The 405,653-nt window shown below is 49.4% G+C and overlaps 5 protein-coding genes and 2 long non-coding RNA genes across 58 annotated transcripts, besides 56 other annotated features; 4 read left to right on the plus strand and 3 right to left on the minus strand.

Annotated features, from left to right (window-relative positions):
- Positions 1,439–2,261: an enhancer, noted in NCBI's record as "H3K4me1 hESC enhancer chr5:176126779-176127601 (GRCh37/hg19 assembly coordinates)". NCBI's record gives its function as "activates a minimal SCP1, AML or CMV promoter by ChIP-STARR-seq in naive H9 embryonic stem cells {active_cell/tissue: H9 hESC(naive)}" and the evidence as "EXISTENCE:reporter gene assay evidence [ECO:0000049][PMID:30033119]".
- Positions 13,943–14,903: an enhancer, noted in NCBI's record as "H3K4me1 hESC enhancer chr5:176139283-176140243 (GRCh37/hg19 assembly coordinates)". NCBI's record gives its function as "activates a minimal SCP1, AML or CMV promoter by ChIP-STARR-seq in primed H9 embryonic stem cells {active_cell/tissue: H9 hESC(primed)}" and the evidence as "EXISTENCE:reporter gene assay evidence [ECO:0000049][PMID:30033119]".
- Positions 22,799–23,298: an enhancer, noted in NCBI's record as "H3K4me1 hESC enhancer chr5:176148139-176148638 (GRCh37/hg19 assembly coordinates)". NCBI's record gives its function as "activates a minimal SCP1, AML or CMV promoter by ChIP-STARR-seq in naive H9 embryonic stem cells {active_cell/tissue: H9 hESC(naive)}" and the evidence as "EXISTENCE:reporter gene assay evidence [ECO:0000049][PMID:30033119]".
- Positions 26,878–27,409: an enhancer, noted in NCBI's record as "H3K4me1 hESC enhancer chr5:176152218-176152749 (GRCh37/hg19 assembly coordinates)". NCBI's record gives its function as "activates a minimal SCP1, AML or CMV promoter by ChIP-STARR-seq in naive H9 embryonic stem cells {active_cell/tissue: H9 hESC(naive)}" and the evidence as "EXISTENCE:reporter gene assay evidence [ECO:0000049][PMID:30033119]".
- Positions 27,410–27,940: an enhancer, noted in NCBI's record as "H3K4me1 hESC enhancer chr5:176152750-176153280 (GRCh37/hg19 assembly coordinates)". NCBI's record gives its function as "activates a minimal SCP1, AML or CMV promoter by ChIP-STARR-seq in naive H9 embryonic stem cells {active_cell/tissue: H9 hESC(naive)}" and the evidence as "EXISTENCE:reporter gene assay evidence [ECO:0000049][PMID:30033119]".
- Positions 34,020–34,950: an enhancer, noted in NCBI's record as "H3K27ac-H3K4me1 hESC enhancer chr5:176159360-176160290 (GRCh37/hg19 assembly coordinates)". NCBI's record gives its function as "activates a minimal SCP1, AML or CMV promoter by ChIP-STARR-seq in naive H9 embryonic stem cells {active_cell/tissue: H9 hESC(naive)}" and the evidence as "EXISTENCE:reporter gene assay evidence [ECO:0000049][PMID:30033119]".
- Positions 34,951–35,880: an enhancer, noted in NCBI's record as "H3K27ac-H3K4me1 hESC enhancer chr5:176160291-176161220 (GRCh37/hg19 assembly coordinates)". NCBI's record gives its function as "activates a minimal SCP1, AML or CMV promoter by ChIP-STARR-seq in naive H9 embryonic stem cells {active_cell/tissue: H9 hESC(naive)}" and the evidence as "EXISTENCE:reporter gene assay evidence [ECO:0000049][PMID:30033119]".
- Positions 42,205–42,914: an enhancer, noted in NCBI's record as "H3K4me1 hESC enhancer chr5:176167545-176168254 (GRCh37/hg19 assembly coordinates)". NCBI's record gives its function as "activates a minimal SCP1, AML or CMV promoter by ChIP-STARR-seq in primed H9 embryonic stem cells {active_cell/tissue: H9 hESC(primed)}" and the evidence as "EXISTENCE:reporter gene assay evidence [ECO:0000049][PMID:30033119]".
- LINC01574 (long intergenic non-protein coding RNA 1574) lies at positions 44,866–45,582 on the plus strand. Its single transcript, NR_108030.1, has 2 exons — positions 44,866–45,103; positions 45,211–45,582. It is a non-coding gene; the product is annotated as a long intergenic non-protein coding RNA 1574 (long non-coding RNA).
- Positions 45,432–46,400: an enhancer, noted in NCBI's record as "H3K27ac-H3K4me1 hESC enhancer chr5:176170772-176171740 (GRCh37/hg19 assembly coordinates)". NCBI's record gives its function as "activates a minimal SCP1, AML or CMV promoter by ChIP-STARR-seq in naive H9 embryonic stem cells {active_cell/tissue: H9 hESC(naive)}" and the evidence as "EXISTENCE:reporter gene assay evidence [ECO:0000049][PMID:30033119]".
- Positions 49,458–50,116: an enhancer, noted in NCBI's record as "H3K4me1 hESC enhancer chr5:176174798-176175456 (GRCh37/hg19 assembly coordinates)". NCBI's record gives its function as "activates a minimal SCP1, AML or CMV promoter by ChIP-STARR-seq in primed H9 embryonic stem cells {active_cell/tissue: H9 hESC(primed)}" and the evidence as "EXISTENCE:reporter gene assay evidence [ECO:0000049][PMID:30033119]".
- Positions 50,777–51,435: an enhancer, noted in NCBI's record as "H3K4me1 hESC enhancer chr5:176176117-176176775 (GRCh37/hg19 assembly coordinates)". NCBI's record gives its function as "activates a minimal SCP1, AML or CMV promoter by ChIP-STARR-seq in naive H9 embryonic stem cells {active_cell/tissue: H9 hESC(naive)}" and the evidence as "EXISTENCE:reporter gene assay evidence [ECO:0000049][PMID:30033119]".
- Positions 86,407–87,000: an enhancer, noted in NCBI's record as "H3K27ac-H3K4me1 hESC enhancer chr5:176211747-176212340 (GRCh37/hg19 assembly coordinates)". NCBI's record gives its function as "activates a minimal SCP1, AML or CMV promoter by ChIP-STARR-seq in naive H9 embryonic stem cells {active_cell/tissue: H9 hESC(naive)}" and the evidence as "EXISTENCE:reporter gene assay evidence [ECO:0000049][PMID:30033119]".
- Positions 87,595–88,188: an enhancer, noted in NCBI's record as "H3K4me1 hESC enhancer chr5:176212935-176213528 (GRCh37/hg19 assembly coordinates)". NCBI's record gives its function as "activates a minimal SCP1, AML or CMV promoter by ChIP-STARR-seq in naive H9 embryonic stem cells {active_cell/tissue: H9 hESC(naive)}" and the evidence as "EXISTENCE:reporter gene assay evidence [ECO:0000049][PMID:30033119]".
- Positions 89,267–90,466: an enhancer, noted in NCBI's record as "P300/CBP strongly-dependent group 1 enhancer chr5:176214607-176215806 (GRCh37/hg19 assembly coordinates)". NCBI's record gives its function as "activates an origin of replication core promoter dependent on BRD2, BRD4, P300/CBP, MED14 and CDK7 cofactors, with strong dependence on P300/CBP, by STARR-seq in HCT116 cells {active_cell/tissue: HCT116}" and the evidence as "EXISTENCE:reporter gene assay evidence [ECO:0000049][PMID:35650434]".
- Positions 93,937–94,779: an enhancer, noted in NCBI's record as "H3K27ac-H3K4me1 hESC enhancer chr5:176219277-176220119 (GRCh37/hg19 assembly coordinates)". NCBI's record gives its function as "activates a minimal SCP1, AML or CMV promoter by ChIP-STARR-seq in primed H9 embryonic stem cells {active_cell/tissue: H9 hESC(primed)}" and the evidence as "EXISTENCE:reporter gene assay evidence [ECO:0000049][PMID:30033119]".
- Positions 94,780–95,621: an enhancer, noted in NCBI's record as "H3K27ac-H3K4me1 hESC enhancer chr5:176220120-176220961 (GRCh37/hg19 assembly coordinates)". NCBI's record gives its function as "activates a minimal SCP1, AML or CMV promoter by ChIP-STARR-seq in primed H9 embryonic stem cells {active_cell/tissue: H9 hESC(primed)}" and the evidence as "EXISTENCE:reporter gene assay evidence [ECO:0000049][PMID:30033119]".
- Positions 99,819–100,765: an enhancer, noted in NCBI's record as "H3K4me1 hESC enhancer chr5:176225159-176226105 (GRCh37/hg19 assembly coordinates)". NCBI's record gives its function as "activates a minimal SCP1, AML or CMV promoter by ChIP-STARR-seq in primed H9 embryonic stem cells {active_cell/tissue: H9 hESC(primed)}" and the evidence as "EXISTENCE:reporter gene assay evidence [ECO:0000049][PMID:30033119]".
- Positions 107,936–108,136: a silencer, noted in NCBI's record as "peak5589 fragment used in MPRA reporter construct". NCBI's record gives its function as "represses an SCP1 promoter by STARR-seq MPRAs in K562 erythroleukemia cells {active_cell/tissue: K562}" and the evidence as "EXISTENCE:reporter gene assay evidence [ECO:0000049][PMID:32103011]".
- Positions 112,220–182,559, plus strand: UNC5A (unc-5 netrin receptor A). 5 transcript variants are annotated; one of them, XM_006714928.2, is made up of 16 exons: positions 112,220–112,481; positions 164,285–164,506; positions 169,791–169,934; positions 170,222–170,325; positions 170,445–170,625; positions 171,275–171,442; positions 172,031–172,195; positions 175,629–175,817; positions 175,925–176,227; positions 178,853–178,940; positions 179,196–179,364; positions 179,555–179,788; positions 179,905–180,054; positions 180,136–180,300; positions 180,971–181,149; positions 181,382–182,559. In XM_006714928.2, exons 1-16 carry the CDS (start codon positions 112,412–112,414, stop codon positions 181,545–181,547), a joined length of 2,697 nt encoding a protein of 898 aa, XP_006714991.1. In that variant the 5' UTR covers positions 112,220–112,411; the 3' UTR covers positions 181,548–182,559. The 5 variants fall into 5 exon arrangements, with proteins under 5 accessions (XP_006714991.1, NP_588610.2, XP_011532988.1 ...); NM_133369.3 differs by lacking the exon at positions 171,275–171,442; XM_011534686.2 differs by lacking the exons at positions 180,971–181,149; positions 181,382–182,559 and having other exon boundaries at positions 180,136–180,958.
- Positions 119,849–119,908: a silencer, noted in NCBI's record as "silent region_16665". NCBI's record gives its function as "represses an Ori minimal core promoter by ATAC-STARR-seq in GM12878 lymphoblastoid cells {active_cell/tissue: GM12878}" and the evidence as "EXISTENCE:reporter gene assay evidence [ECO:0000049][PMID:35858748]".
- Positions 120,409–120,578: an enhancer, noted in NCBI's record as "active region_23691". NCBI's record gives its function as "activates an Ori minimal core promoter by ATAC-STARR-seq in GM12878 lymphoblastoid cells {active_cell/tissue: GM12878}" and the evidence as "EXISTENCE:reporter gene assay evidence [ECO:0000049][PMID:35858748]".
- Positions 131,863–132,819: an enhancer, noted in NCBI's record as "H3K27ac-H3K4me1 hESC enhancer chr5:176257203-176258159 (GRCh37/hg19 assembly coordinates)". NCBI's record gives its function as "activates a minimal SCP1, AML or CMV promoter by ChIP-STARR-seq in naive and primed H9 embryonic stem cells {active_cell/tissue: H9 hESC(naive and primed)}" and the evidence as "EXISTENCE:reporter gene assay evidence [ECO:0000049][PMID:30033119]".
- Positions 146,387–147,218: an enhancer, noted in NCBI's record as "H3K4me1 hESC enhancer chr5:176271727-176272558 (GRCh37/hg19 assembly coordinates)". NCBI's record gives its function as "activates a minimal SCP1, AML or CMV promoter by ChIP-STARR-seq in naive H9 embryonic stem cells {active_cell/tissue: H9 hESC(naive)}" and the evidence as "EXISTENCE:reporter gene assay evidence [ECO:0000049][PMID:30033119]".
- Positions 159,173–159,674: an enhancer, noted in NCBI's record as "H3K4me1 hESC enhancer chr5:176284513-176285014 (GRCh37/hg19 assembly coordinates)". NCBI's record gives its function as "activates a minimal SCP1, AML or CMV promoter by ChIP-STARR-seq in naive H9 embryonic stem cells {active_cell/tissue: H9 hESC(naive)}" and the evidence as "EXISTENCE:reporter gene assay evidence [ECO:0000049][PMID:30033119]".
- Positions 170,324–171,071: an enhancer, noted in NCBI's record as "H3K27ac-H3K4me1 hESC enhancer chr5:176295664-176296411 (GRCh37/hg19 assembly coordinates)". NCBI's record gives its function as "activates a minimal SCP1, AML or CMV promoter by ChIP-STARR-seq in primed H9 embryonic stem cells {active_cell/tissue: H9 hESC(primed)}" and the evidence as "EXISTENCE:reporter gene assay evidence [ECO:0000049][PMID:30033119]".
- Positions 174,215–174,396: a silencer, noted in NCBI's record as "fragment chr5:176299555-176299736 (GRCh37/hg19 assembly coordinates)". NCBI's record gives its function as "represses an EF-1alpha promoter that drives an FKBP-Casp9 reporter gene in an ReSE screen in HepG2 liver carcinoma cells {active_cell/tissue: HepG2}" and the evidence as "EXISTENCE:reporter gene assay evidence [ECO:0000049][PMID:32094911]".
- Positions 177,133–178,056: an enhancer, noted in NCBI's record as "H3K4me1 hESC enhancer chr5:176302473-176303396 (GRCh37/hg19 assembly coordinates)". NCBI's record gives its function as "activates a minimal SCP1, AML or CMV promoter by ChIP-STARR-seq in primed H9 embryonic stem cells {active_cell/tissue: H9 hESC(primed)}" and the evidence as "EXISTENCE:reporter gene assay evidence [ECO:0000049][PMID:30033119]".
- Positions 181,616–181,981: a silencer, noted in NCBI's record as "fragment chr5:176306956-176307321 (GRCh37/hg19 assembly coordinates)". NCBI's record gives its function as "represses an EF-1alpha promoter that drives an FKBP-Casp9 reporter gene in an ReSE screen in phorbol 12-myristate 13-acetate-treated (for megakaryocytic differentiation) K562 erythroleukemia cells {active_cell/tissue: K562(+PMA)}" and the evidence as "EXISTENCE:reporter gene assay evidence [ECO:0000049][PMID:32094911]".
- On the minus strand, positions 182,530–201,007 carry HK3 (hexokinase 3). Of its 4 annotated transcripts, NM_002115.3 has the most exons (19): positions 200,928–201,007; positions 197,725–197,846; positions 193,049–193,211; positions 192,698–192,852; positions 192,483–192,602; positions 192,296–192,391; positions 191,306–191,405; positions 191,042–191,225; positions 190,370–190,525; positions 189,993–190,226; positions 189,112–189,407; positions 188,862–188,998; positions 188,663–188,782; positions 185,700–185,795; positions 185,431–185,530; positions 183,605–183,788; positions 183,353–183,508; positions 182,963–183,196; positions 182,530–182,878 (listed from the first exon to the last, which is right to left on the minus strand). In NM_002115.3, exons 2-19 carry the CDS (start codon positions 197,818–197,820, stop codon positions 182,734–182,736), a joined length of 2,772 nt encoding a protein of 923 aa, NP_002106.2. In that variant the 5' UTR covers positions 197,821–197,846; positions 200,928–201,007; the 3' UTR covers positions 182,530–182,733. The 4 variants fall into 4 exon arrangements, 3 of the variants coding, with proteins under 3 accessions (NP_002106.2, XP_047273090.1, XP_011532842.1); XM_047417134.1 differs by lacking the exon at positions 182,530–182,878 and having other exon boundaries at positions 183,068–183,196; positions 183,353–183,411; XR_941102.3 differs by lacking the exons at positions 182,530–182,878; positions 182,963–183,196; positions 183,353–183,508; positions 183,605–183,788; positions 185,431–185,530 and adding an exon at positions 186,405–186,478 and having other exon boundaries at positions 185,722–185,795.
- Positions 189,077–189,577: an enhancer, noted in NCBI's record as "H3K4me1 hESC enhancer chr5:176314417-176314917 (GRCh37/hg19 assembly coordinates)". NCBI's record gives its function as "activates a minimal SCP1, AML or CMV promoter by ChIP-STARR-seq in naive H9 embryonic stem cells {active_cell/tissue: H9 hESC(naive)}" and the evidence as "EXISTENCE:reporter gene assay evidence [ECO:0000049][PMID:30033119]".
- Positions 201,827–202,328: an enhancer, noted in NCBI's record as "H3K27ac hESC enhancer chr5:176327167-176327668 (GRCh37/hg19 assembly coordinates)". NCBI's record gives its function as "activates a minimal SCP1, AML or CMV promoter by ChIP-STARR-seq in primed H9 embryonic stem cells {active_cell/tissue: H9 hESC(primed)}" and the evidence as "EXISTENCE:reporter gene assay evidence [ECO:0000049][PMID:30033119]".
- Positions 206,666–324,263, minus strand: UIMC1 (ubiquitin interaction motif containing 1). Of its 15 annotated transcripts, none has more exons than NR_146149.1 (16): positions 308,311–308,455; positions 284,130–284,284; positions 277,057–277,141; positions 272,403–272,527; positions 271,262–271,367; positions 270,216–270,952; positions 259,754–259,815; positions 257,620–257,696; positions 253,135–253,238; positions 244,996–245,149; positions 220,831–220,912; positions 212,972–213,050; positions 210,184–210,355; positions 208,775–208,838; positions 207,672–207,708; positions 206,666–207,153 (listed from the first exon to the last, which is right to left on the minus strand). NR_146149.1 is itself a non-coding variant. In XM_047417303.1 (16 exons), exons 2-16 carry the CDS (start codon positions 284,274–284,276, stop codon positions 206,943–206,945), a joined length of 1,863 nt encoding a protein of 620 aa, XP_047273259.1. In that variant the 5' UTR covers positions 284,277–284,284; positions 308,311–308,455; the 3' UTR covers positions 206,666–206,942. The 15 variants fall into 15 exon arrangements, 13 of the variants coding, with proteins under 13 accessions (XP_047273259.1, NP_001186226.1, XP_006714934.1 ...); XM_047417303.1 differs by lacking the exon at positions 220,831–220,912 and having other exon boundaries at positions 270,216–270,416; positions 270,714–270,952; NM_001199297.2 differs by lacking the exon at positions 220,831–220,912 and adding an exon at positions 303,659–303,772 and having other exon boundaries at positions 308,200–308,455.
- Positions 244,975–245,833: an enhancer, noted in NCBI's record as "OCT4-NANOG-H3K27ac hESC enhancer chr5:176370315-176371173 (GRCh37/hg19 assembly coordinates)". NCBI's record gives its function as "activates a minimal SCP1, AML or CMV promoter by ChIP-STARR-seq in naive and primed H9 embryonic stem cells {active_cell/tissue: H9 hESC(naive and primed)}" and the evidence as "EXISTENCE:reporter gene assay evidence [ECO:0000049][PMID:30033119]".
- Positions 245,834–246,691: an enhancer, noted in NCBI's record as "OCT4-NANOG-H3K27ac hESC enhancer chr5:176371174-176372031 (GRCh37/hg19 assembly coordinates)". NCBI's record gives its function as "activates a minimal SCP1, AML or CMV promoter by ChIP-STARR-seq in naive and primed H9 embryonic stem cells {active_cell/tissue: H9 hESC(naive and primed)}" and the evidence as "EXISTENCE:reporter gene assay evidence [ECO:0000049][PMID:30033119]".
- On the minus strand, positions 280,327–284,123 carry LOC124901145 (uncharacterized). Its single transcript, XR_007059073.1, has 2 exons — positions 281,782–284,123; positions 280,327–280,936 (listed from the first exon to the last, which is right to left on the minus strand). It is a non-coding gene; the product is annotated as an uncharacterized LOC124901145 (long non-coding RNA).
- Positions 286,416–286,616: a silencer, noted in NCBI's record as "peak5592 fragment used in MPRA reporter construct". NCBI's record gives its function as "represses an SCP1 promoter by STARR-seq MPRAs in K562 erythroleukemia cells {active_cell/tissue: K562}" and the evidence as "EXISTENCE:reporter gene assay evidence [ECO:0000049][PMID:32103011]".
- Positions 307,646–307,695: a silencer, noted in NCBI's record as "silent region_16666". NCBI's record gives its function as "represses an Ori minimal core promoter by ATAC-STARR-seq in GM12878 lymphoblastoid cells {active_cell/tissue: GM12878}" and the evidence as "EXISTENCE:reporter gene assay evidence [ECO:0000049][PMID:35858748]".
- Positions 308,066–308,455: a silencer, noted in NCBI's record as "silent region_16667". NCBI's record gives its function as "represses an Ori minimal core promoter by ATAC-STARR-seq in GM12878 lymphoblastoid cells {active_cell/tissue: GM12878}" and the evidence as "EXISTENCE:reporter gene assay evidence [ECO:0000049][PMID:35858748]".
- Positions 308,466–308,565: a silencer, noted in NCBI's record as "silent region_16668". NCBI's record gives its function as "represses an Ori minimal core promoter by ATAC-STARR-seq in GM12878 lymphoblastoid cells {active_cell/tissue: GM12878}" and the evidence as "EXISTENCE:reporter gene assay evidence [ECO:0000049][PMID:35858748]".
- Positions 324,061–324,598: an enhancer, noted in NCBI's record as "H3K27ac hESC enhancer chr5:176449401-176449938 (GRCh37/hg19 assembly coordinates)". NCBI's record gives its function as "activates a minimal SCP1, AML or CMV promoter by ChIP-STARR-seq in naive H9 embryonic stem cells {active_cell/tissue: H9 hESC(naive)}" and the evidence as "EXISTENCE:reporter gene assay evidence [ECO:0000049][PMID:30033119]".
- Positions 324,122–324,171: an enhancer, noted in NCBI's record as "active region_23692". NCBI's record gives its function as "activates an Ori minimal core promoter by ATAC-STARR-seq in GM12878 lymphoblastoid cells {active_cell/tissue: GM12878}" and the evidence as "EXISTENCE:reporter gene assay evidence [ECO:0000049][PMID:35858748]".
- Positions 324,357–382,850, plus strand: ZNF346 (zinc finger protein 346). Of its 27 annotated transcripts, none has more exons than NM_001308213.2 (9): positions 324,357–324,574; positions 324,821–324,895; positions 342,787–342,890; positions 343,439–343,531; positions 346,050–346,194; positions 352,412–352,597; positions 363,719–363,812; positions 366,173–366,262; positions 381,043–382,850. In NM_001308213.2, exons 1-8 carry the CDS (start codon positions 324,400–324,402, stop codon positions 366,258–366,260), a joined length of 960 nt encoding a protein of 319 aa, NP_001295142.1. In that variant the 5' UTR covers positions 324,357–324,399; the 3' UTR covers positions 366,261–366,262; positions 381,043–382,850. The 27 variants fall into 27 exon arrangements, 25 of the variants coding, with proteins under 25 accessions (NP_001295142.1, XP_047273010.1, XP_047273011.1 ...); XM_047417054.1 differs by lacking the exon at positions 381,043–382,850 and adding an exon at positions 325,368–325,435 and having other exon boundaries at positions 352,364–352,597; positions 366,173–369,646; XM_047417055.1 differs by lacking the exon at positions 381,043–382,850 and adding an exon at positions 325,368–325,435 and having other exon boundaries at positions 366,173–369,646.
- Positions 324,572–324,721: a silencer, noted in NCBI's record as "silent region_16669". NCBI's record gives its function as "represses an Ori minimal core promoter by ATAC-STARR-seq in GM12878 lymphoblastoid cells {active_cell/tissue: GM12878}" and the evidence as "EXISTENCE:reporter gene assay evidence [ECO:0000049][PMID:35858748]".
- Positions 324,572–325,135: a biological region, named in NCBI's record as "H3K27ac hESC enhancer GRCh37_chr5:176449939-176450475".
- Positions 324,599–325,135: an enhancer, noted in NCBI's record as "H3K27ac hESC enhancer chr5:176449939-176450475 (GRCh37/hg19 assembly coordinates)". NCBI's record gives its function as "activates a minimal SCP1, AML or CMV promoter by ChIP-STARR-seq in naive H9 embryonic stem cells {active_cell/tissue: H9 hESC(naive)}" and the evidence as "EXISTENCE:reporter gene assay evidence [ECO:0000049][PMID:30033119]".
- Positions 340,351–340,400: a silencer, noted in NCBI's record as "silent region_16670". NCBI's record gives its function as "represses an Ori minimal core promoter by ATAC-STARR-seq in GM12878 lymphoblastoid cells {active_cell/tissue: GM12878}" and the evidence as "EXISTENCE:reporter gene assay evidence [ECO:0000049][PMID:35858748]".
- Positions 363,346–364,545: an enhancer, noted in NCBI's record as "CDK7 strongly-dependent group 2 enhancer chr5:176488686-176489885 (GRCh37/hg19 assembly coordinates)". NCBI's record gives its function as "activates an origin of replication core promoter dependent on BRD2, BRD4, P300/CBP, MED14 and CDK7 cofactors, with strong dependence on CDK7, by STARR-seq in HCT116 cells {active_cell/tissue: HCT116}" and the evidence as "EXISTENCE:reporter gene assay evidence [ECO:0000049][PMID:35650434]".
- Positions 388,187–388,236: a silencer, noted in NCBI's record as "silent region_16671". NCBI's record gives its function as "represses an Ori minimal core promoter by ATAC-STARR-seq in GM12878 lymphoblastoid cells {active_cell/tissue: GM12878}" and the evidence as "EXISTENCE:reporter gene assay evidence [ECO:0000049][PMID:35858748]".
- Positions 388,187–389,236: a biological region, named in NCBI's record as "FGFR4 5' regulatory region". NCBI's record gives its function as "regulatory_interactions: FGFR4".
- Positions 388,204–388,604: a DNaseI hypersensitive site, noted in NCBI's record as "HSS I-II; the nucleotide coordinates are approximate for this feature". NCBI's record gives the evidence for it as "EXISTENCE:in vivo cleavage assay evidence [ECO:0001075][PMID:12447688]".
- Positions 388,457–388,676: a promoter, noted in NCBI's record as "-115 to +99 promoter fragment". NCBI's record gives the evidence for it as "EXISTENCE:reporter gene assay evidence [ECO:0000049][PMID:11981041]".
- Positions 388,482–388,521: a protein binding site, noted in NCBI's record as "fragment B". NCBI's record gives the evidence for it as "EXISTENCE:protein binding evidence [ECO:0000024][PMID:15467729]".
- Positions 388,487–388,946: a silencer, noted in NCBI's record as "silent region_16672". NCBI's record gives its function as "represses an Ori minimal core promoter by ATAC-STARR-seq in GM12878 lymphoblastoid cells {active_cell/tissue: GM12878}" and the evidence as "EXISTENCE:reporter gene assay evidence [ECO:0000049][PMID:35858748]".
- Positions 388,512–388,551: a protein binding site, noted in NCBI's record as "fragment C". NCBI's record gives the evidence for it as "EXISTENCE:protein binding evidence [ECO:0000024][PMID:11981041]".
- Positions 388,512–388,551: a protein binding site, noted in NCBI's record as "fragment C". NCBI's record gives the evidence for it as "EXISTENCE:protein binding evidence [ECO:0000024][PMID:15467729]".
- On the plus strand, positions 388,576–399,805 carry FGFR4 (fibroblast growth factor receptor 4). 5 transcript variants are annotated; one of them, NM_213647.3, is made up of 18 exons: positions 388,576–388,738; positions 391,211–391,354; positions 392,051–392,314; positions 392,406–392,486; positions 392,599–392,765; positions 393,346–393,469; positions 393,982–394,172; positions 394,307–394,445; positions 394,799–394,992; positions 395,067–395,212; positions 395,315–395,436; positions 396,991–397,101; positions 397,194–397,384; positions 397,718–397,840; positions 397,948–398,018; positions 398,265–398,402; positions 398,953–399,058; positions 399,188–399,805. In NM_213647.3, exons 2-18 carry the CDS (start codon positions 391,264–391,266, stop codon positions 399,335–399,337), a joined length of 2,409 nt encoding a protein of 802 aa, NP_998812.1. In that variant the 5' UTR covers positions 388,576–388,738; positions 391,211–391,263; the 3' UTR covers positions 399,338–399,805. The 5 variants fall into 5 exon arrangements, with proteins under 5 accessions (NP_998812.1, NP_002002.3, NP_001278909.1 ...); NM_002011.5 differs by having other exon boundaries at positions 388,576–388,694; NM_001291980.2 differs by having other exon boundaries at positions 388,576–388,694; positions 394,799–394,838; positions 395,067–395,162.
- Positions 388,636–389,236: a DNaseI hypersensitive site, noted in NCBI's record as "HSS III; the nucleotide coordinates are approximate for this feature". NCBI's record gives the evidence for it as "EXISTENCE:in vivo cleavage assay evidence [ECO:0001075][PMID:12447688]".
- Positions 388,642–389,092: an enhancer, noted in NCBI's record as "NgoMIV fragment". NCBI's record gives the evidence for it as "EXISTENCE:reporter gene assay evidence [ECO:0000049][PMID:12447688]".
- Positions 388,674–388,700: a protein binding site, noted in NCBI's record as "FpD". NCBI's record gives the evidence for it as "EXISTENCE:protein binding evidence [ECO:0000024][PMID:12447688]".
- Positions 388,867–388,901: a protein binding site, noted in NCBI's record as "FpA". NCBI's record gives its function as "positive regulation of expression" and the evidence as "EXISTENCE:protein binding evidence [ECO:0000024][PMID:12447688]".
- Positions 388,945–388,970: a protein binding site, noted in NCBI's record as "FpB". NCBI's record gives its function as "positive regulation of expression" and the evidence as "EXISTENCE:protein binding evidence [ECO:0000024][PMID:12447688]".
- Positions 389,005–389,034: a protein binding site, noted in NCBI's record as "FpC". NCBI's record gives the evidence for it as "EXISTENCE:protein binding evidence [ECO:0000024][PMID:12447688]".

Genomic DNA, 405,653 nt, shown 5'->3' on the forward strand with positions numbered 1-405,653 from the left:
AGCTGGGACAGAACAGGTGGTGGAGGGAGCAGAGGGCTCCGGCGTCACCGGCACTGCTGCTTGCCGGGCCATTTATCACTGGGGGTGTTTATACCCCACCTGGGGCCAGAGCCCGAGCAGAACAGGTGGTGCGTTGAGGAAGGGAGTGAGGAGGTGATGGGAATGAACTCTTCTGGCACCAGCTCCAAGGGGCCCTGGGGCTTGCCGGAGGTGGCTGAAAAGATAGGAACTAAAGCATCAGAGGAAACAGAACAGGACCTACTGCAGGAGGTGTTTCAACTTTCCCTGCATTTGGAAGATTTTGCAGGTGAAGGAGATTAACTCAGATTAAGAAGATTGGCTTTTGGTGTTTTGCTTGGGGTGGGGCTGGGTAGAAAACAGCCTGGACTGGGAGCCTTTGCTGATGGCTGTGGTGTAAATACTCTCACCCTGGCTGACTCAAGCTACTAATTGTTGAACAACTAAAGCCATGAATCTTGAATATTTAACAGTTGGCTCCTAGAAGCTGGCAGGAGCCGGCCCAGGCCTGTGTGAAGCTGTTCAGGCAGAGCATCTAACATATTTATTCACTGGTTCGGTAAGACATCACAGGGCACCCTCTGCGTCTGGAGCCATGTTTTAGGGACACCAAGCAGACCCCATCCCAAGCCCACAGATGCGGGACGAGGTCATCTCAGGGTGCGATGGGGCTACTGTGGCAGCAGCTTTACAGGACGATGTGTGGGGGACGCGGCCTTGTGGCCTCTGTGCATCTGGACAGTGAGTTTATGGAGGAGATCTAAACCCGCCTCTGTCCTTATCAGGCAGTGCGGCCACCCTGTGCGCCCACAGTGAACACAGAAGAGTGAACACTTGGGTATTTTCTGGCTCGGCCGTTCTACTGGGTGTCACACATTCCTCCTTTATTCCTTCCCTGCTGTCTCCCGCTGCCTCAGCACTCGGCCTGGGTACCTTCCATGGGCATTGCCAAGACCCAAGGCCTCCCTGGAGACCAGTTCTGTCTGATTTCTGGAGGCCATGTGACAGTGGAGCATGGCTCAGTGGGAACAGGCAGCCCACGGGCCACATTTTCCCCACAGGCAAACCCTTCCCTCCTTCACTGTGTACCTGGGCAGTCCCGGATCCCAGGAACCGCCAGTGGCGGGGAGGGCTTCATGCCCAGGGTGGAATCTTACCTGGCCCTCTTCCTGCCTGGGGATCAGAGCTCAAACTCCTACGCTCTCTAAACCCTGGGGTTTAATTAAGAAAATATGGAGGTCCTCTGGGAGCCATAGAGGGCTCTGCAGGTATTTATTTATTTATTTATTTATTTATTTATTTATTTACTTGAGACGGAGTCTCACTCTGTTGCCCAGGCTGGAGTGCAGTGGTGCAATCTCTGCTCACTGCAACCTCCACCTCCCAGGTTCAAGCAATTCTCCTGCCTCAGCCTCTCATGTAGTTGGGATTACAAGCAGGCACAGGCCACTATGCCCAGCTAATTTTTTCATTTTTTTGTTTGTTTGTTTCAGTAGACACAGGGTTTCGCCATGCTGGCCAGGCTGGTATCGAACTCCTGACTTCAGGTGATCCACCTGCCTTGGCCTCCCAAAGTGCTGGGATTACAGGCGTGAGCCACCACACCTGGCCTCTGCAGGTATTTTAAACACCAGGGTTGACCTTATCTTGTTGGTCCGGCTGATCTATCCACTTCCCAAGTTTCCACCCAGGAAGGGGCCTGGGTGGCCCATGCCCTCGTCACCTCTGGGCAGAGTGGGTGTGGCACCGGCGCCAGCTGCGCTCCACCACACATACATGGCTTCATGCTATTTTCTCTTGCACCTGAATCTTTAAATCATCCGTGTCTCTGGGCGAGCCGAGGCTGCGGCGGGAGCTGTTAATAATAGACACAAGCGACTGTCTGGTTACGAATTGCGGAGACGGTAATTAGCATTTTAATTTAGGCGTTTTCTTCACACTCACTTCTGGAGACCTGGATTCGAATCTGAAATTGGGGTCACCAGTGGAGGTTTGCCTGTGTTCTCCTAATCCTCCCACGGGTGTTTGTCTTTGTCACACAAGTACCCACAGCCCAGGGCTGAGTGTGGCCTGATGGGGGCACTGTCTGTCCAGGCTGCGGAGCGAGGATTTGTAGGGGAGAGGGGAGTGGAGCTGCGCTGGGGTGGGGGTGGGGGTGCTGTGCAGAGGCGCCAGGGGTGGGCGGTTGGATGGAGGAGGAAGGAGTGCTGAGCGGCTTTGGAGGGAGCAGAAAGGGGACTTCACAGAGCGAGAGGAGGAGCCGGCAGGCTGTGCGCCCCTATCCAGGGCTGTCAATCTTCCCCTTTCACAAGCACTAATTTTCTTGATTTTTCTGCAAGCCCAGATCTACTGCTGAACTACCCCAGCAGCCGGTGGTGTTTGGAGCATTAGGAATAAATGACTTAATGGACTTGCCTTTTCTCTTTCTCTCTTTCATGAAACAAGATTTAAAAACAGCAATCACAACAAAGAAAGTTGTCTCTTATCTCAGTGTCTAAGGGATGGGAGTAAGGCTTTGGGGTCCAGAGAGAGTCAAGCTCATCCCTGTTTATAGTGTATGTGTTGTGGGGAACACACTCCATATCCCCTTTTCCAGATCCCCCCATATTCGGTGAGTGGGCAGATGTAGGCAGCTCCTTCTGAGACAAATACCAATGGATCAAGCCCTGCCATCCCAGCCCCACTTCTGACATTCATGGTTGCCCAAAGATAGCCACACGCATTGAAAAATGACCTACATTCTCCCACTCCGTGCAAACGGATCTTTGCTCTATGAGGCAGGAGTTCCAGACTCCCTGGCCCTTGGGGCCAGCCAGCGACTCCAGGCTGCATCCAGAGGTGAGCAGGTCTCGATGAAGGGGGGTGATTGTTTGGCTCGACGAAGCCCATGGCGGGTGCAGCAAAGTGTGGGGGACTGGCTGGCTCTGAGCCCTCTTGGTGGAGCTGATCAAATCTCGCAATGGGCCCCTCTCGGGCCTACATTCACGGCTGGTGCGGAGCTGTGTAAGGAGGTGAAAAGGCTGGGAAGCCTTCTTTCTCTCTTGTCTTCTCTCTGATGTCATCGCTATCACTCAGGAATCTCTGGGGTACAAATGATGGAGGATGAAACTCAAACTGGCCTAAACCAAAAAGGGAATGTATTTGCTCCTACAAGTGAAAAGTCAAGCGGTAGTCAGGTTTCAGGTAAAGGTTGATCCAGCTAAATCCCATCACCCCAGGACCCGAGTTTTTTCTGAATCTCTGCACTGTTTTCCACAGCTCCATCCCCAGGCTGGTTACCCTCAGAGGCAGAGGTCGGTTGCCAAAAAGCCCCTTGGACTCTGTGTTTCTTTGTTATTTCTGGTGAGGAAGGGAGGGGGTTTCTGGATTTATTTTGGGGATTCAGTGTCCTTCGTTGATTTACGTCAAAGGCTTATCTTTGAGTCAATGACTGTGGCTATGGAATAGGGTGTCAGGCTGTCTTGAGCCTGCTGGGCCCACCCTATAGCTGGGAATGGAGTCAGTGGAGATGCATCTCCTCCAAAGGCGGGAAGATGAATCCCCTCAAAGGCAAACGGACTTGAAGGCAATGACCAGCTGACACTCACTCCATCCTGTTTGTAAGCACTGCCTCCCTGTAATGGACTCACAGTGCTGCACCCTTTGCCAGGTCACTTTTGTTGTTGTTGTTATTTTGCTGTTTATTTAATGTAACGCCACGTGACTTTGCAGTGACTTCCATTCAAATGGACTGAGGACACATCCTCACCCCAGCGATGTCGGGCTTGGTCCCATAACTCACTTTGGCCAACGGAATGTTAGCAGATGTGATGCGAGCAGAGGCTTTCAAGCTGTGTGTGTGGGTTTTACTTTTTGCTTTTTGTTTTTGCTTTTGTTGTTATTGTTGTTGTTTTTTGAGACGGAGTCTTGCTCTGTTGCCCAGGCTGGAATACAGTGGCATGATCTCAGCTCGCTGCAATCTCTGCCTCCCGGGTTCAAGCGATTCTCCTGCCTCAGCCTCCCAAGTAACTGGGATTACAGGTGCCAACCACCACGCCCAGCTAATTTTTGTATTTTTGGTAGCAACGGGGTTTCGCCATGTTGGACAGGCTGGTCTCAAACATCTGACCTCAGGTGATCCACCCGCCTTGGCCTCCCAAAGTGCTGGGATTATAGGCATGAGCCACCACGCCCGGCCTGTGTGTGTGGTTTTGAGGGGCTCCTTGCATTCTTCCAGCCACCGTGAGAAGAGCACCCTCTGGGTAGCTTCTGGTCCTGGAATGTGACATGTGAAGCAGAGCTGAGCCTGACCTGTGGCCTGAAGCCTATGGACAAAAAAAAGAAATGATTGTGGATTTCAGTCACTGAGATTCTTGGAGTAGGTTGTGACACAGCTTTATTGCAGTGACGGGTAACTAATGCAAACACAGAGAGGTGCTAGGTTATTTAGAGCTTTGACATTCTGGACGTTGGTGGCAGGGTGGTCGGGGGGCAGCATCAGAGAGAAAATTGGAGGATTTCCCAGAAAAGCCCCGCTTGCCCTCTGGAATGAAGAGAGATGTCTGGCTTCCCTCTGTCAGATGTCTCATGCCTTTTCTTGCCAAGGGCCTGGGAGAAAGAGGTTTCTTTTTGGGGGAAGACGCCAGAACATGGCCTAAAAGAACAATAGGCACCCTCTCTCCACCAGCCAATCCCATCCCACCCCACCCCCTGCTGCCTGTTCCCCGGTGATGGCTGAAGGCACAGCCAGGAGACAGGGACAGCAAGAGCCCAGGAGAGGCCTGGGGAGTGCGTCCTCGCAGCAAGCTGAGGGGCCACCTCCAGACCGGGCTGCGTTTGGCCCTCGCAGAGCTGCTCGGCTCTAAGCCACTGCATGCAGTTGGCAGATTCCTAGAAAACTGCATTTGAATTAAAGTTTTATAATTTAATCTCCATTTGAAATGCCTTGGAGAGAATCTGTTTGGAGGGTGAGGAAGAAAGGATACTTCGCAGCAGTAAATACCGACTCTCTCATTCATCTGATTCCTAGCGGTGGACTCGCCTGCGCCGTGGCGGCCCTGTTCATGGACACGTTCACAGGCATGTTCAACATCCCTAGAGTGGCGAGAAGAGTTATTCCACATTTCCAGTGAGGAGGCCCAGGCTCAGAGAAGGGCCCTGCCCATGTGAGTAGCAGAGTGGGACCCCGCCTGGCCCCGACCCTAGACAGGGGGTGTACGTCCCCTCCCGGCTGTGGTCCAAAGGCATCTTGCCGCCCAGCCGGGGCCACTTGCTCTGGTCAGGTTGCTGGACTTCCTCAGTGTCCTCCCCAGGCCCTGGGCATGGTGGGGTTTGGGGAAAGGAAGTGTTGCCTTTCCTTAAACCCTGGAATTTAAGAGTGGCCGGGCTGGAGGGTCTGTTCCGGCCCTCAGTGTCCAGGGCCCACAAACTTGGACTCTGGGCAAGTGTGCAGATCCAAACTCTACCACTTGGGTGAATAACTTTATTCCTGACGCCCTTCGTTTCCCAGTGTGAAATAACAAAGGCACCTATGTAATTATATGGTTTGGCTGTGTCCCCACCAAATCTCAACTTTAATTGTATCTCCCCGAATTCCCATGGGTCGTGGGAGGGACCCAAGGGGAGGTAATTGAGTCATGGGGCCAGTCTTCCCCGTGCTATTCTGATGATAGTAAATAAGTCGCATGAGATCTGATGGGTTCATCGGGGCTTTCCGCCTTTGCTTCTTCCTCATTTTCTCTTTCTGCCGCCGTGTAAGAAGTGCCTTCCGCCTCCCGCCATGATGCTGAGGCCTCCCCAGCCACGTGGAACTGTAAGTCCGATTAAACCTCGTTTTGTTCCCAGTTTTGGGTATGTCTTTATCAGCAGCATGAAAATGGGCTAATATAGGAAACAAAGTGCCTGGCCTGCAGTAACCATTCAATCCGCAGGAATTACCAGGCTTGCTTGTGTTTAGAATTGCTGGGATGGCAGCGTGGTTAAGAGCTTGAATTCTGGATTTGGACTCCCTGGGTTCTAATGCTGGAATTACCTCATGTTAGGTGGGAATTTCCAAAAATTTCACGTAAACTCTCTGAGCCTTAGTTTCTTCATCTGTAAAGTGGGGTTGATACACCTCCCCTCTGGGGCCAGGTAAGGATTGAGTCCAGTAATTGGTATAAGCATCAATTCTGACATACATACAGTAAGTGCTCAATACATGCTTGCTGCATTGATTCTGAAATACATACAGTAAGTGCTCAATACATGCTTGCTGCATCGATTCTGAAATACATACAGTAAGTGCTCAATACATGCTTGCTGTCATGCTTCATCTCCCACTTCTGCGTTTACTGTCATACCTCTTCCATCACCCAACACCTGGATGGTGGATGCCTGGGTGACCTCACAGGACCTGTGGCCCCCAAGTGGGTGTTCCTGGCCACACAGATAGAAGCAGGCTGGGAATGAGAGAAGGTACGAGTGAAGGGACAGAGAAGAGTTGCAAGATAAAGTTGAGGGCAGGTGAGGGTGACCCGAAAGTCCTCCCCTGCCCATGGCTGAGGCTCTGCAATGATTGGTCAATACTTCATTGACTTGCGCCATCTCTTCATATCTCCACATCTCTAACTTTAAGGGGGGTCTTTGCTGCACAGCCGGGCGTTCCCATGGCAACCTCCTGGAGACACAAAACAGCCATGCCTCCCGAACAAGCAGCCTCCCTCCCCTGTGTTTCCTAGAGAAGCCACTCCGGTGGGGTCCGAGGAAAACTCAGCTCTCAGCACAGCCTCGGGCAGTTGCCCCTTTCCAACGTGCCTCGTCCTGGAGCCTGGCTGTGGAGGGTGGTAGTTTATGCACTTAACATACATTTATAGAGTGCCCGCGGTGTCCAGAGACACAGTGAGGGCTGCCTGGGGACCCAGCAATGGAGAAGACAGACAGAACCCTGCCCTCAGGGACTAGGTTACTAGTTGGCATCTCTTCAAGTAAAGGGAAAAGGAACATTAGGCGATTTGGGCCAGTGCTAAGCACTGTGAAGGGAACAAAACAGCCAGGGGGCTGCAGGAGATGAGGAGGGGGCAAGAAAGCCCTCTCTGGAGCCCTGAGTCCTGAATGTGGCAAGGAACCCGGCCATGTGAGACCCTGGGGGGCGAGTCTCCAGGCAGAGGGGACAGTGAATGCAAAGGTCTGGAGTGACTGAAGAACAGGCAGGGGCAGCAGGGGCTGGGGCGTGGCAGGTGAGGTGGGCAGGGGCTCCATCAAAGAGGACTTCAGAAGCTGGGGTCAGGAGAAGGGGTTTTACTTTAACTGTAGCGGGCAGCCATTTTGTGGGGCGGGAGGGGTGGTGCGGGGCGGTTAACCAGGGTAGCCAGGGACTGATACACATTTTTTGGAGATTCTTTGGATTGCTTTGGGGCAAGTCGGACTCATCTTCCTGGGTTCCCCTGCCTGGGATGCCCCATATTTGTTGAGCCAACTCCTTGTTTGGCTGAGAAATAGAACCCTTGCTTCCTGGAGCTGGTCTTGCTGATACCCTGTAGGCCTAGGATTGTCTTCACAGGAATGTAGGGGTCTTCTCACCCAATATCCCCAGCCTCCTTGCCGTGACTTTGATATTTCTGGCTGCTGATAGCAAAGGCCCCTCTCCCTGACCCAGTCAATCGTATTCCACCCCACCCCCAAAGCCACTGCAATTTCTCCCTGATGAATGGGCAGCTCTGGACCCATGAATCCTTCAGCCAGCCCAGGCCCGAGCGCTCAATCTCTCATAACTCTGAGTTAAGGATGTGGAGTGATATCCAAGACAGCTGGATAAAGGATGAAATAAGAGGACTGATAAGTGGGATTGATGGCTGTCCTTGCCCAGGATGGGCTGGGGGAAGGGCAGAGGAGGACCCAGGGTGAGTTATTGCCTCCTCCAGGGTGTCTGGGGCTCTGAGATCACTCCAGCCCACATGGCAGACAAACTTCCATCGATCCCTGGCCCCTTCAGGAGTCTCAGTTCCAAGGCCCTAGAGAGGATCCCTGCATTCTGGTGGCCTCAGAATTTAAATTCTTTTCTAGAGGCCGCAAGGTGCAGACTAGGAGGATGGAGTATTGGTGCTGGCCTAGGCCACTGCGGGGCGGGACGCCAGGAAATGGGAGCCTCGCCTTGAGTCTCATTTGAAGCAGACAGGATTCTTTTTTACACATGACAGAAAACTAAGCCAAACTTCCTAAGCCCAAAGGAACTTTACTGGCTCATGTAGCTGAGTAGTTCAGGGTAGATCCTCCTTCAGGTGTGGCCCGATCCAGGACTCCAACAATGTGGCCCAGTTCTTCCATTTATTGAATCTGCCCTGGTACAGGCTCCATTCTCAGCAGGCTCTCTTCTCATGGTTGCAAGATGGCTACCAGAAGCTTCCAAGGCCACTTTCTTATTTGTGTTCAGTGGGAATGTTTCCCAGGATTAAACGAAAGCCTCACAATGGAACCTCATTGGCCCTGATTATGCTGATGTTGGGCTATGCACTACTTCATTTATGCACACCTATCACTGTGCAATGGGAGTGTATTAGTCTGTTCTCCTGCTGCTAATAAAGACATACCCAAGACTGGGTAATTTATAAAGGAAAGAGTTTTAGTGGACTCACAGTTCAGCATGGCTGGGGGCTTCAGGAAACTTACAATCATGGTGGAAGGGGAAGCAAACACATCCTTCCTCACATGGCAGCAGAAAGGAAAAGTGCTGAGCAAAAAAGGGAAAAGCCCCTTATAAAATCATCGGATCTCATGAGAACTCACTCACTGTCAGGAGAACAGGGTGGGGGAAACCGCCTCCATGATTCAGTTATCTCCACCTGGACATGGGGATGGAAAATGCTATCAGCTAAGCTAACGTGGGCCCACCCTTGAAGCTGCATTTGGGGTCAATTTTACCAAAATCCATGACTAGGACATTTCAGATTCTATGAGGAAGGGGGAGGGGAGGAAATGGATGCTGGGGCAGCAACAAACACACATCCATACCACCTCTCAATTTCATTTCTTATCATTCCCTAATACACACTCTTGTCCCTCCCTAATCATTGATTCAGATCCTTCTCGGAAGCTCAAGCTCTAACTCTCCTAACGAAATCCTCTGAATCAGTCAGGAATCTTTGGTTGCAAGTAATAACAGAAACCCAATTAAAATTGGCATGAGCTGAAAGAGAATTGTCTGACATCAGTTTAAAGTCCAGAGATGGTGCTGCTGGACCGGGCCTGGGTGGTTCCCGGGATTCCAACAGTGTCATGGGTGCTTGGTCTCCATCTCTGGGCTCTTCTGGCTTCTATGTGACTTCATTCTCAGAAGGCCCTCCGCAAGGAGGAGAGGGATGGCCCCAGTAGTCCAGGTGCCCATCCTGCAGTTAGCAACCCCTGTGGAAAGAGAAACCTTTGCCCAGGGTTCTGCCAAGGCCCCAGGGTTGATGCTTACTCCACCCCTGACCAATCACCGTGGAGCGGTGGGGCCCACAGGGCTGAAAGGTCAGGTCTGGTCCCGATTGTACCCCTGACCCTGGTGGAGGGGGAGCCCCACCAGATCTGCAGGAACTAAGGGAGGAGGAGGGGAGACTTCTGATGCATGGATTCTGTTTCAAGAAAAGAAGTCCCATAAGCTGGGCAGAGAGAGACAACAGCCCCAGTGACCCTGTCCTCTCCGACTCTGCCAGCACCGTGTGCTTCCCTTGCTCTCCACAGATGCCTCTTCCTCCCTGTGTAGAGCTTGGGTGCGGGAATCATGCCCTCTTCTGTTCCTGTGGTCAGGAGGTGCTTAATAAGCCCTGCAGAACAACACAGAGCGTGGCTCGAAATTGGGTGTTGCAATCACAGCCACTGTGGATGGAGGAGCTACCTCTACCAGGTGCTTCATAAATACCGTTTTCAGGAATTACACTTGACAAGATAGAGGACAGGAACGGTGGCTCATGCCCGTAATCCCAGAACTTTGGGAGGCCGAGGCAGGAGGATCACTTGAGCCCAGGAGTTTGAGACGAGCCTGGGGAAGATAGCGAGACCCTGTCTCTACACAAAATACAAAAATTAGCTGGGTGTGGTGGTGCACACCTGTGGTCCCAGCTACTCAAGAGGCTGAAGTGGGAGGACTGCTTGAGCCAGGCAGGCGGAGATTGCAGCGAGCCGTAATGGCCCTACGGCACTCCAGCCTCGGGGACAGAGTGAGACCCTGTCTCAAAAAAAGAAAAAAAACCGAAAAAGCAAGATAGAGGTGAGAAAATGCAGGTCCAGAGATGGGAAGCAATTGCCCAGGTCACACAGCTGGTGAGCAATAGAGCTGGGATCCTCACTGTGTCTGGCTGATGCGTTCTATAACCCCTGGCTTCACCTCTCTGCCGGTACCCCCTCCCAGCCCTCCAAATGTGAGCTCCAGGGGCCTGCAAACAGCCTGAAAATATTAAGCTGCTTCTATTTGATTTGGTCTCTTTTCTGACTATTCCTTGGTACCAGAAGAAACCCCATGTAGGTGAGTAGTTGGGCTTGTTCCAGGGGGAAATGGACAGTGACTTTGCCACCTCTTCTGAGGCCTGGCTTCCTTGCAGGGGGTAATGGGCCCGCTGCTGTCAGGGTCTTTGCACTCGCCGTTCCTCTGCCAGGGATGCTCTTCCTGCAGGTCCCTCTGCTCCCTCTCATCATCCCTGTCTCAGCAAAAATGTCAGGTCCTCTGGGGCCTTGCCTAATAGCCCTCCGCCCCCGGAAGCATCACCCTACAGCATCCTCACTGTCATTTTCCCGTTTACTAGCTTCGTGTTATTATCTCATCCCACTAGGACGGGAAGTTCCAGGGAAGAGGGGACCTATCTTGTCTTATTCACAGACGGGGGATCCTCAGGGCCCAGAACAGTCCCCAGTGCATGTGGGTGCTCAAGAAAGACTTTGAAAATGGGAAGAGGGAACGAGTGGTCTCACAGAGCTCATGATGTGCTGTTTCTGATTTTTTTATTTTCTTTTCCTCCCTCCCTCCCTCCCTTCCCTCCCTCCCTCTCTCCCTCCCTCCTTCTTTCCTTCCTTCCTTCCTTCGTTTCTTTCTTTCTTCTTTCTTTTTCTTTCTTTCTTTCTTTCTCTTTCTTTCTTTCCTTCTTTTTCTTTCTTTTTTGAGACAGGGTCTCACTACATTGCCCAAGCTGGTCTCGAACTCCCAGGCTCAAGTGATCCTCCTGCCTTGGCCTCCCAAAGTGCTGGGATTACAGATGTGAGCCACCGCACCCAACCAGTTCCAAATTTCTGAGGTCTTCAAGCCCTCCTTGCATTTTGTGGCCTACCTGCTGGGAGGGAACGTCTGCTTGGCAGGCTGGCTTGTCTTTGCTCCCAGCCAGAGCTGCTGGAATAACAAGCAGGGCAGGAGCCTTTTCTCCAAGGGGGGCTGACCTGCCCTCTGAGGCAGTGCCCATGGGCTGGGCTTAAGAGCTGACTTGCAGGACAGTTGTCCCAATGGGGTCCCTGGGACTCGTGTCTGTCCCCTGGGGCTGCACGTCGCTTGAGTGCCCAGTGAGGTGGCTTGGGAGGGATTTAGCAGCGGCCACACTGCACTGCTCTGCGCCTCACCACTGCAGCAGGATGGAGCGGGGAGGGAGTGACAAGGGGCTCACGCCAGTCTCCAGTGGCCAGAGAGCTTGACAGGTGGTTCCAGGGCCTATCCAGTCTCTCCATAGGCACTGGGACAGTGACTGAGTCTCTCCTTACTTACTCCCAGGCTTCTGCCCCTCCAGCATCCTGACACCATGGCTTGCTTTTTCGGGGCTCTCCCAGCCTTTCCCTACGATCCTACCACCTTTGTCGCCTCCACACCCATTTCTTTGTTTCTAGGAAAATCGGAGTCTCTCCTCCATCCCTCTCCCACTCTCCTAGACTGGTGGAGAGAAGTGACCAGTGAACCCAGCTGGGCACTGGATGGAATGTGAAAACTCTTGAGACATAGGACAGGAGTTACAGCCGATCTCTGCCCTTTTCCCAGAAAGAAGGCGAAGGTGAAGTCCAAGGTTTCTACACCACAGCAGGCCAGGCCAGGAAGCAGGTGAGAGCAGTGGCGCCTCTGGAACGGCATCCAAATGTCTTTAGAAGGTCTGAGAAGCCCCTGCCAGCTGCCCCGGTGTCACCCACACTATTCCAGGCTGCAGCTCACTGGCCCCATCGCTCGGTTCTCCCTCACACAGGCCCTCTGCCTGGCACAGGACCGTGCCCAGCTGTGCCCTCTGTCCAGAACACTCCCCTGGGGCTTGTCAAGGCTCACCACTCCTTGTCATTCAGGTCCCAGCTCTTGCACCATTAAAGCGTCCATCAGATTCATCAGGAGGGCTTGGGACATCCAGATGGCTGGGCAGCAGAACAGCTCCTCAGCAGGCAGGTCCAGGTAGGGCCTGGGAATCTGCATTTCTAACAAGTTCTCAGGATTGCTTTGGGTTTTGTTAGTTTGCCATTTCCACTGCAGCAGATGAAACTCCACAAGGGCTGACCCCGAGTTGTTTTCATTCTGAGTATCCACAGCCTGGCACACAGTAGGCGCTCAATAAATACTGATTGGATAAATGAACAATTCGACACACCCTCCCATCGATTAGACAGGAGCTTTCCCCATGCTGGGACCTCAAGGGCTCCCTCACGCGTAGGACACCTCGGCATGATGTGTGGAGCTGCTGCGCGCTGGAAATTCCAGAGCTGAACAAATGCTGCCCCCTGTCCTTGGGCACACACCCCTCTAATGAGCCAAAGGAGGCTATTCTAAGGCAGCCGAATGCTGCATGTTCTCCAGTGTGTAACTGTGCTGCTGACACTTCCTTAGACAACCTGGGAAATGTAGGCAAAATTATTATTATCGTTGTTGTTGTTATCAATATTTATTATACGCATTGTGTAGGATGAGCCATTTCACGCCTGGTTTTTAATCAGTTTCTGTTCCCTGAAGACAGTCTGGTGAGTAACTCGTTAGAAAACTGTAGTGAGCTGGAGTCCTCCAACACACCTGTTGGAAGACCCAGTTCAGGACAGCTTCCAGGCCCTGAGCTGGGCAGTGGGGAGCCCTGGGGCCCTGGAGACAGAGGGCATCCACAGCTGTTTTGAAAGCTCACATCCAAACTTTAGAATGTGGAAAGATTGAACTCTTTTTTATTTTTGTATATATATATATATATATATTTTTTGTAGAGATGGGGTCTCACCATGTTGCCCAGGCTGATCTCAAACTCCTGGACTCAAGCAATCCTCTTGCCTCAGCCTCCCATGGTGGAGAGGACTGAACTCTTAAGATAATTCCCATAAGTAAGTGATGTCTGGTCCCTCACTGCTTTACAAATGCCCCTGCCCTCATTGCCTTCCTTAAAACCCATCACACAGGCCTGTCTATGGAGGCAGGACCAGAGAGGCAGGGCGCACAAGTGAGGGCGCTTGTGTGCCCTTTGAGCAGGGGATCTGGGGGACCAAGGGGTAAGGGAGCAGAAGAGGAGCCTGAAGCCACTGTGACTATCACCCGCCCCGGCAGGGCTCTGCGCCCCCCGACGCCCCGCTCCAGTTAGGAGTGGTGCATGCTCCACCCCCTGCTTCCAGCCAGCCTCCCACCCACCCCCATCCAGGGAGTGCTGGGGGATGGCCCCGGGTCTGGGGGGAGCTGCCACAAGAAAGACACATTTCCTGCCTAATGGAGGTGGTTGGGTTGGTAATGAGTGTTCCTGCTAATTTGGAGGAATGATTTAACACCAGGAGGAGCCCGGGAAAACATCTTCTGAATAGAAAGAGTGGAACGACCCCCACCAGGCGGCGGCTCCGAGTACCGTGTTACTTCTTGGGCCTTTGGATCTGTCTACACAGGGAGGGACTGAGAATCCCAGGAACTGCATCCCTAGGAAGGAAGTGGGAAGGCAGGTGCCAGCTCAGTGTCTGGAGCTAAAGAAGGGAGGAAAGCCCCTACACACAGGTTCTCCCACCCCTCAGTGAGGCATTGGGTGCAGGGCCCAGTAGAGAGGCGGGAGAGCTGCTTGTGGACCGTGGTCGGCCACCTCGCCAGCTGGACACCTCTGGGCCTCACTGTCTTCCCAGCTGCAGGGATTAAAGGGGACAGCGAGGGGTGGGGCAAGCCCTGCACATGTTTGTCTGTCCATTCAACATTGTTTTTGAAGCACTTACTATGTGCCAGATGTTCCTCTGTGCCCTGGGGCTCTGGTGGGCATGTCCTTGGAGGTCCCTGCTCATGTTCCAGTGGAGAAGGAAGAGGACGATGGACAGGCCAGCAGATAAATGAATGAGAAAGACAGCATGTGGTCTGCACCAGTGGCAGCACAGCCGATGGAGCAGGGACCTGGGGCAGGAGAGGGAGGTGGGGAGCTGAGGCCTGGGCTGCTGAGGATATGGGAGGGCAGGCCAGCCGGGGAACAGCAGGAGCAAAGGCCAGGAATGGGGGCCAGCCTCAGAGGTTTGGGGGAAGTGACGGAAGCAGATGGAGCGAGGGAGTGGGGGGAAGCGTGTGGCCCTGGAAAAGAGTCTGGATTTCCTTCCACTGCAGCCAGAAAGTCACTGGAAGCTTCAGCACGGGAGTTCCGTGATCTGATTTACATTAGAAAACAGAACCCGAGATGCTCTCGTGTGGAATGGAGAGACTGGGGAGGAGGTGACAGAAAATTTAGGAGGCTGTAGTGAGAGAGGAGGGGGTTTGGACCAGGGGGGCCGGTGAGAGAAGTAGCTGGGCCTGGGACAGGTCTGGGGTGGAGCCTGCCGCCTCTGCTAATGGGTGCCTGTGGGAGGCCCTTTAGAGAAGAGCAGGAGGAGGTCTGATCCAGAGCCTGAGCCAGCCCTGGAGACGGGAAGGCCATGGGAGGGAGAGCAGGGAGCTCTGCTGGACTCTGGATTCCGGGAGGGACCTGGGAACCTGAATTTTTAATGAGCTGACCCCCAAGGGATTCGGGTGACGCCTCTGCTCTCAAATTTCAACTCTGGACTTGGAATTCTATATGTGTAAAAAACGTAGCCTGGGGGTTCCGGTTGCCAAGTAAGGGGTGGAATATAAAAATTTAAACATAGAAAACACTTGTCATTTCACTCATTGTGACTCTCCTCCCATGAAACAGCAAAGAGAAGACTCCGGAGTCCCCTCTCACAGCAAGGAGGTGGGTGTGCTTTCCCGGGGGTCCTCCCCTCCCGCAAGGGCCTCTTCTCTTTCACACTCTGAGATTCCAAGGGTAGCAGCCCTCTCTGAGGTGCCTACAGCCTGCATGTGGGTGGAGGAACTGGCAGGTGAAGCCAACACCCCCAAACTACCAATGATTCCAAGGGTCTGATGTAAGAACTCAGCCGCCCCTGGAGACGACTCAGTAGTCAGGGTGAGCTGAAAGTGGCAGCTTCCCCTCCAGAGCATACCTCTTCTCACACACAAGCCTGGGAGGTTGGCCGTCTAGGGCTCATGGACCACTGTGTGCATCAGAGACCCAGGCTCCTTCTGTTTATCTGTTGCCCCTTCCTAGCATGTGGCCTCTATCCTAAGGTCTCCTCATGGCCCAGAAAGACTGCTGGGCTTCCAGTCATGATGTCAGGCTGGAAGGGGAAAAATGGAGGAGCAAAGAGGGTCTAGCTCCTCCTTCTCAAGGAGTCTGCCCAGAAGTCCCACACACATTTGCTTACGTCTCGTTGGCCAGAATTCAGTGCACTGACCACACCTAGCTGCAAGAGAGGCTGGAAAATGTAGGGGGTTTTTTTTGTTCTATTTTCTTTTTGTTTTCTTTAAGCTGAGCCCCTTGCTCAGGACTATAGTGAGACAGAAGGGAGAAAGGGGTGTTGGAAGGCAATTAGGCACCTTGGTCCCAGGACATTAGTGGTGACAACAGGTAAATGAGATCAAGGCCTGCCCCTGCTTAAAACTCTCCTGTCCTCTTCACCACAGCCCCACAGCCCTAGTTGATCCAGGCCCTGCCCCACCCCTTCCTGACTCATCTCCTCCTTCCTCTCATTCAACATGTGTTGAGCTCATCCCCCACCCCCCCAGGGCCTTTGCAGTTGCTGCTCCCCCTGCCTATAACACGTTGCCCCAGGATCCTCGTACAACTCACTCATCTCATCATTAGGCCCCGGCTCACATGCCCCTCCCTAGGGGGCCTGCCCCACGCTCCCTACCATAGTCACTCTCAGCCCCATTCACCTGTTTTCCAGAGCACCCAGAACACTCCGGAATTTGCTCCTGCGTCCCGTGTTTATGCTCTACACAAGGGGGAGACTGTCACTTTTGCCCAAAGCTCAGTGGCACAGCCAGAGAGGCTGCCCACATGCAGGTGCAGATGGAGGAGAATCCTTCATTTGTGTTTCCTCCTGCACCATAGTCTGCGGGGGGCCGGTGTGAGAAGCCTCTTGCCAGAGGCCTAGGTTCAGCACAGCCATTCACATTTTTGGTGGGCTTTTTTTTTTTTAATTGAGACAGTCTCACACTCTGTCACCCAGGCTGAAGTGCAGTCGCGTGATCTCGGCTCACTGCAACCTCTGCTGCCCAGGTTCAAGTGATTTTCCTTCCTCAGCCTCCCAAGTAGCTGGGATTACAGGCATGTGCCACCACGCCTGGCTAATTTTTGTATTTTTAGTAGAGACGGGGTTCCACCCCATTGGCCAGGCTGGTCTCAAACTCCTGACCTCAAGTGATCCGCCTGCCTTGGCCTCCCAAAGTGCTGGGATTACAGGTGTGAGCCACCGTGCCCAGCTTAGCCATTGGTGTTCGGAAAGCGCAGTACTTTGTTCCTCCTCACTCAGCCTCACTGTGGGCCTTGGCGGTAGAAGGGTGGTTCCTCCGACTTTCACCATGCCTGTCTGTCCACTTCAGAGGGACAGGGGATTACACACAGGGAGCCCTGCACTGGGGCTTGGTTGCAGATGTTCACACTGCCTCCAGTCTATGCCCGGGACTCAGTAGATACCCTGGATGGCTTGTCACCATCACCCAGACTCCCTCTGCCCTCTCCCCGTGGTTGGGCTCCCTGTGTCTATGGTCATCGCTTTCTTGCTTTGTTCCCTTGTGGACCACAGGCTCAAGTAGCTTCTTAAGAAAGAGGGGAAGAGGTCTGCAGAAGTATTTTTCTCTCTTCTCATTTGAGAAGTAGTTTATCTGGGTATAGAATTGAGTTTGGAGATAATTTTCCTTCAGAATTTTTAAAGCATTACTTCTTGTCTTCTAGTTTTTCTGGAAACTTGAAGTTCTGCAGCAATGTACTTTGGTGTGGGTGTTTTCAACCACTGTGGTGAGCAACTGAATCCTTTTAATCCCAAAACTGGTGTCCCTCATTTCTGAGAAATGTTGTTGAGTTATTTCGGGTATGAGTCCTTTCCCTCTGTTTTCTCTTTCTTGACTCCTGTTATTCATATGTGCAATCTCTTGAATTGATCTTTCAATGTTCTTAACTTTTACCTCCTATTTTGCTTTTCTTTGTCTTCTTGCTCTGTTTTCTAGGAGGTTTCCTCCCTTTTGCCCTCTAAGCCATCCTTTCGTTCTTCTTTTTTAAAAATCATTCATTTGTGCTTTTCATTTCCAAGAACTCTCCTTCAACTCTCTGTTCTCTGACTGTTCATTTTGTTAGCTCTTCGTGGATGTAACATCTCTTATCTCTCTGAGGTTTTTAATACACTTTGTAAAGATTTTCTTCGGAGATAACCTTGCATGGTCCCTTTCTTTACACTGTTATTTTTACTCTTTGTTTTTGTTTGTTTGTTTGTTTGTTTGTTTATTTTGAGATGGAGTCTCGCTCTGTTGCCCACACTGGAGTGCAGTGGCGCAATCTCAGCTCACTGCAGCCTCTGCCTCCGGGGTTCAAGTGATTCTCCTGCCTCAGCCCCCCAAGTAGACGAGACTACAAAAGCCCACCACCATGCTCGGCTGATTTTTGTATTTTTTGTAGAGACAGGGTTTCACCGTGTTGGCCAGGCTGGTCTCAAATCCTGACCTCAAATGATCCGCCTGCCTTGGCCTGCCAAAGTGTTGGGATTACAGGTGTGAGCCACTGCGCCCGGCTTTTTTTTTTTTTTCCTCTTTGTCTCTTTGTTTTCTCTATTCCATGATGAGCCGTCCCTAAGCTGTCTGCTGATTTGAGGCTCATCAGATCATGATCAAGTTCCAAAATGCAGACTGGAAGCTCCCAGATCTTGATGAGTCATCACCTGGCGAACCTCCCAGTGTTGGTAAGTTGAGGTCTTGCATTTGGGCTGGCCAGATCCCTAGGAAAGACTCAATCTCCTGCCTGGTAAAAATCTCTGGCTTATCAGCTTCTGGAACTGATTAAGGGAAGGAAGCTGGGCAGGGGGGTCCCAGGATTCTGTAGCCCCCGTTTTCAGTACAGCAGCTCTTAGCTGTGCCTCGCCTCCCCCAGTCTAGTGCATAAACCTTGGACTTTTGCTAGTGGTTGGGGAGAGGATGGGAGTAGTGATCTAACAGCTTGGAGGGAGGTAGGGGATCTAGAGCCTATCGGTTTTCAAAAGCTTTTGCTCCACTCTTTCTTGTTTTAACTCCCATTCATCCCCATTTCCAGGTGTACCTGCAGCTGCAAGTTCCTGAGGCTTTGAGGGCTCTGAGATGTGAATAGACTTGGATCTCTTCTAGAGAATCAAATAGCCTAAGGTCCTGTCCAACGGAGCCCTCTCTGTCAGGTATCACTCATCCCTCTGTTCCCAGGTTCCACAACTGCGTTGCTGTCATCTCCTCCTCTGTTATCTTTCTTATCAAATTGGTGTTTTTTAAAAGATCATTTGCTGTCCAGGCGCAGTGGTTCATGCCTGTAATCCCAACATTTTGGGAGGCTGAGGTGGGAGGATCAGGCCAGGAGGCCTGAGTTCGAGATCAGCCTGGGTGACATAGTGAGATCCCATCTCCACAAAAAAATAAAACAAGTATCAGGGCATGGTGGTGCACTCCCGGAGTCCCAGCTACTTGGAAGGCTGAGGTGGGAGGATCGATTGAGCCCAGGAGGTGGAGACTGCAGTGAGCTATGACCGCTCCACTAAACTCCAGCCTGAATGATGAAGCAAGACCCTGTCGCTAAAAAATAAAAATAAAATTTAAAAATTCATTTGCTGTATTTTAAGTGGAGGATGGGCAGGAGTGAAATTAGATATGCATGTTCTGTCTGCCATCATATCTCACCCTCCACAGCTTACAAAGGAGGTGATGGGAGTGAGAGTTAGGGCTTCTGATGGAGATGAACAGGCACGGAACACCTAACCCCCTCCTGTGTATGGGCGACCCTCACTTTATGAGGCTGAGCCCATCACCCCTTGTAGAAGGGGTATGACGATGCCATATACATACTTGCCTGTCATGCCGAGCAGCTAGGCTGGGATTCTGTGCCCAAGCCCAGCCAATAAGACGCTCCCCGCCAAGATCTGGTCAGGAGCTAGTGAGCAAAGACGCAGGAGTCAGGGAAGACCTTTGGGGCGGGGTAGCAGCAGGGACCATGCCGCATGCAAGCTGAGGTGGGCACGGTCGGGGTGCTGGCAGCCTTGTTCCCATCCGCTGGGTTCTTCAAAGGATTTGGACAATGATCAGCTAAGAGCCCTGAGTGATTCACACAACTGGCTAGTGGCAGGCTACTGGCAGTTGGGGTCAGGGCAGGGACCTCCTGACAGGATGCCATGTCCTTCTCCCTGTGCCCTTGGGTCCTGCTCAGCCCTTTGGAAGCTGCACCTGGAACCTCCCCAAAGGGGGCCTTCCCCACCTGCAAACTTCTCACAACCTCTGTCCTGCTCTGCCTCTCCAGACTGACCCTCTCCTGCCCTTCCCAATCCCGGACCCTTAACCTCCTGTCCCTTATCCAGAGGCAAGTCTCTTAGTCCATTTTTGTGGCTATAAGAAAAAACTCCCAACTGGGTAATTGGTAAAGAACAGAAGTTTCTTTCTCACAGCTCTGGAGGCAGGGAGGCCCACAGTCAAGGAGCTGGCCGGTTGGTGTCTGCCGAGGGCCTGGTCTTTGCTTCCACCATGCTGCTTGGCTGTTGCAGCCTCCAGAGGGGACGAAGGCTGTGTCCTCACCTGGCAGAAAAGCAGAAAGGCAAAAAGGGCCTCAGCTATTTCCCTCGAATCCATTCATGGGGTGGAGTCCTCAGGACCTAATTCCTTCCCAAAGTGCCCAACTCCTAACATTCCCCCAGTAGGGATTCCGTTTCCACATGCATTTTGGAGGGGGCCACACTTCAAGCCGCAGCAAAAGCCTGCCCTGTGGCTTACAGCATCAGCTTACGCAGCCCACTGGGTTCCAGCTCTCCATCTGCCCTGGCCGTCTCTGCTCCTCCTCTGTTTCAGCCAGCTCCATGCTCCCACACCTGTAGAATGCCTTGGCCACCACACTTCTCTCCAGCCAATATTTAAATATTTTTAAAAACATTTCCTATTTCATATGTTTACGCCTGTTCTCCTGGCTAGAAATGTAAGTGCCTTACCCCTTCACTGCAGAGTCCAGGGCCAGGCAACTTGCAAACAATACAGATATACTTTTTGCAAAATGTCCAATAAATGATTTCTTCACTTCCCTGCTCTGTCAAGGAAGAAAGCGTTTATGAACTCATGTATGATTTATAGACACAAATATTGGTAGTGAAAGTTATTCACCCATATCTGACCTTAGTTGTCAACTAGTTTTTATTGTAAAACCAATGTAACGTGAAACATTTTTGGGAAAAAATGGGGAAATCATCCATAATTCTACCTGGCACAACTATTTTCATTTTTATTTTTCCATGTATATTGCCTTCAAGCCCTTTTCCTAAAATGTCCATAGCTCCAATCCTGGTAGTTACTCCCCATAAAACCTGGCTCACAGGACAGGTCCCAAGGCAGCTTTCCTGGACCCTGAGTAACTCCTTGTCTCTCTGCCTCTGTCCTTGACCTTCTCACCCCAAGTGTCGTTCCTTGTTTTCACGTCTCTCCTGCCCTGACGGGGCCAGGAGCTTCCTGGGGGCAGGAGGGCTCCCGCGAGTCTCTTGTGTCCCAAGCACAGAGCCTGGCGCGTGGTTTGTGCTTCTTGCGGTCACAGTTTGGCATTCTGTGCTGTCACTGTGTGTTAGAACAGACGCCTTTTCCCTTGTTGCTCTGTAGTTTTCATAACGATCATTTTTAACCACTCCAGAATATTTCATCAAGTGGATGTTCCATAATTTAGTTAACCAGTCCCCTACCGGGGAACATTTGGGTTGTTTCCAGTTTTTTCTGTATTACAAATAATGCCGCAACAACTGTCCTTGTGCAAGATCATTTATTTCTCCTTTTGAGTAAATTCGTGGAATCCCTGGGTCAGGCAGGCCCCTGGGCTTGGGCACGGCTCACAGGGAGGGACACAGTGCCCCCACCACCATCCCTTCCCTCAGCATAAACACATTCTGTGATGACACAGATCTGTCTTCCTGCTCTTCTGAGCAGTCAGAGATTGTGTTGTCCTCATTCAGCAAATGTTTATTAAAGTTTTATCTATCTTGGATTCTCCAGAGCCTTGTCTTATGCCTTCTGGCTGCTGTAATAAAGCACCATCAGCTAGGTGGCTTACAAACCATAACAGTTTGTTTCTCAAGGTTCTGGAGACTGGGTCAGAGATCAGGGCACTGGCAGGGGTTCTGGTGAGGGCCACTCTTCTGGTTTTGGACGTCAACTTCTTATTGTGTCATCATGGCAGAAAGAGGGCCAGAGAGCTCTCTGGGGTCCCTTTGATAAGGGCACTAATCCATCCATGAGGCTCCACCCTCATGACCAGGGGACCGAGGTTACTTTTTTTTTGGAGAGAGGGTCTCACCCTGTCGCCCAGGCTGCAGTGCAGTGTGGCGATCTCGGCTCACTGCAACCTCTGCCTCCTGGGTTCAAGTGATTCTCCTGCCTCAGCCTCTCGAATAGCTGGGATTACAGGTGTGCACCACCACACTCAGCTAATTTTTGTATTTTAGTAGAGACAGGGTTTCACCATGTTGGTCAGGCTGTTCTCGAACTCCCAACCTCAAGTGATCCGCCCGCCTCGGCCTCCCAAAGTGCTGGGATTACAGGCGTGAGCCACCATGCCCGGCAGAGGTTCCTTTTGACCACCTTAAAACCATCACACTGGGGGTTAGGGCTTTGACGTAGGAATTTGGGGGGATATTGACGTAACAGCCTGTTACATAACCTGGTGTGTCTGAGGCATTTGTGGCCTTGACCTGATGTGCCTGCCCCACATCTGTGCCCCATCTTCTGGCTGCTGGCTCACTGATTTTCTCCTGGGGAACCCCCACCCGTGCCCATGTGCCGCTTCAGTGGGACTGAGGTGACTTTCTGTTACAGCAGTGGACTTGGGCATCAGGCCTGGCCAATCAGAGTACTGCATCTCTGCTTTACAGGGATTGGTTCAGGGAATGTCACATGACTGAGTCAGAGCCAATGATTTGCAACCTTGCGACACTTAGCAATGCCCTTTCTTCCCCCTCAGGGCTGTGAGGACGTCCCAGGAATGATGCCATAATGTCGCTGATGTCATATCGACATAATATTGACAGCGAACATCAGAGCTGCCTGCAGCCAATTTGCCACTGTCTAGGGAGAATCCCTGAAGATGGTGCCAACACAAGGGGAGAGCACCAAGGGAGGCAGAGAGAACCTTCCTTCATTTACTCCTCCTGCCTCTATGTGCTAAGCCCCACTCTGTGCCAGGCCCATTCCTGGCCCTGGGGAAACAGCCACGAACAAGACAGAGTCCCTATTCTCACGGTGCTGACATCCTAGTGAGAGGTGACAGCGTGCTGGCAGTCGTCGCAGCCCTCGCTCGCTCTTGGTGCCTCCTTGGCCTCGGCACTTTTGTGTCTAGCTTGGGGATCGTAAAGGCACCAATCAGCACCCTGTCAAAACGGACCAATCCACTCTCTGTAAAACAGAACAGTCAGCTCTCTGTAAAATGGACCAATCAGCAGGATGTGGGTGGGGCCAGATAAGGGAATAAAAGCAGGCTGCCCGAGCCAGCAGTGGCAACCCGCTCGGGGCCCCTTCCACACTGTGGAAGCTTTGTTTTTTCGCTCCTTGCAATAAATTTTGCTGCTGCTCACCGTTTGGGTCCACACTGCGTTTATGAGCTGTAACACTCACTGGGAAGGTCTGCAGCTTTACTCCTGAGGCCAGCGAGACCACGAACCCACTGGGAGGAAGAAACTGAACACTTCCGAACATCAGAAGGAACAAACTGCGGACACGCGGCCTTTAAGAACTGTTAACACTCACCGCGAGGGTCCGCGGCTTCATTCTTGAAATCAGTGAGACCAAGAACCCACCAATTCCAGACACACTAGCAGGGAGAAGCAGGCCCTAAGCCCAGTAAGCACACAGGTAAACAAGTGAGTAAGTAGGATTGCTCCAGAAAGTGGCAACTGCAGAGAAGAGAAACAGCCCATAGGGGTGAGAGCGGGTAGCTGACGGAGCGTGGCTATTGTGGACTGGCCTTCAGGGGGCCTCTGAAGAGTTGACATTTGAGCGACTTGAACGATGTATTCCAGTTGGAGGCAGTCACCTAAGGCCTAAAGTGGGACATGGCATTGTGCATGTTTTTTGCTTTGTTTTGTTTTACATTTTTCTTTTCTTTCTTTTTTTTTTTTTTTTGAGACAGCGTCTCACTCTGTCACCCAGGCTGGAGGGCAGTGGCATAATCACGGCTCACTGCAGCCTCAAATTCCCCAGGCTCAGGTGATCCTCTCACCTCAGCCTCCCAAGTAGCTGAGATCACAGGCACATGGCACCACACCTGGCTAATTTTTGTATTTTTTGTAGAGACGGGCATCTTCCTATGTTCCCCGGCTGGTCTTGAACTCCTGGTTTCAAGTGATCCGCCCGCCTCCAGCTTCCAAAGTGGTGGGATTACAGGCATGAGCCACTGTGTCTGGTCTTTAATTTTTCAAATATGGTAAAATACACATAACATAAACTACCATTAACCATTTTTTTTCCTGCACAGTTTAGTAGATATGCAGGTTTTGAAGATATTTTTGAACCCCTGGATCCAGCAGTTTCCAAAGCCATCTGCTTCCTGACTTTTCAGGTTTATAAGCCAGTAGTCACCCCAAGTTTGAACTGGATTTTCTGCCACTGGCTCCTGGAGCCTGAGACAATCAGCATTGTTGGAAATCTCTAGAAACACGCTACTCCCCGCAATGCATCTGTTCCCTGCGTCTCTGCAGCCTCACCAGCTCTGGGTATTATCATCAAGCAGCATTAAAGCCTAGAATATGAAATTCAGGGGGAAACAACTGATCCAAGGCGGGAGAGAACCAAAACCGGCCTCGCCTCTCCTCCTGTGAGTTCTCGGTGCCCATCCACACACAACTGGGTTCGGGCCGCTTTGTTCTTTGCTCTGAGCTGTTGTCTTATGGCAGGTTGTGACATTTCCACCTGGAGGTGTCCCGCTCATTGCTCTGGGGACGTTTTTATTTTCATATTTAAAGAGAATTTTTGTGGCAGTCTGTGTCACCAAGGGCTGTCGGGAGCCCCTGGCAATATGATTCTGTCTGAAGAACAAAGAGGCAAATTTGCAGAAGATCAAATGCAGAGGCATCATGAGGGAAGGAGGGCTGAGAGCTGCAGATGAAAACCGTGATGGTTCCAGCCCAGATCTGTGCGTTTTGCTGAGATCTGAGAGCCGTGAATAATGCAGGCTCTACACACAGCCCAGGGTGTGCAGCAGCTGGTGGTGGAGAGGAGGTGGGATCCCCCCAACCTCGTTGAAGACGTGGCTTCGCTGTGAAGAAGCAGGGCTGGGCACAAGCCCTCCAGGCAGGGCCAGCTCCAGTGAAAAGAGCAGCAAAGAGGAGGGATGGAGTTGAGGGGCTCAGGCCGTGCCGGCATACAGATGAGCGTGGGAAGCCCAGATGCAGGGAAAAACACGATCCACTGCCAGCTTCCCGCAGTGGGGGCTGGTGTCCCTGGGGATTTAGGGGGATGCAGAGGCCACATTGAGCTCTCCTGCTGGACCCTGAATACACAGGTACCTTCTCTGCCAGACTCAGGAAGGTGCCTCTGCAGCCTTGGGGTGCAGGCTCTGTGTGCTGCTTCTGGAAGGCCACCTGTTCCCTGGCTCCTGTGTGCCCCCACACCCTCAGCTTGCCACTGCCCCTCCTGGGCCCAGGCCCAGGTCCAAGCTTACCCTCCAGGCGCAGGCCTTTTCCACTCTCCCCCCCAGCCTCCAGCCCTGAGCCTCCACCCCTCCTCCAGCTCCTCCCAGCCTCCCCCTGCTGCAGTCCCTATCCTACCATCCCTACTGGGTCCTCTTCCTCCCCTTCTGCCCTAGTTCTCCCTCCCTTCTCTTGGCGCTCTCAAGCCTCTGGTTGGCTGCCTCATATCTCTTGACACAATCTGACTACCCACTGAGTCTTCCTTCCTGGGTTCACAGCCCCAGACCAGTTCTGTCTCTCTCTCTGCCCAGCTTGAGACATCCGGTGCCCCTGCCCTGCCCCTGTGCAGCACTCTCTCTAGAAACATGGCCCTTCCTTCTGGGAGTGGACTCTCAACCTGGCTACCTAGTATCAGAACCTTCTTCCTGAAAAGGAAGATCCAGCCCCTCTCTGTGTACACAGAAATGCCAGACATACAATCTGGGCCTTCCCCAGAACACAAGGGTCCACCATCAGTAGCACCTACCCCAACTAGCCAGGGCCACAGAGAGTCAGGGACCCCCAGAATCCATCTCTCTGTGTGGGGCAGTGGCAGCACCAGCAACCTCATCCGGCCTCCAGAAGCAGGGGGACAGGACGCAGAGCTGGGCAGGTTGGGGTCTCAAAGCCAAGGGCAAGGGCAGCTGTCTGTCTGCAGCTCCTTCCCAGGCGTTCAGCCTCTCAGCATGATGCTCGGCTTCCCAGAGGGTTTCTGGGCTCCAAATATCCTTTCATAAATGCCCTTCCTGTTTACCTGAGCCTGAAAGAACTTCCATTGCGTTGGGTTGTATTTCATTATATTACAGTGAAAGACCCTGCCTTGCCCATCACCTTTTTCGTTTTTTTTAAAACCCTATTCTAGTATCTCTTTAATATAAATTTATTAAGTTTAAAACATAAATTCTTGCAAAGAAAAATATTAAGTAAAATATTAAGTAAATTAAAAATTCAAATTATGAGTCCAAAATCCTGAAACCAGAAAAGATTTGACAGTATCAAAATTGTAAATGCATATATGTGTCCTTTAAACCAACAATCCCTCCTTTCCTATTCAGCCAGTAAAGCCTGGAGATTAGAGGCCTTTCCAAATCAGGGGATAGAAACCTTCCCCACCTGCCCTTCTCCTCCTTTCTATTTTTGTTCTCACAGCTATAGAGTATCCCACGGTCCTGACAGGCCCTAGCTCATTGAGCCAGCCCCTTGTGGGCGGACACCTGAGTTGTTTTCAATCTTTTGCTCTTGTAGTGCAGTGAATAGCCTTACACCTATGTCATCGAGTTAGTACAAAGTGGAGCATGCACGCGATAAATCTATCAAGGGAGAAAACGAGATACGGAACAGTCCATAGGACACACTCGGTTTTGTACAAGAAAGAGAGAAAATAAGAATATGTTTTCATATTTGTTATACTTCAACAAAGATACTCTGGATGGACAGATGGAAAGCTGGTAAGCATACCTGCCTTTGTGGTGAGGGTGGGTGGGGCAGCAGGTTAGGGGAGAGACTTCCCATTCACCTTTTTTTTTTTTTTTTGAGACAGAGTCTCCCTCTGTCGCCCAGGCTGGAGTGCAGTGGCACCATCTCGGCTCACTTCAGCTTCCACCTCCCAGGTTCAAGCGATTCTCCTGCCTCAGCCTCCTGAGTAGCTGGGACTACGGGCACAAGCCATCATGCCTGGCTAATTTTTTTGTATTTTTAGTGGAGACCGGGTGTTACCATGTTGGTCAGGCTGGTCTCAAACTCCTCACCTCAGGTAATCCTCCCGCCTCGGTCTCCCAAAGTGCTGGGATTACGGGTATGAGCCCCTGCACCCAGCTCCATTTACCTTTTAAGCTCCTTCTGCTTTTGGAACCATGTGATTGTATTACCTAGTTACAAAACAAAAACATAAATGAATGTAGAGGTGGAACACAGAGGTGACCAAAATCCTGACTGTGGCAGCTAATGGCTGACTTTGGGGAGCTGCTCCATACTGTGGTCTTGAGCTGTCTCTTGCACTCCTCCTTCACCTGCAGGAGCCAGCAGGGAGCTGGAGAGAGGGTGGGGATAGCACTCAAGAGTGCAGACCCCCGCCCAGCTGTGTGCACATGCACGCAGCTGCCAGCAGCAACCAGAGCCACCCCTGGCATCCTGTGTCAAGCCCGCGGTGTTCTGGAGTGGTGATGAAGGGCCTCTCCCTCAAACTGGACACCTTAAATCCTGCTTCCCGCCACCAAGGGAAGACTCCAGAGGGGCCTGCCCGGGTTGAGAAACTGCCCAGTGACAGCCATTTGGCTCCCTTCCCGTACTCATATAGACACAGCCTGGCCCAGGCGGTGACTGCTTCCTACCTGCACAGACACCACCTGACCCACACACGAGAGACCAGCAGAGCAGCCCACACCATTGTCCCCAGATCTTGGCACCCTGAAGAAGCTGAGCTGAGCACACACAATTAAAATCTCCCCTCTGCAGCCAGAGGAAGGACCTGGGCTTTGGGGAGGGCACCAGGAGCAGGCGGCTGGGGGCAGGGCCATGCTCCCTTTTTGTCTCTAGCTGCCTTTTGTTCAAAGATAAACATGCCTCGGCCTCCTTCCCCTACCTGAAAGCCGCTTCTGCCGGCGAGAGAAATCGTACACAATCTCTGCTCTGGATGTACAAAAAGTCTGAAATTGCTTGGAGACCAGGCGGGAGGGAGCGGGGTGAGGCTGGGGGATCCGGGCGGGTAATTGCGGGTCATCCATCTGCCTTGTCGGAGGCACCAGCCCCGCAGCATTTGCAGAGAGGACTCCGTGAATTTGCTTTTTCCCCACATCTTGCATTACTTACTCTTGCCTCAGCAGCCATAAAACCTTTTCCTAAAACTGCCCTCAAGCATAATAAACAGGAGACATTCGGAACTGGTGAGAAAGACAACCCCAAAATGATGCACTTGGCCATTCTCAGGGTTCCTGAGCCGAATCTGCTTTGGGGGACTGGGGGGTTTCCACCGGACCCCAGCACTGCCGAGGACACCAGGGCTGCAGCATGGTGGGGGCTCTCAGTCTCTCCCTCCTTCACCCTGCTCAGAGGAGTGACCCTGGAAGGCCGCCTCTGAATGGGCCTTAGGGCTTAGAAGCTACCAGAACCCGCTCAGCCCGCCTGCATTCCTCCAGGTAGCCCACCAGTGACCCTTGAGTTGGGTTCCGCCTGGCCTAGAGCCAGTTCTCTCCCTGACCTGAAGTGAGCGGTGGAGAACAGGGGGCTGGGGTGATGGGTAATGCGACATTGGAATGACCTGCCCAGCACCCAGGCAGGATGCAGGACCAAAGACCTCCCCAACCCGCAGCCCCACAGGGGCTAACAAGACCAGAGCTTCGTGCTCCTTGTTGGGAGGAGCCGGACTTGCTGAGAAGCAGGGGGCTCAGCTCTGGAACCTTTTGCCTGGGGAATACGGGCCACCGTGAGACCTTACCGCAGTCTTGTCACCTCACCGGGTCTTGGCTTCCCCATTGAACAGTGTGAGCGGCACCGTGACAACAATGGCAGGAAATGTGTGTTGCTCACGTGGAACATGCCAGGCCCGGCCCAAGCACTTGTTGTGGAGGCTGTCATCTCGCGGCCCAGGTCGGCTGCAGGGTCAGGCTGTGCCATGGCCGGGTGCGGTGGGGGTGCTGTTTGTAAATAACAACCTTTATTTACAGTCTATAAAGGCTCCATTAAAGCCAGAGGTTTTCAGAGTCCAAAGGGGCCCTAGAGGCCATGCAGGCCCACCTTCTCTCTCTCAACACCCCAAACTCACGCCCGAGGAGGCTGAGGGACCCTCCTGGGGGCACACAGAGGTGGGGCAGACAGGGACAAGAGTGTGGGTCTCCAGGCTGGCCATGTGGCCGCCTGCCCTTCCTTTCTTCGCTGGCCCCGGAGGCAGGGAGTAGGGGCGCACAGGCCTCCACCCTTGGTCTAGGAGGTGTCAGCAGCGGGAGGAGGCTCCTGTCCTGGGGCTGTCGCAGCTCTTGCCCTGCCCTTTGGTGGGCTTTGTCCTTGGCTTCTCCTGTTGTGGAGGGCTGGGGCAGCTCCTGGAGACTCCCCACTCCCCTTCACGAGGGATTCCCCCTCACCCTTTCCAGCTTCCTCTGCCTATGAGAGAGGTGGGAGTGAACCCCAGCTGTGGCCCTCTCCATGCTGTCCATCACCAGTGGCTGCAGAGGACAGAGCGGCTGGAGGAGCTCACGCCGCCTGCCGCTGGGGACGATTCTGGTCTCAGCCTGCAGGGGCGTGGGGGACCCCGGGCCTTGGCCTGTGGGAGAAGGTGTATCTGTCAGTTCTAGGGGCAGCAGGGGGTGAAATCCCTGCCGGCAGCCTCATCACCTTTTCAAGGGTAGGGCTTGCAAGCTCTCATGCCCACAGCCAAGCCAGCCAGGTGGGGACAGCCCAGGGCGGACCCTTGGGGCTCCAGCTGACAGAAGCACTCGCAAGACAGGCCGGTGTGGGTGGCCGTGCTGCATTTTGAAGAGGAATCGGAAGCCCGGGCTTTTAAAATAGGAAATGTCCTGAGTTGTAGGCACTGCCAGTCACACATGACCCATGAGCCCGTCCTGTGGGGGTGCTCCTGGCTCCAGGGACCCAGGCCCTCTGTTCGGTGGGGCTGTGCTGGGGCTGGGAGGGGAGGCACTCCACTCGCTCACACACCAGAGGCTCCCATGAGGAGGCCCCGTGTTCCTAAGGTGGGAGCAGAGGCCTGGAGAGATCGGGCAGTTTGCCGGGACTGCAGACTGAGCAACAGCTCCCACCACCCTCAGAGCCTGTGCTTTCCAGGCGCTTCCCCCAAAGCCACCACTGCCAGAGGTTCTGGGATGCCCCCTCCTTTGCCTTCTGCATGCTGGGTCCTCTGATGTGCCCCTCTCTGCCAGGAGCTCAGGATGGAACCCCAGACATGGCCAGCCACTCCTCGGCAGGCCAGCCTCAGTCCTCTGTCAAGGCAGGGTTCCTGGACCACAGGTCTTTGTCACTCCTGTCCTGGCTTGGGCACTGAGCTGTTTTGCCCTCTTACCTCTGTCTACTCGATGTCCCCAGGTGGGTACCTTGGGAGGATTCCTGAGGCAGGACACACTCGCCCTCAGGGCTCTGATGGGCCCCAGAACCTCATCTGAGCCTCAGTTTCCCAGCCTGTGAGATGGGGCTGATAACCCAGCCGTCGGATTCCCAGGGCTGCAGAGGGTGCTGCGGGGTCCGGCATCTTCCCTCACAGGGAAGGAAAGGGGTCCGTGCAGGCTGCTCTCCTAGGCCTCAGTTTAATAGGCCTCAGATTTGCACTGGAGACTCACAAAGATGCTCTGTCGGGATGGAGAGAAGAAGGCAGGTGTCACTCTGCATAACTGGCCATCTCGCCTCTGTCTTCTCCCTCGTTCTCTGGGGAATCTCGGCACCCCTGTGAACTCCGTCCGCAGGATCTGTCCAGAACCCAGCCCCACCTTCTGCCTCCCTTGGGCCCTGTGGGCTGAAGGCCTGTCTCAGCATCTCCTTCCCTGTCCCCGGGCTCTGGCCACCCAGCCTCCTTTCCAGCCACTCCCACTGAGGGCCTCTGCCTCTGCGGCTTACCCAACCTGGAAGGTTCTCCCCGCAGACAGCTGTGTGCCGCTCTCCTCTTTCTTGAATCTCTGCTCACATCATCCTATCAATCAGAGAGGCCTCTTGGAGCCACCCCACAGAAGAGGGAAGCCGCTCCTTCCCCGGCCTCCCGCACCCCAGCCCCTTGGCCCAGCTTTGCCTGCTCAGCACACACCCCCACCTGGCGCCTTGAACAGCTGCTTAGTGCTTCTCTACTTCGCCTCCAATGCAACTGGCTATAAAACAGACCCCATGTCTGTTTTGTTCCCTGATGTCTCCCCAGTGCCTGGCCCCTAAGTAGGAGCTCTGGAAACACGTGCTGAATGAATGAGTGAATGAATGGTTGAATGTAAACATTTAAGTTATCCCGCAGTTTCTGTAACCCTATGGGGAATTTCTGGCATTTTTAACATATGAGACCCAAAACATGGTTTTACTGGAGAGTCTCCTTTCTCAAGAAGCTCCCAGCAGGAGCATGATGGTGGGTGGCTGAGTCCAGAGGTTCTGCCCACCCCAGGGAAGGAGGAAGACAGCACAGACATGCTCAGTGCCAGGGGGCAAGAATGTCCCCCCACAGAGAGGAGGCAGCTCGGTCTATGTCCCCGGGGGCTCAGAGCAATGCCCAACAGAAGTTCCGGTGCAGGGGAATCCCAACACAAAACCAACTCTTCATTGTGACACAGGCCATGAGGAGAATCTTCAGAAAGGGCATTTACAGGATGTGTGGGAGCTGTTAAGCTCACTTGAGGAAGGAAGAGTAAGGAAAGGAGAATGGTGCAGACACAAACACATGGGCAGAGTGTGCTGGGTGAATGGGCTTTCCTCCTCCTGGGACATCACAAGTTCTGTTTAAGAAAAGGGCAAAAGGGGCTGGGCACAGTGGCTCACACCTGTAATCCCAGCACTTTGGGAGGCCAAGGCAGGCAGATCACTTGAGGCCAGGAGTTAGGGACCAGCCTGGCTGACATGGCAAAACCTCGTCTCTACTAAAAATACAAAAATTAGCTGGGCATGGTGGTGGTGCACCTGTAATCCCAGCTACTCGGGAGGCTGAGGCAGGAGGATCCCTTGAACCAGAGAGGCAGAGGTTGCAGTGAGCCGAGATTGCGCCACTGCACTCCAACCCGGGCGACAGAGCGAGACTCTGTCTAAAGAAAGAAAGAAAGAGAAAAGGGCAAAAAGTTGGCAAACACTGGATTAAACAAAGTTAGATTGATTTTGTCACTGCAGGACTCACCAGAGCCTTTAATGGGGTATAGCGTGCCCCATTTCCCAAACTGATTTGTTTCATGGAGGATGTGGAGAGCTCAGAGGGCCATCTAGACCACCTTGGGAATTAGGAATTACTGACAAGAGCAGAGGGGCACATGGCAGCCAGGGATGGGGGTGGGGGACAGGGGGGATACGACTGAAAAATGAAGCTGGGGTCCATTTGTAAACTCTTTGAATGCCCTGCATTCAGGAAAGGGCTGCTATAGCTGAGCACTGCACAGCTGCCGGGAACACCAACCCCAGAAAATACAACCTGAATGGTGGCTCCTGGAGCTGTGCAGTGCACACTCTGAACATCTGTCCATAGCAGCATGCCCAGAGGTGGGCAAGGCTCATTCGGCCCCAGTGAATTGCTGCCAAGTGGGAAGATGCTATAGACTAGTGCCCACCAGTATTGAAACTGGTAAAACTAGTGGTCACAGAAGACTGTACTTCTCAGCCCTTGGGGTGTGGATGGGCCACATGACTAGTTTCAGTCAATGACAAGTGAGCAGAAGTCAGGCGATGTCACATGCTGAAGCCGTGCAATGTCCCTGTGCTCTTCTTCTGTTTCTTCTTTCCCAGAAGCAGCAACTGACAAGGTCATGTGTCTCAGATGCCACTTAAAAATGGTGGTGCCTCCATCAGCCTGGTTCCCTAAGTGACTGTGTGGAGCAGAGTGCCCTGGCTACCTGCACTGAATATGTGGTGCTCATAAGAAATAAAGACCTGCGTGGTAAGCTCCTGTGACTTGGAGGTGCTTGTTACTGCAGCATAGCTCAGCCTGTCCTGACCTACACAGAAATAGAGGTAAATGTTGTCCTGACTTGTGATTTTGAAAAGAAATCTTCTGGTGTTAAATGTTGGAGACAGGATAAAAATACAACCAATATAGCGCAGACCAAGCAGAATCCCTCTGCAGGAGAGGCGTGGCCCACGGGCCACTGGTTTGCAGCCTACCCACCATCGCAGGCTCAGCTGTAGGGCCTCAGAGGACCGTACATAGAACGTGAGCTAACTCATTTTTCTGTACTTTCCCATGCAATCTCAGATCTACTTGTGGGCGTACCGGGACAGAATGAGACTCTCTGCTCTATGATTAACTGGAAGAGATTGCCTGGTTACAAACAGAGAAAAAGAAGGCAATTCTGTGGCTCTTTTAGAAGCTGCTGAAAAGCAGTATTTGGGCATTTGAACGCCTGTGGGCCAGCAGCTATGAGACGAGGGCTGAATCCGACTTCAGGATGCAGGAAACGGGGTTAGGAACTCATGGTTCAAATTCCAGCTCTGCTATTTGGTGTGTCACCTTGGGCATGTCACCTCACCTCTCTGAGCCCATTTCCTTGTTGGGAGGTTGGGGATCATCATAGAAACCACTTCTCAGGATGTTGACAGGAGCGAGGGAGGTGTGTGGCCAGTCAGGTGGTTCCTAGTCTCCTGGGGCATCCCTGCCTGCACGGAGAAGGCTCATCCAGGGAAGGGGCCAGGATGGGCCTGAGACCCAGGTTCCCCGGGGCCAGTCAGTTACAGTCTGGCTGTATTCGTTTCCTGTGGCTGCTGTCACAAATTCCCACAAGTGTGGTGACTTTTTTTTTTTTCCATTTTTAAATATTGTGGTTAAAAAAAGCCCATGTAACATGAAATGTACCCTGCCAGCCATTTGTAAGTGTATAGTGTGCTGCTAAGTATCTTCATATTGTGCAACAGATCCCCAGAACCTTTCATCTTGCAGAGCTGAAACTCGGTATCTTGGTGACTTTTTAAACAACACAAATTTATTCTCTTACAGCTCTGGAAGCCAGAAGTCCAAAATCATTGTCACTGGGCTAAAGTCAAGGTGTTGGCAGGTTGGCTCCTGCTGGAGGTTGGAGGGAGGATCCATTTCCCGGACTTCTGTAGCTTCCGGAGCTGCCTGCATTCTTCGGCAGAATTCCACTTCCTTACATCACTCCAACCTCTTGCTTCTGTTGTCACAGCTCCCACTTCTGGTGTCAAATCTCCCCCTGCCTCCCGATTATAAGGACACTTGTGATTACATTTAGGGCCCACCCAGATAACCCAGGATAACCCTCCCTTCTCAATCGCATATGCGAAGTCCCCTTTGCCAGGAATTGGGACTTGCGTGTCTTTGGGGGCCGCTCTTCGCCTAACACCCTGGCTACGGTGGTCCGCTCTGGGCCCGAGGTGCCTTTGCTGGCAGCCAGGACAAGCAGGGTCCCAGAGGAAAATGCCAAGTGGGGGCCCATGGAGTAGCAGGACTTGGGGACAAGCCCGATTCTGTCCCCTGATCTGGCTCTCACCGTCTGGAAACATACAGGCGCCTTGCTCTGGTCCTTCCTCGTCCTCTGCAAGGCAGGCTCCTTCCTGCACCCCTCCACTTCCTCAGGTGACGGTATCCACCCCAGGACCATTCATGGAACTAACAAAGCACTGGACATACAGACAAAAACTGCTTCTTTCCTGAAGCTCCCATCCTAGTGAGGGAGAGTGAAGAAGCCGGGTACGTGATGTGGGAGGCAGTGAAGCGCGCTAAGGAGAGCAAGCGGGGACGGGGAGAGGAGGGCAGGGCAGGCCCGGGCTGTGAAGATTCAGCCCACACACATTTATCAAGCACCTACCAGGTTCCGGGGCCTGGGACACAGCTGAGAATGAGACAGACCCAGCCCCTATCCCAGAGGATCACCTGTTTTAGCGGGGGGATGAAGCCGATGAGGAAATGAATGGGGCACGTGCAGAAGGCAGTGAGGCTGGGAGGAACCACAGCGGTGCCCTGGGCTCAGGAGTGATGGAGCTGCTTCAGATGGGGCGGTCAAGGAGGACCTCTCGGAGGAGGTGATTGGGGACTGAGGGAGACGGCTCCAAGTGGAGGGGACAGCAACTGCAACGTGGGGGTGATGCAGCTCAATAGCCATGCGTGTCTGGGTGGCAGGAGCTCAGAAAAGCGTGTTGGCGGCAGTAAGGATGGAGGGGGATTGTCCTGGGATGGGGCTTCCCGTCCCACCTGCTGTGCCTGGGCTTTTAAGCCAGCAGTGAAGACACCTGAGACAGACCCAAGAGAAAGGCCTGCCCACACCTGGTGGCCACTCCAGACAGAATGAGGACAGGGCCCAGCACAGGTGGAATGGCCCAGGCCGGAGGAGCCCCTCTCAAGGAGGAGCCTGCCTTGTCCCCCACTCCTGCGCGGAGCCCTGTTCCCTCACGCGGGCTGGCTTCTTTAACGAGACCATCTGTCTGGCTTTCCTCACTCGGCTGAGCCTGCTGGTGCCATCCATCTCCCCCAGCCCCATCTCCCGTCCGTCTGTCACCGCTCGGCCCCCACCATCCCTGCCCAGCTCTGAGGGGGCCTCAGCAGGTCTGGCCTTCGTGTTTACTCTTCTCATCTGGCCACATCTGGCCCCCGTGCTGAGTCACCCTCTCCATCTGCCTGTCCTCCCTGTTGGACGGTGGCCGTCTCCTTCCTGGCTCTTTCGGAGCCACGTGGCAGCCCACGCGTGGAGCGGGTGCCAGAGCCGGCACACGCGTGGGGATGTGACTGTGAGCGGCTTGGTGCCAGCCTGCATCCCAGGAGGGGCCCCTCAAGGACAGCCCCACTGGAGGCCTCCCCCGCGGCCTTGGAGGGTCCGGTGGTCCACTGGACGAGTCTCAAAGAAACCAAAGAGACTCAGAGAGACAAAGGCCACAGCCAGGCTGAGGCAGAAACGGAGATGCCTGGTATCAAGGCTGGGTATGAACCCAGCTCTGCTGGATGCCAGAGCCTTTCAATTCTGCATCTGAGCGTGGAAGTAGGAAGAGTGTGGGCATTTCAGAAGGGTGTGGGGGCGGGAGGCAGCCTGGGAGCAAACAAGAGTCACAAGCCCGGGGTCCGAGGCCCTGCAGGGCTGGACCCAGAGCTCTGAATCTGGGTAGGTTACTTAGCCTTTCCCAGCCTGACTTCCTGCACATATTTTGAAAATTAAACCAGTTGCACTGAGGTAGTACAATACCATCACCTACCCCTCAGGCCAGCCTGGAATAGCACCCCTTCCTCTGACAACAGCATCCCAAATTTTCCTTAAGCCCCTTCTCAATCCCTGAGATTTGGGAAGGGCTGACAGGAGAAGACATGTGACCAAAGATGAGACAATCCAAGCACTGCAAACTCAGCCCCACCCCCACTTCAGTGCTTGGCTTGGGGTCAGGTGGGTGCCAAGCTGGGCTAGTCAGGGCCAGAACCTTTGCTGAACTTAGCTCCCCTCCCCTCCCCTCCCCTCCCCTCCCCTCCATTGCCCGCCACCCCACTCCCTTTTCCTTTCTTTCTTTCTTTCTTTCTTTCTTTTTTTTTTTTTTTTGAGACGGAGTCCAGCTCTGTCGCCCAGGCTGGAGTGCAGTGGCGTGTTCCCAACTCACTGCAACCTCCACCTCCCAGGTTCAAATAATTCCCCTGCCTCAGCCTCCCAAGTAGCTGGGATTACAGGCGCCCGCCTCCACGCCCAGCTAATTTTGGTATTTTTAGTGGGGATGGGCCACTGTGATGGCCAAGCTGGTCTCAAACTCCCGACCTCGTGATCCTCCCACCTCGGCCTCCCAAAGTGGTGGGATTACGAGCGTGAGCCGCCACACCCAGCCCCTTTTTTAAATTTTTTTTGAGACAGGGTCTCACTCTGTTGCACAGGCTGGAGTGCAGTGGTGCAACCACAGTTCCCTGCAGCCTCAAACTCCTGGGCTCAAGTGATCCTCCTGCCTCAGCCTCCCAAAGTGCGGGGATTACAGGCATACTCTGCCACGCCCAGCGTGCTGGAACTTTTCTAAGGAAGGGGTGCTCCTTGCTCACTGTGAGAGTGAGCAGGCTATGAGCTAGAGCTACTGGTGGCTGCCATGTGGTGAGAGCCCGCCTGTGAGGAAAACCAGCAGAGAGGAGAGCAGAGCCAAAGCACGGAGAATAAGAGCAGTCCTAACAAGCCCCTGGATCCAGCTGGGCCTGAAGCCAGCTCCACTTCTGGACTTTTCAGTAATCGATGCCAATACATTGCCTTTTATAACAGAGCCTGAGTTGGGTTCTGTCATTTGCAATCAAGGAGTTGTATGTGCTGTATTCCTGAAAGGGACAAATATGTGCCTGATACACAGTAGGCTCTCAATACATGCTGAAGATAAGGATAAGACCTTTGTGAGAACAGCCAGTCTCAAAACATATTCTATGATTTCCTGGGCATAACACTCCACACACGGCAGAATTATAGAGATGGCAAGCAGGCTGGTGGCTGCTGGGAGCTAGGGCTGGTGGAGGGTGGAGGTGGGTGTGACATCTTCACGGGGATGGAACAGGTCTAGATCTTGAGTGCTGTGGTGGCTTCATGATCTCCACATGTGACAAAATGACGTAGAGCCGTATGCATACCCTGTGCCAATGTGGGTTTCCTGGTCTGGTATTGTACTAGAGTTATGTAAGATAGAACCACTGGGAGAAACCCAGTGCAGGGTACACGGCACCTCTCTGTACTATTTTTGCAAGTTCCTGTGAATCTGTAATAATTTCAAAACAAAAAGTTACAAAGAAGAAGTTCTTTGTAGGCGTACCACCCAGCAGCTCTTGGACCCCAAAAGGCAAATCATGGGCATTGAAATCAGATGGACCAGAGCTCAAATCTCAGCATGGCTGTTCACCTGCTAAGTGGCCTTGGGTCAGTCACGTCTCTTCTCCTACCCTCAGCGTTCTCATCCGTGGAGTGGGGCTCACTGGGGCTTATGGGCCCGCCCCATGGGGTGGTGATGACAGAGGATACAGTCAAGACCGTGCTCTGTCTCGCTCAGGACCTGGCTGTGGGAGGCGATAAGCTTCAGCAGCAGGCCATCAATACAGGGCTTGGCAGGGGGCCTTGCGCGGACCTGGCAAGGTCTTGGGTTCTGAGCCAGCTTCCCTGGGCTTGAGTCCTGGCTCTGCTGCTCCCTGCCTGGGTGACCTAGGGTAGACTACTTGACCTCTCCGGCCCTCAGTGTTTCCATCTGTACAATGGAGATAATCATAGTGCTGATCATGTATGTGACTTTTGAGGATTATTTTTTGTAGAGACAGGTTCTCCCTAGGTTGCCCTATGTGGCTGATCTTGAACTCCTGGCCTCAGGCGAGCCTCCCACCTCGGCCTCCCCAAGCTCTGGGATTCCGGGTGTGAGCCACGTAGCCTGGTCTGCTTTTGAGGATTAAATGAGATAGTGCACCTGAGGCCCCTAGGGCAGAACCTGACACTTGGCAGGGACAGTAGCCCTTTGGGGTGTGGAGAATGGCCCCATGGGTGGGGGTGGGAGGACCCTGGCCATGCAGTGAGGTCTGTTGCAGCATTGCCAGGAAAGCTCTCACTTCCTGGGGATCAGCACCCCCAGGAGCTTCCCCTTCAAGGTCCCGCAGCCAGTGATGAATTCCACTCCGGCCAAGCAGAAAATCTGATCCCAGGCACCTAAGGAGGCAGAGGGACCCCTGTCCAGAGAACCCAGGCTCCCGCCTTCCTTCTCCTGTCCTCCCTGAGGAGGGAGAGCACAAACCTGAAGTGGAATATGCACGGATTGGACTTCGAGGTACAGCCTCTGAGAAGAAAGGAAAGGACTTAGTGTTTGTGGTCAGTGAAAGAAATTCTGGGGACAGTGGGGGCTCAGTGGTTGCTTGAGGGAGGCTGGAGATGTTCCTCTGTCTCCAAACGTGTATTTCATGATCTGTCATGGTTTTAGGATCCCTAGAATTCCATTATTGCTGAGCTCATCCCTAGGTTAAACACTGCCCACTCCTGCATTCTGTTCTTTTCAAACTAGAGGAGTAACATATTAAGCCATGAATGTGTGAACTAATTTATGACAGGGTCTGGGGTGAGGCATGCTCAAAGCAGACCGAGGAAGGGCAGGAGAGGCCCAGGAAGGGGTAGGGGGAGGGTTGGGAGGTAGGGAATGATGCCTAAGGCAAACTTTGCCTGCTCTGGCTGGCTCTTGGTGATAATCTATTTAAAGGCCTCCCCTGGCTGTTCTCGTTGATGTAGATCCATTTGAGCAGTTTCAGGGCTGCAGTCTTTATTTAATGCAGCTCCGAGCCTGATGCACAGGGCCCAGAGCTGAGCGGAGGCTGGCTCCTGGCAATGCTTAATAGCAAGGTGAGAACACGGAGCTCCTGAGTAGGGGAGGGGCGATGTCAGGCAGCAAGGGCTAGGCCGGCTGTGCTCCACAACCTGCTCCTTGCTGCTGCTGGGAGGATGGAGCAGGCTGGAGGTGGAAATTCCCATCCCGGAGTCAGCACTTAGGAGAAGGGAATCTCAATGTCAAATGAGCTGGTGATTTGGTGGGATGGGAGAGGCTTTGTTGAATAGTGGCTGAGGATAAGCCAGCATGGCTTCGGCAAACAAGAAATATGTTAGCTCATGGAGCCGTCCAGCTTCAGGTACGGCTGAATCCAGGACTCCCTGTGAGAACATCTAACAGTTCCTGAGACCACATGCTTCCTGTGGAACACACTGGGGGAGCATGTCTGGGGCCAGGCATTCCCTGCAAAAGTCCCAAGGTCCTTTCTGATTGGTCTGGCTTGGGTCACATGCCCCTTCCCTAAACCAAACACTGTGGCCAGGAGGATGGGATACGCTGATTGTCTTGGCCCACTCCAAAGGACCAAGTGAAGTGGGGAGGGGGGTCAGTTCCATCCAAGCCTCACAGAGGACAGGAGGCCCCGGAGCAGGACCGGCCTAGGAAGCAAGCAGATGCTGGCTCACGGCAACGCCGAGCCTGTGTCCACACACCTCGTCCAATGTACCCCTCTCAGCTGCCTCTGCAGATACTTCTTCAGATGAGAGCACTGAGGTAGAGGGACTTGCCCAGCACCCAGAGGGGGAGTCCAGCTAAAACAGAATCCAGATAAAAGACTCTATTTTATTCTAAGTTCTTTCCAGCGCCTCCTGGTCCAGCTGGCGCCGATCCCCTGTCCCACGTTCCCTGCCCCTGATATTCCAGAGTACTTGGACTCCTAGGTTTGGGACCTGAAAAGGATCTTAGAGTTTGTTGTCTCCAGTCTCTTCGAGTAATGCACCCAGGGCCACACAGCCCACGAATAGCAGAACGGGGACTAGAATCCACATCTAATAGGACAGCTTGTCACTTACCTTGTGTCTGCCTCACTGCTTGGGAGTCTGGTCTTAACGGTGTGGCCCTGGTCTCCATCTGCTTGCCAGCCTTAGTTTCCCACCTCCCCATGGTGAGGGTGTGAGGGTATCCCCGAGGGCCCCCTAGAGCTCCCCAGGCTCAGCCCCTGAATGATGGTCTGCGCTTTCCTGGGTCTCCACGCCGCCGCGGTTTGCATGTCTTACTCCTCCTTGACATCATTTTCTTTCTAGATAATTGCTTTGTTCTAATTCTTTAGAGGCAATTTTCTTCTGTTACTTTATTTCTACAGTTAACACCCTCCAATTAATTTCATAGCTCTTGAAAGTTCTCACATAAGTTGCCCTCACAAACCCTTCCAGTTTAACCGTCGCGTGCAACAGCAGCATCTCCGACAACACAGTCATCTATTCACGCCTACTGCATCCGAGCACACCAGCTGCATTTGATCTTCATAATAACCTTAGGAGAGTAGCCTCCTTTTACAGAGAGGGAAAATTCAGACTCAAAGAGGTAAAGCAGTCTGCTCCAGGACTGTAGTACAGGCGGAGCTGGGATTTGAACCTCCACCTCCAGCTGCTGGCCTGAATCAACAGCAGCTCCAGATCAGGGGGAGGGCATGGTGGCTGTCAGCTTCCAGGTGCACATCTGTCCTACTGGGGTGGCCCCAGAGTGAACTTGGTGGCCCTGCTGGCTCTACCCCTGGCGATTCCCTGCAACCTGCCCCTGGATCCTATACAGAGAAGCTTCCCTGGCAGGCAGGAGGAAATGAAATCCAGGCGAAACACAGGGTCTCAGCCTCCGTGCATGGATAGGGAAAAGTCAGTAGTGGTTACAGCATCTCTAGAGGAGAGGAGGAAAAAAAAACCTAACACCAACTACATTTGCAGAGAAATAATAAATGATTTCAAATTCTATTTTCCTATCTCTCTCAGTACATCTCCCAGTGCTATTTTATCTAGTAAATAGGAGGCCTAGTTGTTATTCTCAATTATGATATTAATTCTCCCGGTGACCCTGGGCAACTTACCTCCCTTCTCTGAGCTGGTTTCTCTATCTATCACCACCCGCTCAAGGACAAAAAGATGTTCTCACAGGAAGGAAGCTCCCTGTGTCTGGAACAGGCCTGGGCCCTCATTTACCCAGCAGGTGCTGCTGGTGTGGGCGGGGGTGGCCTGCAAGGCGCGGACGGACCGCAGTCCCCGGTGCCTGCTCTCAACCTCTCTCTCCTTTTTCCTAACCACAGACCTGACCCTCCTGACCGTGTTCGCGCTTGTTAGTTCGCACAGATCCTTCTGCCAACCTCCCTGTCCTGTTAGATTCTGGAATTTTCCCCTGCCCCTTCCTCCCAGAGTTGGGGGAAGGGTAGCAGCAAACCCCAGCTGGGCGACAACTTCCGCCGCCACGTGCTTGGTTCGATACTGTTTTCCTGGTTTTCCAGCCATCTCCCTCCTCTGGAGGGGAGGTTGCCACGGGCGATCGGCCCAGCCTGTGTTTACCTCGGCACTCTGCGCCTCCTCTCCTGCATCCCGCAGGGGCTCCCCAGCCATCTGGAATGGGGCCCACAGCTCCCCTCTCCCCCACATGCCAGCCGAGAAGGCCAGTTTGAGCACCGCGTGGGAGGCCCGAGCTTCCCGCCAACATGGCAACTGAATTTGGAAAACAGCTCATCACCAATGAAGAAAAAAACAAAAAACAAAAAACAAATAATGAACTGCAGAGACCCCAGGCTGGGGTTCGGCAAACACCGATGGAAACAAGTCCCCTATGAAAAAGTCTAATGATTTTTGCTCTTGTTCAGAACTGAAGACTAATTCTAAAATATTGGTTGTCAGGAAAGAAAGGTTCTGGGTGGGGCCGCAAGCTAGTTCCAGCCCGCAGGAGACCCAGGGCTTTGCAGCCCGGGAGACTCTGAGCGCTCACACGTACAAAGCGTAGCCGGAGGACCCTGGATAGACAGTGCTGCGAGGCAGGCAGGATGCATGGACCTTGGTTGCTGCTTTTAATGGAGAAGGAAGCTCAGGCTCAGGGACATGATCATTTCTCGGCTGATCTGGGTCCTCATCTGTGATAGTCTGAGGGCCCCATCGTAGCTTAGGGAGGACTTCAGGTCATATTTGTACCAAATCCTCTCCTGAACCCTAGGGCGACAGTTAAAATATTTAACAACCCAAGGTGCCAGGGCGCCGAGCCAGCGGGGCTGTGGCCAGACCAGCCACTGGATAGGGCAGGTCCTGGAGGCCCTGGAGGCTGGGGGTAGGGGCGGAGTGGCCAGGACAGAGGAGCAGAGGCCTCTGGGGCCAGAGGCGGCAGCTACTCACTACCTGGGATGGAAGCGATTGAATATTTTAGCAGCTGGCTTGACCCGCCAAGTGCCCCGGGTGGCTGTCAGCGCTGCTCCACCCAGCACCTGGCTATGACCCAGCACGCATCTTCCATAGCAGCGAAGTCAAACCTGCCTCGCTGTGTGGCTTCTGGGCCTCATTTCCACAGGCCTGGGGGGCCCCGGGGAAGGCGGGATGAGAGGCTCTGCGGTCATCTTCCGGTGCCCTGTGCAGTAAGAGGACCCTTGTCCAGTGCTTGGCCTAGAGCCTGGCATGAGGCTACTGCTCAAGAGGGCTCACTGCACTTAAAATTTCCAAACCTGCGCTTCTGCCTGCCCCTGCCCCTCTCGAGTGAGAAACATGACCATCAGGTAAACAGGCAAGCATCTGCACATCCAGGGAGAGCACAGCGGCTGTGGCCACCACTGCCCCCCAGCCCACGCCTCATTTCAGGAGCAGTCTTGCAGCCAGCTGATGAAGCCCCGCACACAGGACAGAGTCCTTTCTTGGGACTACGTCTTGTGTGAGAAGGCAAAGATGCCTTCACAACCTGGCTCATTCACCTGCTGAGCCCCCACCCCCCGCAGCTAGGATCTGGGGTCCTGGCCAGACCTCACACCCACCTAGGATGAGACAGGGTGTGGCAAAAGAAGGGACCCAGGCTTTTTGAAGGAAGCCCTTCCGTAGCAGAACCCTGAGCGGCATTGGGGTATCCTGAGGAGCCGCCTGCAAGAAGCATTCTCCTTTGAACTCGAGTCGTCTCCACCTGCGCTTTTCAGAGCCAGCCCTGTTCCTCTGCAGGAGGCTTGCTCCTCACCCCGTCGTGGGTCACTGCTGATGGGGACTGCATCGACTTCTGAGTGGTCCCAGCCAGGCACAGGGAAAACAGGGAAGAACTTGACCAGATGTCTTTTCTTCCTCCCATCCACCAGGAAGCTCTGCAGAGGACTTTCAAATTCCATGGGCTGACAGCAGCCAGGCCTCCCAGCATGGATGAGCCCCGGGGCCTCACAGAAGACTGGGAGGGAAGTGGGCTGGAGATCGGGGGCAGAGGAGGGAATGGTGATCTTGGAGGGAACATTACAGAGGTGGCTTCTCTGGTCTCTGGCCAGGACAACCACCTCCTCTCCCGGCTGCAACCAAAGAGTGGGTGGCCCTGCAGCACAGCACCTGCATCAGAGGCACCTAGGCATATGCTTGTTAAACATACAGACTCCAGGCGCCGCATCTGTCCTGCCAAGCGAGCATCGCTGGGGCAGGGCCATGAAAATGACCTTTCGAAAAATGACTGCAGTGATCGATGCTCTTGCTTCGAAACATTTGAGAACAACTCCCTTAGACTGAGATGTAATGCTTCTTGGGCTGGAATTCCCCTTCACTTCCTCCTCCCCTACCCCAGACTGTCTGGGCTTGAGTCCCATTCTGCCACTTAAAGCTGTGGGAGTTTGAGTGTTTCCCATCCGTGCCTCAGCTGCCTCATCTGTGAAATGGGAGAGAAGTAGAACCCACCTCCCCTTTGAGCCCTGCTTCCAAGGGGGCAGAAGGCACCTTGCCTTATGCCTCCCTGAGAGCAGCTCTGATAGAAGCTGTTACAGAAGGGAACCTGTCCCTGCCTCACCCTGGTGCATGGGGTCATCAGGCACCAGGTGGTGGCATTGGTTGGGGTGAGAAAGGCTCTGCACCCCTAACACAAGGGCTCTAGACCTGGCTTCACCCCGTCACACCTGTATGATCCATTCTCAGTGCTGGGACACAGCTCTTCCAGACAAGCAAGGCCCCTGTTTTCAAGGTGTCAGGACGCAGACAACAAACTCACAAACAAACCAATGAAACAAACAGTGATAACTGTTGCGAAGGCAATTGAAAGACCCCAATGCCAAGTTACTGGCATGGTGCAAATAGTGGCAGAGTGTCCTGGGCAGAGAGAACAGCAAGTGCAAAGGTCCTGGGGCAGGAATGGATGCAGAGTGCTAAGGGGACAGAAAGAAGGCTGCTGTGCTGGAGCATCCCCAGGGAGGAGCAGTGGGGGTGAGGGAGGGGGTGAGTTCAGAGAGGCAGCCTGGCAGATCTTGCAGGGCCTATGGAGCTTATTCTGTTTGATGGGCAGCTTCTCCCAGCTGGGAGAATTAAATGGAGTAAATGAAGCACAGTGCTAGTACCAGGGTTAGTGCTAGGTGACTGCTCTCTGTGTCCTCACACCATGACAGACGCACCATGGCTGAGACATTAGGGTTACATGGTGACTTGGAGCCTCAGGTCCTGTAAGGAACTGTCTGGATGCAACTTCAGATCGTTGGGTGTGATCCATTCAAAGACGTCAGGAGGTGTTTATTCAGATCACTGGCTTCTACCTGCACCGTCCCCCCACCCCGCCCCCAACCCCACCATCCCCCAACACTGGGCCACGGTAAAGCGGTTCATCTGTTTCCTCAAACCTGAAACACAGCCGGGCTTTTCAGGGCTCTAAGGCCCCCGAATGTGGTGGGTGCCCCGGAGAAGGACAGGGCAGGGACGTGTGGGGATCTGGCCCTCTCCCGCTTGCAGGTGTGGCTGGCGTACGCGTTGGGAGCGCCTGCTTGCCCCTCCTCCGGGGGGGAAGGACTGGCCGTCGTCCCTGCCCCGGGGGTGCGGGTGCGCCGAGCCCTCGGGAGGCCTGGCTCTGGTGTGGGCTGCGGGGAGAAGGCGCGGGAAGGAAGGAAGGAGGCGAAGCGGTGCGGGAGGGAGGCGGCCGTTGCCATGGAAGGAGCTGCAAGGTACTCTGGGACCAGAATTCTCTCTGCAGAGGGTCGGGTGGGGGGCGGCCGGCTGGGGAAGGTGAGGGGAAATCCAGTGCCATTCCTTTGTCCTTGGCGCTTCTCAGCCTCCCTGCAGACCGCGAGCGGAGCCCCCGCACCCCCGGGGCTGGCCCCTGGCCTCCCGCCCCAGCCCGGCCGGCGGCCCCTCCCTGCTCCGCTGTCCGCCTTGGGTACAGAAGCGGCGAGTGGCCCCTTTCCAGGAGGCCTGTTTACCAGCACGACAACGGCAAATTAGTGCGCTTAAGAGGCATTCGGCGTTTATCCCGGCAAACATGCGCAGCGTGAAGGGGGCCTGCGAGGCCTGCTCCCCGGAATCTGCTGAAATGGGGTCTGCTGTGCATCTTAATCGACTTACTTCCACCCATCACATTAAACGCATTTAATCTACTCTTGCAAATGGCTAATTTTGAAAATCCGCTTATCAGAATTAGGTCCTCAACATCCATATTTATTTACTTTCCATTTTCATAATCTTTTTTTTTTTTTTTTCCCCTTGTGTGGGACTGAATTCCATTTACTATTGTCTGGCTCGCTCTCGCCCGTCCCGGGGGGCCGGGGCAGGGGACAAGGGCCAGGTTAGGAGCAAACTGGAAATGGAAACCTGGCAGGGATGAAAGGCATGGGCTCGGGATTTGAGGACTGGGAGGCTCTTCCCGGGTGGCAGCATCTTCAGGAAATCACCAAGAGCTGAGGCTTGAGCAGAGCAGGTTTAAAAAGGCGATGAGGAAGTCTTGCTGAATCGCAGGCGCCCGGGGCCTGCCTGGCAGGAATCAGCAGCCGTGTCAGAAATGTGCAAGAAAGTGGTTGGGATCAACTGTCTTCCCCAGCGCCCCCGGTGCCAGGCTCCGTGCTAAGCGCTTCACGTGGACCAGCACTCATGCTCACGCCAGCCCTGCTCAGTGAATGCCAGGCGCGTCTCGCAGACAAGAAGACTCCTGCTGTGGCTTAGACCCACATTTACATCCAGACTGCACGTCCTCCTCTGCAGCATGTTGTCAGGTGTGCAAGGCACGTTTTTCCTATGAGTGTGTAAGAAACACAAGTTTGTGTGTGCAGGACTCAGGCCTGTGAGAAACGCAGACTCAAGGGAGAGATGGGTGTTCAGAATCTGGAAGATGGCTCTCCAGGTCACAACCTGTGCAGCCTCAAGCGTGGATTCCGCATGTGGCTTTCCTCACCACGTTTGGGCTCTGCAAGTTTGCTAAGAGTCGCTACAGAGCTAGGAAGAGCCGCCAGGCCTCTTGGCCTCTAAAGGACTTAGCACTCAATGTTAATTTTGTTGTTGCCAGTCCCCTAATGAGCTGATTTGGCACACATCTAGAGCAAAAACCTGAATTTCACTTCGTTTAATTTACTTTCAACATTGGCTGGGCACCTCCTATTGGCCAAGTGATGTTCTGCAGAATACCTGGGTGGAAGGATAAATCCGATCTGTTTCGAGCCTTGGGAAGCTCACATTTACTGGATTTTACAAGAAAGGCTCAGAACAACAAAGTGTTAACAGATGCATACCAGACAATTTTATTCTCCCAAAGAACTGCTAAGTTATGTTGTAGCCATCTTAGATTTCCAGATCTAATGGGAATTCTAAAGCATAAGGCATTAATTACATCTTGGTGGTTGAGATTAGGGCTGAATTGTCTGCAGACTTGAACTCAAACCTGCAGTTCTGCCGCCTTCACTGTATGACCTTGGGCACATTGGACCCTCAATATCCTCATCTGTGTAATGGGGGTTATATAAATATCTACCCATAGGGCTCCGAAGATCTAAATTAATGCTGTAGGTGGAGCTTTTAGTGAGGTATCTGACAAAGGCCTACACCTAACAACCAAATAGTAAGCATTATGATACATAATCATTTACTGAATCAAACTCAGCAAATAGAATTCAAAGACAGAAATAAACATTGATCAAGTGTTTTTCATTGTTCCGAGTATGTTGGTGAGCCACCTGGAAAGCTAACGAAGCAGTCAGTGGGTCTTCAGGCCCTGCTGCCAGGTGCTGGCTGAATGGCAAGGTGGAACAATGATTTACTGGGACCCTTCCCTCGTTTCTCTGGCCCCCACCTTTTCCCCTTTCAACTTCCTGCCTCTCTCTAGAATTATACAATATGCCAAAGTAAATTCCCTCAGACTTGCAAATAGCCTATACTTAATCCCCCCCACCCCGCCCACCTGAGGATAAAAACTCCTTGCAGAAGGCAAAATTTCCTCCCATCCCGTGTTAGGGATGTGTGGGCGCATGTCTGCAGGAAGGGGAAGCCGTGGGAGTGTGTGTGTGTGTGTGTGTGTGTGTGTGTGTGTGTGTGTGTCGATGCAGGAAGGAAGCGGGCGGGTGTGTGCGCAGGGAGACACCTGTGGGTGTGAGCGTGGGGATTTGTGAATGAACGAGCCTGTGTGTGTGCGCGGGGACTGGGTGTGTGGAAGGGGCGGTGGCCCAGAGAAAACCCAGCTCCTCCAGCACTCACTCTGGATCAGGACCCCTTCCATCTGAGGGAGCCGAGTAACGTGGGTGGAGTGAGCCATTGGGACGGCTCACACTCTCTAAGGCGAGGTCAGAGAGAGAGACTGCAGGACCAAGGGCCCAGATGGGCAAGAGAGTGGAAGGTCAGCCACCAGGCCATGTGGGGTGTTCTGGGTGGATTTGAGTGTGTGTTTCCCAGGTGGTGGATGTGGACTGGCTTTGGAGATGGGCAAGCTGGTAGGTGAGGGGGCAGAGCTGAGTGGATACCAGAGAGGATGACCCACTCAGGGGATTCTGCCAGCCGTGTCTGGGGCTGCAGGCACAGTGGTTCCAACAGAGCAGCGGGAGTGGACAGCGGTCACAGAGGGAAGGGAAAACAGTCCCAGAGAGAGGGTGGACTCTGTTCTCAGACTGAGGAGGCCGGGAAGGGAAAGGCGGGGGCGGGGCGAGGGTCTGCAGCAACAGAGCCGGCAGGAATACCAGGTCATCACGGTATTGTTTGTTGATTTTGAAAGCTGAGTTGCATTTGAGAGATGAGGTTATGTGCCAGCGGAAAGAAGCAGCTCCCGTATTAGTAGAAGACACCAAAGCTGGAAAAGGAGGGTCTCCCAGTGAGAGCGGGAGGCCAGAACAGGAGGCTCTGCCTGAGACCCCCTGACTTTCGCATCTCCCTTGAGGAAGAGACTTCAGTTCTTGTCTCCCTGAGCACAGAAGTCTCCCAAGATGCAGCTTCTTGCTCTAAGGCTCTGGCTCAGGCAGAATGAAAACCTCCTTCTCTAGGTTCCTTTAGCAGAGTAGGGCCAAATTTTGTTATTTTTATTTTTATTTTATTTTACGTATGTATTTTTTTTTGAGACAGAGTCTTGCTCTGTCACCCAAGCTGGAGTGCAGCCGCCTGATCTTGGTGGATATGTGTGTCAGTGCAGGAAGGACGATTGCTCACTGTAATCTCTGCCTCCTGGGTTCAAGCGATTCTCCTGCCTCAACCTCCCGAGTAGCTGGGATTACAGGCATCCCACCTGTACAGCCACCACGCCCGGCTAATTTTTGTATTTTTAGTAGAGATGAGGTTTTGCCATGTTGGCCAGGCTAGTCTTGAACTCCTGACCTCAGGTGATCTGCCCGCCTCGGCTTCCCAAAGTGCTAGGATTACGGGCGTGAGCCACCGCACCCAGCCCCCAATTAAAACAAAAATTGTTTTGTGCACGTGCATGTGCACACACAGACACTCCTGCCTCTTGTTTGAGCCTTTGGGAGCCCTAAGAGCTTCTTTCTCTCATCCATTCTGCCCCATTGTATTTCTTGGCCAAGTCATTTTTGTTCTCGAATGACAGAAAACCCTTTCTAAATGGCTTATGCAAAAAAGGAAATGTGTTGGCTTGCGTAATTAAAAAGCCCCAGGGTGGTCTTCAGGCACAGCTGGATCCAGGACTCAAATGGGGTTTTCAGGACCCAGCTTCTCCCTCTCTTTGCTGCTGTTGGACCAGTTTCAATCTCAGGCTGGGTGTGGGGAACCTCAGAAGCTCTGCGCTCCTCGCTGTGGCAGCAAGATGGTTGCTATACCTCGCACTCCCCTCCTGTTGGGGCCAACTTTGAAAGGAAGAGCGGAGGCTGATGGAGAATGTCTTGGCTAGAACTGGACCAGGGACCCCTTTGCAGGCCAATCACTCTGCCAGGGGTATGGAATGGTGATCTTCTGGGGCCCCTGCCCACCCCCAGAGCCCAAAGTGGAATATGAGAGCGGGTGAAGGACAGTAGATGGCCAAACCCAGATGCCACTGCAGCCATGGAGGACACGCTCAGGACGCCAGGCACCCATGGGGCCACCACCCAGGGTGTGCAGCCTCTCTTGTCACACTCCTCTCCTTTCCCAGGCAGCTGGTGAGGCAGTGGGGCCTCTGACTGGGAACCCAGCTTGTTTGTTACAACTTACATGTGATGAAGGGAAAAAGGAAAAGTGAGAAGAAAATGCAAGAGGTGGGAAAGTGGTCCTGTGGGCAGCGGTGGCCATTTGTCATTTTCCGGCTGCTCAGAATCCACCCTTTTCATGGATATCACCCCAAATCTCCCTCTAGATCTGCATAACCCAGCCACCCACCTCCCAAGGCAGAAGTGAAAGCACCAGGCTCCCCCTGCTGCACCCCAGATGCAGCCAGGGTGGAGGTGTCCAGCCTGAGCTCTCCCATCTGATGCCTGCTCCTGGGACGCGGACTCTGGAGTGGGCATCTCAGGGCCCACAGGGACAGCAGGACGGCCTGCCCCACCTCTCCCCACCGTGGCCACAACAACGCCCAGACAGGGATGTTCTGGTTTCCTCTCACTCCCTGCCCATCTCCAGGCCTGGTTTCTCAGCTTCCTCCTGATTTAGGGAGGCCCCAACAAGCACCCAAGAGTGTCCTTTTCTTCCATTTGCCTCACAGAATCCTCTTGACATTCACAAAACTCAGGTTTCTGTCCAGCCAGGGCCAGCTCACTCCCAGGGCACCAGCCCTGTCCTCTCCAGGCCTGTCTAAGAGGAGGCTACACCCAGCCCCAGAGGTGAGAGCATTTCACCACCCCTTGCCCGGGCACTCCTGGCCCTCACGGGACCCCCGTGGAGGTGTCCGCTCTCAGACACTGTGACGCCCTCACGGCCAAGGTCAGAGAGCCTCTTTCAAGGACCTTCCCCTCTCTGGACCTTGCCGACAGTCCTAGTTTCTAGTGATAGGCTCGTTCCCGACTCATTGGTGGGACCCTGGCAAGGTGCTCGGTGAACGAGCTCACTCACGTTGACGTTTCAATCAGCATGTTTATCTCCCACCCACCCACCCCTGCACTAACCGAATTTTTTCTCCTGCCCCGAGGGTGTCTTTCCTCTTCCAGCCTCCACACCATGCATGACTCACTTGCTGCGGAGTCGGGCATTCAGGCTGCAGAGGCTCAGCGTCAAGGCTCCAAAGCCTCTGGAAGGAGATGCCAATGGATGTGGGGGGGCTCATGTTCACAGACAACACACCCAGCGGGGGCTGGGGGAGACGGCAGGTGGGAGGGCTGGGAAAGTCGTGTGCCCCATTTCACCCCACCACCCCCTTCCTTTTTTCTCTTCCAGGAGCACCACCAGGTGGTCATCTGGAAGCTGAGTCTCTCTGAGGGCCTCTGTAGTCACCAATGGTCACAAACGGCCAGCGGTCACTCATTTCCCATCAGCGTTCTGGATAGGAGTGATGCTGTCCAAGCCCCTGGAATCGTAGCATCACCTGACTCAGGCCATCCTCGGGGGTGGGACATGTAGAAGGTGACAGGGCATAAGGACAAGGAGAAAGCCTGGTCCTGCCCCAGGCTATGTGGGAACCGCTGTGAAATCGCCTACAGGACATTAGCACCTGGCCACAAAGCCAGAGTCAGCCCTACCCGTCTAGGGAAATGGTGGGCTCCCTTTGAGACCAACATCCATTTCCTGACTCTGGGGGTTACCCCGTAGATGATCCCGCAGGAGATGACAGTGCGCTCATGGTGTGGCTCAACAGATCCACATTCACCTTGCTCAAGGCCCCTGCCCCTGGAGTGAGACTGTGCCTGTTTATCAGTGGATGGGCGTGAGCTGCAGTGAGTGTGGGGGGCCAGGTTGCTCGCTGGAGGAGGGAAAGGTTCCGGAAAGGACAGCACAGACACTGAGCCCCTGTGGTCCGGGAAGCTTTTCCTAGAAACTCCCAGGCCAGTGGTGTTCAGCTCTGCCGCCCAAAGCATCTCAAAGATGTGCTGGAGTTTCCCAGAACGAGGTCAATTTGTCCACCAGACCAGAAGCTTCCTGTGTGTGCTTTATCTCACCACTGGCAGCCCAGGGCCCCGCAGAGAACTGCCACTCAGTAGGTCTTCGTTGGTATTTGCTGAAGAAACAAGTCTGCCCCTAAACAGAGAAGGTGGCAAGGTAGTTACTATCTGGCTTGGAGATTATGTATGAGTTGATTGGTCACGTCAAAAGTCAAAATTAAATCTATCCAGATGCCATAGTTAAAAGGGCCCAATGATGTATTGGTTGGGTGATTTCTTTTGTGAAAACAGCTCTAAAGCGTTATCCATTTTTCTCTCCAGAGCTCACTTTAAATGTGTTCCATTTTGGACTTTAGAATTTATTTTAGGGCTCCCACAGTATCTTTGCTCTCTGAGACTTGCAATGGCTCTGGGCTAAAAGCAATAGCCAACTTCAGAAGGGGAAGGAGAAAGGCTCTGCGTCGCAGATTGCAGCCTCCAAAAGGGGAAAATTTTCCAGAGACCTCCGGTGGTGGCTACGGCAAAGTTCTCTTCTGTCTGGGGGCCATCTCAGGCCCCCTTTCATCCAAGGAAGCAAACATTTCTGCACAAAAACAATCCTCAGCCACAAAGCCAGAGCTTTCTGAGCATGTGGATCAGTCGGAATGCTCCAGCAATAATGAGTAACTTTGAATAATGCTTGAGCAAAGTTTCCCAGCAGCTGAGCGGAGGCCGTGGGTTCGCCGGGAGCACTGCAGGCCCTTGGTCCTGTCCCCAGGGCTGCTCATGGAGGATGGAGGAGCATGCAAACAGCACTTTAAGTGATCATCGCTGATCCTTTCTGTTCCTCTGTATCAGAAAAAATACTCTAGCACAGCAAACCTGTGATTTCTCCAACATTCTTATTCAAGACAAGGAGAAACTAGGTATTTAAATGAACTGAAACAAATAAGTAAATAATACCGCGTGTGGTACAAGGGTATAGCGAAAATCATGAGTGTATCATGCAAATGACTAAAGTTTGGGAGATGTGGCTTTTTGTCACATAGCCGTGGTCCTCAGCATGAAAGCACACACACTCTGAGCTCCCTGCTCCTGCCTTCTGTGATCAATGTTTCTAAAGCCCGTGGGCAGCCAGAAATCAGAGTACAATAAATATGTGCAATGGAATGTGGAGGGAGAGTGCAATGAGGATGTTTTTTGGTCTCAATAACAATTTTTTCTTTGGTCTCACCTACAAAGTAGAAGGTCACTAATCCATGAATTGCAGATCAAAAGGAAACTTTGAGACCATGTGGTGAATCAAGCATTCTCACCCTATTTCACAGACGAGGAGACTGAGTCTCAGAGGAGAAGGGGACTTGCCTAAGATTATACAGCAAGTGAGAACTGGCCCTAGAAAGCAATTTTTAGATCAAAAACAACAGCCTAAATTCCTGGACGTATAACACATGCCTACAAATCAATAAGAAAGAACCAGTCGAAAAACGGGGTAAGGATTTCAGAGAAAATACAAACATCATTTAAACATCAGAAAAGATGCTCAACTCCGGGCATAATAGACACACACGTTAAAATTATACTGACACATCTGCTTCTAGCTATGATGGACTAGCCTGCATCAGACCAATCACCCTGCTGGGAGCAATTCGGAAGGCTGGATGAAATACTACAGAAACAGCTGTTTGAAGATACTGGAGAGGCACCAAGGGTCCCAGATCCCAGATCCCAGAGAGGAGGGAAGCTCACAGAGGGGAGCCTGCTGTTCGGCAGAGCTCTGTCCCCTGCAGTGTTTGCCACTTCTGAGCAGTGCCTGAGAGGCTGAGAAGCACGTTAGCCATCTCATGGGGCTGGGGAGACAAAAACTGGAATCCAGGGCCTCTTGAGAAATAAGGACCCTATCTATATCCCCATATTCAGAACAGCACGACAAAATAGCTTAAAGGCAGAAGCAACTCAAGCGCCCATCGACAGATGAAAAAGGATAAACAAAATGTGGCATATACACTCAAGGGAACATTACTCAGCTTTAAAAAGGAAGGAAGTTCTGACACACGGTACGATGTGGATGAACCTAGACAACGTTACGCTAAGTGAAGTCAGCCAGTTGCATGAAGACAAATACTGCATGATTCCACTTACGTGAGATATTCAGAGTAATCACCTTCATAGAGACAGAAAGTGGAATGGTAGTTGCCAGGGGCTTGAAGGAGGTGGAATTAGGAGTTAGTGTTTAATAGATGTGGCGTTTCACTTGGGGATGATGGAAAGAGTTCTGGAGATGGATGGTGCTGATGGCTGCACAACAATGGGAAGGTACTTAATGCACTGACATACACACTTAAACAGGGTTAAGATGGTAAATCTTATGTTCTGTGTATTTCAGAACAATTTTTCTAAAAGCAAGAACGTTGGTAAATAGCCTAGGCTTTCATCCGGGATCCCAAAGCACTATACCCTAGAAGTAAGTTAGCCAGAACGAAACCGGCCCTTTCAGGGACTGCAGGCCTGTTTCAAATCATCTTAATTCCTGGTTGGATAAATGCAATTTAAGATTGATGCTGCCCCTGGCTTAGCAGAAGTTAAAGTAAATCCTCCCTGGAGGAGGATAACAGCATCCAGAGCCTCAAATTACCTTTTCCATGTTCATTTATTATGTCTGATATTCAGTGAAAAACAGAAATGCAGAAATACAAGAACGGGATGAAAACCAAGAGAAAAATAACACATTACAAACATATCCACGTGGTCTCAGATATTCGAGGTACCATAGTTGGCCTTTGAAATAACTGTAATTAGTATATTCAAGAAGCTAGATAACAAGAACGGGAATTTCAGCAGAGAACTAGAAACTATTAGAAAAAAGAATCAAATGGAAATTCTAAAAATAAAAAAGGGGGTGATAAATTTGACAGAAGATGTGTAAGATCTGCACATATAAAACTCAAAACATTGCTGAGAGAAATTAAAGGAAATATAAATACAGAAATACATTGCGTTCATGGATTGGAAGATTCAATGTGGTTAAGATGTTGATTCTCCCAAACTCATCTATAAAAACAATTTTTTTTTTTTTTGGTGGAGATTGACAAGCTCATTCTAAAATCTCTATGGAATGATCTAGAATAACCAAACATTTTGAAAAAGAAGAATAAGATGGGGAATTTACACTACCTTATTTCGAGACATTATTAAAGCTACAATAGTCAAGACAGTGTGGTATTGGTATAAAGATAGACATCTAGATCAATGGAACAGAAGAATGATTCAAGAAACAGACCACAGCTGTTGATTTTTGAAAAAGATACCAAGGCAATTAATGAATAAAGGATATTCTTTTCAACAACTGATGCTAGAACACTTGGATAAACATATGTAAAAAGATAAAAATAAAATTTAAAAGAAACCTTGACCTTATCTCACACCGTATACAAACTGAAATGGTCTATGATCCTTGAAATTAGGGTCTATGATCCTCATAAAGTAGGCCTAAAAAATTAGATGTATGGTCCTTGAAATGGATCATAGACCAAAATGTAAAAGCAAAGCTATAAAACTTCTAGAAGAAAATCTTAGCAATCTTGGGTTTGGTAAAGTTTTCTTAAATATGACAAAAACAATGACATATACAAGAAAAATAATAAAATGGACTTCACTAAGCTTAAAATATTTAGTCTTTAAAAGACACTATTCTGTTTGGCAGTTTCTTAAATATATACTTGCCATATGACTTAGCAATTCTTCTAGAAGAAAAGATGTGTTCACACAAAGACTTGCATGTGATTGCTAATGACAACTTTAATTATAATAGGCAAAAACTGGAAACAATTCAAATGTCCATCAAATGGTAAATTCATAAGCAAAGTATGGTATATTCACATAATGGAATACTACTCAGCAATGAAATGAGTTATTGATAGATGCAACAAGATATAGATGAATCTCAAAAACATTATGCTAAGTGAGAGAAGCCAGACACAAAAGGATATATGTGTATATATTTTTAGAGACAAGGTCTCACTCTGTTGCCCAGGCTGAAGTGCAGTAGCTCACGATAACCTTGAACACCTGTGCTTAAGTGATCCTCCCACCTCGGCTTCCCGAATAGCTGGGACTACAGGCGTCCTCCACCATGCCTGGCTAGTTTTTCAAATTTTTTGTAAAGACAAAGTCTCACTATGTTGCCCAGGCCCAAACTCCTGCCTCAAGCGATCCTCTTGCCTTGGCCTCCTGAGTCACTGGGATTACAGGTGTGAGCCACCACACCCAGTCTGTATGTTTATATACATACATACATACATACGTATATATATATATGAAATTTCTAGAAAAGGCAAAACTATATATCTAATAAGCATATCAGTGAGTGTCTGAGGCCCATGATGAGAGTGAGGCATGACTATAAACAGGCACAGGGGAACTTTTGGGGGTAGGGAAAGTGTTCTAAAATGGTATTGTGGTGATAGGTGAACAATCAAATTATTTACTAAAAATCATTGACCTGCACACTTACAATGGACGAATTGTATAATGTGTAAATTAGACTTTAGTAAAGCTGTTAAAAGTGGGAGGAAAAGACAGTGATAAAAAATTAAAAGGCCAACCGCAAACCTGGGGAAAGTATTTGCAAAATATATATCTGACAAAGGACTTGTATCTAGAATAGATTGAAAACTATTACAGCTCAATAAGAAGACGATAAACAACCCAATTTGTTAAATGGGCAAAATATTTGTTCAGACATTTCACCATAGAAGTTAAATGGTTGTCAAACAAATGCAGGAAAGGACACCCAACAACATTCATCATCAGGGAAATGCCAATGAAAAAACCACAATGAGATTCTACCATCCAGCCACTAGAATGACTAATGTTAAAAACATTGATCACACCAAGTGTTGGTGAGGATGTGAAGCAACTAGAACTCTGACACAAAGATTCATCCATGAATGTTCATAATAATGTCATTGTTAGAGCCAACATCTGTAAAAATCCAGAGGCTCAACATCATCAGACAGTGATAAATGAATTGTAGCATGCCATGCAATAGAATACGACTCAGCAATAAAAAGGAAGGAACTGTTGATATAACAGCATGGGTGATGCATATTGATGCAACATATGGGTGAATCTCAAAATAATTATGCTGAGTTAAAAACAAGCCAGACCAAAAATAAATACCTACTGTATGATTCCATTTATATAAAATTCTAGAGAATGCAAATGAATGTATAGTGATAAAAAGTAGATCAGTTGTTGACTAGGGAGAGAGGACAGGGAGGGACAGATTAAGGACATGAGGAAACTTATTCATTATAGCAATGGTTTCACAGGTGAATGCATATGTCAAATCTGATCAAGGTGCATACTTTAAATATGTGCAGTTTTTGTCCCTCAATTATGATTTAATAAAACTGTTTAAAATGGGAAACATAATGTTAAACACAATAACTAAAAGTAAGAACTAAATAATGGGTTAAGAAACCACTGAAGTCACCTTGTAAGATCGATCAGAAAGAAATATCTTACATTGCATCAGAAGAAAATATAGAATGGAAAATACATACAAGAATAAGGAATAGGCCAGGCATGGTGGTTCAGGCCTGTAACCCCAATGCTTTGGGAGGCCCCAGTAGGAGGATTGCTTGAGGCAAGGAGTTCCAGACCAGCCTGGGCAACATAGTGAGACCTCATCTCCACAAAAAGTAAAAAAATTAGCCAGGTATGTGGTGTTGCGCACCTACAATCCCAGCTACTAGGAGGCTGTGGTGGGAGGATCCCTCAAGCCCAGAAGTTCTAGGCTGCATTGAGCTCTGATTGTGCCATTGCATTCCAGCCTAGGTGACAGAGTGACACCCTGTCCTCCCCCCCCCCAAAAAAAAAGAAAAGAAAGAAAAACAAAACAAAACAAAAAAAAAACAGAATAAGAACTATATGAGTCATGGTGAAAGGGCTAATATGACATGTAACTGGAATCCAGGAAGGGAAGGAAAGAGAAGACAGAAGAGGAAGAAAAGGCATAAATAATATTGGAAAAGACAATGGCTAAGAATTTTCTTAAAAGCATATATAAGATAACATGCACTGGGCGCGGTGGCTCACGCCTGTAATCCTAGCACTTTGGAAGGCCGAGGCGGGCAGATTGCCTGAGCTCAGGAGTTCAAGACCAGCCTAGGCAACATGGCGAAACACTGTCTCTACTAAAAAAAAAAAAAAAAAAAAAAATACAAAAAATTAGCCAGGTGTGGTGGCACACACCTGTAATACCAGCTACTCAGGAGGCTGAGGCAGAAGAATCACTTGAACTGGGGAGGTGGAGGTTGCAGTGAGCCAAGATCGTGCCACTACACTCCAGCCTGGGCAACAGAGCAAGACTCTGTCTCAAAAAAAAAATAATAATAATAATAATATGCCACAAATTCAAGCAGAGCTAGAAAACCACACCTAGACATACCAATTTAACACTACTGAAAATCAAGGACAAAGGGAAAATCTTAAAAGCAGCCAGAGATAAAATGCCAATTGCTTCCAAACGACAGCAATAAGACTGATAATTGATTTCTCAACAGAAGTAATGAGATCAAGAAGACATTGGACTGATAACTTGAAAACACTGGAAGAAAAGAACTTCCAACCTCAAATTCTACTGAAAATAGTCTTCAAATAATAAAGAGATATTTTCAGCTATCAAAAACTGAGATCATTTATTACTAACAGATGCATACTGAAGCCAGTACTAGCAGGGGTTTTTCAGGCAGAAAGAAAATGACCTCAGGTGGAAACATCAAGTTGCAAGAAGGAAAGACAAATAACAGAAAATGTTAATATAAGGGTAAATGAAATTATTATTGACTATATAAGACAATAAAAATGTATTTTAGGGTTTAAAATCAAATGAAAATACAAAATGACAACAGCATAAAAGGTGGGAGAGGAGTAAATAGAATTTAGTGTTATAAGGTTCTTATGACTCTGGGAGGGGATAAAATTATTAATTTACATTCAACTTGATTAAGTCAAAGATGAAATTTTAGACTAATTGTCAAAGCTAATAAGCTAATAGGCAAAGAAAATGGAATAAAATAAGTATTTGATTGATACAAAAGAAGGCAAGGGACAGATGGGACAAATAGAAAACCAATCATAAGGTGGTAGATTTAGATGCAAATGTAGAAGTAATTACACTAAATGTAAATGAACTGAGTATTCCAATTAGAGGACAGATATTGTTAGATTTGATTTTTTAAATTCTATATGTTATTTGCAGGAAATAAGCTTCCAATATAAAAAGGTGAACATAAAAAAAAATTTACAAAGAAACTACTAAAAACAGCAAAAAGTTGAGGTTGTTACATTATTATCAGATAAAGGGGGCTTCAAAGCAGAATATTTAGTTAGATATAATGAGAGACATTTCTTAATAATAAAGGTTAAATCCACTAGGAAAATAGAATAATTCTTTATATATTTTATATTTCTAATTACATAACCTCAACATATATAAATAACTGAATAGAACTAAATGGAGAAATAGAGGAATTCACAATCATCATCCAGGGATTTTAATATAGCCGTCTCAATAATGTTTAGGACAGACCAAAAAATCAGTGAGGATATAGAATATTTGAATAATATATATAACAAATTTGACCTAACTAACATATACAATACACTGAGCTCCACAACTTCTGATATACATTTTGTGTGAGTGTGTGCACATGGAACATTTATCAAAATGAACCATATCTTGGCCTTAAAGTAAGTCTCAACAAATTTCATAAGATTGAAATTCTTGACCATAGGAGTTAGGCTAAAAAACAATTTTTAAAAAACTTTTTAAAACCCAAATGTCTGGAAATTATAAAGTATCCTTCTAAATAGCCTCAGCTCAACATTAAAATAATCATGAAAATTGGAAAGCATTCCTCAAAGAGCTAAAAGCAGAGCTACCATTTGACCAGCAATCTTATTACTGGGTACACACATTGCAGCACTGTTCACAATAGTAAAGACATAGAATCAACATAAATGCCCATCAATGACAGATTGGATAAAGAAAATGTGGTACACATACACCATGGAATATTATGCAGCCATAAAAAAGAACAAGATCAGATCTTTTGCAGGAACATGGATGGAGCTGGAGGCTATCATCCTTAGCAAACTATACAGGAACAGAAAACCAAACACAGCATGTTCTCACTTATAAGTGGGAGCTAAATGATAAGAACTTATGAACACAAAGAAGGAAGCAACAGACACTGCAGTCTATTTGAGCAGGGAGGGTGGCAGGTGGAAGAGGAGCAGAAAAGATAACTATTGGGTACTAAGCTTAATAGTGGGGTGATGTAACAGTATGTACAACAAGCCCCTGTGACACATGTTTATCTATGTAACAAACCTTCACATGTACCCCCAAACCTAAAATAACAATTAAAAGGAAAGAAAAGAAAATTAGAAAGCATTTTAAGCAGAATGATAATGAAAACACAAGATATTAAAACCTGTGTAGGTACAGCTACAGTCATGCTTAGAGGTAGCATTTAAAAAGGAAGAAGACTGAAAATAAATAAGATGTAAAAAGAACAGCATATTTATCCTTTAAAGAAACTTAGAAGAAAAAAATAAGAGCAGAAATTAATAAAACAGGAAAGAAACAACAGAGAGGATCAGTTAAGTCAAATGTTTTCTTAAAGAGGAATAAAAGTGATAACTCCTAGAAGACTGATTATTTTTTTCTTTTTCTTTCTTTCGACTTTTTTTTTCTTTCTTTTTTTAGACAGGGTCTCTTGCAAAGACTCCAGGCTGGAGTGCAGTGGCACAATCATAGTTTACTGTAACCTTGACCTCCTGGGCTCAAGTAGCCCCCCTGCATAGCTGGGACTACAGGCCCACACCACTGCATGTGGCTAATTTTAAAATTTTTTATAGAGACAAGGTCTCGCTGTGTTGCCCAGTTTGGTCTCGAACTTCTGGCCTCAGGCAGTCTTCCTGCCTCAGCCTCCTAAATTGTTGGGATAACAGATGTGAGCCACCATGCCTGGCAAGACCGATTTTTAAGAGACAGCAAGATAAGGCACAACTAGCTAATATCAGAAATGAAAAGAGGAACATCATTAGAGATCCTACATATATTAAAAATAAGAGGATATTATGAATAACTGTATGCTAGAAAATTTGAAATTTTAGATAAAATAGAAGAATTGCTAAACACAACTTACCAAAACTGATAGAAGAAACAGAAAATCTGAAAATTCTTCTATCCATTAAATAAATTATATTTGTAGCTAAAACCCTTCCCACAAAGAAAACCCCTGCGCCAGTATGTCTTCATTGAATAATTCTTCCAAACATATAAGGAAGAAATATCACCAACCTTACATATAGTTCACCAGAGAATAGAAGAAAAGAAATAATTTCCAATTATTTTATATAAAGCCAGCATAGCCTTCATATTAAAACTTGATTATGAAAAGCATAAGAAAAGAAAATCTCTCTTATGAACACAGCAATCTCTTTCACAGACATATACTCCTGAATAAATTATTAGTGAACTGAATCCAGAAACACAGAACAATGCATCACCACCAACTTGAGTTTATTCAAGGAATGCAAGGCTGGCTTTAAAAAAAAAAGAAGGGTGTAATTTCCCACACTAACAGAATAAAGGCTAAAATTGTGTAATCATTTCAACAAATGCAGAAAAAGCAATTGATAAAAATCAACACCTATTTACAATTTTAAAAAGCTCTTAGCAAACTAGGAATCGACAGAAACGTATTTAATATGACAAAGGTTATGTATAAGACATGTATAGCATATATCATGTTTAATGATGGATATTAAAAGTTTTCTGCCTGCAATTATGGATGAGACGAGGTTGTCTACTTTCTCTGCTTCTTTTAAATTCTTACCCACTGTACTGGAGGTCCTGGTCAGTGCAATAAGGCAAGTAAACAAAATGGAAAGGAAAAAATAAATCTGTCATTATTCATAGATAACATGATTATGTATTCAGAAAATCCACAGGAAAATATCAGAATAAAACTTCTATGCTGAAATCTACTAAACATTATTGAGAGAAATTAAATTAAAGAAGACCTAAGTAAATGGAGGGATACAATGTTTGTAGCGTGAAAGACTCATTATTATAAAGATGTCGATTCCCCCAGAATTGACCTGCAGATTCCATGAAATCTCAATAAAAATCAACAGGGTGTGTGTGTGTGTGTGTGTGTAAATTGACAGGCTAATTTTAAACTTTATATAGAAACATAAAGCGTGGAAAATAGTCAAAACAATCTTGAAGACAAAACGAAGTGGGAGGACTTATACTATCAGATATCAAAACAGTATAAAACTACAATCATTAAAAAAAGTATAATATTGGCATAAGGGTAGACGATGGGCCAGAATAAAGTCCAGAAACAGATACACACATACAGGTGAGGATTTGAGTTTTTTACAAAGTTGATATGACAGAGTGGTGGGAAAGTTTGAGCTCATCCTTTAATAAATAATATATCTTCTTTTTTTTTTTTTTGAGATGGAGTCTCACTCTGTTGCCCAGGCTGGAGTGCAGTGGCACAATCTCAGCTCACTGCAAGCTCCGCCTCCCGGGTTCACGCCATTCTCCTGCCTCAGCCTCCCAAGTAGCTGGGACTACAGGCGCCTGCCACCACACCTGGTTAATTTTTGTATTTTTAGTAGAGACGGGGTTTCACCATGTTAGCCAGGATGGTCTTGATCTCCTGACCTTGTGAGCCGCCTGCCTCGGCTTCCCAAAGTAGTGCTGGGATTACAGGCATGAGCCACTGTGCCCGGCCAATAATAAAGATCTTCAATAAATGGTGCAGGGTCAGCTAGATATTCACATGGACAAAATCATTCTTAGCTCTTATTTTATACTATATGAAAAGTAAAATAATAAAGCTCCTAGAAAATAACATTGGAGAATATCTTTGTGAAATTGGTCAGGGCAAAGGCTTATTATATAGGATATAATGGCACTAGCATCAAGAAAAGTATTGATAAATTGGACTGCATTAAAATCAAGTACTTCTATCCATCAAAAGACATTATTCACACACAGCTGGGCACGGTGGCTCATGCTTGTAATCGCAGCACTTTGGGAGGCCAGGGAGGGTGGATCACTTGAGGTTAGGAGTTGGAGGCCAGCCTGGCCAACATGGTGAAACTCCGTCTCTACTGAAATACAAAAATTAGCCGAGTGTGATAGTGTGGTAATGTGAGACTCTGTCTCAAAAAAAAAAAAAAAAAAAAAGACACTATTAATACAATGAGAAGTCAAGCCCCAGAAAGTGAAAGATATCTTCTGTACATATCACTTACAAAGCAAGACAGAAAGTCTCACTCTGTCGCCCAGGCCGGAGTGCAATGGCACTATCTCAGCTCACTGCAACCTCCGCCTCCCAGGTTCAAGCCAGTCTCCTGTCTCAGCCTCCCGAGTAGCTGAGATTACAGGAGTGCACCACCATGCCTAGCTAATTTTTTGTGTTTTTAGTAGGGACAGGGTTTCACCATGCTGGCCAGAGTGGTCTCGAACTCCTTACCTCAAGTGATCCACCCTCCTTGGCCCCCTGAAGTGCTAGGATTACAGGTGTGAGCCACTGCGCCAGGTCGCTTACAAAAGACCTTTATCCAGTACATACAAAGAACTCCAACAAATCAATAAGTAAAGGAAGACTCAACAGAGAACTCAGTAAAAGATTTGAACAGGCATTTCATAAGAAAGACTCTCTACACACATATGAAAGGCCACTAACCTTTAGTCATCTGGGAAATGCAAATTAAAACCACCTTGAGATAACTACTCCGAAAGTTAAAAAGACTGGCATTTTCACATATGAAAGGGCGCTAACCTTCTTTAGTCATCTGGGAAATGCAAATTAAAACCATTTGAGATAACTACTCCAAAAGTTAAAAAGACTGTCATTTTCAAGTGTTCATGAGGATATAGATCTCGTGGAATTCTTATCACAGCAAAATTGTAAATCAAAAAACTACTTTGGAAAACTGTGTAGCATTATCTACTAAAGCAGAACATATGCATGTCCTATGGTCCAGCAATTCTACTTCTAGATGTTTCCCCAACAGTCATGAGTATATATTGGACCAAAAGACAAGTACAAGAAGGTTTACTGCATCACTATTTGCTCCAAACAGGAAACAACCCAAATGACCATCAATAGTAGGATGGATAAATAAATTGCAGCATAGTCCTTTAGTGGAATACTATGCGCCAATGAAAATGAATGAACTGCAACTACACAACAAGAATGAATCTCACAGATGTTACGTTGAATGAAAGATGCCTGGCACAAGGGTATGGGCTGTATGACTCCACTTATATAAAAGGCAAATGAGGCAAAACTAATCTATGGTGATAGGAGTCAGGTTGAATGTTACCTTGGGGAGGGAAGATAGTGACTGGAAGGGGGTGAGGAGGCTTCTGGACTCTCAGATAATGTTCTATATCGTGATCATGGTACTGTCTACCATATAAGTTCACTTTGTGAAAATTTATCAAAGTGTACACTTATTATTTGTGCCGTTTTCTGTAAGTATGTGAGACTTAGATAAAAAACTTTGTTCATAAAAAAATTATGCCAAGACACCAAAAACTGGCAAAGATTCAAGAGCTGGATGGCGCTGTGTGCTGGGGTGGGTGAACAGGTGCTGTCACACATTGCAAGCACACAACCCCTGCAGAGGGAGATTTGACAATCTACCAAGTTACAAATGCACATATCTTAAAAAACAAAAAAAAGTAATAGACTATTTTTTGAGAGCAGTTTTAGGTTCATGGCAAAAGTGAGCATCAAGTACAGAGAATCCCCACATGCCCCTCCCCCTAGCCTCCCCCAACACTACACATCCCCACCATGCACCTGTCCGTGAATCAGCGCTGACTCATCACTATCAACTAAAGCCCATCGTTTACATTAGGGCTCACTCTTTGAGTTGTAGAGTCTATGTTTTTTTTTTAATTAATAAACCTTTATTTAGAGCAGTTTTACGTTCACAGCAAAATGGAGCAGAAAGTACAGAGAGCTCCCATAGAGCGCCCTCTGGCCTGCCTCATCCGGTGACCACACAGCCTCCCCGACTACCAACATCCTGCATCAGGTGGTACATTTGCTGCAATCGATGGACCTCTGTTAACACATCGTTATCACCCAAAGTCCATAGTTTCTGTGAGAGCTCACTCTTGATGTTCTCCATTCTATGGGTTTGGACAAGTATAGAAGGACACATGTCTGCTACTATAGTACCATACACAACAGTTTCCCTGCCCTAAAATCCCCTGTGCTCCAATTCACACCTCCATTGTCTCAAACCCCTGGCAACCGCTGATCTTTTATTTTTATTTATTTATTTATTTATTTATTTATTTAGAGATGGGGTTTCACTCTTGTTGCCCAGGCTGGAGTGCAATGGCACGATCTCAGCTCACCACAACCTCCACTTCCCGGGTTCGAGCCATTCTCCTGCCTCACCCTCCCGAGTAGCTGGGATTACAGACATGCACCACCACGCCCAACTAATTTTTGTATTTTTAGTAGAGACGGGGTTTCTCCATGTTGGTCAGGCTGGTCTCGAACTCCCGACCTCAGATGATCCACCCGCCTTGGCCTCCCAAAGTGCTGGGATTACAGGCATGAGCCACCATGCCCGGCCGATCTTTTAATTGTGGTAAAATTAAAAGATTTTAATTTTTAAAGTTTTAAATTTAAAGTCTTAATACAATTTACATCTTCACCGTTTTTAAGTGTATCATTCAATGGCATTCAGGGCATTCACACTGTCGTGCAATCATTATCACCATCCATTTCTAGAACTCTTCATCTGGCAAGTCTGAAACTCTATACCCATTAAATAACAACTTCCATTATACCTTCCCCCCAGCCCCTGGCAACCATGATTCTACTGTCTCTGTGAGTTGGACTGAGTTGGACTGCTCTAGATAACTCATGTAAGTGGAATCATACAGTATTTGTCCTTTTGTGCCTGACTTATTTCACTCACAAATTATCCTCAAGATTCATCCATATTGTTGCACATGTCAGAATTTTATGGCTGAGTATTATTCCATGCATGTATAGACCACATTTGTGTCTATTGATGGACACTTGGGTTGCTTCCACTCTTTGGCTATTGTGAATAATACTGCTATGAACTCAAGTGTGCAAATATCTCAAGTCCCTGCTTGAACATGAGTGTGCAAATATCTCAAGTCCCTGCTTTCATTACTTTTGGGCAAATACCCATATGGTAATTCTACTTGTAATTTTCTGAGGAATCACTATAATGTACTCCATAGCAGCTGCACCTTTTTACATTCCCACCAACAGTGCACAAGAGTTTCAATGTCTCCACATCCTCATCAACATTTGCTATTTTCTGAGGTTTTTTTAAAGCCTTATTTTCTAAAAAGCAGTTTCAGGTTTACAACAAAATTGAGAGAAAGTTACAGAACTGTCCCATATACCCCCTGCCCATACACATGCACTGCCTCCCCCATTATCAACGTCCCCCACCAGACTGGTGCATTTGTTATAAATGATGAACCTACACATGGTAAAACACTGTAATCACTAAAGTCCAGAGTTGACATTAGAGTTCACTCTTGGTGTTGTACATTCTGTGGGTTTGAATGAATGTATAATGCCATGTGTCCACCATTATAGTTTGATACAGAGTAGTTTCACTGTCCTAAAAGTCCTTTGCGCTCCACTCATTCATCCCTCCTTCCCCCCAACCCCTGGCAACCACTGATCATTTTATTGTCTCCATAGCATTGAGTTTTCCCAAAGTCATCTGGTTGGAACTCAGATTGGCTTCTTTCACTTAGCAGCAGACGTTCCAGATTCCTTCATGTTTTTTAGTGGCTTAATAGCTCATTTCTTTCAGTGCTAAATAATATTCCCTTGTTTAGGTAATTTATCCATTCATTTACTGAAGGGTATCAATACACGGATGCTGCCGAGTCTTCACAATTATGAATAAAATTGCTATACCATTAATGTTTAAAGTGGTTATTGACATAGTGGGATTAATATCTACCATATTTGCTAATCTTCTATTCATTGCCCTTGTTCTCTGTTTCTATTTTTGTCTTCTACTATTTTTCTGTCTTTTGTGGTTTCAATTGAGCATTTGATATGATTCTATAATCTCTCCTTTCTTAGCACATCAATTATACTTAAAAAAATTTTTTTATTGGTTGCCCCAGAATTTGTGATATACACTTACAATGAATCCAAGTTCACTTTCAAATGACACTGTACTGATTCATGGGTAGTGCAAGTAACTTTATAGTAACAAAATATTCCTAATTCCTCCATCCTTCACTTCTGTCATTCAGCAATTTACTTTGCTTATCTACAAGCTATGGTCACCAAATATGTTGTTACTACTATTATCTTAAACTTTTATTCGTTAGATCAATTAAGAATTAAAAACAAAAGTGTTTACCTTAACTTATTCCTTCTCTAACACTCTTTTTTCTTTACATAAATCTGAGTTTCTGACCCATATCATTCTTCCTCTCTCTGAAGAGCTTCTTTTAACATTTCTTGCAAAGCAGGTTTAATAGTGATAAATGCCCTCAATTTTTGTTTGCCTGAGAAAGTCTACTTCTCCTTCACTTCTGAAGGATAACTTTGCTGAATACAGATTTGCAGGTTGGTAGGTTTTTTCTTTGAACACTTTACATATTTCACTCCACTCTCTTCTTGACTTCATAATTTCTGAAGACAAATCTGATGTAATTTTTATCCTTATCCTCTATAGGTAAGAGATTTTTCCCTCTGGCTTCTTTCAAGATTTTTTTCTTTGTTCCTGAATTTCTGCGATTTGAATATGATATGCCCAGATGTAACTATTTGGGCATTTATCCTGCTTGGTGTTCTCTGAGCTTCCTGGATGTGTGGTTTTGTGTCTGAGATTCACCTTGAGAAATTCTCAGTCATCATTATTGCTTCAGATATTTCTTCTGTTCTTCTCTCTTTCTTCTCTTTCTGGTATTCCCACTATGCATATGTTACCTCCTTTTGTAATTATCTTAAAAATTCTTGGATAGTTTGTTTCATTTTTTCCCGCAGTCTTTTTTTCTCTTTGCATTTGAATTTTGTAAGCTCCTACTGACATATCTTCAAGCTCATTAATTGTTTCTTTAGCTGTGTCCAGTCTACTGATGAGCCCATCAAAGACAGTCTTCATTTCTGTTACAGTATTTTTCATTTCTAACACTTCTTTTTGATTCTTTCTCATAATTTCCATTTCTCTGCTTACATTACCCATCTGCTTTTGCATGTCTACTTTTTGCATTAGTGCCCTTAGCATATTAACCATGGTTATTTTAAATTCCTCATCTGATGATTCCAACATCCCTGCCATGTCTGAATCTAGTCTGATGCTTGTTCTGTCTGTTCAAACTATGTTTCTGCCATCTAGCATGCCTTGTAATTTTTTGTTGAAAGCTGGACTTGATGTATTAAGTAAAAGGAACTGTGATAAGGTCTTTAGTGAGTAGTGGTATGGTGTGGAAGTTAGAGAAGGATTCTATAGCCCTATCATTAGGTCTCAGTCTTTTATCGAGCCTGTGCCCTTGGGTTGTGATCCTCACAATGCCTCTCAGTTATTCCCACCTTTCCCTCTTGGGTGGCACAAGAAGGATAGATTTGGCTGCAGTTGAGAATTTCCTTCCCCTCATGCCAAAAACTGGGGTAGGGGGCCTAGAGTTGGGTATTTTCCTTCCCCCAGGTCAGTTAAGCTCTGGTAAAATCGTTTCCTTTTAGGGCAGGGTTTGGTTAAGAACAGAATGCTCTGGCACATTTCAAAATGGCCGCTTTTCTCCCCCATCTGCTAAAAGCACACGGGGATTTTTTCTTCAATCTTCACTTTGAGAACCTGGCAGGGCTTCTGGAGGTAAAACTCACATAAGTGAGGTGGGGTAGGGTGACATCCCCTAGGACTCGACCCCGTGGAGTTTTTAACTCTCAAACTTGTCTACACGGAGCCTCCAGCAATCCATCAATTACAGTCTAGGCTTTCCTATCACAGAATTGTTCTACCAGAGGTTCTGCTCTGGTAAGTTGTGATTCTCTGTATCCATCTGTCAATTTTGGTGCAAGAGTTTGCCCTGTGACCTCAGATCTCTGAGGAATCCAAGAAACGTTGTTGATTTTCAGTTTGTTCAGCTTTTTTCTTGTGTGGATGACAGGGATGAGTTTCAAGCTCCTTACTGGAAGATAAAGGACAGGAAATCCCATTTCTTTTTACAGTTTTTTTTTTTAATTATGAACATTTTCTTTCTTTATTATTTATTTATTTATTTTGAGACGGAGTCTAGCTCTGTTGCCCAGGCTGGAGTGCAATGGCACGATCTTGGCTCACTGCAACCTCTGCCTCCTGGGTTCAAGCGATTCTCTTGCCTCAGCTTCCCGAGTAGCTGGGATTACAGGCACCTGCCACCACACTCAGCTAATCTGTTGTATGTTTAGTAGAGTCGGGGTTTCACTGTGCTGGTCAGGCTGGTCTCAAACTCCTGACCTCATGATCCGCCCACCTCAGCTTCCCAAAGTGCTGGGACTGCAAGCGTGAGCCACCGCTCCCGGCTGACATTTTCAAATATAGACAAGAGTAGAAAGAATTATATAATGAAGTCAAATGTAACCATCAGCATCAACTTTTACAAATATTCTATGGTTCTTCTTGTATCCATTCCCTCTCCCCTAGACACAGTTTTTATTTTTAACAAATGTAGTTTATTCTCTTTGACCAACACTTTCATGCTTAGGAATTTACCTTAGAGAGATATATGCATATGAGAAAAATTACTTTGTCTAAGGTTATTTATTGCAGTACTGTTTGAAGCAACAAGAGGTTGGAAACAATATGAATGTCCATTAACAGGAGACTAGTTAGATACACCATGAAACATCCATGCAATAGATAACTATCCAGGTGTGGAAATGACTGAGGAATTAGGTTATGCACCAATATGGAATATTTTCCAAAATATATTGTGGAGGAAAAACAAAGCAAGAGCCAAAGGATGCATCTAACCCACTGTCATTTGTGAAACAAAAAGAGGAGAAGTAATGCAAACATATTTTTTCATGGGCACATAAAATATTTCTGGAAGGATAAACAAGACACAGATAATACTAGCTACCTTTGTACAAGGGAGCTAGCTAGTGCTGTGGGGCAGTGGCTTGAGTAAGATTTTTGCCATAGGGCTTTTCTACCTTTTGATTTTTTAATCATGGGAATGCACTACCTAGTGAATGAATGAGTGAGTGAATAAATCAATAAATGAATGAGTGAACAAATGAATATATTTTAGAAGAAGGGAAGGAAACTCATTCTACAGCCTGGAGTTGGTGGATGGGTGGACTCAGGCATTTATTGAATGCCTATGCACCTGGGCTCACCTCATTGTCATATAATGCCTCCAATCCTTGTAAAGTCATGGTTTATACCCTTGTCACAGAGGAGGAAGCTGGGGCTCAGAGAGGGATGCACGAGATGAACTGCCACCAGTAAATGGCAGAACTGAATGGCAGAACTGACTGGGAGCATGGGCTCACTCGGGTCAATCCAGCTCATTCTCCAGGGGGAGTAGACAAGGTAGCTTGATGTCCTGCATTTCAGGGACAAGAGCAGATTGGAATTGCTGGGTCCCTGGCACGGACTCAAGTTGCTCCCTGGGGAGCCACGTCCACTGTGATGGCCAGAGCAGCCAAACCTTCAAGTTCATTCAGGGCAGAATCACCAGGTTCCCTCCCCAGGGATTCTTAGCTGCTGGATTAATCTTAGTATTTCATTTCCTCCATCTCTGAAAACACAATCCAATTTAATTTAGGTAGAAAAACTACACAAAAGCCATAACACTCAGTTTATCCCTTGAAATGCAATCAGGCTGAAGGAAAGAATTAATTTTTAATTCCATCTTAATTACTCAGAGAAATAATCTATTGGCAGAGCCTGGCCCTGGGATGCCCCTGCCTGATCTCTGCCCGCTGCCAACAGCACCTGAGGCTCGCTCCAGGCGCTGACCAGAGTCGGGGAGAGGCAGGGGCCAGGGCCAGGGCTCCTGCACAGGTATTCTTTGCTGAAGGGAATTGTGAACTAAAGAAATTAACACGTTATCTCATGCTATCTTTCCTTCAGAATGATCTCAGATTTCTTTAATAAAGCCACAAGCTGTACTGCTCGGAGATGCACAATGGGGGGTGTACAGGGCATACCAGATCATCTGTGACCCTGGGCTGAGAGGATGGGCTATTTTTTCATTGTTTTGTATTTGTTAAACAGGTTGGGCCGGGCACAGTGGTTCACTCCTATAATGCCAGCACTATGGGAGGTTGAGGTGGGCGGATCACTTGAGGTCAGGAGTTCGAGACCAGCCTGACCAATGTGGTGAAACCCCGTCTCTACTAAAAAATTGAAATTAGCTGGGAGTGGTGGTACATGCCCGTAATCCCAGCTACTTGGGATGCTGAGGCAGGAGAATCACTTGAACCCAGGAGGTGGAGATTGCTGTGAGCCCAGATCACGCCATTGCACTCCAGCCTGGGTAACAAGAGTGAAACTTTGTCTCAAAATAAGAAAAAAAAAAAAAACCCAGGTTGGTGCAAAAGTGATTGCTGTTTTTGTTATTACTTTCAATGGCAAAAGTGGCAATTACTTTTGCACCAACCTGTATTAATTGAGCACCTATTATGTGCCAGGCACTCTTGTGGGGGCTGGAGACCCAGCAGACCAGGTCCCTGCCCTTGTGCAGCTGATGTTCTGGTGGAGGGAGACAGACAGTAAACTAGTAAGCACATAAGTACAATAATCATGTAGTGAATAAAATAGGACAGTGGATTGGAGGGTAACGGGTGAGGGTTTGTCAGCAGCAGACAGGGAGTCAGGGGCCGTCTCTCCAGAAATGGGATATTTGGGGCTGAGGCCTGGGAAGAGCATACCAAAAGGGGCACAGCAAGTGCCTAGGCCTCAGGGCCTAGGCAGTGCATTGGAGGAGCAGAAAGGTCAGCATAGCTGGAGTGGATGAGCCAGGGAGAGGGTGGGACATCATGATTTTGCATTTCATTCTGGTACCAGAGGAAGCCACTGTATGCCCATGCATACACACAGTAGGTGCTCAATAAGTGCTTGCCAAAGAAACAGCACCCTCTGAACTGACGCATTTGGGAATCTGTGCATTGCCATTTTGTCCCTTCCTTGCTGCCAGGGAAATTCAGACAACAGCTAATGTCCAGGAAGCCGCCCTCTGCCAGCCCTCACCAACGTTGTTTTGATGTGCTAACAACGCTTAATGAGGATCCTAATGAGTCACTAAAAATGGCATCATTAGGTTGAGAACAGAACAGTCTACACAAGCAAATGTCCAAAACAACCAGGCAGCTAGCCAGGGAGCAGCCGCTGCCCCTCCAGCCAATGCCGGACAGATCTCCCACCTGCCCAGTTGAGCGGAGCCCATTTTCCTGCTTGTATCTCCCCAGGCTACGAATCCCCGTCCCAGGACACTGCCTTGGCCGCTTGGTTACTACCACATGAAGCTGTTAGTTGAAGAATTGAGAAAAAATGAAAAAAATAAATAAATAAGGATTTGCTTTGATATGAAAGTAGAGGTGAAAACATAGCTCAAGGCTGGTCAGCAACTTAAAGCACTAACGCATTAGGAGGGAGGTTTGAACATGAGGGCTGCAGGCGAAATCCGACCAGAGTGCATTTTATTTGGCCTACACAGCAGTTTGAAAAGATTTAAATCAGTTTCCTACACTAAATTATTGGAAGGGTTTACATTAAAATTTGAATGCTAAGCTTCTCCTGAAAAACCAGAAGCTGTGGCATCCATGGGCACGTATTCCAGAGTGGCCGTCCCTTAGACGAGGCATGCGCTGAACTCTTTGTCACAGTCCCCACCACTCCTCAACATCTCCCCACCCTGAGGACAGTGCCAGTTGCCATTTATTGTCAGATTTTCCCAGATCCTTTTCTTTTGGTGATTTAAGAAGAAAAAGCAGGGCGCGGTGGCTCATGCCTGTAATCCCAGCACTTTAGGAGGCCAAGGAGGGTGGATCACCTGAGGTTGAGGAGTTCGAGACCACCCTGACCAACATGGAAAAACCCCTTCTGTACTAAAAATATAAAAAATTATCTGGGTGTGGAGGCGCATGCCTGTAATCCCAGCTACTCGGGAGGCTGAGACAGGAGAATCCCTTGAACCCAGGAGGTGGAGGTTGCAGTGAGCCAAGATGGCGCCACTGCACTCCAGCCTGGGCAACAAGAGCAAAACTCCATCTCAAAAAAAAAAAAAAAAAAAGAGAGAGAGAGAGAGATAGAGAAGAAAGAAATATACTTATCCAAGCCCCTCTCATGGACAAACAAACCCAGGTGAGAGAGAGAAAAGAGGGGAGAGAAACCGCTTCTTAAGGAAGCAGAGACAACTCCGACACATTGAATGTGTGAGCAAAAGTGTGTTTGCCTTCAAAGAACCCTGCCTGGGTTACATGGGAACCAAGCTACAGCCCACCCAGCCTGGGTTACATGGGAACCAACCTGCAGCCCACCCTGCCTGGGTTACATGGGAACCAAGCTGCAGCCCACCCTGCCTGGGTTACATGGGAACCAAGCTGCAGCCCATCCTGCCAAGACGCCTTTGGCCTCTGACTGTGGGTTGTTGTTTCTACATTGGAAGCTATTTCTATTGCATGGACAACACTAGAAAAGATATTCTCATGATGCAGAATGTAAGTGTGTAACCTGCTTTGAGTACGCTGCAATGTTGTGACTATCTTGAGTCAAATGCTTAGTGAATCAGAAAGTTACCATTTTTTATTTGAATATGGATTGAAGACCCCGTAGGCATGTTCTTCTCTGGGTCCAGCTCCAAAACACGTTTAGGACCACCCTGCCCTGGGGAGCGGGACACTCCAGTCAGGGACTCTCAGAAGGGCAGCCAGCTTGTAGTCAAATGATGTGTACAGAAGGCCTTTTAAGGTGCTTAAAAAGTTGGCTAGCTGCATTACTGCTGATTGTTTGAGTTTTGTGAAAAGAGGTAATACATGTTTATGGGAAAGAAGCCGAACACTGCAGAAAGGGTTACCATGAAAAACAAGTTTCCTGCTCACCAGACCCCCTGGACTGTTGTCTCCCTTCCCAGAGGGCTCCTCACTCTCATGGAGCTGGGATCTGAAGTAGGGCCGTGGTGGCCCCCTAAAAGATGAGACTATGTCCAAATCTCTGGAACCTGTGAATATGACCTTATTTGAAAAAAAAAAAGTCTTTGCAAATGTAACTAAGTCAGAATCCTGAGATGAGGAAATTATCCTGGCTTATCTGAGTGATCCCTAAGTCCACTGACTGTCATACCCTTATAAAATAGGCATACAAAGAAGAGGAGGAGGCAATGTGGCCACAGAAGCAGAGCTTGGAGTGATACGGCCACAAGCCGAGGGATGCCAGCAGCCAATGGAAGCTGGAAGAGGCAGTGAACAGACTCTTCCTGCATTGATCAGAGTTCTCCAGAGGAACAGAGAACTCTACATTATAAACCACACACACACACACACACACACACACACACGAACTGGCTCATGGGATCACGGAGTTGGGTAAAGTCCCAAAATCTGCAGGGTGGGTTGGCAGGCTGGAGACCCAGGAGAGCTGATGGTTTAGTTCCAGACCAAGGGCCAGCAAGCTCAGCACTCGGGAAGAGCCAAAGTTTCAGGTCAAGTTTGAAGGCAGAAAAAAATAAGCTGACACTCCAGTTTGGAGTAGACAAGAAGGAGGAATCCTCTCACTTGCGGCGGGGGAAGGGTCAGCCTTTTGAGATGTGAAGCCAGCTGGCCTTCCTGGGTCGAGTGGGGACTTGGAGAACTTTTTTGTCTCACAAGAGGTTTGTAAAATTCACCGATCAGTGCTCTGTAAAAACACACCAATCAGCGCTCTGTAGCTATCTAGAAGTTTGTAAAATGCACCAATCAGTGCTGTATAGAAATGCACCAATCAGCACTCTGTAGCTAGAGGTTTGTAAAATGGACCAATCAGCACTCTGTAAAATGGACCAATCAGCAGGACATGGGCGGGGACAAATAAGGGAATAAAAGCTGGCCATGCCCCAGCCAGCAGCGGCCACCCGATCAGGGATTCCATGCTGTGGAAGCTTTGTTCTTTTGCTCTTCACAGTAAATCTTGCTGCTGCTCACTCTTTGGGTCTGTGCCATCTTTAAGAGCTGCAACACTCACCGTGAAGTTCTGTGGCTCTGTTCTTGAAGTCAGCGAGACCACCAACCCACCAGAAGGAAGCAACTCTGGACACACTTTTAGTTCTGTAAGGACCTTCAGCCAAGCAGATGAGGCCCACCCACATTAGAGAGACAGTCTGCTCAATGCAGTCAGCCAATTCCAATGTTACCCTCATCCCAAACACTCTCACAGAAACACCTGGAAGAAAGTTTGACCAAATAACTGAGCACCCTGTGGCCCAGTCAAGTTGACACAGGAAAGTAGAGCCTCCTTGGCCAGGCGTGGTGGCTCAGACCTGTAATCCCAGCACTTTGGGAGGCCGAGGTGGGTGGATCACCTGAGGTCAGGAGTTGGAGACCAGCCTGGCCAACATGGTGAAACCCCGTCTCTACTAAAAATACAAAAAAAAAAAAAAAAAAAAAAAAATAGCTGGGCATGGTGGCACGCGCCTGTAATCCCAGATATCAGGAGGCTGAGGGAGGAGAATCTCTTGAACACAGGAGGTGGAGGTTGCAGTGAGCCGAGATCAAGCCGTTGCTCTCCAGCCTGGGCAACAAAGCAAGACTTCATCTCAAAGAAGAAGAAAGTAGAGCCTTCAGAGGGTGCATGGCCCTGCTGACACTTTGATGGTAGAGTTCTGACCTCCAGAGAGAGGATACATCTGTGCTGTCTGAGGCCACCAAGTGCATGGTCATTTGTTATGGTCGCTGCAAGAAACAGAGCTCCTGCCCGTCTCTGTACAGCTGTCCTCCTTGCTTTCTGCATACACAGAGCAGGCTGTGTCCAAGGAAAGAGGCCTTCCTCTTGCTTCTTTTTTGTTGAACACTGTTGCTTGGAAATCTTTCCCGTAGGCAGTGGCCACGGTCTTCTGAATGCTTGCATAGTATTCCAGCCTATGGGGTATCCTGTTCATTGGCCCCGAACGCCTCACTGGTGATGCTGGGGTCGCTTCCAGTCATCCGCTTCCACAGACAGTGCTGCAAAGGGCATCTTCCCCGCACAGGTGTGTGCGTGCCTGTGCAAACACGCTTGCGAGGCCAGTTCCCACAAGTGGAATTGTCACATCAGAGTGTGCGCATTTCACGGTGTTAAAGGCATCGCCAAATTGCCCTCTGAGGAGGTTATACCACAGACTCCTCTTTAAAAGTACATTTTTTTTCCTCGTTATAAAAGTAGTCTTTTAGTAGGATTCTTCAGTGTGATTTGATGACACCCTGTAACTGAAATCTTTTCTGGCAGAACATAGTCAATGGGAAAATAACATCAATTACCTGGAATTTTCCTGCCAGCCTGGCTGGCTTGCCCCTCTCCTGTCAAATAGGGGGTTCTTGTGTTAGGCGCCTGTTTTTCCTTCAGGTGGTCTCTGTCTGGGCTCTGAGGCAGGGTGCGAGGACGGGGCTCTTTGGAGCTGGCCAGCCCCCCTCGCGTCAATGACTAATCCCAGCCTCCCCCATGTTCCCTCCGTGAGGAGAAGAGGAAGGGAAACAGAAAGTCATTTCCCCCATCTGGATAGTCCTATATTTAATGTCGAATGTCTAATGTGTCCTCGTTCTTCCTGTTCTTGACCAGCCTTTGGCTAAGAGAGACGTTCCCTGCTGCTCGAAGGTGGAAGGAAGGGTCGCCACCCACGGGCAGAGGGGGCTTCTCTTCTCCCCTCTGGGCCTGGATCGGCTGCCGGGACAGATAACCTCCTGTGTGGCGTGCCCACCCCTGGTGAGGCCCCCACAGTGGCTTTAGGGCTGGAGGGGCCCCTGAAGGCCAGCTTGTCCAGCACCTGGTTTTAGGGATGGGCAAACTGTGGCGCAGCAAACGAGTTCATTTGTCCGAGGCCACATCCCCAAGGGCCCCCAATCACCTGCTGTGAAAGGGGTTGAGCTCCTTCCAAGAGATAAAGGCCTGGATGTGAGCCCTGCCCCCCTTCTCCAGCCCATCTCCTGTCATTCCCTGCCTCACCTGAATGGCTGGGACAGCTCAAGCGGACTTGACCTTGGTTGGCGGCTGCTCCCGCCTGCCCATAGCCCCACACACTAGTCCCACGCTGTGCCTCAATTCCAGCCCACACTCACGCCAACCTCCCTCCTCCTCAGTTTGCTGGTCAGCTCCTTCTCATTCATGATGACTCAGCTCAGACACCCCATCCTCCAGGAAGCCTGTCCTGGTTTCCTCGAGCTGGGTTCCTTGACTCTTCTTGGTGCCTAAGCACATCTCTGTTACCTCTTGCCACATTCCTCGTGGTTCGTTTGAGGCCCGTCTTCCCACCAACACCACACAGAGCTTTTTGAGGGCTGAGAATAAACCCAAGTCATCTACGTCTCTCCAGGAACACGTGTTTATTAAATGAATGAATGAATGAATGAATGAACGAACAAACCAGAAGCTGGGTGACGGTCGCTGTCATGGAGTAGAAAGAAAGACTCTTGGGTTAGGGATCGGGACACCTGGATCTCTGCTGCTTATTATTTGTAAATCACTGGGCAAGCCTCTTACCTTCTAAGGCCTCAGTTTCCTCATCTGTAAAAGGGTACAATTTGGCTGTGTGTCAGTCAGCTGTTGCTATGTAGCAAACAACCACAAACTCTCAGAGGCAAACGGCAATAAACTTCGTAGATGTGCCTGACGTAAGATGGAGTCACATCCTGATAAACCCACAGAAAGTTAGAAATCTCGTAGGTGGAAAATGCACTTGATTCTCCTATCCTGGCAAACATCGTAGCTTAGCCTGGCCTAGCTTAAACGTGCTCAGAAGGTTTCTATCAGCCTACGTTGGGCAGCAACATCTAAAACAAAGCCTGTTTTATAATAATGTGTCAGATAGTTCATGTAATTTATTGAACACTATACCAAATGTGAAAATTGGGGGCTGGGCGCTTTGGCTCACGCCTGTAATCCCAGCACTTTGGGAGGCCAAGGAGGGTGGATCACCTAAGGTCGGGGGTTCAAGACCAGCCTGACCAACATAGAGAAAACCCGTCTCTGCTAAAAATACAAAAATTAGCCGGGTGTGATGGCGCATCCCTGTAATCCCAGCTACTTGGAAGGCTGAGGCAGGAGAATCACTTGAACCTGGGAGGCGGAGGTTGAGGTGAGCCGAGATAGCACCACTGCACTCCAGCCTGAGCAACAACAGCGCAACTCCGTCTCAAAAAGCCAGAGTAGTTTCTACTGAGCATGCATGGCTTTGCATCATTGTAAAGTTGAAAAATCGTAAGTCAGGGACCGGGTGTATGTGACTCCTACGTGTGCAGACTGCCTGGATGTTGGCAGCCCAGCCTGGGCTGCGCTGGGAGGGCGGTTGGGTCTGGCTCTGCTCCATTGTGTTTCTCATTTTTCTTGGACCAGTGGGGTGCCAGGCCGTGTCTTATGGTTATACCCAAAGTTAAAGGTCGAGGGGAACATGCAGCTCCTCGGGGGAGAAACTGCAAAGGGTATGGATACAGAGAGGGGTAAAAAATCGAGACCAATAAATCAAGCTACCCCTGACTCTGTGTTGCTGAGGTGGTCCAATCAGCCCTTCCCCCTCTTCTGTGGCTGCCCTGAGTCCTCCTGTCTGGGGAACTTCCCTAACCCCCATCTTCTTTCCGGTCAGCCTGGGCCCAGGTCTCTCCCCGTGGAAATTCTGGGAGCACAGTTTTGTGTCTTCTCTCCCAGCTCAGTCTGCAGTTTCCGCCCTGTACAAAACCTCCACTAAAATGTGCTCGCTCCTTCAGCAATAGCACAACTGCGGCTGGGCACCGTGGCTCACGCCTGTAATCCTAGCACTTTGGGAGGCCAAGGTGGGCAGATCACCTGAGGTCAGGCGTTCGAGGCCAGCCTGGCCAACATGGTAAAACCGCGTCTCTACTAAAAATACAAAAATCAGCTGCGCTTGATGGTGGGTGCCTGTAATCCCAGCTACTTGGGAGGCTGAGGCAGGAGAATCACTTGAACCCAGGAGGCAAAGGTCACAGTGAGCCAAGATCACCCCACTGCACTCTAGCCTGGGCAACAGAGCGAGACTCCGTCTCAAACAAACAGACAAACAAACAAAAGCACAACTGTCCATCTGTTCTCTCAAGCCTGAGACCCAGGCATTCGCCTTCCTCTCCCCGTGTCCAACATTGCACCAAGCCTGAGGATCTTCTCCTCGGTCCCTCCTGACCCTGACACCTCCTGTCCAGGGCCCCCGCCCCCACCCCATGCTCCTGGGGCCAGGCCCTGCCCCATCCAAATATGTTCTCTGTGCTGTCACCTGCAAAATCTTTGTGACAGGCAGATCTGACTGTGCCGGGGACATGTGGCTGGGTCCTCGCTACTAGTGGTGGGATCCAGGAAGGAAATATAAGGCAGTGAAGGGACTGGGTGAGTGTGACAGGTTGAATTGAACTGTGCCCCCAAAAAAGGTAGGCTAGAGTTCTAAGCCCTAGCACCTCAGCAGGTGACCTTATTTGGAGACAGGGTCCTTCCAGAAGTCATCAAGTTAAGGCGAGGTGACTAAGGCGGCCCCGATACAATGTGACTGGTATCTATAAAAAAGGAGAATTTGGACAAGACAGACAAACACAGGGGCAGATCATGTCAGACCACAGGGAGAATACCATCTACAACAATGCCTGAGGCTGCCAGAATCAAGAGCAGAGGCGTGGAACAGACTCCCCCTCACAGCCTTCAGAAGGAACCAACCCTGATGCCTAGATCCTGAACTTCACATTTCTGTCTTTTAGCCCCCTAGTTTGTGGTACGTTGTTACTAGGCAGCCCTGGGAAATTAATGCGGTGAGGGGTGGGGAGGACACCAAGCGGAACATTAGCACAGCCAGGGAATGGTATCTGGGTGGCAATAGGGAGCGGTGGGGACTCTGGCAAACTGGAGAGCCCATAGCCCAGTGGAAGCCGGCTCCAGCTGGTTGTTGCCGCGTGGGATTGCAAGCCTGAGCTTCAGACTCTCTAAAGAACCTGGAAATCTAGATTTGTATGTGAAATCATGAAATCACCTCATCTTTTAATGTTGGCTAAAAATACAAAAGAAAACAAAAATCTGTGGGACAAAATTGGCTGGAAGGCTGCCAGTCTGTGATTTTGGGCTTACAGCAAGGATCAACAAACTATAGCCCACAGCCCAAATCTGGCCTACCACCTGTTTTTACAAATAAAGTTTTATTGGAACAGAGCCGCGCTCACTCACTTACATACTGACTACACCTGCACTCCACAGTGGCAGTGAGAAGGTTCAGCAGAGACTGCAAAACCTAAAATATTTATTATCCTGTCTTTTTTTTTTTTTTTTTTTTTTGAGACGGAGTTTCACGCTTGTTGCCCAGGCTGGAGTGCAATGGTGCGATCTCAGCTCACCACAACCTCCGCCTCCCGGGTTCAAGCAATTCTCCTGCCTCAGCCTCCCAAGTAGCTGGGATTACAGGCATGTACCACCACGCCCAGCTAATTTTGTATTTTTAGTAGAGATGAGGTTTCACCATGTTGATCAGGCTGGTCTCAAACTCCCGACCTCAGGTGATCTGCCTGCCTCAGCCTCCCAAAGTGCTGGGATTACAGGTGTGAGCCACCTTGCCTAGACTATCCTGTCCTTTATAGAAGATGTTTGTCAGCCTCTGGCTTAGTTAAGAAATTTAACCCCTTCATCTTGCAGGAAACAACCTTGGCAATGAGGCTTCTGCTTTCTCATCCATCACACACTCTCACCACCCCTGGCCACCCCTCCCCAAATACACACACACGTTACTCTCCAGCAATAATGAACTACTTTAGTTCCCAGAGCAGTCCGTGCACATATGGGCTATATGTTCATCTGTGCCATCTACGCTGGCCCCTGGAAGGGTCCCATCTCCACTTGTCTGCCTGGCAAACCCTTCTAGCCTCGGCTCCAATGCTGCTTCTTTCATGTAGTCCTCCTGGGTTGCTCCTCCCACACTCCATTCATAGATTCTCCTAAAGCATCCATCTTGTTCTTGCTTGTGGAGTCCTGTGTCCTTGGGAGACCATAAGCATCTTGACAGCAGGGCAGGGTCTTCTCAGCTCTGCCTCAGTGGCAGCCTTAAGCAGTGTGGGCCCAGTTCCATAGGCAGGAACTCAGGGAGCAGAGACTTCTGAAGGAGGGAGTGAAACAGTGGAGGTAGCAGAGATGGTATTGATGGCATGGTGCCCACTCATCTGCAGGAGTTGCAGCCTCCCAGGCACTCCACAGCACTCCAGATGCTCCCTAGAAGGGAGGCAAGCTCCTGGCCTGTTCTCCCTCCAGAGTTGCGAGCTGTTTCCCAGCGTGCAGGAGACATAGTGTCGGGGTGTTCGTGCTCTGCCAGCTATAACCTCCAGCAGAGAACCAAAGCGAGAGCGTAAAGCCCATCTCCACCACAGTAGGAGACACTCGGAGCCTGGCTGAGTATGTTCTACTGGTAAGAACTCATTCATTCATTCATTCACTTACATATTTCCATGCACAACTCCGTAAAAAGCAATGTTTTGGTACAGCACAGAAAACAAATGTGATTAAGGTGCTGCCCCTGAACTGAATTGTGCCCCCCATTTTTCACTCTCCCCGCATTCATCCTTGCCACAGCCTTGTGGAAGGTAGATTGCACTTTGAACTTGGCCATGGAACTTGCGTCGGCCAGTGGCAGATGAGTGGAAGTGACAGCTCAGAAGCACACCTCAGGAGGTACCGTGTGTTTTCTCTCACCTTTGCTGTGGGCCTTTGTCATTGCCTGGGAAGATCCCACCAGCTGGCCCACTGGTCCAAGGAAGATGAGAAACTCATGACCCACAGTGAGACGCAGAGATAGCCAGCAGCCCCGCCCCAGTCAGCTGGGCACAAGCTGATCCACAGATGCACGCATGATGAGCAATAGCTGTTGCGTCAAGTCGCTGAAATGTTGGGGTGCGTTGTTACACAGCAGTAGACAACCCAAACAGTTCCTGTCCTCAAGAAGCCTCCACAGTAGGAGAACTAACCCAGACCCCAGAACATAAGGCAGGTGGGCCCATTGTTCTCCGTGTGGCACCTGTGACAGGCAGAATAATGCCCCCTTCCAAAGTGTCCATGTCCTAATTCCTGGAACCTGTGAATATGTTGGCTACAAGGAAAGGGAGGATTCAGGTTGCAGATGGAATTAAGGCTGTTAATCAATTTACCTTAAACTAAGATAACGCTGGATTATCTGGGTGGGGCCACAGTATCACAGGGTCCTTAAGTGGGGAAGAGGGAAGCAGAGAAGAGTCAGAACCAGGGAGACGGTGTTGCAGGACTCAGCTGGCCATGGCTGGCTTTAAAGAGGGAAGTGGCCACGAGCCAGGGAAGGCAGGCAGCTTCCAGAGGCAGGAAGAGTCAAGGAAACAGATCCTCCCCTGGAGCCTCTAGAAGGAATGCAAGCCTGCCGACGCCCTGATGGTAGCCCAGTGAGATGCATTTTGGACTTGGTCTCCAGAACGGCGGGATAAGAAACGTGTGCTTTTCTAAGCCACCGAGTTTGTGGTATTGTTATGGCAGCAAGTGGAAGCAAATACAGCACCCTCCCCACTCCAGTGCCCCCCAGCCCTTCTCTCTCTGGCTCTGAGCCTGGAAGGCTGACCTTCCTTGACTGCAAACCAGGCTCCTCGGTGCTGTGGCTTACAGTTGGGGCCAGCCAATGGGTAGCACCCACAGGAAACTGGAAGGTGGAAGGAGGGGCCGGGGCATCTCTTCCCCACTCTGTCCCCACCTGGGTTGTGGTTCTAACAGTAGCTGTGTCGTCTGAATGCTCTTCTACTTCCAGCCAAGGTCACAACACAGTGGCATTCTGGGTGGCTTGTCCCTGGTGCTTCCACACCCCTGTGGCTTCTCTTATAGCCCTGCCTGCACCTATGTAATTAGACCCTTCATTAAGCTCTCCTCAAATCCCAGCTGAGCAGCCTTCCATCTCCTGCCAGAAACCCGCCTGATACACGGGATATGATCATAAGAAAAAAAAAAAAACAGCTGCTGATCAGCTTGTACAGGGAGGCACAGGCATTCTTCAGGACGGAGGGCTCTGTGTGTGGCATCTACAGTGTCTCCATGAGCAGGAAGGGGAACAGGGCTCTTGGAGCTGGGAAAGGGGTCTGGGCTTGGAGCCAGACACAGGGGTGTGGACTCTTGACCCTCTTCCTATTATTACGTGACCTTGGGCGACTCGCCTGACCTCTCTGAGAGCTTGTTTGCCTATTCCTAGAATGGGCAGGGACGGGTATATCACCCAGGAGACGCGAGGAGTGACATGGCCGGCACGTGTTGGGAGACGGATGAATGGTGGCTGTCGGCCAGGGGGGCATTCCAGGGGACAGAGCAGAGCGAGCTCGACAGGCAATTGTCGGACGTGCTTGGGGAGCTGTGAGCAGCTGAGTGCCTGGAATAGTAAGACAGGCTCCAGAAAGAGATGCAGGGACATGGAGCCCAGAAAGCATTTTGATCAGGGCAGAAACTCTGGATTCCATTCACTTGGCAGTAGGTTGCCATCGAGGGTCTTGGAGCTGGGGAGCGACACAGAGTCTAAGTGATGCAGGAGGGAGAGAGAGAGGGAAAGGGAGAGAATGAAAGAATGAGAGAGAGAGAGAGAGAGAAGAATGTAGAAGGTTAAGGATCTTTGGCAATTTCCTTTGGAGAAATTTTCAAAGCCATCTGTGTCTTGTTTCTTTTGTGTGGAAAGGGGAAATAGAGGGAAACAGAACTCTAGAATCAATTTACCGACAACTTGGGCCCTGACAGTAATTATTTTCTTGAGTAGCGGGTCTTCCAGCTTGAAATCTTTGCCAACTAGTGTTCCGGAGTGGGCTGGTAATAGGCAGGGTGCCCGTGTTAAATGCTCAGTGAGGAGGACATTCCCATCATGGTCTATGGGATGGCGCTCCCTGGAGTGGTGCAGGATGCGGCCTGTGCGCTGCACCTGGAGACCCCAAGAGCAGGAAGGATGGCTTAGGGGTCCTGACGCATGGCTCCTGCTCTGCCGGAAGCCCCCACTGTCTTCTTCTCTGGCCATGGCGGTGGGATGGATGGCAGGTCAGCCTCCCAGCTTCCGCTAACTGAAGGTGCCCCCTGTTTTTACCTCTGACAGGAAAGGGAGGGGAAACCTGAGCCAGTCAACAAAGTCAAACATAGCCACCTGCAAATGTAGCTGGAAGCCGTCCATCACCTTAGTTACGGCGTGTACCAAAGAGGCAAGGTGAGAGTACCATCCTATCTCCCCTGGCTTCTCAGAGTCTGGCCTGCACAGAGGGGAGGGGCCCGTCTTCTCTCATAGTCTGTTACATCCTGTTTTTAAAATCTTGTGTACTCTAACATTCATAAACGACTTTGGCATCCTGTAAAATGTCATCATTTTTAAAAAATGACTAATTTCAAATCCTTTCCTACATTAGTACTTTATTGTTTGAAAGAGTCAAAAACCCAACTCAAACTGGCTCAAGAAAACAGGGAACTGGGAAATTCAAGGGCATGAACCACAGCATGAGGCACAGCTGGATTCAGGCGTAAAAGCACTGTTATTGGGGCTCTGCTCCCCACCACATCCTGCTGTTTCCCATGCATTGGCTTCATTCTTTGACAGCCTCTTTCACCATGGAGGTTCCCAGCAGCTCCAGCTTTACATCATACAGGTCAAGCAGCCCCACAGGAAAGACAGGGCCTCATTCTTCACAGATATGATCAATGTCCCAGAATGGAGTCCTCTTGCCTGGCCAGGGACAGGTGTCCTCCCGGACATCACTGTATCAGGGATGGCACGCTCTGGGTGGCCAAGCCTTGGCTAGGTGTCTGTCCCAGTCCGTGATCCCCGAGAGGGGTGGTTCCAGGGAAAAAGTACCCAGGAAGAGGAGGACAGATGCTGAGGCCACCACGGGGCAGGGGCCACCATACACTTGTTCCTCATTTCCCATTTCATTTTCTTTTCTTATCTTTGTGTGTGTGTGTGTGTGTGTGTGTGTGTGTGTGTGACAAGATCTCCCTCTGTTGCCCAGGCTGGAATGCAGTGGTTCAAGCTCCTTGCAGTCTTGAACTCCTGGGCTCAAGCAATTCTCCCACCTCAGCCGCTAAGTAGCTGAGACTACAAGCACACACCACTATGCCCAGCTAATTTTTTAGTTTTTATTTTTGTAGAGACAGGGTCTCACCATGTTGCCCAGGCTGGTCTCAAACTCCTGGGCTCAAGCCATCCAACTGCTGGGCCTCCCAAAGTGTTGGGACTACAGGTGTGAGCCACCGCGCCTGGCCCTTTTCGTTTTCAATAGCCCAATGTGCCATCTAATATTGGAATGTATGTGCAAACAACATTCACCACTGAAAACATAAAACTGTAGACCTGACTCTATTGGCTCGATTCCTGCTCACTTTCTTGGGAGCCAGTGTCTGGGGAAAAGTCATGATATGGACCTTCAGAGGCCTGGTCAGAGTGACTCGGACCCTTCTGCTTAATGCAATGTCCCCAGAGCAACAGACAGCAGAGCCTGAACAGAGCAAAAAGATCTAGCCCTTTGCTTATAGAGGGAGTAAATTCACAGAGGCGAGAGACTCAGGCCCAGGCAGGTTCTGGGCCTCCTCAGTGGGAAGGAACTGGGGAGAGGCCATTACCCTGTGAGCTGGGTCCCTAAACAGGAGGTCTGGCCACATTAGAACCTTTTGGTTGTGAGAGACAGAAACTAAACTCAGACTGGACGAGGCAAAATATAAATGCTGAAATAATTATTATAATCACAATCCAGGCGAGTGGCTCACGCCTGTAATCCCAGCACTTTGGAGGCCAAGACAGACAGATTGCTTGAGCTCAGGAGTTTGGACCAGCCTGGGCAACATAGCAAAACCCATCTTTACAAAAAAATCCAAAAATTAGCTGGGCACGGAGGTGTGCATTCATAGTCCCAGCTACTAGGGATGCTGAGGTGGGAGGTTCCCCTGAGCCTGGGAAGCCAAGGCTACAGTGAGCTGAGATTGCACCACTGCACTCCAGCCTGGGAGACAGAGACTCTGTCTCAAAATACATACATACATACATACATACATATGTATGGCTGGGCACAGTGGCTCACGCCTGTAATTCCAGCACTTTGGGAGGCCGAGGTGGGTGGATCACAAGGTCAGGAGTTCAAGACCAGCCTGACCAACATGGTGAAACCCCGTCTCTACTAAAAATACAAAAATTAGCTGGGCATGGTGGCGCGTGCCTGTAATCCTAGCTACGCAGAAGGCTGAGGCAGGAGAATCACTTGAACCCAGGAGGCGGAGGTTGCAGTGAGCCGAGATCGCGTCATTGCACTCCAGCCTGGGCAACAGAGTGAGACTCTGTCTCAAAAATAAATAAATAAATAAATAAATAAATAAATATTCCTGGCCAATGACTTCAGGCATGGCAGGATCCAGGTGCCAGTGAGTCATCAGGAAGCTGAAGCTCCATCTGAGGTCTGACCTCCTGAGTCAGCTGCATTCTCTAGTCTTTGGCAACGTCAGGTTCACCCCCACCCCAGCTCAGCAATTCCAGTAAAAGGCTAGGGCCTTCTTACAATCCCAGGATTTGCCTTGATTCGACTTTACCTGAACAGCTTCAAACCACTCTCAGTAACCAGGGTGATGGGCTCTACTGATTGGCCAGACATAGGGTATGTGCCCACCCCTCTGAGTGAGCGAGCAGCTTCTTCCAAAGCTCAGGGACTGAGCAAGGGGGAGGAGGAGTCCCACTGAGCAGGACGATGCCTGCAGGAAAAAACAACAGCTGTCCCCTACTTGGGGAGGGAGTTGGGGGGCGCTGGAAGCACAGAAGGCAGTGAGTGCCAAGCAGAGAGGAAGGCTGCTGCTGGGGGAGGAGTCCCAGGGAGGAGTGGGGGATGTGGGGTGGAGGAGACTGGCTGGACTTGGGCCTGGGGAGCAGGTTATGGGGTCACAGAGGGCAGGTTTCCTCCCCTGCAGAGCCGATGGGCAGCCCTGCGGGCAGGCAGAGGGAGAAGCTGGGGTCCATGGCCCGAAGCGCAGCTTGTTGCTGCTCGGGAGAAGAAGCCCTGTCTGGGACCTACAGGGACAGACCCCTTACCCGCGGTGCCTCTCCAGACTCAGAGTCTGACACCTGCCCCTCTGGCAGACGCGATCTCCACTGTGCTGGGAAGCTGCTGCTGGCTTCCGTGTCTTCCTGGGGTTGCCCCAGATGGCCAGGAGGTGAAAAGGACACTCACTTTCTCATAGGGGATTCAGGGCTGCTGCTCCAAAGCCCCCCAGACTGGCTTTGTGAGAGTCAAGCATTGCCCAAGGGCGCACCTGAATCTGGCCCTCTTAGGGGGGCCGAGACGCAGCGTGAAGCGGGCAGAGGCCGTCTTGGCTCCCAGGGGCTTGCCTTCTAATGAGGCCAAAGCCAGGTGCTTTTCCTTCCCTCTTGGGCTCCACACTGGGTCTGGCTCAGGCACGGGCCCTCAGGAAATGTAGGTGGGGAGGCCAGTGATTCGGGAGGAAAATGGACCCCCCCTGCCCTCGGGGAGAGGTGCTGCTTTCAGTACGGTCCTGCCTCCATCTGGCTGGGTGACCTTCACTTAGTCACAAACCCTCTCTAGGCTCCCAGGTTCCTCATCTGTCAAATGAGGAGGCTGCAGCAGCCGGGCCCCAAGGCACCATTGGCTCTAGCATCCTTTGGCTCCCTGGCCAGGCATCCCCACTGAAGGCACCTGGGCTCCAGCAGCCATACCTGGCTCCCATCCCTTCCCCCAGGGAGCCCCGGCTTCCACCCGTGGGTCCCCCTTGGTGCCCTGCGAGGAACCAGGCTGGGCCGGGGCAGCGGGAAGAGGTATTCAAGGAGCCATAATTATTGTAAAGAGGAGAGTTTAAGTGTTTAGTTTTATGAGGCAGCCGGCCCTCTCTGTCAGCAGAAAGCCACGCGGCTCCCTGGGTGTGAGTTAATTTCCTCCGTGGCTCGTTTCCTCGGCCGTCGTCATTTTTCCTCAGCTGCTTTATGGCTTTTGGAGCAGTGTGTGGGGGCAGCAGCTTTGCCCACTGGAGCAGGAAGCCCCCCACTCCTCCACGCCAGAGCCCAAAGGGCAGCCAGGCCTGCAGGGGGCAGTGGGGCCACTGAATCTTGCACCGGAGGTGGCAGGCTGGGCATGAGAAGCAATGAGGCTGGGCCGGTTGTCCCTGTGCAGGCCCCTGCCCCTGGCACCTCCCTAAGGAGCTAGCAAAGAACAGGTCTAAATTAAATGATGGTCAGGCTGGTCAGGCCAGCCTTGCTGCCATCCGGAGTGTCCCCATCACACAGCCATGCGCTTTGCCCTCCGGCTCATGGCGAGCACGGTAGGGGAGAATGCAACAGCTTTGGCCTTAGACAGACCTGGATTCAAATCTCAACCTCATCAATATACCGTGCCACTGGGCCAAGTGACTTACCCCTGGGCTGCCATTTCTTCGTACCTAATATCCATAGCACCTGCTTGGTGGTGCTGAGGGGCTGGAGCATGGTAATATATGCAAAACACCTGGCACAGAGACACCATTCCCCAAAGGTCAGCTCGCTTCCCCAACCCATGCTGTCTCTCTAAATGATTCGCCCATGTCCTCTGTGGGCCATGGGGAAATCATCCGCAAGCCAAGGAAGAGTGGGGTTCCTGAGTGCGCAACCAGATGACCTCTAAGAGATGCCATGGTCCACATTTGGGGAGCGGAGTCTGTGTACCAGGTGGTTTGCATGATCATGCTCCAACCCCACTGAGCAGGTGTTGTGGACACCCCCATTCTGCAGACAAAGAAATGGCAGCCCAGGGAAAGTCGCTTGGTCCAGGTGACATGGTCATGATGAAGCTGGGATTTGAATCCAGGTGGCCAAAGAGCCACCTCTCTCCCACATCAGGCCTTGCCATGCACATGATGTTATCCCAACAAGGACCCATGGGGACCCCCCAAACAGCTTTGCAAGGTAAGGATTGTTGGGTCCCATTAAGGATGAGGGACCTGAAGCTCTGAGAGGTGAGCCAGCAAACTGAGATTGTCAAGTTGATCAGAAGCCAAGCCTGTGAGTCCTGGGTGGACATACTTAGAGGCAGGGCAAAAGTGGACTCCCTTTTAGAGGCAGTTTTCTCATGTTCAGGCTGTAGATGGGCAGTTTTGAGAACCTTTGAACAACGTTGCCTGATCTCGCATTACTGAATGGCTCTAAGGAATAATGGAGATAAAACAGACAGAGATACCTGGGTTTGAACCCACTACACCACTCGTGAGCCTGAGCAAATCACAGATTCTCTTTAGCCTCAATTTTCCCATCTGCACAATGGAGACAGCAGCTCCTATGTCACATGAACAAGAGTTCATTACACAAGATGAAGCATGTGGGCACCTTGTGCGAGGAGTTAGAGGACCCAAACTGTCTTCTGGATTCTGCTAGCAGCTCTTGGTTCAACCTTGAGCAAGCACCTCTTTTAGGCTGGAGACCCCTTTGAGACTTCATTAAGTTGTTGGCCCCCTGCCCAGAAAAGTACACAGAGGACCCCACAAGTTTGGCAAGTGATTTGGAAGGTTCCTGCACCTCCGGCAATCTGCCCACCATCCTTGTTAAGCTGCTAGCTGAGTATTGCTGGGTCCCTCCAGTCCTAACCTTCTATGTCTCCATGGTGGGGGCGGGGGGGAGGCACCCAGCTCACCCTTGTCTTTTTCAGACCCAGTAGCACCTGGATTCTCAGAGTGGTCCCAGCCTGTCGTCCCACCTGACTGTACCCTGGGGAAGAAGAGAAACTATTGCAAAACTCCAAGTCCCACAATGGCTGGCTTTCTTGGCTCACCTCCCCCACAAGTGGGACATCTATGGTTTGCCCCCAGCACCCAACCCCTCTTCCTTCTGGGACCATTCACCTGCATTCCCCTCGGGGCGCTTATCCATTCTCAGCTCATGATTGGTGAGCTGACTTCACACCCACCTTCAGGAGCAGGCCCTGATTGGCCACTCAGCATATTCCCTCCTCCTGGCTGTGGCTATTGGTTGAGAGATGGGCAAGTAACCCAATCAGCACATAAGACGCAAGAATATTCCTAGTGTTTCTGGTAGAGCAAGGTTTCTCCTATCTTCCATGGAAGCTGTTGGGAGAGACCTTCATTGTTTCCCTGAAGGATGTGGTATAAAATTGGAATTTTGCTACCAGGAAGGGATAGCCTGGAACTGCTCGAAGTGGGAGGACGGAATGTTCTACAAGGAGCCTGGAGGTCAGACAGGAGCGATGGGAAGGAACAAGGTCCTTGTGACATCTTTGGAGCCGCTGGACCAAGCCTCACGTGATGCTAACACTACCTCCACTCAATAAACTCCCCAGGAGGTAATCAATTAGACTTGGGTTTTCCTGTCACTTGCAACGCAAAGCATTCTAATGGAAACTCCCTGAGGCCTAAACAAAGACTGGATCAGACAGGAGAGCTCAGGAATCAGGAAGACAAAATTCTTTCAAAGGGTGTGGGAACTGGGAAATACCCATCGGCCCACCTGGTGCTGGGAAGACTTCAGAAAAAAGCCACCAAGGCAGAGAGCGTAGATGAATTTTTTGGTATTATTTGTCTGGACAGGAGGAAATGTTGGCTATTTGAAGTTTGATTAACCATCAATTCCATTCAAGTCCTCAAATGTTTCCATGCAGGACACTGTCACATGGTGGAGGACACACGTATGAGCAAGACAGCCCCTGCAGCCAGGAGCTGCTTCCAGGTGAGGAACACAGGCTCGGACAAAACTGACCGGAACATGAGCAAGACTGGAATAAGAGCTGAGGCTGAGACATGGATCCATGGGCGTCGGGACCCTGGCAGGAAAGCAAGATCCTGGGGACAGAGCACCTTTCTCTGCCCACAAAGGCACTGTACAGTTGCCCAGCCCTGTCACTCGGGGCCACCTCCCCCCAGAAAGAGCTCTTTATCTGACTTGTACAAAAGCACCTTAGGGGCTAGCATTGCCAGGTGCATTGGGGAGCAGTTCCTCCAGGTCTAGCCCCACCAACTTTTCCAGATTCTGTATTCCTCAAAGCACAGGGTAAGTCCCATAGTGGGGGGAATGATCTTCAGAGGTGCTGGGGATGGAGTTAAGTCACACTGCCTCACTTGCCTGCTGAGAAAGTGACTCCTTGTTCAGCTCTAAGAGCCTCTATCAAGGACAAAGTCTGGGTTTGGTGTGAGCCTGTCTTTAACACCTCTCTAGGGCTCATTGCCCTCCCTTGTTTAGCACAGAGGGAGAGCTGGCCCCAGCCTTCTTGCCTTCCACCGGCAACCAGCTCTTGCTCAGATTTCATCACATTGTTTTGTTTTTGTGGCATTTATTTTAACAGTTGTCTTCTATTTATGGCAAGTGATATTGGCTTTCCATTTATGGCAGTGATAAAAAAGCTTCCTCTTACATTTCATTTCTTTAAGTTTTTTTTAAACGGGGTTGATGGAAAGAAAAATATTAAATAGCACAAGTGAGGCACAGTTACGACCAAAATTGTGAAGGTGGGATGTGAATGACAGGCGATGGGGAAATAGTCACTGCACAAACATGGGGTGCCAGTGGTGTGGCAGCCACGGTGCTGGGGGCGAGGCCAGCAGGGAACCCAGCAGACAAAGCCCTGCCTTTGTGGAGCTTACAGTCCAGCAGGGGTGGGTAGGGGGAGATGTTACCAAAATAAATCAAATGCGTGGTGTGACCAATGGTGGCGAGTGATTTGAAGGACGGGGAGGTAGGGAAGGGAGGGCACCGGCTGCCATGGGCGCTGCCTCGCAAACACTGGCTCATGCTCTGAAAGCGTGGCCGCGAGCACAGGCTGGGAGGAGGCGAGGCTGCAGCTTCACAGCTATCCTGGCACCATGCAAAAGGATCTAGTGGTGTCGCCATCCCTCCTGGTTGAGGCTGGCTTTGGAGACTCCCGCTGGTCAAGATTACACGCCGCAGGAAACCTCACATCAAGGCACTAGCCTCCTTTCTTCCAAACAAAAAAGCAGAGGACCGTCTGCGGAGACAAGCGCTGTTGCCTGGAAAGCAGCCCCCAGGGCACGGCGTGGGGTCACACAGCTTTGTCGGTGCTCCACGCTGTGCACAGGTGTGGGCCCGCTCCATGAGATCGGGACTCAGCGGTGACAGTGCCCCTTGGGGCTCTGAAATCATCACCTTCTGAGTCATCAAAGTGGCATTGACTTACAGTCAACAGTGCGTGGTGCTAAGTGCACTTTATTATTCCAATTCTTTGAAAATTGGTCATCTCTCTGTGGTCCATCTATGGCCTGGTAGGGTAGCAAAGCCAGGAGTCTGAATCGTGGCTCCCCTGCTTTCAAGCTGCCTGATTCTGGGCAGGTTCTTATTCTTCTGAGTTTTCATTTTCTTGTAACTAAAACGGGGGTAGCCCATTGAATGTGGTCACATGGGGGCTCCTGGCAGCCAGTCAATAAATGTCATCCTGTTTCTCTAGATACCAGACTATGAGTTACCCAGAACCCTATCTCCCTTCCACCAATGGGAGCTGGCAGGAGGAGGAGATGGACAGGAAACTTGGAAAACTCATTCATTCATTCATTCATTCATTCAACAAGAAAGTATGACTCCACCCCAGGCACTATTCCAGTCACTGGCAGTACAGAAGAGAGCAAAGACAGGTAAGGTCTCTGATCTTATAGGAACATGTCATGAAAGCAAGACATGAGATTTCAGCTAGCGACAGGGTCTGTGACGAATGTTTGGGGAAGCCAGCTCAGACTGGGTGTCCAGGAAGGCTTTGCAGAAGAGGTAACACTGAAAGACAAAGGGCGAGCTTTGTGAAGGTTTGGAGGTGGGGAGAACATTCTAGGCAGAAGGAAGAGCAAAGCAAAGTCCTCAAGGCCTCTGAGAGCCAGAAAGAAAGCCAGCTCCCCTGGAGAACATGGGTGCTGGTGGGTGGGGAGTCAGACCCTGTGGGACTCAGGAAGGGGAGAGGCCTGGGTGGCTCTGTGGAGTGGGCTGTGTGGCAAGACCTGCAGTTCTTGTTCTGTGCCAGGGGCCATTTGACAGCATCTTCAGAAACCCCCACATCATCTAGACCCTGGGCTTCCCACCCGCCAGGCCAGGCTCTTCCTGCTAGTCCATGCTGCCTCCTGGGGCTGCCAGTTCTTCAACCAGGCCCACGGGGCACCCACTTGCTGGCTGAATTTCTCCCCCTGCATCCCAGTTCTCCTCCAAGTTGGAAGAAGTCTTTGTGGTTTGGATGAAGGAAGGGATGAGGAGGAGGGGGACAGAGCAAAGTGTGTTTGCTGGCACCAGAATCACAGCAGAAGCCAGTGCTGGAAACCTTCCCAAGTATTTAGAAATTAAAATAATAAAAGAAAACTGAGCATATGGAGTTTGTAAAGTGCTGTCCATCTTCAAGAAGGGATACAGCTTACTCAGAGTGCATGGGAGAGCAGGTCGGAGTGAACGTGTCTGTGGGGTAGGGGCGAACACTCAGGCTCTCGGGTAGGATGAGGGTCCCCAGGCTAGGCTAGCCCAAGAGGCAGGAGGAGTGTGGGAATTCCCTTTAAGCTGCACTTTTAAAGAAGGAGAAAGAATATCCTCTATGGCCCCTCCCTAACTTCACAGGCGTCCCCAGTCCTTCCCAGCCCAGGGAACGCCAACTCCCCAGCTCGACTCTGAACCAATCTTCAGTTCTTTCTCTCCACATCCAAATTCTCAGCCCAAATGCCACCTCTTCAAAGAAGCCCTCTCTGGCCACCTCATCTGGAAGGCCACCCCTCCAGGTACTTTTTCATCACTCTGTGTATTTCTGCACGAACCTATCACTATCTAAAATGACCACGGCCCAGTGTGGTAGCTCACGCCTATAATCCCAGCACTTTGAGAGGCCGAGGCGGGAGGATCATGAGGTCAGGAGTTCGAGACCAGCCTGGCCAACATGATGAAACCCCGTCTCTACTAAAAATACAAAAATTAGACGGGCATGGTGGCACATGTCTGTAATCTCAGGTACTCGAGTGGCTAGCCAACCTGGTAAAACCCCATCTCTACTAAAAATACAAAAATAGGCTGGGCATGGTGGCGGGCACCTGCTACTGGGGAGGCTGAGGCAGGAGAATTGCTTGAACCCGGGAGGTGGAGGTTGCAGTGAGCCGAGATCATGCCACTGCACTCCAGCCTGGGTGACAGAGTGAGACTCCGTCTTAAATAAAATAAAATAAAATAAAATAAAATAAAATAAAATAAAATAAAATAAAATAAAATAAAAATAAAAAGAACCTTGTTCATTGGTTGACTTGTCCCTCCACCATGTAAGCATCGTGAGCTTGGACCTTGCCTGTCCTCTTTCCTGCTACGTCTTCTACACCTGGAACAGGGCTTGGCCCAGGCTAAACCCTTCACAGACACCTACCAAGTGGGGACCGAGTGAATTCCAGAGCCGGTTCATTTGAGTGTTCAGGTAGCACCATGCACAAGCCTGTGATTGCTGAGTGGCAAACAGCACCTCACGCATGGGCAGTATTCATGGGGCTGTGGCAGAGCCCACATGGTCATGATTTGGGGCACTGCTGAGCAAACCAGCCCCCAGCCGAGCCACCAGGTGCTGCAGCAGGTGTTGGGGGCTGCCCATTCTGACAGAGCTGCCAGGCAAGAAACTTCAACCTGCTACTCCTGGAGCTGGGAGCCCACCTGGGAGCTCCAGGTGCCTCCTTCCACCCCAGGTGCTCAAGTGTTCCCTGTGCCAGGAAGCCCACCTGGCACAAGCTGGAGGGTAGGCTGGCTGGAAGGCAGGGGCAACAGGGCAAAAGGAGAAGGCAGGTGCCTTGTGGGCCCTCCCAGGTAGGAAACCTGGCCGGCCCGAGGTCCCTGAGGGTTCTGGAGGTCTCTTGAGTGCAGAGCTGGCTCTGTGGGTACACAAGGACATGTGTCGGGGAAGCCGGGAGGAGCTGCCCTGGGGATGGCCAGGCCTGGGGATGACAGGGTCCCCTCCTTGCAGCCCCTCCCCTCCTCTCCTTCTGCCTCCCCTCCGTCTGGCTGCTCCTCTCCCGCTCTGCTGCATGCTGGCCTCCGCAAGATGGATTTTCCTGGCTGTGCCAATCTTGCTGCCACCTGTTCGCGCTGTGCTGGAGCCAGCAAAGTGGCTCAGCTTCAAACCCAGGGCAGCTGGGAGAACGGTGGCCAAGCCTCGTCGCCCCCCTTGCTCCCTTCCTTTGTTGCAGCGGCAGCAGCTCGGCCGAGCCATCCTGTCACCTGCTGTCAGCTGGGCAGCCCCTGCTCTTCCCCACCAACCCTCCTGCAGACCCTTCAATCCCTCCCCAGGCCTAGCCCTTCGTGGCCACGTTGCAGGGTGGGGCCCAGGCAGGCACTTCACAGCAGCCCTCAGCACCCCACCCTCCGTCCCTGGCCCAGACTGAATCCCCTTCCCTCTCCCCCACTCCCCAAGGGATTCCCCCACTTACAGGAGCCTTCCCCAGGAAATTTAGATGGAAAGTTGAGGAACCAGGGGCCTAAGAGAACCAGGAAGTGACCAGCTCAGCCTGCTGAGCCCACGACAGGGCAGGGTGGCATGGGACACCTCCAGGTAGTGCAACCTCCGAACCTCCGGGAGAGGGAGGGCTCTGGAAACTCCCTGCACCAGCAACCCAACCCGCGCCCGAGGCTGGAGTCCAGCCCTGCCCCTCACACACGTTGGCTCCACCCCGGTTTCCTCAGCTGCCAATGGGCTGAGTCTGTGCCTGTGCACCCCACAATGTCACTGTGAAGAACAAACAGAGGGTTAGTGCCTTAAACTCCTTCAAGAACAAGGCAAGGATATAATTAAACATGTGCGTGGGATAGAGAAATGCAAACTGTAAAGGGCTGTGCAGCTGAGGAGCTGTTTTTGCTTTTCTCAGTGGCGTCGAGGCCCCAGGGGCCAAAGGCTGTGCATGCCGCTCTCAGGGAGAAGATGCGGGCTTGTGCCTGTCTTCAGCAACACTGGCTCCAGCTGAGGGGGCATCTGACAGCAGAGAGACAGGCACATCAGAAGATAGAGCGAGACACAGGCAGACAGACAATAAACACAGATAAAATAGCCTGTGAGGCCGATGGCTCTCCTGATGGAAGCAGACAGGCAGCGGAGGTGGTGGCAGGGTTCCAGTAGCCTGGGGCCTTTCTCTCCTCCACCAGGATCCTTCCCAGGGAAGGATCTATCCCTTCCCTTCCTCCTGCCCTCAGTCATCTGCTCCTGCTCACGAGCCCATGGGCACACAGGTACAGTGTCCACTCATGCTCACAACAGTGCCTCTTGCAGTTATGGAGGGGGCTGGGTATTGGGGGTTGGACTCTCCAAATTCCAGAGACGCTACTGAGGAGGGACCTGGTCCTTGGCATTAGGGGAAAAGATCTTCCCCTGGGGCAGATCCCTTGGAGCCTGAAGAAGTGCGCCTTTGTGGATGAACATAATAGAAAATAGGAGGCCATTTCCATGGGGCGCTAATCCCCTGGCTGAACTTTGTCAAGATGCATCCTTCCCCAGGTGCCCAGAGCTGAACGCGGGAGTCTGCAGATGAGAAGAGAGCTCGGGGCTCAACAGGATCCGACTGGGAGGGCTGGAGTGGGCTGGGCGCACCCTGCTTCCTCTGTCCCCACCACATGTCCTCCCGCAGCCACCAGACTGCTGTTTCTTGAGTGAGCTTTATAGTGTCCCTCCCCTGTTTATCGACGCCCCCAACCCCTGGCTTCCCACTACACATATAATAAGGCCCAAATTTATAAATGTACCCAGGGCTGCCCCTGCCAACCCCTCCCTGCGTCCCGGCCCTCCTTCCCCAGCAGCCTTGTTCCTCCAGCCCAGTCCCCCACAGGGCCTTTGCACGGCTGTGCTCTCTGCCTGGGAAACTCAGTAGCCAGTTGTTGCCTTGGGCACCTTCTCATCACTCAGGTCTCAGAGGAGAGGCCTTCCGTCATCTCACTCAGCACCCTCTCCCTCCTCTGGTCATCATCACATCTCTTGAGTTTTGTCCATTTGTGTTTCCTCATAGCAGGTATCCCTGCCTGAAAATATCTCCTTCCTGTGTTTGTCATCTGTCTCCACCCTGCAGAATGCAAGTGCTGGTCCCGTTCAGTGCCGTGTCCCCATGTGCTGGAGCACAGCCGTCCACACAATAGGCATTTAATAGGCAGGAGGGTCTGGCTTCCAAGAACCCCAGGCTGAAGGGGACAGCAGCCAGGAAAAAGAAGCCAGACAGGCCGGTCCTAGGCCTCGGTGGGCAAAGGGAGGGGCATAGAGGCCTGGCTCATGACAGCAAAGAAGTTCCCTGGGGGAGATCCTGTGTGCGGCACACTGGTCCTCCAGGAGGGGAATGACTGAAGGCTGGGGTCCAAGTCCTTGCTCTGCTCCTGACAACTCAATCTTCTGGCCTCACTGCCCCGCTCTGTGGAATGGGGATAAAAATGGCTACTTCTGGCCAGGGGCAGTGGCTCATGCCTGTAATCCCAGCACTTTGGGAGGCCAAGGTGGGCGGATCCCCTGAGATCAGGAGTTCAAGACCAGCCTGGCCAACATGGTGAAATGCTGTCTCTACTAAAAATCCACACACACAAAAAAATAGCCAGACGTGGTGGCACACGCCTGTAATTCCAGCTACTCGAGAGGCTGAGGCAGGAGAATCACTTGAATTCGGGGGCAGAGGTTGCAGTATGCTGAGATCGCACTACCACGCTCCAGCCTGGGCAACAGAGTAAGACTCCGTCTCAAAAAAAAAAAAAAGTGCCTACTTCCCAGAGTTGCTCTAAGAACTGAATCAAGCCCTGTGTGTGAGAGTCTGTTTATAAACATTTAAGGGTTGTACAAATGTGTATTTATTGGTAAGGGCCCAATTGGGCTGCAAGGGTCAGAAATCCATCTCAAACTAGCTCAAACTCAAAGGGGAATTCAGGGGCTCTTGTCATCGAAGAGTCCCTAGGGTGAGAGAAGTTTGGCTTCAGGTATGGCCAGATCTGGGTGCTCCAACAGAACAAGTCTCTCCTTCCTTATCTCCTTGTCAGCCCTCCTCTGTGGGGGCTCCCTGCTTAGGCAGGCTTTTACCAGTTGCTGGCCATCAGCCCTTCCGGCCCCTACCCTGCCATGTGGCCCATCCCACCTGAAAGGGAGCATCTTCTATGTAAGCCCAGGCTTCAGCCTCAGGATTGGTTCTCACTGGTACAAATGGAGGACTCAATTTGAACCAACCTCTGTGGAAGCCAGGATGTTGGGAAACTCTGATTGGCCACCCTGGAGCCAGGACTACAGTGGCTTCATCTGAGCCACAGAGACTGTGCATGGAGGTGGTGGTGCAGGTTCTTCAAAGGAAGATGGGAGCACCACTACCCAAAGAGGGGGTCTGGGACCCTGGCTGGCAGACAACGGATGTTCACCGCCAGACAAATGGCATTCTCAGCCTTCCGACTGGCCCTGCGAGCAGAGCACTCGAAGGTCCCAGGTCCCTGGAGGCTCCACTCTGGGGCTGCCCTGCAGGTGGTCAGAGGAGTCCACTTCCCTGGGAGAGTATTGAAAGGAGCATCTGTGAGAATGAAACAGAATTGTTCACGAATGTGATTTGTAAACGTTGAAAACACCCTTCAAATGTTAGAGATTATCCTTAGTGTTGTTGTAGAACAGGAAAGGGGCGAGGCACTACAGGATTTTGGAACTGAAACGGGCTTAAAAATGATTGGCTGCCACCCTAAACCCCCCCCTTTTTTACCCAGTCATCTTACGTGGCAGCCAGAAGAATGTATTTCGGCTGCAGATCACATCCTGTCACTCCCTCCTGAACCCTCCGCTGGCTTCACTTTGCTCTTGCAATATTCTAGATTCTCCTTGCTCCAGGGCTCTGGGGGTTGGGTCCCTGCCCACCTCTCGGACTCCAACCCCTACTTATGTCCTCCGGCCACACCCTGTGGCTCCAGCTGCATTGCCTGTCCTTGGGGTCTGGAAACACATCCAGCTCATTTCCCCCCAGGATGCTTTGCACTTGCTGATCCCTCTGTCCACAACACTTTTCCTCCAGGTCTTCCCTACGGCTGCTGCCACTTTCTCTTCAATCAGGTCTCTGCTGAAATGGCACCTTCTCAGAGACCCTCCCTGGCCACACTTCCATAGAGATGCACTCCACTCCTCCTCTCTGCCCCTCTCTCTCACTTTGCCCACTTTATATTCTGCAGCCTCTGGAATTATCTTGTTGTTCTATTTGTTTGCTTACTTATTGTCAGTCTCTCTCCCACCTGCTACCCCCCACTGGAGTACTTGGCTCCAAAAACACAAAGTCTTCCACATAGCTCAAGGCCTGACATAGAGCAGGGGGGTCAATAAATACCTGTTGAATGAATGACTATCTGATGGACAGATGGGTGGGTGAGGGTGAGCGGGCTGTGCTCAGATGCTGATATGACTTGCCCAAGGCCACACAGCTGGCACCAGCAACCAGGTGGGATGAGCCCATGCCCTGTCCGGTCCTGCCTTCACTCTCTAATCTATTTCATGCCCCTTTAAAAAATAATAATAAACATGTGTCCTGTTATTCCCTTTAGATTGGGAACTGGTGTGGAGCTCTGGTAGCTAAAGACCCTCCAGACTCCCACGTCCCACCAGCTCACACCCTGTGGCCTCGGGGCCACCTGCTCTAGCTGCTGGATGCGCCCGACTTCAAAGCCCATTAAGTGGATCATTACGAGGTTAATAAAACCCGTTCCCCTACACCCGCACACGTCCGCCCTCGCCTGCGGCTGCTGCCCATCAGCTGGGTCTGCTCTCACTGTTGCCAGGAGCTGAGAGAGAGCGGGGCGGCCGTGCAGGTGAGCAGCCCCCAGGGAGCAGTTGTCACTCAGGCCCTGTCCCTCCAGGCTGTCCTTTGAGGTGGGAAGTGGGAGGTGGCCTGTCTCTTTGAAGACCCTGCACCTGAGCCAGACCCTGTTGGGGGCCTGTGAGGCTGGCAGGAGGCGGCCGCTACAGTGGGGCTGAGGCAGCCTCGCACACAGAGAGCTGTCCTCTGTGAGCTGCGGTGTCTCCGCGATGGAGGAGGGAAGGGGCCTGCTGTCACCCTGACCCACTCCAGGCACAGGGGGAATAGGGGCTGGGGCAGTGTTTGGGCAGTGGCGGCAAGCCTGGGGTGGGGCAGGGTGGACCCCTGGGGCTGAGGGTCCACTTTCAGGGGGTGCCCTGATACAGGTTCCAAGACGTTCCCGGCGTGGGGTCCTGAGGGCGGGGAAGGCTCCTCTCTTCATCCAGAAAAATTCCATCTCGATGAAATGTACCTGAAGAAAACATCAGCTCATCATGTGGTTAGTGAGGGGGAAAGACACACCGCTGAAGGAAGCATACAGCAAGAGACCAGATAGTAAAAAATCTAGTGACTGATGCCAACATATAGACCTGCACCCATGGAGGGAAAGGCCCAGGAGGCCGTGCAGCAGACTCCGCCAGCGGCTTTCTCCCTGGAAAAACCAAGGATGTGAGGCGGGGTGATGTGCAGTCTTTTTTAAAAACACAAAATAATGTATTCATGTTTTATATGTAGGATTAAAAATTAATTTTTAAAGATATTCACCAAGGATATAATTTAGAGTGCGAGGGTCAGAGCTCCCCTTGAAGGAAGGGAAAGGAGAGTGAGGAAAGGACAGGAGAGGGTCCCGGCCGCGGGCGAGACCCCCGGGGTGCTGAGCCACTGCCCTGGGCCTGGTGCCTGGGGGACAAACCTGTGGTGCCGCCTGTCACCGCGGCGCCTTCTCTGGGATTGGACACCCCCAGCTATCTCCCCGGCTTGACCTCGCTTGAAGCTCCCTCCAAGATCCCACCCTGAAGTGGCTGAGGTGGGCCCAGGAATTGGTTCCAGGACTCGGGGAGCCGCGCGGGGCAGGAGCCAGGCCCACAGACAGCAAGCAGCGTTCTGCTTGGCTGATCCACGATGTCGGGGCTGCGGCATCTCCGCTTCCGCCCGGAGAGTGACGGCGTCCGCAAGCTCATGCGAGGGGGGTTATTTTACTAACCAGATAGATTAAGCATCTCTCCTTCTAATTACCGGTTTAATTAACCTTGGCACACAGTATGTACCAGACCCGAGGGACAGAGTCAGAATGGCTGCTCTGGGTGAACATCGCCCATCTGCTCTGCGCTAGGCTCCAGCGGACTCTCAAGGGGCCAGGGCAGCAGACATTGAGGGCCAGGAGTCTGGTGGCACCAGGAAGGAGCGGAGGAAAATGTGGGCAGGGATTGTCGGAAACCTCACAAGAGAGTCTTGCCATGGGCGCCGGATTCCAACAAGGCTGCCTCTTCAGCAGCCCTCCTGCAACGACCTGAGCAGGGCTGACCCCACCTCAGAGAAGGCAGAGCCCGGGCCACCCTGCTTGGGTCTCCCAGGGGTCCGCAGGGTAGCCAGTGTGCCCTGTGCAAGCCTGGGAGGTAGAAGACGTGGATGGCGATGGTGGAGGTGCTGCTTCAAATTCTCCAAGCCTCAGTCTCCTCATCTGTAAAATGAGCAGGATGGTATCTAAGTCACAGGGCAATTTATGAGGTTTAATGAAGAGAACAGAAACTGAGATACTTAAATTACATTCGTCTGTTCATTCACTCGTTCAGCACATATTCCTGGAGTGTGCACTGTGTTGGCAAAAGTAAGGAATACGATGGTGAACAGGGAGAATTGAAAGACTGAGTGCTCTGGGAATTGACAATGTCTGCCTAAGGACCCCAGAGTCATAGCACATGTGTGCACACACACACGAGCACACACACGAGCACGCACACACAAGCACACATACACACGAGCACACACAGATACATATGCATGCACACACACGAGCGCACACACAAGCACACATACACATGAGCATGCACACACATACACATGAGCACACACACACGAGCACACACACATACAATGAGCATACACACACAACACACACACACTGCTTCTTCCTGAGCTGTTGCCCGTGACACGCACACTCAGCACACACTTAGAAGATCCCTGCACGCACACACCTGCATGGAGACGTGTGTCTCCTTCACAGCCATGAACAGCACACACACTCATCTCAAAAACAACTCTACACCCACACGCATGCACGGGTGGCCATGTGTGAAGACGGCTGTGTGGCTCCTCTATTCTCAAGAAACATAAGGCCAAGATGTCACATTAATAAAAAACATGGTGTCCTGGTAAAGGTATATTTGTTTATTTAAAAGCTTATTAAAATCTTAACCTAGTCTCCTCTTCACTAATGCAGTGTTACTGGAGTCTCTTGATGATTGTGTGGGAGGGTGAAGAAGAGAGTGTGTGTGTTTGCATATGTGTGAGAGAGACTTTCTATTCATTTGTGTGTGGGGTGTGCTAGTGCGTGGGCTGTGTCCAGGTGTGGCCTGTGTGTGTGTGTGTGCCTGGGAGCATGTGTATCCCCGCATGTGTGTGTACATGTCCAGGTGTGTGTGTGTGTATATGTGTGTGCACGCACGTATGACCCTGGGTGTGTTTGCGTGTGTGAATGTGTGTGTGTTCATGTTGGGTGTGGGGTGTGTGTGTGTCCAGATGTGACTTGTGTGTGCGTGTATGCATTCAGTCTGGGTGTGGGATGTGTATATCTGTGTGTGCATTTCTGGGTGTAGGGTGTGTGTATGTGCGTTCAGTCCAGGTGTGGGGTGCATGTATATGTGTGTGTGCATGTCTGGGTGTGGGGTGTGTGTGGGACTGTGTGAATGCCTTGGTGTGGAGTATGTGTATTTGTGTGTGCATGCACGTCTGGGTGTAGGGTGTGTGTGTATGTGTTCAGTCCAGGTGTGGGGTGCATGTATATGTGTGAGTGCATGTCTGGGTGTGGGGTGTGTGTGTGTATGCCTTGGTGTGGAATATGTGTATGTGTATGTGTGTGTCTGGGTGTGGGGTGTGTGTGTATGTGACTGTGTGAATGCCTTGGTGTGGAGTGTATTTGTGTGTGCATGTCTGGATGTGGGCTGCATGTATATGTGTGTGTGTTGGCTGTGTTTCTGTGTGTGTGCACATCCAGGTGTGGGCTGTGTATATGTGTGTGTGTGTGGCCTGTGTTTGTGTGTGTGCACATCCAGGTGTGGGCTGTGTGTTTCTGTGTGTGTGCACATCCAGATGTGGGTTGTGTATATGTGTGTGTGTGTTGCCTGTGTTTGTGTGTGTGCACATCCAGGTGTGGGCTGTGTGTATGTGTGTGTGCACATCCAGGTGTGGGCTGTGTGTGTGTGTGTGTGTGTGTGTGTTGCCTGTGTTTCTGTGTGTGCACATCCAGGTGTGGGCTGTGTATATGTGTGTGTGTTGCCTGTGTTTGTGTGTGTGCACATCCAGGTGTGGGCTGTGTGTATGTGTGTGTGTGTTGCCTGTGTTTGTGTGTGTGCACATCCAGGTGTGGGCTGTGTATATGTGTGTGTTTGTTGCCTGTGTTTGTGTGTGTGCACATCCAGGTGTGGGCTGTGTGTTTCTGTGTGTGCACATCCAGGTGTGGGCTGTGTATATGTGTGTGTGTTGCCTGTGTTTGTGTGTGTGCACATCCAGGTGTGGGCTGTGTGTATGTGTGTGTGCACATCCAGGTGTGGGCTGTGTGTGTGTGTGTGTGTGTGTTGCCTGTGTTTCTGTGTGTGCACATCCAGGTGTGGGCTGTGTATATGTGTGTGTGTTGCCTGTGTTTCTGTGTGTGCACATCCAGGTGTGGGCTGTGTGTTTCTGTGTGTGTGCACATCCAGATGTGGGCTGTGTATATGTGTGTGTGTGTGTTGTCTGTGTTTGTGTGTGTGCACATCCAGGTGTGGGCTGTGTGTATGTGTGTGTGTGTGTTGCCTGTGTTTCTGTGTGTGCACATCCAGGTGTGGGCTGTGTATATGTGTGTGTGTTGCCTGTGTTTCTGTGTGTGCACATCCAGGTGTGGGCTGTGTGTTTCTGTGTGTGTGCACATCCAGATGTGGGCTGTGTATATGTGTGTGTTTGTGTTGCCTGTGTTTGTGTGTGTGCACATCCAGGTGTGGGCTGTGTGTGTGTGTGTTGCCTGTGTTTCTGTGTGTGCACATCCAGGTGTGGAGTATTCGTTGTGCTCTTGTGCTTCTCAGGCCCTTTGAGTAGTAAGAGGTGCTTCTCAGCCTGTTTTCTACCATCGCCCCCGTAAGGAGCCTTTGTAGACTTTCCATCCCTGGTAGCCTACCTGAAATGTTAAGACCACAAATATGCTGTATATCTGGTTACGCACTGTATGTGCGTGTGTGTATATGTGTGTGTATATCTGTGCTTTAGAGACACAGAATTTTTTTTACCTGCCCTGGAATAACCAGCTTCTACCCTGCTCCTGGAGAAAGGAGACCCTCCCACAGACTGTTGAGAGTCCCTGCTGGGGAGCAAGGGTTTCTTTGTCTGGCCTCAGGGGTGTGACCACTCTCCTCCCACTCCTGGCCCATGTTGTGTGCAGTGGTTCCCAGTCTTTAGGGCCCAGCTGGAAATCTCTTAAAACACAGCTGTCTGGGCCCCACCTAAAGATCCTGTCAGTAGACCTGAAGAGGGGTCTGACCTCGGGGTTTCAGCAAGCTCCGAGGGGGTTCTGATACCCTGCCTGAAGTGGGGATCTGGGGCTGAAGGGGGTTTTGAATCATCGAGCAGTCATCTAGTCTGAGGGAAGAGGGTCCGCCTAGAGACCTGACCTGGTTCTAGAGAACTCAAGACCCAGCTGGCCAGTCCTCCCTATGCCAGCACTACCCCAGGGCTGCCCAAAGGTGGCTTGCGAGAGGCTGGTGGCTGGACCAGAACCCTTCCCACTGACTTAGAGCATGGAGGATGCAGTATGAGGGTGTGTTCTCAGGACCACGGTCATGCAGCGGGTGTCTGGGACAAACACTGCCCCAGAATGTCTGGAGTCCCATTTTCCACCTGTTTGATAAAGCCGCAGATGCCCCACACACAAACCTGGGCCTCCCTTCTGTGGGTCCCAACCTTCTCCAATAGACTGGAGCTCCCATACCAATCCCAGGGTGGGTCTGGTAAGCAAGGCAGAGGTAAACTTCTGCCTCCTCTCCCAGCTCTCGGTTCACTGAGTCAAAGCTTATCTCTGTCCTGCCTACTAGACCCACCCTGGGATTGGTATGGGAGCTCCAATCCCCATTGGAACCCCATCTGGAAGTTGCCAGAGACCTGGTAGCAAAATCAATCAAAACCAGAGAACCCCTACCTGGCCCAGCTTTCTTTGGATGCCAAAGAAAGCTGTGTCTCTTTGGAGGGCTGGGCCAGTGCCAAGCCCCAGTGCTGGGTGTCTGAGCGATCAGAACACAGGGGGCCAATTGATGCGGTGTGGGCAGAGCTCCAGCATGAGGCCGCAGGGGAGATGGGAGCCTGGAAGAGGGAGGGAGGGGCTGTGTGGTGGCCATGGAGCAGGGTAGAAGTGGCTCTGAGGCCGTGAGAGCACGAGAGAAGACCAGACAAGGGTGGATGAATGATGGAGATGGGCACAGAGATGGAGAAGAGTGGGGGTGGGGGATGCTGCGGTCTGGTGGGGAAGCAAGAAAGGCAGGCTTCTCCTTCTCTTAAGCTTTTAAAGGCATCAGAGCATCTTGCTAATTGTTCATCTCCCAGAGACGCTAATGAAATTAACTCTGCAAAATACTCATCAGGTCATCTGCAAAGGGCACGGTGCCAGGCTTCCACTTGGTCCAATCCCGTCCTTCTCCTCCTCCGCTCCTCCTGCCCCTTCCTGACAATCCTCCGCCCCCTCCTTTTCACATAGGCCCCTCAGCAGGGAACTGCTTACCTCCCAACCTGCCTGAGAGTGCCCAGCAGGAAAACTCGAAAAGGGGACTGTGTAGCCAGGGAGACCTCAGAGACAGATGTCACGGAGTTCACGGAGCTGGGAAAGGTTGTTTCTGGGTGTATGCGTGTGTGTGCGTGTGTGTGTGTGTGCGCGTGTGCGTGTGTGCGTGTGCGTGCATGTGTGTGTGCGCGCGTGTGTGTGTAACACATGCATCATAGGAGGATGTGTCTCTAATAAAACCATTTAGACTGAACATTCTTTCAATCACTCAGTAAACATTTCTGGAGCAGCTTCTAGGTTTAAATCCTTGTTCCATCTCTTACCAGCTGAGTGGCTTTTAGCAAGTTACAACCCCTCTCTGTGCCACAGTTTTTGTGTCTACATAATGGGTACAATAATCACATCTACTGCATAACGGGCTGTGAGAATTGAAGGAGATAAACCAGGTACAGAGTTTAGTCCTGTCCTGGGCACCTGGAGAGTTCTCAAGAAATGCTGGGTGCTGTCCTTGGTCCTGGAGGCTCCAAGGCAGTGACATCCCAGTTCTTGCGCCGAGGCACGGCCAGACCAGCCTTAAGGCCCAGGCATGAAGTGCTCAGTAGAACGGGGCAGCATGGAGAATGGGCATGTGAACAGTGTGTGCAGGAATGGAGTGGGGAGATATGGAAGTGTCTGTACATGTATGTAACTGCGAGGAACATGAGTGCCTGTACTGCGTGTCATCAGTTACCCAGTATGCACATGTGTGAGCTAGGTGTGGGAAGTGCATTTGTGTTGTGTTCGCTGTGGAGACTGAGCAGGTGCTGGCTTGCTGTGTGTGTGTGTTAGATTCAGAGCATAGGTGAGTGTTGGGGTTTGTGTGCAGAGGGGACAGGTCCAGATGTTGCCAGGGGTCCTTTGAAGGGGCTTATTTTTAGTTCTATCTCCTGTCTTATCCCTCACAAAGTAATCATTTCTTTTATGATCTGGCTCTCATTCCACCCCAGCTTACAACTGGGAGGACATTTGTATCTTCCCCAACATGCTGCAGGTTCCCCCGGTGGGTATCATTGAGCCTTACAAATAGTAGTCAGTCATAAATGCTCACCCTGTAGATTCTTAATAAAGGATAATTCTATATTATTTTTCTTTTTTCTTTCCCTTTTTTAGAGATAGCATCTTGTTCTGTCACCCAGGATAGTGTGCAGTGGCCTTATCATATCTCATTGCAGCCTCAAACTCCTAGGCTTGACCAGTCCTCCCCACTCAGACTTCCAAGTAGCTAGAAAACAGGCATATGCCACCATGCCTAGATCATTTAGAAAAATGTTTTAATACACAGGGTCTCTCTATGTTGCCCAAGCTGGCCTTGAACTCAGGGCCTCCAGCAATCCTCCCCCTTCAGCCTCCCAAAATGTTGTGATTACAGATGTGAGCTACAGCACCCAGCCCTGTATTTTGTTTTCAAATATAAATGACAAAAACCGCAAATGGGCTTAAACAGCTCAAAAGGGAATGCGTTGGCTGATCTAACTGAAGAATTCAGGGGTTTCAGCAGCCTCAGAAGCAGCTGAATCTGAGGGCTTGAACAATGAACTAGGATTCTGCAACCCTCTCTTCTCCAGGCTCTGCTCCTCTCCACCCCAGCTTCAATCTCAGGCATGCCCTTTTATTGTGGCAGTGCTGTCAAGATCAGGTCATTTCTTTGCAGCTTCAAGTACAGCAAGAAAAGAAATTCTTTCTCTCCTTAGTTCCAACAAAAGTCCCAGAAATGAGCCTCAATGGCCTGGCTTGGGTCATATGCCCATCTCTGAACCAATCATTGTGTTTCAGGGAATAGTGGATGCTGATTGGCCGGGCCTGGGCATTTGTTGTCTTTTGGAATTGGAGGGGGATAGTCCGACCTGAATCTTGTGTGCTGATGGTGGGGAGGGGTGATCCTTCCAAGGAAAGACAGAAGCTGGATGCTGAGCAGTGGGCAGATGTGAACACTTGGACCATAGCACGGACCATAAAGAGCCAATGTCTTGGCCAGGTGTGGTGGCTCATGCCTGTGATCCCAACACTTTGGGAGGCCGAGGCAGGCAGATGACTTGAGCTTAGGAGTTTAAGACCAGCCTGGGCAACATGGTGAAACCCCTTCTCTACCAAAAAAAAAAAAAAATGCTGGGCATGGTGACAAGGGCCTGTAGTTCCAGCTACTTGGGAGACTGAGGTGGGATCACTTGAGCCTGGGAGGCAGAGGTTGCAGTAAGCCAAGACAGTGCCACTGCACTCCAGCCTGGGTGACAGAGCCAGACCCAATCTCAAAAAGAAAGAAAGAAAGAAAGAAAGAAAGAAAGAAAGAAAGAAAGAAAGAAAGAAAGAAAGAAAGAAAGAAAGAAAGAAGGAAGGAAGGAAGGAAGGAAGGAAGGAAGGAAGGAAGGAGGAAGGAAGGAAGGAAGGAAGGAAGGAAGGAAGGAAAGAAGGAAAGAAAGAAAGAAAGAAAGAAAGAGAGAGAGAGAAAATCCAATGTCTTGCTTAAGGGTCTCCAAGAGCATGTCCTGCTTGCTGAACTAATTTCCTGATCAATTGGGTTATTTGTCTGGTAGATTGGAGCAAACCTGGAAGCTCATGATTCTAGGGCTCTGCTAAGTCTTTCCATTTATTTTTGTGGGTGCAGCAGTGAGATGTGAGCTGAATGATGGTGTGGTCAGAGGCTTCCTGAGTGGACAAAGGAGCAGCTGGTTTATTGCCCTAGTGCAATATGCAAGTTGATCTCGAGTTGGGAGCCTCTGGACCCTGTCCTTGGTCCTGCCTGCAGCAACCTGTTTAGTTAGGACTTGGTTGAAAGTATATGTGACTTCCTAATGTCATCTGGGAATGACAGAAGCAGAAGAAAATAGCAAATACCCTCCCTGACAGCACCCACATCCTGAGAGGGCTCCATATGGGAAAGAGGGATTAGATGTAATACGATGGAAAATAATTGGGATGAATTTAAGTGTCTGCATTTAATTGCAGAAAACCAGCGACCTAAAGGGTAGGTGAGGAACACCCAGTTGTTGATAGTACCTAGGCAAAGACCTAGGACAATGTCCATCAAAGTGTGATCCGTCTTCAGACCACTGGCAGCAGCAGAAACATCTTGTAGGTTTTACAGGGCACAGTAAAAGCAGATTCCTAGACCCCTCCCCAGACATCCTGGATCAAAATTAGGATAGGCAGGACATGGAAATTTATACTCCAAGCAACTCATAGGAACTTCGGTGCATGTCCAAGTCAGTGATGGCCTCAGCACAGGGTCTGAGCTCCCCAGGTCCAGGGGATATTAGCAGTGCGATATCACTGACCAACAGCTGATTAGGACTCCTCTTGTGTATCAGGCCATGATGGCAGAACACCTGCCAACCCCTTCAGGAGATGCCTTCAGGAAGCAGCCTCACCACGGAACACCTACAGGGTGTCTGGGTGGCGAGACAGGGGCCCAGAGCCCTGCTGCCATGCCAGCATCTGAAGCAGAACTGTTTGCCCTGAAAATTCATGATAGACCAAGACTTCATCTTCTGAAGAAAAATTTGCCTGAGTAACAGAAGCAAAGGAGGCTGGAGCTCTCAGGAGTCCTCTTCCCATCTGGCCATCCTACCTTAGGGTCTGAGACAAACCCTTTCCTGGCAGCCCTTCACCCTGGATTCTTAAGAAGAGTTCCAGTGAGACACCTACTCCCCCTCTCTACAAGGGCACCCCTCCTCCTTCTCCTGACATGACTCTGAGCATCACTTGGAAGGGAACAGTTCAGCTGAGGCCCGGGTGACTAAAAGGAACCAGCCACGTGAAGATCTGGGGACAGAGTATTCTAGGAAGAAAGGCAAATGGGAAGGCCTGGAGGTGGGATGAGCTTGGATGCTGGAGAAACAAAGTGAGGGGTTGAGGGGCCTTATGGCTAGGGCCTAGGCAGAGTTGAAGAGGAAGGCAGGGGCCAGATTCTGCTGGGACCACAGGCTGTGCAGGCACTCATGCTACTCTCCACATATTTCAGCTCTGCCTTCCAGGCACGAGGTGGGATTATACTTCCTGGCCCTCTTGGGTGGGACTGTGGGGCCAGTTCTGGCCAATGGATTGTGACCAGACATGATCCATTGTGTCTGGGCTGAGCGATTGATGGCTGGTGGGTGCACCTCTGGAATGGCTGCTGTCAGGCTGGGTCCTCAAGTGAGGGTGACCTGGAGTCATAGACCCATGATGGACAAATGAGAAACAAACCTTTGTTGATTTAAGTCACTGAGATTTGGGGACTATTTGTTACGACATCCCCTAATCTATCCTGACTCTTACATAGACCATTCCATTCTGGCTGAAGAGAGAGGGGCAAGAAGAGAAGTGAACAAAGCAGCCAACTGAGCAGAAAAGACCCTTCCTTTCCTGTATCTCAAACCTCATTTCCCAAATTCAAATCCCAGAGTAGAAACTGTAGCAGGAGAAAAGATGAGGACACGGACGTTGAAACCAAACCTCCCAAGGATGCATCTTAGCTAACCCTGCAGTCTATTGGATAAGGTTGGCCCTGAGCAATCAGGCACTTCCTCTCCCTACGCCTCAGCTACTGCATCTGCATAATGGGAATAATAATGTTTCTTTAACAGGACTGCATGTGAGGATCAAGCCAAATTATAAATGTATGCAAGGACATAGTGGTGTCCAGCATACTTTTTTTTTTTTTTTTTTTGAGACGGAGTCTTGCTTTGTCGCCCAGGCTGGAGTGCAGTGGCATGATCTTGGCTCACTGCAACGTCCGCCTCCCAGGTTAAAGCAATTCTCCCTGGCTCAGCCTCCTGAGTATCTGGGATTACAGGTGCCCACCACCACATCTGGCTGTGTGTGTGTGTGTGTGTGTGTGTGTGTGTGTGTGTGTGTGTATTTTTAGTAGAGATGGTGTTTCGCCATGTTGGCCAGGCTGGTCTCAAACCCCTGACCTCAAGCGATCCACCCACCTCAGCCTCCCAAAGTGCTGGGATTACGGTGTGACCCACCACACCCGGCCATCCCTTTAGACAGAGCATACACTATTATAATGTCATCTTATACCCCAGCCCTCAATCCTCTTCCTTCATCCTCAGCCACCAGCCTCCAGTGCCCAATCCCCAGTGGGCCCCAAGGGCAGATCCTGCCACTGACTCTCCTCTCCCACCCACCTCTTTCCTGCAGAGGCTGAAGAGGGGTGTTATGGTGCCAACAGGAGCAGCCTGGGCACACACTGCTCCTACACACACACACACACACACACACACACACACACACGAGACATGTGAGTTGATCAGGCCCTGACACCGTGTACATTCAAACTGCCCCGAAAGCAAAGTTCCCAAACCAGAAGGTGGTGAACACTTTCCCCTGGGCTCACATGAAGTCTAAAAAATTATTTTTTACTAGTTAAAAATTTTAAATCAGAATATTTCACATACGACGGCTTCTGTTGAAAATTTGGAAGATGCGGCTATACTGTGCCCCGGTCCCCTCCCCCGACAACCAGCACCTGGAGCAGAAAAGGCAGCTGCCCCTTGAGATGGGATCCTTGTGCCTGTCCCCAGCACTGCCCTTTGCCTCCCTGGCGATGGAGCCCAGCGTCTGTATGGTTGCCTCTGGAGCTTTAGCTGGTGTTTTTTATAGTAGACTTAAGAGGAAAGCAAAACATTTTTCATAACCCTTCTCTATCAAAAGTGGGAAACAAAAGACAGACCGAGAGAGGGCCTCGTGTCTCAAGAAATATAGGAGAGCTCATATCTCTTTGTGGAAGCAAGACCATCCCTTACATCGCCTAGCCTGCAGCGCCAATTTATATTATCGACCGGCCCCGTAGGCGTTTGAGTTTGCGACCCTGCCCTCACCCTGCTCATTCCCCTCCCGACCCAGACTAGGACCCTCTCTTTTTCCGATCACTCCCCCCAGGCACACCGCACGCGGCTGTCATTTCCTTTCTCCTTCAAGGCAGCCCTCTGTTTATTTTAACCCGATTAGGGAATGGGGGTGGGGCACAGGAGACTCCAGCAGCGGTCACTGCTGGAGGCTCCAGGAGACGACGTGACTTGACCAAGGTCACAGAGCTGGAAGGTGAAGTCGCCTGGACCCTACCCCCGGTCTCCCTAGCTGCCAAAGCCCAGCTCGTTCCTTTACACCCACGTCGCGGGCGCCGTGCGCTCTCGGGGCTCAAACACCGCGCGCCCAGTCGGGTGTGCTGCGCCTGAAGGTTGTTTTCCTTCGGCGAACGGCGCCGAGGGGTTAGGGAAACCTTGGGTCATGGTGTGAGGCGCGCCCCTGGAATCCACCAGCCTGCGAGGCTGGGACTGCGGGTGTCCCCGAGTCTGGCCTGCCAGCTCTGGTGGCCAGGGCACCTCTGCGCGCGGGCCAGGGCCCCGGGGCTCTCCCGCAGTCCCCTAACCAAGCCGCGGGCTGGCAGCGTACCGCGGCGCCCGGACGACCCCGGAGCGCGGCCGCGAGGAAAGGGCGGGGGAGAGGACTGCAGCGGAACCTGCCCGGGGCACCCCTGCCCTGGGCGGCTCTCCGCAGGCTGGCGCCGCGCCGGGGTCGCCGCAGCCCCGGGCCCCTCCCGGGCCACCTGTGCGCAGACTGGCGGGCCCGCGAGAGCCCGGATCCGGAGCACCGATCCACTCCGGGTTTCAGACTCCTGCCCCTGTCCCTGGAGACCCCGCGGGGCGGTGGGAGGCCTCCACGCCCACCACCCCAAGCCCCTCCCTGGGGGAGCCTCAGGCATCGCCCAGAGGGATTCCCGGTGCTGGGGGTGGCCCGCGCGCGCTGCGCGGGGCGGCCCGGCCCCTCCTTCCTTCCCCCGCCCCTCCCAGCCGCCGCCCCGCTCCGTCGCTCCAGTCCGGGTTTTGCGGCGCCCACCGGCCCGCTCTCCGGCTGCGGGCTCCGCGGCGCGGCTGGCTCGGTGCGCGGCGCGGCTGGCGCTGCGCTCCGCCCCGGCTGCATTGCTGCGCTCCCGTGCCCAAGGGAGCCACGCGCCGCGTGCGCCCGGCAGCCGGCCGCCCGGAGGCAGCGCAGTCCGCTGGCATGGGCCCCGGGGGCGCCCCGAGCTGGGGCTCCGGGCTGAGGCGCTAAAGCCGCCCTCCCGCCCGCGGGGCCCCGCGCCCGGCCCGCCCGCCTGCCCGCCCGCGGCCATGGCCGTCCGGCCCGGCCTGTGGCCAGCGCTCCTGGGCATAGTCCTCGCCGCTTGGCTCCGCGGCTCGGGTGAGTCACGCCGCGCGCGCTCTGGGGAGGCTTGCGGGGGACCGTGCGCGCGAACGCTCGCTGCTCTGGGGGTCCCTGACCAGCGCTGCCAGACCCGGCTGGGAGCCCCCCGAGGCCAAACTTTGCGAGGCGGGACGCGGGGGGCTCTTCTTGCTGCTGCGCAGCTTCCCCGCGCGCTCTCCCGGAAGCCTGGGTTCTGCCAAGTCCAGGAGCAGCTGTCAGCCCGCGGGGCTGGCGAGTGTAGACACCCCACGCCTCCGGGTGGGGGAAGTTTGCTGGTTGCCTGGGCCCGGAGCAGGGCTGGGGGTTTGGATCAACCCCAGGGAGCCTGACTTTGAGGATTCGAAGATTAGAGGGTTTTGAGCCTATCCCAGTGCCCAGGAAATGGGGGGTGCGGGGAACGTTTAAGATACCTCTTCCCGGTAGCATCTGCCCTAAACAGCCACTCACAATCTCCCAGCTTGGCACCTGGCCTCTGCCCACGTCCAGAACACAGTGTCCTCCTCTGTCCCCGCCACACACGCTCTCACACGCACACACTCAGGCGTGGAGGCGCATACACCAGCCCCCAGTCCTTGCAGCCAGCACAGTCAAAGCGCCGCGGTCCCGGTGGCCGGGGCTGTGGCTCCTGGCCTCCCTGGTGCGGGGGGCCAGAGTTGTGTGTGGTTGGTCCGCCAGTTTCCCCTTCTTCCTTAAACTCCATAGCCTTTCTTGGCCCCTGCATGCCCCATTGGTCACCCTAACCCACTGCTAACTCAGCCCTCAGCCCACCTCATTCCCTTGGGAGGGGCTTGGGGGGAGGAAGTTCCCCTGCATCCTTTGTCTGCTGTCCCTGAGCCTTCACCTAGGCTGAGCTGTGGGGGCCTCCTGATCTCTGCCCCCCATGCACTTAGCTGAGTTGAGCGTATGTGTCTGTGGTGGTGGGGGGTGGGTGCCATTTGTGTGGTCAAGGGGGCTTGAGGCTTACCCTGGCAATTCTCGATTCTTGCTGCCCCTAGAACCTGGGCGGTTACTCCCCAGCCTGGCCAGGCCGCTGCTTATAACAGGGGTGTTGGAAGGGAGCACTGGGGTTTCTGAGCTGCCAAACCAGATTGATCAGAGATCAATGAGTGGGAGCTCAGGAGCCAGCCTGATGATTGAGGCCGATGGCTGTTTCCTTAAAGGGTGTCTCTGCGCAGCGCATCCTGCACCCACCACTGCCTGACCGCCCGCCCCATCCTGCCTCCTCAGTACCCCTCTCTACTCCATCCCACCCCTTCTATCTCCCTTCTCCATCAGCACCCCTCTTCTTCCCCAGGGCCTCTCCTTCTAATCCTGACCAAGCTGAGAGGCTGAACTGCTGTTGGGTGTGTGTCCGTGTCCGCCACATGTGTGTGTTAGGGGCGTGTGTGCAGCTCCGCAGATGAGCACCCGGGTGCAGGTTGCACTGTTGTCCATGATGAGGTGGGGATATTAGTGCCCCACACACAGGTGGGGTGTTGCCTGACACCCAGTAGGTACCCTGGAAATGTTTTCTGAGTTGATGCTTTTGAGGGCTGTGTGGTCATAGCTGCATGTCGCCCACGTGAGCACGTGTGAAGGCTGTGGGTTGACATGTGTGCCCGGGTAACCAGGGGGGTTGGCATGGTGTGTGCAGCATTGGCATGTGTGTGCCCTGATGAACGTGTGTGATGACCAGCATGCCGCACGTGTGTGACGGCTGTGTGCAGTTGCACAGGTGAGCGTGTACAGATAAGGGGGCACAGGTACCGGTGAAGCAGGGTGCTGCGGCCTGGAGCGGGGGGTTGCCACAGGGACTCCTCAGGAGGCTGTGGGGGTGGGGAAACTGCATCCCTGGTTGGCAGGGCATCTGTTGAGGCCTGGCCCAAGGTTGCCCAGGGAGTCGGCAGGTGGGCACAGGTGCTGCAGGGGCTGACGCAGAGCCTGCCCCAAGGCATCAACTCTGCCCCTGGGCCTGCGGGAGGAGCTGCTGAAGGCCATGGGGTGGGGAGGGGCTGGCCCTACTTCTTTGGGACTCCCTTCCCCCTGTGCCCCACAGGCACTGGGCACATGTGGACGCCCAGGCAGGCTGGCCCTGCCGTGACCCGGGCTCCTCCCGCGCTGCCTTTTGCCTCCGTTGCAACAGCCTCCGGTGAAAAATGTGTCTGTGAGCCGCTGAGGGAGGGATGGCCAGCGGGCAGCAGGGGGCGCCGGGGGCCAGCGCGACTGACTGCAGCCGCTTGCTCCCCAGGCCACGCGCCCACCCTCTGTTGCTGGACATCACACAAAAGCCTGTCCCTTCAGCATGCTCGCACCTGCAGGCCCTCTCTGTGCCCGCGCACGCAAGCACCCATCTGTCTCACAGGATTTTCCCTCTCAAACCCCGTCACGCAGCTGGCATGCAAACCCCCACCCTGCCCCTGTGGTCTCCCTGTCACCCAGACCTCTGCAGTCTTGAGCAGGAGGGACTTGGGAGCTGGCTCCCTTGAAGATGGGGCTGAGGGGTGCCATGCTCTGGCATTGCTGCATTGCCCAACCTGACCCCAACCATCTAGCCTGGCTCCTCCTTCTCAGACCCCATCCCCATACTTAGGGCTAACCTAGGACTCGTCTGTCCACCCCGACACTTGGGAGAATGCAGCTGGCTGAGGGGGTCTTAATCCTCCAGGGCTAGGAGATACCCTGTTCCTGCTCGCCCTGCCTTGCAGGTGGGGTGGCCTGGGCTTTGGGGCCCCTAGGTCCTCCCAGGGGAGAGCTGGTCCTCTTGCTGCCTGCCTGCTCCCCACTTGCCTGTGTTGGGAGGGGGGGCTTCTCTCAGGAACCAGGGATAGGCATTGATCCAGGTACCAAGCCCACACCAGAAGTCACGGCCCTCGTTCCCAGGAGCAGCCAACTTTGGCCTCAGCCAAGGGCCAGAGAGCCCCTGTCCTCACGACCCTTCTTCCTGCCTAGTGCTGCTCTGGGCCCAGACCCGCAGGCTGGAGCTCCGAGGCTTCACAAGGCAGGAGCCTGCCCTGAGCTTGGGGTGGGGCTCCCCTGCTCTAGTGCTGGGCCTAGCTGCCACTTGGGAATCTGTGTGTCCACGCATATGCATGCGGGGCCTCCTGTTCTAGGCCACCCCTCTCCCAATGCCCCCTCCTCCCAAGGGCCCTGCCGTCCCCTCCTCCTATTCTCCCAGCCTGGGGCTGGAAGCCTTAGCGTCTCCCTTGCTTCTCCCTTCTCTCTCACGCTTCACATCTAATATGTCACCAAGTCCTCCAGCTCGGGCCTACTTGTGGCATTGCTCATGTCTCTCGACTTCTTTGTCTTCCTCCACTCCTTTCTCCCTCACCTGCAGCAGCCACCACCACCCATCCCCCTCGGGCCTCCTCCACTCAGACTAAGGCATCCCCTGGCATCCAGGCTGGAAATCTGCTAGAAAGCTTTCGGTGACTCCCAGTGCCTGCAGGTCAACCCAAACCTTGAGCCCCCTTGGGCCCTTAGGAAAATACCTTCCTCCCTCGTCATCGCCCCACATCAGCTCTGGGCTGGTCTATCTGGAGGTCGGGTGCCCTCCCTGGCTCTGACTGCTGGTGGGGTGGGCACCCCCAGGCAAGCTCCGGCTTCCAGACTGTAGCTCCTTTGCCTTGCAAAGCGTGGTGCCACTGACCCCGCCAGCATGCTCCCCACCCAACACCCCAACGTTGGCTCTGTCCAGACCTGGGACACACCCCTTTGCTGCTGCCAATCCCTGCACTGTGAAACCCGCAGCTTCAGTCCAGCCCCTCCCAAAGGCCTCCCACCTCCTCCCCTGCAAAGGGGTCCTGGCATACTGATGTGCTTTGGGTGGGCTAAAGAAAGACTGAGGTATTGAGTCCTCAGCCCTGGGGCTGCCAGAAGCCTCTGACCTGAGCCTCCTCCTTCTCCTCCAGTGCCTCCCTCAGGTATTGCCATTGTTTATGGCGCGGTGACCCTGTTCTCTGGCCCAACTTGCTCTGAGTCACTGCCAGCCAGGTGCTGTTTTTCTTCATTTCTCCATTTTGAGTTTGGGCTCTCTTTGCAGGCAGGGAGGGCTGCTATTGCTGGGGACAGGGAGAGATGTTTGCTCTGCCCCTCTCAGCAACCATCCCATCCCTGTCCCTGAACACGGACTGCCATGCTCCAGGGAAGCTGGAAACGGCCTCCTGTCCAGGGTGGGGACCAGGAAAACTAGGCCCCATCCTGGGGTGGAGGATGCTGTGCCCCAGCCACGTGTATGGACAGCAAACCAGCTCACATTGGTGCATGCTTGTGGGCCACTCACGCAAGTTGTATGCCCATGTCTGTTGAGTAGGAACCCCCATCCCCACCCTGGCATGGATTTTCCCAGAGTGAATGTTTTCTTGAGCAAATGGTGTCATTCACAGAGTCACGTCAAGACGTGGGCTGCTCTGCACAGCTCCTACGTGGGGTGGGACTCCTGGTTCCTGAGGCTGAGCCCCAGGGCCCAACCACGCTCAGACAGGAGCTCAGCTTCCTGCAATCAGTTCCACCAGCCCACCCCTTCGTTCCTTGTCTGCTCCTGTGGGAGTGGCATTGAAGGGTCCTCCTGCCTTCTGGGGAGTCTCACCCCGTATTCTTGCCAGGTGAAGCAGAAAGGACAGGCTAAGCTTTGGAGGCAGTCAGGGTCAACTTCCAACCCAAGCCTCGTGTCCTTGGACAAGCAACTTGCAGTCCCCAGCCTGTTTCCACATTGATAGAATGGGTCATGCTTGCTTTCTGGGGTTATAGTAACAGATTGATGGGCAATGTGGAGAGGGCACTCAGGGTGAACCCCGACACCTAGTAGGTGCCATAGCTTGTCTGTCTCCTTCCTCTGTGTTCCTTCGCATTTGTGGGGGGATGGCATGAGTTAGGACAGAGGTGGGGACTTAAGCCGCATCAGGGCCCGAGCCCAGACACAGGAGAAAAATGCATCTCAGTGTGAGCTGCTTCATTTCCCACTGACCCAGGCCCAGGCAGGGGCCCCTTCTGGTTGGAAGAAGCATCCCCCCTCCCCCGCCATTGACACATACACCACCCACTGCAGGGACTTGGGCCTGATTCAGACTCATTGCTTCCAATGCACAAGGGGCAATTGTTTGGAGGTTCTGAAGATGAAGATTTGGGCTCAGCTTTTCATGCAACTGTGTGTTGATGATCATCTCTGACTCTCAGGACATGGCACAGAGTGGGGCAGGAGCCCTGAGCAGAACGAAATTCTAGTCCTCTCTCTGCTATTTGATTGCTGTGTGATCTTTTAGACAAATCATTTAACCTCTCTGGGCTGTTTGCCTCTCTGTATACTAAAGGGTGTAGTATACCCAATGATGCCTATATTGGAGCCTGGGGTGGACTCTGCACTCAGCAGCAGGCTCCCCCAGGAACTGCTCACACCTGCCCAGCACCTGCCACAGACATCAGCTGCCCTGGCAGGGGCTGCCTGCATCGCTGGAGAGCCAGGTGGCTGCTGGGGCAGAGCCAAAAGTGGTTGGGAGGCAGAACTGGGGACTGAGTCCCAACCCCTAGGCCAGGAATTGAGGGCCCACTTCTGCTGGCAAATAACTCCTATGTCAGAAACAGGCCTTCTCAGGGCGTCCAGAAGGTCAGGGTCCCAGTGCCCAAGGCCCACCCCCTTCCTGGGCACTGATGTCAGGTGCGACAGGCAGCTTCAGACCCCAGGGGCCCAGAACCCCAGGCACATGGAGGAGGTAGTGAAATGGGTGAGTTGGCAAGCTCTGTGGCTGGGTTTGGACCAGTACTAGGGTGAGGCCAGGCAGGTGCCTAGGCACAAAGGTAGGGCCAGCCCCCAAGAGTGCACGCCTCCTGGCCCTGCATCCAGCTCCTCCCTGCATGGCTTCAGTTTCCTTGTCTGTACAACTGACTCAAAAAGAACCCACCTCCTAGGATTTTGTGCAGATTAGACGGGCTGAAGTGTGTCAGTGCTGGCACATAGTGGGCACTCAATACACGTTAGCAATGATGATGCCATGGCAGAGGGCACTGTTCAGTCCTCTCCTTCGGGAAGTGGGGGAGTCCTTGGCTGTCTTTGTGGAAGACGGAGCGACTGGGGAGCCAGGAGGGAGGGAAAAGGCCTGAGGTGAGCTTCCCATTCTGGGCTGGGGACAGGCCTGGCTTCCTTTCTGTTTCTTGTCATGCAAGGGCAGGTGGTCCTTGACTGGCCCTCCCAGCCCTGTTTGAAGTGGGAGAGGGGGAGCCACACAGAGCTCTGGGAAGTCTGAGTGGCAGCTGCTCAGCCCCAGAGTAACTGGGGAAGGGGAAGTTTTAGGTAGCATTTTGATGGGGGAGGGGCCATGAGGCCCCTGCTTCTGTGCTGTGGTGGGAGCGCCAAGGGCCAGCCGTCACCCTGACTGGTGGGGCCCCCAGAGCCGGGCCTCTCCCACACTGGGATATCAGAGCTGTGTCCGTCTGGAAGGCTCAGGGTCACCTTGAGCTCCAGGCAAATATGTAGCTGAGATGGGGAGGGGGTGGGGGGAAGGCCGGGGGAATCTGTCTAGATTGACAGCACCTGAAGCGCCTTGGGGAGGGAGGTCCGGACCCTGCATCCCACCTCGGCCCTAGGTGTCCCCAGCCAGGGCGGCAGGTGGAACTCCCGCGCCCCAGGCCAGCAGGTCCACTGGAGAGGCTGTGGGGGTCTACGGGAGTACTCCCTGAATTAGACTCTACCCCTCCTAATCGGGGCAGGGACCCAGTGGAGCCGAGGGGCCAGTGGTTTTTCCCAGCTCTGCATCTTTCCAGCACCGCCCCCCACCCCGCCCCTCCCCACCCCCGCCCAAACAAATGTGCCCGTCACTGGCGGGTAGCAGCCCCTCCTCAGCGCGTGTCTCTGGCTTCGCCAGTCCCCGCCCCGCTGTCTAGGTAGCTTGGTACGCGAGGGCCCTTAGGCCGGCGGATCTGCGGGGCACGTGAGCTGCCGTGGAGCGCGGGTGCCCGAGCCCACGGCAGCCGGGGCAGAGGGGCTTCGCCATTCGCCGCGGCGCCCGTCGGGCGGGGCTGCGGGAGGCTCGCGCCCGGGGACGTCCAGGCCGGGGGTGGGTGCCGCGGGGCAGCCGGGCGCGGGGTAATTAACGCGCTGCAAACTCCGGCGGCCAAGCCGGGAAGGGGCGGGATGCCTCCGCCCGCCAGCCCGCCCGCGGCCGCCCGCCGGATTAGCGGCTCTTTGTTCGGGGCCTGTTAACAAGTTCCTGGCTGAGCGCTCGGCTGCCGCCCCGGGAGCGGGCGTCCAGCCTCCGGGCACCGCCGCGCGGCCGCCTCCGCCCCGCCTCCGTGCTGTAGCCCAGCTGCAGCCCCTGCCCCTGCCCGCCCTTCCCGGGCCCCCTGAGAAGTGGGTGGGCGCAGGGCTTCTCAGGCGATCTTGTGCCTGGGGCTTCCGAAGACCCCGGGCTGATCTCGCTGCGAAAGGGAGGGGAACGTCCCCATAACCCGAGCACCTCCTGCAGGCCGGGGCTTCCGATGCACCCGTGTCGCCATTCCCGTTTTACAGATGAGGCCGAGCACCGACTTGCCCCAGGTCCCGGCTGTCCTCTGCAGGCTGGGGCTCCACTCCAGCCCCTGACACCCAAATTCATTCTCCTTCTGCTAAGAGGAGAGACCGTGTGGCGGGAAGAGGAGGAGCCCCTGGGGGCTATAGACTGTTACGTTTTTTATTCTTTATTAACTTGGTGATGGTAGTAATCTGGGCTCCGCCTACATCATCTGATCAAAACCTCAGGACAACCTACAGGTGGGTGAGGTTAGCCCCATGCGTCAGATGAGGACACATATCAGGGGAGGTCACACCGCAGGAAGTGGCAGAGCTGGGACCTTATTGGGCAGCTACTACTCTGCCCGATCTCCCCCACCACACACCACACCCACCTTGTGGGCTCTCCTATGTGGCTATTTACTGCCAGGGCCTCTCTGGTATCCTATGGACTTGATGGGAGAATGTCCAGAGACCCTGATTCTCTGTGTGGCCTCAAGTGAACTCCCTCACAGCCTGAAGCCCATTCCCCATCCCCATGCTGCCTCCTGACCCCACCTAGTGTGCTTCCAGCCTGAGAATGGCTGTCCAGGCCACCAGACGTTGATTATTAACTTCCTCTTGTGGTGTTGGCTTTCCTCACCCGTAGCCCTGAGCTTTAAGCCAAAGGGACTTGCCCGGGCCACACTTCTTCAGGCGACTGGGACTGTTCAAAACCACTTTCTTATAATGAAGGGGACTCTTTCCCAGTAAGCTCCCCAAATGGTTCTGGGCCCTTCCTTCTGGGGCCGCACAGGTTGGGGGAGCCCCTTTCAGTTGGTTAAGACAGGGCTCCCACCTGGCCACACCTGCCCCTTTCCTGGCCAGCCCTCCCCAGCCCTCTCAGCTGCTCCTCATGAGCATTGCCCCAAGCCTGAATCCCAACCCCCCACATCTTTGTTACCTGTCTGTGGGTGGTGGCCCAATTGTCACAGCCTCCTCAGCCCTGGGAGCTCACCACACTGTGCCACAATGCCCCAGCTTGAAGTGACATGGGACACTAAGTGTATCTGTTGCAAATATTAGAACCCAACTCACACTGGCTTAAGGAAAAAAAAGGAAAACGAAGAAGAAGGAGACCATAATGGCACATGGAACTGAACTCAGGGGTGGCTGTGGCTTCAGGCATGGTTGTATCCAGGGAGAACAGTATGGCCAAGATCCTTCCCTCATCTCTGCTCTTGGGGATTCGGCACCACTCTCCAACAGCCTCTTCCCTCTATCCCAAGGTGGCTGCCAGGAGCTTCCGGGACTACATCCTTACAGGTCCAGGCCCAGGCTCCGCACGGGATAGGGGAGAAGAGCACATCTCTGCCCTCCACCACCCAACAAATGTCCAAGTCTTCCATCATTGGTCCACCTCCAGTGCCCTGCCCAGTTGTGTGAGCCAATCACCATAGACAAGGGTAGGATTATGCAGATTAGGTTGGGCCGGAGCCACCAAGGCCATTGTCCTGTTGTTACCCAGGCTATTTGCTACTCCTCTCAGCTTCTTGTCCACCAAGAAGGGTGGGCACAATCATCCTCAGATGTCATCAGCACATTTTGCCAGGTATTAAATAAGCATGCTGAATAGCACCAGGCACAGCCTGTGGCTCAGAAGTAAAGCGGGATCTGGATCAACACTATTTTATTGGCAGCATTAGAAAACACAGCTGGCCAGGCCGGGCGCGGTGGCTCACGCCTATAATCCCAGCACTTTGGGAGGCCGAGGCGGGCGGATCACGAGGTCAGGAGATCGAGACCATCCTGGCTAACACGGTGAAACCTCGTCTCTACTAAAAATACAAAATGTTGGGCCGGGCACGGTGGCTCATGCCTGTAATCCCAGCATTTTGGGAGGCCGAGGCGGGTGGATCACGAGGTCAGGAAATCGAGACCATCCTGGCTAACATGGTGAAACCACGTCTCTACTAAAAATACAAAAAATTAGCCAGGCGTGGTGGCGGGCACCTGTAGTCCCAGCTACTTGGGAGGCTGAGGCAGGAGAATGGCATGAACCTGGGAGGTGGAGCTTGCAGTGAGCCAAGATTGCACCACTGTACTCCAGCCTGGGTGAGAGAGTGAGACTCCGTCTCAAAAAAAAAAGAAAAGAAAGAAAGAAAAAAATAGAAAACAAGGCTGGCCATTCAGCAGGTTTTGCCTGCCCTTCATTGTGCTGTCATCTGCTCATATATCTGCATTTGGCCATCTAAGATATGTTATCCGGTGCCTGGCTGGAATCCAGACACGCCATGTTTCTAGTCCATCCTTAATCTACCGTGGGACAGTAACCCCATAATAAGGGAAGCTGGTCTGGCGTGACTGGTCCATGGGGATCCCAGCAGGCCTCTCACGGTCCCTCCTTCCTTTGGTCATCTGCAGCTGATTGAGAAGCTCTTCTAGAACCGTGCCTGGAGTTTGCATAAGGCTCATTGGGCTGTGGCACCTCCAGTGGATGTTTGTTAGGTTTTGTATCTGGTCCAGCTTTCATCCCAGTCTTAGTGGGGTATTTTGGGGGGCCCTTCATCCCAGCAGCAGGGCCCAGGTGAGCTAGGTAAGTATTTCTCTTGACCTGGTTCTTTTCCAGCTGCAGAGCCTGCTCTTTAAGCTTCTGTTCCTTCTCTCAACAACCCAGTCTTCCGCCAGTGCTTCTTCTTTCCTAAATTTGTGAGAATTGTTTTTTTCTTGCTTGCCTTCAAAGAACCCTAAGTGATACATTCACCAAACCAAACTTGCTTCCTTATGATGACTAGACTACAGCTCCTGCCCCACAGCCACCAGCATGCCACTTTCTCAGATGTCAGCAGCAGGGCTCAGCTCTTCTGGGCTCCTTCCTCCAAGCCCCGCCCCTGCCCTGTGTTTCTCTGGCATTGCCCACAAGCCTCACGCCGCTGCACCTGTGCTCTGCTTCCGAGCGTGGTTCCTCCATCCATGCCTCTCACCTGTGGCTTGTCCTTGGTTTCGGGCCATCTTTCTATGTTGGGCATGTCTGGTCAGAGTCTGAGCCTGCCTACCTGGATATCTTGTAGTTGCCCTGGCACTTTTCTAGGGACCTTCCTTCTCCAGTTCCTTTAGGATCACACAACCAGAGGTCCATTTTTGAGACCCACTTGGTCTCAAGACCTCTTTCCTTTCAGACCCCTGGCTCCACTGGAGGCCCGTCTTTGGTGTGAATTCCTGAAGTCCACCACCCAAATGCCAGGACGCCTTGAGAGTGGTCAGCATTCTGCCTCCTCCCACAACAGTGTGGTGTCCTGTCGAATGGTTAACAGTTGGCTCTTCAGGCAGGCTGGGGAACTAATTTGCCAATTTCCATGGTGTAAATACTCCCACCACAGCCTATATCAAGCTACCAATGTGATGTCAACTGGCTTAAAAATTCTAGAAATTGTAGTGATTGGCTGTCCTGAGCCAGGACGAGCTGGCCGCATACACCACTGCTCCTGACCAAGGTCACTCCCAGCCCCCTCTGAAGTGACCGCAGGCAGGGAGTGGACAAAGGCATCTCAGGCCTTCCCCTGCAGGACCTATTGACTTCCCAGGCTGAGAGGGGCAGCTTACCTCCTGGACACCAGACTCTGGTTAGGCCTTCCCCTGCAGGACTAATTGACTTCCCAGGCTGGAAGGGACAGCTTCCCTCCTGGACTTTAGACTCTGGTAGGTCGAAAGGTAGAGAGTCAGCTAGGACCTGGGAGGACTGTGCTTAAGAGCCAGGGCTCTGATGTGGATTAGAATCCTGAACTGGGTGAACTTGGGCAGGTTATTTAAGCTCTCTGTGCCTCAGTTTGCTCACCTGGAAAATGCAGACAATGAAAGGTTCCTACCTCATAGGGCTGCAAGGATTAAACGAGTCATTCTGTGTGGTGCATGCAGCCTGATGCCGGCTCACAGTAAATGCTCTGCAGGTGCGAGCTGTGTGGCCCGCGGGGCGGGGGATGCTCACTTTTGGCCCCCCTCTGTGACACGCCCTGGAAGTATTTGTGTGGAGGGGTGTGCGGAGCAGGATCTGCGGTTGATAAAACTGGCAGCAGCAGGTATCAAGGGCAGGGCCTGCAGGCCTGGAATCTGAGCAGGATCTTCGATTGATGAAACTAGCAGCAGTGGGCGTCAAGGGCAGGGCCTGCAGGCCTGGAATCTTGGGAAGGTGTTCATTCTTGGATAATGAGCATTCATGAGGGGGCCTGAGAAGGAAGGTTGGCGTGGTGAAGGGTGAGTCACCAGAGTGACTTGGCTGAGTAGGACTCCTGACACCTGAGAGCCCGGGTGTGTCTCCAGGACATGCAGAGCAGAGAGGTGGCAGAGGCCACAGCCACATTTGAGAGCCCAGACAGGCCCAACAAGGACAGCCCACCTGCTGGCCTCAGGCCAACCTGTGACTTCAGAGCTGGTCCCTGGGCACCCCCTGCCTCTGCCCCAGAGTTCTGGGAACCCTGAGGCCAGAACAGGAGAGGGACTCAGGCTGGGACCTTGGCATGTGGTGGGATTTGGCCAGACAATGAGGGGAGGAGAAGGAGTGGACAGGCAATCCCAGTGGCAGCCTGTGTACAGGGCAGCCGGGAGGCGTGCAGCCCCGCTGGAGCAGACGGTGCCTGTGGGGTGCCAGCAAGCGACAGGGCTGTGACCACATCTCTGAGCTGGGGAGTGACAGGCAGTGAGCAGTGTTTAAGGAAGATTAATCTGGCAGCCCATGGAGGATGGATAGGAGCAGGGAGAGGCTGGAGGCAAGGAGACCAGCCGGGAGGCTGCCGTGGTCATCCAGGCAAGAAATGACGAGGCGTCCCTCCCTGATGGCGGGCAGACAGCAGGGATGGAGTAAGAGAGATGGATGTGGGAGACGCTGCAAAGGGGGAGATGTTGCATCTGGATGCTGCATGTGGGGGGGCGAGGGAGGGGGAGGAGGCAAACATGATTCAGAGCTCTGGAGCCTGGGGAAGTGATGTCAGAAACAGAAAATAGATGGGGAGCTGGGTTGGGGGAGAAGCTGAAAGAGCAAGAGGCTCCGCCCAGGGAGCTCCACCCTGCCAGGCTATGTGCAGAGTGTGGACAGGGCGCCTGGGTCACAAGCAACAGAAACTGGCTCTGGTCACGTGAAGCCAAGGGAGCGGAACAGCGTTTCCGGGTCAGGCAGGCACTGGGGGCGAAGGGCAGACTTAAAGCCAGCCGTGGCCCAGGAGAGACGTCCAACAGGTCCTGGTGGTGCTGGGGCCATCCGGTTTCCTTTAGGGCACTGAAAGCCGTCCGGGAAAGGTGGATTTACTTGGTTCTGTGAAGCCCTACGGGGTAGGTCGGTATCAGCAGGGAGAGACACAGGGAGGCTGAGGGAGACCCTCCCAGCAAGCAGAGGCTCGGAGGTCTGGGCACGATGAGAGCCTCCACAGGGGGGCTCTATGGGACAGTCAGGGAGACCCTGGACAGGGGCAGGTGGCCTCGGTGAGTCTCGGTGGGAAAAGGGAAAGGACGGCTGGATACTGACTTGGACTCCTCTCAGCTCCACCCTATTTGGTCTTGAGAAGTTTCTTACCCTTTGAGAACTGGGCTTTCTGGACGGATGGCTCCATCTCGAGGGGGTTGGTAGTTTCTCTGCCGCCCATTGTTTTAACTGCTGAAATACTTTCTCAGGGCACAGCACCTCCACCCTCCTTTGGCGACCTCCCGCCATGGGGCCCTGGTGGGACTGTCAGTTATGAGAACCCAGCCTCTCCCTGGAGAAAGCACCTGTCCCAGCTGGCGAATGGTCCCGGAGATCCTGGGCACATGATTGGGCCAGGCTGGCCACATGGCCTGGGTTGAGCCAGTCAGGATCCTTGCCAGGGCTTCTCCCGCCTGGAGGCGGAGGTGCGGCCCCGATGCCTCCCGGGTTGGAGGCAGCAATGATGCAGGTTCCGACACTGGCCCAGGACTATTTCCCCCATGTGTGGAAAGCGGCCGTGGGGCTGAGGCGGGTGAGGCCAGCGCACAGGGAGATCAGGGACAAGCGGAGGGAGGAGGCTGTCCCAGTGGCCCCGAGGCCCTGAGGCTCTGGTCCCTGCAGCTTTTCTCAGTCCTGTGAGCTGCTGTTAACAGCCTTCCTGGCCCTAGATCCACAAACTTCCCGCTTTAACGCCCGTGTGAGTTGGGTTTCTGTGTCCTGCACCTGAAAGGGGCCTGACCGAGGATCTTAGGAGAAAGATGATGATGTGAGCAAAGCGCCCACCCAGAGGTAGCAAGGTGGCAGCAGGCAGGGCATTTAGCCCCCACGCGGCAGATAGAACATTCTAAAAAAAAAAGAGAGAAAGAGAGAGAATTCACATAAAAATCCAAATGTCAGGCTTCTCTTGAAAAAGCAAAAGATCTGGGCTGGGCCCAGCAAGCCCATTTTCCTGGGTGGCTGGGGCTGGAACCTGGATGCCACTTTGGCAGATGAACACCCCCTACTGCTAGGTGCCTCCATGCCCATGCACCCCCAGTGCCTGTGCACTCCCTGCCCTGTGCACCCCCACCACCTGTGTGCCCCCTGCTCTGTGTACCCCCTACCTTGTGTACTCTCTGTCCCAGGCACTCTCACCACTCCGTATCCCCCACCCCATGCACCCCCAGTGCCTGCGCACTGCCCTCTCTTTGCCACTCACCCCCGCTCCCGTGCACACCAAGGCTGCGTCTCCCCACCCTGTGCACAGTGCTTGGTGGGTGTCAGGTACTGAGGCCATGGGCAGGGCCATCCCTCTCCTTCCCTCCCTCCCAGCTCTTGGAGTCTGCATTTGGGGCCTTAGATTTCGCCTGTTCAGTTTGAAGTGGTGGAGGATAGTCAGGTGGAAACATCTAAAAGATAATTGGAAACTGGGAGTGGCACTTTCAGATGCAATAAGGGTGGGAAGTGGAGTTGAGAGACCCTTTCATAAGGAGCTGATCACCGACATGCATGAGCTCGAATCCCATTCAAAGAGGATGATTAGGGAATGGCCATGGCTGGGGTGGAAAGGAGGATTCAGGGGACAATTTTGAGGAAGCCAAAAGGGGGCCCGGGAGAGAGCAGTAGGGGCCCAGGAGTGTGTGTAAGGTTTTGAGCAGGAGGGGAGGCAGCCTTGAGGAAGGCTTTGGCGAAGGACCCGCCGATGAGGCCTGGAGGACACGCTGGGAGGAGGCAGGGAGAGCGGCCGGAGGACGCTGTGCTCAGAAGCAGCAGGAGTGAACTGGGACAGTGTGAACAGTGTAGACAGACAGGACACAGAGGCCATTTGGAATCTGCAGAGCATGGAAGGATACCAGGTAGAAAAGGCACAGGATGCAGTGAAGGTTTCAGGGAGAAACTTGGGAAAGGGGGGCGAGGGCAGGACAAGCATACTTGCTGAGCACTGGCGATGTACTTGCACGAAAGCTCTCGATGGGTAGCTCAGAGGTGAGTGACGTGCCCACATCCCACAGCTACCATGGCAGAGCTAGGTGCCAGCCCCAGCTCCATGGCAGCAAAATGGGCAGAAGGTCCAGAGCCTCATAAAGCTTTTAAGAGAAGCAGAGGGGATGGGCTGAGGGACAAAGCTAGGTGACAATGGCACCTGAGCCATTAAATAAACATTTATTGAGCACCTGCTGGCGCCAGGCCCGGCGTCAGGTGCCACAGATGAGCATGAGGGCCGTGTGACCATGAGGGAGCTGGAAGCAGGGGCATGCTGGGTAGCCAGTGAGACAGGACAGTCCTGGAAGAGGTGACACTTGAACTGAGACCTGAATGACAGAAGGAGCAGGCTGCGGGTGCAGCAAAGGGCCTACTCTGGTCTGGTCACAGGGAATGTGGAGCTGGGTGAGGAGAGGTGTGATGACTTGTGTCTGTGTTCATTTATACATGCATAGAAGCCACCTCTGCTTCCAGAGACGCACAGCAGGAGGGGCTGAGGGCACATTTGCTAGGGTTAGCTGGTCGGAGGGGGCCTGGCTCCCAGACCTGCTCTGCTGCTACAGCACAAGCCCAGGCCAGATACACTCTTCTGCCCCATCTATGAAATGGGAAGAATGACTGGGCCTGGGCTATCATGGAGCGGATCCTGAGGCCTGGGACAGGGGCAAGGGTAGAAGCCATGGGAGGGCGCAGGGAGCAGGCCAGGCAGGCTACTTCCACCCTTCGCAGGCCTCAGCAACCCCAGGATCAAACAGTAACTGGTAAAATGAGCTTAGTCCAACCGATGAAGTTGGACTTTGATGCATATATATTTTTTCTTTCCATTTTTTTAATTCTTCTTTGCCATTTTTTAATCAAGGTGAAATTCACGTAACATAAAATTAACCGTTTTAAGTGCACAATTCATTGGCATTGAGTACATTCACAATGTTATGCGACCATCACTTCTATCTAGTTTCCAAACTTTTTTTTTTTTTTTTTTTTTTTTGAGACAGTCTTGCTCTGTTGCCCAGGCTGGAGTGCAGTGGCACGATCTCGGCTCTCTGCAAGCTCCATCTCCCGGGTTCACGCCATTCTCCTGCCTCAGCCTCCCGAGTAGCTGGGACTACAGGCGCCCGCCACCATGCCCAGCTATTTTTTGTATTTTTGGTAGAGACGGGATTTCACTGTGTTTGCCAGGATGGTCTCTATCTCCTGACCTCGTGATCTGCCCGTCTCGGCCTCCCAAAGTGCTGGGAATACAGGCGTGAGCCACCGCGCCCGGCCCAAACATTTTCATCAGAACAAAGGAGACCCCATTAAGCAGTCACTCCCCATTCTCCCCTTGCCCCAGCCCCTGGCAAACAGCAACTTGCTTTCTGTCTCTACGGACTTGTCTATTATGATATTTCATGTAAATGGAATCATGTAATTTGTGGTCCTCTGTGCCTGGCCTCTTTCGCTTAGCATAATGTGCTCCAGGTTCATCCGTGTTGTAGCATGAAAGCATGCATCACTGCTTCATTCCTTTTTTTTTTTTTTTTTTTTTGAGACAGAGCCTTACTCTGTCGCCCAGGCTGGAGTGCAGTGGCACAATATTGGCTCACTGCAACCTCCGCCTCCCAGGTTCAAGCGATTCTCCTGCCTCAGCCTCCCGAGTAGCTGGGATTACAGGCATGCACCACCACGCCCAGCCAATTTTTGTATTTTTAGTAGGGACGGGGTTTCACCATGTTGGCCAGGCTGATCTCAAACTCTTGACCTCAAATAATCCACCCACCTCGGCCTCCCAAAGTGCTGGGATTACAGGTGTGAGCCACCATGCCCAGCCTTCATTCCTTTTTGTGGTTAAATAATATTTCATTGTATGGATGGACCACATTTGGTTTATCCATTCACCCATTGGTAGACATTTGGGTCGTTTCTACCTTTTGGCGACTGAATAAGCTGTTTTGAACATTTGGGTACAAGTATCTGTTTAAAGACCTGTTTTCAGTTCTGTTGGGCATACACCTAGGAGTGGAATTGCTGGGTCATACGGTAACTATGTTGAACTTCCTGAGGAACTGCCAAACTATTTTCCTTAACAACTGCACCATTTTACATTCTCACTAGCAATAACGAGGGTTCCAGTTTCTCCATGTCCTGATTCTTATATTTGAAGTGTTAAATTCTTGCAAACATTTTTCTCATGTCTTGGTGCTCCTGCTTTGCTGGTGCCTGAATCTGTGCGTGGCCACCAGGTTAGCCTGGTGTAGGTCTCGTGGTTCAAGATTGGCAACAGAGGACCGGAGAGGAGACCAAGCAGCTGGGAGCCCCCAGAGGTGCAGCTAGCTGTAGGGTCAGAGCGGGTCTGGGCCTCTCTCAGCCCTCTCGGACCCTGTGGACCCTGTTTCCCTCTGCAAGCCCCCTTTTGTCCTCCTTCCCCCTCCTCCACACCCACCCCCAGCCAGGAGCTGCCCTCTCTGCCCCTCTGTGCTGCCGTTTTGTGTGTGTGTCTTGTCACCAGGATAAATGCGGCTACAAACAATGCGGCAGGCTGGGTGCTAATTTGTCAGACGCAGTGCGCGGCTGTGATTCCGAATACATTAACATTTTCACATGAAATCATTTCAATTTTTAGTGATTAAGAGGTATTTGTTTTAAAGCATCAGGGTGATTTGCTGCAGACCTGGGGGGCAGTGGGGGTGAGGGAGCCCCGAGTGTGATGTCACTCATGGCATCAGTGTGGGGAGTCACCACTCCACACCCACCTGTGCCCACCCTGCGCTTCCTGGGCATGGGGCTGGAGGTGGCAGGACCAGGGAGTAGGAATCAGGGGACCCAAGAGTCCCTTGAGGGCACGGAGGCCCAGAAGCCTCAGCCCCCCCATCTTCCCCTGGCTTCCCTGGGTTGTTTGGCCTCACTCAAATATCGCCTCCTCAGCGAGGTTCCCCCTGGGCCTCCAACCTCAAGTAGCAGCCTGTCACTCTCTGCTTTAGCTTCTTCATGGCGTTTATCCACATTGGAGATGACTTTCTTGACTTACTTACTTGTTTATGTTCTGTACCACCCCCAGTTAAAACACACGCTTCTTGAGGGCAGGGACTATGGCCTGCTCATGCTCACTGCTCGTTCATGGATGGATGGATGGGTGATTGGATGGCTGGGTGGATGGGTGGATGGGTGGATGGGTGGAGGTATGAAAGATGGATGGGGGCTGGGCGCGGTGGCTCATGCCTGTAATTCCAGCACTTTGGGAGGCCGAGGTGGGCGGACCACAAGGTCAAGAGTTCGAGACCAGCCTGACCAACATGGTAAAACCCCATCTCTACTAAAAATACAAAAATTAGACAGGTGTGGTGGTGCGCCTGTAATTCCAGCCACTCAGGAGGCTGAGGCAGGAGAATCAATTGAACTGAACCTGGGAGGCTGACATTGCAGTGAGCGGAGATCGCGCTGCTGCACTCCAGCCTGGGCAACAGAGCGAGACTCCATCTCAAAAAAAAAAAAAAAAAGAAAGAAAGATGGATGGATGGATGGATGGATGGATGGATGGATGGATGGATGGATGGTTGGATGGATGGGTGGATGTATGAAAGATGGATGGATGGATGGATGGGTGGATGGATGGGTGGCTGGATGGATGGATGGATAAAGTGGGTGGATGGGTGGATGGATGAATGGATGTATGAAATATGGATGGATGGATGGATGGATGGATGGATGGATGGATGGATAAAGTGGGTGGATGGGTGGATGGATGGGTGGATGTATGAAAGATGAATGGATGGATGGATGGATGGATGGATGGATAAAGTGGGTGGATGGTTGGGTGGGTGGGTGGATGGTTGGGTGGGTGGATGGATGGATAAAGTGGGTGGATGGGTGGATGGATGGGTGGTTGGATGGATGGGTGGACGTATGAAAGATGGATGGATGGATGGATGGATAAAGTAGGTGGATGGATGGGTGGGTGGATGGGTGGGAGGTGGATGGATGGGTAGATAGACAAGTAGATATATGGATGGATGGATCAATGGGAGGGAAGGTGGATGATTGTTCACGGGGCACAGAAGACTCCCTTGCCATATTGGGCATCCTATCATCCCTGAATCAGTCCCTCAAGTCCCCAGGCAGGCCACCTTGGGTGTGCCAGGCTTCTCTACACCTGGGAAGTACAAGTTCATTACCACGGGGCTGGTTCATTACCACAGGCCTCCAACCCTCTCACTTCCACATCACTGCTCCTTTTTTTTTTTGAGATGGAATCTTGTTCTGTCTCCCACACTGGAGTACAGTGGCGTGATCTCGGCTCACTGCAACCTCCACCTCTCTGGTTCAAGCAATTCTCCCACCTTGGCCTCCCGAGTAGCTGGGATTAAAGGGGTGTGCCACCATGCCCAGCTAATTTTTGTATTTTTAATAGAGATGGGGTTTTGCCATGTTGGACAGGCTAGTCACAAAACTTTTACTCTTTAAAGCCTGTCCCTGTCACCTTCCTCTCTGGGTGCCATGAGAACCGCTCTAAGGGGCTCCCTAGGCCTTCAGACAGACCACCTCCGCCAGGTCTCAGCTGTTGCCAGTCGTCTTGGCTGGGGACCCTCTACTCCCTTCCCAGGAGCTCCCAAGCAGGGTGGCCCTCTCCAGAGCAGCTCACAGTGCGCTAAAGCCTGGGCTGGAGGATGTGCCTCCATGGGGCATGGGTGCGGTGTGCGCCTGCTTGTATGCTGGCATGTGTGTGTGTGTTGTGCGTGTGTGTGCTGGTGTGTGTGTGCCAGTGCGTGTGTGTGCTGCTGTGTGCTGGCATGTGTGTGTGTGTGTTGTGCGTGTGTGTGTGCTGGTGTGTGTGTGCCGGCGTATGTGTGTGCTGCTGTGTGCTGGCATGTGTGTGTGTGGGTGTTGGTGTGTGTGCATGTGCATGTGTCCTGGTGTGTGTGTGTGTGTGTGCGCGTGCTGGTGTGTGCATGCTGGTGTGTGTGTGCGCTGGCGTGTGTGTGTGTGCGCTGGCGTGTGCATTTGTGTGTGTGTGCTGGTGTGTGTGGGAGTGTGTGCTGGCATGTGTGTGCACTGGCGCGTGTGTGTGCTGGCATGTATGTGTGGGTGTGCTGGTGTGTGTGCGCTGGCGTGTGTGTAGGTGTGTGTGTACTGGCGTGTGTGTGCTGGCATGTGTGTGTGCGTGTGTGTGCGCTGGCATGTATGTGCTGGCATGTGTGTGTGCTGGCGTGTGTGTGTGCGCTGGTGTGTGTGTGGGTGTATGTGCTGGCGTGTGTGTATGTGCCGGCGTGTGTGTGGGTGTGTGTGTGCTGGCCTGTGTGTATGTGCCGGCGTGTGTGTGTGCTGGTGTGTGTGTGTGTGAGATGGGAGGTGATCAGGCCTTTGCCCAGTTCCTGCAGCCTCGCTCTGTGGTGGCCACACAGAAGCCCGTTCCTCATCCTTCTGTTGCCCCACCCCCCACCTCCGTGCCTCGGGTCAAACCCCTCCCTCACCTACCCCAGTGAAAGGAAAATAACTAGAAGCTTTTATCGTTCTGCAGAAGCAACATCAGAAAACAATTATTGTTTTAATTACCTGCTGTCGCCATACAAGACAGGGAGGTTGTAAAGTGTGATAAAATCTTTCATGTTAATGGACTGCCAGCCCGGGCCAGGGCTCGATTTATGGGGCTGCAGCTGGTAACTCCAGGCAGCTGTATGGAACCCCCAGGGCCCCTCTCCCTGTCCCTGGGGCCAGGGCTCCAATGCCAGGGACCTGGCACCCCTTTTGTTCATCACATTTTACCCAACACAGCGGGGATACTGGCCTTCTCTGCGCAGGAATGCTCAAGGCCAGCACGCATCCAGGTGTGACCTGGGGGCTCCATTCCTTAGGAAGGCAAGCCTTGGGCTGGCCCCTCTTTCTGCCCCATGGAAGGGGCCTAGCCGTGGGCTGGGCTGGTTTTCCCTGACAGGCCCTCTCGCCACCACTCGGCTCTGCTGTGCACCACCTTGGACCCTCCTGCAGTGCCCAGAGCGGGGCTTCCCCATAAGCACAGTGACCTCACACCTGTCTCCTCGTCTCCTGCCCACCTCCACCTCCCAGAGCTGACCCCTGGCCGCTGCTTCCTGACTGAAGTCCTCATCTGTCTGCTCTCAACCCACCCATCCCCACTGCTGTACCCACCATCTTCCCAAAGCCCACTCAAGCTGGTCCCTCCTCAGGTACCAACCTTATTTTCTCCTAAGCACTTTCACTTTCACACACTTTCTCTCTCTCTTTTTTTTTTTTTTTTTTTTTTTTTTTTTGAGACAGAGTCTCACTCTGTTGCCCAGGCTGGAGTGCTGTGGTGCAATCTCGGCTCTCTGCAACCTCCACCTACCTGGCTCAAGTGATTCTCATGCCTCATCCTCCCGAGTAGCTGGGACTACAGGTGCCTGCAACCACGCCTGGCTAATTTTTGTATTTTTATTAGAGACGGGGTTTCACCATGTCGGCCAGGCTGGTCTCGAACTCCTGACTTCAGGTGATCCACCCAGCTCAGCCTCCCAAAGTGCTGGGATTGCAGGCGTGCGCCACCATGCCTGGCCTCACACTTTCTCACTGAAGCCTCAATGCAGAGTTTGGAGGAGGTGCCGTTATTATGCTCCCGTTTTAGAGATGCAGTAAATGAGCTGTGGAGAAGTCAGGTGTTTGGCTGGCAGTCTGATTTCACAGGGCTGGAGTGAGGACTTAATGGGGTGACAGTTGTGAAATGCTTAGGACAATGGCAGGAGCAAAGTCCACGCCTGATCCAAGCTAGCTCTCGTAGTAATTCTTTTTGCTTCTATTGCTGTTCACCCTGGAGCAAGTCACTTATCTGCTTGAATCATGCCTCACTTTCCACATCTGAAGGATGGGGACAGCAGTCACCTAGCCTCTAGGATGAGAGGATCAGAGAAGGCCCTGTGTGGTGTGTGGTGAGAACACAGGACCCCTCAGCTGCCGCTGCTGCTATGACCATGTAATGGTGGAGGAAGCTCAGGTTGGGAAGCTAAGTTGGGTCCACCTTATACAAGGCCCTTCATGGCACACCAAGGGGTGTTGAGCCATTCTAGGGATGGTAGGGAGCTGCTGAAGATTTTCAATCAGGAAAGCAGTGGACTCAGATCTGAGTTTTAGAAGGATGGCAGTGGCAAGCTGAAGCTGGTTGGGCAAGAGGGAGCCGTTGGTACTCGAGTGATCTCCAAATGAGGACTCCAGATGATCTCCAGATGAGTCCTCCAAATGAGGACTGACGAGGCCATGACAGGCAGAGGTGGAGGCAGGGACAGAACTGGATGGCCAGGGCTTGGTCAGCCCTTGGGCAGAGGAGGAACGAAAGGAGGCTCATGCCTTCTTAAATCCTCCATTCCCTCCCCAGTGCCACACACAGGACTGGCACGTGTGGTAGCCACTCTCAAACCCAGGATGCAGGTAGCTGGCCAAGGTCAGGAAACAGCAAGACCCTCTCAGGCCGAGGCCAAGTTGGAGTTGAGAGGAACCCAACTCAGAATCTTTTTTTCCTTCCAACTTTTACTTTAGGTTCAAGGTGGTGCGTGTGCAGGATTGTTACATGGGTGCATTGTGTGTGCTGGGGTTTGGCATACAAGTGATTTAGTCGCCTAGGTAGTGAGGACAGTGCCTGATGGGTAGTTTTTCCGTCCTCACCCTCCTCCCACCCTCCACCCTCAAGTAAGCCCTGTGTCTGTTGTTTCCCTCTGTGTGTCCATGTGTACTCAATATTTAGCTCCCACTTAAGTGAGAACATGGTTTTCTCTTCCGGCATTAATTCACTTAGGATAATGGCCTCCGGCTGCATCCATGTGGAGCAAAGGACATGATTTCATTCTTTTTTATGGCTGTTTAGTATTCCATGGTATATATGTACCACATGTTCTTTATCCAGTCCACGCCAGCCCACAATCTTTAGGCCATGGCCTGGGACTCAGGTGGGGCCTCCCTAGGCACCTGCAGGACCCCAGCTTCCTCTCCCTGACAGGTTCAAGCATAGCCCATGAGTCTCTGCCCTTTGTGGCTGCACTCATTAGCTCAGTCACACAGCCTCTTTTTTTATCTTTTTTCTTTCTTTTTTTTTTTTTTGAGACGGAGTCTTGCTCTGTCGCCAGGCTGGAGTGCAGTGGTGCGGTCTCCGCTCACTGCAAGCTCCACCTCCTGGGTTCGCGCCATTTTCCTGCCTCAGCCTCCCGAGTAGCTGGGACTACAGGCGCCCACCACTACGCCCAGCTCATTTTTGTATTAGTAGAGACGGGGTTTCACCATGTTAGCCAGGATGATCTCAAACTCCTGACTTCATGATCTGCCCGCCTCGGCCTCCCAAAGTGCTGGGATTACAGGTGTGAGCCACCGCACCCGGCCCAGTCACACAGCCTCTTATTCTCTCATTCATCAACTTAGGTCTTCAGTAAATGTTTGTGGAGTGCCGCATCTGTGCTGGGCTCTAAGCTGGCACTGGGGAGGTGGAGCACCGCGGAGCTGTGTGTGTGACCTCCAGGAGCTGATACTCCAGTGGAGGGGATGCAGTGCACCAGTGAACCAATGAAGAAATTAAATAATTACACACTGCCGGGAGTATGGAAGAGAACAAAGGAGCTGAGACAGGGCCCCCTGCCCGTCCCTGTCCTGTCTGCACAGGAGAAGTGGCTCCCAGTTCCCCAGCCCTACCGAGATGCATGGTTGGCATTAGCCGCCCAGCTGGACCGATCTGTCTCCCTGTCTTCCCGGGATTACTTCCCCCATTTTGGCCATCACTTCTGAACTCTAATTTATTCCCCAGGGCCCAGGAGGGGCCATTCATTTAAAGAGTTTTCTATGGAGCATTCTCCTGTGAGGACCCTAAGGGGAAGAAAAATGCCAGGAAAGGACGAAAAAGAGAATAAGAGGGATCTGGTTTCAGAACTCCCAGGCAGCAGGACAGATGTGGAAGGAGCAGGGCTCTGTTTGCCGAGAGACATATTTACCTAGTGGCACAAGTGCCCTCCTACCTCCCTCTACTCTCTGCAGGTTCCCACGTCCCGTCTTCTCTCTCTCTCTCTCTCTCTCTCTCTCTCTCTCTCTCTGTCTCTCTGTCTCTCTCTCCCTCCTCTCCCTCTCCCTCTCCCTCTCTCTCTCCCTTTCCCTGGGTCGCTGCAGGAGTCTGAGCCTGCCCCACCTCCCAGGGAGAAGCTGTCTCCTGGTGCTAGGAGATGGTGTCCCTGATTACAACTCAATCTGCCACTGTCCCTCTCCCTTCCCTCCCAGTTCTTAGAGGAGCAACGTGTGCACTGTCGGCTCCTGCAGGGACCAGCCTCACTCTTCTTATCCCCATAGCTGGGCCAGAGGAGCTGGCAGGCTGGGCCCATCCTGTGCCAGGTGGCTGTGGGAGACACATGCCTGAGTGCAGCCACAAGCTCCATGAAAGCATTCAGAAACTCCTGGCACTGTGGGCAACCCCTGCACTCTGCAGGCAGCGAGGCCAGGGAGAGAGGTGGCCTCAGGGTGGCTTCTTAAAGTGCCATGTGTTCTCACATCCCATCAGCCTGGGAATGGGGCCTCCGGCCAGGGGCTGGCTTGTACACCTGGAGGTGAACATTGGCACTGGTGTGACTGAGGAGATATATGCCCATGGGTGAAGGTGACCTTCCTGCAGGCTCGGAAAGCAGGCCCTGGGGGCTCAGGGCCACCTGCCAGGCCTGCCTCTGTCTAAGTCTGAACAGAGGCCGCTTGCCCAGTCCAGTGTGTGTGTCTCCCAGGAAGGTTCCCAGAGGGGGCCTGCCTGTGGCTGGGAGAAATCCCCATCCCGGATTCTGTAACCATCCTGTCCAAATTTCAGGAAATTCCCTGATTCCTTCCCAACAGTTCCAGATGCTCCAGAGCCTCCGACTCATCGCTCCCTGTGCTGGCATTTTCCTGCCTGGCTCCGGCCCCTTCCCGCCTGTCAAACACATGAAACCAATGGGCCCTTCAAAGGGTAGCTCCAAATCCCTCCCCAGCGTGCAGGTGTGCCAGTGAGGAAGAAGTGTGGGCGTGGGTGTGAACTCTTGTGCACCTGAGCATGAGTGTAGAGGTACCAGCATCTGTGCAAATGGATGCCTTTGATAAAGGATGTGTGTGTGTGTGTGTGTGTGTGTGTGTGTGTCCTGAAATGATGTGCACATCCTAAGTATTCTGGGGTGTAGGTCTCCTGTCTAAGTGTCTTAACAGATTCATCTGGAATTTGAAGCAACTGTTTTCTCATTGATAAGGAGCTGACAAAGAAATGAAACAAAAGGCCTGGATGAATAAACAGTCTTCTGGATAGAGAAGTGGAAGATGTGAGCTCAGGCAAGAATTGGAGCTAATCTTTTTTAACATTTAAATAAAAGATCTGGAAGAGGATGTGTATAGTGAAATCACCAAGTTTGCAGTTAAATCGAAACTCTCCTGGGTGGTAGTAAAATGCCAGACTGGTGAGGGATGAGCTTTAGGAAGATCTTATCTAGAAAGGCAGTGAGCTGGACAGAGAATGGCCAGCAGGCTTTAGTCTGGGGAGAATGATATGGACGAAGTCTGGGGGAAGGCAGCTTTCCTAAGGCAGGGCCCAGGAGGGCAACAGCAGGCTGGACATGATGCGAAGGGGAGATTGCAGCAAGCCATAGATGTTCTTCTCCCAACAGGTGAGTGAGGGATGCCAGTACCCAACCATCCAGCATGCTTGTGGTCACGCCTCCTCAGGGGAGCCCAGCCCGAGATGGGGCAGAACTGGATTGTATTACAGACTTATATGATCTGCATAATTCATTTCCCTCAATTTGCACATCTGTGAAATGGAAGTAGCGATCCCTGGGGGCCTGCTCCACAGGGGAGCGACAGCAGCTGAGATCTCACAGAGACGACAGTGTGTAGGCACCTGTAAAGTTCAGTGCCACCGTGAGTGGTTATGGAAAGAGTTGCGATGAGAAGGGAGCTGCCATAGAAAATCAGACTGGCCCACCTGGGACAGCCTCAATCAGAGAGAGGCCAAGAGGGAGTGTGGCAGAGATCTAGGAAATCAGAAAGGGCTCGGAGAAGGGAGCTTGGGCTCCTTCACTATGCCCCAGCCTGACAGAGCGAACCGCTCCCCCAGCCCCCAGCAAAGCTCAGGAGAGGTATGTTTAAAACCAATCACAGGAAATCCTGCTGCACTCAGCAGGGAATAAACTTTGAAAATCATTTCCCCTAGAGGTGATACAGGCTGGAAATATAAATTGCTTCCAGAAAGGTTTAGATAAGTTCATGGATGGCAGAGCCAAACTAGTTCTTGGGCAAAATTAGAACGTTAGGAGGCATCTTCCTCTCTGATGTCAGAGGAAGTCCCTGCCAGAGCCAGCGCACAGGCCAGACGGAACAACCTGATACCCCGTCTCTGTGTATGTGTGAGTCTGCATTTAGGAACAACTTGTCCCTGTCTGACGAGGGTGCCTTCCCTCTCACCAGACTCACTGTGCCGTGAAATTGCCTTTCCTCCCTCCCCAGTCCCTCACCCCCATTGCTGCTCCCATAGCCCCTTTAAACTCCATGCTGTGGAGTTCCCCAGCCCCACTCCCATACCTCACTCTCACAGTGCCAACTTCTGTCTCCAGCTTGCCCCTGCCATCTCATCTGCCATCACAGAGCAGCCACCCCTCCCTCTGTGTACTGTCTTCTAGCACAGGCACCTTGCCTGGCAGTGCCCATGAGCCGGTGAGGACAGGAGCCTCTTGCCAGGCCCTCCAGTGAATGCTGTTGGCTTGCAGCCTCTCTCTCCGGCTGACTTCCCAGAGCCCTACTCTGCCTGGCTGCTTCTCCCAGGGTCCCTAGCAGAGGCCGGCTGAATAGGAGCTGACGTATGAGCCCTTCAGGGACCCACACCCTGGAGAACTTGGGTACCCGAGGCCAGATGGATATCCACACCAGGGACAGGGTCACCATCAGGAAATAGGCACGCTTGGGTGTGTGCCAGGTTATCTGATGCGTGCAGAAGGTCTTCAGGGAATGGGATTAGCAAGGGAGGCAAGGTTATGGAGTATGCTTTCCCGCCGCTGTTCCTAAGATGCCTTGGGCCCTTTCCAAGCTGCCATGGATGGGCTGTGTAGCTAGCTGGGAACTCTGTTTTAGCACCACAGATAGCGGTCCTGGACATGGCACACTTTCAGCACCGTGGACAGCCCCAGGCGCTCCACAGATAGCGGTCCTGGACGTGGCACGCTTTCAGCACCGTGGACAGCCCCAGGCGCTCCACAGAGGCTGTCCCTCTGCGGACTCGGCTTCCTAACCTCCGGACTCTGCTTCCTAACCCCACCACCACCTCTAGAGACCTCTAGAGAATTCATTTATCCATCCGCAGAAATTAATTGAGCACATATACATCCAGTCACTGTTGTGCAAGAGTACACTACTGAACGGAATAGTCAAAAACTTGCCCTTTGGAGCCTCCATTCTTTGTGGTGGGGACTCCCACCCCATAGGCTTCCGTTGAAATTCCCGGAACTCGTTCCAGGCAAAGTGGCCCTGCAGGTCATGAAGTGTGAACAATTTATTATTTCTTGCAAACCTGATTCTACTGCTTAACTCTGGGGGGAAGGAGCTGGAGAGGTGGGAAGTAGGGATTGGTGAGGCCTAATTCAGATGGTATTTTAGGATTTTAGGAAGCCACTCCCCTGCTAAAAAGCCTGTGATGGTTCCCCAATGCCTATAGAAATAAATAGTAGTTCCCCAACCTGTCATTCAAGTCCCATGGTAAAATGTTCCTGATCTGTCTTCCCAGTCTTGTCTTCTTACCTCTCCTCATGTTTCCTTCACTCCAGCCAAACTGGATTCTCAGTTAACAATCTTTTGGTTGCAGTATGAAAGAAAACTCGACTCACACAGACTTAAACACATTTACTAAGTGGATGTTATTGACTTGCAACTGAAAATCCCAAAGGTACAGCTGACTTCAGGCAAAGCCTGATGCGCTGGCTCAGACAACAGCACTCTGGAGCTACCCTGCTCGCTGTTCTGCTCTGTCTTCCCTGGTGTTGGCCATATCCTCGGCTTCCCCAGGGCATCCCCTAACATCTCTACACTCTCCCTGTCTTGGTACTGGGATGACTGCAGCAGCACAGCCCTCACATCCTCACCCCACACCTTCCAGGGGAAAGATGCCTCCTCTCTTGAAAAGCCCTGGGGAATGTCTCCTGGGACCTCAGTGGCTGGCCCACATGCCCATCTCAAACCAATCACCAGAGCCAGGGCAGGAGATAGCATTGGTTTAAGCCAATCAGGGTCCATCCCTGAAGCTGGTAGGGGTCATTTCCACTCAAACCACATAGCTTACTATGGAACAAGAGTGGATCTCCAAAGAAAATGGGGCTGTTATTTTGGGAAAAGAGGAGCTGGAGCTGGGAAAGCAGTCAGCAGGTGTCCAGTCATGGAGTGTGTTCTCCTGCCTCTGTGCGTTTGCACCTGCAGGTCTCTGCCTGACCTGCCCTCTCCTATCATCCCAGCTACTGATGCCCTGTGCCACCTTCCAGGCCCCTCTCAAAGGCGACTGCCTCCCTTACCCCACTCCTGTCACTTCCATCATGTCCACCTTCTCTGACCCCTCACAGCACCTAGCACATGCTCTTTGTCCTGAGGGGATACTGAAGGGGATAAGTGGATTAGCTGGGAGCAGGTAGGGGGGCCAAGGCCACTCAGCCATGAGCACATCGGAAGAAGATGAACTGAAAGCCAGGAAACCTAGAGCTCTGTGGCAGCAAGGTCCCTGATCCGCAGGCAGTGAGGAGAGTGGACATGCCTCCCAGGGCCCATGTGCAGGAGCCTGGTGATGGATGGCTGCTGTCACGTTGGCTTCGTGGGGTGGGATATCAGCATCGTTGAGCCCAGGCAGGCCAGGAGGGCCGCTGTCTGGACAGTCTCAGGCTGTCCCTGGTGCCCAGGTCACATGGCCTAGGCTGTCTCCTGCCCTCACTCCTAGTAAAGGGTTGGACTTCCCTGGTTTGTGGGTAAGATCCTTGCCCCTGAAACTGCCCTGGCAGGGCCCGTGGCAGGAAGGCTGAGGATGTGCAGGGAGTGGGTGATCTGGCCTGAGTGGAGGCGCTCTGGGGAGGGCCTGGGGGTCCTGGGACAGCAGATACCGCAAGCGAAGACAGAAGCAAGCAGCACCTGGACTCCTTTCCCACTGTGGCTTCACGGCCACTTCCTTTTTTTTTTTTTTTTTTTTTTTTTTCTTGACAGAGTCTCACTCTGTCGCCCAGGCTGGAATGCAGTGGTAAGATCTCAGCTCACTGCAGCCTCCACCTCCTGGGTTCAGGCAATTCTGCTGCCTCAGCCTTGCTTGTGGTCCAGGCTTGTGGTCTACTGCCTCAGCCTCCTGAGTAGCTGGGACTACAGGTGCGCACGCCACCACGCCCTGCTAATTTTTGTATTTTTAGTAGAGATGGAATTTCACCATGTTGGCCAGGCTAGTCTTGAACTCCTGACCTCAAGCAGTCAGCGCACCTCGGCCTCCCAAAGTGCTGGGATTACAGGCGTGAGCCACCGCGCCTGGCCTCTTCATTAAAGTGTGAACCTTCTTCACGCCTTGCTGGCGTTGGCCCAGGTTGTGGGGACTAGGACGTGGTTGGGGAGAGCAGGGGCTTGTAAGGAACCCGCTGGGCCTGAGGGAGAGGAGACTGGAGCAGAGTGTCAGAGAGAGGAGGGAAGGAACTCCGAGGCATGGGGGCCCGCTGTGAGGGTGCAGGGACAGGCTGGGCTGTGAGTCGGGGGAGGGGCTGGGCGGCAGAGCCATTATTCATTCCCACCAGCCCGCAGCTTCCTAAATGAGATAACACTCACATCAGCACTTTTCTCTTTTGTGCTCCTGTTTTAATAACACGTTGGGCTCTGCAAGGGGGTGACCACATCTCTATCTCTTCATCTCTTTCTGCCTTTGAGAGAACCCTCACCCTGTCTAGGATCCATTGGTCCGGAGCAGAGCTCAGAGTGGCAGAGGGCTCATGTGAGGGCCGGGGACCCTCCCTCTGCAGATGCACTTCCCAGAGGGAGCAAGTGGGCAGGACAAAAGGGGGCCTCTCCCCCCCTGGCCCAGGCGTCCCTGGTGCCCATCTTCTAACTCCACAACCAAGAGGACTTACAAAGTCCAGGCCAGCTTCAGAGAAATCTCATTCTGCAGTGGGACAAACGGGACCAGACGACAGGGAGACCTGCCCCCATGAGCCCACGCTGACAGCCCTGGAAAGGGCTTCTGTGCCACCCTGCCCCGCCTTTGTTATGGGTCCCCCCACAACGCTTGAGCAGCACAGAGAGCTGCTGGCAGTGGGGTGGCCTGGATGGAGCTTCCATTTGATCCCCAAACTCTGGGTGTCTGGGCAAAGGTTTCCCCACTGGAAAACCATCCACCTCCTTCACCGGAGAAGGGGGATGAACCACTCCGCGCTGAATGGAGGCAGCGTGACTTGGTCATGCATTGAAAGCTGTGGCAGGCAACGGGAGTGTCAGAAACTGTTCTCATCTCTTCAGCTAAACTTGTAAGGTCAGGGGGTCAGGACCACATGGTAATGATCACGAGCTAAAGTTGCAGGGGGCACCAGATGTCTGTTCTAATTTATTTCCTTTGAGCCACAGAGCTGCTCAGTGACACAGGTGATTGTGGGTGCCGTTTGCAGACAGAGCTGTGCCAGAGTGAGCCAGCCAGAGGTGAAGCGGGGACTCAGACTCAGCTCCCAGCTTCCAGATCAGAGCTGTGCCCACCACCCCAGAGCTGCACCCAGGGCTGAGCCTAGAAGAGCTGTGAGATGCAGCATAGCAGGGGACTTGGGGCACAGACTGTGGAACCGGGCTGCCTGGCTGTCCCATGTGCAGCAGTGTGGCTGTGGACATGTTATTGATTGAATGTCTCTGAGCCTCAGTTTGTCACCTGTAAAATGAGAATCTTGGTAGCACCTAATTCGTAACGTTGCTGTGAGGATGAAATGAGAAGTTCTCTACAAATGTACATAGCACAAACCACAAAGATAAAAGTTCCTATCAAATTAAACATGTGCTTACCATATGCCCCAGCAATCCCTCTCTCTAGAGAAGTCCCACTCCCAAGAGAAGTAAAGATATATGTCCACCAAAGACCTGTCTGTGAAAGCTCTTAGCAGATTTACTGAAAATCATCAAAATCTCACTTCTGAAAAGAAGGTATACAAATGGCCAACAATCATGAAAAAAGGCTCGACATCACTAATGATCAGGGAAATGCAAGTCAAAACCACAATGCGATACCACCTTACTCCTGCAAGAATGGCCATAATCAAAAAATCAAGGCCGGGTGCGGTGGCTCACGCCGGTAATCCCAGCACTTTGGGAGGCCGAGGTGGGCGGATCACGAGGTCAGGAGATCGAGACCATCCTGGCTAACATGGTGAAACCCCGTTTCTACTAAAAATACAAAAAATTAGCCGGGCGCGGTGGCGGGTGCCTGTAGTCCCAGCTACTCGGGAGGCTGAGGCAGGAGAATGGCGTGAACCCGGGAGGCGGAGTTTGCAGTGAGCCGAGATCGCACCACTGCACTCCAGCCTGGATGATAGAGCGAGACTCCGTCTCAAAACAAAACAAAATCAAAAAACAGTAGATGTTGGCATGGATGTGGTGATCAGGGAACACTTCTACACTGCTGGTGGGAATGTAAACTAGTACAGCCACTATGGAAGACAGTGTGGAGATTCCTTAAAGAGCTACCCTTTAATCCAGGAATGCCACTACTGGGATTCTTCCAGAGGAAAAGAAGTTATTATACAGAAAAGATGCTTGCACACACATGTTTATAGCAGCACAATTCACAATTGCACAGTCGTGGAACCAACTCAAATGCCCGTCAATCAACAAATGGAGAAACTGTGATATATATATATATATATGATGGAATACTACTCAGCCATAAAAAGGAATGAATTAACAGCATTTGCAGTGACCTGGATGAGACTGGAGACTATAAGTGAAGGAACTCAGGAATGGAAAACCAAACATTGTATGTCCCCACTGACATGTGGGAGCTAAGCTATGAGGACGCAAAGGCAAAAGAATGATACAATGGACTTTGGGGACTTGTGTGGAAGAGTGGGAAGGGGTGAGGGATAAAAGACTACAAATAGGGTATAGTGTATACTGCTCGGGTGATGGGTGCACCAAAATCTCACAGATCACCTCTAAAGAACTTACGTAACCGAATACCACCTGTTCCCCAATCACTTATGGAAAAATAATTTTTATTTTTTTTTTACAAAAAGGGCTAGGCACTGTGGCTCACACCTGTAATCCCAACACTTTGGGAGGCCGAGGTGGGTGGATCACCTGGGGTCAGGAGTTTGAGACAAGCCTGGCCAACATGGCAAACCCTGTCTCTACTAAAAATACAAAAATTAGCCAGGTGTGGTGATGGGTGCCTGTAATCCCAGCTACTCAGGAGGCTGAGGCAGGAGAATCACTTGAACCCAGGAGGCAGTGGTTGCAGTGAGCCGAGATCGCGTCATTGCACTCCAGCCTGGGCGGTAAGAGTGAAACTCTGTCTCAAAAAAAAAAAAAAGAAAGAAAGAAAGAAAGAAAAAAAGAAAAGAAAATCATCAAAATGTGGAAACAGCCCAGGTGAGGGGACAGATGCTGTGGTGCGTCCACACGGTGGGGCACTGCCCAGCAGGGGAAGGACGCTGCCGTGGGTTCAGGCCACTCAGAGGGACTCTAAAGTACTGTGTACCGCTAAAGAAGCCAGACACGAAGGACTCCATTCTGCATGATCCCATTGCGGTGACATTCTAGAAATGGCAAAACGCCAGTGACAGAAAGCAGAAGGGGGTTGGGAGGGGGGATTGGTGCAAAGGGGCTGGCGGGAACTTTAGGGGGTGAAGCTATTCTGTGTCTTGATGCTGGTGGTGGATACATTTGTCCAAATTCATCAGGCTGTAGATTTAATGGGGATAAACATTATTTTATGCTTTAAGAAAAACCCAGATTTTTGAAAAGCAGAGCCGGGGTGTAGTAAGTATGGAAGTGCTCGCTGCTCTTATTATTATTAGTGTGACCATTATTATTATCCACGGAAGATTCTCTGGACGGGTGGCTTGTTTGCATCCCTGACCCACCGGGCTGCGCCCTGGAGCCCCCCTGCTCAGGCTGGCCAAGGAGGGCGCCTCTCCTCCCACTCGGCGGCTGGGCCCGGCCGTGGTGTGTGATGGGCCGTCTTGCCCAGCCCTGGCCCCTGGCCCCTGGCCCCTGGCGTTCTGACAGACGTGCGGCGCGTGGGGAGGGCTCTCAGCTGCTCCCTGGAGTCTGCTTTCCTCCCGCTGATCGTGTGAGGCGCTCAGCGACACGTTAGCAAGAAAGATGCCACAAGAAATAAAGTTTGTTATGAATTATTCTACTTGGGGCTAATTATAGGCACAGAGGAGAGGATTATTTACAGAGACAGGAGGCAGGGGACGGGGAGGACGAGGAGGAGGGGCCCTGAGACATGGAAACGAGTGGAGGGCTGGAGAGAGTTCAGCAAACGGGGCTTTTTGAATAAAAGCTGTGACTAAACTCAGGTCCATGCTGATTGTAGCGTCTCAGGGGACAGATCAGAGGCCCCAGGCCTTGCCTGATCCTCAGGACAGAGCTGGAGAGAACACTTGGTCCTGGTATCCCGTGGGCCACCGGGGTTCTCTTGGTGGGTGTGGCACAGCTGAGGAAGCCCCACCGCTGGAGTCCCAGGGTGGAGGTGGGCCCAGATCTGTGCAGGGCCCAGCCTCACTCTGTTCTCCTGGGCCTTCCCTGTGCCAGGGAAGGAGAGGCCAGGGGAAGTTTATGTCCACCCACGGTGTCCCAGCTGAGCGAGAAGGGACACGGGATGATATGAGCTGGCCGTGGGCGCCCACTGCATACAGCAGGTTGGTGAGGGAAGGTCTGATGGGGACTTAGCCGCACTGTGCCACACCGAAATTCACAGCCCACCGTGGCTCGGAGGAGCATGGGCTGGTGTGACCCTGGCTTCCAATTCTTCAACAGGAGGTGGGAAACCATTGTTTCTGTGCAACTTCCTAGTCTTTAAATGCTGCCTTAAACCTCCTACATCACACCCAGGGGTCTGTGGACCACAGTTCACAGCCTCCTATTGTTCCAGTTGGAACAGAGGACTCAGCAGGGCTATGGCCCAATCACTCACCCCGAGACCCCTCTCCACCCTCCAGCACTGCTTGCAGTGGATCGTGGAAGTCGGTCCTCGGTGCCAGCCACAGACTCCCTGCCCAGTGCTCATGACAGACAGCAGCAGTTCCACACTTGGGTCTGCAGCAGGGTGGGTTGGTGGCTCGCAGCTTGCCGGAAAAGCCCCACCTTATCAGAGGGCGGTGGTCTTGCCCTCCCCTGAGAGTGAGCAGTAGGCCAAGGTTTCTCCAGTTATTTCTGCCTGGCTGCACCGCCATCTACTCACGCAACCAGGCAGGAAATGACAGAGGCATCTTCTGCTCCCGCCCTGCCTCCCTCCCCGCCAGGAGAGTCACCCTCCATGCCCTGCCCCGGGGATGTTTTTCATAGCCGTTCCCCCTCTCCAGCAGCCTGTTCCAGGTCAGGCAGCTCCCTGTCCTCCTGTGACGATAGCCTCCACCAGCCCCACGACAGAGCCCTCGCTCCAGAGCTCTCTGACCCCCTCGTCCCTGCTCAAGTCTTCTGCCGCCCCTGCTTCCCCACGCTCAGTGTCCTGGCACGGATCCAAAGCCTGTCTAATCCAGCCCGTGCTGCCACCAGATAGGTCCTGCCTCATATGCTTTGCTTATGCTGTTCATCGGCCTGGAATGACCTTCCCTACCCACCTCCTCTTGGCCCCTGCCCGTTCCCCGAGGCCCTGAGGCAGGGCGTTATGCACTGCACCTGTGCTTGCTGGCTTCCCCTGCTGGACGATGAGTGCCCCACAGACCCTCTGCAGCCCAGGGCTTGGGGCCTGGCACAGAGCAAGCCTTCCAGAAATGTCTGCATTCCCCCATTCTGAAATCTGTACTGCGGTGAGCCAGGCCCTGGTCCAGGTGGATGAAACAGACAGCCCCTCTGCTCCTGGAGCTTCCCCTCTAGTTCCAGGCAGATGGACAACAAAGAGACAAGTCCAGAAGGGCACCCACCAGGGTCACTAGGCACTACAGTGCAACAGGGCACTATTTAGATGGGGAGACAGAGAGGGCCTCCTCAGGGAGGTGCCATGAGCTGAGATTCAGGCGATGAGGAGTGTGCTATGGCATCAGAGGGAACAGCATTCTGGGCAGAGGGAACAGTAGATGCAAAGCCCCTGAAGCAGGACTGAGCAGAGCACCGGGAGAGCCAACAAAGGGCTGGGTGCTGCATGGTGAGTGAAAGGGACAGTGGCCTGTGGCATCTGAAGTGACAGGAGAAAAGGAGGTGGAAGGCCCACATTCAGCAGGTTTCTGGCCAGGTTGGTGGCCATGCTGTTTGCACAGGGAGCTGGTCATCTGGGGTAGCCACATAGGATGGCTGAGGCGAAATGTTCTGCAGTGGCGAGCCTGGAGGTCCTGATGAGGATGGGGGCACTTTCTGCCCTGAGGTCCTCACTGGAGCCTGGCACTCTCCAGGAGAGATGGGAGAGCAGAACAGAGCACAGAGGAGGGAGGAGCCCTGGAGGCTGAGCCAAAAGGAGCATTGGAACCAGAGACAGAGGGGTCTTTTGGCAAATGGCTAGGCGGAGGTGGAAGCCAGGTTGTAGGAGGTGGAGCCAGGAATGGGATTAAGGTGGGTGGGGGGAGCTGAGTAGGGAGGGGGAAAGAGAAAAGGGACCCAGACCAGCAGGGACAAGACAGCAAAGAGTTTAATGAATGGTTTTCTTGTCCATGATGGGGGACAGGTGAGCATCCTTGGAGACCCCTGGGCTATTGAGGCATCTTATACAGCTTGGTGACATCTCCTCCAGGAAGCCCTCCTGGATGCCCCAGATCGGGCCCCCCAGTTATGTGCTCATGCCACCAGCCCTTGTCTGACTGAACTCTGACTTTGGGCGGTAACCTTGGACTTACCACTTGGATGATCTCACCAGTATCTGCCTCCCACAAGTGGGCGGGCTCTAGAGAGGGGCCAGGCCTGGTTTCGACCTGCTTGGTGAATCTAAGCTGCTGCCCAGGACCTGGTCCACAGCCGGTGGTGGGAGAGGCTGAGGACAGCAGGGAGAGCAGCCACAGTCCTGGCGCCGAGGCCCGGAGGGAGCTGGGGCTGCTGGGTGGTGAATTGGCCCAGAAGGAGGTCATGCCGACCTTGAAGCCAGTCGGCCTGTGGGCTGCTCTGAGAGGCTGGAGCGCATCTCAGCAGGGGCGGACGTGCTTGGGAGCAGGATGGACGCAGAGCCGCGCACATGCTCTGCCCTCCCAGAGCTTCCACAGGGAGCGCCCCCGTCAAGCCTAGGAGAGAGCAGCACAGCCCCTTGCCGCCCTCCCATCCCCCTCTCATTCCATTTGTGCCACTCCGATGGGTGCCCCGCTCCCGCCTGGGAGCAGATGAAGGTCTGCCTCACCCCCGTTCGTTGAAGTCGGGCGCCGGCTGATTCTCCATGCCCGACGGCTGGAGCCAGGCCCTGGTGGTCTTCGCTGATGAAAGGATGCTTGGATGAAAATGCCCCGTTCCCATCCAGCGCGTGACTCTGGGATGGGCATTTGGGAGAGAGACAGGGCTGGCCTCTGGGACTGATGGGAGAGCCGGGCTTGGCGTTGTGCACACGCATGTGGTCCGGCTGGCTGACCCCGCCCTCCCTCCAGGGCCTCCCTTCTATGGGGACGCCTCCTGGGAACAGGCTGCCGAGGCGGGGGGGCCCTCAGCATCCTCTGGCTTTCCTCAATTCATTAAGACCTGTAAATTTTCTCATTAATATACTTAAAGTTCGTTTTAAGGGGAACAAGCGCAGAGATAATTGATAATAAACCCTCAGTTAATGCCCTTGGTTTGCTGTATATAATTTATATCCACTGGTAGCCTCTCTCACTCCCAATTACCCGTTTAGCTGCAGCGATAACAGCAGTTCAATCAGACCGATCCCAACTTTTACATATTCCAGCCCGATAGCCATAAATACCCACACAGAGAGACTCGGGGGGGCCCACAGTATATTTTTATTAAGATTTAAATATTCATGCAATTATTAGTGATTTATTAAGAGCCAATGACCCCTTCAAGAGCCCCTAAATCTTCACCCAAAGAGGCCCCTGGCCCTCCCCTCCCCCCGTGTCCCCCTTCCTCTTTACCCTCCCCCGCCAAAACCAGAGAAATGGGCCTGCCCTTCCACAGCCCAGATGACATGGAAGCAGCGCCTGCGTTTCCATGGTAACAGCAGGCAGGTGAGGCGGAGGCCCAGGATGGAGGTCAGGCCCAGGGAAGGGCTGGGCTTCTTGAGGGCGGAGGCTCCTGCTGCCTTCCCACACCAGACCTGGGGGGGCAAGAGGAAGAGGAGGCATCCAGCAGCCCCTCCAGGCCCCTACTGACCAGCTGACCAGCAGCCCCCACGCTGCGGCCTCCTCCAGGCTGGTTTCCTAGAGCACCCCTCCCCGCCTCATTTCCACGTTAGCACCACCGCCCCCCGCACCCAGATCCCTCCGCCCCTCAGCCTGGTGTGACATCCTTTAGGGACCCTTGGGGAGGGGGTACCCCAGCTTCTCTCTCCCCTGCTACCCCAAAGCACAAGAGGGTGTGCAGGGATCTGAGGCCCTGGGACTCAGGGCCCAGACAGGGCAGCGGCTCATCTGAGGCTGCATAGTGACACTGAGGCCACCCCTCTCTTTCCTCCATGTTCCTCCAAGACCCTAGAGCCCATTAAAGGGGCAGGAAAGATAATGAACAAATGAGGAAAACATGAAATCAATACCAGGAGAAAAAAGTATGGCTGTCATTAAGTGAAGTAAACAAGCTGGTAATTATTTGGACAGTGGGTAATTAAAACGGGGTGAGGGCTCATTCCTGTCTCATCAGGGGTGTGATGGGAGCGGCCAGACACCCTATTCCCAGATGGAAGGTGGCAGCAGGGCCCAGGCTCCTTCCCGCCCAAATTTGGAATAGGAAGGCTGGTGTCTCAGGGGTCCCCTCTCTGGAGTCCCCCACCTGGACTCGCCTGTGCCGCTGGTTGCAGGAGGCTTCAGCTGCCTCACCCAGGGGCAGGAGCTGAGGCTCAGACCACGGGCACACAAGATGGGCAGCCGCGGCCTGGGCCCTGCGCGTCTCGGGATTGCAGCTTCTCCCCTCTCGGCCTCTGGAAGGGACAGTGCCCTCAGGCCTCAGCTGAGAGGACACCTGGTGCTGACAGGTACATCCTGCTACCCGCCCAGGTACCTGGGGCAATGGACAGCCGACCTCTCCGCCTCTGTCCAGGCCCAGGGGCCTTCTTTTGGGGGCTCTGATGAGGAGGGTTCCCAGGAATGAGGGGGTGCTGGCAAGGGCAGGAAGAGCGGGGCAGAGACTGGGAGGGCACAGCAGGGACAGGGCTGGAGTGTGGCGGCAGCGGGGGTTCCCTTGCCTTGCTGTGACCCTGACTGGTAAAGTCGGAAGAGGCCTTGGACACTGCCCAGTCTGGCTTTGCCCTGCCGACTTGTTTGGCCCACGGAGTGTTTAAAGTGTTTAAATTAGTTGTCAATATTTTTAAATGGGAGGTTTCACATAAAAATAGATTTCCAGCTTCCCTTGGGGAAAAAAAAATCAGTGCAGGCTGGGCGCAGTGGCTCACGCCTGTAATCCCAGCACTTTGGGAGGCCAAGGCAGGTGGATCACCTGAGGTCAGGAGTTCAAGACCAGCCTGGCCAACATGGTGAAACCCCGTCTCTACTAAAAATACAAAAATTACCTGGGTGTTGTGGCATGCACCCATAATCCCAGCTACTTGGGAGGCTGAGGCAGGAAAATCCCTTCAACCAGGGAAGTGGAGGTTGCAGTGAGCCAAGATCACGCCATTGCTCTCCAGCCTGGGCAACTGCGTCTCAAAAAATTAAAAAAATGGTGCACCTCTCATCTGGCCTGCCCCCTTGGATGGACACTGTCACTGTCCACTTTTCCCAGCCCCACCCAGCCCCTGAAGGCACTGAACTTGCCACCTCTCACTCAGTCCTACATCTCCTGAGGTCCAGAGAGGGAAGTGGCTTGCCCAAGGCCACGTGGCCAGGTGGAGGCAGAGTGGGGGCTGGGGACTCAACCTCCTGATGCCCAACTGAGGGCTGTGCCCCAGCCCCCAGCAAGTACATACCCTGGGCCAGTTGCCAGCAGGGACAGAGATGACACCCTACTGCCCACTCTTGGAGCTTGTGGCAAGTTGAGGAGACATTTCAACTCTGCCACCATCACTGGCCCCCGACTTGCCAGCCCCTGAGCTGGACACTGCTGAGAAGAGTTGGCTCCCACCTGCTGTGTGCACTGGAGGGTGCACAGGCTGACAGCGGAGGCAGGTGCCTGCACAGCCAGCCCTGCGTCAGCAGGATCATGGGAGGCCGAGGAGCAAGCCATGCAGCCCCACGTCCCCCAGTCCCTGCCACACCAGCCCAGAGGAGGCAACATCTTTAATTTTGAATGAACAGGGCTGAGTGCATTGGTAGTAGGTGGGGTGCCCTGCAGGTTTAGGAGGAAGTCGGGGTGTGAGCCCTAACTTTAATACATGCACCTGGCTGAGCTGACTGCAGGGTATGGGTTGGTGACCAGGGATGGGACTGCTGTGTTAGTTGTATGGGAACCATTGCAGGGGTTTGAAGTGTGAGATCGGATTCTCTTTCTAGAAATAGCGAGGTTGAGGACGGCACTGAGCTAGGAGGTAGCCAAGGGAAGGCACACTTTGGGTGGTGGGGCCGGGGGTGGAGGCTGGATGAGTTAGGTGGCCACGAGGGAGGAAAGGAGGGAGGCTTCCTGGGAGGTGGGGGCCCTGCTGACTGCAAGAGGCAGAAGGAGAGTCGGGATGGCGCAGGCAGCGAGGGTGGGCGGGGAGCCTGGCTAGGGACCCCGGGGCAGGAGCTGATGGGGGCCACAGAAGCGGGGCCTCAGGAGAGCCGAGCCCGGGAAGCCGTTTGCAGCTTCAAGGAGTGGCTGCATGTGCTGGCCTCTGCTGTCGCCCTGGGCTGGTGGGACCCATGAGTGGGAGCTGGGTTTGTCCCTAGGTTACTGGGTTTTCCTGTGGGCCATTGTATGAGGAGGGGTCCAAGCGGGCTCATCTGCTGAGAATGGGAATCAAAGATTGGCTGGTGGCCTGTGGCCTCAGTCACCATCCTAGTGTGGGCAGTGGTGTATGTGCCCACAAATGCTAATGGACCGGGCTGCAGCAGGCATGATTCTGGAGGCTGTGCTCCCAGGACTTCCCAGTGCTCCCAGGACTTTCCAGTGCTCCCAGGACTTCCCAGTGCTCCCAGGACTTCCCAGTGGGGCTGGGGTCCCTGGGCCACCCCATGGGGGCATGGACGTGGGTCCCTCTTGGGCTGTGTTGGCCGGTGCCTAGCACGGTGCCAGGACATGTTGCCAGATGCATGCTCCTGGTTGAGAGCCCGGGGCACTGTAGCCAGCCTGCCTGGGCAGGAACCCATCGCTCTCGACTTACTGTGCCTCTCCATGCCTCAGTTTCTTCATTGGTAATTCAAATTAGTTCCTTGCCTCTTAGAATTGTTGTGAGGGTTAAATAACATCCTGTCAAGTTCACCATGGCTGTCGTTGCTGTGACTGTGTGGGTGCCGTGACGGCTGTGGTTGTGGGCAGTGTCTCCCACCAGCCAAGGGCAGGCGACTGTGTAACCTCCCAAGTGCCTCTGGGCTCTGGTCCCCACCTTGCACAACCTGAGCTGCTGCCACTCCTGGACCACCCCGGCCCCAGCTCTGGCGGGGCACACATTAAACCAGTGAGATATGAAATGCCGCCATATGTGGGACAGGGTCTTTAATTAAATTAATTGCCAGCAACATTGTAAAAATGCTGACGGGGCCATAAATGGTGTAGGCCACGCTGTTCATCATCCCCGCGCCGGGGCCACACCTGGGCTGGGGGCGGGGCTGGCCATGGCGGGCTGCAGCCTCTGAGGGAGCTCTGTGCACCCCCCTCGGGTGGCCCCCGGAGAGGGGAGGGGAGCATGGGGGCAGGAGGCAGGGGAAGAATGTACTGTCAGGAGGGGCTGCAGAGTGGCACTCCTAGTTGGGGCAGCTCCTGACTTTCCAGCTGGCCTGTCTTGAGGGGCAACTGTGGAACAGGTGCACTGTCCTTACTCGGCCTTATGGTGCGTGTGCCTGGGGAAGAACCCGGATGGAAATGGGGAGGGTGCCCCCAGAGCTACTCTAAGTAGAGTTACCTCCATCCGTGGGCAGTCGGGTGATCTGCCCCGGCTCTGCCATGGTCGCTGTGTGTCCTTGAGCTAGTCATCCCGTCTCTGAACTCATTTCCTCATTAGGAAGACAGAAGGACCCTACCCACCTGCCTGCCTCTGTCGTGTTCCCAGCGCCCTGCCGGCTACCCTCTCTTGGCCTCTCGCCTTTTGGGGAGCTGTGCCAGGAATTCTTTATGTCTCTCTCAGCCGGGGCTGCCACAGGCCTTGCCAGGGCTCAGAGCCTGCCTACCGCCCCTACTGCTTGTGAGGCAGCTGGGCCGGCCACCTGCCTCTGCCAGGTGAGAGGTGAGGGAGGCTCACACACACTCACACACACCACACACACAGAAACACACATACACCACACAGAAACACTACATACACCACACAGAAACACACACATATCACACACAGAAACACACACAGAAACACATACACACCCCACACACAGAAGCACACACACACACACACTACAGCTACCAAAGCACAGGCGCCGGCCAAGGATCCCAAGGCAGGAAAGCGCCTTCCTTCCCCAGTTTTCCCTGGGCCGTGTGACCACATAATTACCCTGGATTCCATTCTATTTAATTGCAGCTTATTAAGTTCTAACCAGCCAATTATCAGCCACAATTACAGCTTAATTCAGGGACACAATAGCTATTTTATCATTTGTTAATCAAATGCTTATTTAGACCTCAGCTTTATTAACTATTTCTCTGGCCTGAGGCGAGGCCCCTCAGCAGGAAGGGGCCCTTGGTTGGGGCCATAGGAGCCCGTCCCCCCATCACAGCACTCCCCCCGGGAGTTTCTGAGTTCCCTTTGCGGTGGGTTCAGGTACTTAGCGATGGCAACAGTGTCACACTAAGTGTGGGAAGGCCCAAGCCAGTTCACTCTGCGTTTGCGACATCTTGGCTCAGCTCCTGCCCAGTGCTAGGCCCTGTGCCTGGTGCTGGGACCGGTGGCAAGACAGATGTGGTCCTGCTGTTGTGACATGTTTTACGGAAGAGTAACCAAGTACACAAACAAGATGACCTCAGGTGGTGGCAGGCGTGAGGAGGAAAACAGACTGGGAAAGGGGAGGGAGAGGAAGAGCTCCTTCACACAGGCCAGGTCCTCGGTGACAGTGACTCCGCGGGAGCAGAGATGGGACGGGTTAGAGCAGGCAGCTGTGGGAAGATCGGAGGCAGCGTGTGCGGGCACGACAAGTGCAAAGGCCCTGCAGTGGGGTGAGTGCAGAGCATTTGAGAACAGATACAGGAGCCCTGCCCCACTCCTGGCCCCGGCCATTTGGCTAAAGTCCTTGGTGGGTTGTACCACCTTAGGAAAGGCCTGAGCCTCACGTTCCTTGTCTGTACAACCAGAGGCAGGAAGAAGGAGCCTGTGAGCAGTGGCCGGGGCGGAGGACAGGCCTGGTCTGCAGGAGCTGGCGGGCAAGGGACCAGCGGTGCCCCTGCCCAGAGTAGTCATCCTCTGAGATGGGAGCGGTGCCGCCCCCGCCCTGCCCCTTTGTTCTTTGTGGTTCAGCCTGTCTGCATGTCCTCCTCGTGACTCCTGTGTCCGTCCTTGTGACCAGGCCCCTGGAGCCCACTGGGGAAGAGGGTGACTTTCCTCCGATCTCGGGGAGGTGGCTGCTGCTTCAGTGACACCTTCATGCACACGTTACTATGGAAACCAGAGTGCCGTGCTTGCCTGTATGTGAGCGTAGGTCGGGGGAGCAGCCCTCCCTTCCAAGGAGCACTGAGAGGGACTGTCACCCCCATCCAGTCACCTCCACATCCGGCACGCTCCTAGACAGGAGACACTGCCCTCTCCCCACCTTCGTGCATTCACCACACACTGGGCATGGGCCCTGGGACTCTGGGCTCAGACCTGTCCCTGCCGTCCAGGGAGTCCTGTGCTATTGGGGGTGACTGCTAGGGCGACAGAGGATGGACAGAGGGATGGACCAAGGGGACGGGAAGGGGAAGAAGAGAAGCAAGTCCTGGGGTGGACTGCACTCCCGAAAAACCTCATCCGCTATTTGCCCGTTTCACAAATGAGAACAATGAGGCTCTAGAAATAGGCGGTTCGCACAAGGGGCTGCAGTGGGGTCAAATAAGGCCAGGGAAGCAGCTGGCAGGCTGTACAGAGGTTTTTTATGTTTTGGCTTTGAAAGAATTCAGAGGCGTGCACCCCAGCTTGCTGCTGGCTGCATGGCACCCCGTTGTTACCTCCAGGCAGGTTCATACCTGAGTTGCCACCTGGACTCTCATGGCTCTTACTGTGCCACCCAGATCTGTAGTCTCCGGTAGAGATTGAAACCCAGGTCATGGAACCTGCCACTCCCCACCTTGCCCTCCTCACCACAGGTGCTGTCTCTGTCCCTGTCTCTGTCTCTCTCTGTCTCTCTAACAGCAAGTGCGGAACGTGTCCCTGCTTATCAGAGCCCCCTAGTGAAGCTCCCTCTTCACAGAACTGTGTATGTTTAAAAAGTAATAACTCATGCCGCCATCTCAGGCCGCAGGGATGCAGGTGGCAGGGAGTGCTCAGCCCCACTCCCCTGCGTGTCTGCAAGCCCGGCTGAGCCACACTGGGCTCCTGCTCCCCCTGCCCCCTGCCGCTGTGCCCCCTGGCTCCCTGACCCCTCTGCTTCCCCAGGGTCCAGCACTGGCATTTGAAGAACCTGGTTCCCTTCCCATTGAACTGAGGGGTTCATTGGTTGATTGGAAGGTAAGCAGAGCTGGCTCCCAGCCAGATTTGAGTTTCCCTCCTCCACTTCTAGCCCTTCGTTCCTGGGCTCTTGTCCCATTGCTGGGAATGATGTTCCACATTCATTCCACAAAAACTCTCTGGCTGTATGTCAGGTCCTGACCAGGCTGTGGGGATGGGTGGTCCCTGCCCTCAAGGCCCTGACAATTTATATGGGAAGACACATGCATAAATGGTGACAATATGATATTCAAGGCACTGGGGTGACTTCGGTAAGGGACTGTGGGAGCTCAGACTGGGGTCAGGGCAGGCTTCCTGGAGGAGGGGGTGTTTGAGCAGACCTTGAAGAATGAGTAGTGGTCACCCAGGCAGACAGCAGATGGGCAGGTGGACCAATGAGATGGAAAGATCCTGACTCCAACTAGCTTCAGCCAAAAAAAGGAATGTACTGGCTCATGCTCTGGGAATCCAGAGCTAGCTGTGCCTCCAGGTCCATGGGACCCCAGGCCTCTGATGCTGGCAGGAGGAGCTGGCCTCTCCCTTGCACTGGTTGTCTCCACTCTTCAAGCTCTTGCTTCAGACCTGTGAATAGCCTGCCTTTACCCTCAGCCTTACGAAGGCCTACAATGCCTGCAGGACTGGCCCTTCCCTGTGAGGGCCCCCGGCAACTCCAGGGCTCCATGCCCACGGCTCCAAGCTCAGCACAGGGAGAGGGTCTCCCTTCCCAAAAACCCGACCAAGATGCTGGAATCCCGTCTATTGGACGGGGCGGCCTGCAAGTCCTTCTGGGAACCATTGGTGGGGATGGGAGAGGGGGAGCGTGCCCACCTCTGGGTCCACAGATAGGGTCAGCCCCTGGACCACGTGGCCTGCATGGTGGGAGGAGTTGAGGGGAAGGCATTCTTTAAAGAAAATCAGGCACTGTCAGCCAGAAAGTGAGAGGGAGGCAGAAACTGGGACAGAACACGCAGAACCCCTGAGAATTGCACGTGGCGAAGACGCCGCCGGTGTGGAGGGATCCCTAGAGGCGAGGCCAGCAGGGCCTCAAATGCCAGCCAGAGGCACAAGTGGCACGTCATCCTGTGGCACTCCCCATGCCCGGACATCCGAGCACCTGTAGAGCGGGGAACCCAGGCCCTGGTGGACCTACTGGGGGCAAACCTCCATGGGGAGGCTGCCCAGGGGCTCCCCAAGGCCTGCTGGGCACCAGCATCCAGGGCTCAGGGGTGCAATGCTGGCTGCTGTGCCCCAGCCTCCTCCTCCACCCCATTTCACATCCAGAACAGCTCTCAGGGAAGCAGAGGAAGGGGCTGCCACCCTGGCCCCTCGCTGTGTTCCTCAACCGCGCCGTGTGGTCTGCAGGGCGGACGGCGCCCGCCACCAGGCCGCTGGGAGGATGGAAGGAATGGCGGCAGCCGCCCTGGGGAAGCAGCACCCACCTCTCCCAGCTGAGTGAGGCCGAGTGACGCCCTGTCCCTACCCCTCCCCTGCCCCCAGGGACGGAGGCCTTGCTCAGTATATATGGGTTCATTAATAGCTTGATTAATCACACCTCATATTTTCTGGTGCTTTTAAAAATAAAACATTTGAAAGCACTTTCACACCCACCTTGGGCCTCAGAGTTCCGGGCGAGTCTTATCTCCCAGACTGCAGGTGAGGAAAGGGGCTGAGCCTACAAGAGCAGCATGTGCCAGCGGGTGGCTGGGGGCAGCCTGGAGCCAGGGGCTTCTCCTGCCCGCCACTCCGCCTGTGGGCTGCTCTGCCCTCTCTCTGGGTCTCTCCACAGACCAGGAGTGAAGGGGCCACCCTAGGCAGATCTGAAATTCTAGAGGGAAAAAGCGGTGGTCATTCAGTCACGCAACAAACACTCCATCAGCATCCTGGTGAGACCTGGGCTCCTGCCCCCAGGGAGTTTATGGTCTAACAAGGGAAGTGGCGTACAAACTCACCCTGGTCCTGAAGTGGCATTAACCCAGATGGAGGCTCAGGGGATGGAGCAGGTGCTTTGAGTGACAAAAAGTGTGGATCCAGAAAGGCCTCCAGGAGGAGGCGACAACTTTGCTGACATTTCCCTGGTGGACCAGGTGGAGCAGGTCCACCACAGTCCACACCACTGGATGCCCACAGCAGCCTCCCCACCTCCCCTCTGCCCAGTGCCACCCCTCCCCTCCCACTCCTCACGCAGGGAGAGCACACCACACCCCTGCACATGACCCCCAAGGCTTCCTGTGGCCCTGGCAATGAAATCCCAACTCCTGACTCGACTGTAAAGGCCCCTGGGGTCCAGCCCCTGCTTCCTGTCTGACCAAACACGTCTCGCCCTCACTCACTCTGCCCAGGCCACACTGGCCTCCCTGCTGTCCTCAAACAAGCCCAGCTGCCTCCTGCCTTAGGGCCTCCCCTGTTCCCTTTTCCAAGCACACTCTGTAGCCTGGCCTTGGCATTCAGGGCGCTGCTCAGATGGCACCTGCCTGAGCCCCGCTCCCTCGAGAGCCCTCTCACCCGCCCCTTTCTGAAAGTCTGCCCCTTCTACCTTCTCTGCTGCACTTAGTCCGCCCCTTCTACCTTCTCTGCTGCACTTGGGTTTTGTTTTGCTTTGTTTCCCCAACTTGAAAGCAAGCTTCAGAGACGGGGACTGTGTTGTCTTGCTTGCGCTGGATCCCGGTGCCCGGAACAGTTCCTGGCACACAGCAGGCACTCAATAATTATTTGTTGAATGGATACGTTTCATGTCTTGGAAGAAGGTGGCATCCGTCCCAGGCTCAGTTCAGTCCAAGGCTCCTTGCCCAGGGGTCTCTTGCCTCCCATTGCCACCGGCCCCGGGGACTCATCTGCTTCCCCTCCTTTCTGTAGCTGCCACCCCCGTTGGCCCCCAGCCTCCCTACACACACGCACACACACACACATGCATGCCACACACACATGCGCACACACACACACGCCTTGCCCCTCCTCCTTGCTATTCCTGAGAAGATGTGTGGTTTGGGGGTTGCCCAGTTTGCTGCTCCCACCCTTGCCGAGCAGGGGCACCAGCTCCAGCTGACGTGGGCAGCCAGTTCTCTCCTGAGAGAGGCAGGGCCAGCCAGTGGGCTCTGGGGCTCACCGCAAATGGGGTTCCCACTTCAGGGCTTGAGTCATCCACCCAGCCCTGTCTGACCAAGTCCTGTAGTTCCTGGTGACCAAGCGCCCGTCAGGAATCTGCTAGTCAGTGAATGAGGTCTTCTAACTTAATTCCAAGCGGGCAGCCAGGCCAGGTCACGTCCCTTGCCAGTGGGAAAGCTGTGACATGGCAGAAGGAGCCTCTGGGAAACTAGGGATGAGTGGGGTTTGGGAAGTGGCAGGGCCCATGAAGCTGGTGGGCCCATACCTGCCTGCTGTCCTGCAGGCCCACGAGCCACTGCAACCAAGGTGTGTCCGCCCTGGCAGTGTTCTCACACGCCCGTCCGTCAGTGGCCCCAGAGGCAGCAGCGGTAGGCACCCCACCCCGAGGCCCCAGTTGCTAATGCCCGCATTAAGCAGCCTTGTGCTGCACGGCATGGACCGAGGATGCACAGTCTGGGGGTGGGGACAAAGCCTCCTGCCTGCTTCTCCTGTGACAACAGCTCCAGCACCAGCGAGGACAGGCCCTAGATGCAGAGAGGGTGAGATGGCATGTGTGGTTTCCCAGGAGAGTTGAGGTAGGGGAACCCTCTTTCCAGAGGAGGTGACATTGGAGCTGAGCCCTGGAGAGAAGGTAGGAAAGCACTGGACAAAGAGGAAGGAAGGGAGTTTCAGGCAGAGACCTGGAGGTGGGAAGCTCCTGCCTCGGAGGGATCCATGGGTGTCTCTTCAGAAAAGGGCTGGAGCACTGACTGGGGCCAGAACGTGAGGCTCAGTGATGTCAGTCAAAGGCACTTGGCCCTATTCTGAAACACCCATGGGAGCCAGATGAACAATGGAAATGGGAGAAACAGACCCAGGGTGAGGCAACAGGGAGTGGTGGGGACTACGGCAAACTAGCCAGCTCTCAGGCCCTGTTGAAAGGATCCTAGGTCCTTTGGACTGAGCAGGCACTACCTGGCGTTGTCTTTGATGGACAAGTACATGGAAAGCGAAAGAAAGAAAGAGAGAGAGAGAAGGAAGGAAGGAAGGAAGGAAGGAAGGAAGGAAGGAAGGAAGGAAGGAAGGCAAGCAAGCAGGCAGGGAGGGAGGGAGGGAAGGAAAGAAAGAAAGGAAGGAAGCTCACGCTAGTAGCCTGGGCTGTGCAGTGGGGGAGGCGAGAGGCTCGGCTGTGCCTTCATTCAGGTGAGAGCCCTGACCGGGACACCGAGGGGGGGACAGACAGATCTCAGGTACTGATGGCAAGGATAGAAGTCACACAGTGAGCTCGGGGGCCAGAGGCAGAGAAAGCCAGCCCTGACTGCCCAGGAAGATTCCTGTAGCCCCGAGAGGACGTCCAGTAGCACCTTAATTTACCCCACCCATGCCCTTGCTAGAGGGCATAGCTGCTAGAATGTCCTTGCTAGAGGGCATGGCTGCTAGAATGCCCTTGCTAGAGGGCATAGCTGCTACAATGTCCTTGCTAGAGGGCATGGCTGCTAGAATGCCCTTGCTAGAGGGCATAGCTGCTAGAATGTCCTTGCTAGAGGGCATAGCTGCTAGAATGCCCTTGCTAGAGGGCATAGCTGCTACAATGTCCTTGCTAGAGGGCATGGCTGCTAGAATGCCCTTGCTAGAGGGCATAGCTGCTAGAATGCCCTTGCTAGAGGGCATGGCTGCTAGAATGCCCTTGCTAGAGGGCATAGCTGCTAGAATGTCCTTGCTAGAGGGCATAGCTGCTAGAATGATGTCCTTGCTAGAGGGCATAGCTGCTAGAATGTCCTTGCTAGAGGGCATAGCTGCTAGAATGCCCTTGCTAGAGGGCATAGCTGCTAGAATGTCCTTGCTAGAGGGCATAGCTGCTAGAATGTCCTTGCTAGAGGGCATGGCTGCTAGAATGTCCTTGCTAGAGGGCATGGCTGCTACAATGTCCTTGCTAGAGGGCATGGCTGCTAGAATGCCCTTGCTAGAGGGCATAGCTGCTAGAATGTCCTTGCTAGAGGGCATAGCTGCTAGAATGTCCTTGCTAGAGGGCATAGCTGCTAGAATGATGTCCTTGCTAGAGGGCATAGCTGCTAGAATGTCCTTGCTAGAGGGCATAGCTGCTAGAATGTCCTTGCTAGAGGTCATAGCTGCTAGAATGTCCTTGCTAGAGGGCATAGCTGCAGCCTGGAGGGTGCCCCCTGGGTCCACCGGATAAATGCCCCCCGGGGCCACTGTGGCGTGACAGAGGCCCTGGAGAAGTGAGCTATGCCCCTTATTGGTCACAGTACATTTATTTTTCATTAGCAGTTAAATGCAGACATGAGGGATTGTGCTGGGTTCACCAGGCGGCTGACGCAAGCAGTGCTTGGCGTGCTGATCGATAGGGAGGCTGGAGGGCCGCACACCCCCTCCCTGCCCCCACACGCCCAGCCAGGGACCCCTGCCCACCCAGCTCCCCCGCCAAGAGGCAGGCACAGGCCAGCGCATTGTCTACCTGTTAAGGGATGTGGCACAGGTGGGCCGGGAACCTGCCACTGGGGGGGCTTGGTGACACCTGCCTGCTCCCCAACACCTGCAGGGCTTGCTCTGGCATCCATCTTGGCCTGTCCTCTGCACGGCCTAGGGTCCTCCCAAATGCTGCAGCTTGCCTGGGTGCATGTCTAGAGCGGCCCTCGGGCCAGCAGCACCCATCCCACACCCCCACTCCAGGGTTCACACTCCCCAGCCTCCCAAGACCACCTCCTTCCATTCATTCTCCAGACCGTGGGAGGACCATGTGGGAGCCCAACTCAGCACTGCTCTCCCTGAGCCCACCCCTGGGTCCCACGTCTGGGTCAGGGCTGGCCGGTGGCTGCCAAGTGACCATGGCGAGCACACAGGTGACTGTACACTTGATGAGCCCAGTGTCTCAGCTGGAGGCTCTGGGGTAAGGGACCCCCTCGGGCCTCAGGTTCCCCGTCAATAAGGTGTCTTGGTCCCACCCCCCAGCGTCGCCTGCATTCCGCCACTTCCTGAGCCTACGACAGACCCCAGCAGAGGTGGTTCAGGGTGGGGTGGGTCTGGGTCTGATGACCTTCATTTTCACGACATGTGAACTGCAAGTGTGACCCCGCTTATGAATGCGGGCTTGGTGTCCATAACAGAGCTGCGGAACATGCGGGGGGCAGTTGCCAGTGGGAGGGCACACAAGGGAAAAAGCCAAGCTGGGGAGAGGCCGGAGTCTGGCAGGTGGGCAGGAGGCAGGCAGGGAGGCCAGAGAGTGAGAGGAGGGGCAGGCGCCCAGGGAGGGCCGGCGACCCAGCAGCGGACAAACTGTCCGGCTATGTCCCAAATGCCCTCCACACCCATCTGCCCCTGAGCTCACAAAGACACAGCTGTTGCACCCCTCAGCTCAGCCAGCCTCCCTCTGCCATCCCTAAGGCACCTGCCAGCTCTGTGCCTCAGTTTCCTTGTTGGCTCTCACCCCCTATGAGATTGCTGTGAGGATGACCGAGCTGAGGGGGTGCAGCCCTTTGCTGTGGAACACGCAGAACCGTGGGGGTACCAACAGCAGCCTACGCTCCCTGAGCACTGTGCTGAGTGCCTCACGCCTGTTTCATTTCATCCTCACAACAGCCTTAAGAACTGGGCACCACGCCCCATTTTGCAGGTGAGGAAACAGGTTCAGGATGGGGTGGATGGACCTGCCTGAAGTTGCAGAGGCCCCTGAACCCTCGGTCCGAGCCTGCCCTCCAGGGCGCCTGCAGGAGCTGGTGCACACACCTCCTGCCGTGAAACCAGGGTCCTGGTGAAGGGCGGACTCCCACCCTGGGGAGAGGGTCCCTGCGCAAGCAGGAGCGAAAGGGGCAGTGGGCCAGGCGTATGTGCCCCTCGGTGGGTAGGGTGGGCCCAGGCCTCCCAGTCTGAAGCCCTGGGTGGGTTTTGGATCACCCGTGGGGAGGGTGGAGGAGCCCAGAGGCCATCCATGTGAGGGGCCTGTGGACATCCCCACAGGCAGCTGTCATCTCCATCTCACAGATAGCAAGCCACTCGCTCCCCAAGGTCACCACTAAGATGAGCAGAATAGATGGTCTGGAAACCCAGGGTTTCCCTCTATGCCCAGGGGCTGCAATTGTGAATGCGCATTGGTGGGGGGATCACTGCAGCCCCAGGGAGGCTGAGGACCTGTTCAAAGGGCAGCTGGGGGTTGTGGGAGCTGAGGGTGACCCCCACCCCATCCTCTCAGGGGACCTGCTGGTTGGGCAGGGATCAGACTACTCTGGGGGTTTTACCTCTGCCAGTGCCTCCAAGCCAATTACCTGTGTAATTAGCAACAAATGACTTGTGGGATGGTTGTGGTTTTCAGTTAAAATTAGAAGGAAACCCACATATTCAGGTCTCCTTGAAGGAGGTGGCCCAGGTATCTCAGATTCCCAGACAGACTCCCGGCTCTCGCCTTGCCCGTGCCCACCCCGCATGTTATTTCTGAGCACCTACTATGTGCAGGGCCAGGGATGGGGCCAACCAGGAAGCAGGGCCCCAGAGGCGGCCACTGGCCAGGGCTGCTCCCTCCCTCGCCCCAGGCAGCTCACCTGCCTGGCCAGGGACCTTCTCACCTTGGCCAGCCTTGCCCTGGACCTCCCGGGCAGGGGCCTGCCTGGCCAGATCCCTGGACTTCTAGGAAGGCAGTCGCCAGGCCACCTCGGTGCTGGGACTCCGCCCAGGTCTCATTTCACCTCACCACGGTCTTCAGGATGGCATGGGCTGCTCCTTCCCTGCTTGTACAGAGGAGGACATGGAGGCCCGGGTGGGGGATGGTCATTGGCCTGAGATTGCCCAGCTGGGACATGGCAGAGCCTGGACTCACTCTCCTCCCATCTGCCCCAACCCACGGTGGAATCGTTTGCTGAGCCGCTGCCTCTACCCTGCCCAGTCTGGCCCCTGGCTCACCTTCCCCCTCTGCCCTGCCGCAGGTGCCCAGCAGAGTGCCACCGTGGCCAACCCAGTGCCTGGTGCCAACCCGGACCTGCTTCCCCACTTCCTGGTGGAGCCCGAGGATGTGTACATCGTCAAGAACAAGCCAGTGCTGCTTGTGTGCAAGGCCGTGCCCGCCACGCAGATCTTCTTCAAGTGCAACGGGGAGTGGGTGCGCCAGGTGGACCACGTGATCGAGCGCAGCACAGACGGGAGCAGTGGTGAGCCGCATGGGGCGCCAGGCAGGGCCAATCCGGGGGAGGCGAGTTTCGGCCCCCCCAGAGGAGCCTGCAGCTGCCCCCAGGATTCCCCACCTGGGACCCCGGAGGCCTTCCCCAGAGGCCACAACCCTCAGCAGTTTGGGGAGAAGGAGGGGGAGAGAGGGGGTCCCTGATGACCAAGGAGCTCCCAGACCTCACATTCAGTGATTGTTTTCTTTGTGCGTCGGTTCATTCGATCAGTCAGGCATTCACTCACACCTGTGAGCACCCACTCCCGTGCTGGGGACAGCCCGCCACCCTCGGAGCCCAAGTTCCCACAGAGAGGCAGACAGCGGGGTGACCTCTCAGCAGGGAGAGAGGCCCCTCAGGGGAGGTGATGTGTTAACTGAGAGAGGCATAAGAACCGGTTAGGGAGTGCAGAAGGGGGAAGTGCATCCCAGGCAGGGGACACAGCCCAGGAAAGCCTGGAGGCAGACGCCGGCATGCCGGTGGTGGGGTCAGCAGTGAGGGTGAGGGTGTGCAGGGGACCAAACTGATGCCACTGTCTTAGGGGATCTCAAGCTGCAGAGCGACATGGCCAGAGCTATATGTGATTCAGGGGCCAGAGTTGGGGCTGATGGAAGCAGCAGGTCTGGAGACACTGAGCAGAGGGGGCCAGCCAGACTCAGCTGGGGGCACAGAGAGAGAGGTTCTAGGGGCAGCGAGCAGACCCAGGAAGCACCTCTTCCATGAGACACCACATTCCCCACCCCCAGCCCTGGCCTTAAGTGGCACTGGGGACGTGGGCAGACAGCCCTTGTCTGGGTTCCGCAACTCCCCCAGAAAGGACTGGCAGAGAGAGAGGCAGGAGCAAACAACAGCTTCTCCTCCTCCCCCTCCTCCCCCTTTTCCCCCTCCCTCTCCTCCTCCCTCCCCTCCTCCCCCTCCCCTCCTCCTTCTTTACCCCCTTCTTCCCTCCTTCCCCTCCTCCCCCTCCTCCTCCTCCCCCTCCTCCTCCCCTCCCCCACTCCTCTCCTACCTTTCCTCCTCCTCCTCACTCATTAGAGCCTGTTTCAGTTTCCTCTCCCTTGGTGCTTTGTGGAGCACCCCACGCATAATGACACCTCAGGGGTAGTCCTGAGCCCCCTCCCACCAAGGCCTCAGCCATCCTGAGACACAGCACACATACCCTGTCGAGGCACAGCCCGTGCGGGACACACAGGCCATTGCCGTGAGGCTCAAGCCACAGTGCAGCTGGGACAAGCAGGTGTCACCCAGGACTCCCACTGATGCCAAGGGCAGGCCGGGGACCTTGGGCCTAGAGAGGTGGCCCAGGAAGGATTCCCAGCGGAGGAGGAACATCCAAGCTCAGGTCTCAAAACCACCTGGAAAGGGCATCTCCCAGGCCTGTAGAATGGAAGGTGCAGAGGCGCAGAACAGCCTTGGGTGGCTCGGGTATGGAGCGAGAGCGAACCCCGGGGCAGGCAGCAGTGGCCAGGAGACTGCGCTAAGGGGCCCCTGGAGGCTGAGACACCAGAGCGGGCTGCGGTCGCACTTGCACTGTAGGAAGACCGTGCTGGGCACAGGGAGACTGGAGGAGGGCAAGGCCCCTGCCAGGGAGAACGGTTTGGAAGCTCTGGCAGTGATCTGAGGTGAGCTGAAGAGCCCTGGATTTAGGCAGTGCCATTTAGCCCCAGAACCAGCTTGTCATTTTACGGTTGAGACTGAGGCCTTGGCTCTTACTCATCCAGAGCCCTGCCGGGGCTCCAACCAGCCCTTCTCGTCTGCAGCAGTCACACACCACCCCTCCGTGAGGGTCAGCAGGGACTGCCTCCCTCCCCCAAGTGTCGTCTCAGTGCCTTGGCCTGACTGCAGCTTCTCACCTGCGGTCTTCAGGTGTTCGCTGAGCACCTGCTCTGTGCCATGCCTTGGGTTAGGTACTAGGAGTTATGCTCTCAGGGCAGTGATCCAGCTCTACCTCCTACCCTCAGAGGGAGATAGAGAGGGTTGGCGGCCAATGTAGCCCAACAGAACCCTGGGCACCAACACCTCCCAGGACCAGAGCCTCTCCCGGCCCCAGCGGAGGTGCCAGAGGCCTCCCTGCCCAGCAGCAGGGCCCACCTTGTCTTGCTGGGAGGGTCTGCAGGAGAACCGCAGGCAAGTCCCTCCCCTCCCTGGGCTCAGTTTCTTCATCTGTAAAATGGGGGTGAGGAGACCTCCCCTCCATCCTGCCCCTTGCAGATTGGTCGGGGGAAGCCATGAAATCTCACGTGCCCAGTCAGGACCCAGCACGGGGCCTTTCCTTTCTCCCCACCCCACACCCGGGGCCCAGCGTCCCTTCAGCATAAGTTCTCCCACTGCTGTGGCAGGTCCCCCAGGGAAAGCACAGCCAGAGAGCTGCTCTCCTGCAGCCTGGAAGCTCCAGTCCAGCCCCCTGCTGCTCCCAGCACCCCCTTCCGGGCTCCCCCGCACACCCCTCTGTCTGAAACACCCCTGCCATTATGAGGGCTCAGATCCATGGACTGGCAGGAACCCAGACCCTTGCCTGAATGAGCAGTCGCAGGCCCGGGCCGGCACACACACCGGGAGCCCCTGGCCCACACTCCCCAGCCGGCTCCTGTGGCCCTGTTCTCTTCCTGCCGGGCAGAGAAGCAGAGCTTGGGACACGTCCCACCCGTAACCGCCAGGGTCCTCTTCTGCCCCGAGCATCCGACTCCAGCCTCCCATGGCCGGAACATCTGAACGTTCATTGATCTCATCGATTTCTCAACCCAAAGCCATCGAGTGCTTTGAGGTGAAGAAAAAGGCTTTCCTTACCCACGGCAGATACCACGGCAGTGGCGCCACGCCGCCAAAGACCAAAGACCCCAAACCAGAAACGTTCTGTGGTCAGACAGGTATGGCAGGGCTCGGAGGCCCACCCAGCTCTGCAGCCCACTCATTCATGTGTGGGGCTGGAGGTGGCCGGATGGACACCCAGGAGAGCACCTACTTCCCTCTCGTTTGCCCTCATTCCTCACCCAGAAGGCCAGGGGGCAGGGACCAAGGCCTGAAGTGCTGGAACCCAAACCTGCTAACACTAAAAAAAAGCCTGAAATTTGCAAAACCAAGCACTGGAGTCCGGTCTGGGAGTATAACTTATTTTGTGTTAAACAAACTGATTGGTTATTAGATTGTTTAGAAGCAGATTGCTGAGAAGGTGAGAACCGAAGTGCCAGCTTGGCCTCAGAGCCCCAGCTAGAAACCCTGGGCAGCCCAGGTTCACACACACACCCGCCCAGGCCCACTGGCCCGGGGTCCCTCCCCAGGGCTGGCACCTGCTCACACTTATGGGCAGGTACAGACATAGCTGTACCCAGACACTGCTCCCAGGAACCAGGCTGCCTGATGATCCACAAGAGGAGAGCGCACAGCCCCTCACATCAAAGATGGGGTAGGGCCGGGTCTGCAGCCCCCGCCTCAGGCACTGCCCTCCAGGAGCTTGTGGGGCTGAAGGGCACCCCTCACCAAGGCACTGCGTGGAGCTGGCACATTGAGGACACACTTGGCCCTCACTCATGCAAGTGAGAGGGAGGAGAGGAGGTGGCAGGACAGAAGGGGAGGGAAGGCAAAGGGAGAAGAAAAGGGAGCGCTTAAAGGTAGTGCTGTTCTCCCAAGCTGAGCCGCCTGGGCCATGGGTGAGGCTCCTGAAGGAGGGCCGGGCTCCCCACAGCACCACGGGGGATGGAGGAACCATTAACAGACTTGTCCACCCAAGGGAGAAAAAGTACCCAGTTCAGAATGTTCTGGAGGTCTCCCACCCCTAACCCCCAAGGCAGAGAGGATGAAGGGAGTGGAGGGCCCCTCCCCAGATCTCCTTATCAGATGCCCTAAGTCACATTGAAAGATAGCTGGTGCCCAAGGCCCCTCTCCTATACAAGGACCCTGTGAGCCACCCCCTCGTTCTCAGCCTGCCCACCCCACCCCCTGAGAGTGTCCACACTGGGTGTCTTAGAGAACGGGGCAGGTGGTGCCCAGAACGGAGGGAAGCGGCCCAGCTACCATGATCTCACCAGAGGTGACAGCTCTGCCATCTCCTATGATAGCTGGCCGGCGACAGGGACAAAGTGATAGAAAAATCTGGACACCCAGTGTGAGAGCCCAGAGGCTTGTGAGGAGGGGTCTGGGAAGCAGTCGGAGAAAGTCATGTTAGAGAAATTAAGAGGGAAACAGCCTCCCAGCCTGCCGGCTCAGCTGGGCGGCCGCTCTTCCCGCAATGCAGCCCTAATTGAATTTCGCTGTTAACAATGGAAACACATTGGCTGCCGGCCTCTCTCTCCCTTTCTGATAAGCCAATGACCCGAGGGAAATTGGGGTCAGGAGGAGGAGAAATTGGAAGCAAACAGTCTTTTCTCACTGCTGGGGATGCTGGTTTTGGCTACAGACGGGGCAGGAGGAGGGTTGCTGCCCCCGCTCCTGAGTTGTCAGAGGGTCCTCAGCCTGCCTCAGGCCAGATATGGCAGAAGGTGGGGGGCTGAGTCCAGCCTGGAGCGGAGTCCCCCCAGCTCACCCTAGTTAGGCAGAGCGGGTCCTAGACCCCCAGCTCCCCCTCTGCTGGCTGCTCTCTCACCCTCTTCCAAAGTTTCTCCCTAGTGCATAGGCGCCCCAGCTCACCCTTCGGATGCAGACAGTCCCGGGTCCCCATGGCAAGTCACTTCCCTCTGCATTTCTGTCCAAGGGAGTGGATTAAGACGACATCCCCATCCCGGCACGTGGGAAACCCTAAGTCCCAGGGCGCTAGCATCATACTACATAATCACTGCAATTATATTGTTAATGACTGTTATTATATTATCACGTCAGGATCTATCTGCTAGCCCCCGAGGGAGGGGGCCAGATCCTTCCTCACCTCTTTTACCCACAGAGGTGCAGAGCTCAGCCTGTCTGCCCCACCCCTTCTGCCTGGAGTCTTTGGAGGTCAGACCCTCTGGCCCAAAGCTCTACGGCAGCCCCTTTATGGACATTTCTGTAAGTGACTCCGGGGAGTCAGGCCTCAGGTAACAAAGTATAATGAATGGAAGGTCTACCCTGCCTGCCCGGGGCCTTCAGGAGATAGAAATCAAGCGGCCCTTGGGCCCCCTGGAGTTTCCTCCAGGCTGGAGGTTGCCTTAAAACTTAAAATATAATAATAATAAAATTTAAAAAAAAAAAAACAAAGTCCACTCCCTTGCCAGTCAGCGAGAGTGGCTGAGGGTGGCGCAGGAACCCACACACAGAAGCTCAGGGTGGCCCTGGGGCTCTGACTACCTGCCCCTCCCGCCCCCAGGGCTGCCCACCATGGAGGTCCGCATTAATGTCTCAAGGCAGCAGGTCGAGAAGGTGTTCGGGCTGGAGGAATACTGGTGCCAGTGCGTGGCATGGAGCTCCTCGGGCACCACCAAGAGTCAGAAGGCCTACATCCGCATAGCCTGTGAGTCTAGGGCTGGGCCCTGGGGGAGGGCGCACGGCGGGAGGGTGTCACCAGGAGAGGGGACAGTAGGCTTCCTGGAAGAGGCGGTCCGGTCAGAAAACCTCACAGCCCTGCCTGGATGAGTGGATAAAGTGCCTGTGGACACGGCCCAGCCACCCCATGGCCCCCTGGCCACCTGGCACTTCCTCTGCCATGTGCCACGGCCCCTGCAGGACAAGGGACACAGCCAGCCAGGCTGAGCCTGTGCGAGGCCCTCAGACAGGAGGACACTCTCATTCCTCTTCTAGATTTGCGCAAGAACTTCGAGCAGGAGCCGCTGGCCAAGGAGGTGTCCCTGGAGCAGGGCATCGTGCTGCCCTGCCGTCCACCGGAGGGCATCCCTCCAGCCGAGGTGAGGGCTCCTCTAGTGCCCACGTCTGGACCTGGGCTCCTGCCTGGTCACCCTGGCAGGGGCCACTCTGGGCAGGGCCAGCATGGGCTGGCAGTACATGGCAGGGCTCCCTCCCCTAGGTGGAGTGGCTCCGGAACGAGGACCTGGTGGACCCGTCCCTGGACCCCAATGTATACATCACGCGGGAGCACAGCCTGGTGGTGCGACAGGCCCGCCTTGCTGACACGGCCAACTACACCTGCGTGGCCAAGAACATCGTGGCACGTCGCCGCAGCGCCTCCGCTGCTGTCATCGTCTACGGTGGGCCCCGGGACTCCCTGGTCACAGGGAGAGGCACTGCGGTGCCCCTGGGCAGTGACATGTGGCTGGTGGGGTGAAGAGAGGCCATGAGGCCAAAGCCAGGTGGACCAGATCGTGCCTGACTAGGCAGGATAAGCAAAGGGCTCTCTGTGACTGCTGGGGGCCCAGGGGCATGTCTGGGCAAAGGAGTGGGACAGATTGGAGGTCCTTTGTGGGCAGCGGGCATTGTGCAGAAGGAGATGAGGGACAGGATGGGAATCTAGGAAAGGTGACAGGCTGTCCCCACTCCTGAGTCTCCAAGGGGGGAATCAGAAGCCACACAGTCCAGGCACCCCCAGGAGCCAGCAGAGGGAGGGTGCGGGAGTCACCCCAGGAGAGGCTGGGGTCTGGGCTGCAGGAGTGTGTGAGCCGCGGTTCAGCCTGGCTACCCCGAGTGCCCCCTGGGAGAAGGGAAGACTGTGGCGTGCGTGCTGCAGGGCCCGGGGGCCAGCAGGCACGAGCATGGCCTCCCCCAGGCCTTCTCTCCCAGCTCAGCCACAGCCCACCCGTGTCCAGCTCACAGCCCCTCTGCCCTCACGCCCCGTCCCCTGGGCCAGTGTATCTGAGGACGCCCCCGCTCCCTGACCCCAGTCCTTCTCTGTCCGGCCAGTGAACGGTGGGTGGTCGACGTGGACCGAGTGGTCCGTCTGCAGCGCCAGCTGTGGGCGCGGCTGGCAGAAACGGAGCCGGAGCTGCACCAACCCGGCGCCTCTCAACGGGGGCGCTTTCTGTGAGGGGCAGAATGTCCAGAAAACAGCCTGCGCCACCCTGTGCCCAGGTACCAGCGGCCACCGCCTCCCGCATCGTTCCTCACCACGCCATCTCCGTGCCCTGGCTCCATCGCGCCCACCAGCCTGCCCCCCCATGGCTCCATCCCACCCACCCGCCACGCAGGGCCAGGCTCAGTCTGAGGCGGGGATCGGGGTGCGGTGTATGGTTGGAGTCAGGGCTCGATCTGTGTCCAATGTCAGGGCTCAACATAGGGTGTAAGTCACAGGGTGTGAGGTACAGTTTGACAGGGTCTAGGGCTCAGCCCAGGGCTGCAGAGTCCACTTGTCCCTGGGTTCAGAAGGGTCAACGTGTGACGAGAGAGCCCTCGCTGCCCCAGGGCCAGGACAGCCTCCCTGGTGTGGAGAGAGCCAAGCAGCCCCTGGCGTCATCCGCGCCTCCCTGTCATTAGCATGCGTCATCAAGGCCAGCTGGACACTAGAGGGCGTGCATCGTGGGCCTGGCCCTGGCTTTGCACCCAAATCCAGGCTGCCTTGCACTGCCTGGTCTGGTTGCCCAGAGGGGCCACACTGGCAGACTGCCGGGGTGGGCTCCCAGGCTGACCGCACCGTCTCCTCTCTGCTTGTCTCTCATCTAGTGGACGGCAGCTGGAGCCCGTGGAGCAAGTGGTCGGCCTGTGGGCTGGACTGCACCCACTGGCGGAGCCGTGAGTGCTCTGACCCAGCACCCCGCAACGGAGGGGAGGAGTGCCAGGGCACTGACCTGGACACCCGCAACTGTACCAGTGACCTCTGTGTACACAGTGAGTCCTCTCTGCCCTGAGGTCCTCTTCTGTTTGCCTGGATTGGCCTTGCCCAGCCCTGGGGAGGTGGGGGCTGAGGGAGCTATTCTCCTGCCAAAGGCTGTAGCCTCTCCAGGCTCAGGACCCACTGAGATCCCCCTCATCCTTAGCATACCTGCACATGGGCCCAGGCGCGCCCCACCACCTCCCATGCCTCCTGAGACGGGCACAGATTTGAACCTTGATTCATGCACACCCATTGCCCACACTTACCCAACACCACAGCTTCACATCTGCCCACACTCACCAACACCACAGCTTCACATCTGCCCACGCTCACCCCACACCACAGCTTCCCATCTGCCCACGCTCACCCCACACCACAGCTTCCCATCTGCCCACGCTCACCCCACACCACAGCTTCCCATCTGCCCACACTCGCCCAACACCACAGCTTCCCATCTGCCCACGCTCGCCCCACACCACAGCTTCCCATCTGCCCACACTCGCCCCACACCACAGCTTCCCATCTGCCCACACTCGCCCCACACCACAGCTTCCCATCTGCCCACACTCGCCCCACACCACAGCTTCCCATCTGCCCACACTCGCCCCACACCACAGCTTCCCATCTGCCCACGCTCACCAACACCACAGCTTCCCATCTGCCCACACTCGCCCCAACACCACAGCTTCCCATCTGCCCACGCTCACCAACACCACAGCTTCACATCTGCCCACACTCACCAACACCACAGCTTCCCATCTGCCCACACCTGCCCCAACACCACAGCTTCCCATCTGCCCACACTCGCCCCACACCACAGCTTCCCATCTGCCCACACTCGCCCCACACCACAGCTTCCCATCTGCCCACACTCGCCCCACACCACAGCTTCCCATCTGCCCACACTCGCCCCACACCACAGCTTCCCATCTGCCCACGCTCACCAACACCACAGCTTCCCATCTGCCCACACTCGCCCCAACACCACAGCTTCCCATCTGCCCACGCTCACCAACACCACAGCTTCACATCTGCCCACACTCACCAACACCACAGCTTCCCATCTGCCCACACCTGCCCCAACACCACAGCTTCCCATCTGCCCACACTCGCCCCACACCACAGCTTCCCATCTGCCCACACTCGCCCCACACCACAGCTTCCCATCTGCCCACACTCACCAACACCACAGCTTCACATCTGCCCACACCTGCCCCAACACCACAGCTTCCCATCTGCCCACACTCGCCCAACACCACAGCTTCACATCTGCCCACACTCACCAACACCACAGCTTCCCATCTGCCCACACTCGCCCCAACACCACAGCTTCCCATCTGCCCACACTCGCCCAACACCACAGCTTCCCATCTGCCCACACTCGCCCCAACACCACAGCTTCCCATCTGCCCACACTCGCCCCAACACCACAGCTTCCCATCTGCCCACACTCGCCCCAGCACCACAGCTTCCCATCTGTCCACACTCACCAACACCACAGCTTCCCATCTGCCCACACTCACCAACACCACAGCTTCACATCTGCCCACACTCACCCCACACCACAGCTTCCCATCTGCCCACACTCACCCCACACCACAGCCTCACATCTGCCCACACTCGCCCCACACCACAGCTTCCCATCTGCCCACACTCGCCCCACACCACAGCTTCCCATCTGCCCACACTCACCAACACCACAGCTTCACATCTGCCCACACCTGCCCCAACACCACAGCTTCCCATCTGCCCACACTCGCCCAACACCACAGCTTCACATCTGCCCACACTCACCAACACCACAGCTTCCCATCTGTCCACGCTCACCAACACCACAGCTTCACATCTGCCCACACTCACCAACACCACAGCTTCCCATCTGCCCACACTCGCCCCAACACCACAGCTTCCCATCTGCCCACACTCGCCCAACACCACAGCTTCCCATCTGCCCACACTCGCCCAACACCACAGCTTCCCATCTGCCCACACTCGCCCCAACACCACAGCTTCCCATCTGCCCACACTCGCCCAACACCACAGCTTCCCATCTGCCCACACTCGCCCCAACACCACAGCTTCCCATCTGTCCACGCTCACCAACACCACAGCTTCCCATCTGCCCACACTCACCAACACCACAGCTTCACATCTGCCCACACTCACCCCACACCACAGCTTCCCATCTGCCCACACTCACCCCACACCACAGCTTCACATCTGCCCACACTCACCAACACCACAGCTTCCCATCTGCCCACACCTGCCCCAACACCACAGCTTCCCATCTGCCCACACTCGCCCCAACACCACAGCTTCCCATCTGCCCACACTCACCAACACCACAGCTTCCCATCTGCCCACACCTGCCCCAACACCACAGCTTCCCATCTGCCCACACTCACCCAACACCACAGCTTCCCATCTGCCCACACTCACCCAACACCACAGCTTCCCATCTGCCCACACCTGCCCCAACACCACAGTTTCCCATCTGCCCACACTCACCCAACACCACAGCTTCCCATCTGCCCACACTCACCAACACCACAGCTTCACATCTGCCCACACTCACCCCACACCACAGCTTCCCATCTGCCCACACTCACCCAACACCACAGCTTCCCATCTGCCCACACTCACCAACACCACAGCTTCCCATCTGCCCACACTCGCCCAACACCACAGCTTCCCATCTGCCTGGTCCCCCAAGTGCACATACAGGTCCTGTGGGAATGCCGGGCTTGTGAGGGCTGTTAATTACAAGGCCATAACTAACAATTAAAGATCTCTGTTGGATTTTTTTTTTTCCTCTAGAACATACCCTCCCCCATTCTTTCAATTAAAAACCTAATTATCTGTGTCAATTCCTTTCTGATGGACATTTCTTCCATTTATGCAAAACCCTTCTAAAATCAATATAGCTTCCTCCAAGCAGTCAATCACCCCCTCCCCAGACCTGCCCCAGGCCTTGGGGAGGCAGACAGAGAGAAGGGCCCCCAAACCCCTGCTCCTGGTCTAGGCACTGACCTGGAACCACACAGGAGGCAGACCCTGTGCTCTGGGGATCCCAGGAGTTCACCCCCAGCCCAAGCTGCCCTTGTCCCAGAAGAGCAGGCAGCAGGTTCAACCTAGCAGCCAGGCACCAGGTTATCCGCTCTGGGGAAGTAGCTCTTCCCCTCCTGCATCCTCCAGGCAGCAGACTCAGCTGGGATCTCAAGCCCACGAGGAATGTGATTTGCTCAGAGTCACACAGCACAGTAATGGCAAATACAGGGCTGGGATGCACACGCACGGACTCCATGCTCCCTGCCACAAGCGTCTGCTCCCTAGCTAGTGCAGATGCCCCGGGGTGCAGACCTCATCCTCCTGGGGTGCAGACCACTGACCTCTCCTTCCCAGACTCCTACACCCCTGCCCCCACCAAGGCCATGCTGTCTCCCGCAGCTGCTTCTGGCCCTGAGGACGTGGCCCTCTATGTGGGCCTCATCGCCGTGGCCGTCTGCCTGGTCCTGCTGCTGCTTGTCCTCATCCTCGTTTATTGCCGGAAGAAGGAGGGGCTGGACTCAGATGTGGCTGACTCGTCCATTCTCACCTCAGGCTTCCAGCCCGTCAGCATCAAGCCCAGCAAAGCAGGTGAGGGGCCCCGTGCCCCCAGCACTCCTGCCCCAGCTCCCACGCCAAGGGCTGCTGGGGCAGGGATGCCCTAGGTGCCATTGCCTGAGTCTGTCTTTATCCTGCAGACAACCCCCATCTGCTCACCATCCAGCCGGACCTCAGCACCACCACCACCACCTACCAGGGCAGTCTCTGTCCCCGGCAGGATGGGCCCAGCCCCAAGTTCCAGCTCACCAATGGGCACCTGCTCAGCCCCCTGGGTGGCGGCCGCCACACACTGCACCACAGCTCTCCCACCTCTGAGGCCGAGGAGTTCGTCTCCCGCCTCTCCACCCAGAACTACTTCCGCTCCCTGCCCCGAGGCACCAGCAACATGACCTATGGGACCTTCAACTTCCTCGGGGGCCGGCTGATGATCCCTAATACAGGTAGGAAGGACCCCAGGGGGCTCTGAGAGCTCCACTTCCCTCCTGGAGGAGGACGGGACAGCCGGACGTTCCTCTCGTGCCCCTCGGTGTCCCGTGACAGATCAGCAAGGAAAGGGGGTGGAGTTTTGGGGAGAACCCAGTCTTGGCTGGCACCGAGGCCGTGGCCAGAGCTGTCTTCCTCTTGTTGCCTGTGGGCACAAGGTAATTGTCCATTCATTTACACAGCCAAGCAGCCTACTTGTTCCAGTCTCCATGTGGGGCCCTGGGCCCAGAGGTAGGGCAAGCCCCGGCCCCAAGGAGCTTGCAACTGAGCAGGGAGACAACCAAGGGCAAACAGATGAGCACGGGCCTGGGCAGAGGCCATCCTGGAGTCCCCACTGCATCCTGGCTTCCACCCACCCCAGCACCGAAACCCTCTGAAGAACTCTTTCCATGGCTGCCTTGCAAGAAGTGGCTGCAGCCTCTGGCATGGCTGGCCACTCCCACCCGAAATTCCCAAGTCCCTCAGCTTAGATGACCCCATGCGCTCCTGGTTTGCTTGCCCCTCTCCAGCTGCCTGTTCCATAAATGTAGGTGTGCCTCCGAGCTCCCTCCCAGTGCCCTTCTCCCCGAGCGGCCTCGCCCACTCCATGGCTTTAATCGCCGTGTCTGTGCAGATAACTCCCACTCCCCCATCCTTAGCCTGCAGTTCTCCCGGGCGACAGAACTGTACACCCAGCTGCCTCCTGGCCAGCTCCATCTGGATGTCTCACATCACCTCAGACTCCTGGTGCCTAAAACAGAACCGTCTCCCACCCTCCCCCAGAGCCTCCCCATTCCTGGCTTCCCCCAGTTCACGGATCGTCTAGTTGCTCAAGCCGGAAACTTGGGGTCACCTTGACCTGCTGCTCGTCCTCTCTTGCCCCCCGCCAGCTTCAGTCCCACGCCAGTCCCTCCTCAATAGCTCCTGCCACCTCCTGCTCTTGTCCTCCCTTGCTGCCTCTCCTGACACGGGCCACCAAACCCCTTACCTGGTTCCTTGCTGTAAAACTTCACCAAATGAAGCCAGAGTTGATCATGACCCTCTCGTGCTCGAATCCCTTCTGGGCTCCCCTCTGCCCCCTGCAAAGCCCACATGATACCACAGAGAAGACCTGTCCCCTGCAGGCCAGCTGCTTCAGCCTCTTCCCTCACACACATCGTCCCGCACACGGCAGCCACCATGGACTCAACATCCCCGACACACGGTGCTGCCCTCTGCATGCACCGACCCCCTGCCCCTCCCACCAGCTCAGCTGGGACTTCTCTTTTGGGTCCCCGCCTGACAGCTCTTGCCGTCTGTGCCTCACGTCCACACGGATGATAACGAACCCCTCATGGGGCTGTTGGGATGACGAGGTGAGACGGCATCTGTCAGCTCTTACAGAGACGCAGGCGAACAGTGGGGCCCGGCAGCCCTTGCTCTTCGCTCCCCAGGCCGGGGGGTGGCTGCCACTTCCCCCGCATCCTGTGCTGTGGTTGACTTGTCCTTCTCCCCTGCTGGGCTAAGAACTTCATGAGAGTGGGGTCTGTGGTTTTCCTTCGCCGTCCTGAGTACCCAGCATTAGGAGTTGATGAATGAGGATGTAAGTGCGTGTACCTTCCCCATGGAGAGCCTTCCTGCGAGGATGTCTGGCATTGTCACCAACACTACAGCTGGGACCGCGGGGCAGTGCAGGCCAGTGAAGGGAGCAGTGGCTGTGACTCTGCCCTCTCCGGTGAAACGGTGATACCAGCCCAGCCCTGCTCTGCGCTGCCCACGAGGGAGTGTGCATTTGCTTTTGGACTTGGTGGGGTAAAGTCATGGAATTCCTCTCCCTCCCCATGTCCTGAGCTGGGAGCCCCTCCTCATGTAAGGGCTCCCTGTCTGGGGGAGTCCCTGCTCACCACCTCTAGAGGGACTCCCTGGCCCCCGTCTTTGCCGGATCCTGTCCCACCATCTCCCTGTTGAACCACTCCCCTCTCCACTCACACGCTGATCCTGCTCCTCCAAGACGTTGGAGCAGAGGCAAGCCAGCCGACGGGAGGGCATCCAGCCCAGGAGATAGGTTATTCAAGACCCACCCCACCTGCAGGGACCATGGCATGGCAGAGAGTAGAAGGAGCAAGGGAGAGGGGAGCTGGAGCAGGACGGGAGGGCAGTGGGGGCTCAGGCAGTGGTTCCAGAACCACCAACTTTGTAGCACTGGCTGGGCTAGAGAGGCAGTGGGGGCCAGAGGCAAAGGCCCTTCAATGCCAGGCCAGGGAGCTGGACTTCATCCGGGGGCAGGGAAGGTTTTAAGCAAGGGATACCCTGGTCCCCTCCAGTGCCTTTCAGGGGACAAGGGAGGTCGGTACCGCATACCTTCTGTCCCCAAGTTTTCTGTGCCTGAGCTAGCCAGGCATGCTTTCCCCACCTGGGTTCCCTCAGTTGCTCATGGGGTGCCCCTGACTCAGCTTCATGCCTGTGGGGGTGGTTGGTCAGCACGGCAGTCTTTGAGGCCCCTCTGTCCCCAGGCCGGGCTGGCACCAGTCAGTCCTCACAGGAAGGCTCCTGGAGGGGCTGTGTGGTGGGGTGTTGGGTGCTTTGGCAGTGGGTAAGCCCTGGCCCTCTTCCTGCCGTTCCAGGAATCAGCCTCCTCATCCCCCCAGATGCCATACCCCGAGGGAAGATCTATGAGATCTACCTCACGCTGCACAAGCCGGAAGACGTGAGGTGTGGCCGCGGGCCCTGTTGCCGGGGGTGGGAGGGACCTGCCTGCTGCCTTCGGTCCCCAGGAAGCCCCCTGCCCACCCACTGTTGTGCCTGGCCCGAGGCGGCGGGGGAAAGAGCTATGCCTAAGCCCCACGTGGTCCTGCAGCCCAAGCCCCTGGCCCCTGGGATGCTGCTGCCCTGCCCTTGGCCTAGCCCTCAGGACCCAGGATGGGCCACTGACACCTTTCCCTCCCCACCCATATTTCCCCACTTGAGGTTGCCCCTAGCTGGCTGTCAGACCCTGCTGAGTCCCATCGTTAGCTGTGGACCCCCTGGCGTCCTGCTCACCCGGCCAGTCATCCTGGCTATGGACCACTGTGGGGAGCCCAGCCCTGACAGCTGGAGCCTGCGCCTCAAAAAGCAGTCGTGCGAGGGCAGCTGGGAGGTGAGCAGGGAACTGACCCGGGCTCCAGAAGGGAACGTGGGCTAACTGCACGCTCCACCCGGCCTTCCACCGCTGGGTGGTCCTGAGCCGCACCCCCACCCCTCCCCAGTCTCCGGCCACTTCTTGAAGCCACAGCTGGCCCTAGGGCTCTGAGGCTGGGCCGAATTGACCCACTGACCCCTGCCCACAGGATGTGCTGCACCTGGGCGAGGAGGCGCCCTCCCACCTCTACTACTGCCAGCTGGAGGCCAGTGCCTGCTACGTCTTCACCGAGCAGCTGGGCCGCTTTGCCCTGGTGGGAGAGGCCCTCAGCGTGGCTGCCGCCAAGCGCCTCAAGCTGCTTCTGTTTGCGCCGGTGGCCTGCACCTCCCTCGAGTACAACATCCGGGTCTACTGCCTGCATGACACCCACGATGCACTCAAGGTATCTCCCGCCCCTCACCCCCCGCCGCTGGGAGGCCGAGCTATGCCTGGCCCTGTGGACTGCCTGCCTTGGGCGCAGTGGGGAGGGGCCTGGGCTGACCACCTGGGGCACTGCAGGAGGTGGTGCAGCTGGAGAAGCAGCTGGGGGGACAGCTGATCCAGGAGCCACGGGTCCTGCACTTCAAGGACAGTTACCACAACCTGCGCCTATCCATCCACGATGTGCCCAGCTCCCTGTGGAAGAGTAAGCTCCTTGTCAGCTACCAGGTGAGGGCCAGGGCCGTGGCCAGCGCACAAGAGGCCTGGAGCTTGGGCTCACCTGACACCTCCTCTCTGCATCCCCATCAGGAGATCCCCTTTTATCACATCTGGAATGGCACGCAGCGGTACTTGCACTGCACCTTCACCCTGGAGCGTGTCAGCCCCAGCACTAGTGACCTGGCCTGCAAGCTGTGGGTGTGGCAGGTGGAGGGCGACGGGCAGAGCTTCAGCATCAACTTCAACATCACCAAGGTGGACGGGAGGGGCTGCCGCACCGCCGTGACGTGCTCCCACTACCAACTCCCCACCAGCCCCCAAAACGCTCCTGCCCTGCCTGCCCTGCCACCCACTCTCCCTCCCGCCTGTCCCCAGGCCCACCTCCTCCTAGAAACCCCTTGGCAGCTTCCTCCCAGACTCAGAGACAGGGAGGCACAGGTGCAAATGGGACTTGGGGAGGGGAGTGCAGGGGACATGGGAGCAGCAGGAGGGGAGACCCTGGAGGGCTTCCCTGAGGAGGGGCTTTGTACTGGGCCCCAAAGAATGAGCCAGTTTGGCTGCGGCATTAAGGGGAAGAGCATTTCTGGCGGTGAGAGCTGGGCAGGGGGGACTCAGGCCGTGAAGAGAGCTGTGTGTGTTGAGTGTCAGCAGAGGCTGGGCAGAGTGACTTGGAGGGGAGAAGGGCGGAGAGGGAGGGAGGCCACAGAGGGCTCCTCTGCTCTCTGGCTATGTGGCTTTGGGCAGGTCGCTGCACCTCCGAGCCCCAGTAAGAAGGGCCTTGGCACATGGGAGGTGCCCAGGAAGTACCAGTGCTCATGCCGCCCCCATGCTCTGGGGGAGTCTGGGAGCTCCCCCAGCAGGAGGTGGCGGTGGACCCGGGCCTGGGGAAAGTTCTAACAGGCACCTCTTTCCCTCCCACCTCCAGGACACAAGGTTTGCTGAGCTGCTGGCTCTGGAGAGTGAAGCGGGGGTCCCAGCCCTGGTGGGCCCCAGTGCCTTCAAGATCCCCTTCCTCATTCGGCAGAAGATAATTTCCAGCCTGGACCCACCCTGTAGGCGGGGTGCCGACTGGCGGACTCTGGCCCAGAAACTCCACCTGGACAGGTGGGCGGGAGAGGGGCAGAGAGGGCCTGCGCAGGCCACCGACAGTCCTGCCCGGCGGCGGGGTGGGTGAGGTGGACAGGAGGCCCTGTGGGGCCTGTGCCGCATCTACTAGTGGCCGGGGCAGTCATTGTGTTTGGCTTCGGGGAGGCCCTGCCCTGGGGTGGGCCAGGGGGGGCAGGAGGTGTCGGCTGGGGCCAGGCCAGGCTGCTGACGGCCCCCCTCCCCTCCACAGCCATCTCAGCTTCTTTGCCTCCAAGCCCAGCCCCACAGCCATGATCCTCAACCTGTGGGAGGCGCGGCACTTCCCCAACGGCAACCTCAGCCAGCTGGCTGCAGCAGTGGCTGGACTGGGCCAGCCAGACGCTGGCCTCTTCACAGTGTCGGAGGCTGAGTGCTGAGGCCGGCCAGGCCCGACACCTACACTCTCACCAGCTTTGGCACCCACCAAGGACAGGCAGAAGCCGGACAGGGGCCCTTCCCCACACCGGGGAGAGCTGCTCGGACAGGCCCCCTCCCGGCCGAAGCTGTCCCTTAATGCTGGTCCTTCAGACCCTGCCCGAACTCCCACCTCTCCATGGCCTGCCTAGCCAGGCTGGCACTGCCACTCACACTCGGCCCCAGGGCCCAGGAGGGACAGTGCCTGGAGCCTGGGCCAGGCCCAGCCCATCTGTGTGTGTGTATGTGCGTGTGATGCTACCTCTCCTCCCGTCCCTCTCCAGGGGCCCCGCATACACACGGCCATGCACGCACACACTGGGCCTGGGCCAGGGCCCCAGAGCTCCTGCCTGAGCTGGACCTTATGCAAACATTTCTGTGCCTGCTGGGTAGGGGCACGTCTGAGGGGCCCTGCTCCAAGCCTGCAGGACCGAGGGCCACAGCCGGACAGGGGGTAGCCCCTGGATTCAGGCACACGACCACCACACGAGCACGTGCCACGCATGCCTCGTGTGCTCATCTCACACACACCCCCCTCCCGGGTCACGCAGACACCCCCCAACCACACACATCTCATGCTGTACACCTGAGGCTGCTCACGTCTCACGCCCAGTGTTGGTGCACATTTGCCTCTCACATGCTGCCCTCTCCACCCACCCAGGGACACCCCACGGCTCCTCCCTGCCCCTGCCCCTCCCCCAGCCTTGAGGTGCCCTGCCCGGCGGGGCCTGTGAATATGCAATGGGAGTCCCAGGCTGTACAGTGGTGAGTGTGTGTGTGGCGTGGCGTGCCCGTCCCCAGGGCTGGCTGGTGCCCCACGCGGGGCCTGTCATGTGAAGCTCGTGTCCTGACTTTGTCTTAAGTGCATTCACGCACTTACTCTTGGCCTTATGTACACAGCCTTGCCCGGCCGCCGGGGCACATAGGGGTTTTATCGGGCGTGAATGTAAATAAATTATATATATATATTGCTAACCTGAGTGCTACTTCTCTCAGGGAAAGCCAGGGAGCAAGGCCAAATGGCCGCAGAGGGGTCACACATGGGATGTCCCAGGAGTCCTGGGTGGCTGGGCCTGGCTGGGAAACAGGCAGACCCCGACCCGGCTCCAGCAAGGCTGCGGCGGAGACCTCCTCAGCCTGGAGGTTTCCTCAGACACGAGTCAACTGCGCAAGGCGGCAGGCAACAGCGGTGACCAGGGCCGCACCTTTGCCGGACCCATCCTCTGACTGCAGGAACGTGACCACACAGCGAGGGGCCAGCTCCCGCACTGTGGCCGCCACCAGGCTGGAGAAGCTGTGAGAGGAGGGCTGAGGTGAGCCCAGGCCACCAGCCCCACCTGGCCACACCTCCCTCCCCAGCCCGCACACCCAGACTCACCGCGGGTGCAGCTTGTAGAGCGTTCCATCCACCCCCACAGACACTGCCAGCTCTTCCAGGCCCCGGTTCTCCCGGATCTTCTCCACCACGGCAGCTACACCCGCCCCACAGAGCTGGGCAGCCCTCTGGGACACAGCCTGGCACACCTCTAGCACCATCAGGGCGTCATCTGAGGTCAGGGGTAGCCCCAGATCCTCTAGGATGGCTCGGACCTGCCGCAGGGCCAGGCTGTCACTGGGGGCCAGGAAGGAAGAGAGCACAGGGAGGTGGGTCGTGACTTCTCCCACTTCATCCTCCAGAGCAGACCTCGTCACCACCCATGGCCAGCAATCCCCCACAGTGGACAGAAAGACCCCCTGAAGTGGGGGAGGCAATGTAGGCCTCAGGCACCTTTCGATCTCAGAGAGGAACTTGGTCTTGAAGATGTCCCTGGTCTGAAGGCGCTGGATCTGCTGGCCCCGGAAGAGAACGCCAAGGCTGGTTAAATGTAAAAGGATGTGGCGGACGATCTCCCCCAGGTACATGCCGCTGATCATCTTTTCAAACCTGCATGAACATGTGTGCACTCGGCAGAAGGCCCCACCAGCCACCATCCCCAGCACCGGTCACAGCCAGCCACCACTGCCTGGGCCCAGCCCACACCTCTGCTTGCCGGGGTTGATGGACGCCTGGTCCACACTTGCATCAAAGCGGGTGCTGAGCATGGCCAGAGAGCCATCGTCCCCAAAGGCGCCCCACTCCATGTTGATGCACATGCGGCCTGAGTCCCCAGGCACGCCCGCCACATTCCGGAGCTCCTCCATGTAGCAGGCATTGGTGCCGGTTCCTGCAGAGAGGCCAGACAACGTGGAAGCTACTTACTGATGTAGACAAGGACCCTCTGAGCACTTCCCATACCGAGATGGCAACGATTCGGGCTCACTCTCTCTACCTCTCATGCTCACAGCCTGTCCCTGGTCCTGGTCCTTCTTCCTTCCCGACATCCCTCGTGCAGACCCTGCCAGCTCCAAGCCCTGGGGACCTTCACTGCCTTTCCCACCAACATCACCATCAGTGCATCCACCATGCCACCCCCAAGTGCTCCTACAATGCCCAGCTGTCCTGTCATTCCCCTGGGAGACATGTGACATCCCCCGCCCTCGCCCCTAGCTCTCTGCGGTTGAGAGGCCGAAGCTCCCTGGACCGGCCTGCCAGGCCCTTAATCCAACTAAGAGGTGCTGGGCCAAGAGCAGGGGACACAGAGAAATCAGAGACGAGGAGCCCCACAGTCTGGCCAGAGGTCAGGCAATGAATAGCCAGCTCTGACAGAGCCTCTGTGCCCCCGTGGAAGCACCAAGGAGAGCATCGTGGGAGCCCAGACCACGGGGCGAGTCTCTGCCAACAGGATCAGGAAAGCAACAGAGAGGAAGTGACTGAATCCAAGAAGCACAGAAAGAAAAAGGCATTCCAGGCAGAGGACGCACCCTGGATGAGGGCGTCTCCTTCCTTTCTCTGACACAGCTTCAGCTCCAGGAAGGTGGGCTCCTTGCTGGCCCCACCTGGAGCTCCTCTGTCCAGCTGTTTATGCACACAGCAACCTGGGCATGCCTCTCCCAAGTGCCTAACCGTGCCAGGTGCTGGGTTCAAAAACCTCCCCCTCAAGAGAGGCTGCCACATGCCTCGTGTTGAGAGACCAATGCCCCAGGAGCTGTGGGATCCCTCCTCCCCAACAGAGCCAAATCCTTTCTTTCAGGGCTTTCAAGTTCCACTCATCCTGGGACCCACTCCTTCCTGATCTTGGCCTCGCTGCTGCCCACGTGTAGAATCAAGTCACTCTCTGACCGCTACGTGTTGTTCTGGGCTTAACCCTTGCTGAGTGGTCGGTTCTGAGAAGGCAGAAATTGCCTCTTGTTTTATGTGTCTTCCTATTCCTCTGTCCAGTCCCCTGTGGACACAGGGTAGGTGCTTAATAAGGATGGAATCTTGGACTGTCTGAAGGACCCTCATTGCTCATTGGTCCCCTGCCCCCGCCCAGCTCCAAACACCAGGTGTGTACCATGAGCCAGGGACCATGCTGTATTTTGTCCCCTCCCATTTCATCCTCATGATGCCTTGAGACAGGCATTGTTACTCTTATCTCCATCTTAGAGATGAGGAAACTGAGGCTCTGGTGACTTGCCCAAGGTCATACAGGTGGAAACACAAAGCTAGTATTTCCACCCAAATCTGTACAACTCCAAAGCTCAGATTCATTTATCAGATGGGCAAAGTGAAGTTCAGAGAGCTTAAATGACCATGAGTCAGTCACTGAGCTGGACTATACACCCAAGCTCCAAACTGCCAGCCCAAGAGATTGTTCCAGAGCCCTACTGGGTCAGACCAGAGCAATCCCACATCCCCACCGCCAAGGAAACATCCAACCAGAGGAATCAACAGAAGGCAGCAAATTGCCAAGCAGTAGGGGCATGAAAGGGCAGGGCCCTCCTCACCGACAATGAGGCCTATCTCGCAACGGGGGTCCTCATAGCCACAGGACATCATGGTCCCCACCGTGTCATTGACAATGGCAACCACATTCAGCTCCACTGCCTGCACACAAAAGGATGCTGCTAGTTGCTGGGCAACGCGGTCGTCACAGCAACCAGCACTGGACCCAGAGGTCTCTACCGCAGAGGGCTCCCCCCTCAGAAAGTAGGAGACTCTTTGCTCCCCTCAAGGCCTGCCACAGCCCCAAAGCACCCCTAGAACAGGCTCCTACCTGTCTGCGAGTGATGGCTTCCCGCAACAGACTCACGACATCTTGGCCCTCGCAGTCTGATGCCTTGAAACCCTTGGTCCAGTTCAGGAGGATGCCCTGGGGTGAGACCGAGAGGAAGTGGCAGGAAGCTGGAGGCCCCTTCAGGCTCACTCTGCCTCTGCAAAACCTGCATCCATCACAAGCCTAGGCTTTCCACCCTCCCCAAGCACAATTCCTTGCCTACTTTGCTGTATGGTTGAAGGCCTTGCCCTCTGCCCGCTCCCTACTCCCCAGGAGGCTTTCGGTGTGCAAAAACCTATTAATAACCATCTAACCTACATTTTCCATTATTAGTTCCAGACAGTCAGAGGGTCTGGCCATTTTAAGACGTGTGCCCGGAAGGAATGGCCCTTTGTAATTGGGTTAGGAATTAACAGAGCTGGTAAAGTGAGTGCTGTGTGTGAGACAGGGGAGGACAGAGAAGGCTCAGAGGCCCAGATGACAGCAGATCCCACCCTTTCAGAAAGAACTCCAAGTTACTCTAGAGGAAGGAATTCTCAGCTTCAGGGATAGAGCCGTGTCAATGGGCGAGTCACTCATGTGTTCCAAATGCAGGGGCAGGAGGAATGGAAAAGCCAGAACCCAGGCCCCTGGGCAGGATGAAGGCTGAGTGCCCAGATTGTGAGAAAAGGGACTTAAACTTAGTGACACGGGGCTCAACTTTACCTGGAAAGGAATGCTGTTTTCTTAGTGTGCGTCCTCTGAGGGAGGGGGCAGGGGGAGCAGGAATTAGTCTACAGCTGTTGGGAGAAAATTACTGCTTTGCTCAGAGGAGGAGCATGGAGGGTAGGTCAGGAAATCTTTGGGGCAGAAGATTTTAGAAATAGTAAGCAACGTTTTCCTCCAATAATATGTCCTTTTATCCCGTTTTTTATTGTCCTAGGCTCATTGTCTCAAAAACAGAAAGCAGAGAATGTGATAGAGTGAGAGAAAGAACCCGTTTGAGAGAGACCAGATGATGAGTAAGAGCCCTGTGTGGGCTGCTCTCCCTAGAGTGGGGAAGGGGAGGCAAAGGGGGAAGTCAGACCCAGGTTGCTGATGACTTCCTGAGACAGGTGTCCTATGCCCTCCCCACTGGGCTGAACCCCTGTTCAGAAGGGATCTGAGAAATCTGAGAACAGAGGAGGCCTCTGCCCTCCTTCCCCAGATAATGCACAGGAAGGTGTCGAGACTCAAGAGAGGAAGTGGCAGAGGCAAGTGCCCAAAGAGCAGGGCCCGGGGCACCTCCCTGAGTTCCCACATCCCTGCAAATTCTGCACAGCAAAGGCTGCTGCAGAGCCAAAGGGGCTCCTGGGGAAGGCAATCCCCACACTGGTTAAGTTTTCACCCCTGAAAATAATGTGGGCCCAACATTTTTTTTTTAAGATGGAGTCTTGCTCTGTTGCCCAGGCTGGAGTGCAATGGCACAATCTCAGCTCACTGCAACCTCTGCCTCCCGGGTTCAAGTGATTCTCCTGCCTCAGCCTCCCGAGTAGCTGGAATTACAGGCACACACTGCCACGCCCGGCTAATTTTTGTATTTTTAGTAGAGATGGGGTTTCAGCATCTTGGCCAGGCTGGTCTTGAAATCCTGATCTCATGATTCACCCGTCTCAGACTCTCAAAGTGCTGGGATTACAAGCGTGAGCCACCGCGCCCAGCCTTCAGCACAGAAATTAAGTTCAGTTACAGAAAATTAATAAGACTATATTTCTTGCCCCCACCCCGCCCCCCGATTTGCACATGGAGTCTCACCTGCTTCTCACATCTTACAAGGAATAATCAAAAGGACTGAGCAGGCTTAGCCTGGAGCAGAGCAGCCAAGCAGCAAGACTGGCCCACTGCACCATCCAAAGGACCACCGTGTAAAAGAAAGCAGAGTACAGAGTTGCATATCAGGTGGAGTGCGGTGGCTCACGCCTGTAATCCCAGAACTTTGAGAGGCTGAGGTGAGCGGATCACCTGAGATCAGGATTTCTAGATCAGCCTGGCCAACATGGTGAAACCCCATCTCTACTAAAAATGAGCTGGGCGTGTTGGCATGTGCCTGTAGTCCCAGCTACTTGGGAGGCTGAGGCAGGAGGATTGCTTGAACACAGGAGGTGGAGGCTGCAGTGAGTGAGCCAAGATCATGCCATTGCACTCCAACCTGGGCGACAGAGTGAGACTTCATCTCAAAAAAAAAAATGAGTTGCATATCAGAGAGAGGTCAGAGCAGGAGCAGGGGGTGAAAATCACATGGAGGCTGGTTGGAGTAGGTGAGATGAAGCTTTTCATTGATCACAGGTGTCTAAGAATGCAACTGTTGCCTTCAGGGGCAGTGAGCTCCTTGGCAAGAGGCTTTCAAGCAGAAGTTGGGTATGTTGAAAGGGAGATTCCTGGGAGTTTGGACCAGAGGCCCGGGAGGTATTGTTTCCGTGACAGGCTTCCGGTGTGCACATTGAGAAGTCCCTCATCCTTGTGTAAGAACAAGCTAAAGTGTGTGCTGAGTAGGGATGTGTGTCTTAGCCTGTGCCTGGCACTCTGCCACCCTAGTCATGCACCCAACACTGAGCCAGGCACTGAGAAGGAAACAAAGAAAGGAGGAGGAGAGAGGCCAAAAAAACCCCAAGCGACCTCAAGCCCCTGCTAGAGACAGGAACAAATGCTGGTTCCTGCAGGACCCTGAGGCCCACACACCAGTGCTATAGCTAAAATGGACGATCTGTCCTCTGATCAGCCCCAGTCTAGGCCTGACCTGCTCCCAAATGGTTCAGACCCTAACCCTGGGCCTACCCTGTCTGGGGAAACTGAGGCTGTGTGCAAGCCCAGCCCAGCAGTGCTGCCACCACCACCAACCCCAGACCCGCCACCGCCCAGCCTTTTCCCCTGCCTCCTGCCCACTCCATGAAGGGTATGTGGGGGCAGGAGGCCCTTGGGAATCACTTCTCTTGGCCCTCCCTCACCTGGTCTAGGCCAAGCTGCCTACATGGGAAGGAGAAGGTAAAACCCAGTGGGAGGCTCTGCCCGCTCAGGCCCTGCTTCTGCTGGAAGTCCACGATGCAGTCCACGATGTGGTCAAAGAGCTGTGGGGCAGGACAGGTCAGGCGTAGGCACTGCTCAGCCCTTCCCCACCTCTGACATCAAGGTTCAGGCTGTGGGTACCTGCTGCCCAGAACCCTGGGCCACAGTCTCGGGAATGGAGTAGATCTCGCTGGTGATCTGCACGCCTGTGGTCACACGTACCAGGAGGACACGGAAGTTCGTGCCCCCGAGGTCCAGGGCCAGGAAATCCCCTCGCTCTGTGGGGGCAGAGACCCTCAGTGCCGGGATAGGGCTTGTGGCTCCAGCCCCAGCACACACTGGGACCCCCAGGAGCCCATGTTTCGGTCCCACACTCAGGCCAGGTCCTTACCGCTGCCGTCAGGGGTGGCCCGGACGAAAGTGGGCAGCATGCGAAGGGAGGAGGCCTCCCCTCGGAGCCCCTTGGCCATGGCCTTCCGCATCTGTGCCTGAACCGCAGCCAGTTGATCATGGTTCAACCGGAATGGGGCCAGGGTCTCCTCCAGCAGGCGCCGGTGGGCAGCCAGACGGGCAGCCACGGCAGTCACCATCGCCACTCCCCGGCCACCACCATCCACAGAGGGGATTAAGGAGACATCGCATTCCGGGGCCAGGAGCATCACTGTCCCCTGCAGGACGCTGCAGAACCTACAGATACATACAGGTGCACCCGGCTTGGCCCTGGACCCCCAGACACACACAGGTGTGCACGGCTTGGCCCTGGACCCCCAGATACATACAGGTGTGCCCAGCTTGGCCCCAGACCCCTAGGGCCTCCTGAAGCCCAAGGCCCCATCACTTTTTTTTTTTTATTTTTGTAGATATCGAGTCTTGCTCTCTCACCCAAGCTAGAGTGCCACGGAGTGATCATGGCTTACTGTAACCTCAAACTCCCAGGCTCCAATGATCCTCCCACCTCAGCCTCCCAGTGTTGAGATTACAGGCGTGTACCACCATAGCCAGCCTCCCCTATCACTTCAATTTGAAATCTGTTCTGTGCACCAGCCATACGCCCCCGTGTCGCCATGGCCTCCACCCTTGCACACACAAAGGGAAGCATCGTTTCTCTCCTTGGATGTCTTCTGGCCTCCCATAGCTCAGTCTGGCCCTCCCTCTGCCTAAGTGCCCTTCGTGTCCACTGGCTTGCACATGTGATCCCAGAGGGCCCTCTGGGTGTGTATCACACACACGTGTTCATGCCAACTAATCATGCGGATCACGTTTCCACAATACCTGGGGTGCCGCTCACACACTCGGCCTCCGGTGGCCACAGCAACCTGGAGTGTTTGTTGCTCCCGGCTGTGCTGGAGGCAGGAGAGAACAGCGGCCAGGGCGGCAGCACAGAGCTGGGCAGCCCGCGTGCACACGGCCGCACAGACGTGCTGCACAAGCTCAACATCCGAAGCCCCAGGGCTCAGGCCCAAGTCCTGCAGGATAGCATGGACACGGGCTGCCCCAGTAGAGGGGCTGGAGGGGAAAGGGAAGTGGTTTGGGGCTCAGCCCAGAAGCTCCCCATCCCACTAAAGCCCCATGGCTACCTTGGGAACAGAGTATCATCCCCTTCCTCCAAGCCAAGAATCCCCCACTAAACCACCATCTCCCCGACTCACTCCTCCATCTCAGCCACGTGTTCCAGGAGGATGCTGCCTTGGCTCAGCAGGGCAGGGGAGGTGCAGCCACCAAAGAGGACCCCACACCGGGCCAAGTGAGCCAGCACCAGCCGCACCAGCTCACCCAGGTACAGGCCTCCGATCATCTTCTCAAACCTGCAGGGGGGAAGGGTGGCTGGAGGAAGCCTTTTCTAAGCCCTCAGTCCACCTGGCCCTACCTCCAAGAGTTCCCAAAGAAGGATTCTTTTCTTTGGGGCTCCCAAACTGGAGACTCCAGAAGCAACGAATAGCCTCCCAGAGGACAGGTGGGTGTATGCCCAGACCCCACTGCCCCCTCTGACATAGGTTACATTCAGAAGCCTCCTGGAGAACAAGAAGGACCCAAAGGAAGGCAGAGAGCAGTTTGCTCAACCACTTCCAGCCCTCAACCCCCAAACTGTCAGGGCAGGCCAGAGTCAGGAACAGGGAAGATCAAGGGTTGACAATTCTGGATTCTAGAACTTTGGGCCCTTCCTTCTTTGAACCTGGCCAGGGCCCCCAGGTTGCTCCCTGGAGACCCTCAGAGTGACAGGGAGGGGCCTAAGGGCCTGAGAACAGGGACAGAAGGGGTTGGGAGCAGAGCAGTCATAGACAGGGCCTGGAACCAAAGGTCAGGGCCCCCTGCCAGGTCACCTCTGAGCACCAGGATTCAGGGACTCATGGTCCAGGGTATGGTCGAAGGTGGTCAGCACTGGTCCCAGCGCCCCATCATCGCTGAAGGAGCCCCACTCGACGCTGACGCAGACGCGGCCCCGGTCTTCGTCCAGCACTGCCACATGCCGTGCCTCCTCCATGTAACACGCGTTGGTGCCCGTGTCTGGCAGAGACAACCCTGTCAAGGCCTGCTAGCCAGGCAGCACACCCTCCACCTGTCATCACAAATGGTCCATGGCTCACCTACAACTAGCCCAACCTCACACGGCCTGACCCCCGGCTCACAGCCCATCATGGTGCCCACTGTGTCGTTCACCACAGCAACCACGTCGATGTTGTAGGCCTAGATGATGAAGAGGGCAGAGGTCAAGGCTGGCCTGAGTGGCCAGAGGAGGGAATCCAGGGGATGGGCAGGGCTGGGGCCCTGGCTTTGAAGGAGATACATAGAGTCCATGAAACACATGTCTGCATGCCACACACATTTGTGCCACAGATGCTCTGGGCTCCCACCTTATAGGAACTTTTCCTCCAATCCCACCCTCAGCTCCTCCCTAACCCCCAACTTGCGCCCCCAGGTCACAGTGACGTCCACCCTCACCATCTCCCAGGACCAGGATGAGTTTCCTGAGACTGAGCACCTCCTTGAACTCTGCGCCTTGCCAGCCTCACTGTCATCCTGCCTGGCTCCCCAAGCCTGTTCCTCCCAGCACTGGCTTCTCACCACAAGAGGTTAGCCCAGACGGATCAGCCTTTGTCCAGCATCCAGACTCTTGTGTGTGGCCTTCTCTGAGACTAGATCATCCGCCCCAGCCCCAGCCTGACTTGAAGGGAGGCAAACTCCTCCTTCAAGCCCCTGATCAAAGAGCCAGTGCTTCCTCCGTAGTGCTCCCAGAGTTGTCCACGCACTCCTCCTTGACACGGACAATCTTTTATTAGAATGCTTCCCCATCTAGACTGTGAAAACCTTGAGGAGGAGGTCAAAGTCTATTCATGTTTTTTTGCCCCAGGTCCTGAATGTTTATTTGACCTTTCTTAGCCTCAGTGTTTTTTAACCTATACAATGGGAATGGTAGCAACATGTACCATGTATAGGTTAAACTGGATGGAGGTTAAACTGGATGGAGGACATGAAGAGAAGAGGAAAGCAACTCTCTCAGAAGCCCAGACCCAACGCATGTGTGCCAGGCCCAGGCCAACATGGGCAGCCCTCCTGTCACCCCTCCCTCCACTCACCCCCTGCCTCCGAATGGCATCTCTCAGCAGCTGGACCACATCCTGGCCTTCCACACCACTGCACCTAAAACCTTTGGTCCAGGAAATGAGGGTGCTCTGGAGGTAGAGAAGCTGGGTTACTCCTCTGACGGCCTTCATGGGGCTGCAGCCACCCTCTACCCAGCGTCCCATGTCCACTCCACCTCACCCTGTCCAAGCCCGTCTGGTGACAAGGGAAAGAGAAGCTGAAGCCAAGCTGCAGACCCTGTTTGTTCACAGGCTGCGCATCCAGGAACTCAGACAGGCAGTGGGCAGCAAAGTCAAAGAGCTGCAGGAGAAGTGGGGGGGCTCAGCCTTGCCCATCTGAGCCCTAGCCACCCAGCCAGGCCCCCAGACCCCAGAGGCTGGGCAGTGAGTGCTTACCTGCTGGCCAGCACCCAGCATCACCTCTTGGGGGATCACAAACTCCTGGCTTCTGGGCTCCACCCTATGCCCCTCAATGCCAGTTAGAGTCACCCACAAAACACGCAGTGAGGCCCCTGTGGCCCCCAGCTCCAGCACCACGAAGTCTCCTTGCTCTGGAGGGCAAGCAGGTCACAGAAAGCCATGCAGCTGGCAAGACCAGAGCCCTCTGCCCACTTCCCAAATTCCTAAGGCCTGCAAAGTCTGGTCAAGGGGCCATAGAGATGGGGGACAGGAATAAGGAACGTTTCCCTCCCCTAGATCAGTACCCTCTTCCAGGCCTGGCCACGCATCTCAATCTATGATACCCACCAGTGCCATGTGGGGTGGACCCCACGTATGTAGGCAGCATCCGGACCGCAGGGGCAGGGCTGGCCTGTCCCCTCAGCGCCTGCTCCATGGAACCCAAGAGGCTGGCTTGGATCTGCTGTAGCTGTGCCCTTGTCACCTTGAACTGCTGCAGGCACTCCTGCACCTGGGGAGAAACAGGCCAACATCTGGGAAGGAGCACCATTGGGCTGGCCAGACTCCCCACCTCCAAACAAGGCAGAGGCCTGCCCTGCCCAGCCCACTCCTCGGCTCTTCATACACCCTGACTCTCTTGCCAACAGCCTGCACCCAGCTCTGGCATCCTCAGAAGGCTCTGTCCTGGAAAGAGAACCCACCTTCTTCCTCCTCCTGCCCCATTACCTCACGGCTCCTTCTCAATTTCTTACATCCTCTACCCTACCCCTCCTCTTCTTTGAATTCAGGGTTTGGCAAGACCTTCTTCCTGCCATACCACTAATGATTGCTCTCTGGCTCCCCAGGACCCACAGCAAGAGTCTCTCAGTGAGTTGTTGTTGAACGAACAAGAGAATAAACAAATGCACGAACAAACTTCAAGTGTTTCCCTCTCCTAATCCACTCTCAGACTCTGAAGCCTGAAAAAGCCCAGCACGAGAGCATTTGGAGACCACACTGCAGAGGATGGTCCTTTTTTCAGTCAGTCATCCTTCCCAAAACATTGCTCCAGCCCTCACTATGCACCCAGCTGTATTCTAAGCACCGCACACACATAACCACCCAAGAAGCAACAAATGCTTTAGATTCCAGGGTGGGAGACAGAAATTAAGCACGTGAACATACAATTTGGTTCCAGTAGTGATGGTGGCTATTAAACGTAGGGGGGCAGGATAAGAAATTAGAGAGTGACCAGGGTAGAAAGAGGTATTTTTAGATATGAGTTCAAGAGGGTTTCCCTGAGGAGGTGATCTAAATGAAGGAAGGGAACAAGCCATTCGAAGATCCAGGGGAAGAGCAAGGGGATGGATTTGGAGAAGACTGATCCGGGAGTGGATCGGAGTCTGAAGGGGCAGGTGAGAAGGCAGGGAAGGCAGAAGCCAGGACACCCCAGGCTGTCACTCCACCAGAAGCCCAGTAGCTTAAGAGCCCCAGGGACCTCATCCCTGTGAGCAAATACCCTCCCCTAGATGACTCTCTCACCCATCCTTCAAAGAAGCCCCAACAGCCTCCCTGGATTCATTGAAGGGTCACAGCCTGGCAACTCCATCCTCCTCAGGCTCAGACTTTCCAAAGCCCCCACTTCCTGTCACACAGGAGTTCCATTTCAATGACCTATTGCCCCAAACTGGACACTTATCTTTGGAATAACAACTCAGGCACCTGGATAATAAGGCCGCTCCAGGGAGGAGAGGCTGGGAGGAGAAGCTGCCAGTTGAGGGAGATAAGGACAACTCAGTCCCACCTCTTGCTTTAGGAAGAGAATGGGAAACAGATCCCTAAGAAGGCGAATCATCCTAACTGGGGTGCCAGATGTCCACTTACACGTTTGCCTTACAGCACATGCTTCCAGCAGCCATGCCTGCTAGGGGTGCCCATGCCCACTCTATCTCACCCTGACCAGGCCTATCTGGTGACAAGGGAAAGAGAAGCTGAAGCCAAGCTGCAGACCCTGTTTGCTCACAGGCTGCACATCCAGGAACTCAGGCAGTGGGCAGCAAAGTCAAAGAGCTGCAGGACAGGCGGGGTCTCAGCCTTGCCCCTCTGAGCCCCAGCTGCCCAAGTGTTAGAAATATGGAAACGGAGACTCCGAGAGGGCAAGTCATCTGCAGGGCCAAGCAGCTGTGAAGGGGCAGGGGAGAATTTGAACCCATATCTACCTGAATGCAGAGATGTTTCTATGTCAATGTGAAGCTTTATAAAACCTAGAAAGTTCCCTTGAAAAGAACTCAAGGCTGATGAAAGTTGCTGGAAAGAAACCCCAGATGATCCGGCTTGAGAAAACTTACAGCTGAGTCCTCGCACTCCCTTTTTCTGGCTCTGCAGTCCTGGGAAAGTCACACCTCTCTCTGAGCCTCAGTCACCTCTTCGTGCAAAACTGAGAAAATAATAGTACTTGGAAGTCCCCCAATGCCAGGGACTATGTCTTGCTCAAGGCTACATCTGAGGGCCACGAGGAGCACCAGCTGGAAGCAGGATTTGTTGATTGGATGGTTGTGGTGGCATAAGAATTAAAGGCTGTAATGTATGTGGAAGTGCCAAGTGCCATTGGGATGGGAGGGGCGTTTTAGTATTGCTTCATGAAAACAGTAGAGTCACGGAGAAGTCAATGGCTTGGGCAAATTGTTTTTCTTCCTTTTCCTCTTGGGCATATTGAGATGTTCGGGAGGAGAGACTAGAAGACAGCAGAACTGCAAGAAAGACAGAAGGACTTCCCTGGCAGATCCTGGTGAGGCACACACAAGCCAGGAGAAGCTATCGGAGCCACCCCTGACACCCCAGGAAGAGCAGGGAGAGACCTCAGACAGAAGAGCAAGGAGAAAGGCATTAGAGAGCATGTGAAGTCCAATGTGGTTTCAACACTGGCTCTTGTCACCAACTTGCTGTGTTGCTGGCCTGGGCCCATCACCTCACCTCTCTGAGCAAGCAACCCCTCTATCTAGCAGGAACAATAGTACCTACTTCTCAGAGATGCCATGAGGACTGAGACGACAGCAAACCTGAAGTGGAGGAACAGTGTCACACATAGGAGATGCTCAGTGGAACACGGATTCCCTGTCCTCAGAGCACAAAGCACACCCAGCCTGGAGAGCCTGACTCCATACCCTCTCTGATGACAAAGAGAAGCCTGGTGGAAGGGGTGGGGAAGGGCCTCTGAGATGGTACTGGGAACTGGCCACACGTGGTTAACTAACTTTTTTCAACCTAAGGTCATGGCAAGGGGAGCACAGGGTAAGGCCTGTGGTGCTGAGTTGGGGGTCCAGGACCATGGGAAATTTGGTGTCCCTGTGAAGTCCCCCAAAGCCGAAAGGGATTCTTTCAACCGCAGGTGTATGTGATGGAGCCAGCAGGGCAGATGTGGGCCTGCACAGGAGTGTCATCAGGGAGGGGCAAGAAGCGAGGGAGGAGATGACAGCAGGCCCTAGAGCCAGTCCTGGCTGGGCAGGCACTGTGGCCCAGCCACCGCTGTCACTCCTGAGGCACGGCTGTGGGTCAGGCACAGAAGAACTGTCTGCAGCAGGGTCTGGGGTACAGGTTGGACAAGGGGGAAGTGGGAGCATGAAATGCAGCGAGGGGTAATGCCTCCACAATCTGGGCAACAAGCCTAGTCAAGTGGATGTCAGAATATGCCAGAAAACTAAAGAAACTGCAGAGAATGACTCAAGTACCCTTTAGTGGGCACCTCCTCTATGCAAGTCCTTTTTTTTTTTTTTTTTTTGACAGAGTCTCGCTCTGTCACCCAGGCTGGAGTGCAGTGGTACGATCTTGGCTCACTGCAAGCTCTGCCTCCCGGGTTCACACCATTCTCCTGCCTCGGCCTCCCGAGTGGCTGGGACTACAGGCGCCTGCCACCATGCCCAGCTAATTTTTTGTATTTTTTAGTACAGACAGGGTTTCACCGTGTTAGCCAGGATGGTCTTGATCTCCTGACCTTGTGGTCCGCTCACCTCGGCCTCCCAAAGTGCTGGGATTACAGGCCTGAGCCACTGCGCCCGGACTTTTTTTTTTTTTTTTTTTGAGATGGAGTTTTGCTCTTGTTGCCCAGGCTGGAGTGCACTGCCACAATTTTGGCTCACTGCAACCTCTGCCTCCCGGGTTCGAGCGATTCTCCTGCCTCAGCCTCCCAAGTAGCTGGGATTACAGGCATGTGCCACCATGCCGGCTAATTTTGTATTTTTAGTAGAGACGGGGTTTCACCATGTTGACCAGACTGGTCTTGAACTCTTGACCTCAGGTGATCCACCTGCCTCGGCCTCCCAAAGTGCTGGGATTACAGGCGTGAGCCACCGCGCCCGGCCATAGGCAAGTCCTTTATCTCCATTAGCCTTCAGGGGGTGGGGAGGATTAGACTTTATTTTCCTCCATTTTACTGATGAGGAAACAGAGACTAAGAGATATGAAATGGCTTACACAAGAGTTTCCTGCTCAAGGGTGTGGTATGAGACAGCTTCTAAATCTTGGTCAAGATGACAGAAAAAGAAGAAACTCACTTCTGAGCAAGCCTCAGGCATGAGTTTGGCACTAAAATCGTCTGTGTGCCTGATTGTAGCGGCTACATTGAGGGAGACATGCAGGAGGAACTGGAGAGGCGGGAAAGGAAAGGTCTCAAGAACACAACTTTTGACCAGATAACCCTGAGAAAGTCCACTCTAGACTGTGTCACCCACTTGGGGCGGGAGCGGCACCTGTGTGGCAAGGTGGCAAAAATGACATGTTTGGAGCTGAAACACCTCAGCTCAAGCTCCTGTCATGTCTTAAACTCAAGTCATAACACTTCTCTATATCCCTCTTCATCACCTGTAAGATGATCAGCCCAACCTTGCAGTTGTTTGGAGCATGAAAGGAGATCGTTACCAGCTCAGATATGAAAAGCTCAGTGGAAAGGGGCTGCATGGGTGAGAGCCCAGGGCCCCATGGCAGCTTCAGTCACGCTGCTCTTGAAGGCCTTAGACAAGCATGAAACAGGAACCCAGTGCTGAACTTACCAGCTCTGAGCTGTCTGAGGGCCCGGGCAAGCCCTCCTCAGAGCAACTCAGGGTTTCTTCCCCCTGCCGCAACCCTGAAGACCCAATGGAGTCCATGAGCTTCCACAGTGGAAGGTGGCCACCTATGGGAGAAAAGGGACAACCTGGGTCAACCATTTACTCTATAGGCCCTAGGAGTCTGTAACCCAGACCAACTTCCTTCCTTCTGAAGGGGACCAGGAAGGAAGCTGGGAGCAGAATTCAGAACCTCCAACCATCAAAGATCCTGTAGCAGTCAACCAGAAGGCCCTTGTTTTTCACAAGCATGTCTAATGAGAGAGCACTGGAAAGGCTGATTTCAGTCCAAATGCCATTCGTTAATTCTGTCATTCATTGACATTCACCAGTTCCTGATGCCTGCTATGCTGGACGTTGTGGTACAGATGAAGCAGACCTAGGCCCTGCCCTCAGGGACCTCACAGTCTCATCAACAATCACAGTATGATTAGCACAGGCAGTGAGCAAGATGGCCACATGTAATAGATGGACATGCTGCTGTGGTTGGGAGGTCAGGGACATGCTAGAGGCTTGGAACAAAGAGGGAACCAAAGACCTGCCAGAGAAGCAGGCAGGCTGGAAAAGGGACAGCCATTGTGCCAGGCTAAGGCACATGAATTTCATCCTGAAGGCAACAGGGGTCATGGACAGGGGTGGATCTGTGCTTCAGAAAGGGGTTCCACTAGTGACCTGACCTTGGACGTCATTTATGACTTCTTTGAATTTCAGCTTCCATCCATAAAACAGGAGGAAATAATATCTACCCTCACAAGGTTGTTGTGAGCACTAAATAGAATAACACCTGGGGAAATGCTTTATGAGATGTAGTGTGCAACATAAACATCAGGTGGGTTTTAACAGTGAAGTGATGCAGAGCAGAAAGAGCCCTGTACTCAGAGGTGGGAACCCTGCTCTCCACAAGGCAGCTGCACCCCATCTCAACCTCCAGGCTTTTCATCTGTGAAATGGGACCAACATGTATCAAAGGGTTGTGTGGGGCAAATGAGATCACGAGAGCAAAGGAACTTGCTCAGATGTGCATTCAGATTTATGTAGTTGAATCTGAACTGAAACTCTATGATTCTCCATTTCCTCTATAACATGAAAAGCTCAGTTCTTGTGAGGATTAAAGGAGTTAGTGGTCCTTTGCACACTGTAAGGAACTGTAGAAATGTCAGATACTTCGCTCATCCGAGCTGGAGGTGGTATTGCTGTTTCCATAGTCCCAAGGGAGCCCTCAGTGAGTCAGGTGCTCTTTAGGGGTGGGGGAAAAGGGAAACACAGCAGAGGGCCCAATATGGGAAGAGACATCTGTCCACTGAGTCACTTTACCTCCCTTCCTTGCAACAGCAGAACTTCTGGAAATATAGTACCTTCCCACCCCTACACTCCCCTCCTTGCCTACTCCCACTATGCTCACTAATTTGCCCTCCACGTGGTCACTGGTGACCTCCTAACTGCCCAATCCCAAGCCTTTTCCTCAGTCCCCACCTCTGCTGCCCTCTCTCAGGCATGCAAAGCCAGTAGTCATTCTCTTTGCTACAGAATTCCCCCTGTCCTTGGCTTTCACGGCCAGTCTCTCCTAGGTCTCCTTCCTGAGTCTCTCGTAGTCTTCATCAGTAATTTCTGTTCCTTCAGACAATGGGGTTCCCAAGTTTCGGTCATGCCCTCCCTCTACACTCCCTTTATCTCGCCCATTCCCAAGGTTTCATTAATAGCTGTGTCAGGGCTCCCAAATCTACCTTTGGCCTCAGCCAAATCCTAAATCCCAGTGGTCTGTTAGACATCACTATCTGGATGGTGGAGAAGCTCCTCAAATTCAACAAAGCCATACTCATTTTTCCATCACCTTACCCCCACAAAGCTCTTCTGTTCTCCACCTTGACTGGAGACATCGAAGTGTGCTCACTCACACGGCCGTTCGGGCTGCCTGCGCGCATCCCTCACCCTCACCTCCTCTATGCAATTGGATCTCAGGCTCTCTAAGAGCTCTCCTCTGCATCCCCTCCTCCCCATTCCCACACACTGCACCAGACCATCCTCCGGCCTGATTATTACAACAGCCTCCTAAACTGATAGCTCTGCTTCTAGTTTCTTCACCTCCTTACCCCACCCAACTTGATCACCTCTGCACTCATGGCCGGCACAGGGTCTGGTATAGGTATGTGCTAATGTGCCTTTCCAAAATTGGAAGCAAGGGGAGTGGGTAGTTTTTTATTTAATAAAGCAACAAATCAGCTTCTGATAAATCTCCCCAAACCATACATACCTATGCTGAGTTTCCAAATCTGTCAAATAGGGGTGTGGAATTCTTGTTCTATGCTGCAGGTCTATTTCAAGGATAAAATGAGGTAACTGGGGCAATTACCTTCGAAAAGGACTAAGGGCTACACACGTGTCTTTCTCAAGGCCCAGCTAGTTCATTTATTCATTCACTCACTCATTCATTCCCTCATCCATTCAATATTTATTCAGCATTTTTACATGACAGAATCTGTGAAGCAATCCCCAAGTAGCCCTAATATTTATATGCTAGGTAAATGTATTCAGCTCTGTCTCTTCCCACTGAGATTCCCTGTGGGGAGGGACATGTCTCCTTCACTGCAGTATCCCCAGAGCCCAGGGTCTGTTTGCCTAAGGGCCCCGTGGCTTCCCTTAGCTGAATGGGCTACACGAAGTGAGTTTTCCTCCTGAAAAGTACCCCAGGGACCTCTACTGATGTTGGGAGCTGCCATCGAGAACCAGCTGGCAGGCTGGGTGTGGTGGCTTGCACCTGTAATCCCAGCACTTTGGGAGGCTGAGGCAGACAGACTGCTTGAGCCCAGGAATGTGAGACTAGCCTGGGCAACATGGCAAAACGCCATCGCTAGAAAAAAATAACAAAAATTAGCTGGGTGTGGTGGTGTGCGCCTGTAGTCTCAGCTACTCCGGAGGCTGAGGTGGGAGGATCACTTGAACCCAGGAGGTCAAGGCTGGAGTGAGCCCTGACTGTGCCACTGTACTCCAGTCTGGGTGATAGAGAGAGAGACCCCATCTCAAAAACAAAGAAAGAGAACCAGCTGGCTTAATCTTTCCAGTGTCCACTTCCCCTGGTGTGAGCCAAACAGGAGGGATGAGGACAAGACAGCTGTGGAAGGAGCAGGCAGTAATTAGACCGAAGTGCTTACCTGGGACACAGAGAAGCTAGTCACTCTCCTCAGGTCTGAGCTCTTGTCTGGCAATATGAGGCACCCCAATGACCAAAAGCAACACTCAGGGGTGACCCGAGTTATAATATCCTCAAGCCCCACCCTTTTCCTCCACCACCACTTACCAAACATCAGCTAATTCAGGAAGCTGCACTTCCTTCCAAGCCTGCCCTAAGAGTAGCCCAGGCTAGGCAAGGCTGTGGTGAAAACTTGAGCAAGATGATTACCGCGAAGTGGAGCGTTGAACTGGGTCTAAGATTTTGGGCCATTCCCTCTACAATGCTGAGGGCTGTTTATTTTGCAAATATAGTGAGTTCTGAGGTGGTGGCTCGCCCCTAGAAGGAGCTGGAGGCGCCTAGCCTGGAAAGGTTATGGTAAGTACTTTTGAGCAAGAGGCAATGTGGGAGCACAAGCGGAAGGGACTGACTCTGCCGAGAGTGGGCAGGGCTAGCTGAAGAAGCTGAGTCTTGAAGAAAGAACAGCAGTATGCTGACAAAAGTGGTCCTTGACAAAGTGGAGAGCATGTGCACAACCACAAATCACACACACACAGCAATGAGGTGCAGCTCCAGGCGCCTGAAGAGGGTACACCAAGGTAGGAATATATAGTGGGAGAGGAGGTGACAGGCAGACTGCGGAGTCTAGCCTTTAGTCTGTAGCCTGCGCAGGGAGAGTAGGTTCACATCTTAGGTCTTCTCTACTGGAAGAAGGGGAGTGTTAGGCTGCTGTGGAGCTATTGGCGAACAAGCTGTTTTTCTGTGGGAATTTCTCCTCAAAGGCACAGAACCTTGGGGCACCAATGTAGAATACTAGACAGCCTGCAACAATCTTTGTTGAAGGCATGGATACACTTTAAAGCTTCAGGCTGCCTTGTCAGCAGTAACTCTATCCACAGATAGTAGGCCTCCACATGACATCAGGATGGAGACCAGAGATAGTGGCTCCTCTATCAGTAGTGGCATGAAGAGGCCAGGAAACATGCCAAACATCAGTCCTGCTGTGAAGTTTACTGGGTACCAACCAGGCATATAGGCTGTGAAAGGCAGGGAAGTGGGGGATGGGGTGGCAGAGGGTAGAGTGGCTGTCACAAACAACACAGCATCCTGCCTAGCCTGGGATCCCAGTCCCTTTCAACTTTGTTCAGTTGGGAGAGGAGAATGTGGAACTGACTATGAAAGGCCCAGCTGTGATTCATGCAGATAGCCTGCCATTTCTTGAGCCAGGGTGAGGATATGCCCCTGACAAGCATGGCCAGGGCTCTTCATCTGCGTTTCTGGAAGGTCTGTGTCCAGACCCCAGGAGCAGGGGTCCTGGTTCCCTAGTCAGAATGCCAGGGAAAGTCTGGGTCAAGGCCAGTGGAGGGAGAAGGATGGCTGAGCTTGAGGTCTGTGAGCAGCTGGGACAGCCTGGCTGTAGCAGAGGCACTGCAGCTGCCAGCGGTTCTCTTCAGACACCAGATGGCCACTGACCAACAAAGGGAAGGACAAGTCCTCACGAGGTTCCCTCATAGCCCCTTAGTGCCAATCTCCAACTGTAGAGATGGAGCTAAGGAATGAGGAAAGGCAGTTTGCTGGGGGAGAGGTGGGCACAACCAGAGCACTGCCGATGGGCTGGGAGGTCAGGCCTTCCCTCTGCGCTTGCTCACAGGCTTCTCACCACTCACAGTGCCCATGCCAGGCACAGAGATCCTCAATAAGCTCCCCCAATTTGTTCCACACCCTTTATACCGTGAATGTGCCTTGCAGCTCTCCTACACACATCGAGCTACTTCTGTTGTGTCTTTGTTTGCACTGACTTGTCTGGAATGACCCTCCCTTTGGCCTCTCCCACCTTTTCACCTCATTTTTCCTCATCCCTTAAATTATAATCATCAACGACAATGAGGAGCCCTTCTCTGAAAAGCTCCTCCTGGCCGACCCCAGCTGAGTGTGGTCTGCTTATTGGTTCCGTATTATGATGCATGTTCTTGTATCACTGCATTTATATCTGTTTATTAAAGGCATCTGTTTATGTGTTCTTCTTCCCCATTGTACTATGGGCTCCCAGAGAATGTTTCTTATTCACCCGTGCAGCCTCAGACCTCAGTTCTTTATCTGGCAAGGAACAAGTATCAATTAATTTTTGTTAAATTGAAGAGCCCTCCCACAATCTCAATAGTCCACGGCTGGCCAAGCATGATGGCTCACGCCTGTAATCCCAACACTTTGGGAAGCCGAGGTGGACGGATCACTTGAGGTCAGGAATTCATGATCAGCCTGGCCAATACAGTGAAACCCCGTCTCTACTAAAAATTAAAAAAATTAGCCGGGCGTGGTGGTGTGCACCTGTAATCCCAGCTACTCGGGAGGCTGAGGCAAGAGAATTGCTCGAACCTGGGAGGCAGGGTAAGTTGCAGTGAGCCGAGATCACGCCACTGTACTCCAGCCTGGGTGACAGAGCAAGACTGTCTCAAAAAAAAAAAAAAAAAAAAAAAAAGTCCAGGGCTTTTGAAACTGAGAGGAAGCAAGCAAGCTCTTACTGTCTTCCTGGTGCATATGGTTTCAGCAGTCTTTCCACTAGTCCATCTTTCCACTGACAACTACAACCCTCTCATCCACTTACTACCTGCCTTCCCCTCCCCAAATTCCCATCTGCTAACAACCTAAGGCCAAAGCTACCCTGATTCACAGGCAAAAATGAGCTCATCCAAACCTGAAATTTCCCTTGAGTCATTAGTTTTGTGACTGAAATGAGAAGTAGGAAGTAGTGTGCTATAGTACAGAAAGCTTCAGCTCTGGGGTCAGGCAGACCTGGTTTCAAAATCCCATCTCATTACCAACTGAAAGACCTTAGACAAATTTCTTATTCCTCTGAGCCTCGGTTTTCCTTGTATAAAACTTGGAGACTGATGTCTTCATAGGATTTGCTTTAGGTTAGGTAAACCCAGAGGCAGACCTAATTTGAATGCAAATAACTTTATTTGGGAAGTGATCCAGGACAGGGCCAGAATCAGGGCAATGCAAATGATATGCCTAGGGTACAGAATGTAAAGAGACCCTCTCAGGTTCATACGGGTGCCAACCTTGCACTTAGATGAACCCAAGAATAAAGGCTCATCACCCTAGTCCCAGTCCTGATCAGGAAAATACAGAAGAGGAGCTGGAAGCCAGGTAGGAAGAGAAAGAAGCCAAGGAAGTGTACGTTAATTGTTACTGGGAGCTTAGAGAGGTTCACTCCCACAGGGAACCCTGAGAAATAGGTAGAATGTGCCTTAGAGTTGTCCCTCACTGAGTGAGGAAGCTGGGGTATCTATCCTCCCACTTCCACTGGCTGAGAGCTGTCCCAGGGGCACTAACTCCCTGGTACTCTCAGCTTGTGCCAACACAAACCAAGAGAAGTCCTCAGGCAGAGTCTCAGGTACTTGCAACAGGACTCTGTGGGTATACAGCAGAATGGCGAATGCCTGGGGGAAATGGGCGAGGCACAACCTCTGCTGGGGCTGCTGTAAGGACTAAATGAAAAAGCACAACTACAGCGCCTAACAAAGAGAAGTCCCCCTCTATCTCTTCCAATTTACGGCAATAGCTTGTGAAGTTTATGGAGCTTCCCAGCTCTCCGTGAGTTGGCAGCATCAGCAGAACAGCTATTTCTCATCTTTCAGAAGTAAAAGAAATCCAGGGGCCCTAGGAGAACTCTAGATGCCTGGGACCCAAGTTTCCTGTGGAAGCCTGATGGTTGATGGAGCCCGAGTAGTCCCTCCTGAGTACACATTCCTCTGAAAACTATCTCCTCTTGCATCTGCACCCGTCCCCCATCCCTCCACCCCTCAGTGCAACATCATTTGTGACACATAGACTAGCATCACATTAATAACTGCTGCCACTAACTCATTCTTCTATGTGATGACATTGTGCTGGATCAAAGCTTTATCCACATTATGGTAATCCTTAGAACCCTGTTAGTATGATCTTTTCCCATTTTATGGACAAGAAAGCCAGGTCTCAGAGAGGTTAACTTTTATCAGAAGCAGGGTGCAGATGTAGGCTGATCTCACACATTTTATACTTTGTCTCTTCACTCTTTCACTAATGCTCCTCTCACAGGATCACAGCATGGGGAGAATAAGACTGTGGGCAAACAAGACGGTTGTGAGGAGGCGATGGGGGAAGTGGGTAGCTGTTCTTCCCTTGACTCCCCATTAGCTAATAATTAAGCCTGTGGTTCCTGGTCTGGCTGATCCATACCCTCCTGCTGCTGACTCATGTTTTAGGGAAACTGCTCAATTTTAAGCTAAATAATTCACTTTCCAGAAGTACCCTTTCCCTTTTCTTATCTTCAGGCAAACAGATACACACACTGTCCCCTGTTTATACAGCGCTACCTCCAATAAATTGCCATTTAATGAAAGAGAAAACAAGCGAGAGTTAAGCTTATGGGACATAACTGATAAACTACTTTTCACTAGAAGAAAAACAGGAAAATAATCAATACTGGAGTCAAAATATAGCATTTTCTTCAGGAATGAAGAGTAGGGGCACTGTGGTTCCACTGCCATGGACAAAAAGTGGCTTATTTGTTACTCTAAGCCTTTGCTTCCTCATCTGGAAATTGAGATGATAATACCTATACCCCATAGGGTTGCTATGAGGATTAAATGAAGGCCACATACATTGCCTGGACCGTAGTAGTTGCTCAAAAAATAACAGCTATTTCTTATGTGCTGCTAGCCACTAGGTCAGTGCCATCCAACAGCAAGACATTATCTATGGAAGGAAAAGACAGTGAGACTGCCATCTTGCCTTCTTCTAACTCAAAAGGTTGTGTGCAAAGGGACCTAGGCAGGAACAAGGCCTTAATGTTTGTGCTGTCTTCCATCCCAGCTATCTGCTAACTCCCCAGTCTAACACATACCTCGTTTTCATGTTAAAAGAAAAGATAACTTTGGACAAAATCAGAAGTTAGGAGAGTCTTGAGTGTGCCTGTTTATCCTGTCCCAAGATCCTTTCCTGGTCAACAGCCACCTCCCCCAGTTTTTCATTACAACTTCAAATCAGTTTTGGCCAAAACTAGCATTCTTCACATCCTTGTTTGGTCATCTCCTTCAGGTAGCTCCTTCTGCCAATTGACATCCTCTCATCTTCAGAGTCTGCACATGGCATGCACCGAGAACAGACCACATCTCTGTTCTGCACTGGAAGCTCCTAGGCAACACGGTGAGGAATGTGCGCTATGTTAGTAATGTTACCAAAACAGAAGCCATGTCCTGTTGCTGCTAACCTTTGGCATCAAGAGACCCAATCTTGATTTGAACAGATGAATATGCCTGGCATCCCCACTGGTTAATCTATTTAGAAAAAATAATTGCATAGGCATCTAATAACAGAGTGTTCACTTGCACATTCCTGGGAAGAATGGCAGGACACATCCTTCAAATGTTCTATGCTCAGGCTGAGAATTCCACTGTGTGAGTACAAGATGAAGGGACAGGTCACTGAATGGTAGGGATAGCAGAATAGGTAGTGGGAGTCAATGCCCCTGGCACCTCCCAGAATTATGTCAGAAACAGTCAAGGGAGTAACCAATGTTCGGAATTGTGCAGTACACATTAAGTGAATATATACATGGTATGTCAAGGATCAGTAATGGCATTCATTCAGCATGTGATTTATGAGTCTAATAAACTACCTCTACAATGAAAGTATCCCCACCCCAAACCCTGCAACATGAAGGAAAAAAAAATTAAAATTTCCATCTATTGAAATAAGATTTCGTACAAACATAAATATATTTAAATTTTTTAACTGTAAGTAAATTCAAACAAACTGTTATAAAACAGAATACACAGTTGTCTGCATAGATCATAAAAAACATAAAAACCAGAATGCTGGGTAGGTGCTGGTGGTGAAAACTGCAGGGCTAAAACTTGCTCAACAATGAACTAGGGACCACTATGGCTTAATGAACATGGCCCACCCCTCCTACTAATGGTTTTGTCAACTTTTGGACCCTAGAAATTCAGAATTTTCTCCTTCTTCCTCTGCCAGCTTTGGTCCGTGTCCGACTACCTGGCTGGACAGTAACTTGCTTTTTAAAGTCCACTAAGCAATCTGTGGCTTCTGAAATGGAAACAAAAGACTTGACGGGAGATTCATTTAAGTCACGACGTGTGAAAGAACTCTGCATCTCTCTGCTGCAGCCTGCCTCTTCCATCCCTGGTGAAGGCACCCTAGAGAGAAGGAAAAAAATTCAGATTCAATATACACCTACTAAGCATCAAGGACATGCTATGCACTGTATCAGGGGATTTTACATATCAGGGGATTATTAGTACAAATAATCTTTGTAATAATCCCACCACATATCATCACTCTGTTTTCACAGATGAGGTCACTGGGTAAATCATATACTACTTAAAGCTGGCCATTGAGAGAATGAGAACTGAGATCCAAATTCCCAAGCTGCTTGAGAATCCAGGTCAGAAAACCAGGGTTGGATGGGGATAGAGAGGTACAGAAGAATAAGACATAACTTTCACTCTGTTTGTTTTAACACAATGAATGAATTGAGTTATCCAATCTTTAGCTAAATGGGGAGCACAGAGTCATACTGAGAGAGAGGTCATAATAGTTCCACAGTGATTTCTACTGCAACAGTCTGAGTATCACACTACACACAGAACACAGGACAAGGCCTGCACTTTTCAGAAATGCTGACAGCCACAATTCAGTGCACAATCCAATTCACCTGAAGGCTCCTGTTTCTGAAGACTTGATGTCTGCATCTGTGATATAAAAGAAAAAATAATAATGTTGGTAGTAGTGTTGGTAATCATAGCACTTCTCACTGATCTTTTGCTTCCGTGCTCTAGGCACTGCTTCTCATCAGGCCTATCCAGGTAGCACAGATCCCCAATCCCCTAAACCCACAGACGGTGAGCATTAGTGTCCAACAGACTCAGCTGCAGGGGCACTCAGATGAACACTTTTGAATGAACAACCTCTGAATAAATCTACTTCAATTCTGGACTTGAGGAACAAGGAAGTTGCCAAGGGAAATCTGCCACCTGCAGAGATTCACAAACTGGTGATCTAGAGACAGCAGGATATGAGGCTGGGAGAGGCTGCCTTTTTATAGTCATCAGAAGGCACAACAGATTTGCTTGGTGGGAATGAACTATTAGAACTAGATGGTAAGCACATCTCACCAGGCTTAAGCAAAAGCTCCTCTTCCATCCACATCTGGTGAATTTTAACAATAGCGACTAATAACAACAGTAATAATAGCAGCTAACATTTATCAAGAGCCTACTTATGCCAGGGAATATGTTTGGAGCTTTACCAGATACAATTCTTGCAATCTATGAGGTTTGGCATTACTAACTCCCTGCAATGGTCTTAACCAATCCACTCTACTGCTCCCTAAATACTACGCACAAACGCTCAGGATCACAGGTTGCGACACTAAGATAAAGGTAACATATGAATGATGCACAAAACAATAGAAGGAAGCAATAATGTCTGCACATCTAGTTTACTGTGCCTGTTCCTTTAGAAGGTATACTTGGGGCTTGTCGTATTCCCCTGTGTTTTGATAGTGTTTTTTCTGAGTTCAACAGGCTGTCCTGATCCAAGGATTTATAAAGCCTGAAATGAAACACAGGATGAAAAAGACAGCATATTGCCCCAACTTCCTTAAGGAGAGATGACCTAGATTGAGTCTCAAAGGCTGGCTGACTGGATCACGTGTGTACCCAGATAACCACAGCAAATAGTCAGGGGGCTGGCAATGGCTATCTTCACTGAAAGGCCTTAGGCAGAAGCCCAGAAAACTGGTCCTGGGGTCCTCACCTGAAGTCTTGTGCTCAGACTGTTCCAAGAAACTAAGGAGTCGGCCTTCACTGTGGCCTTTTTCCTGTAACAGAGAAAAACAGATGAAAAGGTTACTTCATGTCAGAGTCTAAAATACAACTTCCACAGCCCAGATCACACGTGTTCATAGAAGAGAAAAGGTGTGGGGGCCACAGCTCTAGGGAAGTCTTTTGCTTTCTAATAAACGAGGGTTTCACAAGTGAAAAAGCAAACTATAATGAAGAGAATACATCGCTATGCCCAGAGTATCATGGATTTAAAATAGAAAATAAATTTTAAGGTAGTGTCTACAGGCAGTGATCCCAGAATAAACTGGCTGTATAAGTAAGTGCTTACCTATAAACCATAACTCCAAATCTCCGCCTCAAAATCACCCCATTCACAGAGAGGGGTCTCTTTCTTCTGGCATGACAGACAATGGCTTCCCCATTTTAGTGTGTACAGTGACTCCTTTGTCGGTAACCCTAGAATATGGAGCTGCTGCTTTATCTTTCATCTCTAAGCCAAGACTTGCTCTTCCTGATCTCTAATTACAAGGCCCCAAAAGTACATCCATCCTTCCCAGTGACCAGGGCCCAGACCTGGCAGCTTCCTAAGGAGTTCGACAGAGTTGATCTCACATATATTCTTGGCAGTGGGATTATAAATTGGATATCCTTTCCGGAAAGCAATTTGGCAGGTTTCGAGACACTTTAAAATTTGTACATCCACTGACCTAATAGTTCCGTATCAGAAAATGTATTCTAAGGAAATAATCAGTGGTACAAAGACTGATTAATGTTTTAAATACAATCTTGTAACACAAAAGAACCAAAATGTCCAATAATAGGTGTATGGTTAAATGACCATCTGTGTGATATAAACATTAATAGTAATTTTTAAAAATAAAACCCAAAATGATGTTTACACTACATCTTAAGTTTTCATAAATGCAAGTGAGAAAACTACATATCGAGTACTACACAGAATATAGTATACACATAGTACTAGATATATAGTATGTTGTGTGTGTGCTTATTGCATATATATTGAGAGAGAGAAGGGGGGAGAGGGAGAATAGTGTTAATTACATTAACAATGCATAGAAAAAAAGACTGGAAGAAAATAGGCCAATACATTAAAGGTTATCATCTTTGAGTAGCTAAATTATAGGTGATGATTTCCCCTGATTATTTATATTTTTTTGAACTTTCCATATTCTCTACAATGAACATGTATTACTTTTTAAATTAAAAGGAAAAATAATTTTAAAAAGCACAAATCTTGTTTCAAGATAAATAGAGGGAAGAGGGGAGGGAGAAGAGGGAAAAGCCAGAACAGAACTGTGGCCTCTTACAACTGACAACCAGGAGGGTTAGGTGGCCTTTCCCAAAACACTCTACACATACCTTTGGGTTCTTCAGCCTCTGCTGCCACTTCCCCTCCACAGTTGAACATGCTCTTCCACTCCCTTCAGGTCCATCTCCTTGGTCAGCCTTTGCAAGCTGGAGACAGGAGTCCACATGACACTGATACTCTCTAAATGGGACCAGGGATTTACAGAGGTAACACTTCTCATTCCTATCCAATAAGAAAAAAGGAAGAAAACACAGTTTTAAGATGTGCTTTTGCCTCTGGGCCCCTGGATATGTCTCAAATTGTGTTTTTACGTCGCAAAGTTATTCTATGGAGGAGACATATCAACCAATGCAGATTCACTCAGCAGGATCACCAATAAAACTAATCCAACGCCAATCAAAAGGACTGAGTGATTAGCAGTTTTCCCTGGCTGTTTCTCTGTACCCTGCTGTTGCAGCAGTGGGATGGTAATGAAATCAGCTCTTCAAACTATCTCAAACAATGCTGATTGCTCTTCAGACATAAAATATTCTGTCGAACTCTTCCAAAATTAAGTGTAATAGTTTTTTTCAAAGAGAAGTTAAAATTTCAACAGAAAAGGGAGCACCAAGAGCATTAAATTAAGTTGACATTTTTACCAGGGTGGATGAACTTGTCTGATTAGCAAATCAAGTCTGTCTATATGCTGACTTCCTTAATTCTACAATCTGCAACATCAACTAAGAAGTTACTAAAAGCCATGTGGTTCTGCCAGAGGCTTTTGCGTAATTTTATATGCATAGCTATCTTTACCTTTTTTAAAAGAGCAGAGTTTGGGTAAAGAGAGGAAAAGTAGGTCCTTGAGGTAAAGTGTATTGGGCATCAGTAAAAATGGAATCACTGGGGGTAAAAGAAAAAAATGAGTATTTATTAAGTATTTTCTCTGTGGTGAGAACCTCTGCAAGGCCCTTTAATCACAATTCTCAATTAATTATTCAGCTCCATTAGGAAGGAACTAGTCTAACTATGGTCTTATAGGTAATAATTGTCAGAAACTAGATTTGCCTGACTCATAAGATCACCTTGGTTTTAAGAAGCTAAAAAAATTTTCCAAAGCATGCTATCTTGGACATCTCTTTCTGGCCATTATTATTCAGTAACTACAGCAAGGGAGACTTGGATTAGCTATAAGGAAGACTTTTTCTGAAGATGTTTAAAATAGCAGAAATAAGTCTCTCAAATACTTAATTATCCAGAAGAATGCAAGCAAAATGCTGCCTTAAGAGAAAAGCTAGACTAGTATACCTTTCAAGGTTTATCAATTAATGCAAAAAACATTAATTCCCTACTACATGAGAGACAGAAGTACTGCATAAGAGGCAGGAGTTTCAGAGTTGGACAGACTTTATCACTTCTAGCTGCAGTGATCTTAACCAGTTACATAAAATTTCTCTTTAGTTTCCTTACTTAAAAAACGAAAGAATAACTACCTTAAATCAACTACAGTGAGACTTACAAACAAGGCACCTAGCACAATGACTGGCACATAATATTAGGCACTAAACAAACAGCTATTATTGCTGTCTCAGATACATTTTATTAGAAGCTGGGGATATAAACATGAACTAAGGCAAGTATCTCTCTCAAAAAACTCAGACTAACCAGGAATACAGAAATATTCTTTTTTAAAACCAAATTACTGCAATACAATGTGAGGAATTCCTAGACGAATGTCTACATTACAGTAAGATTCCAAAGGGATCAGCTCTGCTCAACTAAATTAGGGAAGACAGCCCTGAAACTCAGGGTCTAAGATCTGTGTTTCAAAGATAAAAGTTTCTGCTTAGTAACTGCTCTAATCTACTGTTGGTAATGACATTACTTTCAGGAGGAAGCACCTTTGTGCTATCTTTGATGTCCAAGATAGCATGCTTTGGAAAATTTTTTTTAGCTTCTTAAAACCAAGGGGATCTTATGAGTCAGGCAAATCTAGTTTCTGACAATTATTACCTATAAGACCATAGTTAGACTAGTTCCTTCCTAATGGGGCTGAATAATTAATTGAGAATTGTGATTCTGACCCCTTCCTCAGAATGAGCTTTCTCAGTCAAGCTGCAACACACAACCAAAAAGTCTTCTATATTGCCCAACCTTTTGCAATTCAACTTCTGTACTATTATACAAAATGCTCAATGCTTCCCAAAGAGCACCAAATACCAATAAGCAAATTAAAGAAAACAGAAACCTAAGAGCAATGCAGAAGTGGAGTGGGTGGCAGGATTGCTTTTAGTGTATTAAAAAGGGATACAGAGGCCACCTACACTGACAGAGACTAGGAATAAGAAAAAGAAATTCAGGGCTGGGCACAGTGGCTCACGCCTGTAATCCCAGCACTTTGGGAGGCCGAGGCAGGCCAATCACCTGAGGTCAGGAGTTCGAGACAGCCTGACCAACATGGAGAAACCCCGCCTCTACTAAAAATACAAAATTAGCCGGGCGTGGTGGCGCATGCCTGTAATCCCAGCTACTTGGGAGGCTGAGACAGGAGAATCGCTTGAACCCAGGAGGCGGAGGTTATGGTGAGCTGAGATTACGCCATTGCACTCCAGCCTGGGCAAGAAGAGTGAAACTTCATCTCAAAAAAAAAAAAGAGAGAGAGAGAAGAAAAGAAAAGAAAAGAAAAGAAAAGAAAAGAAAAGAAAAGAAAAGAAAAGAAAAGAAAAGAAAATTCAGGCATCCAAGCAATGAAGCAATTGGCAGGCCAAAGAAATACAGGGTAAGATAGGAATTGGTCTTTTTATTCAGTCCAAACGATGGTATGTTATACAAGAGCTCCGTGAATGCAGCATACCTACTTACTTGTCAATGTCTAGAGAAGTCTGGGCAGCTGTCCCACTGTCACTCTTGGTCTTGGCCTCTTTTTGTCTCCGAGTCAATACTTTTAATATAAAAAATATATATATATACACATAGTTAGCTGCCAGTAGACTCTGAATATAAAAGACAAAATGCACAGGAAGAAGCAAAGTTTAAAACCTTATCCCACTGGAAGAAGTGCATTGTTTGGGAAGTCTCAATCTTTCTAGAATTGAGAATAGCGATTGTAACATTTGCACCAAAACAAATGTTTTGACAATATTCTGTCCGCCACAAGATATTCCGCTGTATGCTAAGCCATGAGATCTAAAGATCTACTCCACACCAAGAAAAGGTTTTTGTGTACTATCCCAGCTTGCAGCACTCAAGGGAGGGATTTACACTTTCCCAAGCAAAATTCTATCTGGTATGACACACACTCAAGTGAGGTCCTCTATGAAATATAGTAATGATAGCCATCCGAGTGCCTACATGAGCTCCAATCTTTACAAAACTCTGAAAAGTTCTGCAGTGAGAAAACTGTGGCTCAGAACAGTTAATACAACCAGTCTTTCCTCACTACACTAATACCACCTCCCAATTCTAGTGGGTATAAATGGCTTTAGCCCAAATGATACACAAATACATTGTCTCTCACACCAAAAGACATCTGTTTATAAAATAGTCTCTTAAAGGATCTTGGAGGTTATTTAATCAAGTGTTTTCCAGCTCATTCCTTGCATAACAAGAAAAACTACAACAATTTCACTTCAAACTCTGCCTTCTTTCCTCCTAACACCTGAAATCCCCACAACAGATAATTTAGCAGGGTTACGAGTAACTTAGGTTGTGAAGCATTTATCTAGTCCAGGGGTCAGCAAACTTTATCTGTGGAGACAGAGAGTAAATATTTTAGTCTTGGTAGGACATATGGTCTCTGTCACAACTACTCAACTCTGCACTGTTAGCAGGAAAGCAGTCACAGGCTATACATAAACAAATGAGTATGTTCCAATAAAACTTTATCTACAATAACAGGTATCTGGTTAGATTTGACCCATGGCTGGCCACCGTTTGCCTAACCTTCTAGATCAACCTCCTACTCATATGAAAATGCCTTCTATAAACATCCCTGACAAGTAATGATACAGTCTTGACTGTTTTTTGTTTTTTTTTTTTTTTGAGACATAGTCTCACTCTTCTTGCTCAGGCTGGAGTGCAATGGAGCAATCTCAGCTCACTGCAACCTCTGCCTCCCGAGTTCAAGTGATTCTCCTGCCTCAGCCTCCCGAGTAGTTAGGACTACAGGTATGTCCCACCATGCCTGGCTAATTTTTTATATTTGTATTTTTAAATTTTTATTTATTTTTTTTTTTGAGATGGAGTCTCGCTCTGTCACGCAGGCTGGAATGCAATGGCACAATCTCGGCTCACTGCAACCTCCGCCTCCCGAGTTCAAGTGATTCTTCTGCCTCAGCCTCCTGAGTAGCTGGGATTTACAGGCGCCCGCCACGACGCCCAGCTAATTTTTTGTATTTTTATTAGAGACGGGGTTTCACAATGTTAGCCAGGCTGGTCTCAAACTCCTGACCTCAGGTGATCCACGTGCCTTAGCCTCCCAAAGTGCTGGGATTACAGGCGTGAGCCACTGCGCCCGGCCAACTTGGCTGTATCTTTTCACTGAGGGAAATTCACTTCCCCCTAGGGAAATCCATTCTAATTGCAATCTGCCTCAATCTGCATTTACTGGGGACTATATGAATACATTTACCCACCTTTCCACAAGTCACCTCTTTGAACACTTAACAAGCTGCATTACAACATCTTGGATTTACTCAGTTTTCTGCCCCACTAAAATGCAACCATCATCAAAGGAAGAACTATACCTAGTTACTATGGCTATTCTATTAAGATTTGGATTGACAAATCTTCGAGTGCCTAGGTTAGCTCTAATCCTTATGATGACCCTCCAGATTGGTATTATTACTTTTCCCCAGTTTTAATGGTATGGAAATAAACTAAGAGGAATTGACTTCACCATGCTATCAAAACTACTAAATAGTAAAACCCAGGATAGAATCTAGATCTGATTCCTATACTTATGTTTTACCTTCCTAATTAACCTCTTTTAGATATACAATCCAATTTGTCAGTTTTCCTTAATATGTGTAGCACCCCAAACAGAATCCAATATTCAACAAACAATCCAACTAGTAAAAAGAACAGAAGAACCATGGGCTACCCCATGTGGACTCATACTCTACTGATTCAGTCAAGGCTGTGTTTGCTTTATTGACAATCCTGGTATACTACTGGCTCAAACTGAACTTAAAGGAAATTAAGATCCATCCCCTACCCTCCCAAATTATCTTCAAATAAAATGTTATCACTGGGTGCAGCGGCTCACGCCTGTAATCCCAACACTTTAGGAGGCTGAGGCGGGCAGATCACTTGAGACCAGGAGTTCGAGAACAGCCTGGGCAACAGGGTGAAACCCCCGTCTCTACAAAAAATATAAAAGTTAGCCAGCATGGTGGTGCTTGCCTGTAGTCCCAGCTACTCAGGAAGCTGAGGTGGGAGGATCGCCTGAGCCAGGAGGGTTGAGGCTGCAGTGAGCTGAGATAGCACCACTGCACTCTAGCCTAGGTGACAGAGCTAGATCGTCTCAAAAAATTAATACCATACCATACCATACCATAGCATACCATACCATACACCATACCATACCATACACCATACCATACCATACCATACCATACCATACCACACCACACCACACCATACCATACCATACAATGTTACCAAGACAAGTCTCTTAATTCTGTACTTTGGTAACTAAGTTGCTGGGTATTTTTTTTTTCTCCCCTTAAATGCAGGATTTTGTATTTGTTCCTGTTCTTTTCAGCTGAACACTCCTATTTGTTGAGATCATCTGCAGTCTTAACTGTCATCTGATGTTATTAGCTCTCCTTCTCAGCTATGTGTCCTCTGCATATATGACAACCATACTTTCTACATCTTTATCCAAGTCACTAGGGAAAAATGGTTGTAAAGGATATGGCCAAGGACAAAACTGTGACATGTTACCAGAGAAGCCTGTCTTCTCTCTGGTCCAACTTTCCTTTAAATAATTAAGCAAACACTTATTGACAATCTTCAATGTGCAAGTAATTTGGGGAGATATAGGAAATTATGAGGCACTGTCCTTGCTCTTAAGGAGAGTGCAGTTTACTAATGGAGACAGCATACACACTCAAATAACTACAACCCAAGGTGTAAAGAGATATGCGTAATAAAACAAGATCACACACAAGCAACTAGTAATAGTGTTTGCCTCTGCGGAGGATGACAGGAATACTTGAAGACTGGAAGAGGAAGGAGGCATACTTTTCATGGTATACTTTTCTGTAAATCAAATTAAAAACTAGAAGCGGGGAATCAGATTATATAGTCAGGCACAGATTAAATGATCTAAGGTTCCTTCCAATGCAGAGATTTTATAAGTAAAATTAAAGTACTGCAGGAGAAAAACATCCAGGACAGAACCAGCCTCAAATCCACCTCCTATTCTATCAACCAGCCCATACTTCTCTATCTTATGTACGAGGACTTCATGAGAGATTTTATCAAGTGCCTTGCTAAAATCCATTCTTAAAAGGCTGGCACCTCAAAGATTACAGAATCCTTTAGGAGTTCTATTTTTTATTTTTCTTTCTCTACTTGTCCCCCATCTTGACTATCACGTATTTTTCCAAAAGAAATACTTGGAAACCACTCCACAGATAGGGATGGAAAAAGAATTAATTGATTCTAGTACTGTCCATATACCACTACTGCATTTACCACATTTCTGTTCCTATTCACTTATATGTCAGTCTTCCTTCTACACCATGCAACTTTCTGAATTCAGAGACTCTGGGTTTTATTTTGTTTCTTTTTTTTTTTTTTTCTCTTCAGCATCCTCAGCAGAGTCTAGGACAGATTAAATGCTAATAAATACTTGCTGAATTAAACTGTATCAATAGATTCCAGGGGAAAAAAGAGCTCTTGTTTTATGAGGACCTATTTTGTGCCAGAGACTTTATAAACATCTTTATCTTTACAACAACCCTACAAAGAATATATCATTATTTCTATTTTACAGTAAATAATTTTTTTTTTTTTTGAGACACAGTCTCACTCTTATCACCCAGGCTGGAGTGCAGTGGTGTGGTATCGGCTCACAGCAACCTCTGCCTCCCAGGTTCAAGCAATTCTCCTGCCTCAGCCCCCTGAGTAGCTGGGATTACAGGCGCCTGCCACCACACCTGGCTAATTTTTGTATTTTTAGTAGAGATGGGGTTTCACCATCTTGGGCAGGCTGGTCTTGAACTCCTGACCTTGTGATCCACCCACCGCAGCCTCCCAAAGTGCTGGGATTACAGGCGTGAGCCACTGCGCCTGACTGTAAATGAAGTATTAAGTAACCTGATCAAGGTCACAAAGCAAAAAAAAAAAAAAAAAAAAAGCAAAAAGCACAAGGAATGCAATACAAATCTGACTTTACAGAAGCATATGTTCTTCTACAAGAGCAGGCTGCCTCTCCTGGAAAATAAGAAGCTAAAGAATGGGAAGAGAAAAAGTGGTAAGTGGTAAATAAGTGGGCAGGTAGAAGAAAATTTGAAGGGAGAGACTTGATATTGATAGATGGTTAGGACTATACGGTAATTCTATTAAATGTTATGATCACAATGGACTGGACTGGGGCTTGCCGCTGTTTTTCCTTTGAAACCTACTGCCCCTACAAAAGAGCAGAGAAGTGTATGTAGGTTGCTCTGAAGGAGTACTTGTGGTTTATGAGGGTTGAGATAGCTATTTAAACTAGCTGCAGGCAGAGAATTCATTATGAAACATATATCCAAAAACCAAACTGCTGATGACAGCAGCCACAGATTTCAAAAAGGAACAATGGGGTCTGAGTACAACTATCAGGGAAAGGTAGAAGAGAACAGGTATCACTGAAAGCTGAGAGAGACAACACTAAACATATGACCATTACCTCAGCTGCTTATATTCCACTGCATGGGAAATGCTTTAAGGAGTTGTACTTAGAACTGTGGCTTGGCACTGTTAAGATACAAATAATCAGTATTGCCTTGTGGTGAAGGGCACTCACTGGCTTTAGAGTTGGACAACAGGTGTCCAGGTTGGGCCTCTACTAGCTGTGTGGCCTTAGGCAAGTTCTGTAACCTGAGTAACAATTTCCTAACCTGTTGAATGAGATAACTGCATTTAACCTTAATGAGTTTTGCTAACAATCATATCAGATACTGTAAGAGTATCCAGCCCACAGAAAGCACTCAGTAAACATTAGTTTTATTCACTATTTGTTTATATAATTTTCATTATTCTTCTTCCAGATTTATTTCTTAGCCTTATCCAAAGACTTAAACCCATCCATGGAACCAGTGACCACTAGCTAGCCTACAATTTGGGTTAGATCTTAGTCTTAAGTGGTTTCCATACTAAATTTTACAAACAAAATGGACAAATAAATAGCCTAGGCATTATAGAACAATTATCAATACTATATAAACATCAACATATTTGTTTCCAAAATTCAAAGAGGAGGAACAATCAACAATAAAAAACATATGGCCTAGTACTATAAATTGTAAAGACAATGATTCCTTGAGGAGACCAGAAATTATATATACAAAGAAGGGAGTTTTTACAGAATGACAAGTGGTTAAAGTCTTCTCAGTTTGTCTCCCTCAACCTCAAAACCACCTCAGTAGAAAATAATGGGAAGCCACAGAGTTGTGTCTTTTCCTGCTAAGATCACCCCTCTTTCAGCCTAGCACTTCTTCAGTGGGATATAAGGAAAAGAAGGGAAGACGAGCTCCACCTGCACAGAGTGAGGCAGCCATGCTCACTGCCTCCCTACAACCAACGACCTCAGAGACCAGTCTCAATTAAAGGCTATTATTAGAACAAACTATTGGCTAGGTAAGGTGGCCCACGCCTGTAATCCCAGCACTTTGGGAGGCCAAGGCAGGCGGATCACTTGGGGTCAGGAGTTCCAGACCAGCCTGGCCAACACGACAAAATGCTGTCTCTACTGAAAATAGACAATTTAGCCGGGCTTGGTGGTGAGTGCCTGTAACCCCAGCTTCTCGGGAGGTTAAGGCAGGAGAACTGCTTGAACCCGGGAGACGGAGGTTGCAGTGAGCCAAGATTACACCACTGCACTCCAGCCTGGGCGACAGAATGAGACTCTGTCTCAAACAAAACAAAAACAAAAACAAAAAAACAAATTATCTATCAGTTTCTGAGACATGTGGCTACTTAAATTTAAATCTTAATTAGAATTAAATATAATTTAAAATTGGGCAAGGAGCGGTGGCTCACGCCTATAATCCCAGCGCTTCGGGAGGCCGAGGTGGGTGGATCACCTGAGGTCAGGAGTTCGTGACCAGCCTGACCAATATGGTGAAACCCCATCTCTAGTAAAAATACAAAATTAGCTGGGTATGGTGGCGCATGCCTATAACCTCAGCTACTTCGGAGGCTGAGGCAGGAGAATTGCTTGAACCTGGAAGGCAGAGGCAGTAGTAAGCCGAGATCATGTCATTGCACTCCAGTCTGGGCAACAACAGCAAAACTCTGTCTCAAAAAATAATAAAAAAAATTGAATTCCTCAGTCCCATGAGCCACATTTCAAATGCTCAATAGCCATATGTGGCTACCATATTTGACAGCACAGCTATAGAGCACTTCTATCATTGCACAAGTTCCCATTGGATAGTGCTGTTCTTTCATGAGATTAACCAGGACCAATCCTATTATGCCTCAATTCTGTCTACCTTGAGCACCAAAAGAAATCCAAGCCTCCTCTGGCATACCTCTTCAACTGGATTCTCATCCCCATTTGCCACCATTCTTGGTGATTTCAATATCTACATATTAGACTGAACCATATGAAGTTGCAGTTTTTGTAACTTCAACCCAAGATATGATCCATCCAGTACTCCAGCCTCTCAGTTCCCTGACCTCTTGTTTATTAATTCCTATGGCTCCTACCATCTCAGCCTTTCTCCAGTGGGGTTCCAAGAGAGGAGTAAGCCTAATGCCCTAAGGCACCCACCAAATGTTATAAGTCAATTTCTGTCCCCTGCATCTAAAGTGGTACCAGCTATGTATCATAACTGGGAGAAGTAAGCAAACAATGAATTCATTTTCTGACTTCCATGGTTCTAATGAAGAACTCTAGCTGAGCCTATCATTAATGATGAGCTCAATTTCAGGTGTCCATTCTCTGTTCACCATCACCTATCTTTCCCAACTCACCCTCTCTAATGTTCTTACACCAATCACCCTTCAGCCCCACTAGGACATCTAATCCTATACTATCATCTTTTCACGATTACCCTGTCATATCTTCGCATTCCTTCTTGCCTTAGTTTACATAGTTATCATATTAACACTCCCCTTGAATATTCCCTCAACTTCTTTCTACTGTACTTACTTGCGCAATCCGACTTTGGTTAAATACAGCCCTCCTACTTATTAGGTGTCCCTATCTGCTGAATGTGACAGGAACAAAAACACATACAACGTGCTGACTGGCCTCACTTTTTATTTAAGATCAAAATCTTAAGTGGTCCCTCACTACTGCTAGCAATCTTGACATATTTTCCTAGTCGGTTCATTCTTCCATCCTCCCAGGTACTATTTCACATCTTCTCTGCTATTCTCAAAACTCTAATATCCATTCCGATTCCTGTATCACTATTCTTTTTTATTTAAATATAACTTCACTGAGATATATTCATGTACCATATAATCCACCCATTTAAAGTCTATGATTCAATGGCAAGTACCTGGGAGGCTGAGGTGGGAGGATTGCTTGAGGTGGAGAGGCAGAGGCTGCAGCGAGCCAAGGTTCCACTACTGCACTCCAGCCTGGGCAACAGAAAGAGAGTTCTTTATATATTCTGGATACTAAACCCTTAACATACATATGATTTGCAAATATTTTCTCCTATTCTGTAGGTTGTCTTTTCACTTTCTTGATAGTGTCCTTTGATGCACAGAAGTTTTAAATTTTGATAAAGTCCAATTTATCTTTTTCTTTTGTTGTTTGTGCTTGTGGTATTATATCTAGGAATCCACTGCCAAATCTAAGGTTGTGAAGTTTTATCCCTAAGATAGTTCCCCTGACTCGCTGAGACAAGGTGTCAACTGTGTTGCCCAGGTGGGACTCTAAGGATCCTCCTGCCTCAGCCTCCCAAGTAGATGGGACTTACCAGTGTGTACCACTGTAGCTGCCTATAAAAGCTTTATGACTTACATTTAGGTCTTTGATCTATTTTCATACGTAGTATAAACAAGTGGTCCAACTTCATGGTTTTGCAAGTGGATATTCAGTTGTCCCAGCACTACATATTGAGAAGACTGCCTTGTTTTCCCCCACTGAATTGTCTTGACATTCTTCTCAAAAATCAATTGCCCACAAATGTATGGTTTTACTTCTGGACCCTCAATTCTATTCCACTGAACTGTAATGCCTACCTCTATGTCTTAATTAGTAAGTTGTAAAATTGGAAAGTATGAACTCTTAACTTCGTTCTTTTTCAAGACTGTTCTATTCTGTGCCCCTTGTATTTTGGTATGAATTTTGGGACCAACTTGTCAATTTACAAAAAAAAGTTAGCTGGGATTTTTGTGGGGTTTTCTTGTTTGTTTTTTTGAGAAGGAGTTTCGCTCTTGTTGCCCAGGCTGGAGTGCAATGGTGCGATCTTGGCACACCACAACCTCCGCCTCCTGGGTTCAAGTGATTCTCCTGCCTCAGCCTCCTGAGTAGCTGGGATTACAGGCATGCACCACCATGCCTGGCTAATTTTTTTTTTTGTATTTTTAGTAGAGACGGAGTTTCTCCACATTGGTAAGGCTAGTCTCGAACTCCTGACCTCAGGTGATCCGCCCACCTCAGCCTCCCAAAGTGCTGGGATTACAGGCGTGAGCCACCATGCCCAGCCTAGCTGGGATTTTGAAAAGGATTTGAAATCTGTAGATCAACTTGGTGAATACTGCCATCTTCACAACATTAAGTATTCTAAACCATGAACAGGAAATACCATTCCATTTATTTAGGTCTTATTTAATTTCTTTCAACAATGTTTTATAATTCTCAGAGAAGTTTTTTATTTCTTTTGTCAAACATATTCCTAAGTATTTTATTATTTTTGATAGTATATTAAATGTAACTGTTTTCTTAAATCCACTTTCAGATTGTTCACTGCTAGTGTACAAAAATACAGTTCATTTTCTATATTGACCTTGTATCCTGCAAACTTGCTAAACTCGTTTATTAGTTCTAAAGGCTTGTTTTATTTCAGTGGATTCTCTAGGATTTTCTATATAAAAGATGTCATCTGATAGAGTAGTTTACTTCTTCGTTTCCAACCTGAATGGCTTTTATTTCATCTCTTTCCTAACTGTCCTGGCTAGAACCTCCTTTACCACGTTGAATGGAAGTGGCAAGAATGAACATCCTTGTCTTGTTTCTGATTTTGGGGAAAGCTTTCAGTCTTTCACCATTAAGTATGATATTAGCTGTGAGTTTTTCATAGACGCCCTCTATCAGGCTGAGGAAGTTCCTGTCTATTCCTAGTTTGCTGAGTATTTTATTGTCATGAAGGAGTATTGAATTCTCTCAAATGCTTTTTCTGTGTCCATTTAGATATCGTGTGGTTTTTGTCCTTTGTTCTATGATACAGTATATTAACTGATTTTCTAATGTTAAACCAACCTTTCAGACTTTTTTGATGAGAAAAAAGTAGTACTTGAGAGAACTTCTACACTCTTCCACCACCAAAAGTATTAGTCTATCTGCATCTGTACCCATATCCTCTGCCTTCCCTCCTATTGCACAGAATGAATTGCCCACACGGCTATCTAAGGCTCACTTTTCCATTTGATCCTGAATCTGAACGCTTCTTGCTTAATTAAGGATTCCCCTCCTGCCATCATCTCTCCTGAAACATCAATTTTTCCCTCTTTTTTTAGATCATTCCATCAGCATACAAATATGCAGTAATATTTCCCATAAGGTTATTTCTAGACTTGTATATCCTGCTGTCTGCTCAACATCTTCATTTGGTTATTCACTGGGCATCTTAAAATTATGTACAAAACCAAATTCTTAATTTCTTCCTCCAAACCTGTTCCTGCCCCAGTGTTCCCGCTCTCAAACAACGAAGTCATCATTAACCCAGTTGCTTGGGGCAAAACCTTGATTTCACCTTAGTCTTTCTTGTTCTCTCACACTCCAATAAATCCTGTAGGTTCAACCTTCAAAACATTCCCAAATCTGACAACTTCTTTACCTCACAGCTACCTCTATGGTCAAAGCAAACATCAGATCTTCCCTGGAATAATGCAACAGCCACTCCCCTCCACCCCTGCTTAGTCTCCTCAATTCCATTTTTGCCCCATCCCTCTATAGATTATTTTCCACATTGTAGCCAGAGTTAGATTACATCATTCCCTCGTTCTCAACCCCCCTATGGCTTTTCATCATATTTGGAATGAAGTACAAAAACCTCACCTCACATGATCTGACCACTGTTTATTTCTTCTCTCCTTTCCCCCTGTCGCTCAATCTAATTCAGTCATTGTGTCTTTCCTGCAGCTCTAAGAAACATGCCAAACACACTCTTGCTTTAGGGCCTTTGTATTTATTCCCTGACCTAGAATGACTCTATTCAAATATCACCTCAAGAAGTCTCCCTTGATCTTTCTCTTTAATCGAGCCCCCTTTTTCCTCTGTTCTAGTCACTCTCCATCCCCTCTTCTTGCCTTGTTTTTCTTAAATTGTATTTATTATCTGTTTCCCTCACAAAAAGGTAAGCTTTATAAGAACACTGACTTGTGTTTAGTACTGTACCCTCAGCTTGCAGAACAGTATCTGCGTTATAGTTGCTGCTAAATAAATACCAACTGGGTTGTCAGTAAGGAAGTACAAGCAATAGTTAAACAACACAGTGATCTTCTGAATTACTCAGAGGGGCTTTCTAAGTTGAGTACCCTACAATTGGCTTAGCCAGAAACCTGAGTTAAGATTGCCTTCTCTCATCTTGACCAGTCACAAGGTTTGCTTCTCTCACCAAAAGATTCTCAAGTCCGTCCACTTCTACTAACACTGCTTTATCATCTGTCTCTCTGCTTTTAGTCTCCTCCAAATTATGGTTAATATTTCAGAATACTGTATTTTCTTTCAGTCTTTATTTTGAATCCTTATATAATACTTCGTCTTGTTTTTGAACATTGGGTTAAGTTGTTCATTGTTATAAATAATGCTTTGATAAACCATCTTTGTCTATACAATTTCATCTAAATTCTGATGACGTTTTTAGAGTAGATTTTCAAACTTTAATTCATGGGTCAGAAGATATGAATTACTTTTAAGTTCTACGTATATATTATCAAATTGCTTAAACAAAAATTTCAGCTGTTAAAGATTAAGCTATAAATATTATAGACAAGTACTAGTAAGGAAGTAGATCAGTAAAAGTGCACCTCTTAAGAGAACAGGCTTATCTCTAAGCTTGAAAGAAAATCGCTACATTTTGAGTAGGCAGGGGGCCTCTGTGGCTTTTTTGCAGCAAAGAAGGCAGTCTGGCATTGCAGTACTGTCTTTGGAGTCTAACTGCCTTTGAATCCTATGCCAGAGCAGGTATTTATAGGCTTCAAGCCCCTAAGCCTTTGTTTGCTCATCTGTAAATGGACCCAGCAATGCTTATCTTTTTAGGGTTGTAAAGATTTCTATTTAGGAACTACCAACATAATCACGTAAGATGTTTGAGTTAGAAGCTATGTCTATTAGAATAAGATTATCAAGCCTAGTACCTGAGAGAACAAGAGATTGTCAGAATGGATAAAAGCATGACCCAATGGTATGCTGTCTACAGGAGACACATTTTAAAAATAAAAACACAGATCAGTTAAAAGAATGGAAAAAGATGTATCAGGCAAACAGTAGGAATAAGACTGAAATGACTAGAACCATATCCAGTAGTTCTACCAGATAAAATACACTTCAAGAAATAATTAGCTGGGTGTCGTGGCACATGCTTGTAATCCCAGCTACTTGGAAGGCTGAGGTACAAGAATCCCTTGAACCTGGGAGGCACAGGCTGCAGTGAGCTGAGACAGTGCCACTGCACTCCAGCCTGGGCAACACAGTGAGACTGTATCAAAAGCAAAAAAAAAAAAGAAAGAAAGAAAATAAGGTCGGGCACGGTGGCTCACACCTGTAATCCCTGCACTTTGGGAGGCTGAGGCGGACAGATCACTTGAGGTCAGCAGTTTGAGACCAGCCTGGCCAACTTGGTAAAACTCTGTCTCTACTAAAAATATGAAAATTAGCCGGCCATGGTGGCGGGTGCCTATAATCCCAGCTACTCAGGAGGCTGAGGCAAGAGAATCGCTTGAACCCAGGAGACAGAGGTTGCAGTGAGCCGAGATTGTGCCACTGCACTCCAGCCTGGGCAACAGAGCAAGACTCTGTCTCAAAAAAAAAAAATATATATATATATACACACACACAGACACACACACACACACACACACACACAGACACACACACATTATCAGGGATAAAACTGGAAATTACATCGTATATTTACATGTTGGCTCAATAATTTATATGAAACCGTGAAAGACTAGAATATCTACCACAATCTGGCCGGGCACGGTGGCTCACGCGTGTAATCCCAGCACTTTGGGGGGCCGAGGCAGGTGGATCACCTGAGGTCAGGAAGTCAAGACCAGCCTGGCCAACATGGCGAAACCCCATCTCTACTAAAACTACAAAAATTAGCCAGGCATGGTGGCAGGTGCCTGTAATCCCAGCTACTCAGGAAGCTGAGGCAGGAGAATCGCTTGAACCTGGGAGGCGGAGGTTGCAGTGAGCCGAGATCGTACCACTGCACTCCAGCCTGGGGGACAAGAGTGAGAATTCGTCTCAAAAAAAAAAAAATAATAAAAATAATATCTACCACAATCTTGAAAAAGAACAAATGAGAAATTATGCTACCTGCTACCTGACTTTAAGACTCGCTATGAAGCTACTATAATCAAGACACTTGTACTGGCATAAAGACAAACAGATCAATTAAATAAAAAAGAGAAGCCAGACATAAACTCTCACTTATACAGTAAGTTGATTTTCAAAGGCACCAAAGCAACCCACTGAGAAAAAGAAGTCTTTAATGAACTGAGTTAGAATAACTAGATATCTATATAGAAGAAATAAACCTCATCCCCTAACTCACACCATACACAAAAATCAATTCAAGATGTACCATATACCTAAATAGAAAATAATAACCATAAAGGAAAAAATTGAAAATTAGACCATCTTAAATCTTCTTCACAGCAAGATACCATTAAGAAAATGAATAGGCAGCCGGGCGCGGTGGCTCATATCTGTAATCCCAGCACTTTGGGAGGCTGAGGCGGGTGGATCACAAGGTCAGGAGATCAAGACCATCCTGGCCAACATGGTGAAACCCTGACTCTACTAAAAATACGAAAATTAGCCGGGCACACATCTGTAGTCTCAGCTACTCAGGAGGCTGAGGCAGGAGAATCGCTTGAACCTGAGAGGCAGAGGCTGCAATGAGCTGAGATCGTGCCACTGCACTCCAGCCTGGGCGACAGAGCAAGACTCTGCCTCAAAAAAAAAAAAAAAAAGAAAGCAAAAGAAAATGAATAGGCAAGTACACGCTAGAAAATATTTGTAGAACACACATTTGACAAACAACTGGTATTCAGGACATACAAAGAACTCCTATCTCAATAATAAAAAGCCACATAATCCAATTTTAAAATGGACAAAACATTTGAACACTTTACAGAAGATACAAAATTAGACAACAATCATGTGAAAAAAAGTGCTCAACATCATTAGCCATCAGGGAATGCAATTAGAATCATTACATGACTACCAGAATGGCTAAAATTAAGGGGATAAAACAGTATCAAATGGTAGCAAAGATGTAAAACAAGTAAAATAACTAGAATGCTCATAAACCGCTAGTGGGAATTAAAATGGTATAACTACTTTGGAAAAAGGTTTGGCAGTTTCTTTATAACCTAGCAATTCCATTCCTAGCTATTTATTCAAAAGATGTGAAATCTTATGCTCACTATACAACCTGTACAAGAATGTTCACAGCAGCATTCTTAGTGAAAAATACACCGAGAAGAACTGTATAAAGAAACTGGTATATTCATATGCTAGAACACTACTCAGTAATAAAAAGGAATATAACACGGATCAATCTCAAAAACATTATGCTGAGTGAAAGATTACATAAAAGTATACTGGTATGATTCTACTAATATCAAACTGCAGAATATCATATAAGCAGAATTTTACAGAAATAAAACAGTGGTTGCCTTTAGGGGGAGGGGTGAAGAAGAGATATGAGGGAATCTTCCAGGGTGATATTAATGCTCCGTGTCTTGATAGGTATACGCATATGCCCAAACTCTGCAAATTTACACTTATTTGTGCATTTCACACAAATATTGGAACTTGGTTCATGATTTGCATGCTTAAGTATTTCAGGGAAAATGAACCAATATTCGCAACTTACTTTGCAAAGCATCAAAAACATAACATGGATTAAAGGATGGCTAGAGAGATACATAGATTTGTAATAAAACATAGTAAGATATTAATGGAATCTAAGTAATAAGATTCTTCTAACTTTGTTGTGTATTCAAAATTTTCATAATAAAATAACGGAGGGAAAAAGACTGGGGAAACCCTCTAAATTAAAGATGAATAAAGAGATATGACTAGATGCAACGTATGATGCTTAATTGGATCCTTTACGCCAAAAAAGAGATACAAAGGATACTACTGGAACAACTGAGGAAATGTGAATGTGGATTGTATACTAGATAATAGTATTGGCATTAATGTTAAATTTCTTGAGTATAATAATGGTGTTACAATTTTGTAGGAGAATGATCTTGTTCTTAAGAGATACACACTGATCAAGCTCAGTGGCTCAATTCCAGCACTTGGGGAGGCCAAGAGAGAAGGATCTCTTGAGGTCAAGAGTTTGAGACCAGCTTGGGCAACATAGCAAGACCCCCATCACTACAAAATTAAAATTAAAATTAGCTGGGTGTGGTGGTGAGTGCTTGCAGTCCTAGCTACTAGGGAGGCTGAGGTGGGAGGACTGCTGGAGCCCAGGAGTTCAAGGTTACACTAAGCTATGATCATGCCAGTGCACTTCAGCCTGGGTGACAAAGCAAGACCCTGTCTCAAACAACAACAACAACAACAACAAGAGATGCATACTAATTAAAGTATTTAGAGGTAAAGTGTCATGATTTATGCAACTAACTCTCAAATGGCCAGGGAAAGGTCCATATATGTAAAAAATATACATATGAGAAAGAAAAAGAAGAGAAATAGGAGGGATAAAGGAAGTACACTATTTTTGTATCTCATACTTCTGAAATTTGAAATTTTCAAAATAGAGAGGAAAAAAATAGGCCCTGAAACAAACAGGTCTAAGTCTCAGTTCCCACACTACCAATTACTAGCTTAATGATTTTGAGCAAGTTACTTCTCCCTAAGGATGACAAAGCCTAACTTGTAAGGTTCCTGCAAAGATCAGGTAAAATAAGAGTTACTGCATAAGCGCATACTGACTTGCAGAAAATAGTAGTAATAGCAGTCACTGTTATTATAAAGACCAGTAGTGGTCAGGTATGGTTGGCTCATGCTTATAATCCCAACACTTTGGGAGGCCAAAGCAGGAAAATCACTTGAGCCCAGGAGTTCAAGAACAGCCTGGGCAACATAATAAGACACCATTTCTTTAAAAAAGAAAAAAAAAAAAAAAAAAAGCACCAGTAGTGTGTCACAGACCCATGAATTTCTTTATTTTTTTTGGAGATGGAGTCTCACTCTGTTGCCCAGGCTGGAGTGCAATGAGGCAATCTTAGCTCACTGCAACCTCCACCTCCTGGGTTCAAGCGATTCTCCTGCCTCAGCCTCCCGAGTAGCTGAGATTACAGGTGTGCAGCACCACACCTGGCTATTTTTTGTATTTTTAGTAGAGATGGTGTTTCACCACATTGGCCAGGCTGGCCTTGAACTCCTGACCGCAAGTGATTCACCCACCTCGACCTCCCAAAGTGCTGGGATTACAGGCATGAGCCACCACACCCAGCCAAATTTCAATTAAAAAAAGAGAGAATTCTATTTTCAAATAAAATTTCACATGAAACGCAATATGTAAAATACATAAATGTATGGATGAGGTGGGTGGTCAAGTTGGAGTGTTACCAGTATTCATTCTGCCCTTCCCACACCTTTACAGAACCCTAGTTAACTACAGAGGACATTTTGAAAAACCAGTTCTCAGCCGGGTGTGGCCTGTTTCAAAAAAAAACAAAACAAAACAAAACAAAAAACAAAAAAAACAGTTCTCTAGAACAGGGATTGGCAAACCATGGGATGGCCAGCCAGCTTTTTTTTTTTTTTTTTGAGACAGAGTTTCACTCTTGTTGCCCAGGCTGGAGTGAAATGGTGCAATCTCAGCTCACTGCAACCTCTGACTCCTGGGTTCACGTGATTCTCCTGCCTCAGCCTCCCGAGTAGCTGGGATTACAGGCAGGCGCCACCATGCCTGGCTGATTTTTAGTAGAGATAGGGTTTCACCATGTTGGCCAGGCTGGTCTCGAACTCTTGACCTCAAGTGATCTGTCCACCTCGGCCTCCAAAAGTGCTAGGATTATAGGCTTGAGGTACCACGCTCAGCCTAGCTTTTTTTATAAATAAACTTTTACTGCAACACAGCCGCCTGATTCATTTATAAATTGTCTATGGCTGCTTTAGTGCTTTAACAGCAGAGTTGAGTAGCAGTGGCAAAGACTTGAGTAGTTGCGACAGAGACCAAACGGCCTGCAAAGCCTAAAATATTTACTATCTGTTCCTTTCAGAAAAAGTTTGCTAGACTTTGCTTTTAAGAGTACATTTTCTGAGGGCCTACCTGCACAATACTATATTAGATACTATGGAGGGAATAAAAAGGACTATGACACAATAACTGTTAACAATATTAAGCTTATGTGTAATTCAAGAATGATTCAATCTTTAAAAAGAACTTCTTGGGGTTTGACTCTTCTGTAAATTAAAAGAGCCCGAGACATTAGCAACAAAAGCTTTTTGCAATGTGTAAAACTTGTTTGGATCCTGTTTTCAACAAACCAACTATAAACAAAAAAACAATTATTGGACTCAACGAGAGTTGAACAAACCAGATATTTGGTGGTATTAAAAATTATCGGCTGAGCGCAGTGGCCCACGCCTGTAATCCCAGCACTTTGGGAGGCTGAGGTGGGCGGATCACGAGGTCAGGAGATCAAGACCATCCTGGCTAACATGGTGAAACCCCGTCTCTACTAAAAATACAAAAAATTAGCTGGGCATGGTGGGGGGCACCTGTAGTCCCAGCTACTTGGGAGGCTGAGGCAGGAGAATGGCGTGAACCCAGGAGGCGGAGCTTGCAGTGAGAGGAGATCGCGCCACTGCACTCCAACCTGGGCAACAGAGTGAAACTACGTCTTTTAAAAAAAAAATTATTAATTGGCCGGGCGTGGTGGCTTACACCTGTAATCCCAGCACTTTCGGAGGCCAAGGCGGGTAGATTACGAGGTCAGGAGTTTGAGACCAGCCTGGCCAATATAGTGAAACCCTGTCTCTACTAATAATAGAAAAAAAATTAGCCAGGGGTGGTGGCGCGCACTTGTAGTCCCAGCTACTCGGGAGGCTGAGGCAGGAGAATCACTTGAACCCGGGAGGCAGAGGTTGCAGTGAGCCAAGATCATGCCACTGCATTCCAGCCTGGGTGACAGAGCAAGACTCCATCTCAGAAAGAAAAAAAATTTATCATTAATTGGCTGGGTGCGGTGGCTCATGCCTGTAATCCCAGCACTTTGGGAGGCTGAGGTGGGAGGATCATGAGGTCAGGAGATCGAGACCATCCTGGCTAACACGGTGAAACCCCGTCTCTACTAAAAAAAATACAAAAAAATTAGCCAGGCGTGGTGGCGGGTGCCTGTAGTCCCAGCTACTTGGGAGGCTGAGGCAGGAGTATGGCGTGAACTCGGGAGGCAGAGGTTGCAGTGAGCCGAAATCGTGCCACTGCACTCCAGCCTGGGTGAGAGAGTGACTCCGTCTCAAAAAAAAAAAGTTATCTGAGATATAATCTGAAATAATCCAGGATGGGAGTTATGGATAGAATACATATGAAACAACAGTGGCCACGAGTTGATGAATGACTAGGTAGAATATGGGGGTTCAGAGTACTACTATCCTCTCAATTTTTAAGTTTGAAATTTTTGGTAATTAAAAGTAAAACACACACACACAAAGTCCTTTTGCAAGACAAATACCAAAGATAAACTAGCCACTGTCTTTTGAAGAAAGTGGTATGAAAATCAGGTGACAAAGATAAGGATCTAGGAAAAAACCACAAGAGCCCTCCTTCTAAAGAATCATCAATGGCAGTCAAATCACACTGGATATTGTCATCAGAACCTAAATAAAGATAATAGTAAGTAAGTTTCATATGGAGAAAAGACTGAATTTGTCTGAACTTCACTAGTAAATGTTTACCAAGGTTCTTCTGAAAACGTAATGGATGACAGTGGTGCATAACAGAAACATACAATTCTTTAAAAGGTTTTATAATGTAATATGTACAAAAGAATATATATGTGAACCCATTACCCAACTTAGGAACTAGAATATTGCCAAAACTGATTAGCCAACTATATGCTTCTTCTGGATTCCATCTCTCTGCCTCCACCCCATCCCCCACCCCAGAGGTGGCCTTTATTCTCAAAATTATATTACCTTTATCTTCTTTTTATACAAACACACAGTTTTACCACAAATTATTAAAAAATATATTGACCACCATATTGGATTTAGTATCCTGAAACATACTTTTTCAAAAAAATCTGAACATTCATGGAAGATTCTATAGAGCACAGATTACTAGCTTTTGAGTTAAACTTGGTGTACCCTAGCTCTTGTCACTTTCTAGGTACGTGATCTTGGGGAAATTATTTCCCCATCAAGTTCAGCTTCCTCTTTTATAAGTGAAATAACACCTGTTTCAAAAGACTGTTATGAGGATTAGAACAATATACAAAAAGCACTGTTACTGGTATATAGCAGGTGCTCATAAATGGTAGCTAATGTTGCTTAATGTTAAGCATGGCTTATAAAGATGCGGCAAATTAAATCCTTTTACTTAACAGAAAATATTATCTTGTTATCAAGCATTTCCTTTATATACGGCCGTTAGAAAACTCCTTAGAGATCAGTCTATGCATGGTCAATCTCCACAGCTATCACCAGAAAGAAGTAATGTTCATCTGATCTTTTTTTGACTTTGCACTCACAGGTTTACAGAGGCAACTATGTCACATGGACGCTGTTCACCAGCAAAGAGTCTAATCCATCAAACCATTTATTCTAGGTAATTGAAAATCTGACAAGGTCAATTCTGATGAGATGAGAATTCATGTTTGCACTCAGAGGTAAAAGACTATAGCATTCTGCTTTCCTGAAACCGACTGAGGCTTCCACGGTCTTCTCAAACATTCCCCTGTGTGTCCCAGCTCTACACATGGAAGGCAGAAAGAACACAGTAATGAATGCTAGCTCTGGACCTTGGCTCTGCTGCTTACTGCCTGACAATGCAAGTGCTAAAGTTCTCTAATATTAATTTCATCATCAGTAAAATGGAGATAACAAAAACTTATCCTTATATTAATAGATAATTATAGTCTTGATTGTGGCTCTAAGATAGTTCCAATGGAGATCACTGATCTAGTATTAATTTCTTGAACTTTTATCTTTCTCGAAATGCTCTAGATGCCTGAATTTAAAAGTGTGACTAGATCATGAAGTGAAGAACTTCTCTAAAATGGTTTTTGCTGTTAATATTCCTTTAACACATAATGCTTTGGGTATTAACTCAGGTGTTAAAAAGAGCTATTTTATTTTTCAAGGAAGGAATAAGCACATCTGGCAGAAGAAAACTGCTAAGAGAAATCCTGAGGTGGGGGGCTCCTTAGCATGAAGGTACAATGAATAGGGATAACTGAAGTGAAGGCAAAGTCAATATTAAGAGAGGAACAAGATGGGAAGTGTAAAAGCACTGAGAATTCATGCAGACGTACACTGCAGTCAGGCTGCCATTTCATATGCTACATCATACAGCAACTTTATCAATGCAACCTAGTGGAGCTGACATGAGGAAATGTTCCACAGAAAAGTTGAACAAAAGTTGTTAGAAGACAACTGAAGGCCGGGTGCGGTGGCTCATGCCTGTAATCCCAGCACTTCAGGAGGCCAAGGCAGATGGATCACGAAGTCAGGAGTTCAAGACCAGCCTGGCCAAGATAGTGAAACCCCGCCTCTACTAAAAATACAGGCGTGGTGGCACCTGCCTGTAATCCCAGCTACTTGGGAGGCTGAGGGAGAGAACTGCTTAAACCGAGGAGGCAGAGGTTGCAGTGAGCCGAGATCGCACCAATGCACTCCAGCCTGGGCGACAGAGCGAGAATCCATCTCTAAAAAACAAACAAACAAACAAAAAAAGAAGACAACTGAGACCACAGGGGTTGCAGAGAGGAGCTCCTACATTATTAATCCCAGAGGAGTAAAATGCATGCAGTGTAACGTAAGTCTGGGGTGGAAACACTGGTCTACAAGTTCATTCAGTAGCTAAGAGTATGTACGTCAGTACTGTGGGCATTCAAATAAGATAATGTCCTCTCCAGAAAACACTGAACAGTTCTAGGGTGAAGCCGACTAAAGAAGAATCTACTTTATAGCTGATAAGACCTAGTGCCCAGAATCTGTTCCAAAACATCCTTCCTTAAATGTCTTTGCATTTTGTTTTATAAGCTGCTCCTGTCACTTTGGTTTCCTCTGTCAAAAAATATTCCCACAGCAAGGAAAAAGAATTAAGTACATTTTGTATTATTTGTGAAAGTTAAAAACTATAAGCAATGTCATGAATATAAATAATTTCAAACGGCATGTTAGATGACGTTTATGATGTAATACGGGGGGGCGGCAAATATAAAAACAGGAGACAGATATAGATAGATAGACAGATAGACAGACAGACAGACAGACAGACAAACATCAGCAGAATCCCAGATATGTATCAGCCGAATCCTAATACTGGGAGGGAAAGTGCTTGCTCTTGCAACCTACCAGAAAGAATAAATATAGCAAAATACATGTATTTCACTCGTTGGTTTCATTTCTATTACTTTTCTATTCAGTGGAAGAAGGTACCTTTTTAAATTCCCAGTTGCTCTGGAGATACATCCCAGTTCCTTTAAACCTAATACTTTGGGCATCCAGCCCCTGCTGACCCCCGGTGACCAGGCCGCACCTCCTCTTCATTCTATCTCTAGCTTCTTCATCCAGTCAGCAATAGCAATGCTTTTTTTTTTTTTTTTTTTTTTTACAGGAATGGAACAGCATGGAGGCAATGACTTCTTTATCCTTTCTACTTGCTGCCCACCCACCCTCTCAATTCCACATGGATTTGAATACTCTTTTCCCCACATCAGTGCCACTTCTGTTCACACCGATTAGACCTTTCTGCAGGATCAGCACTGCTTCTACTTCAAGAAATAAAAGCTTTGGCAGTGTTCACACAAGAAGGGGGCTGCTGGCCCAGGCTGCATAAATCTGGAAATTTTGTGAGAACTGACGGGTGAGTGAAACAAACCCTGGAAAGCACCTTCGAGGCAAAAAGTAAATCACTTATAAAGAACTTGTATAAACTATAAGAACAATACTGAGATCCCAACAGACACTGAGGCAAACTTCAGAGAATTCTTCTTCGAAGAAGAAATATAAATTGACTTTTTAAAAAACAAAAAATGTCAACTTCACTACTAATCAAAGAAACATGAAGTACAATGAAATGCCATTGGTTACTATCTATTACTATGCCATATATTTTTTAAAAGAATATCCCTCAGTATTTGGAGGCAAAAGGAATGCTCTCATAAGCTACTGGTAACTTTATACATATAATCTAGTAATTACACTTTTAGTAATCCATATTAAAGAACTACATTACAAGGCTCATTGCTAGTTTAGATTTTTTTTTTTTTCTTTTTTTGAGACAGGGTCTTGCTCAGTCACTCAGGCTGGAGTGGAGTGGTGCAATCACAATCACAGCTCACTGTAGCCTCCAACTCCTGGGCTCAAGTGATCTTCCCACCTCAGCCTCCGAAGTAACTGGGACTACAGGCATGTACCACCACACAAAGCTAATTTTTTATTTTTTGCAGAGATAGTGTCTTCCTATGTTGCTCAGGCTGGTCTTGAACTCCTGGCTTTAACTGATCCTCCCACCTCAGCGTCCCAATGTGCTTGGATTACAGGTGTGAACTACCATGACTGACCCTAGATGTTTATCTTTAATAGAAAAAAAAATAGGTTAAAAAAAGTCATGCCCAATATTAGGGGAACAATTAAGCAAGAAGCCCTCCCTTACTCCACCAATCACCAATCAGATTTAATACCTTCCTTTGTGGGTGGTTAGTGCTTACATCTTAGCATTTCGACTGAGTTGTACTATACATAGTCATACCCAAGTCTGTTTCCCTTGCTGGACTGTAAACTCTCTGAGTATAAATTTGAGATCCTATTCAGATCTGTATTATATCCCTTACCATCTTTTGGGTCTTTTAGGCCCCTCCTCCCTACCCTCAGCATCCAGCACAATATTTCACTAACAGCAGGATATGAAAAAATCTTAAGGTGAACCACTATAAAAAGCAATTAATCAATGACTTTAGAGATAAAATAATTTTATATAGAAAAAGACATATAAACACTTTAGAGGTATGAACAAACACTAAATTTAGAACTGCCTTAATTCAACCATAATTTAGAATAAGCTCAAATTCCATGAGAATGCAGGAATGAGTATTAGATCAAAGGAGTCAGAGTAAGCAGTCATGTCCCTTTACGTTTTCTCCGTCTTCCTGCCTCAAACATACATGAGAAGCCTAGAGATGCAACGGGTATCTTGAAACCGTGAATCAAGCCACAAGTTTATGACTGTAGCACCAAAGGCAAAAGCCTGATCCTCAATTATGTCAATGAGCCAACTGCCTCACTCTGGACTTGTGACGTGAGGAGAAAGAAATCCCACGTGTTAAACCCACTGTTAATGATGTTTTCTGTTATTGTGACTTACAGAATTTTCTGACAGATACTAACAGAATTTCTCATAGTTAGTAAAAGGGTTTTCCTTTACTTGTTCTGACTTGTACCCATCTACTTGGTTACAGTGACTACACCGTAAGTGGACACTTCAATCAAGAAAGGCCTATCAGAGTCTTCCTCTAGACTAACCTATGGTCTGAGGGAAAAAAAAATTCTTTCTTTCCATTAAAAGCTATGGCTGCTGGCAGCCATTTTGCTTGTCCCTTAAGAAGAGGCCATCTGTTGAACAGAGACCACTGGATTCAAAGATGGAGAGACATTATCTGAGCTCCCAGATCCAGCTCAGCCTAAGCCCTAACCAGACTTGCCAATTATTACACACATTAACTTGGTTTTTTTGCTTAAGGTTACTGAAATCATATTTCCAACACCTGCATCCAAGAGTCCTATATACCACAAGGGGGGTAAACACACAAATAATTATTTTAGTAACACTCACCAATAATTATTTGAGTTGAAAAAAATGCTGTTCCATAATGTAGACCCACATAATTCATACAAATGTTAACCCACATGATTCAAGTTACATTTGTCATTCTCCAACTGCCCACCATTTCCTTTCATAATGCCCACACTATAACTACACTGAATTGCTTGTTCTTTCCTACACACTCTTCACATTTTTCTATTTATGTGATTTTAGCCTACCGTTCTCTTACATTAATACCCTCCCCTCTCAATCTCTAATTGTATTTCCTCTGAAACACTACAGTATTTTTATTTGTATGTCCCTTAGTAGTTCTGACCTTGCATTACAGTTATGCATGTTCATGTCTTATCTACCTAATTGAACTGAAATGTCAGTGAGATCAGGGCCCATATTTGATTTGTATATATCCCCACAGGTCAGTCTGTCCCCAAAATCCTTATTACTTCTATGAAACCTAGGCTATTTCACAATTGTCAATATCTCAGTAGCTACGTACCAGTAGCAATGCAGCAATATACTTAATTATCCTGGGTACCACAAAGGCCACATTAATATAAGTGAGAAGACTGGACAGGGTACAAATTACATTTAGGTAGGCATATATAGAACAGAACAAGTCCCAACTTTGTCTAATTTAAGAAATAAGTTTTACTTAGAGATACTGAGGTCTTACACATTTTTGCTTAGTCACAAGTCAAGCCTATTTTAGGCCTTGGTCCTTCTCTGTTAACTCTCAGGCATATCTATAATAAGAATTCCTACCTCCTCCTACCTACCCACCCATCCACCATTATTTTTCCAGGAGATATCCCCGAAGAGAAAGTCCACTCCTAGCAGTATCCTGACTCTAAGCCACACCCTCTATCTAGACTCAAAGTGTATACAGTTAATGCCTTCAGCTTCCCTAACTCTCCTATAATCTATTTCTCCCTAACTTATTCTTACCCCTTTGACTCTTATGCTTTGCCTTTCTTCTTTTCCTTAGTTCTACCCAACTAGTGGCTTATCTTTTATGTCTCACCATCACACAGAAACACAGACCTCAGAAAGACTACACAGATAGGAAAGCACAGTCAATAATAATAGCAGCCACCATTTATTGCATACCTATTACATGCTAGTCACAATGCCTGGTACTTTACAAAGTGTCTGTGATTCTCATGGCAATCCTCATACTAATTTTACAAATGAGGAACCTGATCCTGAAAGAGATAACTTGTCAAATATTAGCCAGTTAGGAAATATTACAGCTGAGCTGCCTAGTTCTAAAACTGACATTTCTTCTACTTTATCATAGTGCCAAAAACAAAATATTGACTCTATTTTCCCAGCTTTCACCCTTGTCCCACAACCCAGTAATCTACTGTCCACATAGTAGCAACCAGAGTGGAGTGATCCTTTGCTTAAATATTATTCTTTGCTCAAGTCCCTCCAGTGGTTCCTCCCTTGCTCAAGGAAAAGCCAAAGTCCTTATTATGGCCTAAGAACCCTGTGCTCTGTCCATCTGCACTCCTCCCCGTTACCTCTCTGGTTTCACTGTTTATCTCTCCCTTACTTACTCTAATCCAGCCACATTCAACCTGTTCACACCTCAGGGTTTTTGCATTTATTGTTCCTTCTACCTGTAGCACTCTCCCCACCTCACAATCTTCTTAGTTTATTCCCTCACTTACTCTAGGCCCCTGTTCAAATGTCATCTTCTCAAGGAGACCTTCCCTGATCACCTATTTTATATTGCTACCTCCTGAGACCTCGGTATTCCCTATTCCCCTCTCCCTCTGCTTTACTTTTTTCTCTAAAGTACTTATCACCACTTGAAATATTGTATATTTACTGTTTTCTTGTCTGCCTCCCACTACTAGAAAATAAGCTCCATGAGAACAGGGACTTATATTCTGTTAATTGTATATTCTGCTCACTGTATCTGTTATATAGTAGGTATACAATAAATACGTATTGAATGAGTAAATGGGGGCTTTTATTCTCCCTAGGTGTCTAACACAATTGGCCTTAGATACATTTTCCAGAAAGTAAATGCAAAGGCAACGTGCATTTGTTCTAGTCTAGATCAACGTAGTCAATCTTCTCCCCTCAAACATTACCTTTAAAGAGCATTCCCTCGGCCAGGTGCGGTGGCTCACGCCTGTAATCTCAGCACTTAGGGAGGCCGAGGTGGGCAGATCATGAGTCAGGAGATCGAGACCATCCTGGCTAACATGGTGAAACCCCATCTCTGCTAAAAATACAAAAAATTAGCCGAGCGTGGTAGCAGGCGCCTGTAGTCCCAGCTACTCGGGAGACTGAGACAGGAGAATGGCATGAACCTGGAGGCAAAGCTTGCAGGAGCCGAGATCGTGCCACTGCACTCCAGCCTGGGCGACAGAGCAAGACTCTGTCTCAAAAAATAAAAATAAAAAAAGAAACAAAAGCATTCCCTCTAATTTTTCATAGTTCTGAATAGACAACGTCATTGAGCAAAAAACTGAGTAGACTGAGCCAACTTAACCAGTGCGTAGTATTATAATCAAAACTTACAGCAAAGTTAGTCAGACATATATTTAATGATATGCATAATTGTTATTGTGCTGCACGGTAAGTAGGCATAAATAGTAGACACTTTATGTAAATGATTCTAATTGCTATTTCTTTTACACAGCCAAACCAAGCACGTCTAGGATCCGCTTCAGGGGAAGACAGGAAGGAGTGAAAAGCTAGATACTTAATACTGGGAGGTTACGTCCTCTCTTATTCCACCCCTTAAGCATTGGGCTAATGGTCTCCCAGCTTGGCTTATGTGTCTTCAAGAAAAGTAACTTGCCAGGCATGGTGGCCTAGGCCTATAATCCCAGCACTTTGGGAGGCCAACGCAGGAGAATCACTTGAGCCCAGGAGTTCAAGACCAGCCTAAGCAGCATAAAAAGACTCCATCTCTACAAAAAATAAAAAATTAGCCAGGCGTGATGGCATGCACCTGTGGTCCCAGCTACTCGGGAGGCTGAGGCAGAAGGATCACTTGAGCCTGGGAGGTTGAGGCTGCAGTGAGCCATGATTCCACCACTGCCCTCCAGCCTGGGCTACAGAGTAAGACCCTGTCTCAAAAAAAAAAAAAAAAAAAAAAAGGGAAAATTACTTCTTTCCTTCCACAGTAAAAAAAAAAAAAGGCTTCCTTTTACAAAAGATTTTAAAACTAGGTTGGGAGCCTGGCCTCTGTCTCCAGTCATATAAAGCTAAGAGGAACCAGCACAATCACTAACTTCTGTCTCTGGCAAGGAAGATGGGGCAGGCAAGCTGGTGGGGAAACCAAGTAAAGAGATCAAACGTACTGAGTACCTATTGTACACCAAGTACACTAGCAGGTGCTCTGCATAATTCCTCTACTTCCCCAACCCACCTATACCCCCAAGCTCTGTTCCCAGGAAAGTAGAGGAACATGCAGAGAGTAGAATGGTTCCAGTGAGGGCACCCTGCTCCCTCTCATAGGGCCTGAAAAATCAACAGAGAGCTCTCTTAGGAAGATTAAGACGAAGCTATTGTTTAGTGGCCATTTCCCTTGCTTCTTATCTTATCTAAACCCATAGGAGGGGAAAGGGCCCTCTACCTTGCTATGGGTTTATCCAGACCTAACCAGCCTGCAAAGCCAAGGCTAAGCCCACTCTTTCTGGGATCTCATCCTTATTCACTGCAGCTCTCCTTTCTCCCATTGTCAGGGACATTTACTTGGGTACACAATTATTCACTTGTGTCATCTTTTAATTAATTTCTTGGGGAAATGCTTATTTCACCATTGATAATGCAAGCTCCTTGAAGAGAGAAATCTTAAAACTTCTTTAGTAAGCTTCATAAGGCCTAGCACCATTTAAAAAAAAAAAAAGTGCAATGCCAGGCAAGGTGGCTCACACCTGTAATCCCAACACTTTAGGAGGCCAAGGCGGGATGCCTGCTTGGGCCCAGGAGTTCAAGACCAGCCTGGGCAACATGGTGAGACCCTTTCTCTACAAAAGAAAATATAAAAAACTAGCCAGGCGGGGTGGTGTGTGCCCATAGTCCCAGCTACTCATGAGGCTGAGGTTGGAGAATCACTGGAGCCCAGGAGGCAGAGGTTGCAATGAGCCGTAATTGTATCACTGTAATCCAGCCTGGGTGACAGAGTGAGATCCTGTCTCAAAAAAAAAAAAAAAAGAAAAAAAAAGAAAAGCTCCAAAATATCTGGATGAATTAAAGGTAAATATGAAGTAATAGGTGATAGAAAAGAAGCAAACTTCTGGCTCTAGGTAGACACATTGGCATTGAAAAGAAGGATGTAGTACAGTCATGTGCCACAAAAAGACATTTCAGCCAACAACGGACCATCTATATGATGGGGGTGCCATAAAATTATAATACCATATTTTTACTATACCTTTTCTGTGTTTCTATGTGTTTAGATACACAAATACCATTGTGTTACAAGTGACTACAGTGTTCGGTACAGTAACACACTGTACAGGTTTGTAGCCCAAGATCAATAGGCTATACCTTATAGCCTAGGTGTGTAGTAGACTACACCATCAAGGTTTGTGTAAGTATACTCACTCTATGATGTTTGCACAACAAAATCACTTAATGACACATTTCTCAGAACACATCCCCATCACTGAGCAACACGTGACTATATTCTAAATTTGTCTTCTAAACTAGTTTTTATAACAAATTTCCCTATGAAAAAGAAAGTGTGACTGTCATTCAGGATATAGCAGACATCTTCACATGGAGGTCTGGGGTATTCGCATCAAAGCTATAAAGACATATGATGCCGAGAATACAGGGACTTTCTATTATATCAAAAAGCACATTTACATCTATCATGTCTGAAAGTCTGCGATATCCAGAGTGTAAATCCAACTGAACAGCATTAGACGGGGTCACTGATCCTGGACACAGCAGAACAAGGAGAACGTGAAATGTCCTCCCTGAATGGATGATGATGATGATAAGACTCAGTCTATTTTGCCCACCTAAATGGCCTGGTTCTAGTGGCATAAGTCTGAAAATTGGTTTGAGAAAATTCAGGAACAAGCCTGAATCAATTTCAACCACAAGGATTTGGGGATGTGAGTTTGAGTTCTCTCACCACACTCCAGTAAGGAAGACCGGCTTAACAGCAATTATCTTGTAATTAAACGATATCTGACAGTTATAAATGCCAAAGCTTCCTATTTTAGCACCAACTAGTGGAATTCAGTAAGGGAGATGTCAGTAGAAGCTATCCTATACTACTCCTTACCTGATCATTCTGACCTGAAGGAGGTCATATATTCCTAGAGCTCAATGGGGCATTCAGTTTCTCAAACTCATTTATTTCTGGACCTTGATGTTGTATTGAATAAGTCATTGACTCAGATACCCAATACCAGCTGTGTAAGTGCTTAGTAAGACAGACAAGATAGTCTCTTTCCTTTGAAATGCTCAGCCCCAGAATTCTTTTAGTCACTGGAACACTCAGCTAAAAAAAAAACAATCAGACTAAAGAGCTTTGTCAAATTAAAACTGCATCTAGATTGCAGTCCTTCAGTGCTCTGCCACTAAAAGTGGTTGATAGCCAGATTTAGGTCCTCAACTTTCATTGTCTTTAGGGACTACAATGCTATGCATAGAGACCCTTAAAAAAAAATCTCTGACATAGTAATTTCACTACTGGGAATGGTAACAACAGCTAATAGTTCTTATGTATTTACTATGTGCTAGGTACCGTGTTAAGTACTTTCCTTAAAACACCTCATTTAACCTCACAAAAACTGAACAAGGTAATTATTATTATTTCACAGATGCATAAAGGGAAGCTTGGAAATTAGCACAGGGTCACACACTAGTAAGTCAGTAACAGAGGTGGGACTCAAGCTCAAACTGACTGGCCCTCCAGAGCCTACCTTACTGTCACCCTATATGGGAACATATCCTTGGGAAATAATCCCAAAATACAGCGACAATTTTAGGCTAAGAGGCTCAGTACTGTGTGATTATAACGCAGTAACTTGAAGCATTTCAAATATGTAATAATTAAGTAAATGACAGCAATCCAGGTTACCAAATATTATGTAGGCATTAGAAATATTTTTATAAATAACTTTGTGACATGATGAAATATTTACACTATAAACAGAAAAAGCAGAATATAAAATTTTACAGTCAGACCTCAACTACGTCAAAAATTTATCTGCACATTGAAAGAGCTAAATTTACTGCTAAATAAAAAAGACAAGTTGCAGAATAATATATAGAGAGAGCTATATATAGCATGGTCCCGTTTATGTAAATAGTGCCTAATTTTAAGTATTCAATAAATGTAAGCCATTATTATTACAATGAACATGTACTACTTTATAATCAGAAAAATCAACAAATTTATTAAATTAAGTGTTTATGTACTTCCTTATTTAATAACTAAAAAGTATATTACTTCAAGAAAAGTAAATAACATGTGCTTGCCTCTCTGGCAATCTTAATTTAAAAAACACTTCATAATTATACAATGTCACATTTAAATACACCTAAGTTACAGGAATCAAGTAGCACTGAGAAGAACACTGCAACACTTCCAATTACCTAGGTTTACATTCAGCATGTTAGACCACAGAGAGCTGTGCTGACATGACTATATTTAGAGTTTAAAATCATAAACAGGCCAAATCAGAGGTGGTATTTCAAGGGCTGTGATTAACAAGATTTTCTTGATCAATGTCTTATGCTGTCTGAAAAGTAGGGATTTTGGTACAGACTTTTTTTTTTTTGAGATGAAGTTTCACTCTTGTTGCCCAGGCTGGAGTGCAATGGCACGATCTCGGCTCATTACAACCTCTGCCTCCCGGGTTCAAGCAATTCTCCTGACTCAGCCTCCTGAGTAGCTGGGATTACAGGAGCCCGGCACCACGCCTGGTTAATTTTTTGTATTTTTAGTAGAGACAGGGTTTCACCACGTTGACCAGGCTGGTCTCGAACTCCTGACCTCAGGTGACCCACCCGCCTCAGCCTCCCAAAGGGATTACAGGCATGAACCACCGCGCCCAGCCTCTGGTACACTCTTAAAGAGATAAACCAACAGCTCCTCGGTAACTCAGCAGAGATATGATATGTAGGACATGAATGTAAATTAGTGATATTTTTCAGCTGCTGTCTCTAGGTAAAATTTCTATTAAAACAAACTACAAAAAGAGGGAAAAAACCTACAAGGGGTTTATTCTGAATGAAAAACGTGGAACTTAGTTCAAGTTCCACAGGAATCTCAATATTTGAATACATAAGTTGAAATGCAAGGTCCACTGCACTGCACTGATTTCTAGCCTACCTATGTAAAAGAATAAGTTAATACGTTAAAAGATGGGCCAGGTGCAGGCTGGGCGTGGTGGCTTACACCTGTAATCCCAACACTTTGGGAGGCCGAGGCAGGTGGATCACGAGGTCAGGAGATGGAGACCATCATGGCTAATATGGTGAAACCCCATCTCTACTAAAAAAAAAATACAAAAATTAGCTGGGCATGGTGGCAGGCACCTGTAGTCCCAGCTACTCGGGAGGCTGAGGCAGGAGAATGGTGTGAACCCAGGAGGCGGAGCTTTCAGTGAGCCAAGATCGCACCACTGCACTCCAGCCTGGGCGACAGAGCGAGACTCCGTCTTAAAAAAAAAAAAAAAAAAAAAAGGTTGGGCCAGGTGCAGTGGGTCACACCTGTAATCTCAGCACTTTGGGAGGCCAAGGCAGAAGAATCACTTGAGGTCATGAGTTCGAGAGCAGCCTGGCCAACATGGCGAAACCCTGTCTCTACTGAAAAAAAGTACAAAAAAAATTAGCCAGGCATGGTGGCGCAAGCCTGTAGTCCCAGCTACTTGGGAGGCTAAGGCGTGAGAATCGTTTGAACCTGGGAGGCGGAGGTTGCAGAAAGCCAAGATCGCGCCACTGCAATCCAGCATGGGTGACAGAGACTCTGGCTCAAAAAACAAACAGAACAAACAAACAAACAAAAACATTAAAAAATGAAAGACTTTTCCCTTCCCCTTCTCCTGAGGCATGTGTAACAGGACAAAATACCTGCTAAAAGTAATGATGAACATAAAAGTACTAGAAAAATAACTAGATAGAAAAAACCCAAGACCAACAACAACTTTAACTTTGAAGAACAGCTATGTTTTTTCCCTGCATTGTAATGTATAGGATTATAAAACCACCACACAAAAAAGTAAGAGTTTGGCTGTCCTGCTGGGTCTTTACCTGTATCTTCCTCCATCAGACCATTGCAGTACATGGCATGTCGTTCAATCTTTGTGGGTGGAAAGCATTGGTCACATAGCGGGCAGGATACCTGGTTACTGGATGAGAAGGTAGAAATAGCTACTTCCTTCTCAGCATCTTCCTTGTTACCAACCTGAAGAACATGACAAACAGCAATCATAACAGCTTTAGTTCATATCATTCCCTACAACGAACTGCAAGAGACTCCACCCCATATTTCACTTACTTTCAAAGAGACAACAACAGCTTATCAAATTCAGGAGTAAAGATTGAGAGATACTACTGATAGAGTCAATACTTATTCAGTGCCTTATACTGCCAACTATGTATTAAACACTCTACATGTATTACTCGTTTATCAGTAAGTTTATATATTACTCATTTATATGTAAGTATATTTATACTGACAACTATGTATTAAACACTCTATATGTATTACTCATTTAATCTTACAAAGTTATTAGCACACTCCTTTTGTACACGTGAGAAAAGTACTTGTGTAAAACAGTAAAGCAATTTGCAAAGTCACAGAACAAGTAAGTGGGAGTGTTGAGATTCAAATGAAGGACTAGAATCTGCCTCAAAAACTTGAGGGCACTGATCTCTACCACATTGTAAGGCACAATCCTCATTGCATCAGTGTGCTGTGCCTGCTGGGTTTCACATTTTGCATATCAACAGCACCTTAAGGACACATTTTCAATTTCACAAAAGGACTGTTATTACTGTAAGTGACTTTAAGACATAAGGAGTTAGAAAACAAAAGAGCTCTAAGCCAAAAACAGCACAACTAGGATTTAAGTTAAGAACATAAGTCTGTACTTAGACCCATAAGACCTAAGACCTGTGTTTTATTTGTGACTTTCTGGATTGAAAGAGGAAACTAAGATCTACATACTTAAGAAGCACCAAATAATTCATTAGTTAAAATAATCAATTCTGCCAAAGCCACTCTTAAACCTATCTCTTATTCCTCTGTTTTGTAGTCATCATTTCTCCTACAGTTGCTGGTATCTCTTAAAGGCAGTTTTATTTTACCTACACAGGTTGATCAGAGCCAAGAACTCTGCAGTGATTAATTCAACAGTGTGTGTGAGCACTGCAGCACTACTGCCTAACACTTGCTTCAAAGGACAGCATGTCCTATCCAATCAATGTGAAAACATCCTGCATAGCTACTGCTTACATTTAAAGCAAGGGACACCCGGGCTGTCATTACACCTTACTACATGAGGAAAACAAATAAAATATCTTCTGATACAAGAACAAAACACGACCAAAACTTCAATGCATAGAAAATGTGACTTCTGAGTCAACTGGGTCTTTTGGGGTAAGAGGTTGGGGCTATCTCTAAAACCTAATGCTTATAAGTGTGATCCAGCAGAGATGAAAACAGGCCATCTAAATACCAAGTCAAACTGCCAGAAAATGTCCTGTTTTCAACATCACCTGCCTTTTATTAAAAGACATACTCTAAAGGCGTAAAACCTAAAAGATGAGAAAGGAACTAACAGTGGTTGAGTTCTTACACTATGCAGGCTCCACCAGTCATTTTCCATATCCATCCCTCCCAACAAGCCGCTGGACAGAAGTATCACTAGTTCTGCTATTACAGAAGGGGAAACTGAGGCTTGGAAAAGCAAAGTAACTTGCTGGTCACAAAGTTACTAAGTGAACAAACCCAGGCCCACTTGGCATCAAAACCTTCAGTAATTCCATTCTATCATGTTGTGGCAGAAATAAAAAGCCTCTTCCCATTCCACCTTGTTTCTGGAAGCGGATCCTGCAAGGAATTAAGAAACTATCAGGTTCTATTTATTCTTCTTCTCTACAAGGTGGGGAAAGTCAAGTGGGTCTGGAAGTTCTAGGTGCTATGTTTTCCAAATTTAATCACTAAGCTCCTCACAAATCCAGGTTCCTCTGTTCATAAATCTTAAAACGAAAAGTTGTAAAGCTTAAAAATTGCAAAGCTGGCCAGGCACAGTGGCTCACATCTGTAATCCCAGCACTTTGGAGGCCAAGGCATGTAGGGAGACTCCCTGAAACTATTGCTATGGAATTAAAGATGAAATGCTCCTGATTATTGTAAATACAAAATTGCACGCAGGATCGTGTAAAGACAATGCCAGGTTGGACTGCTAGAACGAGTCAACAGCGCGTGATGTGCTTCCCCCTGTAGAGAGCCTATGAATGGACGTGCAGTCAGGGAGGTTTCACATCACCAAGATTCCTATCCCAGAAAAAGATGTTCATAGCTCTGGGAATGGAATGCGACCCTTGTGGGGAGCCTATAAACAGACGCATGGGTGGGCGCCTGTCCATATGGATAAGATAGGGCTATAAACGCCCTCATCTTGCCACAGCTCCGCTAGGCCTCTTTAGGGTTAAGCCATACTCCCTTCTGAGAATTTCTGGTCTAACCAGTTGTCTAGCTTCACGTCCTGTTTCCATGGATTGTTTGTAACCAGCTTTTGTTGCAATTGTTACTGCTGATTAATATCTTGCTAATCATAGGTTATGGAAAGATTGTGTTTCTGTTTTAAGGCTCTGTTAGAAATTACTGAGGAACATACTATATTGTAAATTCTTATCTCTGTATACTATACTTCTACATAGAAATGTACTGTACTTCTACATACAAATGTTATGTTAAAGAATTACTTCATCCCCATGTGACCATCTCACCTCATAATCAAATGGCCCTAAATCCCTCACTAACCTACCCCTGCCCTCACTAAACTTAATAATAAATGCTGGTATATTCAGTGCATTGTTGGCACCCCAGGACCAGAAGGCAGTGACCCGCCCCGGACCCAGCTTTCACTATCTTGTGTGTGTCTATTATTTCTCAACCTGCCGATCTGCCTAGGAACAAAGAGAGAGCCCCGATGCATTGCGGGCTGCTGGCCAGATCCCACAATAAAGGCAGGCAGATCACAGGAGGCCAGGAGTTCAAAACCACCCTGACCAACATAGCGAAACCCCATCTCTACTGAAAATACAAAAATTAGCTGGGCGTGGTGGCACGCACCTATAATCCCAGCTATTCAGGAGGCTGAGGCAGGAGAATCACTTAAACCTGGGAGGCGGAGGCTGCAGTGAGCCGAGATCCCGCCACTGCACTCCAGCCTGGGTGACAGAGCAAAACTCTGCCTCCAAAAAAAAAGGAAAGAAAGAAAAGAAAACAAAAGAAAAATCACCAGGTGCGATGGCTCACGCTTATAATCCCAGCACTTTGGGAGGCCAAGCCGAATGGATCACTTGAGGTCAAGAGTTTGAGACCAGCCTGGCTAATGTGGCAAAACCCTGTCTCTACTGAAAATACAAAAATTAGCCAGGGGTGGTGGCGCATGTCTGTAGTCCCAGCTACTTAGGTGGTTGAGGCAGGATAATCGCTTGAACCCAAGAGGTGGAGGTTCCAGTGAGCCGAGATCCTACCACTGCACTCCAGCCTAGGCAACAGAGGGAGACCCGGCCTCAAAAAAGAAAAGACAAATAGCAAAGCCATTTGAGCAGAAGGATGGCAGGGGGGTAAAGGGGATCAATATACCCTAAAATTTGCAAGTAGTCTTTAATTACTTAAAGTTGGTGGTGAATGGGCAGTTACTTGGCCTTCTAAAGTTCACTAAGCACAGAAATGTTACATGACGCAAATGTGTCACTGGTGCCCACATTGAGCACTATACTCCTTTGTATTCACCACAGCTCTATACAATGCAGAGAATGTACCTTTAACTATTAATGTATTCAAGAGGGAGTAGTCACTTGTCTTATTATGAATATAAGCCCACTTCCAACCACTGTTCATAGGCAACCCTGAAGGTTTCTGAACATTTTTATGTTAAAATAAGGTATTTTTTCCCAGCATCATTTAAAAAGTCTATTTAAGTATTAACTACTAGGGAAGAACCTCAAGGGGGAAAAAGGCAAGCAAAGCAGCTTTTATTAGGACCATGCAGTCAGGGATTTCTTTGCAGAGTTGCTTCTACTTCTTTTATATATATATATTTTTTAAGTTCTAGGGTACATGTGCACAATGTGCTGGTTTGTTACATATGTATACATGTGCCATGTTGGTGTGCTGCACCCATTAACTCATCATTTACATTAGGTGTATCTCCTAATGCTATCCCTCCCCGCTCGCCTTCTACTTCTTTTAAAATATTATACAACTATTTTTCGGCCAGGCACGGTGGCTCACGCCTGTAATCCCAGCACTTTGGGAGGCCAAGGCGGGTGGATCATGAGGTCAGGAGATGGAGACCATCCTGGCTAACACGGTGAAACCCCATCTCTACTAAAAACACAAAAAATTAGCCAGGCGTGGTGGTGGGCGCCTGTAATCCCAGCTACTCGGGAGGCTGAGGCAGGAGAATGATGTGAACCCGGGAGGTGGAGCTTGCAGAGCCGAGATTGCGCCACTGCACTCCAGCCTAGGCAACAGGGTGAGACTCCATCTCAAAAGAAAAAAAAAAAAATTATACAACTATTTTTCAAAAGAGGTACTTAGATACTGAATCTCGACATCTTAAAGGTTGTTGGTCCTTAACTTCAGACTTCAAAAAAAAAAAAATACACCTCACTTCAAGAGAAATGAACCCAGTGAAAACAAAAGCATGTCCTGCAAATCAAACTCTCCATCCCTCCCCCACCCAATTATGTGTAGCTTAGAAACCTCCTTGTTCTGGATCTTCCCCTTCTCACCACACGACTCTTAACATAGTTTACTGAAAAACTTAACTGACTAAACTAGCTCTGGAGGACTCTGAATAACTTCTATTAGCTCCTCTGAGAATAGGATATTTATCTAAGACTCCAACTAAGGGAAACTCTCAGGCAAGATATTCAGAAACACTATTTCCAAAGAAAGTTGACTATTGTCAGAAATCAAGAGGGACTACATACAGTTATGCCATGGGTACTTCCAAATACCTCAAATACTATTGAGCAATTCTCTGTCATTAGTAAACTAATAAACAGTAATATATTACAAAGCAGTAAAATAATATGACTTTCCACATGATACTTCTACTTGTGACAAATCTCTACCACGTTTTATATTCTTTATCTAATTTCACCTGCAAACCAACAGAGTAAAATAGGTATTTCTGCCTCCATTTTACATATGAAAAACTGAAATTCAGAAAAGCATTTCTCTTCTGTGCTTCCTTAATGCCCTAGGAATCCATCATTACCTTTGTCAGACCACATTATAATTATCTGTTTATATGTCTGTCTCCTCCCTTACCAGAACCCTCTGAGTGCAGGGACTGTTTTTCTTATTTATCTTTGTATCCCAAGAGTCTAAAACAATGACTGGCACAAAGTATACAAACTATAAATAGCTGCCTAGTGAATGAGTAAAGTGATTAATTTGCACAACATTCAAAACATGGTGGAGCTGGGATTTAAAGCCATGTCTTCTAATTGCAATGCTCGAGCTCCTTGTACTACACCATATCACCTTCCAGTAAACAAGAAATTTTAGGACAAATGACCTACACAGATCCCAATGGCAAGAGTCCACACCCTTTATACTATCTTTGTGCACATAAAATGTTCCATTCTGTCTAATAAGTGACTTGTAACTAGTACATGATTTAAAATCTACAGTATATCTAACTTCTTTTAATGGAAACTTTTTTTTAAAATATTTTCCTACTATATTTATTTATGTAGTCATTCTTTTAATGTGTAATCTTGGTCTAGTAGTTAAAACTCCAGTTTTCCCCTTTTTAAAAAAATTTATTTATTTATTTTTTTAAATTTTATTATTATTATACTTTAAGTTTTAGGGTACATGTGCACAATGTGCAGGTTTGTTACATATGTATACATGTGCCATGTTGGTGTGCTGCACCCTTTTAATGCAAACTTCTAAGACTGTTTAGAGACATCCACAGATATCAGCAAACAGCAACACCAAAAAGAGGACATTCAATGTGAGAAAGGCTATTATGATTCCATCTATTTGATATATAGTAGCACAGACGTGTACACCATAAATTCTAAACAGGGTTCATGCTCTTTGACCCAAAGAACAGTCTCGTCTGCAGTCATGGATGGGTATGAAATCAGCCTTAACTAAGGGCTTCTTCTGTATGTTAGGATGACTATGGTAATAATATTCTATTCCCTCATTCCCATTTAGAAGATTCTGTTTCTTCCTGAGAAAACAATCCAGAGGCCATTTTGACATTATGGAGCAGGATCTGTCGTCAGTCACTCTGCAGCAGGGAGTGTCATCATCTTTCCTACCACCACTGGCATTAGGGAATCTTGGTCAATTGTGACAGATCAGGTTCCAGAGAACCAGGCAGTGTGCATGATTCATGAAGGCAGAATATTTACCCAGTTACCTGCAGCGCAGAGACCAGGGAGAGGATCTAACTTCTATTGTAAAAACTTTTTTAAAAATCCCAGGCCGGGCACAGTGGCTCACGCCTGTAATCCCAGCACTTTGGGAGGCCTAGTGGATCACCTGAGGTCAGGAGTTTGAGACCAGCCTGGCCATCAGGGTAAAATCCCATCTCTACTAAAATACAAAAATTAGCTGGGCATGGTGGCGGGCACCTGTAATCCTAGTTACTTGGGAGGCTGAGGCATGAGAATCACTAAAACTCCGGGAGGTGGAGATTGCAGTGAGCCGAGATCGCACCACTGCACTCCAGCCTGGCAGACAAGAGCAAGACTTTGTCTCGAGGAGAAAAAATACAAAATTCCAGAATATAAAAAGGAACCTTTCTTTTTTTTTTTTTTTTTTGAGACGGAGTCTTGCTCTGTTGCCAGGCTGGAGTGCAGTGGCGCGATCTCAGCTCACTGCAACCTCCGACTCCCAGGTTCAAGCCATTCTCCTGCCTCAGCCTCCCAAATAGCTGAGACTACAGATGCGCACCACCACGCCCAGCTAATTTTTGTATTTTTAGTAGAGACATGGTTTCACCATGTTGGCCAGGATGGTCTCAATCTCTTGACCTCGTGATCCACCTGCCTCACCCTCCCAAAGTGCTCGGATTACAGGCATGAGCCACTGCGCCCGGCCAAAAAGGAACCTTTCTTACAGTGCGCAGGATAAGAAAGTATACACCAATGTAACCAAAATCTTTATTTCTACTGAGGAATTTGGCTCTCAGGTTGCTTGTGACAGCAACAGATTTTTAAGATTTAAAAATTTTTAAAGGAATTCCAGGTAAACTGTTTTGTTAGACTCAACATTAAAAATACATACTGAGGACCGGGCGCGGTGGCTCACGCCTGTAATCCCAGCACTTTGGGAGGCTAAGGTGGGCAGATCACTTGAGGTCAGGAGTTCAATACCAGCCTGGCCAACGTGGTGAAACCCCGTCTCTACTAAAAATATAAAAATTAGCTGAGCATGGTGTCGTGCACCTGTAATCCCAGCTACTCGGGTGGCTGAGGCAGGAGAAACACTTGGACCAGGAAGGCAGAGGTTGCAGTGAGCCGAGATCGTGCCACTGCCACTGCAGCCTGGGCAACAGAGTGAAACTCCATCCCAAAAAAAAGAAAAGAAAAGGAAAAATATACACACCGAGAATCTTAATCAGAAGTATGAACCTGTATCAATCAGCTTTATGGTTACTGCCAGATATGTAAAGTGAGGAAAGGTAATGATGCAAATAGATTTATTTTATCAGACAGCTATCTTGACTTTGCATTTCTGATCAAATTAGGGCTGGAAGTTATGTATACATCATAATATAAATATAGTAATTTTTTCCAAGACTGTTTGTCTCTGTTACTTATTGGTACATAATAAAAAATGCCCTGTAACTTTGGATTCAAACCCGTGTTCAAATTATATTTCTACCATTATTAGTAGTATGATTTAGAGCAAATTAAACATCCTAAGCCTCTGTTTCCCCATCTCTAATAGAAATAATAATGCATACAAAAGTACTCAAGAAATGGTAACTACTGTTATTTTTAGAAACAATGCTGAACTAATCTTAACTATAAAAATCTCTCCCTAACATAAGGGCCCCCAAAACTAAAACCCCCTGCCACCTAAATCTTTTCAGCCAATGTCAACGTTGCATCAGAGAGAGGACTGCCAACGGAAAGAAACCACTGAGAAAAAATATAGAGGAAAATATTCACCTCCTTATCTGCCATTATTATTCTGACTCCATCCAAGATATCTCTGCTACCTGGAGAGACTTCTCTTTCAAGGTCAAAAGTTTCAGAGGAACTTAGCTGGGTCTCTGTAATTTAAAAAAGTTAAAATCCCATTAATTTTCATTTTGTGTTTTCATAATTAAAAAAACAAACATGCCTATTTTCACCTAAAGTTTAGGATATGACAATACTGTGGTGGCAATATATTAATAGATCTAGTTTGTTTCTTCTTAAAGCTTTACTGAGGCATAATTTACAAATAACAGAATTCATAAATTTTCAGTATACAGTTTAATGTGTTTTGACAAATGTATACCATTTATATACTACCATTTATACCATGTAACCTCTACGATAATCAAGATATAAAACATTTCCAACACCCCAAAAAGTTCTCTGTACCCCTCTGCAGTCAATCTCCTACCTCTTTGGTCACTGCAATGAACTCTTTATAATGACCAGTTTACTTTATGTTCCTATAATTTTGTCTCTCATATAAATAGAATCACATGTCTTTTGTGTCCAGCTTCTTTTACTTAGTATAATGTGTCTGAGATGGACCCATGTCGTCACATAATATCAATAGTTCATACTTTTTGCTGCTGAGTAGCATTCCATTGTATAGATATATCACAATTTGTTTATTCATTGACCAACTGATCAACTGGCTTATTTCCACTGTAATTCTAGTTTTAAAGTATACTGATTTGACAGAAAACAAGAACCTGCCAATGTTAGTGCTGAGGTTAAAGAGATGATTAGCAAAAACAGAAATTGGGACCAGAAATAGAATATACATTCTAGACAAAGATATGCCTTTCTTTAATATATTCTTTAAGCAGCATCTATTAATTCAACAAATAATTGAACATCAAGTCCCAGGCATTATACTCGCTATCAGTAATATGAAAATCTAAGATGGGGTCCCTTGTAGTCTAGTTCAGGGGCCAGAAAACTAGATACAGCTCATGGGCCAAATCCTGTCAGCTGCCTATTTTTCTAAGTAAGGTTTTATTGGAACACAGCCATGCTCATTCATCTATGTACTGTCTATGGCTGTTTTTGCACTAAAATGGCCGAACCAAATAGTCTCAACAGACTATACGGCCCACAGGGCCTAAAATATTTCCTATCTAGTCTTTTATTTTTAAAAAGTTTGGCTGGGCACAGTCACTCATGCCTGCAATCCCAATGCTTTGGGAAGACGAGGCGGGAGGATCACTTGAGGTCAGGAGTTCAAGGTTGTAATGAGCTATGATCACACCACTGCACTCCAGCCTGAGTTACAGAGTGAGACACTGTCTCACACACACAAAAAAAAGTTTGCCAACTTCTGCTGTAGACACATATCACTTAATATAACAACAATAAAAAAAATAGTAATTATCTTTCAAAACCACCAATGTATCTGGAAAAGAAACATTACAGACTGAATGTTTGTGTACCCCCCGAACTTCGTATGTTGAAATCCCAACCCCTAATGTGATAATATTAGGAAATGTGACCTTTGGAAGGTAATTAGGTCATGAGCATAGGGCCTTCCCTCAAAAGAATGGGATTAGTGCCCTTTTATAAGGGACCCCAGAGAGCTCTCTCACCCTCTTTCCACCATGTGAGGACACAGCGGGAAGTTGTCTGGCTCTCACCAGACACTGAATCTGCCAACTCCTTGATCTTGGACTCTCCAGCCCCCAAAACTGTGAGAAATAAATTTATGTTGCTTATAACCCACTCAGTCTAGAGCATTTTGTTACAGGAACCCAAACTAAAACCAGACATTTATTTCAGAATGCAAATCCAGTAAGTTCTCTGTTATCTGACACTATACCTGCTGTACCTCTAATTAGCACTTTGCTTCACAAAACAATAAATGGCCAATGTCAGGCAAATAGGGCATCTGCAAGTTTCTAATGTATCTTCTGAATCATTAAGAAAGGATTAAATACATTTCTAGAATTAATTATATTTTAATACATCACAAATTTTTTTGAAAACTGGACACATACACACACACACACACACACACACACACACACACACCTTATTGGAAAAAGGCTTACAGGACATAAACTTCAAAATCCTGTCAACTTTCCCTAAAGGTATTTTCAAAAAGATATTCAGCATATTTAAAAGTAAGAACCATTCACTGCTTAGATTACTGCAATAATAAAAAGTCTTCAATTATGCTTTCTGTGAATGGCTGAAATGTCCAACTAAGAGGGCATTAGCTTCTCAGAAAAAAGCAATGCTAGAAGCATGCAAAATGTAGGCATAAGGCTATAATCCTGCTTCTTCAACTAAGTAACACTAAAAAGATATTGTAATCTTAAATATTAGACTCCTGAACTGTCAGAAATATGAAACAAAAGTAAACAGGTAACAGTCTACTACACTAAATATGTGTTTCACCCATTTGGAACAAATTTTTTCAGATAATTTATATATATAACTTCTAAATTATATATTTAAAAAGAAACCCAGGAGTTTGGCTTCATGGTGAAGCAGTTATACTTTCTTAGCAAAAGGAACATTAATGTAATGAATACCTTTTGCAATCTCATTTAGAAGTGGTTTATGTCAGCAAACAGTTGGACTTAATTAGCAGGCTAATGACAGCAAGTCATGATCATAAAAGCTATCTAACCTCAGTATGAAGGGCCTGCTTTTCCCTCTCATTAACTAGGCCTTTCAAGATCAATATATTTGCAGGTTCCTCCTGCAAGATCCCATGGTGATGTCACACGCCATCATCCTAAACAGACTGAGTGATTTCCTTCTAGGAAGTCAGTAGTCCCAGACAGAGGGGGAAAGCTTTCTTTTCACAAAGGTAGCACAGTATTCTTGAGTGCTCCTGCCAAAATCTGAGCACTCGGTAGTGTAGTCTCTTAGTGGGTATTGTTAGGCAGTAATCCAAACACATTTCAAATGAATTAAGGAGCCACTTTCAATAAAAACCAACATAGGCTGAGCACGATGGTTCATGCCTAATCCCCAGCACTTTAGGAAGCCAAAGCGGGAGGATTACTTGAGCTCAGGAGTTTAAGGTCAGCCTGGGAAACACACCAAGACCTCGTCTCTACTAAAAAAAAATAATAATAATAATTTTTAAAATTAGTTAGGTGTGGTGGCACATGCCTGTAGTCCTAGCTACTCGGGAGGCTGAGGAGTGAGGATCATTTGAGCCAAGGAGTTCAAGGTTACAGTCAGCGAGCCATGACTGCGCCACTGCACTCCAGCCTGGGCAAAACTCTGTCTCAAAAAAAAAAAAAAAAGAAAAAAGCCAACATAGTCCGATTTTTAAAATAAATAAAGACCTTTATGATAGACTGCCAGATGTTTAAAAATATTTATAGGTCTTTCCTAGATTACATGCAAACTAAGTTTGAGTCTCTGTGGAAAAACATTGAAGGAAACCAAAATAAGAAAACTATGATTATCTCTAATCCTTATAGGCTATACGAGACCTGAGGGAAAACCAGATGTGACTTAGGGCAACATCTGTATACTTGCTGTTCAAAGTTAAACATCAGTAGGAAGTCCCTCAATCTCACAGGAATGAGGCTAATGATCTTTTCAGAAAAGCCAGAAAGGAAAATATAGTCTAAAACAAATTCCTTAGAAAGTAGTGGTTCATATCACAAAATAATGCTTCATATTATACAATGATTCAGGAGTTTCTTAGATGGTAAGTATCTTAGTTCATTTTACATTATTTTGTATATCTAAATCTATCCATGTGCAACTTTGAATGAGCATCTCTTCTACCTAAAACAAAGTACCTATCTTTTAATTTTTACAATTAACAAAAAGCAAACTAAAGCACTTAACGAGGTTAAGCATCTTAGGTCTAAGATTAAAAATAATGACAGAACATGCACAAAACTCAATTTCTGAACCTCCTATGCAGTAAGACCCCAACAAATGGCAATATAAAAACTAACTACTAAAAGGCTGTGAAGTCCAGGCACAGTGGCTCACATCTGTAATCCTAGCACTTTGGGAGGCCAAGGAGGGAGAACTTAAGCCCCGAAGTTCAAGGCTGCAGTGAGCTATGATTGCACCACCGCACTCCAGGCTGGCTGACAAAATAATTTAAAACAATTTAATTTAAAATAATTTAAACAAATTAAATAACAAAAGGCTCTGAATGTACAGTTAAGCAAATGCTATTCCTGATGCTTTGCTGCCATCTCTGATGAGGCCTGTAAACAATCAAGAAGACAAAAAAAGTCATGTTAATTTCAAAACTAAATTACCCCTAAGGAGAGAAAAGATTGAGAATAAAAGCCAATGGCCATTAAAAACACCTATATGTGTATACGCATACGAGTGTTGAGACATGTACATACACGTATCAATTACATACAAACCTCCAGAGAGTAGGTTTGAAGAGTCAGAGGAAAATTAATAGGCATGAAAAGGTAAATAGGTATCAGAAATTCAGTAAAATCACAGTGGGGTACTTACCAGGACAAACAGTGATTTCTTCTGCAGAACTCTCTGGCATAAGGACTAAGCTTCTCTTACTGGTCAAAGCAGCAACACTGAAAGAGAACCAAATCCCAAATGAATTCCCAGTAAAATAAATCAGAACATAGAGCCAAAAGCAATGGTGAGTCACTCACAAAGCCACAGGTAATCACAGATACTTGCTGCCTAATACCACAAAAGCACAATAGGAAAGCAAGGAATCAGTACTGAAAACTCCAGACCAGAAATATGGAAAATAAATATGCTTACAACTTCAGTTCCAGTGAAATCACTGAATGAAAACAAATTCCCTTTTGGAGTTTTCACAAAGGAAGGTTGAAGGGTGAGAACTGTCTGTGAATATCAGAGAAGGCAAAAACTCCACTCCAATATAAGGATGTCAAAGGTGTTTTATAGCCTCCATCTCAGCCTTCTGAAGGCTAGAGATTTGTAAACTGACAAGAGAAGACACAGAGATTCTTCTGACAACACACTTTCTCCTCCTTTTGCAGTTAAATCTCCTCTTTATCTCAAGATGTTGCTTTCCATGCAACAAAAATAAAAAACAATTCCAAACTGCCCTACAGCAAAAATCTGCCCACATAAATTGAATCTCTTTTCTAACAAAAACTTAATTATGAATGGCTTCCTTCATCCAACCTTCTGGTTTTCCCTGACTGCTCATGGAGTGCAATCTCTTCCTGACATAGGAATACATGGCTGATCTGAGCATCTGAGCTAGCCCCCTCATGCTTCACAGGGCTTTACGATTAGTTTGATCAAGTATGCAAGAGGATGCTTGAAAACAAAAATCCTCACATCAACCAAGAACCACAGAGAAGACAGAATAGCTACAACTGAACTCATGATAAATAACTAAATCCTGATAGAAAACCACAAGTGATTTATCTCTAAATAAAACATCTCATAGCATTTGTTATAAACCCCAGCCAGACAGTTTACTCTGCATGTAACATTAGTGCTCTATTCAAAGGGTCCATCACAAAACAATTTTCTGACATTTATAAAATGGGCTAATCAATTTGAAGTCAAACCACATTGCCTGCGATTCCAACTCTCTCCTGGTGACAAAGTGTATAATCATTTATTAAAACCTACATCTGCTCTGCACAAGGCTCACCACAATAAAGCAGAGAGGCCTATAGGGAGTAAAGGCATACTCTGTTAAAACCACTTCCAAAACTGTCTTAACAGCAGGAAAATCAAACCAAAGCCATATTCTTTAGCCCAGGAAGGAATACCAAGTACTATCAACCAGAAGCCTAAGAAAGACCACCACCTTGACTACAGCAAATGGCAAGTGGGCTTCAACTCTCATATGGGAGAACAGTCATGCAGTTCAAAACTAAGCTCTTGAGAAAGTCTCAAAACTCAACTACTAGATAAAAAGGGCAAGTGGAAAGTAACTGGAAGCATGATCCAGTTAATAGTGCAGTTTATAATTAATCAACTGCTATCTATTATTAAAGTAAGAAGACTTAGAAGGTAAGCCCATCAATCAATCAGCAAGAACAATGGAGGAGGTAATGCAAATACCATCCTTTACAGGAGATAGGAGGCACAAACGGATTAAAAGTGGCACAGGACAGACAGTGAGAGTGACACAGGTCCTGTGTGGCCTGAATAATATGAAGACTTTGAAGAGGATGTTAAGTCTCAAGAGTAAATTTAAAAGATGTATAAGGTTTAGATATACAGATAAAATAAGCATAAGCAGAGTTGGGGAAAAGAGAGAAAGGGGCTAAGAATAGAAGGACTATAAAGAAATCAGTCTAGAGCCTTCAAATTGGCATAGAAAACTAGTGTAATTAGTTAAGAGAATTGCAGGATGTGACCGCTTTTCAGAAATAATGTAAATGAGATTTATGCCAAGATAGCTGGCCTGGACAAGATGACCTCTAGGATCTCTTCCAGCTCTTAATATTCTGGGCTTCTATGAGATGCACATCTGAGAACTTAGAGATACTAATAAAATTTCTCCTAGTCTTCACTTATAAAAGAGCTAAAAGTTCTCTGGCAAGCTGTCCACGTACAGTCTCACTCATGTGGTTCATCTCCCTTATGCTGGCAACCATCAGAGGAGAATGCATAGCAACATATAATCTCTCACCTTTGTGAAGCAGGTACAGAGTTTCCCTCTTCAGAAGTTTCTTCAACAATCCCTTGGGAAGACTGCAAAGAAATACGTAGTATCTTAAATATACAGGCACAGGTGAACTGGCTTCTCTTCCTTTTTTAAAAAAATTTAATTGTTCAATGTTCTCCCTCAACAATTAACAATAAGAAGAAAATATTTTCCATAAGCCAGTAAGTGTCAATAAAACAAGCACATCCTGTAAAGTCAGAAGACTGGTATTTAAATCAGAACTAAATCACTTACTAAATTTGTGATTGGGTAAATGACATCTGAATCTCTTTCCTCATCTTAAAATGGGTATTAACAATTGCCTCACAGAGTGTTGTGAAAATTAAACAAGATAATGTACACAATGCACTTCATAACATGCAAGACCTGTATCAATATTAACTGGTAAGTCAAATGAATTATGATTTCAGAAAAACAATCAAAAAGTTTGCATGGGGGAAAGGAAAATATAGAGAAAAGTTCAATTTTCAAAGGAAATACTGAGTTGAGATAAACACTGCAATCTATGATCTTTGAGAAAAACCAAGCCATAACACAGGACATCTAAAGGGAAGGTTACAAAGATTCTTTTTGCTACAAATCTGCCACTATGGTTTTTATATCTGGCTACAGGATTATCTTTTCAGAAATGTAATGAATAGGGACTACATAAGGAAAGATTATTTTCATTGATTCAAAAATTATTTTCATTGATTAATGGTAGAGTTGACGCAAATACCAACTCATTAAACATACATGCACAGAAGATCACAGAAAAAGCAGCTACTGCTGCCTTAGGCAGACTTCTGAGGAAGTGCCTGGGCTGTGAGGCTTCTTCCACTAGACATAAAGCTACCAGCTGAAGTTTTCAAGGTTTCCTAATAAGATATGAATAACCTAAACAAGTTAGGCATCTCTTTATGAATCTCGCTACCATTCAGGTAAATGATGAAATACATTTAAAAATCAGGAATAGTTGAGTTTTCAGTCAAAAGGAAAGTTGTACAATAATAGGGAATATAGTCATTATGAAAAACAAGACTTAACCAAACTACCAAAGGACTAAAATACAACAGCAATAAATACTTAACCTGTCTCTTCCTTTGAACTCAGGGGTGACAAGGTTTTTATTGAACTCTCAGAAAGAGAAAGAAAGAGAAAGAGAATGCTGACACCTAGTGTCCATTTAACAGAATTTTATAATGACTAGCCTTGGTCTTTAGATGCAATCAAAGCACTAGTAAGTTAGTTATAAGGCACCTCCATCTCTGCCTTAGGCTAAAGCATATCTCAAACCTTCTCAGTGTAATTGTTTAAAAAAATTATTGGCCGGGCGCGGTGGCTCACGCCTGTAATCCCAGCACTTTGGGAGGCCGAGGCAGGCAGATCACGAGGTCAGGAGATCGAGACCATCCCAGCTAAAACGGTGAAACCCCGTCTCTACTAAAAATACAAAAAATTAGCCGGGCGTAGTGGCAGGCGCCTGTAGTCCCAGCTACTTGGGAGGCTGAGGCAGGAGAATGGCGTGAACCCGGGAGGCGGAGCTTGCAGTGAGCCGAGATCCCGCCACTGCACTCCAGCCTGGGCGACAGAGCGAGACTCCGTCTCAAAAAAAAAAAAAAAAAAAAAATTATTGTGCTTTGGCCAGGCGCGGTGGCTCACGCCTGTAATCCCAGCACTTTGGGAGGCCAAGGTGGGCGGATCACCTGAGGTCGGGAGTTCAAGACCAGCCTGACCAACATGGAGAAATCCCGTCTCTACTAAAAATACAAAATTAGCCGGGCATGGTGGCTCACGCCTCTAATGCCAGCTACTCGGGAGGCTGAGACAGGAGAATCGCTTGAACCCAAAAGGTAGAGGTTGCAGTGAGCCAAGATCGTGCTATTGCACTCCAGCCTGGATGACAAGAGTGAAAACTCTGTCTCAAACAAACAAAATTATTGTGCTTCTATTCAGTGCCAGGCCTGTGCTAATCACTTTACATTCCTTATCTCCTTTAATTCTCACAAGCAACTTAAGAAGCAAAAACCATTAAATTATTTTAAAAATAAGTGAAACTTCGAGAGGTTAAATAATTTGCCCTAAATCATATAGTTGGTCAAAATCGTAGCGCTGAGACTTGCCTGACTCTAAAATCCACACGCTAAAAACTATTATATTGCTTACTCAGATGATCCTCTTCCTAATCATTTCAATGTAGAATCCCAAGAACGTCTTCATTTCAATACATTATTTTAATTTAGAAATTTATACCTCAATGGCAGTAATCTGAACATAAAGTGAGGTTCTTCCAGAATATGAACACAGGATAGCAAAATAAGCAAATAAAATTTAGACTACCCAAATGTAATCAAGGTGAACATGAAAGCATGGCAGAAATAAAAATTTAAGGAAGCTATGGCCTAATCAAGACATCTTCTTCCTGGAGAAATAATATGTTAATAAGGAAGGGATGGTTTGCATTGAATCTTAAAAAAAAAAAAAAATTCAGCCCTCTCTCCCTCTCCCCCTCCCCCTCCCCCTCCGTCTCCGTCTCCGTCTCCGTCTCCGTCTCCGTCTCCCCACGGTCTCCCTCTCATGCGGAGCCGAAGCTGGACTGTACTGCTGCCATCTCGGCTCACTGCAACCTCCCTGCCTGATTCTCCTGCCTCAGCCTGCCGAGTGCCTGCGATTGCAGGCACGCGCCGCCACGCCTGACTGGTTTTGGTGGAGACGGGGTTTCGCTGTGTTGGCCGGGCCGGTCTCCAGCCCCTAACCGCGAGTGATCCGCCAACCTCGGCCTCCCGAGGTGCCGGGATTGCAGACGGAGTCTCGTTCACTCAGTGCTCAATGGTGCCCAGGCTGGAGTGCAGTGGCGTGATCTCGGCTCACTACAACCTCCACCTCCCAGCCGCCTGCCTTGGCCTCCCAAAGTGCCGAGATTGCAGCCTCTGCCCGGCCGCCACCCCGTCTGGGAAGTGAGGAGTGTCTCTGCCTGGCCGCCCATCGTCTGGGATGTGAGGAGCCCCTCTGCTCGGCTGCCCAGTCTGGGAAGTGAGGAGCGTCTCCGCCCGGCCGCCATCCCATCTAGGAAGTGAGGAGCGCCTCTTCCCAGCCGCCATCACATCTAGGAAGTGAGGAGCGTCTCTGCCCGGCCGCCCATCGTCTGAGATGTGGGGAGCGCCTCTGCCCCACCGCCCCATCTGGGATGTGAGGAGCGCCTCTGCCCGGCCGAGACCCCGTCTGGGAGGTGAGGAGCGTCTCTGCCCGGCCGCCCCGTCTGAGAAGTGAGGAGACCCTCTGCCTGGCAACCACCCCGTCTGAGAAGTGAGGAGCCCCCCCGCCCGGCAGCTGCCCCGTCTGAGAAGTGAGGAGCCTCTCCGCCCAGCAGCCACCCCATCTGGGAAGTGAGGAGCATCTCCGCCCGGCAGCCACCCCGTCCGGGAGGGAGGTGAGGGGGGGTCAGCCCCCCGCCCGGCCAGCCGCCCCATCCGGGAGGGAGGTGGGGGGTCAGCCCCCCGCCCGGCCAGCCGTGCCATCCGGGAGGGAGGTGGGGGGGTCAGCCCCCCGCCCGGCCAGCCGCCCGGTCCGGGAGGTGAGGGGCGCCTCTGCCCGGCCGCCCCTACTGGGAAGTGAGGAGCCCCTCTGCCCGGCCAGCCGCCCCGTCCGGGAGGGAGGTGGGGGGGTCAGCCCTCCGCCCGGCCAGCCGCCCCGTCTGGGAGGTGAGGGGCGCCTCTGCCCGGCCGCCCCTACTGGGAAGTGAGGAGCCCCTCTGCCCGGCCAGCCGCCCCGTCCGGGAGGGAGGTGGGGGGATCGGCCCCCCGCCCGGCCAGCCGCCCCGTCCGGGAGGGAGGTGGGGGTGTCGGCCCCCCGCCCGGCCAGCCGCCCCGTCCGGGAGGGAGGTGGGGGGGTCAGCCCCCCTGCCCGGCCAGCCGCCCCGTCCGGGAGGTGAGGGGCGCCTCTGCCCGGCCGCCCCTACTGGGAAGTGAGGAGCCCCTCTGCCCGGCCAGCTGCCCCGTCCGCGAGGGAGGTGGGGGGGTCAGCCCCCCGCCCGGCCAGCCGCCCCGTCCGGGAGGGAGGTGGGGGGGGTCAGCCCCCCTGCCCGGCCAGCCGCCCCGTCCGGGAGGTGAGGGGCGCCTCTGCCCGGCCGCCCCTACTGGGAAGTGAGGAGCCCCTCTGCCCGGCCAGCCGCCCCGTCCGCGAGGGAGGTGGGGGGGTCAGCCCCCCGCCCGGCCAGCCGCCCCGTCCGGGAGGGAGGTGGGGGGGGTCAGCCCCGCTGCCCGGCCAGCCGCCCCGTCCGGGAGGTGAGGGGCGCCTCTGCCCGGCCGCCCCTACTGGGAAGTGAGGAGCCCCTCTGCCTGGCCAGCCGCCCCGTCCGGGAGGGAGGTGGGGGGTCAGCCCCCCGACCGGCCAGCCGCCCCGTCCGGGAGGGAGGTGGGGGGGGTCAGCCCCCCGCCCGGCCAGCCGCCCCGCCCAGGAGGTGAGGGGCGCCTCTGCCCGGCCGCCCCTACTGGGAAGTGAGGAGCCCCTCTGCCCGGCCACCACCCCGTCTGGGAGGTGTGCCCAACAGCTCATTGAGAACGGGCCAGGATGACAATGGCGGCTTTGTGGAATAGAAAGGCGGGAAAGGTGGGGAAAAGATTGAGAAATCGGATGGTTGCCGTGTCTGTGTAGAAAGAAGTAGACATGGGAGACTTTTCATTTTGTTCTGCACTAAGAAAAATTCCTCTGCCTTGGGATCCTGTTGATCTGTGACCTTACCCCCAACCCTGTGCTCTCTGAAACATGTGCTGTGTCCACTCAGGGTTAAATGGATTAAGGGCGGTGCAAGATGTGCTTTGTTAAACAGATGCTTGAAGGCAGCATGCTCGTTAAGAGTCATCACCAATCCCTAATCTCAAGTAATCAGGGACACAAACACTGCGGAAGGCCGCAGGGTCCTCTGCCTAGGAAAACCAGAGACCTTTGTTCACTTGTTTATCTGCTGACCTTCCCTCCACTATTGTCCCATGACCCTGCCAAATCCCCCTCTGTGAGAAACACCCAAGAATTATCAATAAAAAAATAAATTAAAAAAAAAAAAAAAAAAAAAAAAAAAAAATTCAAAGAATTATTATCAAAGGGTATTTTTAATACTTAAAAGTGAAAATGGGGCTGGGCAGAGTGGCTCACATCTGTAACCCCAGAACTTTGGGAGGCCAAGGGGGGCGGATGCCTTGAGGCCAGCAGTTCAAGACCAGACTGGCCAACATCGTGAAACCCCATCTCTACAAAAAATACAAAAATTAGCCAGGCATGGTGGTGCATGCCTGTGACCCCAGCTACTCAGGAGGCTGAAGCAGGAGAATCACTTGAACCCGGGAGGTGGAGGTTGCAGTGAGCTGAGATCGTGTCACTGCACTCCAGCCTGGGTGACAGAGTGAAACTCCATCTTTAAAAAAAAAAAAAAAAAAGTGAAAATGAATAGATAAATCATCTGGTCATCACAGAAATGTCCTCTATTGTGTGACACTGGTAGTTTATTAGGTTTTTCCACAGACTAGTTGAACCATCCCTTAAAAATTCCATTTTCTGATTATTTCAACCCTCCAGATACTGTCATTCTAGAAGACAGTAGATACAGGTCTGAGTATTCTGGTCACTGAAAATGTCTCTATTCCATAATAAATAAATAAACTGTCATTTTGTATACATACATCAGCGTGAAGTTTGGCAAATCAAAGTCAGTTCTCACAACCCCACACAATCTGGTCATTTCTGATAAAAAAAAAAAAATTCCAATATCCGGACTGAAAAATTAAGTATCAGATTCTGAAAAGTAGTAACCACATTAACATACTACCCCTTCCAACTCCTTGTCATAATGCTCTCAAGGTGATCTACAGGCCTTCATTAGCAACTTTATCTTGTCTCAGTGATGCCAAAAACCAGTTATCATCTGATTCTAAAGCTTTAATAACCTTAATATAGACTAAGTTATGTGCCCCAAAGTGAATGTTTCTCTGAGTCCCTATTTTTGAGACTCTCTTGCTATCTCTATCAACCAAGAAGTCTCAAATACAGGCAGCTCCACCAAAGCTGTGTTCAATAGAAAATGTTTAACAAACGAATTCTTTCTACCCACATTTCCTGAAAGCAAAAGATTGAGAGGTAAAACTACAATCACAGGACCTACATTATTTGCCTATAAAATTAGTTGAAGTTTGTTTTTTAAAGGTACAATTATTTGTTGGCAAGGCTTCAGTGAACTAGATATTCTCATACATTGCCAAATGGAGAGAATACAAATTGTAACAGCCTTTCTGACAAGCAATTTGGCAATAAATATCAAGTCTTTATGTTCATAACTCTTTAACCCATCATTTTTATGGCTCATGACTAAGTACACTGATGAGGAATAAAGAAAAGTTTCATATAGAAAGATATCACAACTGAAATATCCAGCAATAGAAAAATGTTTAAAATATTATGGTAAATTCATAAACTGGAATATAATATAGCCATTAAAAGTGAAATATATAATTTAACATGAGAAAATGTCTACATGATATTAAAGATACAAAAATAATATGATCTGAACCATACAAAAAATAGGTAATATTCTTTAAACTTTTCAGCATTTTTTAACATCTCCAAGTGATTTTTTTATTAAAGTTAATGTCTATATGCTTACTAGGTTGTCTGCCTTGTCTGCTTTCACTGAGGACTGTCCCTCACCCCTCCCATTCCCATTAGCAGTGGGCTTACAGCCAATTTGACAAGTAACCTCCATCAAGCCACAGCTGACTGGGCTACTGACACCAAATGGGCCATAAATCCTTTCCTGAAAATTTAAAATTTGAATTGGGAGAGATTAAGTCTCCTGTAACCCATAATAAGTTTGAGAGCTATAGAATCAGTGTCTTCAACCTACACCTGAAAAACAAAAGCAAAAGAGTGCCAAGTCTGCAGGGAGAAAAATGAAGCAGACACAATATAACCATGAGATACAGAAAAATCAGATGCCCAGTACCTTCTTTGGGCCTGGTTATAGTTCTATTTTAAAACTTCTGAAGCCAGGCGCGGTGGCTCACGCCTGTAATCCCAGCACTTTCGGAGGCCAAGGTGGGTGGATCACGAGGTCAGGAGATCGAGACCATCCTGGCTAACACGGTGAAAACCCTTCTCTATTAAAAATACATAAAAAATTAGGCGGGTGTGGTGGCGGGCACCTGTAGTCCCAGCTACTCAGGAGGCTGAGGCAGGAGAATGCGTGAACCCGGGAGGTGGAGCTTACAGTGAGCCAAGACTATGCCACTGCACTCCAGCCTGCGCAACACAGAGAGACTCCATCTCAAAAAAAAAAAAAACTTCTGAGATACCTCGCTTCCTTATAAAGTCCTCTTTTAATTTTTTTATTTTTATTTATTTATTTTAGTAGAGACAAGGTCTCACTAAGTTGCCTGGGTTGGTCTCAAACTCCCAGGCTCAAATGAATTCTCCTGCTTCAGCTTCCCAAAATGCTGAGATTAGGCATTAGCCATTGTGCCTAGCCAAGTCCTCTTTTTAATTAAGCTAGCTTAATTCAGTTTACTGCAGCAAATAGTATTAACTGATAATACTACCTGTAGTATTTGGTGGTCTGGTCATGAAGTTAAGAGTCAAAGAACTTCAATCTAATTAAGACCATCCACTAGATTTTGACTTCTTCCAGGCTACTGCAAAGGCAGTACTTTCAAACTTGACACAACACAGAACTTGACACAAGTCTATGATGTAGAGCTCTGGCCCCTGGGATCTTGCAAGCTAACAACTTGAATTACAATAAATCATTAAGTGTCACTCTTTGGAGTTAATGTATTATTTTAAGAAGCAGCATCTCCGAATTGGAAAGAACAAACTAAACATTTATCATAAGCATCATGTAACTTTCCTTTGGAAAAGAAACCAGTCACTAAAATAACTATTTCTTAAAAATGCCTTCTTTGCTGATATACCTTCAGAAAAAAAATTTCTTTAAATAAAAATGCCTTCTCTTCCTAGACAACAATCTTTCCAGAATGTGAATGAAGATGGTTACTAGGAAATAATGATTCCTAGAGGCATCTCCCCAGTGAATGACCTTTGATCCCTTAGAGAGAATTACCAGTTGTTCAGTGCCTATGCTATGCATTGCAGTAGACATTTTACACAAATTCACTTTAATCATTAAAATAACTGTCGAAAGATAGGAATTGTTATTCCCACTGTATAGACGTGAAACTGGGATTCAAAGAGGTTAAGTGACTTGCTCAAAAACACACAAATTACTAAACACAAAAATCAGAACTCAACTCCAAATCCATGTTCTCTATTCTATGAAGCTCCTCAAAGTTACCATTTCTTGAACCTTTATCATAACACAAGAAAGACAGAATAACATAATAGTAAAACAAAACCAAAAGTCAAAGTCTGGTAACAGAAATAGCAAGAAAAAACAGTATAGTCATAAAACAGAATACTCTTTAAAATTACAATTTATATATAAAGAGTTTATATTATTGCTTTATAATATTCAAAGGGAAAAATAAGATATAAGCTTTCATACACAATATAATCTAGCTACTTCAGAAAAAGCAAACTAAATGTACCAAGATGAAGATTGGTTTCAATAAATTATTCAAAACCACTACAAGCAAAATAATAAATATACACCATTATGTAATGGGAAAAAATAACTCGGAAACTATCCATACTTCATATCACAAAGGACTACTTTCTCTACTATATAAAGTGTATCCACAAACCAATAGATTATCAAAAGAAAAAATGATCATAAGATCTAACAGACAGAAAAGGAAATACAAATGGGTCTTAGACATGTGAGAAAAAAGTTCAGCCTCACAAATAGTAAGAGATACGCAAATTAAGACTACACTGAGACGCCATTTTTCATCTCTCAGACTGGCAAAGATCAAGAAGTCTGACAATACTGCATTACTGTAGGTATGGAGAAACTAGTATTCATACACTGCCAGTGGGAATGTAAATGTATATGATCTCTATGGAGGGCAATTTGGCAACAGCTAATGAAATTATAAATACATTTTTTGGTCCACCAATTACAGCTACAGAAAATTATCATATAATACAAATATCTTCCATGTGGATGAAATGTCTTCTGGACATTTTACTATCTGTAACAGTAAACTCTGACTAATCCACACATGGTATTTTTCACATCCAAAAAAAAAAAAAGATGAAGAAATTCTTTATATACTGTTATGTAATGATCTCATTAGGATATTAAATGAAAAAAGTAGAAAATAATGTGTAAATCATTTGTGTAAAAGAAGGCAGGGAAAAGAAAATGTATTCTGCTTGTACCAGATAAAGTATCTTGGAAGGATACACTAGAACTAGTAACACAAATTTGAGTCCAGAGAGGGGAACTGGCTGGCTAGGTGATAGGGAGAAAAGTTAAGACTTTTTACTTATATATTTTTGAATTTCGAGCCATGTGAATATTGTTACCTATTCAAAAATTTAACCTTTCAGAAATAATAATAATTTTTAGACCAGGCGTGTTGGCTCATGCCTACACTGCCAACACTTCAGGAGAACAAGGTAGGTGGATGGCTTGAGTACAGGAGTTCGAGACCAGCCTGGGCAACAAAGTGAAACTCAATCTCTACAAAAAATATAAAAATTAGCTCAGCGTAGTAGCGTGCACCTATGGTCCCAGCTATTGCGACGGGCTGAGGTTGGGGGATCGCTTGATCCCAGAGGTGGAGGCTGCAGGGACCCAAGATGGCATCGGTGCACTCTAGCCTGGGTGACAGAGCGAGACCTTGTCTTTAAAAAAAAAAAAAAAAAATTTATACAAAAAATAAATTATGGTTTATCTATGGTAGAATAAGTCATCTATTAAGAAATGATCTAAGATAAACTATAAAGTAGGGAGAGGAACAAAACTTAACACAGAAGAGTCTTCATTTTGTTCAAAAAATTTTTTCATGTATTTTTGTATGCATAGAAATGATGACTGGCCAGGTGTGGTGGCTCACGCCTGTAATCCCAACACTTTGGGAGGCCAAGGCATGCAGATCACAAGGTCAGGAGTTCAAGACCAGCCTAGCCAACAGGGTAAAACCCCGTCTCTACTAAAAGTACAAAAATTAGCAGGGCATAGTGGCAAGCACCTGTAATCCCAGCTACTTGGAAGGCTGAGGCAGGAGAACTGCTTGAACCCGGGAGGTGGAGATTGCAGTGAGCCGAAGATTGCGCCATTGCACTCCAGCCTGGGAGACAGAGCGAGACTCCAACTCAAAAAAAAAAAAATGGTAGTTTTTTTCTTCTTTATACTCTCCTGTACTTTCCTAATTTTCTATAGTGAACATGTATTACTTTAATAATCAAGGAGGGGAAGACCACAAAAATAACAGCTAAAATAATCCTTGTTTTAATCTGTGAATAAATCATCCTTAATTACAGCATCACTGACCCTTACCTGACCATGACTGGTTGTTGGTTCTTCCTCCAACAAAAGTTTCTCTTTCAAGCTTTTAATTGAGCTTTCCTGGAAATCCTTGGTTTTTGAGTGCCAGTCAGATGCCCTAGACTCCTGCCTCTCCTCTTTGTCTTCATCTCCCATATCTTCTGAGATGCATTCATTTTTCTCACTAGCCTGCTCTCCTTGGCCACATTCATTCTGGATCAGAGAAGGAGGTCTAGGTAACACTGGTTCCCCAAAACCTTTTTTATTAAGGAGCTGCCTCTGAGCCATTTTCAGGCTCTTTTGATAAACCTCCAACTGGCAGAGAATGACCTTGGTATACTGGTTAGGGTCTACTCCATCAGGGCAGAATGGAATACCCCAGAAATAGTTCACAGTGCCCCCAGTGTCCTGGAGACCTTTGGCATCTGCTAGGGTAGGTAGACAGTGCCTAGATGTGTCCCCGCTACCCTGGACAGCTTTGAGAAAAGCAGAACCCCTCCCAGTACTTTCCTGTGGCTTCCCACACTGTGTGTGCTCAGCCGAGTGGCCAGTACATCTGTCAAAAGATTTAACGTTCACATTCTCAAACACTGGCTGGCTTGACTGGTCCCAGCTTCCTGAGCTGCCAGAGACCGGCTCCTCTTCAGTTTTTTCAGTGTGGTCCCAAGGCTCCTCTCTTTCCTCAGCCTCGTTTCCCTGACTGATATGTGAGCCTTTAAACAGTGATGGAGGTACCAGCTGCCATATGCCTGTAGGTATTTGAGAAAAAGTAGGGCTAAGGACAAACTTTTTTATTAAGAGGGCTTGGTAAGTTATCACTTACCAAGAATTACATAATATGGGTAAGAAAGGCTCTTCTTTGGGTTTAACCAAATGTTGGTTTTTCCTTGGAGATAAAAGTATGCCGGATATTCTTATGATCTCAACTACTTCCTGATTTAACTTCTTTATTATCACCAAAAGGATCTGGGGTATTTCCGTGTATCTACTCTCAGCATGAGATCCCTGTGGTACAGTTATACTTGATGAATGGAAGGAGTCAGAACAGGGAGACATGCCTTCAGTGAGCCCAGAGTCTGTGGTTTTCTCTTGATGGGACTGGGAAGACGGTCCAGTGGCCAGAGGTCGAGATCTGGTAGCGGAAGCATCAGAAGGCCGGCAACTCTGAAACAAGTGATCCCATACCAGACCAGGTTTATTATTAAAATAACTATATATGAAGGGTCACAGGAAGGACAAAATGGGAGGCCACCGTTCATAAGACTTTCTCTTTCTAAAATGTAAATGGCTCAATTTAATTTCACAGCATATGCTGAATGTCTATGTGCAAAGTGTTGTACTAGATCACTATACTAAACCCTTTTTTAAAACAGGGAGGCAAATGGCATAAAAAGATGGTTCAGGACCTGCCACTGGCAAGTATCCTTCACATTTAAAATCATTTCAGGCTGGGCGAGGTGGCTAATGCTTGTAATCCCAGCACTTTGGGAGGCTGAGGCAGGCAGATCACCTGAGGTCAGGAGTTCCAGACCAGCCTGGCCAACATGGTGAAACCCAGTCTCTACTGAAAATACAAAAAATTAGCTGGGTGTGGTGGTGGGGGCTTATAATCCCAGCTACTTGGGAGGCTAAGGCAGGAGAATTGCTTGAACCCAGGAGGCGGAGTTTGCAGTGAGCCAAGATTGTGCCACTGCACTCCAGCCTGGGCAATGGAGTGAGACTCCATCTCAAAAAAAAAAAAAAAAAAAAAAAATTCAGTTGTGCATATTCAAATGACAATTTAACTTTATTTCATTATTTTTTTAAAACTGCCCATTCTTTCTTCCCATAATCCACCTCTAGTTCTCATTCCCTTTGCTCTCCCACAATACTAGAGAAGTTAGCATCTTATCTTGCTGCCTTCTGGTTCTTGGTATTCAGTAAGTCTTTTCAGAAGCTGTCAACTTATGATAATTCTTTCAACCATGAACTAAAAAATCCATGGGGTGGAAGAAAACTCTTTCATATAGAATTAACAAAATACTTTAAATTGGGTTAACCAACAATTCAACACAGACTTTAAAAAATTACTATGGGAATTTTTGTTAGGTGAAAACCCTATAAATGACTACAGCTAGTTCCTAATGCAACTACAACACCACAGAAGTCAAAAATATAGCTGATCAATCTCCACAAACTTTTGCAACATGGCATATTTACATTCAGGCTTTCAGCAATGGCTTTCCTCAAGAGCTCCTCTTCTTCCTCCTCCTGGCTGTTCACCTCCCTAGCTTCCTGCTCACTCATTTTGAGAGCCAGAGCAAACTGTTCTTCTTCTGTCATCTCTGTAAGAGGATAGGGAAAAGAGAAGGAGGAACACCACAAACACTGAATAATCATGGAGGCAAGAAAGAGAATTATTAAACTTTTCAACTGAAGACACTACCAGACCACTTAGTACAATTTTATAATCTTGTAAATGAGGAAAACCCCAGAAGGAAAGGTGTTGGCCAAGATAATTAGCAGCAGTTACAACAAGAATCTTGGGTTAACTAGGCTGTAAGCTCCCATGAAGGCAGAGTTTTTACCTACACTGTTCACTGTTATACCTCCAGCACATAAAAAAGTGCAGGGCACATGGTACGTAATAAATATCTGCTAAATGAATAAACAGAGGAATTAATGCCCACTCTAGAGCTTTTTGCTAAATACCGCAACGCTTTATGCTCAACATTTAGCCAGAACAATTTTACTCTTCAGAATCCTCTGATTTACCCAGTAGAAAAGAACATCCCTAGTGACAAGAATGTGGTCTCCAGACACCATTTTTCATTTAAAAGGAACCGGGGTACACTGAAGAAATGGCTGGGTCCCAAGTCCAAAGCATGAAATGAACAAGATGAGCTAGAATATTTGTCACTGTATTAGACACTACTAGACACTATTAAGCAAAGACTCTATTAGACACTACTAGAGTCATATCGAAAGAACTTAGGAGCCAATTAAATAAAGTCCTCACTGGCCAAAAATGGAACCGAAGCATCAATAAAGATAATGAATGCAATGCTTTAAATCACATCAAATATATTTAAATCTGTAAGTTAAGGCCAGGCGTGGTGGCTCACGCCTGTAATCCCACCACTGTGGGAGGCCAAGGTGGGAGGATCATGTGAGGTCAGGAATTCGAGACCATCACGGACAACATGGTGAAACCCTGTCTCTACTAAAAACACAAAAATTAGCCAGGCATGGTGGTGGGTGCCTGTAATCCCAGCTACTTGGGAAGCTGAGGGAGGAGAATCACTTGAACCCGGGAGGCGGAGGTTGCAATGAGCTGAAACCATGCCATTGCACTCCACCCTAGGTGACAAAAGCAAGACTCCATCTCAAAAAAACCAAAAACAAAAACAACTGTAAGTTCATACTAATATTTTTTAAAAATACATAGACTAACCAGTCACTGTTGAAGAATGTCAGTGAATCCACTATTTGAAAACTGATAAAATAATAGAATTGCTTTTATCCTACTTTTTCTACACAAGCTATACTACTGGGTAACCAAGCAAATTAAAAGCTCCTCTTTATAGAATTATTACAGGCCAGGCGCGGTGGCTCACGCCTGTAATCCCAGCACTTTGGGAGGCCAAGGTAGGCGGATCATGAGATCAGGAGATCGAGACCATCCTGGCTAACACGGTGAAACCCCGTCTCTACTAAAAAAATACAAAAAATCAGCCAGGCATGGTGGTGAGCGCCTATAGTCCCAGCTACTCACGAGGCTGAGGCAGGAGAATGGCGTGAACCCTGAAGGCAGAGCTTGCAGTGAGCAGAGATGCGCCACTGCACTCCAGCCTAGGCAACAGAGTGAGACTCCGTCTCAAAAAAAAAAAAAAATCAATTCTACAAAAAGGTCAATAAAATGCATAAACCTCGGCCAGGAGCGGTGACTCATGCCTGTAATCCCAGCACTTTGGGAGGCCAAGCCAGGCAGATCACCTGAGGTCAGGAGTTTGAGACCAGCCTGGCCTACATGGTGAAACCTCATCTCTACTAAAAATACAAAAATTAGCTGGGCGTGGTGGCAGGCGCCTGTAATCCCAGCTACTCGGGAGGCTGAGGTAGGAGAATCGCTTAAACCCGGGAGGCGGAGGTTGCAGCGAGCCAAGATCACGCAACTGCGCTCTAACCTGGGCGACAGAACAAGACTCCATCTCAAAAAATTAAAAAATTAAAAAATTAAAATGCATAAACCTCTTAACTGCTCAAGAACAAAAACACAACAACAATTAACAATACCGACAATAAAAGAGGAAACAAGATTATAAATTCTACAGTCACTAAAAGAATAAATAAGGGAATACTATGAATGATTTTATACCAGTAAGTCTGGCAACTTCTTTTTTTTTTTTTTTGAAATGGCGTCTCTCTCTGTTGCCCAGGCTGGAGTGCAGTGGCGTGATCTCAGCTCACTGCAACCTCTGCCTCCCAGGTTCAAGCGATACTCCTCCCTCAGCCTCCGAAGTAGTTGGGATTATAGGTGCCTGCCACCAGGCCCGGCTAATTTTTGTATTTTTAGTAGAGACGAGGTTTCACCATGTTGGCCAGGCTGGTCTCAAACTCCTGACCTCAGGTGATCCACCCGCCTCGGCCTCCCAAAGTGCTGGGATCACAGGCATGAGCCACTGGGCATGGCCAAGTCTGGCAACTTCTATCATGCATTCTCAACAAGAGTGATACCATCCCCAAGTGGACAAAAATTGGTTCTTGGAGGCAAAAATAAAATAAAATAAAAATCTTTTTATATATAAGATACAGACATACAATCAGTACATAAAACGGAATACAAAGCTTATCTGTGGTATTAAAAATATCATGGGGATGGCAGTGGTTAGAGGGAAAAATAGTCTAAAAAGGCACCTCAGGAGAGTAACAATGAAAAACAGGGCCAGGTACAGTGGCTCATGCCTATAATTGCTCAAGTCCAGGTGGTCGAAGCTGCAGTGAGCCAAGATCACACCAATGCATTCCAGCATAGGTGACAAAGTGAGACCCTGTCTCAAAAAAAAAAAAAAGAAAAGAAAAAAATAAATTTTAAAAAATAGCTGGGTGTAGTGATGCACACCTACAGTCTCAGCTACTCAGGAGGCAGAGGTGGGAAGATCACTTAAGCCCAGCAGTTCGAGACCAGCCTAGGCAACATAGTGAGATCTTGTCTCTACAAATAATAAAAAACTAGCTGGATGTGGTGGTATACACCTGTGGTCCTAGCTACTTGGGAGGCTGAGATGAGAGGATCACTTGAGCCCAGGAGGCAGAGGTTGTAGTGAGCCACTGCATTCCAACCTGGACAACAGAGGGAGACCCTGTCTCAAAAAGAAAGAAAAAAAAATTAGCTGGGTATGGTGATGCATGCCTGTTAGTCCCAGCTATTCAGGAGGCTAAAGCTGGAGGATCACTTGAGCCTAGGAGGTTGAGGCTACAGTGCTGCAGTCACACCACTATATTCCAGCCTGGGCGACAGAGTAGGACCCTGCCTCAAAAAACAGTAGTAATAAACAAATAATAAAATTAAATTTATATAGGAATGCAAAGGACCCAAATTAATCAAAACAATTTTTAAAATAAAGTTGGAAGAATTATACTACCTGATTTTAAGACATTATAAAGCTACATTAATCAAGACAGTGTGGTATGGCATAATGACAAACATAAATAAATGGAAAAGAACAGAAAATTCAGAAATAGACCCATGCATTGATTTTCAACACAAGGAAAGGACAGTCTTTCCAGCAAATGGTACAAGAATGATTGGATATCCATATGGGAAAAAAATGAACCTTAATTCTTACCTTGCACCATATACAAAAACTCAAAATAGATCAGAAATCTAAATGCTAAAGCTAAAACTATAAAATTTCCAGAAGAAAATAGGTGGAAATCTTCATAACCTTAGCGTAGTCAAAGATTTCTTAGGACATAGAAAGAAAAAAAACCATAAAAGAGAAAAAAATGGACCACATCAAAGTTTAAAACTTCTGTTCTAGCCAGGCATGGTGGCTCATGCCTATAATCCCAGCACTTTGGAAGGCTGAGGCGGGTGGATCGCTTGAGGTCAGGAGCTGGAGACTAGCCTGGCAAACATTAGCAGAGTGTAGTGGCATGTGCCTGTAGGCCCATATACTCAGGAGGCTGAGGTGGGAGAATCGTTATGAACCCGGGAGGCAGAGGTTGCAGTGAGCCAAGATCACGCCAGCACACTCAGCCCGGGTGACAGAGCACGATGCTCCGTCTCAAAAAAAAAAATAAAAAGGAATCATAAAAACAGATTTTGCTGCTCTGTAAGTTCAGAATGGGGGCTAACTGGTGGCTGTCACCTGTAATCCCAACACTGGGAGGCCCAAGCTGGAGGATTGCTTGAGGCCAGGAGTTTGAGATGAGCCTGGACAGCACAGCAGGACCCTGTGTTAAAAAAAAAATTAAAATTAGCCAGGCGTCGTGGGGCATAGTTGGGAAGCTGAGGCAGGAGAATCACTTGAGCCAATGAGTTCAAGGCTGCAGTTAGCTATGATCATACCATACCCCTACACTTAAGCCTGGGTGACAGAGTGAGATCCTGTCTCTAAAAAAAAAATAAATTTAAAAAAATTTTTTTAAAGATTCAGAATGACCACTTCTGGCTTCCACTGAAGATACAGGAAACTGAAAAAAGTTATTGTTCCAATCCTTACAACAATAGCAACAAAAACTGATAAATTCACAACTTTTCTTGAATCTATCAGAGACCTAAGAATGCAACATAATCAACTAGTCCAAAATGTATCAGTTCTATGACTATTACAATTCCCAAACCATTATCAACAAAATGAAAACATACGTGCGATTTTTCTTTTGGCCAAACACTTTGCTCTATTCGACTGTTTTGTCTTCGTTTTCTGCAACCCATTTTCCTCCTTTGGTTCCTGTTGCAAAACAAGAAATATCATCAGTGTGGCTGCCACTAAAAGTAGTGATTTCTCTCTCTTCTACCTCCCCTATGGCTAAGAGAGGCCTCTGAGGAATTGGTGATTGTTATAAATATGCACATAAAACATTAGAAGATCCTTTTCAGTACAAAAGGGAAAACATAAGATCTAGAACCAATAAAAACTGTAAGAACAAAAATGTGATATATTGGCATTATTATCTGTCATATAAACAGTCAGACAAAAACTAGTCTATCTCTAAAATACCAGTAAGCATCACCAAAGATCAGAGTAGCTTGATTGAAGATATGAAAAAACAATAATAATGTTTAAACTCAGCGTGTATTCATTTATTTTAAATCACTCTTTTGGACAATGGATAGTAAAGGAAAGGAAAAAGAGGGTAAATGAAAAATCCTATAGAAGCAAAAGAGAACCAAATACACCAACCCTACACCCCACCCTAAAATTTAATAAGAAACGCAAACAAAATAATCAAGAAAACAAAAAATAAAATAGAGAAAGAAATAAAAGGCCAAGCACAGTGGCTCATGCCTGTAATCCCAGCACTTTGGGAGGCTGAAGTGGGAGAATCGCTTGAGGCCAGTTCAAAACCAGCCTGGGCAATGTAGAGAGATCCTGTCCTTAACCCCCAAAAAAATTTATTTATTTTTTAATTAAAAAGAATTTTTTTTAAATTAGCCAGGCATGGTCCTAGCTACTCAGGAGGCTGGAGCAGATGGATCGCTTGAACCCAAGACTTCCAGGCTGCAGCAAGCTAAGATCGCACCACGATATTCCAGCCTGGGAGACAAAGCAACATCCTCATCTCTAAAAATAAATAAATAAAAATAAAACTGGGCAAAGGGTTTGAAAAGAATTTCTCTGAAGATGAAGATATAGAAATGTCCAAGAAGTACATGAAAAGATGCCCAGTATCATTAGTCATCAGGGAAATACAAGTCAAAACCACAATAAGGTATCACTTCACACCCACTAGGATAATTAAAATAATTTTTGTTTCAAATAAGAAAATAAGCATTGGCAAGGATTACAAAAACCGGAACCCTAGTACACTGTTGGTGGGAATATAAAACAGTGCCCCCACTGTGGAAAAAAAAGAAATGAGGTACTGATACACACTACGAAATGAATGTACCTTGAAAATATATAATTGAAAGAAGTCAGACAAAAGGCCACATATATTGTATAATTCCATTTATAAGACATGCCCAGAATGGGCAAATCCATATAGAAAGTAGATCAGTGGTTGTCAAGGGCTAGGGGTTTGGGGGAAAATGGAGAGTAACTGCTAATGAAAATGGGTTTTTTCTGGGAGTAATGAAAATGTTCTAGGCCCCTGCTACTGGGCCGTGGAGACTGGCACAGTATAGTGTGGGGTGAGGCTGACGAGGGCAGTGGCCATGGAGGGTAAAAATGTTCTAAAATTAACTGTGGGCCAGGCGCAGTGGCTCACGCCTGTAATCCCAGCACTTTGGGAGGCCCAAGCAGGCGGATCACCTGAGGTCAGGAGGTCGAGACCAGCCTGGCCAACATAGTGAAACCCAATCTCTACTAAAAATACAAAAATTTGCCAGGCGTGGTGGCATATGCCTGTAATCCCAGCTACTCAGGAGACTGAGGCATGAGAATCACTTGAACCCGGGAGGCAGAGGTTGCAGTGAGCCAAGATCGCGCCACTGCTCTACAGCCTGGGGCAAGAGAGTAAGATTCTGTCTCAAAAAAAAAAAAAAAAAAGAGAGAGAGAGAAATAAGACAAATCCACAACTATGGTCAAAGACTTCAACAGCCTCCTCAAAATATTTGTAGAATAGACAGAAAACCAATAAATATAAAGTAGATTTGAACAACACTATCATCAAACTTCATCAGATTGACATTTACAGAAATCACTATCCAAAACGTGCGTTCTTCTCAAGTACACACAGAATATTCTGGGCCATAAAACAAGTCTCACTAAGTTTAAAAATGATTCAAATCATATAAAGTACATACTATTAATGGAGATTGCAGTAAGCCGAGATCACGTCACTGTGCCACTGCACTCCAACCTGGATGACAGAGCAAGACTCCATCTCAAAAAAAAAAAAAAAGAAAAGAAAAAAAAAAACAGAAACAAAAAAGGCCAGGCGCAGTGGCTCACACCTGTAATTCCAGCACTTTAGGAGGCCAAGCTGGGTGGATCACCTGAGGTCAGGAGTTTGAGACCAGCCTGGCCAACATGGTAAAACCCCCTCTCTACTAAAAATACAAAAATTGCGCAGGTGTGGTGGCAGGCACCTGTAATCCCAGCTACTCCGCAGGCTGAGGCAGGCAGAATCACCTGAACCTGGGAAGCAGAGGTTGCAGTGAGCTGATATCATGCCATTGCACTCCAGCTTGGGCAACAGAGCGAGACTCCATCTCAAAAAAATACATATAAAAAAATAAAAATAATAACAAAACAAAAACAAAAAACAAACGTCTTCCTAAGATTATTCCAGCTGCTTTTTTCTATTCTAAAGCAGAAAAAAAGACTTTTTTTCATATACAAAAATACCAAGACACTATAAGAATATGAAATACATATTAAAACTCAGTTGGTAGGCCGGGTGCGGTGACTCACGCCTGTAATCCCAGCACTTTGGGAGGCCGAGGCGGACGGATCACGAGGTCAGGAGATCGAGACCATCCTGGCTACCACAGTGAAACCCCGTCTCTACTAAAAATACAAAAAAAACTAGCCAGGCGTGGTGGCAGGCGCCTGTAGTCCCAGCTACTCGCGAGGCTGAGGCAGGAGAATGGTGTAAACCCAGGAGGCGGAGCTTGCAGTGAGCAGAGATGGCGCCACCGCACTCCAGCCTGGGCGACAGAGCGAGACTCTGTCTCAAAAAAAATAAAATAAAATAAAATAAAAATCATTTGGTAGCCCGGTTTTATGGGAGATTTTTAGGAAACCCTATAAAACAAATAATTCCTATACTATTTAAATTGTGGTAGGACATAGAAAAAAATAATAAGCTTTCCTTCTCTTTTATATCATAACCCTAATACTAACATCTGATGAAGGCCATAGCGCCCCCCAAAAAAAACTTTATAAAGCCAATGGCACTAGGAGTACAGATGCAAAACTCCTAAATAATATATTGAGAAAAAAATCAATATTATATTAACATAACACATCATGACCAAGTATGATTTATTTCAGAAATGCAAAGATGTTCCAACATTAGAAAATACTAATCCCATATATAATATTAGTTGATTAAAGGAGAAAAACTACTCCATCATCTTGCTAAATAAAGGACATCTGATTAAACATAATTCCTAAAACCACTACTAGTAAATAAGCAATTAAAGGATAGTTCCTTAACATAAAAACGGAAATATGAAACAAATAGCAAAACATCAGAAGTAAAAGATGTGCTCTATTGCTAGTATCAATCAACATTATTCTGGAAGCTACAGCCAACGCAATGAAAACAAGCAAAAAAAGGTGTAAGTGCTAGAGAGTAAGAGAAAAAATGATAGTTATTAGCAGAGATAAATGCCTACCTAAAATACCCAAGACAATCAACTGAACAATTATAAAAATATGTGACAGATTAACGGAAGAAAAACAGAGACACACCCATTTATAAACAAGATTTTAGTTTATGATAAAGGTAAAATTTCAAATACCTGGGGAATGGAGAGATTATTGGAAAGTGTTGGTAGATATGTCTAATCACCAATACTTAGTTTTTCAAAATATACGTATGCTGTTCAGGGATACATGTAAATGTGGTAAAACTGTAAGGAGAAACATGGGAAGATAGAATACATAGTCGTTACCTTTAGAAAGGTGGAAAAGAGCTGGGTGCGGTGGCTCACGCCTGTAATCCCAACACTTTGGGGTGTATCACCTGAGGTCAGGAGTTTGAGACCAGCCTGGCCAACATGGTGAAACCTCATCTCTACTAAAAATACAAAAATTAGCCAGGCGTGGTGGCGCCTGTAATCCCAGCTACTCAAGAGGCTGAGGCAGGAGAATCGCTTGAACCTGGGAGGCGGACGTCGCAGTGAGCCGAGATTGCACCACTACACTCCAGCCTAGGCAACAAAGCGAGACTTCATCTCAAAAAAAAAAAAAGAAAGGTGGAAAAGAATGCAATTGGGAAGGGACACACTAAGAGAAGAGGGATTCTCAGGTGGTAACTGCAAGTGTTCACATTAATTTTTAAAACCATGCATTTATATTTTATGCACATTCCTGTATGCATAACATATATGACGTATGACATATGTGCTGCTATAGAAAGGTCTCCCGGAAATACTATAATGGTTAATTTTAGTATCAGTTTGACTGGAGTAAGAAATACCCAGAGAACTAGTAAAGTATTATTTTCTGGTGTGTCTGTCCGGGTGTTTGCAGAGGAGATTAGAGTGTCAGTCTGAGTGACTAAGTGGGGAAGATTTGCACTCAATGTGGGTGAACACCATCCAACTGGCTGGGGGGCTAAATAGAATAAAAACATAGGAAAGGCAAATTTGTCTCTCTCCTGGAGCTGGGACACATTCTTCTTCTACCCTTGGACATCAGAATTCCAGGCTCTCCAAGCCTTGGATTTCAGGCCTTAACACTCAGCACCCCTTACCCCTTGTCCTCAGGCCTTCAGACTTCCACTGAGCCATACTACTGGCATCCCAGGGTATCCAGCTTGCAAATAGACTATTGTGGGGACTTTTCAACCTCCATAATTGAATGAGCCAATTCCCCTAATAAATTCCATCCGTCTGTCCATCTGTCCTTCCATCCATCCACCCTTCTGTCCGTCCTTCTGTCCGTCCATCCGTCCATCCGTCCATCCGTCCATCCATCCATCCATCCATCCGCCTATCCTATTGGTTCCATGTCTCTGGAGGACCTAACACAGACATTAAGTGAAAAAAAGCAAAACAGTTTCCACAGCATGGTTCTTTTCCTGTAAAAATCTCTACTGATAATGTATGCACAAAATTTTTTTTCCGAGGACACAGAAGAAATTACTGCCTTCAGATCACACAGATGACATCAAGAAATTATTTTAAAAATGAAAAAGAAATTATTGCTTATGGTTAAATGTCTGTAGTGTACATTTTCATTTCATATCTTTCTAAACTGTTATGTTATGGCTTGGATTTTTTTTTAAACATATATGTATACAATTTTTTTTAACATATCTGTATCTGTGTATTTAATATTTTTATTTTTGTTAATATTAAGATGATATCCAAGTAATACAATTGTTTTGTTTTCTTTCTGTTTTAGATGGAGTGCAGTGGTACAATCATAGCTCACTGCAGCCTCAAACTCCTTGAACTCCTAGGCTCAAGCAATTCTCCCACCTGCCTCAGCTTCCCAAGTATCTGGGACTACAGGCACACGCCACCATGCCCAGCTAAGTTTTGTATTTTTTGTAGAGACAGGGTCTTACTATGTTGGTCAGGCTGGTCTCAAACGCCTGGCCTCAAGCAATCCTCCTGTCTAAGCTTCCCGAAGCACTGGGATTATAGGGATGAGTCACCAGGGATGTACCTACCCCTTGTTTTCTTCTCTATACGCTTATGCCTTTAAAATGAACTATGTAGATAAAAGTCCTAATTAAAAACTGAACTATAAGGAACTTTTTGTTTTGTTGGTTTTTTTTTTTTTTTTTTGAGACGGAGTCTCCCTCTGTCACCCAGGCTAGACTGCAGTGGCGCAATCTCGGCTCACTGCAAGCTTCGCCTCCAGGGTTCAAGTAATTCTCCTGACTCAGCCTCCAAAGTAGCTGGGACTACAGGCACGTGCCACCACACCTGGCTAATTTTTTGTATTTTTAGTAGAGATGGGATTTCACTGTGGTAACCAGGATGGTCTCGATCTCCTGACCTTGTGATCCACTCGCCTCGGCCTCCCAAAGTGCTAGGATTACAGGTGTGAGCTGCCGTGCCCGGCCAAGAAACGTTTCTGAAAAATCAATAAAGATGTAAAGAAATGCTCAATCTTGCTAACCAAAAATATGTCATTTTTTGGCCAGATGCAGTGGTTCACATCTGTAACCCCAGCACCTCAGGAGGCCTAGGCAGGATTGCTTGAGGATGGGAGTTTGATACCATCCTGGGCAACATGGCGAAACCCCATCTCTACAAAAAAAAATACAAAAATTAGCCAGGCATAATGGCTTGAGCCTGTAGTCCCAACTACATGGGAGGCTGAGGTGGGACCAGGAGAAGGAAGGTGGAGTGAGCTGAGCTAACACCACTGCACTCCAGCCTAGGTGACAGAGGGAGACCCTGGCTCTAGAAAAAAAAAATATATAGGAGAAAGAGAAGAAAATCTGAAGGAAAAAACAATGACTTAATTCACTGCCTTTGAGATGAGACCTGCAGGCAGGCAGAAAACTCCAATAAACAAATAGAAATACAGGATAAAGGAAAAAGGTTACAATCTTTATTCCGGAGAATAAAGCTTTCTAAAATGATAAAAATGTTGTATAGCTCTGCTGTCTAATACAACTGACACTAGCCTTATGTGTCTTTAATCACTTGAAATGTGACTAGTGCAACAGAGAAGCTGATTTTTAATTTTAGTTATTTTTAAACAGCTACAGATGGCTAGGTGCTATTATATGTAGAACATATCAAGAGACTTAAGAACATTCACGTGTTTTTCCTCTCACTTTCTAGACACATGAAAACTAAGATTTACAATTGATTTAGATGATTCAAATAGTTCCAAAATGCCACTTTGGATTACTATATTATAAAACTGAAGAACTATGATCCATCCTCAACCAAGCAACAGGATTACTACCTTAAGTAATTCTTCATTCCATTTACAAATTAAAACAAAGCTGAGTAAAAATTTCATGGTTTTGGTGAGCTGGCATTAAGGTGAAGTCAGTCACGAAACAAACTCCCCATGGGTAAAGAAGCATAGTTTGAGAGCTACAGCTCTACTTTTCAGCTCTACTTCACTAACCTCTCCATCACTATCGGATATCACAATGAATGCATCCTCAAGTCTACGCTTCCTCTTCACACTGACAGAACTGGTAGTTTCCACATCCTTCTTCTCCAGGTTCCGAGATTCGGAGACTTCTTTAACTTTTTTCTTTCTCCGTGGCATCCTTTTGTCTAGAATAAAAGGACAATAATTTTGTCTAGAATAAAAAGATCATAATTTACTTAAAGTATAAGTTTTCTAGAAGCTATTCAACTTAGTCTTTTTTTGAGATGGTCTCGCTTTGTTGCCCAGGCTGGAGTGCAATGGCACGATCTTGGCTCACTGCAACCGCTGCCTCCCAGGTTCAAGCAATCCTCCTGCCTCAGCCTCCCGAGTAGCTGGGACCACAGGCACACGCCACCACACTGGCTAATTTTTGCATTTTTAGTACAGACAGAGTTTCACCATGTTGGCCAGGCTGGTCTCAAACTCCTCACTTCAGGTGATCCACCCGTGTCAGCCTCCCATAGTGCTGAGATTACAGACATGAGCCACCACATCCAGCCTAATTTTTGTATTTTTGTAGAGACTGGGTTTCACCATGTTGGCCAGGCTGGTATTGAACTCCTGACCTCAGGTCATCTGCCCGCCTTGGCCTCCCAAAGTGTTGGGGTTACAGGAGTGAGCCACCATGCCCAGCCTCAATTTAATCTTGTAAAAGAAAAAGATAACCCTATCTAACAGAAGCAAAACTGCATTTCTTAACTTGTCTACTACTCATTAAAAATATAGCCCTCTCCCTCTCCCCCTCCCCCTCCTCCTCTCCCTCCTTTCTTCAGTCTCCCTCTGTTGCTGATACTGCCACGATCTTGGCTCGCTGCAACCTCCCTGCCTCAGGCTCCCGTGATTCTCCTGCCTCGGCCTGCCAAGTGCCTGGGATTCCAGGCACGCACCGCCACTCCTGACTGGTTTTTGTATTTTTGGTGGAGACCGGGTTTCGCCATGTTGACCGGGCTGGTCTCCAGCTCCTGGCCTCGGGTGATCTGCCCGCCTCGGCCTCCCGAGGTGCTGGGATTGCAGACGGAGTCTCGCTCACTCAATGCTCAATGTTGCCCAGGCTGGAGTGCAGTGGCATGATCTCGGCTCGCTACAACCTCCACCTCCCAGCCGCCTGCCTTGGCCTCCCAAAGTGCTAAGATTACAGCCTCTGCCCGCCCGCCACCCCATCTAAGAAGTGAGCAGTGTCTCTGCCTGGCTGCCCATCGTCTAGGATGTGAGGAGCCCCTCTGCCCGGCCACCCCGTCTGGGAAGTCAGGAGCGCCTCTACCCGGCCGCCACCCCGTCTAGGAAGTGAGGAGCCCCTGCCTGGCCGCCCATCGTCTTGGATGTGAGGAGCGCCTCTGCCCGGCTGCCCCGTCTGGGAGGAAGTGAGGAGTGCCTCTGCCCGGCCGCCACCCCATCTGGGATGTGAGGAGCACCTCTGCCCGGCCACCCCATCTGGGAAGTGAGGAGTGCCTCTGCCCAGCCGCCCCGTCTGGGAGGAAGTGAGGAGCGCCTCTGCCCGGCCGCCCCGTCTGGGAAGTGAGGAGCGCCTCTGCCCGGCCGCCCCGTCTGGGAAGTGAGGAGTGCCTCTGCCCGGCCGCCCCGTCTGGGAAGTGAGGAGTGCCTCTGCCCGGCCGCCCTGTCTGGAAAGTGAGGAGTGCCTCTGCCCGGCCGCCCTGTCTGGGAAGTGAGGAGCGCCTCTGCCCGGCCGCCCCGAATGGGAAGTGAGGAGCGCCTCTGCCCGGCCGCCCCATCTGGAAAGTGAGGAGTGCCTCTGCCCGGCCGGCCCATCTGGGATGTGAGGAGCGCCTCTGCCGGCCGCCACCCCGTCTGGGAAATGGGGAGTGCCTCTGCCCGGCCGCCCCGTCTGGGAAGTGAGGAGTGCCTCTGCCCGGCCTCCCCGTCTGGGAAGTGAGGAGTGCCTCTGCCCGGCCGCCACCCCGTCTGGGAAGTGGGGAGCGCCTCTGCCCGGCTGCCTATCGTCTGGGATGTGAGGAGCGCCTCTGCCTGGCCGCCCCATCTAGGAGTGAGGAGTGCCTCTGCCTGGCCGCCCCATCTAGGAGTGAGGAGTGCCTCTGCCCGGCCGCCCCATCTGGGAGGTGTACCCAACAGCTCCGAAGAGACAGCGACCAACGAGAACAGGCCATGATGACGATGGCGGTTTTGTCAAAAAGAAAAGGGGGAAATGTGGGGAAAAGAAAGAGAGATCAGGTTGTTACTGTGCCTGTGTAGAAAGAAGTAGACATAGGAGACTCCATTTTGTTCTGTACTAAGAAAAATTCTTCTGCCTTGGGATGCTGTTAATCTATAACCTTACCCCCAACCCCGTGCTCTCTGAAACATGTGCTGTGTCAACTCAGGGTTAAATGGATTAAGGGCAGTGCAAGATGTGCTTTGTTAAAAAGATGCTTGAAGGCAGCATGCTTGTTAAGAGTCATCACCACTCCCTAATCTCAAGTACCCAGGGACACAAACACTGCGGAAGGCCACAGGGACCTCTGCCTAGGAAAACCAGAGACCTTTGTTCATGTGTTTATCTGCTGACCTTCTCTCCACTATTATCCTATGACCCTGCCACATCCCCCTCTCCAAGAAACACCCAAGAATGATCAATAAATACAAAAAATAAAAATATAGAGGAATTTTTTTTAGAAAAATATAGGGAAAAAATGGTTTTTTTTTCTATAGAGAGAAACATAGACTGGGCACAGTGGCTCATGCCTGTAATCCCAGCACTTTGGGAAGCTGAGGCAGGTGGATCATTTGACGTGAGGAGTTGGAGACTATCCTGGCCAACATGGTGAAACCCTGTCTCTACTAAAAATACAAACATTAGCCGGGCGTGGTAGCGCATGCCTGTAATCCCTGCTACTCAGGAGACTGAGGCAGGACAATCACTTGAACCCGGGAGGCGGAGGTTGCAGTGAGCTGAGATCGCACCACTGCATTCCAGCCTGGGCAACAAGAGGGGAATTCTGTCTCAAAAAAAAAAAAAAAACAACTATATAAATATACAAATCTCATTCTCCATGGTGAAATTTCAGTATCAATAATATAGTCATGTATCCTAGTTCTTTAAACATCAATTTAGATAATTGCTTTTCTTGACTACATATTATAATTTACCTACAAGTTTTTTTTCTTTTTTGAGACAAGGTCTCGCTCTGTCACCCAGGCTAGGGTGCAGTGGCATGATCGTAGCTCACCACAGCCTCATCCTCCTTGGCTCAAACAACCCTCCCACCTCAGCTTCCTGTGCAGCTGGGACCACAGGGGTGTGCCAGCACACCTGGCTAATTTAATTTACTTTTTATTCCTTATAAGATAGGATCTCACTATGTTAACTAGGTTAAGATTTTTTAAATACCAAATGCCTCAACCTGATAAAGGACTTCTACAAAAATCCCATAACTAATAAGCTAACATCATGTTTAAAGGTACAAGACTGAATGCTTTCTCCTTTCGACAAGGAGCAAGACAAGAATGTTTCCTTTCAGCTGGGCGCAGTGGCTCACCCCTGTAATCCCAACACTTTGGGAGGCCAAGGCAGGAGGATCACTTGAGGTCAGGAATTTGAGACCATCCTATGCAACGTATTTTTTTTTTTGTAGAGACAAGACATGGCATCCTGTGTCTACAGGATAGAAGGCCGTCGTGGGCTGATCACCTGAGGTCAGGAGTTCGAGACCAGCCTGGCCAACATGGTAAAACCCCATCTCCACTAAAAACACAAAAATTAGCTCGGCGTGGTGGCGTGTGACTATAATCCCACCTAATCCAGAAGCTGAGGCAGGAGAATCACTTGAACTCAGGAGGTGGAGATTGCAGTGAGCTGAGATTGTGCCACTGCACTCCGGCCTGGGTGCCAGAGTAAGACTTCATCTCAAAAAAAAAAAAAAAAAAAAAAAAAAAAGTAAGGCACACTGGTGAGCACCTACAGTCCCAGCTACTCAAGAGGCTGAGGCAGGAGGATAGCTTGAGTGTGTTTGAGACTGCCATGAGCTATGATCATGCCGATGAACTTCAGCCTAGGCAACTGGGCAACAGAGCAAGACCCTGTCTCCAAAAAAAAAAAAAAAAAAAGGCTGGGCACACTGGCTCACACCTATAATCCCAGTATTTTGGGAGACCAAAGCAGGAGGATGGCTTGAGCCCACAAGTTAAGAGACCAGCCTCATCAACATAGCAAGACCCTGTCTCTACAAAAAATTAAAAAATTAGCTCAGCATGGTGGCATGCCTGTGGTCCCAGCTACTGCAGCCTGGGCAACAGGGCATGGTTCTATCTCAAAAAAAACAATGTCTGCTTTAATCATTGAACATTATACTTAGGGTTCTAGGCAGAACAATTAAGCAAAGAGAAATAAAAGATACTCAACTTAGAAGTAAAACTATCACGATTTGCAGATGACATGACCTGTGTTTAAAAAAAAACACTAAGAAACACATTAAAAAACTATTATAGGCCAGGTACAGTGACTCACACTTGTAATCCCAGCACTTCAGGAGGCTGAGGCGGGCAGATTACTTGAGGTCAGGAGTTTGAGACTAGCCTGGCCAATATGGTGAAACCCTGTCTCCACTAAAAATACAAAAATTAGCCAGGCGTGGTGGCGGGCGCCTGTAATCCCAGCTACTTGGGAGGCTGAGGCAGGAGAATCACTTGAACCCGGGAGGCAGAGGTTGCAGTGACCCAAGATCGTGCCATTGGCACTCCAGCCTGGGCGACAAGAGCGAAACTCCATCTCAAAACAACAACAAAATCAACAGTTCATCAAGGTTATCTTGCCTTGTATCAATGCAGGAAACAAGTCAACATACAAAAACCAATTGCATTCCTATATGCTAGACATAAACAATCAAAACTGAAATTTTAAAAATTATATTTCTGGCTGGGCACAGTGGCTCATGTTTATAATCCCAGCACTTTAGGAGGCTGAGGCTGGTGTATCACTCGAGGTGAGGAGTTTGAGACCAGCCTGGCCAACATGGTGAAACCCCATCTCTACCAAAAAATAAAAATAAAAAAACTAGCCAGGCATGGTGGTGCACACAGGTAGTCCCAGCTACTCAGGAGGCTGAGGTAAAAGGACTGCTTGAACCCAGGGCAGAGGTTGCAGTGAGCCAAGACCACACCACTGCCCTCCAGCCTGGGTGACAGAGTGGGACCCTGTCTCAAAAAAATAAAATAAAAATAAACATTAGCCAGGCATGGCAGCTAATGCCTGTAGTCCCAGCTACTTGGCAGGCTAAGGAGGAGGGATCACCTAAGCCCAGGAGGTTGAGGCTGCAGTAAACTGTGATCACACCACTGCACTCCAGCCTGGGCAACAGAGCAAGACCCTGTCTCACAAAAAAAAAAGACATCAAACGTAAAAGTAGCCCAGCAGAGTGGGCTGTAATCCCAAAACTCTGAGAGGCCAAGACTGGTGGATCACTTAAGCCCAGGAGTTTGAGACCAGCCCAGGAAACACGGCAAAACCCTATACAAAAAATACGAAATGTAGCCAGATGTGGTGGCGCACTTGTAGTCCCAGTTAGTTGGGAGGCTCAAGTGGGAGGATGGAGGATCAATTGAGCCCAGGAGGTCAAGGCTGCAGTGAACCAATATCCGTGCCACAGCACTCCAGCCTGGGTGACAGACTACGCCCCTGTCCAAAAAAAAAAAAAAAAAAAAACTCAAATCATTAATCATGAGGGAAACGCAAATCAAAACCACAATGAAATATCACTTTATACCCACTCTGATGGCTGGCTATTTTTTAAATAATGGAAAATAACTAGTGTTGGTAAGGATGCTGGAGAAACTGGAACTCTAGTACACTGTATTATTGATAGGATGTAAAATGGTGTAGCCACTATGGGGAAACAAAAGGAATGAAGTATTAATACATGCTACAACATGGATGAACCTTGAAAACATGCCAAGCGAAAGAAGCCAGACATAAAAGGCACATATTGTATGATTCTATTTATAAGAAACATCCAGAATAGGCAAATCCATAGGCAGAAAGCAGATTAGTGATTACCAGAAGATGAGATAGGGGAAAATGTACAATGACTGCTTAATGGATATAAGGTTTATTTTGGGGATGATAGAAATGTTCTGGAATTAGAAAGTGGTAATTGCACAACACTGTGAATTTATTAAAAGCCACCAAATTGTACACTTAAAATGACTGAAATGGTAGATTTTGTTAGGTGAATTTTTTTTTTTTTTTTTTTTTTGGAGACAGAGTCTTACTCTGTTGCCAGGCTGGAGTGCAGTGGTGCGATCTCTGCTCACTGCAGCCTCCACCTCCCGGGTTCAAGCAATTCTCCTGCCTCAGCCTCCCAAGCAGCTGGGGCTACAGGCATGTGCCACCACGCCAGGCTAATTTTTGTATTTTTAGTAGAGATGGGGTTTCACCATGTTGGCCAAGATGGTCTCGATCTCTCGACCTCATGATCCACCCACCTTGGCCTCCCAAAGTGCTGGGATTACAGGGTAAGCCACCGTGCCCAGCCTGTTAGGTGAATTTTACCTCAATTTTTTAAAAAGGGGAGCCCCGGATGATTTTATTTTACAGCCAGAGCAGAGAATCACTGACTCAATCACAGATTTAAATAAAGCCACCTTAACTTTGTAACAAACTTCTCAAACCATTCAATTACTCCTAAGGGGGTTGTTACATCTTATTATCAGAAGTAGTCTGTACAATACTAGCATTAAAGTTTTTCTAAAAAAAACACTTAAAGGATTAAAAAATTCTAAATTAAGGGATAGTAACAACATACACACACAGATGCTTACAATTTACAAAATCATTCCCCATGATAAAACTCGACACACAAACGTCCTTTTCTGCATTTAATGCATATTTTTAATGACTAAAGAACAAGAAATTACAAAGATGAAAAAATTAGCCAGGCGCAGTGGCTCAAGTCTGTAATCCCAGCACTTTGGGAGACCAAGGTGAGAGGATCATCTGAGGACAAGAGTTTGAGACCAGCCTGGACAACATGGTGAAACCCCATCTCTATTAAAAATACAAAAATTAGCTGGGTGTGGTGGCACATGCCTGCAGACCCAGCTACTGGAGAGGCTGGGGCAGGATTGCTTGAACCCAGGAGATGGAGGTTGCAGTGAACCAAGATCACACCACTGCACTCCAGCCTAGTCAACCGACCAAGACCCTGCCTCAAAAAAAAAAAGAAATATACTTTTAACTTCTGTATTTAAATACAGTTAACAGAATATTTATTGCATATGCAATGCAGAGGTAGCTAGTTATTATTTAAGTATACATAAATTCATACTAAAGCAGTAACATCTCACTAGATAACTAGATATGACCTATCCACTATGGTCTAAATGTTTGTGTCCCTCCAAAATTCATATGCTGACATCTAATCCCCAATGTGTTGGTAAGAAATGGGGCCTGGGGCCAGGCGCAGTGGCTCACGTCTGTAATCCCAGCACTTTGGGAGGCCGAGGCAGGCAGATCATGAGGTCAGGAGATCGAGACCATCCTGGCTAACATGGTGAAACCCCGTCTCTACTAAAAATACAAAAAAATTAGCCAGGCGTGGTGGCGGGAGCCTGTAGCCCCAGCTACTCGGGAGGCTGAGGCAGGAGAATGGCGTGAACCCGGGAGGTGGAGCTTGCAGTGAGCCGAGATCGAGCCACTGCACTCCAGCCTGGGCAACAGAGCGAGACTCTGTTACAAAAAAAAAAAACAAAAACAAAGAAAGAAATGGGGACTTAGGGAAGTCATGAAGACACAGCACTCATGAATGGGACTAGTGCCCTTATAAGAGAGGCCTAAGAGAACCTGTTTGCCCCTTTTACCCTTCTGCCATGTGAAGACACAGCAAGAAGGTCCCATCTTTTAAGCACAGTGCAAGCCCTCATCAGGCACCTTGATCTTACATTTACCAGACTTCAGAACTGTGAACAAAAAAAATTGTATTGTTTATAAATTACCCAGTCTAAGATATTCTGTTATAGCAGCAGGAAAAGGTTAAAAACCTATCAAGTTACCATTACACAAATTAAAACACAAATAAGATGACATATTTGTACTTCCTAAAATAAATTAATTTTATATTAATTCGCAAGAAGTGAATTTTCTAAACCCCAAACTGTAACAGAAATGGAAAAAACACATGCAACTTTGTACAAATGTTGCCATATTTCTAATATAAATAGATTTTATATTTATGTTTTTGTTTCTTGAGATAGGGGCTTGTTCTGTTGCCTTGGCTTGAATGCAATGTGTATGATCATAGCTCACTGCAACCTGTAACTCTTAGGTTCAAAGAATCCTCCTGCCCCAGCTTCCCAGGTAGGTAGGACTACAAGAGTACACCACAACACTCAGCTAATTTTTTTTTTTAAAGAGATGGGGGTCTTGCTGTGTTGCCCAGGCTGGTCTTGAACTCCTGGCCTCAAACGATCCTCCTGCCTTGGCCTCCTAAAATGCTAGGATTAGAAGCACAAGCCATCATGACTAATCAAGTCCTCAGTTTTATTTTTTATTTTATTTTTTATTTTTATTTTTATTTTTTTTGAGACAGAGTCTCGCTCTTTCGCCCAGGCCAGACTGCAGTGGCACTATCTCGGCTCACTGCAAGCTCTGCCTCCCAGGTTCACACCATTCTCCTGCTTCAGCCTCCTGAGTAGCTGGGATTACAGGCGCCCGCCACCACGCCCGGCTAATTTTTTTTGCATTTTTAGTAGAGATGGGGTTTCATCGTGTTAGCCAAGATGGTCTCGATCTCCTGACCTCGTGATCCACCTGCCTCAGCCTCCCAAAGTGCTGGGATTACAGACATGAGCCACCAAGCCCGGCCTCAGTTTTAATTCACCTTACTCTACCTTTTTAGATTCAGGTCTGCTACTACCATAATGAAGACTACCCAAAGAGCAAATCTCTTTGGGGAGAAACAGCAAAGACAACTGAGGGGAAAGAATATGAAATCTGGCAAATTGAGAAGACAGATCTGACCAGCCTGGGCAACACAGAAAGACTGCCTCTCGATCACCTGAGGTCGGGAGCTCAAGACCAGCCTGACCAACATGGAGAAATCCCATCTCTACTAAAAATACAAAATTAGCCAGGCATGGTGGCACTATTGCATTCAAGCCTGGGCAACAAGAGTGAAACTCCGTCTCAAAAAAAAAAAAAAAAAAAAGGCCAGGCGCGGTGGCTCACACCTGTAATCTCAGCACTTTGAGAGGCCGAGGCGGGCAGATCACGAGGTCAGGAGATCGAAACCATCCTGGCTAACACGGTGAAACCCCAAGTCTACTAAAAATACAAAAAATTCGCCGGGCGTGGTGGCAGGCAACTGTAGTCCCATCTACTCGGGAGGCTGAGGCAGGAGAATGGCGTGAACCTGGGAGGCAGAGCTTGCAGTGAGCCGAGATTGTGTCACTGCACTCCAGCCTGTGAGACAGAGCGAGACTCCGTTTCAAAAAAAGAAAGACCCCACCTCTACAAAAAAATTTTAAAAATTAGCCAGGTGTGGTGGTGCACACCTATAGTCCCAGCTACTTGAGAGGCTAAAGTGGCATGATCACCTGAGCCTAGGGAGGTGGAGGCTGCATTGAGCCATGATGGCGCCACTGCACTCTAGCCTGGGCAACAGAGTGAGACCTCATCTCAAAAGAAGAGATAGATTAATACTTAGAGAACTGCCAGCCAAGAGTTCTTAACCTGTCAATCCAAAAGCCCTTAAAGAATCTATAGATTGGCTTCAGGGGATTAACTAAAATTGTGTGTAAAATTGGTTTTTTCTGTATCTTCCTTGGAAAAATTTTTATATTTTTTATTGAATTCTCAAAGGAGCGAAAGACCCAAAAGAGTGTAGAACTATCAAGATTTGGCCAGGAATAGTGGCACATGCCTGTAATCCCAGCACTTTGGGGAGCCAAGGCAGAAGGATCACTAGAACTCAAGCGTTCAAGACGAGCCTCAGCAACATAGTGAGACCCTGTCTCAGTTTAAAAAAAAAAAAAGGTGACTAAGTAAATAAAGCTTTCTTAGGACATAAAGAAATTTTTTAAATTGATAAATTTGACTTTATTGAAATTTAAAACTTCTGCTCTTTAAAAAAAGACCATTAAGAAGCCACAGAATGACAATCTGGGCAAAATAGCAAGGCCTTGTCTCTATAAAAAAAAAAAAATTTTTTTTAATTAGCTGGGTATGGTGGCACACACCTGTAGTTCCAGCTACTCAGAAGGCTGAAGTGGAAGAATCACCTGAACCAGGGAGGTCAAAGCTGCAATGAGATGTGGTCATGCTACTGCACTCCAGCCTAGGCAACAGAGTAAGACCCCGTATCAAAAAAGAAAACAAAAAGCCACCATAGAATGGAAGAAAATATGTGCAATACATTTATCTTGCAAAAGACTTGTATCCAGAATATACAAACAATTATTGGGCCAGAAATGTTGGCTCACGCCTGTAATCCCAGCACTTTGGGAGGCTGAGGCAGGTGGATCACCTGAGATCAGGAGTTGGAGACCAGCATGGCCAACATGGCGAAACCCCATCTCTACTAAAAATACAAAAATCAGCTGGGCATGGTGGTGTGCACCTATAATCCCAGCTACTGGGGAGGCTGAGGCATGAGAATCATTTGAACCCCAGAGACAGGGGTTGAGCCAAGACTGTGCCACTGCACTCCAGCCTGGGCAACAGAGCAAGACTCCATCTCAAAAAAAAAAAAAAAAATTCTTGGCCGGGTGCAGTGGCTCATGCTGTAATCCCAGCACTTTATGAGGCCAACACGGCTCACCACAATCTCAACCTCCTAGACTCAAGCAATTCTTCCATCTCAACCTCCCAAGTAGCTAGGACCACAGGCATGTGCCACCACACCCAGCTAATTTACTTTTTATTTTTTGTAGAGACAAGGTCTCACTACATTGCCCAGACTGGTCTCGAACTCCTGGGCTCAAGTGATCCTCCCACCCAGGTCTCCCAAAGTGCTGGGATTACAGATGTGAGCCTCCATGCCCAGGCACAAATATTTTCTTACCTTTTAAAAATATATCTAATCATCATGGCACGAATATACCTATATAAAAAACCTGTACGTTCTGCACATGTACCCCAGAACTTAAAGACTTAAAGTCTAATAATTATAAAGTATCTCTACTGATAATTTGTAAGGCACAACCACAACATATGTATATTTACTTTTTTAACTATATGAATACTAATGTATGTATTTTGTGTACTGGAAAACATACAAAAATCTGCCAGGCGCGGTGGCTCACGCCTGTAATCCCACCACATTGGGAGGCTGAGGCAGGAGGATCACCTGAGGTCAGGAGTTTGAGACCAGCCTGGTCAACATGGTGAAACCCCGTCTCTACTAAAAATACAAAAATTAGCTGGGAATGGTGGCAGGCACTTGTAGTCCCAGCTACTTGGGAGGCTGAGGCAGGAGAACTGCTTGCACTCAGGAAGCAGAGGTTGCAGTGAGCCAAGATCACACCACTGCAGTCCAGCCTGGGTAACAAGAGTGAAACTCTATCTCAAAAAAAAAAAAAAAGAAGAAAGTATACAAAAATCAAAGTGTGAAAAGGATGAAATAGTAAAAAACACTTGGGTAATGCAGCATAAACATGCTTATTAAACACATAAACACTGGGAGGCTGGCTATGTCACTTTACATCTCTAGGTGGATTCCAAAAATTACACTCCAGCCTGAACAACACACTGAGACCCTATCTCAAAAGAAAAAATAAAAAAAGACAAACCAATATTTAAAAGAAGCAAGCGATATTAACAAACTTCACAAAAGCAGATATACTAAAGGCCAATAAGGAAAAACAAACAGATATTCAATATCATTATTCATCAAGAAATTACAAATTAAATTTACAATGGCCTAACACTGTATATCCATTAGAATGGCTAAAATTGAAAATAGTGACAATACAAATGTGGGCAGGAATGCAGAATATAATGAACCTCTCATATACTGCTAATGGGAATGTAAAATGGCATAACCACTTTGGAAAACTGGCAGTTTCTTTAAAAAAAAAAAAAAAAAAAAAGTATAACTGTCATGTAAGCCAGTCATTCTGTTGCAGGAATCTGGAGACTGGAGAGACCAATGCGTGGAACAGGAGGATTTTCTTTAGGTGGCCACCAGCCCAGCAGATTAACATCCAAAGGCTGAGCCCTCAACAAAGACAGGGCTTGACTTTTATACACACTTCTGAAAGGGAGTTGGCTAGTTTGAATGGTGCGGTGGGAATGTGACAGTGCGAAACTCATGGGGCAGGCAAGCAGGCTTACAGAAGCAGAACAAAGGCAGTTAATTAAATTGCGACAGGTCTCGCAACGCAGGCATAGCTTGTGATCATGCAGCTGCACAGTAGGGAAAACAGGAACTTACAAAACTTGTGAAACACAGGTATTTGTAGAAATAGTTATGAGAAAGGAATTTGTTTTCTTTTCTTATCCTCACTCTGGGGCGGGGTGTGGGGGGCAGTGTGCTGGGAGAGTATCTGGAGCTCATTCCTTTGGGCTCTGGCTTTTCAGATAGTGTTATCAAGGCTCTGCCAGGGCCCTGCCTATTGCTGGCCTTGGAGTGAGTCAGCCAAGTACAGGAAAACTTGTTTTTCTCTTTTTAACTTTGCTTCAATTCCACTACTATTAATTACTCAGTAGAAATGAAAACATTACCACCCAAAAACTTGTATATGTATGTTCATAGCAGCTCTTTCCATAATGTCAAACACCAAAGACAACCCAGATTCCATCAACAGATGAAATGACAACTTGTGGGCTGGGCATGGTGGCTCACACTTGTAATCCCAGCACTTTGGGAGGTCGAGATAGGCAGATTGCTTGAGGACAAGGATTTGAGACCAGCCTGGCCAACACAGTGAAACCCCGTCTTTACTAAAAATGCAAAAATTAGCTGGGTGTGGTGACATGCACCTGTAATTCCAGTTACTCAGGAGGCTGGGGTAGGAGAATTGAATTGCTTGAACTCAGGAGCCGAGACCATACCACTGCACTCCAGACTGGGTGACAGAGAAAGACTCTGTCTCCAAAAAAAAAAAAAAAAAAAAAAAAGGCCAGGCACGGTGGCTCACACCTGTAATCCTAGCACTTTGGGAGTCCAAGGCGGGTGGATCACGAGGTGAAAAGATCGAGACCATCCTGGCTAACACAGTGAAACCCCATCTCTACTACAAACACAAAAAATTAGCCAGGCATGGTGGCAGGAGCCCGTAGTCCCAGCTACTTGGGAGGTTGAGGCAGGACAATCGCTTGAACCTGGGAGGCAGAGGTTGCGGTGAGCCGAGATCATGCCATTGCACTCCAGCCTGGGCAACAAGAGTGAAACTCCATCTCAAAAAAAAAAAAAAAAAAAAAGGAATATAAAGTGGTACATCCACTTTGGAAAACAGTTTGGGAGTTTCTTAAAAAATAAGCATGTATCTACTACATTACCCAGCCATTTCATTCCTAGGTATTTACTCAAGAGAAATAAAGACGTGAATGTTCATCATAGCAGCCTTAGTCATAAGGGACAAAAACTGGAAATAACCCACATATCCATCAACATGTGAATAAACAAATTGAGACCTATCTCTACAATGAAAAATTGCTCAACAATAAAACGGAACAAACTACTGATGCATCCAACGACACAGATGAATCTCAAAGACATTATGGTGAGCAAAAGAAGCAATGTCTAAAAGACTACAAACTATGATTCTACCTGTATGAAACTAGAAAAAAACTAATCAACAGTTAAAGGAAAACAGACCAGCATTTGCCTGGAGCCAGGTCAGAAGAGGAAGAGAAATTACTGGTAAGGGGCAGGAGGGTAACTTTTGAGGTAATGTTCTCTATCTTGATTGTGGAGGTGATTACACAGTTATATACCTTGATGAAAACTCAAAATAGTCACTGAGTGGTGTTAAGTCAATAAACAAACTAAAAAAGGACTTGTGGTTACCATCATGACCATGTAAGGAGGTTGACAAATCTCTTCTCAAGAAAACTATAAAGCTAACCCAAAACAGTCAAGACAACCATTTCAGCACTTGGAAACTGACCAAAAGCATAAAACAAACTAAGAAATGTTCACTCATGAAAACGACTGAACTTTGGGTAAGAATACCATGAGTCTCTGTGATTCACACCTAGGATCAACTCCCCTATTCAGTACCCTACTCCTCAGTTCAAATCACAGGTTGAACTATGAGTCCAGTAGTTTAACCAGGGAAGGACAGAATATGAGTACCAACCACTGCACTGCAACAGCTGAAGGGAACAGATGAGATGTGGAGTATCGTTACTCCAATCTTAGTGGCCAATTGCCTGCCATTGGGTCTTACCTGAGACAAGCAACAAATGAGAAGATGAGTCAGAGATTTATCAGGAAGCTCCATGAAATAAGACAGCCATAGGAGGATTCATAAACTCTCAAAATATCCCAGAATGGTCAGAGGCTGTTGAAATGCACAGCAGAGACCACAATAGGCCCAAGCTTCCTACATAACCCTGCTCAGCGGGATCTATGTGCACGCGTGCGCACACACACACACACACAAATTTGAGAGCCCTGAGAAAAGAGTTGGGGCAGACTTGAAAGCTAGTACACACCTTCCAGCCCTGTACAGAACCAAGATGTTATCTTTAACTCTCTTTCCCTCATTTTTCATATCCAATTCATCCTTATGTGCAACTGATTTCACCTCCTATACCTCTCTTTAAGCTCTCCATTTCTTTTCATTTTCACCACTATCACCATCCAAGCTACCAACAACTCTCGTGTAGACAATTTTAACAGACTCATAACTGGGTTCCTTACTTTTACCACCGTTCCCCTCCAATCTCTACACACCAAAGCTGTTTTCTTTTCAACTGCAAATCTTAAAGTACTCCACTACTTAAAACATTTCAGGCCGGGCACGGTGGCTCACACCTGTAATCCCGCACTCTGGGAGGCCGAGGCAGGCGGATCACAAGGTCAGGAGATCGAGACCATCCTGGCTCACACAGTGAAACCCCGTTTCTACTAAAATTACAAAAAAATTAGCCGGGCGTGGTGGCGGGCCCCTGTAGTCCCAGCTACTGAGGAGGCTGAGGCAGGAGAATGCCGTGAACCCAGGAGACGGAGCTTGCAGTGAGCAGAGATTGCACCACTGCACTCCAGTCTGGGCAACAGAGCGAGACTCTGTCTCAAAAAAAAAAAAAAAAAAAAACCCATTTCAATGGTTTCCCACTATTTTTATAGTTAGGACATTTTTGCTCTTAACATAGTCTACAAAGTATGTCCCGTATTATCTGCCCTCCTGCCAGATTGCTCTTTCTAAGCTCTCTCACAGTTCTTAAGCCCCAGCCATACTCCTTTAATGTCATGAGGCCTCTATACTTGCTTCTTATGAATGGAAGATTCCCCAACATTCCCCTTCACCTAGTTAATTCCTTCTCATCCTTCAGAAGAATAACTTTCTCAGAGAAATCTTTCTTGGCTCCCCAGATTGGTCAAATACCTCTACTATACATTTTCAAAGTACCATGCACCTGTCAAAATCAGTTAACACAGTTTTAATTACACACTCATTTGCGTGATTTTTCATCGAGAAAGAAATGTCTGTCTTTCTCAATGGACTATAGCCTTAAGGAAGGCAAGGAAGAAACAGTCCCAGCACCTACCAAATGCTGTGGCAAATGATAGGGGATCAATAAATACTTATTTGCAGTGGTTCACCCCTGTAATCCCAGCACTTTCGGCAGATCATCTGAGGTCAGGAGTTCGAGACCACCCTGGCCAACGTGGTGAAACCCCATCTCTACTAAAAATACAAAAATTAGCTGGGCATGGTGGCACATGTCTGTAATCTCAGGTACTCGAGTGGCTCAGGCACAAGAATCACTTGAACCCAGGAGGCAAAGGTTGCACTAAGCTGAGATTGCGCCACCACTGCACTCCAGCCTGGACGACAGAGCAAGACTCTGTCTCAAAAAAAAAAAAAAAAAAAGTCTGGGTACAGTGGCTCACGCCTGTAATCCTACCACTTTGGGAGGCCAAGGCGGGCGGATCACCTAAGGTCAGGAGTTCGAGACCAGCCTGACAGACATGGAGAAACCCTGTCTCTACTAAAAATACAAAATTAGCCAGGCGTGGTGGTGCATGCCTGTAATCCCAGCTACTCAGGAGGCTGAGGCAGGAGAATCGCTTGAACCCGGGCGGTGGAGGTTGCGGTGAGCCAAGATCATGCCATTGCACTCTGGCCTGGGCAATAAGAGCAAAACTCCGTCTCAAAAAAAACAAAAACAAAACAAAACAAAAAATTATACAAACCTTGGAATAATTTAGTGTAGTGAATGTATACGTATTTTTCTCCTTTATTCAAAATTCCTACAAGTCTGCGCTCATTTTATAATTTAAAAATAATGCTCAGGCTGGGTGCAGTGTCTCACGCCTGTAATTCCAGCACTCTGGGTGGCCAAGGCAGGAGGACTGTTTGAGCTAGGGGGTTTGAGACCAGCCTGGGCAACACAGCAAGACCCCGTCCCTACAAAAAAAAATTAAAAATCAGTCAGGCATGGTGTTGCATACCTGTAGTCCCAGCTACTCAGGAGACTGAGGTGGGAGATAACTTGTGCCCGTGAGATCAAGGCTGCAGTCACTCCAGACTGAGTGACAGAGCAAGATCCTGTCTCAGAAAAAATAATAATAATAATCCTCAAAAAAATCTTGCAGTATTTTTAAGTTTTCTAACATACATTTTAGTTTTTAGCATATAAGTCTTATACATTTTATTAAATTTAATTTTTGTGGGTACATAGGTGCATATATTTATGGGATACATGAGATGCTTTGTTACAGGTACACAATATGTAATAGTCAGATCATACAAAATAAGGTATCCATCCCCTCAAGCATTTATCCTTGTGTTACAAACAATACAATTATACTATTTTAAAATGTACAATTACATTATTATTGACTATAAGTCATCCTATTGTGCTATCAAATACTGGGTCTTATTGATTCTATTTTTTTTTTTGGTACCCACTAACCATCCCCACCTCCCCACCATCCCCCACTACCCTTCCCAACCTCTAGTAACCATCCTTCTACTATCTCCATTAGCTCAACTGTTTTGATTTTTAGATCCCACAAATAAGTGAGAACATGCAATGTTTGTCTTTCTGTGCCTGGCTTATTTCACTTAACATAATGACCTCCAGTTTCACCCATGTTGTTACAAATGACAGGATCTCATTCATTTTTATGGCTGAATAGTACTCCATTATGTATAAGTACCATATTTTCTTTATCCATTCATCTGTTGATGGACACAGATTGATTCCATATCTTGGCTATTGTAAATAGTGCTACAACAAACCTGGGAGTGCAGATATCTCTTCAATATACTGATTTCCTTTCTTTTGGATACATACCCAGCAGTGGGACTGCTGGATCATACGATAGCTCTACTTTTAGTTGTTTTGTTTTCTTTTTTGGGATGGAGTCTCGCTCTGTCACCCAGGCGGGAGTGCAGTGGTGCCATCTCAGCTCACTGCAAGCTCCACCTCCCGGGTTCACACCATTCTCTTGCCTCAGCCTCCCGAGTAGCTGGGATACAGGCGCCCGCCACCACACCTGGCTAATTTTTTTACATTTTTAGGAGAGACGGGGTTTCACCGTGTTAGCCAGGATGGTCTCAATCTGACCTCATGATCCGCCGCCTCGGCCTCCCAAAGTGCTGGGATTACCGGCATAAGCCACCGCGCCCGGCATACTTTTAGTTTTTTGAGGAAACGCCAAACTGTTCTCCATAGTGCTGGTACTAGTTTACATTCCCACCAACAGTGTACAAGGGTTCCCTTTACCCCACATCCTTGCCAGCATTTCCTATTACGTGTTTTTGGATATAAGCCATTTTAACTGGGGTGAGATATTTCACTGTAGTTGTGACTTGCATTTCTCTGATGACCAATAATGTTGAACGCCTTTTCATATGCCTGTTTTCCACTTGCATGTCTTTTTTTTTTTTTTTTTTTGAGATGGAGTTTCATTCTTATTGCCCAGGCTGGAGTGCAATGGCACAATCTCGGCTCACTGCAAACTCTGCCTCCCAGGTTCAAGTGATTCTCCTGCCTCAGCCTCCTGAGTAGCTGGGATTACAGGCATGCACCACCACGCCCGGCTAATTTTGCATTTTCAGTAGAGATGGGGTTTCTCTATGTTGGTCAGGCTGGTCTCGAACTCCCGACCTCAGGTGATCCACCTGCCTCGGACTCCCAAAGTGCTGGGATTACAAGCCTGAGCTACCGTGCCCAGCCTGCATGTCTTCTTTGGAGTAATGTCTATTCAAATCTTTTGCCCATTTTTTAAATTGGATTATTAGATTTTTTTTCCTATAGAGTTGAGTTCCTTATACATTCCGGTTATTAATCCTTTGTCAGATGGGTAGTTTGCAAATATTTTCTCCTATCCTGTGGGTTGTCTCTTCACTTTATTGTTTCCTTTGCTGTGCAGAAGCTTTTTAACTTCATGTGATCCCATTTGTCCATTTTTGCTTTGGTTGCCTGTGGTTATGGGATATTACTCAAGAAGTTTTTGCCCAGACCAATGTCCTAGAGAGTTTCCCCAAAGTTTTCTTGTAGTAATTTCATAGTTTGAGGTCTTAGATTTAATACATTTAATACATTTTTATTTGATTTTTGTATATGGCAAGAGATGGAGGCCTAGTTTCATTCTTCTGCATATAGATATCCAGTTTTCTAAGCACTATCTATTGAAGAGACTGTCTTTTCCCCAGTGTATGTTCTTGGCAACTTTGTCGAAAATGAGTTCACTGCAGGTGTGTGGATAGACTTATACGTAAGTTGTTTTATGGGGTTTTGTTTTTTGAATAACTAGTGAAAGAAATCAAAGATCTAAATAAGTAGAGACATACCATGCCCACAGGTTGGAAGCTTCAACATAGTAAACATATCAATTCTCCCCAAACTGATCCTAGGTTGTTGTTTTTTTTCTTCAACCTTTGGGAGCACAGAACGTTATCTTAGGTTTAATGCAATTCCTATAAGAATCCCACTAAGACTTTTAGTAGACATAAACAAGCTTATTCTAAATGTATATAGAAAGGCATGGGCCCCAGAACAGTTTAAACAATCTTGACAAAGAATAAACTGAGGGCCAGGTGCAGTGGCTCACGCCTGTAATCCCAGCATTTTGGGAGGCTGAGGGGGGGCGGATCACAAGGTCAGGAGATCGAGACCATCCTGGCTAACACAGTGAAAACCCGGCTCTACTAAAAAAAAAAAAAAAATACAAAACATTAGTGGGGCGAGGTAGCAGGCGCCTGCAGTCCCAGCTACTTGGGAGGCTGAGGCAGGAGAATGGTGTGAACCCGGGAGGCGGAGCTTGCAGTGAGCTGAGATCACACCACTGCACTCCAGCCTGGGCGACAGAGCGAGACTCTGTTTCCCAAAAAAAAAAAAAAAAAAAAAATCAGCCAGACATGGTGGCACATACCTGTAATCCCAGCTACTTGGGAGGCTGAGGCACGAGAATCGCTTGAACCCAGAAGGGAGAGGTTGCAGTGAGCCGAGAGCGCACCACTGCATTCCAGCCTGAGCAACAGTAAGACTGTCTCAAAAAAAAAAAAACAAAAAAAAAAAAATTAGCTGGGCATAGTGGCGTGCACCTGTAGTCCCAGCTACTCAGAAGGCTGAGGAGAAGGGATCTCGAGCCCAGGAGTTCGAGGTTGTGGTGAGCTATGATTGCACCACTGCACTCCAGACTGGTGACAGTGAGACCTTTTCCCAAAAAAATAAAAATAAAAAATAAAACAATTAACCTCTGGTGATCCAAGTCAGAACATCGGTTACCTCTGGAGGGTACTGATTGGGAAAGACACAAGGGAGCCTTCTGAAAATGTTCCATACCTTGGTGGTACTTACACGGGTGTACACATTGAACTGTACAATTAAGACGGGTTCACTCTACTGTATATAAATGATATCTTAATAAAAAGTTTTTAAAAATAATAAATATGGCTGGGCACGGTGGCTCACGCCTGTAATCCCAGCACTTTGGGAGGCCGAGGCAGGTGGATCACGAGGTCAGGAAATCGAGACCATCCTGGCTAACACGGTGAAACCCCGTCTCTACTAAAAATACAAAGAATCAACCGGGCGTAGTGGCACGCGCCTGTAGTCCCAGCTTGAGAGGCTGAGGCAGGAGAATGGCATGAACCCAGGAGGCGGAGCTTGCAGTGAGCGGAGATCGTGCCACTGCACTCCAGCTCAGGACAGAACGAGACTCTGTCTCAAAAATAATAATAATAATAATAAATATTTGATGAGTGAATATTTCAATAAATCCTAAGAAACCAGAATATATCATTATGAGGAAACACAGGTTCAGAAAAGTAACTTGCCCAAACACAGTAGGCACTTGCACTTTTGTCTCCTGACATGAAAACTGGACTCCAATTTCCATGACTTATATCTCCTCTAACTAAAACTGCTGCTTGATACAGGATACGCACCTATAAATATTTGCTGAGTGAATAAAGAGCACAAAGTGTATATTTAAATTATTAAATGCTATATATGCATTTAACGCACAGGATAAAATTAAAGGTAAAAAAAATTAAAGTGCCACGAAGCACTTTATCAACTAATTACAATGAGCTTATTTCTATAATTTTAAAAAATAGGTAAATGCATACCCACACACACACACATATAAACACACACCCTTGATATTTTATATCCCAGTTTATACTCAGTCTCAATTTGAGACAGGTGTGTAACAACAGAATTCAAACATACTTTGAGTAGTAATTGTAATATAAAAGGATATGGCTGAAAAAAGTTGTATGGAGGATATAAAACTTAAGGTAGGCCGGGCGCGGTGGTTCACGCCTGTAATCCCAGCACTCTGGGAGGCCGAGGCAGGCAGATCACGAGGACAGGAGTTCAAGACCAGCCTGACCAACAGGGTGAAACCCCGTCTCTACTAAAAATACAAAAATTACCCGGGCATGGTGGTGCGCGCCTGTGATCCCAGCTACTCAGGAGGCTGAGGCAGGAGAATCACTTGAACCCGGGAAGCAGAGATTGCAGTGAGCCAAGACTGCGCCACTGCACTCCAGCTTGGGCGACAGAATGAGACTCTGTCTCAAAAACAAACAAACAAACAAACAAACAAAAAACTTAAGGTAATCCTTAAATCTAAGAGTATAGCATGAGTAGTACTTGGCAGCAGAGATGAGTATGGGGGAAGACTGGAGAAGCGTAATGCACTGGGAAAACCTCTCACACAGAGTAGTTTCCATCCTATTTAAATGTTTCCTGTACCGTGTGTGCACGTGTATTGTTACTGAGACAAGGCCTCACTCTGTGATGGAGTGCAGTGGCATGATAATAGCTCACTGCAGCCTCGACTTCCCAGGATCAGGCAATTCTCCCACCAGAGCCTCCTGGGCAGCTGGGACTACAGACATGTGCCAACAAGCCCAGCTAATTTTTTGTATTTTTTGTAGAGACTGGGTTTCACCACGTTATCCAAGCTGGTCTTGAGCTCCTGGGTGCAAGCAATTGCCCACCTCAGCCTCCCAAAGTGCTGGGATTACATGTACCATATACTTAAACCAATATGCTCAAATTTGATAGCAAACAAAGCTATACCACAAAATATGTCTAATTTCTAAAAGGCATGTAAATAAATAAAAACCCAGCATAGAACCACTGCAGGCTCAAGGTGGGTTTTCAAAGAATCACAGCAGATGATGGATCAATAAGAAGCATTAAGTACAGGCTCCCCACAGATACAAATTCCAAAATTTCCAGTGCTTCATGAGATTTAGCCACATTAAATTACTGTTTTCCACAGTAATTCTAAAAACGTAAATAAGAAAGGTCCCTGATCAGTTCATTTAAACAAGCAAGCCTGTATACAGTTCAACTACTATTTTTTTTTAAGTTACTACCCTTCAAAGATGAAGAACTCACTAAAATAATGGTCTATCTTCACTTATTGAACTAAAGCTAAAATGAATTACCACTAACTGCCAATGAAGGAGGAATCAAGTCTGGATGCCAACAGCAGCTTCTTAATGACAATTAAGGAACAAAATGTCTCCAGAAAGATGCAGAAGCAGGACAGGTGCCCCAGTAATGAGACTTATTTATTTCACAGGTAACATTTTGGGCAGTGTCCTTGAAAATCCTCAATTTCAGATATTATTTGCCATTTTATTTCAGCACATCCATCGTCTTGATCTATCTGAAGAAAAATCACTGACAAGGTAATTTAAAATCTTGACAGTCTGGGTACCAAACTTGTCAAAATTGCTTTGAAAGCTTGGGGGCACAGGGACCTTAAGAACAATCCTTTATAAATGATTGACTTTTACCCCTAAATAGGTACCTAGCACTTTCTTTATTTGGAGACAAGGTCTTGCTCTGTCACCCAGGCTGGAGTGCAGTAGGGCAATCAGCCTCGACCTGGTCCAAAGGTCAAGCAATCCTCCTACCTCAGTTTCCCGAGAAGCTGGGAACCACAGGCACGCGCCACCACGCCCAGCTAATTTTTTTTTTTTAATTTTGAGGGTTTTAAGAGACAGGGTCTCACTCTCTTGCCCATGCTGAAGGGCAGTGGCACGATCATAGCTCACCTGCAGCCTCCACTTCCTGGGCTCACGGGATCCTCCTGCCTCAGCCACCTGAGTAGCTGAGACTATAGGCAGGCGCCACCACACTCTAATAATTTTTTTTATTTTTTGTAGAGACAGGGTCTCCTATGTTGCCCAGGCGGGTCTTGATACTCCTGGACTCAAGTGATTTTTCTGCCTCGGCCTCTCAAAGTGCTGGGAGTATAGGAGTGAGCCACCAGGCCCGTCGACCAAGCGCTCTAATAACTAAATACAATGAACTTATTTCCGTAATTTTTGTAAAAAGGTAAATGCATACCTACACACGCATACATCCCTGATACTTCATTTTCCATTTTTTCAGTTTATATTCAGCCTCAGTTTAGGACAAGTGTGTAACAATACAATCCAAACACTTTAGTATCTAGTATCACAACAACTCTGCGTCGTAGGTATTCATATCACGATGTTCCACATGAGGAAACTTAACGCAAACAGCGGATAAGCTGGTAAAGGGCTGAGAGTTGAAGCTGAATGTATCTGATTCCAAAAACACACTTTCATTCGACTACAAGGCACTGCCTCCCTTGACAGGAAAACAATAAAGACAGAAGCATAAACTTTTCACTTTTTCCGGGTGTCATTTCTATATCTCGGTGCGATGTAGTGATTAAATGAAAGAACACTGGAGTCCAGCTGCTGGGATTCAAATCCAGCTCCACTACTGCCCGGGACTCGCGCCCCGTTAACTGAGCGGCAGGGCACCAGCCCGCCGGCTGTGGCGCTCGAGAAGCCTGCGGCGCTGCCTAAGCACCTGGAAACGCGCCGGCCCTGCGGGGGCGAAATCGTCTAGGACGATAGGGATCTCCAAGGAGTGCGCTGGGGGTTATTTTCGGGGCAAATAATTAGAGAAAACGAGGATCACACAACAAAACAGCAACCCGGCACGGGAAGGAGCGCGGGCCTGGCGCCCCGAGGCGTGAGGCGGCGCGGACCACGGCTGAGGGAGCTCGGCGCTCGCCCGACGCCCGGGAGGATGCAGGCCGCCCCCCAGGTGTGAAAGGGACCCGCCCGGCAACCGAAGGTGCAAAGCCCAACCTGGCGTTCCGAGGGGCCCTGCGTGGCGTCAGGGGAGACCCAACCCGCGTCCCGAACCCACCTCAACCTTGGGAAGGACCCAGCCCCGGCATCTGGAGAAGCCCAACCCGGCACCAGTAATGGCCGGTCCCGGCGTCCGGAATCCGCCCCGGAATCGGGAGGGTCCCAGCCCCGCATCCCGAGCCCACTTCGGCGTCCGGAGGGACCCACCCCCGACTTCGGCAAGGCCAGCCCCGGCGTCCGGAGCCCACCCCCGCGTCGCGAGAGACACACCCCGGCATCAGGAAGGGCCGCCCCGGCGTCGGGAGAGGCCTACCTTGGCGTCGGGAAGCGCCCCTCCCGGAGAGTAGCGGGCCGCGGACCCGCTGAGGAAGAAAAGGAGGCAGGGAGGGGTGGGCGGAGCTGTGCGCAGGCGGCGGGTACTCACTCGCTGGCGCAGGCCGCTCTGTAGACCTTCTCCGGGTTGCCGGGGGTCGCGAGCCGCCACACGTTGGGAGCGCGGGGGGAGGGGGAGGGGCGCGCGCGTCCGATGCCAGAGACACGCTCTCGGGGCGGGCGCAGGCGCAGCGCGCGGAGACTTAACCAACCCCCGCCGCGGGGGAGCCATCCGGGACGTACCAACTGCGCGGGAGGCGCTGACCGCCCGTGAGCCGGCTCGCACCTTGCGCGGTCTCAGTTGCTTGCGCTTTGGGGGAAAGCAAGGAGTAACAACAGACTCAGAGATAGCTGTGGGGCAAAATGTATAGAACGGCCACTTTTGAGGACAATTCCGTGTGATGAAATTTAAAATGTCCATTTTATGACCCAGCAATTTCACGTCTAGAAAAATACGGAAATGCCGGGTGCGATGGCTCACGCCTGTAATCCCAGCGCTTTGGGAGGCAGAGGCGGGCGGATTACCTGAGGTCGGGAGTTCGAGACCAGCCTGGTCAACATAGAGAAACCCCTTCTGTACTAAAATACAAAAATTAGCCAGGCGTGGTGGCGCGTGCGTGTAATAACAGCTACTCAGGAGCCTGAGGCAGGAGAATCGCTTGAATCCGGGAGGCGGAGGATGCAGTGAGCCCAGGTCACTGCCACTGCACTCCAGCCTGGGCAACAGAGCGAGACTCCGTCTCAAAAAAAAAAAAAAAAAAAAAGGGAAAGAAAGAAAAGAAAAATACAGACACTCCTACAGGTGTGCACAAGACATGTTCAAGGAGGCCAGCTTCCTGGCGGAAAATGTGAACAGCAGAAATGTCCAATAAGTCTCGCATAAATAAAACACCAAATGTCCCTACAGTGATATACTACAACAAATAAAACAAAGGAATCCTATATGTGTCAACATTTGCTAGGTCACAACTACTTAAGTTATTGAAATAGCGACATGCCAACAAATATGTACACTGTGAAATGATTTATATAAATTTAAAAATAGGTAAATTAGAACAGTATATACTGTTTACAGAAAATCTATGTGTGTAAAAGTATATAAGATGAACTAGATGGATACCATGGTAATGGTAAAGGGGTGAAAGAAGGAGTAGCGGAAAATGTGGGGAGAAGCAAACAGGACTTCAGATAGATCTGTCATGATTTCTATTAAAAAGAAAGACCTGGCCAGGCGTGGTGGATCACGCCTGTAATCCCAGCACTTTGGGGGGCCAAGGTAGGCAGATCACTTGAGGTCAGGAGTTAGAGACTAGCCTGACCAACATGGTGAAACCCCATCTCCACTAAAAATACAAAAATTAGCTTGGCGTGGTGGTACATGCCAGTAATCCCAGCTATTCGGGAGGCTGAGGCAGGAAAATCGCTTGAACCTGGGAGGCAGAGGTTGCAGTGAGCCGAGATCACACCACTGCACTCCAGCCTGGGTGACAGAGTGAGACTCTGTCTCAAAAAAAAAAAAAAGAGAGAGAGAGACCTAAAAATAAACGTAAGAAAATGTTAACAGTAGGGTAATCGAACGTGGAACTACAGGCACATTATTCTTAATACTTTTCTGTAACATTTACATTCTGGAATGCCTTTGCCCTATCTCCCCCATGCCACCTACCTCCAACTGATCCTCCAAAACCCACCTGAACCATTTCTTCCACTGCTTCCTTGAACCTCAGTTCATTTCTCCTGCATCCTTCCTCAGCTGCTGGGACATTCGATCTCCCACAGTATACTACAATTCTTTGCTCTATGAGTCTATATCTCTTCTATAAGACTTGTGAGCTCTATGAAGACATGATCCATGTAATCCTCACAAGTAGCAATGGGCCTGTCCTAAAGCAAACACTCAAAAAATGTTGATTGAATTGAATTGAGGAGTGGGGAGATCAGAAAAGGTTTCAGTGCAGGGCCAAAAAGATCCTTTTAGGGCATCTTACTTCAGGGAAGACTATTGATGCATTGGTGGTGGCAGCCATTCTGCAAACCTGAGGACAGACAGCCTATGGCAGGCAGCCTGTAAGATGGCCCTAGATCCCACAGGCTGGCAACCACACTCTTGTGTAATCTCTCTTCTTGTGTGTGGGCTATGCTTAATAACTCACTTCTAAACAATAGAATAAGGCAGAAATGATGGCATGTCATTTCCAAGAGTGGGTGATAAAAACTCTATGGCTTCCTTCTTGGGTACTATCTCAAGTTCTCAATTTGCTCACTCAGGCCAAATGCTATACTGTGAGAAATAGCCATATGGAAAGACTCACAGGGCAACAGCTTGATCACATCTTAGGAGAGACCTTAAGCCAAAGACCTGTCTAAGCTGTGTCCCAACTCGTGACCTATGAAAACTATGTTTATGGTTTTTTGGTGTTTTTTTTTTTTTAAAGGTCTCACTCTGTCACCCGTACTGGAGTGCAGTGGTGTCATCAGGGCTCACTGCAGCTTCAAACTCCTGAGCTCAAGCTATCCTCCCACCTTAGCTTCCCAAGTAGCTGGGACTACAGGTGCATGCCACTGTGGCTAGCTATTTTTTCGTTGTTTTTTTGTGGAGACGGAGTCTCATTATGTGCCCAGGCTGGTCTCAAACTCCTGGGCACAAGTGATCCTTCCGCCTCAGCCTCCCAAAGTGCTGGGATTACAGGCATAAGCCACTGCACCTGGCCTATGTTTTAAGCCGCTAAGTTTTGGGGTAATTTGTTATATAAAAACATATAATTATTTCAGAGCTTAGAAGAGAGGAAAAAAAAAACAGAAAATAGCAGAGTTAGGACCCTAATCATATATACCTGGCAACCGTTCAACTTCTGGGTTTTCTATGATGTGAAATAATAAGTTTCCTTAATATTTACACCATTATGAGTCATGTTTTTCTGTTACCTGAAGTAGACAACATCCTAATTGATATAAAACTAAATGTCCATCATAAGAGAATGATGTATTATATAGTATATTCATAGAATAACATACAACAATTAAGAAATGAAAAACTAAATAAAATAAATGAAACACACTTTGGGAGGCTGAGGTGGGTGGATCACTTGAGCCCAGGAGTTCAAGATCAGCCTGGGCAACACAGTGAGACTTTGTCTCTACTAAAAATAAAAACAGGCCTAGCACGGTGACTCACACCTATAATCCCAGCATTTTGGGAGGCCGAGGCGGGTGGATCACTTGAGGTCAGGAGTTCGAGACCAGTCTGGTCAACATGGCGAAACCCCGTCTCTACTAAAAATACAAAAATTAGCTGGGCGTGGTGGCACGCGCCAGTAAGTCCCAGCTACTCGAGAGGCTGAGGCAGGAGAATTGCTTGAACTCCAACCTGGGTGACAGAGTGAGACTCCGTCTCAAAAAATTAAATTAAATTTAAAAATAAAAAATTATACAGATGCCGTGTGGCCAGAAAAAAAAAATAAGCAAACAAGTAGCCGCATGTGGTGGTGTGTGTCTGTAGTCCCAGCTACTCGAGAGGCCGAGGCAGAAGGATCTGTTGAGCCCAGGAGTTCCAGGTTGCAGTGAGCTATGATCGCACCACTGCACTCTAAACTGAGTGACAGAGTGAGACCCTGTCTCAGAAAAAAGAAATGAAACAGATCTACATGTATCATCACGCATAGACCTCAATACATGATATTAATTTTAAGAACCAAGTGGCAGGATAATGTAAGGTCCATGAGAATAGAAACTTTATTTTGTGTATTGCTGTGTCGTCAAAATTAGAACAATGCCTAGCACAGAGTAAAGAAAGATGAATGATATGCTCATTGTGATGCCATTTACGTAAACACACATATTCTTATGCAAATAATACCACATGTTTTTGAAGGTAGTAAATATATCTAAAAGTATTCCCATAGGCCTAGGAAGATACAGGGATATATAATAAACACATAATAGAGGATACTTTTTTTTTTTGAGACAAAATCTCACTCTGTTGCCCAGGCTGGAGTGCAATGGCATGATCTGCCTCCTGGGTTCAAGCGATTCTCCTGCCTCAGCCTCCTGAGTAGCTGGGATTACAGGCGTGTGCCACTGCACCTGGCTAATTTTTTGTATTTTTAGTAGAGATTGGGTTTCACCATGTTGGCCAAGCTGGTCTTGAACTCCTGACCTCAGGTAAGCCGCCTGCCTCGGCCTCCCAAAGTGAGCAACCGGGTCCGGCCAGAGGATGCTTTTCAAAAGGGGGCTGGAGGTACAAAATTGGGAGTGGACAAAAGAAACCTTAATATATCTGTAATGCTCTGATTTTATTTTAAGAACCACTACTGGGCCAAGTGTGGTGACTTATGCCTGTTATCCCTGTACTTTGGGAGGCAAAGGTGGGGAGATCACTTGAGCTCAGGAGTTCGAGACCAGCCTGGGCAATATGGCAAAACCCCATCTCTACAAAAAATACAAAAATTAGCTGGACTTGGGCTTGCACCTGTAGTCCCAGCTACTCGGGAGGCTGAGGTGGGAGGATAGCTTGAGCCCGGGAGGCAGAGGTTGCAGTGAGCCACCAAGGTTGTTCCACTGCACTCCAGCCTGGGTGACAAAGCAAGACCCTGTCACAAAAAAAAAAAGAAGAAAAGAAAAAAAGAACCACTACTGTGTAATTAAAAATGAATAAACTATAAGCTGGGCACAGTGATACATACCAGTAGTCCCAGCTACTCAGGAGACTGAGGTGAGAGGATTACTTGAGCCCAGGAGTTCAAGGATGTAGTACACTATAATCATGCCTGTGAATAGCCACTATACTCCAGCCTGGGCAACATAGTGAGACTACATCTCTATAAAAACATTTAAAATTTAGCTGGCTATGGTGGTGTGCACCTATAATCCCAGCTACTCAGGAGGCTAAGATGGGAGGATCCCTTGACCCCAGGAGTTCCAGGCTGCAGTGAGCTATGATTGAGCCACTGTACTCCAGCCTAGGCAATAGAGTGAGACCTTGTCTTTAAAAAAGTAATAATAATAATAATAATAATAAACTCTTAGAAGAAAACATATGGGAAAATCTTCATGACCTTAGATTTGGCAATAATATATTGAATATGACATCAAAAGCACAGGCAACACGGTGAAAAGAGTTCTGGAGATGTGTTGCGGGAAGTCAGGGACCCCAAACGGAGGGACCGGCTGGAGCCGTGGCAGAGGAACATAAATTGTGAAGATTTAATTTTTTTTTTTTTTTGAGACGGAATCTCGCTCTGTTGCCCAGGCTGGAGTGCAGTGGCACAATCTCAGCTCACCGCAAGCTCTGCCTCCTGGGTTCACACCATTCTCCTTCCTCAGCCTCCCGAGTAGCTAGGATTACAGGCGCCCGCCACCACGCCCAGCTAATTTTTTGTATTTTTAGTAGAGATGGGATTTCACCGTGTTAGACAGGATAGTCTCGATCTCCTGACCTCATGATCCGCCCGTCTTGGCCTCCCAAAGTGCTGGGATTACTGGCGTGAGCCACCGCACCCTGCTAGGGAGATTTTCTACATCCTGGTGACTGGCATCCAAATCTGTTTTTCCTGTCCTGGTTCCTAGCATCGAATCTCAATTGCCTACTTGACTTTTCCACCTGTTATGTCCCACATAAAGTTAAAACCCAGAACATTCACAACCAAATTTATGATCTTCCCCTCAAAATCTGTATATTTAACACATTATTTGTCTCTCTTAGTGACATTACTATCCACTCTCCCTCAAGCTATAAGCCTCCTAGACCACCACCACAAAGCCCCTCTCCCCACAGATTCAATGGGTCATGGAGTCTTACTGACTTCGAAACTGACTTCAGGGCCAGGCGCAGTGTCTCACACCTGCAATCCCGGCACTTTGGGAGGCTGGGTGGATCACTTGAGGCCAGGGGTTCGTGACCAGCCTGGCCAACATGGAGAAATGTTGTCTCTACTAAAAATACGAAAACTAGCCAGGCGCGGTGGCAGGCACCTGTAATCCCAACTACTCGGGAGGCTGAGGCAAGAGAATCACTTGAACCCAGGAGGTGGAGGTTGCAATGAGCTGAGATCGCGCCACTGCACTCCAGCCTGGGTGACAGAGCTAGACCCTGTCTAAAAAAAAGAACCCAAAAACCACACAAAAAGAAACCACACTGAATCAATGAAAAAAATAAATTATTCCATAATGATATTCAAAAAAGTAAAAACTCATTTGTGCCCATTCAAAGTAGATGTTTAAACAAGCTCTTACCTTAAAAATCAGTAAGGCAGGAGGATTACTTATGGCCAGGAGTTCCAGACCAGCCTGGGCAACATTGTGAGACCCCCATCTCTACAAAAAATGAATAATAAAACTAGCCAGGCTTGGTAGTATGTGCCTATAGTCCTAGCTACTTTGGAGGCTCAGGCAGGAGGATTGCTTGAGCCATGGAGTTTAAGGCTGCAATGAGCTATGATCTTACTATTGCACTCTAGCCTGGGTGACAGACGGAGATCTTGTATCAAAAAAAAAAAAAGGGCCAGGCACAGTGGTTCATGCCTATAATCTTAGCACTTTGGGAGGCTGGGTGGATCAGCTGAGGTCAGGAGTTCGAGACCAGCCTGGCCCACATGGCTCTACTAAAAATACATAAATTAGCCGGGCTTGGTGGTGCACATCTGTAATCCCAGCTACTTGGAAGGCTGAGGCAGGAGAATCGCTTGAACTCAGGAGGCGGAGGTTGCAGTGAGCTGAGATCATGCCACAGCACTCTAGCCTGGACAACAGAGCAAGACTGCATCCAAACACACACACACACACACACACACACACACACACACACACAAAGATACTTTCTGATCATAAGAGAGGAAACTTATTTACATAATGGAAGGTTTAAACTACCATTACCCTAATCCGGTGGTCAATTTAGCTTCACTTGGCGAATTAATCAGATATGATGTTATTATGTTCTTCAGATGCTACACAACATGAATCATGCAACATCTCCAAAGACGTATTCTAGCCAAAATATTTGACTTAAATACACCAAGTGTTTAGATATAACTTCCAGTTAAAGGAAACACAGCCAATAGAGATACAAGCTAAAAACCACAAGGAAAAAAGCAACCAATGCTTCTCAAACTACAGCACTTACACTATGATTTATTACAGCCAAAGGATACAAAGCAAAATCAGCACCTGGGATGAAGTCCAAAGGAAACTGGGCACAAGTTTCAAGAGTACCTTCCCAGTGGAGTCACTTAATTCCTCCAGCATCTAATTGTGACAACATTTGTGAAGTGGTATCTACCAGGGAAACTTGCCTGAGCCTAGGAATCCAGGGTTTTATCAGGGGTCAGTTACACAGGCTGCCTAGCTTACCACTCTGCCTAGTGCAAACCAAAGTTTCACACTCCCAGAAGGAAAGTAGATGTTCAGCATAAACTATATTGTTTGCACAAACAGTTTAGACTCAGTGAGCCACTTTTTTTCTTTTCTTTTTTTTTTTTTTTTTTTTGAGACAGAGTTTCGCTCTTGTTGCCCAAGTTAGAGTGCAATCTCAGCTCACTGCAACCTCCACCTCCCCGGTTCAAGCGATTCTCCTGCCTCAGCCTCCCAAGTAGCTGGGATTACAGGCGTGCAACACCATGCCCGGCTGATTTTTTGTATTTTTAGTAGAGACAGGGTTTCACTATGTTGGCCTGGCTGGTCTCGAACTCCTGATCTCAGGCAATCCACCTACCTCGGCCTCCCAAAGTGCTAGGATTATAGGCATGAGCCACTGTGCCCAGCTGCAGTGAGCCACTTTTATATGGAATTTGGAAACACTTCTGAAATCCAAGTTCCCAGATGCCAGCCAAAAGCCAAACTTGAGAGCAGACCTTTCAAAGGTCTACTATAGCCTCAAACCTACTATGTTAATTCTTTTCTGCACAATATGTAATGCTGTGGTTGAAACTTGGGGTGGAAGTTGAATGAGTTTGTCAAATGGACAACAGGAGATGGTAGAAGGACATTAAAGGTAATATTGGAAGGCTGAGGCAGGAGAATCGCTTGAACCTGGGAGGGCAGAGGTTGCAGTGAGGTGAAATCACAGTACTTCACTCCAGCCTGGGTGAAAGAGCGTTAACTCCATCTCAATAAATAAATAAATAAATAAAGGCAATGGGAATAGAATGAATAAAGGCAAAGGGGTGTGAAAGGATTCCCCAGTTGGAGAACCTACCACAGTGCTAAAGTTCATCCAGCAGGGCTTGGTACTTGAGAGAGTATTGGAAGTGGGTGGAAAAGGAAGTAGAATATACTGGGTCTCTTATACCACGTGACATTTTAACTTTATCCGGTAAGCAACAAGAAGCCATTGAAGTACTGCAGGTAAGAAAGGAGTATAGACCAGGCACGGTGGCTCATGCCTGTAATCCCAGCACTTTGGGAGGCCAAGGAGAACAGATCACCTGAGGTCAGGAGTTTGAGACCGGCCTGACAAACATGGTGAAACCTCATCTCTACTAAAAATACATCAGTATGTTAAATTATCAGAAAAATATAGCTTTTGGAATAAACTACATAGCTACCATTTACTATGTGCCAAGCAATGTGCTAAGTAGTTTACGGAGATTATATTAGTTAATCTTCACAACAACCATTTGAGGTGGGTATCATCTCCTCATTTTACAGATGGAGAAGCAGCCTCACAAATGTTAAGGAATTTACCTAAGATCACATAACTCATGCATGCAGAATGGAGCAATACATGTCAAGCTAAGTACCACACAGCGTTAACTGCTCAATTCTCAGAGATTTGTGGTTAATCCCCAGCCTGCTTGCCTCAGACATTGTCAGGGTTCAAGATATGACGGCTATCTGTTGCAGCTGGACTCTCTTCCTGATATGGCTCTGGACATACATCCCTCCAGCTCCAAGGGTGGCCCAGCGGGGCATGTAGAGTGGCTGGAATTCCCAAACTGTCACTGCAGTGATGAGGAGGAGCAACCTTATCTGTTTACTCTAACATGCTATACAGATATGCTCATTTTCTATGTGGACTATAATGGAGAAAAGGCTGGAAAGCATTACTTGACTCTAACCCAAAATCCTCTGTAAATCCCAGTCTGTGATCAACAGACTCCCCTCTGCCCTCAATCTGTCCTTAGAAAGTCTCTAAATTAAAACCTGGCATCCCCTGAAGACACTGCTTCCCTGCGTCCCTAAAGATACCATAAAATTAGGCCAGGCATGGTGGCTCACACTTGTAATCCCAGCACTTTGGGAGGCTGAGACAGGCAGATCACTTGAGGTCAAGAGTTCGAGACCAGTTTGGCCAACATGGTGAAACCCTGTCTCTACCTAAAATTAAAAAATTAGCCAGACGTGGTGGCGCACATCTGTAATCCCAGCTACTCAGGCAGCTGAGACAGAATCACTTGAACCCGGGAGGCTGAGGGTGCAGTGAGCCGAGACCACGCTACCACATTCCAGTCTGGGCAACAGAAGAAGACTCCATCTCAAAAAAGAAAAAAAGAGGCAGGACGCGGTGGCTCATGCCCATAATCCCACCACTTTGGGAGGCCAAGGTGGGGGGATCACCTGAGGACAGGAGTTTAAGACCAGCCTGACCAACATGGTGAAACCCCGTCTCTACTAAAAATACAAAATTAGCCAGGCATGGTGGCTGGTGCCTGTAATCCCAGCTACTCAGGAGGTTGAGGCAGGAGAATCGCTTGAACCTGGGAGGCAGAGGTTGCAGTGAGCCGAGATCATGTAATTGCCCTCCAACCTGGATGACAGAGCAAGACTCCATCTCAAAAACAAAACAAAACCAAACAAACAAAATACTATAAAATTATCCAGGCTGGGCACGGTGGCTCATGCCTGTAATTCCAGAACTTTGGGAGGCCGAGGCGGGCGGATCACGAGGTCAAAAGATCGAGACCATCCTGGCCAACATGGTGAAACGCCCCTCTACTAAAAATACAAAAAAATTAGCTGGGTGTGGTGGCACGCACCTCTAGTCCCAGCTACTCAGAAGGCTGAGGCAGGAGAATCGCTTGAACCTGGGAGGCAGAGGTTGCAGTCAGCCGAGGTTGCAGTGAGCCGAGATCTTACCACTGCACTCATGCCACTGCACTCCAGCCTGGCAACAGAGTGAGACTCCGTCTCAAAAAAGAAAATTATCCAGTAGGCCGGGCGCGGCGGCTCATGCCTGTAATCCCAGAACTTTGGGAGGCCGAGGCAGGTGAATCACCTGAGGTCAGGAGTTCAAGACCACCCTGGCCAACATGGTAAAACCCCGTCTCTACTAAAATTACAAAAAATAGCCAGGCATGGTGGCGGGTGCCTCTAGTCCCAGCTACTCAGGAGGCTGAGGCAGGAGAATCACTTGAACCCAGGAGGCAGAGGTTGCAGTGAGCTGAGATTGCGCCATTGCACTCCAGCCTGGGTGACAAGTGTGAACCTCTGTCAAAATAATGAAATGAAATATGAAATGAAATGAAAAATGAAATGAAATAAAGAAGCCTGAGAAGTGGACTAGGATTGCAGCAAAGATGTGCCCCTGGGCCCCTGCTGGGCTTGGTAGTTCCACAGTTCTCCTCAAGAGCACCCCTTCTGTTCTGGACCAATCTCAGATTCTGATTCAAACAACACTTCTTTACATCCTGTTAGTAAAAGCTAATCTGTGGCCACCTCTAATAGTTTGAGATGTGTTCTTAGAGATGAGAAATAAAAAGACTATTAGGAGGTAACTCAGATACCATTCTGATCCCCACATGGTAGATTCATTGTCCCACCCCATCCACACTAGCCCACTAGCCTTGGCTGTCATCTCCCTCTTTTTTATTTTTTTGAGATGGAGTCTTGCTCTTCTTGCCCAGGCTGGAGTACAGTGGCGCAATCTCGGTTCACTGCAACCTCCGTCTCCTGGGTTCAAGCAATTCTCCTGCCTCTGCCTCCTGAGTAGCTGGGATTACAGGCTTCTGCCACCATGCCTAGCTAATTTTTGTATTTTTTAGTAGAGACGAGGTTTCACCATTTGAACTCCTGTCCGCAGGTGATCCGCCCACTTGGCCTCCCAAAGTGCTATGATTACAGGCCTGAGCCACCACGCTGGCCCTTTTTTTTTTTTTTTTGAGACAGGGTCTTGCTGTGTCACCCAGGTGGTAGTGCAGTGGTACAACAGCTCACTGCAGGCTCAAGTGATCCTCTCACCTCAGCCTCCTGAGTAGCTGGGACCAAAGGCACACACCACCACACCCAGCTAATTTTTTTAATTTTGTAGAGATAGGGTCTTGCCATGTTGCCCATGATGGTCTTGAACTCCTGGGGTCAAGCAATCCTCCCGCCTCAGCCTTCCAAAGTGCTGGGATTACAGGTATGAGCCACTGTGCCCAGCCTAGTCATTATCTCTGTTATAGCAGTTAAAACATACTCTCTGATATTACATACTCAGTAGATACTTTTATGTCTGTCACTAGATTAGACATACTAGAGTTAGAAAAACTAGAGTTTAAGGCTGGGCGTGGTGGCTCACACTGGTAATCCCAGCACTTTGGGAGGCCAAGGTGGTCAGACCACATGAGATCAGGAGTTCAAGATCAGCCTGGCCAACATGGTAAAATCCTGTCTCTAATAAAAATACAAAAATTAGCTTGGTGTGGTGGTGCACACCTGTAGTCCTAGCTACTTAGGAGGCTGAGGCGGAGAATTGTTTGAACCTGGGAGGCGGAGGTTGCAGTGAGCCGAGATCGCACCACTGCACTCCAGCCTGGGTGACAGAGTGAGACTCTGTCTCAAAAAAAAAAGAAAAGAAAGAAAAACTAGAGTTGAATCTCTTTGAGAGCAAGAACTATATCTTAAGCACTATAGTTTCGTTTGCACATGCACACACATGCACATACAGAGTCAGTATTTAAGCAACTGAAATGTATGCTGAACAGTAGCCAGTTCCCGTCCCTTAGCAAAGTCATTTCCCTGGGATTGTTCATCTCCCATGGCAACAATACACAGTAGGATGTGTTGGAAAATGGTTCTCATTTTCCACAAGGAGGAAATAAAAAGCCAGCCCAACAAATATAAGGCATCACCTGCACTGCCAGGTCCCAGCAAGGAGTCCAGGCCTGGGCCATTCCTGGAAGCACTTACACAAAGACAAAATAGAAAACTGGTGACAATGAAGGCTGTTCAGACCCTCAGCAGGGTAGCTCAGGACTCTGCCTCCATGGCACAGGGGATGAACCCTGACAGCACTCATTGGAGAATAAATGGACATTATTTTGAGCATGTAATTGGATTGGAGGTTGTTTTCCAATAATATGCAAAGCAACTTATATACTCCACTCCCAGTATTTGTTACATAGTATTAAAAATATCCTTGTGGGTTCTGCGACTTCGACAAAAATCCCCTGTATCCCTTGGATTATCCCTGAATAACTTATGCTATATGCAAGTGTAAGTAACTAGAACTCTTAAGATAAATAAGTAGTTTGTGACCATCCTGGCTAACATAGTGAGACCCCGTCTCTAAAAGTAAATAAATAAATAAAAAGAGAATAAATAATGTGCAGTCACTGACTTTTAGGCTGGTCATCTGGTTTTGGCAAAAGGACATAGATTTGCAATCTAAGGACCAGTGTTCAAGCATGGGCTCGTACCTAACTAGCTGTGTGATCTTCACAAAACCTTTACCTTTCCTAGTCTGTTTCTTTATCATCACTTATGAAGAAATCCCTCACAGAAACCACCCTGAGGATTAAATGCTATAATGTAGGTGCTTTGCAAACTGTAAAGCACTGCCCTGGGCTGGGTGTGTGGTTCACACCAGGAATCCCAGCACTTTGGGAGGCTGAGGCAGGAGGATCGCTTGAGCTCAGGAGTTTGAGACCAGCCTGGGCAATATAGGGAAACCCTGTCTCTACAAAAAAAAAATTTTTTTTAATTAGCTGGGCATGTTGGTGTCCACTTGTAGTCCTTGCTACTCAGGAGGCTGAGGCTGGAGGATCACTTGAGTGTGGGAGTTCAAGGTTACAGTGAGCTATGATCATACCACTGCACTAGTGAGACCCTGTCTCGGAAAAAAAAAAAAAAAAATTGTAGGCTGGGTGTGGTAGCTCATGCCTGTAATCCCAGCACTTTAGGAGGCCAAGGCGGGCAGATCACCTGAGGCCAGGAGTTCAAGACCAGCCTGGCCAACAAGATGAAACCCCGTCTCTACTAAAAATAGAAAACATAGCTGGGTATAGTGATGGATGTCTGTAATCCCAGCTACTCGGGAGGCTGAGGCAGGAGAATTGCTTGAACCCAGGAGGTGGAGGTTGCAGTGAACTGAGATGGTGCCACTGCACTCCAGCCTGGGCAACAGAGACTCCGTCTATAAAAAAAAAAAAATTGTAAAACACTGGCCAAACATCAGTCACCTACTGTATTGGAAGCTTGGAAGCTCTAGGGCCTGAGGCCTGACATAGTGCTGGTGCTCAATATTTGTAGTATAAATAAGGAAATACTTGTAGTATAAATGACTAAATTACACCAATGAGCTATATGATCTCAAGCAAGAATAATTCATATCTGTCTCTCTTTGGCCTCCTCTGATATTACTTTCCTCCTTGTTCACTGGGCTCCAGCCATGCTGTCGTTTTTCCTGTTCCTCCAACACATCATGCTCTCTCCTGCCTCAGGGCCTTTGTACCTGCTGTTCTCTCTGCTAGAACACTCTTGCCCAGCTCTTTGCATGGCTACGCCTTCTCATTAATCAGGTCTTAGCTCAAATGTCATTTTCCCAGAGGCTTCTCCTGATGCCACCCTGATTAATGTTCCTAACACATCATTCACCTGAGATGCAATCCTGTTTTATCTTCTCCTTAGCACTTATTATTGTTAACTTTTTTTGTTTTTGAGATGGAGTCTCGCTCTGTTGCCCAGGATGGAGTGCAGTGGCACGATCTCGGCTCACTGCAAGCTCCGCCTGCTGGGTTCACACCATTCTCCTGCCTCAGCCTCCCGAGTAGCTGGGACTACAGGCGCCCGCCACCACGCCCGGCTAATTTTTTTGTATTTTTAGTAGAAACGGAGTTTCACCATGTTAGCCAGGATGGTCTTGATCTTCTGACCTCGTGATCCACCTGCCTCGGCCTCCCAAAGTGCTGGATTACAGGCATGAGCCACTGCGCCAGGCCTACTGTTAACTTTCTTATTGTACTCTCCTCCACTACAATAAAAAATACTTTACTACAGCTTCCCTGTCTTGTTCACCACTATATTTCCATGCTCAAAATATCATCTAGCTCATAGTAAATTCTCCATAAGTATTTGAAAAAATGAGGTTGAAATAAGCTAGTAATATTAAAAGCTTCATTCATTAAACAAATGTTTTGTATATACCTAGGAGGGTCCAGGTTCTATTTCAAAGTGCTGGAGATTCAGGTGCAATGACAAGAGACAAAAGGCTACGCAAGGTGGCATGTGCCTGTAATCTCAGCATTTTGGGAGCCCGAGGCAGGCAGATTATGAGATCAGGAGTTTGAGATCAGCCTAGCTAACATAGTGAAACCCCGTCTCTACCAAAAATATAAAAATTAGCTGGGTGCCGTGGCATGTGCCTGTAATCCCAGCTACTCAGGAGGCTGAGGCTGGAGAATTGCTTGAACCCGGGAGACGGAAGCTGCAGTGAGCCGAGATCGCGTCACTGCACTCCAACCTGGCGACAGAGCAAAACTCTGCCTCAAAAACAATTTAAAAAAAGAAAGAAAAGAAAAGAGACAAAAATCCCTGCCTTCCTGGGGCTTGCCTTCTAGTCGGGAGACAGACAATAAGCAAGATAAAAGGTAAAATATAAAAGAAATAAAGCAGGAAAGAAGGACATGAAGTGTGTGTGGAAAAGTAACATTTTAGATGGGATAGCCAGACAAGGTATTTTAGATAGAGTAGCCAGAGAAGGAAGTGGGAGACTGAGCCATGAAGATATATGAGAGAAATTCACCCCAGGAGGCCTGGATAACTGGGACAGGAATTAAGGAGTTGGGGACTGAGTAACACATCAGGATCAGGGAGGTTAAGGGAAGTCAGATTGTACAGGGCCTTGTTGGTCGAAGTAAGGACTTTGGCTTTTTTTTTTTTTAGTCGGAGTTTCGCTCTTGTTGCCCAGGCTGGGGTGCAATGGCGCCAGCTCGGCTCACAGCAACCTCTGCCTCCCGGGTTCAAGCCATTCTCCTGGCTCAGCCTCCGAGTAGATGGGATTACAGGCATGTGCCACCACACCCGTCTAATTTTGTATTTTTAGTAGAGACGGGGTTTCTCCATGTTGGTCAGGCTGGTCTCGAACTCCGGACCTCAGGTGATCCGCCCCCCCTTAGCCTCCCAAAGTGCTGGGATTACAGGCGTGAGCCACCGCGCCTGGCCGGACTTTGGCTTTTACTAAGAGTGAGATGGGAAGCTGTTGGAGGATTTGAGAACCTAAGCGTCATGATCTGACTTGTCATAAGAGGATTCCTGGAACTGCTGTGCTGGGAATGCCAGTGAGGTTGCTACTACAATAACCTAGGCAAGAGATGGTGGCTCCCAAAGACACGGGAAGGAGCAGCTCTGGGGTTGGAAGATAAAATTTGGGGTCTGACAGCTACATTGGAGAAGCCTATTAGCCATTCGAGTGAACTGTGGAAGAGGCAACTGGATGTATACAGGTCCGGAGTCTCGGGGAAGATCAGAGCTGGGAGCTGGCACTTGGAACTCAACAAATAGTATGTATTATTAGCAGTAATATGGAACCTTAGCTGTACTACTACTTACTAGTAGCGAGCTCTTGAGTTAACCATTTTTAGGTTCTGGGCCTCAGTTTCCCTGTGAATGAAATGGCGAAAACACTCCCACATAACGGGACCTTGAGAACGAAATGAAAAGTATCAAGGGCTGACCGTGAGCAAGGTGAGAGCCATGAGCCAAAACCACACGAGCCTCTCCGGGAGGGGGGGGTCACTGCTGCGGAATCAGCGACAGGTTTCCGAATCCACGGCACACGCTCTGAGGTACCAGAGGTAGCAAAGCAAAATAAGCGCGGGGTCCCGCACGGCAGCGCGGGTGCAGCGCCCAAACCTCGCGAGATTTGTTGGCTGGGCCAAGTACCACCCACCAAATCTCGCGATACCTAGGCGCCTGAGAGGCTCTCTACCGGTGAGGGTTTGCGGGGAAGATGGAGTATCCCGCGCCGGCCACGGTGCAGGCCGCGGACGGCGGAGCGGCCGGGCCTTACAGCAGCTCGGAGTTGCTGGAGGGCCAGGAGCCGGACGGGGTGCGCTTTGACCGCGAGAGGGCGCGCCGCCTGTGGGAAGCCGTGTCCGGTGCCCAGCCGGTGGGTAGAGAGGAAGGTGAGTCGGGGGCTTTGGAGGCAGAAAGCCCCTCGCCCGCTGCGCGGCTCGCGGGGAACTGCGGAAGCGCCGACGGTCACACCCCCTGGCCCGCCTCCTTGCGTGCTGCGCCCCGGGACCCCCAGACTTGTGCTCCCCATCCGGGCGCGGGCACCCCAAGAATCGGGCCCCCAGCGCGCTGAGGGTGAAGGGCCGCTCACGCTCAGGCCCTGGGTTTTCCTCCTCCTCCTTCATCATTCACTACAGCGCAGTTTTTCCCACATTCGAGGACTGTCATCCCTATACTCGTCCTGTCGGAGACCTACAGTCTTTGCCATCCCGGTAAGCCAAGCCGAGTGCCCCTCACCACTCCTTGACTCCCCATCGTCCCAATCTCCAGATTTCCTCCTAGGGCCTCTCGCCTCCCTTCTCTCAAGCCCCACACTTCCGAGGGCTCTGGAAGGCCTTCTCCTTACCCCCTGGGTTCCTCCTGGTCTTGATGACTGAGCCCTGGCTTACCCGTTTTTAGCTCTCTGGCCTCTACTTGCTGGGTCCCTTATTCTAAGGTGGGGACAAGGAGCCTGAGAAACTGGTCTGGGTTTGCTTTGGCTCCAGCTTCTTTGTGTCCTACACTTGACCCAAAGTTGCTGAGAACAGTGTATGCAAAGCCACGTTAGGGGTCACTCCTGGGCCGAAGCGCCCCAGCTTGCTCTGCACTTGACCTGAGACTGGGTAAGATGGGATGAAAGAAAGAGAAGGATGGAAAAGAGCTGTCCTGACCTGCTTGTGTGACTCCCTTCACTGTCCTTTACAGAGCCAGCTGCTTGATGCTAACCCAGATGTACAAGAACTCTATCTGGGCTTCTCTGCTAACCTTGTCAGGTATCTGGAGGGAAATCAGATTTCTCCAGTGATTTGTTTGCTTGCTGAGCAGACTTGTCTTCGAAAGTTTAATATGCTATTTGTGAACTGACTGCCCTGGATAAAATTGGATAAAATTGAAATTTTGACCATATCTAAGGAAGGTACACAGACCTATACCCTGGTATATACTTCTCCAATTTAAAAACAAGTCTAGCCTGTCTCCTAAGTTTATATATATATATAATGTATATTATATATAAAAAAGAAGGAGACAGGGCCCCAGAAATGGTGTGTGTGTATGCGTATATATAATATACACACACATAAATGTATATATATAATATATACACACATAAATCTGTATATATATTTTTATATACACTTGTAAGTATTTTATGTATACACACACACACACACACACACTATTTCTGGGGCCCTCTCTCCTTTTTTTTTTTTTTTTTTTTGAGAGAGTCTCACTCTGTCACCCAGGTTGGAGTGCAGTGGCACAATCACACTGCAACCTCCGCCTCCTGGGTTCAAGCAATTCTATACTGCCTCAGCCTCCGGAGTAGCTGGGATTACAGGCTGCTGCCATGACGCTCAGCTGATTTTTGTATTTTTAGTAGAGATGGGGTTTCACCATGTTGGCCAGGCTGTTCTCGAACTCCTGACCTCAAGTGATCTGCCCGCCTTGACCTCCCAAAGTGCTGGGATTACAGGCATGAGCCACCGCACCCGGCTCTCCTACTTTCACACTTGTTTGGTAGTTTCCTCCCCTACCCCAATTTTCCTTTCATTAACTTGACAAACACTCACTGATGCCTGCTCTGGACCCGGAACTGGTTGAGCTTCAGAGCTGGAGTATCAGAGGAAGATACTGCCCTTGCCCTGGAAAGGCTTGCAGTCTAGTCCAGGAAGCAGACACCAAAACAGTTCCAGTGTAATGTAAAGGATGCAGTGCTGAGGAATGTTTTAAGAGTTGGAGGTGCACAAGAAGAAAGTGACCTTTGCCCTGGATCTTGAAGCAGAAAACCACTGTGCTCTGAAAAGTGAACTGTCTGCTATGTGTATATGAGTGTATAGTGGCACTGTTATGACCCATTTCATTTCCCTGTTCTCACTTCTCCCACATTTATGTGAAATCTAGGTAGACACCTACAACATTAAGTTCTACTCACCCTTTTTCTACTCTTAGCACCTTCATGTGAGTTACAATTTATATACCATACAAGTCACCCATTGTAAGCATATCGCCAGTGATTGTTAGCCAGTGTACAGAGTTGTATAGCCATTACCACAGTCCACTTTTAGAACATTTCCGTCACCCCAATTAGTTCCTTTGAGCTCATTTATATTAAATCCCCACTCCCACCTCCTGCCCTAGGCAACCAGTGACCTGTTTTCTGTCTTGGGTAGTCTTTTGAGTTTGGCTTCTCTCAGCATGTTTTTGAAGTTCAGCCAAGTCATGGTGTGTATTAGTACTTCATTCCTTTTTATTGCTAAATAGAATTCCATTGAATGAATATAACACATTCTATTAATCCATTCATTAGTTCTAGACATTTGGATTGTTTCCAGTTTGGAGTTTTTGTGAATAGTGCTGCTGCGAACATTCATGCCCAAGTTTTTGTGTGAACATACATTTCATTTCTTGAGTATATCCCTAAGAGTGGAATTGCTGGGTCATATCGTAACTCTGACATTTTGGAGAACTGCCAAACTGTTTTCCAAAATGGCTTCACCTTTTATATTTCTGCCATCAGTGTATGAGGGTTTCGCTTTTTCTATAACCTTGACAACACTTGTCTTTTTTGATTATAGGCATTCTAGTGGGCATGTAGTGATATCTCATTGTGGTTTCCTAAAGACTGATAATACTGAGCAACTTTTCAGGGGCTGACTACCCATTTGTAGATCTTTGGTGAAATATCTATTCACATCATTTGCCTATTTTGTAATTGGGCTGTTTGTCTTCTACTGAGTTGTAAGAGTTATCTGTGTATTCTGGGTACAAGTCTTTTATTATAGATATGATTTCCAGGTATTTCCCCCTGACTGTGACTTGTTTTTTCATTTTCTAAACAGTGCCTTTTGAAGCACAAAAGTTTTAAGTTTTGATGAGATTAAATTTATCATTTTTTATCCTATGTATTGTGCTTTAGTGTCATATCTAAGAACTCTTTATCTTAACCCAAGATTTGAGAAATTTTCTCTTGTAGATCTTCCTTATTATTATTATTATTTTTTTTTTTGAGATGCAGTCTCACCCTGTCACCCAGGCTGGAGTGCAGTGGCATGATCTCAGCTCACTGCAACCTTCGTCTCCCTGGTTCTCCTGGAGGAGGTCAAGCGATTCTCCTGCCTCAGCGTCCCGAGTAGCTGGGATTACAGGTGTTCACCACCACATCTGGCTAATTTTTGTATTTTTAGTAGAGATGGGGTTTCACCACGTTGGCCAGGCTGGTCTCAAACTCCTGACCTCAAGTGATCTGCCCCCTTCAGCCTCCCAAAGTGCTGGCATTACACGCGTGAGCTACCATGCCCAGCCCCTTCCTCATCTTGTTTCTGAAGGAGTTTGTGAAGGATGGATTGGTAATTTTTTTTTTTTTTTTTTTTTTTTTGAGACAGAATCCCACTCTATCGCCCAGGCTAGAGTGTGGTGGCACGATCTCAGCTCACTGCAGCCTCCCTGTCCCAGATTTAAGTGATTCTCCCGCCTCAGCCTCCTGAGTAGCTGGGATTACAGGAGGGTGCTACCACACCCAGCTAATTTTTTTGTATTTTTAGTAGAGACAGAGTTTCACCATGTTGGCCAGACTGGTCTTGAACTCCTGACCTCAGGTGATCCACCAGCCTTGGCCTCCCGAAGTGTTGGGATTACAGGTGTGAGCCACCACACTCAGTTGGTAATATTTCTTTTTACAGTATTTTATAGAAGTGTTGACCTGCAAGGAAGAGGCTAACACACAAAATATGATTTGAAGAGTTTACTTGATTTTTAAAGGCAAAAAAATGTGGACAGGGAGTGGGACTCATACAAAGTTGTTTATCAAGAATTCTCATTGATTTACAGAAATAACATTGGTTAGTGATTGGCTGTACATTAAGCTGTAGGATGTAGGATATAGCGTCAGGTAGGGCATTATTAGGTTAATCCTTACCCACTTGTGGCAATAGCAAGCAGTTTTGATAGATGAATCTTAGCTCAAAAAGGGAGAATAGGAAGTGATTGCTATCTCATTTTAATATCTCTCTGGGCCCTGATCATTTAAAAAAACTTGGATTCTTTAGATAAAAGTTATCTTCTTTTTTTTCAGACAGAGACTCACTCTTCCGCCCAGACTGGAGTGCAGTGGTGTGATCTCGGCTCACTGCAACCTTTGCCTCCCGGGTTCAAGCGATTCTCGTGCCTCAGCCTCTCAGGTAGCTGGGATTACAGGCGCCTGCCAGCACACCCAGCTAATTTTTGTATTTTTCGTAGAGACGGAGTTTCACCATGTTGGTCAGGCTGGTCTCAAACTCCTGACCTCAGGTGATCCGCCTCAGCCTCCCAAAGTGCTGGGATTACAGGGGTGAGCCATCACGCCCAGCCGATAAAAGTTATTTTCTGACCTGCCTGGGCAACGTGGAGAAACCCTGTAAATTTTTGTAAAATTTGTGTTTTTGTAAAAATACAAACATTAGCCAGGTGTGGTGGCTCACATCTGTAATCCCAGCTACTCAGGTGGCTGAGGCACGAGAATCGCTTGAACCCAGGAGGCTAAGGTTGCAGTGAGCCGAGATTGTGCCACTGCACTCCAGTCTAGGCAACACAGTTGAGACTTTGTCTCAAAAAAAAAAAAAAAAAAAAGTTATCACCAGTGAAGCTACCTGGGCCTAAGCTTTTCTTTCTTCCTTTCCTTTTTTTTTTTTTAAATTCTCTATTTATTTATTTAGAGACAGGGTCTCTGTTGCCCAGGCTAGAGTGCAGTGGCACAATCATAGCTCACTGCAGCCTCAGACTCCTTCAAACTCAAAGCTAGGACTGCAAGGGCATACCACCATGCCCAGCTAATTTTTGTGTTTTTTTAAATAGAGGGTCTTGCTCTGTTGCCCAGGCTGGTCTGAAACTCCTGGCCTCTAGTGATCCTCCTGCCTCAGCCTCCCAAAGGGTTAGGATTATAGGCAAGCATGCGCCATGGCACCCAGCTGGCTTCGGCTTTTCTTTGTGGAAAGGTATTTGATTATTCATTTTCTTTACTTGTTTTAAGTGTACACAGAATATTTTGTTTCTCCTTGTGTCACTTTTTTTTTTTTTTTTTTTTTTTTTTTTTTTTGAGACGGGGTCTTGCCAGGCTGGAGTGCAGTAATGATCACTGCAGCCTTCGCCTCCCAGGTTCAAGCAATTCTCCTGCCCCAGCCTCCCGAGTAGCTGGGATTACAGGCATGTGTCACCATGCCCGGCTAACTTTTTTGTATTTTTAGTAGAGACGGGGTTTCACTGTGTTGGCCAGGCTGGTCTTGAACTCCTCGAACTCTAAAGTGATCTGTCCGCCTCTGCTTTCCCAAAGCACTGGGATTACAGATGTGAGGTCCCTGATTATTTTCTTGGTTAGTCTAGCTAAGAATTTGTCATTTTCTTGATCTTTTCTAGTTTCTAAGGTAAGATCTTATGTTGCTGATTTGAGTGATTTGAGATCCTTCTTTTCTGATGTAGATGTTTAAAATTATAAATTTCTCTCTTAAGCACTTGTGACGTTTTATATATATATATATATATATATATTTCCCTCCATAGTTCCTGGCTCACAGCTTCTATAACCCTTGTACTTTCCTCAGTGACTAAAGCAGTAAGAGTATCTTCTGTTAAAATATTTGGCCTTTTGTCCTTGCTTCCTGAAACACCTCTGGAACTGCTCCAGAGCAAGAAAGGTGAAAAACAGACTTTTGTTATTTATAACAAGCCCCTTTCTTTTTTTTTTTTTTTTTTTTTTTTTTTTATGAGATGGAGTCTCGCTCTGTTGCCCAGGCTGGAGTGCAGTGGTGCGATCTCGGCTCACTGCAAGCTCCGCCTCCCAGGTTCATGCCATTCTCCTGCCCCAGCCTCCCAAGTAGCTGGGACTATAGGCGCCCACCACCACACCTGGCTAATTTTTTGTATTTTTAGTAGAGACGGGGTTTCACCATGTTAGCCAGGCTGATCTCGATTTCCTGACCTCGTAATCTGCCCTCCTCGGCCTCCCAAAGTGCTGGGATTACAGGCGTGAGCCACCGCACCCGGCCATATAACAAGCCCCTTTCAGCCACACCTTGGTACATGTTAATAGGGTGATTTTTGAGAAGTCCCTAGATTACCACATTCTGGTTGGCTGGTTGCCATAGGAACCAACCATGTGCTCAGAGGCTTGGAAGTTACAGCCCCCCATCTTGAGAGGGTAGAAAGGAGCTGAAGGTTGAATTGATCACCGATAGCCAGTGATTTAATCAACCATGCCTATGTAATGAAGCCTTCATAACAACCCAAAGACCTCAGTTTAGGGGCTTCCAGGAAGGTGAACAAGAACACATTCATGTGCTGGAAGTGTGGCACACCCCAATTCCATGGGGATAGACGCTCCTACACATTAGACCCTTCCAGACCTGGCCGTATGTATCTCTTTATCTATTTGTATCCTTTAACATATCTTTTAGGTTGGCCTGACCCAGTGGCTCCTGCCTGTAATTCCAAAACTTTGAGAGGCCAAGGCAAGAATGTTAGTGGCCATGAATCTCAATTTCTGCCTCCTCAGAAGAAAGAATTCAACCAAAGGGGCATAAGGCAAAGTGAGAGACCAAGGCAACTCTTAGAGCAAGAGTGAAAGTTTATTAAAAAGTTTTAGGGCAGGAATGAAAAGAAGTAAAGTATACTTGGAAGAGGACCAAGATGGCGACTTGAGAGAGACAAGTAGGCGGTTTGACCTTTGACTTGGGATCTTACACATTCACACGCTTGCTGGGTCTTGCGTGTTACTTCTCCCCTGGTTTTTCCCTGAGTTCTGTGAGCTGCTCTAGCAAATTAATTGAATCCAGGGGTGTCATGGAAACCTCGATTTATAGCCGGTTGGTCAGAAAAACAGGTGAAAGAATGTGGAACCTGCAATTGGCATCAGAAGTAGGGCTCAGTCTTGTAGGAATAAGCCCTCAACCTGTAGGATCTGAAGCTGTCTCCAGGTAGATAGTGTCAGAATTGATTTGAATTAGGGGACACCAACTGGTGTCCACTGCAGAATTGAGTGCTTGGTTTCTGGGAGGAGAAAACCCACACATATGGTCACAGAAGCGTTCTGTATTGTAAAAGTAAAGTAGGATAAACTGAGTTTTTTTTCTCCAGAGCACTGCTTTAGTTGCAACTCATAAATTTTTGAATGTTTTATTTTCACTTAAATCAGTTCAAAATAATTTCTAATTTCCCTTGTAAAATTTCTTCTTTGATACATGTTATTCAATTTCTAAATATTTGAGGATTTCCCAGATTTCTTCCTATTGTTGATTTCTGATTAAATTCCATTGCGTTCAAAGAATATACTTGAGATGAGTTCAGTCCTTTTAAATGTAGTGCAACTGGGCTGGGGGCGGTGGCTCACGCCTGTAATCCCAGCACTGGGAGGCCGAGGCGGGTGGATCATTTGAGGGCAGGAGTTCAAGACCAGCATGGCCAATATGGTGAAACCCCCATCTCTACTAAAATACAAAAATTAGCCGGGCATGGTGGTGCCGTGCCATGGGGTTTCACCGTGTTAGCCAGGATGGTCTCGATTTCCTGACCTCGTGATCCGCCCGCCTCAGCCTCCCAAAGTGCTGGGATTATAGGCGTGAGCCACCATGCCTGGCTATTTCATTTTTAAATAACAGCTTTATTGACGTAAATCTCACATTCCATAAAATTCACCTGTTTAAAATGTACAATTCTGTGGTTTTTAGTATATTCACAGAGTTCTGCAACCATCACCACTGTCTAATTTTAGAACATTTTCATCACCCCAATAAAGAAACCCTATACCTAGGAGCAATCATCCCTGGCAACGACTTATCTCCTCTCTTTATGGATTGATGCCTATTCTGGACATTTCATGTAAATAGAATTGTATAAATATGTGGCATTTTTGTGACTGGCTTCTTTCGCTTAGTGTAATTTTTTTTTTTTTTTTTTTTGGTTTTTTTTTGAGACGACATTTTGCTCTTGTTGCCCAGGCTGGAGTGCAATGGCATGATCTAGGCTCACTGCACCCTCTGCCTGTAGAGTTCAAGCGATTCTCTTTTTTCTGTTTTATTTTGTTTTGAGACAGAGTCTCGCTCTGTCGCCCAGGCTGGAGTGCAGTGGCGCGATCTCGGCTCACTGCATGCTCCGCCTCCTGGGTTCACGCCATTCTCCTGCCTCAGCCTCCCGAGTAGCTGGGATTACAGGCATGCGCCCCACAGCCAGCTAATTTTGTATTTTTAGTAGAGACAGGGTTTCTCCATGTTGGCAAGGCTAGTCTCAAACTCTCAACCTCAGGTGATCTGCCGCCTTGGCCTCCCAAAGTGCTGGGATTACAGGCATGAGCCACTGCGCCTGGACACTTAGTGTAATGTTTGCAGGATCATTTGGCTGGATATAGAATTCTTAGTTGACATTTTTATTCTTTTTCACCACTTTGAATATGTCATTCCAGTGCCTTCTGGCCTTAATTGTTTTCAAATAAGAAGTTGTCATTAATTGAATTATTTCACTGTACATGATGAGTCATTTTTCTCTCTCTCTCACCGCTTTCAGGATTTTCTGTCTTTGCCTTTCAACAGTTTGTGATGTGTCTAGGTGTAGCTCTCTTCACATTTTTCCTAGTTTGGGTTCCTTGAGATTTTGGAATGTGTAGATTAATGTTTTTCATCAAATATGGGAGGTTTTTGGACATTTTCTTCAAATATTTTTTTCTACTCTCTCTCTCTTCTCTCTTCTTCTGAGGCTCTCCTTACACATATGTTAGTATGCTTGAAGTTTTTCCATAATCTCTGAAGCTTTGTTCATTATTCTTCAATGTTATTTCTCTTTGTTCTTCAGATCAGCTATTTCTATTGCTGTATCTTCAAGTTCACTGATTCTTCTGCCATTTTGAACTTGCTGTTGAGCTCCTCCAGCAAATTTATTGTATTATAATTTCAACTCCAGAATTTCCATTTGTTTGTTTTATTAGTAGCAGATCATCAGTACCCTTACATTTGCTTTCTTCATGCCTTTTCTTTTTTCTTTTTTTTTTTTTTTTTTTTTTTTTTGAGATGGATTTTCACTCTTGTTGCCCAGGAGTGCAATGGCACAATCTCAGCTCACTGCAACCTCTGCCTCCAGATCCAAGCAATTCTCCTGCCTCAGCCTCCCGAGTAACTGGGATTATAGGTATGCGCCACCACACCTGGCTAATTTTTTGTGTTTTTAGTACAGATGGAGTTTCACTATGTTGGTCAGGCTGGTTTTGACCTCCTGACCTCAGGTAATCCACCCACCTTGGCCTCCTAAAGTGCTGGGATTACAGGCGTGAGCCACTGCACCCAGCCTTTTTTTGTTTTTGTTTTTGTTTTTAGACAGAGTCTTGCTCTGTCACCAGGCTAGAGTGCAGTGGCGCAGTCTTGGCATGCTGGGATTACAAGCATGAGCCACTGCACGCAGCTTTTTTTTTTTGAGACAGAGTTTCGCCCTTGTCACCCAGGCTGGAGTGCAATGGCACAATCTCAGTTCACTGCAACCTCCACCTCCTGGGTTCAAGCGATTCTCCTGCCTCAGCCTGCTGAGTTAGCTGGGATTACCAGCCCTCTACCACACCTGGCTAATTTTTGCACTTTTTAATAGAGATGGGGTTTTACCACGTTGGCCAGCCTGGTCTCAAACTCCTGACCTCAGGTGATCCGCCCGCCTCGGCCTCCCAAAATGCTGACATTACAGGTGTGAGCCACCATGCCCGGCCTCTTCATGCCCTTTTCATTGGATAGAAATTTGAGCTTCTTGAGACCATCAGCAGTATGGATTTGGCCAGGCATGGTGGCCCACACCTGTAGTCCCAGCTGCTTGAGAGGCTGATGCAGAAGGATCACTTGAGGCCAGGAGTCTGAATTCAGCCTAGGCAACATAATGAGACTCTGACTCTAAAAAATTAAATTAAAAACAAAAACACAGTATGGACTCACAAAATGGAAGTACCAGTGCTAAGTAGACTTAATAGGACCGTCTTGTTCATTCTTTTAGGCCATACTGCCCATTAAAATACTACATTGTCTAACCATTCTCATCCATGGGTAGATTATACCCAACCTCCCTTTCCTATGATTGTTTGAGGGGTTTTTGCTTTTGAGATGGGGGATCTTGCTCTGTCACCCAGCTGAAGTGCAGTGGCGCAATTATGGCTCACCAGAGCCTCGAACTGCTAGACTCAAGTGATTTCCCCCATGTCAGCTTCCCTAGTAACCAGCACTACAGGCGTGTGCCACCACACCTGGATAATTTTTTAATTTTTTTTGTAAAGATGAGGTCTCACTTTGCTGCCTGTGTTGGTCTCAAACTCCTGGCATCAAGCAATCCTCTAGCCTCAGTCTCCCAGAGTGTCAGATTACAGGCGTGGGCCACTGACCCAGCCCTAGGATCTTTTATTTTCTGCTTTCTGACTATAGCTATACCTAAAAACCCTTTGCCTCCTAATAAGCTGGGTAGTAAATAGGTTTCATCTTCCTAAGGATCACCTTCAGTCAGTTGACGAATTTTTTTGTTTTGTTTTGTTTTGTTTTTGTTTTTGTTTTGTTTTGAGATGGAGTCTCACTCTGTAGCCCAGGCTGGAGTGCAGTGGCATGATCTCTGCTCACTGCAAGCTCCGCCTCCTGGGTTCACGCCGTTCTCCTGCCTCAGCCTCCTGAGTGGCTGGGACTACAGGCACCCGCCACCACACATGGCTAATTTTTTGTATTTTTAGTAGAGATGGGGTTTCACCATGTTAGCCAGGATGGTCTCGATCTCCTGACCTCGTGATCCACCCACCTCGACCTTCCAAAGTGCTAGGATTACAGGCGTGAGCCACCGCACCTGGCCCAGTTGATGAATTTATACAGAGCTCAATTGTAGATTCTAAGGTCACATGTAGGCCTAAGGAATAGCAAGTCATTTTTGAGACAGGGTCTCACTCCCTCACCAAGGCTGGAGCATAGCAGTGCAATCCTGGCTCATTGTAGCCTCGAGCTCCCAAACTCAGGTGATCCTCCCACGTCAGCCACTTGAGTAGCAGGGATAACAAGTGTGCACCACCATACCCAGCTAATTTTTTGTAGTTTTTTATAGAGATGGGGTTTCACCATGTTGTCTAAGCTGGTCTCGAACTCCTGGCTCAAATGATCCTCCCACCTCAGCCTCCTGAATAGCTGGGACTACAAGTGCATGCAGGCTACCACACCTGGCTTAAATTTCCTTTCTTTCTTTTTTTTTTTTTTAATTTTGAGACAAGGTCTTGCAGTGTCACCCAGGATGGAGGCTGAAGTGCAGTGGTGTGATCACAGCTCACTTCACTGCAGCCTTGACCTCCTGGGCTCAAGTTCAAACGATCCTCCCACCTCAGCCTACCAAGTAGCTGGGACTGTAGGTGTGCACCACGACACTCAGCTAATCTTTTTTGGTTTTTTGTAAAGACAGGGTCCCACTATGTTGCCCAGGCTGGTTCTTGAACTCCTGGGCTCAAGCGGTCCTTCCACCTCAGCCTCCCAAAGTGCTGGGATTATAGGCATGAACCATCACACCCAACCCTTAAATTTGTTAAGTTTATTAATTATCTTGCTGTCCCACAAAAGTTCTCTGTGTTCCTACTTCATCGACCCTGTGAAAAGCAGCCCTGTGCTTCATACTCTAGATGGCATCTCTCAGCCTCTGCCCCATACATCTTTTACTTGGCTATCATGTGGATATAAATTAAATCCTGTGAATACGTAACATCTCATAGGATGTAGAATGCAGAAATGCAGTAAAGACCATACTTCTGTGCCTCTTGGCTATTGTTGCTGTCAAAAAAGGTCATGGAACTACATCAGTTTTCCAGCATCCGTTGTCCAGCTTCATAGGTTGAGAGAGAAGTTGTTACAGTCAAAGCATCTTGCTTCCAGCAGAGCTGTGAAGGAGCCTCAGAGACTGTAGGTCACCTATTGGAACATGTATGCATTATTCCTGGAGATGTTTCTGGAGGCCCAACCTAGTATCATACTTTCAGCCTCTCTAGTGATTTTCTTTTTCTTTTCTTTTCTTTTCTTTTTTTTTTTTGAGATGGAGTCTTACTCTGTCGCCCAGGCTCAAGTGTAGTGGCACGATCTTGGCTCACTGCAACCTCCACCTCCTGGGTTCAAGTGATTCTTGTGCCTCAGCCTCCCAAGTAGCTGGGATTATAGGCACATAGCACCATGCCTGCCTAATTTTTTTATTTTTGGTGGAGACGGGGGTTTGCCATGTTGGCGAGGCTGGTCTCAAACTCCTGGCCTCAAGCAATCTACCTGCCTTGGCCTTCCCAAGTGTTGGGATTACAGGCTGAGCCACCACGCCCTGCCTCTCCAGTGAATGAATGAAAAGCACCTCATTTTCCATATCAAATCTTTTGCACCCTGGAGAGATAGTTGGTAGTTGGATTAAAGTTGTGTGCAGATATCATGGCAAAAAGGATGTGTAGTCAGGCTGCCATCTCAGAATTTTGACAATTTTTTTTTTTTTTTGAGACAGAGTTTTACTCCTGTTGCCCAGGCTGGAGTGCAATGGCGCAATCTTGGCTGACTGCAGCCTCCGCCTCCCGGGTTCAAGCAGTTCTCCTGTCTCAGCCTCCCGAGTAACTGGAATTACAAGTGCCTTACCATCACACCCGGCTAATTGACTTTTTTTTTTTTTTTTTTTTTTGAGACAGTTTCACTGTGTCGCGCAGGCTGGAGTGCAGTGGCATGATCTCGGCTCACTGCAACCTCCGCCTCCTGGGTTCAATCGATTCTCCTGCCTCAGCCTCCCAAGTAGCTGGGACACAGGCACCTGCCACCATGCCCTGGGGCTAAACTTTTTTGTATTTTTAGTAGAGACAGGGTTTCACTATGTTGGCCAGGCTGGTCTTGAACTCCTGGCCTCGTGATCCGCCCGCCTCTGCCTCCCAAAGTGCTGGTATTACAGGCGTGAGCTACCGCACCCGGCCTAATTGACAATTTTATCCAAGTTTTTTTTTTTTTTCCCTCTGTGGGCCTTAGCTTCCTCCAACCTCATAAACCTCTCAGTTTTTGTGGGCCAGGAATTTGGGAAAGGCTTGGCTGGATAGTTCTGATTCAGGGTCTCTTATGCAGTTGCAGTCAGATGGTGGCTCAAGTTGAAACAGCAGGGAAATGGAGCATCTGGGAGCTAGAGCTGAAACAACAGCGGGGTGGAGCCTCTGGGGGCTGGCCAGACATCTCTCTTTTCATGTGGTGTCAGGAACTCTCCATGTGGTCTTGATGCATGAAATAGTCTGGGGTTTCTCACAGCTTGGTGGCCTCAGAGCAGTCAGACTGCTTACATGGTGGGCAAAGGCTTTAAAAGCAAACATTCCCAATTTGGTTCCCTTTTATAATTTCTACTTTAATGTGTTTATGTTGCTTAGTGGTCAGATTAACTAGGGATTCAACAAGATCTTGTTCTAAACACCTGGAGCCTATAAGCCCTTGATTTTGTATTGTTGGATCTGTGTGTTGGTAGGGAAGCATAATCAAAGTTCAAGTCATTTTGAGATCTACCCTTCCCACGAGGTCCTTTTGCATCTCTTTTGTGTGTGTACGCAGCCTCAGGGTGGCCATGAGTATGTGGCTAACTTGGGCCCTCTCAGGTCTCCGCTGTCACACAGTCTCAGCCAGGAACACACTTGCCCCAACCATGAGCACACCTCCGGCCAGTGAAGCCTTTCACTCTTCCTGCTTACTGCCTTGGAGATCATCATTTCCATCAACAATATTGCTACATGTAAAGGAAATCAAGTGATTTCCTTCCTTCTGTATGGAAGCTATTTGTTTTCATGGCTAGCACCTTCTTGCCAGAGTTTCTACACCGATTGCAGGAAGGGCTGAGAGCAGCCTCACCTGAGCCTGGGAAATTGAGGCTACAGTGAGCTGACATTATGCCACTGCACTCCAGTGTGGGCACTGCAGCCTGGGAAACCCTGAGGTTTTGTTTGTTTGTTTGTTTTTCCCCATCTGGGGAAAAAAAAAAGCCGCTGATTCCTACTGTTCTTACCTGAAGTTCAGCAGTTTTGCAAGCACAAAATTGCTCTCGGATTGTTAAGTCCCTTTGGTTAACTTCCAGAGTGCTGAAGTGGTTGGTTTTGTCAGTTTTGTCCGGTTTTGTCAGTTTTGTCCTGTTTTATTGTTGCTTCTGCAGGAGATCTCCTCACTCTGCCTTGGCCAGAAGTTCCACCCTGTACTCACTTTGTTTTATATTCAACTTCGCTTCCTCTGCCTGACTTCAAAATTGGGAGGGTCCCAAGGCTCAGTCTCTGAACCTCTTTCCTTCTTCATCTACGCTAGGCAATCTCTTCCAGCCCCACAGTGTTCAATATGATTGATATACCAATGATTCCCCATTTATATCTCCAGCTCTGACCTCCCCCTTGAGCTTCAAGTGACTGACAGATCTGAATCTCCAACTCATCTCCACCTATATATCTGATAGACTACTCACACTCACATAACGAAAAGTCTTTAATTTTTCCTCCAAGGCTATCTTCCCCTAGTTCTAATCTATTCACTTGTTCAAGTTCAAAACCTAGGAGTTATCCTTGACTCCTTTCCTTCCTTCACTCCCACCCCCACATCCAGTCTAAGAAATCAGATGTCAAACCTATTGCCGGAACATAATTCCAAATTCATTCACTTTTCTCCATCTCCACTGACAACCTGCCTAGTCCAAGCTTCCATCATCTATTCTCTGAAGACTACAGCAGCCTTCTCCTTGTTCTTTCTGCTTCCATTCTTGTCCCCATACAGTCTGTTGACAACAACTGTCAGAGTAATCTTTTCAAGGGCAAACCAGATCTTGTCACCTCTCATTACACTAACAATAAAATCCGTAGTTCATACTGTGGCTTATGGAGCCTTATATTCATTCAACATCATCTACTAGGCCTCATGCTGTCTCTCCAACTTAATTTCCTACCATTCTTCTCTCATTCACCATATTCCAGGCATAGTGGGCTTCTCTCCATTCTTTGAACATGGAATATGCCAAACTCATCCCTGCCTCACAGACTTAATACTGTTTCAGGTTGGAACACTCTTTTCCTGTAAGCCTTGTGGCTGACACTTCCCCATGATGATTTTTTTTTTTTTTTTTAAATTTTCAGAGTCAAAGTCTTTCTCTGTTGCCTAGGCTGGAGTGCAGTGGCACATTCACGGCTCACTGAAGCTTCAAACTTCTAGGCTCAAGGGATTCTCCCACCTCAGCCTCCTGAATAGCTAAGACTACAGGCATGCGCCACCATGCCCAACTACGTTTTTTTTTTTTGTGTGTGTGTGTTTTTTAATTTTTGTAGAGATGTGGCTCTCCCTGTGTTGCCCAGGACAGTCTGAAACTTCTGGGCTGAAGCAATCCTCTTGCCTCAGCCTGTTGAGTTTCTGGGATTATAGGTGTGAGCCACCACAACCGGCCCTGTGATGGTCTTTACTAACTCTCCTGCCCCGTCATTCTCTACCCCGTACTCTGCTTGTTTTCATAGCATTTCTAATTCTCTGTCATTGTCTTGCTTATTTTTTACTTTATACCCCATCTTCTTTGTTGGTATGGCCCCCAGCACTAAGTGCAGTGTTGACACAAAGCACGTATTATAAATATATTTGTGTGGACTATGTGAATGTACTCTCTAAGGCCAGAGAGTGCATTCCAGCAGAGAGGTACATTTATTTAGCAGGTGCTTACCTGCCCTTGCTGTGGGTTTGGGAGTCTGATTCTGAATATGCTTGAAACCTCATCTCTTGAACAAAACAAAATCCACAATCTCCAGGTGAGGAAGTGATGACTGAACTCTGACCCCTGGGTATTACCTTCCCCATGTGGGTTTCTTATTGTGAGAAGCCTCTGACCCTCTTTTTTTTCTTCTTTTTTCTTCTTCTTCTTGTGTGTGTGTGTGTGTGTGTGTGTGTGTGTGTGTGTGTCCGAGTTTTGCTGTTGCTCAGGCTGGAGTGCAATGGCACAATCTCGGCTCACTGCAACCTCTGCCTCCCAGGTTCAAGTGATTGTCCTGCCTCTGTCTCCCAAGTAGCAGGGATTACAGGCATGCTTCACCACACCCGGCTAGTTTTGTATTTTTAGTAGAGATGGGGTTTTACCATGTTGGCCAGGCTGGTCTCAAACTCCTGACCTCAGATGATCCACCCACCTTGGCCTCCCAAAGTGCTAAGATTACAGGCATTACCAATCGTGCCTGGCCACCTCTGACCCTCTTTTAAAAGTTCTGGGCCAATTTTGTTTATAGAGTCATTTCTCTTGGTTTTTCAGAGCATAGCTAAGACAGGCAAGGTCTTTCACAAAAATTTACCATTTAAAAGAAAAATGCAGAAATAAAAAGAGATCATTAGGGGCAGAAATACAGCCCTTCTGCCTAAAAGGGCTGACATAGGTAAGCTTTAGATTTTGTGGATTAAGGAGAGACATCTTAAAAGCTCCCCACCAAGAACCTCTTCCAGGGCATCGACTTTTTTTTTTTTAAGACAGGGGCTTGCTCTGTTATCCAGGCTGGAGTACAGTGGCACTAACATGGCTTGCCATAGCCTTGACCTCCTGAGCTCAAGCAATCCTTCTGTCTCTGTCTCAGCCTTAGCCTCCCATGAAGCTGGAACCACAGGCATGTGCCACCACCCCCGGCTAGTTTTTGGTTTGTTGGTGTGTTTGTTTCTATGTAGAGACAGAGTCTCACCATCTTGCCCAGGCTGGTCTCAAACTCCTGGGCTCAACCCATCCTCCCACCTCAGCCTCCCAAAATGCTGGGATTACAGGTGTGAGCCACTGTGCCTAGCCTTGACCACTTTTTGGCTGAGACCAGGAGATTAAAAATGTGGGCCTGCCCTCCTCTCCCAGTTTTAGACTCTGCCTCTGCCTCTGCCTCACATTGCCAGCGCCATGATAGAACTCATGCCTTGGCCGGGCGCGGTGGCTCACGCCTGTAATCCCAGCACTTTGGAAGGCCAAGGTGGGTGGATCACGAGGTCAGGAGATCGAGACCATCCTGGCTAACACGATGAAACCCCGTCTCTACTAAAAATACAAAAAAATTAGTTGGGCGTGGTGGTGGGTGCCTGTAATCCCAACTACTCGGGAGGCTGAGGCAGGAGAATGGTGTGAACTTGGGAGGCGGAGCTTGCAGTGAGCCGACATCATGCCACTGCACTCCAGCCTGGGTGACAGAGCGAGACTCCCTCTCAAAAAAAAAAAAAACAAACAAAAATGAACTTATGCCTTGGGAGAGATTTTACCTCCTCTTCTCTTCTCAAAAAGGTAAGACTGTTCTCCAGGCACAATAATTTAAGCACAGGTTAATACCATGTTTCATATAGTGTGGCACTTATATAATACGTTATGTGATTTTATTTTATTTATTTATTTAGAGACAGAGTCTAGCTCTGTCACCCAAGTTGGAGTTAGTGGCACAACCTCAGCTCACTACAACCTCTGCCTCCTGGGTTCAAACAATTCTCCTGCCTCAGCCTCCCGAGTAGCTGGGATTATAGGTGCCTGCCACCACACCTGGCTAATTTTTGTATTTTTAGTAGAGACAGGGTTTCACCATGTTGGCCAGGCTGGTCTCGAACTCCTGATCTCAGGTGATCTGCCCACCTCGGCCTCCCAAAGTGCTAGGATTACAGGCGTGAGCCACCACGCCCCACCCTGTTATGTGATTTTAAATGTTTCAAAGTCAGATCAAGAACAATGAGAAAAGTATTCCTTTTTCGAGTCTTTCAGTCCTCCTGATTCTATCTGGGAAGAAGTTTCAGTTGGGTGCTACCATATCTTAAAACCTCTCAGCACAGTTGCTGTTCTCTTCTTCCTGGGGAATGCTCCAAGCCTCATTTTTATCATATTTATTTTTATTGGTATCTGCTTAAGTTTATGATCTAAAGATTCCTTTTTAAAAGAAGTTCCTAAGTAAAGAAAGTTGGCATACATAAAATTATAAAATAAGTAATAGTGTAGGTGGTGTGAGAACACAGCATGAGTCACGGTGGCAGTAGGAAAGGCTGGCTGAGGTCTGCCAGTGTCCTAGTATGGCATCCCATCATTCAGTGCCTGTGTTTGAGGCAGGGTTCAAAGGCAGTGCTGTTGAGGTAGTGTTTGTCAACTCAATGATTTCTTGTTTTCCCCTCTATAGTGGAGCACATGATCCAGAAGAACCAATGTCTCTTCACCAACACCCAGTGTAAGGTTTGCTGCGCCTTGCTTATTTCTGAGTCCCAGAAGCTGGCACATTACCAGGTATGCCATCATACTTTTAGAACTGCGTTTCTTTTCAGACCTGGTGCCAAACCACTAATTCTCTCTGGCTTGCATGGTGAAGTGTAATTGCTGCTTAGCCACCCAGATGTTGCCTCCATGCATGTTGGCTTGTGACTTGAAGATTGACTTAATCTCCTTGAGTCTCATCTCCCCCATCCAAATCAGGATCATTATATGTGTATCTTCCCTTGCAGCTTGGCATAGCATAAAGTATGAGCTTTGGCTTTAAATAGATCTGACTTTAAATCAAAACTCTGCTACTCATCTTGAGCAAGAAACTTCATCATTTTTAGATGTAGTTTCCTCATCCATAAAATAGAAATGGTCATAATTTTCTCATAGATTGTGAAGATTAAATTTGGTAGCTGTAAAATGCCTTGCACAGAGCAGGAACTCAAACTTCCCTCACCTCCTCCTCAAAACTTTTTGTGAGGATGAATCAGATGAAAATCTCATAAGTGTTTTTGAGTGCCTTAAGTATGAAGTAGCATTTGGCTATCTTTGATCTTTCTCCTGGGTTTTTGCAGAGCAAAAAACATGCCAACAAAGTGAAGAGATACCTAGCAATCCATGGAATGGAGACATTAAAGGGGGAAACGAAGAAGCTAGACTCAGATCAGGTAATACAGCTGCCATATTGAGCCCACTTGCTTCATGATGAAGCCAGCCAGCAGGTTGGTGTGGTGAACAAGTCAGACTGTCTTGGCTTCAAATCCTGGCCCTGTTGTGTGACTCGGGCAAGTCTATTACTTCACAAAGCCTTGATTTCTTCCTCTATAAAAATGAGGATGGTAATATCAACTACCTTTCAGGATTTTTTAGAACTAAAATTGAGGGCAGATTTATAAAAAGCACCCAATTCAGAGCCTGGCACATAGTAGGGACTCAGTAATGGAGCTGGTATTACATATTACCGCCTAGTGGTTTGTTAGAGCAAGACAAGAGAAAATGGAAAGAAGCCAGGCTGCTTGCTTTCTTGAGGGCCAAGGAAAAGAACTAAGTTCAGCACTTGAATGTTTTGCATAAATAAGCAGAAGGAACACCTTTCCAAATGTCTGCTGTGATTGAGAGGTGATCACATGTGCTTTTTGGCTCAGAAATAATATGAGCATTATGCTGAAGCAACCCCCAATCCCTCAGGAGTACCATCTCATCATGGGAAGAGAAGTTAAGCAGACTAGGGCTCAAAGCTGGCTGTGTGTCTTACTGATCGGGTGAGTTTGGCCAAGTCACTTAACCTCTGTGAACTTCCCCCATAAAGTAGAGATAATGCCTACTTCTTAAGGGTATTGTGAGGTAAAATTTCAATTCCTAGTAGATGCTCAATAAATAAGAGTTTACTCTATAGACTGCTACCTCCTATTATAGTAGCCACAGGTCAGGAAGGTCCTTGTTTATCTCTTCTCAAAATTTACTGGACTCATCCCCTGGTTTCCCTTATTATTTATTTATTTATCCCTGGTTTCCCTCCTTTCTATTTCTCTATCTGTCTATTTGTGAGACAGGACCTGGCTCTGTTACCCAGGCTGGAGTGCAGTGGTGCAGTCACGGCTCACTGCAGCCTCAACCTCCCAAGCTCAAGTGATCCTCCCACTTCAACCTCCCAAGTAGCTAGGACTACAGGCACACACCACCACGCCTGGCTAACTGGAGTGCAGTGGCACGATCTCAGCTCACTGCAACCTCCACCTCCTGGGTTCAGGCGATTCCCCTGCCTCAGCCTCTGAAGTAGCTGGGACTACAGGCACGCGCCACCACACCCAGCTAATTTTTGTATTTTTAGTAGAGATAGGGTTTCACCAGGTTGGCCAGGCTGGTCTCAAACCTCTGATCTCAAGTGATCTGCCTGCCTCAGCCTCCCAAAGTGCTGGGATTACAAGTGTGAGCCACTGCGCCCAGCCGCCTGGCTGATTTTTTAAAAAATTTTTCGTAGAGACAGGGTCTCGCTTTGTTGCCCAGGCTGGTCTCAAATTCCTGGTCTCAAGTGATCCTCCCACCTCAGGCTCCCAAAGTACCAGGATTACAGGTATGAGCCACCACACCTGGCCCTTTTCTCACAATTTATAATTCAGAAAGGCAAGATAAACTCTATGACCCTGGGCAAGTTATTTTACATATTTGCACCCTATTCAGAGATCAGGCTTTCTGAGAGAGATGCTGGGATCCCTTTATGTAGTCTTGAAATACATGGTTTCCTAGCCTAATCATAATCAACAAGTAGAACGCAATGGGAGGCTGGGTGCGGTGGCTCATACCTGTAATCCTAGCAATTTAGGTGGCTGAGGCAGGCGGATTGCTTGAGCTTGGGAATTCGAGACCACCCTAGGCAATATGGTGAAACCCCGTCTCTATAAAAAATACAAAAATTAGCCGGGTGTGGTGGCATATTCCTGTAGTCTGGCTACTTGCAGGGGTGGGTGGGAGAATTGCTTGAGCCCTGGAGGTGGAGGTTGCAGTGAGCCGAGATCGTGCCACTGCACTCCAGCCTGGGCAACAGAGTGAGACCCTGTCTTAAAAAAAAAAAACCTAATGGTCCACTTGTTCAGCAAACTCTGAGCATCTACTGTGTGCCAGACTCCAGCTGGGTGTGAAGGATAAGAAACAAAAATGAGTCAAATAGTCCGTGTTCCAATGTCACACTTGAGTTCACAGAAAAGTCTCCTAAGCTATGACACTGTCAGTTTAGGGTGGCAAGTGGTATGACAGAGGTCTATTTAATGTACTCTGGGAGCACAGAAGAGGAGCAGGGTTAATTCTTCCTGGAATACACAAAGGGACTTGACAGTTGTTTACTGAATGATGTTTTTTTTTTTTTGAGAGAAAGTCCCCCAGAGGAAAAGCTTATATTTAAATTGGGTCTTGAAGGCTAAGCAGACACGCTGCCAAGCAGGAAAGGAAGGAAGCACATTTTAGACAGCAGGAATGGCCAAAGCAAAGCAAGGAAGCATCAGAGAATAAAGTGGGGGATGGTGAGTAGAGTCTGGGACAAAGTAGCTGGAGAAGAATCTAGAAAGTAGGTTGGGGTTAATGTGTGAGGGGGGCCATAAATGCCTGTTCTGTTATGGGCAGTGGGGAACCATTGAAGATTTTCTGGTGGGGCAGTGGTATGATCAGACCTGTGTTCTTTCTTCCAACCAGAAGAGCAGCAGAAGCAAAGACAAGAACCAGTGCTGCCCCATCTGTAACATGACCTTTTCCTCCCCTGTCGTGGCCCAGTCGCACTACCTGGGGAAGACCCACGCAAAGAACTTAAAGCTGAAGCAGCAGTCCACTAAGGTGGAAGGTACTGGTTTTCCTGAGTAGTGCTATAGTGGGACCCCTGCCGTCCTCAGGGCACTACTGCCAGGGGCTCACAGAGATCCTCACTGAGGCCACAGACTTGAAGAAGTTGAATTGCTTTTGAGAACCCTTAAAAATCTCCAAGTAGACCCAGCTTCACTGAAATGCAATCTCAGAATTATGCTCACCTAACCTCCCTTTCTTTGGTTATAGGTTTTTCTCTATAGGCTGAGCTTTTGTCCTGACTAATAATTATAACTCAGGAGTGCCAAAGTCCTCCAGGCCACGCATACCATGAGAGCATTCTATCTCCTACCTCTCCCACTAGATTTTTCCATCCCAGCATCCACCTGCCCTTATTACTGCATGTTCCAAGTTGAAAGCTAAATCCTTGTCTTTTTCACATGCTCAGGTTATGGCCTACTCACTTTAATCCTCAAAAGCTGCCTGTTCTCCTCAAGACAGGGACTTGCCTTTCAAAGCTGAATACTTCAGTGCTGCTACTACTGCCCCACAATCTGTAACTGCCATGAATTCATTCCCAGTACAGTGACTTCTGAAATAGCCCCCTTTATCTCGTCACGACTAGGGCTCAGCCCTCACTTTCATCTCATTAACTCCTGACTTTCTGGGGTTTTAACCTCTGCTAATTGCAATTAGTCAAGAGTGAAAGTTCTTTGATGTTTATTTCATTGTTTTCTTGATAATTTTTGCTTCTCTATTTTGGACCAAGAAGTAGACTACACTATTAGTAATACTATTATCCTTTTTGTGTTTACTGACAACTGTGTTTTGGAAGCCTTCAAAGGTAGGGTGAAAAATCACTCATAATTTTTTTTTTTTGAGATGGAGTCTCGCTCTGTTGCCTAGGTTAGAGTGCAGTGGCATGATCTCGGCTCACTGCAAGCTCTACCTCCCAGGTTCATGCCATTCTTCAGCCTCAGCCTCCCAAGTAGCTGGGACTACAGGTGCCCACCACCATGCCCAGCTAATTTTTTTGTATTTTTTAGTAGAAACGGGGTTTCACTGTGTTAGCCAGGATGGTCTCAAACTCCTGACCTCGTGATCCACCTGCCTCGGCCTCCCAAAGTGTTAGGAATACAGGCATAAGCCACCACGCCGGCCAAAACCTTTTTTTTTAAATAGAGATGGCTTCTCACTATATTGCTCAGGCTGGTCTTGAACTCCTGGCCTTAAGTGATACTCCCATCTCAGCTTCCCAGAGTGCTGGGATTACAGGCATGAGCCACCACACCTGGCCACTCATAATTACACCTTTTTATCACACCCACATCTAGTTATTCATGGTATGAAACAGCAGAATGTGGACTTTGAAGTCACAGAGTCCCAGGTTTAAAGCCTGGCACTGTTACTGTTTATATGACTTTTTTGTGTCTGAACTGCCTAACCTATAAAATGATAATAATACTGTCTACTTCATCGGTTGTGAGGATACAATAATGTGTATTAAAAACACAGGACATAGGCCGGGCATGGTGGCTCATGCCTGTTGTAATCCCAGCACTTTGGGAGGCTGAGGTGGGCAGATCACTTGAAGTCAGGAGTTCAAGACCAGCCTGGTCAACACGGTGAAACCCAATCTCTACTAAAAATAACAAAAATTAGCTGGGTGTGGTGGCACGAGCCTGTAGTCCCAGCTTCTTGGGAGACTGAGGCAAGAGAATCGCTTGAACCCGGGAGCTGGAGGTTGCAGTGAGCTGAGATCGCACCATTGTACACCAGCCTGGGGGACAGAGCAAGACCTCGTCTCAAAAAAAAAAAAAAAAAAACCAATTTTATAAGGTCACAGACTTCTCTTCCCACAAATGGGAAAATTCTCTGCATTATGCCTTGTCCCTGAAATTTCATACTCGAGATTATTTTCCATATTCACTTTCAGCTTTTGCCACATACTTTGTTTTTATATAGTTGTGATCATAATGCAGGTACCCTTTATATCCCGCTTTTACTTTTCATTTAATTTTACAGCTTAAGCACATTTCCATGTTATTACACAACTTTATAACTATATTTCTGAAATTAAACACTTTTTAATGTAAAGTAATATAATCATGTTGTAAGAGATAAGGAAAACATGGATAAATGGAAAGAAAAGTTACCCATAATTTTACCATTCACAGATAAACACTGTTAACATTTTGGTTTCTCCTATAATCTGTTTCTCCTATAATCTTATTGTTATATGTATCTTTGTATATCTGTGTGTATATTCGTTTTGTGTATATCTAGGTTAACTCCGTGTATATGTGCATATAAACATAGACTACTTTAAATAACTTTCATGTTTTTATAAAAACAATGCATACTCATTATGAATAATTCCACTTCAAACAATTGCAAAAGATACAAAGAAGAAAGTAAAATATCACCTAAATCCTACACCAAGAGAGAAATACTGTTAATATGTTGGTGATGTTTTAAAATACCAGTATGCACATATGGATTACACGTGTGGGGTTTTTAAAATTTTTTTATTTATTTTTATTTATTTATTTATTTATTTATTTATTTATTTTGAGATGAAGTCTTGCTCTGTCACCCAGGCTGGAGTGCAGTGGCACGATCTCGGCTCACTGCAACCTCCGCCTCCTGGGTTCAAGCGATTCTTCTGCCTCAGCCTCCCAAGTAGCTGGGACTACAGGCGCGTGCCACCGCGCCTGGCCAATTTTTGTGTTTTTATTAGAGACGGGGTTTCACTATGTTGCCCAGGCTGGTCTTGAACTCCTGGCCTCAAACAATGATCTTACCGTATGGTATGTACAATTGCCTTTTTTGTTTGTTTGTTTTTTGTTTTTTTTTTTTTTTGAGATGGAGTCTCCCTCTTTTGCCCAAGCTGGAGTGAAATGGCGCAATCTCAGCTCACTGCAACCTCTGCCCCACCAGGTTCAAGCAATTCTCCTGCTTCCACCTGCTGAATAGCTGGGATTACAGGTGCCCACCACCATACCCGGCTAATGTTGTTTTTTTGTTTTTTTGAGATGGAGTTTTGCTGTCGCCTAGACTGGAGTGCAGTGGTGCAACCTTGACTCACTGCAACCTCCACCCTCTGGGTTCAAGCAATTCTCTTGACTCAGCCTCCTGAGTAGCTGGGACTACCGGCACCTGCCACCACGCCCAGTTAATTTTTGCATTTTTAATAGAGACAGGGTTTCAACATATTGCTCAGGCTGGTCTTGAATTCCTGACCTCAGGTGATCCACCCACCTCAGCCTCCCAAAGTTCTGGGATTACAGACATGAGCCACCGTGCCCTGCCTAATTTTTGTATTACTAGCGATGGGGTTTCGGCATGTTGGCCAGGCAGATCTCTAACTCCTGATCTCAGGTGATTCACCCGCTTCTGCCTCCCAAAGTGCTAGGATTACAGACATGAGCCACCGCACCTGGCCATACAATTGCCTTCTATATGTTTTTTATTTAATATGACATTTGTATTTCCCCATGTTATTAAAAAATTCTTTATAAGCATTTTTAGTGACTGCATCGTACTACATTTAATATTCGTCTAATGCTGAACATTTAATCTCCCCACCCCCCACTTTTTGGTGTTACAGATAACACTACAGTGAACATCTCTGTAGAACACTTTATTACATTTCAGGTTATTTTCTGAGAACAGACTCTATATCCCTCATTTTATTGGATGCGCATTAAATGGTTCTAGACTTACTTACACTTTCACTTCTGATGCTTCTGTTCAGTATCTCAAAGAATGACCGTTCTCTCTTAACAACCATTATACCTCTTTTCTGATGTTAAAAATCTACATTCATTACAGAAAAGTTGGAAAATAGTAGGCCGGGTGCTCACGCCTGTAATTCCAGCACTTTGGGAGGCTGAGGCGGGTGGATCACCTGAGGTCAGGAGTTTGAGACCAGCCTGACCAACATGGAGAAACCCCATCTCTACTAAAAATACAAAATTAGCTGGGCATGGTGGCGTATGCCTGTAATCCCATCTACTTCGGAGACTGAAGCAGGAGAATCGCTTGAACCCCAGAGGCAGAGGTTGCAGTGAGTCAAGATCGTGCCATTGCACTCCAGCCTGGGCAACAAGAGCAAAACTCCATCTCAAAAAGAAAAAAAAGAAAGGAAAAGTCGGAAAATAGTGAAACACACTCTACTCTCTGTGCTTTTGATCTTTTTTCCATGCTGTCACCTATGCGTTTGTTGTTGTTCTATAAAATTGAGGACATAAGAAGCAGATTGATGTGTAACTTGTTTTTTTCTTTTTTTTTCTTTTTTTTTTTTTTTGAGACAGAATTTCACTCTTTTCGCTCAGAGTGGAGTGCAATGGCGCAATCTCAGCTTACTGCAGCCTCCGCCCACCTGTTCAAGCAGTTCTCCTGCCTCAGCCTCCTGAGTAGCTGGGATTACAGGCATGCACTACCACACCCAGCTAATTTTGTATTTTTTTAGTAGAGACTGAGTTTCACCATGTTGGCCAGGCTGGTCTCAGAACTCCTGAGTCAGATTATCTGCCTGCCTCAACCTCCCAAAGTGCTGGGATTACAGGCACAAGCCATTGCGCCTGGCCTGTAACTTGCTTTTTTTACACTCAACACCACAAACAGAATATTTTCTCATATTATAAAATATTCTACAACATGTACATTACTTTTTTGATGACTTGCTGAAACAAAATCAACAAGCAGAGAAACTGAAATTCCCTATACTAGAAAAACCATTGTGGGAAAGGCCAGCAAATTTCTTCTGGCTTGCCCAAAATCCTCAAAACTTCCCCAGTTGAAGTGATACAGGTATGGAAGAGCATCTGAGACATATCATCTGTGAGTCCTGCTGAGCCCCATCAGTCCTCCACCACTGGTGGGGGCTTCTGGGCCCCACATTTTTAAAGCAGTAGTTGCTAGGTTGACACCATTTCAGCCACATGGACTTGTTAGTGAGTCGTGGCATCCGCTTTATGAGGCAGCAGCGCAGCCTAGAGTCAACATCAAGCCATATGTTGATGCACAAGAGGCTCGCATGTATGCCTATACCAGGCTCTGATTCACTGAATTCATTGGCCAGAATCAGGGATGTTTTCTGAAGGCGTAAGTAAGAGCTATAGCCTTCAGGTCTTCTTGCCACACTGGCAGCCTGGCATAGCAAAGAGAGCACAGGCTTTAGGGTCACAGACCTGGCTTCACTCACTGGCTGGGTCACCTTGGGCAAGCCACTTCACTCATCTGAGCCTCAGTTTTTCTGAATAATGTGGCAAAGTGATACCTACCTCATTGGGGTAGTTCTGAGGACCAAAGGAGAAAATATATGTAGAAAACACATCACTAATTTTTTTTTTTTTGAGGTGGAGTTTCGCTCTTGTCGCCCAGGCTGGAGTGCAGTGGCGCAATCTCGGCTCGCTGCAACCTCCGCCTCCTGGGTTGAAGTGATTCTCCTACCTCAGCCTCCCAAGTAGCTGGGATTACAGGCACACGCCACCATGCCCAGCTAATTTTTGAATTTTTAGGAGAGACAGGGTTTCACCATGTTGGCCAGGATGGCCTCAATCTCTTGACCTCGTGATCCGCCTGCCTTGGCCTCCTGAAGTGCTAGGATTACAGATGTGAGCAAAACGCATAACTAAATGTTAATGGTCCTCTTTTCTCTCTACTCAGCCTATAATATGCAATGTAGCCTAAAAGGCATCCCTAGTATGGTTACCTTTTCTGAATGACCTTGTATGAGCTCCAGGAACTCAAGCCTCAATTTCTGTATCTGTGCATTTGTTCCCAGCTCTGCAACTGTATTACTTTAAGGATGAGAATAAAACTCCCAAACTTCGTGTCCCACTTGCTGTGAAGTTCTGGGAAGTACTGAGGTATCCCTGCAAGAGTGCAAGTGTGCATCTCTAGTCTATTGTAACTTGGCAGCCTGACAGGAGAAGCTCAGGGCCTCCTAAGAATATGAGAACCACCAGGATTTGTGGGCTTAAAGTAGTTAAAGCCGCTGAATGAAATAGCCAGTCTTTGGGCTCCCTCAAATCTTCCCAGGTTTCCCAATTAGAGAATGCATTCACCTGTGTGACTCACACAGGCAGTGCCACATCTGCAGTAGGATTAACTGGTGTCACAGCCCTTTCTATTCAGCATACTCAAAAGCCTGACACCTTCTGGGTTTTTTCATTGTTTCTGTTTGAACTCTCTCACTGCAGCTCTGTCAAAACGCCTTACAAATCCTTTCCTTGTGGCCTCCACCTTAGCCTTGCACCAGAATAGAGAGATGATAGACCCAGACAAGTTCTGCAGCCTCTGCCATGCAACTTTCAACGACCCTGTCATGGCTCAACAACATTATGTGGGCAAGAAACACAGAAAACAGGAGACCAAGCTCAAACTAATGGCACGCTATGGGCGGCTGGCGGACCCTGCTGTCACTGACTTTCCAGGTGAGGGGGCCTAGCTCACACCCAGAGCTGGACCAGGGTTTGGCCACTGGGGCTACCCGGACCAGCTGACGTTGTGCTTTTCCTCCTTAGGTCTTGTAAGTAGGGTTTGCGAACTCAGATGGCTACAGAAGCCAGATGAGAAATTAAAATGAGAGCCAGGAAGGGGATATGGTCAGCTGAAGAGTGAATGCCATTCCTACTCAGCTGTTACCATATCTTTCAGGTTTTCTTTTCTTTTTTTTTTTTTTTTTTTTTTGAGACAGAGTCTTGCTCTGTCACCCAGGCTGGAGTGCAGTGGCGCGATCTCGGCTTACTGCAAGCTCCACCTCCCAGGTTCATGCCATCCTTCTGCCTCAGCCTCCTGAGTAGCTGGGACTACAGGTGCCTGACACCATGCCCAGCTAATTTTTTTGTATTTTTAGTAGAGACGGGGTTTCACCATGTTAGCCAGGATGGTCTCGATCTCCTGACCTTGTGATCCGCCCACCTCGGCCTCCCAAAGTGCTAGAATTACAGGCGTGAGCCACCGCGCCCAGCCCTCTTTCAGGTTTTCAAAAGACTCTGGAAAGCCAGATTTATATAGAAATCCCTCTGTTTTTGTTTTTGCGTTTGTGTTTTTTGAGATGGAGTCTCCCTCTGTCACCCAGGCTGGAGTGCAGCGGCGCAATCTCAGCTCACTGCAGCCTCCACCTCCTGGGTTCAAGCGATTTTCCTGCCTCAGCCTCCCGAGTAGCTGGGGCTACAGGCACACACCACCACGCCCGGCTAATTTTTGTATTTTTAGTAGAGACAAGGTTTCACCATGTTGGGCAGGATGGTCTCGATTTCCTGACCTCGTGATCCGTCCGCCTCGGCCTCCCAAAGTGCTGAGATTACAGGCGTGAGCCACTGCACCCGGCCCCTCTGATTTTTAAATGTGTAACTAAATTAAAAAATTTTTAAGCCCAGCCAGGCATAGTGGCTTATGCTGTAATCCAAACACTTTGGGATGCCAAGGTAGGAGGATCACTTGAGCCTAAGAGTTCAAGACCAGCCTGGCCAACATGGTGAGATCCCATCTCTACTAAAAATTTTAAATATTAGCTGGGCATGTGGCGCATGTCTGTAGTCCCAGCACCTTGGGAAGGCTGAGGTGGGAGGATAACTTGAGCCCAGGAGGTCAAGGCTAAAGTGAGATATGATTGTGCCACTGTATTCCAACCTGAGTGAGAGCGAGAACATGTATCAAAAAAACAATTTTTTTTTTTTTTTGAGACAGTCTCACTCTGTCTCCCAGGCTGGAGTACAATGACACCATCTCACCTCACTGCAACGTCTGCCTCCTGTGTTCAAGCGATTCTTATGCCTCAGCCTCCTGAGTAGCTGGGATTACAGTTATGTGCCACCCCACATGGCTAATTTCCGGCTAATTTTTTTTGTATTTTTAGTAGAGACAAGAGTTTCACCGTGTTGGCCAGGTTGGTCTCGAACTCCTGACCTCAAGTGATCCACCCGCCATGACCTCCCAAAGTGGTGGGATTAGAGGCATTAGCCACCAAGCCCAGCCAAAAAAAAAAAAAACTATTTTTAAACCCTGTGTAAGTCAGACCTGTCTGCAAGCCAGATTTGGGCCAAGGACCCTTAGCGGATTAGATCAGAATCTCATGTTCTGATAGTTCTTACTTTGTACCTCCACAAAGGTGAACCCCTGAGAGAGAAAAGGTTGCTTCCTATCAGCAGAATTTAGACCCCTACATTAAAGTTTTGCCTCCCCCATTCTTTGGTTGTGGTTATGTTAAGGAGATACTGGTACTAAGAAAAACTACTAAAACTACACGTACACATGGTCCCCAACTTCCTATGGTTCAGCTTTATGATTTTTTTCAACTTTACGATGGTGTGAAAGCAATAGATGTTGAGTAGAAACTGTACTTCTCTTGCACTGCTAGGCAGCAATTGGTAATAAGTTTATCTAGATGTAACCCCATTGTAAGTCAAGGAACATCTGTAGAGTGAGAGAAAGCATGGAAATCTTCTGCTGACTTGCAGGATCCATTCACCACTCATTGGTAAAGGATGAATTCCTTGTTTTTACCTTTTTTTTTTTTAAGAGGGTCTCTTGCTGGATGCAGTGGCTCACGCCTATAATCCCAACACTTTGGGAGGCCAAGGCAGGTGGATCATAAGGTCAAGAGGGCGAGACCATCCTGGCCAATATGGTGAAACCCAGTCTCTACTGAAAATAGAAAAATTAGCTGGACGTGGTGACACACGCCTATAGTCCCAGCTACTTAGGAGGCTGAGGCAGGAGAATTGCTTGAACCCGGGAGGTGGAGGTTGCAGTGATCCAAGATCGCGCCACTGCACTCCAGCCTGGCAAAAGAGCAGCAAGACTTCATCTCAAAAAAAAAAAAAAAAAAAAACAGGGTCTCTGTATGTTGCCTAAGCTGGTCATGAGCTCTTGGGTTCAAGTCATCCTTCTACCTTGGCCGCCCAAAGGGCTGTGATTACAGGCATGAGCCGTTACACCCAGCCTGCTGTTATCAAGTATGCATTTAAGTCTTGCCCAAAGTATTTGTGTATTTTGGTACTTTTAATGCTGTTTTAAAATGAACATTCCTTAAAGTTGACTGGACCATTTCTAATACAATAAGGATAATTTTAAAAGACCTGGAAGAAATTCAGTTTTCATGAATATTATACTGTTAAGAGAGGGAAAAAAATATCGACCTTGATGAGTTTTTCTTACATGTGTTCTTGTTTGCTATGAATTCATTGGGAGAAAATATTTGCTGCCTTTTTACTGTGCATTCCAACTGTATTCTTAAAACATTTCAAAATGTATGTATATTTTAACATTTTGTGACATACTAACATGTTTTTAGAATATACTAGTCCATGCCTAATCCATAGGGGATACGTTTCAAAACCCCCCATGGATATCTGAAATGGTGGATAATACCAAACCCTCTATATACGGTGTTTTTCTCTCTGAGAACCAACATGGCTAAGGCACTAATGAGCAGATAGCGTATACAGTGTGGTGAACAAAGGGATGATTGACATCCTAAACAGGGTAGAATGGGATAGCTTGAGATTTCATCATGCTACTCAGAATAGCCAGCACTTTAAAAAACTTATGAATTGTTTACTTCTGGAATTTTTTTTTTTTTTTTTGAGATAGGGTCTTCTCTGTCACACAGGCTGGAGTGCAGTGCACAATTATGGCTCACTGCAGTCGTGACCTCCCAGACTCAAGCATTCCTCCCACCTCAGCCTCCCAAATTGTTTAACCACAGGTGTGTGCCACCACACCTGGCTACTTTTTTATTTTTTGTAGAGCTAGAGTCTCGCCACGTTGCCCAGGCTGGTCTTGAATTCCTGGGCTCAAGCGATCCACCCACCTTGGCCTCCCAAAGTGCTGGGATTACAGACATGAGCCACCATGCCCAATCTGGCTATTTTTTATTTATTTATTTATTTTTTTATTTTGTTTTTTTGAGATGGACTTTCGCTCTTGTTGCCCAGGCTGGAGTGCAGCAGTGCCATCTCAGCTCACTGGAACCTCCGCCTTCCAGTTTCAAGCAATTCTCCTGCCTCAGCCTCCCGTGTAGCTGGGATTACAGGTGCCCACCACCATGCCCGGCTAATTTTTTTTTATTTTTAGTAGAGACAGGGTTTCACCATGTTGGCCAGGCTGGTCTTGAACTCCTGACCTTGTGATCCACACAGCTCAGCCTCCCAAAGTGCTGGGATTACAGGCGTGAGCCCCCGTGCCTGGCCGGCATTTTTTATTTCATATTTTTGGACTGCAGTTGACCACAGATAACTGAAACCATAGAAAGCAAATCTGCAGATGTTGAGTGGGGAGTGGTGGCGGGACTACTGTAATGATTGCATAGTATAATCTATTAATCCAGAACAGAAGGACCTCAAGTGAACTTAACTAATTCAATTTACTTAGATTTCTGGGTAAAAACTGATTCTATAAATTAAGAAATAGTAGGTTCTTTATGGTAAAGATACCTTTCTGAAAAGTAAAAAATTGTATTGAAATTTTACTAATATGTAGATTTTGCTACATATTACTATTATATATTACATTTACAAATACGTAGGTTTTTTTTTTTTTTTTTGAGACAGAGTCTCATTCTGTCACTCAGGCTGGAGTGCAATGGTGCAATCTCGGCTCACCGCGACCTCTGCCTCCTGGGTTCAAGCAATTCTCCTGCCTCAGCCTCCTGAGTAGCTGGGATTATAGACACCCACCACCAAACTCGGCTAATTTTTGTGTTTTTAGTAGAGACGGAGTTTCATCATGTTGGCCAGGCTGGTCTCAAACTACTGACCTCAGGTGATCCACCTACCTCGGCCTCCCAAAGTGCTGGGATTACAGGTGCGAACCCACCACACTCGGCCCTAATATGTAGATTTTTCTGAGACTTCATATAGCTATCTCTGAAATTTTGGGCACTAAAAGAACTTGAGAAAGTTACTTCATAAATGTGTGGAAACTGGAAATTGACTCTATATCTTTGGTAATAAAGGGGTAATGTCAGTATTTTCAACATCCTGGTGTCCAGTCTAGAAAGACCTAGTAGGAGAAAAATATTAGGCTTTTCCAAAGGATCTGTTTCTGATTTCTTAACATAAATTTGGCCTTGTTGAGTCCTTTTTAATTTGAACCGGCAAAGTATCTCCCCCTGCCTCAGAAATAACTTATTGATTAAAATCGAAAACTAGGGCCAGGCACAGTGGCTCACGCCTGTAATCCCAGCACTTTAGGAGGCCAAGATAGGTGGATCACTTGAGGTCGGGAGTTCGAGACCAGCCTGGCCAAGATGGCAAAACCCCATCTCTACTAAAAATACAAAAATTGGCCGGGTGCAGTGGCTCACACCTCTAATCCCAGCACTTTGGGAGGCCGAGGCAGGCAGATCACCTGAGGTCAGGAGCTGGAGACCAGTCTGACCAACAAGGAGAAACCCCGTCTCTATTAAAAATACAAAAACTAGCCAGGCATGGTGGCATGCACCCGTAATCCCAGCTACTCTGAAGGCTGAGGCACAAGAATCACTTGAACCCAGGAGGAGGAGGTTGCAGTGAGCCAAGATCGTGTCACTGCACTCCAGCCTGGGCAAAAAAGCCAGACTCCGTCTCAAAAAAAAAAAAAAAAAAAGTTAGCCGGGCATGGTGGCATGCGCTTGTAGTCCCAGCTACTCAGGAGGCTGAGTCAGGAGAATCTCTTGAACCTGGTTGCAGTGAGCTGAGATCACACCACTGCACTGGGCGACAGAGCAAGGCTCCATCTCAAAAAAATAAAAATCTAAAAAGAATCTAAAAAGCCAGGAAACTACAGGTGCTGGAGAGGTTGTACAGAAATAGGAACACTTTTACACTGTTGGTGGGACTGTAAACTAGTTCAACCATTGTGGAAGACAGTGTGGCGATTCCTCAAGGATCTAGAACTAGAAATACCATTTGACCCAGCCATCCCATTACTGGGTATATACCCAAAGGATTATAAATCATACAGCTATAAAGACACATGTATGTTTATTGCGGCACTATTCACAATAGCAAAGACTTGGAACCAACCCAAATGTCCATCAATGATAGACTGGATTAAGAAATTGTGGCACATATACACCATGGAATACTATGCAGCCATAAAAAAGGATGGGTTCATGTCCTTTGTAGGGACGTGGATGAAGCTAGAAACCATCATTCTGAGCAAACTATCACAAGGACAGAAAACCAAACACTGCATATTCTCACTCACAGGTGGGAATTGAACAATGAGAACACTTGGACACAGGGTGGGGAACATCACACACCCAGGCCTGTCATGGGGTTGGGGGAGGGGGGAGGGATAGCATTAGGAGATATACCTAATGTAAATGACTAGTTAATGGATGCAGCACACCAACTTGGTATATGTATACGTGTGTAACAAACCTGCACGTTGTGCACATGTACCCTAGAACTTAAAGTATAATAAAATAAATTAAAAATAAAAAACAAGAAATTATTACTGAATGGAATATTCATTTTATGCTAGTTATTTCAAGTTTTTAAATACATAGAGGAACGTATTATAGAAAGACCTCTGTGGCTGGGTTTGATGGCTCACGCCTGTAATCTCAGCACTTTGGGAGGCCGAGGCGGGTGGATCATCTGAGGTCAGGAGTTTGAGACCGGCCTGGCCAAACTGGTGAAACCCCATCTCCACTAAAAATACAAAAAATTAGCCGGGTGTGGTGGTGGGCGCCTGTAATCCCAGCAGGAGAATCACTTGAACCCGGGAGGCGGCGGTTGCAGTGAACTGAGATCGCACTATTGCACTACACCGTGGGTGACAAAAGTGAAACTCTGTCTCAAAAAAAAAAGACCTGTGTCTCTTTTTCTTTTAAGTTTTTTCTCTTTTTTTGGTCCTTATGTAGAACAAATAAAGACTCTAAAACTAAGTTGTATATTATCAATTAGAGATGCAGGTGGCAATCAAGCCAAATAACATGACTTTAAAATCCAGTGTTCTCAGCCGGGCGTGGTGGCTCACACCTGTAATCCCAGCACTTTGGGAGGCCGAGGTGGGTGGATCATTTGAGGTCAGGAGTTCAACACCAGCCTGGTCAACATGCAAAACCCTGTCTCTACTAAAAATACAAAAAAATTAGCTGGGCATGGTGGTGTGCACCTGTAATCCCAACTACTCAGGATGCTGAGGCAGGAGAATCGCTTGAGCCTGGGAGGCGGAGATTGTGGTGAGCCAAGATTGTGCCACTGCACTCCAGTCTGGGCGACGGGGTGAGACCCTGTCTCAAAAAAAAAAAAAAGAAAAATCAGGTGTTCTACACCTTCACTCTGAGGTCATAGATTTTCTTATTTATTTATTTATTTATTTATTTATTTATTTATTTATTGAGACAGAGTTTCGCTCTTAATGCCCAGGCTGGAGTGCAATGGCGCAATCTCGGCTTACTGCAACCTCCACCTCCTGGGTTCAAGCAATTCTCCTGCCTCAGCCTCCCGAGTAGCTGGGATTATAGGCATGCACCACCACGGCCAGCTAATTTTGTATTTTTAGTAGAGACGGGGTTTCACCATGTTGGCCATGCTGGTCTCAGACTCCTGACCTCAGGTGATGTGGCCGCCTCAGCCTCCCAGAGTGCTGGGATTACAGGCATGAGCCACCATGCCCAGCCTGAGGTCATAGATTTTCAAGAGGACTTGGATTTGAAGAATATCGATACTTTTTTTATTTCAAAAAAAAAAATAGCTGGGCGCGGTGGCTCACGCCTGTAATTCCAGCACTTTGGGAGGCTGAGGCAGGCGGATCACCTGAGGTCAGGATTTCAAGACCAGCCTCAACATGGAGAAACCCCGTGTCTACTAAAAATACAAAATTAGCCGGGCGTAGTGGTGCATGCCTGTAATCTCAGCTACTCAGGAGGCTGAGGCAGGAGAATTGCTTGAACCTGGGAGGCGGAGGTTGCAGTGAGCCGAGATCACGCCATTGCACTCCAGCCTGGGCAACAAAAGCGAAACTCCATCTCAATAAAATAAAATAAAATAAAATAACTAGGCAGAGAGTCAGGGGTATTAGATCCCCTTTTGATAGGAATATATACATTATAATTTTAATCTCCACACGTTCCTATAAATAGATATGATTTTGACCACTTCACAAATAAAGAAGTTGAGACCCACAGTGAATGGTTCAAGCTTATACAGCTGATAAGCCCTTGATGTTAATAAATGTTGATATCACTGTGGGTCTTTAGCTCTGTGTGGCTCCAAACCTTACACTCCTTCCACCTGCCTCCAGCTCTCAGCATACTTGGCAGGAGGCTCTCCAAGTGTAGGATGTCTAGCAGAGGCACTGAGCCCCACTCTGTCCCCCTTCTTACAGAGGTGGGCTGTTGACCTAGAATATGCAGGTAATGACTTCAGCTGACAAGGATTCTACCTTAGCAAAGAATTTAGGTGTTTTTGTTTTTGTAGAGACAGGGTTTCACCAGGTTGGCTAGGCTGGTCTGGAACTCCTGGCCTCAAGTGATCCACCCGCCTCGCCCTCCCAAAGTGCTGGGATTACAGGCATGAGCCATTGTGCCCGGCCTATTTAGGTTTGTTAACAGCTTGTCTTCTCCCTGCTGGCTTCGTTCAAGGCCATTCATTCATTTAGTTCATTCATTTAGTCAAGTCACCTAACACTTACTGATAGGTGTTATAGTCCAGGGCTTGGGCTAGGTGCTCTCACATTTAATTACCTGATTTAATCCTGACAATAACTGTTGAACAACTTTGATTATCCCCATTTTACAGATGAGGATATTAAAACCAGAAAGGTGAAGTGATTTTCCAGGGTTCCACACTAAAGAGTGGCAGAGCCAGAGCCCACATTGAAACCCAATGTAGTTCTGTGTTGGATCCAGAGAATAGTTCCTGAGGGTCCCTGACAAGTGTCTCATGGCAAGTATGGACCTACTGTAAGATTACCCAGGGTATCCAAATCCCACCAGGGGCAAATGCATCATCTACCACGCAGATCAAATAAGCCTTAGAGTGGTTTTATACTCCAGGCTTGTGTTTCTCTCATATTCACCCAAGAAGGCCAGAACTAAAACCTACATAGCATTCAGGCAAATCCTTCTTGCCCCCAGAGCATTGAATGTCCCCTCCAGGTTACTGAAATCCTCTGCTTCACCCCATTACTTTCCCTAATTAGGGTCTTATCTCCCACTCAGTAGAGCTGCTTTCTGAGCCCCATGCTGGTCCCCCAGTTTCTTCAGCTTTTATATACAGGACAAGTTTTCAAGTCTTACTAAATTCATATATAGTCAATAAGTATTTATTGGACTTTTACCTAATATGTGCCAGGCATTGTGGTAAATACGTAGTAAACAAGACAGGTATTGTCTGTGTTCTTATGGAGCTTACAGTCTAGCAGAGAAGACAGGCATTGAGCAAACAGTTACAACTGTGACAAACTTCAGAAAAAAAGACAAATGCAAGACTGTGGGCACATAAAATGAGAGGAGATAAGATGGGGGAGCAGGGATCAAGAAAGGCACCCCAGAGGGCAAGTAGGATAGTATGGGACGTAGTGACGCGGAGGACATGAGCAGGTGTCCACGCATGGCTTTGTGGGTCATGTTAGGGCAGCGGGCCTTCACCCTGAGAGCACTGGGACTGGGAAGCCGCTGCCAGTTTGAGCTTTACGGGCGGATCATCCTGGTTCCAGCGTGAGGAGGTTTGGAGCCTGGGCAACATGGCACAACCCCACCTCTACAAAAAGAAGAAAATACAAAAATTACCCAGGTGTGGCCAGGCACGGCGGCTCACGCCTATAATCCCAGCACTTTAGGAGGTCGAGGTGGGTGGATCATGAGGTCAGGAGTTTGAGACCAGCCTGGCCAACATGGTGAAACCCCATCTCTACTAAAACTACAAAAATTAGCCGGGCGTGGTGGTGCACGCCTGTAATGCCAGCTACTCGAGAGGCTGAAGCAGGAGAATTGCCTGAACCCAGGAGGCGGAGGTGCCTCCACTGCACTCCAGCCTGGGTGACAGAATGAGACTCCATCTCAAAAAAATCAAAAATAAGTTGGGCTGGGCACAGTAGCTCAACACCTGTAATCCCAGCACTTTGGGAGGAGACCAAGGCGGGCAGATCACCTGAGGTCAGGAGTTTGAGACCAGCCTGGCCAACATAGTGAAACCCTGTCTGTACTAAAAATAGAAAAATTAGGCATGGTGGCACGCACCAGTAGTCCCAGCTACTTGGGAGGCTGAGGCAGGAGAATCGCTTGAACCTGGGAGGCAGAGGTTGCAGGGAGCAGAGATCACGCCATTGCACTCCAGCCTGGGCAACAAGAGCAAAACTCCATCTCTAAATAAATAAATAAGTTGTGGGCTGGGGTGGTGGCTTACGCCTGTAATCCCAGCACTTTGGGAGGCCGAGGCGGGTGGATCACGAAGTCAGGAGATCAAGACCATCCTGGCTAACACAGTGAAACCCCATCTCTACTAAAAATACAAAAAAAATTAGCTAGGTGTGGTGGCAGGCGCCTGTAGTCCCAGTTACTCAGGAGGCTGAGGGAGGAGAATGGCGTGAACCCGGGAGGCGGAGCTTGCCGTGAGCCAAGATCGCACCACTGCACTCCAGCCTGGACGACAGAGCAAGACTGTCTCAAAAAAAAACAAGTTGCGGTGTAATTGGTTTGAGGGTAAGAAAAGCTAAGGATCAGGCCGGGTGCGGTAGCTCACGCCTATAATCCCAGCGCTTTGGGAGGCCTAGACGGATGGATCATGAGGTCAAGAGAGAGAGACCATCATGGCCGACATGATAAAACACTGTCTCTACCAAAAATACAAAAATTAGCTGGGTGTGGTGGCACATGCCTGTAGTTCCAGCTACTTGGGAGGCTGAGGCAGGAGAATCCCTCGAACCCGGGAGGCACAGGTTGCAGTGAGCCAAGATCGCGCCACTGCACTCCAGCCTGGCCACAGAGCGAGACTCCGTCTCAAAAAAAGAAAAGAAAAGGATCAGAAGAAAGGAAAGGATCTAGCTAAGATCACTTGAAAGCAGAACCAGCAGTTCAGTTCCCTATCCTGGCTCCTCCCTCACTACCAGACCATGTGGGAAAAGCCACTTTGTCATTGGAGCAGCCCTGAGATAGGGTCTGTGATTCCCAGGGTAGAAAGACAGATTGATTATCATAACCAGCGTTCTCACTAATTACTGTTACCGCAAGCCCTAGGAGAGTGGCACCTTCCCAGAGATCTCTCAGTGAAGGACGTCCTTAATGAGGCCACTTAGCACAGTCAAGGTAGAAATACAGACCAAATGTCACCTCTCTGTTCTGTCATTCTTTTATCACTCAGCAGACAGCTAGTCTGGGCCAGGCTCTACGCTGGAACGAGGGACACAGGAATGAGGATCTTCCCAACCCCAGGAAGCACATAGGCACACAGTCTGTGCCTCCTTAGCACTGTGGCCTCTGGGTTCTCATCAGGGCCAGCAACCTCACCTCGCCTCACCTGTCCGTCCTTAGAAGGGCATTTGTACACTCTGAAAAGCAACGGTCTTCAGGTTCCTTCTTTCTGGATTACTAAGATCTTGATTTTGATGTGTTTCAGCTGGAAAGGGCTACCCCTGCAAAACATGTAAGATAGTGCTGAACTCCATAGAACAGTACCAAGCTCATGTCAGCGGCTTCAAACACAAGAACCAGTAAGTAACCATTTTTTGAAATTCTAGGATCCATAGCAGGAGCTCAGGACTTCTGCATCAGAACAAAGCCAGGTAGTTCTCGGCTGAAATGGAATCCTGGCAGTCTTTTTTCAGTGAACAGAAGATGAATCATGTAACAGGAACAAGTGTCTCCTCTATATGTATTTCTCCACCAGCTTCTGCCCAGCCTTTAGACCTGTTGGACTCAAGGGTTTAATAGAGAAGCATACATGATTTCCTTGGTGGGACCCTAAGAACACCTGGCTGTCCTAGTCTGTAGCACTCTGACTGGGGAAGTGCTTTTCCACTGGCCTGGAGACCCTCTCCTTTTCTGGCAGGAGTTCCCTCTATAGGTCATTATCAAATATGACCAGGCCCTCTCATTCCTTAATCAAATATATATTGAGCATCTTCTGAATGATGGCCAAGACAGACCCAGTCTCTGCTCTCCTGACCTTACAGCCTGGTGGGAGGAAACAGACTAAGCAAGTAAACAACCAATAATCACAGATTGTGATAAGGGTTTTGAAGGAACCAGGTGAACAGAGAGTTACCTGTTCATGGTAATCTTGGAAGTGACTAACATTCATTGAGCCCCTCTTCTGTTGCAGGCCATATGTCAAGCAGATTTTCTCAGGTAATCCTTCCAACCCTGAGAGGAAGAGATAATTATTCCCATTTTATACATATAGACAACCAGCATTCAAAGTGGTGATGTGAATGAAGCAAGGTCATGATTCAAACTGAAGCCTGTCTGGCTCACAGCATGCTCTTCCCAAGGCGTCAGGCTCAGAAGTAGGCTATGGCACCACTGATATGAAGAGAATAGGGCCTGGCCTGGAGGGCCCACATGGTTCTGTCCCTTCCTCTCCGAAGGGAAACGTGTGGTATGAGCAGTGTGCCACAACATAACGTTTTTTTTTTTTTTAGTAGAGATGGGGTTTCACCATATTGGCCAGGCTGGTCTCAAACTCCTGAGCTCAAGTGATCCATCTGCCTCGGCCTCCCAAAGTGCTGGGATTACAGGCATGAGCCACTGCACCTGGCCCCAGCATAACCTTCTGAGATAGGTAGAAGAATTCCCATTTTACAGACAAGGAAACTGAGTTTCAGGCAGGCAAGCTGCCGAAATGATTGCTTTGACTTTGGTCATTGATTTTGCTTTGCTCATTGAGCTGAATGATTTAAAGGTGGTAGAAACACAGAGTATTGGTGTAAAAAATGTCCTTAGTTCTCTCTGCTCTGCCTGGAGTCTCCTCTCTCACACTGTAGCAGATCATCCTCTTTACCTGTGAATATGTTTTTTACTTTGGGGGACTCTTAGGTGTAGACTTGAGTTGCCCCAGCAACTCAGCCCCACAGTGTTTCAGCATACATACCTCCCTTGCAGCCTGGCTGATGGCAGTTACAGTAGACAACCTGAAGCCAACCAGAGCCCCTCCCTGGGGCTACCCACACCTGAAATTGCCAGTGTTGTTCGCTGCTCTCTTGCTAAACTTTCCAGCAGTGTGACCTTGGGCAAGTCAATAAGTCTGTAATTCTCCCAACATGGGCAATGTAGTGAGACCCCATCTACAAAAAATAAAGTTAGCCAGGTGTGGCGGCACACACCTGTAGTCCCAACTACTTGAGAGGCTGAAGTGGGAGAATAGCTTGAGCCCAGGAGTTGGAGTGAGCCATGAGTTGCAGTGAGCTATGATGGCACCACTATTCTCCAGTCTGGGTGCCTGAGTGAGATCCTGTCTCAAAATTTTAAAAAAGCCTCTAATTCTGTAAGAATAAAGCTATAATTTGTTGAATACCTGATTGAGTCTCATTAAATTTCTCAACAAAAGGTCTGAAATTAGGATACCCCCTCCCAAACCCATCTTTTACAACCAAAGAAAGCCTAATTATCAGATAGGTTAATTGACTTCCCCAAGGTCACTTAGTTACTTGCAGTTAGACCTGGGATTCAAGCCTGTTTGACTTCGAAGCCCATTCATTTTACTCTGCCACTACCAAATGGAATGAGTTTTTATAGGGCCCTGTAGGCAGTGGTTTGGTATAGTGAAAAGGCATTGGCTACAGTCCTGAACCTACCACCTAAAAACATACTTCGGGCCAGCCACTTAAGCTTTCTGAACTTTAGTTTCCTTGTATGTAAAATGAGGGTGCTGTTTCTCACCTTGCAGAATTGCCATGAGGATGGAATGATGGAAGCTAAGCATCCAGCATTCTGCCAGCCCACAGTGGACCTCAGTGAAGGAAAGGTGTCCTGTCTATTACTCCAAGGCCCTGGAAGGGCAGTGCTATCATTGCAGTAGGCCAATACAGCTGCCACACACTGACCCTCTTCCTTTGTTCCTTCTCAAATACAGGTCACCAAAAACAGTGGCATCATCCCTGGGCCAGATTCCAATGCAAAGGCAACCCATTCAGAAAGACTCAACCACCTTGGAAGACTAGAGGTGATTCTGCCCAGCATCCCATATTGGGCCAGCCATGAGCCAGCTTCCCGTGACTGCTCAGCCCTTGGCTCCCTCTTGCTCGTTGTTCTCACCAGGAAAGTACACGGGCCTGAGGCAGGATTGGGCCACAGACAGCCTCTCATTGGTCCGGGCTAATTCACTCCTGCTGCTCCCCTTTGGCAGGGGTCCTGTAGGTCATGACAGGGGAGGCAAGGGTATTGAGAGACTCGGGGTCTCGCGGGGTGGTAGTTTGGAGGGTGGCTTTCCCCATTTCCCAACCCCTCTGGGCCTTAGGTGCTGAGGCCCCTGCCACCTGTCTTTCCTCTAAAGGTCAGTTTTGGGCCAGTTCTTGCAACTAAAGAGCAGAGATCTCTCTGGGCCCTAGACATTTCCAGCAAAACCTGGAACTTTCATGCCAAACCTGGGGCAGGGCAGGAAACAGAGGAAATGGCTGCAACATGGGAGCTTGGAGCTAATACGACACTCTGCCTTCCCCCAGAAGGTGCAGGCTTTCCTGAGTCTTAGACCAGATATGGCCAGTTGCGCAGGTTTCTGCCAACTGTGAAGTATCCTCCTGGAGCAGTGACACAATCTTGGCGGAGCATTGCTACCCCCGCTGCCCCCTCCACAGTTCCTGAATGGTGCTAAGGATCTGCAGCAGTTGGCAACGAGCTGGGGCTGGGGGCGGCCTCCATGTCCACTGAGATCATAGGACACTCCAATGGGGATGGGACCTTTCCCCTCCTCCATCAGAGGTGCTCTGACCCTAGGTTACACGGGAAAGTGCCCCACATGCAAGTCTCCCTGAGGGTTCTGCCCCTAAAGGCAGACTGCCTCATGCCCGCTAGCTGTGAGGTTCATTGCTACCCTCGGCCCTACTAGCCCTCTCTTCCCCCTTGTGCAGCGGACCACTTGCCCAGTTTGCTGTGGTGCTAGCCTTCCCCATCATCCACCGGGTGATTTCTGGGTCCCAGGGAAAGAAAGAGAGAGCTGATGCAGGTTTCTACAGTGAGGAACAGGCGTTTCCCAGGCCCCACACCCAGATTTCTCTATCTTTGCTGTGTTTTATGGCCTGGGACTGAGTCCACACGGATAGATTTTTCCTTGTAACCTTGAGACGAGAATTCCAAGGAGTGTCACCATCAGAGGCTTCTCTTCATTGTGTCAAAGAAGCCCCTAGCTGCTCTCGTGGCCTCCTTCCCCCACTCCCTATCCCTTCACCTGTGAAATGCCTTTGCTTTGCATATTGTGTGTGGATGTGTGTGTGTGTGTGTGTGTGTTTGTGTGTATGTGTGTGCTTCTGTGTGTGCCTAATGCTCTGTCTCTTGGTCACTGAAGCATCCAAATAAAGAATTTCCCTCATGGGCCAGACTACAACTTAACAGACCTAGGGTTTTGAGCCATATTGCCATTGGATCTAGTATGTCTGTCTTGACCCCTCACCCCCACCCCATTCAGACCTCAGTAGTCCCCAGTAGTCACTTTAGGAGTTGGGACAGAGTCGAGCACCCTGTGAAAGTCTCCCTTGAGTTCAGGTGCCCTGAACTCAGTACAGCCTCATCTTCTCATCCACCACCTTCTCCTGCTTCTCCTGTCACATAGGGCCTCATGAAGGTCTTTAAAGGGTTTAAGCTGGGGATCTGCTTTATGTTTGAGAGAACTGTTCTGGCTGTTATGTAAAGGAGTGCAGGGAGGGGCAGGAAAGGAGACAAGGAGGCCAGTATGGACACTGTGTCCAGTATGGCTTTCCAGGCTAATCACTTAGGGCAGAGACCCAGCCTTATTCATCTCTACTTCCTGATGTCCATAGTGGTGTGTCATGAATTTTTATTGAATGAACAAATGAGGTGTATGAGGAGAGATGGTTTTCTCCTGCTCAGCTCTTACACAGTGATAGGTTTGTTCCATGGGACTTATCATAGGCCTGGTGATTCTTGAAAGAGCATTTTTCATGACTCAAAAATGAGCTGAGAAGGAGTGTTATGGCCAGGTGCGGCGTCATGCACCTATAGTCCCAGCTGCTCAGGAGGCTAAGGCAGAAAGACCATTCAAGCCCAGGAGTTCCAGCCTGAAGTATGCTGTGATCATGCCTGTGAATAACCACTGCACTCCAGCCAGGGCAACATAACAAGACTCTATCTAAAAAAAAAAAAAAATTATAAAAATAAATTTGAAGGCTGGGCGCCGTGGCTCACGCCTGTAATCCAAGCACTTTGAGAGGCCAAGGCAGGTGGATAACCTGAGGTCAGAAGTTCGAGACCAGCCTGGCCAACATGATGGCAAAACCCCGTCCCTATAAAAAATACGAAAATCAGCTGCGCCTGGTGGCACACATCTGTAGTCCCAGCTACTTGGGAGGCTGAGGCAAGAGAATTGCTTGAACCCGGGAGGCGGAGGGTCGCATTGAGCCAAGATCGTGCCACTGCACTCCAGCCTAGGTGACAGAGTGAGACTCCTGTCTCAAAATAAATAAATAATAAATTTTAAAAGAAGGTAGCCAGGTGTGGTGGTGCATTCCTGTAGTCCTGGCTACCTGGAAGGGTGAGGCAGGAGGATCGCTTTAACCATGAGTTCAAGGCAGCAGTGAGCTATGATTATGCCACTGTACTCCAGCCTGGACAACAGAGCAAGACCCTGTCTCTAAAAATAATAATTTTTAAAATTTAAAAAAAGAAAGGAATGTTATGGCCTCAAGAGCTCTTTGTCCATCCTTTACTGTAGACAGCCAGATTTGAGGAAGGGGCCCAGGCAGCCTCAGCTCCCATTCAGTGCCACTCAGCCCCTGCTCCTGGTCAGCTGTGAAAGGCTCTACACAGCCCCAAGGGAGGTTCTCAGCTTCCCATGATCAGACTGCCTCAGCAATTCCCCAGAGTCCTTCTAAGCCACCTAGTATGTCAGATTCAGCCCCATCTACCAAGCAAGGAAATGAAGGGCAGGGGGTGAGTGGGCTATCATACCGTGAGCCTCCGGCCTGCAAGACCACTTTGTAGTCCCTACCAGCTGTGTGGCCAGCCCTGTTGGTAAAGGGACCTAGAGATGAACACTTTCTTGCCCTTAGGGGTTCACACACAGTCAAAGATCATGATGACAATGATAAGAATGCCCAGGATGCAGGAGCTGACTCAGCCAAGGGCATGAAAAAGCTGGAGAGGTTGGAAAGCTAGCATTTCATCTGCATAACAACCTTTGAGCTAAGAGTTAATATTCCATATAGAGAAGGAGGCCAGGCAGGGTGGCTCACATCTGTAATCCCAGCACTTTGGGAGGCCAAGGCGGGTGTATCACTTGCGGCCGGGAGTTTAAGACCATCCTGGCCAACGTGGTGAAATCCCATCTCTACAAAAAATAAAAAATAAAATAAATAAAAACCATGGAGAGAAGGAACAAGGCTGAAAAAGGTATCATGATTTGCCCAAGGTCTTGCCTCTAAGAAATGACAAAATGGAGAGTAGAATCCAGTTCTCTAGACTTCCTCTGGAACCCTTTATGAGTGAGGACCAGAGTACCTCCCACATGGCCCCTGCAGCCTGCCTCACCCATCTCCTGTCAGTGCCATGGTCTCACAGGGTGAGCAGCCACTCAGGGCAGGGGCAGCACCCACAAAACAGATGAGACAAGGCTCAATGTTTATATTCCAAGTCCCTCCATTTTTCTCATAATTTTGTCCATTCCCATGATCCCAGTGTAGTAGACTCTAATTATTAAAGTGTTAGAAACCCAAATCAAAGCGATTAGCTAAAAAGGTAAATGTATTGATTCACTTAATGAAAAATCCACATACAATGATAGCTGGACCCAGACTCGGAGATGGTCTCATCAGGAAGAATTGTCTATCCCTCTGCTTTCCTCTGTGTGCCCTTTCTCAGGCAAGCTCTCTCCAAGAGGTGCCAAGGTGGCCACTGGCAGCCCCAGGCTTCTATCCTGATACGTTAGTAACAACAGTGGAAAGAACACCTTTCTCCACTAGTTCCAACAAAATATCTGGGATTGCCTCAACTGGTTTAGTCCTGTTCTCATCCCTGAATTAATCATTGTGGCTAGGGGAAAAGGCACTCTGATTTGGGGCCTGGGTCATGTGCCTAAAGCTGAGTCAGCTCCACCTAAAACATTGAGAGAGGGAGTGATACAACCCCAAAAGAAGAAGGTTGTAGGGCTCTTTCCAGATTAAGGGGGAATGGATGCAGGGGGAGGGGGACAAAAACAACTGTGCACTATACCCAGAAATTGTTTAACTGTTTCCTTTTTTTCTCTAACTTTTTGAGGTACACCATACATTCAGTAATGTGCACCAATTTTAGACTTCAGTTTGATGAATCCTCACTTACATGTATACATTGGGGCAGTCACCCTCCAGATCAAGATACAGAACATTGCCAGGTCCCTAAAACATTCCCTCATTTCCCCTCCTAGTCAGTATCCCCCAGAAGCAACCACTATTTTGACCTCGATCATTATAGATTAGTTTTGCTTGCTCTTGAGTTTTATAAAAATGGAATCATACATTTTGCACAATATTAGTTTGTGGAATTCACCCATGTTACTGTATGTCTCAGAAGTTCAGTTTTTTTTTTTCAGCCAGGCGCAGTGGCTCATGCCTGTAATCCCAGCTCTTTGGGAGGCCGAGGCGGGCGCATCACTTGAGGTCAGGAGTTCCAGACCAGCCTAGCCAACATGGTGAAACCCTGTCTCTACTAAAAATACAAAAATTAGCTGGTCGTGGTGGTGGATGCCTGTAATCTCAGCTGCTCGCTGAGGCAGGAGAATCGCTTGAACCTGGGAGGCGGAGGTTGCAAGTGAGCTGAGATCGCGCCACTGCACTCCAGCCTAGGTGACGTAGTAAGACTCTGTCTCAAAAAAAAAAAAACAAGTTGAGTTTTTTCGTGCTGTGTAGTGGTCCTTTATTTGAATATAGCACAATTTAGCCATCCTACTTTTTTGTTTTTGTTTTTGAGATGTTCTCACTCTGGCCCCCAGGCTGGAATGCAGTGGTGCCATCAAGACTCACTGCAGCCTCGACCTCCTGGGCTCAAGTGATCCTCCCACCTCAGCCTCCCAAGTAGCTGAGACTACAGGCACATGCCACCACACCAGCTAATTTTTTCTATTTTTTGTAGAGATGGAGTCTCTGTTGCCCAGGCTGGTCTCGAACTCCTGGGCTCAAGTGATCCTCCCGCCTCAGCCTCCCAAGTAGCTGGGACTACAGGCACATGCCACCATGCCAGCTAGTTTTTCGTATTTTTTGTAGGGATGGCGTCTCACCCTGTTGCCCAGGCTGGTCTCAAACTCCTGGGCTCAAGCGATCCACCCACCTTAGCCTCCCAAAGTGCTGGGATTACAAGCGTGAGCCACCAAGCCTGGCCCAGCCATCCTGTTGAGGGACAACTGGGTTGTTTCTAGTTTGGGGGTATCATAAATAAAACTGCTGTGAAGGATTTTTTACATGCTGCTTGGTACACATGTTCACTCATCTACTCAGGCGTGGAATCATAGAGTAGGCATATGTTTAGCTTGTCTAGACACTGCCAAACAGTTTTCCAAAGTGGCTCTATTGACTTACATCCTCACCAGCAGTGTGTGGGAGCTCCAGCAGCTCCACGTCTTGGTTAGCACTTGGTGTTGTCAGTTTTTTTAATATTGGCCATTCTGGTGGTACCCAGGAATTTGAATCCATAGTTCCTGACTTGAAATCAGGGCCCTTCTTACTTTTAGCATGCTCAAGACAGGTTTGAATTTTGTAGCCTCGAATGGCCTCAGAAATCAATACCCAGGACCCACAATACAGCAGGCAAGCATATGAGGGAGCCCCTGCTCATGGCTCCAGTGCCTAGGGAGGGTCTCAGAGAGGCATCAGCTCTGGAGAGGCAGTCTAGCGTAGTGGCGAAAACTCAGGTTCTGGGAAGCAAGCAGCTAAGGTTCAGATCCCAGCTCTGCCATCGCAAAGCTGCCTCGGGGTGGAACATTAGTACCTACCTCACAGGGTGATCATGAGAATTAAAAGAATAGGTGGATATGAAATAATAGTGCCTTACACATGATAAATGCTATATAAATGATAGCTGCTGCTCTTTCTATTGTTGACCTGAAGTAAGCCCTGAGTCCCCCTGGAGCGGGGGTAAGGCCACAAGCAGATGGCATCTGGCATAGCCCCATGTAATAAGATTCAGTAATCCGGTCTGACTGAGGCGGGGGGAAAAGTAGCATAGTGGCTAGAAGTGATTCTTTACTGGGGCCCAGCGAAAAGTCACCCTCCACTACTGGGGAGCCCCTGCTTATCCCAGGCCCAAGGCTCTTTGGCCAGTGACACTACTGAGGTGTCACACCTGAGGGGAAGAAATGGAATCATGCATGAAATGGAACCAAGAGGAAGTGGAAGCATACTCTTAGCCCAGAGCTAGATGCAAAGCAGCTGTTTGAATATAACAACCCACCAGTGCAGACACAGATCTAGACATGTACCTGTATAGCAGCCAATGAGGGGTGGCATGAGGGACAAGGGCCTGGGATTCAGGAGCCCTAAGTGTTGGTCTGAGCACTGCCACCAGCTATATGTGACCTGAGGCCTTGTGAAGTGGAAGTTAGAAGAAATCACAGTTCCCAGCTCAAATCCTGAAGAAGTAGCAATGAACAGGTAGAGTTTCCTCCCAGAGCCCTAAGCCAGGTGTGGTGCACGTGCCTGCAATCCCATCTGCTCGGGAGGCTGAGGCAGGAGGATCGCTTGAGCCCAGGAGTTCAAATCCAGCCTGGGCAACATAATGGGAGCCTCTTAAAAAAAAAAAAAAGAAAGAAAGAAAAAAGGGGCCAGGCGCCAGGCGCGGTGGCTCACGCCTGTAATCCCAGCACTTTGGGAGGCTGAGGTGGGCGGATCACAAGGTTAGGAGATCGAGACCATCCTGGCTAACACGGTGAAACCCCATCTCTACTAAAAATACAAAAAATTAGCTGGTCGTAGTGGCGGGTGCCTGTAGTCCCAGCTACCGGGAGGCTGAGGCAGGAGAATGGCATGAACCCGGGAGGCGGAGCTTGCAGTGAGCTGAGATCGTGCCACTGCACTCCAGCCTGGGCGACAGAGCGAGACTCTGTCTCAAAAAAAAAAAAAGAAGAAGAAGAAGAAAGCCCTTCCTTCCCTCACAGCAGTCCCTGCCAGATGAGCTGTCCCCACCCCCAAACCAGATGCTCTGATGAGCAGTCACTAGTGTAAAATACAATAGGAAGAACACTTTCTCCCTCTGACCATCCATCCACCTAACCTCACCTCTCTGCCCTGTGCAAAGCCCTGTTACAGAGACAGGGCAGACCCGTCCCCGGCCTGTCTCTCCCAAGCTTACTGTTCATATATGCTGCTTCATCTGTCTAGGAATATCAGAACGCAGTTCTGTAAATGTTCAACTCTTCAGTGCAATGACCCCATTAGCCACTAGGTGGAGTCAGCTTCTTTTTTCTAGCAAGGTAGACCAGCCCTGGGACTTTACTGTTTGATTTAATGGGAAGAGAACAGGGTGACTTCACGAGCCCCTGTATATGCTATTTCAGTTAACCCTCAGGACAACTGGCAAAGACTTGATTTCACAGGAGAAAGTCAGGGACAAAGTCTTGCAGAGCTTACACAACCAAGAAGTAGCCTTGGAGAGAGATTTGATCTTAGCACTTCTGCTCATTCCCAAGGCCGATTTCCCCTTCCCTCAGGACATTTCCCTCAGGAGGCCCTCTCTGTTTGAGGGCTGTAACTTAGTCACCTGTCTAGAAGTACACCTGATGTCAGGCCAGCTCCACAGCCCTTCTTTTCCTTTTCTCCTTTGGGTGACAAACCTGCTCCATTCTCAGATCCTGTGGTTCCGAGGGACTGGCCCTGCTCTCTGATTCCAGGAGTGAGCCTGTGACCCGACTGAGTAATCACAGTCATAGTCTTCAGCTGTTAGTGTCCAGCATGTAAGGACAGCCTGCTTCAGAACTAAGCCAACACAGAGGAGGCCGGGCTCGGTGGCTCACACCTGTAACCCCAGTACTTTGGGAGGCCAAAGCAGGCAGATTACTTGAAGTCAGGAGTTCAAGGCCAGCTGGCCAACATGATGAAACCCTGTCTCTACTAAAAATACAAAAATTAGTCAGGCGTGGTGGCGCACGTCTGTAGTCCCAGCTACTCAGGAGGCTGAGGCAGGAGTATTGCTTGAACCCGTGAGGCGGAGGTTGCAGTGAGCCGAGATCACACCACTGTACTCCAGATAAGGAGAGACTCATTTCTGATGACTACCTGGATCCAGCTATGCCTGAAGCTAATATCCCCCAGGACTTTTTAGTTATGACTTTTCTTTAAGTCAGTTGAGTTTCTATAACTTGCAACCAAGATTTCTGCCTAATACTTGCTCCAGCTCCCCTTGTCAACCTGGGGACCTCCACTCATCCAGAGATCACTGGCCCCCAAGGCCAAGTTGGCTGCCCTTTGTGTTCCCAGATGCCCTGTGTTCCCCTCTAGCATAGCCCTTAATATGCTGTGTTACGATGATCTAATTCCCTGTCTCTTCTTTTAGACTAGAAACTGCTTGAGGGCAGGAATTGGGTCTTATGATACTGCATCCCTGGTCCCTAGCATAGGACTGTGCTTATGTTTTAATAACTGCTTGGTGATTGAATACATTAATGAATAAATGAATAAAAATGGGTATGGTCTGGTAGGGACCATTGCTGGGATTTCACAGGAAAGACATTTATTTTGTTTGTTTTTTGAAACAGCGTCTCACTCTGTCACACAGGCTGGAATGCAGTGGTGCAAACACAGCTCATTGCAGCCTCGACCTCACTGACTCAAGTGATCCTCCCACCTCAGCCTCCCGAGTAGCTGGGACTACAGGCGCACACCACCACACCCAGCTAATTATCTTATTTTTTGTAGACACAAGGTCCCACTGTGTTGCCCAGGCTGGTCTTGAACTCCTGAGCTCAAACGATCCTCCCACCTCGGCCTACCAGAGTGCTGGGATTGCAGACGTGAGCCACCGCACCTGGCCGGAAAGACTTATTGAGGGAGATGATCCTCTAGTGGTCATGAAGGTCAAAGGAGCCAGGTTGCTGGGGTGGGAGGAGGCTTAGTGAAAGGAACTAGAAGAGGCGAGTTGTGGAACACAGTTGATTGTTTCAATAATGGCCTCCCATGAATCATTGCCTCCCTGTGCCTGTGTCCTTTTGCAATGTGACTTTATCATTGCTCCCATCAAGATCGGGCGGGCGGGGGAGGGGGGGGGTCCATTTCCCAGTCTCTTGAATCTGAACTAGTCTTGTGAGTTGCTTTGATCAGAGAATTCAGTAACATGACTGTACGACTTCCAAGGTTAGGACTTAAGTGCTCATGCAGCTTCCGTTCCTGACCCTGTGAAAGGAAGTTTGGGCTAGACCATGTGGCGACCACAGACCAGGTAGAGAGAGAAGCCAACAGCCAGCTCCATACATGTGAGGGAGGACATCCCAGACCCTCTAGCATAGCCAATCCACAGCATAAGCAGAACTGCCACCTGAGCCCAGCTAATCACAGAATTGTGAGAAATAATACATTGTTTTAAATAATTAAGTTTGGGAACAGTTTGTGCAGTAAAGGCTCACAGAATCACTAGGTATAATAATCAGAAGCTTCCTAGTGTCTGTTTACCCTTCTTCCTATAATAAGCTTTTCTTTGAAAAACCCCACCCTCAGCTTATGTAGTCCGGGTGGGGAAGACCTCCACTCTCCTGGCTTTTGCCAGAACAGTTGAGAAGTTGCCAAGTGGGAATGTCTCGAGCCCAGAGCTGTTAGTGGCCTTCTTTGTCACTTCTTAGGGAGCACCTGTCATAGAGAAGAAGACAGAAGAGAGAATGAGTTTTGACCATACTGTTGGGAACCAGGATCAAGCTGTTTCTGGAGCCTGATTCACACCAGGACTTACAGTCATGCTCCTGTAGTCCCAGCTACTCAGGAGACTAAGGCAGGAGAATTTCTTAGGCCCAGGAGTTCACATCCAGCCTGGGCAGCACAACAGACCTCATCTCTTTAAAAAGTGCATGAGCCAGTACATTCACTATTTTGTGTAAGCAGGTTTGAATTTGAGTTTCTGTGTCTTGCAACTGAATGAAAACGTTCGCTGAGAGCCAGAAAAATTGATAGAGGCTGAGCAGCTCCAGGGCAGAGGGCAGTTAGGTCAGACAGAGGAGGGATTCCTGGCCGGGCAAGTTGGCTCACACCTGTAATCCCAGCACTTTGGGAGGCCGAGGCGGGCGGATCACGAGGTCAGGAGAACGAGACCATCCTGGCTAACACGGTGAAACCCGTCTCTACTAAAAATACAAAAATTTAGCCGGGCATGGTGGTGGGCATCTGTAGTCCCAGCTACTCGGGAGGCTGAGGCAGGTGAATGGCATGAACCCAGGAGGCGAAGCTTGCAGTGAGCCGAGATCGCGCCAGTGCACTCCAACCTGGGCGACAGAGCAAGACTCCCTCCGTCTCAAAAAAAAAAGAATTTTTTTTAAATAAAAATAAAATATATCTACATTTTGGCCGGGCATGGTGGCTCACGCCTGTAATCCCAGCATTTTGGGAGGCCAAAGCAGGTGGATCATGAGATCAGGAGTTCAAGACCAGCCTGGACAACATGGTGAAACCCCGTCTCTATTAAAAATACAAAAAAAAACTAGCCGGGCATGGTGGTGGGTGCCTGTAATCCCAGCTACTCATGAGGCTGAGGCGGGAAAATGGCTTGATCCCAGGAGGCAGAGGTTGCAGTGAGCCGAGATGAGTAACACTGTACCCCGGCCTGGGCGACAGAGCCAGACACCGTCTCAAAAAACAAACAAACAAAAAAATCTACACTTTTTAATACTCCTCCCTTCAATAGGTCAAGTTTAATTTCTACCCTATATCCCCTAATATGGGCTGTAAGTAGCAATTCACTTTACTTACTGATTGATTGATTGACTCAAGGTCTTGCTGTGTCCCCCAGGCTGGAGTGCATGGCACAATCATAGGTCACTGCAGCCTCGATCTCCTGGGCTCAAACAGTCCTCCCACCTCAGCCTCCTGAGTAGCTGGAACTACAGGCATGCGCCACTGTGCCTGGCTAATTTTTTTTTCCTTTTTTTTTGAGACAGAGTTTCTCTCTTGTCGCCCAGGCTAGAGTGCAGTGGTGCAATCTCGGCTCACTGCAAACTCTGCCTCCTGGGTTCAAACGATTCTCCTGTCTCAGCCTCCCAATTAGCTGGAATTACAGGCACCCGCCACCACGCCCAGCTAATTTTTGTACTTTTAATAGATACAGGGTTTCACCAGGTTGACCAGGCTGATCTCGAACTCCCAACCTCAGGCGATTGACCTGCCTCAGCCTCCCAAAGTGCTGGGATTACAGGCGTGAGCCACCACGCCCGTCTGGCTAATATTTTTTATTAGGGTCTCACTCCGTTGCCCAGGCTGGTCTCAAACTCCTAGGCTCAAGGAATCCTCCTCGCTCAGCCTCCTGAAGTGCTGGGATTATAGGCGTGAGCCACTGTGCCTGGCTGTGACTCACTTTTAACTAATAGAATAAGACAGAAGTGACAAGAATCTGATGTCTGAGAGTAAGTTATACATTACATTGCAGCTTCAATATTTCTCTCTTGGATCACCAGCTCTGAGGGAAACCAGCTAACGTGTTGTGGGAACACTCAAGCAGCCCTATCAAGAGGCTGTTGTTGAGAGAAATGTAGGTCTTCTACCAATGACAAAGATTCTTTGGTTGGCCAAATTTTAGTCAGGCTTCTGAGCCTTCTCCTAGGTCCATCTGTGCACTTCCTTGTAAAATCTAGTTTTAGCAAAGAACCTGCTAAGTCTAGTTTAGCAAGAACTGCCGCCCATCTTCGATATCTGATCAGGTTCCTCCTCCTCCACCATCCCCCAGGTGATGGCTGATGGGCCTGTCTTCAGCAAGAATCCTGTTGGGTCAGTTTGGACAGAACCCCTTTACCCCAACGTTTCCTCTTAGTCATTTTCCATTCACTGCTCCCCACTCTGTTCCTTGGCTCAGAATTCCCACTCGCCCATGCTGTATTCAGAATGGAGCCCAATCTCTCTCCCCCTCTGCAAGATCCCATTGCAGTGGTCCCTGTGACTATCTCAATGGTCCTGAATAAAGTTTTCTTTACTGTGCTTTAATAAGTATCGTTGAGCCGGGCGTGGTGGCTCACGCCTGTAATCCCAGCAGTTTGGGAGGCTGAGGTGGGTGGATCATTTGAGGTCAGGAGTTTGAGACCATCCTGGCCAATATGGTGAAACCCCGTCTCTACTAAAAATACAAAAATTAGCTGGGCATGGTGACAGGTGCCTGTAATCCCAGCTACTTGGGAGGCTGAGGCTGGAGAATCGCTTGAACCCAGGAGGCGGAGGTTGCAGTGAGCCGAGATCACGCCACTGTACTCCAGCTTGGGCGACAGAGCGAGACTCTCAAGAAAAATAAATAAATAAACATAAAAACAAGTATCTTTGAATAATTTTTTCTTTAACACCAATAGTCAGCCAAATATTTGTTATGTAAAGTCGTTAAGTTTAAAAGTAATGTGTTATGAAGCAATGGATAACTAATACAGGTCTTTTTCCTAAAAGCCATGGAAATTTATTAAAAGGTTTTAAACAAATAGCAGTGAAAACAGGATGAATTTGCTGCCATGTAAACAAATGAGTACTATGGCCAAAGAGCCAACAGAGGAGAGTGGAGACACAAAGGAAGGGTGTTCTACTGAGAAGGAGCCTTTTATTTATAAAGGGTTTAAGAAAAAGGATTAGCCGAAGAAAAAATTATTTGGTTCACATAGTGAAATGTTCAAAGAAGGAATGGCTTCAGGCAAGGCTTGATCCGGGTGCACTCCAGCTCTTGGCCCTCTTGTTTCCTTTATTGCTGTCTTTCACAGAGAAGCTCTCCCAAGCAACTCTAGGCATCCCTATTCACAGCTCAGCTTCTCAGAGAGTTGGTTTCCTATTCATTCCAATAAAAGACCTAGACTGGCTCCCATTGGCCCTCCCATGGTCACATGCTCATCTCTGACTTAATCACAATGGCCTGGGAGATGGAATATTCTCCTTAGCCAGGTCTGGGTCACATGTCCACCATAAATGCCAAGGAGGAGTGTTGGTTTCATCCAGTCCCCCGTGGACTGCTAGTAGGGGAGGACCACGACATCAAGAAAAGTTTGAGGGGTCGTTACCAGAGAGAGGAAAAGGGTTTTAATGTCCAGTTTAGGGTGGCCAGGAGGGATCTGAAAGAAAAAGGAATGCCTGGCCAGGCGCGGTGGCTCACGCCTGTAATCCCAGCACTTTGGGAGGCCGAGGCAGGTGGATCACCTGAGGTCAGGAGCTCGAGCCCAGCCTGGTCAACATGGTGAAACCCCATCTCTACTAAAAATATAAAAATTAGCTGGGCATGGTGGTGAGTGCCTGTAATCCCAGCTACTCGGGTGGCTGAGGCAGGAAAATTGCTTGAACCCGGGAGGTGGAGGTTGCAGTGAGCTGAGATTGCACCACTGCACTCCAGCCTGGGCAACAGAGCAAGACTCCATCTCAAAAAAAGAAAAGAAAAGAAAAGGGAATGCCTGAGAGGAGTCCAGAAATACCTGCTGAATGGCAGGTATCTGGTAGAATGCCTGGAAAGCGGGGAGGACAGATAGGCAGGCCAGAGGAAGAATGCTCAGCAACAAAGGCAGCATAAGCAAAGACGCCACGGTGTCAGCCAGTCAGGCACATTCAGAGGCTCTACCTGGAGCTCACTGCAGCTGCGAAACAGCAGGTGTCTTGGGGGAGACTGGAGCTGGGACAGCAGAGAGCAGCAGAGGCCAGTCCTGGAGGGCCCTGAATGTCAGGCTGAGGAGCTGGGGGTGCCAGTGGGTGGTGGGGGGAGAGTAGTTAAGGGTGAGGAGTGGCAGCACAGTGGCACATGCCTGGAGTCCCAGCTAATGGGGAGGCTGAGGCAGGAGGATCCTGCGAGCCTAACAGTTGAAATCCCATCTGGCAATGTAACAAGACCCCGTCTCTAATAAAAATAAGCTGGCCGGGCGTAATAGCTAGTGTCTGTAATCCCAGCACTTTGGGAGGCCAAGGCAGGCGGATCACTTGAGGCCAGGAGTTCGAGACCAGCCTGGCCAACATGGTGATACCCGTCTCTACTAAAAACACAAAAATTAGCCAGGCATGGTGGCACACGCCTGTAATCCCAGGTACTTGGAAGGCTGAGGCAGGAGAATCATCTGAACCCAGGAGACAGGTTGCAGTGAGCCGAGATCATGCCACTGCACTCCAGCCTGGGCATGAGACTCTGTCTCAAATAAATAGATAAATAAATGATTTTAAAAAAATAAAAGCTGAGGAGTGACTTGGTTAGATCCGTAGTTTAAAGAAGTCATTTTGGGGCCAGGCACGGTGGCTCACGCCTATAATCCCAGCACTTTGGGAGGCTGAGGCAGGTGGATCACCTGAGGTCAGGAGTTTGAGACCAGCCTGGCCAACATGGTGAAGCTCCGTCTCTACTAAAAATACAAAAAATTACCCAGCCGTGGTGGCTTACACCTGTAATCCCAGCTACTCAGGAGGGTGAGGCAGGAGATTTGCTTGAACCTGGGAGGTGGAGGTTGCAGCGAGCCAAGATCATGCCACTGCACTGCAGCCCGGGCGACAGAGAGACTCAAAAAAAAAAAAAAGTCGTTTTGGGAACCAGTCACCGCTTCTTTTTGATAGCCCCTGGTTTTGTTAGGGGAAGCAAGGGGTTCAGCAAAATGAATATACTTCCTGGCTTCCTTTGCAGCTAGGGGTGGCCGTGTCACAGTCTGGCCAAGGAAATGAAATTGGGAGTTGCTGTGTGGAAACTCAACTCTCTGGAACTTCTTCCTTCCTCCTGCCTCTGCACAAATGTGACGGCAGCAGCTGAAGCCAACATCTTGCGACCATGAGAGAAAAACCTGGAGAACGGACGAGTCCTCAACCCTGACTTCAGACCAACCTACACCCACCTCTGGACGTGGGGCTAAGTGAGAGATGGATACACTGTTTCATTTAGGCCCTGCTCACTTAGGTTTCTGTTATTCACACCCCAACGAAACCCTCCATGGTCCAGGGCACCGGGCAAAGTACAGAAGGGCACGAGTTTACTTCCCGCTTCCCTGGAGACCACCAACCCTCTCACCCTTCCAGCCCAGCCTCTGCCACTTCCCAGCTGTCGGTCCTCCTCCAAACAGACGTGCATGCCAACACCCGGTGGGTGTGAGGCTTGTAGGCCCAAGTCTAGAGAGGCTGAGTCTGGCAAAGCCTGAAAGCCCCTGTCCTAGCAAGCCAGGCCACAGGTCTAGAGTATCCGAGACCAGTGAATAAGGGGACGGGGGGTGCTACTGAGGCTGTGAGAAGCCCCAGGACCAGCCCAGGGTAGTTAGAACTGAGTGAGGTTAGCCGGGACTAACCTCACTCAGATCCCTCCTCCCCAGTTCCCCTCCATCCACTTTGGTTTGGAAGCCTCCCCAGAGCTCTCCCAGGCTGTCATCAGCTCTAAACTCTCTGCCTCCACAAAAATGCCCTGGGCAACCTGTAACTCACAGCCCTGCTGTCTTCAGAGTATAAACTGGAGACAGATGTACCCAGAATTGAGGACGGGTGGGAAATGAGGAGAAATGAAGGCTGAGGAGGGGTCATTCTCACAGTCCCTCCCTTTCGGTCACAGGAGGGTGTTGCCCATGCTTTTGGGTGGGTCCCAGGCCCATAGCTGCAAATATTCATATTGGCTACTCTTCAGTGAGCAAGGGGTATATGCCAGGCACTGGCATTGTGCTTGACATACATCATCATACTGAGTCCTCACGGAAGATGTATTATTCCCATTTCACAGAAGATGAAACTGAGGCTTGAGGTTAAGTGATTTGTCCGTGACCACAAAGAGTTTTCGGGACTCAAACCCAGATCTGTCACTGGGCAAGGTGGCTCACACCTATAATCCCAGCCCTTTGGGAGACTGAGGCCAGCAGATCTCCTGTGGCCAGGAGTTCAAGCCTGGCCAACAATGGCAAAACCCCGTCTCTACCAAAAATACAAAAATTAGCTGGGCGTGGTGGCACACACCCGTAATCCCAGCTACTCAGGTGGCTGAGGCAGGAGAATCACTTGAACCCAGGAGGTGGTGGTTGCAGTGAGCCTAGATCGTGCCACTGCATTCCAGCCTGAGCGACAGAGTAAGACTCTGTCTCCAAAAAAAACCCAGATCTGTCCGACTCTGACACCCAACCTTTAATCACTCACTTTCTGTCAATGTCACCTCCGTTTTGACCAGCCAAGCTAGACCTCCCTGGAGCCTGTGGAGAAGCCAAGGTAGAAAAGGGTTGGAAAAGAATGATAAAATAGGCCAGGTGCGGTGGCTCAAGCCTGTACTCCCAGCACTTTTGGAGGCCGAGACAGGCAGATTGCTTGAGCCCAGGAGTTCAAGACCAGCCTGGGCAACATAATGAGACCCTGTTTCAACTTAAAAAAAAGAAATGGTAATGAACAATTGTCAATTCTGAGCAGCTGGGTATGGTATGACCCTGTGTACTTTTTCTGTATTTTAAAATGTTCTCAAAATAAAACTTGTTTAAAAAAAAAAAAGAAGAGGACAAAGAAGAGGAGGAGGAAAAAGAAGAGGAAGAGTAAGGAAGGAGGAAAGAAGAGGGGGAGGGAGGGAGGAAGGAAGGAAGGAGAATAAATGAAGAAAGAGGCCAGGCAGAATGGCTCATGGCTGTAATCCCAGCACTTTGGGAGGCCAAGGCAGGTGGATCACCTGAGGTCATGAGTTCGAGACCAGCCTGGCCAACATGATGAAACCCTGTCTCTACTAAAAATACAAAAATTAGCGAGTCATGGTGGTGCATGCCCATAATCCCAGCTACTTGGGAGGCTGAGGCAGGAGAATCGCTTGAACCCGGGAGGCGGAGTTTGCAGTGAGCCGCGATTGCGCCACTGTACTCCAGCCTGGGCAATAAGAGCGAAACTTCATCACCAAAAAAAAAAATAATGTAAAATAAAAAAATGAAGAAAGAACAAGACTGGGTAGGGTGCAGTGGCTCACGCCTATAATCCCAGCACATTGGCAGGCCGAAGTGGGCAGATCACCTGAGGTCAGGAGTTGGAGACCAGTCTGGCCAAGATGGTGATTTTTGTCTTTACCAAAAGATACAAAAGTCAGCTGGGCATTGTGGTGCGCGCCTGTAATCCCAGCTACTCGGGAGGCTGAGGCGGGAGAAGTGCTTGAACCCGGCAGGCGGAAGTTGCAGTGAGCCGAGATTGCGCCGCTGCACTCCATCCTGGATGACAGAGTAGGACTCCATCTTGGGGGTAAAAAAAAAAAAAAAGAACAAGACTGGGCCCAGAGTTAGGGCCAGGCCCGGGCTGCAGTGGGGCCTGGGCAGGGGCCGGGCCGGCTTTAGTGGCAGCCCTTCTGCACAAGAGCCCCAGTGTTCCCTGGGCCCGGCTGCCATCCAAGAGCAACATCGTTGGCACCAGGCAACGTCTGCCCTCTACCCCCCGATGACTCTGCCCCCAGGCAGGTGGGGGGTAGGACCTGGCCTCAGGAGACCCTCCTGGCCCAGCCCAGCATTCCAGAGGCACAGAGTCTGCAAACCCCTGCCTGGGCCTGGTGTCTCCTCAGGACTGCTGGCTAAAAGGTCAAGGAGTGCAGTGCTCAGTCCCAGCCCCCACACCTCCCTCCCCAACACACTCACCTTCAGGTGAATCTGCACCTTCCCGGGCCACAGTTAAGGATGGAGACAGAAAGCATCTGATGCAGTAGCATCAATGATCCCACTCTGGAGAGTTATCCCGAGCTCTCCATCTTTGCCCCAGAAGACAGGGGTTCGAGTTCTGCAATTCACTTGCTAGATGACCTCAAATAAGTAATTCCATCTCCCTGAGCTTGTTTCTTCACCTACAAATCAGAGCTAAGGATTCCTATGCCATTTGGCTTGGTGGAAGAATTAAAGGATATAACCCATGTACAACACCCAGCATGATGCCTGGCATGTAACGGGAGCTGAAGAGTCACGAGCTCAGGAACAGGAACACGTTCATTTCCCCCAACACTCCTAGGAAGAAAGAAGCTGGAGCAGCCGGGAGCCGTTGCTCACGCCTGTAATGCCAGCACTTTGGGAGGCCGAGACGGGTGGATCACCTGAGGTCAGGAGATCGAGACCAGCCTGGCCAACATGGTGAAACCCCGTCTCTACAAAAATACAAAAATTAGCTGGGTGTGGTGGCAGGCGCCTGTAGTCCCGGCTACTAGGAAGGCTGAGGCAGGAGAGGCAGGAGAATTGCTTGAGCCTGGGAGGCGGAGGTTGCAGTGAGCCAAGATCACGCCACTGCACTCCAGCCTGGGCAATAGAGCGAGGCTCCATCTCCACAAAAAAAAAAAAAAAAAAAGGAAGAAGAGGAAGCTGGAGCATGACGGCTTTCTGGGTGGGGAAACTGAGGCAGAGGCAGGTTAACAGCAGGATCTTAGGGTGACAGGCTCTTGCCTCTGCTAAGCGAGAGAGAGAGAGAGAGAGAGTGTGTGTGTGTGTGTGTGTGTGTGTCTGAATGTATTTTTTTTTTTTTTTGAGACAGGGTCTTGCTCTGTTTCCCAGGCTAGAGTGCAGTGCGTGATCTTGGTTCAATGCAACATCTGCCTCCCAGGTTCAAGTGATTCTCCTGCCTCAGCCACCCCAGTAGCTGGGATTACAAGCGTGTGCCACCATGCCTGGCCAATTTTTGTATTTTTAGTAGAGATGGGGTTTTACCATGTTGGCCAGGGTGGTCTCGAACTCCTGACCTCAAGTGATCCGCCCACCTCAGACTCCCAAAGTGCTGGGATTACAGGAGTGAGCCACTGTGCCCAGTCGTGTCTGAATGTCTTTGAGAAAGAGACTGCAAATGTGACTGGTGAAAGATTGCGTGTCAGCAAGAGAGTGAGACAGTGTGAAAGGCTTAGGTGCTCTCCCTGACTGGCTCAGCTTATCTCCCAGGCTGTAACTGATTACTTATCTGTCTGTCCCCACTACAATGTCAGCAGCCCCTTGAAGGGTAGAAGTAGGGTCCAGGCCAGGTGAGGTGGCTCACATCTGTAATCCCAGCATTTGAGGAGGCTGACATGGGCAGATAACTTGAGGTCAGGAGTTTGAGACTAGCCTGGTCAATATGGTGAAACCTTGTCTCTACTAAAAATATAAAAATTAGCCAGGTGTAGTAGTGCACATTTGTAATCCCAGCTACTCAGGAGCCTGAGGCAGGAGAATCACTTGAACCCAGGAGGCAGAGCTTGCAGTGAACTAAGATCACACCACTGCACTCCAGCCTGGACAACAGAGCAAGACACTGTCTCCCAAAGAAAAGAAAAGAAAAAGAGTCCAATTCGGGGCTTTATCCCCAGGATTTAAAACAGTGGATGCCACATAATGAACCTTCAATAAATAATCATTCAGATGAATGAGTGAATGAGTGAATGACTTTGTGAGGGAGCATCAGCCTCTGTGGAGGGTCAGTGTGAAAGGTTATGAGTGCGGGGAGAGGAGGCAGACAAGGGATATGGGGAACATATCCTAGGGACATCAGAGGGTTGCAAATCTGAGGGATTTGCGCATCTCAGGAGACAAGGAGGTTGCAAGACCTGAGCTATGAAAACTTTTAGTTTGTCTTTGGCTCTGGTAAACTCAGGAAATGCCCGGGAAGGTGAATGAAAGCCATGTGGGGTCCAGCTCCAGCTGGCGGCTCACCCTGTCTCCCCCCACAACCACATTCACAAGGGGAGCCAGCAGAGGGCCAGAGGCAGGGAGCTGAACCCCTCCAGCAGTCCGGGAGGTCTGGCAAGGTACCCTCTGGGCAGGCAGCTCCCAGGGCCAGGAGCCTCATCTGTCCTGGGAGCTCCAGCAAGGCAGGACTCTAGAGAAGGGAACCAGGACAAATTGTTTTTAAAAGATAACCAATTAAAAAAAAATTTATAATATACATATATATGTGTGGGTGTGTCTGTGTGTATGTATATACACACAGACACACAGACACACACAGACACACACACACACACACACACACACATATATATATATATATATATTTTTTTTTTTTTTTGGAGACAAAGTCTCACTCTGTCACCCAGTCTGGAGTGCAATGGCACGATCTCGGCTCACTGCAACCTCCACCTCCCGGGTTCAAGCAATTCTCTGCCTCAGCCTCCCTAGTAGCTGAGATTACAGGCACATGCCACCATGCCTGGCTAATTTTTTTGTATTTTTAGTAGAGCTGGGGTTTCACCATCTTGCCAGGTTGGTCTTGAACTCCTGACCTCGTGATCCACCCACCTAAGCCTCCCAAAGTGCTGAGATTACAGGCGTGAGCCACCGTGCCCAGCCTAATATATATTTTTAATAGAGACGAGATCTCACTATGTTGCCCAGGCTGGCCTCGAACTCCTGAGTTCAAGCGATCCTCCCGATTCAGCCTCCCACAGTGCTGGGATTATAGGCATGAGCCACCATGCCTGGCCTCAATTATTTTCTGATTTATCTTTGGGAGGAGACCATTCTTTCGCTTAAGAAGAAAAAGAAAAAAACAATTTTAAGTCTCTTTAATGGGCCTTACAGTTATGCAAAGATATGCCACTATCCCTTTGGGAGTGAGGGTGGAAAGAACTAGACTTGCCTGCGTAACAATGAGAAAGGAAGTTGCTTCTTAAGACAGGGTCTACACTAGCTAGAGGGGACAACCAGGACCTGAGCCTCAGACAGGGTCTCGCTCCATAGCCTGTTGCCCAGGCTACAGTGCAGTGGAGCGATCACGGCTCACTGCTGCCTCGACTTCCTGGGCTCAAGCAATCCTCTGGCCTCAGCCTCCCAAGTAGCTGGGACCACAGGTGCACCCAGCCCATTTCCCTTCCTCTCAAGGTGCCTTAAGAGAAGGAGAAGGCTTGAGATTCAGGTGAGGGATGGGCAGAGATCAGAGGCTGCCTGGCCTCCTGGTTTGGCCACAGTCTAGATGCTCAGGAGAGAAGTGCTTACAGGTGAGGCAAACATGAGCCAGGTGGGCACGGAGCTATCTGGGAGCACCTACTGTATGCCAGACACTTGAACTCTAATGGTGAGGTCTGAGGACACAGTTCCTCTACTGAAAAATAGAGACAGGGCAACTATGTTGCCAGGGCTGGCCTCACACTCCTGAATTCAAGCTGTCCTCCTACCTCAGTCTCCTAGTAACTAGAACTACAGGCACCCGTCATTGTGCCCGGCCATTCCACAGCTATTTACATAATTAACTGTTCAGTTACAATTCTGGCAAGCGTGCTGAAGAAATAACAGGTCCTAAATAATTACAGCTAGTATTACAAAGCAAGCGCTGCATGCCAGGCTTACACATACTGCTAACATGTCTACTTTTTGCAACAACCTCTTGTGGGTGAGACTATCATTTGCCTGTTTTACTGAAAGGACAGTGAAGACTGAGGCCTTGTGTGATGGTGCTGAGAGCTGGGCCTATGACGTCCAGCCCTGTAGTCTGTGCTCTGAACCACTTCACCCTGTTTCTTTCTCCATCCTCACAGTAGAGACGTCATCTAAGAGGAGCTTGCAAGTCCAGAGGGCTTCCTGAAGGAAGTGAGCTGAGAATAATATGAAATTAACCAGACCAAGGGCCATTCCAGGAAGAGAGAATGGTACGTGAAACTGCCCAGGAGTAGCAGGGTGGGAGCCAGGAGGCGTGGGTCATGGCAATCTATGTATAAAGAGCTATGGGAATCTATAGGAAAATTTAAGGGAGTGGCTGACACAGTCAGATTTGTGTTGTAAGTATCACTCCGCAGGTTGCGCAGGGAACAAATGAGGGAGCAGAAGGAAGGGGTTCTCCTATCCGCTGCACGGCACTGCGCAGAAGACAGGGGAGCCAGGCATTCCCTGAAGGGTGAAAAGCAAGGAGTAGAGCTGGGTAGTAGACTAGAATTTAGGAGCCTGGCCTGGGGCCTGGGTGGGGCGAAAGAGGCGGAGCCTGAATGGGGTGTGTATAGGGGGGTTGCGTGTAGGGGTGTGTGTATAGGCTGGGGCGGGGTCCCGGGAGTGGGCTGACTGGGTCGGGGGCGGGGCTCTCCAGGTGGGCGGGGATCTTGGCCACCCCTGGCCACACCTCTCTCCGGCTCGAGCTGGTCTAGGCGGGGCGGGCCCGAGGGGGTGTGGCAGGAGGTGGGCGGGCCCGGGTGGGGGGGGGGGGGGCGTGGAAGGAGGGGCGGGCCCGAGCAGGAGGGGGCGGGCCCGAGGGGCGGGGTGGGACAGGAGGTGGGCCGCTCGCGGCCACGCCGCCGTCGCGGGTACATTCCTCGCTCCCGGCCGAGGAGCGCTCGGGCTGTCTGCGGACCCTGCCGCGTGCAGGGGTCGCGGCCGGCTGGAGCTGGGAGTGAGGCGGCGGAGGAGCCAGGTGAGGAGGAGCCAGGTGAGCAGGACCCTGTGCTGGGCGCGGAGTCACGCAGGCTCGAGGTGAGCCGGAACCCTTGTGGGCCCGGGCTGCGCTCCCAGCCGCCAGGGGGCGAGAGGCGGCGGGGCTACGGGGACTGCCCCTCCCGGCGCAGGGGACCTGGGCGTCCGCCGGGCGGCAGGGGGTGGAGGGGGCGGTAAATCAGTAACCCGCAGTGCACACAGGGCCTTTTGTCCCGCTCCGTCCAAAGAGCACCCCGGCCGCGGAGCTGGTTACTCATTGCCCACCGAGGCGGGGGCAGGCTGGCCCTGTGCAGCTACCCTCGGGACCCATTGATTCGCACCTCCCCCCAGGCTGGCCCGGCAAGGGTGGGGGAGGACAAGCGCGCTTGTCCCTGCGGCTGTCTTCGCGCCGGCGGCAGAGATGAGGGACCTGAGGCCCCGAAAAGTTCAGTCACTTAGTGCCCGGGGGCCTCCAGCGCGAGTGCGGGAGGCTGAAGGAGAACCCAGGACTGTCTGATGCCTAAGGCAGGCCCTCCATTCCCACGTGGGGGGTGGTCGGTCAGCGGTCAGCAGCCATGGGTGACTCGACTAAGGACTCTGATATCAGGGCAGCCTGGGGTAGGAATAAACTCCCCGGGCCTCCCCACCCACTCCCAGCCCAAGCTGTGTACCCAAAGAGCTGCCCTCCCTGCCAAGCCGAGCTTGGTAGGGAGTTTTACCAAGGAGGATCCGACTGGATTCGAGAGTTGAGGTGGGCCAGAGACAGCAGTATCTGAGTCAGGTAGAGAAGAGCAATGAGGGGCACAGAGGGATGGGCAAGAGAGCACATGTGCCCAGTTTTGAAAGCCAATGGCTTCAGCGCTCCTGAAGGGGCAGACGGTGTGACCAAAGAGATAGGCAGCGGCAGAGAGGGAGCCCTAGGATGTTGAGCTGGATCCTGCTGGGCACAGGTAGCCATTAAGGGCTTGCAAGCTGGGGGGCATGACATGGCAGACTTGCAGGTTTTTTTGTTTGTTTTTTTATTTTATTTTATTTTTTTATTTTGTTTTTTTTGAGACGGAGTCTCACTCTGTCGCCCAGGCTGGAGTGCAGTGGCGCGATCTCGGCTCACTGCAAGCTCCGCCTCCCGGGTTCGCGCCATTCTCCTGCCTCAGCCTCCCGAGTAGCTGGGACTACAGGCGCCCGCCACCGCGCCCGGCTAATTTTTTGTATTTTTAGTAGAGACGGGGTTTCACCGTGTTAGCCAGGATGTTCTCGATCTCCTGACCTCGTGATCCGCCCACCTCGGCCTCCCAAAGTGCTGGGATTACAGGTGTGAACCATCGCGCCCAGCCGACTTGTAGTTTTTTAAAACTCTGCTGGAAGATGAAGGTTGAAGAGCCGAGGGAGAGGATGTTTCCAGAGGCCCATGCAAGAGATGGCCATGACCTGCCTTGAGAAGGGGCAGGGGAAGCCAGATGGACTGGAAGTGGAGTGGCAGTGACCAAGGAGGAGGAGGTGTGATAGGCTTCCCACGCAGGGTAGATCCAGAGACACCAGTGCCACCCATAGGCCCCTAGGACTGCAGTGGTCACCGATTCCTTTGTCCCAGCTGAGACTCAGTTCTGAGTGTTCTATTTTGGGGAACAGAGGCGTCCTTGGTAGCATTTGGAAGAGGATAGCCAGCTGGGGTGTGTGTACATCACAGCCTGACAGTAACAGCATCCGAACCAGAGGTGACTGGCTAAGGGCAGACCCAGGGCAACAGGTTAACCGTTCTAGGGCCGGGCACAGGGAGGAGAACATTCCAACACTCTGCGTGCCGACGCACGTTCTCTCTTTTATCCTCAAAACAGTCCTATGAGGATAGTAAGCCAGAGAGAGACAGAGACAAGGAATTACAAGTTGGTGAGAGTCAGGATTTGAACTTGGCTCTGGCAGATGGAAAATTAGGGTCTGTATTCTTTACAAAACCGTGTGTGCCTCAGATGGAGTTGGTGCATAACAAGCAGAGGTATCCAGGGTCGCGGTCCTGCTTGCCACGGAAGGGGCCGCCTTGTCAGTTGTGACCACCCAGCCCTGGAAATGTCAGTAATGCTGTAAGGAGTGGGGATCGGATCAGATGCCATCCAGATGCTGAAGTTTGACCTTGTGTCATTTTTCACTTTCTTTTTTGGCTCTTCTGCAATCAATTCATTTATTTAGCAAAAAAGAAATTATGTGTGCCGAGAGCATGCAGAAGATATGTCTCCGTTCTCTGCTTCCCTCCAAAAAAGAATCCCAAAACTGCTTTCTGTGAACGTGTGCCAGGGTCCCAGCAGGACTCAGGGAGAGCAGGAAGCCCAGCCCAGACCCCTTGCACAACCTACCGTGGGGAGGCCTTAGGCTCTGGCTACTACAGAGCTGGTTCCAGTCTGCACTGCCACAGCCTGGCCAGGGACTTGGACACATCTGCTGGCCACTTCCTGTCTCAGTTTCCTTATCTGCAAAATAAGGGAAAAGCCCCCACAAAGGTGCACGTGTAGCAGGAGCTCTTTTCCCTCCCTATTTTAGGAAGGCAGTTGGTGGGAAGTCCAGCTTGGGTCCCTGAGAGCTGTGAGAAGGAGATGCGGCTGCTGCTGGCCCTGTTGGGGGTCCTGCTGAGTGTGCCTGGGCCTCCAGTCTTGTCCCTGGAGGCCTCTGAGGAAGTGGAGCTTGGTATGGCTTCTGAGGTGGGAGAGGGTGGCAGGGGTGGGAAGAGTGGGCACCAGGAGGGGGCTGCTGGGCTGAGCAAAGCTGGAAAGGATCCTTGCCCAGGCCCTGAGAAGGTGGCGGCAGGGCAGGGCTCAACCACTGAGACTCAGTCAGTGCCTGGCTTCCAGCAAGCATTCATCTATCACTGTGTCTGCGAGAGAGGACTGGCCTTGCAGGGCGCAGGGCCCTAAGCTGGGCTGCAGAGCTGGTGGTGAGCTCCTTACCTGGGTGTGTGTGCGTGTGTGTGTGTGTTCTGTGCACTGGGTGTGTGACCTAGGAGGTCCAGGCAGCATGTGTGGTATAAGCATTATGAGGGTGATATGCCCCGGTGCAGCATGACCCTGTATGTGGCACCAACAGCATGTGCCTTGTGTGTGTGTGTGTCCGTATGTGTGTGTGTGTATGCGTGTGTGTGTGTGTGTGTGTCTTGGCCACTGTCGTGTGCACTAAATGCTGTGTGTGTGACATGCCCCAAGAGTGTGGCATTTGCCCTGGGTGTGGCATCCGCAGCATGTGGCTGTGTGGGTGTCAAGGAGTGGTGGCTCCTTCAGCATGCGTTGCAAAGTGCTTGTGCCCTGCATGTGCGGTGTGTTCTTTGTACACAGGAGGCTGCCTCAGATGGGGCTGCGGGGTCTGCTGACCTCTGCCCTCTGCCCACAGAGCCCTGCCTGGCTCCCAGCCTGGAGCAGCAAGAGCAGGAGCTGACAGTAGCCCTTGGGCAGCCTGTGCGTCTGTGCTGTGGGCGGGCTGAGCGTGGTGGCCACTGGTACAAGGAGGGCAGTCGCCTGGCACCTGCTGGCCGTGTACGGGGCTGGAGGGGCCGCCTAGAGATTGCCAGCTTCCTACCTGAGGATGCTGGCCGCTACCTCTGCCTGGCACGAGGCTCCATGATCGTCCTGCAGAATCTCACCTTGATTACAGGTGGTAAGAGACTCTAGCAGGGAGTGAAGGGATGCCTGGGGAGACAGACCTGCCCCTCTTGGACCTTAGATGCTTCCCTCTGTCCCTGATGTAGACTCCTTGACCTCCAGCAACGATGATGAGGACCCCAAGTCCCATAGGGACCCCTCGAATAGGCACAGTTACCCCCAGCAAGGTCAGTAGGTCTCCAAGGACTTGTGTCCCCGCTGCTGCTCATCTGATCACTGAGAAGAGGAGGCCTGTGTGGGAACACACGGTCATTCTAGGGGCCTTCCCCTGCCCTCCAGCACCCTACTGGACACACCCCCAGCGCATGGAGAAGAAACTGCATGCAGTACCTGCGGGGAACACCGTCAAGTTCCGCTGTCCAGCTGCAGGCAACCCCACGCCCACCATCCGCTGGCTTAAGGATGGACAGGCCTTTCATGGGGAGAACCGCATTGGAGGCATTCGGGTGAGTCTCTGGGTTCCAAGACCGTCTGCTCCCCCATTTTCATTCCTTCATCAGTCCCCTCATACCTACAAGCATACCTATAAATCAATCGAATGAGTGAAGCGATTGCGGGGCCCCGGAAGGAGCCCTGGACTGTGGACCTGGGCAGCTCTGGTTCCCCTTCTGCTACTCTCTGGCAAGTGACTTAACCTCTCAGCCTCAGCAACTCCATTTGTAAAGGGAGAAGAATCACTGACTGGTTGGTCTGCATAAGCCTTAGCATCTCATCGTCTTGATGAGACCCTGCAGGGTCGGCTCCATGCTGTCATGAGGCAACTGAGTCTCAGAGAAGGCAAGGGTTGGCTCAAAGTAGCACAGCTAGGGAGAGGGAGAGCTAAAATTCCAAAGGCTCAAACCCAAGGCTCAAGCGCCCTGGGGAGCCTACTCCTTTGTGCCATAGTCCTTGGCCTGGGCCTGATGTTCTCAGGGCCTAGAGAGCTTGACAAGAGCCCTGTGGGCAGGATGAGGATCTAGCCTCCTGGTCCTCTGGCCCCCTTGGTGGACATGGTCCGGTGGTCCCGGACACTCTCTCTGCCTGCAGCTGCGCCATCAGCACTGGAGTCTCGTGATGGAGAGCGTGGTGCCCTCGGACCGCGGCACATACACCTGCCTGGTAGAGAACGCTGTGGGCAGCATCCGCTATAACTACCTGCTAGATGTGCTGGGTGAGCGCGGGGCTGGGAACAGGGGAGGCCTGACCCATTTTGGGCTCAGTTGTGCCCTCTTGGTGGGGTCTAGTCTGGCAGGCAGGATGGACTCAGATGAGTCAGGCAGCTTGGTGAGCAGGTGGGTCAGGGGAAAGCACAGGGGTTAGTGTGGGGCTGGAGGAGCAGAGGTCTGCCAAGAGGAAAAACAAGAAGGACATCCAGGCAGAGGGCGCAGCCCGAGCGGAGGGCCTGAGTATAACAAACGCCCTGCACTTGCAGGCCAGCATATTCGTAGGGCGTGGCGTTTATATGGGGAGCCAGGTGGTGGAGGGTTTTGAATGCTAGGCTGAGATGTTGTCCTTGACCCGAAGCAATAGGGAGCCAGGGAAGGTTTAAGCAGGGTAAGCAGGAGACAGACAAGAAGCTGCAGAAAGGTCCCTCCCTTGAACTTGAGGAAGGCTGGAGGGAGGCAAACAGGGTGCTTCTATGGGTGCCGGTGGTCAGGGTTGACTGTCTCGCCCGGTCCCCAGAGCGGTCCCCGCACCGGCCCATCCTGCAGGCCGGGCTCCCGGCCAACACCACAGCCGTGGTGGGCAGCGACGTGGAGCTGCTGTGCAAGGTGTACAGCGATGCCCAGCCCCACATCCAGTGGCTGAAGCACATCGTCATCAACGGCAGCAGCTTCGGAGCCGACGGTTTCCCCTATGTGCAAGTCCTAAAGGTAAAAGGTGCACCCTGCTGCAGCCTGGGCCCCATTCTTCTCCCACCTTGGGTTGGGGGGCTCCCCAGCTTCCCTGTTGGCCACAGTGTGGCCCCAGGCCCTGCTGTGACCCCAGAGCATGTCCCCCACCCCAGACTGCAGACATCAATAGCTCAGAGGTGGAGGTCCTGTACCTGCGGAACGTGTCAGCCGAGGACGCAGGCGAGTACACCTGCCTCGCAGGCAATTCCATCGGCCTCTCCTACCAGTCTGCCTGGCTCACGGTGCTGCCAGGTGAGCACCTGAAGGGCCAGGAGATGCTGCGAGATGCCCCTCTGGGCCAGCAGTGGGGGCTGTGGCCTGTTGGGTGGTCAGTCTCTGTTGGCCTGTGGGGTCTGGCCTGGGGGGCAGTGTGTGGATTTGTGGGTTTGAGCTGTATGACAGCCCCTCTGTGCCTCTCCACACGTGGCCGTCCATGTGACCGTCTGCTGAGGTGTGGGTGCCTGGGACTGGGCATAACTACAGCTTCCTCCGTGTGTGTCCCCACATATGTTGGGAGCTGGGAGGGACTGAGTTAGGGTGCACGGGGCGGCCAGTCTCACCACTGACCAGTTTGTCTGTCTGTGTGTGTCCATGTGCGAGGGCAGAGGAGGACCCCACATGGACCGCAGCAGCGCCCGAGGCCAGGTATACGGACATCATCCTGTACGCGTCGGGCTCCCTGGCCTTGGCTGTGCTCCTGCTGCTGGCCGGGCTGTATCGAGGGCAGGCGCTCCACGGCCGGCACCCCCGCCCGCCCGCCACTGTGCAGAAGCTCTCCCGCTTCCCTCTGGCCCGACAGGTACTGGGCGCATCCCCCACCTCACATGTGACAGCCTGACTCCAGCAGGCAGAACCAAGTCTCCCACTTTGCAGTTCTCCCTGGAGTCAGGCTCTTCCGGCAAGTCAAGCTCATCCCTGGTACGAGGCGTGCGTCTCTCCTCCAGCGGCCCCGCCTTGCTCGCCGGCCTCGTGAGTCTAGATCTACCTCTCGACCCACTATGGGAGTTCCCCCGGGACAGGTGCGCTGAGCTGTGTGGGGGCAGGGACGCGGGCGCCGGGTTGCAGCCCGCCCTCCGCAGGAGTGACTCGGAGGTCTGAGGCTGGACTTTCTCCATCTCCAGGCTGGTGCTTGGGAAGCCCCTAGGCGAGGGCTGCTTTGGCCAGGTAGTACGTGCAGAGGCCTTTGGCATGGACCCTGCCCGGCCTGACCAAGCCAGCACTGTGGCCGTCAAGATGCTCAAAGGTGAGTGTGGCCCGGTGTGGTGGCTCACACCTGTAACGCCAGCACTTTAGGAGGCTGAGGGTGGGAGGATCGCTTGAATCCAGGAATTCGAGGCCAGCCTGGGCAACATGGCAAGACTTCATCTCTACAAAAAAAAAATAAGAAAATTAGTTGGGTGTGGTGGTGTGTGCCTTTAGTCTCAGTTACTAGGGAGGCTGAGGCAGGAGGATCCCTTGAATCCAGGAGTTGGAGGTTGCAGGGAGCCATGATCACGCCACTGTATTCCAGCCTGGGCAACACAGTGAGACCCTATCTGAAAAAATAAATAAATAAATAAAAATAAAAGGTGAACGTGGCAGCCTGGAGGAGGTGCTATGGCATTGGGACTAATAGAAGGGGCTCACGGTGCCACCAGGTGAGCCCTGGAGCTGGGAGAGGCTGTGGGATCCCACCCTTAAACCTGCAATTCACCTCTGCTCCTGACCCTGGCAAGTGACTTCTGAGCCTCAGTTTTCCCTTGTGTCATATGGGGTAGATAACAGTCCCTACTCCCAGCCCAAGGATTGTGGAAAGTGCCTGGCTCATAGTCAGGGCTCAATAAATCTTCACCACTGGGGTGATGATGATGAGAAGAATTTGGTGTGACAGGCTTGATATCCTGTGTCAGCATTAGTCTGTGTCAGCTTTGACTTCACATCTCCTTGTCAGCCTCACAGGCCCTCTACCTCCTTCCTTATGGTTCCCCCCAGACACACCCTCAGCCTCCCTTGGACCCTCCCTAGGTCTGCCCCCCACGTCCACTGCTGTAGGAGGACAGCCCTTCTGCTTGCACCCAGGCCCAGCCCCGGGGTGCTCTTGCTGGGCACTCCTGCACCCCACCCATCAGGGCCTCTCCTTGCAGTTCCCCAGCCCCCTCTGCAAGAATGGCCTCCACTGCTCTTCTGCTCCTCCCCTCCTCTCTACACAGCTGGGGCCACCTGGTGCTCCCTGGGAGGCAGGGATTGAGAAATGCACATTGTGTCATTGGCCCAGGGCCACAGGTCAGCCCCAGGGGCTCAGCCAGAGAAGCCAAAGCAGCCTTCTTCCCAAGCTCCCCGGCTGCACCCGGCCTGCCGCCAGCTCCCTGAATTCCCAGGCCAGTTGGAAGCCAGGCCCTGGTCAAACAGACCCCAGGGCGCCAGCCTGCTTTCCGCACCCAGAAGCTCTGACCCCATGCGGGGACTACCGCTGACCCCTCCAGCGGCAGCTTCCTTCCTTCCTTCCTGCTCCGAGCTCTTCCCCTCTCTCCTGTGTCCTGGGCCTGCCCGCTGGAAGGCCTGCCTCTTAGATCCTTGATACAGTTGCATCCTTGCAACTGCTGTGACAGGCAGGGTGTGACCCACTGCTCTGTTTCCCACAAGACGAACCTGAGGTTCAGAGACGCTAGGAGACTTTTTCAAGGCCACACAGCCTAGCAAGGATTCAGCCCTAGACCTACGTAGCCCTGGTCCAGTGCTGCTTGTCCTGCACCTGCCTCTGCATGCTCCCTCGTGCAGTTGGAGGGCAGCCTCTTCACCCCGTCTGCTGCCCTTACAGACAACGCCTCTGACAAGGACCTGGCCGACCTGGTCTCGGAGATGGAGGTGATGAAGCTGATCGGCCGACACAAGAACATCATCAACCTGCTTGGTGTCTGCACCCAGGAAGGTGGGGCCGAGGCGGGGCTGGCTGCACGGGCCGTTAGGGTGCAGAGCCAAAGCTTTGGCAGCCTCTCCACGCTCCCTCCACTCCCTCTGCAGGGCCCCTGTACGTGATCGTGGAGTGCGCCGCCAAGGGAAACCTGCGGGAGTTCCTGCGGGCCCGGCGCCCCCCAGGCCCCGACCTCAGCCCCGACGGTCCTCGGAGCAGTGAGGGGCCGCTCTCCTTCCCAGTCCTGGTCTCCTGCGCCTACCAGGTGGCCCGAGGCATGCAGTATCTGGAGTCCCGGAAGGTACAGGCGCTAGGGCTCTGAGCCCCTCTCAGTCTCTCCAGCTCCACTCTCAGGCCTGTGGCATTCAATGTCCCGACTTCTCCCTCTCTGCTCTTTTTCATGACCCCACCTCAGTGTCCCCAGGCATTCACGCTTTCCTGCATTCCCCACTCGTTCCTCACCCTTCCCCAGAGGGGAGAGGGGACGCAGGAGAAGGCACTCCCCGTTTCTAAACCTTGACCTCCTCCTCTGTAAAGTGGGTGGAGGGCCCCTGCCCCCGGGCCTGCTGGGGGGTGGTGTGTGCTCAACTCCAGGCCAGGTGTCCTGAGGCACCCAAGCCCCCGCTCCCTGCAGTGTATCCACCGGGACCTGGCTGCCCGCAATGTGCTGGTGACTGAGGACAATGTGATGAAGATTGCTGACTTTGGGCTGGCCCGCGGCGTCCACCACATTGACTACTATAAGAAAACCAGCAACGTGAGGGAGATGGGGCAGAACTGGATGGGGGTGGAGGGGCACTGGGCCCGGGGTGGCAGGCACGAGGACCTGTGGGACTCTGCACTGAGGCCCTCTCTCCCCTCCAGGGCCGCCTGCCTGTGAAGTGGATGGCGCCCGAGGCCTTGTTTGACCGGGTGTACACACACCAGAGTGACGTGTGAGTCCTGCCGGCGGTCACTGTCCTACCCCACAAAAAGGGCAAGGCACTGCCCAAAGTCACGTGGCCCCAGGAGTCATGCGCTCGAGGGCTCCTTCAGATTTGGTCTGGGACCCGAGTGGGCCCAGACTCCAGGAGGAGCCCATTCCCCAACAGCTGTGGTGGGTCATGTCTGTGGGGTCCCCCGTCCTAGCCCCGGTCGTCGGGAGGGCGCTGAGCCACACTGAGCCCTGGCCCTACCTCCAGGTGGTCTTTTGGGATCCTGCTATGGGAGATCTTCACCCTCGGGGGCTCCCCGTATCCTGGCATCCCGGTGGAGGAGCTGTTCTCGCTGCTGCGGGAGGGACATCGGATGGACCGACCCCCACACTGCCCCCCAGAGCTGTGAGGCCTCACCCTGCCCTCGACCCCACTTTCCAGTCCTCCTCCTCCTCTGCCCTGACCATGGCCTCAGGGTGTGTCCCGGCCAGAAGGACAACACTAACAACAACTCCTCGTCCTCCTCCTCCTCTTCCTCTTCCTCCTCCTCCTCTTCCTCCTCCTCCTCTTCCTCCTCCTCTTCCTCCTCCTCCTCTTCCTCCTCCTCCTCTTCCTCCTTCTCCTCCTGCTCCTCTTCCTCCTCCTTCTCTTCCTCCTCCTCCTCTTCCTCCTCCTCCTCTTCCTCCTCCTCCTCTTCCTCCTTCTCCTCCTGCTCCTCTTCCTCCTCCTTCTCTTCCTCCTCCTTCTCTTCCTCCTCCTCCTCCTGCTCCTCTTCCTCCTCCTCCTCTTCCTCCTCCTCAGCCTAGTGGAGTGTCCTGGCCTGGCTTCTACTGATGACCCTCCTATCCCTCATCAAACTCCCCACCAAACTCCTCCCCACCCAGAGAACCCCCGGTCCTCCCCTTCCTCCTGAAGGCCTGAGGCTCCCTGTGACCCTCCGCCCCACCTCTCGCAGGTACGGGCTGATGCGTGAGTGCTGGCACGCAGCGCCCTCCCAGAGGCCTACCTTCAAGCAGCTGGTGGAGGCGCTGGACAAGGTCCTGCTGGCCGTCTCTGAGGAGGTACAGCCCCTCCCACCCACCACCTCCCTCTGCCTGCTCCCCTCCAGGCCTCATCTGGCCTGACCGCGTGGACATGCGCCCCGTCCCATCCCGGGCGCTGCAGAGGCTGACCAGCTCCGTTCCCCACAGTACCTCGACCTCCGCCTGACCTTCGGACCCTATTCCCCCTCTGGTGGGGACGCCAGCAGCACCTGCTCCTCCAGCGATTCTGTCTTCAGCCACGACCCCCTGCCATTGGGATCCAGCTCCTTCCCCTTCGGGTCTGGGGTGCAGACATGAGCAAGGCTCAAGGCTGTGCAGGCACATAGGCTGGTGGCCTTGGGCCTTGGGGCTCAGCCACAGCCTGACACAGTGCTCGACCTTGATAGCATGGGGCCCCTGGCCCAGAGTTGCTGTGCCGTGTCCAAGGGCCGTGCCCTTGCCCTTGGAGCTGCCGTGCCTGTGTCCTGATGGCCCAAATGTCAGGGTTCTGCTCGGCTTCTTGGACCTTGGCGCTTAGTCCCCATCCCGGGTTTGGCTGAGCCTGGCTGGAGAGCTGCTATGCTAAACCTCCTGCCTCCCAATACCAGCAGGAGGTTCTGGGCCTCTGAACCCCCTTTCCCCACACCTCCCCCTGCTGCTGCTGCCCCAGCGTCTTGACGGGAGCATTGGCCCCTGAGCCCAGAGAAGCTGGAAGCCTGCCGAAAACAGGAGCAAATGGCGTTTTATAAATTATTTTTTTGAAATAAAGCTCTGTGTGCCTGGGTCTTCCCTGAGCAACATGGAGTGGGGTGAGGTGGAGGGATCCCTCCAGCAGAGTTCTGCCTACAGGACACGGACTGAGGGCACTGGACCAGGCCATGGGCTCCGCCACCTCCACTGCCCCAGGAGCCAGTGTGTGCCTATCTGGGTCCGCCTGTCCCACCAGCCCCATCTTGTGTCTGCGACAGTGTGAATGAGTATTAATGGGCTGAGTCCGCATTGCACTATACACGGTGGGACTCCTGTACCCTCTGCACATGTGTGTGTGTGCATGTGTGCCCTGCAGCTGTCCCCAAGGGAGCTGGCAGCCCCCCTCCCCCATCTGCTCAGCATTAACCAAGCTGACCGTTAACACAGCATGAAAATCTGAGAGCCAGCCTTAGGCCGCGGCCCGCTCCCACGCTCTGCCGGCTCAGGCTGGGGGCTTGTGGAGGCCATGCCCGCCCCGCCCTGGCCAGTCTCCCGGGCAGCAGCTGGTTGCCGCCCGCCTGGGCTGCAGCTGTCCCTGCCTGCCTGGTCTTCCACTGAGGAGCCGTCACAGCCCTGTACTCAGAGCTCCTCAGAGTGAGCAGCTTCTCAAGGCTCTGAGCCTGGAACCTCCTTCCCTGGCCCCATCCTGGCACGTACTGCTACTCCCCAGCCCCTGAGCCTTGAGTGGGCCATGGGGGGCCCAGGCATGGTGTCTGACCCAGCACTTGGCACTCTCCTGTCCTTTTCCTTACAGGCCTCAGGCTGGGACAGGACTGCCCAACCAGGACAGCCTTCATGGAGGCCATCGGGATTGCCCCCGTCTGCCCCCAGGGAGTGGTGGCTGAAAATGCATATGCGGTCAGAGGGGTCAGACAGAGGGATTGGAGGCTGGGGCCTCCTTGGAAGACTGAGCGTCAGCTCATGATTGTTTATCCTCACTCTGGGCTCCTCCCAGCTCTCAGCATAGCCTCTCCAGCTGACGGTATCCCACACAGAACTCATCTTACCCCCAGAACTGTACCTCCTCCAGGGCAGGAACCAGGGAGTCACCTGACTACTTCCCTCAAGAACCCTGTTCCAGGCCAGGTGCGGCAGCTCACCCCTGTAATCCCAGCACTTTGGGAGGCCGAGGCGGGCGGATCACCTGAGGTCAAGAATTCGAGACCATTCTGGACAACATGGCAAAACCCTGTCTCTACTAAAAAATACAAAAATTAGCCGGGCATAGTGGGGCACACCTGTAGTCCCAGCTACTCAGGAGGCTGAGGCAGGAGAATCATTTGAATCTGGGAGGCGAGGGTTGCAGTGAACCGAGATCGTGCCAGCCTGGGCTAGGGAGCAAGGCTCTGTCGCAAAAAAAAAAAAAAAACAACCCTATTCCCTCATGCGCTTCCACGGTCCAGCGTGGCTCCTGAGGCCAGCACTGCCACCTCTCTGATAATACTGTCTTTGCCCATGAGTAGGGTGCACCTGTCCCGCCTGCCTCCTGGGGCGTAGGGTTTAGGAGGAAGCACGTGCAGATGCACATAGGCTTGGGGGAGGGTGTGATGCGGAGGCCCATGGGTTGGGCTGCGGTGCTTCCCTGGGAGCCGGTGCTGGGGCTTTTGTGTCCCTGAGTGCCCCCCTCCGAGCCCTAGGTATCCAGCCTCCCTTTTGCTCCCTCCCCTGCAGGTGGCTCCAGAGGTAGCTTCCAAAAGCAGACTGGGTTTATGCTCCCTCCTGCTCTCAAAGACCCCCACTAACTCCCGAAAGCCCCCAGACTGACCAACTTTCTTTTTCCTTCCTTCCTTCCTTCTTTTCTTCCTTCCTTCCTTCCTTCTTCCCTCCCTCTCTCTCTTTCTTTCTTTTTCTCTTTCTTTTCCTTCCTTCCTTTCCTTTCCTTTTGCTCCTTCCCTCCCCTCTCTGTCTTCCTTTCTCTCTTTCTCTCTCTCCTCCCTCCCTCCCTCCCTCCCTTCCTTCCTTCCTCTCTCTCTCTCCCTCTCTTTTTCTCTCTCTTCTTTCTTTCTTTCTCTCTCTTTCTTTCTTTTTCTTTTTTTTTTTTTGAGACAAGGTCTTGATCTGTTGCCCGGATTGGAGTGCAGTAATGCCATGGTCATGGCTCTGCTGCCTCAAACTCCTGGGCTCAAGCAACCCTCCCACCTCAGCCTGCCAAGTGTGTAGGACTACAGGTGCATGCCACCATACATGGATAATTATTTTTTAGTTTTTGTAGAGATGGGGTTTTGCTATGTTGTCCAAGCTGGTCTCAAACTCCTGGCCTCAAGCAATCCTCCCACCTTGGCCTCCCAAGGTTCCCAAGCCACTGGACATTCTGACTGAGCCCCTCTCTCCAATGTATAGCCTCCCATTGGGGGGTCACTGTCCACTGACTGTGTCCGCCTGTCCAGCCAATCACAGGAGAAGCAGATCCCTTGGACCTGACCTTGGGAAGGAGAGGACTGGGAGATTAGAATCGTGTGTGAGGACAGTATTCTAAGGGGATGTGGAACAACAGCCCCATTTTCCAATTTCCCACCATGAGCCTGCTGCGGTGCCAGGCTCAACCAACCACGCTCTCCCCTGCCACAGCCTTGCCAAATAAAGATTGTTCTTCCCATTTAACGATGGAGAAACTGAGGTCCAGGGTCACAAGAATGGGGCTCCAGGAAGGAGCTAGGCTGAACCCCAGGTTCCCAGAAGGCCATGTGCACATTGGAGACCAGACCCAGGTCACTCAGAGTGACAGGGGCAGCTGCTGCCTGGTGGGTCCTGGGGGCCGGGAGGGGCTCAGCTGCCCACCCTGCACCCCCTCCCTGCCAGCGTCCCTGGCAGGCACACGCTTCCTGGGGCCATTCCACATTCCTGATGTCCCATGTCAGAATGACACATATACTGCTAATTCCCCTATGCGAGCTCTGATGCTCCAGCTCTCTGCCCTCCCCTCCCCGCTCCCGGCAGCATGGCAGCAGCTGGGGCCTGGCCTCCCTGGTCTGCCTGGGTTCTAGCCTGTGACAGGGGCCCATAGAAAAAGCACTGAGGCCGGGCCAGGCACAGTGGCTCACGCCTGTAATCCCAGCACTTTGGGAGGCTGAGGTGGATGGATCACGAGGTCAGGAGATCGAGACCATCCCGGCTAACATGGTGAAACCCCGTCTCTACTAAAAATACAAAAAATTAGCCGGGCATGGTGGGTGCCTGTAGTCCCAGCTACTTGGGAGGCTGAGGCAGGAGAATGGCATGAACCCAGGAGGCGGAGCTTGCAGTGAGCGGAGATGGCACCACTGCACTCCAGCCTGGGCGACAGAGCAAGACTCCGGCTCAAGAGAAAAAAAAAAAAAGAAAGAAAAGAAAGCACTGAGGACAGGCACAGTGGCTCACCCCTGAAATCTCAACACTTTGGGAGGCTGAGGCAGGCGGATCACCCGAGGTCAGGAGTTCGAGACCAGCCTGGCCAACATGGTGAAACCCTGACTCTACTGAAAATACAAAAATTAGCCGGGCGTGGTGGCGGGCACCTGTAGTCTCAGCTACTTGGGTGGCTGAGGCAGGAGAATCGCTTGAACCTGGGAAGTGGAGGTTGCAGTGACCCAAGATTGCACCACTGTGCTCCAGCCTGGGTGACAGAGGGAGACTCCGTCCCAAAAGAAAAAAAAAGAAGGCCGGGAGAGGTGGCTCATGCCTGTAATCCCAGCCTTTGGGTAGCCGAGCCGGCCGGATCACCTAAAGTCAAGAGTTCCAGACCAGCCTGCCCAACATGGTGAAACCCTGTCTCTACTAAAAATACAAAAATTAGCCGGGCGTGGTGGTGGGCGCCTGTAATCCCAGCTACTTGGGAGGCTGACACAGAAGAATCACTTGAATCCGGGAGGCGGAGGTTGCAGTGAGCCGAGATTGAGCCACTGCACTCCAGCCTGGGCAACAAGAGCGAAACTCCATCTCAAAAAAGAAAAGAAAAAGCACTGAGCCCACCTCTGCACTCTGCCTCTTGCTGGCTTTGTACATAAGGCAGGGTTCTGGTGGCATCAAGACAGTGACTCTGACTTGGGAAGCCCTAGCCAAGGGATGGAGGCTGCTGGCTGGGGAGTCAGCACCTGGGAGGGAGGGGGAGGCGCACGGTGGAGGGGAGGGGCTGCAGGCTGAGTAGCCTCCATTTGAGATGCTTGGGACCAGAAGTGTTTCAGATTTCAGATTTTTCAGAGTTTGTAATCTTAGAAACAGGACCTACATCTAAACACAAAATTCATGTTTCATATACAAAATGTTTCTAATTCAAAATTTATGTTTCACATACACCTTGTATACATAACCTAAAGGTAATTTTATACAATATTTTAAATAATTTTGAGCATGAAACAAAGTTTGTGTATACCGAACCATCAGCACAGTAGGGGGCCGGGCGTGGCGGCTCACACCTATAATCCCAGCACTTTGGGAGGCCAAAGCCGGTGAATCACCTGAGCTCAGGGGTTCAAGACCAGCCTGAGCAAAATGGTGAAACCCCCATCTCTACAAAAAAATACAAAAATTGGCCAGCCAGGCACAGTGGCTCACGCCTGTAATCCCAGCAGTTTGGTAGGCCGAGGCAGGTGGATCACCTGAGGTCAGGAGTTTGAGACGAACCCAGCCAACATGGTGAAAACCCATCTCTACTAAAAATACAAAAATTAGCTGGGCATGGTGGCGCGCCCCTGTAATCCTAGCTACTTGGGAGGCTGAGGTGGAAGAATTGCTTGAACCCAGGAGGTAGAGGCTGCAGTGAGCGGAGATCACACCATTGCACTCCAGCCTGGGTGACAGAGAGAGACTCCATCTCAAAAAAAAAACAAAAACAAAAACAAAAATTAGCCGAGCATGGTGGTGGTTGCCTGTAATTCCAGCTACTCGGGAGGCTGAGGCAGGAACATTGATTGAGCCAGGAGGTTGCACTGAGCCAAGACTGCGCCATTGCACTCAGCCTGGGTGACAGAGTGAGAGCTTGTCTCAAAAAAAAAAAAAAAAGCCAGGTACGGTGGCTCATGCCTGTGATCCTAGCACTTTGGGAGGCTGAGACAGGAGGATCACTTGAGCCCAGGAGTTTGAGACCAGCCTGGACAACGTGGCAAAACCCCATCTCCACAAAAAATAAAAAAGTAGCCGGGTGTGGTGGTGCACACTTGTAGTCTCAGCTACTTGGGAGGCTGAGGGAGGATCATTTGAGCCGAGGAGTTCGAGGCTGCAGTAAGCTATGATTGCTCCACTGCACTCCAGCCTGGACAATAGAGAAAGACTCCGTCTCAAAAAAAAAAAAAGAAAGAAAGAAAGAAAAGAAACGAAAAGCAAATATGTCAGGTGTGGAATTTTCCACTGTGGCATCATGTCAGTGCTCAAAAAGTTTCAGATTTTGGACCATTTCAGGTTTCAGATTTTTGAATTAGGGATGCTCAACCTGTATGACCAAAATTACTCTCTCTGAGCCTCCTTTTTCCAACCAGTCACATAGGAATGATGACACCCACCTCAGAGCATGGTTTCTACTGCTCTGTAAACAACAGCTGTTGCTGCACAGAGATCAGGAAGGAATGGCTTCCAGGGGTGGATTACTGTGCAGGTGCCATGATCTCATTTCCTTCTCCTGGCAGCCCTTCCACAAAGGCATTCTTGCCCCATTTTCCAGATGTGGACACTGAGGCTCTGAAGGTGGAAGTGACTGGCCCAGGGTCACAGGGGGGGAAAGTGAGAAAGTTGTTGCTCAGGGCCAGGTGCGCTGCCTGTCCCACGGAAGAGCCCACTCCCACAGCCTAGTCAGCCCGGCAGTTCTGAGGGTCAGGAGAGGCTCTGGGTGTGCATGAAGCAGGGGATGTCTGTGACTGAGATGTGCACACACAGGGGTGGATGGACAGTCACCACACCCAAGCACAGAGGTGCC

Source organism: Homo sapiens, chromosome 5 (assembly GCF_000001405.40).
Source record: "Homo sapiens chromosome 5, GRCh38.p14 Primary Assembly".
Taxonomy (NCBI): domain Eukaryota; kingdom Metazoa; phylum Chordata; class Mammalia; order Primates; family Hominidae; genus Homo; species Homo sapiens.

Coding starts and splice junctions, on each gene's coding strand:
- UNC5A (XM_011534686.2), top strand. CDS start 112,412: ATGGCCGTCCGGCCCGGCCTGTGGCCAGCGCTCCTGGGCATAGTCCTC. Junction 164,507..169,790: donor CAGCACAGACGGGAGCAGTG/GTGAGCCGCATG, acceptor TCCCGCCCCCAG/GGCTGCCCACCATGGAGGTC. Junction 172,196..175,628: donor CAGTGACCTCTGTGTACACA/GTGAGTCCTCTC, acceptor TGTCTCCCGCAG/CTGCTTCTGGCCCTGAGGAC.
- HK3 (NM_002115.3), bottom strand. CDS start 197,820: ATGGACTCCATTGGGTCTTCAGGGTTGCGGCAGGGGGAAGAAACCCTG. Junction 191,226..191,305: donor TGAGGTTGGGCTAGTTGTAG/GTGAGCCATGGA, acceptor TGTCTCTGCCAG/ACACGGGCACCAACGCGTGT. Junction 189,408..189,992: donor GTGTGTGAGCGGCACCCCAG/GTATTGTGGAAA, acceptor ATGTATCTGTAG/GTTCTGCAGCGTCCTGCAGG.
- UIMC1 (XM_006714871.3), bottom strand. CDS start 284,276: ATGCCACGGAGAAAGAAAAAAGTTAAAGAAGTCTCCGAATCTCGGAAC. Junction 277,142..284,129: donor TATCCGATAGTGATGGAGAG/GTTAGTGAAGTA, acceptor GTTTTGCAACAG/GAACCAAAGGAGGAAAATGG. Junction 259,816..270,215: donor CAACAACCAGTCATGGTCAG/GTAAGGGTCAGT, acceptor ATTTCTTTGCAG/TCTTCCCAAGGGATTGTTGA.
- ZNF346 (NM_001308213.2), top strand. CDS start 324,400: ATGGAGTATCCCGCGCCGGCCACGGTGCAGGCCGCGGACGGCGGAGCG. Junction 324,896..342,786: donor CTACAGTCTTTGCCATCCCG/GTAAGCCAAGCC, acceptor TCCCCTCTATAG/TGGAGCACATGATCCAGAAG. Junction 352,598..363,718: donor TGCTGTCACTGACTTTCCAG/GTGAGGGGGCCT, acceptor GATGTGTTTCAG/CTGGAAAGGGCTACCCCTGC.
- FGFR4 (NM_213647.3), top strand. CDS start 391,264: ATGCGGCTGCTGCTGGCCCTGTTGGGGGTCCTGCTGAGTGTGCCTGGG. Junction 395,213..395,314: donor TGGGAGTTCCCCCGGGACAG/GTGCGCTGAGCT, acceptor CTCCATCTCCAG/GCTGGTGCTTGGGAAGCCCC. Junction 399,059..399,187: donor TGCTGGCCGTCTCTGAGGAG/GTACAGCCCCTC, acceptor CGTTCCCCACAG/TACCTCGACCTCCGCCTGAC.